At 40.2% G+C, this 576,716-nt stretch overlaps 20 protein-coding genes, 3 long non-coding RNA genes and 1 pseudogene across 45 annotated transcripts in view; 14 read left to right on the top strand and 10 right to left on the bottom strand.

Moving 5' to 3' along the window:
- Window positions 1-77,834: 77,834 nt before the first annotated feature.
- Window positions 77,835-79,828, top strand: LOC107225146 (trypsin-2). The gene is made up of 7 exons (XM_015665502.2): window positions 77,835-77,989; window positions 78,066-78,175; window positions 78,245-78,342; window positions 78,398-78,557; window positions 78,644-78,757; window positions 78,899-79,048; window positions 79,134-79,828. Exons 1-7 carry the CDS (start codon window positions 77,893-77,895, stop codon window positions 79,359-79,361), a joined length of 957 nt encoding a protein of 318 aa, XP_015520988.1. The 5' UTR covers window positions 77,835-77,892; the 3' UTR covers window positions 79,362-79,828.
- Window positions 79,829-175,118: 95,290 nt separating this feature from the next.
- Window positions 175,119-184,884, bottom strand: LOC107218383. Its single transcript, XM_015656237.2, has 3 exons — window positions 184,685-184,884; window positions 177,235-177,367; window positions 175,119-175,591 (listed from the first exon to the last, which is right to left on the bottom strand). The coding sequence occupies exons 1-3, from the start codon at window positions 184,691-184,693 to the stop codon at window positions 175,482-175,484; spliced, it is 252 nt and encodes an 83-aa protein (XP_015511723.1). The 5' UTR covers window positions 184,694-184,884; the 3' UTR covers window positions 175,119-175,481.
- Window positions 184,722-212,869, bottom strand: LOC107225343 (annotated as a pseudogene).
- On the top strand, window positions 204,779-249,485 carry LOC107225344 (angiotensin-converting enzyme). Its single transcript, XM_015665775.2, has 13 exons — window positions 204,779-205,021; window positions 205,681-205,914; window positions 208,629-208,787; window positions 208,907-209,003; window positions 209,444-209,587; window positions 209,675-209,866; window positions 211,379-211,476; window positions 212,210-212,379; window positions 212,841-212,965; window positions 213,761-214,103; window positions 240,689-240,829; window positions 247,573-247,739; window positions 248,901-249,485. The coding sequence occupies exons 1-13, from the start codon at window positions 204,962-204,964 to the stop codon at window positions 249,071-249,073; spliced, it is 2,103 nt and encodes a 700-aa protein (XP_015521261.2). The 5' UTR covers window positions 204,779-204,961; the 3' UTR covers window positions 249,074-249,485.
- Window positions 214,380-216,306, bottom strand: LOC107225349 (proline-rich protein 4-like). The gene is made up of 2 exons (XM_015665780.2): window positions 216,191-216,306; window positions 214,380-215,816 (listed from the first exon to the last, which is right to left on the bottom strand). Exons 1-2 carry the CDS (start codon window positions 216,200-216,202, stop codon window positions 214,605-214,607), a joined length of 1,224 nt encoding a protein of 407 aa, XP_015521266.2. The 5' UTR covers window positions 216,203-216,306; the 3' UTR covers window positions 214,380-214,604.
- Window positions 221,852-224,744, bottom strand: LOC107225347 (uncharacterized transmembrane protein DDB_G0289901). The gene is made up of 2 exons (XM_015665777.2): window positions 224,596-224,744; window positions 221,852-224,252 (listed from the first exon to the last, which is right to left on the bottom strand). Exons 1-2 carry the CDS (start codon window positions 224,605-224,607, stop codon window positions 222,060-222,062), a joined length of 2,205 nt encoding a protein of 734 aa, XP_015521263.2. The 5' UTR covers window positions 224,608-224,744; the 3' UTR covers window positions 221,852-222,059.
- On the bottom strand, window positions 232,336-234,640 carry LOC107225345 (proline-rich protein 4-like). Its single transcript, XM_015665776.2, has 4 exons — window positions 234,415-234,640; window positions 234,252-234,346; window positions 233,960-234,161; window positions 232,336-233,748 (listed from the first exon to the last, which is right to left on the bottom strand). Exons 2-4 carry the CDS (start codon window positions 234,261-234,263, stop codon window positions 233,006-233,008), a joined length of 957 nt encoding a protein of 318 aa, XP_015521262.2. The 5' UTR covers window positions 234,264-234,346; window positions 234,415-234,640; the 3' UTR covers window positions 232,336-233,005.
- On the bottom strand, window positions 237,207-239,232 carry LOC107225348 (proline-rich protein 4). The gene is made up of 2 exons (XM_015665778.2): window positions 239,090-239,232; window positions 237,207-238,822 (listed from the first exon to the last, which is right to left on the bottom strand). Exons 1-2 carry the CDS (start codon window positions 239,099-239,101, stop codon window positions 237,521-237,523), a joined length of 1,314 nt encoding a protein of 437 aa, XP_015521264.1. The 5' UTR covers window positions 239,102-239,232; the 3' UTR covers window positions 237,207-237,520.
- A 5,377-nt stretch (window positions 249,486-254,862) lies between the features above and the next one.
- Window positions 254,863-272,988, top strand: LOC107227272. Of its 4 annotated transcripts, none has more exons than XM_046737138.1 (11): window positions 254,864-255,634; window positions 259,528-259,728; window positions 259,978-260,111; window positions 260,648-260,774; window positions 267,150-267,333; window positions 269,341-269,458; window positions 270,325-270,626; window positions 270,694-270,864; window positions 270,967-271,194; window positions 271,703-271,840; window positions 272,125-272,988. In XM_046737138.1, exons 3-11 carry the CDS (start codon window positions 260,002-260,004, stop codon window positions 272,253-272,255), a joined length of 1,509 nt encoding a protein of 502 aa, XP_046593094.1. In that variant the 5' UTR covers window positions 254,864-255,634; window positions 259,528-259,728; window positions 259,978-260,001; the 3' UTR covers window positions 272,256-272,988. The 4 variants fall into 4 exon arrangements, with proteins under 4 accessions (XP_046593093.1, XP_046593094.1, XP_046593091.1 ...); XM_046737135.1 differs by having other exon boundaries at window positions 270,949-271,194; XM_046737136.1 differs by having other exon boundaries at window positions 259,493-259,728; window positions 270,949-271,194.
- A 295-nt stretch (window positions 272,989-273,283) lies between these two features.
- LOC107227281 (latent-transforming growth factor beta-binding protein 2) lies at window positions 273,284-276,677 on the top strand. The gene is made up of 4 exons (XM_015668391.2): window positions 273,284-273,520; window positions 274,507-274,585; window positions 275,148-275,590; window positions 276,068-276,677. Exons 1-4 carry the CDS (start codon window positions 273,360-273,362, stop codon window positions 276,537-276,539), a joined length of 1,155 nt encoding a protein of 384 aa, XP_015523877.1. The 5' UTR covers window positions 273,284-273,359; the 3' UTR covers window positions 276,540-276,677.
- Window positions 276,678-276,690: 13 nt separating this feature from the next.
- LOC107227221 (fibrillin-1) lies at window positions 276,691-284,312 on the top strand. Of its 6 annotated transcripts, none has more exons than XM_046737127.1 (13): window positions 276,691-276,832; window positions 277,155-277,484; window positions 277,579-277,675; window positions 277,777-278,915; window positions 279,002-279,177; window positions 279,255-279,407; window positions 279,478-279,564; window positions 280,619-280,751; window positions 281,304-281,403; window positions 281,486-283,032; window positions 283,387-283,547; window positions 283,648-283,800; window positions 283,996-284,312. In XM_046737127.1, exons 2-13 carry the CDS (start codon window positions 277,375-277,377, stop codon window positions 284,052-284,054), a joined length of 3,915 nt encoding a protein of 1,304 aa, XP_046593083.1. In that variant the 5' UTR covers window positions 276,691-276,832; window positions 277,155-277,374; the 3' UTR covers window positions 284,055-284,312. The 6 variants fall into 6 exon arrangements, with proteins under 6 accessions (XP_046593083.1, XP_046593086.1, XP_046593087.1 ...); XM_046737129.1 differs by having other exon boundaries at window positions 276,699-276,832; window positions 277,229-277,484; XM_046737128.1 differs by having other exon boundaries at window positions 276,699-276,832; window positions 277,159-277,484.
- Window positions 284,313-285,321: 1,009 nt separating this feature from the next.
- LOC107227263 (fibrillin-3-like) lies at window positions 285,322-312,200 on the top strand. 8 transcript variants are annotated; one of them, XR_006903836.1, is made up of 8 exons: window positions 285,322-285,452; window positions 285,573-287,120; window positions 288,114-288,274; window positions 288,444-288,596; window positions 288,772-289,144; window positions 289,725-290,006; window positions 290,513-290,671; window positions 290,845-290,976. XR_006903836.1 is itself a non-coding variant. In XM_046737133.1 (6 exons), the coding sequence occupies exons 1-6, from the start codon at window positions 285,343-285,345 to the stop codon at window positions 312,074-312,076; spliced, it is 2,127 nt and encodes a 708-aa protein (XP_046593089.1). In that variant the 5' UTR covers window positions 285,322-285,342; the 3' UTR covers window positions 312,077-312,200. The 8 variants fall into 8 exon arrangements, 3 of the variants coding, with proteins under 3 accessions (XP_046593089.1, XP_046593090.1, XP_015523852.2); XR_006903838.1 differs by having other exon boundaries at window positions 288,772-289,154; XR_006903835.1 differs by adding an exon at window positions 290,157-290,287 and having other exon boundaries at window positions 288,772-290,006.
- On the top strand, window positions 291,538-294,592 carry LOC107227237 (wnt inhibitory factor 1). Its single transcript, XM_015668332.2, has 6 exons — window positions 291,538-292,244; window positions 292,449-292,551; window positions 292,655-293,145; window positions 293,420-293,580; window positions 293,663-293,824; window positions 293,966-294,592. The coding sequence occupies exons 1-6, from the start codon at window positions 292,123-292,125 to the stop codon at window positions 294,046-294,048; spliced, it is 1,122 nt and encodes a 373-aa protein (XP_015523818.2). The 5' UTR covers window positions 291,538-292,122; the 3' UTR covers window positions 294,049-294,592.
- Window positions 295,118-298,627, top strand: LOC107227248. The gene is made up of 7 exons (XM_015668343.2): window positions 295,118-295,335; window positions 295,420-295,545; window positions 295,712-295,811; window positions 295,886-296,346; window positions 296,986-297,158; window positions 297,313-297,477; window positions 297,626-298,627. The coding sequence occupies exons 2-7, from the start codon at window positions 295,439-295,441 to the stop codon at window positions 297,700-297,702; spliced, it is 1,083 nt and encodes a 360-aa protein (XP_015523829.2). The 5' UTR covers window positions 295,118-295,335; window positions 295,420-295,438; the 3' UTR covers window positions 297,703-298,627.
- On the top strand, window positions 303,003-305,348 carry LOC107227255. Its single transcript, XM_046737144.1, has 6 exons — window positions 303,003-303,252; window positions 303,352-303,451; window positions 303,546-304,036; window positions 304,228-304,388; window positions 304,552-304,713; window positions 304,876-305,348. Exons 1-6 carry the CDS (start codon window positions 303,152-303,154, stop codon window positions 305,001-305,003), a joined length of 1,143 nt encoding a protein of 380 aa, XP_046593100.1. The 5' UTR covers window positions 303,003-303,151; the 3' UTR covers window positions 305,004-305,348.
- LOC124293974 lies at window positions 305,197-330,662 on the bottom strand. Its single transcript, XR_006903840.1, has 3 exons — window positions 330,652-330,662; window positions 313,106-313,119; window positions 305,197-305,548 (listed from the first exon to the last, which is right to left on the bottom strand). It is a non-coding gene; the product is annotated as an uncharacterized LOC124293974 (long non-coding RNA).
- LOC107227290 lies at window positions 305,496-307,946 on the top strand. Its single transcript, XM_046737145.1, has 6 exons — window positions 305,496-305,949; window positions 306,036-306,135; window positions 306,246-306,766; window positions 306,999-307,183; window positions 307,331-307,492; window positions 307,607-307,946. Exons 1-6 carry the CDS (start codon window positions 305,828-305,830, stop codon window positions 307,639-307,641), a joined length of 1,125 nt encoding a protein of 374 aa, XP_046593101.1. The 5' UTR covers window positions 305,496-305,827; the 3' UTR covers window positions 307,642-307,946.
- On the top strand, window positions 313,331-328,344 carry LOC107217748. Of its 4 annotated transcripts, none has more exons than XM_046737140.1 (7): window positions 313,331-313,563; window positions 318,251-318,394; window positions 318,504-318,665; window positions 319,292-319,468; window positions 320,986-321,255; window positions 327,007-327,233; window positions 327,591-328,344. In XM_046737140.1, the coding sequence occupies exons 1-7, from the start codon at window positions 313,374-313,376 to the stop codon at window positions 327,711-327,713; spliced, it is 1,293 nt and encodes a 430-aa protein (XP_046593096.1). In that variant the 5' UTR covers window positions 313,331-313,373; the 3' UTR covers window positions 327,714-328,344. The 4 variants fall into 4 exon arrangements, with proteins under 4 accessions (XP_046593096.1, XP_046593097.1, XP_046593098.1 ...); XM_046737141.1 differs by having other exon boundaries at window positions 313,333-313,563; window positions 320,986-321,183; XM_046737142.1 differs by having other exon boundaries at window positions 313,335-313,563; window positions 320,986-321,123.
- Window positions 329,025-333,338, top strand: LOC107227825. The gene is made up of 3 exons (XM_015669085.2): window positions 329,025-331,424; window positions 331,807-332,276; window positions 332,369-333,338. The coding sequence occupies exons 1-3, from the start codon at window positions 330,740-330,742 to the stop codon at window positions 332,513-332,515; spliced, it is 1,302 nt and encodes a 433-aa protein (XP_015524571.1). The 5' UTR covers window positions 329,025-330,739; the 3' UTR covers window positions 332,516-333,338.
- On the bottom strand, window positions 333,314-336,457 carry LOC107227826 (transmembrane protein 161B). Of its 2 annotated transcripts, none has more exons than XM_046737139.1 (11): window positions 335,891-336,457; window positions 335,715-335,818; window positions 335,356-335,611; window positions 335,190-335,269; window positions 334,877-335,092; window positions 334,676-334,792; window positions 334,447-334,587; window positions 334,195-334,369; window positions 334,023-334,119; window positions 333,774-333,934; window positions 333,314-333,712 (listed from the first exon to the last, which is right to left on the bottom strand). In XM_046737139.1, the coding sequence occupies exons 2-11, from the start codon at window positions 335,780-335,782 to the stop codon at window positions 333,593-333,595; spliced, it is 1,431 nt and encodes a 476-aa protein (XP_046593095.1). In that variant the 5' UTR covers window positions 335,783-335,818; window positions 335,891-336,457; the 3' UTR covers window positions 333,314-333,592. The 2 variants fall into 2 exon arrangements, with proteins under 2 accessions (XP_046593095.1, XP_015524573.2); XM_015669087.2 differs by having other exon boundaries at window positions 335,920-336,457.
- Window positions 336,458-336,626: 169 nt separating this feature from the next.
- LOC107228052 (disintegrin and metalloproteinase domain-containing protein 10) lies at window positions 336,627-440,507 on the top strand. 2 transcript variants are annotated; one of them, XM_046736817.1, is made up of 15 exons: window positions 336,627-337,896; window positions 420,513-420,773; window positions 424,583-424,777; window positions 430,115-430,422; window positions 431,609-431,755; window positions 432,293-432,444; window positions 432,536-432,770; window positions 432,968-433,142; window positions 433,297-433,450; window positions 433,546-433,723; window positions 433,839-434,069; window positions 434,157-434,273; window positions 434,364-434,528; window positions 434,662-434,791; window positions 435,989-440,507. In XM_046736817.1, exons 1-15 carry the CDS (start codon window positions 337,827-337,829, stop codon window positions 436,126-436,128), a joined length of 2,658 nt encoding a protein of 885 aa, XP_046592773.1. In that variant the 5' UTR covers window positions 336,627-337,826; the 3' UTR covers window positions 436,129-440,507. The 2 variants fall into 2 exon arrangements, with proteins under 2 accessions (XP_046592773.1, XP_046592772.1); XM_046736816.1 differs by having other exon boundaries at window positions 435,968-440,507.
- Window positions 440,508-500,954: 60,447 nt separating this feature from the next.
- On the bottom strand, window positions 500,955-502,043 carry LOC124293807. Its single transcript, XR_006903653.1, has 3 exons — window positions 501,911-502,043; window positions 501,545-501,824; window positions 500,955-501,443 (listed from the first exon to the last, which is right to left on the bottom strand). It is a non-coding gene; the product is annotated as an uncharacterized LOC124293807 (long non-coding RNA).
- A 3,875-nt stretch (window positions 502,044-505,918) lies between these two features.
- LOC124293806 lies at window positions 505,919-551,909 on the bottom strand. 3 transcript variants are annotated; one of them, XR_006903652.1, is made up of 3 exons: window positions 551,594-551,909; window positions 508,145-508,315; window positions 505,919-507,987 (listed from the first exon to the last, which is right to left on the bottom strand). It is a non-coding gene; the product is annotated as an uncharacterized LOC124293806 (long non-coding RNA). The 3 variants fall into 3 exon arrangements; XR_006903651.1 differs by lacking the exon at window positions 551,594-551,909 and adding an exon at window positions 511,749-512,354; XR_006903650.1 differs by lacking the exon at window positions 551,594-551,909 and adding an exon at window positions 508,777-511,296.
- Window positions 551,910-551,955: 46 nt separating this feature from the next.
- LOC107222994 (histone H3.v1) overlaps window positions 551,956-576,716 on the top strand; it is a 36,427-nt gene continuing 11,666 nt past the window's right edge. The window contains 1 exon segment of the mRNA XM_046736118.1: window positions 551,956-552,922. Coding sequence (XP_046592074.1) covers window positions 552,902-552,922 — 21 coding nt within the window. The 5' untranslated portion in view covers window positions 551,956-552,901.

Raw genomic sequence — 576,716 nt, 5'->3', positions numbered from 1 at the left:
GCGAAATTACGTCGGAATAGTGCCACGATTAATTTATTCCAGCACTTTTGAAAATCGCGAAAATTTTCGCCAAAAATACAAAGGGGTTACCTTCCTTTTTTTTTGACCAAAAAATTTTTCGTCTCAGAATTGATTCGTATGACTCTTTCCCGACCAATTGGACCCCAAGGAACTCAGAAAACGCAGCAAAAGGAGCGTGGGATCAACGGGAGAGAAGATACGAGGAAAAAAGCACCTGCTGAAAAATGTCGAAAATTCGGGTTTTCGTTTTTTGGCTGTAACTTTCGATGCGTTGATCGCAGCGTATTGGGACTGCGCCCAATCGATTTCTCTCGCAAAATTACGTCGGAATAGTGCCACAATTAATTTATTCCAGCACTTTTGAAAATCGCGAAAATTTTCGCCAAAAATACAAAGGGGTTAACCTTCCTTTTTTTTTGACCAAAAAATTTTTCGTCTCAGAATTGATTCGTATGACTCTTTCCCGACCAATTGGACCCCACGGAACTCAGAAAACGCAGCAAAAGGAGCGTGGGATCAACGGGAGAGAAGATACGCGGAAAAAAGCACCTGCCGAAAATTTCGAAAATTCACGTTTTCGTTTTTTGGCTGTAACTTTCGATGCGTTGATCGCAGCGTATTGGGACTGCGCCCGATCGATTTCTCTCGCGAAATTACGTCGGAATAGTGCCACGATTAATTTATTCCAGCACTTTTGAAAATCGCGAAAATTTTCGCCAAAAATACAAAGGGGTTAACCTTCCTTTTTTTTTTACCAAAAAATTTTTCGTCTCAGAATTGATTCGTATGACTCTTTCCCGACCAATCGGACCCCAAGGAACTCAGAAAACGCAGCAAAAGGAGCGTGGGATCAACGGGAGAGAAGATACGAGGAAAAAAGCACCTGCTGAAAAATGTCGAAAATTCAGGTTTTCGTTTTTTGGCTGTAACTTTCGAAGCGTTGATCGCAGCGTATTGGGACTGCGCCCAATCGATTTCTCTCGCAAAATTGCGTCCGAATAGTGCTACGATTAATTTATTCCAGCTCTTTTGAAAATCGCGAAAATTTTCGCCAAAAATACAAAGGGGTTAACCTTCCTTTTTTTTTGACCAAAAAATTTTTCGTCTCAGAATTGATTCGTATGACTCTTTCCCGACCAATTGGACCCCAAGGAACTCAGAAAACGCAGCAAAAGGAGCGTGGGATCAACGGGAGAGAAGATACGAGGAAAAAAGCACCTGCTCAAAAATGTCGAAAATTCAGGTTTTCGTTTTTTGGCTGTAACTTTCGATGCGTTGATCGCAGCGTATTGGGACTGCGCCCGATCGATTTCTCTCGCGAAATTACGTCGGAATAGTGCCACAATTAATTTATTCCAGCACTTTTGGAAATCGCGAAAATTTTCGCCAAAAATACAAAGGGGTTAACCTTCCTTTTTTTTTGACCAAAAAATTTTTCGTCTCAGAATTGATTCGTATGACTCTTTCCCGACCAATTGGACCCCAAGGAACTCAGAAAACGCAGCAAAAGAAGCGTGGGATCAACGGGAGAGAAGATACGAGGAAAAAAGCACCTGCTGAAAAATGTCGAAAATTCAGGTTTTCGTTTTTTGGCTGTAACTTTCGATGCGTTGATCGCAGCGTATTGGGACTGCGCCCAATCGATTTCTCTCGCAAAATTACGTCGGAATAGTGCCACAATTAATTTATTCCAGCACTTTTGAAAATCGCGAAAATTTTCGCCAAAAATACAAAGGGGTTAACCTTCCTTTTTTTTTGACCAAAATATTTTTCGTCTCAGAATTGATTCGTATGACTCTTTCCCGACCAATCGGACCCCAAGGAACTCAGAAAACGCAGCAAAAGGAGCGTGGGATCAACGGGAGAGAAGATACGAGGAAAAAAGCACCTGCTCAAAAATGTCGAAAATTCAGGTTTTCGTTTTTTGGCTGTAACTTTCGATGCGTTGATCGCAGCGTATTGGGACTGCGCCCGATCGATTTCTCTCGCGAAATTACGTCGGAATAGTGCCACAATTAATTTATTCCAGCACTTTTGGAAATCGCGAAAATTTTCGCCAAAAATACAAAGGGGTTACCTTCCTTTTTTTTTGACCAAAAAATTTTTCGTCTCAGAATTGATTCGTATGACTCTTTCCCGACCAATTGGACCCCAAGGAACTCAGAAAACGCAGCAAAAGGAGCGTGGGATCAACGGGAGAGAAGATACGAGGAAAAAAGCACCTGCTCAAAAATGTCGAAAATTCAGGTTTTCGTTTTTTGGCTGTAACTTTCGATGCGTTGATCGCAGCGTATTGGGACTGCGCCCGATCGATTTCTCTCGCAAATTTACGTCGGAATAGTGCCACAATTAATTTATTCCAGCACTTTTGAAAATCGCGAAAATTTTCGCCAAAAATACAAAGGGGTTAACCTTCCTTTTTTTTTGACCAAAATATTTTTCGTCTCAGAATTGATTCGTATGACTCTTTCCCGACCAATCGGACCCCAAGGAACTCAGAAAACGCAGCAAAAGGAGCGTGGGATCAACGGGAGAGAAGATACGCGGAAAAAAGCACCTGCCGAAAATTTCGAAAATTCAGGTTTTCGTTTTTTGGCTGTAACTTTCGATGCGTTGATCGCAGCGTATTGGGACTGCGCCCGATCGATTTCTCTCGCGAAATTACGTCGGAATAGTGCCACGATTAATTTATTCCAGCACTTTTGAAAATCGCGAAAATTTTCGCCAAAAATACAAAGGGGTTAACCTTCCTTTTTTTTTGACCAAAAAATTTTTCGTCTCAGAATTGATTCGTATGACTCTTTCCCGACCAATTGGACCCCAAGGAACTCAGAAAACGCAGCAAAAGGAGCGTGGGATCAACGGGAGAGAAGATACGAGGAAAAAAGCACCTGCTGAAAAATGTCGAAAATTCAGGTTTTCGTTTTTTGGCTGTAACTTTCGAAGCGTTGATCGCAGCGTATTGGGACTGCGCCCAATCGATTTCTCTCGCAAAATTGCGTCCGAATAGTGCTACGATTAATTTATTCCAGCTCTTTTGAAAATCGCGAAAATTTTCGCCAAAAATACAAAGGGGTTAACCTTCCTTTTTTTTTGACCAAAAAATTTTTCGTCTCAGAATTGATTCGTATGACTCTTTCCCGACCAATTGGACCCCAAGGAACTCAGAAAACGCAGCAAAAGGAGCGTGGGATCAACGGGAGAGAAGTTACGAGGAAAAAAGCACCTGCTCAAAAATGTCGAAAATTCAGGTTTTCGTTTTTTGGCTGTAACTTTCGATGCGTTGATCGCAGCGTATTGGGACTGCGCCCGATCGATTTCTCTCGCGAAATTACGTCGGAATAGTGCCACAATTAATTTATTCCAGCACTTTTGGAAATCGCGAAAATTTTCGCCAAAAATACAAAGGGGTTAACCTTCCTTTTTTTTTGACCAAAAAATTTTTCGTCTCAGAATTGATTCGTATGACTCTTTCCCGACCAATTGGACCCCAAGGAACTCAGAAAACGCAGCAAAAGAAGCGTGGGATCAACGGGAGAGAAGATACGAGGAAAAAAGCACCTGCTGAAAAATGTCGAAAATTCAGGTTTTCGTTTTTTGGCTGTAACTTTCGATGCGTTGATCGCAGCGTATTAAGACTGCGCCCAATCGATTTTTCTCGCAAAATTACGTCGGAATAGTGCCACAATTAATTCATTCCAGCACTTTTGAAAATCGCGAAAATTTTCGCCAAAAATACAAAGGGGTTAACCTTCCTTTTTTTTTGACCAAAATATTTTTCGTCTCAGAATTGATTCGTATGACTCTTTCCCGACCAATCGGACCCCAAGGAACTCAGAAAACGCAGCAAAAGGAGCGTGGGATCAACGGGAGAGAAGATACGCGGAAAAAAGCACCTGCCGAAAAATGTCGAAAATTCAGGTTTTCGTTTTTTGGCTGTAACTTTCGATGCGTTGATCGCAGCGTATTGGGACTGCGCCCGATCGTTTTCTCTGGCGAAATTACGTCGGAATAGTGCCACGATTAATTTATTCCAGCACTTTTGAAAATCGCGAAAATTTTCGCCAAAAATACAAAGGGGTTAACCTTCCTTTTTTTTTGACCAAAAAATTTTTCGTCTCAGAATTGATTCGTATGACTCTTTCCCGACCAATTGGACCCCAAGGAACTCAGAAAACGCAGCAAAAGGAGCGTGGGATCAACGGGAGAGAAGATACGGGGAAAAAAGCACCTGCTGAAAGATGTCGAAAATTCAGGTTTTCGTTTTTTGGCTGTAACTTTCGATGCGTTGATCGCAGCCTATTGGGACTGCGCCCAATCGATTTCTCTCGCAAAATTACGTCGGAATAGTGCCACAATTAATTTATTCCAGCACTTTTGAAAATCGCGAAAATTTTCGCCAAAAATACAAAGGGGTTACCTTCCTTTTTTTTTGACCAAAAAATTTTTCGTCTCGGAATTGATTCGTATGACTCTTTCCCGACCAATTGAACCTCAACAAACTCAGAAAACGCAGCTAAAGGAGCGTGGGATCAACGGGAGAGAAGATACGAGGAAAAAAGCACCTGCTGAAAAATGTCGAAAATTCAGGTTTTCGTTTTTTGGCTGTAACTTTCGAAGCGTTGATCGCAGCGTATTGGGACTGCGCCCAATCGATTTCTCTCGCAAAATTACGTCCGAATAGTGCTACGATTAATTTATTCCAGCTCTTTTGAAAATCGCGAAAATTTTCGCCAAAAATACAAAGGGGTTAACCTTCCTTTTTTTTTTACCAAAAAATTTTTCGTCTCAGAATTGATTCGTATGACTCTTTCCCGACCAATCGGACCCCAAGGAACTCAGAAAACGCAGCAAAAGGAGCGTGGGATCAACGGGAGAGAAGATACGAGGAAAAAAGCACCTGCTGAAAAATGTCGAAAATTCAGGTTTTCGTTTTTTGGCTGTAACTTTCGATGCGTTGATCGCAGCGTATTGGGACTGCGCCCGATCGATTTCTCTAGCGAAATTACGTCGGAATAGTGCCACAATTGATTTATTCCAGCACTTTTGGAAATCGCGAAAATTTTCGCCAAAAATACAAAGGGGTTAACCTTCCTTTTTTTTTGACCAAAAAATTTTTCGTCTCAGAATTGATTCGTATGACTCTTTCCCGACCAATCGGACCCCAAGGAACTCAGAAAACGCAGCAAAAGGAGCGTGGGATCAACGGGAGAGAAGATACGCGGAAAAAAGCACCTGCCGAAAATTTCGAAAATTCAGGTTTTCGTTTTTTGGCTGTAACTTTCGATGCGTTGATCGCAGCCTATTGGGACTGCGCCCGATCGATTTCTCTCGCGAAATTACGTCGGAATAGTGCCACAATTAATTTATTCCAGCACTTTTGAAAATCGCGAAAATTTTCGCCAAAAATACAAAGGGGTTAACCTTCCTTTTTTTTTGACCAAAATATTTTTCGTCTCAGAATTGATTCGTATGACTCTTTCCCGACCAATCGGACCCCAAGGAACTCAGAAAACGCAGCAAAAGGAGCGTGGGATCAACGGGAGAGAAGATACGAGGAAAAAAGCACCTGCTCAAAAATGTCGAAAATTCAGGTTTTCGTTTTTTGGCTGTAACTTTCGATGCGTTGATCGCAGCGTATTGGGACTGCGCCCGATCGATTTCTCTCGCGAAATTACGTCGGAATAGTGCCACAATTAATTTATTCCAGCACTTTTGGAAATCGCGAAAATTTTCGCCAAAAATACAAAGGGGTTACCTTCCTTTTTTTTTGACCAAAAAATTTTTCGTCTCAGAATTGATTCGTATGACTCTTTCCCGACCAATTGGACCCCAAGGAACTCAGAAAACGCAGCAAAAGGAGCGTGGGATCAACGGGAGAGAAGATACGAGGAAAAAAGCACCTGCTCAAAAATGTCGAAAATTCAGGTTTTCGTTTTTTGGCTGTAACTTTCGATGCGTTGATCGCAGCGTATTGGGACTGCGCCCGATCGATTTCTCTCGCAAATTTACGTCGGAATAGTGCCACAATTAATTTATTCCAGCACTTTTGAAAATCGCGAAAATTTTCGCCAAAAATACAAAGGGGTTAACCTTCCTTTTTTTTTGACCAAAATATTTTTCGTCTCAGAATTGATTCGTATGACTCTTTCCCGACCAATCGGACCCCAAGGAACTCAGAAAACGCAGCAAAAGGAGCGTGGGATCAACGGGAGAGAAGATACGCGGAAAAAAGCACCTGCCGAAAATTTCGAAAATTCAGGTTTTCGTTTTTTGGCTGTAACTTTCGATGCGTTGATCGCAGCGTATTGGGACTGCGCCCGATCGATTTCTCTCGCGAAATTACGTCGGAATAGTGCCACGATTAATTTATTCCAGCACTTTTGAAAATCGCGAAATTTTTCGCCAAAAATACAAAGGGGTTAACCTTCCTTTTTTTTTGACCAAAAAATTTTTCGTCTCAGAATTGATTCGTATGACTCTTTCCCGACCAATTGGACCCCAAGGAACTCAGAAAACGCAGCAAAAGGAGCGTGGGATCAACGGGAGAGAAGATACGAGGAAAAAAGCACCTGCTGAAAAATGTCGAAAATTCAGGTTTTCGTTTTTTGGCTGTAACTTTCGAAGCGTTGATCGCAGCGTATTGGGACTGCGCCCAATCGATTTCTCTCGCAAAATTGCGTCCGAATAGTGCTACGATTAATTTATTCCAGCTCTTTTGAAAATCGCGAAAATTTTCGCCAAAAATACAAAGGGGATAACCTTCCTTTTTTTTTGACCAAAAAATTTTTCGTCTCAGAATTGATTCGTATGACTCTTTCCCGACCAATTGGACCCCAAGGAACTCAGAAAACGCAGCAAAAGGAGCGTGGGATCAACGGGAGAGAAGATACGAGGAAAAAAGCACCTGCTCAAAAATGTCGAAAATTCAGGTTTTCGTTTTTTGGCTGTAACTTTCGATGCGTTGATCGCAGCGTATTGGGACTGCGCCCGATCGATTTCTCTCGCGAAATTACGTCGGAATAGTGCCACGATTAATTTATTCCAGCACTTTTGAAAATCGCGAAAATTTTCGCCAAAAATACAAAGGGGTTAACCTTCCTTTTTTTTTTACCAAAAAATTTTTCGTCTCAGAATTGATTCGTATGACTCTTTCCCGACCAATCGGACCCCAAGGAACTCAGAAAACGCAGCAAAAGGAGCGTGGGATCAACGGGAGAGAAGATACGAGGAAAAAAGCACCTGCTGAAAAATGTCGAAAATTCAGGTTTTCGTTTTTTGGCTGTAACTTTCGAAGCGTTGATCGCAGCGTATTGGGACTGCGCCCAATCGATTTCTCTCGCAAAATTGCGTCCGAATAGTGCTACGATTAATTTATTCCAGCTCTTTTGAAAATCGCGAAAATTTTCGCCAAAAATACAAAGGGGTTAACCTTCCTTTTTTTTTGACCAAAAAATTTTTCGTCTCAGAATTGATTCGTATGACTCTTTCCCGACCAATTGGACCCCAAGGAACTCAGAAAACGCAGCAAAAGGAGCGTGGGATCAACGGGAGAGAAGATACGAGGAAAAAAGCACCTGCTCAAAAATGTCGAAAATTCAGGTTTTCGTTTTTTGGCTGTAACTTTCGATGCGTTGATCGCAGCGTATTGGGACTGCGCCCGATCGATTTCTCTCGCGAAATTACGTCGGAATAGTGCCACAATTAATTTATTCCAGCACTTTTGGAAATCGCGAAAATTTTCGCCAAAAATACAAAGGGGTTAACCTTCCTTTTTTTTTGACCAAAAAATTTTTCGTCTCAGAATTGATTCGTATGACTCTTTCCCGACCAATTGGACCCCAAGGAACTCAGAAAACGCAGCAAAAGAAGCGTGGGATCAACGGGAGAGAAGATACGAGGAAAAAAGCACCTGCTGAAAAATGTCGAAAATTCAGGTTTTCGTTTTTTGGCTGTAACTTTCGATGCGTTGATCGCAGCGTATTGGGACTGCGCCCAATCGATTTCTCTCGCAAAATTACGTCGGAATAGTGCCACAATTAATTTATTCCAGCACTTTTGAAAATCGCGAAAATTTTCGCCAAAAATACAAAGGGGTTAACCTTCCTTTTTTTTTGACCAAAATATTTTTCGTCTCAGAATTGATTCGTATGACTCTTTCCCGACCAATCGGACCCCAAGGAACTCAGAAAACGCAGCAAAAGGAGCGTGGGATCAACGGGAGAGAAGATACGAGGAAAAAAGCACCTGCTCAAAAATGTCGAAAATTCAGGTTTTCGTTTTTTGGCTGTAACTTTCGATGCGTTGATCGCAGCGTATTGGGACTGCGCCCGATCGATTTCTCTCGCGAAATTACGTCGGAATAGTGCCACAATTAATTTATTCCAGCACTTTCGGAAATCGCGAAAATTTTCGCCAAAAATACAAAGGGGTTACCTTCCTTTTTTTTTGACCAAAAAATTTTTCGTCTCAGAATTGATTCGTATGACTCTTTCCCGACCAATTGGACCCCAAGGAACTCAGAAAACGCAGCAAAAGGAGCGTGGGATCAACGGGAGAGAAGATACGAGGAAAAAAGCACCTGCTCAAAAATGTCGAAAATTCAGGTTTTCGTTTTTTGGCTGTAACTTTCGATGCGTTGATCGCAGCGTATTGGGACTGCGCCCGATCGATTTCTCTCGCAAATTTACGTCGGAATAGTGCCACAATTAATTTATTCCAGCACTTTTGAAAATCGCGAAAATTTTCGCCAAAAATACAAAGGGGTTAACCTTCCTTTTTTTTTGACCAAAATATTTTTCGTCTCAGAATTGATTCGTATGACTCTTTCCCGACCAATCGGACCCCAAGGAACTCAGAAAACGCAGCAAAAGGAGCGTGGGATCAACGGGAGAGAAGATACGCGGAAAAAAGCACCTGCCGAAAATTTCGAAAATTCAGGTTTTCGTTTTTTGGCTGTAACTTTCGATGCGTTGATCGCAGCGTATTGGGACTGCGCCCGATCGATTTCTCTCGCGAAATTACGTCGGAATAGTGCCACGATTAATTTATTCCAGCACTTTTGAAAATCGCGAAAATTTTCGCCAAAAATACAAAGGGGTTAACCTTCCTTTTTTTTTGACCAAAAAATTTTTCGTCTCAGAATTGATTCGTATGACTCTTTCCCGACCAATTGGACCCCAAGGAACTCAGAAAACGCAGCAAAAGGAGCGTGGGATCAACGGGAGAGAAGATACGAGGAAAAAAGCACCTGCTGAAAAATGTCGAAAATTCAGGTTTTCGTTTTTTGGCTGTAACTTTCGAAGCGTTGATCGCAGCGTATTGGGACTGCGCCCAATCGATTTCTCTCGCAAAATTGCGTCCGAATAGTGCTACGATTAATTTATTCCAGCTCTTTTGAAAATCGCGAAAATTTTCGCCAAAAATACAAAGGGGTTAACCTTCCTTTTTTTTTGACCAAAAAATTTTTCGTCTCAGAATTGATTCGTATGACTCTTTCCCGACCAATTGGACCCCAAGGAACTCAGAAAACGCAGCAAAAGGAGCGTGGGATCAACGGGAGAGAAGTTACGAGGAAAAAAGCACCTGCTCAAAAATGTCGAAAATTCAGGTTTTCGTTTTTTGGCTGTAACTTTCGATGCGTTGATCGCAGCGTATTGGGACTGCGCCCGATCGATTTCTCTCGCGAAATTACGTCGGAATAGTGCCACAATTAATTTATTCCAGCACTTTTGGAAATCGCGAAAATTTTCGCCAAAAATACAAAGGGGTTAACCTTCCTTTTTTTTTGACCAAAAAATTTTTCGTCTCAGAATTGATTCGTATGACTCTTTCCCGACCAATTGGACCCCAAGGAACTCAGAAAACGCAGCAAAAGAAGCGTGGGATCAACGGGAGAGAAGATACGAGGAAAAAAGCACCTGCTGAAAAATGTCGAAAATTCAGGTTTTCGTTTTTTGGCTGTAACTTTCGATGCGTTGATCGCAGCGTATTAAGACTGCGCCCAATCGATTTTTCTCGCAAAATTACGTCGGAATAGTGCCACAATTAATTCATTCCAGCACTTTTGAAAATCGCGAAAATTTTCGCCAAAAATACAAAGGGGTTAACCTTCCTTTTTTTTTGACCAAAATATTTTTCGTCTCAGAATTGATTCGTATGACTCTTTCCCGACCAATCGGACCCCAAGGAACTCAGAAAACGCAGCAAAAGGAGCGTGGGATCAACGGGAGAGAAGATACGCGGAAAAAAGCACCTGCCGAAAAATGTCGAAAATTCAGGTTTTCGTTTTTTGGCTGTAACTTTCGATGCGTTGATCGCAGCGTATTGGGACTGCGCCCGATCGTTTTCTCTCGCGAAATTACGTCGGAATAGTGCCACGATTAATTTATTCCAGCACTTTTGAAAATCGCGAAAATTTTCGCCAAAAATACAAAGGGGTTAACCTTCCTTTTTTTTTGACCAAAAAATTTTTCGTCTCAGAATTGATTCGTATGACTCTTTCCCGACCAATTGGACCCCAAGGAACTCAGAAAACGCAGCAAAAGGAGCGTGGGATCAACGGGAGAGAAGATACGGGGAAAAAAGCACCTGCTGAAAGATGTCGAAAATTCAGGTTTTCGTTTTTTGGCTGTAACTTTCGATGCGTTGATCGCAGCCTATTGGGACTGCGCCCAATCGATTTCTCTCGCAAAATTACGTCGGAATAGTGCCACAATTAATTTATTCCAGCACTTTTGAAAATCGCGAAAATTTTCGCCAAAAATACAAAGGGGTTACCTTCCTTTTTTTTTGACCAAAAAATTTTTCGTCTCGGAATTGATTCGTATGACTCTTTCCCGACCAATTGAACCTCAAGAAACTCAGAAAACGCAGCTAAAGGAGCGTGGGATCAACGGGAGAGAAGATACGAGGAAAAAAGCACCTGCTGAAAAATGTCGAAAATTCAGGTTTTCGTTTTTTGGCTGTAACTTTCGAAGCGTTGATCGCAGCGTATTGGGACTGCGCCCAATCGATTTCTCTCGCAAAATTACGTCCGAATAGTGCTACGATTAATTTATTCCAGCTCTTTTGAAAATCGCGAAAATTTTCGCCAAAAATACAACGGGGTTAACCTTCCTTTTTTTTTTACCAAAAAATTTTTCGTCTCAGAATTGATTCGTATGACTCTTTCCCGACCAATCGGACCCCAAGGAACTCAGAAAACGCAGCAAAAGGAGCGTGGGATCAACGGGAGAGAAGATACGAGGAAAAAAGCACCTGCTGAAAAATGTCGAAAATTCAGGTTTTCGTTTTTTGGCTGTAACTTTCGATGCGTTGATCGCAGCGTATTGGGACTGCGCCCGATCGATTTCTCTAGCGAAATTACGTCGGAATAGTGCCACAATTGATTTATTCCAGCACTTTTGGAAATCGCGAAAATTTTCGCCAAAAATACAAAGGGGTTAACCTTCCTTTTTTTTTGACCAAAAAATTTTTCGTCTCAGAATTGATTCGTATGACTCTTTCCCGACCAATCGGACCCCAAGGAACTCAGAAAACGCAGCAAAAGGAGCGTGGGATCAACGGGAGAGAAGATACGCGGAAAAAAGCACCTGCCGAAAATTTCGAAAATTCAGGTTTTCGTTTTTTGGCTGTAACTTTCGATGCGTTGATCGCAGCCTATTGGGACTGCGCCCGATCGATTTCTCTCGCGAAATTACGTCGGAATAGTGCCACAATTAATTTATTCCAGCACTTTTGAAAATCGCGAAAATTTTCGCCAAAAATACAAAGGGGTTAACCTTCCTTTTTTTTTGACCAAAATATTTTTCGTCTCAGAATTGATTCGTATGACTCTTTCCCGACCAATCGGACCCCAAGGAACTCAGAAAACGCAGCAAAAGGAGCGTGGGATCAACGGGAGAGAAGATACGAGGAAAAAAGCACCTGCTCAAAAATGTCGAAAATTCAGGTTTTCGTTTTTTGGCTGTAACTTTCGATGCGTTGATCGCAGCGTATTGGGACTGCGCCCGATCGATTTCTCTCGCGAAATTACGTCGGAATAGTGCCACAATTAATTTATTCCAGCACTTTTGGAAATCGCGAAAATTTTCGCCAAAAATACAAAGGGGTTACCTTCCTTTTTTTTTGACCAAAAAATTTTTCGTCTCAGAATTGATTCGTATGACTCTTTCCCGACCAATTGGACCCCAAGGAACTCAGAAAACGCAGCAAAAGGAGCGTGGGATCAACGGGAGAGAAGATACGAGGAAAAAAGCACCTGCTCAAAAATGTCGAAAATTCAGGTTTTCGTTTTTTGGCTGTAACTTTCGATGCGTTGATCGCAGCGTATTGGGACTGCGCCCGATCGATTTCTCTCGCAAATTTACGTCGGAATAGTGCCACAATTAATTTATTCCAGCACTTTTGAAAATCGCGAAAATTTTCGCCAAAAATACAAAGGGGTTAACCTTCCTTTTTTTTTGACCAAAATATTTTTCGTCTCAGAATTGATTCGTATGACTCTTTCCCGACCAATCGGACCCCAAGGAACTCAGAAAACGCAGCAAAAGGAGCGTGGGATCAACGGGAGAGAAGATACGCGGAAAAAAGCACCTGCCGAAAATTTCGAAAATTCAGGTTTTCGTTTTTTGGCTGTAACTTTCGATGCGTTGATCGCAGCGTATTGGGACTGCGCCCGATCGATTTCTCTCGCGAAATTACGTCGGAATAGTGCCACGATTAATTTATTCCAGCACTTTTGAAAATCGCGAAAATTTTCGCCAAAAATACAAAGGGGTTAACCTTCCTTTTTTTTTGACCAAAAAATTTTTCGTCTCAGAATTGATTCGTATGACTCTTTCCCGACCAATTGGACCCCAAGGAACTCAGAAAACGCAGCAAAAGGAGCGTGGGATCAACGGGAGAGAAGATACGAGGAAAAAAGCACCTGCTGAAAAATGTCGAAAATTCAGGTTTTCGTTTTTTGGCTGTAACTTTCGAAGCGTTGATCGCAGCGTATTGGGACTGCGCCCAATCGATTTCTCTCGCAAAATTGCGTCCGAATAGTGCTACGATTAATTTATTCCAGCTCTTTTGAAAATCGCGAAAATTTTCGCCAAAAATACAAAGGGGATAACCTTCCTTTTTTTTTGACCAAAAAATTTTTCGTCTCAGAATTGATTCGTATGACTCTTTCCCGACCAATTGGACCCCAAGGAACTCAGAAAACGCAGCAAAAGGAGCGTGGGATCAACGGGAGAGAAGATACGAGGAAAAAAGCACCTGCTCAAAAATGTCGAAAATTCAGGTTTTCGTTTTTTGGCTGTAACTTTCGATGCGTTGATCGCAGCGTATTGGGACTGCGCCCGATCGATTTCTCTCGCGAAATTACGTCGGAATAGTGCCACAATTAATTTATTCCAGCACTTTTGGAAATCGCGAAAATTTTCGCCAAAAATACAAAGGGGTTAACCTTCCTTTTTTTTTGACCAAAAAATTTTTCGTCTCAGAATTGATTCGTATGACTCTTTCCCGACCAATTGGACCCCAAGGAACTCAGAAAACGCAGCAAAAGAAGCGTGGGATCAACGGGAGAGAAGATACGAGGAAAAAAGCACCTGCTGAAAAATGTCGAAAATTCAGGTTTTCGTTTTTTGGCTGTAACTTTCGATGCGTTGATCGCAGCGTATTGGGACTGCGCCCAATCGATTTCTCTCGCAAAATTACGTCGGAATAGTGCCACAATTAATTTATTCCAGCACTTTTGAAAATCGCGAAAATTTTCGCCAAAAATACAAAGGGGTTAACCTTCCTTTTTTTTTGACCAAAATATTTTTCGTCTCAGAATTGATTCGTATGACTCTTTCCCGACCAATTGGACCCCAAGGAACTCAGAAAACGCAGCAAAAGGAGCGTGGGATCAACGGGAGAGAAGATACGAGGAAAAAAGCACCTGCTGAAAAATGTCGAAAATTCAGGTTTTCGTTTTTTGGCTGTAACTCTCGAAGCGTTGATCGCAGCGTATTGGGACTGCGCCCAATCGATTTCTCTCGCAAAATTGCGTCCGAATAGTGCTACGATTAATTTATTCCAGCTCTTTTGAAAATCGCGAAAATTTTCGCCAAAAATACAAAGGGGTTAACCTTCCTTTTTTTTTGACCAAAAAATTTTTCGTCTCAGAATTGATTCGTATGACTCTTTCCCGACCAATTGGACCCCAAGGAACTCAGAAAACGCAGCAAAAGGAGCGTGGGATCAACGGGAGAGAAGATACGAGGAAAAAAGCACCTGCTCAAAAATGTCGAAAATTCAGGTTTTCGTTTTTTGGCTGTAACTTTCGATGCGTTGATCGCAGCGTATTGGGACTGCGCCCGATCGATTTCTCTCGCGAAATTACGTCGGAATAGTGCCACAATTAATTTATTCCAGCACTTTTGGAAATCACGAAAATTTTCGCCAAAAATACAAAGGGGTTAACCTTCCTTTTTTTTTGACCAAAAAATTTTTCGTCTCAGAATTGATTCGTATGACTCTTTCCCGACCAATTGGACCCCAAGGAACTCAGAAAACGCAGCAAAAGAAGCGTGGGATCAACGGGAGAGAAGATACGAGGAAAAAAGCACCTGCTGAAAAATGTCGAAAATTCAGGTTTTCGTTTTTTGGCTGTAACTTTCGATGCGTTGATCGCAGCGTATTGGGACTGCGCCCAATCGATTTCTCTCGCAAAATTACGTCGGAATAGTGCCACAATTAATTTATTCCAGCACTTTTGAAAATCGCGAAAATTTTCGCCAAAAATACAAAGGGGTTAACCTTCCTTTTTTTTTGACCAAAATATTTTTCGTCTCAGAATTGATTCGTATGACTCTTTCCCGACCAATTGGACCACAAGGAACTCAGAAAACGCAGAAAAAGAAGCGTGGGATCAACGGGAGAGAAGATACGAGGAAAAAAGCACCTGCTGAAAAATGACGAAAATTCAGGTTTTCGTTTTTTGGCTGTAACTTTCGATGCGTTGATCGCAGCGTATTGGGACTGCGCCCAATCGATTTCTCTCGCAAAATTACGTCGGAATAGTGCCACAATTAATTTATTCCAGCACTTTTGAAAATCGCGAAAATTTTCTCCAAAAATACAAAGGGGTTAACCTTCCTTTTTTTTTGACCAAAATATTTTTCGTCTCAGAATTGATTCGTATGACTCTTTCCCGACCAATCGGACCCCAAGGAACTCAGAAAACGCAGCAAAAGGAGCGTGGGATCAACGGGAGAGAAGATACGAGGAAAAAAGCACCTGCTCAAAAATGTCGAAAATTCAGGTTTTCGTTTTTTGGCTGTAACTTTCGATGCGTTGATCGCAGCGTATTGGGACTGCGCCCGATCGATTTCTCTCGCGAAATTACGTCGGAATAGTGCCACAATTAATTTATTCCAGCACTTTTGGAAATCGCGAAAATTTTCGCCAAAAATACAAAGGGGTTAACCTTCCTTTTTTTTTGACCAAAAAATTTTTCGTCTCAGAATTGATTCGTATGACTCTTTCCCGACCAATTGGACCCCAAGGAACTCAGAAAACGCAGCAAAAGAAGCGTGGGATCAACGGGAGAGAAGATACGAGGAAAAAAGCACCTGCTGAAAAATGTCGAAAATTCAGGTTTTCGTTTTTTGGCTGTAACTTTCGATGCGTTGATCGCAGCGTATTGGGACTGCGCCCGATCGATTTCTCTCGCGAAATTACGTCGGAATAGTGCCACAATTAATTTATTCCAGCACTTTTGGAAATCGCGAAAATTTTCGCCAAAAATACAAAGGGGTTAACCTTCCTTTTTTTTTGACCAAAATATTTTTCGTCTCAGAATTGATTCGTATGACTCTTTCCCGACCAATCGGACCCCAAGGAACTCAGAAAACGCAGCAAAAGGAGCGTGGGATCAACGGGAGAGAAGATACGCGGAAAAAAGCACCTGCCGAAAAATGTCGAAAATTCAGGTTTTCGTTTTTTGGCTGTAACTTTCGATGCGTTGATCGCAGCGTATTGGGACTGCGCCCGATCGTTTTCTCTCGCGAAATTACGTCGGAATAGTGCCACGATTAATTTATTCCAGCACTTTTGAAAATCGCGAAAATTTTCGCCAAAAATACAAAGGGGTTAACCTTCCTTTTTTTTTGACCAAAAAATTTTTCGTCTCAGAATTGATTCGTATGACTCTTTCCCGACCAATTGGACCCCAAGGAACTCAGAAAACGCAGCAAAAGGAGCGTGGGATCAACGGGAGAGAAGATACGGGGAAAAAAGCACCTGCTGAAAGATGTCGAAAATTCAGGTTTTCGTTTTTTGGCTGTAACTTTCGATGCGTTGATCGCAGCCTATTGGGACTGCGCCCAATCGATTTCTCTCGCAAAATTACGTCGGAATAGTGCCACAATTAATTTATTCCAGCACTTTTGAAAATCGCGAAAATTTTCGCCAAAAATACAAAGGGGTTACCTTCCTTTTTTTTTGACCAAAAAATTTTTCGTCTCGGAATTGATTCGTATGACTCTTTCTCGACCAATTGAACCTCAAGAAACTCAGAAAACGCAGCTAAAGGAGCGTGGGATCAACGGGAGAGAAGATACGAGGAAAAAAGCACCTGCTGAAAAATGTCGAAAATTCAGGTTTTCGTTTTTTGGCTGTAACTTTCGAAGCGTTGATCGCAGCGTATTGGGACTGCGCCCAATCGATTTCTCTCGCAAAATTACGTCCGAATAGTGCTACGATTAATTTATTCCAGCTCTTTTGAAAATCGCGAAAATTTTCGCCAAAAATACAAAGGGGTTAACCTTCCTTTTTTTTTTACCAAAAAATTTTTCGTCTCAGAATTGATTCGTATGACTCTTTCCCGACCAATCGGACCCCAAGGAACTCAGAAAACGCAGCAAAAGGAGCGTGGGATCAACGGGAGAGAAGATACGAGGAAAAAAGCACCTGCTGAAAAATGTCGAAAATTCAGGTTTTCGTTTTTTGGCTGTAACTTTCGATGCGTTGATCGCAGCGTATTGGGACTGCGCCCGATCGATTTCTCTAGCGAAATTACGTCGGAATAGTGCCACAATTAATTTATTCCAGCACTTTTGGAAATCGCGAAAATTTTCGCCAAAAATACAAAGGGGTTAACCTTCCTTTTTTTTTGACCAAAAAATTTTTCGTCTCAGAATTGATTCGTATGACTCTTTCCCGACCAATCGGACCCCAAGGAACTCAGAAAACGCAGCAAAAGGAGCGTGGGATCAACGGGAGAGAAGATACGCGGAAAAAAGCACCTGCCGAAAATTTCGAAAATTCAGGTTTTCGTTTTTTGGCTGTAACTTTCGATGCGTTGATCGCAGCGTATTGGGACCGCGCCCGATCGATTTCTCTCGCGAAATTACGTCGGAATAGTGCCACGATTAATTTATTCCAGCACTTTTGAAAATCGCGAAAATTTTCGCCAAAAATACAAAGGGGTTAACCTTCCTTTTTTTTTGACCAAAAAATTTTTCGTCTCAGAATTGATTCGTATGACTCTTTCCCGACCAATTGGACCCCAAGGAACTCAGAAAACGCAGCAAAAGGAGCGTGGGATCAACGGGAGAGAAGATACGAGGAAAAAAGCACCTGCTGAAAAATGTCGAAAATTCGGGTTTTCGTTTTTTGGCTGTAACTTTCGATGCGTTGATCGCAGCCTATTGGGACTGCGCCCGATCGATTTCTCTCGCAAAATTACGTCGGAATAGTGCCACAATTAATTTATTCCAGCACTTTTGGAAATCGCGAAAATTTTCGCCAAAAATACAAAGGGGTTAACCTTCCTTTTTTTTTTACCAAAAAATTTTTCGTCTCAGAATTGATTCGTATGACTCTTTCCCGACCAATCGGACCCCAAGGAACTCAGAAAACGCAGCAAAAGGAGCGTGGGATCAACGGGAGAGAAGATACGAGGAAAAAAGCACCTGCTGAAAAATGTCGAAAATTCAGGTTTTCGTTTTTTGGCTGTAACTTTCGATGCGTTGATCGCAGCGTATTGGGACTGCGCCCGATCGATTTCTCTAGCGAAATTACGTCGGAATAGTGCCACAATTAATTTATTCCAGCACTTTTGGAAATCGCGAAAATTTTCGCCAAAAATACAAAGGGGTTAACCTTCCTTTTTTTTTGACCAAAAAATTTTTCGTCTCAGAATTGATTCGTATGACTCTTTCCCGACCAATCGGACCCCAAGGAACTCAGAAAACGCAGCAAAAGGAGCGTGGGATCAACGGGAGAGAAGATACGCGGAAAAAAGCACCTGCCGAAAATTTCGAAAATTCAGGTTTTCGTTTTTTGGCTGTAACTTTCGATGCGTTGATCGCAGCGTATTGGGACCGCGCCCGATCGATTTCTCTCGCGAAATTACGTCGGAATAGTGCCACGATTAATTTATTCCAGCACTTTTGAAAATCGCGAAAATTTTCGCCAAAAATACAAAGGGGTTAACCTTCCTTTTTTTTTGACCAAAAAATTTTTCGTCTCAGAATTGATTCGTATGACTCTTTCCCGACCAATTGGACCCCAAGGAACTCAGAAAACGCAGCAAAAGGAGCGTGGGATCAACGGGAGAGAAGATACGAGGAAAAAAGCACCTGCTGAAAAATGTCGAAAATTCGGGTTTTCGTTTTTTGGCTGTAACTTTCGATGCGTTGATCGCAGCCTATTGGGACTGCGCCCGATCGATTTCTCTCGCGAAATTACGTCGGAATAGTGCCACAATTAATTTATTCCAGCACTTTTGGAAATCGCGAAAATTTTCGCCAAAAATACAAAGGGGTTAACCTTCCTTTTTTTTTGACCAAAAAATTTTTCGTCTCAGAATTGATTCGTATGACTCTTTCCCGACCAATTGGACCCCAAGGAACTCAGAAAACGCAGCAAAAGAAGCGTGGGATCAACGGGAGAGAAGATACGAGGAAAAAAGCACCTGCTGAAAAATGTCGAAAATTCAGGTTTTCGTTTTTTGGCTGTAACTTTCGATGCGTTGATCGCAGCGTATTGGGACTGCGCCCAATCTATTTCTCTCGCAAAATTACGTCGGAATAGTGCCACAATTAATTTATTCCAGCACTTTTGAAAATCGCGAAAATTTTCGCCAAAAATACAAAGGGGTTAACCTTCCTTTTTTTTTGACCAAAATATTTTTCGTCTCAGAATTGATTCGTATGACTCTTTCCCGACCAATCGGACCCCAAGGAACTCAGAAAACGCAGCAAAAGGAGCGTGGGATCAACGGGAGAGAAGATACGCGGAAAAAAGCACCTGCCGAAAATTTCGAAAATTCAGGTTTTCGTTTTTTGGCTGTAACTTTCGATGCGTTGATCGCAGCGTATTGGGACTGCGCCTGATCGATTTCTCTCGCGAAATTACGTCGGAATAGTGCCACAATTAATTTATTCCAGCACTTTTGAAAATCGCGAAAATTTTCGCCAAAAATACAAAGGGGTTACCTTCCTTTTTTTTTGACCAAAAAATGTTTCGTCTCGGAATTGATTCGTATGACTCTTTCCCGACCAATTGGACCCCAAGGAACTCAGAAAACGCAGCAAAAGAAGCGTGGGATCAACGGGAGAGAAGATACGAGGAAAAAAGCACCTGCTGAAAAATGTCGAAAATTCAGGTTTTCGTTTTTTGGCTGTAACTTTCGATGCGTTGATCGCAGCGTATTAAGACTGCGCCCAATCGATTTCTCTCGCAAAATTACGTCGGAATAGTGCCACAATTAATTCATTCCAGCACTTTTGAAAATCGCGAAAATTTTCGCCAAAAATACAAAGGGGTTAACCATCCTTTTTTTTTGACCAAAATATTTTTCGTCTCAGAATTGATTCGTATGACTCCTTCCCGCCCAATCAGACCCCAAGGAACTCAGAAAACGCAGCAAAAGGAGCGTGGGATCAACGGGAGAGAAGATACGCGGAAAAAAGCACCTGCCGAAAAATGTCGAAAATTCAGGTTTTCGTTTTTTGGCTGTAACTTTCGATGCGTTGATCGCAGCGTATTGGGACTGCGCCCGATCGTTTTCTCTCGCGAAATTACGTCGGAATAGTGCCACGTTTAATTTATTCCAGCACTTTTGAAAATCGCGAAAATTTTCGCCAAAAATACAAAGGGGTTAACCTTCCTTTTTTTTTGACCAAAAAATTTTTCGTCTCAGAATTGATTCGTATGACTCTTTCCCGACCAATTGGACCCCAAGGAACTCAGAAAACGCAGCAAAAGGAGCGTGGGATCAACGGGAGAGAAGATACGGGGAAAAAAGCACCTGCTGAAAGATGTCGAAAATTCAGGTTTTCGTTTTTTGGCTGTAACTTTCGATGCGTTGATCGCAGCCTATTGGGACTGCGCCCAATCGATTTCTCTCGCAAAATTACGTCGGAATAGTGCCACAATTAATTCATTCCAGCACTTTTGAAAATCGCGAAAATTTTCGCCAAAAATACAAAGGGGTTAACCTTCCTTTTTTTTTGACCAAAATATTTTTCGTCTCAGAATTGATTCGTATGACTCCTTCCCGCCCAATCAGACCCCAAGGAACTCAGAAAACGCAGCAAAAGGAGCGTGGGATCAACGGGAGAGAAGATACGCGGAAAAAAGCACCTGCCGAAAAATGTCGAAAATTCAGGTTTTCGTTTTTTGGCTGTAACTTTCGATGCGTTGATCGCAGCGTATTGGGACTGCGCCCGATCGTTTTCTCTCGCGAAATTACGTCGGAATAGTGCCACGTTTAATTTATTCCAGCACTTTTGAAAATCGCGAAAATTTTCGCCAAAAATACAAAGGGGTTAACCTTCCTTTTTTTTTGACCAAAAAATTTTTCGTCTCAGAATTGATTCGTATGACTCTTTCCCGACCAATTGGACCCCAAGGAACTCAGAAAACGCAGCAAAAGGAGCGTGGGATCAACGGGAGAGAAGATACGGGGAAAAAAGCACCTGCTGAAAGATGTCGAAAATTCAGGTTTTCGTTTTTTGGCTGTAACTTTCGATGCGTTGATCGCAGCCTATTGGGACCGCGCCCAATCGATTTCTCTCGCAAAATTACGTCGGAATAGTGCCACAATTAATTTATTCCAGCACTTTTGAAAATCGCGAAAATTTTCGCCAAAAATACAAAGGGGTTACCTTCCTTTTTTTTTGACCAAAAAATTTTTCGTCTCGGAATTGATTCGTATGACTCTTTCCCGAGCAATTGAACCTCAAGGAACTCAGAAAACGCAGCTAAAGGAGCGTGGGATCAACGGGAGAGAAGATACGAGGAAAAAAGCACCTGCTGAAAAATGTCGAAAATTCAGGTTTTCGTTTTTTGGCTGTAACTTTCGAAGCGTTGATCGCAGCGTATTGGGACTGCGCCCGATCGATTTCTCTAGCGAAATTACGTCGGAATAGTGCCACAATTAATTTATTCCAGCACTTTTGGAAATCGCGAAAATTTTCGCCAAAAATACAAAGGGGTTAACCTTCCTTTTTTTTTTACCAAAAAATTTTTCGTCTCAGAATTGATTCGTATGACTCTTTCCCGACCAATCGGACCCCAAGGAACTCAGAAAACGCAGCAAAAGGAGCGTGGGATCAACGGGAGAGAAGATACGCGGAAAAAAGCACCTGCCGAAAATTTCGAAAATTCAGGTTTTCGTTTTTTGGCTGTAACTTTCAATGCGTTGATCGCAGCGTATTGGGACCGCGCCCGATCGATTTCTCTCGCGAAATTACGTCGGAATAGTGCCACGATTAATTTATTCCAGCACTTTTGAAAATCGAGAAAATTTTCGCCAAAAATACAAAGGGGTTAACCTTCCTTTTTTTTTGACCAAAAAATTTTTCGTCTCAGAATTGATTCGTATGACTCTTTCCCGACCAATTGGACCCCACGGAACTCAGAAAACGCAGCAAAAGGAGCGTGGGATCAACGGGAGAGAAGATACGCGGAAAAAAGCACCTGCCGAAAATTTCGAAAATTCAGGTTTTCGTTTTTTGGCTGTAACTTTCGATGCGTTGATCGCAGCGTATTGGGACTGCGCCCGATCGATTTCTCTCGCGAAATTACGTCGGAATAGTGCCACGATTAATTTATTCCAGCACTTTTGAAAATCGCGAAAATTTTCGCCAAAAATACAAAGGGGTTACCTTCCTTTTTTTTTGACCAAAAAATGTTTCGTCTCGGAATTGATTCGTATGACTCTTTCCCGACCAATTGGACCCCAAGGAACTCAGAAAACGCAGCAAAAGAAGCGCGGGATCAACGGGAGAGAAGATACGAGGAAAAAAGCACCTGCTGAAAAATGTCGAAAATTCAGGTTTTCGTTTTTTGGCTGTAACTTTCGATGCGTTGATCGCAGCGTATTAAGACTGCGCCCAATCGATTTCTCTGGCAAAATTACGTCGGAATAGTGCCACAATTAATTCATTCCAGCACTTTTGAAAATCGCGAAAATTTTCGCCAAAAATACAAAGGGGTTAACCTACCTTTTTTTTTGACCAAAATATTTTTCGTCTCAGAATTGATTCGTATGACTCCTTCCCGCCCAATCAGACCCCAAGGAACTCAGAAAACGCAGCAAAAGGAGCGTGGGATCAACGGGAGAGAAGATACGCGGAAAAAAGCACCTGCCGAAAAATGTCGAAAATTCAGGTTTTCGTTTTTTGGCTGTAACTTTCGATGCGTTGATCGCAGCGTATTGGGACTGCGCCCGATCGTTTTCTCTCGCGAAATTACGTCGGAATAGTGCCACGATTAATTTATTCCAGCACTTTTGAAAATCGCGAAAATTTTCGCCAAAAATACAAAGGGGTTAACCTTCCTTTTTTTTTGACCAAAAAATTTTTCGTCTCAGAATTGATTCGTATGACTCTTTCCCGACCAATTGGACCCCAAGGAACTCAGAAAACGCAGCAAAAGGAGCGTGGGATCAACGGGAGAGAAGATACGGGGAAAAAAGCACCTGCTGAAAGATGTCGAAAATTCAGGTTTTCGTTTTTTGGCTGTAACTTTCGATGCGTTGATCGCAGCCTATTGGGACTGCGCCCAATCGATTTCTCTCGCAAAATTACGTCGGAATAGTGCCACAATTAATTTATTCCAGCACTTTTGAAAATCGCGAAAATTTTCGCCAAAAATACAAAGGGGTTACCTTCCTTTTTTTTTGACCAAAAAATTTTTCGTCTCGGAATTGATTCGTATGACTCTTTCCCGACCAATTGAACCTCAAGGAACTCAGAAAACGCAGCTAAAGGAGCGTGGGATCAACGGGAGAGAAGATACGAGGAAAAAAGCACCTGCTGAAAAATGTCGAAAATTCAGGTTTTCGTTTTTTGGCTGTAACTTTCGAAGCGTTGATCGCAGCGTATTGGGACTGCGCCCAATCGATTTCTCTCGCAAAATTACGTCCGAATAGTGCTACGATTAATTTATTCCAGCTCTTTTGAAAATCGCGAAAATTTTCGCCAAAAATACAAAGGGGTTAACCTTCCTTTTTTTTTGACCAAAAAATTTTTCGTCTCAGAATTGATTCGTATGACTCTTTCCCGACCAATCGGACCCCAAGGAACTCAGAAAACGCAGCAAAAGGAGCGTGGGATCAACAGGAGAGAAGATACGAGGAAAAAAGCACCTGCTGAAAAATGTCGAAAATTCAGGTTTTCGTTTTTTGGCTGTAACTTTCGATGCGTTGATCGCAGCGTATTGGGACTGCGCCCGATCGATTTCTCTCGCGAAATTACGTCGGAATAGTGCCACAATTAATTTATTCCAGCACTTTTGGAAATCGCGAAAATTTTCGCCAAAAATACAAAGGGGTTAACCTTCCTTTTTTTTTGACCAAAAAAGTTTTCGTCTCAGAATTGATTCGTATGACTCTTTCCCGACCAATTGGACCCCAAGGAACTCAGAAAACGCAGCAAAAGGAGCGTGGGATCAACGGGAGAGAAGATACGCGGAAAAAAGCACCTGCCGAAAAATGTCGAAAATTCAGGTTTTCGTTTTTTGGCTGTAACTTTCGATGCGTTGATCGCAGCGTATTGGGACTGCGCCCGATCGTTTTCTCTCGCGAAATTACGTCGGAATAGTGCCACGATTAATTTATTCCAGCACTTTTGAAAATCGCGAAAATTTTCGCCAAAAATACAAAGGGGTTAACCTTCCTTTTTTTTTGACCAAAAAATTTTTCGTCTCAGAATTGATTCGTATGACTCTTTCCCGACCAATTGGACCCCAAGGAACTCAGAAAACGCAGCAAAAGGAGCGTGGGATCAACGGGAGAGAAGATACGGGGAAAAAAGCACCTGCTGAAAGATGTCGAAAATTCAGGTTTTCGTTTTTTGGCTGTAACTTTCGATGCGTTGATCGCAGCCTATTGGGACTGCGCCCAATCGATTTCTCTCGCAAAATTACGTCGGAATAGTGCCACAATTAATTTATTCCAGCACTTTTGAAAATCGCGAAAATTTTCGCCAAAAATACAAAGGGGTTACCTTCCTTTTTTTTTGACCAAAAAATTTTTCGTCTCGGAATTGATTCGTATGACTCTTTCCCGACCAATTGAACCTCAAGGAACTCAGAAAACGCAGCTAAAGGAGCGTGGGATCAACGGGAGAGAAGATACGAGGAAAAAAGCACCTGCTGAAAAATGTCGAAAATTCAGGTTTTCGTTTTTTGGCTGTAACTTTCGAAGCGTTGATCGCAGCGTATTGGGACTGCGCCCAATCGATTTCTCTCGCAAAATTACGTCCGAATAGTGCTACGATTAATTTATTCCAGCTCTTTTGAAAATCGCGAAAATTTTCGCCAAAAATACAAAGGGGTTAACCTTCCTTTTTTTTTGACCAAAAAATTTTTCGTCTCAGAATTGATTCGTATGACTCTTTCCCGACCAATCGGACCCCAAGGAACTCAGAAAACGCAGCAAAAGGAGCGTGGGATCAACAGGAGAGAAGATACGAGGAAAAAAGCACCTGCTGAAAAATGTCGAAAATTCAGGTTTTCGTTTTTTGGCTGTAACTTTCGATGCGTTGATCGCAGCGTATTGGGACTGCGCCCAATCTATTTCTCTCGCAAAATTACGTCGGAATAGTGCCACAATTAATTTATTCCAGCACTTTTGAAAATCGCGAAAATTTTCGCCAAAAATACAAAGGGGTTAACCTTCCTTTTTTTTTGACCAAAAAATTTTTCGTCTCAGAATTGATTCGTATGACTCTTTCCCGACCAATTGGACCCCACGGAACTCAGAAAACGCAGCAAAAGGAGCGTGGGATCAACGGGAGAGAAGATACGCGGAAAAAAGCACCTGCCGAAAATTTCGAAAATTCACGTTTTCGTTTTTTGGCTGTAACTTTCGATGCGTTGATCGCAGCGTATTGGGACTGCGCCCGATCGATTTCTCTAGCGAAATTACGTCGGAATAGTGCCACAATTAATTTATTCCAGCACTTTTGGAAATCGCGAAAATTTTCGCCAAAAATACAAAGGGGTTAACCTTCCTTTTTTTTTTACCAAAAAATTTTTCGTCTCAGAATTGATTCGTATGACTCTTTCCCGACCAATCGGACCCCAAGGAACTCAGAAAACGCAGCAAAAGGAGCGTGGGATCAACGGGAGAGAAGATACGCGGAAAAAAGCACCTGCCGAAAATTTCGAAAATTCAGGTTTTCGTTTTTTGGCTGTAACTTTCGATGCGTTGATCGCAGCGTATTGGGACCGCGCCCGATCGATTTCTCTCGCGAAATTACATCGGAATAGTGCCACGATTAATTTATTCCAGCACTTTTGAAAATCGCGAAAATTTTCGCCAAAAATACAAAGGGGTTAACCTTCCTTTTTTTTTGACCAAAAAATTTTTCGTCTCAGAATTGATTCGTATGACTCTTTCCCGACCAATTGGACCCCAAGGAACTCAGAAAACGCAGCAAAAGGAGCGTGGGATCAACGGGAGAGAAGATACGAGGAAAAAAGCACCTGCTGAAAAATGTCGAAAATTCGGGTTTTCGTTTTTTGGCTGCAACTTTCGATGCGTTGATCGCAGCCTATTGGGACTGCGCCCGATCGATTTCTCTCGCGAAATTACGTCGGAATAGTGCCACAATTAATTTATTCCAGCACTTTTGGAAATCGCGAAAATTTTCGCCAAAAATACAAAGGGGTTAACCTTCCTTTTTTTTTGACCAAAAAAGTTTTCGTCTCAGAATTGATTCGTATGACTCTTTCCCGACCAATTGGACCCCAAGGAACTCAGAAAACGCAGCAAAAGAAGCGTGGGATCAACGGGAGAGAAGATACAAGGAAAAAAGCACCTGCTGAAAAATGTCGAAAATTCAAGTTTTCGTTTTTTGGCTGTAACTTTCGATGCGTTGATCGCAGCGTATTGGGACTGCGCCCAATCGATTTCTCTCGCAAAATTACGTCGGAATAGTGCCACAATTAATTTATTCCAGCACTTTTGAAAATCGCGAAAATTTTCGCCAAAAATACAAAGGGGTTAACCTTCCTTTTTTTTTGACCAAAAAATTTTTCGTCTCAGAATTGATTCGTATGACTCTTTCCCGACCAATTGGACCCCACGGAACTCAGAAAACGCAGCAAAAGGAGCGTGGGATCAACGGGAGAGAAGATACGCGGAAAAAAGCACCTGCCGAAAATTTCGAAAATTCAGGTTTTCGTTTTTTGGCTGTAACTTTCGATGCGTTGATCGCAGCGTATTGGGACTGCGCCCGATCGATTTCTCTCGCGAAATTACGTCGGAATAGTGCCACGATTAATTTATTCCAGCACTTTTGAAAATCGCGAAAATTTTCGCCAAAAATACAAAGGGGTTACCTTCCTTTTTTTTTGACCAAGAAATTTTTCGTCTCAGAATTGATTCGTATGACTCTTTCCCGACCAATTGGACCCCAAGGAACTCAGAAAACGCAGCAAAAGGAGCGTGGGATCAACGGGAGAGAAGATACGAGGAAAAAAGCACCTGCTGAAAAATGTCGAAAATTCGGGTTTTCGTTTTTTGGCTGTAACTTTCGATGCGTTGATCGCAGCGTATTGGGACTGCGCCCAATCGATTTCTCTCGCAAAATTACGTCGGAATAGTGCCACAATTAATTTATTCCAGCACTTTTGAAAATCGCGAAAATTTTCGCCAAAAATACAAAGGGGTTAACCTTCCTTTTTTTTTGACCAAAAAATTTTTCGTCTCAGAATTGATTCGTATGACTCTTTCCCGACCAATTGGACCCCACGGAACTCAGAAAACGCAGCAAAAGGAGCGTGGGATCAACGGGAGAGAAGATACGCGGAAAAAAGCACCTGCCGAAAATTTCGAAAATTCACGTTTTCGTTTTTTGGCTGTAACTTTCGATGCGTTGATCGCAGCGTATTGGGACTGCGCCCGATCGATTTCTCTAGCGAAATTACGTCGGAATAGTGCCACAATTAATTTATTCCAGCACTTTTGGAAATCGCGAAAATTTTCGCCAAAAATACAAAGGGGTTAACCTTCCTTTTTTTTTTACCAAAAAATTTTTCGTCTCAGAATTGATTCGTATGACTCTTTCCCGACCAATCGGACCCCAAGGAACTCAGAAAACGCAGCAAAAGGAGCGTGGGATCAACGGGAGAGAAGATACGCGGAAAAAAGCACCTGCCGAAAATTTCGAAAATTCAGGTTTTCGTTTTTTGGCTGTAACTTTCGATGCGTTGATCGCAGCGTATTGGGACTGCGCCCGATCGATTTCTCTCGCGAAATTACGTCGGAATAGTGCCACAATTAATTTATTCCAGCACTTTTGAAAATCGCGAAAATTTTCGCCAAAAATACAAAGGGGTTACCTTCCTTTTTTTTTGGCCAAAAAATGTTTCGTCTCGGAATTGATTCGTATGACTCTTTCCCGACCAATTGGACCCCAAGGAACTCAGAAAACGCAGCAAAAGAAGCGTGGGATCAACGGGAGAGAAGATACGAGGAAAAAAGCACCTGCTGAAAAATGTCGAAAATTCAGGTTTTCGTTTTTGGCTGTAACTTTCGATGCGTTGATCGCAGCGTATTAAGACTGCGCCCAATCGATTTCTCTCGCAAAATTACGTCGGAATAGTGCCACAATTAATTCATTCCAGCACTTTTGAAAATCGCGAAAATTTTCGCCAAAAATACAAAGGGGTTAACCTTCCTTTTTTTTTGACCAAAATATTTTTCGTCTCAGAATTGATTCGTATGACTCTTTCCCGCCCAATCGGACCCCAAGGAACTCAGAAAACGCAGCAAAAGGAGCGTGGGATCAACGGGAGAGAAGATACGGGGAAAAAAGCACCTGCTGAAAGATGTCGAAAATTCAGGTTTTCGTTTTTTGGCTGTAACTTTCGATGCGTTGATCGCAGCGTATTGGGACTGCGCCCGATCGTTTTCTCTCGCGAAATTACGTCGGAATAGTGCCACGATTAATTTATTCCAGCACTTTTGAAAATCGCGAAAATTTTCGCCAAAAATACAAAGGGGTTAACCTTCCTTTTTTTTTGACCAAAAAATTTTTCGTCTCAGAATTGATTCGTATGACTCTTTCCCGACCAATTGGACCCCAAGGAACTCAGAAAACGCAGCAAAAGGAGCGTGGGATCAACGGGAGAGAAGATACGGGGAAAAAAGCACCTGCTGAAAGATGTCGAAAATTCAGGTTTTCGTTTTTTGGCTGTAACTTTCGATGCGTTGATCGCAGCCTATTGGGACTGCGCCCAATCGATTTCTCTCGCAAAATTACGTCGGAATAGTGCCACAATTAATTTATTCCAGCACTTTTGAAAATCGCGAAAATTTTCGCCAAAAATACAAAGGGGTTACCTTCCTTTTTTTTTGACCAAAAAATTTTTCGTCTCGGAATTGATTCGTATGACTCTTTCCCGACCAATTGAACCTCAAGGAACTCAGAAAACGCAGCTAAAGGAGCGTGGGATCAACGGGAGAGAAGATACGAGGAAAAAAGCACCTGCTGAAAAATGTCGAAAATTCAGGTTTTCGTTTTTTGGCTGTAACTTTCGAAGCGTTGATCGCAGCGTATTGGGACTGCGCCCAATCGATTTCTCTCGCAAAATTACGTCCGAATAGTGCTACGATTAATTTATTCCAGCTCTTTTGAAAATCGCGAAAATTTTCGCCAAAAATACAAAGGGGTTAACCTTCCTTTTTTTTTGACCAAAAAATTTTTCGTCTCAGAATTGATTCGTATGACTCTTTCCCGACCAATCGGACCCCAAGGAACTCAGAAAACGCAGCAAAAGGAGCGTGGGATCAACAGGAGAGAAGATACGAGGAAAAAAGCACCTGCTGAAAAATGTCGAAAATTCAGGTTTTCGTTTTTTGGCTGTAACTTTCGATGCGTTGATCGCAGCGTATTGGGACTGCGCCCGATCGATTTCTCTAGCGAAATTACGTCGGAATAGTGCCACAATTAATTTATTCCAGCACTTTTGGAAATCGCGAAAATTTTCGCCAAAAATACAAAGGGGTTAACCTTCCTTTTTTTTTTACCAAAAAATTTTTCGTCTCAGAATTGATTCGTATGACTCTTTCCCGACCAATCGGACCCCAAGGAACTCAGAAAACGCAGCAAAAGGAGCGTGGGATCAACGGGAGAGAAGATACGCGGAAAAAAGCACCTGCCGAAAATTTCGAAAATTCGGGTTTTCGTTTTTTGGCTGTAACTTTCGATGCGTTGATCGCAGCGTATTGGGACCGCGCCCGATCGATTTCTCTCGCGAAATTACGTCGGAATAGTGCCACGATTAATTTATTCCAGCACTTTTGAAAATCGCGAAAATTTTCGCCAAAAATACAAAGGGGTTAACCTTCCTTTTTTTTTGACCAAAAAATTTTTCGTCTCAGAATTGATTCGTATGACTCTTTCCCGACCAATTAGACCCCAAGGAACTCAGAAAACGCAGCAAAAGGAGCGTGGGATCAACGGGAGAGAAGATACGAGGAAAAAAGCACCTGCTGAAAAATGTCGAAAATTCGGGTTTTCGTTTTTTGGCTGTAACTTTCGATGCGTTGATCGCAGCCTATTGGGACTGCGCCCGATCGATTTCTCTCGCGAAATTACGTCGGAATAGTGCCACAATTAATTTATTCCAGCACTTTTGGAAATCGCGAAAATTTTCGCCAAAAATACAAAGGGGTTAACCTTCCTTTTTTTTTGACCAAAAAAGTTTTCGTCTCAGAATTGATTCGTATGACTCTTTCCCGACCAATTGGACCCCAAGGAACTCAGAAAACGCAGCAAAAGAAGCGTGGGATCAACGGGAGAGAAGATACAAGGAAAAAAGCACCTGCTGAAAAATGTCGAAAATTCAGGTTTTCGTTTTTTGGCTGTAACTTTCGATGCGTTGATCGCAGCGTATTGGGACTGCGCCCAATCGATTTCTCTCGCAAAATTACGTCGGAATAGTGCCACAATTAATTTATTCCAGCACTTTTGAAAATCGCGAAAATTTTCGCCAAAGATACAAAGGGGTTACCTTCCTTTTTTTTTGACCAAAAAATTTTTCGTCTCGGAATTGATTCGTATGACTCTTTCCCGACCAATTGAACCTCAAGGAACTCAGAAAACGCAGCTAAAGGAGCGTGGGATCAACGGGAGAGAAGATACGAGGAAAAAAGCACCTGCTGAAAAATGTCGAAAATTCAGGTCTTCGTTTTTTGGCTGTAACTTTCGAAGCGTTGATCGCAGCGTATTGGGACTGCGCCCAATCGATTTCTCTCGCAAAATTACGTCCGAATAGTGCTACGATTAATTTATTCCAGCTCTTTTGAAAATCGCGAAAATTTTCGCCAAAAATACAAAGGGGTTAACCTTCCTTTTTTTTTGACCAAAAAATTTTTCGTCTCAGAATTGATTCGTATGACTCTTTCCCGACCAATCGGACCCCAAGGAACTCAGAAAACGCAGCAAAAGGAGCGTGGGATCAACAGGAGAGAAGATACGAGGAAAAAAGCACCTGCTGAAAAATGTCGAAAATTCAGGTTTTCGTTTTTTGGCTGTAACTTTCGATGCGTTGATCGCAGCGTATTGGGACTGCGCCCGATCGATTTCTCTAGCGAAATTACGTCGGAATAGTGCCACAATTAATTTATTCCAGCACTTTTGGAAATCGCGAAAATTTTCGCCAAAAATACAAAGGGGTTAACCTTCCTTTTTTTTTTACCAAAAAATTTTTCGTCTCAGAATTGATTCGTATGACTCTTTCCCGACCAATCGGACCCCAAGGAACTCAGAAAACGCAGCAAAAGGAGCGTGGGATCAACGGGAGAGAAGATACGCGGAAAAAAGCACCTGCCGAAAATTTCGCAAATTCAGGTTTTCGTTTTTTGGCTGTAACTTTCGATGCGTTGATCGCAGCGTATTGGGACTGCGCCCGATCGATTTCTCTCGCGAAATTACGTCGGAATAGTGCCACGATTAATTTATTCCAGCACTTTTGAAAATCGCGAAAATTTTCGCCAAAAATACAAAGGGGTTACCTTCCTTTTTTTTTGACCAAAAAATTTTTCGTCTCAGAATTGATTCGTATGACTCTTTCCCGACCAATTGGACCCCAAGGAACTCAGAAAACGCAGCAAAAGGAGCGTGGGATCAACGGGAGAGAAGATACGCGGAAAAAAGCACCTGCCGAAAATTTCGAAAATTCAGGTTCTCGTTTTTTGGCTGTAACTTTCGATGCGTTGATCGCAGCGTATTGGGACTGCGCCCGATCGATTTCTCTCGCGAAATTACGTCGGAATAGTGCCACGATTAATTTATTCCAGCACTTTTGAAAATCGCGAAAATTTTCGCCAAAAATACAAAGGGGTTAACCTTCCTTTTTTTTTGACCAAAAAATTTTTCGTTTCAGAATTGATTCGTATGACTCTTACCCGACCAATTGGACCCCAAGGAACTCAGAAAACGCAGCAAAAGAAGCGTGGGATCAACGGGAGAGAAGATACGAGGAAAAAAGCACCTGCTGAAAAATGTCGAAAATTCAGGTTTTCGTTTTTTGGCTGTAACTTTCGATGCGTTGATCGCAGCCTATTGGGACTGCGCCCGATCGATTTCTCTCGCGAAATTACGTCGGAATAGTGCCACAATTAATTTATTCCAGCACTTTTGGAAATCGCGAAAATTTTCGCCAAAAATACAAAGGGGTTAACCTTCCTTTTTTTTTGACCAAAAAAGTTTTCGTCTCAGAATTGATTCGTATGACACTTTCCCGACCAATTGGACCCCAAGGAACTCAGAAAACGCAGCAAAAGAAGCGTGGGATCAACGGGAGAGAAGATACAAGGAAAAAAGCACCTGCTGAAAAATGTCGAAAATTCAGGTTTTCGTTTTTTGGCTGTAACTTTCGATGCGTTGATCGCAGCGTATTGGGACTGCGCCCAATCGATTTCTCTCGCAAAATTACGTCGGAATAGTGCCACAATTAATTTATTCCAGCACTTTTGAAAATCGCGAAAATTTTCGCCAAAAATACAAAGGGGTTAACCTTCCTTTTTTTTTGACCAAAAAATTTTTCGTCTCAGAATTGATTCGTATGACTCTTTCCCGACCAATTGGACCCCACGGAACTCAGAAAACGCAGCAAAAGGAGCGTGGGATCAACGGGAGAGAAGATACGCGGAAAAAAGCACCTGCCGAAAATTTCGAAAATTCAGGTTTTCGTTTTTTGGCTGTAACTTTCGATGCGTTGATCGCAGCGTATTGGGACTGCGCCCGATCGATTTCTCTCGCGAAATTACGTCGGAATAGTGCCACGATTAATTTATTCCAGCACTTTTGAAAATCGCGAAAATTTTCGCCAAAAATACAAAGGGGTTAACCTTCCTTTTTTTTTGACCAAAAAATTTTTCGTCTCAGAATTGATTCGTATGACTCTTTCCCGACCAATCGGACCCCAAGGAACTCAGAAAACGCAGCAAAACGAGCGTGGGATCAACGGGAGAGAAGATACGCGGAAAAAAGCACCTGCCGAAGATTTCGAAAATTCAGGTTTTCGTTTTTTGGCTGTAACTTTCGATGCGTTGATCGCAGCGTATTGGGACTGCGCCCGATCGATTTCTCTCGCGAAATTACGTCGGAATAGTGCCACGATTAATTTATTCCAGCACTTTTGAAAATCGCGAAAATTTTCGCCAAAAATACAAAGGGGTTAACCTTCCTTTTTTTTTGACCAAAAAATTTTTCGTCTCAGAATTGATTCGTATGACTCTTTCCCGACCAATCGGACCCCAAGGAACTCAGAAAACGCAGCAAAAGGAGCGTGGGATCAACGGGAGAGAAGATACGAGGAAAAAAGCACCTGCTCAAAAATGTCGAAAATTCAGGTTTTCGTTTTTTGGCTGTAACTTTCGATGCGTTGATCGCAGCGTATTGGGACTGCGCCCGATCGATTTCTCTCGCGAAATTACGTCGGAATAGTGCCACAATTAATTTATTCCAGCACTTTTGGAAATCGCGAAAATTTTCGCCAAAAATACAAAGGGGTTAACCTTCCTTTTTTTTTGACCAAAAAATTTTTCGTCTCAGAATTGATTCGTATGACTCTTTCCCGACCAATTGGACCCCAAGGAACTCAGAAAACGCAGCAAAAGAAGCGTGGGATCAACGGGAGAGAAGATACGAGGAAAAAAGCACCTGCTGAAAAATGTCGAAAATTCAGGTTTTCGTTTTTTGGCTGTAACTTTCGATGCGTTGATCGCAGCGTATTGGGACTGCGCCCAATCGATTTCTCTCGCAAAATTACGTCGGAATAGTGCCACAATTAATTTATTCCAGCACTTTTGAAAATCGCGAAAATTTTCGCCAAAAATACAAAGGGGTTAACCTTCCTTTTTTTTTGACCAAAATATTTTTCGTCTCAGAATTGATTCGTATGACTTTTTCCCGACCAATCGGACCCCAAGGAACTCAGAAAACGCAGCAAAAGGAGCGTGGGATCAACGGCAGAGAAGATACGAGGAAAAAAGCACCTGCTGAAAAATGTCGAAAATTCAGGTTTTCGTTTTTTGGCTGTAACTTTCGATGCGTTGATCGCAGCGTATTGGGACTGCGCCCAATCGATTTCTCTCGCAAAATTACGTCCGAATAGTGCTACGATTAATTTATTCCAGCTCTTTCGAAAATCGCGAAAATTTTCGCCAAAAATACAAAGGGGTTAACCTTCCTTTTTTTTTGACCAAAAAATTTTTCGTCTCAGAATTGATTCGTATGACTCTTTCCCGACCAATTGGACCCCAAGGAACTCAGAAAACGCAGCAAAAGGAGCGTGGGATCAACGGGAGAGAAGATACGAGGAAATAAGCACCTGCTCAAAAATGTCGAAAATTCAGGTTTTCGTTTTTTGGCTGTAACTTTCGATGCGTTGATCGCAGCGTATTGGGACTGCGCCCGATCGATTTCTCTCGCGAAATTACGTCGGAATAGTGCCACAATTAATTTATTCCAGCACTTTTGGAAATCGCGAAAATTTTCGCCAAAAATACAAAGGGGTTAACCTTCCTTTTTTTTTGACCAAAATATTTTTCGTCTTAGAATTGATTCGTATGACTCTTTCCCGACCAATCGGACCCCAAGGAACTCAGAAAACGCAGCAAAAGGAGCGTGGGATCAACGGGAGAGAAGATACGCGGAAAAAAGCACCTGCAGAAAAATGTCGAAAATTCAGGTTTTCGTTTTTTGGCTGTAACTTTCGATGCGTTGATCGCAGCGTATTGGGACTGCGCCCGATCGTTTTCTCTCGCGAAATTACGTCGGAATAGTGCCACGATTAATTTATTCCAGCACTTTTGAGAATCGCGAAAATTTTCGCCAAAAATACAAAGGGGTCAACCTTCCTTCTTTTTTGACCAAAAAATTTTTCGTCTCAGAATTGATTCGTATGACTCTTTCCCGACCAATTGGACCCCAAGGAACTCAGAAAACGCAGCAAAAGGAGCGTGGGATCAACGGGAGAGAAGATACGGGGAAAAAAGCACCTGCTGAAAGATGTCGAAAATTCAGGTTTTCGTTTTTTGGCTGTAACTTTCGATGCGTTGATCGCAGCCTATTGGGACTGCGCCCAATCGATTTCTCTCGCAAAATTACGTCGGAATAGTGCCACAATTAATTTATTCCAGCACTTTTGAAAATCGCGAAAATTTTCGCCAAAAATACAAAGGGGTTACCTTCCTTTTTTTTTGACCAAAAAATTTTTCGTCTCGGAATTGATTCGTATGACTCTTTCCCGACCAATTGAACCCCAAGGAACTCAGAAAACGCAGCTAAAGGAGCGTGGGATCAACGGGAGAGAAGATACGAGGAAAAAAGCACCTGCTGAAAAATGTCGAAAATTCAGGTTTTCGTTTTTTGGCTGTAACTTTCGAAGCGTTGATCGCAGCGTATTGGGACTGCGCCCAATCGATTTCTCTCGCAAAATTACGTCCGAATAGTGCTACGATTAATTTATTCCAGCTCTTTTGAAAATCGCGAAAATTTTCGCCAAAAATACAAAGGGGTTAACCTTCCTTTTTTTTTGACCAAAAAATTTTTCGTCTCGGAATTGATTCGTATGACTCTTTCCCGACCAATTGGACCCCAAGGAACTCAGAAAACGCAGCAAAAGGAGCGTGGGATCAACGGGAGAGAAGATACGCGGAAAAAAGCACCTGCCGAAAAATGTCGAAAATTCAGGTTTTCGTTTTTTGGCTGTAACTTTCGATGCGTTGATCGCAGCGTATTGGGACTGCGCCCGATCGTTTTCTCTCGCGAAATTACGTCGGAATAGTGCCACGATTAATTTATTCCAGCACTTTTGAAAATCGCGAAAATTTTCGCCAAAAATACAAAGGGGTTAACCTTCCTTCTTTTTTGACCAAAAAATTTTTCGTCTCAGAATTGATTCGTATGACTCTTTCCCGACCAATTGGACCCCAAGGAACTCAGAAAACGCAGCAAAAGGAGCGTGGGATCAACGGGAGAGAAGATACGGGGAAAAAAGCACCTGCTGAAAGATGTCGAAAATTCAGGTTTTCGTTTTTTGGCTGTAACTTTCGATGCGTTGATCGCAGCCTATTGGGACTGCGCCCAATCGATTTCTCTCGCAAAATTACGTCGGAATAGTGCCACAATTAATTTATTCCAGCACTTTTGAAAATCGCGAAAATTTTCGCCAAAAATACAAAGGGGTTACCTTCCTTTTTTTTTGACCAAAAAATTTTTCGTCTCGGAATTGATTCGTATGACTCTTTCCCGACCAATTGAACCCCAAGGAACTCAGAAAACGCAGCTAAAGGAGCGTGGGATCAACGGGAGAGAAGATACGAGGAAAAAAGCACCTGCTGAAAAATGTCGAAAATTCAGGTCTTCGTTTTTTGGCTGTAACTTTCGAAGCGTTGATCGCAGCGTATTGGGACTGCGCCCAATCGATTTCTCTCGCAAAATTACGTCCGAATAGTGCTACGATTAATTTATTCCAGCTCTTTTGAAAATCGCGAAAATTTTCGCCAAAAATACAAAGGGGTTAACCTTCCTTTTTTTTTGACCAAAAAATTTTTCGTCTCGGAATTGATTCGTATGACTCTTTCCCGACCAATTGGACCCCAAGGAACTCAGAAAACGCAGCTAAAGGTGCGTGGGATCAACGGGAGAGAAGATACGAGGAAAAAAGCACCTGCTGAAAAATGTCGAAAATTCAGGATTTCGTTTTTTGGCTGTAACTTTCGATGCGTTGATCGCAGCCCATTGGGACTGCGCCCGATCGATTTCTCTCGCAAAATTACGTCGGAATAGTGCCACAATTATCTTATTCCAGCACTTTTGGAAATCGCGAAAATTTTCGCCAAAAATACAAAGGGGTTAACCTTCCTTTTTTTTTGACCAAAATATTTTTCGTCTCAGAATTGATTCGTATGACTCTTTCCCGACCAATCGGACCCCAAGGAACTCAGAAAACGCAGCAAAAGGAGCGTGGGATCAACGGGAGAGAAGATACGCGGAAAAAAGCACCTGCCGAAAAATGTCGAAAATTCAGGTTTTCGTTTTTTGGCTGTAACTTTCGATGCGTTGATCGCAGCGTATTGGGACTGCGCCCGATCGTTTTCTCTCGCGAAATTACGTCGGAATAGTGCCACGATTAATTTATTCCAGCACTTTTGGAAATCGCGAAAATTTTCGCCAAAAATACAAAGGGGTTAACCTTCCTTTTTTTTTGACCAAAAAAGTTTTCGTCTCAGAATTGATTCGTATGACTCTTTCCCGACCAATTGGACCCCAAGGAACTCAGAAAACGCAGCAAAAGAAGCGTGGGATCAACGGGAGAGAAGATACAAGGAAAAAAGCACCTGCTGAAAAATGTCGAAAATTCAGGTTTTCGTTTTTTGGCTGTAACTTTCAATGCGTTGATCGCAGCGTATTGGGACTGCGCCCAATCGATTTCTCTCGCAAAATTACGTCGGAATAGTGCCACAATTAATTTATTCCAGCACTTTTGAAAATCGCGAAAATTTTCGCCAAAAATACAAAGGGGTTAACCTTCCTTTTTTTTTGACCAAAAAATTTTTCGTCTCAGAATTGATTCGTATGACTCTTTCCCGACCAATTGGACCCCACGGAACTCAGAAAACGCAGCAAAAGGAGCGTGGGATCAACGGGAGAGAAGATACGCGGAAAAAAGCACCTGCCGAAAATTTCGAAAATTCAGGTTTTCGTTTTTTGGCTGTAACTTTCGATGCGTTGATCGCAGCGTATTGGGACTGCGCCCGATCGATTTCTCTCGCGAAATTACGTCGGAATAGTGCCACGATTAATTTATTCCAGCACTTTTGAAAATCGCGAAAATTTTCGCCAAAAATACAAAGGGGTTAACCTTCCTTTTTTTTTGACCAAAAAATTTTTCGTCTCAGAATTGATTCGTATGACTCTTTCCCGACCAATTGGACCCCAAGGAACTCAGAAAACGCAGCAAAAGGAGCGTGGGATCAACGGGAGAGAAGATACGAGGAAAAAAGCACCCGCTGAAAAATGTCGAAAATTCAGGTTTTCGTTTTTTGGCTGTAACTTTCGATGCGTTGATCGCAGCCTATTGGGACTGCGCCCGATCGATTTCTCTCGCAAAATTACGTCGGAATAGTGCCACAATTAATTTATTCCAGCACTTTTGAAAATCGCGAAAATTTTCGCCAAAAATACAAAGGGGTTACCTTCCTTTTTTTTTGACCAAAAAATTTTTCGTCTCGGAATTGATTCGTATGACTCTTTCCCGACCAATTGAACCCCAAGGAACTCAGAAAACGCAGCTAAAGGAGCGTGGGATCAACGGGAGAGAAGATACGAGGAAAAAAGCACCTGCTGAAAAATGTCGAAAATTCAGGTTTTCGTTTTTTGGCTGTAACTTTCGAAGCGTTGATCGCAGCGTATTGGGACTGCGCCCAATCGATTTCTCTCGCAAAATTACGTCCGAATAGTGCTACGATTAATTTATTCCAGCTCTTTTGAAAATCGCGAAAATTTTCGCCAAAAATACAAAGGGGTTAACCTTCCTTTTTTTTTGACCAAAAAATTTTTCGTCTCGGAATTGATTCGTATGACTCTTTCCCGACCAATTGGACCCCAAGGAACTCAGAAAACGCAGCAAAAGGAGCGTGGGATCAACGGGAGAGAAGATACGCGGAAAAAAGCACCTGCCGAAAAATGTCGAAAATTCAGGTTTTCGTTTTTTGGCTGTAACTTTCGATGCGTTGATCGCAGCGTATTGGGACTGCGCCCGATCGTTTTCTCTCGCGAAATTACGTCGGAATAGTGCCACGATTAATTTATTCCAGCACTTTTGAAAATCGCGAAAATTTTCGCCAAAAATACAAAGGGGTTAACCTTCCTTCTTTTTTGACCAAAAAATTTTTCGTCTCAGAATTGATTCGTATGACTCTTTCCCGACCAATTGGACCCCAAGGAACTCAGAAAACGCAGCAAAAGGAGCGTGGGATCAACGGGAGAGAAGATACGGGGAAAAAAGCACCTGCTGAAAGATGTCGAAAATTCAGGTTTTCGTTTTTTGGCTGTAACTTTCGATGCGTTGATCGCAGCCTATTGGGACTGCGCCCAATCGATTTCTCTCGCAAAATTACGTCGGAATAGTGCCACAATTAATTTATTCCAGCACTTTTGAAAATCGCGAAAATTTTCGCCAAAAATACAAAGGGGTTACCTTCCTTTTTTTTTGACCAAAAAATTTTTCGTCTCGGAATTGATTCGTATGACTCTTTCCCGACCAATTGAACCCCAAGGAACTCAGAAAACGCAGCTAAAGGAGCGTGGGATCAACGGGAGAGAAGATACGAGGAAAAAAGCACCTGCTGAAAAATGTCGAAAATTCAGGTCTTCGTTTTTTGGCTGTAACTTTCGAAGCGTTGATCGCAGCGTATTGGGACTGCGCCCAATCGATTTCTCTCGCAAAATTACGTCCGAATAGTGCTACGATTAATTTATTCCAGCTCTTTTGAAAATCGCGAAAATTTTCGCCAAAAATACAAAGGGGTTAACCTTCCTTTTTTTTTGACCAAAAAATTTTTCGTCTCGGAATTGATTCGTATGACTCTTTCCCGACCAATTGGACCCCAAGGAACTCAGAAAACGCAGCTAAAGGTGCGTGGGATCAACGGGAGAGAAGATACGAGGAAAAAAGCACCTGCTGAAAAATGTCGAAAATTCAGGATTTCGTTTTTTGGCTGTAACTTTCGATGCGTTGATCGCAGCCCATTGGGACTGCGCCCGATCGATTTCTCTCGCAAAATTACGTCGGAATAGTGCCACAATTATCTTATTCCAGCACTTTTGGAAATCGCGAAAATTTTCGCCAAAAATACAAAGGGGTTAACCTTCCTTTTTTTTTGACCAAAATATTTTTCGTCTCAGAATTGATTCGTATGACTCTTTCCCGACCAATTGGACCCCAAGGAACTCAGAAAACGCAGCAAAAGGAGCGTGGGATCAACGGGAGAGAAGATACAAGGAAAAAAGCACCTGCTCAAAAATGTCGAAAATTCAGGTTTTCGTTTTTTGGCTGTAACTTTCGATGCGTTGATCGCAGCGTATTGGGACTGCGCCCGATCGATTTCTCTCGCGAAATTACGTCGGAATAGTGCCACAATTAATTTATTCCAGCACTTTTGGAAATCGCGAAAATTTTCGCCAAAAATACAAAGGGGTTAACCTTCCTTTTTTTTTGACCAAAAAATTTTTCGTCTCAGAATTGATTCGTATGACTCTTTCCCGACCAATTGGACCCCAAGGAACTCAGAAAACGCAGCAAAAGAAGCGTGGGATCAACGGGAGAGAAGATACGAGGAAAAAAGCACCTGCTGAAAAATGTCGAAAATTCAGGTTTTCGTTTTTTGGCTGTAACTTTCGATGCGTTGATCGCAGCCTATTGGGACTGCGCCCGATCGATTACCTTCGTTTTTTTTTGACCAAAAAATTTTTCGTCTCGGAATTGATTCGTATGACTCTTTCCCGACCAATTGAACCCCAAGGAACTCAGAAAACGCAGCTAAAGGAGCGTGGGATCAACGGAAGAGAAGATACGAGGAAAAAAGCACCTGCTGAAAAATGTCGAAAATTCAGGTTTTCGTTTTTTGGCTGTAACTTTCGAAGCGTTGATCGCAGCGTATTGGGACTGCGCCCAATCGATTTCTCTCGCAAAATTACGTTCGAATAGTGCTACGATTAATTTATTCCAGCTCTTTTGAAAATCGCGAAAATTTTCGCCAAAAATACAAAGGGGTTAACCTTCCTTTTTTTTTGACCAAAAAATTTTTCGTCTCAGAATTGATTCGTATGACTCTTTCCCGACCAATTGGACCCCAAGGAACTCAGAAAACGCAGCAAAAGGAGCGTGGGATCAACGGGAGAGAAGATACGCGGAAAAAAGCACCTGCCGGAAAATGTCGAAAATTCAGGTTTTCGTTTTTTGGCTGTAACTTTCGATGCGTTGATCGCAGCGTATTGGGACTGCGCCCAATCGATTTCTCTCGCAAAATTACGTCGGAATAGTGCCACAATTAATTTATTCCAGCACCTTTGAAAATCGCGAAAATTTTCGCCAAAAATACAAAGGGGTTAACCTTCCTTTTTTTTTGACCAAAATATTTTCCGTCTCAGAATTGATTCGTATGACTCTTTCCCGACCAATGGGACCCCAAGGAACTCAGAAAACGCAGCAAAAGGAGCGTGGGATCGACGGGAGAGAAGATACGAGGAAAAAAGCACCTGCTGAAAAATGTCGAAAATTCAGGTTTTCGTTTTTTGGCTGTAACTTTCGATGCGTTGATCGCAGCGTATTGGGACTGCGCCTGATCGATTTCTCTCGCAAAATTACGTCGGAATAGTGCCACAATTAATTTATTTCAGCACTTTTGAAAATCGCAAAAATTTTCGCCAAAAATACAAAGGCGTTAACCTTCCTTTTTTTTTGACCAAAAAGATTTTCGTCTCAGAATTGATTCGTATGACTCTTTCCCGACCAATTGGACCCCAAGGAACTCAGAAAACGCAGCAAAAGGAGCGTGGGATTAACGGGAGAGAAGATACGAGAAAAAAAGCACCTGCTCAAAAATGTCGAAAATTCAGGTTTTCGTTTTTTGGCTGTAACTTTCGATGCGTTGATCGCAGCGTATTGGGACTGCGCCCAATCGATTTCTCTCGCAAAATTACGTCGGAATAGTGCCACAATTAATTTATTCCAGCTTTTTTGAAAATGGCGAAAATTTTCGCAAAAAATACAAAGGGGTTAACCTTCCTTTTTTTTTGACCAAAAAATTTTCTGTCTTAGAATTGATTTGTATGACCCTTTTCTGACTAATTGGAGTCCCAAGAACTCAGAAAACACAGCAAAAGTAGCCCGGGATCACCAGCAATGAAGTTACGATGAAAAAAGCACCAGTTGAAAAATGTCGAAAACTCAGGTTCTCGTTTTTCGGCCGTAACTTCTGATGCGTTGATCGCAGCGTCCTGGAACTGCGCCCAATCGATTCCTCTCGCAAAATTACGTCGGAAAGGTGGATCAAAGAATTTATTCAAGCACTTTTGAAAATCGCGAAAATTTTCGCCAAAAATACAAAGGGGTTAACCTTCCTTTTTTTTTGACCAAAAAATTTTCCGTCTTGGAATTGATTTGTAAGACCCTTTCCTGACTAAGTGGAGTTTCAGGAACTCAGAATTCACAGCAAAAGTAGCCTGGGATCACCAGCAAAGTAGTTATGATGGAAAAAGCACCTGCTGAAAAGTGTCAAAAATACAGGTTCTCGTTTTTTGGCTGTAACTTCTGATGCGTTGACCGCAGCGTCCTGAAACTGCGCCCAATCGATTTCTCTCGCAAAATTACGTCGGATTAGTGTCAGAATGAATTTATTCCAGCACTTTTGAAAATCGCGAAAATTTTCGCAAAAAATACAAAGGGGTTAACCTTCCTTTTTTTTTGACCAAAAAATTTTTCGTCCCAGAATTGATTTGCATGACCCTTTCCTGACTATTTGGAGTCCCAGGAACTCAGAAAACACAGCAAAAGTGGCCTGAGATCACCAGCAAAGAAGTTACGATGGAAAAAGCACCAGTTGAAAAATGTCGAAAACTCAGGTTCTCGTTTTTCGGCTCTCACTCTCAATCCATTGCTCGCAGCGTATTGGGTGTGCGCTCAATCGTTTCCTCTCAAAAAATTACGTCGGAATAGCGCATCAAAGAATTTATTCCAGCACTTTTCAAAATCGCGAAAATTTTCAACAAAAATGCAAAGGGGTTAGCCTGACTTTTTTTTCATTTTTCGACGAATAATTTTTGGTCTTAGATTTGATTTGTTTGACCCTTTCCTGACTAATTGGACCACCCGGAACTGAGGAAACGCAGCGAAAAGAGCGTGGGATCAACAGCAGAGTTATCACGAATGGAAACGCAGCAGCAGAGAATCTACGGACATAAGTATTGTTCAAGGCCGTCACTTACGATAGGTTGTTTTGCAGCGTATTGAGATCGTGCGCAATGAATTTTTCAAAGGCACATTGACTTTGATATAGTGCAGCGTAACTTGATTACCGCATTCTCGCGAAGTGTCGAAACTTCTAACAAAATCTCAATTGGTCCATTCTTACTCCTTCAAGAACCGAAAAATTGTTTCATATTGTTCGAAATCGTGGGATTTTATTGTCACTATTTGGACCCTTGCGAGTTCGACACAGGGATCTCGAAGTGGGATCGATAATCAGTCAAGGATATCGTTTACGAAAAAACTAAAAATACCGTGATCATCGATATTTCATTTATTGCAAATTACTTCGATTACTCATCATCAAGACAATACAATATTCTACATCATACACTGTATTCTGTCGAGGCGTGTAGCACCTGTTTGCATGCTGAATTCAAACCGTAATTCAGAACTACGATAATTACGATTTCATGTATTTTTCAGATTCCGCTTCCGACAAAGTACACTGCACACACATCTTCACTAATGCTAATTAGTAGGGCTCGAATCACTACGTAGAAGCGTGTCTTCAGTCAAACCAATTTCATTCCTTCCATAAGATTTTCCGTATAAAGTATGATGTTCGGAGCCAGAAAATGCAGTTTCTACTGACCTCATTTTCATATCATTTATGTGTTGTTTCAGTCTTTATTATATATGTACATATCAAGTAATCATCAAGACACATTCATCCGTGCCCCCGTACCTTATTAGATTCCTTTTGTCACGTTGGACCAAATTTTCACACTCTTGATTTTCTTCCACATTAATTCCTATGGTGAATTGGTGAAATAATAATTATAACAAATATAGTAAGACACTGACACCCCAACACTTGTTTCATCATTAATGCATATTGAATTAAGTCAATCTTTGATCTACGATTTCGTGATCTTTCCCGCATCTATTTCAGAATCTGACTTAAATTTCATGCATTTTGGCCGTTACTCTTAACCCATTATTTATAGGATAAATATTTGTTCGGTACAAATTGTGAGGACAAACTGGATCCTCAAAAATGCAAAATAGATCTGTAGAACGGCAAAGGTACAACGGCCGAAGAAATATCCAGAAATTTTTTCGTTTTCCGGCAGTAACTCTTGATCTGTTGCTCGCAGCGTATTCAGACTGCGCTCAATCGATTCCTTTTGCAAAATTACGTCGATATAGTGCTTCAAAGTATTGATTCAAGTATTTTTTTAAACCGTCAAAATTTCGACCGAAAAATCCAAAGGCGTCAGCCTTACTTCATTGCGATTTTCGGAGCCAAAAAATACTCCCTCTGAAATCGATTCCAACAATTCTTTTCTGACCAATCGGACCCCGAGGAAACAAGAAGTATAGTTTTGACATCGTCAAATCAACAGCTAAGAAAACTCAGAGAAATTCACCTGTTTCTCAGCATTCACTCATAATCCACTGCTCTCAGCGATTCCAGACTGTGCGCAATCAATTTTCTTTTCCGACAAATTTACGTTGGCATAGTGCATAACGGAATCAATTAAGCATTGAACAAGATCGTTCAATTGTAGATCGAAAATTCCTCCATGAGTTAGCATTGCTTTTGTGCGGTTTTTGTAGCCTAAAATTTCTTTCGTGCATTTCCAATTTTCATCATCAGTCCAAGTTGCCCCTACGGAAGACAAAAAATACTTTTAAGACATTTTCGAAACAGAGAAATTATGTAAACATCATCATCAGCTTTCTTACATTCTCTGTTTTTCGGCCATGACTTTTGTTTCGTTCCACGGAGTGACTCGTAACTTTGCGCAATTGATTTCCTATGCAACTTTACAGCGATACTTTCAAACTCCGTCAAAATAGAAACTAAGAATAAGGCGAGGATGAGAAATGTGAGCGTTATACTGCTTCCGTTACGAAGAGAACATCTGAGCTGAGGAAGTTCCACGAAAACAAGGTCCGATTGATTCATTGCTTGCTAAGTTGAGACTCTGTGCCTGGAAGCATACCTGCTCGCTTCAAAGAGCATTCTATCGCTTGCTTACATGTTACTCTTAGTCAGAACTATACGAATTGGAGAAATTCCGATGTGAAACTGCCTCTGGTATCAGCCGAACATCCGAGCCAAGGCGGTAGCACAAAAACAGGGATGGACAGATTGATCGATCGGTTTTTTGATGAATTGTGTATAGACACCCAAAAGCTCTGGCACTAGAATTTGCTCCCACGCTTGGCTCGTTCAGATTCAAGTCTCCGGAGATTACGTAGTGAAAAGTTGCTCCTGGTATTAGGAAATCATATGTGCGCAAGAAGTGGCACTAAATTTCACGTAGGTATGAACTGGAAATTATGGCACGCTGAGTACTCATTTCTACGTATGCACGCCTACAGAGAAAAGTTATTTCGAGATCCTCAAACTGAAAGTCACTATGCTTTGTTCGTTTTTCTGTCCTTCCCCGTATGAGCTGCTTGGGATTCGTCAAACTTCATGCTGCTCGCAAAATCTTGTCAAAAGGCTTTGACGAAAAATTAATTTTAACGTGTTTCAAAATCGTCAAGTATTTTGCAATTTGCTAGAGATATCCGAAGCTTATATTTTTGATCTTATATATTCGATTTTATGTGGTCTTTTCCCAATAATTTTATCCTCCGGAGCTCATTGAAGAAAATTGAAGAAAATTGGAATCAAAATCAAACTTGAGGTGCTTTGATACTCCGACAATACTATCCATCAATTTCTCGTTAACGGTGAATACTTAAACTCATAGTTTCATTACTCATGTTCGATGCGATGAAATTTTTTCTAATTTGTTCCTTTTACAAGAAGAAGTGCTCAAAAGTTGAGTGCTTAATACTTGGTACTCCGATAGACAGGCATTATTTCTGAGCGGTGGATTTTAATATCCAGATAATGTATAACAGCTCAATCGTGAGAACCAAATGCCAGACAAAACTCTTCAGTCCTTATGAGCCCAGGACATACTCAGGTTGAATCGAATGTCATATTTCCAACATTGACTACAGAAAATTGCATAGGCACAACGGTTGTCTATGATCAACACAAAATAAAATAGGATTTCAAGGAATTGGGATTGTTCCTGGCAGAATTCTAACATTATGCTGGTATTACATCTATTGTCCAATTATAGAATATATTTATTTGATCATTACAGCTCGTGTATCTATACAATTAAATAAACCAATGCAGTAATAAAGTATGGTGTTGAACATAGGCTTAGATATACAGCTGTCAATTACAAACAGCAGGTAACGAATCAGATCAGATCCTTACCCGTTAAAAGCGGTAAAACGATTTCTAAAATAATACCGTGGCTACTTTTCCTGTGCTTGATGTTTTTGTCCGGACGGTTTTTATTTGCCAGAGCATCATGGTGCTGAAGTCAGCGAATTCCTGACAGATGCAACGGATCTCCAATGAAATTCGATGATTCCACGGTAAACCAAAGACATCCGCTTCTGAACCTGTAACAACGTCAGGAATATTATTTATGCTTTTCATTTTTGACCGATGGAGGGATCAGGATTTGGCAACCTTCACTGTTCGTTGCTGGCCACTCTCTTCCAGTTTTCCCTGAGCTCTTAACGACGCGCACGGTCACCTCGCACACTATCTTCGAGTCTGGTCCATGGAGCAGCATGCGAAATCAGGCTGTATCGACAGCAGCGCATATCAAGTGACCGGGCAGCTCCGTCTGCCGCTCAATCTCCTATCGCCCTTTGTTCCTTCGGTAGGACTTTGGAGACCTGAGAGACCGGCGAGATTGAGTTGCTGATTCGCGTAGTAAGAAGGTCCTCGTTTTTGGCTCCCCTGCAGCCTGGCGGCGTTGAAATTCCGGGGCGAAGATCGACGTGCCCTGATACGCGTCTTATCCATCTTCTTTCCAGTCCCCGCAACATTTCGAATCCGCGAAGCGTCTGTAGCGTCAGAAAAAAAAATAAAATAAATAAAACAAAAATATCAATCATTGCCTTATGCCCGGGGTTTGCGAAAGTCGCGAACGATTCGCGTGCCGTTTCGTTTTTATTGTCAGACCCGCTCGATTCACGACAACCTAAAATGCGAAACGTCGCGCGGGCGGTTTCGTTGACTGTTACTTTTCAATTGCAACTTATGAATTATCACCCTCGTTCAACGTTCACCGGGGTAAAATGAAAAGAATAATAAATCTCCGAGGCGGACTAAAAGCGAAATTAATGCCGGCCTGTCCCGGGTTGATTAGAACTTAATGGAGAAATCTAATTTGCCGGGCCATTGCACCTGCCGGCTCCTGCACAAGCCCGTTATTGACAACCATTCGTCCCGAGACGAAACAAAATGGTGGAGTTTGTGCAGAGAAAATAAATAAAACGGGGATACGGCGATCCGGTTTAGTTCATAGTTGCTTCGACGCTCCGATCGCCGCGACCCGACCAACCGGCTGGAGGCGGACTTCTGAGGGGTAGGTGGATTATAAATTGGCTACTTTATGTCGCGGTTATTGGAGAGCCAAATTGCAATCAACTCTCATTTATTTTTTCCCCACCCCTTGCGACTCGCGGCTCCTCTTCGCTTTTGCTTTTTGCCAAATCGCCCCGATCCGCATGCTCTTGACTTTTCATTTATTACATCCCTCGGTTCGGTATTTTAGTCGATATACCTGCACAATTAATACCCCGGAGATAATATTTTTACTCTTCTCAACGCTTTACACATTTGTTTATTCTAATTACTCTTTATCCAGAGGATTTTTCATTATTTTCATTTTCTCCGATAATCTCGATCGTAGCTGCAGTGTTTTGTCTTGCGAATAAAATTAATATTCGAACGCGATTCGGAATACAAGATACGAGCCTTTCAACACCTTGGTATAAAGCCCGTACATCAGCCACCTGCATTCCTGCATTATGTAGTATCTTCTACTTCCAGTTCAACCCTCAGAAGTGATCTGTAAATACGACGTGGATTCATCCTTGCAGCGCTGAGTTTAAAATTTACCCGTATAATTTTTCAACTCTCATATAGCCTTCACACCTCTCCCACCGCGAACTTTCGCCGAGCAAAGTAAATAACACGAGTTTGATTCATTGGCAAAGAGTACGATGAAATATCACAATTAATAGAACATGGAATGAAAAATTTGCGATGAATTTTAATTTTTATTAATTAACTCAATATTATACACAGTTAACTTGCTCACGAAAAGAAATTTGCCTCCAATTCAACATCAAATGTGAAAAATCACCAGGGACTTTCAACGTCATTTTTAGTCTCAACTTGGTAAATATCAAAATTCAGAAAAATGTCAGAAGTTTTTTATAAATAAAAATCCAGAATCACTCGAACACTGAATACAAAATAAATAAATAGAGTAAAGATTCGATCAACAGGCAGGACAAACTTTTTCCCAAAAGCTCACCTGTTACATCCGAGAATCGTGGTTGTGCTGGACCTGAAAGTCCCCCTCGTTGAAATTTCGATTCGAATAACGATCGGCGTGAAAAAGTCGACTTGTTCCCGAAACGCCCATGCATGCGTGTTCCTCCACGCCCAGGTGATTTGCGATGATTGACGGAAGCTGCGTGCTCAAGGATTTCCTTCGCATCTCGAAGGCTTTGCCTTTCCCCAGAGAGAATATCACGATTCGAGGGATGAGCGGTTGCCCAGGAGGGGGTGGGATGGGTTAGGGTTGACCGGTGAGGGAGTCCATTGACAAATTTGCCGCAGCGAAAATGCGCAAAATAATAAAAAAAAAAGAAAAAAAAAAGAATAAAACAAAATAAAAGAGAGAGAGGGAATAAAAAAAAATATATACATCGAAGCAGGGAGGGAAAATGAAGTAGGAAAAAAGGAAAAAAAACGTGGAGGCGGAAAACCTGCTTGGTATGCATCCCTTGACGGGTCCATCAGGCGTGTTGAGATCCGCCCAGCAGCATCCAGCTATCTTTCGGTGGTTCCCGAACCGCGTGGGGTTACCTCGACGAATGACGCGGCCGACACTCGCCTGTGTAGCGAGGCGACCAGCTATGCATGCCTCGAATATTTACAGGGAAAAGTTTTAATGATGTCACTTCATTCCGGCCTGATATACAGCTATACATTACTACGGGACAAAGAGCGGCTTTCTCCTCTTCTCCGTGTCGTCGCGCGCCCTCGCATCCCTTTTTCGCTTCTCGTTTCTCTCTCTTTTTTTTTTTTCTTTCTACTTTTCAACGCTCTCATCTCGTTTTACCGCGAATGCGTAACGCGTGAGGTGTCGTCAATTGAGGACTCGAGTGTGTTGTTTAAAAAGCTTTAGTAATTTGAGGTGGCGGTTTAAGTGTTTTTACAACTTTTTTTTTTTTTTTTTTTTCACGGGCGTGTTTTTCCTCATCACAGTTTTTTCCCTCTACTTGTACGATTAACGCTCTTTAGAGCTGACGTACTCTAAACGTAACTTTATGGGATGAAAATTTTTTTTTCACAGTATAATTTATGTCCTTGTTCAATTGGTTAAAGGGGTTTAATTCCTCTTTCAACTTGGACGGGGAAATGAGCAACGAAAAGTAATAGTTGAACTAGTCCTGGCTGTTCGTTTTTCCATCTCGCTAATTTTCTGGGGACTGATTGCGGGACCTCCGCAATAAGTTTTAAGATTCGGAGTGTCTTGCCGAAGATTAACCCGTTGATCCGAAGTACTCGTTGAAAACAACCGTGAGTACATTATGCTTCTCATCCACCTGATACGTCGCCGTAAAAGGAATATTGACATAGGACTCGCACGGTGTTCGTAAACGCGTTCATGTAAGCAATCAGCGGGAATATTGCCGACTCGTAACGCGGTTGATGAGAAATACAGGCAGACAAGGGGCTGGAATACTTATTCTTATAATACTTGTCTTCGTAAGATAAGAAAAAAAAATAAAAAAAAGTAAAAAAAATAAATAATAAAGTAATGTAAATAACGATTAATAATAAATTTGGTACATTTTGGCGACCATTATAATTATTACGATTTTTCTCTTTGGTTTTTGGGGGCGTTTCTGCGGCGAAAGATAAATCGCACGAAGAGAGACAGTTGGCAAGTGCATCGGACGGAACTGCGCTACTTGGTTATCAGAAACGTGTATACCTAACGTTCGTGAAAAAAGTGCGTTCACATTGCGCGTCTACATTATATACCATACGTGGTGTACGTGGGTGGGCTCTTTTTCCACAATAAACATAAGCCCGCGGTATATAAATGTCTGGAAAATTGAATTGCGATAGGTAAGTATATATACGTGCGTGTAGGGATAAGAGAGGTAAAAACAAAAAAGTGAAATAGAAGAAGAAAACGACAGTACGAAATAAAAACGGAAACCTATGAGAGGGGTGGCCGTAAAATGAATGAAATATGATTTATTTGTATAAAAATGAAAATCGTAAAACTTTGTCACTCCCTATACGTGTGCACGCTGTGTATGCCGTGTGGGTACGTGGAATTTTCTGAAACGTGCCAGAGATGAATTCGCGCAACGGTAAGTAAGTTCGTAAAAATGAAAATATCAGTATCGCAAAAGTGCGGACCGTAAAGCGGAGGGGTGGCCATAATTCCTATTTACATGTCTCGGTGGAAGCTGACCGATCGTAAAAGCGCGAAACCGAGGACGGGGTGGAGATCGGATGGCCTCTGGTCACCGGGGTGGCTTTCATCATCTCAGAACCGGAAGAACCCCGAAGGCCAATTCTCGCTGGGGCCACGGAGGCACCCTTCGCTTATCCTTTGAAATAGTATCGCATTACGGCGCAAAGTGCACGCCATCCAGAGCGGAGGAATACGTAAATAAGGTTTATAGTTAGAGATGAAACCCTCGTCCAAAACAGCGGGCAAGTTATGGTGAAAGCGCTGACGGTATCCAAGTGACGTCTTGGGGGCATCGAATGTGATTTTCGTAATTTTTTGAAACCAACCAGAAAACACCACCTCTTGGGGTGCTTGGACAAGTGTTATTCTCGGTTAAGTAGTGTCAAATTCGACCTTTAATACCGTAAGTAAGGTTTATAGTTAGGGATTAAACCCTTGTCCGAAACAGCGGGCAAGTTATGGTGAAAGAACTTACGGTGTCCAAGTGACGTCTTGGGGGCATCGAAAGTGATTTTCGTAATTTTTCGAGATCGTCGAGAGAACACCACCTCTTGGGGTCCTACTCGGACGTGTGTAATTCTCTGTCAAGTAGCGTCAAATTCTACCTCTGACATCGTGAACCACTTACGGCAACGCATGGAATTCGAACATATTTTACAAAGTGATGTCCAGCGCGGGTTTTCCCCCGGGAGTTTGCGAGGTGAAAAGTACGCGTGTGAATTTGAGGGATGCTGGGTAAATAAAACATTCACTCTGCTGCCGTACCGTCGCGTTACGGACCTCGGATATGGCCGGGCGAAATGGTCGCGAAATTTGGCACATACCTGCAGGTAGATAAAGTGCGGCAATGACACGCATGCCGGGCTCAATGGGGGGCGGAAAATGGTAAATACACGGGGTTCGATACCTTCCTTTGAAAAGTACCGCCAACCCATGAATGCTTCATCGTCCGACATCGCTCTTTCGTTTTCGAACTTGACCCGGTCGTTGGTTCTGAATAATTTAACCGCACCGTCGGGATGAGGGTTCCCACAATTCCCGCGTCCCCGTCCGCCCGATTATTATTTGATCACATTTTATTCTCCTCTTTATTTACTCCCTCGGACTTTCCAATAAAACAGACGCACTTTCGTCATTGCTTTTCTCGTTCGTCGGGACGAAGAATCGGGGGACGAATTATCGTACGAGGACGATAAATTCCGCCGTCTCGGTTCTTCGATTACCGTAAAATCGTGAGCTGCTGTTCTCTGCCTCACCACAGCTCCGCGGCCGAGTTCAAACCCCCGAACGCTCAAACAGACGTTTCGAATTGGGGGAAAATTCGAGTGATTCGAACGAGAGTATAGTCCGGGTTTCTAGTGGCCCCAAACCCTCATTCTTCCCAGTCCCGCCGATCGCTCGTCGATTCCATTCTTCCTCCCCTCAACATTTTCAACAGTACCGTTAAATTGGAAATTAACCACCATTCTTCCGAAAATTGTGAAAGGAATTGATTCGCCGTTCGGTTGTAAAGACTCAATCGCTTACTGCGTTGTGAAAAATCACCGTTCGTTCAGACCAATGTAGTAATAGTTTGCAACTGCTGACCATCCGTAGATCGAAACTAGTTTTCCCGATTCTCCAACTCTAACAATAAAACGGATAGCGGTGAAAAATTATTACCGTCCATATCACTGCATCGCATCGAATGACTCGACAGGTCCGAATAGTAAAAAGTCCGAATCCTTGTAGTTTCCGATCAATTAGAATTCGGCGAAGACTTGACCATCCCGAATGGAGGTTCTTCTTCTTTGAAAAAAGACTGGGAGTAACTTTGCGCGCACCTGCGTTAGAACGTTGAATTTCACCATCGGTAGTAATGGTCACCATAACCGAGCCGGCAATTATAAAATCTTTTTATATTCCGCGAGAGCGTAGCGCTATCTTGGAGAATCCGGCTTCCACCTGCATGGCGGGTATTACCACCCCCGGAGTCTCGGGGAATGAATGTCTGTCGCATACCCCGACGCATACATACGATGCATTACGGGGTTCTCGGCTCACCTCCACGGGGGCCGTTTATGCTCGTGGTAATAGTAGCAATGCCGGTAATGCCCTGCATATTACACCCTGGAAATTGCTCGGGTTTGCTGGAACAGATTTTTCTCGCTAAATTCCAAGGCGGCTGGAGAAGAGGGAGGCTTCGAAGCTGCTCGGCGGTAGCTGGGTTGCCTACAAATGTGTTCCTTGCTAATTTCCCGAACGAACCCTTTCCCCGTATTTCCCTCCTCGGTCTGTTCCCCTTACAGAAGCACCTGTTAAAAAGCTCCAACGGTTTTATTGTAGTATACGTATATTTGACAAAGTTATATGGGTGGTTCTCCGAGAGTGAAATATCCGACGGTACGTCGTTCTATTATTCGAGACTCACGCGTTGGCGCAGCCCAGCTTGGTAGTTTTTCATCTGTTTTATTTTCATTTTACCTTTTCGCAATGGTACCTATACCTCTCACGCCGGCAGAAAAATAAGAAGAGAACCAGAAGAAGATATAAATGGCAAAGAGTCCGCGGCTAATGGGCTGTGTAATTTTCAACCGTAAGGCCGGGTCGCCGCCCATGGAAATGTTATATCGTATCTGTTTACCCTATTTATAATGCCGCCTCGCTTATTATATCCATCCGTCTTATAAGCTACGTGATCCAATTCAGCTGGCTACCCACTGCATTAAATCTGACATAATATTATTTCCTCTGTACCGTTAGACGTTCAGGTATTATTGGAAAATAAAATGTTCAATGATTTCCAAGAGTTGGTATCCAAACTAGTATCAGTACCCATCAATTTCCACCAACTTCAATCGCACGCTATACTCCGAAAATCAGCAAGCTTTTCGTCAGCGAGGCAAAATCAACAGCAAGGATGTCATTCGGATGAATGAACGACCACAATGAGGACGGTTTTGAAGAGGGGATTCAGCCCAAGGTACAGAGGCTGATTGAAACGTCTAATGAATGCGGTCCGCGTATCGGTGGGTGGTGTATGGGGGATATTTGGTCCTTGGGTATTCTTGAGAAGCGAGAGCCGGTCGTTTAGACGAAGAATGAAATCGATTGAAGATGTCCCGCAAGGTGGGGGATGTTCAGGGGTGAGGAAAGGGGGGGGGGGACTCCGAGTCTCCGAGGACTAACAATCGTAGTTAACGACCGTTGAAGAGGTCTTCTAGAGGTCTGCACGTCTGCACTCGAAGAAAACCCCTCAAAGTCTATGCCTGGGCGTCAGGAGGCGTCACGACGACGGTTTTGCGACATTCTCTGATCGCGGAATCCAACCGAGTGTATTCGTCCCGACCGGGGTTTAAGAGCCCCGATCGTAAAACAGCGCAGCAATCTGTGCTTCCACTTTGAATGTGCGTAGATCAGTTCGAACTTTGTTTGATCGTCCGATGAAAAAAAACCCGATAGCTCCGAAGCTCCGCGAGAGCGAACCGCACACGTTATTATTATGTAAATACTAATTGAGTAATGCATTCATCGTGATTAAATTCTATCAGCGCACTGTGACGAGGATCACACAACGCATTAAACAGATGCCTAGAAACCCTTTGTCGCCGTGCAGAGTAAGGACATTCCGAACTAGATGGGGAGCGAAACCTCTAACGAAGGGGTTTGAACATTAAGATGGGTGCTTCTGGGGTTATTATAAATACCTCGAGGACCCTGCCAAGCCGTTATCCACATACGCTCATAGGAAGGTTATATTCGTCGTACGCTGACGAGCACTCGCGGAGGGATGGAGGGAGAAAAGAAGCCAAGAAGTTGGTAAGAATTCGCCCAGAAACTGAGCTGGCCAAGTATTCTCGTCGTTGCTTAAAAGAAAAAACGGGTAGAACAATTTGCAATGATTCTCATGCCGACGGTTCTTCAATCATCGAGCATACCTGCGAAGATGAACTTTAGAAGATTCGATTCGAGGCCGCAGCTTGCGCATATTCACCGCAAAACCCGCCTCGACTGGCAATCCTATTTTCGAGACTGGGACCTTCGTCGTGAACGGAGCTGCCATAAATTCATGCTGGTAGGCGGAAAGATTATCGAGAAGCGTTTCGCGACTCTAGATTGTTCTTACATTGTCAGCGATGATACGGAACACCCCGTCGCGTTTCATGATTCACGATCATTCCCGCACAGCCTTCATTTACGCGTTCAGCCAGCTTACTCAGCACCCAATTGTGAGTCATTTTCTCACGAGTTTAGATAAAACGGTGGATTTCTACGTACCAGCTCAACTTGTGAGCTGTTGCAAAAATCTCCAATCAAGTCTGCACACTCGTCGCGAGTGTCGTACGTATTAATTTATCGACGAATCGACTTTTGTGATTGATTACACAGAACTTATTCATCCGACACAAGACTCGCAACAAGCCTTGGTCCACTTTTCATTTGAAACGGACTTCCGTTTAATATCATGGCTAATAACCGAAAGGACCTTTCTGCTTCTCCTCCCCCCTGTCTGAGGGTCGGCCCTTGAGACCTCGGTTTCGGTGGCGAGCCCTAGTTTCCGCTATTATTATTATTACTATTATCATTATTATTGTTATCGTTATTATTACTGTCATTATTACTCACTGGTCCGTACCATTGTTTATATAATTACCCATGGTGACGGGATCTCCAGGGATCCTTGTCCCTTATCACGAGATGAGAGTCACGTGTCAGGCGCTGTACGTGTATTATACATATTATGCCTGGCAGCCACGCCTTATTTGCATACACGGTTTTCAACCCGCGACCATGACGCGACACGTGGTACTGTATATTAGCGCGATCATGTGGGAGCAATATCTACGGCTGATCCTCGGAACGAAAACAGCCTCGAGGATCATCCCCCCCCTGTTTTGGCATCTCAAATTACAAAATTCAGGGTATGCGTACGAATGGAAAGCGTCTGATCTGTGACGGGTGTAGAATTATTGGCCGGTTGGTACATGGACATGTGAAAGAAGACACGGGGGGAAACCGGGGTATATAAATAAGTGAAAAAGCAGCTGACGGAGCAGCAATTCGACGGTCATATCTGGCAGGGGGGAAAATCGCCCGGGGCAACGTTGTTGTAGCGGCTGGATAGGTATCGGAAAGGCGTAAAAATTAATGCCGGTCAGCGGGCGAATAGCGTGAGCCTCGTTCCTCCGTTGTAAATCCGATTAGGGGTTTCCGCTAATGTTCGTTCGCGGGGAACGTGGGCCGGGCATCGAGAGCTAGTCTCGTTAGAGGATTGGCCGGAGTCCGTCGGGCGCTAATGGTGTTTAGGTGACCCTTGTCCGAGTGTCAATGCCGCAGCGTAGAGGCCCCGCGGACGGAGCAGACAATCGGATCACCCCCAAAAAGAGAGAGGGGATAGGCCGAGTAATTCTGATTAACGAGGCGACTCCTAACGAGGCCGAACAGCGCCGTGCATAGCTCTTTTTCCGACTTCCGGAGAAAATCGCGGATCCCCGAAGACGCGAGACAAATCGAGCGGCAACCGGCGATCCATAAATAGCCAATTAGACCCCCCGCGAATCCGGAGGCATTGAATGGGCATCGGCGAAAAGGAAACCACTCGAACGAATCACCCTGTTCACACAGCCTGTAACGCGAATCTCCGTCGTGTCCGTCTGACGCCTTATTACGGTAATTGAGAGGACCCGAATCGCACAATGAACCTTCGGCTGACCTTTCGCCTCATTGTCAGTCCTCGGTCACGCGCGTTTCACGCTTTTACCGTCGAGACTTCGAGAGAAGACCGACTGTGGCCCAGGAGCGAACCTTTGTCTTCTCGTCTTCCTCCGCATGCACGGAACTGGAGCGTTATCGAGGGGCGGATTTTGCCCCGGTTAATTGGCAGGGAGGAAGCCTCAGGCGTTATCCAGGGAGGAGCCGGAGGACCTGTAAATATTCACTGATAAAATCAGCACTCAACACAATCTGCTAATCCGCGGTCTAATTATGCGTTCATCTGCTCGCCCTCTACACGGGTGTGTGTTTCCAGATCCGGAGAGGCTCGAGTTCCTGCGCAAGGGTATGTTTACTGTCACTGCTGCCCCCGGGTCAGCTACGGGAATACGTCGAGCATTGTGCGTACTCCGTGAGATCTGAATGGTTATGAAGGGTCTTTGAATATTATCGCAAGATCTGTAAGGCGCATTGTCTATTTGGACAAGAATTGGGGGGAGTCAGGGTTATGGAGAAACTGGCGTCGAGGATCGCTTTTACCTCCTTCCTCCTAATACTCGAGCCGACTCGCTGCAGTGCTATCCTCTTCGTCTAATAACATTAGCTTAGGATTTGTCTCCGGGCTAGACCCGGCTACGCGAAGCCGGAGGAGAAGCTTTCCAAAGCAAACAACAATCATGACACTACAACCAGCTCCGCCCTCAAGTACCGCCAGCATCGATATTACCGAATGTTTCATCGCTTATCCCAGGGGATGATCACCGTCCTTGGTTTTGCTTGCAGTGATTCGACGTCTCGGTTATACGTATACCTTCGCACCGCGACGGTCAAGCACTATTTTTCACCGATATGTTTGCAGCGCGTGCTTTTTCAAAGATCACAAACCACGAGTAGTTGAGCATTTTTAGCCAAAGTTTCGTCCGTTGGGTTTCCGCCGCTGGGGACTCGGCGGATATAGGGTCAGGGAATATTAGACTTGACCACAAGGTAGTTACGCTAACTGCACGGCCAAATGGACTCATCTCCGGGAAGGGTCCATCTCCTCTCCTCTCTCCGTGACTCTACCAACTCCTCGTTTACCGCCGCTTACTATTCCGGGCAGATACCGTCTGAATTTCGGAAGGAAATTCCACGAATTTCGGACAAATTCCATAATTGAGCTTATCGGTGCTGGTGGATACTTTTTTTTCGTTCCCCCCTCTTTCTCTCTCTCTCCCTCTCCTCGTTCGTCGTTGCTGCACATCTGCACAGCTATTGGAATACACGTGTATCGATGGGAGCAAACTGTAATGAGTATAAAATAAAATGAACCGTCCTAATGGTCAGACCCTTTTATATTTTTTTTAAGGAAGATGGAAGGTGAGAGAAAAGTGCTCGTCAGCACGAAGACGAGGGTAGTTAAAAGGAGGCGAAATCTGGCGGGTATAAAAAGGCAATGAGTAAAAGAGAGAAAGAAAAATGAAACAGAGTGGAGAAAAGAAAAGGTGAAAGTTGAAGTGAACGTAAGGTTGGATTACGTACGTGGCTATCTTGTAAAGCCCTGGGATAATGGCCGTCTTAGGAGCCTCCAGGACTCGCTAATGCGACGTAAGAGGCAGACTGCCATAATCATAACTGTAGTTTTGCCCTTAGTTGGAAAGCCGGATCCGTACAACAGTTGTTTCATTGTAGTCATTGCCCGGGATTTCTCCAATTTATTAGATTTCTTCTCCACGCCGAATAAACTTTTCCTCCCCCAGACACCGCGTGCTGCTGCTGAACTCTGAATACGTTTGTCGGAACAGCTCAAGATTTGAAAAATTAATCAAAACCTAAGTTGATGTGATCATATGTCGTAGGTGCTGAGCGATCAGCGAGTGCACAGATTTCGCGACAACGTAATCGAATCTTCTCGACCCTTTTTATGAAGTTTCTCAGATGGAAAGCGAGACGCGATGGCTAACTCTGGAAATCGAGCTTTTCACAGAATTCGAATTGAAACGGCAGTTGTTTGTTTGCCAGATAAATTTATCTTCAACGAGAGGATGGCGACACGCTGTTTATATTTCTGCTGCTTCTCGCGAGTTCTCGGATCAAGGATACAGTGGCAGAACGCGTTCTGCAAACCCCCCCCCCCCAAGAGCATAAATATCTCCGACGCTGTTTTGACGTGAAATTAAAACAAATGCGAAATTCCCTTAGGGTACGTATACGTGATTCCAATCACAAAGCAGGTTTTCCGTTTCGCTGTATTGTTGCGGCAATGAATCATCATCTCTCCTTTTTCCATATCCCTGTATAAATTTTCCTAATTTAGTACCAACCTTGTAACAAATTTCAACGGGCCTTAAGAGGGTGAAAACTTCGTTTCAATTTCATCCTTGCCACTCTCATTACACTTCGTAGTTCCCTACTTCTGCTGGTGAATGCGGATTTTGCCGAGCTTGCGGCTGGTTGACGGCTGATTCTGAGCCAGCTGGCGTTTTCTTTTTACCAAGAATTGAAAAAAGGAAACCGTAAATAAATAAACGAAGTTGCGATCCGTCTATCCAATATTTTTTCCAATTACAATGCCTGTGGCGTATATAATATCAACTGCGTTACGAGATTAATTAACGTTTACTCAGTAACTGCGCAGGTTGCCTGGATTTGTTTGTACAACGGCAGCAGTATAAAAATTCCATGACGAAGATTCACTGTACAAGGTGTGTCTCCAAATTTCATCCAGGATTTTTGTTCTGACTTAGCTTGAATAATTGTACCGTAAATCTGAGACGACACGCGATATTGCTTGTAATAAAAAGAATACGAACATATTCCTAGACGAAGAAAAAAATTGGCAAACAAATTCGTCACCTATTTGATAAACAAAATTTTCGAACACCGTATAGACACGTTATAAATGTGGCTGTAGAGAGACGAAGGAAAAAAAAAAAAAAAAAACGAGCTTACGCAATTACTTGCACTTTACGAGCCCTTCTTGGTTTTTGCCCCTGTTTTTCTCCAGGCTTGATCTTGTTTGACTTTTTTTTTCACCTCCCATTTTCGACACGCTGCTAGTTCTTCATCTCCCGTCTGCGGATCACCGTTTGGCAAAATGACGCACATCGACGCCCTTGAACGAAGAGACACACCGGTTCAGATCTAGAGATCGCGCGATATTTTCTCGTTTCATTTAATAATTCGTGTACAGCAGAAAAATTTTCACGGTCATATCTATAACGACGTGGGACACCGCCAAGTGCGATAGAAACGAGTTGTTCGACTCGAGCGTCTTGTGCTTGAAACGCTTCTCATCCCATTTCGGCTATGCGAAATGAACTACGTGCCACGCAAGTACGACGAAACGTGCCTGCGACAGCCGACGTCGGGTGAAAATTTTTCTACGCCATTCGTTTTTTCATTTCTTATTGCGTTTGTGTTTTTTTTTTTTTTTTTGTTTTTTTTTCGTCTATTTTTCGTATTTTACTCTCGCCTCAACTTTTCAAACCGACCATAGAAATCTCATGAAACGAAGCATGGTGAAATTTATCATTTGAAATTCCTCTGCGCGTGAAAAGTCTGTGTGGGAATTCAGAAAAATAAAATTACAAAAAAAAAAAAAACCGTCACCGCCGAATTTCTTCGTTTCTCTGCATGGCTACCGATCTTGACTTGACTTTCTTTACTTTCTTTTTTTTTTTCTCAGAAAAAAAAGTACACATCAGTCCGTTCATTTTACATTCGAACGTTTGACGAAAATGAGATTCTTCCACTGCGTATGTTGGAAAAGAAAGTAAAACAACACATTTAACAGAACACGGCAAAATTCGCCGAAGAAATATTGGGGCAACGAGGAGGATAGCTTGAAATTCGTCTGTATAAAAAATAATTTATTGAATTCCGTTGTATAGACGAGCGGATATTTTGACAGGAGATAAATTTCCTTAGCGAAAATGAAAATTTCTCACCCTTCCTCCGAGAAGTGTCGCTGGGAATTCTCCTCTGTGCCGTTTGCACGGAGAATAGAATGCTTGCATAATATCAGCGCCACTTAACACACCGGTATAATACATATCCGAGTGAGAAAATTAGTAGCGAACGTATTTCCCGTCAAGTCTTGTATTATATGTATAAGATGGGTGGTGGGTATATATATGAGTAATTCAAGATGATCTTGCCAAACGTCGTTGTAACTCCATTACACCGGTGCCGGTGATGTGACAGAGCTTAAGCCCGCGTAGTCAGTTCTATGAATATTAAGCGAGTCCTCCAAAACCCGATAACACTGAGCAAAGAGAGAGAGAGAGAGAGAGAGAGTGAGAGAGCACTGCCAGCGAGTTGTAATTGTCTGCGGCATTATTTATCAGCGATTTTGTGGGAGCCGCCGAACCGCGACAAATTTTTTTCCCGAAACGGAGGATAATCGTTTGATCGTGGCTGCGAACCGAATCGGAACCCGAGACTCGACCACTGAAGTTCGTTTTTCTTCAAACCTTTACCGAGACAAAGAACCCCGGGTGGTTTAAACCGCGTGGACAAAACTTGAGCAGTTGATTCTGCGCGACAGATTCCTCTCTGTTTGCTCTCGAGGGACGAGGGGGAGCATGGGAGGGGTGAAATTGGTAATACAGCGTCATCTGTATTCATCGAGTGAACTGCGATCTGTAACTCTCAGGACGGATTACCTTCCGTCATATACGAATGAAATTATGCGCAACAGGAATCGGAGGATCGATTTCAGCGCTGACATCCGCCCGTCTCGTTGTCAAGTTCTTTGCTATCGGGGCTGCTTTCGCGCCCTCCCCCGGAATGGAACGAAAGAACACATTTTCTTTATACTATCGTCGTTTTTGTGATTTACAGTGTAATTCCGCGGGTTTAATGGCCACTTGAAAAGTACAATAGTGAAGAGAACAGGACGCCGTTCTACAAGATATAGTTGCGGGCTTTTACGCCGAGGCGCGCCCCGTTATAGAATCGTTGAAGATTCGATGAATCCGATTTTACTTATATACATAACGAGGAGATTGGCGTTGGTATCGGAAGCGGAATAATAAAGGTTACGCGATGCCATTTCGGGTTTAATTCCTCCCCTAATGCCCCGCGTCCATTCGCGACGCTTCGTGTATAGAGCGCGTTTCGCCTCGCTTTTTATGAATAGTAACATTCTGTATTTTACCGTCGAAAGCGGCAACTTTTTTACCGATCTTTCCCTCGCCCCTCCGTAAGTTGTAAAATTCCCATCCTTCCTCAGCTTTGTCCTATTATTACCCTTCGCGTTCCGCCTACGTACCCTCACGTGATACGTACCTACATGACATCCGTCCAATGGCAATACGGGAATCCGGTGTGACAAGAATCCATGGTCAAATCCTCGAACAAAGTTTTCGCAGAAATCTCCTCACCGACTTATATCCAAGTTTTCATCACTGTCCGTCATTATATCGACTTGACCATTCCCAGTTTTGACTCATCGGGGAGTGACGCGGGCTTTCCACAATGGTCAATCTGAATTTTGACCATTCGGAAGTTCGGAGGGTGGCGCGCTCTTTGTTCCTATGCAACGCACAAGGGAGATGCTGGGCGTTTTGGCGCGTCATTCATGCCCGCCCATCGGGACTGAAGTCCGATTATGGTGTTCCAATTTCGGCTAGTTTCACTCGTCGAATAGATTCGTCGTTAAAACGACTTCTCGACTGGTCAGCGGGGCGCGGATCGGACCCTCAACCCTTTCCTCACCGGGTCCGAATGCCTCTAGGGCAAGGTTACCCCGAGCCCCAGTCAACCCGTCCTCGCGATACGCCGGACAATGGACCTCGGCCCTCCTCACTCCAGTCATTATACCGGACACGGCTCCATCTAGTGGCCGCTAAATCTAATCCGACACTTGTACGCGGCTGAGGGGCCGGATGGAAGGGTTCGGAATGATTGCGACGCCGGGGGAATTTATCCCTATTTGAATAAAGTTTCGCGAGGCCTTAATTCCGACGCCCCTTGAGCAGCTCAAGATTACACAGTCGTTGAGAAGCATGGTTCAGTGTTCGGTTCCAATTATTCGCTGATCCGATTCCGAATACGGCCGACGATATTTCGGCTCCACTTTTTCGCGGTAACTATTGAGCGTCAACGCTTTTCGCGTGGGTGAAGTCTCAGGTGTTTGAATGAAACTTGATACTGACTGTGGATGGATTGTGGATTGTGGTGGCTTCGGACGATGCAAACCGTAGGTTCAGGCTCTGCTCCACGTTACCCAGGCTTAGTAATGATAGTAATGGTTCTAGAAATTAATACCCAAGGCAGCTCTCGGTTCACCCAACCATTATCCAAACAATGATTAAGTAAAGGACCACGAGTTTGCAGTCAAGAACTTCACCGCAGCGTCTCAGCCCTCCTTAATTATTCATAATTAATTAATGCTTGTTTGTCCTCCCGCGTTTCGTATACCATAACCGTACACGGTGTAGCGGTCATTCCGTTAATATCGCCGTGTCGTTAATTATTTGAACGACGACTAAGAAATCTTACCCCATAGCCAATCCGTTACACCGACAAAAATTTGCAGGTGGAAATCTTAGATCATCAGATCGCGTTTCCGTGAGACTGGAATTGTTGAGGTGTTAACACGAGCGATTTCCGCACAGCAGATTCATCTTGGAGTGCTGTAGGCGGGAAATTCGCGGTGACGTTTGAACGGATAAAGAGAGATGATGTCAAGAGAGAGAGAGAGAGAGAGAGAGAGAGAGAGAGAGAGAGAGCGCCGGAAGAAGGAGCGAGGAAACGTCTCGTCGTGTTCCTGATTGATCGGACGATTCGTACCGACGTTCAAACAGTTGTTGTAGTTGGCACGCGACGAGCAAAGCAGAGTCGACTCGACCGAGACTTTTCGAGCATTGAATCCCACGAAATGCCAACCCTTCCAAATACTCACCCGCCCACACTTGCACACTCTGAGCTTAAAAGCCCCGGTGCTTCAACACCGGAAAGTGGCAAATCTTCGGTCACATCGCGTGATCTGCTAGCAGGGTAAAAGACGCGTGTAAGGAAAGAGAAGGAACCGCATTTTTTGGCATCGAGAAGAATTTCCCAAAGAAGAAAAGCGACGCATTCTATAGGGTTCAAAACGACAAGCTCAAGTCGATTGCAGATTTGAACACTTGATTGAAAAATGAAAGTGAAATCAAAGATCTGTACACAAATAGGTTTTCTAATTGAAATTCACTTTTATGTTCAATGTAAGATCCGCTCTCTCATTGTTAGTTTAATGTAATTCAACTCGACTGGGTTCAGTCGCATTTTTCGAACCATTGTTCAATCACGTAGATGCCTTCCGACACTGTTCCTTCTCTCGTCACGTTTTTTTTTTTTTAATTCATTTCAAATTCAATACGCACTTGGAAGTAATATATTCGCATCGGTTGTTGTAGTTCTAGAAAAAAAATAAATAAAAAATCCGCGAAGCTAATCAATGTCGAGGGTGAGGGAGTGAAGAAGGCAGACGATGTGCGTTCGTAGGTTAACATAATATCAATAGCAGGGTATATGCCAATTTAGGTTTAATGCATGTATTTCGGGGAGGACCGCGGGATATTCTGGGCTGTTCGACGTTTGTTGGTAGAGCTTGGTAAGGGTTGGAGACCGGAGGGCACTCGGCCCGTTGTATCCACTTCAGATTGTTCGCATTGTTAGCATTTGATGGGTTGCTGATGAAGCTGGATTCTGCTACGGATTTACGGTTTTGAAGTTATGCCAGCGGGATCCAACGCCCGTTTCCTATAGGTACGTAAAAATATCCACCTATATGGGGCAGTAAATTTCGCGAACGATATCCGAAGTCGAGCTATCCCCCTTTTTAATTCACGCTAAACTCATTACTCGCAACGCGATTTTGTTTTTGCCTTCTGTCACTTTTCCGTTGTTGTGTCGTTCCCTCCTCCTCTATTCCCTTTTCCCTCTCTCTCTCTCTCTCTCTCTCGCTTTTGGGTATCACATTCACCAGCCACCCGAATCATGACAAGAATAACACAGTGTCAGCGGCACTGTTTCCGAAAAACAAAAACCCCTCCCCGCCCCGCATAAAAAAAAAAAAAAAAAAACACTTTATTCCCGGCAATGCGTTTAATTGCTTCATTTTGATTACTATCGTTTGACGTATGACTCGTTCCGAAACACGGTCCAGTGATGACGAAGCGATTTTATTGTCTCGTACACCGTTTTTTTTAAATATCTTTACCATAACACATCGAGCCGCTTTATTAGCAAGTAATTTGAAAAGTTTCCCCCCCTCCCCTCATAATTCCCGATGCGCGCACAGAGCTGTAATACCGTTGTATTATTTTTATACCAACCGGTTTCCAAAACTTTGAGGGTTATACCTAATTATTTTCGAATGATTAAACTTCAGAGGGCCATTACTATTATACGTAATAAATTTTCATGCGTGAATCCCTGTAAGTTCTCCTCCACATATCGTTTCCACCCTGCATCCACCCGTATCACACACACGCGCAGAGAAATGGACATTCACTGGCGTGCGTTACACGCAGAGTTTAGGGTGGCGCCCGGTAAAATGTGCTTAGAATAGCTGGAAGGGGGGTTACGGAAACCGTAGAAGGGTATAACCTGTATTATATCGTACTGAGTAGAATTTCAGAGAGCAGGGAGAACGGGATGAGGACGGAGAGGAGTACGAGGCGCATGACTTTTCGTAAAAATATTTGCCCCGAAACCATATAATAATGCATGTACATACGCGTACATGTGTGTATATCTGTATATAACGTGAGCGTCGGGAAGTTGGACCTCGGGTAAAGTTACCACGTGGAAAACTCCCCCCGTGTTCTACGCGTATAACGTATAATGTAAGGTATTACGTGTGTATTTGTAACCCACCACGACGAGGATGAAATTCTGTATTTTCAAAAATATTATTATACCCACGTACATACCTACGTCGGGAGGAAAAGTTAACAAGCCAACGTTGGGATGCCGCGCGAATTTATTACTTGCACTGGGCACAGACTCTCCTGTCTACCTAAACCGTAAAGAGAAAACAAATTGGCTGGGCGCTTGATAAACGAATGCGAAAACAATGGCACGGTAAGGATAAATAAGCGAGCTCTGAAGACGTGTGAAAAAAATTCAATTAAAATTAAAATATACGCGGAGCGTAGGAGTGATCAAAGAATTTCACCGAATCACGAAAGTCGGAAGAGTTTTGGCTCTTGTGACTCACGTTTGTGATTTCGTATTTTTCGCGCTGCTGAAAATTCGATCGGAATCGAGAGAACGGATCGCCGAGAGCGAAACGAAGCTGTGAATTCGGCAAGGAATTCTCGGCAGAAATTTACTCCCTCGATTAGAACCTGCTTTTGTGCCGATTGCGATGATTGGGATGGGTCGATCCTCACAAGGCGCACATCGCTAAAGGGGTTCCGAGTTCTATTGGTAAGCCGTGCAAGAGCTTACTGTGTTAGGCAGGATGAAACTGCCGGCGATACACGTTCCGCTATACACTGAATAAGCAGTAGGCCATGGCTGCGCCAGGTCGCGACAGATGATTAGGCTGAGTGCCCTAACGGGCTGTTAGGTTATTAGGTTGTAAAATATTGAACCACGGTCTCGCCTCGAGTATAAGTTACACGGAATATACAGCCTTCAAGAGATGATATACTCATTTTCAGAAGAGGTCCCTTCGCTTTACGCGGCGAGAGAACATCTTCAAGTGCCGTTGTCCCGGACGTCAGGTAATCGGGAATTAGTTACCAGGAGCAAGAAGGACATCTTCGGGAACTCGGCTAGGATTCAACGTGCCTCGATTCTAGGCTGAAAATCAGACGCGAAAATGATCCGACGCACAATGGCAGACCAAACCGGTCGTTTAATGGTAAACCGAGAAAAATTTCATTTGTTGTAGTAACTAGAAAAATTGAGTAAAACAGGAATCGTTGAAAAAACTGTTTGAATATTGTTGGAATTACGAGAAACGAGGTACGCCTAACCATTTTGCGTTATTGTCGATCCTTTTTTTTGGTAATTGCAATGCAAAATCAGTTTGTGAAGTTTACTCTACTTTTTTGATTAAACAAGGCTTTAACGTCAATTTATTGTTGCACAAGCATTAAATTTTCGCAACAGTTACGAGAAAATATAGCAACAGCGATCGTAATGAGAAAGAATAGTAACGGATACTAGACTTTCCGGTAACAGCTAGAAAACTAATTTTCATTTTCTACCTAGAACTATATTTTTCGACTGTGGTAAAAAATGAAAATAGTTAAGGACTGATCGGTAACCGGAACTAAAAATTTCTCTCATTGTAGGTAGCAGTTCTCGGGTGCTTCTTCTTGCTGCTTTCCCTCGGTTAATTAGATCCGTAGACTGGGGCGGGGGGTTAACTGACGTTCGACGATATTGAGATTAATGATATTGGATCGCGTTTACCTACTGATGAATTTATCCTTCCCGCAACGCGGGTCGATACCGCCATGTTAGGGACTGAGCCATTACCTGGCGAACATCAGGACTGCGGTTACGGCTAATTGGTACAGACGGTCTGGTCTAGTCGACTTCCATACCGGACCCGGAGGTCCGATACTGGGGCTCATTTCCACTGGTAAAAACAAGTGGGATAAAGTGTCTGCCGAAAAGAGGATCGGAAGTGAGATTGGGACTGCTCAAAGTTAGGAATACAGCAAAATATGGCGTCTTAACATCGGTTTCGCACTCTGATTAAAAAAAGAGTCATCGTTTGGTCCAACGACTTTTGCACTCCCAGCGTGACTCTCGAGGCTTCATTCAGCCGCCTGAGGAGGACGATGTTAGACCCAGATGAGCGAATCCGCCAGGAGGAAACAGCCAAGGTCAGACCAAAAGCGGGTCTCGGACTGGTGTGCGTGGTTCGCCGCATCGCGATTATAGGTCCAGAGGAAACGAGTTGCCACGTAGAAATTGCAACGGCGAAACGAGCCACCATGACGTTTATTAACAGTGCGGGATGTATTTATAGGATTGCGTACCGTACGCAGCGACCAACCGAATGGGGTGCTGCACCGAACCGCGGCCTCTAACGAGCGCCAAATGCAGATGGAGGCTGTTGAATTTATAGCGGGCTTACATTCAGTCTGGTTATAACTGTTTTTATCGAAGGTTGGATATTTGTGGAGGATTCGTATTCACGGTTCACGGTGAGATTGGAAGACCTTGCTTCTCCTCTCAAGTTCTTTTAGCGGACCAAAAATCGAAGCACCTCTGTTTCTGATACGCCAGTAGACGAGTCTGGTGAACTTTGAAGAAACAAAAGTTTCGGAAATACGTATTCGAACATTGTCTGAGAACTCTCCAACTCTTCAGCCAAGTTCTTTCTACGAAATAACTGAAGCGTTCGATTAATTAACGAAAACTTGACCGAGAAGGGTAGACGTCGAAAGTGCAGTTTTCTCCGGAATATGTTTAGGTTACGTGTTCGAACTGTATAAGGCGCGTGCTTTTTCATCGGCGATATCGGCGTTCGCCAGACTTTTGCGATAAAAACGTCTCGGCAATTGACCAGAGTTCGCGTATGCTCATCGTCAACAATTTCTACGCGACCAAAGCTGGCTTCCCTGCTATGCGGTATCGATCGCCTTCTCAATGCGACCTACCAACGAATAGTCTTCTTCGTCGACCTCCTCGAGTCTCGTTTGATCGATACTTCCCGCAATTTCCTGAGCCTCGCCGAATCTGTTCTGGTTCATTTACGCAAGCACCTGAGCATTCGTACCTACCTGAGTTTTTACGTTCGATTAGATGTTTAGAAAAACTTCGAAATATATGCGGTAAGTGCATGGTAGGGGATTCAGGCTTTTGTCGCAGTCATTTTCAATTCATCGTTTTAATGGATTCGAAAGTAATTGGTTCTTGTACCAATACAAAAGAGAAGTGAAAAATTAAACCGCCTAATGTCAATGATTAATCCATTGGCAATATTCAGCATGCGTTTTGCGATTCACGAATAAAAAAGTCAGGTTATGAAATGCTGGTTCAGGGGATAAAATTGAATTTCGTTTCTGACAGACTTGAAAGAGTGGGGAAATTTCTAATCTCAGTTTTCTTCAACCAATAAGTATACCCCGACGTATTTTCAGCTCGATAACAATTTCAACGCTACTATACACACGCACATACATATATATATATATATACTGGTGTTCACACAGCGTATAAGTAGCAGATTTACGCGCGAAATTACATCAAGATCAAAACACTCCGTCTCTCAAACGCTCGAGACCTCGACGAAACTTATATACATACTTGTGTATGTGTATAACGTATATGTATAACACAAGAACGCGCCATTCCAGCAAAGAAATTACTTCTACTGGCGTGGGTGTTGCGCTTGGATCTCATCCAACGAAAACTCAAGGCGTCTTATACGCTACTGAGAAAGAAAAAGAGGAAAAAGTAAAACAACAACAAGAAACTACGAAAAACAACAAAATTCACCGTGTTATAATTATCCACCGGTTTTTAACGAGGTGAAAAACAAAAAAAAAAAAGAAAGAAAAATGTAAATACACCCTTATAGCCGTGTCTAGATTATTGAGTCTTGGTTAATTATCGTTGTAGACATGAAAAAGAAATCGTTTCACTTCAAAGACGAGTAATTTACTAAACAAGAACGCGGTAAGCCATATTCAGTTTTACTTTCAAGTACAGAAATTTCATGAGTTCGTTACACACCTTTTGATACACGTTTTCATTTATCTACCATTTTCTTGTAAAGCGATCTCGTATTTTTGCAAAAAGAAAACGCTTCAGTACTTTCAGTTGAGAAATGAACTCGCGTCTGCAAAAAATGACCATAAATATCGGTTACATGTTTCAATCTCAGTATTAATTACTCGAGCATTGAAAAGCTCCATTGTTGCATTCATAATAAAATGTCGAAAACCCGTAACAAAAGATTCGGTCTCATTAATTTTCTCATATTAGCGACGGTATTAAGTTGCATAACAGTTTTGAAATAAGCTTCAGCCACTGTGATCGTCACAGTCTGATTCCATCCGCTGCAGTGATGCATGAGTTAACACTCGCCAGACAAATGCTAAAAAGTGCAAAGCAGACTGCACCGCAGGCTGAGCTGGTGGCATTCGCAACATGTGCATTAAACGTCCATCTGTATGTGTACGCATATACGTATTACATATATATATATATATATATATATATGTACACACGATTAATACGATACCCAGTTGTAATAATAAAACGGCGGAAGTCGAAAGTAATTATTATCGAACCTCTCAATTACCGGCGTAATTGTCGTCGAGCAACTAACAAATTCCGCGAGTAAAGTGAGCTAATCCAATCCAGTTTTATTAACTCAATTTCACTCGTGCAAAATTTTCCTTCATCGTAATTCCGCCCCGCCTACAAAACCGTAGGGGGGAAAAAATCCACGCCGTTGCAGCTTTTATACCGTCTTACTAACTTCCTCGCTCTAAATAACCGTGCAAAAACTCGCCGTTCCATGTATGCTAATGCTGCGGAATATCATCCCTATCGCAGCTCTAAACCGAAACGATTCTATTACTCGGAAATTGCCCGGCCATAAGCAGTTGTCCAATGTCTAGGTTCCTACGGTTACGACGGACCTGGACTACCCTTAATTCGGTATTTTTTATTTTTATTTTTTTTTAAATTTTTTTTCTCCAACTCGTCGAATAAACGTTTCACGATATTCGGAGTATACGATACGAAGTCGAAAACGACGATAGCGAAATATTTCAAAAAACACTTGGCGAAATCAGCGTCCCGCAAAATAGAAATCCGTGCGATGATATTTCTTCGGGTTGCAATGAAACTGATTTCGTCGTTCCTCGGCGTTTTTTATCCCCAACATTTTTTGCCATTCACCCCCATTTTTCTCACAACCCCAGACGAAAATTTCAGCCTTCCAAGCCGGCTGGTCTTGCAGATAGAGGCGCGTACTTCGCTCCTTGGCCCGAGGGGTGAAGGGTGGTTTGGGTTTTATTGGGGTAGGACAAGGTAGACGTTTTCAACGGCATAAAGTCACGTCGAGCCCGTGTCTCTTATTTTCCTTCCAAGTTCAGCCAATCGGTTGATGCAGCGAATTTTTTCACGCTCACCGCTGAGGCGGCGACTTTCAATGGCAATTCAATTTCTATCAATTCCAATCCGCGAATGCAGACGCGGGGTTTCACCGTCCCCGAACACCTGCGGGACACATCCCTGCTTATCGACGAAATAGTCGTCATTCTCAACCCGAACTGCAGTGCGGAAAATCATATCATAGAAAATGTGCGCAGCGGCAAGTGGGTGATAAAAAAAAAAAAAAAAATAGCATCACACATCCTGAACGCTTTATGCAAATGAGTCAACCTAGACAGGATACTCTGATCGATTTATTGCTTTCACGTGTTTTTCCATCGCTACCGAGAAACAACTACGCAAATTTCAATGCAAATTTAGGCGATCGGTAGCGTGATAAAAAGAAAATTTATGGATCCAGTACATCCGTAATCCTGACTCTGTCATTCGACCATTCATCTTCGGAGAATGCGACGAATTCGTTTGAAATGAAAAAAAAAAAAAAAAAAAATTCACCGTTGTTTTGAGAGTTCTTTTGAAAGTTGGACAAAAATCTTGGCGGATAGTATCTTGAAAATTTGCCCAACTGAAAATGGTACCGCTTTATTCATCCGTCACAATTACTTCACCGTTGATAATTCGGTTCCGATAGAAAATTTATGAAAGAGTCGAACGAACGCTTGACTCCGAGTCGAGTTTCAAACCGTGCGATGGGATTTGACGATTAAAAAGTCATCAATCAATCAGACCTCGCTGCAATAATTGGGTCCAATATATGATGCGGGTTGCATGTCGTCTGTTCTGTTTTTTGGAGTTTTTGTTCTGTCAAGATTGATCATTGGTACCAATCTATCTAATTTGTTACTGAAAACTGCAGCCTGCCAAGACTGTAAGCTGTCCTTATCCCCCTGCGTGGTTTATAAAGCAATAAAAGAGATAAGACAAGGGCGGTATTTAAGTATTATTATACGAACAGGCCTTGCAACATTGAACTGTCTCGACAAGATTAATGCTTCGTTGCATGGCCCACATCTTTGATACTGCAGACAAGCTTACACGAGAAAACCAGTTCTTCACGACGATACCGGGAACACGATTCGATGATCGGTGACACCGATTCCACGGCAGGCACGTCGGTTAATATTAACTCCATTTTTATTATTCTTCTTGGTTATTTCTCGCAGTTCTTGCTGCGAATCAAAGAATATTGAGAGGGGATCGATTCTACACGGATCAATTCTACAAATGAACAGGTTTAAAAGTTAATTCCGACTAATTCGCAGCCCTGCAAGTTCTTTTCTCCAAATTCGATTCGAAGAAGGTCGATTCTGCAGAAATCAGTTTTACAGGGCAAATGTTCTGCAGAATATATTCTGCAGACTTGTTTCTATAGAAATATTTTTCTACAGATTTTGTTTGACAGAACGCACATTGAGAGCAATCATCGGATCGTAGAAATCGTACATTTAATCGGTAATTTCAATTATTTGTTTTGAATTTATGTGTGTATGTGTGTGTTGAATGTGTGTCGAACGATTCTGTAGTAAAATCGTCGATGGTAGAATTCTCCTGTAGAATAATTCATCCGGGATCATTTCTGATGTAAATCTTGAATTCTATGTTGTTGAGAAAAAAAAAACCCTTGAATCGTGATCCTTTGGATCTATCAAAATAATTCAATCTTACGTGTCTGCTAAAAATATCAAATGTCTAATTTTTTCCTCAAAAAAGTGGTGAATAATTTTTTCCAACCGATCCCAGTGTTTCATTGATCTTATAAAATTATTTCACACTACATTGAATCAATAAATCTAACTTCTTTGATAGTGAAATAATTTGACAAAATCAGTAAAACCCGCATCTCACGTGTTTGACGGACAATAACATTGCCAATAAAACTTCGTGTTAAAGAATAATCGAAAAACAATTCAATCGACATCAAAAACTGACAATAAACATTTCACAGAACAAATTAAGAAAGAATCAAGTTTTTCGATTATTCGACGAAACATTTTTCTCGCCGTTCAACGTGCAGACTATTTCTGCAGGTTGGCTCGGTGAATCGAGGCCTGTAAACGTCGCCGGACGGCAAATTGCGAGTAGAGTGGCGGGAGGCAAACTGTACCCACCACCATCACCACCACCACCACCACCACCACCTCCTCGGCAAGGGGGATAAGAAAAGGCTGTGGGCCGCATGCTGGAATACCTGCTGGTAGTTTTGCTCGGTGGTGAAGGGAGGGGCGAGGGGGGGGGGGGGGGGGGGGGGGGGGGGGCGGTTAGCGACGGCGCGGTGGTTGCGGCGTCGCGACGGCGTCCGCGTGTTGGTGCAGAAATGCCGACGGCGAACCCCGTCATTGGTTGCATCTGCGCCCGGGTGAGCATGGTCATGTTGCTGCAGACGCGCCGGAGGATCGAGGTCACGGCTGCAGACTGGTTACGCAACTCGAGCCGGCCTTGAACAGGGTTCGTTCTCCCTCCTCGGCCCTCCAGCCCTCCAGCCCTAGGCTCCTCTTCCTCCTTTTCCAGTGGCGCAGCAACAGCGATTCGAACCGTTGCGTTGCACCGACGTTTTCGCATTCGCCGTCGGTGGGATTACACGGAGAAAATAAAAAGAGCAGATTTCATTGAAAACTGCAGGGAAAGAGGGAAACGCTGGAGTTTTTTGTAAAAAAAAAAATAAATAAAAAATACCCACGTCGAATATATTTTTTATTATAAATGTAGCAGATTTTACTCTGCACACAGATAGATTCTCCATTTTACGAAGTATACGTATATTGTCAAGACATGAGATTTTTAGTAAAATCTGCTCTTCAATTTGACACCGATAATAATGACAATTTACCCTCGTCGATTCCTTCCACTGAAGTAGGTGCGTGAAATCAGAATTCGAGCTTCTAACGTAACGAGTATCGTTACGATACGTTGTTTGTTTTAATATCTTTGGGATTATACAAAATTTTTGTACCTGGTGACTGTTTAGTGAAATTGTAATTCTCGCTACTACGTTTTTTCACGACTACGAACCCAAATCTGTTCATGTTCATAATCAGTTGCTTTCGTGTTGTCAATCGAACAACATCTTGATACCGATTTATTGTTTCATCAACATCATAATTTGGCAATAGTTACAAGAAAATACATGATCAAAAAGAACATTAACAATTGATAGATTTTTGATTTCCATTTCTTACTCAGAACTGTATTTTTCGGTCAAGGTGAAAAATGAAAATATTTAAGAATTACCGTTCGGTAAACTGCACAACTATAAGAAAACTCTCACCCTGCACGAAACTTATGAATGAAAACTGATCGTCGGTCTAATTCAAAATGGTTTTAAGGATGTTTTTCCGTTCTTCTGAGCTGCTGCGATTCCATGATCGTAAATAATTAGCAAAGGGTTTGTTATTTCTCTGCTTTCAGCCAGAAAGACAGTACGTTACTCTCAATGCAATTAATGATGGGAAAACGCGGCGGAAAATGTTCATATACGTAAAACACGAGTGAGTTGTGAACGTCCGAAGAACGCGGTAATGGGGGGAGATAAAATTTCAATTAGAATACTTTAAAGTACTTGATGGTTGAAGAGGAATTCTCATTATTCGAACAGTCTGCGCGGCAGCGAGTTGCAGTGCAGATATTTGAGGACTATTACATTGCAGGATAACTGCGCATAATATTGAAACGGACGTCCAAAACGGCGGGTTGCAAAAAGAGAATGAAAGTGAAGAGGGACGGTGTATTTATACGCGTTCAAGCGCAGGCTTCGCCCGTGCAAAAAACGTGCAACGCGTTTCTGCAGTGAGAAAATAAGAGGGAGAGAAACGTCCCCTCCTGGTGAACTTTGCGCGTGTTTGTACCGGTGCAGCGAATGAATTGCCAACCTTTCAGCACCGCATAAAATCCGCGGCTTTCGTAACTCCTCTTCACTTTCTTGTTCTCCATTAAAGTCGATACTGCACACGCTTCCACTTCGCTGATCTTAATTGCGCCAAGAGGAGAAAGCGAGGGGTTAAAAACAAAAGAAAGAAAATCGTACTACACGCAGAGTCATTAATCGTTGAGGAGTCAACGAGAGTCAACTCGAAGCAATCGTTCAGAGTTGCTGTAAATTGTTATTCCCCGATCGAGCTTGCAGTGTAAAATAACAAGTCGCAGTTTGGTAACCGAGGATATGCTTTCTCCGTTCATAATCTAATCCGACACGGTAATGGCGGAGTGAAAAAACGAACCGAAGGGCGAAGGAGATGGATAACACCCTTGAAAGTTACACGTGGATAGGTGTTTTGCAAGAGCGGAGAAACGGGCTCCCATGGAAAAAGGTACAAGGCGAGACTACGGAGAGAAAGATAGAATTCCCTTTCCTCCAAAGAATCCGCGCAGCCCTCCTGCGTTCTTTCCTTGTTTTATCCACTTGACGAAGCGTTACGACCAGACGAGCAACAGAACACCGTCTAACAGACCTTGAACAGCACTTTAACTAGCTCCCCGAGTCAAGGCTACGTCCTTTTCACTCTTGCCAGGCGATACCCTACACTCTGGCTCAACGGCCAAGGACACGCTGAGGAACATGTCACACGACTCGAGAATTCCTCCTCTTCTTCTTCCTTCCAAGTAGACTTCTCGGCTCTTTTCTTAGCAGGAATGACCAGTTCTCGGTTGCAAAGTCTTCAACGTCTTCCAGCTTCCACCGGTATCCACTTTAAAGTGTCATCTCAACTTTACTCAAATATTGACCAAATTTTCGGAGAAAGGTCACAGAGGTAGATTGGTTCGTGGAATGTTGAGGTACTTGAGTATCCAGAGTCGAGAGAAATATGAACGGATTTATTGTCTGCTGGTTTGCGGATAGTTTCACTGTGTTAAGACTTATCTGCAAACACGGCGAGCGATACGATTTATGAATACGTTCAATTCATCCGGAACCTTTCTCAAGGTTATCTAACGGCTATGAATGGTCGGTATTGTTGAGTTGCGTTGAACTGCGTCGCTGCCTCGAGGTGTCTGCAATAATTCATCCTCGTTCGTTTACTCGTTCACATAATTGCCGGAGTCTTATAACGACTTATCACTTCTCCTCCATTCCGCAATACGTATACATACGTTAGGATTTATTGGTGGAGATCGTTTTGCAAAATTTGTTGTTGTTTTTTTTTTTCGCTGCTTTATACTCGTGTAATATACTTTTATACGAATAAAATGGAAAACACATGACCGTGCAAAAACGTTGACAGATTGCGTCCGGTTTTTAAAAGAACCGTATTTCTTTGTAGGAAATAATCACGAGCATTGTAAAGATTAATAAATTCCCGTTAAGGAATCCAGAGACATTTATTATCGGTGGTAACAATTTGTATGCAGTGAGATATATAATTTCGTTGGTAATTTGATGATTATCGGTTGAAGAAAGAGAGAGGATAAAAAACAGAACACTGACACAGCGATCCTATCGAACTTTAATTATTCTCAAAGCAATTATAACCTTTTTATTTCCTTTTGTTTCATCAACAACATTCTAACGAGATTCTTTGTTTAACGATGAAACAAATTACCGACAATACCTACGGTGAAAGATGGACGACGAGGACGATTAACTAGCTTGGAGTTATTTCGGTTCAACAAAAAATCTTTCGAAGAGGTCAGATCGGGAGGTGAAAAAACATTGTCGAAGGAAGAAGAAGAAGAAGAAATTGCTGTTGGATGGAGAATGCCGAGAGTAAAATTCACACGGTAAACACCGCCTACCACGTGTCTTACTAATTATAGTCTCGCTGTCTTTATTTGAGGTTTTCAAATAAAAGAATGGACAGTTAAGATTAGCATAACATATATTTTTTCGAACCTCCTCGCCCACCTGCCCGAGGCATTTTAACCTCGTTAATAGGCCAACAATATTTCTCACGACGATCGTACTTCCGCGTTCTCATTATACAAAACACGAAACGACCATTGCAAGGACTCTCTAATGTATCATCATGAATCTAACAATTGTTCTCCGACAGTATAGATGTCGTTATTGTGTTATTTTTCTCCCTTTCATTTTCTTTTTTTTTTTTACACACATTAATTGTACGCGACCTGTTGTGATGCGATGTTGCAAAAAAGTATTTCAATTATTCTAACCAGTCACGTTGACTTGTTTCGATTTGCTATTGACTGCGGGTGATTTATGGAGAACCATGTATCGTGGAGATGCTTCGCTACGTTCAATCAGAGTATTCATTAATCTAATGTCAGAGAGAGGTAGTTTTATTCGCGAAAGATTCGACAAGTTTGAATCAACGCGTGGATATACTTGCTTCCACAAAGTGAAACGACACTCAACAAGTACGGGAAGAAGCGCTCAAGCGAGATAAGATAAGCTTGATTTTTATGCGTTTCATATCTAGTCACCTACCACTCGAACGATGAGGTGACGCCTAACCTCTCGTGTGTTATCCAAACCTGGATGACTAATCGAGATTCTTAATCAAGTTTACGGCGTTTTACCGTAGCCACGTCACTCGGCTGGATTATAGCCATAGAAATTCTAAAGATGACGTGTGTTTCGCTGTACGTATTCACACTGAGCTTGACGCGTTCTGAGCCTTTTGACGTTCGAAAACTCCGGGAATATCTGACAGACTCAAGCCATCGATTGGCTCCACAGCAACTACTCGTACGTAAAAGTTGAAAGCCACGGCGTGTAAGAAGAGCGTCCGTGGTGATATGGGTTTCTGCATTTCGTTTTTTATTCGTTTTTGTTTCATTCTTCCTGACTTTCGCGAGAGGAGAATAAGCGGGGTGTCGCGGCTTTTATTTATCTGCTTCTTTTCTCCTGCCAAATGTTTTTGCCGGAGCTGAAGAAGCCGTATGCCAGTCTGGGGAAAGAGAGAAAGGGAACGGGAGAAAGAAGCACAGCTTTTTCGAAATAATACCTCTCATGCCTGGTTTCTATTCAATTTGCGACCAGGTCATTCCTTACATCCGAAAACCGCTGGTGGCCGGTATTCAACGTTTCTATAAAGCAGTCGAATGTCTGGCCTCCGCGAGGCTTTAGCAATGTTAATTGTACCAGCAAGATTTAGGGAGCCCTAAATAAAGGAAGGTCGTACCATGAAGGCGGCCGTAATGGTCAGCAAAGGACCGGCTCGTCGACCGCTAGTGTCAACTTAATTCACCGACCATCGTAACTTCGACCCGCAGTCGCATCTCGATGGCTTTTACAATAACCAAGCCCTACTTCCTGCAAGGGAAGAGGAAAGAAAAAATAAGAACACTCCGCGCGGATTATCGAGATACAGAAGCGACCGTTGAGTCAAAAATCTCGCGAGTCAAGGAGCGTCTTCCTTTATTTTATCACAGTCAGTATCGCGATTAGATCTAATGCCATCTCCAAACAAGATTATCGAGGTGATCCCCGGCTCATCGAGTTGTTTCAGGGAGGCTTCGTGCAAGTTCGATAATGAGCACAGATACGGATAACGGTTCAGATAAGCCTTATACAACGATGGTACGAATCCCCGAGCACTGTTTGTCCGACCATTGAAGACTAATGCAACTAACCATGTTGTCCAACCATGTGAACAGATTTCTGACTCAAGAGCTAACCCTTCTTCTGCTCGTCGGTATCGTTGGGGTTTCAAGTTCAGGTGTGTGCAAAGTGCCTCGAATGACGCCCAGGCAATTTAAATAACCGCGGCTTCCGTTACCAACAATTTTTTTCAGAACAAGGTATTTATTCGTCGAACGAAGATCAACCGGAGGGTAACAAACTACGTCAATTGGGGCGGATAGTTAACGGTTCCCAGGCATTACTCGGTCAGTTTTCCCATCAGGTAAGCGACTGATCGTTGATCCGGTTGTTAATCGGGCTTCTAATTATAACACTGTCATTATCTCACGAGGTATCACTCCGCTACAGCTGGACCGAGAGCCACTTTTGCGGCGGTAGTATAATCGACTCCCAATGGATCCTCACCGCGGCCCACTGCATGTTCCTCCAGTGAGTCAATCCAATCACGCTTCGGAACTGCTTTGCTAACTTTCGATTTTTGCAGAACTGGGGCGCAGATCCAGCCCTGGATGGTGTCAGTGATAGCCGGAGATCTTTGGCTAAACCGCACTTCGTCCACGAGTCAGCGAAGGTCGGTATCTCAGATAATCATTCACGAGGACTACGACTCGGTGACCTATGAAAACGACATCACACTACTCAGGGTGAGGCACGTTTCATCTCATTGAATTTTACGCACATTTAAATTTCACGACCTCTCACCTAAAACGCGTGGTTCTCTCACTCCCAGCTCGGAGAACCACTGCTCTTCGAAAATCCCGCAGTGCAGTACCAAACGTTGCAGTCGAGCACGGTGGCTGCTGGTACCACGTGCCAAGTGGCTGGATGGGGATACCCTGCTATCGTAAGTAGATACCGGTCCAATTGGGGAGAAGTCCGTGACTCCAATCCCATTAAAATGATCTTTTACCAAGTTTACATCCGACTCCAAGCGTTTGATACACTCGTGGTTTGCTTATTTTCGCTAACGCTCATGGCGTTGCAGGACATTCTGCATTTGATGAACGAGCTGATGTACGTCGATGTGTCGATAGTGAGCCAGACTGTGTGCCGAAAGCTCTACGTCGAATTCTCAGACATTCCTGATGGCATGATATGCGCCGGGTACATAGAAGGGCTGCGGGATGCTTGCCAGGTGGGTAATTGACCAGGACTGGACCGCTGAGTTCAGACCTTGAATGCTGACCGATGACATTGACTTTGATATATACATTCCTCAGGGCGACTCCGGAGGTGGGCTGATTTGCGAGGGTGTTTTAACCGGCGTCGTATCATCTGGAAACGGATGCGCGTGGCCTGGCTTTCCCGGGATCTACACCGACGTCAAGCACTATCGAGAATGGGTCTTGCGGTGGTCTGGCATAGAGGACAGAACCGGCGGAGCCAGCGCTCTGCGATCGCTATCTATTTCTACCGCACTACTGTCGCTGATTGCAGTGTCGCTGTAGCGCTGTGTTCGTGATTTAACACCATTTCAAACGGACATGTTTTATCGATGAAAAAGTGATTATAGTCTACCATGTTATTGTTGTGAACCTTTTCCCACTATGGGAATATGAACGAATTATGAAAGATACGCGCTACGTCCCCTCGGGCTACTTTACGGCAACAACAAATAAAGATACGAGAGCTCGCCGTCCGATCTCTCCACTGTATGCCATAACGCTAATTGAGCCGGCCACAAAAGTTCATAAAGATCACGTCGTCTGATATTTTTGTCACAAACCGGTGGTCCGCAGATAAAACGATGATATTCCTCGGGCGGTATTCTGCGTATTATACGAGTATTTCATACACGCGGTTGGAAAGCGACCCTCCGGTTTGTACGATGATAATTACCGCCGTGCAGTTTAGATGATAATTATCCGTGAAAGGGTGAGCAGCCCGTTGTATGCAGGGTTATTTGGATAAAAACAATTTGGTAAGAAGTACGAGTCTCGTTTATCCCGAGCTTCCGTTCTCTCCTGGCCTCTGAAGACCAACTCTCGAAAAATGGAACTCTCCCAGAAGCTAGCCAACGCGTACATCCCATCTCATCTCTAGGTATCCTTGCGAGTTGAATACGAGGCAAAAAAAAAAAAAAAGAAAAAACAACTCAGACACCGTATCCACAGCGAGTTGCCAGATTGTGCGGGTACTCTGACAAATGTGGTGGGCTATGCGATGTCCGAGTAACTGACCGATGTCCATTACCTCGAATTGTCGGTGTATGAAGTTTCTAACAGGCACCGAGGAGCGCTCAGCCTTTGAGATTCCTCCACCTCCAGGATCTCCTCCTCCTCCTCCACCTCCACCTCCATGCCAGCAGCACTCGACCGTCTTGGCCAAGCAATTCACCACCCGCGGCCACGAACTTACAAGCTACACGCGAACCTCTCGACCACATAGAGGATCGGTTCACCACCGATGTACAGGGAAAGATACATTGTGCTGATGCGCACAGGTACATCATATGGTTCTGTGATGCATCGTCCCCTCTAAATAATGCATTGCCTCAGCATAGCCTTGTCCGACATGGCGAACCGTGTTCAGGCTGGTTCCAAAGGTGAGCTAGTCAAGAGTGACGTCCGGAGCAGAGCAAATCTGAGATCTCTTGTCGAGAGCTCGCAGACTCCGCGGAATTTATCCCCGTAAGGGAATAAATTTTACCTTAACCGCGGAGAATCCTTGCAAGCACCGTAACTTTTCTCATTCAAACTTTTACGTGGGTTGATAATAATAAGCATCCAGCTGTGCAAGTTCTGCGCGGTTGCAGTTAGTCGATGTTCGATTACCGATAACTGGCTAGCGAATTTTGAATCTCGAGTAAAATTCTGAAGGGGAATCCGTGCGGCGGCGAGTAAATTAATCGCAAAAATCACAGTCCCGAGTGCTCTGGGCCTCTTTGGCTTTTCGGCTTCGGGATCTACCGGGCGGCGTTTACTCGTTTACTCATTCATGCCGACGGTGGGTGCGATCAAAGGGACTCTGGACGCACCGCCGACCCGACTAATTATGCAAAATTTATACCCAACTCGGTCGTATTTACGTTTAAAACGAGCTGTGACGACGACGGTTCGTCGTTCCGTGCGCCATGAATCTGGCGAACAAGAATTTACCCCGTCGCGCGTCGTGACAAAGCTGCGAATCGAGTTCAGTAGCGGGTATCGTTTACACCGCCAATCTGAACCTATGCAGCCACTCATTTTGTCGTTCTTGTTTTCCGATTTAATTCCATCCCGGAATCTTACCTTCAGTTGAACCAGCTTCCAACTTCCAACACGACTTTACTTACAATTAGCCGTGCCTTGAGTGAGACCTCGTCTCATTTTCAAACCGAAACTCTACGCAGAGCGGGTGCCGAGATATTTCTGCAGTCGTTAGCGAAGTACCCAAACTCCGGCTGAAGATAACTTGAGAAATTTCTCGACGCATCTGATTTTGCTAATAGTCGAGGTACGCGTTTGTGTTTCTTTCGAGCTTAACTCCTCGAAAAAATCGATCTGCGAGACATTTCGCGACGTGCTTTCTCGGGAATTAGACTCCCTCGGTCATCTTGGAGATAATTCTTTCCCTCGCGGCACAAAGAGAGTCGAGACTCTGACCCCTCGATCGCGAAGTAGGCTATTTAATTATTCGAAGGGTGTGTGGGGTCATTCCGAGCAGTGACCATCAAGTCATAACGTTAAAATAACGCTTCTCGTTACGGCAACGCAGCGTTGGGGGGCCAAGCGTGAACCATAAAATTCTGTCCAGAGTCTTCGGGCATTCGAGAGCATTTCCGCCGGCCCCTTTCCCCATAAAACAATCGTAAAAGTTCACTTTCGCCGTTCAAAAATCACTGTCATTTCTGCTGGGAAGGGTGTATAAGGCTGCAGCAGATTTTGCCACAGTGAGGAAAAAACCAGGGATGAATCGAACCTGCAGGGTAGATATTTTCGCTCTTCCCGCGGTCAGACAATATAAAAATACAATCAAGCTCGACGAGCTGGACACAGGCGAGATATTCTGCCCCCGAAAAATCATATCTATAACTCATGAAAACGAGCGTATGAAGCGAATTATCACATCGCATCCCTTCGCCCCCTAATCCTGCGTTCTACTATTTTTACCCAAACGCCGCAGGACTCGCTCATCGAAAACATCTCCCTATCCTTCGTTTTTCCGAAGCTTGGAGTGGCGCAAAATAGACGGTCACGTTTGATAGTGTTTTCTTTGTTACGTTCTTAGAACACCATATACATTTTTCATTTTTTGACTTAGGATCCGATAACACTTTTTAGACCAAATAACAGCCACTCGGTTCAACTCTCAAACCAGAATAAAAATAGTAACCTAGCCGGTATCTTTCGGTCCAAAGAGTCGAGGGATGAAAAAAATGGTCAAAACCGTGACAAAATTTGCCCTCGATTTTTGGCGTAAAATTAGGTAAACACGGCGGTTCAGATTGGATAAAAGTATAAGTAAGGGTAAAAGCCAATCGTGGCTAATTTCAACGCGGCAATATTTATCTGGCTTATACGGGGATGAAATGGTCTCGAGCATCGCGGTGATTTCATCACATCGCCGCATACACGGATACGCGGTAATTGCCATGCTCTAAAACGTTCGTCGGCCCGGTGTTGCGTTATGCGAATTTCGGCAAAGTTAGGCCTCGATGCTGGGATGCGTATAGGTATTGCTGCAGGATTAGCTTTGAGCTGATGCCGCATGTACGTCCCCCGCACACACGCACACATGCCTGCGCGCAAAACCGTTACGTGTTTTTAATGTTCCTATATTTACGACCGCCATTAAAATCCAACCCAATCGGAGGTACTGAGCTGATTGGCGCGGGGTGAGCTCGCTCTGTTTGTTCGGGGGTGTCACCCCACGGCTCGGATCACCCATCACACTACGGATTAGACCAAAAATTATTAAGCCAGGGCTCGGACGATTCCAAAACTGCAGTTGATTAACGCGAATCCACCGTTTGGTTCCATCCAAAAAAAAAAAAAAAACCCCTCATCCTCGTCACCGACCGCGAAATTAACCCTTGAACTTCGTCAATTTCTGTCCTCGTTCGGCCTTCCGTCAAGTGATTCCGAAGACCCTTGAAGGTGCAGCGATGCTCAAGTTCTCGAGTTGAAAACTCGGCGAGAAGTCATTAATTGGATTCACTTGGAATGGACTGAATTAGTCGTTTAAATTGACTTCATGACTTGAGTTTCTGAAGAGAGTACGTGAATTCAAGTCACAAATATGGTGAGAAGTCGAACCGATTGGATTCACTCGAAACTAGTTGAGGGTACTTAAAATTGAGTTGACGCAGTGAATTCCGGAAGATAGATCGTGTATTTGTGATATCGTCTTCGAGTCGTCGAGTCGAAAACTTAGTAAGAGGCCAATTATTGGATTCGCTTGGAATCGGTTGAACGAGTAATTTAAATCGACCCAATGCAATCGATTCCTCAAAAGAGAATGTGAATTGAAGATATTACATTTCACCATGGTGGAAATTCATTCGAGAATGCCGAAACCCTCGGAATTCTCTTGATACTCAATTCACCGAGGAAATAGTCAAACTGCAACGAGCACTTCTAAACAGCGAAACTTCTCACCTCCGGAAGAATAGTGAATCATGGCGTTATCCGGGTCGCGTGTTCAGCATAACAGGGAAGCATTGGGTGCCGGTGAGGCTTAAATCAGACAATTAACCGCAGTGGACACTCCCGGGGAAGATAGGGGCTTGGACGGGGTTGTTATGTGATCGTTTTATAGCGTATTTAAACCTTCAGAGGGACGAGCGAGCCAGCGAACGCGAAGGGAGAGCTCCTGGACTTAATGGCAGAGTTCTGTTTTAATGGCTGTTCGAGTTGGCCAACGTTCCTTGTCGGGCTGTAGAAGCTAAGCCGTAACCCGGTAATCACGACTGTCCTTTTCGTAGCTCGAGTGCCAAAGTCTATTGTCACATTTCGGAGTCCGCGATGCGAATAGAGAGCGAACATTCGATATCTCCCCTCTTCGTCACGGTTCGAATCCTGTCACCCGGTTGCTGATTTTTTCACCCGGTATACGAATTTCATCGAAAACCCCCAAACAGCGGGAACTTTATCGCTGAAAATAATGAGCATTAAAGAAACAAAAAAAAAAAAACAAACGGTGATGACCCGAAGATCGACCGAACTATGAGCCTCAAACCGGCGCTGTTAAAATATCTGCGAACACATCCGGTGCCCCCCCTTCAACCCCCCGCGAGTCCGGCCACCCTTCGAGGCCGGAGGGTTTCGGACACGAACCCCGAAAGGGTTGGGCGAATTGCCAGAGGCTGGACATCCCATTACCTTGCTAAGCGCTTCACCCAATAAGGGAACGAAACATTTTATATCCCTGTACGAGTGCGACTAGCGCTGGCGTGGCAGGCCTCATTACCATAAACGTAACTCTCTCGCTCTCTCTCTTTCTCTCTTTCCCTCCCTCTCCCGCTTGCTCGGCGGGTCCCGAGTTCCGTATCAAATTTTGGTCGAGAGCCAAACTCCGGGCTGCTGTTCGGAAGAATTTGGCAAACGAGGAACGGAGAGCCGGTTCTTCCATTCGCGGTAGTGAACGTGGGGAATTATAATATATTTCAGCGATGCTTCTACTTCAACAATTTATATCCCCGGATGGGTTGAACCGATCGAGTATACCTTATACTTCTCTTGCGGTTCTTCTACTGCGCGATCAATCGTATGCATTACTGCAGAGAAGAATAAAAATATAACAGGAAAAAAGAAAAAAACACGTTTCAGTCGAGATGGAGATAAATTCATTCGCTCGTGTTTTTTTTTTTTTTTTTTTTTTGGAGGGATCGAGAAGAGAGGATCCGTTTCATGAGTTGTAATTTTAATTTCATTTGTAACGAGATTAGTAAATTAGGGGTGCGCAGGACGGACGGATACACAAGTTTGAAATTGACGAGCACTCAATGCGGCCAGGAAGTTCCAAGATCCTCATCGGCACTCCGGTGATTATCGAATAATTGATTAACCGCGACTTGACAAATCCGAGAAAATCACTTATTCCCTTCCTGCCGTTCTGTCGCCCATTCGTTTCTTCTTTCTTTCTTCCCTTCTTCCCTTTTCCAAAGAGAGAGTTCGAATAAGGGAAAAGAGATATTACAGAGACTGTGAGAGAGAGAGAGGGGGGGGAAAGAGGGAATTCTCCATGGTTCGGATGTCGGGGGAGTAGCTGCGCCGCCTTGTCGCTGGTAAAAGGTAAACTTTTAATTTATTTAAAACCCTGAAACCAGGGGTGGAGTTTCTCCCTTCCCCAACGTTGATCCGCGTTAACCTCTAATGAATTTTTATTCAATCCCGGAATTACCCCGAAAAAAACGAAGAGAAAGTAACAAGTGAGAAGGTGTGTACCTACGCAAAAAAAAGGAACCCCCGTGAATGGATCGCGTTGATGTCGAAGGTGGTGGATAGCCAAGGAACTGCTGGATCGAATTGATTAATTTCGGGCTCGAGGGAAGCCTGATTATATTATACACGTATACGTATCGACAATAAGCTACCAGGCCTCGTCGAAGCCTCGATATTGAAAATTCACTCCGCACCCCCGCGAAGCTGTTCGTAAGCTAAGCTGTCGTGTTTCCTGAACGCAACGACACTCTCTTCTCTTCTCATCTCCAAACTTCTTATTTCTCTCTACTCGACGGTGAAAAATTCGCCAGCTGCGTCTGCATGCCGGAGTGTCTCGTCTCTTCGTTTAACGAGATCAAAGCTGCGCTCTGCGCAAACTTAGTTTCTGCGCTCTCTTCGGTTACGCAGACTGCTGAACTGCACCGCGAAGCAGCCATCGGGACGTCGCCAAACGACCATCTGTTTTTCACTCTGCCTCTTTTCCCCCTAGAGCGTACAACATCGCGGAATATTAATGGTAGCCGGGCTGCGCCTACCTTGCTCTACGGATCGTCGACTCGCTATGTAGAGCGGATCACCCGTACCCACCCCCGAATTTTTTACCACCGGGTAATCATTTTATTTTCGGCCCAACGCTGCGCGGAACGTTCGAAAGTCATCATCAGGTCGCATAATTCTCGTTACAGCTGTTTCGAGAGGGAGAAACTGTCGGGAAGAGCTACAAGTGAGCGTGTGTTTGTAAAAAATGAGAAAAAGAGCGAAAAAAATAAAAAAACAGAAACGGAAAGTGCACGATGAGGGGATACTTCGATTCCAACCGAGTTAAATGAGCAGGCGGCAAGCCGAGTCCCGCATTGAAAATAGCCTCCCTTCTTCTTTTGACAAGCAGAGATGAAAGACACGCATTAAAACACGTCTCAGTGGCATTTTTCATCCGCTTTCGTCTCCTCCCACTTTGGATCGGTACTCCATCCAGTTTCCCGCACTGGCAGAATTACTCGGTTAGTTAATTAATGAAATGCAAACTTGGTCCCTCTTGCACCGATGTTTGTTGGAAAAAGTTCAGTAGAGATAGAAAGAGAAAGTTCGTCTTGTGACGTTAACGAATCCTGCTCCTCGTCTTCGCGAGTTTGCTTCCGAAATTCCAAGTGGTAAGAAAAGTGGATGGGTAAAGGTTGAATAACCGGTAAAGTATACAGCTTTCTTCCTGTCTTTCTCAGAGCGAAAAACGCAGCAGTGCTTTTTTGCCCGTTATCAATCAGTAGCGTAGTGCATGAGAAAAGCTCTCTCGCCACATCGAGCAAAACCGTTGTGCAAAAATTCCGCAAGTAGCATGATATTTTTGTCGTTGGTTTAATGAGAGCCTGGAGGACATATCCGGCAGCAGGAGGTAAGGGGAGAAAAGAGGTTGTGAAATTTTTCGGCAAGAAACGCGGTAGATTTTTGCTCCTTCGCTCCATTTTTCAATTAGGCGAAAAGTAACCGCCGCTGCTGTTGTTCCGCAGGACAATGCGGGGTGTAGAGTTTGAGATGCACCTAGAGTTCTTGGTCTCACGGAACAAAAGCTTGAGCTGGAATGAGGCTGAGTGTCCGAGCTACTTTAAGGCACCGGTGCACAGCTCCAGCTCAACCCTCGAGATAAAAGTTGTGTTTTGTCGGGGGATGGTCTGCACTGACGGAACGTGGTTTTGCGGACCGCGATGGATGGCCCAACTTCCAAGCGACGGTTCACCCCTTTTTTTTTCATAGCCACACGTTACAAGCTCTTGCTCGTTCCCTCGACTCCCTGACTGCCGGCAATTTGTGCCGTGGGAATACGGTTGCATGGTGCATCACTTTTTCAAATAGCCCATGATGCGATTCCGCAAACTCGACTTTGTACATACAACGCTTTCGAAAAATGAAGGAAACGGTGGAAGAAGAAACTCCGAAGTCGATGCGATTTTTCCTTACAGGCGATTCACTTGAAATTTTGTATGCACAGGTTTTTGGGGTCGCTGATTACGAATCTGAACTTGGAATTAAAAATGGCGGATCCAATATGGCGGTCGTAAATTCAAAAAGTTATTTGATTTTGATAAATTATTACGTTACATGGTTTTTCGAGTCATTGATTACGAATCTGATTTCGATATTCGACGATTCAAAATGGCGGATCCGATATGACGGACAAGCGAAAACAAGATAAGAAAATTTTTTGCCGTGTATTGGAGTTTGTGTAAAAATTGCCATTGGCAGAAAATGTTTTTTCTTTCGTGGGAAATTAGGAATTTCGACCATTTCTTTACATGTGCTATTTTTGCAGTGTACAAATAACTAAATATTATTTTTTTTTCAGATTTAGAAATATTTGAGCGACCATGTGGAACTGAATAACTCGGCAGTTTGTTACCAAAAATCTAGTTTAATAAACGAAAAGCTGCAAAAACAAAAGCTGCCAATCACGACTGAGATCGTCCGAAGCCCGTTCAATAAAATGGACTCTTTTTTTTCGTTCCTCGATCGAAATTACTTCAATAATATTATACAGTCTCGCGGGCGCCGATAGAAACGTGGCTTCATTCACACAGCTTTCACCGTCTCAAAACTTACCATCAGAACGATCGATGCCCTTGTCTAATTCCTGCGTTTCTAATTCTTGGCTGTCCTTATAAAATAAAATACGAGCGAAGAACGACTCGCGACTTTCCAATTGCAATCAATCCTCGAAGCTCGATCCTCGTCACGGATATCTCGTAGTTTTCGAATTCGCATCGCTTTTTCCTCAATCCAAAGAATTCCAATGTCAATCAAATTCTCTTTATTCAAAAATGACATCGACCATTGAGTTTGAAGAGGTTAAAAACATGCCGTTATCGTGTCGCACTTTTGGTTTCTTCTCCATCTAAAAATCCTTCTACCTCTTTTCCCTCCCTTCTTTTCGCTCTCCCCCCTCCCCCTCTCTCGCTCTTTCCTTCTCCTTCGCTTTCTCATCCCCCTTGAGTGCTGCCTGAAGCACGGCTCGAAGCTGCCATAGTATTTGTTATTCCGCTCAACAATGGCTGGAAACTTTGTTACCAAACTCTCAAACTGGCCCTGACTGATTCATAATGCCGACCGATTAGCATTCAACTATTTGTACCCACCTCTAACTACCATCCAACTCCGTATAACTCCTATATATAATATACATAGATACATAATATATACATCAAATATAAGTAAACCTCGAACAGGCGGTTACGTTTAATTGTAACGTGATTAGTATTGTCCGCATATTTGTTATATAACGTTCCACGGCTATTGAATTCCCTTATTTCCTCATCGTGCAGTCCGCATTGTATCATGCAGCTGCTGCACTGGCTCTATGGTGATTCAAAAAACAAAAAATATATATATATATATATATATGTGTATAGCGAAAAGAGTTAAATAAAACAACAAAAAATCAATATCGGTGAAATTCTCGTTATTAATCGACAATCTATACTCGGGATGTATAGCGATAGTGATCAGAATTTAATACACGAATTGTAAAAACCGTTGCCGAAAGCTCGTTCATGTGCGAATATACAATGCGTTATATTTGTGTGCAAATACTCTTTTCAACCACGCATTGTATTACATTAATATTAACGAGCTGCATGTTTCGGACGAATTAATTAAACCGCAGGTGAGTAAACTTTGAATTTTAATTCCTCGGGCAATACAGCGTGGGTTAAAAAAAAAAACAAAAGAACAAAAACAAAAAAAAAAAAATAGCTGTGTCTGCCGATTGTGATTTGTTTAAAAAATTATACATCATCGGGATGCAAAAATTGAATCGCTCGACTGTAACTATTGAAAAAAATGAAATATCTGCAGGAAAAAATGAAGAAGAAGATATATAACAGCATTGAAATTTGATGACATTTTTTTAACAGAGGTCGATAGGTCGTGCAGTTATTTTTAAAATTGGCCGCACCCTGAGCCAGCAGGCTTGTACTTGGCTGAAATGGTATATCTTTACCACCGTATAGAGACGGATAATACCTGGTCTCGAGAATGTGGTTGCAGTGATAGATGCCCTGAGCTCACGCTACTACTCATAGTTTAAATTTCGCGATAGTTGAACGCGCGCAGTGCTAATGGACACACCTATAACATCGCGTTAAATTTAATGGATCTTTCAGCATCGTCGGTGGTGGGCCTCGTTTGATCATTAAATCACGGTACAAGTGTTTATAAGTTTTCAGAAAAGCTTTTCCGCAGCTTTCTGCGTAAGCCTGATTTTTTACTTCCATCACCTTTTATCAGAAGTTCAAATTTTTTACTTTCATCACACTTGACTGAGTGCTTCGCGATCAGTTTTTTTTACTGAATTTCAGTAAACTCAGTAACACGATGAAAAAAATTTTCAGATAAGTCGATGCGATTTTTGAAATTGGAAATGTAGTTGAATTAATTATTCACTGTAATTATACATATAGTTGTAAATACAAAGGCTTTATATATGTATACTTACTTATGTATGTTTTTTTATTTATTTCAAGTTAAATTGGACCTTGACAAAAATTTACCACATCACCAACAACAAATCGTCGCAATAGTTACAAGAAAATATAGTACGAGTGAGCAACAATGAAAAAGAACAGTAAATTATGTTAGGATTTCTGGCAAGATCTGAAATATGAATTTGAATTTTCTACCCAGAATTCATTTTCAATTATGTTAAAAACAAAAAAAATTAAATATATACATATTTAATAGATACAAAGACCGTATAATGCGTAACTACTCGTAACTAAAATTTTCTCTCATTGCTCGCGTTTTCGTTTCCTGCACACTTTTTGTTCCCGTTTTTCTAGCGCGAATTAAAAATTAGGGATCCTTCCGCTTGATTCTGGCCGCGGTTAGTTGGGGTATAAAATCCTTATCGCAGGTGTCGTTACCATACGAATGTTCCACTAACCGAGGTCTAATCTCGATAAGACCCTCGTCAAGCGCGCTGAAATACAGAGCATACGCAATAAAAGCAAAAACAACCATCGCGGAAATTTCTCCATTTGGATTCATATTCTCGTCTCTTCCGCTGGCTGCTGCATTCCCAAATTAATGCAAATACCAAAATCTCATGTGTCACTGTTGTCTGTCTTATTGAGAAAATTTTTGTTTTGGTTTTCTGGTGAAACATCCTCACGGTATTATTATTATTATTATTATTGTTTTTATTATTTGTAAAATCGATTTTTACTTATAAATTCTTGGGATGGAGTTGAAGTTTTGAATTTGAAAATGTCAGAAGGTGCCTAATTCCGAAATATTTGTTGTCAAACTTGAAGTAAAGAAATTAAACTTTGACGAATCAACAAAGTTTCGAATGTTCGGGAGTCCGATGACTAAAAGTTCCGAAATGCTAGTTTTCGAAAATTGAAGTTACGATAGAGTAAATTTCGGAAAAATAAAATTCCCGATAGGGAAAAATTCCGAAAAATGAAGTTTCGATTGAGCAAAATTCTGAATTCTCAAAATATACTCACACAGCGTAGTTGACTCAACGAGTGGGTGTAAAAAATTGGAAAAACAGAGAATCGAAATGACAATGATTCCGAACGTGAAAATATCGATAATCCAAAACAAAGAAAGATCAAAGCGGTGAAATTTCACAAATTCACAGAACTGAAAATATTCGATCAGTCGGAATTTCGATGTTTCAGATTTTTAAACTTTCTCATTTTCGCACTTTGACTCTCCGATCTCGGACCATTCGAAACATTGATGTTTCGTCAAAGTTTAACCTTCTTCACCTCAAGTTTTGCCAGAAAAAAATTCGAAATCAATCGCTTTCGAAACTTTTCAAATTTGGAATTTCAACCCCACCCCAAATCATTAACTTTTGTTCCCGTACAACGTAATGCTAAAGATTTCCAATAATTCCGAGTCTCTCGGAGCGGAATTTTGTTGAAAAATTCTGCCTCTTCTTCCCTTCTCCCGCGATGAGACGATACGTTGATAAATTAGAGAAGCGGTTTGATACACGATGAACTGTGTCGAGTTTGGTAAACGGGGGCTCGCCCTGGGCTTGGCAAAGCAATAGATTGGGTCTTTGTTAAGTACCTTGAGGGGTGGCTATTCGTCGGGGCGATATGCAAACGACAAAGGGGAGAGAGAGAGAGAGAGAGAGAGAGACAGAGAGAGAGAGAGCGAGAGGCGAGCCCCGAAGATCTCTCCCCTCTCGACTGGAGAATCGAATTTGCGGACATCTGATCAAATTCGTTCGCCAAATAGATCATATGCCTCAAAGCCCCGTCAGCCGCGTAGTTCGATACACGGAGCAGCAAGGGATTCTGGGTGAGGGTGGGGGGGTGGGATCTGGTATAAATGAAGTTACACGAACACGCATACACACAAAAATTCTGGCCGAGGTATCCACGGAATGTATTTTTATTCAAATATCGTTTCGTCCCTTTCTTTCCTTTTTTCCTCCTTGTCGTTCGGGGGTTTTTGTCTCCTTCGGGGAAAATGCTTTTTGCGTTTTTCACTTTTCACCCGGGCGGCCAAGAAGAGGATAGAAAAAAAAAGCTCACGCTGCCGTTACGTTTACCCGATCGGTTTTATACACACCGTATAATTCGAGTTTCTCGTATAGGCGTATCGATTTCGCATATATCTACCACAATGCATACTGGTTCTGTACACACACCTACTACTAACAACGCTTTATCGTTGTTCGTATCTTTTCTGTCTAGACTTCAGCTTTGAGCCGTTTTAACGACAAACTTAGGAGTAACTCAAGCTTTAACTTCTGCGCTTATTTTTCAGTCAACCAGCCGTCACCAAACGACAAAATGTCGAATTACCTGGCAAATATCCGAACCTCAGGTTTTCCACTCGCTTTCGCTAATTGCGAAACTATAATTTCACATCGGAGTAGCTTAGTAGAACATTCGTATATTTGACAATACATCGAATATCTTCTTTCGAGTTTAAGCAATTTAATCAAGTACCTGCGTTAAATCGACTAGAATTAAAAAAAAGAAAAAACTAACGACTGATCGTTTCATTAGAAATTGTTTCCACTCTTCTTGCTGTCTAGCAATACGTTTGGAGCGGCGAGACTTTGGTTGTTTTTTTTTTTTTTCTTCTTCAGCGAGAACCCCTTGCAGTGAAAACAATTAAATGGAGAATCTCCAGCGAGTTAAGCTCTCTAACACTCGACTAAAACTCGCAAGAGGAACTTGCAATAGTGAGGAAAGTGGAGTTTGATTTGTTACCGAAGTCCGTGTCAGTGGTTCAGTGCAGTGCGGATCGTGCAGACGGTGGCGTCGCGGCGCCCGAGCGTCTCGAGGATATCGTCGTCGCGACGGAGCGTGACGTTGCTGCGCTACCGTGTCACTTCCCCCTTTCCACCAGATCATCGCCGACTGCGGAAAGATAACGGAAATGCTTAAGGGTCCGGGTAATGCACGTAGGTACGAGTAGTCGGTTGAAAAGGTCGGTGAACCGTGGAAATTTACAGCTTGACGACCAATTCAAGTTCAATTTGATTTTTTGTTGTTTTTTTTTTTCAAAATTTTTAATCCAAAGTATACTGAGAAAATTTTCATTTGTTACAGTAACTAGAAAAATTGAGTGAAACAGGTATCGTTGAAAAAGCTGTTTGAATATTGTTGGAATTACGAAAAACGAGGTACGCCTAACCATTTTGCGCTATCGTCGATCCTTTTTTGGTTATTGCAACGCAAAATCAGTTTCTGAGGTTTACTCTACTTTTTTTGGCTAAGCAAGGCTTTAAAATCAATTTATTGTTACATAAGCATTAAATTTTCGGAACAGTTGCGAGAAAATATAACAACAGCGATCGTAATGAGAAAGAATACCAACGTATACTAGACTTTCCGGTAACGGCTAGAAAACTAATTTTCATTTTCTACCTAGAGCTATATTTTTCGATTGTCGTAAAGAATGAAAATAGTTAAGGACTGAGCGTTAACCGGAACTAAAAATTTCTCTCAGTGTACGTTTTTCTCGGTGAGATTTGTTGTTATTTTGAAAACGGTTAAACCGATTCTCTTCAAATTTGGAGGCAGTATTTTTGGATCGTTTATCTTCTTTGTCACGATGCAAAGTTTCCATTTTTGATTATTTTGACAATACGGTTGCCGTTCAAACTTTGAATTTGATGCTTCGCCAAAAGTTTACCGTCTTATAGTTTAATGTTTGGGAAAAAAAAAAAAATTGCAATTTAAGGAAAGGAATTCTGGCAAATCAGATAATCTTCAAGGCTCATAGACACACATTTGTTCCCGAGGAAATAGTGGGGAAAATGCACCGCAACTAGTTTTCTCAATGGAAATATAAATTCTTTTTCTCTCTTGGCCTGCGCGTTGGTCCGTTTTGTATTTAAGTATTATCGGCAAAGCTTGCAGGAAAATACTCGACCAATTGTTTCACTTTGATCTGCGCCGTCCGCAGCCTTGTAAAAAAAAAGTAAAGAAAGGAGGAATTCGAGAGGTAAAGAAAGGGAAAGAAAATCCCCACGTAATGTTTTTCTCCCATTTTATCTAGCCCAAGTTTCTAAGGGAGAGTGAGAGAAAGGGAGAAAAAAAGAGACGCAGAAAAACGCTAAACAAAGCGGCGGAAATCTAAATTACATTTTCTTCTCGAGGGCCGTTCGGCAGTGACTTTGGAAGAAAGAGAAATATTTTCATTTCGACCGTTAGCTCGAATGTTTCTTTGTTCTTTCGCTTCGAATCTCGTCTCGTTACCAACTCGTTTTCCCATTCTATTCCGTTACTATGACCACTTGGAATAAGGATCGATTCTACAAAAATCAATTCTAAAAAATCTAATTCGACAGACTCGTTTCTACAAAAAGATTTTTCTTCAAAAAATTTTCCTACAGAAAGGAATTCGAGATTCACATCAGAAATCAATCTTGCATGAATTATTCTACAGCAGAATTGTTCGACAGAATATTTTCATCATACACGGATTATTTCTGATTTGAATCTCGAGTTCGTTTTTGCAGAAAAATATTCTGCAAACCAATTTTCCTGTAAAAAACATTATGCAGAGAAATTTTTCTTTAGAATCGAACCGCATTATGCGGTTGAAAAACTCACCAAGACATCCATTCTTATGACGTCTCGTCAATTTGTGTTTGTCTGCGGAAAAAGGAAGCGATTTTTTCCGAGGGTGCATCCGCACAGGTCGTTTTCCGGCTAAACATTCCAGATTATTCTACGACTCGTTGAACGTGTTTGCACCCAGTTCGTCGAATCAATTTTACCAAGAGCTGGGATCAAATTTCCCGCGTTCATCTCTCCGTGGTATAATCATCAAACAGTTTAATTCGCCCGCAATAATTTCAGGAATTTCTCCGGCTCGAGTGGCTCTATATTCTCATTCCAACTCGAGCGGCTTGCCACTGATGGTTTCGACATGGATAAACGGTACGCAACGCATCGATTCACCCTGACCAAAGTACGCATATATGTTGAAAATTGAGAAATAACTAGCGGGACGAAACTGAAATTCGAAGTATGTAAACAAAATTTGGAAAATTCTCAAATTTATTTGCAAACTGAGAGAAAACTTGTATCCAGGAAAAATAAAGTGCCAAAATTTCAAGTGAATCCGTTTTAGAACAGGATTATAAATTTCACAAAATCTGCAGAAAGTAATTTTGCAAATCTTTGTTTTTTTTTGCCAATTCAATGTGTAGGTGAAAAATTGTGTAAATTTTATTCATCGATTTGATATTGGACTCTATACGGATATTGGAAAGTTTTTAAAAGCGTGGCGGAATATATATATATTATATATTTCTTATGCAACAAAAAGAATGAGGATGCAGAAGTAGAATTTCTGAACAACATAAAAGCGTTAGAGAATCGAATTTTAAAAAATGCAAGAATTTGATTCGCAGAATTTGAAAATGTGAAAAGTCGATATGAAGGTCAGAATGCGAAACAATAAAATCATATAAATAAATATAGAATAATGTATACATTGTAACTCTAATTCCACCGATTCTATTTATTTCGGCTCTTCATACTTTACTCGCACTGCTACAGATTTTAATTTTTATATATTTATACTTTGTAAATTTTTAATAAATTGAATTTCCGCCCAGCTAAAAATTCGCCGTATAATGCAACTATTCAAACTCTTGACTCCGACGCGTTAAAAAATTTTCATCCAAGTTTATAATTGGTATAAAATAAATTTCACAACAATATGGGACCTTGTTATATTATCCAATTAATACGGCGTAAGTTTTTTCATTTATTTTTTTTTTTTTTTCTTGCAATGTGGCAAATTCAGATGGTAATTGGAATTTGACTGCCTCGAGCATTTTATTTCTTTCAGGGCAAGGCTCGGAGTGAGAATTGAATGTGTAAGGTTCAATATTGAACCGATTCGGGGTTTGCGTAAAAACGATTCGTCGTGTCGTTTGGATGGGGGGGGGGGGGGGGGGGGGGGAAATATAATTTAAAACCGAGACCGAAGCTGCACGATCAATCATCACGAGAAGCTTGCCAATCAGGTAGATTGGCCATGTACCGAAATAGTTTTTCTCCGAGTAGCGCCTAATTTTGCGCCGAGTTTAGGTCCCGTTCCAATTCAGGATCTGGCACAGTATGAGCTTTAAATTCTCCGTGGTTAAATTTTTTCCTCTCTCTCTCTCTCTCTCTCTTATTTCTTTTTTCCGCCCATTTTGGACCAGAGTCCAAGTAGCCAAAATGACTCGCGTGGCCCAGCCGAACAAAGAATCGTATTTTTAACCTTTTACTGCAGAAGCATGTGTGCGCAGAGGTTTCGTGTGTCGCATGCACGGTTAAAACCCCGTTGCCTGCGTATACCGCAGATGTTACGAAACCCCCTTAACAAATTTTATGTTGTGACATTAAAGAGAAATACGGCCAGTTTTAAGAGTTTGTGCGGCTACGCCCGCCTCGCCCCCGCTTCGACCCCTCGCTTTGGTTACGCCAAAGCCCCCTTCGAACGTACCCGGAGTTTGTAATCTTTGTTTAAAAATAATACTTCATTCCACTCCCCCCTGGCCCCCTTCCATAAGCCAGTATTTTTTTCCGTTTCTAATTATTACAGGACTGCAGGTGACATATTTTTATTTTATTTGTTGTACGATAATTGGAAGGATCATTTTTTTAAATACATTCTCGTGTTATATTTTCCAAGGGATCGCTGTTGGTTGAGATTTTGATACAGAGTTGGTAAATATTTTTGTGACGAGATATTTTTTTTTTTTTTATTTTTTTTATTTTTTGGCATTTGGAGACGGTAATCTTTTTCTACAATGTTAAAACGAGTACTTTTTAATAAGAAGATTTACTTCAACGCGAATATAGTTTTGTTGTTTTTTATTCGCTTCTTGTTAAAATACAACACAATTTACTCGAAGAAATGTATTCTGTATTTTTCGATTTTAGAAAATGATTTTTTTACACACGGTGAAATAGTTTCGTATAAGATTTTTTTTTGTAAATTTATATCCGAAATATTTGACCATAACCGTCGATAAGATGTACAATTTTTTTCATCTGCTAAGGAAAAAAATCTTTCACATTTCAAAGAAGAAAGGAGCAAACAGAGTGAAATCAATTAAAAATGTATCAAATTATTACATTTTTCTTCTTCTTTTACGTTGCGATTAGAAGCCTCATCTCGAGAAACTTAAGCCCTCCAATTAGAGACACAAAAATAAATTCATTGAAATTATCAAATATGTAAAGCGAATGAAATTTTCTTTCTTTCAAATTGAAATCAACGTGACTTTACTTAATCTTGGTTCGCACAACTTTGTTGGATGAAACGACGTGAAACCGTATAAAAAAAAAAAAAAAAAAACACTTCTTTGATCGCCGTTATTATTGAATCCAGAAAAATCCTTTCACCGCGTGTGAAATTTTATCTTTCGAAGTAGAACGCACCGATATTTCGTTCAGACGCATCACGGGCCTGAACGCTTCGAGTGTTCGACACACGTCCGGCATTAAAATGTGTGTGTCTGTGCGTAAACGTTCCGGCGACTCGGTTCCCTGGAAGTAAATCTAATTTTGCAATAATTTATCAATTAGCTTAAAAACAACCCTTTGTCGCAGCGCAGCCCTGACGCCACTTTGGAAAACGGGTACCTTATAGAATCCCCTTTACTCCTTCCTGCCTCTCTTCGTGCCCACCGTGAGTAAACTAATTACCAACGAAATGACGGAGACGTGCTTCAACTGTTGTGCGTGCTCCGCTTTGTCCCGGCATACCTCTACCTATGTACACGTTATACCATCGTGCATTTTCCCTTTCGAACCTCGGAGCTTCAGCCCGCGAACCGTTTATTAGATCCTGCATTTTTCATCCATCCACTCGCGCCGAGGAGCCAAGTATTTATTCATCAGCCATTGATCCTGTTCTACGGATTTCAAATCACGAGCCAAGAGTTTTGTTCGCGAATATTTTCCAACGATTCCAAGTTACCTGCTCATATTCGTTAAGAAAATCGCACTTTAGACAGCGTTCGAAATGGGGACGTGCGGGACTGAAGATTCGAATTTGAAAAGTTCCGGAAGTGCCTAGTTTGGAATTATTTGGTGGCGAAGTTTGAAGTAAAGAAATAAAATTTACGTAACAAAAAAGTTTCCCGACGGCTCAAAGGTCCGAAATGCAAGATTCCGAAAATTCAAGTTACGATAGAGCAAAGTTCTGGAAAATAAAGTTTCGATAGAGTAAAGTTCCGAAAATTGTAATATATATTGACACAGCGTAGTTTACTCGATGAGTGGTCGTAAAAAATAACAAAACTCGAAAATCGGAACGACCACGATTCCGAACGTAAAAATATCGAAAATCCAAAACAAAGAAAGATCAAAGTGGTGAAATTTCACCAAGCCATAAATTCACAGAACTGAAAATCTTCGCACTTTCGTAACTTTGACTTCTCGGAGTTACGCCCTTTCGGAACTTTGCACTTTACTTTAAGTTTCGCCATCAAAAAATCGAAATTTGGCGCTTTCGAGACTTTTCAAGTTCGAAATTTCAATCCCACCTCTTGAAATGTTTTACGAAATTGGTTAAAAATAACTAAATACTTCCCTACATTACCCTGAGTTTCAACAGAATAAATTTAAAGACTAAAGCATAAAATTATACGTAAATTTTTGCAAATCGTTCGAAATTCAATTCAATTCTTACATATTCTGCACTCATAAAATTTGATCAAGAAGATTTCACTCAAGAAAAATTTATCCTCCACATTTTTCCGCTTCAAATTTCAACTCTAATTCAGTGTATAACGTATATTGTCAAATTTTGAAAAACGGTAAGAAACGATATACCGTAAATTTTTTAATCAAAATTTTTCAAAGCACGAGTATCTTTCGAAACTGTGATTATAGCGTCCGCTAAAAATTATAACGGGGAATAATAAATAACAGGAAAATCTGAAACTACGACGAAACATATCTTGTTGAAATACGACCGAACTGGACGCGACTGCGAAGAGGAGGAAGACATCGATCATGAGGGGGGAGGGGGGGTTGACTCTACGGTGAGTTTGGCGAACCGGTCAACCCCCATAAATATAAGAATTACACACGGCGTTTCCTCGAATGTAAATATTTGCCGCATGCAGGCTAGGGCCTAATACTGAAATACGGAAAGCTTCTTCAGAAACAAGGCTTCGCAGCTCGAATTAGTTTCGGTATAAGAGGACAACTCGAAACGAGCTTTGGGGATGGTTTTACCGGGGTAATATATATTTCTAGATCCGTATCTAAATGATCCTGCAGGATGCCTCCCTTCCCTGCCGGCTAACTTCCTGATAATTAGACCCAATATGCCGTACTGCGTCCTGGCCAAATGCTTTTATCTTTTATTGCCCGACGTTCCGCCATATTTTTTTTTCTCTCTTTATTTTTTTTTTTTTTTTTTTTTTTTTATCTCTCGCGTTTTTGTCGGTTTTTTTTTTTTTTTCTCTCGTGCTTCTTTACGACTGCTCGTTTTTACGCGCAATTATACGACTGTGATAATTACGTGATTTGTGCCCCCCTCCCATTTAGTTCCGCCGAGGAAAAAGAACGCGAAAATATTCTCGACACTTTGTGCGTGATTAAAACTAATCTTACACCTTGTTCCACGTTACATCTTCATGTATTTATGTACGTATCTAGAAGAAGAAAAAAAAAAGAAAAATGGACAGGGTAGAGAATAAATCGCGAAGAAGAAGAAGAAGAAGAAGAAGAAGAAAAGGAAAAAGAAGTGTGTGTAAAAAAAAAACTAGCCTTTGCTTATTTCATAATAAGCCCGAGAGGGCGGAGTGTATAATATTAAACACGACACTGGATGCTGGATCTTTTTATACGTGATGAGTTCGCCGTTAGGATTTCGAGGAAACGGCCAGGCGAGAGGTATAAGAAAGAAGAGGTGCAGCAGGTGGGAGAGGAGGAAATAAAGCGGAACGAAGAGGGATGAAGAAGAGCCGCTGCTGTTGCAGCATCTTGTCGTGGGTGGCGTTATTTGCACGGGGAGGAAGGAAGAGGCAATTGCCACCCCTACGACTCATAATACCGTTATTTTTATTAAGTTTTTCTACCCAGTAAAGTAACTCATATTCCCTCTTACTCCCCGAATCCCGGTTCCATGTTAGGTTAGCTATAGCCTGTTATACTCGCCGCCATTGCGTGAACGTATACTTTTGGAAAAACGTGTATTACCAGAATTATTTCGTAATCTCGATGTATCAAAGACCAACGTTTCATTCTTGCAATGCAATTACGTGCGATATAATTCGTCGTTAGATTGAATTCGCTCGTCATCCCCTCCTCCATGAAACAAGAAAAAAAAAAAAAAACATTAAAAAAGTTCAGAATTTCGTTAAACTTTTTTTTTTCCTAGACCTCGGAAACGTTTAAAGAACCAGATCGGGGGCTAAAAAGGGTTTAAAACGATTAAAAGGCGATCAATGAAGAAGACAAACGAATCAAATAAAAATAAACAATCTTGCACCGCTTAATTTCACTCCGTTTCGTTGACATCACAGTTATTCCCGTGATTTGCGGAATGAATATTTCTATCCAGCTCGAGTGTCCTCATACGTGAAACTTTCACCCCGCGGTCTATACATATATATATTTTTTTTCTTATCCCTCCCCCCCCCCCCCAGCCGCGTCATTTTCCGGGGGTGAAGCAGGGTGGAAAACGGTCTCAAGTATCCATCGAGAGTTTCATTCGTTTGCCGGTCGATCGTCGAACCCGCAGCATCGAGTTTGAAAATAATGAGCCTTAGAAAAGAAAAGAAACAAAGGGTGAAACGGGGGTAAAGAAAAATCTTACCTCACCTTCTCGGTTTCGGTTCGGGATGGGGTGGATAAAAAAAAAAAAAGAAATAAAATAAACAAGAGTAAAGAAAATCGCTCCTCGAGGAGAGAGAAAATATAAGCAAGGGATCGTGATTGCGATTGGTCTGGATGATACTGTTCAATGTTGTTTATGTACAGGTGTAACACTAATGCCTACGTGAACATGGGTGAAACACGGTCGCGGGAACCAGCCGCCGTGAAATAGAGACCCTTGAACGTTTATTCGTCTGGGCGTATCGTTGAATTAAGGGGGGGGGGGGGGGGGGGGGGGGGGGTTGGAAAGGATCCGGCTGCCTTTGTTGTTTTCAAGAGATGCCGAGACTGCACTTTCTCGCTCTCCGATGTAAATAATTGTCCATTCGCTTCTTCGTCGTAGGAATAAGTTTTTGAAAAAAAAAAAAATAAAAAAAAAAAAAAAACAGTTCACCCGATCGTGATTGGACGTTTTTTTTTTTTTTTTTCTTTCGTGCAGGTAAATTTTGTAACGTAAATGTGTAAAAAATTAGTGAAAATGTGAACGATGTTTATGTTTATCATCTTAAAACGAATATAATATTTTATTATAAATGTTGGTGTCTCAAACATTTCTTTTGTTAAGGTATATCCTGCACAGGGGGGGAGGATTTTCTTTCTCTGCAGTTTCCGTCGTATAATAACTTGAATGAAAATAAAATGAACGAGCCACTCTTTCTCTATCTCTCTTTCTCTCTCCTCGGAGACGACGGCCGAGTTGCGGTATTATCGTAATAAGAGAACCGCGGGAAGAAAGATTCTCTCTCTCTCTCTCTCTCTCTCTCTCTCTCTCTCTTTCTCCGCGTCTAGCTGGTATAGAATTATACATTATAACCTGAGTGCGAGTGAAATTAAACGACAGAATTACTTTTTATATCGTGAATACCTCCCCCCTCCGCGTTGCAGCCTTGGGGTATTAAGTGCTGTTGGAAGGCGGGCTTTGTCGCACCCTATGAGCTTTTAATTTTAACCCCCCCCCCCACACTCTCCATAAATTATGATAGAGAAATTACCTTGCCTTTTTCAAATATCGTTATCTCACCTGTCTGGGCGAGAAAAGAATATCACAAAAAAAAAAAAGAGAATCAACTGAAAACTGAAAACACTGAGGGAAAAATATCAATATCGTTATTAATACGTTACAAAATTTATTATATATTTGTTCGAAACCAACGATTTTTTCGCTTTTTCATAAATTTCAATGAAAATTTCATGACATTAATTTTTCACCCTTACGTAAAGTCAAGACTTTTTTTATTAAAATTATTCCGTTTCGAACAATTAACCCAGAAGAAGTTTGTATTTTTTTTATTTTTTTGCTTTGTTTCTTCTTTTCTAACTTGCAATATCATTCTGCAATTAAGACAATCGGTGACTGTCTTAAAATCGGATGTTGTAACGAATATATTACAGAGCGTCGAGGGTGTAAAAAGAAAATTGTAATGCAGTATGAGCGGTCACATTAATTAAGATGAAAGTTTTTTAATTCAACTTCGTCGTATATATGCATGTATGTGAATATATTTATGTGTATATTCATATATATATATATATTGGAGCTCGGTACCGGAGTGCGGTCTCAGCCCATGAATAATAAATAAGCACCGACCGAACTTTATTATAAATGTCATATTCAGAGGTGGCGCTGCTTCTGCTGGAGGTGGTGGTGGTGGTGATGGTGGTGAATATTTTCGCATCGCAAGAAAGGAACAAAGAAGATACACCTGCATTTACGGTCCGTGATACCGTGCAGCTTGAATCTTTTGTTAAATAGTAATTAATAATTACGAAGCATGCAATCACGCGCTGTATTAAATTATAATACACGTACGTATAACTTTTGAATAATCGCACGAGAATATTTCGGATCTGCAATATTATTCATTCTATGTTGTTGTGTGTACGGATTCTTTGAGACGATAAAATAAAAAGAGAAAGAAAATTTATCAAACTACGAAGGATAAAGATAGTAGTGAATAGTTTTTTAATCGTTAATATTAAGATCTGCGAAGGTTACGAAGGAATTATTAAATTATTTGCAGAATTGAAGTTAACGGGACAAATTTGTCTTTGCTAATCACGATAAATTTCAACGTTCAATCGACGTTAACTAAATTGCAGAAAATCTAAAGCACCGTTGTGTTTTTTTCCCCCTTTTCACCTGTTATTTAAGAAGAAGACTTGTAAAAATTCTGCGTATTTAAAAAATTGCCAACCAGATGTATGTAATAATTTCATACCGTGGGTCTCAAAGATCTTTCGAGAATTAAATCCAACAATAAGGAAGAGAGCCAATTGCTACCCGTAGGGGGCGAAGTCTGAGAGCTTCGAGAACGCTGGGGGCGGTGGTTTCCCACCCCTGGGTTAAATTGTTTAATAATTCATTCGTTCAGTTGGGAAAAATTGACAGTCGACCTTTCCGCAGACTCCGCAGCCTCGAGGTCTCGTAAAATTTTATTCACCCTACTTAAAAATCGAAATAACAAATAATACGCGTATAAAGTAAAAAAAGCATTGTGTGTAAAAAAAAAAATGAAAAACAGAACTTTAACGATGATGACGTGATGAAGTGTGATATGGGAATTCCACGTAAAATTAGCAGCCCATTCACCTCACTTCCTTCGATTTTGATAATTTATTAGTATGACATTCTTATCGATTCAAAACGTGTCGGGAATTTTTTCAGATTTTCGTTTAGCCATTGGTGAAATTCATAAAAAAGAAACGCATAACCAATTCCGAAAAAAAACAATTTTAATAAATCTGAAATACTTTACACCGATTCTATGATTCGAAATGTGGATCATAATGGGATCTTAATACTTAGTATTTTTTCGTAAGTTTATAGTTTTTCTATTGTTTTGGTTTTTTTTTTTTTATACGCCTTGATCTAAATAGATTGCAGAATCACATTATTTTCATGATTCCGTAATCTATCTAGAAAATTCCAATTTCGACATGGAAAACCTAAAAAGTTGCGAAAAAAAGTATCGAGATCTCATTATCGTGTGGGGCTTAAAAATCACGTTTCAAATCATAAAATCTGTGTAAATTTTTACAGATCTTTAAAAATGACGTTTTTCGAATAGTTTTTTTTCGATTTTTTGAAATTATTTTGAAATCGTAAGAACGTGATACTAAGAAATGATTAAAATCGAAGAAGGTGAGGTAAATGGACTGCTAATTTAACGCGGAACGTCCCCTACATTTTCATTCACTTGATTCTCATCACTACAAAATTTTCATCTTCTTAAACTTCTTCCTAAACTACTTCGGTGTGTATCATTTTTTATTTTGCACGGTTAAAATAGGTTGAGTAATAAGGTCCGATATTGTCAACTGACGATTTGGAATCATTGAACAGTATAAAGTACGTTTCGTCGTTCACCCTTTAACAGCTAAGCCTCTTTCCCGTTGAAAAAAATCATTTTTCTCAATAAAAATGTTTGAAAAATTACACAATTTAGAAAAATACAATTCTTCAATTTTCATACCTGAATAAAAAGTATTTCAAACGAAAATATTCAGTGGAGACGTTCTTTAAAGTACTTTACTATTTTTCAAATTGTAAGAGGAAAAAGATATTTTAAAAATTAGCCGTTTCGTCATTGTGGCAAATACTTTAGAATGGCAATCAAAGGGTTAAAGCGAGAACGTTATTTTTCCTAACGAGTGTGTTTACCGAGCCTCACGATGCTCGAGTGTCACGAATTCTTCTGGCTCGCGTGGCTGGGAATTCCGGCTCGGAGCTTGCGGCTTGAATTAATCAGAAGCCGGTCGCGTATCTGAAAAAGCTCGCTGCACCACCGAAGCGTAATGAAATAGTCCTCGCGGACAATGGAGGAGATAGAAGGACCTCCATTGTCTACCGGGAATTCATTAGACAATCTTTGCACGAGTGGCATAGCTCAGACTAGCTATGGAACCACGAAGATGAGCGCTGCAGCAGCCGTTTTTCTGCGGAGCAACGTCATGCGCGAATTCGTGCGAAACGGGCGAGATACAGATAATATAACCGGCGTTCCGTCTGCCGAGAGAGAGAGAGAGAGAGAGAGAGAGAGAGAGAGAGAAACGAAGAAAGGAAACGAAAGAAAAGCTCAAGCTCGGTTTTTCCCCTTTTTTGCACGTACTATTCGACTTAGAGAGTGCTAATAAATTACGCACAGTGTGAAACGGGTGAACTGAATCAGAACAGATGGTTAACTGCTTGATTCGTAATTCGCAGGCGTTTTTAATTTCCCGTTTCTTTGTTTTAACAAAAAAAAAAAAAACAAAAAAAAAAGGAAGTTTATTGTAGCAGCCCCGAAAATGAAATGTTGAGTATTTATCAGGGCTCCACTGTTTGAAGTTTTATAGAATCACCTCCAATCATTTTCAGATCTACATTTGTGTGTCATGTATGTCATCAATTTTTTTATCCGACGATATCTCGAGAACGAGTGACTGGATTTCAATGATTTTGATCTCAATCGACGCGACTTTTCCGAACTTAGAATTGAATAGATCTTGGCTTTGATCCGTTTACCAGTTTTTCAATTATTTGAATAACAAAATTTTGAAAAATCAAATATAAACGACGATGGATCGAGAAACGATAAAGGGATTCGAATGAAAATTGGTATCGTGAAGTTTTTTTGATCGCTAATCACGAATGTAAGGTCAGATTTGTAAATTTTTAATTTGGCGTATTCAATAAGCTGAAATAAAACTGAAAACATTTGGATTTTGATGAAACTCGTCGGTTTCTTGGACGGCTGCGATATCCGAAATGGCGATCCAATATCGTGGAATAAAATCTAAAAATATTCCGATTTCGGTAGAAATTTTCTAAACGGAGGTTTTTCGTGTAACTGATTACGAATCCAGGGTCAGGCTTCGAAAATTTGTAATTGTAGATCCATTAGAATAGTTAAAAAATAAAAAACCGTCACATTTTCATGTAATATGGTACCTGAATGTTTTCAAATCGTTGATCATGAATCTGAATTTGTAGTTCGAAATTCGAATTGGATACTATTCTTTCTCTCTCTCAGTCTAAGCCCGCTTTGTTTCCCTTATTTTCTCACTGGCAGAAAATTCACAGAGCTTGAATAAGCTGCTGCTCCAGTTAAAAACAATTATTATCGTAAACGTCTGTATACTTTTTGTTATAGTATAAAAAAATTAAGACTATTGTTTCAACAGAACTAATATTCGTTCTCACATTTATAATACATTCCGTGTGTAATCGTAATGAAATTAAACGTTCGCCATTCATTCCGCGAATCAAATTTCTGACCAAAAATCGTTGAACAATTATTTATCTTTCTTTCAAATCATCATCTTCGGACATAACAAATCGTTCTTTTCTCTTTCTAAAAACACGTATAATCTGTCTTTCATACCGAGTTCAATTACTCGAAGAAGAAGAAGAAGAAAAGGAAGAAGAAAAGGTGGGAAAAAAATCAGAGACATCGTTCCGGCCGAGAGAGTATTTCTCAGATTAATCAACGAGGAGATCAATTAATTCGTACTTTGACGTAGGACGCTGCTTATTCCGGTTATATTTCTTCTCCTTGACATATACGTCGTCATTTATTACCCGCGGCATCTTGACATCAGCTTTATTACCCTGCTTCCGGAATTCTTCTTCATTTATACTCTCCTTGCGTTATTCCGATTCGATAAGTAACGATTATTATCGGATGGAAAAAATTGGCGGGTCGAAGGGCGAAGTCGTCGATCCTTTTCTCAACGTTCATGCAGCAGCTTATATTTACTGCGACGTATCGTAAGTAAGCACAGCGAAATTCTAAACGTCAATATTATTCCTTTGAAGTTTTGTCTCTCGATTAAGGTTTGCCATACATACATATACATTTATATACATATATATATATATATATATATATATATATATATATATATATATATGTATGTAGGTATATGGATATATATTACAGACGCCGAAGGTCGGGTTGAGAGAATTGCGATTCCTCGGCAAACTAACTTCGAAGCGTTTGACTACGTAATATCGGTGAGGATCGATAAGACTTCGGAGTTCAAACAGAGAGAGAGAGAGAGAGAGAGAGAGAGAGAGAGAGATAAAGAAATGAGAGGAAAATCTGCTTTGTGAAAAAGTCCGCACTACACTGCGACGGATACGTGAAAAGAATTTTTTCCTATCTCTGTCGAATAATATCCGGGTTAAATCGAGCGGGTAAAAAATATTGAAAATGAAAAATTTATTCTCCAGTAGCTCAAGATCTGTAAGATAGGATAATAAGACGAGATCTTTTAAGAACGCTACAAGAATTTACGTACTGAATATTTGTATAATACATGTACAACAAACAGCTGCGATAATAAAATAAAGAGAACCAGATGAAGAGAAAAAAAAAAAAAAACGACAGAGCTTCGAGATGCATTAGCGGAATTAGGTATATCACGGTGATACCGGAGACTAAAAGCACCATCCGCGATGCATTTGCGTAAACAAATATATAACGTATTGTATAAGAGAAAGCGAGAGAATGAGAGAGAGAGAGAGAGACGGAAAAAATTTCATTCGACAAAAAGTTTTTCTCACCACTCGTGTAACCTGCAGCATTCGCACATATTTATTCCTCCCTCCCCCCCCCCCCCCCCCCCCCCCCCCCCCCCCCCTCTAGAAGAATGCGCATTAGTAAAACCGACGGACGCCTCCGGCGCGGATGTCATCTTTCTACCCCAATTTTCAACGCCGCTATACAAGCCTGAACTCCGAAATATATATATTTTAACGATGCCGGGGGTGATAATGAATGTTGCGAATATATACCGAGAGGTTCGTGGCTGGGAATGTGTGCGCGTGTGTGTGCGTATGTGCGTTAGGGTGGTTCTTGTTTTGGATTTGTTCGAAATTTGAGTAGGGAAAATCCTCGAATTGGTTAGCGTTTGTTGGATAGAAATCTCTTAAAAAGTTAAAAGGTCTTTATCTCAACCCTAAATCCTCGCGCAATGTCTGCGAAGTTTGTCGTTTAAGATGTACAGTTTTTTTTAGTTAACTTTTAGTATACAGAGTGTCCCAGTTTTAAGTTGACAGAGCGAAATATCTTGCGAACAATACTGACTGAGAGAAGTTTTTAGTTCCTATTACCGCTCTGTTCTTGACTGTTTTCATTTTTTTTACCACAATCGAAAAATATCCTTATAGGTAGAAAATGAAAATTAGTTTTATAGCCGTTACCGGAAAGTCTAGTATTCGTTGCTATTCTTTCTCATTACGATCACTGTTGCTATATTTTCTTGTAACTTTTACTATAATTTTTACTTGATATCAGTATTTTTCGAAAATGAAATCGATGTACAAAATTGCCGTCGCTTTTATCGGTCTTCTGTTCGCTTTATTCCGTTTCAAATTAAAGAAATTTATTTTTCTCTTCTCATTTTCGTTTACGTCTCTTATACGTGCGTCGTCGACTAGATTCGGAAAAAAGTTTACACATATAACGATGAAAACAAGAAATTTTTCAACGACGATTTCCTACAACTGGATAATGAAAATACATGAAAAATTTGTCAATTCAACTACGCGACGATCCGGCGCTTGAGACTGAATTAAATGAATATTCAAGTTGCTCGGGAGCGAATGTTTGATGTTTGTATCTCGGCGAGGTCGATTGGTTTTTCTCTGCGAATGTGTTAGTCGAAGGGTGAAAAGGGTTTAATGTAAAATTGAAAAAAACTATACGTACAGTGTCTATATATACACTCCATTTAAGAAGTGGCAAAGAGAGACGTTGAATATTCATGATTAAACAGTGCGCAATTAAAAACACATCAATTACGCAAAATCCATATAATCATCTCTGCAGCAGCTCCTTTCCTCCTCTCTCTCTCTCTCTCTGCTCGCGAACTCGGCGCGCAGTTCGTAATAAGAAGCGGATTTAATTGAAACGAGCTTCTTCAATTTATGATCATTTTTCAGAGCGAGAATGCGATGGAGAATATAAACCGTACTGAAATACTGCGTTGTATCCCATATATATATATATATATTAGAAATATGTTTTCATTAAATTAAGTGTCTAATTTCCTAATTTATTAAAACACAGACACAGACACAGACACCCGCATGCAAGAAATAAACGTAGAAGAAGAAGAAGAATAAAAAAAAAAAGACAAGGAACAATTATAATATCGCATACCTGTGCATCACTGGTATATATCATTTGCATTATATGTACACGGTATATTTGAAGGAGAGCTTTTTCCTTGGGATGTTGAATATGCGAGGAGCGTCGAAGCGTTTTTTCTTGGCTACAATTAACTCGCGGCGCGGTGCAGAGATCTCTGTTAATTAGAAAAGGCAGAGACGAGCCGTTGCGAAAGCGTCTCGGACGTTTCGCGGTAATAAACGAAGATCTTGGGGAACGAGAGATTTTTGCCGACCGTTTCTCAGCTTGATAAAACTTTTTCTCGGGAAATTATTGTCGTTTGTAACACGTGATACGGGTTTTTTTTTTTTCACTCGCGCAGAAATGCAAGATTCTCCCTTTTCCCAAGCGACTGCAAGGCGAGATTAATTTTTCGCCAAAAAAACAAAAAAAATACAAGTAGCAATTACAATTCACAGCACGCTTAATTCACGCGAATTATGATTGTTCTTCGTCCAGACTGTTCGACGCACGGCGATCGACTTATCCGGCAATTCGTCATCTGCTCTAGCCGAAAGGCAAATAGCAAAACAGAGAATCGGGTAAACACTAGCCGCACGTCGTAAATTACACTTGTTTTCCGTCCGGGCAGCGAAGAGTTCGTAGTATTTATTTACGTCGAATAAACAGTTGAAAGAAGAAATTGTTGCAAATTGTCTGTGAGAACATTCATTCTTTCGTTTATCATTCAAGAAATATGTATATTAATCTTTTGAAATAAAGCTATTCGGCGGTTTGCTTCTATCATATTTGGGGCAGGGTTGAAATTTTGAATTTGGAAAAGTTGCGAAAGCGCTGAATTTCGAATTTTTTGGCGGAGGAACTTGAAGTAAAGAAATCAAACTTTGACGAAAGATCGCAGTTTCGTACGGTCCGAAATCCGACGCTCTAAATTCTGAAAGTGTAAAGTTCCGAAAGAAAGAAATGCCGAGAGGGCATAATTTCGATGAGTCATGGTTCCGAAACTGCGAAAATGAGAAAATTCAAGAATCTGAAACATCGAAATTGGGAATGATCGAAGATTTTCAGTTCTGTGAATTTCGGGCTTGGTGAAATTTCACCACTTTGATCTTTCTTTGTTTTGGATCATCGATATTTTCACGTTCGGAATCTTCATCATTCTGATTTTTGGTATTTCGGATTTTTTACACCCACTCGTTGAGCAAACTACTCTATGTGACTATATTTTAGTTTGCGGAATTTCACTCTACCGATACTTTATTTTTCCGAATTTTACTCTATCGGAACTTTACTTTTCAAAAACTTTGCTCTATCGTAACTTGAATTATCGAACTTTCGCGTTTCGGAACTTTGACCCGTCAAGTTTCCGACCATTCGAAATTTTGTTGTTCAGTAAAAGTTCCATTTCTTTATTTCAAGTTTCGCCACGAAATAATTCGGAATCAAGCGTTTTTGGAACTCTTCAAATTCGGAACTTCAACCCCGCCCCTCATATTTAAAATCAACGTCTTCTTCAACTTGTCCTGGACATTTTTCGACTGTTATTTTTGGATCTCGTCGTCGTTTGATGGACGGCGCAGGATCATTTCGTCCCGGTTATGACCGTTAACACCACATTTAGCAGCGGTAACACAATCGTGAGAACGGAGTTTATGAGTCAAGATGGATTTGCACCCCACCGTGAAGATCCGCGCCCTCCATCCCCTAGCCGAAAACTCACTGCAGAACAGTCGTAAAAGGAAATCAATTCGCACAGAGATGCCGAGAGTCCGGAAACTACGAACTCGAAACCTGCGAAATGTCAGTAAAAATCATACGAAACTTGCAGTCAAAAATCACCAATCCGTATTTTTTAACACGAGATAAATTAGAAAGAATCTTTACGCGAACTTCGAAAACACCGAAGAAAACATTTCAACAGCACGTTATAATTTTTTCGTTCGAATAAAAAAAATTGCTATTTATAATGCATACAAGTGTCACTGAAATTTTTCAAAATTTACCGATCATATTTTTTATCCTGTCATATTGTACAGTATACGTATCGATTCACGTCTAATTTCTTTTTTCCCCGTGCTGTATACGTACGTGCATTGAAATTCCACCGTGAAACGTAATATATCTGTAGCACTTCAACGTTTTCAGCACCGAAAACGTCGGTGTTAACAGATCCTAAATCCAGGGGGGGACATAAGAAAACAATAAAACCACCGGCGGCATAAAGCGCTTTTCTTAGGGTCCAGAGACAGTCGCGGCGATGCTCGATCGCTTCACCAGCGACTGTACGCCGGGGTAAAAGCTGTGTAAAATATAAATATAAAATATCATCGTTTTTGGGGGGTGGGAGGGTTGCGCTTAATCCCCCATATAATGCATCGTAAAATTTTCCCGAGGACAGTGAAACGCGTCCTCTTTCCCTCCGTTACCGTCTTTTCATCTCTTTTCTTTTTTTTTTTTTTCTTCTTCTTCTCTCTCGCCCAAGGTGAAAGAGGGAGAAATTGGTTTCGACGCGCAAAGTGCGCAACTCGTTCGAAATTCGAAAGAGAAAGCGGGAAGAACCGCTCCGGCTGTATAAATTTAAAACCTCCAGACGGATGACTTGGCGAGATTTTTCTCATTTGGTGGTTGTTTTTCCAGGGTAAACATAGAGCGGGACCGGCTTGATAGTCGGTCCGCATTTCGGGTTCGGGAGAAAAAAAAAAAAAAAAAGAAAAAGAAAAGGAAAAAAAAAAAAAAAAAACTCCCCGGCGAATTCAAATCTGGCGTAGAAACGGCAGCCTCGGCCAAATAGAGGCGTAAACAAGACAGAAAGTCGCCTAATGCGTGCGTGACGAGAATTGCCAATCGCTCGGTTAACTTTGTCGAAGAAACGAACGAACGAACGAACGAACGAACGAACGAACGGGGAGGAAAGCTGCCTTCGGAAAAGGGTCCGTTGGGGGTAGTAGGGGGAAGGGGGAGAGGGAGAGGAGACAGAGAGAGAGAGAGAGAGAGAAGAGGCGCAGAAAAGGGAATCTCGCGATTCCCGAACGCCAAAGGAGATTTGAATATGTTAGGGAAAAGCGGAGGGTTCGAGATGTTTGATTTGGGATTGATCTCCTCTTTTTAATACCGTAATGAGCTCTCCACTCTGTTGACTCTCACTCGAATGTAACGCGTCTCTATCCATCTGCCATCCTTATATACGCGTATATATATATATATATATATATATACACACACACACATGCACATACGTGTACAACATCTTACGGAAATGTAAATAAAGTTAATTCATCGCAACATTTTAAGGGGTCTCCTTTTCCTCCGGCTCGTTCATCTCGGTCTGGTGAAACCAAATGGTTATTGCCAGAGTGCTCGTATATACATATGTATATATATATATATATGCTTATATCTTGTACGTATCTCATTTTACCCCCTTTTTTATACCCATTTACTTATACTTCTACGCCCCTTTCTTAACGTCGATACCAAATTTCCACGCTTTTCTCACTTTCACGCTGATATATTGTACACTGAGAAAAATTTCATTTGTTACAGTAACTGGATGAATTGAGTAAAACAGGTATCGTTAAAAAAAACTGTTTGCATGTTGTTGGAATTACGAAAAACGAGGTACGCCCGCAAGATTGAAAGAATTTGAGATGAGTTTCGAAGTTTACATTCTAGAATGTTGAATGTTCTTGTTATTAGTAATAAGTTGTGTGACAGTGAAGAAATTTATGAAGACCTGAGAAGACAAATTTTTTTGCGAACAATATTAGCATAGATAAAAAAAAAATGAATTCTTATATTATAGTCGGTTGTCTCTTACTTTTTTTTTTGTTTGTACACGATTGCCGATATAACGGAAGTTAGTTTAAAATTGATCGTAGGCGTAAGAACAGCGAATAAGATAAAATGAAATTACAACTTTATTTCACCGTCAGAAATTTGACGAGAATTTCTAATTTTGCCTAAACCCCAAAACGTACATACCGTTGAATAATATAAAAAATCTTTCGCTGAGGGCATAGATTTGAAGAAGTGTAGAGCGAAGGTAAATTCGTTTGAAAAAGCCCCTGAAAGTAGTCGGTAAAATTTGTTACCTTCATCCCGACTGGTCCAAGCACATAATATTACCCTTAGTAAGAAGAGACGCGGGAAATTGAATTCGGATGCGTCGCGGGCTGCATAAACATAAAGGCACGATCTGGAAGCTGAGCGTTCAAAGAGATGTGAGACATCAGACGGCGAGTGAGGTACTAAAAGAAACGCAAAGAGGAGGAAAGTGAGGGATGAAATGAGGGGGAGAAGGTGAAGGAGGAGGAGGACTAGGCAAAGCGTATTGACCTGCAGACAGGGTGCCCACTCTTCCAATATAACGTGTCCAGCTTCGAGTTGTCGTCACTACCGAAGGGATTTCGTCCTTTTTTTCTTTTTTTTTTTTTTTTTTTACCCTCGCGCATGGCGCTTCATTATCCATTCGCATGAACAAAGCGTGTGGAAGCTGAAAGGATGAAAGAAACGGGGGCGTAATTTTTTTTTTCCAAACGTCCGACGGATTCGTCGATCAAACGATCCGAAGGAAAGAAAAAAGAAAAAATTATCAACTTAAAAAAAACGTTTTAGTTTATAACTTTTTCTTTTCCTTTTTGCAATCGGTCCTACGCGCGTTTAACATGTTACCTCCGGTAGGTCGAGACTTTATTGTATTTTGATATATATTTGTAACGTACCGAATTTTGATAGGAATAACAATAATAACTATAACAATAAAGGGACTAATTATATACTTAATTACGCATACGGGTGGGTGGGAATTTATTGTTCCTATACATTTGGAACTGAAGCTAGACACACTTTTGTTTTCTGGTGTGCAGGACCGGTTATGGGGGAAAGTTTTTTACGGTGTGAGGAAAAAAACGATGGGGAATTAAAAGAAAAGGACGAAGAAGAAAGAAAGATAGAGAAAGAGAGAGAGAGAGAGAGAGAGAGAGAGAGAGAGAGAGAGAGAGAGAGAGCGATAGTATGGCTGAAGAAAAGTGTATAAATATGCAAATCCAATCCTAAAGTATTATGAAAAGTTTTGCCGGTCGAGCGGGCTGCAGAAGCTTACCTATCAACTTCGAACTTCTGATAACTTGGAGGGTAGGATGAATAAAAGTGAGCGCGTATCCACTTTGGCTGAGAGTCTCTCGTAATTCCTTCTCTCTCTCTCTCTCCCTATCATTTTTTATACGATACAACCGAGTTGCTTCTATTCTACCGGGTGAGCGATATGCTGCATTTAGATAATGTGTATTAGGGTGGTCCTTAATAGGGTTGTTTTCGAATTTTTATGCTCCCAGGGGCTTAAACGCTTTCAAATTAATTTTGAAAAAGATCCCTGGAAATTTGAGCTCTCTGTATCTACTTTTAGATCATCCGCTTTGTGATCCAAAGACTATTACGGAAATAATATTGGAAAAAGTTTTCTTTGGACTTTGAAATTTTACAAGCCGTTGACGAATATACATATAAATATATATATTTTTGTGGAGAATTTAACGCTTTACAAAACTTTATGCTCTCACGCATAAAGTTCGTAATTGAAAGTGTTAATTTGTTAATTAACGTTCAAAGTTTCATTTGTATTAAAATTATCATTCTGTCAAGTATAGCTACGAAACAAACCTAATCATAAAATATATTACATTGTATTTTCCATTATTCTCGGTATATTTGTCAACGTTTTATAAAATTACAAAGAGCAAAAAAAAAAAAAATTATTCCTACGTCAGTTCCGTAACATATTTTTTATAATTGGTTGAGACAATTTTTTTTTTTTTATCAATTTGAAAGCATTCAAGCCCCTGGGAGCATAAAAATTCAAAAACAACTCTATTAAGGACCTCCCTAACGCATATAATTTACATAATTTTGAGCCGTTAATTCGCAAAAATTTCTGCCCGTTTAACATCCTGCATCGAACTAATGCAACGGGTTTGCAAAAAACGCGTCAAAGACAGCATCTAGCCGTCTAATAATATACAAAAAATATCGGATTGAAAAGAATTTTTGAACGCAGTGAGCTTTTCAATAAAAATAAACATTCCGGCTTGCGAATTCTCTCGCAAGCTGCAGATTATATGCCGCCATCGGTTCCTGAATGCAGGATCAACGTTTGAAGCCGGTTTTCCAACCGGAGAATTTACCACCGTTGCCCCGGACCTTTGAAAAATATCACATTTACAATTTTCAATCCCTCTCTCCCTCACCCTCGATGAAATAAACACGTGCCCCGGATTTCCCGAAACGTTACGTACGTTTCAACCTTTCGCCGCTCACCTGAAGCGCGAAATTCTCTCTCTCCGGACCGGCTATCCCGGACGTTATAACCTGCAGAATCATTTTTACCAATATCCAGACCGAAAGCTCGTGCCTTGATTAATTCGCAATAAATTAAATACCGATCGGACGGACATTCCGGGGAAAAATATCAATGGAATGGTAAAAATTATTGAATTCGTACAGAGGCTTGCAGGTATATTGATACAAAAAATTGTTCAATTCAATTCGTACAGAGACTTGTAGAACAACAAATTGTTTGGTTCCATTTTTGATCGAAAAATCTGAACAAATGTAAGGAAAAAATTTCGTTACCAGTAACAGACTTTGGTCATTTTTTCCGAGTATACTTTACTCGATACTCAGATTCCAGAGAGTCGTCCGTTATATCCGAGTTTATCATACCTTGCATATATATATAGCAATCAAATCATTCATGCAAACACAAAGCTCGTAAAAGTTTCTAGGTATATATATTCATATAACGCCCATGCACAGTGAGTCGGAATTCGGTGGCTTGAAGACTATTCGGCACAGTTCCACATCGCCGGCTGCATGTGATAACAATCATCACAATAATGGATATTTCGCAGCAGAATTGTATATATTATACATATGTACGATATACACTTCGGCGAAACTGGGGGGTGAAAATCACCCCAGGTGATCAGACTTCTCATCGCGCTACTGAACTACTCGCCCTTCTACATAACGATCTCAGACACAGAGGCAAAGCATCGATTTTGCAATTTTGCAAACCTTTCTTACACTTGCATGTATGAGACGTTTCATCCCAAACTGACCTACGTGTGACTTTCAACGTCGGCAATTTTTTTTTTTTTTTTTAATTTTTAACTACAGTGTAGATTGTAAGAAAAAATTGTCTTTTGCTGATTGTGAGTTTTGAATTTTTTGGATCCGGGGTGCGATTTTTACTGCTCCCAAAAATACGAAAATCAAATTTTCGCATGAATAGCCCTGATCGATTAGCTTTCAATTTTTTCCACTAATTCCTTGTTGAAACACGAAAATTTGAATACCGAGATGGAAGTAGAATAGTAAAAAAAATCAACGTACAAAATATAAGTTTGTATTTCCTAAATTTATATTCAATTCAATTTTTCTCACTTTTCAATTCCTCGTTTCGCTTGTAGCTACTCAAAAAAAAGCTTGCCAACTTCCGTCTTGGTCCAAAAATTTTCGTTTCACAACAAAGTACTCACGAGAAAAATTTAACAACCAATCTATATTGGCTATTCATTCGAAAACTGTGTTTATGTGCGCAGTAAAAATCAACCTGGTGGTCCAAAAAATCTAAAACTCAGTGAAAGATGATTTTTTTTCGACACCTTACGTCATACTTAAAAATTTTTTTAATTCACCAATGGTGAGGGTTATACGTAGAGGTCGGTTTAGTCTGGAATGCCTCGTACACACACACACACACACACACACATATATACATATGTATCTTGAGTTTCTTGAGTATGGTTTTTTGCATGTGTGGAATTGTACCGAATGCAAATCCGACGCGATGCCGATCAAAGAGCAGACCGAACGAGACCTTTAATTTTCGATTCAAATTTCTGGATGTGAAAAAGAAAATGATGAAAAAAAAAAAAAAAAAATGGAGCACCTTGACGCGCCACTTTGCTCGTAGAATGTGCGGCACGTGTTGCTCCAGTGATCGCCCCCCAGTTTCGCCGAGACGGAAGAAGCTCCGCTGCACCCTCTGCGAATTCTTAATCCTACTACCGACGACTCCGAGGGGGCGACGATGTTCCGCTAACAAGAAACTGATGTCGTACTGTATAAGTCCCGCACGCGAGGGGCGAAGCGTTTCAAGACTACGCGAATCCCCGATCTCGGGGCTCTAAGTAAGTGGGCAACGACACTTTCCGGGGCGAACCATCCGCGTGGGAAACTCCTGTCGATCTGACGAATTTCACCAATTTTTACAACTCAGGTGATCCGAACCGCGAATTCATTCGAAACTCGTACACTGAGAGAAATTATTAGTTTCTTTCACCGCTCGGTCCTTGACTATTTTCATTTTTTACCAAAATCGACAAATATAGTTCTGGGTAGAAAATGAAAATTAGTTTTATAGCTGTTACCGGAAAGTCTGGTATCCGTTACTATTCTTTCTCATTAGGATCGCTGTTGCTATATTTTCTTGCAACTGTTGCGAAAATTTAATGCTCGTGCAACGATAAATTGACGTTAAAGCCTTGTTTAACTAAAAAAGTAGAGTAAACCGAAGAAACTGATTTCGCGTTGCAATTACCAAAAAAGGATTGACAGTAAAAAAATATACGCGTTGTCCGATAGTATGGACGGGCTATTACATGAACCTGGCATCGTAACTAAACAATTTGTATGAAAATTCTGCATTCGAAACTTCAAATGCGGTTTTCCTCGAAACCTGGTTTTTCAAAACCGTGTGCACTCTTAAAGGAAGAGTTTTCGAGCTATCCGTTTCAATTTTGAACACAACATTCTTCAGGCCACTCTTCATCTTACTTTGTCTTTTCTAATTCTAACAATATTAAATCACTTGTCGTCACGATACTTATTCTACTAAAAATTTATCACCGAATATAACAAATGAAATTATTTCCAGTGTAGTTTCCTAAATTTTTTTTTCATTCAAACAAAACTTCGAAATGAATTCGAACAAAATCCTCACTAATATCAAATTATCGCAACACAGCGCAACCAAAAACAATAGTAATTAATTTAAAAAAAAAGAAAAGAAAAAAACAAACTACCTTTTTGTGTCCGGAACGATAATTTTCGGAGATGATAAAAAATGGAGACAGTCAATCACTGCAGAGAATAACTTTATCGTTGGCTAGAAAATCCTCTTCAATTATACCGCGAGTTTGAATTATTTTGACCACGACTTCGAATTTCGAGCCGTCTAGCCTTGCCCTTACAAAGACCGGGGGATTTGCACTGGTTTCAATAAAACGGTTTACGCCTAGCACGGGATTCCCAGGGTTATATAACGGCCTCGGACTTAGCGAGAGGTAGCGACCATAATTCAGAGCTGGCTGAAATTGAATATCATTGCTCGATTTCGGGGCGCTTTGGTCGTCAATGTCTTACCTACCCCTGAATATGAATTATACGACTATGGCATGTACAGGGGATGAGTGCGTATGCCCGCGTCATTTTACTTTATGATCCCGCTGTTCATCCGGGTGCGTCTGATCCTCCGTTCGTGCATTCGCTTTCCTAAATTCTCCACGGAATTTTACTTTAACGACTTTCAAAGCTAATAATAACCGCCGCTCTCATTCGAGCTTTCGAGACGTCGCAAGATCGGAGTTCGCATTGTTTTCTAATCCCGTTTTTCCCTCCGAGCTCTGGTCGAGCTAATGATTTTCGCGAAAATGGTTGTATGAAAATATTGGCTCCGTTTATAATCGCAAACTCGTGATATTTCTTACTCGAATTGAAAATTTGGAACGACGATTTGTGAGAAGAAAATCGGACAATGAGACAAAGGGCTCTCTCTCGCCTATAGTGATCGTAAAAACGTCACTGACAAACCGCGGCGAAAACAATCTCCGCTTTTACGACGGATCGTAAATTCATTTGGAAAATTCAGGGGCTGATGGGGGAGGGGGGAGGGTGCCCTTCGACGCTACGGTACCCCCTTAGTCCCTCGGATATTTCATTACCCATAACCTAACGTCATATTGTTGTCACACGGTTGTAAAACTGGGACAAAAGAATTTTCTACGGTTCGAGTCGGGTTCTGTTAGTCGAGGCATTGTAATATTAGGTATTTATGGACAATCTGCCGGGGTAAGAGCTTCCAAGTTATTTTTCAACGACATCTTGACAAGAGATACTTGAAAATAAGGGTGGGAAATTTTAAAGGGGATAATAAAAAAAAAAAAAATTTTAATCCAGTTTTGCCTTCACTCTCGTTATTTTTACTTTCGCATAAAATTGGTGACTAAGTTTTTTTTTTTTTTTTTTTTTTCAGGATACTGATAGAGGATGTCTTTAATTTTACTGATCAGAATTCATCACCGCTTTCAATATTTTTACACATTTCTAATTGATAGGTTTTTGTTTTTTGTCAATTGATACGAGCACGAGTTGGTTAATTTGAGTTCCGAGATTGTGAAAAGTTGGGAAATATTTACTAAACTATGCAAAGATTTCGTCAATAATTTAAGGGGAATAGAATCGTGGAAGTTCTCTATAACATATTTTCACATCACGTGTCCGTCAAGTATGTAATATTTCTTCGAAATGTCGTCCTATTCAATGGACTTGTTTCTCTGAAACTAATGATATAATATTGTGCACAATTGAATCGTTGAGCGTGAATAAGCATTGATTCTAATATTAAATAAAAATAACAGCATCGTCTTTAGAGCATTCCATGTCAGCTGAACCCAATTGGAATTTTAACTTTTTGGGAGTTTTATACAAGTGGAAAATTGACACAAAATGCTTCATTGGCAATGCTGATATTTTTATCAAGCAGTAGCATCGACGCTGATTGATTTCTTAGACTTGTAGATTTTTTGTAAATAGTTAATCCCGTGCTGAAATATATCTATAAAAAATTGTTTCTTGACCTCAATTAACCTTCTAACGCATCAATAAATAATAACGTGAACTAAACTAATTACAAAAGAAAAAGATAGTAAAGACCCCGTTAAAATGTAATCTCAAATTTTTATCTGGTTACGACGCGTAGAAAATTTAAAATTTTCAAAAACGGACGAACGATGAACGGAGAGAAAAGGAAAAGGATGACTTAACCACCCATGATCGAGTCAAGGATGGCAATTCTGAGCTCCCAGCTTCCCAACGCAGAGTTAAATTAGTTGAAAAACACATTTATAAAATTTGTAAAAGATGACATTGAGTAAAAATGTCCATATTTTGAATGGCGAACTTCACAGAGATTTCTGTTCCTTTATTTGGACCCAATACACCGAGAGAAATGTTTAGTTCCGGTTACCGCTCGGTCCTTAACTATTTTCATTTTTTACCACAATCGAAAAATATAGTTCTAGGTACAGTTACCGTTTCCAGTTACCGTTACAAATGAAATTTTTCTCAGTGTATGGAGGAAATTCCTGTCAAATTTTCAACATGTATGTACAAAGAGGCCTGAGACTTAGAGTGCAGAGATAACCGCGCGTTGGTATTAAAGTTATCTCGTAGCTTGTAGCAAAGTGAAGTGAACGGTTGCAGCGAAGCTGTCACGCATGAATGAGACATTCCGTGGAATAGAGAACTAACCTCTATTATACTACGCCCATGCAGTATACTGTACATACGTGTCGACTGTCGAGTGTTTCCAACAAGTGGAATTTATTAGCAGCATGCAGACGACACGGGCGGACCAGTCGAGTAAATAATTAGAGCAGTGTCAGCCGCGCGTTTCGCGCTACGTCTCGTTGCGAACGGAACGAAACGGAACGAAACGGAACCAAATGGAACGGAATGGAACGGAACGGAACGACGCAGAGCGTTGTGCGCAGGCAAAGGACAAAGGCGTCACCGCGAGGAAAGTAAATTGGCGAAAACAGGAGCCAGTCTGGGACTGAGGAGGAAAACAAAAACTGAAGAAACTTTGGGGGAAGACGAGTACGCGCGCAATGCTCGGACAACGAACTGCGGAGACGCGAAATTCTACCCCGAAAGATCCGCTATCTCCCCCCCCCCCCCTTCGTCCCTAGTTTCCGTTCTCTCCACGCATCCTCCTCCACCTGTCCAACTCGACCAGACGACTTCAGAATGCCTCTCTCGGCACGCCAGCCTTCCAATTCCTTCTCTTTAATCAACCGGAGTCGCCTTCGCTTCAGATATACGAGTTCGTTGAATTATTTTCAATCTTTTTTCTTTTTTGAGAAGAAAAAAAATAAAAAAATTTCCAGTTTTTCAACGACTAAACTCAATTTCTTTTTAATTCCATTATCTTACACTATACGTACCTACTCAAATTCTTGATGGTCTTCGGATTTTGACTCTATCTCCGTAGCGTTTTTTAATAATCCTTATATATTTCAGCCAAGTTTGATGGGTTAAAAATTTTTTCCCCGTAGAGTATCTTTTTTACTAATTTGGTTTCTTAGGTCTCAAAAATGATATTCAGAACATCGTAGGATCAACGGCTGGATGGATTGGACAAGATTTCTCTATTTTTTCAACACATCTTTTGAACATTGACTTGGGACTATACTCAAAAATCGTTCTCAAAGAAAAGAAGTTTCAAAAGTTTTTATTCTTCACTGGACCGCGATTCATTTCTATCGAATCACGCAGTTTCTTAACTACAATTGCAAAATCTGCCAAAACGTAGAATGTAGAAAAATTTTCAGAAATTCAAAGCTCGACATTTTTACTGCATTCGCATTGTTTTTTTCGCTTCAAATTTCACTGATCAATGAAGTTTTTCCATCGGTAGCTGTAAAATGTGCGAAATCATGTTTAATTTTGTACGATCCACGGTGAACAATAACTGTGATTTTGAAAAGAAACAAATCGAAAAAATTTCGTTAATAATAGTTTTCAAACTTTCATTTCTGTGCAAAAATTTGAGTGTCAGCCTGCAAGTATACCAAACTTTTACGTTTAATAAGAAAAATTTCAGTAGAACTTTCTCATTCCTTTATCCAATCCGTGTTACTTATCCTACAGAAAGAAAATCTCCGATGACTTGGTAGAAAAAAAAAACATCAAAAAATATCTCCGTTAAAGAGAAAAGGAAGAAATTGTTTTCGGTTTTAGATCCGCAGTTTGCAAACACGGACGACGTCTTGGGCTATAAAAAAAAAAAAAAAAAACGCTGAAACCTACAATTTTTTCAGCATTTCATGCTTTCACTGCTGTAACGGCAAAATGAATCAAGAATTAAGAAAGTCGGATCTGTCCCGTATATCAAAAAAACAGCGGGTCGCATCCTTTTTGTTTTTGAGCCTCGATATTAGCTCCAAATTTTTTCCGCGTTTGGCCACGCGGAATATAAAGAAAGGATGCAAGCTCGGAGTGCAGTCGAGCTTACCGGTCACTCCTAGCGACTCCGATTCGTTTCCAAGTTCGCCAATGCATGTCGAGCAGCTTTACGTGCACCTCAATAAACACGTATACACGCATAGACGCCGAAAGGCTGCGCCGCCCTAAAGCGACCCCCAGGTATCGATCATTCTCCCCGGCTACGTTGCTGGTTACTGGTTGCTGCTACTGCAGGCCTGCCGTATATATGCTAACTACACCGAATGCGTCTAGACTATTTTTTATGCTTACCCCAGTTTATAGTGAATAAAAATGAGGAATGAAAAAGCCCACCAAAAAGGGGTTTCGGTCCACCGTTTCACCCTTTCGATCATCCGGGTAGGGGATGAAGATGTATGAGGGACGGAAAATCGAACGATTCAAGGTATCGAATTTTCAACAAGATACCAAAATCTGTTTCACGAAATTTCAAAATATGCATTTAAAAGTCGACATGTGTTCAGAATCATTGAAATAGATAAGTATAAAAAACACGTTGGAACTTTAATGATTCTGTCATTCATTTTCTATTATAATTTACCTTACTCCACATAGTGTCCTTTTTGTAATTCGACTTTCGATATTTTTACTAACGATAAAACAGATGTTCGCGTTTTTGAAAATTCGACAATGCGACCCCCTTCCGTTTAATAATTGTTCCACGTTTTTAACCACATTCTCTTTCCGTTGTTTACCTGCAAAACTTTTCGTTTCACGTTTTTTACCCCCGCCGCTAGGCGTCAGTGAAAAAGCAATGATTTCATGGCTTGACACTGTTTTTTAATAATCGCAAGCTCGAGGGGCAGATTCGTCAAACGACGGTTTTTCAGCTCTGTGGCGTTGGGAAAACTCCACTCTGCGGGACTCGAACGGGGATGATCATATACTCCAGAGATCTACGCCATACCATGTGGTGAGATATTAAAAAACCGTTCATTGGTTACCCGTCACACCTTCAGGGTAAAAAAAAGGGGTGATTATATTCTGGCTCTTTGAAACGCGCGCAAAGCAGACTTACACCAAGAAATTCGTACCAACGTTTAGAATTTTTTACATCTATTTTTTCTCCCTCTGAGAAACAAGAAGTGACGGAAGAATGGGATGGAGATTGAATTATCAACGGGTGAAAGATTTTTAAAACTGAAAAAAATTCGTAGTAGACGTACTGAACGAAAAAACGAAGAAGAAAAAAAAAATAAATAACTAAAAATAAATTGGAAACTAAATGTAACAGTAGACACAGCGAATTTACATTTAAGAAAATATCAAAAAATTTCATCACCGCATTGTTCTATGTACACGTATGCACATGTATTATACATATACGTAGATATGTACAATAGTACGAGTTCTAGTGTTACACGACCAACGGTTGGTTAGAAAATATCTCGTTTAAAATTTTTACCCACCAGAAATCCAGTAATTACATACTGCTGAAATGTACTCTTTGTACTTTCCTTTTCTTTCCAGATACATGAATCCTCGGGTTTTAAATTAAATTTTATTAAAAACCAAAAATGGAAAAAAAATTAATGCTCGGTTCACAGGTCTTTTTTTTTTATCCATTTTTTGCACATAATTCGTATATCACGTTAGATATTCGCGTACGATTACATTTACGATTTATCGTGATTAGGAATCAATAGTGTTACAAAGGGTGAAATCGACCGTCTTACCCCCTTTTAATGATCTAGCAGTCATCATAGATAAAACAAGTTTATAAACCTCTTACGTCTTTAAAAAGAATAAGGTTGCTGCGTCAACCAACATTATTGTAAAAACAGTCTTGTTTCAGACTTTAAACTAGAAACACGTTCCCTGCTATTAAAGCTTTTTCACAAAATCTTATTTACGCCTTTAATTTGTCTCATTAAATAAGCTCACGAATCCTTATTAATTTTTGCAACCTCATAGAACGTTACAATAGTATAAATCTAACCTATTATAATGGTAATGGTAAAATCATAATGAAACGAGTATTTGATAAACGTAGTAAAACGACGAATGAGGAAACGTTAAATCGCCTCAGCATGCAAGTAGCAGCTTGTAAAACGTACCGGTTTCAAACAAGTCTTGCACACAGGAATTCGACGAGAGCCGCAGCTAATCACCGGACCCGTTCACCCCGATAAAACTAGTTACAAGATAGTTTCTTTGTAGCTAGTCACGTGCGCAAGTGAGAGCTCACCCCGAGTGGCTCGGTTCAGAGTCTGTAACGAGTCTGAGAAGTCCTCGAAGAAACGGCGTGCAGAGGATGAGAGATTTGTAAAAATAAGAATGAAAGAAAAATAATAAAAAAGAAAAAAGAAAAAACCGATTCGTGGGTGAGGTTTATTTTTTTAATTTTAATTTTATATTTTCTTTCTCTCTTTTGGGCTACCTTCGTTAATTCATTTTTATCGCGATGAAAATGGAACTCGAGGTTTCCATCCGCTTGATAGCGAAAACGCGACGGAAGCGAAATGAGACGAGAACGGATGAAAGGATCTGTGCAATTTGGAAGGAAGAAATAAGTATATCGTGTCGAATGGAAGCGATGTCGGTAAATAGTAACGATCACGAGATTCGGCGATATTTCTCACCCTATTGGCCGATGCCGCGACGAAACGGCGTTACCTTGGCTGGTAGGTTGGTAGGTAGGTAGGTACATCCCCATAAATACGCTTCGCTTCGGTATAGAGATAGGCGTAACGGAATAAAGGGCGAAGGGACGGACGCAAGGCTTCGCGCGCGCCGCTCCTTGGGGATGATGCGGGATGCCGAGTCTCCCGGGAGGGCTAATGGCGCGATAGATTCGCCTTTTATTAGTCTCGGAAGGTTATATGCCCGAATTCGGAAGGCGGCATTGCCCCCACCCTCACCCCCCTTTCGCTCGAGAAGATCAGAAAGAAACGGAGTGAGAATGATTTTGCGCTTTCATATTTTCAAAATTTGTGCAGAGAACAGAATTTTTCAATCGATTCAATGCAGGATTCTTTATTATCGAATCGGTTGTTTATTCATAGAATTTTTCGTCGTGATTTTGCGCTTTTTACATTTTGAAAATTTTTATACCTACATCTCTTCGAACGATCTGAACGAAGAGAATTTTTCAATCGATTCGATGCAGGGTTATTTATTAACGAATCGGATGTTTATTCACAGAATTTCTTGTCGTGCTTTTGCGCTTTTGTATTTTGAAAATTTGTATAGAGAAGAGAATTTTTCAATCGATTCAATGCAGGATTCTTTATTATCGAATCGGTTGTTTATTCATAGAATTTTTCGTCGTGATTTTGCGCTTTTTACATTTTGAAAATTTTTATGCCTACATCTCTTCGAACGATCTGAACGAAGAGAATTTTTCTATCGATTCGATGCAGGGTTATTTATTAACGAATCGGATGTTTATTCACAGAATTTCTTGTCGTGCTTTTGCGCTTTTGTATTTTGAAAATTTGTATAGAGAAGAGAATTTTTCAATCGATTCAATGCAGGATTCTTTATTATAACGAATCACATGTTTATTCACAGAATTTCTCGTCATTTCATTTGTACGATTAACTTTCAGTACGACGAATTTTTAGAGAATCTCTAGCAGACGATTTTAGTCTTAAAATTTTTTATCGATTGATCGAACAGAAATTATACCCGAATGTGAGGGGATAAGTTGAATTCTTAAACGTCTAATTCAGAATTGTATGGTGGCGAAAGTAGAAGTAAAGAAATCAGACTTTTACGAAATCATAAAGTTGCGATGTTCCGAAACCCGACGTCTCAAAGTTCCAACATGCTAGATTTCGAAAATTCAAGTTACGGTAGAGCAAAGTTCCGAAAATTAAAATATACTCACACAGCGTAGTTTACTAAACGAGTGGGTGTAAAAAATTAGAATGACCGAGATTCCGACCGTGAAAATATCGAAAATCCAAAACAAGGAAAGAACAAAGTGGTAAAATTTCACTAAGCCAGTATTTCACAGAACTGAAAATCTGGGTTCATTCGGAATTTTGAAGTTTCAGATTTTTAAACTTTCTCATTTTCGCACTTGCGGAACTTTGACTTGTCGAAGTTACGCTCATTTGTCATTTTGTTCCTTCGGAACTTTGACGTTTGGTCAAAGTTGGATTTCTTTACTGTAAATTTCGCAACTAAAAAATTCGACATTTGGCGATTTCGGAACTTTTCAAATTCGGAATTTCAATCTCACCCCGAAAATTTGACCAAGTTTTCAACACATCGAGAAACTCAAATGTGAAAACGACGATAAAACACGGGTTCTAAATTCAAGACTACGGAATGCCCGATCTCGGTACGACGGAATGGGTGAAATTGAGTTCGGTAAACAGTCGAGAGTGGTCTGGAGTTGAATAGCCCCCGTTAGACGGGGGGTTATAACATACTATTTGAAATATATCCAACCCCATGTCACAACGGAATTATACTACACATAATAGCGGAGGATATCTTCGGCTGCAGCGATTCGGCTCGAGGTTTTCTTGAAAAACAAATTGTAATGCGCGGTATTCTTGCACGAAGATTGCCAAGGTACAAAGAATTGATACGATATTATACATTGCGGTCTGGAGCACAATCTGGATAAGTTTTACGAGAATATAATACCTAATTGGCCGGCGTTCCTCAAGAGAGAAAAAGAGAAGGAGAGAGCTTTTTTCGTTCGAATAAAAACCGGGTTCGATTTCTACGGTCCGTCGATCGCAGCGTTCGAATACGGTTTGTCGCATTTTATATGGGAAGGTGGAAGAGAGAGAGAAAAAAAAAAAAAAGTCGAGAAGTAGAAAAATAAGAAGAATAAAAAGAACAAGGACGGAGAAGAAAAATCCTCAACGGTCCATCGGATCTATTCATTGCATATACTGAGCTCGGATTTTTCCCCGAAGGGCTGGCTTCCAGATTCGAACTGAATGGTGTCCGGTGTAGAAAATATGCCCCCTGAAAACGGGGAATATAATTTGAATATCTCAGAGCTGCCAGAGTGTGAAAAAAAATATGAAAACTTTCTTCGATTTTTCGACATTTTCTTATCCTTTTACTTTTTTTTTTTTTTCTCCTTCTTCTCTTCTTACCATCCGAAAGTCGGACCATAACCGGCGGGGAATTTATACCATTGCGAATTCTTCCTAAAGGGAGGTTTACACCGTATTTCGCTCAACTCGGCTCGATCTTGTCGAGGAAAAATTTCGCTCTCCCTCCGGCCGGTGGAAAAAAGAAGGGAATAACGCGCAGGGAAAGAGAGGGGAAATTCATACTTCTCGATAATAAAAATCTCCCGTCTTTCCGTCGACTCTGCGATACCTTGGTGCATTATTTTTTCTTCTTCTATTCTTTCCTTTTTTTTCCTCGTCATTCGTTTCGAGATGTCCAGGCGACGAGAATCTCCGAAACTTTCGCGTCTTTTCCGTTTGAATTTCAAATTGTACGGTCAAATTCTTGAGTTGTTTTCTTTTTTTTTTTTCTTTCTTTCTTTACGAGCGTCGCGTTTGCCGCACTGTGTCAATTTCATCAACTGTTATTACCTTTTTATCAACGATTTCGACGAGAGTGAATGTGAGATAAGGACGAAAAGTCAAAAGTCGACACTTTTTGTTCATCCTACTACGAGATTTTATTGAACATTTATCGTATTATTATTATATTCGTAAGCTACAAAAAATCAAAAATAGAAAAATACAAGGTAATCGAATTGTGAAGTAAGGTTCGTACATCGATAGCTCAATTTATTTGGAAGACTATTTGATAAAAATTTAATTGAATCGATTCTCTTTCTTTCAGCAATCAATTGAATATTACTGTTTACAATTAGTCGTAATCAATATCGTTGGAATGTTATAAAACTCGACACTTGACGTATATATCGCAGAAAAAAAAAAATGCACGTGTAAATTTCTAGAAATTAATCTTTTAAAGAAAATCCATCACCGTAGCGCGAAAACGAACTTATTTAATAAATTTTTAACAATTCCAAAGTGATTTAAAATGGAGCATTAATATCCGAGCTTTTCCCTACAATTCCAATATTCTCTGTTTCAATATTTTCACTGAGATCTTCGTAATTTTTTAAATACCGCAGTGAACAAAAAGTAAAGATTTTCCAGAAACATTTAATAGCTCGGCGTAGAAATAGCCTCGAAGTAGTAAGAGTTAATTATTATTATTATTTTTTTTCTGCACGTGAAATACTGTTCCACTTCTAATTATTATTATCACTATAGTATATACCCATACCTGCGTAATATAAATGAAAACAAGTTGATAATCCGTGTCTGTGGGGTTCTTAATAATTAATTATCGTGAATTACAACCGAGGAGGGCGAAGACGAGTTTATTCTACTTTTAATATCTCCATGTATTTTTTTTTTTTCTTTTTTCCCTCCTTCGCCGTGCAGCCGCGGCTGTCAACTTTGGCAAAGCGGATACGAAGGGCACCCGACTATGCTTCTCGTTTGTAAAATGGAAATATAGGATGCGGTTGCGACCACGGAGAGTGGAAATTCCCCTCCCGCTAACTGCTGAGTAATTAAATCCAACTCGGTGGGGGTGAATGAGGGGGGAATTTCGGGGGTGGTAATAAACCAGAACTGGTCCTCATAAATTCTAGGAAACTATCCGACTCCCTTCGCTTTGCAGTCCCTCTCTCTCTCTCTCTCTCTCTTCATCATGTACTCGTACAACTCGATGATTTCTGGAGCTACAGCGAAACTACAAAACACGCCACGCAGCTCTCAGCATTAATAGCTCCGAAATTTTCACCCGTCCAAACGCGAGCTTGCAGCCGTGCGTCACGAAAGCTTCGCTATCCTGACGTCATTTTTCCTCGAAAGAAGATTAGAGCCGCGTGACGAATTTAACGGGGGTGAAACATCCGACTGCTGAGTCATCCATCCGCCTGAGCTTCGTCATGACGTCGATGTAGAACGTAATTCGCCAAATTTCATCGTAGGTTGGCAAAATTTTCTCGTTTTTCTTTACATTAGAAAATCTCAGGTGCTATTCAAGTTTTTCATTTAAAGTGCTCTGAAAATCGAGAAGACATCTTTTTGGGGTACTTTTTGAATCATTACTCCGTATGCGGAAATGGAGCTTTTTAGATGATTTTGAAATACAGAAAGATCAGTCAATGGGATGGTCGAAATACCGAATTTTTAATTACGCGAAATCCAAGGTATTGTTCAACATTTTTCTGTTATTTTTCCAAAACTGAAAAAGTAGCCCTTTAGTAATTATTTATAAATACTGAGAGTGATTTTAAAAAAGTCCCTTTATTCTCTAAAAATTTCAGAAACTGTATTTTCTATTCCAATTAATATTTCAAGACCGATTCCATGAAGGGATGATTTTTCCCAATTTTTTTTTACTCAACTGAAACATTATTCGAACGGTTTGAAAATACCCGATATATTCTCTAAACTTTTTTTTTCATCTAGAACATTTCTAGACCGGCTCCATTATGAAGCGATTCTTGTCTATTTTACTTTTGACACATCCAACTTTTCTCATCAACTTCATATTATAGTAAAAGTTATAAGAATGTTTTGGGAATTTTCAGACTGAGTAAATAATGTTTTAGTTGATCGAAAAAATTACAACTGCTTAAAAAAAAAAAAAAAAATAGAAATAAAAACTCGAGCTATTATGGGCCCGGTCTTGAAGTGTTTCGAAAAGAAAATACAGTTTTTGAGAATTTCTTGAGAATTTTGAAAAAATTTCTTTTAAAAATCGCAGTTGAATAAAAGAGCTCCAAAAATTCAGGGCCCCTTGTAAGAGTTGAGACAATTGCAGAAATAATTTTGAAAAATTGTCAGGATAAGCCGTTGTGTCAGACTCGCATGAAATTCCCCATTTACAGAATTTTAATTGATAGAGAATTGAAATATAGCGAAGTAAAAATGTAGAAAAATCAAGTACGGAAAATCAAAATGAGTGAAAATCTCACGATTCTGTATTCTGGATAAAATTCCTACTTTACATATTTCGATCTGTCAAAATTTAGTTTTTTTGTTCGACTCGACCTTTCAACACTTCGACGAATATTCGCGTCATTGAAAATTGAACATCGTGACAAATCGATTCTCCGATCCATCGACATTTTGCCATCCTTCCACCCTCGTAAGTTCACCCTACCTTTTCATTTTTCGAAAGCCGATAAATTAGTTTTCTTCAACCGCTATGAGAGGCCGATTCGGAACCAGCCGAAGACGTGAAATCGACGTTTGATAATTGAGAGCTCGTCTGGCTTGGAGTTTATGGGTCTATGCGCGAGGATTAGGGAGCATCCACCTTATATATACGAGTATATATATATATATATATATATATATACATCGAGCATCGCGCAGGGTGGGATTTACGATAGTCGGGGCGAAGCCTCGAGGCGAATGGAGATTTAAGGTTAATTGAGATTTTCTCTACCCTTTTCTCGCTCGGCACCTGATCCCCTTCTACATTCACTTACCACCGTTGTTCAATCGGTGTTACCTCCTTAGCTCCATACGTCTCTCGACTATTTCCAACCCCAAAAAAGTACCGTGACTTTATTCTCATAAGTATAGCCGAAGGATCCCGTAGAGCAAGCAGATTTTCCCCTCCTCCGTTCCTTCGGTAAATTTTTTGCGCGCGGGACTAACCGAAATTTTTTATTTTTTTTTCAACCCTCTCCGGCGAAGGGTGAAAAAAAATTAGCCAGCCAACCAGCCACATTCATTCATGGGATATCGTACGACGTGCCTTATACGCTGAAAACTTGAGGGGTTGGGTGGAAAAGAGACTCGGACTGAGGGAGTTTTTCGCGTTTCTTTTTCGCTTTTTTTTTCCGAGTGTCGCAGTTTGTTTTCACCTCAAGGATCTCCGGTTCGCTTCTTTGAATTCCCCGCGTTGAACACCGTCAGAATGAAATGGATTATTCAGAGGCCAAAAGCTGACTTATGACCGAGGGAAATCCTCGGTTTAGTTTCAGCACATTTTCGTTTCTTCTCGCTCGTCGTGTTGCCTGATTTATACGGCGGCAGTGCGTAAACCGAAACGAGAAACTAGGAAACTGGGAAACTGGAACAATCCACAACCCCTCGATTCCCCCGGACAACGATAATAATTCCAAAAGTGATTCATTTCTTCTGGCCGTCCGACGAGACTCTCGACAAAAATTTCTCATCCCTTCCGATAATATCTCATCGTTAAAGCACATTTCGCCGTTGCCAAACAACGGTACAACAATAACCAGTCATGAAATTTTACTAAACTATTTCAGTCGGAAAATGTCGTTACTATTTTTCCTCGTTCAAATACAACGCCCACTTACATGTCATATGTCAAAATTATTACCTAATCGACGTTTTCACACTTTTAAAGATTATTTTCTGGTTAGAAATAAATCGGACGTCGTTCTTTCGATATATTTTTTGTTTTTCAACACAGCACAGACGCACGATCGGATCAGCAATTTAAACTGTCAAATAAAATCTCCTTCGTTATTGCAACGAATACCTAAAACATATTTAATAAACTCAATATAGTTGTATAAATTGTTGCACGTTGGTATAAATTTCAGGTTTCGATCCCTCGTTCGAAAGAAAATACAAAAACAAAAAATCAAAGGAAAAAAAAAAATAGTCGATATCGCAGCCCAACTTTTCTTTCGTCTGTCTGCAACGAAAGTAATTAGGAGTCGAGGCAATTAGCACCCTCGTGGTTCGGCGGTTGGAGTTTCCGGAGTTTGACGCTCCCGTTATTCGCAACCCGCCGCAGCTAGTTCGGATGGTCCAACAGGGACGTCGAGTTTTCCTAGGTTAATATCGCGCTTCAGAATACGAGATAAAGACATCAATTCAGTCCTGCGATAGACGCTGACTATTCATAACGCTATATGTAATATGGTTTATCCCTGTCCTTCACGTTCTGTAAATTATACTCGGTTTGTCCGTCTCGCTTTCCACCTTTTCATTTACTCATTTTCTCTCACTTATTTCTCTCTCCCCCCCCCCCCCCCCCTCCCCGCAAACGAACGAGAAAGAAGGAAAACACGCGGGAATAAAAACGAAAATTAAACGATCTGATAATTTCTCGGTATAAACTCGAGAGCAATGCGCGTCGCATTTTCACTACCATGTTTGCTTAACGATAATTCAGTCGTATTTGCCCAGACGAATAGTATATACATAGATTACACATATGTATAATGTATATATATATATATACATATACCACCCTTGGTTATACGTTTCACTTTGCAGCAGTCGAATAACGATGAATAATAATGGTAATAATAATAATAATAATAATCGTACAGTAATCATAATACAATGTAAATGATAATAATAGTTATTCGCGTTCACAGGCAAAGGGTTATTTTGCTAATCGCAGGAATAGCTTATGTATCTTATTTGCACGTATCTTAAACGTTATATTTGTTAGATTTTGGATAAGCATCGACAACGCTAAGTCAATTAATGTCTAGAGATTAATAAAACGATTAAAGGAGACGGACTACAGAAATAATGCTGATATTACTGATTATACTCGCGGAGTTTGGAAATAAATCAAAGAGCAATGAGAAATACAGATTCCACATTTTCTACGTTGCACCGTCTTCGAATGTCACACTTATTAATTCTCTGCAATATCAGGAATATGCAAAAAGGAGGAGAAAAAAACTTGGATCCTTGGGTTTCAGGATTTTGAGGACATTCGGGACAACCTGGAAGTACGGAAGATGGGATAAATCGTAAGTTTATACACTGAGAAAAATTTCACTTGTTACAGTGACTAGAAAAATTGAGTAAAACGGGTATCGTTAAAAAAACTGTTTGAATATTGTTGGAATTACGAAAAACGAGCTACGCCTAACAATTTTGCGCTGTTGTCGATCCTTTTTTGATAATTGCAACGCAAAATCAGTTTGTGAGGTTTATTCTACTTTTTTAGTCAAACAAGACTTTAACGTCAATTTATCGTTGCACGAGCTTTAAATTTTCGCAACAGTTGCAAGAAAATCTAGCAACAGTGATCGTAATGAGAAAGAATAGCAACGGATACTAGACTTTCCGGTAAAAGCTATAAAACTAATTTTCATTTTCTACCAAGAACTATATTTTTCGACTGTGGTAAAAAATGAAAATAGTTAAGGACTGAACGGTAACCGGAAATAAAAATATCTCTCAGTGTAATGACAATCGATTGTAAGATCATGTCATTACTTGAATTCGTTACGTTGAGCTCTTTATCTTGTTTCAGCAACACCGTGTTCCCGACTTTCCTGTAACTCGTTTCGTTTTTACTCTTCTTTCTTTTTACTTGATCCCGATAGACATTCTTGAAAGCTTTATGTACCTATACGTGTATATTCCTGCGTAGCGATTCTTTGATTATTGAGGAATCGAAAAGCAATTTCCTCCGTGGCAAAAGCGAAGAATTCTTTCGCCATTCGAGAAGCCGCGAATTGCACGGTGTCACGAACGGGGTTGAAAGTTATCGGAAAATAAATTCCAGTATATAGATATACGTTGTAGAGCGTAAAAATTTCGTGCGTCAGCCGAATAATATCGCAATATTACCGATTCGCAAACAGGCGAAAAATTAGTAATCGATTATATTTATTACAGGCGTAACTCCGTGGCGCGTAAAGACGAGAACGACTCTTCTTCGTCTGAAATAATTTCATCCCTACCGAATACGGGCTCCCGACTAAGGACGTGCGGTTTCACGTATAAAGAGAGAAAAGCGAGGCTTGTAATAAAGCTCGCAAGAGAGCGCAACGCTGGAGGAAATACGATTGAACAAAGTACTTTTCCCCTTTGTCTTCTACGTCATCTGTATACAATTCTACATATATGTATAAATATGCATATCGGGTGTCTAATGAGACAAGATCGTAAAAGCGCCACCTTACGAACTTTTGCTTTCGAAAAAGGCAAAGGAGCGTATATTTTTTTTCTTTATCCTATCTAGGCTTGAGACATGAAAATATCGTGGGAAAGGTTGAAATTTAATAACAGTTTAATTAAGATCAATAGCTACTGCTATTTTTTTTTTTTACTGCTTCCACCTTAAAAACTTTTTGCTACTTATTCTTTTATTTTGCCATTAAAATCGCATTTTTAGCGAATACGACCTTACACCGTTAGACACGCGATATATACGCATACATATCTACGTCGAATGCTGGAATTGTGTACTTAATAAGGTATTGAGCTTGCAAAGTTGGGGCAGGGGGGGGGGGGGGGGGGAGGGAATTCTTCGCCCTTCGAAGAAGTCGCTAAAGTTCGTACAGAATCTTGTTAATGTAATATAGAAGAGAAGAATCAAAAAATTATTAATCCCACATCGGCAAATTTTTCTTTTTTTTTTTTTCTTCATTTACTTTTTGGAACAGTACTTTGGGAGTGTGAAGAAAATAGAAATCCAGAGGATATTAATCGAGCCGACTCGTAGTTTAAATTTATTTCATTCGCGCAGGGGATGAAAATGCTGGGACAAATACTAATCCGCGAAGCTTCTGCTTCCCTGTGAACTTCTTCTATCGAGCTTTTTTCCAAGTCGCGTCGTCGCTGCGGTTTCCTTCTTGCATTCCCGTTCTGCCATTTGTCTGCGTCAAAAAGCTGCTTTCCGTACGCGTCAGCTGCAAGCTGCGGGAGATACATGAGCTTAAAATGGAAAAAATTTATACACCGTCACCCCGTTGCGTTGAGTTAACTGGAATTTGTCAGGCTTCGTGCCGAGGATAAAAAAGCTCCAGTAGCTCGTGTTCGGTTCGTGATTTGATGTCGCGCCGGCCACGAATAAGGGGCTGAAAAATACTCAGGACGAAAAGGGCAATACGCCACGTAGCGAGGGGCGGTGAATAAAGAGGAAAAGCTCCGAGGAAATCACCGACGTACTTGCGCTAATCCGCGAACCTTGCCGCGCGATTCCGTAATACGTTTTATTTTTTTTTTTATTTTTCATTTACTTATACGATTTTTCGTTTATTTTTCCCTCTCGACACTCGGAGATTTGAAACGAGTCAAATTTTAACCGACCATCTTTTGCGGTACCGCGAATTTCACAGAAGCGGTAAGATGACTTTCCGCCGATCGAATGCTCTCTCATTTTATCGTCTCTCGAAATTGATGCGAAGGGAGTAATAAATAAAAAAGTGTTTGAAGAAAAATGATGAGAAAATGTTGAAATTTGTTTAATCGTTCTTGAGGGTAGACGAGTATTGATTGGAAGTAAATTGTTTCAGAAACGCGATGAAAAAGTAATAGTTTTACGAGTCTGTATAATTGCGTGAATTCAAATAAAAGCGGTGCTAACAGACGCACGAGTGGCTTTGAGAAGCGGTTGAGAAAAAAAAAAAAAAAAAAAAAATTCGGTCCAATATCGCGGGTTGTAATAATTGAATGGATACGATTGAAAAAGCGGTGAATGAATTCGCCCTACATTCTAATAGCGGTTAGGAAGCATGCATAAAGAAGTCGATATTGCGAGGGAGATCGCTCTCGACATTTACATGGTAAGTGCGTGAATTCAAAGGTCGTCACGATCGGAAAAAAAAGAGAAAAAAAAAAAATAAAAAATCGAAGAACAAGGGAAAGAAGGAGGGTAGAGGAGGGTAAAAAAATAACAAGTAATGAAATAGTCTGAGTGTCGAGGAAGAGGAGGAGGAGAGTCGACGTGGCGGAACTCGAGGTTTGCAGCTAGGAAAAGATGTCAAATTAAGGGGGATCCTTTTAGGGGTTCGTTGGAAGAACTCCGAGTTTGACAGCCGCGTCTCGGCGGCTGAATGAGATGCTAAAACGAGATGTCGCTCCTATAACGCCGTCGTCGCGGGTTTCGTCATTTCGGAAACATTCTATCCTGCGGAAAATTCTACCGTACAACTCCTGCAGAGGTAAGCACCAAGATTCTCTCGTCTACGGCCAATCAGCCCAAGTCGAATGTAGCCGCTGAATCGGGGGTGAGAAACCCAGCTTAATGCGAAGCTGCCTCATTCCCTCGGAAAATTCGGGTCCATCCGGGAGTCGCGAACTAGAAGAGGAGGAGAAGGAGGAGGAGAGATGGGTGGGGGTAATAATACAGAAGGATCAAAAAGTCAAAGGGTCGCGATGCAGAATTTTTTAAAGAGCGAAAACTTGAATATACACACTGAGAAAAATTTCATTTTTCACAGTAATTAGATAAGTACAGTAAAACAGGTATCGTTAAAAAAAAAGGTATAGTTAAACAAGGCTTTAACGTTGATTTATTGTTGCACGAGCATTAAATTTTCGCAACGGTAACCGGAACTAAAAATTTCTCGCTATGGTGAATTTAAAAATCTTGAAAGTCGAAGTATAAGAAAGTATAAGATTAAAAAGGTTAAAACGTAGAATACCAAACTCTAAAATCATCGGAATTTCTCTCGATAATATAGAATCGTGTACAGATTCGCGATTTAGCTGTTCCATGTTTTGACCTTTCTATATTTTGTCTTTCTGTACTTCAGCTTACCATGTTTTCAATTTTCTGTACTTCAACTTTTCGCATTTTTAAATTCTACGACAAAAGTTTTCGCGTATATGAAAATTCTATATTCTGGTCCTTTTATGAATCAGCAATTATACTTTTTAACCCCGATCCGAGAGATAAGAAAGAACGAATGCCGAAAAAAAGGTTGAGAGCATCTGAAATCTGAAAAAAGTCAAAATTGCTTTTCACTGCGCACCTTCTAGGTACAGAAGAATAAAAGTTTCTTTTTTTGTATTTTCTTGTTTTTTTTTTTTTTTTTGTTTTCAGCTTCTACTGCGCAGGGCGAAGCAAAGACACTCGGTTATAAAAATTCCCGCGGTGAAGCTGGGAATCATAATTAAAATCAGCAGCATCTGATTAATGGCGGAGTTTGCAATTCCCGTAAAATTTCATTCTCGCTTGCGAGTTTGGCAGTAAAGATTAAAATTTCACCAATTTTCGTCCCTGTTAAACGAAACGACGCCGAGGAGACGACGTGACAGACTCAAAGGTTATGCCCCCAGCTAGTGTTCATTAAGCTCTCGCTATTACAAGGATTACCACCTCGACGAGCTTCGTTTTAAACGTACACGCGTGTGTGTGTGTGTGTGTGTGTGACGCGTAAATGTAACGGTGAACGTCTGACGAGACCGAGAACGTCTCTAATTGTGGAGGATAATGCCAAACCGCATTGCAAGAAAAAAAAAAAAAAAAAAAAAAACGAACAAAAAATGTTCGTCAACTTTTACTGTATAAGATGCTCAAGTACGTAAAAAGAGTAAATTAATAACTTCGCCTCTTAAATCGTTTGAACAATTTCGATAGGAATAAATTTAGAGTGTTTAATTCGATGATCGTGATGGAAAAAATTTTATAATAGAATGCAAAATTAATTGTCGAGACATTCTCGAAGCATCAGCGATAAGCACGCTAATTTTATTTCCTTACAGAGTGAATTGAAATTCTTTAGGATACATTACGCGGCTTGTAATGCAACAATATTTTAGATTGCATCGTGGGATAAACATAACGGGGCCATTTACCCTGAGGTAAAGGTTGATGCACACACAAGCCGTTCTCCAACACGCGATTCCCTCGTCAATAACCTCCAGGAGTTTGCGAACCTCGGTATCCGTCCTGAACCGTCCGCATTATATCCGCGATTTTTATACAACCGAATATTCCCCCTTTTCCCATCGCCGTTGGGATTGTGAATCAGGAAATTGCACGCAAGGTGAATTTCGCGATGTGAGATCACCTGCGTTGCACAACGCGGTTGGGGAAATTAATCGCGAACGATAAAGGAGAAGGTGAATTATTCGTTTCAATAAGTAAAACCTGTTCGCAAATCGTCCGATTTTTTTTTTTTTCTTTCTCAACTTCCCGTTTCTATGTTTTCAGAGAAAAAAGGAAGTCATCAATTTTCACCAGATATCCTCGTTTTGAAGATTAGAGAATCACTGCCAATAATTTTCAGAGAATCGTCGAAATTTTTTTGTTCGTGGAAATCTCGATAACGAGTAACCGGATTTTAGTCATCTTGATCTCAATCGACGCGGCTTTTCCAAACTTAGAATTAATCTGACTTTCGCTTTCATCCGTTCACTACTTTTTCAATTATTGATGTAACAAAATTCCAAAAATCAAATAAAAATGATGCTATCTTGGAATGGATGAATGAATTTCGATGAAAATTAGTACTGAGAAACTTTTTGTCTCGCTAATCACGAATCTAAGGTCAGATTTGCAAGATTTAAATTTGGCGTATTCAATAAGCTGAAAAAAAAACTAAAAACATTTGGATTTTGATGAAAATTATGGTAATCGTCGGTTTTTTGGGTGGCTGATCACGAATCTGAAGTCAGATTGCGAAATCCAAAACAGCGATCCGATATGGTAAGTAAAAAACTAAAAATATTCCGATTTTGGTATAAATTAGGAGTTGGAGGTTTTTTGGGTCACCGATGACGAATCCAAATTCAGATTTCGATAATTTGTAACAATGGATCCTTTATGGTTGTACAAAATCAAAAAAAAAAAAAAAAAATCGTCATATTTTTATGTAATACGGTATTCGAATTTTTATTTCGGAATTCGAATTGGACATCATTCTTTTATTTTTTTTTTTTATGAACTCGGAATCTGCAGTGTGAAAACGGAAAATTTGAGTCAGTCTAAAGCCGCTTATCTTGCTTGTTTTTTGGAACAAAGAATTTTTTCAATCTCGCACTGAACGAACTTCTTCATTTTATATAACCGTTATTTACAGCGAATTTCGATCCATCTTTCCGTCTGAAATTTCATCGCGAACTCGTCGAGACAAAGAGAATTGAATTCGCGAAGGCAGACTGCACGTGAATCCCAGCGGGGGTCGCGAAATGGGGTGAAATAGTTTTAAAGGGGTGGGAGATGGCTCAAACTAGAAAATCCACCCCTAAGCCGTATAAATCATAGCTCAACTCCGTTACCCATCTTCCTCAATAATTAATCGCTCTTTTATTTCACCGATACTCTCGCTCCAGCGAATGAAAGGGTTCGCCATCCGCCCCGGAAACGGGTCTCGTAATTTTATGGTTACTTCCGTGCAGATTTATCCGCGAGAAACTTTTCAACGTGATTATCGCGCCAAGTCAGGCGCGCCACTTTGTACATAAATTATCTTTCACGCTGTAACAACGATTGTGAAACGGCAAATTCCCGGATCAGAAATTCTCTACGTAATTATGTTTCCGACGTATGGAAATTCAAAAAACGCGGAAGACGTTATTTGCAATTTTTTTTTTTTGCACGAACTTAAAACGAACTGCATCCTGAATTCCGGAGAAACGTTTTCATCGATTTCGGTGGAAGTTCGGCGAAAAATCGAGTATCAGTTACACCGACGAATCTTTATGAATATTGTTTAAAAATTATCAAAAAAATGCTTTTGAATAGGTATAATCAACGGGTCAACACGAATTTTGAGTCCGGTTTATAGATCTCAAATTCTAATTTATTTTCGCGTAACTTAATAAAAGAAAAATAGTATTATTAAATGAAGTTTGCCTTTGTAATACTTATTTTCTCGAATATTTATTATAAATAGCAATTACCAAACTTCAGTTTCACATTCAAATCAATTTTATTCAAAAACTTAAATGCGAATCTGAAGTTTGTTTAATTATTATTTACATCCAGAACCCAGGCTCCAAATTCGTGTTTATCGGTGTTATTTACCAACGTAAGAAAACACAAAAGCAAAATTTACAAGTAACGAATGAAGATTATGGTTATTATTCGATGTATAGAATCGAAATTCATTTATTCAAACATAAACTCAAAATTGGGAAACGATGTTTCGCTCAAAATTGGTTTACTCGTATTTTATATTCAACGAAGGGGGGAAAAAGAAGAGAAAAAATGTTTTAAACAAAATCGCCAACCAGCATCGTTGGAAAATTATTTTTTATTTGTCTAGCAGGCTTTGCCATGTTTCTGGAAAAAGGTTTATCTCAATCCGCTTGCCGGTCATGCAGACAATGTCGCGTTGCGAGTGTGCGTACATGACTATGAATGCGATTATCCCGCGATGCCTGCTGCAAGCTTAAAGCTCTCTTGTTCATCCAGCCATAGCTTTTAAACCCCTCTCGCCCCTCTCGAACAGTATCTAACTATATAATCCCCAAACGCGACGAGTTAGAAAAGTCGTATAAAATCGAGACAACGGTTCAATAATAAATAGCCTCGGTAAGGTTTCGCGGAGTCTGATGCGTGGGACGTGAGATCGAATATCTGTTGAATGGTTAGGGATTTGAGAGGGCGAACGATGCAGACGTCGGAGGACCGGTGAAAGCAGTTTCACACGTCAACGAAAGCGTTTTCCTTTTTCTTTTTTTTGTCTCGGCGCTATTTTCCGGTAATTGATTTTATCCTTTTTTTTCTGCGCTATCTTTTTTCATTTACTCCACGTTTTTGTTTTATTTTTTTTTTTTGTTTGTCGCTCCCTCCTAACGGACAAAAATCTTTTACTCAATATCGTAAAGTATCTGTCGAAAACGATAGCGCAAAATGGTTAGGCGTGCCTCGTTTTTCGTAATTCCAACAATATTCAAACCGTTTTTTCAACGATAGCTGTTTTACTCGCTGTTTCTAGTTACTGTAACAAATGAAATTTTTCTCAGTGCATTACATATTTTTATCCTCGTCACCTAGTCGTGGCAAAAAATCAACCCCGCATTCACTTCTAGCTCTAGATACTGTCGCGGATTTACTTTTACCGCCTCATTAATGCCCCAGTTTTTATTACCGAGTCGTTTTTTTACACCCTACAACATTCACTTGCACATTTGCAGCGTCCGTTTTCCCTTTCGATCGTATATAAAACTCACCGTTTCTACGTCAGGTTTACGGGTGGAAATTTAAAGGGTGTGTCACAACCTTTGCTGTTACTTTCATTCTCATATGCCTTGCGGAAGATATGCAGCTTTGTTCAAACTCGATTTTCGCCACCATTTTAAGCAGCCCTAAAATTGGCCAATTTTTTGCGAATAATAAAATTTAAGGGGGGTGAATTCGTTACTGATTTTTTAATTACTGTACAGGTTGATTTTCAGCTTAAGCGTTCAAATTCGAAAATCGTTTACCATGAAATTATTTAACCGCGCTTAATTCACTCGAAACGACATTTTTCAGTAAAAGAATTTCATTCTGATGTAATTTCATCATTTTTGCAAGAACAAATAAATAAATAATTGTATCAATTTAAAATGAAACCGTGTCAAAGTTCGATAATATCACAAATAACGTATCGAATCAATCGTGTTTTGTCACGGATTTGATTCATATCTCACAATCGAAGCATTTAAGTTGGAAATGAATGATTTGAGGTTATGCAAAAATTGCCCCAAATGTGCACGAAATTTTACAAAAATCGTAATAACGGTTTTAAAATTATTGTGCAAAAAGTGTCGAAATAGGTCCGACGATTATACGAAACAATCCCCAAACTTTCGCGAAACAATAACAGCTGTTCAAAGTGATCTTAAAAGTCTCGCGTCAAAGTTTCTCCAATTCTCGACCCACCCCTTCAAAAAATCTACTTCCGATGAAAAAACCCAGCTCGAATTTGCGTTTCGGAAAATTGATGCGAGGGGACGAAAACGAGTGTATAAAAATCGAGTCTCAGAAACAGGAAAGAAATTTGGAATGACTCGTAACTGGTTCTCGCTACGTTCGCTGCCGAGTTTGGCAGGGGTGTAAAAATGTGTGTAAAGGGCGCATCGCCGTGGGCGACAGTCGATAACCGTTTACCAAAATATCCGGTTAAAAGATTTAGCGGAAGCGGATGGAAGAAGGAGCCTGGCGGAAGGCTGAAGGCGGCGCAAAAATATCGCCAAAATCACAACGGGGGTCGGATTGGTTCTGGTACGTTAAGTTTAGGAGGTAGTAGAAGATTTTCAAGTATAACATATTATGCGCATTTCGCGAACCACGCGAGTCAAGCGTGGAACCTGACGGGGAAATAAGGGGGAACGAAAATATGGAACCGGGAAAATTTAACGTGTGTGTATTCCTTCCTTCCTTCCTTCCTTCCTTCCTTCGAATATTGTACCTACGCTTTTCTTATCAAACTCCAGAGACTCCCCATGGATTGCGACTACGCGAAGGCGATACGCCGCCGAGCTTTAGGGCTGAAGTGTGTTTTCGTATCATTGCTTTTCGATAAAGGAGAGACTTGGATATAGCTTCGCGAATAGTTTCTTTTTTTTTTTTTTTTCTCACACGAGATCCTGCGAAAATCTAAAATGAAAAGAAAAACAAACAACGCGACGTCATGTTTTTTACCCACAGTTGAAAAAAAAAAGTTTAATTAGGTACACATCGAATTGGAGAGGGTCTGACGTTCGTTGGACTACAACGTTTTTTGTTTTTAGTTTTTTTATTTATTTTTTGCCTTCTCGACTCGACGTAACTCAACCTTGGATTTAATCCTCGGTGTGTAATTTAGTCTCAGGGTCAATTTTCGCGAGTTATAGTTTAATTTCAACTCATTCGACTGCAAAGTGGCTAAATATAACTGAGAACAAGACGTACAAAAAAGGAAAGGAAAGAGAAGAAAACAAAAAAAAAAAAAAAAACTTCGAAAGAAAATTGATAAAAAGGAAGTTTAAGGCGGGTTAAATTTTCTTCTTCGCTTACAGGCTTACTTGTTTTTCTCTCTCGAACAAGTTCGCGGCCGAAAAATAAATTCTCAACGTCGCGCGTCGGCTCGACGATAAAACTTTGCAAAAAACTAACTTCCAATTAAATACTCAACACTGTACCCAAACAATTTCTGCGTTTCTGATGTTTCTTATTTGTTTAAGAAATCATTTCTCCCTTCAACTCCTTTTCTGAAAATCTATGTGCGGGGAAACCGACCAACGTCTGAAGCAGTACCTCGAATTTTGTCAAACTTTTTATACAACTACTCACTTATTTATGGATATTTGAAGAGATTTTGAACAGGAGCTTTTTAAAATTCTCAAAAACCTGTATCTTCTATTCCAAATATGTGATATAATAATAATAATGAAACCGATCTAGAAATGTTGTAAGCGAAAATAAAAAAAAAGATTTGAAGATGTATTGGGAATTTTCAGACGGTTTGAACAATGTTTTAGTTTAACAACAAAATCGAAAGTGCCAACAAAAAATAGAAAAAAAAATTGTCACATCACCGTATTGGTCTGGAAATATTAGGAAAAGAAAATAAAATTTTCGAGAATTTCAAGAAACGTTCTTTGCAAAACAACGCTCAGTATTTATAAATAATTAACCGGTTAGATGTAAAAAGCTGGAAAAATTCACGGTACAATTTCAGAGTTGCGATAATTGCGAAAAATTTTTTGAACGAAATCAAAACAATCGTGAGGTTCATACGTTGGTTTTTTTCGCATCGAATTCCGCACAAGTTTACTTTAAAAAATTTCTTGTTTAGGTTTGCGCATGGTATAAGGCAAGAAACACCATAACGTTATACTTTGCACACACATAACGTCGAGGCGAAACGACTCGGAGTAAAACGTAGGTGGCGCGGCTGCGGTATAACTAGCTCGTTTTACGATTGGGTAGTGAAAGTGAGTTTTAAAGCTTTCCCCGTACGCGTAACCCGTTGTTACGTACAGGGTGAGCACCCAGCCACCCTTCAGCGCCGAGTATTGCAAGCTCAAAGTATTTCATTCCAACACGTTTCCGTCATAAACGAAAGCGAATATATCCAGCTGAAACCACCCTTCTTTTTAACTTTTAATACGTACTTAACGCGAGCTTTTCTCCTGTATTTATCGGTGCAATTACCCGAGACTCAAAGATCGGAAACTTATTGATAAATTTACATTTAAATTTTCTCGCTGTGCATAAAAAAGGTGCAACGATAAATTTACAAATAATTTCCTTCATCTTTCTCTTTTGGAACGGAGTAAATTCAGAACCGAGCTTAATCGCGAATATGAAGGTTGGGTTAGGTTAGGTTAGGAAATACGAAGGTTAACACTTCGTCTATTGATATTGAGCTGATTTTTTCATCGACAATCTCTTTGCGCAGGTTAATCTTTTTTTTTTTTTTTTTATTCGTTTTTATTCAACTGTTTTGAGAAATTCGAATCAAATCTTTGATTGATTATAATCGCAAGTCTCGCCGTTTCAAAGATGATTGTACAGTATTTTGTCATTTGACGATTTTGATATAAAAAACTTTGTAAAAAAGAAAGAAAATAATTTCGCAATCGGTGCAATAATGCGAAAAACGATTTTGTGTGACAGAAAATACGAGGAAAATTATGGACAGCAAAAGCAGTCGAGTTGACAAAGAAGAATATATGCCGTTATTACCGATATTTCGAGTATGATGATTTTTTTTTTTTTTTTTTCCTACATTTTCTCTCTTTCTCGCAATGGGGAGAAAAGATGCTTTCCGTCGAAGATATTTCGCGATTTTGCAAGGGGATGAGGAGGCATAGATGTCGGATGCGATGTAGCGGTAACGCCACGGGTGACCCTAAGTGGTGATCTTTGAAGCGTTCCTTTATATCCCTTCGCAGATCTAGGACCCTGCCTACATAAGGCACCTAAGAGATATGCGACACAGATGGAGGGACATGACCGCAATATCTTATCCCTTGCCTGACCGCCGATACTGCGAGGGGTTACACATATAATATAACTTTTCGCAAGAAGTAGCTGGAAATTTATATTTTATTCAATCGAAAATTACCCGGACCTTACCGAGACGAAAAAGCGACCCTTCGAACAGGAAGAACGATTCCGCACAATCAGCTACGAGTCGGAGAATTATCGTCATTTTGCAAGAATATACCTTGTATATGTATGTATACGAAGAAAAAAAAAAAAAAAAAAAAACATCGTCGCTTCGATGCAGAAGAATTACTGCAAATAAACGTGAAACGAAAAATTTTCAATACCTACTCATCGATGAGACGAAACGGTTTTTTCTCTCTGAGGTTTGAGGGGCAGGGGGGAACCGGTATGCAAATAAATTCTTATTTTATCGAGCCTCCGGGCGATTCGTCGAAAGAGTGAAAGAGACAAAAGCTTAAATTCTCTTTCGATATTGTTTACCCGGAGATAACGCTTACCTTATACACCCATAAATTTCTTTCGGCATAAATAAACAGCCGTCGCGAGCTTTCGGCGAAACTACCCCTTTCGCTTCTGACACTTGTTACGCCTCTCGCGGCAGCTGTTTTCGCTGTGAGAATATCGCGATTGGACGTTAGAACGATCGGTCGAAAAGCGGAATTAGATTCGACCCTGCTGCAGGTTTTTTCGTTTTTTTCTTTTCTTCTTTTTCCTTCACTTTTACCGATTTTGCAACTGATATATACGAGAAACGCCGCGCAACGTTTGATCCCTTTTTTTTTACCACCCCGAAAACTCCGGAGGGATCGACTATCTCGCGCAGACTGATTCTAATTTGACTAACAGCTTATCCGCGTCTGTCTGTCTGTCTGTCTGTCTGTCTGTCGGTTCCGGAGATAAAACTTTCGACAGAAAGTGAAACCTCTCACTCGCTGAAGTAGAACCGACTCGCTTTTACTACAGCTAGCTTTTACTATCTGATCGAAACCTCGCAGGTTGCACGAATCGCATCGCAAGCTCGATACGGGTTGATGAAATTTTTGTGGTAAACTTTTACCAATATATATTTTTACGGGAATACACGTTGCTCAAAATTACTTATTACGTTATGTGTTTCCTGTTATATCAAGTATTGGCTTTTCTCGTGCCAAGTATAAACTACGTACAGTATTATTTAATTTATTTCCAATTAATCGGGTACATATAATCGTTCCGTTTCGATATTGAAATACGTTTGTTTGTTTATTGTTTTTTTTTTTTTTTTTGCTCTTATTCATACAAACAGTTCTGAATATTGTAAATTCAAGTTTATGTAACTTACATAATATTTCCAAATCGGAATTATTCTTCCAATTAGCCACAGTTCTGAAACTCTGGAAAATTGGTTGCCTTTAAAGAGGTTATATAATGATTTTGGCAAAAATCTGTGCAAAATAAAAAAATGCGGAAACAACTTTATTTTAAAGCCCATTGAAAATGGTTAAAAATCTGGAAAATTCGTTCAATTTCACTCTACCATTGTTCAATTTATTCAGAAGACAGTTTTCCACGAAATCACGAATACAGATTTTCAATTTTCTCTTTTCTCACCTACGAATTCAAAACCGCCATTTGTCGAACATAATCGATATATTGATAAAATTTTGTTAAATTTGATATTTCAACCATGTAAGCACGACAAAAAAAAAAAAAGAAAAGTGTATCAGTGTATTTTTAAAACAGAGTCTAATGCTGAATAAAAGGTGCTAATTGTTACAATAAAATCGACCAAATCTACCAGCTTTGAATTTCAACAGCTTTGAAGTAGCCTGAAACGAGTCACTCCATTATCCAAGCTTCCGTTTACAGTCTGATATTTTGTATTTTTGTATTTTGAAAACGATCCCCGCGCTCCGATGGCCGCCAAGCTAAAAATCAATCGATGCGTCGTTTAATGGAGTCGAAAAAAATAATCGAAAACGACTCGATCGTATCGGTAAAAATTAATCGATTAATCGATTATTTCGTATTTTTTTTTAAACGGTGCATACGAAACAAAAATCTCGTGGCGGAAAAGTTGTTTACCGATTTATGGTATCATTGAAAATATTTTTCAATTTCTAGTGAAAATATTAATTTATCTTTCACTTGTTATGTCAAATAAGTAGTTAGTGATTAAGACAGTGATAATAATTGATACTAATTTAATCACATAAATTGATATTGTGTCGCGTCGTTCATGGGAGTGAATGACAAAAATCGATTATGAAAAAATAATCGATTCAATTGAAAATCCATCATTTTCGGTCATTCTCACCCCGCGGAGCTTACGAATATACAAGGCGGGTATAAAAATTTGATAAATACCCCAATCGTCCGAATAAAATGAAAAAAAAAAAAGAAAAAATAAATAAAATGATCAATCATCCCGGATGATCGAGGCCTCCTTGAGGGAATCGAATCGCGGATTCAGCTGATTGCATGATCGCGGAGGGGGGCGACGGCCGGCTAGTTCGGAGGGCCCCTCTCACTTCTGGAACAGACGAATCGATGCCCGGCGGGCTCTCTCCTGCAGTCGACTGCAGAGTTCAATGTCTCTCCCGGGCCGCCCGACGGCCGCCACCCCCGAACACGTCGGGACGCCACGCCACGCACCCCGCGAACCCCTTCCCTCCACCCCCGACGCTCTAATATTTACCAGGCATTTGTCGCCCGCGCTCGCGAATTAAAGGTCGTCCCGACGACTCGAATCGTTATTACTGTTTCGCGCCATTCGTTTCCCAACCCCCGTAGAGTATAATCAATATAGCAATTCCACCCACCCCGGTCCCCCCATCATCCCCTATTTTATTCCGATAGTGGGAGCCAGGAACAGCTACGAAATCACCCATCAAAGCAAATTATCACCGCATCATTTTAACCAAAGTCTTCAATGCTGATTTTTTTTTTTTCTATCTTCGACCGAAATCATCCCTTGACATTTTTTCTTTCTCATCCTAAGTCACGAAATCTACGAACGAATCGGTAAACGGTTCGAAACGATATTCGTCGACGATGATGACTGAAAATTAATAAGGTATAAATTTGTCATTTTGAATTACAATAAATTGGGGAAATGAATCATCACCATCGGCTGGGCTTTCCTCTGTCTTAACCCCAATTTAATTTCAATGGGTAGCTGCAACCCTTGCAGAGATCTTGTGGGTAGGGGTTGTAATACAAGCCTCTGCATACATAGAGTTGTTAGGTATAAGGTAACACGGGCAGGGTGAACGGTGGGTGAACCCCTCGTTCTATTATTTCAGTATAAGTTCACCATCTTACAGATGTTACGGCTGCCTAAAGCCTCGAGTCGTACGAGATTCTAATTACAAAATTACCATGCAAACAATCACTCGAATAACTTTCACTCCGCACCTTCGCACGCGTGTAATTTTCCCTACCGGTTACGCCTGCCGGCTATGCAAGATTTTCAGCGTTAAGGAATAATTGTAAATAGATGCGAAAGTGATCGGACCTTGCAGCCGTGGAAATTCACAATTATCAAAAAATAAAAAAATTAAGTAATCAACAAACGAGTTAAAATACAGACACGTACGTTTCTAACGAATATATTTTACTCTAAATTTAAAAAACAAAAATAATATCATTTAACCGATGCGATGTTACAAACTGCACGCTCTGTAATCTCGTATAACTTAAGCTCTGGGTTTTCCTTTTACGACTTTGGACGTGAAACTTCCAGATGATGCCTGCCCAACGTCGGGAATTCGCGCACTGCTTGTTCGGCTACAACTTTCGCGAATATCGAATAAAACAGCTCCGCGAAATGTCCAAATTAATTTTTGTCGATTCAAGGTTTTTTCAATCTTGTAGACTCTTGGAAAAATTTAACTTAGCACAATGCACCGACAGGTCCACTTTATCTTTGTGTTATTTGTTACATTTCTGTTATTGACTAAGAAACACATTTTTCTAATTTTAAAATTTGAATTGTCACATCGACATTTAATTTACAAATATTGCTTTTTTCCCATTCCACTTAGTAATAGATTAAAAAATGGTTAAATCGACCCAAAAATTCTAGTTCACCTGTTGGAACATTTTTTTTTCTAACCGCGTATCTCCAGGACGATTTTCCTTCGTACAACGATTGTGAATTTTCTTTCGTTATGATCCTTCTCAAGCTCAAGGATCATTGGCGAAGACGCGGGATCGGAAAGTAAAGAGAGAAAAAAAAAGAAAGGAAAAAAAAACACGAATTGGGAGCAAAATGAAAATTGAGTAATTACGGGCAGCTAAATCTGGAGGCGAAGCTGAGCCGTCGTTTTAGGCGAAGTGCACCTGTGCCAACCGCCGCAAAGAAAACAACCCCAAATTTCCATCCCCTGAGGGCAACGCGAGAACGGTGAGCATCCTACTAACAGCCCTAACTTCTCTCTTATTCCTCCCTTACTCTCTCTCTCTCTCTCTCTCTCTCTTTCTCTCGTTCGCTCTTCAGCTTCCAGCTCGGCACTGCAGAGCTGTGCCGTGATTGTCTCCCGACGGCTGTAAGCCCCTGAGTAACGAGTATTGTTATTGTTTTAGTATTACTACTATTGTTGGTATTATCCTCATCATTATTACTGTTATTACTATCGTTATTTTTATCATTGCGCCAGGATTCTGGGAACTGAAATACCGCCCACCGTTTCCCAAAACGATGGTAAAAGAGGTGAACAAAAAAAAAAAACAACAAGATAATGAAAATAAAAAGAAGTTACGCATAAATTACATAGAAAAGCTGAAAACCGACTCGAGCTCCGACGATATTTCAATTAAACCAAGTTTTCTTTTTTACTCCTAAAAGTGAATTTCACTGCAAATTAATGGCAAATATTGATACAGTATAATTATACATAAATATCAACCGTGTGAAAATTATGGGGATGATTTCTGTACAAATGTCTTCATGTAGCGATATATGTGTATACATATATACATATATAGGTATATATGTATGTACGTATGTAAAGTATAGACCTTGAGATGACGTTACGATGGGCAGTAAAAATATAACGACTGGCCAGTAAACCGAGTCGCATCGTGGGTAATTATCTTTAATCTGCACGTCCAAAATTATTATACCGAGATATCCTAAACTATACGTATGTGTTATATTACACCCTGAACGTCTACATGTATAGGTATCAGGACGGCTAATGCAGGATAGCAAAAGTTACGAGTCCCACTCGCCCTTTATGGGTGAAGGGCATTCAAATTTTGACACACTGGGCTCTCCGAACTGTTCAGGATTGTTATTACCACTCTTCGGTATAAATTACACAGGAGGAGGATCCTCACGTCCTTGCTGATATCACTGCACTGAAATTCTATACCGCCGCGAGGAAATTTACCCGAATTACCGCTCCTAAATCTTAAAATCTGGGGTGAAAGGGTTCGCGTCTTAATATAACGAAGTAATAAAGTGATTTACATCCGAGCTCACTTTTCACTTAAAAACATCAAACTCAAACCAAAGATCCAAACAAACGATCGGCTACGAATCACAACGCATCAGAAATATATTGCGTACAATTATAATTGTTCCAGGATGATTGGTCATATTTTTTCTTTTCGAAATCATCTGAGATTCGAATCTGAACCTGTTACGTGAGAAAGAAATTCAGTTTTCGACGTATCGTGACTTGGGATAATTCACATCGTGTGTATAGATGTACATAAGGGCATATATATATATATATATATATATATATAACTCGAAGAAAATCTAAAACTAATTTCTCCCCAGACGATCGTTACGCTATCGTTAGGCCATTAAATGTTTTCATAGATGCACCGTTCATCGTTGGTGGTTCAAGTACGTATAATCGAACCGAGAAACTGAACGCCGCGACGCCTTGAGAATACGTAATATTGATGTTGAACGCGAGGATGTTTACCTATAAATTGTCTTCATACTTGTCGTACAATATTATATCCAGGCAAGAGTGAGTATCGTAGACGTGGCTTGTTATTCGGTGATGTGCACATAATTTATAGGTATACTATATACGCGTGTAGTACAGAATCAGGTCTAATTGATCGGCGAAACTCACGTCTTAATAGAATATCTGCGGTAATTCTGTACGCAGATCCCTGTTACCGACACTTATCGACACTTACTGACATCGCTGAGATACGAAGCTTTTTCTGGAACTTGACTGATTAACTAGTATCTAAAACGTTCTAGAAGAATGTTTTTGTCTCGGTGATGTCGGTAATTGTCGGTAATTGTCGGTAACAGGGACCTCTGCCCACAACTTTCACAGCTATTCTACCCGTCTAATTAGGGATTAGGATCGGCGCGAAACTTTCACACGACCATTTTTTGCATCTGACAATATTAACCAACGCTCCTACAGTATGTCGGGAAGGGAATTTTTTTTTTCTCCCCCCCCCTTCATTAATTTAACGTGTCTGCGTATTTTCAAACTTTACAGTAGATACGTATCATGTATACATTATACGATTATAGCTGTGAGTTTTTTGCCTCCCCGATCCAACCGCAGACTGAATTTTTTTACTTTCCAGGTAAACATCAAACTCTGATATTACCGTGAAACTTTTATAAATAATATTGTATAAGCAGACAAAACACGAGAAATAAATAATTATGAGAATTGTTTGATATTTTAATGGTAAGAGTTGAGAAAAGTATCGAGAAAATTATACCTGCGAACAATGAGACAGCGTTTTAGGTTCGGAAGGACAGTCTTCGTACTTCTGAGTGAGACGTTGATTTCCATGACAATTTTTAACACCACTCACCCACTTCACGATCACTGATAAAAGTTCGAGAAATCTTCAACGTCCTAATTTGTAAACTGTGCGTGAAGTAATTTAGAAAAGCTTCGGTTAATCGATTATTCAACAGTAGGGAAATATTTGCTAATTTTAAGATGGATTTGATATTCGACAGTTATTAAGAAACGATCATGATCGAATGAAGCTTGTATCAAAAAAGAAAACTGTATCCACTCTGATGAAATTTCAATTACACAATAAGAAACGTGTCTTGTCATCAATTATCGTATTAATTGAATTAATTGCTAATCAATCAAAATTGAATGAACAGATAAAAAGTGAGGAGTCTTTAAGTACATAGCTCGAATCGTGGCAGCTTATTGTGAATAATTATCAAAGCAAACCTATGAATTAACCACGTCAATTAAGTTACGAGTTGAGCGTTTCTCCATTTCGAAAAGGATCACGACCAGTCACTAACACGTAAAAAACTCGAGGGAACACGCAATATCACTCAATTTCATGATACATCACTCACAATCACAACCGATCGGAGCTCCGTTCAACGCGATATCCGCGATCGAACTGAAATGCGGAGAAGGATCTTACTTAGCAATGTCAGAATTGACGACGTCTTGGCATTAATCGTCGGATAATCAATAATCTCATGTTTACAAACAACAGCGAAGGCGCGCCGGGATCGATATTCCGGAACAGGTGTAGGTAGCTTAGAGAGTTATCATTCCGTGCAGAGAATGACCAAGTTCTTCGGCGTATGGAGTGAAAAAAAAAATTACATCGCTTACAGTTCATTCATCAGTAAATTATACTAAAATGAGTATCGTCACGTTGATGGTTTCGGCGTTGTTAACAATGAAAGAAAATGTGATGCAATTAAGTATTTGTAAGTGTGATTACGTGGCAGTTGTGAATAACGAATTTTCTGCTTATTGCCACATTAACATCCGTTAGATTGGTTCAATTAATTTTTTCATTTCAACAAGACTATAAATAACATCAATTTATTTGTGCATCATCGTTGAGACAAGGGATCGTAATCGAAATGATTCTCTTGTTCCAACTACAAAATTGATGTTTATTTCATAGCTGAAACTAGTATATCGTTTCGTTGTGGTTGGAAATGAAAATTGTTAAACTCCCTACGGTGACTATAACCAAAAGTTTTTCTCCTCGCATGTTCCATTATTATTAAAAATGGAAATCGTCGAGCTCTCCATGGTGACCATGACTGAAAATTTCTCCCGCCGCACGTATTTCGTGCGACACAGTTCGTCCGTCCCTTCCAGCAGTATAATGTAAACCAATCTAAGCCCTCTGCCCCCGAGGCGAAGAGCTAGCTGCGGCGTTAACCCCGCGTTACGAGGGCAGAGGGACGACGATTTAGTCAATCGTAACACCATAACCGTAATATCTCATTTGCGGTGAAATTTATAGGCATGTCGCGAGCGTCGCGAACCGCGGATAATAAATGAGTTTACGGAAGGTCTGACGTATAATTTCGACCGGCGACGATCTTCGGCTGAAATAATCGTCACCTGTGCCCCAAGAATCGCGCGGGAAAATCGGTGTCCCTTTTACCAGATTTCGTCGGCTCTTAAGGCCATGAAAAAGCTCTGCTTTCGAAAATCCCGAGCCCCGTGGAGTCTAGCGAGTGGCTTCATCCCCCGGCTGTATCATCCTGCAAATTTTTTGCTCCATCTTTTGATCCCTCCTCTCACCGCTCCACCGCATGATTTTATCGGGCGCTTTTTCCGGAGCTTTTTTGTTCCGAGTCTCACGCCTTTCGCGCAAGGTTTCTTGAATACCCGGGAATACCGAGAAACACGGTATCGCCTTGTCGTACCGTGTGAACCGACAAAAAAAAGTAAATGAGCTTTCTCCCTGTGTTTCAGACCAATTTCCCCCCCACGCAGAATGAAAAGCTTCGAACGAATTCAAGCTGCGCGTTGCTGCTGCCGCTGCTGCTGGCTACAGGAACAAAGACCGCCCTATTGATTTTACAATTTTTCGTCTAGCCTGCGGCAATGATGCGATCTTTTTGTATTCCTTTTCCCGTTTTTACTCTCCCTTCCTTCCTCCCTCTCTCTCTCTCTCTCTCTCTCTCTCTCTCGCTCTATTTTTTTATTCTTCCACGAGTCATTACTACCGCCCGAATTATGGCCTCATAACATCTTAAACGTGTAATAAAAGGCGGCCAAGTTATCGGCGGACATCGTATGCAGTAAAATGTCTTGTTAAGGGTAGTGTGGGCATAGTTGTAACGCGTCTGCCATAATAATACCTAATAAAAGTCACTAACTGCATACAAGGCGTTAACCCTTAATTGCTACTATAAAATTTGCTACTTCTTAGTCTTGGTCTTATAATTCTTATTCCAGTATCCTAACTTCCAAACGTTTCTTTCTCTGCTCCCCAGCAACGACAGGGGTAAACTACGCCCGTAATATAAATTCAAAATGTTTTCGCCAACGATCTTGCAAAATCGCTCAATCGTAAGTCGTCAATTTTGAGTCATCTTCACTTCCCTTTCAATTTACGCCATTAAATTTACAACGCGTTATACACGTCTACGCAAAAAATTCAAGCTTTCGCAAAAAGACAGAACTCATCTTAATTCCGTGCAAGCTCTGGCGAATTAGATGCAGTCTATACTGTTTTTTGAACAAAACTATAGCGGGTAGTTTTAACTTACCGGACGTTGCAGGTTCGACGAAAGGGAAAGCGATTGAAAGAAAAAAGGTGGTAAAAAGTTGTCACGGGAAAAAGGGAAAGCCCCGAATCTCTATTTTTACAGCCAGAATAGAAGCGATAAAGATTCCGTGCATTATAGGCATGGGGATTGGTGTTGCGAAGTATAAAGTAAACTACCCGACATCGCGACACCGGAGGCGATAGGAGTCACCTCACGGCGTCATTCGGTGAATATTGATGCCGCATAAAATGTAGTAGGCAGGAGGCTCGGCTGCCCGAGCGTAAACTCGCAAAAATACATGCATACGTATAATCCGCGAGCTTGCGCGCGTCTCCCTTCCAGGCTTGTGCAGCAGACCAGGAGCACTCGATATTCGCGAGTGACTGGAATGCCGAACGCGACCCTCGCCCACATAATTCGCATCTATGATCAAAATAATTGCCAAACAAAAGGCTTGTGCAAAATTTGCCAATGAGTAAATCGATCGGGCCAGATTCGGTTGGACGGAAATATTTTTAAACCTTAAAATTCCTGAATTCAATTCAATTTTTCATTCCCCTAACCTTGAAGAAGAATTAAGCAATAAATTTTCTACCTTTTGTTATCACAAAGCTCTTGCATGCTTTCATTTCTGCTAAATAAAAATCATGTTTTCAATTGTAAATAGAAAATCCAGCGTGCACCGACTGTTCTCTTTGATTACGACAATTCGTACCAGATTTTATTGCAACTATTGCACAAATTCAATGTTCGTGCAGGAATAAATTGCCTTAGTTAACTAAAATAATGTAATTAAAGCTGCAAAGAAACAGATTCAGTGTCACGGTAAACCGAAACCGAAGTATCGACAAACTTGAATCACATTTCTACCTGTAATTCCAACGACATCGAAAACCAGTAACTGTGAAAAAGTGAATTCTTCTCAGTGACGGGTATAAAAAGTTTGGCGTAATTCTCTCCTAAAACGGGCATAATCGCGTCAAAAGCTTACCTGCAGCCGTCTCGGTGACAAAACGAGACGGGCTTCGCCAGTTTTGTCTGGTAACGTGATTTCGTGTCGTCGACCCGCGGCGCGTTGCTTCGTTAAATCAACGCGAACCTGCGCCTGACCGTCCTCACCTTCTTTTCCATCGTGTTTAACTGTCTGCCTGCCGCCTGTTCGCCTTTTTTCCGGTTCCTTTCACTTTTCCATGAATCGCAGCGCGAATCTCACGTCTGACGCTATCTGTCCGCAGATTTGCGAACCTTGCCCAAGAAACCGACCTCGCGAATTCGCAACGCGGAATTATCGTCGTCGGTGTTGCAGATTCGCCGACGATTTAAATTGGCAAACTAAAGAGAAACAAAGACTTTGATTCGAATTTTTATTAATCAGATTTTTTTCTTAACCTCTTCTCAAAAATAATGCAGCTACTTTTTGCAAAAATTTTCCACCACTTTTATTCGATAACGAAAAGATAGCGAAATTTCATAACACATATTTCTAGCTTTTTGCAAGAAAAAAAAAAAAAAACGAGAAAAGAAAATGAATCCAGTGTGATAAAAGTTGGTTACTTTCGACTATAAATTTTTTCAATAGATAAAAATTGAGAATCAATTGCAGCGTGCTATTTTGCGATAAATTGTATCGCGAAGAAGACCGAAGAGCAAAGAACGATGATCCTGAAGGGATTTTTGAAAGCGGAAAAGCAGGAATTGCCGCCTCGCGATCCGAGCCGCGAATTATCGATTTTTGCGCATTACTAAACCAGAACCGCGAGTGTCAGGGTGCGTTGGAAAATGCAGCGGATGTGAAATATTTCACGAGTGCAGCTGCAGAGCAACGAAGAGGCGAAATGTCACCCTGGAGAACGTTGAGAAGGTGTCGAGGCGGACACGCGTTGATAAATTTATCGCGACAATTTTTCCTCGGAAGAAAAACCGGCCTCTTCTTGTTCACTTGCTTTATCCGGTGCAGAGATATTCGTGTCCGGGTCTGCATTCCTCCGTTTCAATATAAATACAAGTTGCACGGAGGACTTGATTGATGCACTGATTAATTAGGAGGCCGGCTTTATTCACGGCTAAATCCTAATCCATCATCGGAAAATGGACAAAAGCTTTTCAAAGGGATATTTTTCCCGGACGTCTGTCAAAAGCACTCCCCGAAAGTTTTTCGGTCACGTTAATTAGCCGTAATTAACCGCCCGCGACTTGAGCAAAGAATAATTTCTTCATCCCCTCGCTGCTGCTGCTGCAGATTCTAAACTTCCGTAAAAAAATGTGTATATATATATATATATATATATATATATATATATATATATATACATAATATAATATTGTCTTAAGAAAATTTCTAAAGCAGCGTATTTTTACAAAACCAGGCTTTATGAATTATAAATTAGGCACCGTTTTCCCTGGAGGGGTGAAAGTATCGCTTTCGAGCAATGAATAAATTGTATAAACGCTCCGTTTTCAACCCCGTCGTCAAAATGTTTAACGCCAAAACCCAGAGGACTCACCCAAAGGTTCGGGTTCGAGTTACACGAACATCTGACCATATAACAACTTGACAGATAAACCTGAAAAAAGGACAGAAAAAACCTAACGGCCATCGATTAGGGGATTCAATTTACTTTACTTAGTTTTTGCTGGAAAAAGAAATAAAAGATATGGGGCTAGTTTTATTGATTCAATAATTAATTTCCATGCCATTTATGTGATTTACTGGTTTATTCATTTGTTTCTCGTATTTTTGAATCGTTCCGAATGAAATTTGGCCGTAAGAAGGGAGAAAAAGAGTATAAAGTTTCATATAATCGAGTAGATTTTTTTTTTTCATTTCCGTAATGTAATCGCAAAACTTACGTATGCAATTGAATTTATTGCGCAACTTTTTCGACACGTCGATAATTTTTGTTTAACACTGTTCGACAAAAATTGCAAAAAAAAACAAAAAAAAAAAACAAAATGACTAAAATACAATTCTTTCGCAAACTGTTATACCACAAAATAAAATAAATATAACGGATGAAAAAATCCTTGAAACTTCCATATTTTCACTAAAAATTAAATGCCAGTAAAAAACAAGAATATTTTTCGCAGAAATTTTTCAAACCTCTGATTATTTCGGTTAAAAATTTGTAAAATATACATGGAATAGAAATTGTACAGATAATGATTCTCGGGATATCACGCGGTTCTGAATTCGGAAAAAAAAAAAAAAAAATATTTCCGTTTAAAACTAACTCCGTAAATTGTCGTCGTGGAAAAACGATGCTTGGATGGAAAAGTGAGACTTCATCGTCATATCGCTTGTTACATATACAGAGGTCAGCTATTATTACCGCATTACGGAATGTATGTCTGTTTGTTTGTTTTTTATTATTTTTTATTTTTTTTTTTTTGTTTCTTTTTGTTTTATTTTTTTCTCCCTCTACCTCTTTTCTCTTCGTTTTTCCTATTTATTTAATACATCGCATATAATGAATCCTGTATCTCAAGATCCCATGTATTCACTGAAGCGTACGAGGCTTGCGAAAGAAACGTTGAGGCAAGTGAGTGAGTTAGCGAGCGAGCGATACGCATTATAATACGCGGTTGTTGTAGTTTCGCAGCTCATACGCGCGAACGCTCTTGAATTGCAAGGCGATTAAATTGGCGTAAGCAGAGAAAAGGAAAAAACAACGAGAAAAGAAAAAGTAAAACAATAATAAAAAAAAAAAAAAAAAAAGAAACACACGCACACATTCCTTCTCGTTTTGCAGCAATTCCTTTCAGTTCAATGCTGATACCCGATTGAGCGATCAAATTTCCTAACAAGCTCCTATGAAGTAAGTAGATCGGATAATTTGTGAAAAATTTCCATATCATTTGGGTACCTGATGTTTTGCAATTGAATAAAAATATTATTTACATATATTTATAATATACATATTCGAAGAATAGAAATTTTCTTCCCGCCGCGCACCTTTATCTTCATCGTTAAAGGTCGCGGGGTGAATTCGTCGATGTTGGTAAATCGACTTTTAAATTAACAACGACTTACTCGTAGTGCCAGTAGGTATGTTACGTGCAGTTTTGCACGCGGCTCTTCACCAAGTATTTATTCACCTCTGCAGTTTGTAATAACGCTGGAAAGCAGTGCGCGCAAAATATCACCGCTACTTCTTCATTCGCAACGAATGCTCAATTTGCCTCATCAGGCCTTGGATGTAGATGAAGTTTCCACATTTACTCAAGGTCGTTTATCCACTGACCGTGACTAGACATAAAATATCTAGTCGATCACGGGGATAAAACAAAGGATGAGCTTGAAAGCTCGGGATTTTCATCTCATTTTCTACAACGAGAGAAATTTTTAGTTCCGGTTACCGCTCAGTCCTTAACTAGTTTCATTTTTTACCACAGTCGAAAAATATAGTTCAAACAGTTTTTTTTCAACGACACCTGTTTTACTCAATTTTTCTAGTTACTGCACAAACGAAATTTTTCTCAGTGTAGTTCTCAAAATCCAGAGAAAACAACGATTTGAAATCGATACATCTTCCAAAGATATCAACAGATTCAATTTCAAACACTTTTTTCGTTCGTTAATTGAATTGAAGCGCAACTTTTTTAAAATTCTTGTAATTTTTTTTTTTTTTCTTCCACCGTTGTTCAATAAATTTCACGAGTTGACTTTGCTCGTTCGATTTTTGCCTCATTCTCCACTTTTCAAAATATTAAATAACTTACGACTACGATTCAAAAATTAACAAACCTCCTAAACATTTCAATTAATTCAAATACAAAAAGTTTTTTCACACCTCGTTGCGGTTAAATAACAGCTGTTTAATTTTTCTTTTTACCATAATTCGATAAAATGTTACGATTCGATACAGGTAAAAAAATAAAAAAAAAAAAACCAAAATAAAAAAAAAAAACCAAAATAAAAAAAAAAACGTATATAAAACTGCTAAAGTTAAGATGTTTCAAAGAGTTCAAGTTTCGCACGATCACGTTGTGCAAACGCACGCGAATCGATACAAAACTCGTACGGTTTAATATGCCGTTATAATCATTTGCTGCATAGCTCGTAAGCTATAAACGATCAACGAACGAACGAACGAAACTTGAATTCACCTCAGCTTCGCTATGACATGTGAAAAATATGCTCAACTGCCATAAAACGAGAATACATACACGTCCTTATAATAGTTACCTATGTGCTAATATTTCACCTGCTGCTGCAGCTCTTTCACAAGTTTTCACGGCTTTCCACGGTCCGTTGATCGTCAGCGGTAATTACCATGCACCGCAGAAGAGCAGACACGGATCATTTAAAAGTCTCGAAAATCGATCCAAGCGACGTATCGAGCGGCAACTTTTTCGATTCCGAGGTAAAATCGCAAATATTCTTTCGTTGTAAAAATGAAAAATAAAATTAAAATCAACATCGTCCGAGTGATTTGACTGTACATCTTCGTACGCCGAGCAAAATTTCGAAAAAACTGTTCGAATATTGTTGAAATTACGAAAAACGAGCTACGCCTAACAATTTTGCGCTATCGTCGATCCTTTTTTGGTTATTGCAACGCAAAATAAGTTTGTTCGGTTTACTCTACTTTTTTATCCAAACAAGGCTTTAACGTCAATTTATCGTTGCACAAGCGTTAAATTTTCGCAACAGTTGCAAGAAAATCTAGCAACAGCGATCGTAACGAGAAAGAATAGCAACGGATACCAGACTTTCCGGCAACGGTTAGAAAACTAATTTTCGTTTACTACCTTGAACTATATTTTTCGATCGCGGTAAAAAATGAAAATAGTTAAGGCCCGAGCGGTAACCGAAACTAAAAATTTCTCTCGGTGTATCTGCACTTCTGCAGGCATTAAACATCCTGCGCAGTTGGCCCGAAATTATTTGGCAGGACGGACAGTCGGTCGGTCGCTGATTTTCGAGAGTGTAAAGTTTACTCTGAGCTAATTTGACCCTCCCTTTGGCTCAGAGCTAGGCAGTCCAGTCGCTCAATGAAGTTTCACTTTCAGGTGCGTTCGTCGGCATGTCTACCAACACACCGACCTGAAAGGCACACAGACTGCTAACTTCACGCATCAAAACGCACGCACTGATTGTTAGCACTGGGTTATAGTATAGCTGCTAACTCCAGACTCTGATTGGAAAGGGTTGCCAGTTCCCAGCCTCTGGCCGACTACGGTCGTCTGGTCCTGCATCGGAACTGCGCAAAATTGCTACATCTACATATATTATACACATTGGAAATGTTCGCAATATATTCGCACGCCCTACAATAACATATATATATATATACATACATAAGGGTTGAAAAATTGTTATTTTTTTGCAATGCAAACCTTTCGAATTCAAAGTTCAATCGCAATTTATTCGTTTGCAACTTATTTTCATTTTCATTCGTTTTTTCTTTTTTTACTTTAGGTTTGCACATCGATCGCTCTGTACAAAAAAAAAAAAAATGAAAATAACGATTAACGGATGTGAAATTTCGCAGCACGTTCGTAAAATTATTCAAAGAATGTTTCACCCTTCGCTTTGTTGCGAGATGAAACCGAAATAATTTTGAGTTTTGCGTGTGTGATTTTTTTTCAATAATTTTTTTTTTTTTTTTTTTTTCAAATCATCGAAATGAAAACAAAGAATAAATTCTAATTCATGCGAAGTATAATATTATAAATACAATATACATTACATGTACCGTAATATTATGACTATATTAACGTATTTCAACATCTGTACAAATAAATACAATACACATAAAAAAAAAAAAAGTTGTTTGATTAATTCCGAAGGTATATAGAACTAATAAAGAAGAAAATGAAATTAACATTTGCCTAGACGGTGAGACAGGAACGTAAAGTAAACGCCTGGCTGTGGGTTTGAAATCTGCCCGCATCAGCAACACTGTATATAATATGTAGAGTTGCGGTTCGATACCCGATATTATATACTGTAGTTGTCTATATATATATATATATATATATATATATATATATATACACGTATGATATCTGAAGAATTTTTCTGCGAGCCCACATTTCATGCAGAATGGATATTATGGACAGAGTTGTGCATGAACATGCATTATACATATTACATTCTGCGGGTAGTAAATTGCGGTTTGTTATATCATGTATCATGAACAAAGGATCAATACGGAGAGAAGAAAATTCCTTATCGGTGTATAATAGTCGTGCAATATAATTATTTACCTATATGGTGCTCGAGATTCTTACGATCATTAAATAACAATTAAATTAAATGAGGCAAGTACGGACGTGGGTTAATTAAAAAACGTCAAACTTGCGATGGAAATTCTTAGATATCGAAAAAAAAAAAAAACAATTTCAATTTCACTAAACAAAACGGCCCAACTTTCCGCGTTCATGCTCGTAAATTATCGCACACTGTAATAAATATACGGTTGCCACAATATGTGGTTTATATTTTCGAAAGTAAACACGCGTACGTACGGTCGATTTGCCCGTTTCATTCTGGGTTGTTAAATCGAGAAAATTTATCTCCCGCAATACGTAAACGGCGAAAAAAAAAAAAAAATAAAATTAGGTGAAAAGAAAGAGAGAAGAAAAATGTACAAAATCAGTGGAGAGAGAAAAAAAAAAATAAAATAAAATAAATAAATAAATGAATAAAAAAAGTTCCGGCGACTTAGAATGGTTGCGAAAAATTGTTTTAAGGTTTAACCTGACAAATTGCTAAATATGTATTGCAGGTGTAAGACTTGCAGCTGTACATTTTGCCAAAGATTTACGATCTGAAGTGGCGGCGACGGGGGGGGGAGAGAAAATTTTGAACAGTCGGTATGTAATATAATAATTCGCAAAATTGTTCACCCGTGCAATTTAAATGTGACGACAGACGTGTTGCACGATTATTATGTGCCATTGTATTATCTAGTTTTCGCGACAAGCAGAACGCGAAATAGTTGTCCGGTTGTTCGGTACTTGATACATACCGTGGCATGAAAAATTGCGCCTTGAGAATTTCAAGTATTAGAAATTTACTCGGCGCGTGACGCGAGCGTTTCAACTTTTCACAAATTACGAGAAAAAGATGTGGAGTTAAAAGAAAACAAACAAGAAACAACAGCGAAATGAAAAAGAGATATGAAAAGTGAAAAGAATTATGGTTGTACGTTAATTAATTACGTAGGTACAATAAATTAATAAAATCGCTAAGGCAAAAAAAAAAAAAAAAAAAAAAAAAAAAACGCTTCAATGCAATATGATTTTAACGTACATATCACACCTCGATTTTCACCGGTTGCAGTAACGCTCCCTGTGCATTGTAAAAGAAAGAACGCCCGCGAAATAAAAAAAAAATAAAAAATTTTCTACCTGCTACTTTCCTTTACGATGAACAAATTATTACCTCGTTCGTTTTACACCCCGACCGATTCATATATTAGCGTTTGTGCGCTAATTAAACGAGATTATCGAGGTATTCAAAGGATCGTCTTGTGTGCGGCAAAGCGAACGAGGTGAACAGGTGAAATCGATATTTTTTTGTTTGCTATAAGGAAGAAGGCTGGCCGGTTGGTCGGTTAATAATTACCGCAATATGCTAAACGATTTCAAAACTTCACCGAGTTTCGATCCGACCAACGCAGAACCAGGAAATAATAACGAGCGGGAGTTACACTGAGAAAAATTTTTACGGCTGTAATCGTGGTAAGAAAATATTCTTGTACGAAAGAAGAGGAAAAGAAAAATCAGCAATACAAGTCGAACATTGCGTTCGTTTTAACTGTTTTTCAATTTCTTTCTTGGATAGTTGATCGATTTTTTTTGTCGATCACTGCAGCTGTAAATTTTACTCAGTGTATGAATATTAATAAGTAAAAAAAAAAAAAGAAGAAAGCATTCAACATTTTTTCGGTCGGATGAAAATTTGATACCGTGATGCTTGCGATTATATCGTAACCGCGATTGGTATCAATTTTTTTTTTTTTGTTATTATTATTATTATCAGCTCATCGAGTCGATCTTCGGAACCTCTCGAGTTTTCATCCATTTTCCATTTATCGAGAAACATTTGTAAGACTCGTCTAGTAGAAGTTGTAGAACCCGAAGTGAGCTGAAACAGACAAATAGAAGGATGATTATAAATTAGGAATATGTAGAGTAAGGTTTCTTCCGAATAAAAACTACTTTGAAGATTATTCGAAACTGTTTGAAATCGTGCGAAATATGTTTAAACGGTGTTAGATTCTCCGAACCGACAAAAGCAGAGCATAAAAAACGCATTATAGAATTCGGAAATTAATTAATAAAATACACGAATTATAAAATCGAGTGGATAATAATTTTCCTGAGAGAACAGCCTAAAAATAATCGATGCATAGATTTATAGGGTAAGAAAATAAATAAATAATCGAACACGATTCGATTGAAACGGTAAAAATTAATCGATTCATCGATAATTACGTATTTTTTTTTTAGACACGGTGAATATGAAATCAAAATTTCGTAAATTCCAGTACGCAGACTGAAAAGCGGAAATTTTTTTTCGATAGTTTATAGTTTATAGTTTTATTAAAAATATTTTTCGATTTCGGGTAAAAATATTCATTCATCATCAACTTGTTATATCAAATAGGTACTTAGTGAATAAGAGAATGATAATAATTGATAGTAATTTAATGAAATAAATTGATATTGCATTGCATCCTTCGTGAGAGTAAAAAATAAAAATCCATTGCGAGGAGAAAAAAAAAATCGAATCTGTCTGATGTTGAAGTTGAAAAGTGCCTAATCGATTGTATTCGATTAATCGGTGTAAAAATAACCGATTTAATCGAAAGTCGATTATCTTTGGTAATTCTTGTACAGCGACGATTCAAGATTTTGATATTTTTTTAAACCCGGATCGGCAGGTTTCACCGAAAGTGAGAAGTAAGTAGCGTCCGTTTAATCTCGGCGAGTGAGTCGTTCCCGAGATGCGTTTACGCATTTCGAAGAAACGTGAGCAGGTTTACCATAAATGTTGGCGAGTCTAACCGTGCAAAGTGTCTACGTACAACGGACGTGAGGAAAGCCGTTGTAAGACGGATAAGAAATGTTAATAAGATGCTTTCTAGGTAGTTTAACTTGATGCCTGGCTAAACAACGCCGGCAACAAAACGCAGGCTTATGTTTCACACTGAGAAACTTGCCTGCAGTGTCTCTCGGAGATGAACGGAATTTACACATCGTCTACGCGGACGGCGATTCGCTATCGCAAAAACGAACCCGGGCTTCTAGGAAACCGATAATCCACTCCCATAAATTTTGGTTATCCCCGCAATGTTTCGTGATTTTTAGAGATTTTGTTCACCTAATGCGTCGAACATTTTTTTTACAAATACAGTTTTGAGCCTTTTCCACCGATTTCAAATGATTTCAACTGACTTCAAACGATTCGCAATGAATTTAAGCGGTTTCAGCTAATTTCAAGCGTCTTTCAATGATTCCACGTGATTTTTGGTCATTTTAAACGATTTCAAGTTATAACTTTCGATGAATTAAAGTCATTCTCAACTCGTTGACTCGATTTTCAATGATTCAAAGTCGCGATTTCCAAGGAATTTAAATGCTTCTCAGCGGACATTAGATGATTTTTAGTCACTTTCAATGACGTCGAATCATGCCTTTCGATGGAATCACATTGTTTTAAATGATGATTTAGATGATATCAAGGCACGACTTCCAAGAAATCGAAGTGGTCCCATTCGATTGTGTTCGAAATAATTTCTGACAATCTCAAGTACGACCGAAGATTCCTTCCACTGACTTCAAACGATATAGATTTACTCAAAAGCGACGAAACATCCTTTCTTTACCGACCTAAACCAACTTCCGACTATTTCAAGTCAAATGAAAAATCTTTTCAACAAATTACAAGTAATTTCGTACAACTTGCAGCGGGATTATGAATATCCTTTCTACCGCTTTCGAACGATTTCGGATGGTTAGAAGTGCACACGCGAAAGAAACGCACCGCGACTTGGTGAATTATGTGCAGTGTGCAGAGGCTTTCGGTGAAATGAATGCCGATAGTAATTTCATAGCCGGATGCGGTCTGTTGAAGCGGGGTATGGAATGGATGTAAGCCGTAATTAAGAAAGCAAGTGTTTAGAGTTCGAGCGGAGTGGAGTTGAGTTGAGTTTCAGCCCGGATGGATGGATGGATGGATGGATGGATGGATGGATGGATGGATGGGATATACTTTCGAGCTCGGCAAAGCGAGCGGAGCACGCTCCAAGTGGCAAACTCTGAATCTGACAGGATATTGCGTCCAGGGGAACAAAGGGGGTCGCGTGTCACAGATTGTCGGATCCGAGGGTGCGGGTCGGAAACTGGCGTAAGCCAACAAGTCACGTGGACAAACGCCAACTGTGTTGTTTCACCGTCGACGCCGACTCTCCACGGCCCCGGGCCATATTCCCGCCTTCGTCACCTCGAAAACCGACCCGTGAGACCGGCCGACGTTACTTTGAATTCGGTGAAAAGAGGGGGAGTTTTGTTGCGGATTGGTGCGAAACACCGTAGAACGGCCGATGTGATGCAAGAAAGAAAATATCGAATCCTCAAATACGATTAAATCTAATCGGTAGAGTTATAGAAAGATCGAAACACCGAAAGACAAAACATACGAAGATCAAAACGTCGAACGAAAAAATTTTAAAACGCTGTACGATTTTTTCACGATTTTGAATTTCTCACACTTTTACTTTTCTACTTCTCCGTTACTTCGATTTTACCCTTTTTTAAATTCGACGAATCGAGTTTCTGTTTTTTGCAGATATCTGTATGTTTCAACCCTCACCCTGTTTGGTGAAACTGCTTTGATCGAGGGGTCGACGATATTTGAAATCCGGCGAAGGATTTTCAAATCACTGGCAGTTTGGTGAAAGTTATAATAAATCCCGGACTATGCGATTAGTTAAGATTTTCGGAAATCATATTCGAACTATTAAAATACCAGAATATCTTCAAAATCACAAATAATCTTTGATATCGCGTGAAATATCATCGAATTTCGTAAGGTGTTTTCACATCGCACGCGGTTCTTTCAAAAGTTCTGTAAGAAAAAATAAATAAATAAATTTCGTGCCCTGTTGGAATCGTATGAAATTTTTGAATACCCAAATAATTTTCGTTTAATAAAGCTAAGTCTTCTCGAATTTGGTGAATTATTTTCAAACGACATGCAGTTTCGTCGCACGTACATGAATTTCATAACATGCAATTTAAACATCATCTAGAAAGCCCGAAAATCTTGTGAAATCCTAAAAATTCTATAAACGATTGTTGAAATTATTTGAAATCTGCTCAAATTACACAAAATTTGTCGAAATATTTGCGAATTGTTTCAAATTTCACTATGCAACGATTTCATTATCCAAAATCTACTAAAATTCCCCAAAAACTTCTTCACGTTACGTGAAATCGTTTAAAATTGTGCGGAAAAAAATTCCAAAATCGCTTCCGGTAATCATATTCAATTTTCCTTTGTTGTTTATCCTGAAAATTGACCAAAAACTTTCAACCTTTGGACAATTTTTTATCGAACAAAATTTATCATCAAATCAATGTGAATTCTCGCATAAATAAATTATCTTCGTTAAGAATATCGCCTGAACATTTGAGTAATTTGATAAAATATAAGATCGGTCGTAAACTGCGGTTAGAATTTTATTTTCGTAATCATAAAATTTTATCCATTTCGATCGTGATTACCACTAATTTTCAATTAAACTTCCAACGGTATTACTCAACGTACGTTTCACGTCCGGTGAATTTCAAAGAAATTTGTTTCCACCAGAGTTGACGAAATTATTCGAGGATTTTAATTAAGTGTCGCTCGGCCTCCTAGGGCGGGTGGACAGATGGCCTTGTCGCTTTTTAAACACAATATCAATCTCTGGGCTTGCACGCTCGGCTGCCCACCAGGGGTGGCGAAGCCTCTGATGTCCGGTCCTCGGGCTGCTCAAACTGACCCGAGAGACCTCGCCGGGCGCGAAAAGCGTGCCTCCGATTTGCGCACTGAGAGAAATCTTTAGTTCCGGTTACCGCTCGGTCCTTAACTATTTTCATTTTTTACCACAACCGACAAAATATGGTTCTAGGTACGAAATGAAAACTAGTAACGATTCAGGTCATTTTAAATCATGAACTGGAATGATTTCGAGTGGTTTCAGACGATTTTAAACGATTCTAAGTAACTTCAGATGGATTCAGGTGGTTAAAAATAATTTCAAATGTCTTTCAGCGATTCGGTGTGATTTGAAATGATTTCAAGTCTAGATATTCCATAAATTCAAATGATATCATCTGATTTCAAGTATCATCCAACAATTCACGTCATTTCAACTCACGAATCCGAATAAATTCAAGCGGTTTCGGATGATTTTACAAGGTTTCAAGTTACTCTCAATAACTCGTGCAGAATTCCTCTACGCGGAAATTAGGCGAGCAATTAAAAAAAGCCTTTGCGCTCATGCCCGGCCAGGTTTTCCCCGTGTTTTTATATTCACCGACCTCAGACGAAAGGGGGTCGAAGCGCTGATTCGTTGTCGGATTTGAGGGGCGAAAATCGGGGGTAGGCCGGAAGTCGTCTCGTTTTCTTCCCGCCAAGTGTCGTTTCGCTAGAGAAGAGCGGTCTGCTCCGCTCGGGCGATTTAATCATAACGAAGGCTGCGGAACCGACCCTCTAATAGAATCACGCTCCTTGGCAGTGTGATCATCTCGGCTAACCGGTCAAGCTAGTCGCTAATCAAGGGCCGTCCGCTATCCTAGGCCAAATGTCTAGGGGGTGAAACGGAGGCGATAAGGGTCGTAATTAGCCGCTTTGAAGTGGGTTGCTTCTCGTTACCGGTGGTCGACCGGCAGGTGAGACCCGAAGACCGGGACCCGCTCATTTAAAGTCACTTAGGGGACGCGGCGGCGACGACGACGAAGCTTCGGTCAACCCTTTGCCCGGTTTACTAATTATTTTCCCCTGAGAAAGGCGGTCGGGAGTTCGAAGAGACGAATTTCCCTTTTTAACTCTCCGTTTCTCTGTTTTGAGAGAAAAATTGATGTCATTGTGATCAACCCGAAAATGAAAAGTTCACTTTTCACCAGATCTCCTCGTTTTCAAGTTTAGAGAATCACTTCCAATCATTTTCAGATGATCGTCCAAATTTTTTTTGTTCCGACAACATCCGGAGAACGAGTCATCGGGTTTTCATCACTTTGGACTCGATCGATGTGACTTTTCCAAACTTAGAACTGATAGAAATCACTACTTTTTCAATTATTTAAATTAAAAAAATTCCAAAAATCAAATAAACATAATGCTATGTTGGATTGAATGAATGGATTTGAATGAAAATTAGTACCGAGAAGTTTTTTGGGTTGCTGGTCACGAACCTAAGGTCAGATTTGCAAAATTTAAATTTTGCGTACTCGATAAGCTGGAAAAACTCATCGGTTTGTTGGGTGGCTGATCACGAATCTGAAATCAGATTGCGAAATCCAAAACGGCGATCCGATATGGTGGTAAAAAATATAAAATATTACGATTTTGGTAGAAATTGGTAGACGGAGGTTTTCGGGTCACCGAAACCGAACCCAAGGTCAGACTTCCAGACTTGTTCTATTTGTACTGGATAGGGTGAAATAATTCAAAAAAATTTCCAGATAACGAAAAGGGTCAGGATATCGAATTTTTAATGAAGCGATAATCTGTTTTATATATTATTTAAATAATATGTCTAAAAATAAAGATATTCCGTCGTCAGAATGAATGGGAATGAGTCGTCTAAAAATAAAATGCTCTAGTCGTAGATCTCTGAGACGTTTAAAGAAACCCATTCGACAGGATTTTTACAGAAAAAAAGTTTTCCGTGTCTCTTACGGTTGTTCAGATTTTCTCAACAACACTTTACCGATTCGAAAATTTTGTGTTCTAGAGTGGATACGAAGTCAGCCTTATTTTTGCTGAGTAGTTATTTTTTTTTTTTTTTTCACCTCGTAGTAATATTGATAAAGAAAATGAAAGTTTTGAGAAAATTCATGTCGAGTCTTTGAATATTGACCGATATTGACTGGCTTTGATAAAACTGTGGAATCTTTAAAAACTGGCAATTGGAATCTCGCACAACTTTTTAAAACTCAGCCAACTTCTTTCAATTTTGTTCCCGATTGAATTTCCAAGCTACGATGAAAACTTTTTATTTTAAAAATCCTGAAGTACGGATTTCTTCAAGCCAGTCAAAGAAAGACGTACTTAATATCCAGATAAAATTTGAAACCGAGATAACGAAGTCATCAGAAACGATTACGAAAATTCTAAAACCAATTTCTAACTCTCCTGGCGTTCGTAAGTTATCGTTTTATTTTATTTTTTCCGTTCCTGTTCCTGTTGCGTTCTCCTTGAGATTCCACAACTTTTGAAAACAAGACGCGCGTCGTCTGTCGAAACAGCGTCGAGTTATCGCGGCATCTGCGCTGGATTCGACGTAGAATAAACTTGGCTAAAAGAGGGTTTGGTGAGCATCTAGTCTCTCGTCCGGGGTGCCGAAGGTCGGTACGGAGAGGAAAACTTCATTTTCTGCGTCGAGTTTGGGGCGGCGTCGAATTCTCACCCCCTGCAGGAGGGGAGGATCAAGCCCGAGGGGTAGCAATTAACACGTCATAATTAAATATGGGCCAATTTCGGAGCGTTTTAAGCTAAAAATAAGGGTCGAAACGGTTGCCGGGTCAATCCGGAGTCGGAATTTCGGACGTACCTCATTTCGCGAGGCTCGACGAATTAGGTCCGTCAGGATTATGGAAATACTCCTCTGTCCGTTAATATCTTCATCACCAACGGACAAAGAGACGCTTCGCGGGAGAAACGCGAGCCCCGAATCTCGCGTTACGGGTTTTGCATACTACTTTGTTTCCACCCTCCTGATACGCGCACCTCGAAATTAGAAACGAGGATTATATTTGTAATTTTACATAACACTCGTCATTTCCCACCTTGCGAATATTCAATTCTACACGTTTCGCACAAAGTTCTTTCAAAAATTCAGGAAAATATTATTCATCTCGTCGCTTTCGGGTTGAAAATTATCTAGAGAAGTCAGCAAACTGATCAGAATTCTTTGTTCTAGTGACTAGAAAAATTCGGTGAAACAGGTATCGTTAAAAAAAACTGTTCGAATATCGTTGGAATTACGAAAAACGAGGTACGCCTAACCATTTTGCGCTATTGTCGATCCTTTTGCGGTAATTGCAACGCAAAATCGCTTTGTTCGGTTTACTCTACTTTTTTAATTAAACAAGGCTTTAAGGTCAATTTATTCTTGCACAAGCATTAAATTTTCGCAACAGTTACAAGAAAATATAGCAACAGCGATCGTAATGAGAAAGAATAGTAACGGATACTAGACTTTCCGGTAACAGATAGAAAACTAATTTTCATTTTCTACCTAGAACTATATTTTTCGATTGTGGTGAAAAATGAAAATAGTTAAGGACTGAGCGGTAACTGGAAATAAAAATTTCTCTGAGTATTGATAATTTTTTTATATTTATTATTATTATTGTTGTTGTTTTTGTTATTTTCTCTCTCTCTCTCCCTCCTCTCTCTGTCAAATTCAACTCAGGAGCGTAGCTTTCGGTCAAATTGCTCTCGAGCCCGGCAAAATTTCACCGTGAATTTTTAATTAATTATTCATTTAACGAGGCGAAGGTGGATATTTTGCAATAACAATGTCCTTAACAAACAGCGCATAACTTATAATTGTACAAGACGATGAATAAGCAACAATCGTCACCGCGATTGAGTCAGGCGGTATTGCGTTTTCGGAATATCAACAACGTTTATAATTTAATCCCATACAAAATTGACCAGTTATAATATGCATATACATATTATCTAGGATACTAGACAAACCGAAGTGACCTTCACCGAAATATGTTGGTATTCACAAATGTATTCAAAGATATTCGAGATTCCTGACCGTGAGATACGCGCGGCTCGATCGATTATTATCATAATGATGATTAACAATCACCTGCTTAAAACGGTGTCATTGGCGAAAATTTATCCTAAACAAGTAATTTTTCTCACTTTCGGCAAAATCGCCGAGGCAATCGTTATAAGGTCGAAACATTTCGCGTGATTTACAGCCGTCTCGGAGATACTTCTCAAAAATTGAAAAAAAAAAAAAAAATGCGAATACTTACATCTTCGCTCACTTTTGCCAAACATATTCGCGTGCGATTCCGTCTCGACTGGATCGAGACCTGCGGTCAAACTTTCGTCAGCGATCGACGAGATCGAGAATGCAGGTGTTCCGATTGAAAACGTGGCGATATGTGTAATCCGCAAGGTATTTGCCGCATGTAGGATACCAATTTACGCAGACACGAGTAAAGAGAGTAAAACACGCCACCGCAGTCTGTAACATCGACTGTACTCTGTAGATTGTCGTGACTTTAAACCGCGGATTATTTTATATACCAACTCTATAATTCCGTGGCCGTAAAAACGACGGTACACGAGTCTTGTTAACGTTACGATATTCCTGATCGTTGCATTCGATGACGTGAGTAATAATCAGGTTAAATTATTTTCACAACATGTTTGCCAAAACTCGAGATCAAGCCTGATTTTATTCGATTATTATATGGATCGTAGAATCGATCGTTGGATGATCCTGATTTTGGAGATATTAGATATTGGAATCCGATATCGATTTTCAATCACCTTAAATCCGATTCACGCGTCGAACACACCTGTCGATTAATTATTGGCCACATACTCGTGTAGTTCAACGATTTCTGGACTGACCGGTTATCACATCGGCTCCAAGCCTCGTGATTGAAAATTGAAAGGCAAAATTCCGAGTTTCTTCCACGACACACTTTGCCGTTAGGTGGAAGGTAAATTGTGACGTTTAGTTACGGTCAATTTGAAATTAAATCAGCAAGAATCGTTTCAGCTGTGTGAACAACTGAATTAGCTGCACCATAAAAAAAAAAAAAAAAAGAAATCCCAAAATACTTAAAATAATATCCAGTAATTGCAAAGTAATTATGGTATAATACGTTCCGCAAAAATTGTAATAATAAGACTTGTTCCGACGTTGCGAAAGCTTCTTGCGAAATATCGCATCCGCGACAACTTTTTGATCCTGCGCATTTGAGCGAATCGTTATGTTCTCGATAACTCTTGTTTATCAATTAATTGATCATCGGCACATTTAGGAATCGGGGTGTTTTAAACGTCCGGAATAAATCAAAACGCCTGGTATATGTATAAATATATTCACAATAAAATGAAAATATTCTGGTAAATTTGGCTCAAAGTCGCAGTTTACAATCAGTGGGTCAAGGCGTGGGAAGCCACCGAACGTGTGTGTGTCTCTTTTACACATGTAAGCCATGGGTACATTACGATAAATACGTGAAGCGTGCATAATTACAAAGTGGGTAAAAGTATGCGCGTATATTCCACGTGTAGACAAGATACGCAAATTAAGCGGCGGGAATTGACTTGGTGTAGTAATAATTGAAAGGCGCGTTGCAACAATTAACATATAAAAATCCCAAGAATTTCTCGCGTCTATTAATACTGTTATTACACATTATATAATAGACCGAACACGAAGCTTTGGATTGTTTTATGAATGAATACAAGTATGATATGATATACGCTAACAATCCGATAAATTAAACGTATTAAATTAACGAGGCAAACGTTTTGTACGGATATAGCGACCGGTTTCCGGTTTAACTCATTCGCTTTTTCTGTAAATTATGTTATACGATCTTGATTTTCATCAAATAGGAGGTAATATCTTATGAAAAATCGATTACCGCTATTTATTTTTAATACGGAGAGAAATTTCTAATTCCGGTTACCGCTCGGTCCTTAACTATTATCATTTTTTACCATAATCGAAAAATATAGTTCTAGGTAGAATATGAAAATTAGTTTTCTTGCTGTTACCGGAAAGTCTAGTATCCGTTATTATTCTTCCTCACTACGATCGCTGTTGCTAGATTTTCTTGCAACTCTTGCGAAAATTTAACGCTTGTGCAACGACAAATTGACGTTAAAGCCTTGTTTAACTAAAAAAGTAGAGTAAACCTCAGAAACTGATTTTGCGTCGCAACAACCAAAAAAGGATCGACGATAGCGCAAAATTGTTAGGCGTAGCTCGTTTTTCGTAATTCCAACAATATTCGAACAGTTTTTTAAACTATACCTGTTTTGCTCAATTTTTCTAGTTATTCTAAGAAATCAAACTTCCCTCAGTGTACAATTATTCTCACGTTGCGAGAAGAAAACCTTGAAGAAGTAAAAAAAAATGAAAGAAAGACTCAATTTCTGTAACATATCCAAAAGATCTCAACATCGTCCAAAAATTCTGTCTCTACTCAAATAAAGACATTTTTTTTTTTTTTTTGGTTTGAGACAACATTTTCATTTCTAAGCGAATGGGTGGCAATCAGGCCTTACTGACTCAGATTTTGTTATTTGTTAATTTTATTAACCGTGAGGCGGATCGCCCGGAGCGAAAAATGTGAACTTGACCCAGGCATTGCGATCCAGAGATCATTCAACTCTCGTACAACAACGTTGCGCATACGTGCAACTGTAAGTTTAACCCCGGGCAAAAATATTCGCGTTTATACTCGCGTTTCGCTGCGCGTGTGTGTGTGTAAAGCGTCGTTACCCAATTCCCGCATATCTTGATTCTTCTCACTTGTGTAATATTGATACATCTACTTTATGGTTCGCGTATGGATAAACGAAGGTTACTTCACCGCGTTTGACGGGTCGTCGAGCTGAGTTCAAGGCTCGTTATTAAAATATCAGACGGTATAAGCGCATCGAATTATTAATAAAAAATTTTAATCCCGACTCGACGGTAACGTTAACTTTTTTTTTATCTGAAAAACGGGACAAAAGTAGCGTATTGTTCCCTATTAACTTTATTTCCCTAATCTGCGGGAAAAATGTGACACTTTTCTCCCGCATTTCCGGGAAATATGAGTTCTCCGACTTTATTCCCTTGTCACATAATGCATTATTCGTGCAAACGAATAAGATCGATGTTTAAAAATATCTGTCTCGTCTTAAAAATTCAGATTTTCTTCAACCTGCACCCCCATAAATTTTTAGTACACCACAGAAATACTTAGGAGGTTGTGCAACTTACAATTAAACCAGTGCTTTTTTGGGAAATAGGGGAGGAATTTTGTGTTTTCCTTTATAACTGGCATGCGTTTCAAGGGGTTGGTACTTATCGTATGGTATGTAAAATTTCTTTTTTTTCCAACTTTTTTTTCTCTCTCCCAGGGAAAATCATGCAAAACGGTGATAAAAATCAAAAAAAAATACGATATTTAAATACATCGTGCATTCGTTCAATATTTCACAACATATAAAACAGACACACAACTTGTTAAACATTTATACTAATCATGCAAGATATACGTTCACCTTGTTTCACGTTTCGTCTTGGATGTTTTTTTTTTTTTTCTTTTCTTGCCTTGTTCTTTTCTTTAATTGTTAAGTAAATTACCCAACTAATTGGGGTCTTCTACCTTTTCCCAGTGATTTATAACGTACAACATTACAGGTGCTATGTACACCAGACTGCAATTGTGCGACGACTTTCGCTTTGTCAGGAAAAAATTAATTATACCGTCCCAAACTGATTGTAGATAAGATTAAGTATATATATGTACATACGTACAAAAAGGAGAAACAAAAACACACACAACCACAAAAGTAACCAAAAAAATTCGAACAATCATAATCGACGCACCATGCAGTAATAATTTGTGTATATATATACAACATCCCTGCCACAGGGTAAGTTTTTAACACACCCAAAATAAGAAAACAAAAAAATAAGTGAAACAACAATAAAAAGAAAAACACACACCTGAAGAGGTTATTCAATAATGATAACATAAATAGCGTTTATTTATAAATAAGTGCTTGTGAAAGTGTGACTTGTTTGTGCTTGGGAATGTCCGTGTGAGTGAGAGAGAGAGTGTTAATTAATTCGTCTATAATTTGTAAAAAATATTATACAGATAGACAGCGTCCAAGTGTTTCATGTATGTACGTGTGTGTGTGTATGCCATACACATATGTATATGTACGGACGTATGTTTTTTTTATACAACGTGTGTTAGGAATGCGCGGAATCGAATCTTAGCGTCGTTTCCCCGCATTCGGATCGACGCGACGCTCTGAATTTTGCCATTTTTCGTTGATTCATATTTTCCTTAATTACTCCCTGCAACCTTGGCGAAGATCTCAGTATTTCTGGTTACCTGGGGGTACAAATCCGTAGCCACTAGCTCCGACGATCACGCCGCTTGTCTCATCGCTGGGTGATGGTGGACCGGCGGGAAATACGACTGGACCTAGGACCAAATTAACCCTCTTTAACACCACCCTCAACTTTTCGTTTTTCATTGTACGCAAATTTTTTACTTTTTTTTTTACCAATCATTTTTCGATTTCTCGTTCCACGTGAGTCGATTAATTAATTAAACTCAATCAGACGCCAATGCCGGATTCCGCTTTTATTTCATTACGTATCCATACAACTTGTTTATCGTTTAAGATTTTTCGCGTGTCAAGCAGAATCGATATTTTTATTTTATAGCCCGGAAGAATTTTTCAATTGAATTTAATCGTACGAGTAACGAGATTGACAAGATCTATAATCCGATTATTATTTCATCCATGCACAGTTTTTACTGTTTATAGTAACACAGAAGTAGCTATAATAAATTCAGGAAACGAAATATCCTGCTGAAAATTACCGTATTGTCAATGATAAGTCATTCGATCGTTAAACTTATACTGGAAAAGGTGATAATAGAAGCAGAAATGTAAACGAAAAGAAACTAATTCGTATAAATGTATCTACACCGAGTTTCAGAACGTTTAATAAATTAACGATAATAATGACTATTGGCGTGCATAAAGTTGTTTTAAAATTTACTGTAGCGTATCGGGATTCTCGTACTGTATACATACAATAAATATATATATATATATATATATATATATATATATTCTACCAACTGCAGTCTCGGTAATCAAGTAATTAAAACATGTTACATTTATAATTGACGTTAAATAATTACAGGCGAGTGTTAGACTATTTGTGTTACATATATATAGTGTCGAGTGAGAAACTGCCGGCCATTTATTATATATCATTTGAAATCGGTAAGATTGATATTTTCACACACGAAATGCGTGGTGCGTGCGTATAAAAGGATATATTTAAATGCATTAGCCGCGTGATCTTTGCACTCTGTTATTACGTTATAAGTTTGTATGAAAATTCCAAGACGAAGAAAAATGAATAAAGCAGGAAAAAAACAATTCACTGTACCCAAATTAAAGGTTTTTTTTTTTTTTTTATACACGCGTGGAAACTTGAGGTATTTTATTCGAAATCGGTTGTCGATCGTTATAAAATTGTTGCATAACGTTGCATTGTTTAATTGTATATCTGTGTATAAATCCGATATACACATTTATGACATTGTTAGATAAATATTTTACAAACGATGTAATAAAACTTTCTAAACGTTTAACGATTCTGCGATAAATTACAGTTTGAAAAAGCTAACGGCGCGAAATTTTGACATACTTGTCGTTCGGTTGATTTTTTGGAAAAATTTTTCTAATTTTCACCGTCACTGCTTCCTTTCTGGGATGTTGGAATACCGGAATAACTCCACTCTCATCTTTTACGGTCTACGGATTAACAGTCGTAACGATTTTAAGAGTTGATTGTATATTCGATGCTTTTTCTCCGACTTTTTGACCGCGGTCAGGATTGAGTAATTTTAAAATACGCGGAAATGCCTCAACGATTTACAAAAAGTGAAACAAACCACACCGATTGAATGAATGAATAGACAAATATTTAACCAAAAAAACAGGACCAGGTATTCCCACGTGAATTTATCACCGAACAACGAGATTAATTCGTTGCTTCCTTGCAATTAAAAAGTTGGGATAATCTCCTCCTCCTCCTCCTCACCTCGGTTTGATCGGGGGTCCCTAAGGCCCGAACTCCTCTGAGGGTAGGATCCAATTTCGGCATATAGTTGTCTGTAATAATCCTGGGCAAAGACGCCGGCCAGGATGGCGAGGAAACAAACTGCCAAGGTGATCTGAAAAGCACAATAATTCCTGGGTTTAAATTCGCTGAGCATTGGACAAAAATTTGTTCGTGTTTTTTTTTTTTTTTTTTTCACGCGTGGCTGATTCGGCGAGTTTGTTTCAAGAGAGGGAGAGAGAGAGACAGAGAGAGAGAGAGTTTACGCGTTTGGTAAAATCCGATATTGCGTGTTTTCGAATTTTTACAACCCACCGAGGTGAGACTTGTAAAAAGTTTGTTATTGCGGTTGGTAAACACGTTCGCTAAATTCCACCGACGTCTTGCTGGATTCCCTTTTTCCCATTTTCTCTATTCGCGGTAAGCAAGAACTTTACGACACGCAAAGTTGAGATGAAATTTAGGCGAGTCTTGTATATTCGAGGTTTGAACGAACTTCTGCAACTGATTCTTACACACGCGGGAATTATAGAGAAATAAGAGAAATGAAAATGGAATAAAGAAATTCAAACCCGATGGTATCGCGACAAGTGTACGTAATACCGGGCAATATAAAACAAATAAACGAGCGGGAGATGAAGTCAAAAAAAATCAAAGTGTAAAAAAAAAAAAAAAATAAAAAAATCTTACGCCGTGAGAAACTCGCTTGGAATTTCGGAGAAATTATTCAAACCAAGTTGAAAAGAAGACATCTTGAGTAACGATTTCGGATGTGCAGAAACATTTCGCGCTTAAGCCTGTCTGATTTTAATACGTAACGTATATGCCGTATGTTATTCAGTATTAAGTAATGAGCTATAAAATTTGAAACGTCTTTCTGTAGCCGGAATAATTATCGCAATCAAGTTGAAATATTAACGATCAGTGTTACACCGACAGGTAAATAATTTATGTACACCCGTAGCGGCATTGTGAGAAATATTATTTCAACTAATAATAGGCCCGCAACGGGAAGCGGGAAAGTTGTTTATTTGCAAAATAAGAAAGTCCCGACGGCAATATCATAATTACTCCTCGTAATCCAGTCGCTCTGTGCACGCAGTCTGCACTTTTTATGCGTTCACTTTGTCCCCTGAAACGATCCGAAAATATATAAACCGATCAATTCGCGAGTTGGATTGATATTTTGAAGATAGATCCGATCGCGGGTTAATTCGGAAAAGAAATAAACGAACCGCAGCTTTTGCACCCGGGTCGCTAATTTTAAGTTTCACTGTTCGAGCTGCGAGAAAGGGAAGAAAAGGAAGAAAACTAGGCGAGTTTTAATTTCCAGGTTTATGTTATCCCCGTTAATAGACGTGTGTTTACGGGCCACCAGACGCAACATGTGGGCCCATTATCGCGCTCTTTATACTTTCACATTTCTATAAGGTGTTCCTGAACAATGGCTCGATAATTATAATGAATTTTTCGCTAAACCGATTTAACGATCTATCGATAACCGTTATTACAGAGAAACACCGCCTTCGCGGTGTAAAAATGATCTTTCTCGTTTCTTCACGTGTCGGGAAAAGAAATTCACTACGTTTCTAGGAATAACCTGTATTTTCTAAAGGGTTGCGTATAATTCGCGACCTGATTTACGAAGAAATAACGACAATCGCAAAATTATTTCATATTGCAATCAGACATGTTCCAGGTTATTATTCGTACAAGTTAAACATTCGTCAAAAATTTTTCACTTTGGAAATTCAAGAAATAGGAATATTCTGTTCACGGGAAATAAATTCAAACATTTTTTTTACAAGAAACGAAAGAGTCTTTCAATTTCTTCGAGGGAAATAGTTATAAATAGACGCGTTGATTAGGTGTGAGCGGCATTCTCAGCTGATCGTCGGACTTCCGTGTGACCGTGCGACTTATCTGTGCAAAACAGAGCATGCAGCTTATTCCGTACCTTTCGAACCTTCACGTACGGATGTGTGCTGGTTCGTTTTACGCTGTACTACACGGGGTTTGTTCGACGTGCGATTAGACACCGTACGTAATAAGTATTGCTCTGCGATTGCACACCCGCGTTGCGAATCCACAAAGTTAGACTAACGTTGCGAAGTCGGAAAGATTAGAAATTAGAGGGATGGCAGTGTGGATTTTTTTAAACATACGAATCGACTTTAAATTACGCGAAAGGTCGAAATGCAAAGTTTCGAATCGTCCGAAATTCGACGCTCAAAGTTCCGAAAGTGCAAAGTTCCAAAAGGAGAAAATGCAAAGTTCTGAAATTGGGAAAATTAATAAATTTGAAACATCGAAATTCCGAATGATCCAAGATTTTCAGTTCTATGAATTTCTGGCTTGGTGAAAATTCACCACTTTGATCTATTTTACCGACTTTTCACACGCATCCGCTGAACAAACTACGCTGTACGAGTATATTTTAATTTTTGGAATATCACTTTGTCGAACTTAATTTTTCGAAATTTTATTCGCAACTATCTTAACTTGAATTATCAGAATCTTGCATTTCGAAATTTCGAGCCTTCGGGTTACCGGCAATTCGAAACTTTGTTAATTCGTAAAAGTTTGACATCTTTACTTCAACTTTCGCCATTAAATAATTCAAAATTAAAAAACTAAAACCCCGCCCCCAAAAAACCGAAATACGTGACCCTTCAATTTTCCAATCCTTCTACAATTTCAGACCCGTCCAAAAATTGGAATCGTATAACCGAACGATACTCAAATTATACGCGTAGATATACGACTATTTCATTGTTAATACCACTGCTTTGTATTTTCGATTAAATACACCTAAGAAGCGGATGAATCAATTAATTAAGGTGTGAGCATAATGAGGCCTGCAAACCGCACACCGACTACCGTTAATTCCACACGATAATTTATAAGGTATTAATGCAGCAGCAGGCAGCTGATACGTTCGCCCAGTGGAGCCGAGATATATTGGACATGCTTTCTAGACTCGTGCGATGTATTATGCCTCGGCATATCAGGCTGTAATGCGAAATTAATCCCAATCGCAGATCTCTTATCTAAAATTTTCAATTTACAAGTTGAAGATTAAGTTTCCTTTTTCCAATTTAATCGCAATTTTAAAACTAACGTTTTCCCGTTTAATTATCACAAACGTCTCGCAGCGTGACAATCAATTGTCGCGTTACACGACCGAGGGACAGGATCGTTATGTTCCGCAACGAGAAATGTGAGAAGAATGTTGGATGGTAATTATTAATTAGATACGCACGATGACAAGCTAGACGCGGGGAATTCAAATTCGGTAATTACGACAAGATTGTCTCGATTTTAAAAGGAAAAAGTATCGCGATCGACGTCCAGCTTCCGAAAATTCGCGCTGCAGTTTTGAGATTTTGCAAACTCCCAGCTACGTTATATCTGTAATCAAGAAATTCGCGATACGATATTTACGGCTGTCCTCATATTTGCGTAACCAACCTCGCCTCCTTTTCGCCGAGCATAACAGTCTCATTGTCTTCGCGTAATCCAACCGAAACAGCTTAAAATCCACGATCGGCAAAATGTGAAAGTGCGGAGTGCCGATCGAGTTTGTTCAACGAACCGACTTGCGCTTCAACGTCCGCGGTGGCTGAGGACCGATTTTTTCAACATCCCCCAAACCGGACACGATTATAAACAGAATCACCGATCGTTGAAGCGTAAAAATTCACAAGACCGCAATGAAATTCGTACGTGTAGGTAATAAATGAAAAGAACGTCTTCTTTTATACGAAGGCAAAGATTCGGGGTTATAAAATATTTTCGCAAATTTCATTTACGATCGGTTATTACGAACACAAGCCGCTCGATACTTGCCGCGTTGCAATTGACTCGAGTTATTTCTCGCACTGTGCAGTCGTCGTGAAGTAACACCGACCGACATCCTTTTATTAGCCGCAAGACCCCGTGCCGAGCGAATTCGCAACCCGATCTCTCGAGTGTCGGAATCAGATACTGTGTTCAGCGGCAAAACGCAAGGCTAGAGAACACAGTCGGGGCTTGTCCGTAAGAATCCAGGCTCAATAGTCACGGTTGACCGAATCGAGTCGACTCGACGCGTGTACGTCGGGAGAACTCAAATCGCAGATATTGGTCAATAGGTGGAATTCAGCTGATCGTGAATGCCAGGCAGTTGCAATTAAACGGCGCCAAATCAAATCCCCCTCCTCAAAATCCTGAATGTTTGAAACGATACGGTGGAAGCGAGATTCTGTGTGAATAATGCAAAAAAGGACAATTTTTTTCAAATAAAGAGACAGCCAAAAAACGAACGATAATTTGCGACACGCGTGTAACGACGGAGATACGTGATATCGGTGCTGCAAGTGGCGAGTGGAACTAATTTCATTCGTTTTAATCCACCGAAGAGAAATAACGAAAGTTCGAAATATACCCGGCAAAGTGTAGAATTGATTGACAGATTTCACTAATCGTGCCGTTGCGTGTATACATGTATAAATTTATATATAAATATGTGCATACACGCGAGTGTGTAAAGTACGAGACGTGTTTTAGGTTTAGCCGGTGCAGAACAACGGTTTGCACAACGTATAATGATACGCTTTATACCTACACACAATAATAATTTCCTTATCTATCAGTGCCGATCGTGCGGTGCAAGAAGCAAATACCTTTGACTCTGGACAAACCGGGAGTTTTATTGCGAGTATACGTGTAAGTATGCCCATTAAGACAACGAATAAAAGTTCAAGGATATTATAGCTGTCAAAGCGAGACGGAAAGACGGAGACCTCCGGCTTGTGGCTACCAAAATTTTTGGTAACTCGCTCTCAAAAAAAGAAAGAAAAAAAAGGACCAGAGTTCAACGAAAACCCGAAAGTTTTCTTTCAGTCACGGTGGAATTATCAGTGTCCCACCTAAAAATCATCTTCAAATTATCTTTGATACTTTTCTGCAAGCTCAAAAACTCCCGGGTAACAAGATTCGGTCAGAATTATCGAATTTTGATTTTCGAAGTTTTTTTTTTTCGATTTTATGTCCGCCGTATCGGATCCGTCATCTTGGATTTAGAAATTATTAAATTGTGATTTCAAATTCGTGATCAGCGATCCCAAATACCCCAGAGTTACAAAATTCAGGCCAAAATATCGAGTTGAAAAATGTGCGAATGAAGAGAAACAATTTCGTTCAACAAACTCAAAAAAGAAATACGCTACTTGAACGACAGACGAAAATCGTCAATTCCGATTGATTTTTTAACCGATTCGAATATCGAGTACCAATTTAGTTTACTTTTCCCGGTACAAGATACACTCGATAATCGCTGATCACGACATGAAAGCGAACCCTGAACAAGCGGCCGAGCCTTTCACGGACGATTTTTATTTGTCGTAGAGACAGTTGCAGGGATTTTTTTTTTTTACCTCCGTATAGTGCAAGAAGTTTCTGATGTAATTGGTCACTTGGCACGGTTCCTAACTAGTTTTATTCGCCACCGTAACCCATAAATCCGCCGTTCTAGATACAAAATGAAAATGGAGGATCTGGATAATCTTAACTGTGATCAAAAAATCGGATGATTCGTTATTCAAAATATTGCAGCAAAACATAATTTACACCAGTGAAATAAATTCAGTAATTGTGCAGTAACTTCGACAGCCGTATTGAATTTATTAGAAAGAAAGTTTTTCGCCAAATGACTCGCCAATTTTCGACTTCCGATTAAAAATAGGAATAAAACAATTTGCTGTAAAAAAAACTTGAGATTCTCTAAAATTTTGACCATGACAATTTTTCCTCCACGATCTATATCTTCTGACTTGAATCATAAATTCAAGATGGCGACCTGAGCTGCTGTGGAATCTCATCGAATTCCGGATTTATACTGTCAATGACCTTTTCGAAAGATTAGAAAAAGAAAATAGAGCTGTCAGAAAATAGAAATCTCAAACGTGTGTGTGTGTGTGTGTGTTTTTTTTTTGATTTTTTTTTCTTCGTCGTTAAACCGTCCGGGATAAAAATCTTTCCGTTGACGAGAAGGATCGCAATAATGAATGACCGTGTCAGTGGGCCATTTTCATTCCCCCCCCCCCCCCCTCCGGTTGACTGTCATCCGACATCCTCCTCTTTAAGAGCCTGGAAGCGTGTTCCGCACGCCTCCGGCAAGGCCGAAGCCAACATCGTGGGTTCGACCTGTTTTGCCGAGGGCTATAATAATACGCGCGATATTGCCGTGTATTTGCCGCGCTATCTCTGCATGAATGAATCACCGTTTTACTACGATTTGCTCGGTTTGTCGTTCGCCAGCATCATCGTTATGCGAATCATTTTAATTGCCGATTCCCTCTTTTTTTTTTTTTTTTTCTTTTTTTGTTTACCACAAATTTCAAGAACGAGACGGAGACGGAGATGAAAAGTTTTATTTTATCTCGTTCCCGATCAACGGTCAAGGCAGTTTACTCGTTTTAAATAAAAATCAACAAACGTCTAACGTATGCGCAATCTTGATGTATTCGACTATATAATGTCAAACAGACACGGATCAATTCATTCTTTTTCAAACTTGTACCGATAAGATTACGAAAGATTGAATATACCTGATTTTCATAAATTTCCTTCTTGATTCGTGTAATTGTTTACTTGTTTATTTTTTTTCCATTATATATACAGTTACAAAATCGCGAATAATACTTTTGGGGTCAAATTTTAAACTTTTAAACCCGCTATCGGAATATAATCTATCTTAAATATAGGTTCAAAAATCGTGATTAACAGCTGGCGGAGGAATTTGCGAAAAAAATTTAACAATTGTAAAATTAGCAGCATAAATTCGATCTTTACTATTACCAGAGTAATTTATAGTGACTGTAAAACGCGACAGGTTTACGGATAATTCCGATTGAAACTTGTCAGCACCGATGACTACGTAATATAATATAGTATGAAATAATGATCGAAGTGTCTCGACGCAAAATCATCCCGTATAAATTACGTCGTTATATTTATATTCACTTTCATTGCGACAATCCTCGCCGAGCGTGCGTTTTATTTTTTACGACGTCTTCGCCTGACGGGAGTTTTACTGGTCAAACAACTGTACGCAAGACAAGAAGAGAAGTTACATGATCGCTCGAAATTTCTTCACGGTTTTCGCCTCGTACACACTTGTCAGTGTATCTACGTACTTATTATATACGTGAACTCCAGACACGACGCAATGACGAAACACGATGTTCTAAAATTATCATCCATGCGTACAAGTAACGCTTCCTCCGTATATTGTTTAAAAGACAAAAAAAAAAAAAAACGTCAACCTAAACACGTCTCGTGAAAAAAATGTAGAAAATTGTATCAAATGTAAGAAACCATTTCCCGAGATTTCATTTCACTTTCAGGGGGTGTGTAAAGCCTTTCCAAACACCGTGTATTGTATACTTACGAATTTCATGTTGTTTTGTAGTTTTCCTTTTTTTTTCTTTCTTTGTTGATTTACTGAATTTTCCTCGTTTTTCACCCGCACTGTCGTTTCGATTCGCCGGCTTAACGAGTAAACTTACTGAGGTAGCAGGTTGCGTTCTTACAACAACTGTTCGCACCGTAGGGGTAAGGCACACTGTGTAGCTTGGTATCGTGTTCTGTTCAAGGTGGGGGCCCGACTGGGACTTATATCTATCCGACGGAGGCCACGGGCCCCCCCCCGCCATCCGGTTATCCACGTGACGGTCAAGGTGGCCTGAGCCCCGGGGGTAAAATCGGGCGAGAAGGGTTGTCGCCGGATTCCGGAAGCGCGAAATTCGCCTTCCTCGTGCCTGTTTCTTTTTTTTTTCTCTCGTTTTTTTCACTACCGCAGTGAGAAGAGCCCAGTTTTTATGCCCGGAAAAATATTCCTCGTAGAATAAATTGGCGTCGTTGCAACAAGTATATACATTAGCGCTGAAAAAAGTGTTTTGAGAAAGATAATAATTGAGTTAATTGCATGCAGGAACAAACTATAGAAATCGGTAATATTATTTTTTGAAACAAATTCGATGTTCTACGTAATTGTTAAAAATTAACTCTCCATTACTGGAAAATAAAGTTGAAATAAGGAAAAGTAAGAAAAACGATTCATCAAAGTAATAGCGAATTTTATATTATCAAAATACTTTTGAGCGCTGCTGTGATAAAAAATTTATACTCCCCTATTACAGGTACAGAAATAAGTTTAACTCTATAGTTGAAACTGTATTTTAATATATTTTAACAATTTTCGCTTCGGCCAATTCCCCCGATAAGCTGACTCAATAATTCAACAATTTATTTTCGCAATATTCTTCGAACTTATCTACACTCAGGCATCTAATTTGTTAATTTCGCACGAATTTATTTACTTAGACACTTTCGATTTCGCATCGGTATAGCGCCATTCGTTTCTTTCGAGCGTGTTTCTTTAGCGTATATTCCTCGCTGTATTACAGCCTTGATAACTAATTATAAACTTATATGTACCGCTTTATCGCGGGGATGAATTATTTATGGTATATACTTATTGTGGACGCAGATACGGTTCCACGGACTTTGCCGTCTTTGCTGATATGTGACTCAGGCTGTGCCAATGTCTTACCGCAGACCGTAGAATGCCCCATTTTTTCGATTATAGGTACCAAAATTGGCAAATGAATCCAGTTTTAACCCTTTCGCGAAATATTCGAACGGATAATAAGCATCGTAATTACGGGGGAGAAATATATTTGAGGAAAATTCGACGGAGTAAAAAGAAAATGTGAAATATTAAAGCTTGCAGATCAGGTCAGCTATCAATGACTAATTTCGTTTGGATTTCTAAATGATTAAATTTTTTTGAGCCACCTACTCACTGGGAAAACAAAAGAACTCGTCTTTTCCGCAAAAAGAAAAGAACAGAAGCTTAGAATTTTTTGTTTTTCAAACCATTTCGCAAATTCAACAGAATATTATATACGAATAGTTTGAGAAGAAGCTCGTCAACGAAATTGGAATCTGGTAAAATCGAAGTAAATCGTGTAAGCATTAAAAAAATAGCAGTTATTTCTTCCACGGATAAATAAATGTTAAAGCTTCTTTCAGGCTGTGAATTATTGTTTTTTTTTTTTTTTTCCTTTCGCTGATACGTTGAAAAATTAATTAATCTATAAAATATTTACACGATGAGTAATCGCTCAAAGAGTTGATTCATGTACCGCGGGGTGGTCTTTTTATAGACGCAGCCGCACAAGTTAATTAAATCTCGGAATCTCAGATGATCACGTACATAAAATATTATTTTCTTTACTTTTTCATACTCATTTTCTTCGCTTGGCCGTTTCTTTTCCACGACAAGAACATCATCTCATCAGCGCCGATATGAATAAAAATACACCGCGACTCGTACGACGGTGAAAATAACAAACGATCTTGAAGAATAATTTTTATAATCGTAACAAAGTGTAAATGTACAGAGGTTATAAAATCTAAGAATATAATTTCTGTACGTCGGTGTGTGTCTCTGAAGTTAATTACGAATCTCGGATGGCGTACTTGCGACGTGTTAAAAAGGGCCAGATATAAGGAAATTATGCAATCGTACCGCGTCACTTCCCACAAGGTATTATAAAGTTAAACGCAAGCATTATACGCGCGTTCGTTTCACTTGAATCCATGCGATGGAGTATCAACGTAATGTAATGTAATGTAATGGTAATTGCATCTAATTTTCAGGTGGAATCCGGACCTGGTTATGGTCAATGCCGGGGCAATTACAAATTAAAACCGATTACTCCTGTACGATAGAAACAATCTAAACATCTTTACGACGATGATAGCTGGCAGCATAGCTTATACCGCAGGCTGCCTTGAATGATCCTTGAAAATATTACACGGCAAAATCCATAAAATCTCACGATTTTTAAATTACACATTTCGTAAGTATCCGCAAGGAATGCGGAAACCGCATTCACCAGAGAGAAGAAGAAGAAGAAGAAGATGAATGTCAAGAAAGAAAAAAACACAACGACGCGTTGACAGAGTTAAAAAAAAAATAGTCCGGCCTCAAGAACGAAAAACTCAACGTCTAGACTTGCGTTTTTTTTTTTTCTTTTTTTTTTATTCATATATTTATTTTTTCGCTCAATGCATTACAGTTTTTTTTTTTTTTTTTTACGTAAACTATAATATAATAAATTGAATTATTACGGTACAGGTATAACGCATCATCGAGTCGCAAGCTACTCTTCGTTTATTTTCAATAACGAGGAAGGTCGACTCTTTTCATTGCATATTTTGACAACGAACGCGTTTCGTGGAACAGCAAAAGCAACGGCAGCGAGGTACGAAATAAATACGAAATCGTTTAAGATTCGCGATACGAAAAGTCTGCTGCACAGAAGTGAGAAAAATAAAAAAAAAAATAAAAATATAAAAAGTCAATCAATCGACGTTACAATCTCGAACAGCGATCGTCCTCGCCATATATGTACATATTATATATTTGGATAAAATCTGAAATTGCGCAAAATTTTCGAATGTTATTGTAACGTGAAAGAAAATACACCCATAATGACACATTTTTTTTATACACGTACAGACAGGCCTTGGCCTCGACTTAGGCTTCGCCCACCGATTTACCATGTAAAACGGTAGCTTATCGGGGCGTCATCGTCACATTTCGTCGATAATGCGTGTAGTACAACATTAATCGTATAAATAATAATAAGAAAAAAAAAAACAAAAAAACATTAATCAATAATCAATCGATTAACGAGTTGAAAATATTATCGATCAGTTGCGTCACTCGTAGAGCATAATTTAGAATTTTGGCGAATAGTACGGAAGCGATCGATGTCGGCCTGATCGGTTTTTCTTTTCTTTTCTTTTTTTTTTTTTTTTGGTTTTTTTTTTACTATTCTCTTTTCCAATAGCCGCGATTAATTTCACCGAACAAATGCAAGGAACAAAACTGCTTCTGCATCACTTCCGTAGCTACAATAGACGCGATTTTATCGCCGAATCCTTGACTGAAGGATTTTTTGCACAATGATAAGGATCGCCATCAGCAAGGTTCGCCTAGTGTTATTATCCTTTCGCGATTTTTTACCATCCAAATCGCTCAGGGTTTGCCTTACTGCACGATATGTCCATGGAAAGTGTTCGGAGTGAATTACCGAGAGACAATGAAACGTTTTTAAAATCACCAGGCGAAAATTATTTCAACGCGAATGAATCGCGGGAAGAAATAAAAGATAAGAAAAAGCAAAAAAAAAAATAAGAAATACACTTAGCCTTAGCCCGATAATTAACGACGATTTTCATTAATCCTTGTGCAATATTTGTACAAATCTTATTGGTTATTATTATAATATACCTGTCCGCGATCGGTTTCCCAATATTGGTGAAAAAAAACGCTTCTTTTCTCCCACACCTCGTTCCTCATTTATTTATTTATTTATTTTTTCGTTTTCTTATTTCGCGTTACTCGTCAAGGATTCAAACGCTCCGAGTCTCTCACTCGAGATCTCAAGTATCACGCGGTCTCCGCTATCACTGACACTCGAAACTGCCTGTTTGCTCGTGTTGCACAAAAGTCGAGAGTGTTAATAGAGCTATAAATCCCGAATATCAATCACATTCACGCAGCTCTCGAGCCGACTCGACAAAATTTTACCTGCGTAGTCTCGTGCGATCCTAACGAAACGTAAGTAAAATACGCAAAGATGATTGAACATTGACGCAAGAATTTAACCGGGCGATGAAATTATGATCGAGAGGCTTAAACGCCGTCGAAAATCGTTACTAATTAACAGGCAGGATTCGATAATCAGCGAACAGCTGACTATACCTAAATACCTCCGGGCTCTTGGCTCGTTCAATTAATTACCTAATGATTCATGTATAATATGTATTATGACAGAATTTGAATAACTAGTCAGCCGATTTCTTCTTCTCGCATCTGTTTAAATCGCGCCGGCTAAAAGTGTTCTCAACTTCCAGTCCTGAGGTAGAAAAAAATTAATCGTACTCGGACCCTGATTTCGATGGTTTCTCTGCCGTTTTTATTGCCTCTAAATTGACTCTTTCCTTGACGCCGATCACACCAGGTGACGAAAGAATCGCCGGAGCTCCTTGTCTCCGTGCGTCTGTGCGTGTAAAATGTAATACATCGATAACGAAACGAGTCCAATAAACTCACCCACTGATCTTGAACCAGTTAGAAGCCTGCAACAGCCGGAGTGAGTCAGTGGCAATGGCAAAGATATCGGTAATCGTCTACACTGCAATTTTTCGTTATATTACGCTTCGTAATCGTAACGATCTATCGATTGCCGGAATCCGTCCGATTCGACAAGACAATGCCTGAGACGGCTGTAATCGCGTCTGGATAATCAATTCCCACTACAATTTTCTCCCATGAAATTCCGTCGCAAGAGTTAATCTCGTTGGCAATTACCATCGGTCGGTATTACGTGATCATTGCCTACTTTGTAACTCGGCAAAGTCCGTGTACTCAATCTTTTGTCGTCGGTCGGAAGTTGGAGAACCGACGGTTTCCGGTTGTGACGTGTATTCCGTACCGTGCGACGCATTCGTACCCGGGTGTTTAATTCCTCCCCCCTCCCCCCCCCCCCTGCCGAGTTAAAGTATAGGCGTAACTACCGTATATTGTTACGACGTTGATTGACGTTTAGATTATACAGAAATTTTTGTATTTTATGAGACACGCGGAATACCAGCTTCCGGAATCCGAGTAACTCGCGGAGAATATCAACAACGAAGGCCAAGATGTGGGACATTAGCGTTACATTTGCATACGTATGAATTATCGGCAAGTTAATTAGAACGTTTTTCACACGGAATCACCGATCGTAAGGTCCTTCGTTCGGTAAATTTATTCTTTTAAATAGGTGTGATATTTATGTAGAGGAGAAAAAAAAAAAAAAATAAAAAATAAAACGGGAAACGGATACAAATGGAAGAGCTAGGATACACCTACGCGTTTGGCGTAATGCATTTATTATATCCGTGGCCTTTCATACTTAACGTCGCTCCAAGGTGCCGGGTAAAAAGTTGCCGCAACATTTACGACGTGTAAAACGCTAATAAGCCCATTAACGGATCGATCAGCTGTTCCAGAAAAACAATTTCCTCTTCCTCGAGCCGTAGAAAAGTAATTACGTACCCAGTTGCACGCACTTTAGAGACACACGCAACTATGTACGTTGAAAATTATCAAACGATTTCCATAAATCGTTCAACGCATTCCGTCATATCAAGGGCTGACCAATGCAGCTGCTGGAAGGTTTTCACGCTATTGATCACGGACGTAATTACGCCGATTTGCTGCATTATTCGATCTGCAATTGCCGATTTTTTTTTGTCCATACTTTTGCATTGATCTACCTGATCGATCAGCTGGCAAGATCGGCACTCCGGCATAACGGAAAAGTTTCGAATTTCCTTGGTGTTGGGAAAAATCGGTAAACGATCTAGGGTAGATCCTTGACGGACGATACTTTTGAGGAGCGGATTTTGTATAATGAATTGTTTGTACCGGGTGAGCGAGTCGCGGAGACAATTTACTCGATCGGCCAATTAGTCCGATCCAGGTTTAATGAGCGATCAACGAAGGCCGAGATCGGATCACGCGTATCGCGTTCTAGGTATGGTACACCTGATCGAGGATTTTGCAGAAGGTGAAACGCGGCAATTAATATCGATCGATTCGATCCGATCGCGCCGTCGCGTCTCGCTTCTAATTGAAATTCGGAACTGTGTTGCTGTTGGGCCCAGTTTTAGACGGTGATTTTGGTCCCTGGTCTCTGCTAATCGAGATCAGCAGCCTTGCACTTAGCCTTTCTAGTCTCTTTCCGATTATACGAGGTGACTTGGCCAACTCGACAGCTCGGATTCTCCATTCAGACTGAACGCCGGACACGTACGATCGATAGCCGATCGCTGTGCACAGTCTGTCGATCCTTGGCCTTCGGACGAGATTACGAATCCGATCTCTGTAAACTCGAAATCGTTTCAGAGGAAAAAAAATTCAATTTCTCAATATTTACACTTAAAAACGATTTTTTTTTTTTATTTACACTATGTATTCATTTACCAATTCCGTCTAACTTCTCTAAAAATCATAATTTTTCTCAAATAGTCATCAATCTGAGGTTTTTCTGATTTTCTCTCTGCTGCTTCTTTTTTTTTTTTAACGAGGGAATAGAAAATTACACCCGAATTTCAAACAATGCCACGTAATGACTTGATTGATTACAATATTCGAGGCGTATCTAACCTCGTGTGGCAATTCCTTTCTCCGTTATACGTATACTGTTAGATTCGTTAGCCGCATGTGTACTTATATATATATATATATATACACACGTGTATCCGTTGAAGAAATCGAGACAATTTCGGGATTTTAGTACCGCGACAACCGGGCACAGATCCTGCCTCGTAAATCAACCGATTCTGCCTCTTACGACAATCTGTATTACCTGCACACGATGTGTGATGTAATAATTGGTGACAGTTTTTACAGAAAAATTTCACGCGATCTATTTTCAACGATGCCGGGTGTCGATAATTTCTTTAAGAATTTTAATACGAATATTACAACTAACTAACTAACGGTGATCTTGATCGAAGTTTTTCTTATTGTATTGAAATTACAGAAACGATTTGTAAAGCTGCAAATAATCCAGACTAATGCCATTCGAATTTTAGTCTACATAAATTTCGGAAGAAAGTTTCATCAAACTTTATCAAGTATAGATTTCATGGACTTCGAAACAATTAAATTACGATATTGTCGGGCACTTATCATTCTCTGATAACTTTTTTTACCGCAAACACTGGACAGTAACGAGAAACGTTGAGAAAATTGTATGAAAAAAAAAAAATAAACAAAAAATTAATTGCAATTCCAGGTTTCAACCGAAGAAATTCAATCTGTTGCAGTATAGAAACGATCATTATAATAACAGTCGGCTGGTATAAGCCGGTAGTCTATAAACGAATATAACTATAAAGGTATTACCGTTGCATAAAAATAGAAATACTTGTGTGATCATGTACAGCGTGTAATAATAATTCTTTGGCGCGTGGGCAAGACGTGAGTGAGTCGTTGAGAAATTGTTCGTATCACTTTTTTTTTTTAGCGACAAGTTTCATTTTCATTGCCAGTCACGAGTTCGAGTTTTGTTTGTTTATTATTTGCTTTCTTTCATTTTTTCCTTCTTTTATTAATAATATTCGTTGTTGATTGTTTTTGTTTGTTTTTTTTTTAACCTGTTACCAAGAGCGCTGCACTTTCGATATTCTAATCAAACTTTTTTCATCCTTTCATCTTCTGTGTCAACCACTCGCTGTATGGCGAAAATTTAATGTAAATTTCGTATTATTTGAACCAACTTCCCACTACTGCGTTTTTGACCCGCAGCCTCTTTCATCTCGCTCCTCTTCTCTCATTGTGTTCGCGCTTCGGAAACTTGCGAAATTAAATGAAACCGCACACAATTCGTGCGTGACAACTTATAGCTCAATTAGTTTCTGCCTTTGCACACCATGCTGCAGGAAGGATTTAACGACGTGGCATAAAACTGGCCCTGTACACACACGTGTTTGATTTATCGTCACCACGTCATGGCTGCGATAACGATTTTCACGTTTGTCGTTATTGAATAGAATCTAAAACAGCGCGTTCTCTGTAATTGCGAAATGCATTTCCGTTCGCAAAGTTGTGTCGTTAAAACGGGAGAATGCAAAAAAAGAAAAAAGAAAGGAATAGAAAAAGAAGCGTTACCTACTTGTCTTCAACATTACGTCTAATATTTTTCTACGTTCATCTAATATCGGACGCGATAAGTGTTTCTACGAATTTTAATATTCCAGGATCGCTTTCTTGCTCAATATTCAAAGTGTCTGGAGTGGTTAACTGGCGAGGGTTTCCAAGGATTGTTCAAACACGGCTCGAGTTTGTTTGAAAAAGAAAAAAAGAAGCGAAAAAATTGCGCAGCAACCGGTTACAGTGCGTTCGAATTTTCACCATCAGGCGCGTTTCGAAACGATCATCGACGGAATAGAAACGCGGTGAAAAGTATCGAATTAAAATTAGAAAGAATCTATTGTCTCACAATGGCAGCAGCGATTTGCCAGCTGTGAGTAAATTTTTAATGAGTTTCTATCGATGTAACCCCAACAGGTAGTCGGAGACTGGAATACCTGAATAGCCTCAAACCTATAACTAGTCGTGCGGCGTGAATCGGAGCATAGAAAGCCCGGAGTTAGTACTCAGCTGGCTAAGTCCCAACCCTGTGTGTACATACAAATATACATATTTCTACGTGAAGTATTATGTTAGAATGACATAACGTATCGTTGGCTGTAATCGTTCGTGCCGCAACAGTGAAGTAGAATAATTAAACATCGATTTCGCGTTACCCGGCCGATTCGAAGCTTTATATTATATATACATGCACGGTATATACCTGTAATAATTTTCTCCCATTTTATAGGAAAAAAGTAAACCTGCGTCGCGAAAAACTCCGAAAAACAAACCAAAGTATGTTAAAAATTCCCGCATGTAGAAGGAGGATAAAAAGGTACCTCACACACGCTCGGCACTCCACATCCTGTTTAAGGAGCAAATAATACTACAAGTATCCAACGGTAGTTGGCAAGCACGTGAGCCTGCAGTTAACAGCTGTAAATGTACGGACAAAGGCGGTAACAACACGCTTAGTTAGAATATAATGCAGTATTGTACCTGCAGTTGTGTGAACAATTTTTTTTTGTTTTTTGTTTTTACACAAACAGCGCTTCACCATTGTCCGACAACCGGTTAAACTACAAACGAGATGAATGATAATTAATCGGTAGAATAAAGTCCCGCAGGCTCGCATGTTCGCAGAACCACCGTAAAATAGACTGGGTGTTTGAATTGTTATCATTGGGGATAAAAATTTATTACCGCGACGTGTTAGGTGAACGGATAAATTGTTGGTCACAGTATAAAGTGTTACGATATGACAATCAAACGAGTAATCAATTTGTTCATTCTTTCGGTTGATCGATATAACAACAATCAGGATCACCTTCGACCGATTAGTGATGAATAATAACGACCCGACAATTATTCATGTCTGTTAATTGCTGTTTATCAACACGTACGTATCCGGAGAGTAACTTAATTGATTATTTAGCCGAATAATAATTACATATCGTGAACGATGTTGGTCGGTTTGATTGTTATTACTCGTACAGGATACATTCGCATTGCAGAAACAAATTTAGACACAGGCATGGTATTATTCTGATGCTCGACTTCCTTGTGGAATAAATTAACATCACCATATACCCGCGTATCCTTACGCGAGTCAAAGCCGGATGTCGAAAGAACGAAAGGAACCGGACACACAGTCCAACCTAACCATTGCATTGTCGCAACCTTGTGTTGGACCAGTTTTCAGACGGTGTTCTGTCTCAGGGCCGGTCATCACCCTCGCATTATCGCTGGTTTAAATAATTACCGGAGGGCTTTAATCGGGTTACGTGTTTTGAATTTCGCGCTAACCGATCGTGGGTGATTAATCAGATTGGTATATAATCCGGCAGAAATTAACGATATTAATGCGGACCCTGAAGCCGGACCGATTCACGTCATCCGGTCGAAATTATCTCGGCTACACCCCGCTGTTCTGATATTCGATCGAGTCACCTTGAGGTCGATGATTCCAGGTCATCGACCAATCCACCAGGCAAGTAAAAAAAAAAAAAAAAAACGAGGTTACTTTAAGGCGGTTAATTATTCCATCATCGGTGGTCTCGAATCCATTTGATTTCATCCGTGAGCTATGATAATCGTTCGGAGATGAACGATCGCGGGTTTTTCTTCTGGTGCATCGGAGTTAGTTTCTGTTTTATTATCGCGGCTTGGAGAGGTGCGGGTTATATAAATGAACCATCGACGTCGTAAGATGCAATTAAACAGGCGAGTTGCAGCGTATTAACGGTATAATGTGAGTGAATTTACGGACACTTTATTATTAACACCGAGCTTGATCTGCCACAGCCAGCCTAACCGATTTCTCAGTGATGCAACCCGGCTTCTTGCTGCTGAAATTATTACGCGTGTGCATGTAACGTGCCTACAAATTTCTCAACCCACATGTTCGTCGGTTTCTAGTTAGCCATGCGTTCTCCAAAACGTCGATTCAAGCTTCTGAAAAAAGATACGACTCTCAAGGCGATGGCTGTTAGCGATTAGACAGATTGTCCGTTGGTATCTTGAACCTGGGTGAGCACTTTTACCCTCGCAAGGTAGCCGCGTTTAGTCTAACCGGTCTATCCTTGGATCCGAGTATGTAATACAACGTACGACACGCCTCTCGGACTCGTGAACGAGAAGTTTTTTCCACGGAAGTAGACTCGATAGTTGGTGAACTTGAGCGGGATTGAACCTTAGACCACGTCGGTTCTTCGCGCCTTTCGCAAAAAAAAAAAAAAAAAAAAAAAAATGGGTGATCAGGTATCCATGCACGTAGAGAAGTTGCGAAGCGTAGGAATGACGAATTGATATAAATAATATAACGAAAACGACGCGATGAACTGGGGCGAACTTAACTCCGGTCACTTGACCGGTTTCGGCAACGCATTCCAATTTTTATGAGGAAAACAGTCGTAATTTAGCGGATCTAACGTGCTGGAAATTGATTAAACAACCGGCCCAATTTAGGACCTCATGGTCCATCGGGTACGCGGAACGCTTATGGAGAAGTCGGCTATTTCGAATTACAAACGTGTCACACTATCCATTGTGGAAGGTTGAAACACTTCTGTTTCGACTAAAGGCCTGAGATCAGGTGTGCTCAGTCACGTAGGCTTCAACCTCGAGTGTAAATTTTTTTTTCCTCTCAGAAGGGACTGTGAAGCAACACACGGATCGCGTCTGTTACCTCTGACAAAATCTCTTATCGCAATTAGCAATTGGAACGGTATTAAAATCACCTCGGGATCAGGGATGCGACGATGTGAGTGTAAATAATATTCAAAATTGTCAATCTTTCCAATTTTTATAGACGAAAAAAAAAAAAAAAAATCACCATACCCGGTTATGTCATCAAATTTAAGACTTTGAGTACCAAGGGAAATATTCTCGTAGTTTTTATTGTTTCTCTCTCGCAAGCGCCAGGCGTTGTTATGTTCTTGATCATCAGAGAGAAGTCTGTCTTTATTTGTGAGTGGCAACAGGTGATCGACAAACTCAGGCTACCAACAATCGCTACTATATTTTAATCCAAACTGCTTTACCGTCCAAGAGTCGAAGCTGTCGGTGGTCGATAAAGCAACGCGAGAGAACATTCTCTCACTTCAGAATCCAACTGGTTCTCTGGTTCGAGAGTTTTCTTGTTTAAGCCAGTTGTACAGAGGGCGAAAGTAGGCCGTTATTCCCTCGGTCCGCATCACGCGGCTTCCAGTGAAACGCTCCATCGTATCCTGCCAAGGCAGACTGGATCCGAGCTTCATCATTTGCCTGAAAATTACAATGCGCAAAGAACAATCTACTCGTCATTTGAAGAACAAAGTTGAGTCCATTCAATGAACTTCGAAGGACCGTGCTCAGGAGCTGCTGCAACTTTAAACGGCAGTCGATCCTAATGGATCCCTTGATTGGAGCGCCTGGATACTGAGATTCATCGATTGTATCCCTATACTGACCGCATCGCTATCCCTGCTTCCCTGCTGCCGTAAATATCGCATCGATGAAGAGGCCTGCTCGGATCGTTTGGGTCGTACTGACCAGCGTTGAGGCAGAGTGCCTCATGGAACTGGAACTGTATGATGAAACTGACGAAGTACCTGGAAGCAGTTTCACATTTTTTAATGCAAGTTCCTCTTTCATTAGCTGATGAACATCATCCGCAGATCCACCTTATGTACGGCACGTTGGCAGCCACGTGATACTTAGCTCCAGGGTCGAAGTCGGTCTCGTCACGATTAACCGGAGGCTCGATGCCCTGGATTTCAGCCCTGAAAATTCGGAAGAACGGAAAACCGAATGAAATGGGAATTGGGAGCGAAAAGAAGAAAGACGAAGCTATTCAAGATCCCAAATTGAAGACACTTTTGAGAAAAGTGGTTTTGAACTTATTTCCTGACGATAAAACGTGCCTGAACTTCCACCAAAGGCTGTTGTACATCTCGGGCGTAACTTCATCGGTGAAAACGGTCCAACGCCACTTGTCGACGCAGTAGGCAAATGGGAGGAAAGCGATCTTCTGAAGCGCAATCAAGTACAAATAGTTTATGTCCGTCATGGGCTGATAGTCAGCGTTGTCAACGAGGCCCAGGCCGCAGGCGTGAGGCAAGGAGGAAACCGACAGCGCTATTGTGTCACCGATCGCCTCGTGAAACCCTGCGAAAAGTGGTAAATGGTAAAATTTTCAAGCTGCAGCGTTATTCATCATGTTGCAGCGGTGACCGGAAAAAGCTTCACCAGGATTGGCTCCTTCTCTGAAAACGATCGGCTGGTCTCTGTACTGGATGTAGTACTGAACGTGACCCATCTCGTGATGAACGATCACCAGATCATCGTAGGTTACTTCGGTGCACATCTTGATCCTGGATCAGGGTTCCAAGTGGTTCACAGACTCGAGTGCGATACTCTGAATCCTATGAATCTCGTGTTTCCTTACCTGAAATCCCTTCCGTCGTACATGTCCCATGCTGACCCGTGACAAACCAGTTCAGTCTTGTTGTTGGCTGGACGTTCGATGATTGAATTCTGCCAGAACGTTTCTGGCAGTTTTGGGAAACCCAGGGACCGGAAAAAGTCCTCGGACAGCTTGAAGAACTCCATCTTTGTGAAGTTCTGCAAGAAGAAGGAAGAGACACTCGTAAATTTGATAATGTCATTTGTGATTTACGATCATACGTTGAGCTTCAGCCTGTTCGTCATGTCCGGAATAGCGTGATCAGGATACGGCATCGTTTCTTTGTTCAAATGAACCCAAGACTGGGTCCACATATCGCCTGAATAAATCACATACGTTATAGGATTGCAATTGATCGAAGCTGTGTTAAAAAAAAAACAAATCTGCTCAAATCGACTTCGACATTAACTTTGTGACTTGAAACAAGGTTTTGGAAAGGCTTTCAAAAGAATGAAAACTGTACAAAATACATTTCTCTGGTAAAAAAGGGATCGCAAAATGTGCTCTATTCGATTTTCACATCAGCGCATGTCACAAAAAATTCCTTAACTTTGGAATTCGACTAACCAAAGACATGAGCTGGGATGTACCCGCTCTCAGGAATAACCTCAGTTCCGTACTTGGCCCTAAGTCGGTTTCTGACGTAGGCGTGAAGTTGTAGATAAAAAGGTTTCACCTCTTGCCAGATGTCGAATATCGTCCTTTCAAAATTCGGATCCTCGTAGGGATAGGTCCAGTACCGAGTAACGGATGAAAAATCTGCAACAAGATTACTTGAATCTACCGAGGTACCTCCTTCAATCAATTAACACGCTTCCATTGAAGTGACTGGATAACGAGAAGCTGCCAACGCCTCAGCGAACTCGTACTGTTCAACTTGGCGATTTCTTTCATCAGTCCAACGTAGACGATGTAGTCGTTCCTCATCCTTTTACCCGTCGCATCCCGCCAGGCTTTCCAAACGTACGCAAGCTCATCGACGTCCTTACTTTCCGCCATAATTTTCACCAGGTCTGAGATTAATTAGTCGATCAATCTTCTGCTAATAGTAAAAAAGCTCAACTCACCTGGCTCTAGTCGCAATCTTCGTTTTCCACTTCTTCGCAGCCTTTTCGACTTCGAAGAATCGTCCATTTTCACGTAAGGTTCTATCGTCGCAGTGCTGTAGATTGATTCCATTTTATTTATCACCTCGTCCAGCTGAATACCGATTCGGAAATTTTTGTGACAGGATCTGACGAACTGGCGGCCCACTCTCACCCGCACGCTGCCTATTTACCTGCTTGAACTTGTCGTCGGATAAAACGGCGCTTCCAAGCACTGAGATCATTTGAAGCTGTCTTTTCATCCTTGACGTGCCGTTAAAATTCCGCCAATCGTATTTCGCAGCAGCTTTCCAAACGATTTTTTGAAACTTGGCAAGTCGGGCGGATGACCTGAGCTAAAAAAATTATTGCGAAGCTCTAAAACTGTGGTTGAAATTTGCAGTAAGGGCTCACCGCCTTGGTCCTCGTCGTCTCAGTGATGTTGCTTTCGAATTCCCACTGCGCTACAGCGTTCCTGTGATACTCGACAGCACTCAGGTTGTTCATCAGTTCTAGAAACTGAATTCACCCATAACTTATCTCGATGTCTGTTTACTTTTGGGCAGGGTACGGGCACTTACTACTTCCCTTCACACGTTATTCAAGAGGTTTGGACCAAAGCGATACCACAAGAATGGAACAAAAGTGCAGAACACATTTTTTCCCTGGCATTCTTGATTTCAAGTGATGCCTTCCGGTGCCAACTTTCAAGATGAAATTACTCACGGATTGAATAGCACGAATCAAAAAATTTGTACGTGCATCGCCGCTATACCAACAGCTAAAAATTACAATATAAAAGTAATTCATGAAATGGTCAAGAGGGGCTTGGGTAAAATTGTTATCAATCACCAGAGGTCGCCACGAAAACTGAGTTACCAGCTACTTCAGTGATAATATAAAATATTCTATAACATCACTTTAGTGGAAATCATTATTATATTGGCTTCAGTTTGGTCCAAGCTCGATGAATAATTCATCCGTGAAATGGTAGAGTGTCCATAGCTTGCTTTTAGGTTCCACATTGGTTCTTACCACGTCTGGAGTTACAGGACCCTTCGCCAACTGTTCCATGTCCTTTGAAACCGACTCGCTCCTGCGTATTCTGCGCTCTTCTGTACCAGAGGTGTAAGAACACGACCCTTTGGAGTTGTGACATCTGTGCTTTCGAAAACCCAATGAAGTTTGAAGAACGGAGGAGATCGCAATCGCACGGATCACCGAGATCATCCAGTGTGACATGTCGTTCAGGCAGATATACAGCCTTTAAAAGTCGGTGACGTCGATCAGATCTCGAAAATCTCGCAAGCATTGTTGGATGAATCTGGCGATTTAAAGCCAAGTTAGAGGGTGTGAGAAAAATTTATTTAATTGATTATCGCATTTTTGTGGCGTAATTTGATATCGCTTATTGGTTGAAACGAGGGAATTTGATGATACCAGTGACAAATAATCGTCTCTCTTATTTTAAATCCTGTAAATTGCGAGGTACGATTTACTGCGTTGGTACATAAAACGCAATTTCTATAGACGTAACGTACATAACAGACTTGATTAAAGGCGAGGCTCCTTCGAGCCGAGAAATTGACGAGGATAATTCCCGAGGTGGAAGATTTACAACAACGTCACATGAACGAACGAACAGGCGAATGCGGATTGTTTTCTCGATTTTCTTATGGTAATGAATTTGAATAGCAGGATCACGGTTGCAAGATCGATCCGTGTGATCATCGGGTAGCGGCAATAAGATCTCGATCACGGCCATGATCAACAGCCGCATAATAATCGTCATCTTTTCGCCGTATTACTACGCTGCATCTATTCAACAGGCTTCAATTATATTGCATCGCCATTAATAAACGCGCAAAAGTCGTTCCCACGATAAATCGAGCAGGTATAATAAACTGAAACAAAATAAATAAACATAAACAAAAGTTCGCGATATTCAAAGAAAAATTAACGAGGTACTTTCCGTGGGCGGCTTATTATACATACGAAATGAAATATCTAATTAAGCATCACGCGGTAGGAGTTTTATATCCTTATTCGCGAAATTATAAATTATTTCTTGTTTTGTTGCAACGCGATTCGAGCATAGAATGAAACTCCGATGTTTGTACTCTGCGGAGTCACGTAGCAGGATTTGGCCCGTGACGCGTAAAGGGGGCAACGAACAAGGCCGGTCTTTCTTTAAGAAAAATTTTCACAAAATAAGCCTTGCTTTGTTAATATCTGTGAATATGCCTCCGACACGCGTTCGCCTAATTAATGACTCGGGTTTCAGCCTATCTACGCAGTCCCAAAATATATTACAAACATCTAAGACACACCACTCGTATTATACACGTATACGGTAGAAATAGACGACGGTACTTCTTGCACCTCGTTTTATTTATCGCACGCGCTCTTGAACTCGCTATCAAATCAACGCGCCAAGCGTGAGATTGGAGTCTCCCAATTTGTCTAGAGAAAACGAGATTGGCATTGTCTTCGCCGTCTCCTGCAGGACCTCGGAAAAACTTTACTCGCATGTACAACGCGCGAAGCTTTAAAAACGAGACTAGTTGAAACTCCTCTATTTCAACCAAGTTTAGCCCAATTTTTTTCTATGGTTCCCAATCGACTTCCCGCCTGGATTCGATGAAGGAAAAATGCGCTTCGCTTCAGGGATCCGAGAAAATCGTTGAGAGAAAAATCTTTCGCATCTGGATGTTTCCGATGTATGTCTTTCGAGTCTAGTTAGTATATCGTTACGCAAAACCGCGGCGTAATGCACGTAAGAGCATTGTTACGACGACTCAAGGTCCTCCAGGGCCAGCAAGGCGAGACCGTACTGAAATCGTCGTGTGTGCCTTACACAGTCACACTAACACCTTTGACGCGTGTTCTTAGAGCCGGTCACGTTCTCGTATTCGTGTATAATGTGCTCATGGTAGGTGCCATAATACCTGCCTATTTTTTATTATTTTTTTTTTAATTATAATCTCTCATAAAGTACATGCAGTTTATTGTGGGAATCTTTTTCTACGGCGACGTTTATTCCTCAATTATCAGGTTTGGGCGCGGCTTTAGCGTTCGTGTTCGTTGAAATTAATCTATTCTTTTGCATATAACCCAACTCGATTTCTTATAATCGACGGTATTTCGACCTACTCGATAATATCGATGGATTTTTAACGGGACTGAGAACAATGCTTGGTTGATAAAAACCAATATCGTGAGAATGAACTCAACTTTAGTGGAATGAAATTTATTCAAGACCTTTTTGAAGAGAATTTCTACCAAATGTGACTGAATATTGTTCAAGGAGTTTAGAAATACGCGTTAAATTCTGTAGAAATAATTTTCTCCGAAGCGTATAGTGCACATGTGCAGATTCGTTACGCGATATCCTTTTTCAGCGATGCATCGCTGCGCACATAGTCGAGAGGGTCATAGAAGCGGCAGGTGATTGTGATTCTGGACGAAAGGTAGTCAGCGAGCGGTATATAATGCATCATTTTTGACAAGTGGCTATTATATCCGAAATGTTTTTACAAAAGGTTTTTGTTTTTTTTTTCCTTTACATTCTCGAAAATACGGTCCGGTTTAAATTCAATACAATTATCCCCACTCGTATAATAATTACGCCGCCATGCGTTACATAAATCGCCTCCAAGTGAACAAATCGTCCTGCATTTTAATTTTCCATTTTTGTTTTCGGCTCGCTTTTTCCCCGCAGCTTAATCGGCACGAGGCATCCAGACAGACCGGAAGGTGAATTAGTAGGAAAATGCACAAGGTGAATGAGGCTCTCGTTCATCTACTGCTTGCAGCTGATGACTATTTATAAATCTGCGATGTTACCTAATAACGACGAGTGTGAACAAAAGTGACAAAGCAGTCACGAGAAAATAGCGCCATTGCAATTGGATATTTGGTCAACGGAAGAAGACGAATATCAATTTGACAGAAATTCATTGATAAGATGCTAAAATAAAAATCGAATTTCTTTGTTTTGGAAGTTGGATAATTCTTACGATTCCAGAGAAAATGTAATTTATCGTATACCTAGGGATTAGAATATTCTACACTGAGAAAAATTTCAATTGTTAGAGTAATTAAAAAAATTTAGTAAAACAGGTGTCGTTAAAAAAACTGTTTGAATATTGTTGGAATTAAAAAAAACGAGCTACGCCTAACCATTTTACGCTATCGTCGACCCCTTTTTGGTTATTGAAACGCAAAATCAGTTTCTGAGCTTTACTCAACTTTTTTAGTTAAACAAGGCTTTAACGTCGATTTATCGTTGCGCAGGCATTAAATATTCGCAACAGTTGCAAGAAAATATTGTAACAGCGATCGTAATAAGAAAGAATAGTAACGGATACTAGACTTTTTGGTAATAGCTAGAAAACTAATTTTCATTTTCTACCTAGAACGATGTTTTTCGATTGTGGTAAAAATTGAAAATAGTTAAGGACTGAGCGGTAACCGGAATAAAAAATTTCTCTCAGTGTAGTAAAATAGGCACTGACAATGGATTAAATATCTTTGGAATAATTAAAAAACAATATGGTGCAAGTAACTATTTAGTATGATAACAGCTGTCGTTGCTATATCTTCTAGTAATTGCAACATCAGATTTATTACACTTATTCAGTGAAATAAGCCTCAGCGTCAATTCATTGTCGCGAAAACACGTGAAAATGTCGCAATAGTTGGAAAAAAAAAATAAAGTACCGGTAAGTGTGATAGAAAAAAAAAAATAAAATAAATAATAACACCGGTAGATGTTTCTAATCACAGCTACTAATATAGTTTTCATAACGTGTCGAGAAGTATATTTACTCGGTTGTGGTAAAAAATGAAAATAGTTGAGGACTGTACCAGATCAAGGAATTTCTATTTAACGTATAAAGAGAATCCCGTTCAGCATTGATTTCTCGTTTTTCATCCTTGACGTCCTTCAAATCCCTCAGAGCACCTGCTACACTTCTGCAACAGCGTGAGACCCGAGACGTGCATCCACCCATTTCGAGCGCAATGTCAACAAAGTGATTACTTCTCAGGCCGCGCCCGCGAAGTGTCTTTGAAACGTGACTCTTCATACCGACTCGGTGAACCAGCCCTGTCATCTCATTCCGGGCTAGAATTAATTGCCACGGTACCAATTACAAACAATACCAAGCCCAGACCGGGGGGTCACCATAGTTGGAAAGGTCAAGATCAGAATATTCAAAATTACACTCCATTACAACTTGAAACATGCTCGTTTACCGTGTAAATTCACGAATTTATCAAAATCGCATCGATCGTTCGAACTTGAGTTCTTCGCCTTGTTTAGTTCAACGGTGTTACCACGAGACCAATATAATAGGAGGAAGCTTCGACCGTCGAATTATCAACTACCATCGCGAAAGGAAATCGGCAAAAAGTTTCTTGAAATGGGGAATTTTTAAGCGCACAACATTATTGCGCATGCATGCATGCACTCCAGTGGAGGCCTCATTGAGCCACAACGACGTTGGCTATCATCGTGGGAACGAGTGTCGCAAGTCCTTCCTTCCGTCCGTCGCTGCCTTCCCACCTTCTCGAAAGCCCCTGGAAGTCGGTATGGTTTGTCTTTTTTATGTGTTGGCCTGGGTGTCTCCCGCTGTTGACGGTGCAGCACACAAACTCGACAGACAGACGTAGAACAATATCCCCACTCCATGAATGACCTCTTGTGTTGTTCAAACTAGCTGGGATAAATGAATACATGCAGGCTTACCTCGAGTTCAGTATCATTACGAGTAAAGACCAACGTGGTCGCCATTCGACAACTTACAATTAGTTTCGACAATTTTCAGTACCACTGGTATTTCGAACCTCCCAAGGCTTCGGTTTTGGTTTTAATGGATCGCGGTTCATTCGATTTGAGATTCTGATCCATTCATCCGTACAAACGTCATGGAAATACTTCGCAGGCCGGTCGTTGTTGCTGTTGTTCGACAAGGAAGCACGATTTTTGTAAGTTTTCGAACCAGCGACATCTGGACATCTAGAATTGTATCAAAGTAAAAAATTACCGAAGACAGATATGGAATTGCGCCGACAATTTGAATCGGACAATTCGTGATTCAATTGTGCATTTTTAATTTCCTGGGAAGATTCTATACATTCAAATTTAACCCATCAATTATCAATTCCTGAACGATAAAAGCGAGCGAAAACTAGCTTCGTAAATAGACCGATCCACCTTCACCGCTATACGTAATAAAATCAGTCGTAACCGTAGTTTGAAAATTTTCAGCAGCAAAAAACAAATTGCTTACTCGACGCGAAAATATTCATTTTCCCGCTACGCACTTTCAATTTCCGCGAGCATACCTAATGACAACACGTAACACAAAAGGGCGCTTAGTCTGATTGAAAGCTGATTGGCGGGCTATTAAAAGGACAAGGTCCTTGTCCTCGGTTGTACTTTGGAAAAATCGATTAGAGCGAGTATGTGGTGAGTTAAATATGAACGAAACGCGTCGTAAAGGATCGATCAGTTTGGGTAAACTACGTAGAAAGCGTGGACGCTTGTTTTACAGTATCTAACGATGTCCGGCACACGTGAAAACGTCGGGGAGAATCGTTTTAATTTTTTCAAAAAAACTGACCGGCTTTCCCTCAATTTTCAGTCCATTTTGACACTCGCGTTGTTCGCCCTTCTCTCCGCTGTCTCGGCACAACTCGACATCCCGCTTCGGGATGATCTGCTCCAGACGATGATTCGCGAGGCTGGAAGCGGGAATTTGGACTACAGGAACGTTCTGGCGAAGCTCGAATTCCAGGGGATTCAACAGTGCAGCAACAACGTTGCCAGTCAGTGGGCTTACGAGACTAACGTAAACGAGTTTACGCAATCACAGGCGGTGAGTGTTACGACGTCTTATCACCCTTGCGAAAGCTCCGACTTATGTCTTAAAACGCTTTGCCGAGTGGCTTCGATCTGATGCCTCGAAAACTGGTAAAAGCGTTTCTCCATATTTCGCAAATATCCGAATTTATCAGACGATTAGCGATTGCATCACCGAAAATACTTTTTCATTATGGTTTGTACCTTACTGTCCTTGACTATTTTCATTTCTTATTCCAAAATCGTTCGATATCGATTCGTATAAAAAATGTAAATCAGTTTTGTGCCTCTGACCAGAAAATCAAATACGTGTAGTGTTACCGTTTCTTTTTTATCATGTGTAAATCACACGTGATATATTTTCTTGTTACGTTTGCGATAATTTCATCAAACAGATTCAATATTGCGATGACCAAAAAACGTGGTATTGACGACTGTAATAATTACACGAAATTCAGCTGTTTTTACCACATATTTTCTTGTAATTCCAACAATGTTTAAACCGTTGTATTTCAACCGCAAAAAAAAACAATTTTACTCAACTCATTTATTAACAAATGAAATTTTTCTGTGTGCAAAAAATTTCATCCGGCTATTATATTCGCAGATTAACGAATTGATCATTTAAAAAGGCGTGCAATTGCGAACTGCAGCGATCGCATGAATGATTCAACGCAGCGGCAGCGAGATAATCCATTCAGGAATTAAATATTCCGTACGCATATTTTACTCTCGTTCTTAATTGATGACAATTTCATAATCGAATGAGTCCGCTACGCTTGTGTGGGTATAATAATGTAATTTACTGTTCAACGTTGGGATTACGACTTGTTATGTACTTGTAGAAAATTCTCCAGAAAGGTTTTCAAAAGGTTGTTAAAGCCGCGATTTCACGCTCAGGTAATTCTGCCCGAATCCACAACGCGGTCGGCTGACCTAGAAACTAATTCATAACCCTCATTTTTTACTTATTTATTTACTTTTTCTTTTTGTTCCGTATGTTTTCTTTTTCCTTCTACCAACCCGTATACCTATACACAACAGTGTTTGTGGCTAAATTCACGCCACGGTTACGTTACGCTACGAGACTTCAATCGGCTTGTGTTATACGGTAAACTTTTTTTCCAACTCGATCAATGAATCGGGAGTGTTTTAAGTATAGGTGAAAAAAACTGCAGAGGCTATTAACCAACTGATCAATAATTGTCTCGTGACTAAAGTCACTGAGCGTAATATAAACGGCATTAGAATGAATATCGCGCAGTTGTTGAAGCCAATTCATTAGGGTAATTAAATTAATTGTGACGTGACGGTAATATTCGTTAATTATTTTGTTTTTATATCGACGAAACACGGAAGCCAAGCACAGGGTTTTATTTTTCAATCGCAATCGCGTCAGCACCTGCATCGCTAAAAGTGTTTTAATTGACGTATGACAAGTTCTGTAAGACGTAATTGTAGAGCTCTACCTGTAATATTCTGATTCCACTCATCAGCTATTTTGATGACGAATAACGCGATTACACACCTTCAGAATTCATTTCATTGATGAATAATACTGAATGATTATTCCTGCATTCATACTGCTGTGAATTCATCACTCTTTGATGAAAAAAATGCGATCGCAATACAGGCGTGAACAATATTTTCCGCATCTTTTCTAACACTGGAAATAAAATAGTGAACTACTTTAAAGATTCTCAGAGAATTTCAAATAAAGGTAGAATGAAATTCAACTCAAGGCGCCAAATTGTATTAAAGCTCTTCTGCAAGTCCCTGCATGAATTCGAATGTTTGTATTTTCATTGAAAAAAAAAAGACGAACTCTGAGGAACAATAAAATTTTCTGCCGAAATCAAAATGTCACTACTTACAGGCATAAAAATGCAATAGAAATTCGATTCGTTAACAAACGTTTGATAAAATTAGCGGTTGATTTACCGTAATATAAAAACCGAGGTGATTAATCAAGTTGCGCAATTTTTAATCAAGCCGACATCAGTCGCACTTTCATGCCCCAAATGCAAGTAGGTATAGCGATTTAAATTTTCCATGACACGAGTAGAGACGGTGCCCTTGTCGCCTGAGAAGTGGGAAAGTCGTGAGGGGGAGTAATGCGTGAAATTTTCCCATACGATACCATTGTGCGGTAGTTGTCCGTGTCTGTGGAGTTGAGTAACCCGCAAGTTTATCTCTCATAATACTTGCTACTGGGTCAACCCGAATGGAGAGACGTGCCGATGAAGAAGACGACCGTGACGATGAAAATAAGGTGGACGAACCATTGCGTGACAATGATTGCCTACCGCTCGAATGTTTATGGGAACTTTGCGAAATTAACATGTTGTACACACCAATACTCATATTATACATTTCCTAATAATGTTAGGCAGTTTTTAAAGCGCCTGCGAGTCAGGCAACCAGCTCTTCGTTACTGCGTTGCAGAATGCGGTACAATCAGGATGACGCGGTTCTTTTGATTCCTGTAATATTATACCGGGCTGTTCGAATGGCTGATATTTTTATTTTATTGACGAAGTTAGAAATTAAATGTATATTTCAGGGTATAAGAATAATGTCGGTGGAATTGATTTTGTATACTATGATTGACGACGATCTTCAACGATACACCGTTCATTGGATGATCGATGTAAAAATCCTTTCGATTTCACGCCTATACATTTCGGTTTTACCGTTTTTTTTTTTTTTTAAATCTTAATTGTATTTCAGCTAGAAGCGCAGCAGCTGTATTCGGAGTTTCAAAATCAAGCGTGGCAGCTGATTAGTAGGTTGAACATAAACGGTATTAGAGATCCAACGATCAGGAGACGTCTAACTTTCCTGTCTATTGTCGGTCCAGCCGCACTTCCGCCAGGTCAATTGGAAAGAGTGAGTTGAAAAAAAATACTCGTACAATAAGCATATATTAGAAGAAAAAAAAAATGCGGCTCGTTTTCAGCAGTACAAACGAGCGTGATTCGTTTCTCATTTTTTGTATCCTTCCTCAGTACAACCGTGTCATAAATGACATGCTCTCGATCTACAACAGCGCAACAATTTGTGCCCATAACGATCCTTTCCGCTGCGGACTGCGTCTTTATCCCGGTAAGTTACACGATTCGCCATATTAGCCATTGTAAATCCTTCAATCCGTTAATTTTTTTTTTTAGCATATCTTTTGAAAAAGCAGATTCCATTGTTCAAGCTTTTGTAAAGAGATTCACAAGACACTCGCGTTGGCAAAAATTCGCCAAGTCATTTTTTGCGAATGGAGTACGATTAATCATCCTCGACCTTTGAACCTGCTTCTCTAAAATTACAACCCACCGTAGTCAAATTATACACCATTTACGCAAATAATTTTCAAGCGAAATTATATTCTGAGAAAAAATGATGATACACACGTTGATGATGTTTTCGAATGCGTGAGTGATTCAGATGACAATCTTGTTTCGAATTTTGAACGTGAAGAACCAGATTACCACCAACGATTCGATCAATGCATCTTTTGAAAAAATTTTAAATATTTTCCCTCACGTCTACAGACCTTTCCCAAATAATGGCAAAGAGCAGAGATTGGGACGAGTTGCAGTACGTTTGGATCGAATGGCGAAGACGGAGTGGTAACCAAATGCGAGATCTCTACGAGCAGCTGGTAGATCTGAACAACGAAGCGGCGAGTTACAACAGTCAGTGAAAAACGCATAGCGATAATGTTTTCGCGGTAAACGGAGATCGAACAAAACGCGTAATATTTCCAATTTCATTTTCCGCAGATTTTACGAACGCAGCTGAGTACTGGATGTTTCCCTACGAGAGCCCTGATCTTCAACAGGAACTCGATGCTGCCTGGAACAGCGTTCGTCCGCTCTACGAAGAGCTGCATGCCTATGTCAGAAGGAAGCTGCGAGATCTTTATGGTCCGGAAAAAGTTAGCAGACAGGCGCCTTTGCCGTCTCACATACTCGGTGAGAGTGCGAATTGATCGTGAAAAGCCCGTTTTTACACCATTCGATGGGACACGAGGGATATTGGGCACCAAAAACGATCGGAAGCTGTTACGGACAGCAAGATTTATTCAACACAGCCAATTTAGAAAATTTAAACGATTCCGAAAGATTTTGGACGACGAAATATTGAATAAATTCTTACAGACTGAGAAAGTAAATTAATATTTGAACACTCGATCGGTAGCAAAATTTAATGAAGCTGAAACTAGCAGCCAAACCTTTTTGACTTTTTGGAATTAGAAAAATGCAGTTCACTTTTGTCCTCGTAATTCTATAAAAGTATTGGGGGTTCAAGGTATTTCACTACATTTTGATTTTCATACTTAACTACTTTATCCGAATAAACATTAAAACATTTGGCAGCTAATTCTTGCTGCTAACTTCAGCCTCGTCAAAATTTGTCAGATGTGAAAAGGTAACATCTCATTTACAATCGGACTGTGTCTAATTCATATCGTGTCCGATACAACTTCCGGTATTTTCATTATTTTGTTTTTGGTGTCTGATAACACTGGAGTTTTATCGAGTGGTGTCAAAACCGGATTATCTCGACTGATCTGCGAACCATGTGAAGAAAATAAAAGCAGCAATTTCAGCAGAACCAAATTGGATTCATACGCACTTGACGATGTAGGGCGAATTTTTTCGTCCAATTCGCTGTAGAAATAAGTTAATGGTGATTTAATCGAGTCGATGTAGATTTTTCACGAGATATCTAATTCGGAAAATTTGCTCTAACCACTGCGTAATCAAGTGAGGAAGAAAACAAGAGGTATAAATTGAGCGAAACAAGGCACGCCGTTGAAATATTTATGGGGATTCTTATCGTTAGAATCGTGTTCGCGAGTTAATGCGAATCAATCGAAACATCTGATCTCTGACCTTTGGATCCTCGAAATATAACGGCCTTTTATCCGACGATGAGGCGCGAATCCGATCAGCCATTTTATTACATCTTTAAAGCATGCCAATTTCGCCATTTACGATCACAGCTTATCGCGCAATTAACCGACACAATCAGCGATCACCAGAAGCTGATCATATATTTCACTATCGCATCGCGCTGCGAACGTTTAGGAATAATGAGATTTTTATGCCCGATGACAAATTATACGACGTTGTCCGAAGCGAGTATTTTTTTTATTTATTCTTTTTCTCTTTTTCAATTCCACCAAAAGCATTTCTTTCATCTAATTTTTGGTCAGCCTAAGTGTGGCAATTTGTATCATTGCCTTTGAAGAAAAAAAGAGGTTGAAATGATGATCTCACGCGTGTAACGAACCTTACGTAATCCGTTATTTGATGCACGAAGAAGAGGATTGGCTGTTGCTGCTTAAGAAAAAAAATTAGGAATCGATTGATTTTTATGTTTTTTCTAAGCCGTTCACTTGACCGTGGCATTCGGCAGAAGATTCGAAAAACAAATAGAAAAAATGTATGAAAAAAACTTGACCATATTTCCATTTACAGGTAACATGTGGGGACAATCGTGGACAAATATTGTGGACATAACGATGCCGTATCCGGGAAAAAATCGTTTGGACGTTACGCAAGAAATGTTGAATCAGGTATGCAAACTGAACATCACATCGCCCAACTTCTGTTTTTATATGGGTCGTTCCACGCCAACTGTAACAACTTTCGACCCTCGCTATTTTGATTTCGTTTTTCCCAACTCCAAAACAGTACCCCGAATTTTTTCAGATTTGTTTTTTTGAGTAAATTTGTATCACTTATCGTTTATGAAAAGCAACATATCTTATGCTGTGAATCAAAAATCTGGAAAAATTTCCAAACAAATTTTGTTTCATATCAAAACTTTCAAGCCTAAGCCCAAAGCTGGCTGACGATTGCTTCTACTATTTTTTGAGCTTTTTAGCAAAAAAAAAAAAACAAATGTAAAGAAGAATTAGTTTATTATGAGCGGTTGCTCAAACAGTTTCATATATAATACCAGATTGACTCGAAAAAATCTGACATAATTCAGGGTACTGCTTTGTAATTGAGACAATCGCATAAAAAGTTTTTAATAAACTCAGGAATGGTGAGGATCTAACATTGGTACAATGGGCGTGGAATGCCCCATATACAGATATATATCTATCCTCTTGATTTTGTTACGGCAAAATGTTTAAACTTAAAATTCGCTACTCTATATGCAATAAATTGCGGTCTCTGAATCGTAATTAACCGTACGAGTAACGAACCGCGCATGGTAGATTCCCGCCTAAATACCACGTAGAAAATTTATAGAACAGTCAACGCCTCTCCCGAATACTAATAAAAATATTTCAAACGCAGGGATACACGCCTATCGACATGTTCCGTGTTGCTGAGGAGTTTTATGTGTCCCTAAACCTGAGCGCTATGCCTCCGGAATTTTGGGCGAGCAGCTTGTTCGTCGATCCTGGAGATCGCGATCTGGTCTGTCAGGCATCGGCCTGGGATTTTTGCAATCGTCTTGATTACAGGTAGATTGAAATTGTCATTGAAAAAAAAACCGGACAGGTGCGAGTAAGACTCGCGCTCTGAGGATTCCGTACATACATAATTATTTTTTTACTATATGACATAACTACGAATCCACTATTTTCCAACTTTTTCTTTTACTTGGGCTGTGAGACCTTGCTTCTCTCCAAATTTCATGACTCTAGGTCAACGGGATGACACCCTATAGGTTTTGACGAGTGATTTTGCGAGTATCAAAATATGTGGCATAGATGCTTCAATTTTTTATTGTATTTGATATTAATTTGAAATTGATACCTCTATCCGTTTCTGAGAAAAAGAAGCGATCCTACAAGGGTCCCGTTTTTAAAAATGAAAATGGAAGACGGATTAGGAAACACTGGCACAGTGTTCGTGGCTTGCGGATTCGCAATTGGCGAAGAAACTTAAATTCGCACTCACCTTCCGCGGATCGTGTTTTCAGGATCAAAATGTGCACCAGAGTGACGATGAAGGACTTGATCACCGTCCACCACGAGATGGCCCACATCCAGTATTTCCTCCGGTACAGCAAACTGCCACGAGAATTCAGGGACGGCGCGAATCCAGGTAACCGAATCGGCACAATAGTTTCTCGGTGTCAATCACGAGTCACACTCAAATTTGATATCGATTTTCCGAACGTGACACGATTCCAATCACGGCTGAGCGAAGACTGAGTTACGCAAGTTGAGCCGCTGCTCGTAACGTCCGGAAGTAAATATTTACTCGCATGTCTCTGTGCGTCGCCGGTAAGTAGAGTCGTAAATAGAGTTCAGTGTTTACGTTTAATGGTTCGAAAGTCGGTATAAATACTCGAGTTTAACAGTCGGAATGAGTTACGTCGAACACGAGGAGTGGAATACAAAGAAGAAGAAGAAGATGACGATGAAACGAGAGTGGAAAATAAAACGCCGGACGAAACGGGTACAGGTCTCATTTTTTCGCGGGCATAATTGCACTTTCTCCAACGCTGGTCGCGGTGGTAAAATGTTCCTCTGTAGCAGCGTTAATCAGGAAGCACGCGTGCGTGTAATGAGCGATAAGGCTGATCATCTCGCGCCAAGTCGTCTCCATTTTTTCGCTCGATACCATATCTGGTCCGTTCCGAGAAAACGAAACCTCGGATCTCCGTGGCGTGAAAGTCCACCGAAAGTATCCAATTGGAAAAAATGTATCGTAGATCTGAATCGTGATAACTATTGTGCCTATTGTGCCTATTGCGAATCTCACATACATACAGCAATTGAACACCTGAAACGATTACGATTCGGTATGGATTAAATTTCACCACATCGCAATTGCTTCAGACAACGTTTACCATGCCAGTTTCTACGTATGTCATTTTCTCGTTAATTTTCGCAGGGTTTCACGAAGCCGTTGGTGAGGCTGTCGCTCTGAGCGTCGCGACGCCTCGACACTTCCAGGCCATTGGCCTGGCGCCCAGATATTCGGTGGAGCCTTCGGCGGACATAAACTACCTCTTTGCTCTCGCGATGGACAAGGTGGTACTCCTGCCGTTTAGCCTGACGATGGACAAATGGCGATGGGACCTTTTCAACCGGGTGGTGAACAGGGAGGAGTACAATTGTCACTGGCACAGACTGCGCGAACAGTACTCGGGGATTAAGCCGCCGGTCCTCAGGTCCGAGGACGACTTCGATCCAGGATCCAAGTACCACATACCGGCGAACATCCCCTACATTCGGTGAGTGATTTACGGGCTTTGAGAAATTGCCTTTCGAGAATCTCGACGAGTTAAGAGGAAGTGGATGAGATTAATGACTTGATCGCTACTTCCGGGCAATGTGATGTGTTTCAAAGGCGCGTTACGGTACGGCGGAAGTGGATCACTTCGATCGCAGTTTCACTTTCCGATTTCCGGGTCTCGGTCATAAATCGTACAAAATGATCCGTTACATGCAGGGATGTAAATCAGAACGTCGTACGATGATATAAACACGCGCGCAGCTGTGCACACGGGTTTATTTTCTTCTTTGGTTTTTATTAGAAAGTGTATACGAGTACAAGACAATTAAACGATACATCGTAGGATACGTTAATACAGGTACATGCATTAGACTCGTTGCTTCGGAGCTTCCGAGTTTAGGTTTATTTTTCCCCTTTCGTACACGTCCGAAAGAGTCACGATCGTAGCAATGGCCGAACGTAAAAAGGTACAAGTAGACCTCAAAAAAAACCATGGTCCCTAGTGTCCATGGTGAGACTCCTGGTACCCGCCAAAGCTGGACTCGTAGTCACCAACGGAAGTCTGTCCGACGTCGCCACCACCGCCGTATCCCGATTCAAGACCACCATCCTCTTCCTGGACGTGAACCGGTACCGGGACCTTCACGGGGTATGGAACATGCTTGACGACGTGATAGGGAACATGCTTCGTGACGGTAACGGGAACCGGTCTGTCAACCGGTACCTTAACGGGGTACGGAACAGGCTTCTCGACCGGATAAGGAACCTTCTTCTCTACGGGATAGGGCGCAGGGACGGGAACCTTGACGGGAACGGGCACCGGCTTCTCTACCGGAACGGGAACCGGTCTCTCAACGTGTACCTTGACCGGATATGGAACCGGCTTCTCTACCGGAACGGGAACGTGCTTGTCTACAGGAACTGGGTACGGCTTATCGACGTGTACCGGATACGGTCTGTCCACGTGCACCTTCACCGGGTAAGGTATCGGCTTTTCGACCGGGAAGGGCTGCGGCACGTGTACCGGAACCTTGACCGGATACGGCACAGGCTTCTCTATGGGGTAGGGCTGCGGAACCGGGACCTTAACGGGGTAGTGGACCTTCTTCTCAACCGGATAGGGTTGTGGCACGTACACCTTGTAGGGCACTGGTCTGTCCACCGGGACGTGAACCGGGTAGTGAACTTTCTTCTCGACTGGATAGGGCTGCGGAATGTGAACCGGAACCTTTACGTACACCTTGACCGGGTAGTGTACCTGCTTCTCTACGGGGTAAGGTTGTGGAACGGGAACCTTAACGGGGTAGGGAACCTCCTTCTCGACCGGGTACGGTATCTTCCTCTCAACCGGGTACGGAATCTTCACGTTCTTCACTATCGTTATCTGCTTTATCTTCCCCCCGTCATCGCCGTAGCCACCCCCGTAACTCTGACCCGAACCCCCATGGCCGCTCAAGTCCAGCCCGTGACCCCCGCCGATTTCGCCACCCCCGAACGAACCTCCATGTCCCGCACCGCTCAGGTCGAAGCTGTGGCTTCCGCCCAACTCGGAGCCCAGATTGAAACCGTGGTTTCCAACGTCCACCAGGCCTCGCTTGTCCTGCTTCTTCTCCGAGGCTGACGCCAAGTCCTCTTTATCCTCGACCGACTTCGGCGACGCGTCCTTCTCGCAAGATCCCAAGGCCAGCAGGCCTACCAGAGACAACAGCACCTGGAATTCGGAAAGAATTACTTTGAGGTTGATCGCCATGTATCAAACTCGTTTAATTCACGTTTCGCCGACACTGGACCGTGGCTTTACCAACGCTTTCGATTTTTCGTAATTGAGCAAACACGGAGGAAGGATCGTTTGTAGAGTACAAGGCTCATTTGCCTAATGCGTTCGTTTAAGAAGACGCTAACGAGTCGCTGGTAAGGTGTTTCACTTCGATACGTAAACTCATGTCCGTACGAGCCACGGCTTTTTTCTTCTTTTACTTTTTTCGATCTCCTCAGCGCGGAAAGAAAAAACCGATCCTTACTCCGCGTTCCACTCAATGTATATCAAATCCGCGGAGGATTCACGATGCGTTTTTTCCATCTTACCAATAGCCGCATAGTTCCGGTATCGCTGTGACCAAAGTCCAGACTTTACTGGATGCTCGCCCTCAAGAACCACCTGACTTTATACCTACCGGCTGCTTTCCCCGGTTGAAAAGAAGAGGTACATATATTGTTGTGTGCTGCAGCGGTTGAAAGTGAAATACGTACGATGATTACACCGAGCGTATGTCTAACGTGTGTATATTACTTTTTTTTATTTCTTCTTCTTCCTCTTCTTCCATTTATACTTCACCTACAAACTTGCCAGCGCAACACGTGAGACTATCTCAGCTCATCTACAACCACGCTCTCCTACTCGGACGCTATTACGTTCTATATGGCTACTTGTGTGTGTTGTTCACGTTTCTCTCCGTTCCCATATAATATCCTTCCGTAGCTCAACAAGGAACTGCACAAGCCTCGCAAGTCTGGCATGAACGATTTTCGATCCTACTTCCGATATATCAATCCCTTTCATTTTCTCTTTCACGCTAATCGATTCCCTCTTGACACCTGCTCGACTTGATTCTTCTTCTTCATTTTTACACATCTCGTAATTGTTAACAATTATTGTCAAAAAAAAGAGAAAAAAACTGCCCGAATTATGTACCCCAATTGTTATCCTGCTCGCAGTGACTTGTGGGGAAAATTATTCGGCCGATTCGAATTAATCTCGCGGTTGATACCTTCCACGCCCGTGAATTATGCGAACCTTGCAAGTTCATTGCTACGCGATTGGCCTCATTGCGTTATTGCGCAGTTGTATATCTACAATACCGTAGCCACGACACGATACAAGTGGTAATGAAAATTCATGAAAGTAAAAGGAGGTTTGATATCTGCGGCAGCAGTCAGAGTAAATCGTTATACATCGTTGGTTGAAATTTCCATCTACGGAATGATATTGTTTTACATAGTATTTCACATTTCCTGACGCCCTTATACTTAGCTTTGCTTTATCTTTTTCTTTTTTCCTCTCTCTCTCTCTCTCATTCTCTCTACTCTTACAATTTTTGTAATTCAAATTCCAGCGATCGGAGATTTGTTGAAGAGTCTTTATTGTCGAACAGAAAGCGAGTGTTACGTAAAACGAGTTCTGCTACTTCGTATTAGCAGCTCGCTACTCGATTCTCTTTATACTCACTTTGTAGGTCCGTAAAACTTCGAGACACTTTTATTGCCAGCCTCAGCGGCGTGCGTGTTATTAAATATTAACTCTCTGCTATATACAGAAGCGAATAATATCTGTATTCTCTAGTACCCAAGAAAACTGGACACTCACTGAAGATAATTTTGACGCGTAAAGTAAAGTCGATGAGGATAAATATTCAAATATTTGCTCAACGTCACACTTTACGAATTCTGCGCATACACCGGCTTATGGAAATAAGCCTTATTATACACGCGCATACGTGCTGTGTACACACTTGTAGCCTGATTTTTTATTTCTTGTTTTTGCCGACAAAACGATTCCTCCACTTCCTCTAAAATTTTACATTTCTTCTCGTCCAGGCGTTTTGCTAAGTGCCAAAGAGAAACTTTTTCGATATCGTTACTTTTTAAGATCGTAAACTTCCTGTATCCTCGATAATTAATAAAATCGGTAAAAAGAAGTAAACAACACAAGGAGCAAAAGATTCTTCGCAGAAACACGAGATCCGCGTTGGAAGATAACGAATGAAAAGAATAAACAGAATTGAATAGGATGTGATTTAGAAAAAAAGAAAAAAAAACAAAAAACTGAACTTCAATTGTTATTCCGAAAGAATGAAACTGACGATTTCTCTGATACTTAAAAGTGGGGATATTTTACTTAATATAAGGTAATTCTGTAATTATAATTATACATATCGTATGAAAATCTTCGACTTCTCCAATTACCCGAGTACGGAGTCATAATGCGTATTAAATATGGGAAAGCCGTATCATCCGTATAATGAAATCTACTTTCGATCGTTACAATTTCACTCTCTTACTTCGGGCCGCGGCCCGTGTTTATATTTTTGTTTTGTTTTTTTTTTTTTATTTCTTCCTTTTCTGAAACGTACCAAGGAAAGAAAATAAAAATACCCATAAGCAGCGACTCGAGCAACAGGACGTAACGGGCTTAAACCAGACGCGAACCGGATAACTTTAGGCATGGAATTACCTGAATGGTACTCCGGGGATATTACGCTGCATATACGTACATGTACAATGAATACCGTAATGCGTATTAACTCAGTAGCGACGTGACGCTGTCGCATCGCTCCCAAGTGTGCAATTACACGGGTAAACCATAATCGGAACTGAGAAGAGGTGAAAGAGCTTGCGGTGTGCGAAACGCTGCAACGATTCTGCACACTTTGAAAAATTTCATTTCTCGTATTTGTCTGATGGAAGACTTTTACGTTTCAATCACGTGCGATGAATCTTCCGGTTAAGGAAACTAATCTTCTTTTTGAATTTTTTATTTTTTTTCTCATGGTAAATTCTCGATGTAACCTTGAAAGATTTTAGCAAATTAAAAATCGGAACAGAAAATTCGTAAATCATTCTACAGCTAAAGACGCCTGCAATATCGCTAAGCGGCGAGAGAAACTCAATTTGCGTGTGTGCAAGAGAACCGGGTTTCGCGATTAAGTTGAGAAAAGCGAACAGGTTTCAACTTCGTCCAATTTGTCATAGCGCAGTGCGCACGTAGTTAAATATTATGCAACAGGAGTTCTCGAGCGCATGGTGCAAAAGGTACATAACGATGCAGTGCGTAAAACGCAGCTGACGATGTCCAGAAACTATTGTGCAACGGCAATTAGAACTCCGTCGAAGATTTTCGCCTGAAACTGACCGGCTTCGAACCCTCGGCAGAGTTCAGCATTTGACAAGACAAGCGGTTGGATTCGGTTCTCGAAAAATCGAAGATCGACGTCGAAAGTAGTCTGAATTTCATTAATTACAGGCGTTCTGTTTCACGAGAGCATCAACAACGCGATCGGCGAGTTGCGTGGCACGTCAAATTACTTCAAACAAGACAGAAGCAATTAACGTCACGGAGCGCGAAATTCGAGACCCTTTGGTGATTCCCCGATGTGTGTGTACAAAGATCGGAGAAAGTATCGAAGAGTTTTAAATTATACGTGTTACTTATACACACGTATGGACACGATGCACGCCACATAATCGGTTCCGTGGACTGTGCAGGATGAGGATCTCTATTCCGTGGTATTCCTCACCTGCCAAACCATCAGTCACGAAATAAATTGGGCCCAATTTGTCGGCGCGATGCCAAGATCGGATCCATTTATAGACGTGTAATTACGCAATGATGACACGGCGCACAGGCGAACGATCATTTTCTAATCTCAACGCTATATCGACCGCTGATTGTTATTTTATGTATATTATACAAGTGTAACGCGCACGATCGGCTGCGTCGTCGAGTGAAATGTAACAGGAAGTGGAATCCGACCGGTGCTTGCGATTTATCGTTGCATTTTTACACGCGTGTGTTATTACTTGTTGAGTAATGCGAGTCGAACGATTCTCGATAATCGATTTTACCAAGGCACCGAGCAATTAATTTCGTAATAGTATGTTGCCAATTTATGGTTAGAGTTAATAGTTGAAAATGTGAAAAATATACGACAATTGATTTTCCGATATTCAACCGCGTGTCTAACGTAATTAACAAACTGGAATTGAAGCGAAAGTCGATTAGCTGAAATATCCGAGACATTTTTAATAAATCGTTTCAAGATTTTATGTATATTATATGTAATTTACGCGACAAGTTTTTCGATAGGTATATTTGCCTGATCATTACTAGCAAATTTCCTTCCGCACCATCGATCAAACTTTCTGTCGACTTGAGTGGGAAAATAAATAGTGGAAAGGAATTTTTTATGCAGTCCCAGTTTAGCATTAGAACGTAGCAACGTAAGCCTTTCCGCGGCTTATCATATAAATTACCCGATTTCGGTTAAAGGCCGCATGTAAGTGCAGACTGAGTGAGCAACGCAGCGGAGCCGCAGAGTTCAAAAAGACACGAAGCATGCTCTGTTTTTAAACAAGTCAGTTAATTATATGTACGCTATTTTCAAATGCAGGCGAAAGTCTTTGCGACGAGCGGTTGCGAACCGTTCCTCTTTCTTCTTTGCGGCATAAAAGTTTGTGGAAAAAAATTAAACGGGATCGACAATAATTCAGGCGATTCGAACCACGGACCAAAAGTTGAAATTCATTTCAATCCGGTATCGCATCCGGTTATTGTCTTTCAGTTTCAAACGCTACTGCGTGAGATTCTTTAACGAAATATGTAATATTTGCGTTTCAAGGCGCAATTTAAATCGGCTGAAGAATTACAAAAAGAAATTTTCCCCGCCCATGTAATCATTGATATGTATAATTTAATTAAACCACTTTCACATTCTGCGAGCGAACATAAAGCTTCTGCCATTTACGTAGCCCCGGGGTCGCGTCATAAGTCGGGGCGGGCAAATACGAATCGCAGAATTTTAATTAGTTGCATAATTCATGACGTCCCGTTTGGAGTAATTTTTTGCACAATAATTGGAACACTTTCCAATGCAGCTGAACGAAACTACCGTTAACTGAATGTCAGGATCTGTTTCTGGATCATCAAATCGGCGAGGAGGAGCGTTGAAAACTGGTTTTGCAGTTATTGTTAAAGACGGGAAATTTTTTTTTGCTCCACCGAGCCTTTGTATCGAATCTCAATTGCCGCCTGAGGCAATTATTCAAATTCCAAACTCCACAGCAACTTTCCTCTCGGTGAAATGTTACGCAGAGTTCGCTGTTCAGAGAAATTTCTGTCACTGATATCTCGAGCAGATAAACAATTTGGCGAAAAGTGTTTCGGCCGGTAAGTTGACTTGTCAATATCGGAACGATTTGTCATCGTTTGGTCAAGCAGTGATGATTACACGCCGTTATGACAGCACCATTGTTACACACGCAGATCGGAGATTACGATGATTCCTTTCGCCGCATTGCGTCCATCCATTTCACTGTTCTTTCCGGGCACCTTGTTTCTTTTGTTCTCAATCAGAATAGAAATCTCTCGACGAGTTAAGAGGTGGGCGCTCGATCCTCTCACGGCTAACGACCCAACGGTATTATACTTTTTAATATCCAAACAAGTGTTTTACCATCACCTTCGCCCACATTGACAATGATGCACAGCTTTGAGAGAAGGATAGAATTCAACGCGGTTTACAATCAGACGCTGTGGAAGGGGATTCCCTTTCATTCAGGAAACGAGTAGTGCCGCTTTTTCGTAGGGAAAATAGATTCTGGGCGTTGATTTGACGAGATGAAATTGCTTTCGATTTCAATTGTAAGAAGAACTCAGCGAAAGGGAAAAGAAACTTCTCGTGGTTCCGATCTTCTCAGTGTCAGTTCTTATTTCGGGTTCTTCGAAGGTCTACGAATCATATTGCGTTACTTGTCAACACAGAAGCTACGTATTTCTGTTCTGGAAAGAGTCGACTGGAAGAACGACCGCGAAGTGAAATCTAGAACCTTTCAAATCTGGGTTTACGATTGTTTCGCCATTTATCTGCAGCACCGGATCCTTAGACCACTTTTTGCCTGTTCATTAATGCATTTGTCTCCCAGTCGTGAACGAGCGGAAAAACGATAGAGGGCAACTAGCCGTTGGGTGAGTTCGTATAAAAATTGTCTTTTATTACACATCGGTGTATACAAATTGTTTCGGTCTTTCCTTTTACAATATTATCATTATGTTATTAACATCAATATACACACGTGACTATTAGCAGTAGGTACAAAAATTGAAACATCATCGACTCGTTCAAGCAATATTATTACAATGTACAAAAGTTATCGCTGGAACGCTGGAGTCGAAAACCCTCTAGCTTCTTGACCACCCACTGTTCTTCTCACCGGACCATTCGGTGTTCTTGTGACTGGACCATCCATTGCTTCCTTGTACCGACAATCCGCTTCCGGAGTTGACCACTCCGCTTCCAGAGCTGACCAATTCACCACTTCCCTGGGACGACCATCCGCTTCCAGAGTTAACCAATCCACTTCCGGAGTTGATAAGTTCGCCGCTTCCCTGGGACGACCATCCGCTTCCAGAGTTAACCAGTCCGCTTCCAGAGTTGATAAGTTCGCCAGTTCCCTGGGACGACCATCCGCTTCCAGAGTTAACCAGTCCGCTTCCAGAGTTGATCAGTTCGCCGCTTCCCTGGGACGACCATCCAGAGCCGTAACTACTTCCCGCCGAGAGAACAGGTGGAGTGAGTTCAGAATGTACGGACAAGTCACCAGAGGACAAGCTCGAGACCGATCCGGAGCTTATGCCCTGAGAAGAAAGATCCGCGGATCCGTATCCCTGCTCTACGGAGAGTCCGGAAACGCCTCCGTAAGACCCTGAGTTGGTAAGACCAGAAGATGCCACGAAGTTTCCACCAGTCGCGATGCCAGAAGATTCGACGTAGCTGGCGCCGTTCGTTGATACGGAACCTCCAGCGTTCCAACCATTGGAACCAACGTTAACGGGAACTGGGACCTGGACTGGAACTGGATAGGGTTTCTCGACGGTGACTGGGTACGGCTTCTCAACGACGACGTTGTACGGTCTGTCCACCGGTACCTTGACTGGGACCGGGTACGGCTTCTCGACCGGATAAGGAACCGGTTTCTCTACGTTATAGGGTTGCGGCACGTTGACCTTGACGTGAACGGGGTACGGCTTCTCGACCGGAACTGGGTAGGGCCTGTCGACCGGAACCTTAACTTCGACGGGGTAGGGTTTGGGAACGTCTACGGGGTATGGTCTTTTAACGAAGACCTGGTAGGGCTTGGGCACGTCAACTCTGTAGGGTCGGTCAACGTGGACCTTGATCGGTACGGGGACGTTCCTGACAACTTCGTAGGGCTGGGGCACATGGACGGGTACCTTGACCTCGTACGGTACTCTCCTCTCGACGGTGTAGGGCTGCGGCACAGGCACCCTGACCTCGACCGGCACCTTCTTCTCGACGGTGTACGGCTGCGGCACCTTGACCTGAACCGGGACCGGCACGGGTCTGTCGACCTTGACTTCGTAGGGTACGGGCTTAACGACGTGGTAGGGCTGCGGCACGTGGACTGGGACGGTCACGTAGTGTTTGACGGGGTACGGCACCTTGCGCTCGACGGTGTAGGGCGCCGGAACTGGCACCTTGATCTCGTACGGAACTCGACGGTAAACAGGGACCGGCACCTTCTTGTCAACCGTCACTGGTACCGGAATCTTCTTCTCAACCGTCAACGTCTTCACGGTGTTTATCGAGATCAACTTCTGGCCGCCGTTCCAGCCCTGGACTCCACCCAGAACTGCTCCTTCACCCGCGATTGCGCCTCCACCGTAACTTCCGCCCGACCAGCCACCTCCGTAACCCAGACCGGAATTCACACCCAGTCCACCTGCGTAGAGGCCTCCGTTAACGCCGGACAGCTGCCAGCCCCCGTTTCCGGAACCGTATTTCCATCCTCCGTTGCCACTCAAGCCCGATGATTGCCAGCCCGCGTTGCCGAGGTTCGATGAATCCCAACCACCGTTTGAGCCCAGCGATTGCCAGCCACCGTTCGAATTACCCAACGATTGCCAGCCACCGTTAGAATTGCCCAGTGATTGCCAGCCGCCGTTGGAATTGCCCAGCGATTGCCAGCCAGCGTTTGAACCCAGCGATTGCCAGCCAGCGTTTGAACCCAGCGATTGCCAGCCAGCGTTTGAACCTAGCGATTGCCAGCCATTGTTGGAATTACCCAACGACTGCCAGCCGCCGTTTGAACCCAGCGTTTGCCATCCGGATCCGGAGCCATAGCCAAGTCCGAGCGTGCTACGCTTATCGTTCTTCTTGTCCGTGCTCAAGTGGGACTCGTGGACCGTCTTTGTTTCCGTTGATTTTGAACCGCTTTCGATGTCCTTTTCAACCGCCCTTTCGGCCGCCTTTTCCGCCGCTTTCTCGACTGCGAGCTCGGCTGCTCGTTCGAGATCCTCTTTATTGCTGGCTGCTGACGCGAAGGCGAACAGCGCCAGGAAAGCGACGAGACACTGCAATTCAAAGACGAATAATTAGCGGCGAAGCTTAAGTGATTGGAAGCGGAACAATATGGGACAGGTCTTGAACGATAGTCAGCGAGAGGTGAACTATAGTGATCGACTATTTGAATTCTGAGTAATTGCATTCGTAACGTCTCGAAGAGTATCAGCTGAGGGACAAACGGAAATTCTGCACTTGGGGAAATCTTTTCAAAAAATATTAAAAAATCACTATCAATCTTATGGGTACTTGTACATGGAGCACAACACTAGTCCCTTGCATTATGACCTAGTAAGATACTCCTCGGACACTGTGTATCTTGTTCGAGAATGAGAGGCGGCGAATATTACTGACCAGATGTCTCATAGCTGTGCGTTCAAGAGACCAGGAGAGCCAAACGAGTACTGGATGCTGGTCGAGAGGTCTCCACCATTATTTATACTACAGACAACTTTCGCCGGTCCGCCCGCCCGGTCCCAGAGGCCTCCACACCGCGCCTCTGTATGTACCCACAATTACATTTGGATGATCGACATTGTCCAGCTTTTTGAAAGTATGGGATGAACGCTCAACGCCGCCCGTGAATACCGCATTTGCAACTAAGGCGATACCAATTCACATCTACGATTCTATTGCTTCCTTGCGTTGCTGTGAATTATTTCTGTGGATTATTCCTACAAATTTCACACGTTTTGGTGACAGTTGTTGATTCAACCAGCGATTATTTGTCGTCTAATTTTGGCACTTATTTTTTTCTCTTCTTGTTTTTATTTAACCTACAAAAGGTGTTCGCTGTTTTAAACTTTGTATGGAATAGCCGTAATTTATTTAGCGATAAGTTTGCAAGGTCGAGAAGCCCGCATCTCTTTTCTTTTCTCATCCATCACCAAGTCGGCTCCTCCTCTTCCAGTGGTGTACGAAACACTTGTGAAATTTTGGTAATTAGTTAATTAACAGATTAATAACGTAGCTGCAACTTGTTTTTCGCTCGGTCCTTGCGAAATTCTGCCGAAACAACCGGGCGGGATAGAAAATTAGTGTTTCTAACGGAACGGTCTAGCAATGTATGCATCGTCTTCTGCCGGATAGTTTATTATTCCATTATCGGGTACAATTGAAACATGGACGCGTTTAGTCTACGGATAAAAGAAAGAAGAAGGAAAAAGAACAACGCGCGATAAAAAGAACTCTCGTACTCGCCGCAACCTTATTTTACCCACACCGCAACTGGGTAACAAAGGCAAAGGCAACTTTCCCGAAACGGGAAGGGCCCTCGTAATTGGCCAGGTAATTTTTAACCCACATACTCACACATAAAAAAATTTATTCAACGTCTGCCGATGGTTCAAGCTTCATTTTTAATCACCTACGTGTTTATATATAATGCGTTATACTTGTATTGAGCGACTCGCTGATCGGTTACCATTCAGCTTCACAGGCGGGATCAACTCGCGTTACACTTTTCAACATTTTATTACAACTCTCACTCACATTTTCTGCTGCAAAAATTCATTTACGCCTGGCAGCATATTTCAATTCCAAATTGTTACTTTGAGTGAAATTTGCCCTTTAACGCCTTCGCTCCGCACCGGGGTCAAAATGACTCCCACGGCATCTTCATCGTAAATCCTAAAGGTATGAAAAACATTGGAAATAATCTGATTTGATCTCAGATAAATAACAAAATATCGTAAAAATCGCTATTTCGTTCTTATTCCAAAAATTGTTGTGAACAATGGATCGTAAATTGATCACATTTATTTTTTTACCGTCCTCTGATTTTTTTCTCATTTCTTGTTCAATGAACAGACCGATTTGAGCATATAAGGCATTCGCTTATATGACATCGTCATTATACGAAGCGCAGTTTTCTGCGACAAAATTCTTCCGCATTCCACGATATTCCTATACTTTAGTCGCTTTTGTCGAAACGATTGGAATTTGAAAACAAAGTTTTTCCATCGAGGGGTTGAGACAAAGGTTAAGATCGAGTCTGAGAAAAAAAGTGCAAATTTATCGCCTCTGCGTTTTTGTATGTTTATCAACGATTTTCTAGATTCCGTAATAAAAATGTGTGTAATAACGTCTGTAAGTTCGAAATTATGCAAATGTATTCATAGTATCGTCCATATATCGCGGTGCTTGGCTCTTCTCCGCGTGGGTTACAATATCAAGAAATGGCACGTCCTTGCTTCGCTGGTCCAGGAATTTTCGACCAACGGAGGGGGAAATTGTTGGGCAAAATAGACGGGAGGGTTATAATAATATCCTCACGGTATACCTACATGCAGAAATTAATCGCCGACCGATTTGAGCGAGCTATGTAATGTATGTAATAAATCGAATATCGTCACGAGTCATTTCGCAATTTCGCATCACCGTAGTTAATATGTAATATTCTCGAATCGTCGCATTGAATTTGTCACCGAGCCTGATATTAGCGCGAATTAAACTAACCGCAAAATAACCAAAAGAAAAAATTAAACATTTTGTGGTTGCACGAAATTATCAACAATCTTTTCAAAAACTCGAAAACTTTTCCTTTCTGTTCACGAGATTTTGAAAAACTAGAAATTTACTACCACTTAATTGCTGTTCTCCGTCAAAATTTATCGCTAGTCTCACATTTTATCTGAAAACTTATATTCAAGGTAAAAACTGTGCAGCGCTGATAATTCAATTTTTTATTTCAACATCTTTTACTTATTTTACAGCATCTAATGCCGCGTTGTTACGAAGCATATTATCATGCTCGACAGAATTATCGAGTGACCATATAATTTGGAACCAAGTGAATCGATAACGTCTAATATATTAGGCGCCAAAAATTCCTCTCCAATCAGTTTTGATTAGGGTTATGAAAGAGACAATTCTGTGCTTTCACTCGGCGTTAAAATATGGGCAAATTTTTTCTAATCACATGTATCAACTTGTCGAGTTACGTAAGATCCGTACATCGCAACAATAATAATCGTATCAGTGGTGCCGACTTTCGGGTCCAAAGATTTCCCAAAATAACCTTTCGAGAAAAGTTTTTAGCTGCAGATTGAGTTTTGAAAATTTCACGTTTCATTGGCGGCAGCGACTCCGCTTCTCGGGGTTTGCTAAATTTTGTCCGAATTCCGCGTGGAATTCATTCCGCAATTTTCCTGCGGCGAGTAATGCAGCTGATTACTTCTGTAATTCCCTAATAAAATTCCTCCACAGTGGATGAAAAATTCTTGCTGATATAATCTGAAACGTAATTCAAGTCGCCAACTTGCGCTGCTAGCAGGTGTAATTGTTACGGTTTTTAACTATATACGGACGGAGGTAAAAAAAAGATGAAGTATTACATATCTCGCCAGGTTTCTCTAATTAAAACCGCTCACGATTAGCAACGTCTGCTGCAACCGATCTGCAGAACGATGTTACGTCTCTGCTGCACACGAGGACTGTTCGAATGTCCTTAGAAAATTCATTGCAGTTCGTGTGACAAAAAATTGAGTCATCGATATGACATGTGATCAAAAATTGCCATACTATAAGAGTTACAAACATTTAGAAACTTAAGCGTTGCGTTGTATTGAAAACGGAATGGATTATTTTTGTTTTTCACATTCCCCCCCTTTTCCCGAAAAATTTCGTAACGTCTGAACGATTTGGTCATCGATTAAGCCTGGCTTGTCTAAAATGTTGAAAAACCAGTCGTCCCATAAATTTACGTATATATCTATGAACTTGTCCCGAAAAATCAGTTGATAATTAAAAATTTTCGTTATTCAAATGGCCTGCACATTCATATACGTACGTTCAATAAATCTCAATCCTGAGAATCCGGTTCAACTTTTACACATTTCTATTCATAGACTATCTAGATGACGTTATATTTTATCGAGAATAAATAACTGACGCATAATTCGATGTTATAAAGAGTAAAATTTATGTCACAATTATTGCGTAATATTATAATATAACCGCCTGCAGCCTTGGATCATCCTTGACATTCTAGCCTGAAATTTGATCACTGCGATGTGTTTTTCTGATATGTCAACGTTCACAAATCAGTTCATCTTTTCCTTCGTACACTATTTTTGCATGTTTTATTACAGCATTGAAATAACGTTTCTCTAGACAGAATTACAGCAGCTAAAAGTGATTTCTATGCTCGCTGAAAAACTTTCTTTTCTAATATATTGTTACAATTAATGTATTGCTCTTGAACAATTATTCCTTAGTTATTTGTTTCGGGAATATTTGTTTTTTTTACATTGTATGGCCAGACCTTCCGGCCTTTGCTTCTCCTTTCACACTAAAACACTGGTAAGGTGTATCACGATTGGCTTTCATTAGTTTTCGCGTCAGTTTTCTGCTCGTTTATATCATTAGACTTTTTGCCACGCGAAGAAAGTACCTCGAGCTAAAATTACGAGGATTTTTAACGAATTACTGATCGCGGAAATCAGAGTCTACCTGTTGACCATGGCATTCGGTTCGCACCTTCGCCTCGAAATGTAATCAATTAATTATTCGCTAATCGCAATAAAATAGCAATTCAAGAATTATTTTTGTCTACGTTTCGATCCCTGCAGAAATTCAAAAGCCATTTTGTTTCATTTCTTATTTATTTATTTTTTTTTTTATTCCTCGATAATTCAACCAACGCAATTCAGACGGTATCGCATTTTGTACCTGTGGTTAACCAAAGGATAATTTTTTTTTTTTTTGTTTGCTTAATTCAAGATTTGCGGTAAACATACGTTGTTATTATCCATTCGGGAATCTGTTTCTTCCCGACAATGCCGAGCAAAAATTTCTGCGACACATCGGCGATTCCTGCCTGGTTCTCATTTTTCAACCAGTTCAAACACGCAACGTGAAAGTGTAAAATGTCAGGCAGTTTTTAATTTACGGTAGCTGCAGGCTTATCTCTTGTTCATTATTCATTATTCTGAACTCGGTTTATGCAACGTCTTTAAATTATAGTGGGAGAGTGCTTCAGTATCGAAGATAGTAGAATTTGATTAATGTTTGTTCCCTTTATCTTTATTGTCCCTAATTGATTTCAATTTATTACCTAATTTACGAATTATACAGACTCAACCGGATGCTTCAAACTGAATTTTAATCACTCGATTTTCTTAATATCACTCAAACGTTTTCGTTTTTGTTTCGAATAGCGCCGAAACGAGTTATTCAAGGTGACAAACAAGTGATAGATCCGCCTCGTAAGAAATTTTGTAATTCATATTAATTATTTCGAGATAAATCTTGAGAGAAATATAAAAATTTGCAAAGAGCATCCAGTTCATATTTAGAACTAACGCATAAATCCCGGTTATAATGTCTTTCAAGACTCTTGCGCTATGACTAGAATCACTTACGTAACTTACACACGTTAACGTTTAAGGACACTTTTCTCGTCGAGCTCTTAGCGACCGCTGTGTCGTTAAAATCTCGATCTCGATCTGAAGCGTGCGTGCCACCGGAGAACGGAGGCTGCAAAGCGAGCGAAGAAAAAATAAAAAATAATAACAAAACGGAAAATTGAATGGATCCAGCTGCTGTCTGGATCAATTAATAATTCGAATTATGCGGCCGATCAATTTCATCTTGCAAACACGCACATTGTCCAGTCGCGGATCACTGCAGTTACAAAATTTACCAAAGAGTTACGTAGCGATTGTATAGCTGCAGCGTAACACCGTCCACGCGTTGTCTTCGAAGAAAGCGGAAGCAATTTTCGTCCGATCGAATTCTCCCGAGACCAAAAAGAAAAAAGAAGCAGAACATAAAATAAAAATTTGTGAACCGGCAAGCGAGATCATCTTTCCACACCGCAAGTCCCTTCAGGCCGATTACCGTTTCTCACTTTCTAAATCAAATAAAGAACAACGACGACTATAGACTCGGTATTCATTTTTGACAACAACTTAGTCTCGAAGCGTACAATAAAATACGGGAGCAATGTCGGATTTAATGGTCACTCGAGAATCACCTCTGATCTCTTCGTTCCAATTATGTAACTGTTATAAAGGTGGCAGATACAGTTTCATACGTGAAATACTTATGAACAGGATTTTTTATTGCTCGTTGTTGTTGTTTCGTTTTTTTTTTTAATTTTTTTTTTTTTGTTCCATTAACGTTACCAACGTTCGTTACTGTGAGTGTGATTAAAGGGCGAACGGCTCATCCGTAGTCCGAAAATCGATTATGCAACCTTGCATACGTTTCGTTACAACTCATTTATGCAATGACAAGCATTGATAAACCTGTGTAAACACCTGCAAGCAAGAGAAGAAATGATATACGACTGGTTGCAGTCCGTCGTAAGTGGCCATCGACGGTTTACGTCGATTTTTGAATTTATCGTGTCCGCTTGGCCGTGGGGACCGGTTACACTATCCGCAATCGTGCGTGTAAAAAATTTAAACAACAAACAACAAAAAAAAATGAATAAAAAACGACTTCACCGCAATTCGGCGACAGTGGCATCTTAAGTGGATTTCAACAGTAAATGAAAATGGTGACATAATTAACGATCGAGTTGACTTTTTGCTCCGTTTAAATCCGGGTTTAGAGTGATTCCCTGATTAGAAAACGATTGCAAAATTTATCCATCCTTATTTTGTATCTAGTTCTATTGGGTACGTGATAATCGTTATGGCTTTGGTTCCGCCTTAAAAAACCATGGCCATGCCACATATTCTTCGGTTCCAGTCGAGGCAGACTGATCGACCAGATGACATGCTCGTCATTTTTAAAACCTGTCACCTTTAACGTACCTTCACAATGCATGTTCGAATAAATACAGCTCAGTTTTTGATAACTTCAGAATTATTAAATTATCTGCTGTTCAATTCTTTTTCAATAATTCAATTGCTCTTAACCCTTATTCCACGGCATGATCACCGTAAATTCTATGCGAAAAGCATCTAAAATAATCTATTTGATGAATAATGAAATATTGTAAAAATCGTTAATTCACTTCACTCACTCATACAAATAACTTTTTTCATCACGCGGTGTCTTCATATTTTTTTCCCTACATATCCGTGTCTTGAGAGTTACTCGGTTGATTTTCAGCACAAAATATTGAAAATTCAGCGAGTTACGATTTTGCAAGTAGAATGATCCATTTTTTTATTTTTTTTATGTTTTTACTTCTTCATATTCAAAGTTTTATTTTCCCAAAGATAATTAATTTGCCTTGAAATATCATAGTTAAAGAGTATCCCAAAATGATTTTTAAGTTATTTAAATCAATATCTTAGTTTCTACGCAAAGACCCCGGTGTGACACTAGTATAATACACAGGTGTGCAGCTTAAGAATTAATCGATTTCAGCCACAGCTTTTAGACCTCTGTTCTTGTATCTTAAACTTTGGCTTTTTCACATTTCTCGTTCGGACTGCAGATTCGTTGGGCACAGAATCTTGCAGTAGAACGAACGACATGGTTGACTTTTACGAAACCAAGGTGTTCATCATCAAGCTCCGCGGGCTTCAAAGAGTTCGAACGGTGATGAAAGGCCGCATTTATTTGTGTCTTATTCGTAATTCGGAAAGGGCAAGCGGCGGTTGAGAAGCCAGATCTTATCGAGGCTGGATCGTTTATTCGAACCTGATTCAGTGGGACGATGATTCGTCGAAGGTCGATAGAGTCCATGTACAAGTCCATAAAATTTTATATTTCCTTAAATAACGTTGCGTAACTATAAATTTCATATTGGATGCCTGGAATTTTGAGATAATCCTCTTCGGAGGAAATAAAAATAGTTCAGCTGGCGAAAAAACCAACCGGGCGTTTTATGAATAGGGTGCCAATTAGTCGTCAGATAACAAAATCCGGGTTTAATACTGCCGTTTGATGTTCTCATCGCAGGTGCTTAATAACGTTTTTTTCCAACTCGTTGCCATCAAAGATTCGCTCGTATAAATAAAGTGGAGGAATATTTCAGGTTTTTTACAAAGCCCACACCCTTGGTTGCGTAAGAAATCTCACTCGTTAAATGCCTGCTTTGAGATATATTGCGAGACGAGTTTCTTCTCCTCACTACGAGTTTCGATAATTTATGCTTCATTTTTTGCCAACAATCTTGATGCAGTTTATTTCGAGGAATGAAGTATGACACTCTCGTTTTTTCATTTCAGTTTTACAATTATTCAATAATTCATGAAACTGTTTCATCATTCCGCGCGTGAATCTCGGCATTTGTTCACTCGATCTCTGTTCATTCTAAATTTATTCGAAAATCAAACTGGTTGACATTTAGTGCCAAGTACTATAACGTACAAAAAGAATTAGTCAGCTATCAAGATCTTTATGTGTCATATTGTTACCATCGCTATTACTCTTCTTCTTTTTCTATCCTTTTAAGCTCTAAAAATAACTTTGTCGTGAATAATTCTAACTTCTCAGAAATATTACAAATAGGATCGGGAGTAATCTACAGCAACGCTTGCCATTTTAGATACATCGTTGCGCAGTGATGCAAGTATAATTTATTAACACGATAATAAAATAAATAACAACGAGGCGATCGGTCTACCCAATGTACTACTACATTGAAATGAAGATGATCAGTACACCATTTTACGCCGAATTTAAACTCGTGATTCCAACGATGAGTCAGCCATGCCATATGCCATGCCTCGCTCCTGAATCCCCATTTCTATTCCAACAAGCAGCTCCACCCGATCACTTAACGAGCTAACGATCATTGCCTCCCAATGCCAACGCCTTTGTCCGATCACTCGACCGAATTCGCGACCCTATGATCGAGCTATCGATAATCTTGATCTCTGACCGGTGCATCCGAGGCGTTAGTAACCCAGTGAGCCATGGTCTCATCCACCAGAAGTGGCTTCTCGTCTGGTACCGAAACCGGCTGTTCAACCAGGGCCTTCACCGGATATGGAACATGCTTTTCCATGGAATAGGGAACCGGCCTTTGGACTGGAACAGGGTAGGGCTTCTGGACGTGGACCGGCACCGGTTTATCCACCTTGACTTCGACCGGGTAGTGAACGACCTTTTCGACCGGATAGGGCTGCGCGTAATACTCCTGAACCTTTACCGGAACCGGGATGTTCTTCTCGATAGGAATAGGCTGCGGTACCGGGACCTCGACATCGTAGCGTATCTTCTTCTCTACCGGGTAAGGCTGGGGCACATAAATCTTCAGGGGAACCGGCCGGTCTACCGGCACCTTGACGGGGTACGGTATCTCCTTGACGATCGGCACCGGCTTCGGTATTTTAACGGGGACCTTGACATATACCTTTACCGGATACGGCACCTCCTTCTCAACGGCGTAAGGCTGCGCAACTGGTACTCGGACTGGGTATAATATCTTCTTTATCACTGGATAGTGGACGGTTTTTTCCACGGGATACGGCACGGTCACCTTTTTTGTGATCGTTATTACGCGGTAGTTGTCTTCGTGGACGTGCTGGCCCAGCAATCGACCCTCGAAATTACCGCGTCCGTGATCCTCTTCTACGTGTCTGGCGCTGCTGACTTCGTCTGGAAATATTGAGAGTGCGGATGATGAAGTAACGTGGTTTCGACAATGTTTCAATGTCATGAAACTGGAATGATTCGAGTCAGCATAATTTCACTGTCGGTTACATGCATTCCAAGACCGATCTCATCCCAAGAGAGCGAAAAGTTTTTGGAATCGTTAAAGCTCTGCTGGTGTGAAAAGTGGAACGGCGAATGGTGGTCAGAATCTTACCTGCTCCATGGCCTATGCGATCTGTTCCAATTATTCCCCCTTTTCCGAGATCGTTCATGTCCTCTGATATGCTAAAATGTATCACCCCGTAGCCCAAACCCATCGGTGTTTGATCCGCCTTTCCGCCCCATGAATAAACTCGGAATCCCCCGGACTGAACTGCCAGCAGTATAGCGGTTACAATCCATGAAACTCCATGCTGCTAAAAGTCGATTGATGGAGGTTAAATCCAAGAATCAAGGTTTTTAAATTGAGGGGACACAGTTAACCACAAAACCGATGAAGCCGATACCTTTTTCGACATGTCGATGAGATTAATAGCAAGCTGAGGTTCTTCACGTGAGATGAATCGCAGTTTAACTGACGGCTGCTGCAACTGAGAATGGACTTTTTATACGGGATTAGAAGAGCGAATCGAGGTGTGAATCGTTTAACTTAATGTACAATATATTTACAACTTTCCCGCTGCACTAGTAATTCTCACGAGAGTGAAATTCCTCAGACTACAACGACGTTTTTCTCCTGATGTCAGTCCGTCAGTTAAGATGCGAGTCCAAAATATATACAGTGGATCCAATACTCGAAAATTCCCGAGTAGAATCCTGGAGAATCCAAGGCTTCCACCCTTCGGAATTTCGGTCAATAGGCGGGTGCAACGTAGAAATCGCTAAGCTATATCGGTCAGCTCCTTTTCCCCGTAATAGGAAGACCGTGTTTAACGGACACTTGATTTCACGATTCGCACGCGATCTCTCCTTGGTTGCAGGGCTTCACTCTCGATTTTCGATGCATCTGCTCACGGTTTACGAGCACTGGTTTAATTGCCCTGAAACGCATGTCAATTAGCGGATCTATCCCGTCCCTTGATCACTGTCTTGATGTGTTGAATTCGCTCTGAGTCAGCCACATTCAGTGATTACCGTGATTCTAATTTACCCTACTATCAAGTCAATGATAATAAGTTCTACTTAACTCCTTATTTCTAACGCTGAACCCTTTTTTTTCCATTCCAAAATTTAATTGTCCAGCGGAAAATAATTGGCAGATGGTTGAAAACAAATAACACGTTATCCGTAACTCGTGATGGAGAAGTCGACACGCGATTCTTGCAAGTTTCGTTTCTCATTTGTCCGTTTAATTGAATTCTCATGTATCAGTCGTCCCGTGAGAACCGCAATTGTTACCTGAACCATTGTTTCCTTTCGACGGTTTCATAAACGCTTATTAGCAAACAAAGACCCGCACAGACACGACGTATTCTTTTATCGGACAAGTTACCCCCTTCGATTTTCAGTAACTGACAATTGACTTTGTAGGTCGAACAGACTCATCAATCCCATTTATATTCCATGGTGTCACGTTCCATGAATTCGCGCAATATCGCAACAGTTCATTTATTTGTGAAAATTCCGTCTCGTGGAGAACAGTGAGTCCCTATTAGGCACGAGGGATTTTCACTTTCTTGAAAATATGCGTGCAGTACCCTGCAACGTTCATTTACATTAATATTTCTTTGTCCTGGACGTTTATGGAAACGAGCCTTGGACCGGTTAACTTGCATAACAATTATTCAGCATATGATGCAAATCTGAGGTTAAAAAGTAAAGTGCGACACGTTTGGCATGAAAATTGCAGATGATAATCATGGGAAGACAATTACATGCTGCACGTTCTCCACTAGCCGTAGCGGATCGTGGTTTTCAGATGGTAACTTGACGTTGGTTGCAAATTTCCAACTCTATGTGTACGATAACTAGACTAGAAAGCAGCGCTTTTACCAACGAGTCTCTTACCGCTGAAATATCCTCTACGCAGTTCGATGCAGCTTTGACCGGATGTGGTGGCTCTGCACGCAGCAAGCAGTTGCTGCAGACCAGATGTAATACTAATTGCAGCTAATAGTGTAAACAGTCCTTCTGACTGCTCTACGTTGACTCGAATCGCATCAGAGCATCAAGAATCACATCACCGAGGGCCAACTTTTAATATTTAAGAAGAAAAAAACTGTCGAAGTAGTTTGTGGTTTACATAAAAATTCAAATTTATAGATTCGTAGCATGGATCCTGTTTCGTGGTTGCAAAAAATTGTCAAATTGAGACACCTTTGTGGTCTACGTTTTTTAGAATTGATTTCATGTTTATGGATGAGCTTGTTTACTTGTGTGGGATGTCAACGATTTTTTCTGTTGAGCCACTGACAAAAACCATCAGCACTCAGCCGCTGGTCGAATTACCATAAATGATTAATGAATCGTGTGCCTTGCCTTAATTTGTTTTCAAGTCGCTAAATCGACTGGAACTATATTCTAGGACAGTATTAAATTAGAAGATCAGTAAGAAGCGGATGAGCGTAAAGCAAAAACGTCTTAACACTGAATGAAGAATCTTTAGAGCTTCATCAATTCGCGAAAGGCGGAAAGGCCGAATTCTCTAAATACACACATTCTCGTTTCCCATTGATCAAGATCGAGCGATGAAGCATGTTCCAAAGTCGAAGACGACGTCTGATTATCACTGACGGCAGTGAGTTAAGAAGAAAAATGACGAAAAAAAAAGAGAACAGATGGTAAAATAAAAATACAACAAGCCCCCAACGATCACGCAATTGGTACCCGATCCGGTCTCTCACTTCTTTGGGGCAAGGCGATCATCGACCGAGTGAGAGGGGCATTGTGTTTGGAAGGAGAGATCATTTCCTGGGCCCGAGGCATCGGCCCTGTGTTCAGCGAAGGAAGAAGAAGAGGGCGGAGCGGAAGGGGGAGGGGGGTACTCTTACTTTCAGCCACAGATAGCCGCATGCGTTAATGACTGGACTTACGCAATACCGGATAAAACTGGGAGTCGTCGACGTAAGTCACGGTGCGTGTGCGGCGTCCAGTCGCCGGTCCGAAACCGTCATGACGACAGCTCGATGGATGCACACATACGTATTACTCACTTACATATATTATAAGCCGTGGATATTGCAATACTTTGAATTAACCGGTGTAACGGAGCGTTGAAATACGTGTACGATTACTTTCCATTGCCCCGGTTGAAGAGGTCCTGTAGTCCATTCCTCGCATTACGCCTACGGAAGTGATGAGGTAACCGTAAGGCTCATTCCTGAAAACTGGATCGGAATACTACCAGCACATTTTCCGCGGAAAATGTCTGGTCTTTCCACAGCTGTTGACCATGTAGTGCGAGAAGCTTAGATCTTAAGAGAGTGTGGGATGGTAGACTAGGTACGAAGGAAAACGAGTTGTTTTCATTTTTCTATAAAAAAAAACCACTTTATTTCATTTAAGGTATAAAAATATTTCACTGTACAACATGCATATAGCAGACGATTGTTCGGGGGTCGATTAACGGGTCTTGGACTCCACCGCTGTTCTGACAATTTAACAAGCCTTGAACAATACCATAGAAAACATGACTCCGAGGTCTTGCCCAAAGTCGGCAAGACCCCGAGTTGCTGTGCATCCATCGAGTCCAAAATCTCGATCCTAGCTTTCGATCCGTTTCTGGTGGCTTGCAACTCGTCGTCAAATCAACCCCTCGTATCGTGACTCCGTCTGTCTAATGATGATGGGAAAATCCGCTGCTGTATGAGTCCTCGACGTTCAAACCGTGTCCGGAAGCGTAACCGGAAAATCCTCCCTCACCTATGCTGCTGACGACACCGCTTCCATAAGACTGGATACCCTCGTGATGAGAACCGTAGTGGACTGGTACCGCAACCGGAACCTTAACCGGGTATGGAACAGGCTTCTCAACGGGGTACGGGACGTGCTTCTCGACGTGAACGGGGTACGGTCTGTCTACCGGAACGCTGACTGGGTAGGGAACCGGCTTCTCGACGGGGTACGGAACTTTCTTCACAACGGCGTAGGGCTGGGGCACCGGGACCTTGACTTCGTAGGGCACGGGCTTGGGCACATGGACGGGATACGGTCTGTCAACCGGTACCTTGACTGGGTACGGAACTGGCTTCTCAACTGGGTAGGGAACCGGCTTCTCCACCGTAACCGGGTACGGCTTCGCGACGTGGACGGGGTAGGGCCTGTCAACGTGAACTTTCACGGGGTACGGAACGAGCTTCTCTACGGGGTAGGGCTGCGGCACGTGGACTGGAACCTTGACCGGGTAGGGTACCTGCTTCTCAACGGGGTAGGGCTGTGGAACGGGAACCTTGACGGGGTAGGGTACGTGCTTCTCTACGGGGTAGGGTTGCGGCACGAGGACCTTGACGGGGTAGGGACGGTCAACCGGGACGTGTACGGGGTACGGAACCTTCTTCTCTACCGGGTAGGGATGCGGGACGTGGACCGGAACTTTGACCAGTACCTTCACCGGGTACGGAACCTGCTTCTCTACGGGGTAGGGCTGCGGGACCGGGACCTTGACTGGGTAGGGTACCTGCTTCTCGACCGGGTAAGGGACTTGCCTCTCAACCGGGTACGGCACCGCCACCTTCTTCACCACCGTCACGGTTTTCACGTTCTCATGAGCACCGTCGCTTCCGTAACCTCCTCCCAAGTAGCCTCCGTAGCCTGCGTAGCTTCCGTAGCCTCCGTAATTGTCAAGCGAGTAGGTGTTCAAGCCTCCGAGGCTCGATCCTCCGTATGAAAGGCCACCGTGACCACCCCCGATTTCGAGGCCGCTGTATCCGCCGTAGCCGCCGTAGCTGCCGTAGCTGCCGTAGTCACCGTAGCCACCGTAGCCGCCGGAGCCGTAACCGTAAGCATGGTTGATTCCACGCTTGTCTTGCTTCTTGGGTGATTCCGCCGATTTTGAACCTTCGGAAGCCGCAACCGATGTCGCCGCCGATTCCTCCTTAGCGTTAGCCGCTACGGCGAGCGCTAGTAGCGCTAGTAATAGCTGGAATAGGAGAAAAAAAGTTTTATAAACAGCTGGAGAATCTCTCTCGGTTTCGACTATTCTATATACCCGAAAGCAGACAAAATTGAGAAAAAGGGCGTGATTCGTGATCGGGAAATTTTCACTTGTCGTATGTATAGCACTTGATTTTAGAGCTCCCGTATCGAATATCTCCCGATGTTATGGGTACACTTATAACGCGGTTTCCTGCTCGTTTCGTAACGACACCGCGGGCTGGTTGTAAAATATATCGTGTTATCGACGTACCAGGCTCTTCATTTTTGTGTTTCACGATGTTCTGGGTGAGTCCAGGAGTGAACTGGATGCTGATTGCCGTTGGCTCCGGGCCTTATATACGCGGCACACTTTCGCCTTCGGACGGGGCCCAGCCGCCTAGGCCCTACCCCCACGTCTCTTTGTGCGACGAAGTCGGGCCCGCCGATGAGGTCCTGCCTCTCCCCCTTAACGCTCGTGTGGTTTCGTTCGAATTTTTTCTTTTTTTTTCCCCTCTCTCTCTCTCTGTCTCTCTTCACTTTTTTTACTCTTCCTTCTGTATTTCCTCTCCTCGTCTCTCCTCTTCTTTCGCTCGATTCACTTTTTTACCCAAAGTAGCCTTAGTAAGTTTCTTTCTCGAAGAGAGTTTATACACACTAGCGGCCGGTACTGGACGGTTAATTCAAACCATAGAATCGTCGAAAATTATGTAAAGGACGTCTGGGACGAGGCAGCGAAACCTGTACATGTCACACGAGGTCTTCTTCTACTTCTCTCTCTCTCTCTCTCTTTTTCTCAAGGTAGTTGGAATCTCGTTCACGAATTTCGCGTAGGTAGAAACCATTATTTCTCTCTACATGCATTTTATTTTTTTTTCTCCATCTCTTTTCCGCTTTTTTACGTATCGTATTGAAGCCTCTCTGCTCGAGTGAATCGGGATCCAGTATTTTAGATCACGCCTCCGGTGTTATATTTTGATGATAAATTTCACACGCCGTAAGATACGTAATAACATTACGTACGTACATATGCACACGTACGGTTTCTTTTTCTCTTGTCTATCAACTACGTGAAAATTCAAGGCTGTAAGTAAAAGTGTCTACTTATACACTTGATATTACGTTTGCCGTGATTTCGCGTTATATATAGGAATCGGATATATTCCACGGTTGACATAAGAGGCTCACTGTCGATGTGTGTGTGTGCAGATGTCGGAATCGGAGACGACTCGTTTTTCTTCTTTCGGTACGGCATTTTTTATTTTTTTCTATCTCTCTCTCTCTCTCTCTCTGTGTTTACTCCACTCCGCCACGTCAAACAAGATTGGTGAGATCTAAGAGCGAAAACTACACTATTAGATTTGTTTTTCTAACCAAACCTTACACTGAAAACTTACCAAATCGGTCGTTATTTACGTCTCACTTTTTTTACCACAGACGTTAATCCGGCCATCCGACTGTGGTTTGATTTTTGGTTTTGAATACTTGGTTATTTATTTATTTATTTGTTTATTTTTTATTATTTATTATTATTTTTTACTCTATTAAAGACGACCTCCGGTATTTTCTCCTTTTTCAGTGAAAAGGATTTCATTTATATTTGAGGTTCTTCAACTTCGTACAGAACGGTATCGTCCTGTTAGCGAGGGATCTGTAAGTGGAATACAAACGCTTGTGCGAAGTCGAAATAATTGAACTGCTTCGTGAGGAATTTAATTGCTGAGTCGTATTTTTTATAAAATCCACATTTATTGTAGCGAGGAATTCATTAGTACGCGTAAATGTCTATAAAGGTGCAAATTTCAGACTGTGAGGATGAACTTTTTAACAAATTCACGAACGTCACCCAATGATTTTGTTTGATTTATTTCAGAAATTTTGTCGCCGGTATTCTGCAGTTCCAAATTTATCGAGCTCTCTGCCAAGCCGCTGGTCAACGATCCCTTAACGATCCTCAGAAGCCACTGCATCGATGTGATTTCTACGGGAGCGGTGCCGCCGGCGGAATTTTAGGGTGAGTGAAAGCGGATTTTTTTTTATCTACTTTCTATACAATTTATTAAAATGAGTAAGTGAGTAAATAAATAAATAAATGCATAAATAAGCTTGACTTGAATCGTTAGGCTCAGAACTCCGAGAAGAAAATACGCGAGAATCAAGAAATTATTTTCCCCATATTTTCGATCATTGTTTTTCTCAAATGAAAAATATTAAACAAAGTTCCTCAGCGATAAGAAATATCCGAGACTCTAGCTATGTGTAACATTTACAGCAAGGGAAATATTACGCAGCAAATTTCGTCTTCCGTATTTATGAAGTCAAGATTTACGCAAGGTTCTTGTTTTATGGTAATGGAGTATATTTTTCCCGACGACAAACGATGGTCGATGAAAAGATATACGAGCCCTTTCTATCATGCGAAGTTGTTGAAAATTTAACTACAATTTGAAAGTTTAAAAAACTCGTCTAATCGACAGTCATAAAACCTGGAATTAATTATTCTTATCTTCGTTGACGAAAAAAGAAAATGTCAAAAGATTGAAATAAATAAAAGCACAGAGCACAGCATTCTATAATCATGAAGATTTCGATGATACCATACATATATCGATCCAAGGATATCGAGTCGGTAAAATTGTCTCCGGCATAAATTATCAACCAGAAGCAAAGCATAAAATGTATAAGTAATCCGAATTGAAAAGTGTCCGCCCAAAAAAGAGTGAGAAAAAAACAAATCATCACCACGATGATAATAACAACAAAAATAAGGAATTACAAAAATCGATACAAAATCGTTGATATCAGTTCTTGATCGGTAAAATAATCCTGAGAGAACCGACGTCGAGCCGTAAATCAATTACAAGACGAAGGTGATTAACGCGTTAGGAAATAATATAGAAGGATCTATAGATTACGTCGTGGAACACGGATTCGATCCTCGCCATTGCTCTCGTTTTCCTTCTGCACGTTATAGCTGCCGGCTGCAGGTATCGATCGGTTAGATCTCCGATCGCGATCGAACGAAGCTGTTGTGCGAGCCGCGTTGCAACGCGCCACATTCACAAAGTCGCGAATAAACCGTGGGGGGGATTGAAAGACACGGGAAACCGAGGCGAATTAAGGACCTCGTGCATGCCCGTTACAGGTATATTATAATATGCAAAGTGTAACACACGCGGGAATTGTCTCGGCGTTTGTAACACATTACATTATATTCCCACGTTAAGAGCCGGCATTTGCGGCCGACTTGCGCCAGCGGAAAGCTTGCCGCACACCCTCCGGAATATTTTCCAACGGACAAAACGCCGAGAGTATCCAAAGACAGACCCAGAGCTACTCTACGTATGCAAATTAGGAATCACGCGAATGTACGTATATACGCATATATCCATACACCGCGAAGTTAAGTAGTGCAAACAATGCAGCTGACGTAACGATTCTCGACGATGTTTTCTTTTTTTTTCACCTTATGAAACGTAACGGTGTAAATTTATATCGTGAAGTAATTTTTTCAGGCGAACGGGACGAGTTTTGCATTAAAAAAAAAAATTAATAAGATCCTACCTTCCACCATCTTGGATACAAGTGTCTAATTATAGAATTAATTGATTAATTATAGGTAGAATCCTCTGTGACTATGACTTTAATCATGATTTGCGGAGCCTGCGATATCTCGGAAACGGTGAAAGCCGATTTAGGTATTTCAAATTTGGAGACGATATTCTCGGATTAATTAACCTCTTTTTCTATCAAATCTTCTTCTTTTTATGAGACATGGAATTTAAAAAAAAGTCTTAAAACCTTCGACGAAGGATCGAATTTCGATTTTAAACAGTCGTCATTTTGTTGAGAAAAAAAAACGAATTCAAATGAAATTTCAGATTGTGAAAAAGAGGGTGAAATATAATGCGGATGCGCTGGAACTTGAAGATCAATGCTGGCAGGAAATATAAATTTTATTTTATATTTTTCTTCTTCGCAATAAAATGCGACAACGGTTCGTTAATTTTAAGAAAAGATCCGTTTTTGCTGACAGATCAGCGTATCGAGCAATGCGACAAAATGTACTGTAAAATATTTTCGAACCCGGATATAAGACGAGATTAATGGCGTGGGCCTCGCCTGGTTTCTGCTATAATTAAGAATATAGCAAATTCTTTGGGTATACTACGATTCACAAAGAATCTTTAGGAGGCTTTGACCTTTCCAAATTCTGTCTCCTTCAACTCTCATAGGTACGTAACGTGATATTTACATTCATTCGATTTTTATTCCTCGGAATTTCGTAGCATAATTTTTCCAGAATTATACAGGCGACAACAAAATACCAGTATAATAAACTCCTTGAAAAGTAATTGTGAAAAAACGAGTAGATCGCGATGCAAATATTGCAGTTGGCCTGAATTTGTTGAAAGTCAAAACAAAGCGGGGAAAAAATTGTTTGGGTTTGTAAAAATTGTTGGTTAAATTTTTTCTGGCCACTGTTTGAGATCCGGGATCCGATCGATTGAAACCTGTGCAATAAAATTCCAAGTAATTCGACTCGCCACACAATAAATGGCGGACTATCATTCGTCATTGCAAAGCAACATCTCGACTCGGGCCAATCATTGATCAACAATGGAAATGACGCTCGATTGAAATAATCAGATCCTAGGTGGTGCAATTACCGTCGATCGTTTGGCCGTGTACACGCCGATTCAAAGCAAATCACTCGCCGTTATAATTCACCTTAGGTATATAGGTTCAATTTGTGCAATGGTAATAAAATTTCTCATCTAATACGTTGACGAAATCGGTATTTCATACTGCCGATTTTTTTCTGCCCGAAACCGATCTCGTCTCGTTATCAAAAGGTTGCACAGCAATTGCCGTCCTGCGATTTGAACGAAAACGTAAACTGGTGAGAAAGGCTGGAGATAATAAACGAGCGCGAATCAAACCGGCGCGGCGGCGGCAAGATCGTTACGCAAAATTGCAATTTCCGTCGTCATAAAATTCGTGTTTTTTTTTTTTTTTCTCTCTCTTTTTCTCTTTTAGCCATAAAAGTCTCGCGGTGCTTCAACACGGTGAGAGCAATAAACAAAATGAGGCAAGACCTTTCTTCGAGATCGGTATTAACAACGTTCAGATACGCCGGTAAAAATCTGTATCAAAAAGCTCCTATAAACCGAGAATTTTCTGCAGGGTGATCCTGAAAGCTCGGTCAATTCTCAGCTCGCGTGTGACGGGTTATTATAATACCTACCGATTCGGTGAACAGATCGGCGATCGGCGTTACGCAACGGCGATATGGATTACACGTTGTCCGGTTGACACTTCCTTGCGGGAACTCGAATCGCAGGAAGAAAGTGGACCGTTGTTGAAACGATCTCGCGTTCGCGATCGGCTGTCCAACACTCGACGTTTTTGTCCAGGAGCGTTCGAGTGTAATGAGAATAATGAAAAAAAAAAAAAAAAATGAAAAAAAAATTAATTAAATAACGAATATCCTGACACAGGGAGCGGAAATTACGCCTTGAAACCGTTTCGCGAGTCCAGCTGCGGGGACCGGATGAAAGCTGTGCTTACGCTGCCGATCGCGGTTAATTGCGTCGAACCCTTCGTTACACCGGGACAACCTAGATAATGCAACGTTTTTCAATTGTTCACACGTGCCCGTATATTACGCCCGTGTTATTTTCTCACGTAGCTTAAATCGGTACGCAGTTACGCGTGTGTACGTACCTATTTTACAAACCCACCCGTCCATAGTGTCGCATTAAAGTCGCGTTACATCAACGTCCCCCATTCCTTGCGAAACTCCCGGCCAATACGCGGGGCGCAACAGGAGAGTGCCGATTTCCCCTGCGAACCGGAAATTATAAAATTCATAAATTACCACATAGGAATTCGCTGATTCATACCTATACCTACCCGAGTTTCCCATACCGCGGGAATATTGCAGCGGGACTTGAAGCAGGCGCTTTATTGATTCTCGAAATATACCGAGTGTGAACGACAAGTAGAAAAAAAGACACGGAGACGTGTTATTGATGAAGATAGGAAATATGGGGACGATTTTGTTCAGCGAAGTTTTCGTTGCGGGCATTCGGCGGACGCACGAGAATCGAGAATCCATAAATACGCATAATCAGTCTTGAAAGTCTTGATGATTTCTACCTGGTAATAACTTTTACTTATATACCAGATACATGTTAGAAATTATATGCTGTATCCCGAGTTGCTCAACTTTTAGCCAAGTTATTCAAGAATGCAGTCAGTCGCCACGTTATAAATATATATATAAATATATATATATACATTTATATACGGTTATTGGTCAGTGGAAAGAAAAAAATATATATTTCACTCAATATATTCCGTCGACGAAAGATCGACATTTAAAACGATAATTTATCGTACGATTCATCGTCAAATTTTGGCAAGCAAGAAAACAGCCCCGATTTTTATCTCAATTCTATTTTTATACCGCTACCAGTTTCTTCTTACTTTCGATTTATCGTTTCGCGTTATTACTTATTCGTTTGAGAAATTGTTTTTTTTACCATAAATTGTAATAAAACTGGCATTTGCATAGCGAGAGATGTAAAAATGGCAATTTCCAAGCTCACAAACCGGTTTTTATTGCTCAAATGCAGATTATTATTTGCAATCGGTCATTATCGCTTCTTGGCCAATGTCCTACAGGCGCTACCTACGTAATTTTCACCGATAGACGATCTCAATTTCATATCCGTTTAACGTTTCGCACTGCAGACGTGTGACACCGTCTATTCCAACGTGTGTTTATTGATTCCTAAGTTTATAACTTGATGAATAAATTCAATTTCGTGACGGATGTCCGAAGTTATATTAAAATTCATCATTCCATTGATTTATTTATTTTAATTATTATTAAAGAGGTTCGTTGGACAAAATTCATCGATACTTTTCATTAATTTTATTGCGGGATCGTCGCGCATTGAATATTCAACGAATTATTACAGTCTTAAACTACGAAATATGTTTCTTAAAGAATAAAATACTTGAATATACTAGAATTCTATGCTTCATTTCAAATCATCTCAAAATTACTAAAAATCTAGGAAAAATATTTGACTGATTTTACCCTTCAAATTCATAAAATGTATCAATTATTTGCCAACGAACCTCCTTCGGAAAAGTAAATTAAATCTTTACTCTGATCGAATGATTGTCATTTCTTCTTTCCAAATCAATTCGAAGCTCTGCAGTGGAGGATTAGTAATGAGTATAATGCGTAACGAATAAGGTAGAAATCTGTGATTCGAACAATTAGCGTTCAATATAATCACAGCGTTGAGCAACGGCGGTGAGTTTCCATCATCGCGATGCTCGCGGTGCATCGGGAACGTTTTTTTTTCCCCCTTTTTATTAATTTAAATAATGGTTAAAGAACCGGTACCGTTGGTACCGAAGCGTCGTAATTTTCGTCACCGTAAACCACGTATCATTATATCGTTTGCTGAAAGCTGTGTGCCTAGTTATTAAATTATACCTGGACTTGTCCACGCGATACTGGAATGTGAATATCTTTATCATCTTGACTTCGAATACGACAACGAATCATCGTTCAATTACGCTTCTCCGACCGATCACTTGGAAGGTGAAGGTGAAGAGACGCATCGTTGCGTCACACGTGGCTTACAAATTATGCGGTGTATCAAAAGCTTCGAGAATGAGGGATTCCAGATTTTTCGTGCAAACCTATCGCACGGCTCGATCTCTCGGGTCGATGGAGAAACGACCTACCTCAACGATCGGAATCCCCTCTGCGATAAATCTCTGTTTGCGATGTCAATCTATACCGTGAACCGATTAAAATAGCCGTTACAAGTGGGCGTGGTTAAGGGAAATTTAACGCCTTTGATACAAGAGGTGCTCGCGAGAGCATGCTTATATGTTTTTTTATTTTTTTTTATTTTCTTCAACGGCCTTGTTAATTGGAACACCAAAAAACCTCAGGCCGTGGATCTCGTAACGATTCACACGCGCGATTATGCCATAGTTATTTTCATTCTGTATGTTTATTTTTTAATATTCTTATTTTTTTTTCTTTCTCCGTCTCTCTCTCTCTCTCTCTCTGGAGAATACTCGTATTTCATCCTGTCTATAATCGATTATAAGATGTAATCGAGAAATCGGCGAGATCTATCCACGATATTAACATCTACTACGATCGAATATTTATTACAGCAATTAGTTGCTTATACGTAGATGAACATTTTGATTTCTACGTTAATGCGTGTTACTATTTTGTTTTCATTTTTTTTTTTTTGTCGTCCTTATACTCAGTTCATCGTAATATCGAAGAATTTTTAATCTCGGATTTAAATACTGCGTCGTAATTTAACCAAATTTACACGGATATAAAGTCCGATTTGACGTAGAGATGACTGATTAATGAGAACAAAATAAACAGTGTTCCGGTGTAATGAAACAAACAAAGTTTTGAAAACCGGTAAGAAAGGAGTTTATGAAAGTGATACGACGATTTATGCACAGTCGCAGATAAATATCTACACGTCTGTATACCTACACGAATTTATAATCATTCCACCAAGGATATAGCTGCAGGTATTAAACGTATGAAATTTTTGCCATAAATTTAAAACGCATACGGGCGGCTTGATCGTTCGGTTCATAGAAGAACGCCTGCGGCTATCCAAAGTCGTCATGTGGCATAACGCACCGAATATTCGGTAATTAATATCGGTGCCTCTCTGGTAATTATAGGAGATTAATGGAGAAAGGATCGTCCATTCCGTGGCAGGAGACGCTCCAAGAAGCTACGGGTGAAGTGAGACTCGACGGTGATGCTCTCAGGGAATTCTTCAGGCCCCTTGAAGACTGGCTCAGAACCGAAAACCTCAGGACTGGTGAACTCGTCGGATGGACTTACGGTGAGTCACTGATTTCGCTGAGAGTTTGATTTGATTTAAGGTAGTTGATGCGCGCGAATCTGTACTTTTATAATTCGTTACATACGCGATAATCGCACGCCGGATATCAATAAAATTTAGCTACTCGCGAGGTACGAGAGAATTTCCTACGAATTTCCCATGAATTTCCCAAGAAAAAAATCTTAAAATCACGAGCAATAAGTTAGATGTGAATTTTTAATTTCAAGGTGTTTTGAAATTAAAAAAAAATCAGTTAGATTTGATCCATTCTACTCTGCTTTGGCGTATTTTGTTTAACCAACTATATTCTATAATTTCATCGTAACGATTAATTTTTTTTTCAAATGTTCGGTTGAATACTGCTATTTGTTGATACAAATTAACGTCTGTGTAATCTTGGAAAATTGAATACTGGACATGTAAGTATTATGAAAAAATTGTATCCTGGTGAAGTTGTGGAAAATAGTCAACTGAACAAAATGAGCCAAGGTAAAAGAACGAAGTCCGTCGAATCTGATGGATTTTTCTTACTTTTACAACAATTTGAACTAAAAGAAAATAAATAAATTCGTATCCAAACTATTTTTTGTAATGTTTGGATTTTTTTAGCAGATATAAAGGAAATTTTCTAAGCTCACGAATAGATAAATGTCATTGATATCCGATATGCGATTATTGCGAATGGATTTGATTAGAAAAGTTTATTCAAATGAATTAGTTAACAATTTTTCATCGCCCGCAACTGGGAAATATTTGAAAAAACCTGTAGACTCACTTTCCACGTCATTTCTCCTGCAATCTTTTTAGCTTCCATCGTCATGCGAGAATTCCAATCACACGATCAGTATGCGAAAAACGCAGCGTTGTTTGAACCTGCCAAGCCTTCCCGTAAGCGCGGAAAGAAAAGTGGAGAAGATTTGCATAGACGCGGATGTTTGGAAGGCGGGAAAATTGGCGATCTGCATTATGTATCCGGGTCTCTTATCTTATCGTCCTGCACTTCCTGTTCTCGTTAAAAGCGTATTTCGTCACCTTTTTGCACTCCGTGCGCGGAATCGCGGACGGCAATCGCCTCCCGCGGCGGTTTCACCGCACTATTATCGCGAGGTGTAAAATAACGTCCGCCGTTCGTACTGACGACATTTAACTCTGTGATTTCAGACGGAGATTACTGCAAACGGAGCATTGAAACGGCCGGACTTCAGGTATACGGAAGCGGATTTTACAACTCTGCATTCACCGTCGAGTCGCCCACCTGCGCCTTGCTAATCACGATCATTTCAATTGCCGGTTGCTTAACGTCTTCTCTTCAAAGCGCAATCGTTCACCTATGAAAATAATTAGGATACGTGGTGCTCGTTAGCCGGAAAATTCTCGTTTTTTTCGATAGGCTTAACGCAATTGTAATCCGCCTGATTTCATCAGATTTTATCGAACGACCTCGTTGTATGGATAAATGAATCGGTTCGAGGAGCGGTTCATTTTCAAAAGAAAGCAATCCAAACCGTGGTTGGAATTGATAAGGTGTTAAAAATGAATAGACGAACAGTAGAATCTTAGATGAGAGTTAATGACCCCCGAAATCAGTACATTGAAGAAGTTAACCGTTCTCAATAACGAGGTTGTACCCCGAACTGAGAAAAATTTCCAGTTATGTTTACTGTATAATATTTATACCGTTTTATTGTAACAATACCGATTATACTAAAGTATTTCTAGTACAAATAAACTATGACGGATGAAATATTTCTCGGTGTGACTTTAAAATTACCCGCGCAATATGGCTGATCAATATGGCGCCGAAAAGCGAACTATAATCGATGACAGTTTTAACTCAATTCACGCAACTACGAGAATACGGAAAACTCGGTGCAGGCTGTGAGGCTTTAATTGCTTGAAATGGAACGCGAACCGAGTAAAAAATCCTTCGAAAACGATACTTTAAAATTAAATACGGGAGAATTGAACTGTCAATTTTTCACCACCAGATGTCACCACAGCTGCGCAACATTTTTCGCAATTCCCATTGCGTAATTCTTTCCCTCGACAGTTGACATCGGCACGATCTTCACCGACGTTCGGTGAAAGAGAAACGGTAATTTCCGCCTGGAGCGATTCGACCGTGTTTTGCGGTGTGCGAATGCGTGTGAGGTAAGGTGTGCGGATGAAGGTGATTGGGGGGAGAGCTGAGGCAGGAAGAGGTGCGGATCGGGATCGGGACGATGCACCGAAAACTGGTCCAGCATCTCGAATCGCTTATGTAACCGTTACTACGACTTAAATCGGCGAGAATTGTTCGAGTGGAAGTTAAAACTCGCCCGTAGTGGAAGTCGGCGCGCGATTCCACGGCACGAAATGTCACGGGAACAATGCTCGGGGGATATCCGCCTCTCTATATACGGACACGCGAACACATTTTTGCAATTTCTTCCCTCTCTCTCTCTCTCTCTCTCTTTTTTCCTTTTCCGTACTACGTTCCATGGTTTTTTTTTTTTTTTCTTACTTTCGTTTATTCACTTCCTTTTGTATTTCTGTTGTTGATATTGTTTATATAATTGTGGCAGTGATTTAAGACACGGCTGCTTTCTCGAAGATCGCCAACTCCTCGGCAAATCCACCGTACGTGATGGTTTTTACCTACGGTTTTATTTACAGTCTGTTTACGGTATTATTTGCTGTACGAACGAGTCGAAAATTTATTTTACGCTTGAATTAGAATTCGGGAATAACCGTACTGTTCCCGATTTGCGGTAAACTTCGATCTTGAAATTTTATCGCGAATCATTCGTTTCGGTTACATTCAATTTTCTCACCAAATCGTGAAGCCGAAATTTAGTATCTTGTACGAAAATTCATTCCCTCGTTTTTATTGTGCTCTGAATTTAAGTGGGAGTATAAATATTCACCAGAGATATATTTTTCGCAGTCGGAAATGTTATTCCGAGGTTTCAACTTTCGTCGCGCGGAATTTACTCCTTTCGTGTAAACGAGAGCGGAATAATCACAGCTCGTGGTTGTGTAAAAAAAAAAAAAAAAAAAAAAAAAACAAAAAAAAAGAAAATCATAAATTTGAATAACTCGTGGGCGAAGGGTCAGCGGCGTTTGACCCGATGAAAGGAAAAAAACAAAAAAATTCCTTACAACCCAGCAGGAGAAGACAAGATTTCGTGATCGTTGTACCTAAAAGGTTATAACGCTGCGTTAACGGCGAATGGATGATGCGTGTTACTTCTCCAACGTTGTCGCAACGTACGTGTAGATATTTTATAACGTACCTGTACATAAACACGTGTAATACGTAGGTATAAGGCAGCTGGCACGTGAAATGCGAACGGTTAAATCTGTGTGTATAACAGTGTAAAAAAAAAGTGAGGAGATATTATTATCGAGGCCAGTGCACATAAATTTCGCTCGTGGAATTCTTCGGCAAAGTGCGCATGCCTACAATAATTCTACCATTCTTATATATATGTATATGTATATACATGTATAACAGAAACCGGAAGTAGTCGGTAAGGCAGTTGCCGGTTACGTCAGTACAAACCACGCCGCTTGCGCACGAGAGAAAGAAACTTACGCACTTTAAAATCGTCGTCGCAACTATTGCCGCATATTTGTCGCTAAAGGAATCGAGCCTCCGTTTTTCACCCTTTCATGTTTATCCATAAAAAAAATTCATTCAAAAGACGATAAACTAACTCACTCGCTAAATTCAAACTTGGAATTCAGAACCACATCGATGATTATGTAATAAGTTTGTTTATTTTTTATCTTTGAATTACGTAATTATTGCGCTTCGGTAGTTTTCACTAATTATTGCCGCGGTTTGACGTTGATACTGCGTAGCGTAGGTGTAGAAATTTTTATATCTTCGCGAGAAGGCGCGAAAATCTCATCACGTCGTCGTCTAAACAAGTCCACCTTTTCTATAATCACGCTTACCACTTGCGACGAAGAAGAAATTTTCTTTCCATCGTATATAATTGAGAAATACAAACCCGAGGAAAAAAATTTTCACTAAACATTATTATTCTCATTCGGTGGATTTGTAATTATTATTTTTTTTTTTTTTTTCTTATTTACCGTACCGAATGTCTTTGATATGAAGAATTTGAAAGGGATGAAATTTCGTTTCAAATTACCGCTTTTGATCCAACCGTTTTATTTACGTTTGACGCCACTTCTTCAACTTTAAAACTTTAGCTCGCTGGTGGGATTTCAAAAGTTCCGGGTTAAACTCTGTAAGCATCGTAATTTTCTCCCTCTGATCTACGTAGGCGAAGGGCACAGAATTAGCCGACAATCTAATAAAGGGACGCGCAGCCTCTGGCCCTCATATTTTTAGCCCGTCATCTTCTCCGAAACAAGTGCATCACAAACGATATATTACTCCTCGTATCATCTACTGGTTTTCATTTTTTAAACTCGGAAATTTGTATAGAAAATTGAAATTCTCCGAAGGTCAAAATTTCGTTCCCTTTATTTTCTTCTCTTTTTTTTTATTATTTTTAGTTTTAATACGACTTAATATCAATTTGTCTTTAGAGAATAATGTACTGAAACTTATTTATAAGCCCTTTTTATCAGATTCACACTTCATAAAAGTTCTTCTTCGCGTATCTTCTCGTGAATATTTATCAATTATAGCGTGTGTCTCATTGATTGTAATATACGAGTAATGGATGTGATAGACGTTCAAAATCAGCGTCTGGTCGTCATTCGTTCGTCGACGTGTAATTATAGACGATAACTCATTTATTATAATTCTATCCAAGTGTGCGGGAAATTGTAAACGAAGCCATATAAGTAAACAAATTTTAAAGAAAACGTCCCGATTAAGCACATGATAAATCATCGATATTTCTTAATTATCCAGATATTTCTCGCAGCTTAACTTATCACTGTATAAATATTCATAAATTAATGTTATATGATTCTCTTAACGTGTATATTAACCCATATATATATAACTTGAATCTTTTTTCATCAATAGAATAAATGAAGTGAAATTATAAAAACAAGGAATAATAAATAATATGTCTGATTTAAAGTGCACGTCAATCTTCAATACGGTACCAAACTATAGACGATCAAATCGAAATTAAACAAACGGACGCCGCGCGCCGGTTCTAATCTCAGCATAGAAAATATAAATATCTAATTGTCATGAACTGAAGGCAGAAATTTGGATCATCGGATGAATATTGTAGAGTTCAATAAATTGACGTTCCAGGTAATGAATGAATTAGAAAAAAAGTTCAATTGTGTGGGGGTAAAGAATAGATAAGAATATTGGTTAATCGGCAAACGAAACTTCCAGCATAATCCCAATTTGCAAATTGTCGATAAATCTCTTCGCGTCAGAGATTTGTAATTTTTCTTGACGACCACGTGATTGTAAAATTTCTTCATTTCTTTTCGTAAAATTGTTGACAACGATGGAAGGATTGCACAAGAATACGAAAAAGGTTACAAGGTACGTTTGTAAGAGTAAACAAGATTTAATCTCTCAAAATATGTCACGCATCGTTGAATTTCACAATCGTGTAGAATTTTAAAACAAGTTTTGTCGAAATGCGTATGACCGAAATTAATGTCGAATGATTCACCGCAGAGTCGTTATTCATCTTTAATGTCACTTCTATAATATTTTCTGTTTTCATTTTACTCACACCGAATTTCGATACTAAAAATTCTGCGTTTCAGCCAAGGTGCAACTGTACTAAAATACGAGAAAGCATAAATAACTAGTATATGATTAATCATTCATTCGCGAAAGGCACTTGAATTCCGGTGCTGGTAAAAAAAATGTCGAGAAAACTGGAACAAGTGATAAACAAATAGGTATCTAACTATACATTTTTTGCATTTTTTTCAACCTGAGTACGATCATTGCGAACTCAATTACGCTGTATCGAACAGTTTTACGATTCTTCGAACAATTTTCACTCAATTCAAAGACACAATTCCCTCAATATCAGGCAGATGTGATAAAAATTATTTTTCTACACGATTTCCGACCCGAGTACTACGATTACGCTGTTTTCACTAGTTTTTCAGTCTTCAAAACATTTTCACTTGATTCAGAGACACCATTGACCGGACGACAAAACAAGACGCGAATTACTACACCATTGGCTCTTATACGACCCTGCGTATTATAAATAAATTGACCAAGCATTGAGTGCAATCAAGCAATTATTATCGTAGCGCATCCCGCGGCCATTGCAAACCTCGAGGAGTTACATCCTTCGGAGTTCATCGGTCCATTTGACTTACGGCAGATCGTCCGAACGACACTCGAACAACACGAACCCCTCGACAACATGCCCGATGAATTTAGAACCGGGCCTTGAGCTCGTCACCATCTTTATCCAATTCATCCTCGACCTCCGTACATCGCCACGATGATTCAACGTCAATGCAGCGCACAATGCGACCACTTTCGAATTTGCTTATCCACCATGCGATCCGAGGTGTTCCGTTCTACTCTGGGTCGTATAAATATTTATAGCCACGATCTGTCAAACCTGATCGTTTGACAATTTTACTACCAAGCAAAAGCGTTATTCGGAATAACGGACGTAGGAAAGGTTTGCGAAGTGATTTATAGCCTCGGTTCTCGAATTCTCGTGACTTGGTATTGATTCATCGGAACAAATCGACTACCGCTCTTTGTCTTTGGTAGATATATAAAGAATCGAATTTAACAGTAGATACAAAGAATTCTTCCTGGTGTCAACTTTGACGAGATCTAATGTTGACGTTGGAGTGATGGCAGGTCGTGAAGGCACGTTTAGTGTTTCCACGTCATGTTCTCTGTGTACCAGTCCTCCTGCTGGTACGCCAACCTGTTACAGTACGGCATACAACAGTGGTGAATAGCAATTCGATGCAACGATCGAGACGGGTTAACTAATTTCCACAAGCTTCGACCAGCCAGCGAAGCTTATAACCTTGACATTTGTCGTCATTGTCGTGCATCACGGGTTACGGTGAACGTATAAACGGAGAGCCGCGACTAGGAGTGCCGGTGATTCACGTTATGCAGTTCAGCACAAGTCGCGAATAGACAATACGAGAAACTGTGTGGAAAAGACGTGCCGCACGGTACCAACAGAGAAAGTAAAAGTGCCCGCAAGGCACATTAAGAAGACAAGGTATAAGCCAGACGGGGTCAAAGGTCGATCAGCGAGTCGAAATCCCGTTTCGCAACTCGGATATTCTGCCGTTGGTAAGCTCTTATGGAAGACAATTGTGCTCGTGGAAGATTGAGAGTCGTCGAGAGGTACCTAGAGAAGGAAGAGTGCTCGTAGCGATCAGGATGCGGAATGGATGGTTAATTATCAATGAGTAAAATGTTCACGTAGCAGTGGCGAGAGGTCGATTGGACCCTCGACCCCGGTGTGCAAATATGGGTTCTTGCAGAATCAGTTACCGCCGAACTGTTCAGCGAATACGTCGACGGTTGTTGGGCCTCTTCGTTCGACGACGTAACGATGCCTCGACGAGACCCGAATAGAGCGAGAGAGAGAGAGAGAGAGAGAAATGAGGAGAGGAGAGAGACGGAGAGATCACGTCGCCCCCGCTGGATCCGTCATCACGCATTGTCGAGCTTCTCCATGGTGCCGCAGTTTAGTGCTAGAAGATTGAAGCCGGAGGGTCGGAGGGTCGGTTCATCGTCGAGTTCATTGTGCCTCGAGTGCCTTCCGACGTTTCGACCCAGCCGCATGTCGTAGTGCGTTGTTGCGTCTGTGTCGTGCTTTCCCGATGTTGTGATCCTCCGCATGGTACGGAAGCTGCGTTTTGTGCTTTGGAAAAGTTAGCCGATAAAACGGAAAATCGGACGAAATCAACCCCTCGACGTATCAAGTTGTCTGAGCTTTCGATTAAAGGTAAGTGGATACTGGTTCCTTCTCCTACTTCTTGCTGCCACAGAATCTGTTCCCCGATTAGAAACTTGGTAAAGAAACGCGTCTCGCTCTTTCTCAAAAATGTTCACCGTCATTCTGTTGTAATTTTTCTAAGCATGGTTTTGGGTATTGTGAACTTAAGAAAAAGCTCCTCGAAATATTCAAGATAACCTTTGCGGGGCAGAGTATTATTTTTTCATTAAAACTTTTCACGGAACTGTCAAACAACTTCATTTGCGACTGTTTTACCTTCTGGAAACAAGCCTTAAACTCGCGTGTCTTACGGGTATAAATTATTCGACAGCGCTTCGTGTCGAGTATCGTTGCAACGAAGTTTGACTAACAAGCTTAGATAAGTGTTAGGATGATACATGTACACGTATAGACAATTCGTGATATTACAGTTATAACAACGAATTGACAAATAGTATGGTGATCAATTTCTCGTCGTTATTAAACGCTTGATAAATTGAATCTACGAAACTACGCAGTCCGTGATGCACGTATACAAGTGTACAATATGTAACGCCTGTTATTTATCATTACAATGCGCAACGAACGGATTACCACATGAACCGACAGCTACTTACTTTTAGATAAATCTAGGCACATCTACGCTGTTTTCATTCATCATCAGCCAGTCAAAACTGACTGTAATCAGTTTGCTGTTTTGCTGTTCCGAAAATTGAATAAAGTGAAATTACGATTTTTACTTACTCTGCGACAAGAATTTAATCATAACCGTTGAATGTAATAACAGAAATAATAATTACGATGATGATGACGATGATGGTGGTGGTGGTAAATTGTCACGTTACGCAAACTCGCGCTCTCGGTGCTTCGTCGGTGATTTCGCAGCACTTCGATTTACCAATTTGAATAAGAAAAACGAACAGAAAAGAAATTATTTATACCCCAATCGTAAGGATTCGCCATAAATGAGCGACGGATTATTAAATCAACTATAATTTTTCGGATCACGAAATTCTAGTCGTTAGTTAATTTCATTGCCAAACATTTTACATGTAATGAAATTACAGGCAGTTACTGGAAACACAAATGCACGTTTTTTGATCCGATTTTAATCTCTGGCCTTGCCCCAGTTGAATGAATCTGAAACAACGTTAACGGATGTTAAATTTCTTCATAACTCAGCTTGTTCTAGGAGCGAGAAATTTGCATTACACGCTGAAGATCTTAACGAGTGGGCAATTTGTTAAATCCGGTGTGAAGATTATTAATGTAACTCATGCGGGTGATTTACTTGACAGGTCTGATTGTTTTTCGGTTTAAAACCTCTTTGCAATTTCAATTTTACCTTTCTCAATGTTCAAACACTTTTTCTCCCTGATTGTAAATGTTAATAAGCCGATAGAAGCAAGGAATAAAAAATTGTAAAATAGGTGAAAAACAGTAAGATAAGTGGTTAGAGTGTAAACTGGAAACTAGGTGACTAAAATATGTTCGAGAATGTCAATTGAGCACATCTGTCTGATCCTGAGTAATTAAACCCAATCAAAACAAAGTCGTTATATTATAGCAACGTTCATTATACAAACATGTTGCACAACAATCGTTTGTCCTTTGCATCTTTCGGTGTATTCTCACGATCGCTTTTATTATAATAACATACAGCGTATTAAATTGTGGAATAAAAACCGGGCAGCTTGTGCGTCTTGCGCAATATTAAAACGTATGCGTTGTACGAAGTAAAAAGAAATTGAAAAAAAAAAAAACTGGACGGTTGCTTTTCGTATCATCTTGTAGTTGATACCTAAACGCCTGAAGGAGGCGGGGAAAAAAAGTGGAAAGAAAACAGAAACAATTTGAACGAAATCCCATGTGCCCCTCAAGTGCCGTGCATGAATTCTCGTCCCTAGATCCAAGCGATCCTGGATCGTGGGTTAGAGATCTTGGATCGAGTGCATGTACACTTATAATCCGAGACTGTAATTACCAGATGCGGACTGTATTCAACCCATGTACTATAACAGGATAAGCTAATGCTGCTAATTACTCGGTCGTCGGGCTTTGGTAAGAGCAATAATTATCGGCAGTGAAAAATATGGCAATGCTGATAAATTGAAAGGAGATATTCAACTTTCCCACGTCGTTTCTGCTGCGGTAAAATCGAACGTGGGATGAAACTCGATCAACGAATTTGCCACGGTTTCTGGCCGTATAGTTGAAACGAGAGGAGTTTGGCGAGCTGAGAATAACGAGAGGAAATTCCGAGAGGCTGTTCACTTATGGAAATCGCAAACGACTCTGTACGTTGCCGTTTTTCTGCCATCACTTGAGATTTGTTTGAATTTGCTAAAAATTTGAAAGAAAGTGCGATCGCTTGTCGTTCAATTTGTAAGTGGATATGTTCACTGCATAATTGAGCTACGTTTCAAAACATAGGGAAAGAGGAAAAAGAGTAAAACGTGAGAAGAAGTAATTAGAGTTTTTTTTATTCTCAATTTCGATTGATGTACAACTCGTTTATAAAATCGATATTATTCACGCAAGAATTCATTTATTTATTTCGCACTTAACGTGCAACGAAACGCGTTGCGAGGTGATAAAGTGATTGCTTAATTATATGTATTCGCGATCCGTCGAATTGATCAACTCGCCTCATACCTCTCATTTTTATCCTCATATTTCTAGCGCTTATTTCTGAAAGGAGGTATTAATTAGCCGTTTTATTTCAGACTCGCGAGTAGATAGATATACACGTAATATCATTCTTACGATTTCGTTCCGCGCTATTAATAATCGTCCACGCGACTTCATCCTACAAATCTTTCTTGCATACCAGATAGGACAATTTCATTTACACATTACAACGCGATCTCGTAACCTGCATACAGCTGCAATACGACATTAGCAACGAAAATTAATCACTGTGAATTTAGTCACAGCAATCTTTCGAGGACGTTACGCAATTCTGCACTCATTATACCGACTCAAAAAATTGCATAATTATACCGTTCGCCGTTCGAACGACGCTCGTAATCCAGATTTTATCGTTCTTCCCGTATAAATGTGCCTCTCTCTACCTCTCTCTCTCTTTTTTATTTCTCTTTCTCTCTCTTGTCCATATACGCAATGAACCAAACGACAGAAGTTTCACGAACTGTAGTTTCTCAAAACCAGAATACATCGAAGATATAAAAAATAACAAGAAGCAGACCAAATCTGCCTTTTGAATATTCAGTCATCCGATCGAATGTCAAAATCGATATATCACACCTCAGGATCTGCATCTTGCAGCCGGTTTTTTTTTTCTACAGACCAATCTTCTGTTCGAAAATTAATTTCTGACTATACGACTCCGGTAATATTTACTTCAAAAGTAATTTTCTTGCTAATAGTAATTTTTTTATTATTCAGTTCACCACATTCAGTCGGTTCAATAAGTACCCATCATCCATCAATTCATCCCTGCACCAACGTCAAGTTGGAAAAAAAAATAAAATAAAACAGCATCAGTTACCATACCGAAAATGAACAACCCGCAACAGTTACAAAATTAGATTCAATTTCGTATCCAGAAACATATTTTTCGCTTATGATAAAAAATGAAACTAACCACAAACAGAAATTCGTCTCATTGTCTGTGTATAATACTGTTCGTGACGCTACCTAAAGATCAGTGCGTCTCTACCAATCGTCAGTTGATAGCAACGAAATCATATCATTGAATTTGGTTTTGTTGAACCAGAATCTGAGATGAGCTTTCCTTGAACCAAATTCCAAAGTAGGATGTTATTGCTCTCAGTGGAGTTAATAAGCTCAGGCCGCATAGCAAACCGTTCCATTCCACCTGAGATGATTTGCGATTTATTTCAGAAGGTGAATCCTTGCCGAACGGTTTCTGTTAACAGTTCTGGCGGTGTCTGATAGACGGAGATATGGCGAAGCGAAGCGGTCACACGACCCATCCGGTGTTGGCTGTCTGCAGTCGTTAGCTTCGAAATCCGATACCGTACACTTCATGCACGTCGATCGCACTTCGCCCAGTGACGTGCGGAATAAAAAAGCTCGTCTCAAACCGTCGTGGCTGGAAGGATAACATCGTTATCAAGGTATGAAGTATAGTTGCCGTTATTATTTTCATTGCGATTAGTTTCCTGTTTCCTATTTGCACCCACCGACGCGATCCGATTACCGCTCGACTTCCGAGCTCATCGTCAGATTCATAATAATCAGTCCAAAGCACCGCGTTGGCACCTCAGCGTAGTTCAATCGCAAAAACGCCTCGCCAACTTCGGGAAAAATCATTCAATCAATAGTTATAAGCCATCGATCAATGTTCCGATTATCCACTGCTTCAGGTGCACTTCGGTTACCTTTCCAAGATGCTCGGTTCCGGGATTCTGGACAGTCTTCGTATCGTCCTAACAGTCTTGGCAGCCTTGCCGTTGGCGAATTCCTTGTCCGGTGAACACGTCTGCAACAGGATTGAAAAGTGAGTACACTAATCAAGTTTTCACTTTCGGGTTCACCGGATCCCAGACGCTGCTCGTCGGTGATCCAGTTTTAAGGAGCTGCGCAAAATCCACTCCCCGACCAACGAACGCGGTTCCCGGTGATTTGATCGTGTCAAAAGGAACGGCCGCAATTCGAGCCCGACTCTCGGAGAACGCTCTTTATCACTTATCCGAGAATTGTGCAATGTGCAATATCCACGAGCATGCAAAGGTATGCCTCGCTGGGTAATCTAGTTGTCGTTAGCCGCTCGAGATCATTTTCCACTCGGGCTCGTGCATGCAGGGTTTGATCGAAGCAATGCTCGTTGCCTGCGCTGTCATTACTCAGTGTTAATAATAAGTCACGATTCGCTGACGTTGTTCGTTCCAATTTAGCATTCCGCGGCAAAATTAGGTTTCAATCTTTCGGACCTGGTTGACAACAAGTGGAACAATTCCACAGCTTTCATTTGCTCGATTTCAGAGCTGTGGAATTTCATTCACTTCACGTTCATTCGTCAATTTTACGTTTCAGCTACACCCTCACTGCCAAAGAAACTTACACGGAGCCTGTCATGGTACAGACGTTCACATGGTGTCTCCAGGTTCCTCCGAGGTGTGAAAAGACGCGGATTGAAATGAGGGAACGATATCGAATCAAGGTGAGTCGATCGAACAGATCACGTCAAATAGGGATCGATCAATCTTTGTCGCTAAACTGCAGAGATTTCAATCATTTGTCGGTCGTTTTCTGCAGTTAACATCGATGATATCTTCGATTCGTTTAACATAATCACCGCGATAAAAGATCTACCATTGATGTAACACAGCGGATGCTGAAGATTCGCATCGATCACATATTTACCCGTAAATCGGAAACTTTTACAGCGACGAGATAAAAATCATTGGATTCCGACTCCGTCATACAGACGATCAGCGAGGCTTGGCCTTGATAATCATAACTCAGGTATTACCAAACGAGAACGGATCTACACTTCGAAATTACGGCTCGCCGTTTTTGTAACAGGCTGCGCGTCTCTCTCTTTCTGCTTTAGCCGTGAACCAAATACGTTCAGATCTACACGCCAATTAGAAATTCGGGGGATTGGGATGATTGGTGAACTCCTGCTTCACAAGACCCGTTACGATTCGCAAGGATTTGGAATATTTTCAGAGATCGCAAGCCGCCGCTGCATATCCGGCCGCCTTTCGTTCTAGCCAACTGTTCTGCAACTAGTTGGTCTATTTATACACGCGTACGCAGCTTGTTATTGAGTACAAAGTAACTTGGGTCTCCCTTTTACGAGGTTGTTGCACTTCGACTTCCCGTTCATTGAACAGTCGGGAAAATTGGCATTATATCAAGATTACTCGTATGGTGTACGGGACTGTCTGAAGTCTTTGCATCAAAGAGAAGTTTAACAGTAAATTCATTCCTTCTCTTGTCTTATTTAAAAATAAATAAACACTTTGCGGTACAGCGTCTCATAAGTGAGATACCTTTTTTGAATTGGTTGTTCAATATTTAAAAATTCAATTTTTGGGAAATCACTGTCATTTTTTTTTTTTGTCCTTGTTTATGCATAATTGGACTTCTAGGATATCAATGTTGATATTTTTAGAGGGCTTATGATTATTCGACGAATATAGTGAACCCTATAAATAAACAAAGTGTTGAAAATGCCTGTTTTTACAAACCAAAGGTAATTGTGAGAAGGTTAGGAAAATTGGAAAAGTGGAACTCTCTGATCTTCGGTTTTTGGGGTAGCTGAAAGCGAATCCCACGTCAGAATTTCAAAATTCAAAATGTCGGATCCAATATGGCGGACTGAAAATATAAAAATTGATCCGATTCGTTTGAAATATGTTAATCAGGGCTTTTCAGGGTCGTTGAAAACGAATCTGACGTCAGAATTTCAAAATTCACGATCGTGGATCACCGTTTTGAATTTTCAAAACTTCTCTGAGCCCATTTTTGAAATCAGTGACCTCGAGAATCCTTGCATACCCAGTTGCATGCTTCAAGTGGTTGAAGGATCATTTTGAATCATCGCGGTCATAGCGAAGTTACCTGCGCTATATGTGCTTTGTTGCGGTTCTCTCGAAATTGCAAAACCGCGAGTGCCGGTCTTATCGAAACACGGATCGACCGGACGCTCATCAAATCTCAAGGCTGACGCCGGTTTCGCAACGAATAAATCTGCGGAAAAAGAAAAAAAATAGAAAACGTGAAAACCGGTCTAGAAGTGTCCTTGCGTCACGCCTCGAGCTAGTGTGGCGAACGCGGTGAAAACTGACGTTTGGGTTCGCGGTACGACCTGCGTTATTTCCAAGTTCATCCGAACTACACAGTGCATTGAATTGATTCTTCCGAGTGCAGCTAGGTTTTAAAATCGCTAACATAACTATCCTTTCTACACACCTTGTACTGTGCGATTTTGTTACATGATCGAATTTCAAATGCGGCTATAGAATTTCCTCGTACCCATGCACGCAACAATTATCCGCATAATGCGTTTGATGTAACTTTGAAAAAGCTTCGAAGCGTGCTCGGTTCGAGGCGGAAGAACACAGTGGAATTCGAGACGCGCCGTACAAACTCCGCGATAATTGACGGGGCAAAATTGAAGGAAATTTGTTCGGAAATTCGATTCTGAGTATCGCGTTTGTGTAATGAATAATAATAATAATAATAGTAATAATAGTAATAATAAATCGAGAAACATTATTCGAAGTATTTTTTTGAAAACGCTTACGCGCATGTTAATAATCGTGGCGACTCCTTCCGCCGAGTCTGAAAATTCTTCTTCATCATCTCACTGCGCGGCGAACGATAACATCATGTCGATAAAATTCATTTGCTCGTAAAAATTTCACACACTCCTACAAATCAAACGTTCTTAGGGAGTAGTTCTCGCTGAAGAAAGTTTGATCGCATGTGGCGTAAAGGTATAAAATATCCTGCACGATACGTTGCACGGTTTACGCCTCTCGCTGTGTAAACACTGAAATTTCGTAATGCAGAAACAGCCGCTGTTTGCGCCAGGACGTAACTGACAGTGTGATCGATTATCGTTCAGTGCTTGTTGTAGTTTTGAATCTGTCGGAAGACTTGACGCGTCGTAAGTAAATCATTGGTTAAGTGATCGAACATTATTGTGCTGGGTCAACTTTTACAACAAGAAGATGGTATTTCATGGTTTTTAGGGTCGCTGCTTACGAATCTGAAATGAGACTTCAAAAGTTGAAGATGGCGGATTCGATATGCCGGACGGAAATTTCAAATTTTATCGAATCCGGTCGAAAAACTCTGTGCCGAAGTTTCCGGGGTCCCTGATTGGATTCGCTGTACTGAATTTTCAAAATTTGATTTCAGATTCGTAATCAGCGAGCCCAAAAACCCTTGGACAGAGTTTTTCTACGGATTTAATCGAGTTTTATGTAAAATTTATGTAAAACGAGTATCTGTGTAGACGGGTAACTTTCTCGGAAATGAATTATTTCTTCAATTTTCACGACTTTTTTCAATCAATTTGTTTCCAACGGTAATAATTTACATTATATCGTAATAATGACTCTCGAATAACGAAAACCTATTAGTATACTATCAGAAATAGCAAAAAACCGGAAAAAAATATGTTGAAATGTTGTCTAGATATACAAAAATGGATATAAAATAGGTGGTAAAAATACTTACCACTACGCTGAGAGAAATTTTTAGTTTCGATTAGCGCTCAGTCCTTAACTATTTTTATTTTTAACCACAATCGAAAAATATAGTTCTAGGTAAAACATGAAAATTGGTTTTCTAGCTGTTACCGGAAAGTCTAGTATCCGTTACTATTCTTTATAATTACGATCACTGTTGCTAGATTTTCTTGCAACTGTTGGGAAAATTTAATACTTGTGCAAGAATAAATTGACGTTAAGGCCTTGTTTAATTAAAAAAGTAGAGTAAACCTCAGAAACTGATTTTGCGTTGCAATAACCAAAAAAGGATCGACGATAGCGCAAAATGGTCAGGCGGTACCTTGTTTTTCGTAATTCCAACGATATTCAAACAGTTTTTTTAACGATACCTGTTTTACGAAATTTTTCTAGTTACTGTATCAAATGAAATTTTTCTCAGTGTATAACTCAAACGGTTAATGATCAATATAAGAGCAGTTGAAATCACAGTTCTATGCATCATCGTTTCCCAAAAACGTAAAAATTAAGAAGACTGATCGATTACCATAAAAAGTCGGTACTTCTTCATTAATCTGACCAACAAATTCGTTAGATTACATTCAAAAATTGATAATTTCTCGATTATTAATCTCGTCAAGAAAATTCTCACACTCAATTTCCGTCCAAGTTTTCCTCTGCGTTTCAGCTACGCGTCCCGGATCACGCGTATCCAAACTTGTGCAATTCGCTGCAGTTGTTAGCGAATAATTCCACCCAGCTCGTTGCCGCGTTAATAGGGGGCGATGATTATAATCGTCGTGCTAAATCTCGTTACGTATACGTGCAAACGGCAAATGCGTATGCGTACGTACGTATACCTGACACACCGGGCACGCATTGCGTTCACTTTCATCCCGGGATGAATTATACATACATATATATGTATATACACACGTGTGTATAAAGTATTATACGAATTGCAGAGATCGGCCGGAAAGAAGCTGTCCGAGTATCGCGTATCGGCTGCAGACCGGTGAAAGTCGAGATTGCTGGTGTAAAGTCTCGGTCTCACGGTGGAGCATTCAGGGATTTTATTTTGACCATCGCCTGAACGTCGATCAAAGATCTGGTCAGCCGATGATTAAACATTGGCAACTCGCCGTAATCGAGTTCATTGCTAATCGCTAATCCGACGGTACAAATACTCGAGTCTTCGGGTTTAATTGGCTATTGAAATGGTTGGATGTACAGAAACGAGTAGACGAAAATCAAAGAAACGAACACGCGCACGTTAAATTCTATGAAGCCTGAAAATAAGGAACGATCTATTCATTTACACACTGTAAATTCGCCGGGCTCCAGCGCTCCTTTATTTTATATAATAATATTCTAACTACTAATTTCAGACTATTCCTTTGTGCCAATTAGGCATTAATTGAGCCGTCTTCTGCCTCGGAGTAAAAAGTTACGAAATTCGTGCCGGTATTACTCGCGATTTCTTTAACTCCTCCTACTTTTCCCATTCAAATGTGTGAACCGTATCGCCGAAGCGGCGAATCCCCGTATAATCGTCGATGAAAAATATCTCGCTCACGTTTAAAACGTTCACTACGTACGAGTGAAAATAATTACCGTATCTAAATTTAATCATTTAATTCACCGTTATACAGCTTCTTTATTAATTTTTTTTTTTTTCTCTCTTTTATCGTGTATAAATTTATTAACCACTTATTATATTATACAGGTGTTGATTATGCGGCTGAACTTTTCGTTTGTCGAGTCTCAAGCGCCGCGGTGTTAATGCGAAGGTAATTGGCCAATTTATCGCCGAGGTTAATTTACCGGTTTCGGACTTCAACCATATTCACACTACGAGTAAGAAAAACAGGCTCATCTTCTGGCTCCGCTTATTTATCGCCTTAGCCTTACATTTCTCGATCACAGGTTCGCCCGACGATTAATTATTCGGAACAGTTTAACCCTGGCCTCGATTCTGGATTAAAGAATTCGTTCCAAAAAAAATTCAACCCAAGCGATACACCGCGGGGAAAATTTTTCAGGCATTTTCCGTGTTTCGATCGTGTCAGCGCCACTGGATTTTCATCTGGTACAGGTATGTAAATGAGCTGAATTTCGCTAATTGACGGCTCGCAAAAAAAAAAAAAAATAAAACAATCACTTGAACACGGATTTATATAATTTATTCTCGTAGTGCTATCAATTAGCGATATTTTCTCGCGGAGTGGGCACTAAAACTCTGCATTTGCATAACGTCAGCTGCATTAAACGCAACATGTGGGATAAAACGAGGCGTTGAATCGGCGGCCCAGGCTTGGGCAAGTATTCAGACTGGATTAGTCATCAGTTTTTACTTTTATGCGTCTACTTTATATGCTGCTGGTTTTTTTCCAACAATGAGACAGTCGTTTCAGGCCTCCTACGTTGACGTTTATACGGTCAAATCGGATGAAGGGGAATGATCGACGTGGTTTCATTCCGAAATCTGAAGTCGAGTCTATGAGCAGCACATTTGTTTTGTTTCATTTTTTCTTTATACTTTCTTCCTCCAGTTTTTCTATTCTGTTTTTTATTATTATTTTTTTCTTTCCCCCACTTTGTTGTTTCTTTCTTTGCACTCTCCGAGACCGTAATTATTCGACAATGATTAATGAGATGCTTGGCGACAAGGTGACGTGTTAGAATTTTATTACGTGTAGTCCGAACTGAAAAATGATAAACAAAAATAAGACCAAGGTGTTAGAAATCGACTCGTCGGGTTGACCGAGTCAGATACTTATTGAAGAATTATCCTTGGCGATATTTAACACGTGTTACGGGCCATTGAAATACGAATAATGATTCGCAACGAGGAAAGGAGTGATAAAACAGTGACGATAAAAATAAAAAGTGTATAATAACGCGAGCCTCGCGACTTTGCAGAACAGGTGAATGATTCAATCGGGGCACTTTATACGATTCACGTAACGGTGATACAACGCCGATAATAACAATAATGGAGCAATAAAAGTAACGATCGAACTGCTCGAACGGTGAAGAATTGCTGCGTTACAAGACAACTCTCGACACGTCCTCTCAAAAGTCACTTTTCTACATCGTTTTTATTACGCAACATCATTTCCAGCGCACGTATTATACGTACAAAAGGCAATCCTCGAACACTTTGTAATGAGTAAAAATTTTAACAATTATTATACGGTGTTCAGAAATTTATACAACATCTACACTTTACGTAATAATCGCAACAGAAAAATTTATCGAAGGAGAAAATCCGAAATCTCGATCACACTTTGCACTCTCCAATTTCTTCTACAGCTTCTTACCGTTCGTTTTTGCGTTCTCGTTTTCAGACCAACGTCGAGCAAAGATCGATATCGGAATGCTGCGAGGGATACGTGATCCAGGAACTGCATGGCGAGGCTGAGGCCGAACCGAAATGCATACCATTTTGCAATTCTTGCGAAAACGGACTATGCCTGGCGCCAAATGTTTGCCAGTGCGAATCCGGCTATCAAGGCGACAGCTGCGCTCATCGTGAGTATTTAACTTGGGAGATTTGTACAAATTCATCGATTGTATTGACGGGATTACGTTTCTGTTGCGATTTCCACTGAGATAAAAATAATCTATGCATTCGATTAATCGAGTCGAAAAAAATAATCGAGGGTGACTCGATTGAATCGGTAAAAATTAATCGATTCATCGATTGTTTCCTATTTTATTCCTTTTTGAAACGGCGCATACGAAACAAAAATTTCGTAAATTTTAGTATGTAATCGTAATAGCGGAAAAGTTTTTTTTTTTTTTTGATGATTTGTAGTTTCAATCAAAATATTTTTCACTTTCAGGAGAAAATATTCATTTATCTATCACTTGTTATATCGAATAGGTACTTAGTAAGTAAGACAGTGATAATAATTGATACTTTAATGACGTGAATTGATGTTGCATTGCATCGTTCGTGGAAGTAAAAAATGAAAACCGATTGTGAGGAAAAATAATCGAGTTTGAAAAATAATTTATCATACTCTATTAATGGGGAAATAATAATCGATTATTTTTTATCATTCTCATCCTGTAGTCCAAACTTTTTCTTACCTACCTTTTGGCCGATGAAATCTTGAGTTCGAACGTGAGAAATACGATTTCGCGCGAATGTCTTGACAGTTTGATCCAACGTTGCGATGTAACAACAACGTGAAGTCAGAGCCCCAGTTTTTGGCTTTCACTCTTTGCTTAAATCTGCGATGTCCACACGGAGGAGAATATTTATATTCTGGATTAATGGCGTTAAAACACCGTCCAGCATTCACTGCCTATTTCTTCTCCTCTGACTATTGTAAGCTAAAAGAATTTGCCTCGCTTTTTTTTCTCTCATCCCACAAGAAGCTTGTTAGTTGAAAATCCTGTTAAGTCGTTTAAAATTTTGAGTACACTGCAATTGATATTTGTTTAATAAATTTTAGTTCGATGAGCCTCCCCTCCTCTCCCGAAGGACTGAAACGTCATATTATAGTTTTTTATTTTGGTTAACGGTGACAGACGACACCGATAAAAGTCCCTTACAATTGAGAACGGAGTCTGATGAGATATTCCGAGCGTTCAGAGCGACCGCCCACACGTCCAGATAATTCATGCGAGGCGTGCTGGCGTTTCTCGAACAACGCAGACCGCAGACGTGTATTGGACGTGTGTAGGTGCGTGCGTTGAATCACAAACCGGGCGTGGTGCAACTTTCATCCCGACTTCCGGACTCGACGAGCGGCCACAATTTTTCACCCAACAATTACCAGCCGTATAAGACAAGACGTAAACGAGAGTATTATAAACTGGTTTATGCCCTCCTTTTACAACCGTGCAATGCGGTTATCCGTTCAATCGCGGATCAGATTTAAACGCGAAATGCACGCATGCCGGACTCCGAGGAAATCCTTGATAGGTGAACCTCACCTTGTCGATATTCCGCACCTGTCTTGATTCGCAATGTACGGAATGTTTGATTCAGGGAACCGTGATTTTCCCTAAGTTCGAAAGCTGTGAATTCCCTCGGAACTTCTTGGAAGTCACTTGGAATTTACCGAGATAAACTGCCTCACTTGCCAAATCTTGAGACAGGTTCGGAAATATTGCAAAGATAATGTGTTTTTTTTTTTTTTTTTTAGTTTTATTTCTTTCTGTTCAGAATCAATGTGCCGTTGAATGTGAAGAAATCTGTAAAATTGGCGAAAAAAGTGTCAACATTTTTAAAAATTACGTAGTTGATAGAATATTGGTTTCTCTCTTTCAAGACGATTTCCGCTAACTAAAACTGACTAATTCATTGACTACCTTCATTCTGTCACTACAAAAATTCGTCAATTTTGCAAAAAACTAAATTCTTTTTCGGGTCATTCACACCTTTTATTTCCAATCAATCGTACTATTTTCGAATCAAATGTTATTAAAAATCTATCACTAGGATCTACACTATATATATACACGTACTCGTAGAATGAAAAGTTAATGAAAGACTTCGCAACGCTGAAATTAAACGATTTTCAGAATGTCCACCAGGATCTTGGGGCAAGCAGTGCATGCAACAGTGCGACTGCGCGTCGGGAGAATCCTGCAATCCAGTTAGTGGGATCTGCGAGTGTCCCGCAGGATGGCAAGGACCTGGGTGAGTCGATTTGCGGTTGTGTGATTGAGCAGAAGTTTCGATGAAAGTCACTTTACGAAAAGACGCCGAAGAGTCAATACCGCAAACGCGTCGTAATCCATTTTCGAACACAGTCTTCCAATCTACGTTCTTCTGTTTATTAAACAAAGCCTCGTCACATTATTTCCAAAACCGAATGAAACATAACGAAAATGTGGCACAACGTTTTAACGAAATCAGTTAACAACTATCCACTTTATTTTCATCAACAAACTTCGGAACCTGATTGGGCAAGAATGAAGAAGGATAAGAAAGCTAAGTAAAGGAAAAGAAAACTATTAGTGTTTAATGAAAAAACTAGCTGTACAAACAAGAGAAAAATGTCGAACTGAATTTGAAAGTGGGTATTTGTTTATATAATAAATAATAGAGAAGCGGCTTATTTTAATGTTGTGTGTGAATGAATGATCTTTGAAACTGTAGTTAATATTTACAATTTTATTTATACAAATTTATATACATACTGGTTGGACTCGTTTGTTAAATCTAAAATACATATGCAGTTGACTTTAGAGGAAAGAAACTCGTCAAAATTGTAATAAAACAAAAGAGCAAACCAGACTAATGGTACATATAGAAATTGCGTGACTAAACAATTTTTATTTTTAGTTAGATCCTGAAATCTATGAAAAATAAGTTTCTCTATTCGTTTAACATTATATTTTTTGTAATACAGAAATAAGTTCGTTACACTATCCGGATAAGTAATTATCTTTTACAACATCTTCTATTTTAAAAAAGAAGATCGTTTCCGTGCAGGAAAAATGGTGGTAACGAATGAATTTGAGTTGTGATAATCATAAAAGCAGTGCTTTCTTCTTCCACAGCTGCAAACTTGCCTGTCCCGAGGGTCGATGGGGATTCCGTTGCGAGTCGGTTTGCAACTGCGTCGAAAAGTACCCGTCATGCGATCCGGAAACGGGAATTTGTCGATTTTCTAGAATCGACACACCGCAAACAGTCCTTCCGCAAAATTGGACCCAGGGAGATCTCTTCCGAGCTATTCAAGTTTCCGGCTTAATCCAGACGGAAACTTCGACGTCACCAGTTTCCGGGGACGCCAGCGAAGCTGCGAAAACGGAAACTGGCATCGCGACAAGGATTTCCAGGACTACGGAGCACGTCGAAGGTACGTTTTCGGTTTTTTGTTGTCCCTTTGACGCAAAATTGTAATAAGAAAAGTGCTTCTCTTCCAGAAAACGTTGTCGCCGTTTCCGAAGTTTCGTTTCCCTTGCCGTATTTTACCGTGGCGAGACCGGAAGACGGACTTCGTTATGCGAACGCCGAAGATGGCGGCTCGGACTCGTCGCCGACGGTGAAAAAGGCGGCGTCACCTCATCCCGGTTACGTGAAATCCCTGCAAAAAGGTAAGCGTCAGAAACAGAACATCCATGGAGTGAAAGTGCGGTCCGTTACCCGACTCGGAAATACTCATAAACCCTAATTGTCAGTGATTTTTTTATCCACAGAACAGGAAGATACCCAATCGCCGCACGACGTCACCTTGCTGATTGTTGTCGGGTCGATTGTTTCCCTGTGTCTAACCACCCTCGCTGCCCTCGTGGTGTTCTACATGAGGTCGAAACTCTTCGAGTCCATTCCTCTCTCGATATACAGCAGCGATAAGAAGGAAGCTTCGACACCGGAGAAGTGCGACAACGCGAAGAGCCTGAAGATAACAAACACGACGCTTCCTCGTAGGTCGATTTAAAATACGATCGTTTAGTGCAATTGAGCTTTTTTTCTAATCCAGTCGTGTTCTGGAAACCCGTCTTGGTATGGAAGTCTCACTTTTCGCGAGTACCTCTCAATGTCTTCGTTTGTTTGTCGTTGTTCCTTTGTTTTGTCACGTCCGGCAGATTCCCTGGCTTCCATTTTTATCTATTAACTGTAATAGCTTACTTTACGTCTTGTCTCCTCGGGCTTGCACACGTAGATGAAAATTACTTTTACCACTTTTCTCATACCTCCTCCGAACATCTCCCGCTTTGATTCGTTCGCTAACTCAGAAACCGACTCTTTCTAAAAATACTTCTCCAGACCCTACGTTTAACTACATTCGATTGGATTCACCGAGTAATCTTTATGTCCGCGTTCTTGAATAAATAAAATCTCCACCAATATCCTGCATGTAACCCTTTAGGTGATATCACTTTAAGCGTAACAGTTTCAAAGCAATTAGAATTTTACTGTCGATCTTTTCAGCTCTGCCGACTTTCGTCAATCCGGTATTTGCCACGAATCCTGAGACCGCTTTGATAACCTTCGACGCCTCCGAACTGAACAAACACTACGACAACAGGACGGGAACCATCAGCATTCGTGTCTCTGGCAACATCCGAGGTGAGCCGAATTCAAATCCTCGTGTCCCATTGAAGCCTTATTTTCACATGTACCTGCAAAGTTGTTTCAAGAATGGATCTGATCATCCAATCTCACGCTTGCATTAAACTTGTCGCTTCTCTGCGAAAGACAGTTTTTGAGGGACCAACTTGATTCCTTTACTCATTTTTCTCTATTCATGGTAAATAACCTCGAGTCTGGTGGAAGGTAATGCAAATTCGACAATCTCTAATCGCTTGTTGTGAAGTTTCGACATTTTTTTAAGAAGAATTTTTGGTTTTCAGATCTCTTGGAAAGCCATTATGACAGGCCACCGACGTCGGCATGTCGCCACAACGCTTTGGACCAGAACACGGAACATGTTTACGACGAGATTCCACTCACCGTTCCACTGTGCGTGCAAAAAGAGGCATAACTTGATTTATTCATGCCTCAAAACTGCCAAAAAATGAAACCAAAAAACCATAAAAGATTTCGAGGAAATGTTGTGCTTTAATGTAAATTCCGAGGGAAATTTGAACAAGAGATTAACGAATAAGATAACAGTAACGCATATGTAAGAGGCTCGTAATCTTCAACTCTCTTAGCGTTATTTATAATATTATGTAAATGTTTACCGTTAGCTTGATAAGCATTATGAAATACTTGAAAGTACTTTGACATATATGTATACGAATCCGATATAACCAGTGCGGATTGTGCGTTTTCGGTTAACCCCAGAATTTCTGTATGGCGATAATGTTATGAACATCATTATTTATTATTAACGTGACGGTGCGTCGGGTTAGGACAAATACTTTTTGCGCAAATCGCAAACACATTCGTGCACGGATTACAAAGAAGAAATCTATCGGGATGACAGATAATTTTGTTTTAGAATTAGCTGTATACGTAGTTCTGATAATCTGTTCCTCGTAATCGGGGTCAGACCTGACGATTGGAACCAGCTGGTCAAAGATCAACGCAAAAGGTTACTTGGTAAACACGGTGATAACCTTTTGCGATAACATCGTGTTATCTGAGGCAAGTATGTGAACCGTTGCTCATTTTTTAAAGCCTCTTTCGCGGTATTTAATGTACGTATTTTTTGGTAACTAGGTTTGTATATCCATATATTATACACGTACATACAATGTACTATACAGGAACACTGCGATGCGTATTTCATGATTTTTTTTCACATTCCCTTGACCGTTTCTCCGTTGGAACGAAAGCTGTGTGCTTTTCATCTGATTTTATTGTAATTTTGAAACAGCAAAAGCTGACCGATGTATTTTGTTTAAAAAAAATTGTTACAGTCGAGGTTGAATTACGATCACGTGACCCGCGGTGACTCGACGGATTGTTTTAGCGTATGAAAAATCCGATCACGAAGCGAGGTCCGAGGCGAGACTCTCAAAATCGGTTGCTTGTCTGTTTGAAAATCACTGAGAGTGACCTCCGGTTGTTTATCCAATTGCGCCGCACTCGGCGTACATCGTCTCAGAGTCAGTAAGTTGTAAGCATTCCTCGAGTCAAGATGCAAAGACTGATCGTATGGAGCTTCGTCTTTCTGACGCTCGTCGCCTCAGCCCTTGCTGTTCAGGGCGTGAAAACGAGCGGAGGGCGGAAAATCGGCGGTATAAATTCTGCCAATTCGGTAGCATCGAACAACACCGGACTTTGCTACATGAGAGTTCCGTAAGTATATATATATATGCATTTATTAAACGTAAACAGAGCCGATCGTAAAACCGGGATTTTTCAAATTCGATTTTGGACATCGGAGAAACAGAAGAATGCCGACGTATTCGACGTACGAAGGCTGACAGAAGTGCCGATCCTTGGCCCAACGAAAATACGGAATCGGCTGACAATGTCGAAATCGTGATCGAAGCGTAGTTTGCAATACATGTTATTTTCGAAATGGTAAATCGGTTCATTCAGAGGAGAAATTCACTTCGGGACTATCGTGAATTTCGGTGTAGATAGTCTTTGGTTTCGCAATATTCCGATGTAACGCGACGATGAAACTTGTTTCGATGATCGTTACATCGCCGTGCACACCGATTCAGCCTATGACTAATTCATCGACGTGTCCTCGTTAGCAATGCGAAGGGAGTCTCACTGCGTAGTCACGTTTATAAATATACTCGGTAATATTTTGCTCAACTCAAACGATCGATTGATCGATCGCCGGTTAGCTGTAGATTAATAGATCTATGCTCACTTTAACACCGATTTGCAAATTTTCACTACAAATAGAACCTTATTGTGCGCATCTTTTCAGCAGTTAAAAAAAGTCCCTGCCTCACTAATTGTAAGAGTTGCTCGCCTCATACAACTATTTTGAATATAATCAAGGTTTGATGGAAGCAACGCGTCGCAAAACATTTTTTCTCAGTTCAAAATGAAAGTTAGGAAAAGTCCAGTTTTACAGACATTGTTTGCGAATCTTCCGATGAAACCTTTACTATTTTCGAAATGTGGTAGAAACACAGTGAGAGAAATACGTTCTAAATGTGACTAAAGTTCTGTTAGTATCGAAAATCTCTCCGTTTGTACTACTTTTAATCTCAATCGCTCACAATTCCGACGCTATGATTCTTCTGGCTTGCTTCAAATTCAACGGCATGTAATTATCTAGTGATAAGTTCGTGAAATAAACGAAGATTTTCTTCCCGCAGGTACAGTCATTGGGTAGCTCTTAACGGAACAAATACAACAAGTCGCCCGGTATCCCCATTGCCGAGGTATCCTTCCCCGGTAAGAGCTGAAACATGGTTGGAAACGAAATTTGACGCCCTGTTTGATTCTAATCGAAAACCGGATTCCAATATAACTAGGAGAAATAAAACATACCGAATTACTCTGATCGTTAAAATAATTCATAATTTTCTATAACATCAGATACTTGTATTTTTCCACAATTCTATGTTTACTCCAGTGTCTTGATAACCACCGCTGCAGGTCAACTCAAGATAAGAGAAGGAAAACAATTTTTAAACAATTGTTCACTCAGTTACTCATTCACTCGTTTTACCTAATGAGAACAAAAACGCAGTTAGAAGTTCGGCGTATCTCTGACAAATAAATTGAAAAAGAAAAGCTAAATTCAGTCAGGATGTAATCAGACTGCTACATTCAAGTAATGACGTGTTTTTCAAACTGTTAAACAATTTTCGATACTATCAACAGCGCTTAAATTATTATCAAACGCATTTTAGTTTATCATCGGTTAATTCCTCGGCCGTTCTCGTAATTCGTGAGTAAACGAAAGCTCGAAAAGGCTCTAAAATCAAATTCAACTTCACCATTCATTTTTCAGCAAGGCAATCAACCCTGGGTGACGCTGGTTGACTGCTGTGAGGGTTTCGTGCGAAACGGTACATCGGACAACTGCATTGCTCACTGTGATCGTGGCTGCGAGGGTGGACGATGTACGGGGCCGAACATTTGCTCCTGCGAGCCGGGCTGGGCGGCTGAAAACGGGGTGTGCAAGCCGGTATGTTCGCGGCCATGCCGTCCCCACGCCTACTGCTTTTCTCCTGAACAATGCATTTGCCAACTCGGCTACATATCCGACGGAAACGATCAGTGCATACCCGTTTGTCCCGGCGGCTGCACCAACGGCGACTGCATCGCACCAAGGACATGTCGATGTAAACCTGGTTACACCCTGACTGACCTGAACCAGTGCGTTCCCACTTGCGAGGGCGGCTGTCCTCACGGCGAATGCACCGCTCCTGGCGTTTGTACCTGCTACACAGGGTAGGTGAAGACGGTGGTTGAAGTATCTGTGCGATATGGTGATTCGTTTTTTAACTTTTTGTTTTTTCAGTATCTTTCACAAATTTTTCGAGTGGCACCTTAAAAACAAAATTGTTAAAAAATGAACCACCCTACTGTGCGAGGTCCGAAAGGTCAAAATTATATGCGAGACACAGATTCGGAAGCAGAATCCAGTAGCTCAAGTTCTAAATATCCATTACTGCTCCGTTCTATCCAGAAGAAGTCATTCGCACTCGTTGCCATATCGTTCAAGCAGTTTTTCCGACTGTTGGGTACATTATCCCTTCCATTGGAGCAGGGCTGATAACGGTTGTCCAAGTATTAAAACCACTCGTGCCAACCTGATTCAGTTTATTGAATCCCTCCTCCTCTGGCCCAGCACTGATACAAATATTCGTCAAAAGCTGAGCTCTACCTTCGACGCCAACCTTGGTTCTCTAATTATAATCATTTCAGGTACGTGAATCCACCAGGTGAAACGGAGGCTTGTATCGCGCACTGTCCCAATGGCTGCTTGAACGGTGAGTGCACGTCTCCAGGAGTGTGTACATGCAGGCCGGGGATGACTCGGGACACCAGCGGGAGATGCGTCGCTGAGTGTGAAGGTGGGTGTCCAAACGGCTACTGCGTGGGGCACAACAGGTGCGAATGCAACTCCGGATTCGTGCTCAATCCCGCGACGGGGAAGTGCTCCGGTACCTGCCAGTATCCTTGCTTGAACGGAGAGTGCACCGGAGCCAACGTCTGCACTTGTAAACAAGGCTACGTCCTCGATACTTCCGATCCGACCCGAAGCCGTTGCATCGCATCTTGTCCCGGTGGGTGTCCTAACGGTGTCTGCTCTGGACCAAACTTCTGCATCTGTAATCCTGGCTACATCAAAGACCGCAGTGTCAAGGGACGTCAGCGTTGCGTGCCCCGGCATTAGGGGGCGCTCGATTATTTTCTTATAATGTATTTTATTGTTTACTCGAAATCTTGAGTAAATCCAAGAGATTCGAGCAATTTTTTGTACAACTTGAAGGCGCAGCTGTATCGTTTGCTTAATAAATTCTTTATCACTGTGCTTGGTCATTCACACTGCATATGTTTATACTCGCAGACGCTTGTCTGACGTGATGTGATAACGAGATCAGTCGCCGTGACGCTTCTGTACTGTCCGGCCCCTTATGGTCACTTCTATCCAACACTTGCGTAGTGCACTCTGGGACAATTTTGCAAGTAAGTAAAAAATATGTTGTAACCTAAACCTGAAGAGCGAACGAATTATAATGAATACACAAATTTGAAGAAGAAAACCACATTGTTTATCTATATGAAAAGAATGGTTCAAAGAAAGTAAGTGAATCATCCTGTTCAGACCATTCTATTGATACATTTTATCAACAGCATGGTTTTTACATATTTCATGCATTAAATGAAGTACTTGTGATTGTTTTTCCATGTGTCGTATGCGAGTTAATCAACTCCTAATGTATAATATTTGTAAAACTCAACTATTACAGAATATAACACATGCACATGTTATATTCCTTTACTGAAGAAAGGTTGAAGAAAATCTCAACGCCTATAAAACAGAGCAACTGATCTAACAATAAATCGCCATCTGCTTACAAGAACAACGCCTACATCCGGATTCCTGAATGTATGGAACACTATGAATCCCCCACTGTTGGTGGGAGTGATAAGGTCTTCTTTGCGCTGAGAGTGGCAGTACGAATGCGGGTGTTTTCTTACCACCTTCGAAGAGTAGACTGAGCAACATGACAGTTGGAGTAATTTTCTCAATCGTGATCGCAGTTCTTACGATATGTATCGTGGATGGTGATAAACTGAAGGGTGATAGGGATGCGATATGTATACGGACTATCAGGTAAAATTATAATGAATTAAAAAGTAAATGAGGCACATGATTTTATACAAATATGATAACGAGTGTATAATGTGCAGTATCTGTTTCTCTTCAGTAAGAACGAATCCCACTACGTTCCATACATAGAGACGTACAGACAACACCTACTGCGAGGCTATCGCGTCAGGGTTCGTACGAACTTCAGACAGGAGGTAAGGATACCTCAAAGTATTAGAAAAATGACGAAGCAGTTGTATCTCGAAGTTGTGTATTACTCTGAAAAAAAGGTTGCAATAATTTCCACAACTTTCAGTACCACACTACCTACTCAACGGAGGCAGCATGCTGCGAGGGTTACAGCAACGTGAACGAGGTGTGCATACCAGTGTGTTCGGGTTCGTGCGAGAACGGAAAGTGCGTAAAGCCGGAAGTGTGCGAATGTGATATGAACTACAAGCTGGATTTTTTCGGTCAGAAGTGCGACCCGGTCTGCCGATCCTCCTGCAATTTCGGAAGCTGCACAGCACCGGATGTCTGCACCTGCAACGACGGCTACAGACCAACGGACGTCTGGCACAACTGCGAACCAGTCTGCTCCTTCGAGTGCAAGAACGGCTACTGCGTCGAACCGGAAATCTGCAGTTGCCACGAAGGCTACGAGAAGAACGGTACCGCAGAGTGCCTTCCGGTATGCGAACGACCTTGCGTAAACGGTCATTGCGTTGCACCGGATTCATGTCGGTGTGACGACGGCTTCCGGAAAACTCAGAACGACGTTTTTGCCTGTGAACCAACCTGCGATCCACCCTGCGTTTTCGGCTCCTGCACCGCCACCGACGTCTGCACCTGTGACACAGGCTACGCCATAGTTCCTGGATCGAATTCCACCTGCACTCCGGTCTGCAACCAGACCTGCGTTTTCGGGACATGCATTGCACCCGACACGTGCTCGTGTATCGATGGATACGTGCTGAGCACCCGATCCAATTACCTTTGCGAGCCGGTCTGTGAGGAGGAGTGTCATCGAGGAAGGTGCGTCGCTCCTGAGGTCTGCGAGTGCATCGATGGTCACGTTATGAAGGGGTCTAGATGCGTGCCCTCCTGTGATCCCAAGTGCGTGAATGGAATCTGCGATAGTCCCGGCATCTGCAAGTGTCTTCAGGGCTTTGTCAAGGGCAATGATGAAAACTCTACCGTCTGTCAAGCTTTCTGCGAAAAGTGCGTCAATGGATCTTGTATCGCTCCAGGAGAGTGCCAGTGCACTTTTGGCTTCATCATGGACTATAACGACCCCGGAACCTGTATCAAGGCCTGTATTCCCGAGTGCGTCAACGGTTTCTGCACCGCCCAAGGATGCCAATGCCGAGATGGATGGGGAGGTCAATCCTGCGCGGAGTCTCTTATCTGCTTTGTCAGACAACCGATCGAGGACGAGGTCCTCAAAATAGAAAGGTGAGAGTTGGTTATTGACAGTCCTGCATTTTCGATACTAAGCTAGTTCATACTCGAAATAAACAAAAAACTATTCCTCGAGCCAGCCAAATCGTCTATGAATACGAGACGCTCAATGCCGTTCAAAATGTCGATCAAAATTCGACGGGAACGTCGTTTGAGAGACCACCGTGCAGCGAACGGTGCATCGCTGAGGTTGAGAACAGCGTTGACAACTTTACTGATCATTTGCGGAAAGAAGTACTGTACTTTTTCCTATTTGGTGAGTCAAGTGATTATAGACTGAAAATCTTACGGTGCATCGAATTTTGGACGTGGATGATATTTTATTTGGCACAGATTCACCGTGCAACGTTGTTTCGGCCCAGACTAGTATCTCCAAGACTTACGCCAGCGTGATAGGCGGGGTGATCGGTATCATACTGTGCTCGGCGGTCGTCTACGGTCTATATTTAACGAAGTTAAAGCGGAAGCCAAAGTCACCGAGTAACCGTAAGCAAAATTGTACTTAGTTGGCGTCGTATTTTCTTCGTTGCGTGTAATCTTGTCACAACATCATTAGCTCTTTCCGCTCTGATTTCATGGCTGGTTCCAAAGAATGCGTATACGTGGAAGAAACGGAGGACGAATGCGACAGCATCTCTCAATCGTACGTGAATATCGTCAACTCTCCGTGAATAATCATCTAATAATGCAATAATTATGGATAAGTACTTTTGAAAGAAAAAATATAGCCGATTGTTGTTTAGGGAAGTGAGATGTTGTAGTAGTAACAATGTCGACAAGAAGCGCATCACATAGGACGACAGGAGTGATATCTGCTAGGCTGTATTTAATAAATACGCGTAAACAACCATTATCCAAGCGTTATCAGAGACATATCCTTTATTACTGATTAAACAAACGTTTGCTGCGTGCTCTTTGTAGTCTGAATAATCTAGAACAGAAGCTACTGCTGTGCACTCTTTGTTCCGCAGTTAAGCGTCACAGCTTTTGTAAGTACCGAAAATTTTAAACCTCCAGAAACTACTTCTGTACTGAAAAGTGAGTATGCTTCGACAAACAACATTAACCCTAACAGGTCACTCGGGGCGAATTTTACTCAAAACATTTTTCAAACTGCTCGTAGAGTCAGTCAGTTGGGGAAATGAGTACCGTGGCTCCATTCTTCATGCGAAATAAAGACTTTTTTTCGACACTTTTGGCACTTTCTTTTACTTTGCCGGTATTTTACAATATTTAAACATTCAATTTTGGTTAGGAGAACTGAGAGAGCTTTTTCCGCGATCCTTAAACAAACTTAGATATGTTTTTTTTTTAAATGTTTAGAACTCATCTTTGAAGCAAAATATCACGTTTGGGGTGAACTTCACCCACTGTGACTGGTATGCGATTTTACCGCGGTGTGACCTACTAGGTATAAAGGTTAAATTTTCTAGTGTAGCGAAGCTGGTTCTTAAGTAGAGAACCGTCAGTGGAGAAGTCAATTATGACACAAACACCTACGTAAAATTCGAAGCTTTAATTAGCTGCAGTTCTTTCCGTTATTATGCATTGTATTCACCGCAGTGGAAAAACGCTGCGTCCGCTTCACTTGATATGACCGTTCAAATGCAAGTGGGAGAGATAACACCGGCTCCACAGTTAGAATTGTCGGTTTTACTTTTTTACTTTCATTCCAAACTGATTGCTGCAAACGGTAGCTTGGCAAGAGAGAATTACAATGCTGACGTTTCCAATTATACTGTCGATCGCGATACAGTTTATCGTCTTTTCAACGTCGCAATCAACCGCTTTGCATGGAAGTCCTCAAGCTGTGTGCAAAAAGAGTGTAAGGTAAGATATATTTCACGGATTGTCAATTTCCTTCAATATTAATTAAATCCTGACCGAGCCAAATTCTGCATGATTGATAAGAAAAAAAATTAGATTACAGAGAGTTGAAGTCTCACGCACGTGGCTGACATTTCGAAGTGACGTTTTTTTTTTTTTCTTCTTGTCTTGCTGTCTAATTTTTTTTCTCAATATAAATTACCGTGGATGAAACAAAACTGTGACGGAAAGTCGAGAAAAAGTTATTATTTAAAACAAAAACAATGATCTGCATTTGTAAGCATTATCATAAACGTACGAATAGTTTAATTTTTCAAATTTTCAATTCAGGTTCTGTGTTCCTAGTAACAATCCACGACATAGACGGATAAAAGTTAGATTTTCAAAATTATAGAAATCGTTACGATTTTCGCTACTTGCGGTTATTTGCATTACTGTCATGATTATACTTCATCCAAGATGATTATCATTGATGAAAAATCTCAATAAGTAAGAAAAATAGAAATTGGCTTAAAAAAATGTTTCAAATTTCAAATCCAAACAAACTTGGCTCAGTTCTAGGAAATCTCGTTACGTTCCATACCATGACTATTATCAAAATAGACGACTGGAATTTTTCCACCCACCGAGATGGCGTACCAACTGGAAAATCGAGGTAGGAATACGACGATCGCTTCTCTTTCCGCACGATCACTCTGCGATTTTATTTCCGCCTGACATTTTCCATCGTTTTGCAGTACTACACGTCGTGGTCAATCGTAGATATATGCTGCTTTGGTTACGACAATGTGCATGGTAGCTGCATGCCACACTGTTCATTGGGATGCAAGAACGGCAACTGCGCCCAGCCCTTCATGTGCGAGTGCAACAAAGGCTACACAAAGCTTAACGATCTATCAGGATGCAGTCCGATATGCGAGAAACCCTGCATTTTCGGAAAGTGCACCGCTCCAAACACCTGCACCTGCGACGAGGGCTTCGAGTACAACGCTGAGACGATGACTTGCTTTCCGAAGTGTCCTTCCGGTTGCGAAAACGGGTGGTGCATCAAACCTAACAAATGCATCTGCCACTTCGGTTACGCGATGAGCGATGATAACAAGTGTCTTCCGACATGCAGCCACGACTGCGTAAACGGAAAGTGCGTTGATGCCGAAGTCTGCGGCTGCGACGACGGCTTCGAACCGTCGCGACTGAACGCCTTCACCTGCGAGCCACGTTGCAGCAAAACTTGCATCTTTGGGAACTGCACCGCACCAGAAAAGTGCACCTGTAACGAGGGCTTCGAGCTTGGTCAGGACGGTCACACGTGCAAACCGGTCTGCGGTTTCCCCTGCAACAACGGATGGTGCGCGGCGCCTGACATCTGCAAGTGCAATCCGGGCTTCGAGAAGAACGAGGACGACGAGTGCGTTCCAGCCTGCAGAATTCCCTGCGAAACGCGTTGCGTCGCTCCCGACGTCTGCATCCCCTGCAAAGATGGCTTCCAGCTCTTCCAACGCAGCGTAAACGAGTCCGTCTGCGAGCCGGTCTGCGAGCAGGGGTGCTTCCTCGGCACCTGCGTAGCTCCCGGAGTCTGCGCATGTCGCGCAGGCTATCGCCTAGCCAATCGTACCTGCGAACCGGTCTGCGCAAGGAACTGCGAAAACGGCTTCTGCGCAGAGCCCGATGTCTGCCGATGCGATCCGGGATTCAACGAGACCCAGGACGGCCGGTGCGAGCCCGTCTGCGAGCGGCCCTGCGTCAACGGATGGTGCGTAGCACCTGACGTGTGCGAGTGTAAAGAGGGCTTCCAGCGATCCCCGGACGACGTCTTCAGCTGCGAACCGCGGTGCGAGCCGCCCTGTGCTTTCGGCGTCTGTATCGGACCTGGTGTCTGCGCCTGCGGCACCGGGCTTAAGCTCGATAATGCCACTAAAGACTGTCAGCCCGTGTGCACGAAGCCCTGTGTCAACGGGATTTGCGAGAGTCCTGAGAGATGCGAATGCCTCGAGGGATATGAGAAGTCCGAAGTGGAGTCGAACGTCTGTCAGCCTGTATGTGAAAAGTGCGTTAATGGCTCCTGCGTCGCTCCAGGTCAGTGCGACTGCCAAGCTCCTTTTGTCAAGGACGAAAAGGACCCTGGAATATGTCGACTCACCTGCCAGCCACGCTGTATCCATGGCACGTGCGCTCGCGATGCGTCATGTCTATGCTCTTTTGGATGGGCAGGAAGTTCTTGCGATCAGCCGTTGTTGTGTGTCATCGCTGTGCAAGCTCACGGCAACTCTGTTCAAGCAACGAGGTGATAGTGCGATTCCTTATTTGTATCCTGGGCACTATATTTTTCTTTCAATTTTACGTTGATCGGATGTTTTTTTATGAGAAGCTCACATGATTAGAATTCTGAATTGTTAGCAAAGAAAAATCTGACTCCAAAACAGTAACATCTGCCTGATATCGCTGTTTATTATTTCTGGCAGGAAGCTCTAGCTTTAATCTTCCGATGTTGATGAACTCAGCTTTCAGAATATCATTAGAGAGAATTGTTTTCATCCGGGAGGCCCATCCATTCACATTCCATCATCACGCGTATACGTATGCACGAAATTACAAACTGCAGAAATTATAATTTAATGCATTTTTGGAATATTTTTAGCAAGCTTCCGGAATTTAATGGAACCACGCTCACGAATGAAAGTCTTGGAAATGAGTGGGGCGTACCATCTTGTCGATCGGAATGTTCTAGCCAGCTTGTCAACATGACAATCAACTCGACGAAAGCTTCCGCGAACACGGTTTATCACTTCATATCCATAGGTAAGGCAGATCAACATGCCTTTAGTAAGATCCTCTGTTCTTTTGCTTCCGTGAACCGTTGGTCATAATTGATAAAATCATTTGTTTGTCGTGCTTTCAGATTCATCGTGCAACGTTGTCACCGCTCATCGAAACTTTTTGAAAACGCACAATAGCGCAATAGGAGCTGGAATTGGAGTTTTAATAATCGCTACCGTTGTTTGTGGCGCATACGTTACGAGAAGAAAATGGAAATCGAGGCACATGATGAAAAGTAAGTTTTCCGATGCAAGGAATGATTGAATAGTTGAAAAGTTTACTCGGACAGGCACCAGGTAAAGTAGTACCAATTAATTAACTGTGTGCCAAACCTACAATTGACCTTTTCCATCGGTGGAATTTTTTTGTCTATAAATCAAGTCCTTCACCTTCTATATTACAACTGTTAAATTTATTTTTTTTCTTTCAGGTGAATCAACACAGTGTATACAGTATAATAGCTCGGAAAATATCTCGGAGGATACGTAAATTTAAATTATTTTCTCTAACGAATTATTGAAACTCATTTATTTATGCCTCGTTCTATATTTCATTGTGCGAATATATTAACGTGGAACATTCTAATTTGAAACAGCTGTAATCTGATCAGAAAATGGCGACGCAATGTGTTTTATGATTAAGTGTAAGAATGGTAGTCGACAGTCTTATATACTATTCGTAAAATTATCACATCGAAGTAATTCCTTACGTGAATAAAATTGTGGCCATGGGCTTTTTTGGTGCAAAGACTTTATTATTTTGATGGTAAAAGATTCTTGTACGATAAACCAATTGTTGCTATATTGCTCCGTTTCTTAGTAGCAGGAATATATTTTTCAATTGGACCTGTGTACATTGATTTTGTTTGAAGTACACCAGTTGCGGAAATTAATTATAACTGCGATTACTCAAGTTTCCGCGAGTGACCGATCGGTGCTCATGAATCATCAAGCGCACGAAAAATTTTTAAACCACATGAGGAAAATTTATTATTCGTAATACGATTATTACGCTCATCCATTTTATCTATCCGTGTGGAGATATTGTCATAATTTAATTGCGTGGTACGCAATGAAAATGCTAATTGTAGGTCAAATGTTATAGTGGTTATAAATTTTAAAAGTATTGGTTATAAAAAAACAAAAAAAAAACCACAAGAGATTAATTGTGTCAGTCTACAGCTACGACCTCACATATAAAAATTTGTTTGTCAATCATAAAACAGGCGAGATGGAATCAATTACAAACAAGTTTCTGAGGTTGTAAGAGAAAATCATAACCCGCCATAAACTGAATGACGAAAAAAATTACTTCGCTAATAAGGTAGTTAACCCTAATAGGTCACTTAGCGTGAATTTTACAATATTTAAACAATCAGCTTGGTTAGGAAAACTGAGAGAGCTTTTTCTGCGATTCTTAAACAATAGCCAGATATTTTTCGTTTTGATTTTTAAAACGTTTGGGGTTAATTTCATTCAGTGTGACTGTTAGACGATTCTACGGAGGTCTGATCTACTAGGATTAAGCTTTTAACTACATTTGAGTTATTACGTCAAGAGCGACAACAGCCACGTGCACAGTTTGAAATTCTAACATTGCTTCGGTCGCCGTTACTCATCAACCGCGATAAAAAGCAACGCCGCGTCTCCATTTGTTGTCGCTGACCATCGCTGGTGGAAGCGATAAGCTGCCAGCACACTCAGGAGAGCTGTCTCAGTTTTTATTTTCATTCGAAGCCGACTGCCGTAGCTGGTAGCTCTAGAAGGAAAATTACGAAATGGCGGTTGAAATCAACTTGAGGACAGTGATAGTGTTTACCGTGTTTTCAGCGGTAAAATCAACTACTCTAAAAGATGGCCACCTTTTAACGCCTAATGTAACTGGCAGGTAAATTGTTTTCTGAAAGTTATAAGCAAGACCTTGGAAACGCCAAAAACCGATTCTCATCCTCGTAATACGGTGTTTTTAGCGATCTAAACCAATTTTTTCGTACATTTCATTCCGCAGTATGAAAGGATTTCATGACCTTTCCCGGCGTGTGACGTATCCAGAGAAAAAATGGCGTGGCGGTGAGGAAACATTTATTCATAACGGCTACAGAGGCGATCCGGAGACGAGAAGTTTGACGAAACGTTCGGAAGTCGTAAGATGCATTTCGCGCTTTACGAGAGACAGCATCTACAACAATTGTATACGACCCTGTTCAAAAATTAACTGTATTAACGGAAAGTGCGATGGTCGCACCGAATGCAAGTGTAACGACGGATACGTCAAGTCCCAAACCAATAGCTTCATCTGCCATTCAAAGTGCAGACCCTGCCTGCCTGGGGAATGCACCAAGTCGCAACTCTGTACCTGTGACAAAGGTTACAGGTTGAGTTCGAACCAACAAACTTGCGAACCGATATGCAATGCGCAACGCTGCAATGGAGAACTTTGCGTCAGTCCGAATGTCTGCTACGTGGATTCGCCCTACTACTCCAAATTTGTATATGGTCAGTATTGCAGTAGGGAGTGTAGGTTTGGCGAATGCGTTGGTCTTGATACCTGCAAATGCTTCAACGGCTACAATAAGACGAAAGATGGTCGGTGTGCCGATCCGATTTGTAACGAGGGGTGTGGACATGGCAGATGCGTTGGTCCTAATACCTGCGAATGCTTCAAAGGCTACAATAAGACGAAAGATGGTCAGTGTTTCGATCCGATTTGTAACAAGGGGTGTGGACATGGCAGATGCGTTGGTCCTAATACCTGCGAATGCTTCAAAGGCTACAATATGACGAAAGATGGTCGGTGTTTCGATCCGATTTGTAACAAGGGGTGTGGACATGGCAGATGCGTTGGTCCTAATACCTGCGAATGCTTCAAAGGCTACAATATGACGAAAGATGGTCGGTGTTTCGATCCGATTTGTAACAAGGGGTGTGGACATGGCAGATGCGTTGGTCCTAATACCTGCGAATGCTTCAAAGGCTACAATATGACGAAAGATGGTCGGTGTTTCGATCCGATTTGTAACAAGGGGTGTGGACATGGCAGATGCGTTGGTCCTAATACCTGCGAATGCTTCAAAGGCTACAATATGACGAAAGATGGTCGGTGTTTCGATCCGATTTGTAACAAGGGGTGTGGACATGGCAGATGCGTTGGTCCTAATACCTGCGAATGCTTAAACGGCTACAATAAAACGAAAGATGGTCAATGCACTTATCCAATCTGCAAAGAAGAGTGCAAATATTCATCATGTACCGGTCCACATATCTGTACTTGTCGTCTGGGGTACGAAAAACCCTTTGAAAATTCGACAAGGTGCGTTCCTCGCTGTACAAGATGTAACAACGGTATCTGCGACGGCCCTGAGATTTGCCGTTGCCATAGTGGATTTGTAAATCCCAAAAGTGATAATGGAACCTGCGTCAAATGCAACTCGGAGAGTAACCATGACGTGTGTCCTGACAGTGGATGCGATTGCTGTCCTGGCTGGAAGGGGGAATCCCGCAACGCGTCACTTTGGTGTGCTATCACGAATCGTCAGAACTCTACATACACAGCAAGGTCTGCAGTTCTTTTTCCATATTTGAAACTATTTTAAACAAGTTAAAAATATAACCAATAATTGGTAATATTTAGAAACATAGCTAATCAAAGTGCAAGCCAGCGTATGCTCAATTATATATATCGGTAAATTTCGGTAAAAAGCAGGAATAACAGGAGTACAAAATTTTCCACTTCAATATCACTAGACTGTGTTTCTCGTATGCTCTGCTAGGAAGTGCTGGAAAAATTATTATTCCTACTTTTGACACACATTGTAATATTTTATGGAGGTTTCCGGATAACGTAAAATAGACAAGTACGAAAAATTGGACCAAAACAGTTTGGATAGTGTGAATAATTAATTATTCATTCATTTATCTTGAGCTATATATGTTTCCTACATCGATCAATTTTACAAACGAAAAAAATATTAACAAATAAATATTCGTACGCGTCGCAAGCCAACAAACTTTGGTCTATAATTCAACACATTTAACAAAAATGGACAGCACAAAGTGTTTAAAATAAAAGTATAGTTCAATGTAGAACAAGCCATAAAATAGTATAAAGAGGAATGAAATATATAATATCGCACAATGACAGTTAAAATGTTAATGCGAGAATCGAGCGGATCAACAATATTGTACATAGAAGGGAGATCGAATATAAATAATTTATTATGTTTGCTATTTTGTTTATCATGGTGATTTTACGTTTGCTAATTCTACATGTCGCCATGTCATCGTGAATTTGTTATCCGTTCATCACCCGATTAGAATTTAGTTCCTTACACACACTTCGAGAAATTTAGTCTTACACAAATTCAAAATCGATTTCCCTCTTTTTTCTCTATTTTTCAATACGTCTCCTTGAGGAATTACACGATATTACAACATGCAATTAATACCTTGTATGAAAGTTACGATATTTATCATTCGAATTACATTCTTTCGCCTACGCTGAGGCATCGCAAACAAACAATAATTTATCGTGTTTGCGCAACATTCACAGTGAGCGGAAGGATTCGAGAAGAACTAACAATACAATCGATTGTCATCGAATCAAGTGGGACGGACCAATTTGTAAACAGGAATGTTCCGACCAACTCGATAATAGCAGTATCAACTTCACCGGTTGTTGCACGGAGATGGGTCATCGTCTCATAGAGATCGGTTAGTGAGTAAATTGCTGTAAAATCCTAGCATCGTTAACTTGCTTAGGTTAAATTTGGATTAAAAGTATTTTCCGACATATGTTACTGCATGGCTTATCACTCGTAACCGAGCTGCAGAAAACTTGCATGTAAATTGTTATTTAAAAAAAAATTTTCGGCATATTTAGACTCACTGTGCAATCGTTCCGTTGAGAAGACTTTCTTGGAAAAAAACAGAATCTTGCTGATCGGAACTGGGATAGCAATTCTATTGATCGCAGTTTTCATCTGCATTAGTGTTGCCGTAAAAAGAAGAGCCGAAACAACGGACAAAATATACAGTAAGTCTGTTGCACATGAAACTAGAAAAAAAATTACTCGAATATTTGGCGAAGAATGCATTCCGAAATTTCTGATTATTACTGTTAAAATTTTAAACGATCTTTATCTATTACTTGACATGTTTTTCATCATTTTTAACATGTAGACGTGCATAATGAAATCACATGATTTCAGGTGAACCGGCAGAATACGTATCCAACAACTATATGGTAGAAAATGACATTTATTTGCAAAGTTCGACTGTGTGATTTGAAGTTTACCAACTCATGCGTTGAAAAATATTGCATACTCTCTGTATATATTATGTTGACCGTATATCTGTAAATATTCAATTATTATTTGTATTCTAAGGCCCAAGATCGTAAGATAGTTGACACGTGAATAGATCAAGTTTGCTCACAGAATAATGACGACACGTTCAGTGATCGATTTAAATACCTACCCTGATGAATCTCATTGACTGCAAAAAATTCCATTGCCGCATATTTTGGTCAACAAGATTATACGGGAACCGGAGTCGTCAATAAAACCTGCGCTGAAAGTTAAGGTAAAATCTTGTAAGTTTCAGTCCATGTGTGGTATTTTCATACGTAGAAAATAATAACCCGTACTTGCTACGAGGTCGTTCTTTGGCGAAATATTTCTTTTCGCTGCAATTAAATAATTCAATTAAATTTTTTCACTCTGTTTCTGAGAAAAATATTGAAGGACAGTTATTTCAAACCTTACTTGTGTAATGATAAGGAATTTGGTGGTTGCTTAACCGTGATGTGGTCATGACGCAGAACGTAATATTCGCGTCCGATGACGATGGCTAAAGTCCGTAGTTTACCACTAACTTTTCACTTCCCTAACACGTTGGTATTAGCATTTATTAATTATTATAAGAAAGGATTGCAATGGTCGCCGATACTGCCAGGTGGACCACGATTGTGTTGGTTACAGTAGGATTTTCCGTACGTCCACGAGGTAAAGTCGACTGTGAAGTGCACGCAGGATTATCGATCTTCTTATTCTTAAGGTTGAAAAAAAATGTTAAACACGAACTTGGTTTCCATCGATTGGAAAGAAATCTGACTCGACGATTTGCCTTGTTCACCGCTTGTACGTACGTAATTCATTCACAGCTGCCTAGAATTACGGAAAGTCCCTTATCAAGAGTCTTACACCGAGAAATGCTGGTTGTTCTTCACCTGCGACGGATCGTGTACCGGTTACATCATTGACGTCAGAGCAGCTCTTGACTGTGAACGTGAATCTGGAAAAAACAAAACAGCCTACGTTCACGAAAATCAAAGATCTGTCAATAAGAGCAGATGTGACAGTGGCTTGGAAGGCGAACCCTGCGATGAGCCAGATCTGTGTGTGATCGCCGAACTCGACGGAGAAGAGGTTGCCAAACGAACCAGGTCAGCAACATTACCATTTTCGAATAGGACAAGATGTGTCAAGTAGCGGCGATTCTTCTACGCTCAAGTTCTAGCTAGTAAAGTTTCCGTACGACGAGCCGTTTTTTCCTGAATGTGGTGAATGTGGCGTTTCATTCTATTTTATAACAGGAACGATACTTCCGTAACCAACTGGCAAGAGTTCCCTGCTTGCCGACAGAAATGTCTCGACGAACTACGCGGAAAGGTTGTCCATTCTACCCAGATTCTCGCAAACATAACGTACTATTTGATTCCTGCTCGTAAGCAAAGTCGTTGTACGACAAGCGTCACAATTTGAATTACACATTAACTAGCGGTGTACCCGTCTTGAATAAACAAACAAAAGAATACTCTTCATATATTCTTGCAATCAACACGCTGATCCATTGGTGCACCAATTTTCAGTCTTTTGTAATCTCAAATGTAGTTCTAACGTAAAACCGTAAATTACTTACGAATCCATTTTGTATACTTAACAATTTCAGATTCCCAGTGCAACGCTACGGAAACTTATGAGCCATTTTATGCGAAACATGCTAATATAACGGCAGCAGTAATCTTGGCAGGCATAACATTTCTGTTCGGGATTATCAGCACTGCTTGCATCCTCCGGAAAAAAAAAGAAACAAAAGTCGACGAGAAAGGTAAAATTGTGGCCCGTTCAATAAAATTGCTATCATCAATTCGCGACTGTGAACTATAAATCGCACGATTATGCGAATAACTCACTTTCCTCACTTTGAGTAATCGTGCAATGCATATTTTTGCTTCTCCTGATTCCAATCGCTCGCTCACATTCGCGTTCTGTGTCTTTTAGATGTAACGGCGCGATTTTGCGACCAACGAACACAACGAGGAAAACACACTTTATATGGCCACTGGGAGTCGTAGGCGATCTCCATATCCGACGACAAAATCGTACGATATGTTTCTTCCGATCTCTAACATCGAAAACAAAGAGTGCCGATCAGCTCAACAGTTCTGAAAGTTTACACCGCGCCAATTACCAATAAAAAAATATAGATAAACGAGTATTCAGTCGAGAAATGGAAGTTTGATCTGTAGTGATTGATGAATTAGCTACCCCTTTGGCATGGAATTTTTTTTTTCACCGTTTATCGCCAAAAGCGAACGTCACTTTGCGATCTACTATTCCTGCTTAAATACCATTTAAAATCGTTACCAGTTTCCCGCGACTCCGACATTATTCGTACTATTTTCACAATAATGGGTTCAGTAAACAACTTTATTCTTTCTATATTCGTACTCTGTAATTACACGGATAAAATATAATATGGTAGAATAAGATATAGCGATAGAGACATTTCACTTACGCTACATTAATAATATCCGAATTATAATTTTCATATTGTCATTCTATAAAATTGACACTTTCCACGATGTCTGTAATGAACAAGTTTTTTATATACGTTTATCATGCACCAACATAATCATTTATTTTCCTCACTCACGGAGCTAGTTTTTTTAGTATTCCTAAATTTATTATTCCAACTAAATAACGTTGACAGTTGAGAAATAAATTGAACTTAACGAGTTTATACATATTATGATGAAAAATTTCTTGCGTCATCTCAAAGTTGGCTTTCCCTGCGGCACAGATATAAATGACCGCAAGCTATAAGCGTACTTTGTTCACCGCATTTGCGATAAGCCTACTACAGTTGTTTTGTACGTTGTCGATTGAAAAACTTCGGCGGGAATCAGTTTGATAATTCTCGGTCAGTGTTTAAGGGCAACAATTTATGAAACACATAGACTGGGTTCCGAGCATTTGATTTTTGATTTCCCATACTTTATGTGATACCGAAATATCGTTCTCTTCTGCGACGCGAGATACTTTGGTCGGAACTCAGGGACAAAGTGTTGTGAGGATCATTCCGCTCGAAGCAAGCAATGCAAGTGATTTTATAAAATTACGAAAAATTAGTAATCTCAGTGATTGTCATCCGGAAACAACATTGGACTTCACACATGTCTGCTCGGTGACGGTGGGAGAGATAAGACTCAATACATAAGGTAGTCAGTTTTCTTGCTCTGCTTCATTTGTAACTAGCTTGTGACAGTGTTGCATTCGATGAAGAAAACTGCGACGCTAATTGGAAGTATCGGATGGTCAGCGACTGCATTGGTTGTTGGATGTTTGTTGTGTTCCGGCATCATGGCAGATAGTAGAGGCGAGTGCTACGAACGACACAGGTGAAGTGACAGATTTATTACACAACGCGTTATGGTGCTTTTCAAGATAAAAAATTCTCCCTGCGACCGTCAGTGGCGAAGTAAACCATCTCTAGTTTCCCGTGAATGTTTTGTTTCAACTTTCTACAGAAGGAGAAATTTCCTTTATGATCTGAAAATGTCACTTCAATAAGTTCGTTGTTTGAACTTGCGTATTTTTTGCAGTTATAACGCATCGCGTTCTATTCCGTACGAAGAGAGGTACTCTGAAAAATGTTGGAAGTTCTGGACTCGCTGCAATAGGACACGCATAAAGTACAAAAATGAGGTGAGAAAATCTTTCCGCGCAGCGACGTTGAATCTTATTGTTAGTCAAGTCGATTCGTCGTAAATATTCGACTCATACTTTTGCATTATACTTTTTGTCACAGACATACGAGGCGTTCAGATTGAATAAGACGAAGTGCAGAAGATACGAAGATGAAAGTAGGGATTATCAGCCACGATGTTCCGAAGGCTACCGAAATTGCCAAAAGCCACGTACCTGTGACTGTAATGCAATCTCAACGGAATGCGATTCTATATGTGAACCTAGGGCTAAGTCAGGTGGGTTCATTTATTACTGCGGTGAAGGGTATGAGTTCAGCGACGACAGAACCAAGTGTTTGCCAAAGTGCAGCCCTTCTTGCGCGGCGAACGCATGGTGCCAGCAGCCAAACAACTGCGCGTGCAAGCCTGGGTACGTGGGTAACGGCACCAGTTGTTTGCCAGTATGCAAACAAGGCTGCGCCAACGGAATTTGCGAGGATCCTTATACGTGCCGTTGCGATGATTACTGGAGCGGATCTTCCTGTGACGAGCCACTCGCATGTGTAGTTGCCTCGTTGGCCTCCGACAGTTATTCTATCGATACGCTAGCCAGGTGAGCACGGATATCTATTTGCGGCATGGACGATTTCTCACAAATCGTAACATGACTCGATTGTTGTACTAAAAAGTGGAGAGAACTTTATACAATCTATTCCAGCAAGTCGCATCCAAGTGCAATTTGACGAGTTTCTGAAAAATTATATGAATTTTCCTTTCAGGATGATGATTCCGTAATTTAAGGACTAACCACACAGACCATCTGTTTTGTATTAGCGGAATTGTGAATATAAAATACTCATCTAATCATGTTTTCGCGACGCTTACAGCAATCTTTCATTTACAATGGACACTGATGATGAAGTGGAATATTCTAAAATTGCACGGACAGCGCCTGCGTGCGATCAAAAGTGTCCTGACGAAATCTTGATGCACGCTTTCGGTTCTATCACATCTCGATCAAATGTGACTTACTATTTGATCCCTACAGGTGCGTGAGTCGATAGTGATAAACATCACAAGTTGTACCGCAGCGCATTTGCGAATCATTAATCTTTATCTCATATTTCCAGGTGTAACGTGCAATAACACCGAATATAAGGAGTTATTTTTTGCAAGACACGATAAAGTGATAGTAAGAGTAATGCTTGCAGGAATAGCGTTCTTGATAGTAGGAATAATTTGCATTGTGTGGGTTCTTCGAGGAAGAGAAAAATCAAACAACAAGTCAACCGGTAAGTTGGTCAGTGTTCTGAAGACTGTATACCGTTCAAGAATAAACATGAAATTTTCATTCACCTTTACACCTGGTTAATCGTCACAAAATTAATTCCCCTTATTTTTCCAATTATATATCTAATTTTCGTGGATTTCAGATAATATAGTCCAATATACGAGCAACGGATACATCGAAGAAAATCCACTTTACGAAGCCACTAAGAATACTGTTGACCATTGACTTTCTATTCTATCGGAATATGGTCGAAATGGTACATATCATGTACAATGCGATAGAGTTCCTCAAACAACTTGACGATCACGGTTTCCCTAGTAGAATTTTAAACTTTGATGAAATCATCGAGTGTATTCTTCAGCCACGTAAACGGTGGTCATATACTTATTAATAAGGTAGTTCAGTTCGATTCAGTTTCACGGAGGTGAAATGGGTAAAGTGAGAAGAAAGCCCTCGATGTGAATTCGATCCTCTAGAAATTCCAATGAAGAAGTATATTTTTAATCAAGTTCCGTAGTAAAATTTAACCTGGGATTATTATGTGAAATTTGCGTCATTTTGCCAATTATCTCAGTCAGGTAGAAATTCAGAATTATCCAATGAGTTCTTCAAGTCGTTAGGCAATCACTTCGATTAACGGTAATTTAATAAGATCTATCCAGTGATTGCTGAGTAACTGAATTTATGCGATACTTTATTATTTTTCTTCTTTGGAATAGCATTTTATATCTCTCGGTGATTATCGATGTAAGAAAGAATATCATGGTATAAAATCGACGAAAATAAAGTAAAGTATAAATAATTCTTGTACCTACATAACTTTACCGCATATTTGCCACTCCATGAGATAACATCATGAGTATTAGAAAATAGACACATGCATTATTCGAAAATAATTATTCGAGAATCCGAAAAATTGCTGTGGATTGTTGCATTGTTGAAATGCTTTTCCTCGTTCCAAAATAATGATTGCAGTGTATCCAAACGCAATCTGTGGAATAAACCACTTTGACGGTTAAAAGATACAGCAAACCTCACGAGTCTCTGCAACTTGTCCAACATTAAAAAATATCTCTGAAAATAACAAAATGACAGTAGCTGATACAAGGAGGATTCTGAGTACAAATCCCTACGTTACCGGCACAGCTCCCCCGCCCCTTCCGAGATAGCCTCCCGCCTCGTGAACATTCCGTAAAAGAGTTTTTCGGGTGGGGGGAGCTGTGCCGATAATGTAGGGATTTATACTCAGAACCCCCCTTGTATTCCTACTAATGACGGATTTTTTACGAAGTGATTGTGAGGAGTGGTCATGCATCGATTGTGCTACGTTCTTGTGCAAATCGTCAAGTGATTGATTGGCGAAAATATTACTTCCAATCTCACACGTTATATTTTATATTGAGCCTGATTATGGCTATGCAGTAGAATACCGTGAAGGATTCGAAGTATCTCGACCGTCGTTACCCAATGACTCCGCAAAACATTCATATTCGCTTGCTGACGGTGGTAGGGGTAAGATTCAATCGACGACACATTTTTCATTTCCGTTCCTGCGGATCATTTACTATCAGGTCTTGAAACTCTTGGCTTCGTTAGAAGAAGAAAAAAAGCCACGATGACGGTCAAGGTTCACGGATGGATCTGGACTATTTTGGCCATGGGATATTTGGTGTGCCTCGTTTGTACAGAAGATAATCAGACAGTGTGCCATAAAGTAGTGAGGTGAGGTTTAGCGTAAGGTTATTGGTTTCTTGTCCTGTTTTCAAGAATGAAGTATTGAATTCTCTGTGTCTCTGATTGATTGATACCGTTATTTTATACCCAAGTGAATAATTTTTCTTCCAATCTAATCGCCCCATTCACTGGTTATCACAGATTCATTTTACAGGAACTTAGAATCACATTTGATCCCCTATCAGAGCAACTACACCGAAACGTGCTGGCTGTTCCTCACATGCGCCAGATCTCGTACGAAATACATAAACGAGGTATAACAGTGAAAATAGATTAAAATTTACTCGTCATAAGTTTTAGCCCCGTTTAATTATACTTTCTGTGACAGTCATATATGACGTATCGGTTGGAAAAAAAGTACTGCGATGGATTCAGAAACGCGAGTGGTACCTGTCAGGATTTGCGTTGCAAGAAGCGCGCAAACGCGTTGACCTGCGACTGCGAAAATAATCCAGGGGAATGCTTACACACATGCAAAACTTGTTACCAACGCATCAACACGAAATCACAGTGCCATAAACTATATTATTTTGGCGAAGACAAAATCTCACATTCAGCATCATGTCCCAAAGTTTGCGGTAAAAAATGGCGTAAAGTGACGAAAGTATGCAACTGTCCGGGTGGTTACGTGAGTAACGGTGCAGCATGTCAACCAGAGTGCAAGCAAGGCTGTCTCCACGGAATATGCCAAGCTCCTAATTATTGCAAGTGCTACTGTGGCTGGGGCGGACCTTCTTGCGGAGAAGCACAACTGTGCTTAGTCGCCTCTCCAATCCCTGGATCAGATAGGTATGTCGAAATTGATATTTACTTGATTTTTCTGAAAGTGCTTCGTTGCAAGACAAAGCAAGCCAGGGTCAATGCCCCGTTAGTTTGATAACTTCATCTTCTGCGAATCAATTTCTCCCGGAAGTGGTTTGTTGTTGGATAAAACATGACTACTTACAAGGAATGTATCTGAGACCGATCTCTCCGATTCAATTTCTTTTGTAATATGTTATAGTAGACTAAAAACTAAGCGACACGTATTTTTTTTTATCTGCCATTGAACACTTTAAAGGGGTGAAACCACCCTCCAAATGTGGTTTTTTTTTCTATCGACAAAATCACAATTTTCATTTCTCGTCATGAAAAAATTTTTCCAGTTGGATTGGTTGTAAAATATTATGTTCTTGTAGATGAAACTGCCAAATCGCCCCTTGACGTGACTCACTGTGTATGGTGGTTTCACACACTTAAAGTATTTGATGTCAGATAAAAAAAATTCGCTTCGCTTAGTTTTTACTCTACTATAACATATTACAAAAGAAATCAAATCGGGGAGATCAACTTGAGATACATTCCTTGTTAGAGGGTCCATGCGCAGATGCCTCATTCAATATTGGAATAATTGAAACATAAAGCGATAATCTCATCGTTGTTTTACAGAGACATCAGCCAGCATGCAGTACTGAGCAAACCCTGCATAGCAGATCGTTCTTATGCCAGAGAAGCATTGCCTGCGTGCCATCAAAAGTGCCCCGAGGAACTTTATAAAAAAGCTGCTTTTTACATCTCGCCTTCCAAGACCAATGGACTTACGTACTATTTGATTCCCATCTGTTAGTAAAGGAATAACGTTGAACGTTGCAGTTGTAAAGTTATTGTTACAAATTAATTCATGAAAACTACACCGATCTGTATTCTTCGTTTATATTCCTATCGCTAAATTGATATAGTTTCATACTATAAGTGACATTAATCTTATATCTTCAGATACAAACTGCAGTACCACTGAACTAGATGAGACATTTCTGGAAAAACATAACAACTTGATAGCAGGAGTAATGCTAGGAATATTAGCAAGCTTGGCAATTATATGGATCTTCTATATTGCATGTATCGTGAAGCAAAAACGGAGAACGGAAAGTATGCCAAGTGGTAAGTTCGCGCTGAAGGATTTTGCTGTGTTCTTGATCAAGAGATCACAGCAGATTAAAATTTATGTTACCCACTTGCCTTGCGCTTCGTCGCAAAGGATATTTTTTATTACACAGTCGATCAAATGTGAAATTTCCATTCGTTACAGATAAAATAGTGCAATATAACAGCAACGAATTCATGGAAGAAAACTCAATTTACGTAGCCACCACAAACGACAACTGAATTTCCTTCTCGTTAATATGGTTGTGCAAGTATTTCTCAACCGAAAATTAGGAAGTACGCCTCAATTAGGATTAATTACACACGAAATTACGTATTCATACTGCAACACGTAATCTTAGCCTCGGTCACCACGTGAGGTTTTCGTTTCATTGTAAAGTATCAAACGAACTTCAACGTGATATGAAATTGATTACTCGATTGTCCTTAATTACCTACACTTATAAATGACGATGTCGGATGAATCAAATGATTCTTTCCATTGCTGAATTTATGTGATGATTTAACATTCTCGCCTGGAATGCATATCATCTATATTAGAATATATCGACGAAACGAATGAAATGTAATGATAAAAAATGGATTATTAGTCATAAGATAGTAAATTTCGAGTTATTATAATGTCAGGTTCCCATTTACAAAAATAGTTTAATCTGTAAAGTGTCTGTAAAGTGTGTAGATTTGCTACTTTCAAATAATTATTCAACCACAGAATCTGAGGTTCAAAGGAGACGATTTAGTATTGTTGAATACAGTGATTGAAGTGAGGAAAATAAAATCGAACGCAGAATTTGTGTTTGAATTTGGGCTCGATTACAGAACCGTAGATTTCAGGGTTGAATAATTTAATGACGCAATTGAATTTGGCTCCTCGAGTGGCGAATCGAAGTATCGAATTTTATCGAAAAGACAAAGTTTACATTCACTATTAAGAATTTCTCATCAGAGAATAGTACGCGATACAGGCCTAGCTTACCAGCGAAGCAGTCTTTATTAAATTTGATAGAAGCAGTCCATCGCTAAAGTTTACAGAGAATCGATCTTCAAGTTCGGTTAATCTCTTATTTTCTCAAACAGTTGATCTCTGATAATCAACTCATTTTTAAACATTCTGCGTTTACTGATATCACCGTGAACAATTATTTTTGAATATATTTTTTTTTTTTTTTGATACCACTTACTCTCTAAATCTTAATTAGTTGTGAGTAGTGTGTTTTTTCTTTTTTTTTTTTTTCATTTATTTATTACATATTTAAACTCACTGTGCAATCATTGCACTCCAAAGGCTTTTTCGGTGAAAAACTGATCGTGCTGAGATAGGAATTCCATTAATCGCGGTATTCATCTGCACCATTTATGCTGTGAACAGAAGAGAAAAAGAAGGGATAAAAAGTTCGTTGTTTATCAAAAATGACAAAATTCACACGCTCATTTGACGAATAATTTTTCTCGCTGTAATTCAATATTTCAATTGAATTCATTGAATTTGTGTCTGAGGAAAATATTGCATTGCGAGTATGTATATTTTTAGTTATCTTGAAAAATGTTAAGAAATTCACTGGCCGGTACACCGTGATGTGGTCAACATGCGGGACGTAACATCGTCGGCCGATGATGGTGGGAGGGATAGAGCCTCGTTGACCACGGACTTCAATTTCTACAACCAGTCTGTACTGGCAATTATTACTTGAAACTGCTCGGGTATAAAAAGGATTACAATGCTCGCCAATACTGTCAGGTGGACCACGATTGTACTGGTTACAGTAGGGTTTTCCGTACGTTCAAGCTTCTCGAATCTGCCTCACGTGAACACGAGGTAAAGTCGACTGTGAAGTGCACGCAGGATTATCGATCTTCTTATTCTTAAGGTTGAAAAAAAATGTTAAACACGAAATTGGTTTCCATCGATTGGAAAGCAATCTGACTCAACGATTTGCCTTGTTCACCACTTGTACGTACGTAATTCATTCGCAGCTGTCTAGAATTACGGAAAGTCCCTTATCAAGAGTCTTACACCAAGAAATGCTGGTTGTTCTTCATCTGCGACGGATCGCGTACCGGTTACATCGTTGACGTCAGAGCAGCTCTTGACTGTGAACGTGAATCTGGAAACGAAAAAGCCTACGTTAACGAAAATCAAAGATCTGTCAATAAGAGCAGATGTGACAGTGGCTTGGAAGGCGAACCCTGCGATGAGCCAGATCTGTGTGTGATCGCCGAACTCGACGGAGAAGAGGTTGCCAAACGAACCAGGTCAGTATCATTACCATTTTCGGATAGGACAAGATGTGTCAAGTAGCGGCGATTCTTCTACGCTCAAGTTCTAGCTAGTAAAGTTTCCGTACGACGAGCCGTTTTTTCCTAAATGTGGTTCATGTGACGTTTCATTCTATTTTATAACAGGAACGATACTTCCGTAACCAACTGGCAAGAGTTCCCTGCTTGCCGACAGAAATGTCTCGACGAACTACGCGGAAAAGTTGTCCATTCTACCCAGATTCTCGCAAACATAACGTACCATTTGATTCCTGCTCGTAAGCAAAGTCGTTGTACGACAAGCGTCACAATTTGAATTACACATTAACTAGCGGCTTATCCGTCTTGAATAAACAAACAAAAGAATACTCTTCATATATTCTTGCAATCAACACGCTGATCCATTGGTGCACCAATTTTCAGTCTTTTGTAATCTCAAATGTAGTTCTAACGTAAGATCGTAAATTATTTACGAATCCATTTTGCATACTTAACATTTTCAGATTCCCAGTGCAACGCTACGGAAACTGATGAGCCATTTTATGCGAAACATACTAACATAACGGCAGCAGTGATCTTGGCAGGCATAACATTTCTGTTCGGGATTATTAGCACTGCATGCATCCTCCGGAGAAAAAAAGGAACAAAAGTCGACGAGAAAGGTAAAATTGTGGCCCGTTCAATAAAATTGCTATCATCAATTCGCGACTGTGAACTATAAATCGCACGATTATGCGAATAACTCACTTTCCTCGCTTTGAGTAATCATGAAATTCATATTTTTGTCTCTCCTGATTCCAATCGCCCGCTGACACTCGAGTTCTTTTAGATACACCGACGCGATTTCCGACCAACGAATACAACGAGGAAAATGCACTTTATATGGCCATTGGGAGTCGTAGGTGATCTCTATTTCCGACGACGGAATCGTACGATATGTTTTTTCCGATCTCTGACATGGAAAATGAAGCGTGCCGATTAGCTCAACAGTTCTGAAAATCTGGACCACGCCAATCACCGATAAAAAAAATATAGCTAAACAAGTAGTCAGTCGAGAAACGGAAATTTGATCTACAACTATTGAAGCATTAGCGACTCCTTCGATATGGAATTTTTCTCTCACCTTTTATCGACAAAAGCAAATGTCTCTTTGCAACCTACTTTACTTATCACTTAATTGCGATTTAAAATCGGTGATCAATTTCGTCTAACACCCACACTAGTCGTATTATTTTTTTGTAATTGTAATGGTCAAACGTCACTTATACTACATTATTGATATTCACATTATAATTTTCACATAGTTAAACTATAAATATAAAATTTTTGAGTCATTTCAAGCCTGCCTTTTTTGTATGACCGATATAAACAACCACAAGCACATATACACGACGCACTAATTTTGTAATTATTGGCCAGTGTTTGGGATCGATAATTTATGCAATACTTCGACCGCGTTGCGGGAATTCGATTCTTAATATTCGACAGAGAATTCGATCCTCCTTTGCCATTTTTTGGACAGAATCCAGGGCGAAATGTTGCGAACATCGTTCCGTCAAAGCGACTATTTCCAGTGATTTTATGAAATTGTGAAATGAATGAATTGTGAAAAATTCGTAATGTCATTGATTGTCATCCGGAAACCATATTCTGAACACGTGTCCGCTCGGTGATGGTGGCAAAGATAAGTCTCAACACACCACAAGCTAAATATTTTGTGACAATTGCCTACAGAGGAAGAAATTCCCTTTATTATCCGAAAATGGCAATTCAACAAAGATCACTGTTTGAGCTTGTGTATTTTTTGCAATCGTGACGCATAACGTTCCATTCCATACAAAGAGACTTACTCTGAGAGATGTTGGTTGTTTTTCGTATTCTTTCGGAAGCGCACGAATGACGCGAATGAGATGAGAAACGCTTCGTAAATAGCAACGTCGGATTTTATCCACTCGATTCGTCCTAAGAATTGATCTCAAACCTTTCAATTATACTTTTTGTCATAGGAATACGAGTCGTTTAGATTGAACGAGACGTGCTGCGAAGAATACGAAAATGAAAGTGAGAATTGTAACCTGTTTTAATTGTTATAACCTGGGTCAGCTGTATCAGCCGAATAAGAGGAAAATCGTAAAACACGTAAAACGGTAAGTTGACAAACGATTCGAGAAAGCGAGACTTGTTCCTGCTGTTCGCCAGAAAAAGAACCAAAATCAATGGTAAATTTATTCACGTATTTCATACGTCGGTATGCAACGTTAATTCAAAACGGAAATTCAATTGTTCAGCTTTCAACAAAAAGAAAAAAATTCACATCACAACAAGACGTATTCATATTTCGTCTGCATCAGACAATTTCATTTCGGCTTTCAAATTGTAGATTATCCAAATCGTTCGGATTGAAATTAGTTCGTTAAATGGACAGTTAATCTCTCTCGTTGTGAATAATCTAGTGGCTGAGGAAGCCGTGCTTCAGACCACAGAATCTGATGCTTGACTGTGAATTTTATGAATAAAAATCGGATTAGCGAATAATACAATTCAACTACTAATGTAGATTAATTTCTACAAGTACTATCAGCACACGTCTAAATCTATAATTTCAACCTACGTAAATCGCAATAACCGTATTTTTGATATTCGGTCGCTGGTCAAAAAAAAAGATCAAATATAGTCGACATAAAAACTACCCTAAGACATGTTCAGTATACTAGACTGTATTGCGTTGCGATTGCATAATAGGATTTAAAAAAAAAATTTTCTTTCGTGAATAATAATACTTAAAACAGTTAATTTGACGATCTATGATTTAGAAAAATCACCCTCCTGTCTATCTTTTTGGGACATATTATTCTACAGAATCGTATTATCAAATCTACGGGTTGGGGGTCTAATTGTTCGATTTCGAAGAATGTTTTTATTTCACGATGACGATATGATATTTGCGATCAGACAAGGAAGGTTGAAAAAAATTGTTTAGGCTACGAGTAATTCAATGCCAGAAATATTTCTACTAAATGAACACAATGTTCGTCTATTTGTACCAGCTGACAATAACTAGCGACTCAAGTCGCTTCGACACGGCCATATGCGGCCATTGTTCAATCACTTAGTTAGTGAAGCAGTGGATGCGTATGTATGTTAACATTGTGACAATTTGATTAAAAGCTCTTTATATTCGTCGAACAATTCGAATTCATGCATGTAAAATACAAGAGGGAGATATTCGCGAAACGTATCAACGTTTCAAGGTGAGTAGTTTTGCTCATACGGTTGTCACATTCGTCAACTGACATTCAATCGTCGCTGGTGGGAGCGTTAAAAAGGCATAAACCGTGAACTTGAAAATTCTGTTTGCCGTTTACACTCGTCGATACAGTCGACTGCAGACAGAGTAACTGTGAAAACGAGCAGAATGACAACTAAAATCGTTTGGTGGACGATGGTTCTGTCATTTATAGGATACTTGGCGCATTCGGACTTCCAAGAAGATAACGTGTGCTACGAGACAGTGAGGTAAGGTGTGTCACAGTCCTGCTTCTATTCGATCAGACGAACGGAACCCAAAAGCATCGAGTCGCCGTATTCATTGTTACATTCACATTTACTCCACAGTTATGAGGAATCACGCGAAGTTCCCTATCAAGAGTTGTACACTGAAAGATGCTGGTTTATCTTCACTTGCGAGGGATTGCGAACCAATTACATCACTGAGGTGAAGAGCAGCTCTTAATTCTGAGCGTAAATCCAGACTAGATTCATGTTTGCTGCTTGTTTCAAACTTCCTTTAACTAAATTTTCTCTCTCAGTTCTACACTACCTTCAGGATTCAGGAGATACCCTGTCCCAACGATGAAACCAAGAATGAAACGTCTCAACGAGAGTTGAGCAGTTACAATTGCAGCTTGGCAGTTTGCGTAGACTCGCTGATATGCGACTGCGGTAACGCTCATGGGGAATGTCAGGGTCTCTGCAGTGACAACAAAGCGGCATCTGGAACTTGGATCATGTGCCCGTGGGGACATAAGCACGTTGAATCGAATCAGAAATGCGTTCCTCGGTGTACCGATGAGTGTACAAATGGATGGTGCAAGCGCCCGTACAGAGACTGCACATGCTTTGACGGCTACTGGAAAAACGGTTCCGAATGTTTGCCAGTGTCCATAGCCTGCGTTCACGGAGAACAAACATCTGCCACTGAGTGCAGATGCGACTATGGATGGGACGGTGATTTCTGCGATGAACCACTTCTATGTGTAATCGCCGAATTCAACGGAAAAGAGGTTGCCAGTGGAACCAGGTAAGTCTGATTGTATAATTTCATGTTGGACCGTCTTTGGTGGGTCGAAACTTCAAGAGGATGTCACTTTAGAATTTGCAAGACATTAGCAGCCGAGAAGTGCCTAGATTACTACTAAATAGAATGTTCGTCATTCTCACTACGAGATGTTTGATAAAGTATCTTCTAACCATTATTTCGACACTTGCCAGTGTGATCTCAGCACCACATAGTGTCGTGACTACGAATGAGGATTCTGAAGATGAGTGGAAATTTCCAGCGTGCGATCAAACGTGCCCTGTAGAACTCCGTATAAAAGCTGTCAATTCATCCCAATCTCTGACGGATATCGTTTACCATTTGATTCCCATCGGTGAGTTAAGTCACAAGAATGATCGCGTACGGGATTTTTCAATTTCAAACGCTGTCTTTTTTTCCGGTAATCCTTTGGAACCCTTCACGGATAATGAATCACATCTAATAAGATACTTCGGATAGTGTGTAAACTAATCATTTATTATCAACGATTCCTGCAGACTTGCAATGTAACGAGACGGAAGCTGATGAGCTCAGCTTTTCAAACAGTACCAGCAACAAAGTGTTGGGAGTATTGATAGGAGCGTTATTGATTGACTTTATCGTCGCCATTTTGGTCATCATCGCATGTAAAACGAGGAGAAGAAAATACAAAATCAAGGGTAACTTCATCTGAACTTATTTCATACATCAGAATTAAGCGTTGACTTGTAGCATGCCTCAAGTGATCCAGATTTCAGAAATATGAGAATATTTGGAGTGTATCAACCATATACGTTAAAAAATGACATCCACATCATTCAATTCGTTCTCTTTATCCGTAGATGCGTCGGTCCCAGAAACCAACGATACTGGAAAGTTGCAATTCGAGACACCGAAACCAAAATTCTTCTTTTCCCTGTCCAATGAAGTTACAAAATCTAACACACACACTAGTCCCAACTACGAATGAATTGTCGGAAGAATCCGACTATCGCTTTTGACCAAATCATCGTGTCGACTCACGGAACTTGTGATTCATCGACTTACGAGGAAGGTATCCCAGGTCGATCTCTCCGATTTCATTTCACTTGTAATATGTAATACTAGACTGAAAACTAAGCGACATGTATATTTTTTATCTGCCATTAAACATTTTAAGGCGGTTAAACCACCGTCCAAAGTGAGGCATGTCAAAGGGTGACTTGGCAGTTTCACCCACAAGAATATAATATTTTTTAATCAATCCAATCGGAAAAGTTTTCTCATAACGAAAAATCAAAACCGTAATTTGGTCAAAAAAAAAAAAAAAAACTACCAAATCACCCCTTGACATGCCTTACTTTGAAGGTTGGTTTCACCCCTTAAAGTGTTTAATGGCAGTTAAAGAAAAGATACGTGCCGCCCAACTATAATTCTGATAATGCAGAGATCGGGGTAATCGTGTCGGATCAATAATACTCCGTCGAATATCTCTCCGAGCTGATAATCTGAAGACATATTTCATAACAATGTAGACTGTATTATTTTTTTTGCGTAATAAAACTTCAATTTACTCATCTCTTATAAATGATGTATGCGGAAGTTTTCCGAATTGGTAATGTCGCCTGTGCGCTATCACTCGCAAACCACTTTTCCTGCTCGTAAGAACCTCAGCAGAAAAAAAAAAAATACGAGGAAAAGTTGAGGTTGAACGAATCAAGTGGTAAGGGATACTCTGGTGGAAGATTAACGTCAACCATATTCGTTCATCGTTGTCATTCGTAATTTGAATGTTGCCACTGGAACTCCAAGGAAATGAGGGACATGACTGTTCGAGTTGTTTTTTGGCCCGTGCTGATGACAACAACATGGATCGGAATCTCTTCGGTACGTACCCATACAGTGAATGGTACAGAGGCGTGCTACATAAAAATAAGGTAAGGTTCACCGTTCCATTGATTCAATAAAAATGAAACAATCACGAGCTATTCGATGTCTGATTCCAAGTGCATATCCTTCGCAGCAATACAAAAGTCCGTTTAATCCCATATGACGAAGTCTATCAGGAAACATGTTGGATCTTCTTCGGTTGCATCGCCTTTCGGACGAGCTATATTCGCCAGGTGAGTAAAGTACTCTGTGACCAGAATGAACACCGGTAAAACTAGCTCCTATAACTTTTGACCTCAATCTCAAAACCACCGTTGCATATCGTCGTTTCTCCTTTGTACAGACTTATACGGAATTTAGGCTGAAGAACGTATCATGCAGTGGCGAAACTTCGCGAAAATCAAATAAAGACCTTCGTACTTGCGACTGCGATCAGCCGCAGGGTGAATGTGATTCGATATGCGAACACAGAGACTTGTACGACAACTTGGAGGTCAACAAGCTTCTCCGCTACTGCTCGAAAGGGTACAGCCTCAATATTAACAGAGGAGTATGCGAACCTGTTTGCGCCACCAGCTGCTCAAACGGATGGTGCCAAGAGCCAAACGTCTGCGCTTGCGAATATAACTTTGGTAATAATGGAATCGAATGTGTGCACGTAGAAAGATCAGCTTGCGTTCACGGATATAGAGCCTGCAAATCCCAGTCCGATGGTAAAGAAATTGAACGTGGACTAACGCAGAGACAACCTTGCGATTATGGATACGATGAATGCAAATGTCACTTCGGTTGGGTAGGAGATTTCTGCGAGACACCGAGTCATTGCTTAGTCGCCAAGTTTCCCCTTTCCGACAAGTCTCCAGAGTGAGTATAATTACGAATAATTCACGTCGCAGGCGATTTTTTGTCGTACGTGCGCTTCGAGTTCGCTATGATTACCAAAAGCATGCCTTGCGGCATATAAATTACAATCTCAGTCATTCTTTGAACCGCTGTAAATGCCGCGTGTTTCCTGGAAGTGGTTTCACAGTTCACGGTATGCAAAGTAGTGTTTCGAATCATTCGAGATTTGAAAAAATCACTTTTGTCCCGTCAGGTTTGAGGCACATTTGACCGGAAGGAGTCAGAAACCCTTAAGCGAGTTAACTTGGTCTGCTGGACTCGAGAAATTGCGGATCTTACCTGCTTGCAGTCAAAAATGCCCCAATCAACTTTACCACGAAAGTGACGCATTTTTTCAGGATAATAACTTGACCGTGACTTTCTACGTAGTTCCAAACGGTAAGTTGACTGCTAACAACAAACGTTACCATTCGGTCGGAAAGACACGTTCACTGAATAATTTTATGCCAAATGACAAACAACGATTTCGGCAATCTCCATCTGCGGATGGTTCCTAAGTAAATCAGTAATTTTTTACGCTTTCAGAGGTGCGGTGCAAATCAATTAAAAGGCACGGCAACAACTTTTCTAACAAATTCAGTAACGTACTGCTGGGAACATTGCTTGGATTCACATCTTTGACAATATTATACTTCGTCGTAATTTCTGTTCGCAAAACATGGAAAGTGAAATGCACACCGTACCACCGTAAGTGAACGCCACCAAGCTAATTTCCTTCTGCATTATATGTTTTTTCAATCGGTTTGAGGGCGATAAATCTCAAATGCAGTTCAAGTCCACTCAATTCTTTTTCTTCCGTAGGCAGCCTATCGCCTGTGTATGACGACATCGGATAACTCAAAATACGTGGTATCAAAGCGAAGCCTCTTCAACCGCAAGTCAATTTTTGAGAACTGACCTTTAACAATGAAATACGAAATCGCTACCAAAAGATAGATCGTGTAATTGTAATTAAACAAATCATCATCATCATCATCACCATCATCATCCTCACTGTTAATTCTCCGTATCCGAATCCCTGCGGCGCAAAACTTGCCAATAGTATAGGTCTGAGCGCGCTACTTTTGTCACGTCTTATTTATTACTTGTAGCCAAAAATAAAGTAGAAAAAAAATGTCAAGTAGATGCATATTACCCGTGATACTCCTGTCCAGTTCTAAGGAAAGTATCGCGGCGAAAAAAGAAAAGCTGCAGAGCTCAGCCAATCATTCGTTTGTGTCTGTGTAAATTAAACTAATTCTAAATTATATTTAGGCTTTCAATTTCTCCCCGTCCAATCAGTGTTAGATCTAAATAACTAACCAACACTAATTACACCTCTACGCTTTTCCATTTTTTTTGAGCCTTTTAAAAATTTTTCGTCAGCAAGCTGCTAAAAAGTGAGTGAAGATTAAACGAATCCTCGGACATCTGACAAATTTGCATCGAACCTGCAGCCAAGCAGCTACTGAAAAATCCTTCTAATAAATCAAATATAAAAACCAACGCACGCTGTTGCGGACCCGATCCGATCCGATCCGATCCGTTCCGATCGGAACGGGTCAGACCGGATTCGCACTTTCAGTGTAACGCAGTACTAATTGTAAGACCGTTGGGCGCAAAACGATATAGTTCATTCCGCTATAATTCTCACTTGTATGAGACCAAAGATTTCTTACGATTAGTATTCCTTTAAGTCTTATCGCATTGAGCAATACCGAGTGAGTAATCAACTTATCTTGGCGTCAGATAGGATGGGCTTGGTCGCCGTACGAATTGCGGTATTTGAAAACTTGTAAACATTTGCCAACATGACAAACCGAATTTTTTTCTGCCAGTATACAAAGTACAAATAACTAAGGCAAACATGTTTGTTCGGGTTGACCAAAATAAATATGGCACCATAGATTGTTTAGTACAAATATTAATTTAGTGCCGTTTGAGTGGTAGCCGCATTTTGAAATTCAAGCATAAACATTCATACATCTGTTAGCTATTCATCAGCTGCAGAGAAGCTTGGATTTATATCGTTTTTATGTTACCACAGAGGGCGATAAGCGACGAAAAAGGATATAAAGTAACGCCTTACCCATTGACTTGTCATTTCGTTTAAGATCGCGGTGAAGATAGGTAGAAATGACGGACATAGTTATTATCTGGGTCATAGCGGTGTTTGCAGCGTTCTCTACAGCAAATTCAAATAATCCGCAAAGCTTCCACCCTCCGTCACGTTCAAAGAAAGAAAGGTAAGTTGCATTCTGATAAATTAGCGGCAGAGCACCCATCAAATACTGAGAACTAATTTCCCGCGGTCGCAACACTATTGAAACATAATTACTCGGCAAAACATATTTTATATCTACGTAGATTTTAAATGTTGGATATGAATTTTATTAGATTTTGCTACATGCAATGGAATAGTGAAAATCGTTCATAAATAATTATGTACAGTTATGTTATGTGCGAATTTTGTTAAAATACGTAGCTGTCAACGGTTTGACGAAACTTTAAAAATAAAAACAGTTATTACCGTGAGGAAGCGAGCCCTTCCCTTGCGAATCACTGTACTCGTATCCTACCGGTTGAAGTACGGCATTCCTTAAGCAGGACTTTGAATAAAATCGAATGGATACTGTTTGGTCCGAAGTATGATTTTGTAAGATGTACGTAAAACGAATGAGATCTACTTAGATCTAATCAGCACAGAGTTCTAATGCAATACGAACTGATTTTGAAAACTAGCAAATGGATATATCTTTCTCAAAACGCGAGTTAGTCTCCGTATATCTCGAAAAAATTTTGTCACAGGCAATGACGTGAAATATGTGAATAGCTACGATGCCATGACGCATCGTGCAGAGTTTGAAATTTCCATACATTTTATATTGGTCAGTACATTACTCATCAGTCATGGCAATTCAATGTGACGTCGGTATTGTTTGCTGTTCTCAACCGGAAGTGGAAGAGATGAGATACCGTTCGCAGCAGGCTTTCCGAGCTTCCTTTACATTTTTATTCGAAAAAAGTTCATATAGATAAAAGTTGCAAAAGGATCACCGTGAAATTTCCACTGTATTTTTCTACGGCAAAGTCAAGCATTGGGTAGGGCAACTTCGTGATTAATTGTAAGAGGTGAAATGTACTTAAAAAATTAAGAATCGGTAGGTACTTGCAGTAAACACCGAGAACTTACTTCTCATCTTAACAACTTAGCTAAAACATATTTTTAATAATTTCTTTCGTACATTTCATTCCTCAGTATGAAAGGATTTTATAACCTTTCCCAGCGTGTGACGTATCCAGAGAAAATATGGCGTGGCGGTGAGGAAACATTTATTCATAACGGCTACAGAGGCGATCCGGAGACGAGAAGTTTGACGAAACGTTCGGAAGTCGTAAATTGCTCTGTGGGCTATACGAGAGACAGCATCTACAACAATTGTATACTACCCTGTTCAAAAATTAACTGTATTAACGGAAAGTGCGATGGTCGCACCGAATGCAAGTGTAACGACGGATACGTCAAGTCCCAAACCAATAGCTTCATCTGCCATCCAAAGTGCCGACCCTGCCTGTATTGGGAATGCACCAAGTCGCAACTCTGTACCTGTGACAAAGGTTACAGGTTGAGTTCGAACCAACAAACTTGCGAACCGATATGTAATGATCCACACTGCTATGGAAAACCTTGCGTCAAACCGGATCGCTGCTACAGGGATTCGACCTACTACAAATTTGTATACGGTCAGTATTGCAGTAGGGAGTGTGGGTTTGGCGAATGCGTTGGCCTTGATACCTGCGAATGCTTCAGAGGCTACAATAAGACGAAAGATGGTCAGTGTTTCGATCCGATTTGTAACAAAAGGTGTGGATTTGGCGAATGCGTTGGTCCTAATACCTGCAAATGCTTCAGAGGCTACAATAAGACGAAAGATGGTCGGTGTTTCGATCCGATTTGTAACGAGGGGTGTGGATATGGCAAATGCGTTGGTCCTAATACCTGCAAATGCTTAAACGGCTGCAATAAAACGAAAGATGGTCAATGCACTTATCCAATCTGCAAAGAAGAGTGCAAATATTCATCATGTACCGGTCCAGATATCTGTACTTGTCATCCGGGGTACGAAAAACCCTTTGAGAATTCGACAACGTGCGTTCCTCGCTGTACAAGATGTGACAACGGTATCTGCGTTGGCCCTGAGATTTGCCGTTGCCATAGTGGATTTGTAAATCCCAAAAGTAATAAAGGAACCTGCGCACATAACTGCTCTCGTGGCTGGACAGGAGAATCGTGCGAGGAGCCAATCATGTGCGTTATAGCGCTATACACTCCTCACGACTCCGAAAACTCGATAAGGTGGGTACAATAACAACAATAACAATAACGATAACAATAATAATAATAATAATAATTCAGATAACTTTCGAAAGGTAGAAGCCGATGCAATCGATCAGAGTACAAAGTACGGCGTTAAATTTGTGCGTAACCTGATTCTGAAAGAAAAAACGGATCCCAAGATATTCACAATCAGACATATCATAAGACCACAATTCCTCCGCGAGGCATCAAAATATAATAACGATTCGTCACGTTTTTGCATCATTTTCAGAGAAATTTCGGAATCCAACTGCATCGACGATGAAACGACGAATTTTCAAGTTGACACAGAGCTTCCACGGTGTCACGAGAAATGCTTCAACGAACTCACGATCAGAAGCATCGCTAACTTCACCCGATCTACCGCAAACATGACTTACTATTTTGTTCCGATTAGTGAGTGAAAACGATTCGTTTGAATATTTGAATGCGAGAATCCATAAATTCAAGTCGTACATTTCCTGTTTGTCTTGTTATATTCTGAAACAATACCAAGTCTAAATTTACAGATCGCCATTGTGAATCACTGATTTTCTACTAATTTCAGCTTCCGCGTGCAATGAAATGAGACCTAGCGATACCGATTGGTCACAAAAATCAACAACCATAACAGTATTGATATTAATACCAATTATATTGTTCGCAACGATCTTCGGCTTTGTTACTTTCGTACGCAGGAGGCGAAGAAACGGAGGATTCAATGATGGTGAGACCCAAAGCTTGCACATCAAATTTACTAATTTCCTTAGACGGTTCTAATTTTCGTGAGAACTATTGTTTTGTTCAATCCGTACCTGCTTACTCACTGAATTAATGTACATCTAGCTATGCCTGTGTACGATGACGCTGGGGAAGTTCGTTTGTACGAGCCGTTGAAACGAAGATTCTGCTCAATCTTTCAATTATTTCTGTGATGCAATCGCATCAAAATGTCGAAAATTTGGTTTAAATATAATTAGTAGTTAAAACATCTTAATATTCTGCAAACAATCGCGCATATTAAATATCAATGTTTTTGTCTGCTAAAAATTGGTGATAATATATGCATACAGATAACAATATCGTTAATAAATTTATTGACCTTGTGAATCATCTTTCGTCAGTACCTACAACATTCAAATCCGATCCTCCCGTGAAGGTGCGCCAAAGCTGCTCGTTATATTTGTCAACTTGGCGCGAGTAGGGATGATTTTCACGCCCTCTATCAGAGAGCCAAACATTCAACGGAACGGTGTTAATTGCCGGTCTTCCAGTCTCACGACAACCACCAAACGGATCGGACGCGGTAGACAAAATCATTCCAATCCGTAATCCATAATCAGCGTGTCTGATTCCCGTACGATGGTGATAAATACCGAACAATTAATTGTTTCGCTCTCAAATTACCAAAAGTTCTCCATGCAGCGTAACAATTTTAGTAAAACCATCTCTATCTCTCTTCAATCGACAATATGGTATACGATCGTAGCTCTGTATTTAATTGCAAGAAGTTACAGCGGATTACAATCCTAATCGCATCGAAAGCTACCTTCAGCCAAAAAGTGAACATTTCTATGCTCGCAACATCAATCCAACTGTCGAGTACTTTGAAACGATGGTGCTGTTCTAGTTAAAATTAAAAAGTCAAGTACAAGTACAATAAGTACAATCTCGAGTTTATGTCCCAGAAAATGAAAAAAGCTCACTTTGAATTCCATAAGCCTTTGAAAGAAAGATCTTCTACCGCAGAGATATGACGAGTTACGAATTCAATTTCCCCTCGTCGCCACTAATTTCTCGTTACCATCGAATGCCGATCGAACAATTTCGTTTTACAATTCCGGTACGCATAACTTCCAACGAAAATGCAACACGAAAGCTCAATTCTCCTCGAGCACCGTGCGTCGGTCACCTCTCTGCCTTACCGACACGAGTACCTCACTCCGAAAGCTCGTGACAACGACCATCGGAAGAGCAGCTTTGCCGCGCAGCGCCAACGGAGCTTGCAGAAATCTTCAAAGCGGCGACTCGGCGTCGCTCCGAATTGGCGAAGGCTGCCGCGAGATGGTCGACGAGGGGCGGGAGAGCTTTCCTCCTCCTCGTCGTCGTCGTCGTCGGTACGCGTCGCGGCGCTGCCGTCGCTCCGGGCGCATTGGAGAGGGGGCGGGCGGACCACGAAGATGCCGATGCGCCGGTGTCCGGATCCTGGGGCTGTCTCGCGCCGCGGGGGCGATGAGTGTTATTCTCGGCGCCCTGAGACTTACCTGCTGGCTATCCTGCCTCGTTCTCCTCATCGTTCCGACCTCACCCCAACCTGGGGATGATGACCTTCGGCATTCAACGGACGATGCGGTCTACGACGAGGAGCCACCCCTCTCACCGGAGGACAGCGACGAGGATTTCATCGACGCAAACACAACAGGTAAGAAACCGATCCTCTTATCGTTCCCTGTTTGTCTCGTGTGCACGGTGCTTCTCGGAGCTTCCCGGAGCTTCACGGGTGCGGACATTTTCCAAACGTTCCTGTTATCCTCCCGAGCTTTTTTGCCCTTCGCCTGAAAACAGACCCTGATCAACAGAACTCTTGACCGTGCATAGATTCCCCGAATAATACTGCCTGACCCAATCAACCATCCCTAAAAGCTCCGAAAAGCACGATCTCGGTTCTTCCTACTGAGGAAATCTGTTCTGAAAATTCTAATCTCCCAATTTCCTCTGACTAGAAACTTTCTCTATCTCCCTCACTCTTTCTTTCCTCTCCCTTTCTCTCTCTCTCTCTCTACGTCTTTCTCTTTTCGGGTATATTCTGAAATTGATCTGATGCTGCGCTGTACCGTTGCGTGAATTCTTAGCAACGCAACACAGCGCGTAGCCGCGTAAAAGAAGATCATCATCATCATCATCTCCGCGTTTCAGGATCTGTAATGAATCTCAGAATCGCAATTAGACTCTCAGAAAATTAAGAGAAGCATATAATATTTTCAACCTCCAACTCTATACGGAAACCCATGAAATCTTAGATCACTGAGATTTTCAACGAGCTTGCAGCGTAAAACTGCCGCCATATTGAATGGAAAGAAATTTATACCGAAAAATTATGTGAACCCCGCGAAGTAGAAATAAAAACGAGCTTAAAAAATCGTTCTTCGGTTTTGCGTATCATTTTTTTGTCATACGGTTTAAGTGAAACTTTGCGCTCTTGCGCTCGCTCTGCAGGCGCACTCACTCTGTATTGATTTTAATGGATGCTGCAAGCTCGGCGCTCTCGCGGCAAGTACTACAACGTATAACGTATGCAACGTATCGTGAATGCCAAACGTGCAATCAGCGTGTTAATTCGACCTATGCAAGCACATGATACTCATCTATGCCCTTTGTCCGTGGAGCGGAATCATTTTGAATGAATTATTTTATTCAAAAGAATAAATGCACGTTGCACGAATAAATTACAATTTTTGCCGCCGAGCTGCGTGTTGACGATTTTCAGATTATGCCTGCATAGTTTATTTCGACGGCTCGAATCTCACGAATCGCATAAATAAAAGCTTTCAGCCGTTCTCGCGATTTCTGAAATTCAAATCTCGAAATCAATCTTTCCCCCGGATTTAATTTAGTTCGTAGCACTTCAGGCATTAACCCAAAATTTTAATCTTATTTCGCTCGCATGTGAATGATGAAAAAGTTAAACCGAATACGGTCGATTTTAGGACCTAGTTTATTACAGAAACATCAGTATCGATCGGTGCAGCCTATAAAACCGTGCAGCGAATAATCTGCGGATCGATTTCCAGTTTATTTCCGAATGCTTTCACGAGGTTAAAATCCAAACTGCATGGTCGAGGCTCTTGATTATGTAACCTCAATGCCAACCTCCTTGAATAATCAGTTATAATCAAGGTCCTGCAATTAAATTCCGTCCTAAATCCATCGATGAATTCGCACTTTTGGTCTTCAACCATTTTTAAAATTATCTCCGTTGTTTTCGGTGCAATTTTTTATTTTTCTTCTTTCTTTTATCGCGAATTAGTAGTAGGCGGATAAAATTGTCTATTTTTTATACGTGTATTAATATTTCCTCGTTGTATTTTGTGCTGCGAAACCCAGAGACGCTGACCGGAAGTCGTCAATTATGCAAATGATTCTATTATAGCGGTAGACGAGTGTACAAAGCTTTCAAGAACTCAAGATGAAAACAAGTTGATCAAATATGCTGGAAAGCTTTTTCGATCCACTCGTGAGGGAGTGTTTCATCTTTTCTATACAAATTTGCAGCGTCTGACGTAAAATAATTAGAGATATAATTTTTGCTCAACCAATTTTTTAGTGATTTTGTATAAGAGGAAAAATTGAGCTGATCAGGGGTTAAAAGTAAAATTTATTGGGCTTTGCTTCTGGTGAACCGGCATTGTTCGCGTCTTTTGTACGAGAAGTTCATCGATTCCTACTCATCTTCGCGCAAGCTCGCGGCTCCTCGAGAGTAGAATAAACCGCTGGTTGGATATGACAGCCACATCCTGCCAGAATTTTTTTCTTTTTTTTTTCTCGTTTTCTTATTACACGTCGTTTTCCCCCCTTCTCGTGTCTCCGAGTCTGGGAGAATTTCCCAAGGCTGAAATAGTGAAATACGCCCTCGGGAAATCGATCCCGACGGTTTGTTTACTGCGTTTTCACATCCCGAATGCCTACAGCTGCAGGCGATTCTTGTCTCTTGATTATCCGGCTGATTCTCAGGTCGGATAAACGCGCCCACACTCCGAACAACTCAAGAATTTTGTAAACGACAATTTGTCACGCGAAGCGAACCGGACGTGTCGGCCAATTTACGTTTACACGGCTTATACCGCAGACGTTGATAATATCCAAATCGTTTGACCTAGACGATTGTTTAACGCCTCTTATTCCAAGCTAATCTGACGGTTGATTTTTAAGTACGCTTAATTCCAGGAAATTGCGTCAACTCGGCCGTATGTACGCTGCGCTTACCGCTTTTTCCTATCGTTAGAAATTTCTGCTCTTTGATTTGACCGTCGAGTCGTTTTCGCAACGTATTTTAATTACTTTCAGATACGGTATCTTTGATAGAAATTGTAGGTCAATGCCGGTGGCTGCGAAAATCGATTTTGCACGATGCAATTAGCTTCATATATTGACGCGAAGCGAGATTTCAAGAGGAAAGCAACGGCACCGAGCTTTTAGGGTTTGCTAATAAATTTGCCGAGCGAGAAATTGGGTTTAATATAGCGTGATTATTTCGCTCATTCGGCCGTAAGCATAGGACAAAAACCCACCTCGACTATTCATCGATTACGTAATTGGAAATTGAGAAATTTCAGACTCTGAGGGAAAAAGCTGCTCTAAGAATATATCGGAGTCACGTTTAATCGTAATTCCCAAGTCTCGGAATGGCTGAACTTTAATTTTTAATGACGCGCAGAGCGACGAAAACCGGAAAAAAGCAGAGCAGAGAAAAATGGAAAACGTGGAGTTCTCCTTCTTGCTGCTACCGGGGCGTAGCTCAATTTAATTGCTGCGGTAAAATAGAAGAAAAAATAAAAATCACGAAACTGCCGCAATGCACGAGCTTCGAAGAGCCACTTGAAACGGGTACCGCGGTATGCACAAATATTTATTATTCGGCACGGAAGGAATGCAGGGTAGTATCAATTATTGACCAAATTCACCTTTCGAAACGCGACATATTTTTATCAGTTTTATTGAAATACATTCGTGCGTTGAATATTCATTACGCTGTTGTATTCGTGAGCAACAAAAAGCCCTTTAAAAATAGACAAATAGGTACTAAAATTACGAACAAAAAGATCGTAGATAACGACGTATTGATTTCGAATCGCTTCAAAGTGATTCAAAACAATCTGTAGATTTGTTTTATCATACTTTACGATGGCTAATTTTCTTCAGAAAACTATTTTCGATGAATTCACTGAACCACCCTTGTCTAGTGATATTGGCATTGTTTAATGTTTGATATTACAGAATTTGAAACGATATAGATTACTGTAAACAAATGGTAATATCCATTGGAGTAATGAAATGAAAACGAAAAAAATTTCAGCAACCTATTGTAGAAAATAGAATTCCGAATAAAATGGTATTATTATAGATTAAAATCGAAGAAATCTAGATGCTAGATATTTTAACATCTCGGAGTAACTTTAAATAAAGTATTGATATATCGAAGCATTTGTTTACAACTCCAATATCTTTTATTTCTGTATTTTCAATAACGATTTGAATACAATACTAAGATTAATAATCACTGCACGACTATCTCTTGAAGAAATTACTAAAAAGCGCCAAATTTTGGCAGCCCAACCTCCTTAAGTTCGGGTAATTAACGCGACTTAATAATTGGCCAACTGGTACCTAAGTCGGTATTTTATTACCAGGTCAAGGCGCATCGCCTTCACCGCCCCCGGAATCAGATAAACCCGGGCAAGAAGCCCAAGAACTTTTTCCAATGATAAGAGAGAGAGTCCGGAATCGGTGCCAGAGACCAGAGTTCACATACAAGGATCGTCTTACGCTCAAAAGTCCCGAGAGTCTTGCGCCAGAGGGAATTTTTCCCCCGGCTGATCCGCCTCTTCAAACTTGAAACTCTGAGAAAACTCTGGCACCGTTTCAAGTCGGTTAAAAGTCGCAAAATTGAGTCTCCTAAGTGACAATAGACACGGCTCGAATATGAAGAAGCGCAGAAGTCACCTTGTGCCTTGGGCTAAAATTCCTCTCCGCGCCTCGAGCCGAATTCAATGGAAAAGCAGCCGGTATCTCTCACCCTTCTTGAGATCTGTCATCGATAAGCAAAACGCGAGGATGTGCTTGAAAATTAAATTCCATTGTCCTTCGACGAGACTGGCGCACAGCTATCGTGTTTTCGATAACACCTTAACAATGGCCGATGTGACGTCCAAAGCTTGCAGAGAAGCCGTTCTTTATCTTTCCAAAAAGTTGAGCGCAATAGCTGTGGCGTCACGAATTCATGGAGGAGCTTTTTCGGGTTCATTGGAACCTCGACTGATCCACGAAACGTCAACAATGACAAATTTCACCCGAATGGGAGCTGAAGTAATCTGGAAACCTTCTGATTTCAGAAAGAGGACTATACCTTGGCTCACCGTGCGACCTCACCTGCAATCCGGAACTTCAGCATGTATTCTGCGATCCAATTACTGCTCATTGCGAGTGCGAAAAATTCTTCCCAGTCAGGCTCGGTCCTGCGAAAGGATGTGCCAAACGTATGAGTATTTTTTTTTTTTCTTTCTTTTTCAAACATTTAAAAACAGCCAAAAGCTTTCGGTGGCCGGCTGCAAGTTCAATCTAAACCTCCAAGTATTATGTTCACAGCCAAGAAACTTGGTGAGCAGTGCTTTTATCGGGCCACCTGCACGTTTGCCGATCAGTACGCGACCTGCACCCAGGTTCAGCACAACGCTATTTGCGAGTGCAAAACGGGGTACCACAGAGTCGCGCTATCGCGGCCCAGCAAAAAAGTCTTCTGCGCCGAGGGTGAGTTGTTGCATTACGTGTGAAAATTATTAAGGATTATATATCAGATATTGCGGGGTTGGATTAATATAATATAACGTTATACTGACATCAGACCGTGTCACATTGACATCGTATAATAGCATAGGATTTACATCATGCAATGTTGTATTGACATTGGAGAATGTTAGATTGAAATATTTAATTAGTGTCAAATTGAAATCCGAAACTGACATCAAATGATGTTATGTTGGCATCATAAAGTGTTAAATTGACTTCAGATGATGCTAAATTGACATCAAATGGTCGTTGTGGTATTGACATCATATAATGCTAAATTTTCATCAAAAATCTGGTGTGGCGTTGACATCAGATAATTTTGTATTGACATCATATGACGCTAAATTGACATCAAACAGTTGGTGTGATATTGGCATCAAATGATGTTAGATTGACGTTATATGATGCTAAATTGACATCGAACATCCAGTGTGATATTGACATCAGATTGTGTTAAATTGAACGGGCAACCGTAGATCGTGTACCTGTAATAGAAGTCTAGGTAAATTTTTTTCTTACAGTCTGGCTTGCTCTTGGCTTAATTTATAATCACACAGTTGCTATTTATATCCTGATTCCCCGCGCAGATCTGGTGCTGATAACAACAGACGTACCAACGCTGCTGGGCGTCGCTTCAGGCCTAGCGATCTTTACGGCCCTAATCTGCTTTGTCCTGAAACTATTCAGCAGGGCGAGATATACGAGACCAAGACACTACGCGAACGCAAATCACGCACCACCCATGCTATTCTCAAGCGATACGGGTAAGTAAAATACCCTTCGATGTAAACCAGTTGTATTAGAGAAGATTTCAAACTGTTTTGCGTGTCGTGTCGTTTGCATATTGCGTTTGTCGACGTCGTTATACCGTGTATGTATATATACAATATACATATACCGAACATTTATTTTATACATCTGTATGTATAATATGTATTTGTAATTTTTATATTAACAAACGGGGAAATATTACTCACCTTTGATATTTTTCGAATATCTTACCGCGAGTAAATGTAATATTTGACGTTACAGATATTACAACACAATTTCACCGAAGTTATTCTTTTTCTACGTTTCGTTGTCCTTTGATTATTATTATTTAATAAAACGGTTCGGATCACAAGACAGCTGTATAATTATTATACATTGACATGACATGCATCCCAGGGTCAAGATTAATGCTATTATACTTACAATTTAGACAAATCACAATGATACACGATTTTCATGATGATTAGATTATAAAAGAAATTTTCATCACGATTAAACGTGACTTTTTTCTAGCAATAAACACGAATCAAACAACAGATTCATATCTCTGATCAAATTATCGCTTGACTCTACAACCTAGAGGAAAATTCTTATCCGAACATTTCTGCGGTAAAATGTAGCAATGTTCCAGTACATGAATACAATTTTGAAACAATGAAAAAATAATTATAATCGACGTATAATTATATCGACTCTTGGTGTAAAGCAAAATATCCTCTTTATGGGTTGCCCTGGTCGATTTTGACATCAACGTATATATCTCTAAATATCGAAGTCCACGTGAAAAGAAAATAAAGTAACACACAACGCAGCCAAGCAATGGGGATATTCGCCTCACCGCGTGTCCCGCGTCGAGTTTTAGGCTTCGTGCAAGAAGCGGATAACAGCAGTAGGGTGGTGCATTTGAAAGTTTTTTTTTCTCAAGGTACCACTCGAAAAATTTGTGACAAATACTGAAAAATAAGTTATCGCAAGACCTGGAGGAGGTAGGAAAATATTTAGAGGTCGCTACCAATTATTGTAATATTGTTTATTTGTTTTTATCTCTACACCTTACGGACTTACAAATACATTAGTTTATTTTTGTTTTTTGTTTTTTTTTTACGTCTCGTCGTTTGTCCGAAATATTAATAAAATCGTCCTGTAGAAATTTGTATAACAGTTTTTGCCACCGAAACAGGAGTGTCGCATCACCTTGACGTCCCCGTTTCACTTCGAGTACTGATTTTTATAAACAATGATTAATCGGACCACGATGCGAAAAAAAAAAAAAGATAAACTGATTTATAAATTTATAGAAGTCCGTAAGGTGTGCACATAAAAATAAATAATTGGCAGCGACATCAAAATATTTTCCTACTTCCTCCGGGTCTTGCGACAAGTTGTTTTTTTTTTTTTTTCTTTTTTTCAGTGGTACCTTGAGAAAGAGAGAAGGAAAGGAAACAAGTAAAAAAATGAAGCACCCTAAGCGGCAGGTAGAGAAAAATCGAATACCATAATCGACTTGCAGGTATACCATTGACACTCCACGGAGGTCGGCCGTCCTCGCGATCTAGCCAACGCAGCGGAAGCGCCCTGGCCTCTGCGTTCTCCAGGAGGCCGAGCAGCGGCGGAAGTCGCGGGCCCCTGGTGCCCGCTTCGCGAGCAGGTGCGGCCCGGGCCGCCGCCATCTTGCTTATATCGTGCCACCTCCAAGCGACAACGAAAGGTGGTGGAAACGGTGGAAACAGGCATCGACGGACCCTTAGCGACGTTGCTGAGGGATCCTCGGACGGCCTCGGTAGAACCTCGTAGCTCGCTTCACACCCTCCGACTATCGACACGAAAATAAATCGGCCAGATCAGGATGCGTCGGACGGAAAAAAACTCCCCTTCGTTACGGCGATAACCTTCTTGCAAGCCCACTTTTTAGCAAGCTCAAGTGCCACAAGCTTTTATCAATTCTTCTAGTCGTTGTACACGGAGAGAAATTTTTAGTTCCGGTTAACGCTCGGTCGTAAACTATTTTCATTTTTTACCGCAATCGAAAAATATCGTTCTAGGTAGAAAATGAAAATTAGTTTTATAGCTGTTACCGGAAAGTCTGGTATCCGTTGCTATTCTTTCTCATTACGATCACTGTTGCTAGATTTTCTTGCAACTGTTGCGAAAATTTAATGCTTGTGCAACGATAAATTGATGTTAAAGCCTTGTTCAACTAAAAAGGTAGAGTAAACCGAACGAACCGATTTTGCATTGCAATTACCAAAAAAGAATCGTTACGCGTAGCTCGTTTTTCGTAATTCCAACAATATTCAAACAGTTTTTTCAACGATACTTGTTTTATTGCATTTTTCTAGCTACTAACAAATGAAATTTTTCTCAGTGTATTACAAAATTGGCAACCTACTGGTTTGGCAACCCTTTCGGTCACAGAAACCGCTATAATGGCACACTTATATTTTATTTATTTTTCATTTCTTATATTCCATATAAAATCCTGAATTCTTTTGGGATTTTCAGGTAAACTGAAAAACTAAATTGCGTGACTGAAAGGGTTGAAGGGATATTCGGGAAATTATGTCTCAACAACCAATTGTTCAATTCGTTTCAGGTTTGTTTCATTCAAGAACTATGTAGATCGTATGTAGCTTCAGCCTCATTTTTTTCTTCGTTAGACTCAATCGTTGGAATGCATCTTTATTGACAATAACGTTATCGACAATTGCAAAATCTGCTCGACCGATTCATTTGAAATTTGAAGACAATATTCTTGGATATTGCTGAACTATCATTTATCTTTGCGAAGAGTACTCAAAGTAAAAGGAGTCGTACGTGTTCGAGCAAAAATTCAATTTCAACTTCAAAAAGTTACCATTTGTAAAAAAAAACAAAAAAAAAAAAAGAAAAATCGAATCGTGACTCTAGTTATAAAATGAGTTTATTCTCTCGTTGAAAAATATGTTGTTTACGTTATTACCAATAAAAATGCTTCTGGTAATTCCTTTCTTGTGAAAAAAAGATGCAGATAAAAGTCGATCTACTAAATTACGAGTAAATCATACCCGAATCAAATTGAACAATTCGTTGTCGAGTCATAAAATTTTCCACAATTCATTTGCTTCAATATATGAAACATGGTACTGCTGAATTTTTTCCAAAGTAACGAAAGGGATTTTTTTCCACCGATCGACGCGCCGGTTCTGTTCGGTATATTATAATTTCTTGGCCGCAGATCGTCCTGCGGCCATAAAAAATACATATCCTCGATCCCGTAAACTAATCCCATCAATCCATACGATAATTCTTTTCTCTCACTCACGCTCTCTGTCACTTATAATGTGTCCTTGTTATCTGTCCACCGTGCATCATACGTGTGTGCATATTATACATGTGCCTTATAAATAACTGAAATTACACTTTCGTTGTTTGAGAAGTAAAGGACAAAAAAAAAAAAGAAAAACAATAAGTCAAAGAAAGCAGAAAAACTTCGGAAATACAAATTGCCTTGTCCCGGTTAAACACACTTTGATGTTTGTCAGCTTTTTTATCATATATCAGTAATGTGGTGCCTCGTATTCTCGATGTTTGATTCGTTAATATTCCACTCTCTATACCTTTTGCATAATATCGTCATACCTGTTATACTTCACACATGAATCGTGTACCTTATTTGATGTGCTTGCGTTGTTCCCTGTCGTTTAACGAACTCCATACATTACACACCTATTGGACCACCTCATTCGCCAACAAGAACACAACAATTGTATAATATTATACGAATTTTCGTTTAAATTGATATGCTCTAAAAAACGAATCCCTTCCTCCGAGCAATGTTTCTCATATATTTGTAATTTATTTATTTTTTTTTTTCATTCTCGTTTCTTTCCGCGCGTTTCTCAAATCGGATCGAATGTTTTTTTCTTTCTTTCTTTCTCTCTCATATAGTTCTATTTCTTTCTTCAACGGTAAAATATATCATATCGACACAGAGAAGCACAATTATTGTTAGGAAAAAAAATCAATTCCCCGCATTACGAATACACACACACGTGTATACAGGAGAGAATTTGAAAATTCGTTAGAGTGCGTAACGAGAGGGCAAGATGGCAGCGGCCACTATTTTCATTAAACGCACGAAATAAAGAAAAGGAACGATAGTACGAAAAACACACACAGAAAAAAAAAAAAAAAAAACTACAAATAAAAAAAATAGAGAAAATGATCGCTTGTTCCGGTAAGAAATGCAAGATACATATAGTATAGCTGAAGAAATGCGATTTCGCACTAGATAGTCTAAGCTGCACCGTATAACGCATACTTACATACACATATATAATATACTAATATTTCGCAATTTATACACATATCTGATATAACGCATAAACACACACACACTTGTAGTAATACATATATATATATATATATATTTATTTTAATTATATATATAAATATATATATATATATTAGGGTGGTCCTCATTTACAATGTTGACGAATTTATTCCGGATCACCGCACCAAATCGACTATATATAATTCAAAAATAATTCACAATTTTTTTCATATTTTAATATCAACTGTAACCCGTGCCTGTAACAAGAAGGATTTTACAATTTAAAATACACGTGTTTCGGACACGTTCTTAGTATATATTTTACTGTAAGAGTAATAATGTTCGAAAACATCCGCGAATGTGAGGTTCTAGTGAGCATTAGTGCTACTATCTGAGAAAAAATTCACATCATCATACCAGATAATATAGACAATTGCATTTCTTATAAATAAAAATAAAAAGTCAAATTTCTAGGGTGTGCAATTCGTCGAGATTGGTTGGTACGATGATGTGAATTTTTTCTCAGATAGTAGTACTAATACTCGCTAAATCTTCGCAATTACAGATTGATTCGAACATCGTCACTCTTGCAATAAAATATATGCTAAGAATGTGTCTGAGACAAGTGTATTTTAAACGGTGATATCCATCCATTTACAGGCACGGGTTAGAATTGATATAAAAATCTGAAAGAATTAGGAAATTGTTGTTGAATTATTTATAGTTGATTTGGGGGGTGGTCGGAAAACAAATCATCAACATCCCAAGTAAGGATCACCCTAGGGTATATATATATATATACATATGATAGCCTCGCATGAAAAATTAGCCACAATTCAATTAACAATTTTTAATTTATCATATAATGATATATAGTTATATTATACGTTATTTATCATATACAACTCAACAATTTTTGCGTTCGTTAAATCAGTTGCAAGATTTCCTATCTCTTTGATGAAAGAAACAATCGTTGTTTCATATTATTTATGATACGTATGTTTTTACACTTGGGTCACCGAAACACGACAAACTTACTATCGTCAATTCGATCAAAAAACCGCACAGAAATTAAAAATATGATTCAGACTGCGGTTTGATCGGGAATCTATCCTTTGGCAGGGCAGATATTGTAGCTTTTTCAAAATTAATTTGACAAAAACTTAATTTTAATACCCAAATGTTTTTAAAATAAATAAGAATTAAACTATTTTAGTGCCTGTCCGGGGTTAGACAACTCGAATTATATATTTGAGCACATTAATTGCTTTAGGCGTTGAATGCTTTACGTTTTTATCTAACACAATCAAAGCCAGCTTTGAATAAAAACCGCAATCTATATCGCATTTTGTTACTTTGACAAACCAAGCAGTATAGAATAAAAGTTTCATACGTACGTGCATCTGTAAGATAAATTTTTTCACTTATTCATTGCTCCTTAAAAATGAAAATTAATTAATCTATTGACTCGTATAAATACACAATAATTACAAACACACACACACACACACCTACACCAGTCTCACTGTTCACGATAAAATACTGCATTCATTCATCGCACGATATCCTCTCTTTATACAGCTTCAAACTTTGTACTTGCCCAATATTATTTTATTATTGGCATGAATGACGCATGCGACGATTTCTTTTTTCACAAGTCAATGTGGTTATCGATCATTTTATAATAGTTTTCCGAGGGCCGGAAACTTATCTTCGTAATTGAACGTTGTGATGAATTTTACAGACGAGTCAAGAACGCTAGGGAAAATTTAAAATCCGGATGGATAAAATCCACCTGTCAAATTTTATTCATTTTTCCTCTCGTGTTCTATTCCTGTAAAAATCTGCTGGAGATTCGAGAAGATAAATCGGGTACATATCTCGACTCGCATTTCGCAGAGAATTTATTTCCCTGAAGAAAAATCCGCGGAGCTTTTAAACTTGGTTTATCGTTTCAAAATCTGCAAAGTGTACGATCTAGTTCTATTACAAGTCTGGCCGAATGCCAGAGGCCATTATACCTAAACCCTATTACCGAGCATCCGTTTTTACCGAATAAGGAAAATTTAAGCTCACCTTCGTTCGAGGCTGACCAAAAATAAAGGCTAACTGAATACATTGGATCACGTGTCGTAATAAATCGTATCGAATTTGCATGAGTAATCGGTAAAGATAGAGAGCATCGTTATTGCGACTATATCCTCATAGTTTTATGGCGCTAAGCTCAGCTCCTGATCATCCATGCGCTTTAGCACTAAAGCACGCAAGCGCGCTGTGAGAAAATTTTTATTCGTTATGGTTACCAGACGATTTTAATAAAATTGGTATCGTTTCAACAACGGTTTGGATATTATTCGACTCGTAAGAAAGTTTGGTAGAATTAGTAACTATTCAATGCAATAAATTATTGTAGTCAGTGTTATATTTTCTGGTTAATGAAACATTCGACTTCATTGCAGGGTCGGGTTGATGTTCCGAAATTGCCTAATCCGAATTATTTTGTGACGAAATTTGAATGAAAGAAATCAAACTTTGACGAAACAACAAAGTTTCGAATGGTCGGAAAGCCGACGCTTCAAAGTTTCGAAATGCAAGATTCCGAAAATTCAAATTACGATTAAGCAAAGTTCCGATCGAGTAAAATTACAAATATTAAAATATACTCACGGGGCGTAGTTTGATTCAAAAAATGGGTGTAAAAAATGAAAAAACCCGAAAATAGAATGATCAGAATTCCGAAAGTAAAAATATCGAAAATCCAAAACAAAGAGATATCAAAATGGTGAAATTTGACCAAACCAGAAATTCACAAAACTGAAAATCTTGGATCATTCAAAATTTCAATGTGTTCGGATCTTTAAATTTTCTCATTTTCGCACTTCCGGAACTTTGACATGTCGTATTTACGCCCTTTCGGAACTTTGTACTTTGACATTTCGTCAAAGTTTGATATCTCTACTTCAAGTTTTGTAACCAATTTCGTTTTTCATCTTCTACCCAGAACTATAAAGTAATTCGTTGAGGTTGAAAAAAATGAAGAGACATAGTAACCATAACTAGAATTTTCTTTCGGTGGATTAAACGTTGCACGCAGCCGTTTTCGTCTCTTTTCCTTTTCCCTTTCGACTACCACGTCGTCGAATGGAAAAAGATGAATCGACAGATCGCCTCAGCTCCGCCTGATCTCTGACCGAGAAAATCGTCTTGTTCGTCCACCAGGTTCTCGTCGACCTAGCTTAGCCTCGATTCACAGCTCGACATCCTCCGCGCGTAGCTACAGCGCCCGGAGACTTGAACGCGAGAGAAACGAGAAGGAACATCGACTCGCTCTCCAGGAACTCAGGCTGCAACGTCAACGGGAACAGCAACAGTCTGCGCCAACTCCCAGCCCCAGGACACCGCATTCAACTGACGAACTACTTCCGTCGGTGGACGAGGTTGCCGAGGTGAGGATTCGGTCGAGCTGAAAATACAGAAGGGTCAAAGAATTGTACAAGACCCGCGGTATAGAATTTTTAACGAAAGAAAAATTTTCGTTATGGATTTTAGTAACGTAGAAAGTCCGAGTACTGTGACGTAAAGAAATAGAATGGTCGGAATATCGTTTTTTTTATCACTAGCTTCCTCAAAGGTGGCCACCAACTGTTCTTTCAAACATTAAGACTCGAAACAAATGCAAAAGTAGTATATTCAATTGCAAGACGTGCAATTGTTCATAAATTTGACAGTTGTTGAATTTTTGTCGCTATCCCGTACCACTGAAAAATCCAAATGAACGCCAATTCGAATCACGTGAATTTCAGCAAGTGCCAACAACGTCGGGTACGTCAGGAACAACGACAACAACACCACCGTTGGCTAAAGAAGCGAATGCAATATCCACCTACAACGGGCCTTGCACATCAGCCGACAGTTTTCAAGTATAGCTGAAGAAGACTAAAAGCTGCGATAGTTACGGTTCGTGTAAATAACTGATAATTTAAATAGGACTACTATACATATATATACACACAGGCACACACACACACACGCAGAGAGAGAATTTTTCACTATAATTCTGAGCGAATGTTTCGAGTCACTGAAAAAATATGCACTCGAAGAAAGAATAAAAGAATAGTAATAATGATAAAATATATTGTAATATTTGTGGCAGAGAGAAGAAGATAAAAAAAACAGAATACAAAAAACAAAAACGAAACGCAGCTCTTATATTTATATTCTCCGGAGAAATCAAATTCTATCAAAAAGTGTCACGCACTTCCCGATAAATACTTTAATTACATAATCTGTCATTCGTCTATGAAAATTAAATTATCGGTTACATTAAAAATAATCCGAAGGCTCTCGATTTTCTTAACCATTTCGAATAACAGAAAGAGCAGTAATAATAATACAAGCTTGTAGTTAGATATTTAACTTGAAGAAAGGCGGACATTGAAATGATCAAAAATCAAATTAGTAAACGTGCGTTATTATGTACAAAAGAATTTCGCTATGAATGACTTGCTCGGATTTTCATCGACGATTCTTTGCAAGTCCAATCGTAGCTTCTTTCGCTCATAAAAAAAAAAAAAAAAAAAAAAAACGCGAACATTATATACTATGATTAAATTTAAGTCCAATTATATTGTATAATACTCTAATGTATTTCTATATAGGTATACTTTATTATACCCGCATATTTATTATATAAAATATTATTTAGCTTTCATTTTAACCTGCAAGTTTACTTGTGCGACTAACGATTTTGGATAGAATTATACACGGTATAATAAAATTGCAAAGAAATTTTTTAACAATATCCGTATAGTGACATTATTCATTCGTTTGCGGTAGAAATCGCGTGGAGTGAGAGAATTTATATGGATTATGCTGGAATAAAAAAAAAAAAAAAAACAAAAAAAGAAAACAAAACAAAACTATGAAAATTAAAACAAAAAAAAAAAAATAAAACGTTGGTGTTTAAATTATACATTCGGTGTGGAGTAATTTTTACTGAATAAAAAAAAAACAAAAAAAAAAAACAAAAAAAAGGAACGAAAAAAAAAAGAAAACCTTTTCTCCGTTTCTCGTTTGTGAATTCGGAAAACGCAGTGGCAGATACAATTTTTTTTATTTATTTCTTTGAGAACGTTATAGGATATGTAAATTGCATTGTTGAAAACCCCGTTCACGTGGTGTCAAAGACTTACGTAATTATATTATAATACATACATAGTATATTTATAGCGTATTTCAAAGCCTGAGTATTTGTAATAATCAGACTTGAAGATTTTTGAGCTTACGAATATCCCCGTTCAACGTCTTCGACCTGCTATATTTAATGTTCACAGAGTTCATTTAAACGGGCGAAATTACGCGTCTAGTGATAAAGAGGAAAGACGTGCTAAATTTAAATCTTAGATCACCGTTCGAAGCACTTTCTTCCGCGATCATGTATCATTTGTCGACAAAACTGTGCCTAGATTTTTTTAGAATAGCATTTAACCGTTCGAATAAATTTTTCCGATATTTTTTGCAAATATTTCATTTTAGCTAAAATTTATTCGTTTTAGCGGTAAAGTTTTCTGAAAATGGCAGAAATGTTGATACAAAGAATAACGATAATTTTCACAGCTCTGCGATTTTTCAACCACCAAGTAAACAATTTATCGTATTACGGGAAAATATTCCGGAAAAATATCAGCAATCGAGAGAAATTTGAAGAAATTAAAACGGCACTGAATCTCCTCGATCGCTGGACTCGGAATGCATGAGAATATAAATAAATCGTTTTATAGTATGAGGTCGAATTATACAACAGTATTTATATGTATAATGATATGTATTGCGTAACCACAGAGTAATTACTAACCAATTATTCATAATAATATATCGTTCGAGTAACTTGTGCTGCCTTTTTCGAGAAAAAGAAAATAAAAAAAAATATCAATGAAATAACCAAAGTGGGGGAAAACCAATTATTGTAAATTCGAGCAATGCCCGAATCACTTTGATATATATCGAGACGGTTGGATATATAATATATGTATATACATATACATATACATTATATATATATGGTATATCGCAATGGCCGTAAGCAATGTTCGTAACCATATCATTTCAGCTACATAAATATACATATATGCATATATTGTGTAAACAATAATATGTATATATGTGTGTATATATACGCAGTAAATACTTTATGACGTTTATCAAATAATTATTATACCTATACATGAGCTGTTATCGTTTTAACCCCTATTTTAAATGTTTATTGTATAATAAATTGTAATATAGTCGTTGGGCAAATAAAGCTCGTTTTATATTAAACCGTTGCTGAAGCGCGTTATATATGGCGATGAATGATATTCGAAACGAAAGTAAATGAGAAAAAAAAAAACAAAAAAAAAAAGCAGTATGTGTATTTCTATTATTGGTTTATGAAGTTCGTTATTTCTACGAAACAATTAGTCAAGTCCTACACTGTTTGCCAGTTTACCAAGAATCTGGTTATTTTATTATTCAGGAGTAACACTCGTCTCGAGTAATTAGCTTGATTACTGCGTTATCACGGTGTGAAAATCTTCACCCCCAAATGAAAACACGTTGAAAGCTGTTGCCGTTAAAATTTCGTTTTCAATTTTGCATTGTAAAAGTAACACGAATCTACAGGAACCAGATTTCACGGTATAAAGTCATCGTTGAAAAATCGGACGATTTTTGCAGCCGTACTCGGAACAAATAACAGATTGCTTGGAAAAAAAATTTAATCCTCGTAATGTGTGGGGATAAAAGATTCATGTTGCATGTGTGTAACGTAGAATTGCAGATCAGTGAAGAGGATAAGCTTTATGGCGGTGAAGAATTGCGCATAACCGTGAAGGGAAGTCGAGGAAAAATTATCCTACCAGAAGAGCTCAGTGAAAATGCTGAGCTCTGACCGGTCTGAACACTACTCTTAAAAATGACGGAGGACATAGACGTCGTCTTCAAGGAGCCAAAAACGTTCAAACAGACGCTGAAAGCGCTGAATTTTTTCTGCTGGCTTATGGGAACCGGAGCTTGTGAGATTGGTGGTTGGAAGAAGTGCTCGATACTGATAAGGGTCTTGCACTTCACGGTATGCTCGGTGATAATAGCCTACGGGATAACAGACTTCTTCTCGTTCGGGAACGTCTTCAGGAGCGAGATGTACAAGATAATGTACTACATGAACAAGGCCGTCATTTACGTCACGTCCTATTACTACGTACTTCTCGGCGTGATCCATAAGAAGAGTTGGGAGAAATTCATCGAGAGGATCGATCACCTCGACAGGAAAATACGGAGGGAAACATCCTTCGACGATCGCTCCATCAAACTCAGGCTGGGACTTGCCCTTGGGTTCACCATCCTTATGGGTCCCGTTTCAGCCGTGTCTCACGTCTTGTACTACAAGCTGACCGATCCCTCGCAGATATACACCTCGGATCTGCTCGTTTATTACACGGTAGCCCAGTCGCTCATCACAAACTTTTGGTTCGACATCGTCGTCTGCACGATTCACCAGAGGTTTAAGATCGTCAATAGACTCATCAAGCAGATCGGAGACTCGTACGCTGCACCGTGGATCGTCCTCAAGATCCAACGACTGAGGGAGCTGCATCATGGTTTGTGACTTTTTGTCAATTTTTTGGGTTTTTATATTTTGAACGAGATGTTTATTGTCCAGTCAAAATAGGTCTGGATTAAAAATATTCGGGATTTGACTGCATTTTTGTGTATAAGTGGTTTTAGATGCTCGGGATAACTCAAATCTGAAGTCATTATCCATTATTCTGCTGCATAGCTTTTAGCGTTTTGAGAAAACAGCAAAATTTTTGATTATCCCCTAACAAGATGAATAAAAAGTATCGATTTTTAGCTCAGCAACTTCCTTCCCGAGTGCGCTTTTTTCAACTGATTTCCGCTTAGATGCTTCTGAGTATTACCAGAATACAATGAAACAGAAAACTTGAAAGCGATAATTCTGTAGATCATTAATTTCTGCAGAAATCTGCGGACTGGTCAGCATAGTGAACAAAGTTCACGGTATGCACTTGCTTTTGAGCTCGGCAAACTCGTTCATGATGGTCTTGGCTACGCTGTTCAGGATCTACATAGGAGTTGTGGAATTGAAGTTTCAGTTTATAATGATAAACAACGTGCTTTGGATCGTATACGCGACTCAGTTTGCTCTAAATTGTTTCGCGTGCACTTTGACCTGCCGCGAGGCGATATCGACTGGAATCCTGATCCACGAAGTCGGACTTAAGAACAATCAGCTAACGAATAAACGTCTGTACAACAACACCGGGGTACATAATAACAGACGGTCATTGAGCTATCAACCGGAAGCGAAAACCTACGAAGGATCCTGCGTGCAGAATGAAATCGCTCACTTTTCTTCCCAGCTGCAACAAAATTCCGTATCTTTCAGTGCCTGCCATTTTTTCGAACTCAACAACGCGCTCCTGCAAGGCGTAAGTGTGAATCCTCAAATTTTCCCTACGATTAGTGCAGATTCATCAAAATATCAACCGTCAGTGTTTACAGTTGTCTTTTCGCTTCGCAGTTCGTCGGCGTCATCACGACGTACCTCATTATCTTGATTCAGTTTTACGTACCGGACCGAAAGACGACAAACTTCGGACCCACCACCACCCCGTCTACTACAACTGAACAATTTGATATCTATAACTCAACATCTGCGGATAGCTAGATAAAAATGAATGAAATAGAATAGGAAATTGTATTTTTCACAGAGGACCTGAAAATTAATTGAGATGTTAAGCTTGAGAGAATTTATCAGAAATTGAACATTCGCGAGGAGCAATTCAAGCTTGGTTCTGGATACAGATTCCCTTACCGACATCATATCGACACCTCCAATGTCTGGATACAGATTCCTGTACCGACATCTTACCGACAATCCCAATGTCGGTACAGGTACAGAACCGAGCTTGAATTGATTCTTTTACGCTTAGAAAGTAAGAGGAAAAGCACTGTCATTTTGAAACCATTGCTATTTGAATCTTGGATTTCTTCGCAATCGACTTTCCGTTTTAAACCATGTCCGTTAATTGAACTTCAAGATATATTTCACGTGGATTTTAGTATAGCACGTGTTTGCAAATATTTTCTACTCACAGACTCTGTTCTTGATGGTGGTTTTTAAAATCTATCGTGGGTCAGATCGCGAACCGAATAGTCTATCATTAGGCGCAACCTGACTAGTCATCAAAAATTCACACAATGGCTCATGTACGAATGTTTGTAGTGAAACTAATGCTCTCAAGATCGTAATGCAGAAAAACGATACATAGTTTAATACACAATTGGTAGAGAGTGCATGAAAATTTTTTAATTATTTTCGTTTAGTGATAGCTCTTTGGATCTTACGCCCGAAGATGGTTCAAATATGGAGACAAGTATTTGAAAACTAGTTTCATAAAAACTATGAATGAAATTAAAAGTACGTTATGTTCACACGATTACAAGAATAATATTAAAAATAATATTTGCATGTGAGTTTCAATTTATTTTTTACTTTTCTCAAAACTGTCATTATAAATACTATGTTCGTTGTTTATTATACATTGTATATTTATACATCAGTGACTTATAGTAATATGTTTTGACTTTTGTACAATGATTTTTACCGGGCGGTAAACAGTGGTTTATAAATTATGATGAATAAAAACGAGTAGTTCAAATTGTCAAGTGAAATTTAATTTCACTTCGTCTTTTGGTGATCGGTCTTTGAGCGCTAATATCTAGGCCTGCCATAAATTATTGTTCAAGTGCTTCCGAAGTAGGACTGATACACCATGCCCATAGATGTACTTGCAAACCACGTAAAACAACACCACCACGTCCCAAATCCAAGCAGCCCTCTGAATACGTCAGTCGTGAAAACCTGTGAATAAAGAGGCAAGAATTGTCAAACAGTTCTCAATCGCCTCTTGCTTACGACTCACCTGTTTCAGTGAATCGAGAGCCAGATGAAACTCCTGTGCTGTTTGAACGACAGTCTTTTCGTCATCGTCGTCAAAAATTGGGGACACAATTTTCGGCGGTTGATCAGCGGGACACTCTTCGATCGGTACATCTCTGAGAAGTCCTTCCCAAGTAAAACCGCCTGGAAAAAGTTTCAATTCCAGTATCCAAGATATGTCGGTAAGCGTTTGTAGCCCGAGAAAAGGTGAAATGGTAAAACTGGAGCTTACCAAGAGTTTTATACATGAGAGCAAGAAAGAGGCACATGATGATTGGAGCGACATACTGCAGAGCTACTACACACATGTAGTAAAATACCGCGGCGATCTAAAATAATTGCGGTATATTTTGTTGCGAGTGTAATGTCACGACCCATAAGATTCGTGAAATATTGTAACACACCTTCTTCTGAAGATCGGTGTTTGTTATTCGGCCGGCTTCTTTTTTCTGGTCCTCCAGTCTCTGGCTGGCGAGATTCAAATACGATTGCAGGTACAATGGCATTAAGCATAATCTCAAAATTACCGCAATCACCACAGCCGCCAGTCTCATGCTCTCAAATGCTTGGACGCTCATTCTACGAACAGAAAAAACGATTGACTGAAATTGTTAAAATAAAATTTACGAACTTCCGGATTGATAACGAATACTCACAATGGGCCGTTCATACCGGCGAATATTCGAACAGTCAAGTAATCTCTGCTCACAGGTTTGATCCACAATATTACCAAAATAAAGGGGGAAGCAAAACTGATGTTTAAAAGCAACTGCAATAATCTTCTCTCTTTGCAATACCTGCAACGACAAAAATACCGGCGTGTATGTTGCTCAAAAACTTATAAAAGCAACTTCAGAGTTTCTTCTAGAACTGACATTGACGTACTTAAGTGAGTCCCAGTGCATTCTGGACATTCTTAACCCTGGAAAGGTAAACAACGATCCAAGGAGTCCGCACCAAAGGGCTAAAAAAAATTTTAAAACGATTTTGGAGGCTGGACCTCTGAAAAGAAATTCAATATTCGATGTGAGCGTTTGTTTAGTAATGCTTTACCGATATCAGGGGTAACAATAGTTGTTAACTCACGTAGACGAGAGACCTTGGTTATCCAAAAAAACAGACGCACTTTGATTGAAGCTAACATAGGCTTTTTCGAGGTCAATTTCAAGAGTATTTTCATCAACGATCAGAACCATCATGGCGATAAGGAGGTAGGCGAATCCCGTAACTATACAAGTGGACCTTTCCCCGACGCTCTCTTCACCTTTAAAGTACTGCACCCAAAGGGAAAGTAGAGTTTTGCTAATTGTGGTGAATAGGAAATTTGTCAGAAGGCATGCTTTAAGCATGTCTGTAAATATTGCTCATTATATTTCGGTGCCACTGAATAAAAGGATACAGTGAGAATCCGATAACCAAAGCACACCATAGCATGCTAAGATTGAACTCTTCTTTCATTGGATAGTAGTACGTGTAAACCTGATGACAAAAATTTAATGAATCAATCAATTATGTGATTATAATTACCAATTCTCAAGGCGTCTCAGTGCAGAGCATAAATTTACCTCGGTCAGAATATAAACCAAGCTCGCGTACAGTGAGAAGTCTAGTAGCCACTGAAATTCAGTATAAAATTTCAGATGTATAACATCTAGAGCCGAAACCTTGGCGCTTTCAAGGCTGATTTCCAAGTTCCTAGGAACGTGAAACACGTCGGGCGTCTTTCCATTCTCAGCATGTTTACCCTTTTTTGGTTTTTCCTTCGGCACTCCAGCAAGTATCCTGAGCTCCTGATCGGTAGGATAGAGGTATCGTATCAGACTGAAAGATTTCGCTGAGGTAAGTGATCGAACAGATGTGATTCAACGATTGAATTCTAAGTAACGACCGGCGGTTAAATCGGCAATGAAAAATCAATGCGTACCCAGTGGAGCAGAGGATCCATCGAGCAAACGAGTAATGAGGTCCAAGTTTTTGTATCACGCTGACCATAACGAGAGTAATGACCAGTTGCGCGCCAAGAAGAGCCTAATGGAAAAGGTAATAATTTATGAAAAATGTAAACATCAAAATTTTACGTGTAGCCTGATCTTGCCTAACCTAGATAAATTTTCTCCTAAGCTACTTGCCATGTCGGAGGGAAGGGAGACAAAGATACGGACGACTTCTAATTCGTTTCTACCAAGAATACATCTAGGTCGCCCGAGTCAACGAGGCCAATTAACGCTTATTAAAAATAATTAACGCCTAAGACGTTCGGCCGCGCTGAACGGTGAACCCGGCTGTTCGTAGCTCCGGGTTATTCTGCACGCGACTAAGTGTTGTTACCGTCAGCGGCCGCGGTGCACGCCTCTCACTCTCGCCTCGTCTCTGAAGCGAGCTTCAAAATACTCCGGACCCTGCCCCTCGAATTAAAAATAGCAACACATCGCTCAACTTCACACAAATTGTCTCCATTTGAGATAACTGCGGCGACTGCGGCGAACCGAAAAGTATTTTTGTACATAAACGTACTGTGAAACAAAAATTGGGATCGGGTTAAAAGGCGCTCTAGCATTTGTACGGCAGTTTAAAAAGACATCCAGAAAGCGAAGAATCGTAAAATTTGAAACATAGAGAATCTACTTCGTTTCGATTCGACGGAATACACGAGGGATTTAAAAAATGATCGAAGATATCTTCGTTTGTTTTCGCTCTCGATTGCCGATTGTTCCGGAAACGGAACACCCTCTGACGGGAGTCCGCGGTACTAGATCGGTACTTTAGGACGTCTCCACGGTTTCTTGCGACAGTCGGTAATCGAGAGGGCGAGGTGTGACGATTGGATCGTGAGTTGGAGATTCATTCGATCGTGGTCTTGCGTCACACAACAATCGAGGCTGTTCAAAATATTTGAAACGAAAGCTTCGTGAATGTACGCGGAGTGTGTGAAAGTGTTGCAATCAAACGTAGTTATTGAGAACGATGAAAAGCTGTAGTGATGTGAATTTACTACGTTTCTCCCATCGGTCGGTAATCGAAACTGCAAGGTATGACGGGAAATGAACGACTGTCAGTTGTTTTAACAATAATCTGCTATCTCTTTTGTGCTGCCGAGTTCGCTAATAGCGTTGCCTGTGTCCTAGGGAGTTTTTAGCGTTGCAGGCTAATTTCGGAACGCGCCCTAGTCTGATCGTGTTTTCTGCGTCCTACGAATATGAGTGGTCAAAAAATTGTACTCAAAGCACATACCACTGAAGACAGCCATCCAACCCATCGACATCGCGAAAAATGCAGCCCAAGTAATGTGAGATAAAAATATATTAGGGTTATTCTGTCTCTTTCACTCTGTGTTTGATCGACTGATTGTGAGAGGAGATTTGTCGGCGAATCAGATATAGAGCGTACATCAACATATACTTCTCTCTCTCCCTCCGCTACAATATCCGTAAACGCAAAGCTACCTCTAGTACGATATGCTGTAAAGAGATTGCCCGAAAGTCCTCGAAGTCTCTTCTCAGCGAGTGTGAAAATGTGCGATTCTGCTATAGCTACTAGATTCGAACGTCGTATGAAAACGCGGTTTGTTCACCGGCTCCGCTCTATGACGTCACGACAATACATATTCGGCCATTTTGATTAAATATGGCGTCGACGCCTGCGCGCAGATCGTTGAACGCGAGGACAAAGGTTGCCGTCAGTATCAGAATCGACGGCTAGCGATGTGTTGAGTATACGTAGGTGGGTTCGTTGGTTGGGTCGGTCGGTCGGTCAGCTGTAAACCGTGCAGTAATTAAAGCTGGTGATCATGGCTTAGGCGTGCGGTGATGGGTGGAAAATAATTCCGTGGTGAAAACGGTGGTGGTTGTACAAGTTTTCAGTGAACAAACGGGAATATCGCAAGTTACTCGACGACAGCGACAGCGACAACAACAACACGACGAGTAGGCGCTGAAAGAAGGATAAGGCGGAGGGTTCGCGAGTTAATAAATGAAAAACGAGTGAAAGTGGTGGACGATAACGCGTGAATTCGTTCTCTGTGATAATAACACGAGCGATGGTTACGATGTTCAGTGAGTGCGGATACGTCCTCTTCCTGCTGCTACTCGTCCCCTACATCGAAAGCGGTGAGTACCAACCAACCTACCTTTACCTTTTTTACCCGCCTCTCTTTCGACTGACCGTGTGAATCACCGCTTATAGCGGTCAAACTTTACGCCCAGGCGAAAGGCTGCTGCTCATTGTCAGCCAGCGCCGCGTCCGACGATCCCGTGACAGGTATCCGTCATCCGAATCGCAGTTTTCCATTTTCCGTCATTTTCCGTGACAATGAGAGATAAAAGTCTCCTCCCTCTTTTGTTTACCTCCCCCCCCCCCCGTCCCCCTCCACCACCCGGCCACCCCATGTTGTCCGTTTTTCTGGTCCTTTTAGCCTTTACGTCAGACTGAATTCTCGACGACGTTGTAGCCAAGTTCGTTAACTCTCGATTTGTCCGTCCAGTCATCGTCGCGACATTAATACGAACCTTGATTGCGATGTATGAAAGTAATGGGGAATTCTTGGTATTCTTATACTTTCAAGCTTCCCCGAAGCTCGGTTATGATTCGTCAGTCAGGATGTTCGAAACAAATTATTAACAAGAAGATGAAGTCGGAAACTGCAGCGACGATGTTATTATTTATTAGACTGTATATAAAAAGAAAAAAAAAAAACCATTTTTTTTTTTTTTTTTTTTTGAACCTTGGAACTTTATGACTCGTCATCGCATTCGTATAGTGATGAGACGAGAAAGTATTTTTTGTAGAGAATTGAACGCTCTACAAAAAAGTTTTCTTATCATGTTACGATAAGTATACTCTTTCAAAAGTTATTTAAGGATTTACGTATACATATGCGTATACGTATATCGGTAAACGTTTAAGATCTACGAGATTGTTGATATTTTATTAACGTTAACGCAACGAAGCATTGAGTAAAAAAATCACAAATTTGCATCATCTTCATAATGACTCTGTACGTGTCAAGTGTTCAAAATGTAAAATTATATCCATTATCTAACGTTCGCTTAAGCTCTCCTGAAATAAACAATTTTTTCTAAAAATCCGTCATCACACGAACACTGCCGACTTCGACATCTTGAAAATCCTCTTCTCGAAACTCTAGAAAGATCTACAAAAAATCCCGCCTTATTCTTTACGAGGGCAAGGGGGGAGGTAAAAAAGGAAACCGACACACTCTTCGAGATTTAAAAATGGACCCCCCCAGCTGCTGCTCTTCGCTTTGTTTTGCTCGCCACTTTTACCCCTCTCCCCTAAGTTTTCGGGCCAACCGTGTTGCCGCTACTTATATGTTAGACCTAGGAATTTAAACTCCGTTTGAACAACGGGTGTATGTATATTGTATACGTATTATGTAGATGCGTAGAAGCCGAATCGCATATGCATCATTTTACCGTGTTCGCTGCTGCTGCTGATGCTGCTGATGCTTGCTTTTTATATACATTCTTGGATACTGTATCCATTTTATCATTCCACCTCTTACCACTTTTTTTTTTTTTCATTCGTCTCATGAATTTCAACGAATATGGAGTATAGGCAGGGTGCGTTTGTAATATCGTGTATCTTATTCTTCTCAACGCGCTCTGTTTATCTATACGATCTAGAAACGAACATATTACGTCTATCCACCGTGAATCTTGTACTATAAATTACAACGCGTTGTTACGTACTTATTCATGTAACAGTAATGATGTACGCTCGTAGCAGCTGTAGAGAAAATATGGGCAAACTTTTTCACCTCATTAATTCTTCTGATGAAATATCAAAGAACATTCCGAAATCAAACAACCGAACATAGGTGAAATAATAATAACACAAGTACGTGCGTACGTACGCGTGCGTACCGTGGAAATGAATTTAAGTATAAATTAAACGTAAAGTGATTATCGATTTTACAATTTGGATCAGTATATATACACGTATAATATTGCATAAGGGCAACGGGTAGAGAAAAGTTTGACATAAAAATTTTACGTAGATATAACTTTACGGCCAATTTAAAACTATTTTGATTGTAGGGAAAAGAAAGAAGCATAAAAGATGAAATTTTATCGACAACGAAACGACGGCTGCATAATTTTTCTATAAATGAATTTAACGAGCATGTGAAAGAGGGATTTTATTTATCATTTCTAACCGAGATTCGTTTGTATTATTTCATAATTCTTGTTTCCCGATCTAATTTTCTCTTCCGTGGACGTATTAACAACTCTCTTTTGAGAGTATTTTTTATTTATTTTATTTTTTTGGCTTCCCCGTGACGCTGTGCAGAGGCACTACGAAGAGGCTTTGAATGCGTTTAACCCGACCCTAAAACTCTCGAGAATGTATTTACACAAGCGCATGGGTTACTGAGTGAGCGAGCGAGTGAGGAGGGGAAAAGAGACGCGGGGAGGCATTAATTAACGCTACCCAAGACCGGATGATCCCCAGGATTACCATTTGAAGGGCGCAACGCTTAAAAACATAGGCAGCGTATATTGGGGAGAGGAAAACGTGGTGGTTAGAATGTTGTGTGGAATTTTATTCGCTTTCCCCAGAGACGGAGAGAGAGAGAGAGAGAGAGAGAGATGACAGAACGAACGAACGATAATCGAAGCGAGGAAAATATTGTAACGATCTCGGACGTTACGGAATAAAACAACACCGAATTTGTTGAGCGTAAAGAAATGATGTTGAACAGGCAAAAATGAATTAAACTGTAAAAAATGCTTTTTTTTTATTATTCACGACAAGTGTTTCTAGACAAAAGTTAGAAACAAGAAGACTGTTGTTAGAATAATACCGGTCGTACTCTTCTTTTAACCCCTGACACGCAATGAGGGTGAAATTTCCCCGAAACAAAAATTTTGTACACTTGGAGTAGACTGTAAGGATTGAACCTCTTTAACGTTCGTTTTTATTTGTTTAGTTCAACTTAGTCACTCTCACGATACAATCACTTTATGCGGAATTGTTTGAACTTTAATTAAAAAAAAAAATAAAGTAAAGAAGATGTTTCGCTAGCTCTATTGGAAGCTGAAAAATTCGAAATTAATAATTATCGTTGGGTATTTTTTACATTCGTTGGCACGAGAGGTGTACGATACGGATGTTTGAGCTTTGATTCGTGTTTTATCTATGACGACTACCTACTGGTGAAACAAATTGATTGACAAAAATCGTGAAAATTGAAGGAATAATTCCTATACACGTGCGTGTTTTACATAAATTACGAGTTCATGAGGCCGCTGATTACGAATCTGATATCATATGATATGGTGAACGAAAATTTCAAATTCCATCCAATCCGGATAAAAAAAACTCTGTCCAGGGAGTTTTCGGATCGCTGATTACGAATCTGAAATAAGATTTTGAAAATTCAGTACGTCGAATTTAATCAGCGACGCCGAAAATCCCCGCATAGAGTATTTTGACAATATTCGATAAAATTTGAAATTGTCGTCCACCGTATTCGCTCGACCATTTTGAATTTTTCAAATCTAATTTCAGATTCGTAATCAGCAACCCCATAAACCATAAACTATTATCTTTATATGAAAGTTTAGTCCTTTCGTTTACTCCCTTTTTCCTTTGTCTTCCGCCTTCTTCTTTATGTCCTTCGCTTCTCTTGACGAAAAAGCAAAGAGAAGTAATTACGCTTTGTTATCGTCGTGGTTCTTTTCCCGCCTAGTTCTTATCTGCCTGTCTAAATTTGATCCGTCAACGAAGGCAGTATGTTTTACTTTTGTAATCGCCTATCAGCACGTTTCACACGGTACATTATAGAATATATAGATCTACGTAACGCCGAGCTTGTAGATTAGAATCCGGAAAGGAGAATGAGAATGAAATGGAGAGAAGCGGAGGAATGGCCTTGAAAATTCTATTCCACCAACGACGGGAACGCGTGCTTGTATAACCTCGAATTGTTACACCAACAACGACAATGACATACCGACGAATGCCCTATACGTGCAACACACGATTCGTCGTCGTACATTTTAAACACACGCGCGCTGCGCTGCTTCGTTTCGATTACATATACAGTGTATTATCAAATCGTAAATCTCTACGTATTAAATCCTACCGTATTGGCACAACGGAGCAAAACTGCAGCCTCAACATGTGGGTGCAATGTGTATAAAAAAAAAATATATGAAAAAAAAGAAGCTATAATTTTCGTAGCGATATATATATTTTTTTTTGTATTCTAAAATATTGTGTAAAAAATTGAAAAATTGTTATTCCATGGTGTACGAGGGCTTGAAACGTTCGTAATTTTACAAATATTAATTTGAGAATTGATTTTTCCGAATAAAAAATGGCCTGTTTTCAGGAGGCGAAAAAAGATTAACTGATTTTACGATACCGCATATTTTTTTTTCTTGAAACTACGTTCAAAAACAGTACCTTCTTGTCCTCGATGTTTTTTTGAATTGTACATTTCTTCTATCAGAAACCCAGCCTTGAATATGAAATTTTTCAAATCGACCGATAGTGATTCTGTCCAAACAAAGACGGCAATTGAAAAATCCTTTTAGGAGTATCTTTCCAAACTCCAAACCTTTTAGAAAAAAAATATTTGACTCAAAGTTCCGATCCCATCGGTTTGGCTTGGTCGTTTTTATTTATTTATTTTTTTATTTTATTTTATTTTTATTTTTTTATTTTGTGAAATGCCCTGTATGCATCATGTAATACGATATGTTTCGCAAATTTATTTCAATGTCGATGACTTTTAACGCGGTAAGATGAGATAAATTTGAAAAAAATAAACACATAAACAAATAAAATTGACAAAGAAAGAGGCATAAATTTATTTGCTCTCTTTTATTTCCCGTTCGACGATATAGAAAAACGTGTATTGCATACTTGTTGGTTTTACCAATTTTTTAAATTCCTTCTTTCTTTTTCTGTACTGTGAACCTACTTATAATCGCGATGCATAATAATTGTAGAAAGAAAAAATGAAAGAAAATTGACAATAATATTATTAAACACTGACGAATCGAAATTTTCGTTATTGTATATATGCATGATTTGATAGTTTCGACGGATCAATATTGATCGAAAACTCTAAAATTTTTGTTGTTCTAATATTTGATACTTGAATGAATAAATAAATAAATAAATAAATAAAAATAAATAAAAGATAGCTTCTATGATTAAACAATGTTTTTTTTTTTCCTTCACATCAGAACTCAGTGCGAGTAAAAATTGTTGAATTTTCTTTTTTATGAAACTTCAATCTCGATCGCTTAAAATTTGACGTGAATATTAAACGATGTTTCTTATTCTATATTTATAGATTAATTATTTTCACAGGTTGGACGTATAATTGTTACACATTTTTTAATTTGTTTTTTATATATACAACGTACTCCTGCGAACATGTATCGCGAAGCACGCGACTGACGGCAGAGGCAATTTATTTATAAGGTCGGAGATTAAAGTCACGATGTTATCGTTGAGAAAAATCGTTATTTCGCTACTTCAGAATCGTTTGAAATTCATGAAATTATATAATACGAAAAAGTGTGTAAAGATTTGCTACAAGTTTAACATCCACAGAGTAACTCGCAATTTCCAAAATAATGTTGTATTTAACACATTCATTTTACATTTTATATTATAAAGTAATGCCCGTTTGACATATTATTATTATTATTATTATTATTATTATTATTATTATTATTATTGTTATTATTATTATTATTATTATACGCTCATAAAATCAATTTTCGTTCGCGAAACATGATCGTTATTATCACTGTATCAAATTACGATGTATATACAGGGTGTCCCAATTTAAAAGACGCATATCCTTCAATTGAACCATTAGATCGGCTCCAAACTTCGTGCGTCTTTTAAATTGGGACACCCTGTATAATATATATCCCTTGTATTATATATATGCATGTGATATTTTTATCCCCACACTGTAATGAATCAATTATCAGCTCTCGTATGTATATACTCGTGTATTTATATACATATATATATATATATTTATTTATTTATTTTTATCACCGAACATATATATATATATATATATGTGTGATCAATAAATTTTGAACCCGTATTAAATTCGTGATTTATAAAATCGTGCGTCCTGTCGCTACAATTTATTTCTACCGTATGCAGCAACGTATTAAATTTAAGAACTGTCACACATTACCTACACGTGGTGTAGATATGTGTGCCTAATTATCTACGTACAGGAAGAGAGGACACTAGGCATCTCATCGTATCGCCGCAGTTTAGATAAAGGCTCGAATACTGGTAATATATCGGACTGTCGAGAAGCTTAAATGTTTGTAATAAAGAAGAAGAACGTTATCGGTGCTGTTGAATTCTTCGAAACTGAGTAATTAGTATTATATTGTAGCGTGTATGATCTAATCGTTACGATGTCAAAAGCGACACCAACGAAACTCTCCTCGTCATCCTTTTTCAATCGACGTTTTGTTAAATACACTATTACCGAACGCTGGGGACGAAATAAAAATAAAGAATGAAAATAATGTCGTCGATAAATTTGACTTTACGAAATTATTTTGTATACCTAAACAATTTGATTTAATTTTACGGTTCACCGAATATCAGATGCAGTTCGCAAAAGTAACGAAATAAATTTTTTTTTTTTTTATTTGCCTCTATCGTCGCATCGTTTTCAAATATTGTAATACCGTTGACTCGACGAACTTCGTTGAAATGAAAAGCGAGAGAGAGAGAGAGAGAGAGAGAGATTTTTATTTTTCCTTCAATTTCGTGCGTCATTTTTTAGATCAGAAGCGTATAAAGTCGATCTGTTTGATAGACATTTACCCTGAAATTAATTATTCTGTAGGTTCTGCAGTGTATAATAATGATAATAAAAAAATTGAAGAGAGTTTCTTAAACCATTTATTCAAATGAAAAATTTTTATACGAGATACGCTTACATTTGTATATATATAAACGATACAGAGAATTTTTTCGCGTGAGAAATTAAAGGCAGGGGGGAAAAAAAAAACAAAAAATTTCTCTTCTCGCTTCTGTGCCAGATTTCAGCAGCGAGGAAAAGAAGGGGGAGGAAGTAATTTGGAAGGGGGGAGAATATCCTCAAATCTCTCCGAGTATAAGGAGGCGTATCGCGTTTCTTCCTCCCTCTCTCCCTCTCTTTCTTTCTTTCTCTCTCTCTCTCCCCTTTCTCTCCACCTGCCGCTTATACCTTATAGTCCTCATAGTCCTTACAGTCCTTATACCTTGTATTACCAACCCGCCTAATCAGTATTCACGTGCACGTTTCTAACCCTTCTCTAAGGGCCGAGATTTGAGAACCTTAGTCACCGTCAGGGCAAATGTACGTACGTAATTACCCTACTCTTTGGTTATTATAATACATGTGCACGAAATAACGCGGAAAACCACGTATTACCATTTTGAAGTTAAGTATAACGAAACGTTTGTATTGGAACGATTCACGTTTAAGAAAAAAATTACGACGAAGAGCTGGCAACTTTGTACTGTAAATAAATCGCTACTTTGTAGCTGGGTAAAAATTTAATTGGGTCCGAGATTTATTGTTACAAACGATTGTAAAAAATAAAAAAAAATAAATTCACCTCAATTTTGAAAAGGCAACTCCTTGAAGGTCATTTTTAATTTAACGATAATATTGTTGATGTTTTTGCCTTCAGGTTTCGTTACGTTAACGTTAATATAACACTTCGGCCTGATAAAAATAACCATTGTCTCAGGACTTCAACGATTGTCTGAAATTTAGTAAATCGTAATCAAACGAGATATGTTCATTTTTTTTAACATCGTAGTTCCTTCGGTGTCGTTATAAAATTTTGAAAATAGATAGTTTTTCATGTATGTACGTTACGAACTTCAACATCGACATGAATCGTGGCATAACTTTACACGTTGTATAATAATAACAATAATATAATTCGATGTAAATCTCAAACTTTTTATCCCATTTTCAAACTACGATGAAAATATTTGAGCTCTGAATTTTGTTGAAAAAAAAATTCGCCATTTAAAAAAATGTCTCTTCATGTTTTCGCTCAGTTATATGGTTCTTGAAGTCGTGCATTCGCTAAAAAAGGAATGAACATTTAAAAAATTTGAAGTCATATTTCGGACCAAGATGAAAAAACAAAAAACAAAAAAAAAAAAAAAAGAACTCATTGTACGTTAAAGTCCGGTGATTTGACTCGGAATGCCCCGTATGTTGTATATAATAACGCGATGTTAAGCAGCGAGATGTATATTGTATGTGTAAACGATAATTTTCATTTACAAGAGAGTATTGATTAATTATTTACTGAATCGGCCGCGCAAGAGTTTGTAAAAAAAAAAAATAAAAAAATAAAAAAAAAAAAACAATCAATAAACTGATAACAGTAGTGAAAATTAAATATTAGCGATTAACGGAGAATTGCATGTATAACGTTGAAACGTATGTATTATTTAATTCGATCTGTATATAGTAACGTTGTTTGACAGTTGAGAAAAATTCGTTGTCTTTTTTTATCCTGTCAATGTCGGTTGATTATGGCCGTGATCGTTTCATGAAAAAAAAAAAAAAAAAACGTGCGCATCGGAACGTCGATGACGAATCTTTCTTGTAACGCGCTTTGTATATCAGCGATTAGAAGAAGGAATTCGATATTGAACAAACGGAAGACGATGATGATGACATCGTCAAGTAAAGACTATGAGAGTGGTTTGTAAGTTAAATTTCCGGAAAGAACAAATGCGTTTTAATATAATCTGTTTTCCTTCTTTCCTTCTTTTATCGCCAATTATCATTTTCATCTCTCTCTCTCATCTCTACACTTGTATTTATTTATTTTTTTATTTTCTACAGTTTACTTTTATATTTTGACTTTGTACTTCTGAATTTTTTTCAGCTGTTTTTTACATTTATACATTTACTTTTAAGTTTTACACTTTTATTCTTGCATTCATGCATTTGAGTCAAATACTTGTAGTTATCTTTTACAGTTATGCGTTTTATTGACACATTCTTAAATATTACTGGCTGGTTTTATACATGTAAGACCAATCATAACTGTTTTTCATTATATATATATATATATATATTAAATAGCTAAGACAGCTAATAAACATCAATCAATCAATCAATTGTAAAAAAGTAAATTTCTCTCTTACGTAAGGTTTAGTTTTTAATTTAATTAATTTTTTCCCGGCATTTATTTATATTTTCTATCGTATTTTATTATTAATTTAATTATCTTGTATATTCTAAAAACAAAAGAGTTGCTTTTTAATTACATTTCTTTTCGTTCGGATTTTATTAATATTTTCTTATCTGCTTGCTTATTAACTTGTTTATCCCGTCGATTTTCTAAAAACAAAACAAAAAAAAAAGAAAAAACCTTTGTCTTCTCACTTCTTTCTTTGCACTATTTCGTTTTGCAAGCATTGTATGTCTTCTAATATTCTGTCTTTGATTCTCAGAGAGGTTTACGCCAGAACTTAATTTTATTACTCTCTACTCTACTCTTTATGCGGAAGGTTAATAATTTTACCGAATTTTTCCATTTCATTTCGCTTCTCGCCTTGTCACATTTTTCGACATAAAACATGACGTGTACAGTATATCACTTTTTTCACTTTTTTCTCTCCCTTTCAGTCTCTCTCTCTCTCTCTCTCTCTCTCGCTCTCTTTTTCTCCACTTCGCTCTCTTTATTGCCGAAAGCCTGACGAAATAAAATTATATTCCGTAGCAACGTATCCTCCCCCCCCCTCCCCCTCCCGTCTGTTTTTTCTTCACCTTTGCGTGGGTGAATTTAAAGCCTGCAGATGAGTCTCTATACACGTATATTATTATCTGCCTGTCTGGCAAGCAGCACCTTATAAATATATCACGTGTTTGACGAAATATTGAAAAAGTTTTTGAATTTTTTTATTTTTCATAACAGGCATAGAATATTACAATGCAAGCACATTTATATGGGATATTATATGAAAACTTGAAACAAAAGCCCTGCTTTTCAAAACCTGTGGAAATTCATATAAATCTTGGGATATGTAACAAAATTTTTAATACGTCTATTAAAAAAATGGAGATTTCATATCTTCAAAGGATGAATGAGAAAAATTAATTATGGGAAAAATGCAATCCGATAATAATAAATATTTTTTTTTTAATTCTATTTTTCTTACTTGTCTTTAGAAGTTATGAAATCTCCACCTTCTCACAGGTATCACAAAATTTTGTTATATTTTACGAGATTTTTCTATATACTTTTCAGATTTTAGAAAGTAGGGGTTTTTGAAAAAAGTTTTTTCAATCATATTTGAGATACGCCGGGTTGAAAAAATACTGAAACAAAAAATCGTGATCGCGTTATTCGTCGTGTATTTTCCCGCAAAAAATTACGAAGCTAATTTGACACATCGTCTTAGAATCTTGATCAAAACGTAATGGAATGCCCCATACACAAATGCAACGAATTACACGCGGAGACAATATATCGACAAATAATATAAGATTAAAGTTGGCAATCTAGATTGCATATAAAACGATGCATGTTAAGAATTATAAAAAATTAGACTAAATGAAAATTTAAAAAAAAAATTTCACCACCTCCGGTTATTCCGAATTTAGAAAACAGTGATTTTTGTTTCAGCATTTAGGTACGCGCGTATACCGTTAACTAAGTAACTAACTAACTAACTAACTAACTTCAGCTTCATCTTATAATATACTATATACGTACAATATTACGCCCTTATGAAAAAATACACTTCGTAAAATTATAAACTTAAAAAACAAAAAGTAAATACCGGGATTAAAAGCTCGGTAAAAGCTCTTCGCTAGTACGCGTTTATAGGGAAGTCGCTGATACCGGCATACCGATACTAAGTCAGTCACTCTCGTGGGGGGTCGAAGGGGCGTCAGGATCGAATCGGACATGGCTATGGTGGTGGTGGTGGCTTATTCCAGTAGGGTAGCACCTAAAGCAAATTTACAATGCCCAGGCGGCTTCGCGGTGGTCGGGAGAAGAGAATAGAGAGAGAGAGAGAGAGAGAGAGAGAAATAAAGAGAGAGAGGGACGAGAGACGAGAGACGAGCACCACGTGCATAGCAGCACAGCAGCAGCAGCGATGGCATCCGATTCCATTCTTCTCGAACGACTTTGAAAAGCCAAAGGGAATCCTTTGCTTCCAGCTTCCTATCTCTTCCCCCCCCCCCCCCCTCTCTCTCTCTCTCTCTCTCTCTCTCTCTCTATCTATCTATTTCTTTTTACTTTTCATCACCTTTGGTGATACAGGAAAAATATTAATTTTCGTCGAAAAGCACTTTTTTTTTTTTTTACATAAATTTGGCGATTCCTTACTTTTTTCGAACCTCTTAAGATCCGAAAAATGTCCGACAACGGCTGTAGTGACAAAAATTTCATTCGTTACAATAACTAGAAAAATTGTGTGAAACAGGTATCGTTAAAAAAAACATATACATTATATACATAGAAATATTTCAATGAAAAACGTTTTTTTTTTTTTTTTATATCCTTTCGCTTTTTGTTTTTGTCCGCCATCCTATCCCATTTTCGTTTTTCGTTTCCTGACTCTAACTGCCAGGCCGGCATTAGAAAGATAATGTATCGTGGGGAGAACTAACCGCCTGAACGAAACGAAGAAGAGTTGCCCAAGCCCTTCTTTCTTTATTACACTGACCCCTGTCCTACCGCTTGAATCGTTCAATTTGTTTTCATTCATCCCATTAAGCTCGCTAATTACTTGACAAGCGAAAACTACGTCGAACCGAATGAATATACGAGGAGTTTCGTCGTTGTCATGTTTTTTTTTTTTTTTTTTTTCCGAGTTCCAGTTCGGAAAAAATTCATTCCTGAAAGGAAAATAAAGTATCTACGAAAAATTTTAATACTCTTTTTCTTATCCGGGTGCCGATTGATGCGATAATATCGGCAGCGACGCCCGCAAAGCTGAAAATAATCGATGCATCGATTAATCGAGTCGAAAAAAATCGTCGAACACGATCCGATTGATTCGGTAAAAATTAATCAATTCATCGATTATTTTATATTTTTTTTGAAACCCTGCTTTTGAAACCAAAATCTCGTAAATTTCGGTACGTCGTCTTAATAGCGTAAAAGTTTTTTTGATAGTTTATAGTTTCATTAAAAATATTTTTCAATTTCATGTGAAAATATTCATTCATCCTTCACTTGTTATACGAAGTAGATGTTTAGTAAGCGAGACGATGATAATAATTGATACTTTAATTACATAAATTGATATTGTATTGCGTAGTTCATGAGAGTGAAAAAACAAAAACCGATTTTGAGGAGAAATAATCGATTATTTTTGCTTATTCTTTATTTTTCTGTATATTGTAAGTAAGAAAAATTTCATAATGGGAAAAGATGCTACGCGTGAAATTTAGTGCGCAATATTTAGGTAATTATCTGTTATTTATCGTATACCGTGAAAACAATTAATATTATCAGCTTTGATGCTTCGAGAGAAAATTTTCCCATATTTTTTTTTTTTTTTTTTTCAAGGCTGCAGTGTAATACTAATTAGCAGCTAGGGAAAATTATATTTGGCGAACGTGATGTGTTTGTTTAATCCATATTTGTGATGAGAAAAAAAAAACACGTGTATCAAGCTTGCCGATTTTTGTTTATTAAACTCATTTCATCGTTTTACCATGTTTATTAATCGTCGTCGTCGGAAATTTATTATATATAACTTTGTAGCTCGTTACGTAAATATTACCGGTAAACATTATTTACAAAGAATTTCGAACTGTAAACACTGAACAATTTTACAAACAGGCAAATTTTCGGTGATACGTTTTATTTCAGATAATTTCATCATTCTAAAACACATTACACGATATTTAATGAACAGATCTCTATGTATAATAATCTCTATTTCCTTATCTTCTCATAAACGGCAACATTTGTTAATAAGAATATTTTGTACCGCGGTTCGTCGAAATAAATTCACCCTTAATAATTCATATAATAAGAAAACTTTGATTATAAACTCTGTTGTATATAATCTATAAAATTAGATGATTTTCGCTCGGAATGTATCGCTTATATATATATATATCATGGATCCGCGAAACGATCGTTGCGTGTCATTTGAATAATTAAACTTCGGTCCTTCGCTCTCTACATGATACGTGTGTAGGCACATATACAGTATTATACCTGTGTATCTATCCATATACATACATACATGTTTGTAAACCTAGAACAGCGTCTACAACCCTTTATCTCTGCCTGTGTGCGTGTGTGTGTGTATGTATATATATATATGTATATGCATATAAATATATAATAAGCAATCATTGGTACGAGGAGACTGTATCATAAGCGCGGTGCAGGGTTGGATGGTTTCCGATGGCAAGAAACGTTTTTGGAATCTGTCCAATAAAGAGGTATCAAATTCACCCCCAACCCCTCTACGATTTATATTACGTACGCTAGGTTGTATCGAAATAAGTCAAGTACTTTGTTTTTTCAAAATTGAAGTGAGAAATATTGTTGATATTAATAATATTTAAAGATGCGTCTTCGCGATTTTCTATTTCCCGTTTAAATAACACGGGAGGTGTTTTTTCTTTTTGTTTTTACATTGAAATTTTATAACCCGTCAAAGCATTAATGTATCGTCAAAGACCGCGGAACGTGTTTTTGTAGGGAATTGAACGCTCCAGAAAAAAAAGGTCTCTTATCATTTTATGATAAATCTAAAGTGAGAAAAATTTCATTTGTTACAGTAAGTGGAAAAATTGAGTAAAACAGGTATCGTTGAAAAAATAAAAATTTCTCTCAGTTTGCTCTATGAAAAGTTGTTCAAGATCCGTAAATAATTTTTAAACAACTTATGAAATCGATGAAATGCGATATTATTTTTCGAGTCGTATAGTTTTCGCGGTGTGGATAGGATAAGATAGGATTGAAGGTACGACGAGAGTGAATCCTCGTCAAGTAACGTCGAACCAGACCTTAATCTCGCTACGCATCCGCCGAGATTACAGAGAGATTAGCTGATCCATCATTAAGTACGATTACTTGTCCGCCCAATTAGATCGGATCAGCTTTCGCTCGCTCTCCGCCTATTCGCCTCTGATACGTTTATACATGCATACATCCACATATATACCCATATCTATACCTATACTCCATTTACAGCATAATACGCTTTGCCCAATTTCTTTCTTTCATTCTTCTTCGACCTTTATGCGGATATTCAACAAGCCCCGTGCGTTATATATTAATAATAATAACGACAACAGCAAATGTGGAGCAAAGGTAAGAAGATGAAAGAAAGGGAAAAAAAAAAGAAGAATAAATTCCGCATCGTTAATATAATTTATAATAAAATGGGGCGGGGGGGTGAAATAAGAAATACTGAAGAGGAATCAGGGAGATGAAAAATTGAGTTTATAATTTTCATGATTATTATATATGTAATACAATTTAATATAATTTATATGCATGTATATAGTACAATAAAACGTAATATGTGGCTCGGAATATTCTGGATGAAGAGAGAAGCTGCATGATGTTGTACGAATGTTTTAAATTGAGCAAGTTTTCATCGTAATTGGCCTCCATTCTCACCCCCCCCCCCCCCCCCCCCCCAATCCAGCCAGCACGAACGGCCCGCGAAGCAGTCTTACGTAAGCATGAGAGGAATTTCCCTGGAGGGGAAAATTCATCGGAAGTCAAATCCCATCCTATCCAATCCTCCCCCTCCGCCCCCCTTCTTTATAATATTCTTTCCCTTTAGCGATCAATGGTCACCTTTTTATCGTGAAATGTCGTTTTTTACCACAATCGAAAAATATATTTCTGGGTAGAAAATGAAAATTAGTTTTCTAGCTTTTACCGGAAAGTCTGGTATCCGTTGCTATTCTTTCTCATTACGATCGCTGTTGCTTTATTTTCTTGCTACTGTTGCGATAATTTAATGCTCGTGCAACGATAAATTGACGTTACAGCCTTGTTTAACTAAAAAGGTAGAGTAAACCTCAGAAACTGATATCGCGTTGCGATTATCAAAAAAAGGAACGACGATAGCGCAAAATGGTTAGGCGTAGCTCGTTTTTCGTAATTCCAACAATATTCAAACAGTTTTTTCAACGATACCTGTTTTACTCAATCAATTTTTCTTAGTTACTGTAACAGATGACATTTTTCTCAGTCCACAAGTTGGGAAGCTGTTGCTGGTTTCATTTCGTAGATAATCAAATTTTCTTTAAAAAAAAAAACATCGTTTTTAGTTAAATCATCGTTTTTTCCGTAGTTTTGTAAAATTAATTATCGTATATCGGGGATGCAGATGTTTTTTTTTTTTTTTTTTTTACATTCATCTATTTTTTCTTCTCCCTTTAATTTTATTATTAGGATCAGCATGAGAACGGAAGAAAAAAAGAAGGGGGGGGGGGGGGGGATACGAAATTGCATCTTGAAGCGTATCGCGTTGAGGGCTTTTTAATATTCGCGAAGATAAATGAAGGGTCCTTCCTTTTCCCGCACTTCAGCATCTTCTTCCGCATCTCTCCATCTCATTTTCCCCTCTCACTCCGTATTCCTTTTGTTTTCTCCTTGTCTTTGTACTCGTTTCTTTCTCCTTTTTTCCGTTAGACGGAAAGATGGTCGTGCTAGTAATTATCTTTTTTTTTTTTTTTTTTTTTTTCTTTCGTTAATTTGTTTTTTTCTCCTTCTTTCATTATCTTCGTTTTCATATCAAAACGAGCTCGATTTCTTTTACCAACTATTTTCGAGTTAGGAATTTTGGTTGTCTTTAGGTATAAAAAAAAAGAAGAATGCAAACGAGTTTCTTTTTTCGCTGTAAAGAAAAAATATTTAGGTAATATTCCAAGTGTTCGCCGTAATCGTACTTTAAATACCTATAGTTACTATATATAAGCATAATTTTCCACAGTAGCTACGTATGACAAAATGTTTAAATGAAATTTCTATCGCAGTGTATACGTGCATAAAAAAAACTATATAATGCATATATATATATATATATATGCATTTATGAGCATTGTATCGGTAGAGACGTTGCTTATATTTCCGATAAGATCTCGTTTCATTGTTCTTTCTTATACGTCGCCGCCTGCCTATCTACTAATATTATACACGCTGAATTATAACTATACTTCTACACATATATGTATATATACGTATATTATGTGAATTCTGCAGGTGTAAAATAAACGGCGATATTTAACCAACCTCATTTCCTTTGTACAATGTGTTACCCGAATTATTGAGCAACGCGGTTTTTATTCCTAATCTCTTCTTTGCGTACATTTATGTGTACATATATATATATATTAGATATTCCGTGCCACCTCACCGAGCTCGTGAGCCCGACCAATTTAGATTTTTCTGATTATATTTTATATGACCGACCTTCCGCTAATATATATATATATATATACATACATATTGTTGCGGGATGATAATGTATTCGGCGAATTTCTTTTATTTCCTTTTTTTTTTCTTGCAATTCATGTACGCAATTGCAACGCATCGCCAGCCGTGCAAAAATATACGAAGAATATACCCAGGAATCTTAATTTCTGAATGGTATTGTAAATATTTCATGCGGAGCGTAGTTTGTGTAACGAGATAGTTAAAAGATACAAGTAAATAAAAGGTACGGGAGAGCGCGCGTTGCGTAACTTGAAAATTGAAATGTATATTAAATAATTATCGACAAATGAAATCGCGAATTTTTTTCCGAAAACGATTACTTTGAATGTTGTCTTTATATTCCTTGCCCAGACAATATATAATGTATATATATATATCGATGATGGGGCGCGCCAAAAAAAAAGAGAAAAAAAAGAAAATGTTTCTCTTCAAACGCGCATCGAAATTTTCGTAAAGCATCTGAAATAAAATATCTCAGCCAAATGTAAGCTATTGATATTGATAGTTAGAGGTGTCGATATTATATTTTCCATTTTTTGAATTTATTTTTCTGGCAAACGGTTTTATTTAAAAACGAACTAAATACAGATTCTAATCGGGAATTTCATGATCTACGAAAAAAAGTACTTGGATTGAATTTTCCCAAATCTTACCGATTAAGAGATATTCACCTATAAAAATTGTTTCGTCAGGAAAAAAAAGAGAACAACAAATGAGATTTTCTTTCTGTTTTGGCACACCCTAAACGTACGCTTGTGCATGTGTATGTGGAAATGTGGAGGAAAAGAAAAATGTCTGTTTCTGGTTAATAAAAAATATGTACCCACGCACAATATTATTCAATGTTCATGCAGCTCTGTAATAATGCGTGATAACAGGTATGTTTTACGTTGTGCATAACCTGTAAAGGTGTAAACACGATGATACATGGAACCGCTGCTGGGATCGTACGATATTATAGATACAAGCCCGATATGACACGTAGTAGGTGGGAGATAAAGATGGGTTTATAACCCCTCTGCTCGAGTGCTACTTTACACACGTCGGGTGATTTCTATGGAATTGTATGCATGCTGCAATGCCCGCGTTTACAGCGCGGTGGTTATACATACGTACAAACTAGGGCGAGCCGATGAAAACTAACCTATCGAATCAATGGTCTTGAGAGGAAACCTGTTTACTGAGAAAAAAAAAAATTCTCCCGTTTGGAAAAAATTTTTAGATCAATTTTTAATGGTGTCGCTGGCCATTTGAAATTTCCCGTTTAAATAACAAGCGAAAAATTATATTTTCATCAAAAATGATATAAATTTTGAACCGTTTGAGATACAGAAAAAAAATTTCAAGGCATTTTCTTGCAGGGCATTAAATACTCTGAAGAAAAAGACCACCGAGGAGATTTTCTAAACTCAAAAATTCGCATATTTACCGGCCGCGAAAGTCGAAGTTGAGCAGAAATTTGCAGTTTTAGGACTCTGTGATTGGAAATATCCGTACTAAGTTAAAAAACTTGAACTAAAATGAAACGAGGTGTGCGAAAGATGTTGTTTGTTAAACTAGACTCGTCAAAGGAGCAGAGTTTTAACTCATTTGCTTATTTTTTATTGCACTTTGAAACATTAATATTTTTTTTCATTTTTCATAAAACTTTGTCACAATCAGGATATTGCTGGCGATGTGATTGCCCCACTTGCAAGATAAAAGCGATTTTGAGGTTCCGAATTTGAAAAGTTACGAAAATGCAAGAATACTTTCTTTTTTTTTTTTTTTTCTTTTTTATTATTATCATTAATGTACTGGGGTATAAAATACGTGTATAAAATATGCACGATGCAAATGCTACGAGGCGGAGTCTCTTCGACATCCGGTCAGCGCATAATATATAGATAAAAGAATGCTTGCGTGCCTTGTGGGAAACACATGTGTATTTATATATATATATATATATATATATATATATATATATATATATGTAACGCCTGTTGCGGCGGCAGAATTTCAAAGAGACACAATTATCCCGATCGGAGGGGGGGATATTACAATTATATACTGTATAACAACCAACTGCTGTACATTTCGTTTCTCATGGTGAAATTTTTCTTCATACATTTTTTTTTCATTTCTTTTCGCCAATGCTTCAATTTAAACTGTTCAAATTTAATATATTATATTCATATGTTTTATGTATATGTATGTATGTATGTATGTAACAGTTTGATTTGAATTGAAATCTGAAATTGTTTTGAATTTAAATTTATTCGAAACATGGTTTGCTGCTTTGTAAATCATGTAAATTTTTTAATGTACAGAATCAATTTTTTTCATATTTTGCATTTTTTATATTTTTAATACTTACTGCCAGTTTTTTCATACTTGTAATAAATGTGTCATTTCTTTTTCAATATCTCGTGTAATCCTTGGCTGTTTACATCAATTCATTTCAACGCTTGATATTATTTATCCTGCAAGTTGTTATAATCGATCATTTCTTGGTGTGTTTCAGGTGAGTTGAAAGAAATATCGTGCACGCATATAATGGCATAATGTACTTTACATTGATGAACGATGATTCCTGTTGCATCGATATCGAGTAAGTTGATAAATCAATATGCCGTGATTGAATCGTAACTTGCTGTATCATAAAAATAACTGGATGCATTAATGTGTCAATAAGTTTGTGAATTAACTATAATTCATCTCAATTGATGAGAATTAACTGAATTATCAAAAAGTAACTGAAATAATGAGAGAAACGTTTGGAATATTAACTGAATTATAAAACAAAAAAATTCAATTTGAATTAAAAAGAAATGTAAAAGATTGATTAGAAGTTTTTTTTTTTTCAACTCGCTTTATTAGAGTGAATTATCGAGAATTGTCAGGAAAAAAAATTGAGATGTATTAAGTTAATCTAAAGTGAAAGAAAAATTGATTTGAATTACACGATTTCATTTAAATTAATTCAATTCGAAAAAAAAAAAACTATTTCGACACTAAAATGTCGAGTCATTTCTTTCACGTAATGGACGTAGAAAATATTCGAATCTACCGCATTGCGATGGCAGATTATACGTATAGACGATGTAATTTCCGACTGTCTCTGGGTATCGTCCCTCACAAACTTGCTCGACGGTAATTCTCGACGCCCTGCTTGCTTCTTGTCCCTCTCTCTATTCCTTTAATCCCTCTCGTAGATATAATCGTCCTTCCTAACATGCAGCAGGCCACAGTCCTTAATCCTATATCTTTGTTTCGGAAGCAACGAATTTAGTTTAGTTTAATCTCGGAAAGGTACGCTGAGAAAAATTTCATTTGTTACAGTAACTAGAAAAATTCAGTAAATCAGGCATCGTTAAAAGAAAAAAAACGGTTTGAATATTGTCGGAATTACGAATTCTGAAAGATCTGGAAAGATGTAATTTTTTTTCGTATACAAAATTTTGACCAGCCTGTGGATACCTACGTTCAGACCGTGATCGGATCAGGGGGAAGAAAAAAAATCAAAATTACACGGGGAGGAAATGATCCTTGCGGCGGCAACTTTTCTTATTGTCACAGAAGCTGGATTATGCTCCTGGGATGAGAGAGAAGAGCTTACATAATCCGGGACCCCGAGATAAGAAGGAACGCGTTCGTACCGATCGAGTTGCCGAGACCGCGGGACGAATTTCTTCGGTGATAAATGATCTTCTAGTTCTAAAAGCGGGCTTTTTATTTTTATTCTTCTTCTTCTTCTTCTTCTTTAGTGGCGAACAAGCGGAATATATTTTGCGATTCACCTTCATTGACTTGCTTTTGCGGATACTGATTGTCGTCTCGTCAATTATTACACACCTTCATATATGTATAGGTATATAATATATATATATATATATCAGGGTGTTTTGAAAAACAAAAAGTTTTCGCCCCTTTCCATTTTTATAACTAGCTAAAAATGCGGAAGACTGAAGGACATATTTTTGTAGGTAATTAACGCTATAAAAAAAAAAAAATATGTCTGTTATCATTTTATGACAAATCTACTCTTTCAAAAGTTATTCAAGATCCTTAAATAACCTTTGAACTCGGATAACTTTTAAACGAGTAAATTTTGGCAGAAGATCGAGTTTTTTTTTTTTTTTTTGAAGAGCGTTCCATTGTCTACAAAAATATATAGACAAATAGATTGAGTATATTTTACCATAAAAATATCGGCAAATGTAGATACGAACAGAAAAGAGGCAGATACTTGAAAATAATAAATTGGATGGATATAAAAATAAAAGATAAATACATAATGTTTATAATATAGTTACAAAGTTATTCGAATGAAATAGAGATCCCCCCCCCCCCCCCCCCCACCAAGGTTTTTTGTTCTTTTTTTTCTTACATTCGCGCGTCGCAAACTTCGAGCTCCTGTAACGGAAAAGTGTCAAAGTTGGTGAAATATCGGGAACGAAGGTTCAAGACTAGTTATTATTATTATTCTCATTATTATTATTATTATTGTTATTAATATTATTATTATCGTCGTCGTCGTCGTTCACGTAGAAAGAATCAAGAAAAAGTAGGCAAGCCTTGCTATTTTGGCTTGCTGGTTGGTTGGCTGCTGTTGGTAATAAGGCTTATTCTTCGAATCTGATCAGGGAAACTTTTCTCATGCGCTTTTGCGAAGTGAAAAAGAGACAGGCAGAGAGTAGAGTAAGAAAAAAAAAATGTTAAAAAAAAAGAAGAAAAAGAAGAAAAGAAAAAAATATCCTCGTAATCCCCCCGAATCGCCTACATGCATGTATATGTATACATATATATATATATATATGTATATATATGAATATATACGTTTATATAGGTATTCATTTTTATCCTCGGTATAATCTAACTTTTCTTCCTCCTCCTCCTCCTTCTTTTTCTTCTTCTTCTTCTCTTTCTACGAATATGTATAGAGCAAGTATTTATATAAAGGTCAACTCAGACGAAGCTTATATCAATTTCTTTTTCCATTTGTTCTTTTTTTTTTTTTTTTTTTTCTTTTTGTTACCCCCTCATTCTTGTCCTTTCTTCCCGCTCGTTCACCGCGAAATTACCGTCATATATATAAAACGGAATCGAAAAAAATGTAAAGGGGGAAAAAAACTAAACGCATTATAGAGAATATAGAGGGAAATGAAGAGAAAGAATTAGTCGCAAAACAAAAAAAAAAAAGAAGAATAGAAAGATAACTTTTTCATTCATGTGTCTCGCCATGTTTTTGCTGCTGGTTTTGAGAATTTTCCGAACGTTTCGTGACGTTATAATGTATAACTAAGAATTTGTGAAACTGTGAGCAATAACGAATCTTCAAAGGAAGAAAGCACTTTCGGACGACGTTGCAAACACGTTTACGAACGCTGCAGTTAGACGATTGATTTGTGTTGAAAAACTTTTAAGATAAAGAAATATTTTAATACACAGGGTTGTTTTTGCTGAAAGGCAAAATTTTGGTCTCTTTGACTTTTTATTAAATGATATTTATAAAATGTGTATTTTTGGACTTTTTTTTTCAGCATCAACTGCTTGAAACTTTCTTACCTGCTTATATTTGTTTATGTGGGGCATTCCATGTCAATTCGAGCAATAAATTTTCACCTCAACATATTTGATTTGCTTCAGGATTCTTTTTTGTACATTTCTCCGGTCACTAAAATGCGTACCTCTTAATTTTTTCAGATCTTTTCTTACAGCCGTTAATTTTTTGAAATCTAAAGGGAATGACAATTTTTAGATAGGTTTGAATAACGGTGAGAAATTAACGGTTGTAGAAAAAAAAACCTGAAGCAGATCAAAAATGGTGAGGGAAAATCATTGGTCATTCATTGGTCGAGTTGACGTGGAATAAAAAAAAAAATCACATACGCATACGTATATATGTATATGCGATGGTAAGAGAAGGAAAAAAAAAATACACCTGCATGTTGATACGTACGGGGAATAATTTGGGTTGAAAAAGTTTGAAAGTTTTCCTAACTCGGGTCTCGTTTGCCCAAAACTTTTTTAACGTCTCAGCTGCAGATGCCTGCCATAGAAATTCCGGTATATAAGATATGTGTTATACCTGTGTACATACCTACGTGTGCTTGTACATTACATATTTACTTGTGTAAAAACCTTTCTATATGGTATAATATACGTGTACGGCTTGTGAGATATTCGTGTCAGGTATATCTACGAGAAAAGTTTTCATATCCGTCTGAAGTCAAGCCGATTATGTACATATATGATAATATATCAGGTGTATATATATATTATTTATAATATATATACACATATATATGTACGTAAAAATGTAGAGAAAAAAAAAAAAATAGAATCAAATTTATAGTTGCCCATAAAAATCGTCACTGGAAATTAACGCATTTCTTTTTCTCTCTTTTCTCTCTGCCCGGTGTGCAATTTTTAAAATTCATTTCGCCCCGTCGTCTTCGTGCGAGATGAAACTTTTCAAAAATAGTTGTCGATGAATTTTTAATGCACAAAGCGAGCCGGACGGTATTAAATTTTAAAAGTTCATCTTATCGACTTTTTACCCCTGATTGTATACCGTCGTTTTTTCTTCTTCTTTTTTTTTTCAAATTTTTCTCTATGCAGGATCGTTGACCCTTGTAATGGTCGTTCGACTTGTATACAGACGGTTTTATTTTTAGTCTGTGGAAATGAGGAAGGTACCTATACGAAAACTTTATCCAGATGAAGAACTAGAAAGAGGAAGAGAAAAAGTGAGAGAGAAAGGGCGAGGGGGGGGGGGGGGGGGGGGGGGATGACTAAATTTCACAAGAGGGAAGGCAAAGGGCGGTGAAATTTTTGTACAAGGAGAAAAAGAGAAAAAGGAGAGAAGCGAGAAAGAGAAAAGAGGTTGAGAAAAAATGAAAATAAAGTTTAAGATGAATGTATAAAGATGTTCGGATATCGTTGTATATATATACATATATATATATAATATATATGTATACGAACAACGCCGCCTTTTTCCTCTTTCCTTTATGTCTATATCTATATACATACACACCTACCGGTTCTTTATATTAAAACCGCAGATTCTAATGTTGAATAATTCTTTCCCCGTTATACGCGGCTGAATACCTAATTTTCCCCGTTCTTCTCAAACTCACCCCTGTTATATGTAGGTAATAATATAAAGCTACACATATAATGTATAGATTCACTGAGAAAAATTTCATTTTTTATAGTACGGTAACGGTTATTAAAATTGACACTAAAACTGTATGATAAAATAATGAATTACCGCAGAGAAATGAAAGTTTAACGCTTAATGAAAAAAAAAAAAATATATATATATATATACATATATCGTTAAAATAACATCGGGTTGGTTATTATTATAGGCTGTAAGCAGAAGAGCGAATTTAGGATCGTGTAGAACGAGGACGTGACAATCGTTTTGGGTCGTCCGGGGAAGAGAAGGACGAGGAAGAGAGGGAGAGGAGGAGGAGGAGGAAGGATTCGCTCTACCGGCATCAAAATTGGACAACTAATGAGATTGTTGCGTACCGACAGTCCTCCTCCTGCTCCTCGTCTCGTATTGTAGAGCAATAAAACGATAACAACAATAAAATCTAAAATCAAACAAACGTACGGATACGCTCGAAGCCTTTTCTTCGGGAAATTGCTTTTTCGTGCAATAATTTATCAGTATACTTTATATGTTACAGAATCTGTATGTATATTTATATATGTATACTTTGCAATTCAGTTATGCATGTACCACCTATATTTGGATCTTATTAATTTCTACTGGACTGTCTTATCTTATTCTCATTTTTCCCGTGACGCCAATTTTCTTCGATACATACAATAAATAATATCGTATAAAAAAAAAAAAAGAAAAAGAAGGACCGTACAAAAGAAATTGATCAAATCTGAATGTAGATAATTGAACGAAAAATTGAACGTATTGAATAAAATTGGACTCTGCGCGAAATAAAATCAAGAATAAAGAGAATAAAAAGCAATCTGAAAGAAATTTAATATATGGCAACAAGATGTAATCAATAATTACATATGTATACACATATATATATATATATATATATTTTTTTTTTTCTTCACATTTTCACACATTTTTCACATTTTTTTTAATGTGCAAACAAACGCGTAGCACTTGAATTATTATTTCTTTCCTGATATTTATATATTCAACCCAAAGATCGCGATCAATAACACAACGATATACGAACCGAGAATCTTGTTTCTCCTAAATTAAACTTTCATATTAAATTATAAATATTCTATGAGATTGAATTAATAATGAAAAAGTCGTCGGATACACTTCTGAAACATTAGCCAGAGTCTTAAAATTACAAGTGCGGGTCTTCTTTGTTACATAAATTAATATTAAGTATGATCGATGTGAACAATAGCAAAAGGATTTATTCGCGATTTTTCATTACGTAAACGTTACCAACTCGAGCCTGATAAATCAATTCGGGAAACTGTTGGATACGTACGCATGAATTAAATTATTATCATAGGCAGGGAGCAGCCCAGGTTGAGTGTATAAATGAATTATTAGGTGTTCCGATCATCTCGAGGATTTCCGACGACCATTCTCAACCCACCACACAAGGGTTTCATGGGTGGTGAGGGGAGGTGAGAGAGGGGGAGGGCGAAGCTTCATTAATCACACAACTTGTCCGTCGGTTCGGCTTCTATTTATTTATACCCGCTGGAGGATAGGCAGGCATACGCGATATTCTACATGGCCTGTCTGTAGGCACCGACCAATATCGCGAACCCCTCACCGCCGATTACATCACATCAATCCACCCTGTGCACGTACGGCGATACGGTTCGCGGGAGATGGATCTCTTCTTCCGCTGACCGTCCGGATATACGTCAAAACAACGCACGTTGCCCGGATTTCAGCCGACACCGAATTGTCCTTTATTTATTTATTTATTTATTTATTTATTTATTTATTTATTTATTCAAGCATTTATTCGTACATCTATTTATTTATTTATTTATTCAATCATTCATTCATTCATAAATCAAATATTTACTTATTCGTTCATTCGTTTATTAATTCAATTATATATACATTTATTCATTGTTTTATTTGTTAGTAATGAGCTTGATCCAAAAAGATACAGAAACTTCTTCAAGATACGGAATGTAATCTTATGCAATCACGAAGTCGTTCAATTATTATCATTGAGTATATTAATACGTGAAAGGATTCTGCAAAAGAAAATATTGTTAAATTTACAAAATTCGGTGGGCAAGAGAAATTTTTCGTCAATTTGAATAAACGGCGTAGTTACACTGAATAACTTACAATCAAATTAACACAATAACTAATTTTTGTTTTCATTCGTTTATTTTTTTTTTTTTCCCCCTTCGATGAATACGAAATGCAAAATTTCTTTTCCCTAACAATTCGAACGTGTGAGAAAAATATTTCTCTCTCGCGAGTGTTTAAATTCAGGGATGACATGAACTTGTCCGGTAAAACCTGAAGTAAAACTGAAATTTTGTCAAATATTTCGTTTCGTTTCGTTTAATTGGTGTCTACATGGAAAATGTCAGTGGAATTTTTTTTATCAGTTTGGGAAATTTTAACAAGTACGTAACGCAAAGTTGTCTTTTGGCACATTTTTCGGTTAGTATGTTTTTCGACAATTATACGCGATAATTTAAATATCTTGCAACTGTCATCCCTAATAATAATAATAATTTGAAACGATGATAATAGCAACTTTTTTTTTTGGTTTTTTATTATTTCGTTTGCTAACGAGCTTGTCGTTCATACTCCAAACTCGTTTCTTTGAAAATTAACGGTAAAAGTGTCGTCAAATACGATGATACGGAAAATATCCTAGGTATAAGTTCGATGTGAAAATTCGGTGAAAAATTGTGATTTTGGTCAGCAGAAAAATAGGAAAAAGTCATGAGAATGTTGAACCAACGTGATATTGAGTCCCACCCTGAATAAACGAATGTGTGTGTACTTCGTAAAATGTTTTGGCCTCTCTCTCTCTCTCTCTCTTTCTCTCTCTACTTTTATTTCGTACGCTAGCGTCGGTTTTAATCATCGCAACACGATATAACGAACGAACGAACGAAGTCTAACCCTCGGCTCGTCATGGCCAATGGGTACCAAACACACGGTAATGGCATCAACCCTACGGCGGTTGTTCACCGAGGGCGTCTCGCCCCTCCTCCCCCTGCCCTCTCGTTCTCTCTCTTTCTCATTGCGTCGGTGCAAAGGGAAGAGAAAGAAAGCGAGAGGGAGGGAGGGAGGGAGAGAGAATTGGCCATGGCTCTGTGGCTACGGCCGCGTGCGATCGATTTCGAGTGAACGGATAGACAGAGTCTGGCAGACACGAACCGTGAGCAGATAATGTGCTCGGAGAGACAATGAACTCGAGAACGCTGCTGATCCTGCCGCTTGTTGTGGGTATCTACCGATTGTGGTCGAAATGATCGCCTAATTGTTACGGGTTAAAACCTTATGCGTAGTACGGACGTAAATGCGAAAATAATTTCCACTCACCGACCGCATTGCGGACGGATGAATTTTGGGAGAGGTGAAAATTTTAAGCCTCCGAGCGTTCGTTGTTTTATTTTTTATTTCATTTTGTTTTATGGTTTATTTGAAAATTCTTTCCCTTCACTCGTACCGTGATTGAAATTGTTTCAATACAATTTCAGGTAATGTTACGTGTGTGTGTGTGTGTGAACGTTATTACTGACTCAATGAATTTCAAAACGATAGATAAAAATATCATCGATCTTTCCGCAACGTTCTGGCAGGTTATAGGATTTTTTTTAACCGCAAACTTTGAAGATAACTCGTTGAGCGTGATTTATTTTTGTAAAGAAGAATAGAAGAACAATAAAAATAGAAGGTACCTTTCGACAGATCGGAGCGTTTATTAATTTTATACAATTTGTTTTTACATACTCTTTGTCTCACACGATAATTTCATATTTCTTTCTTATTTTATGACACAAGTTTACTGCACTTGAATTGCATTTTTGGTTAATTGAAAAAGTTATTCTACTCGGCGATTTGTTAGAAAATCCGAATTTCGTTACACTGATTATTCGTTATTTAAAAACTCGTATTTCAATAATTTCTCTTTTTCAACCAGTCGACTCTTTGATCTTTTGGAATTTTAACCCCACATTCATGGCGATCATGACACAACTGTGACAACTAACAATATCTCTTCATTAATCCCCATATGATATAGTTAATTAATCGGGATAAATCCGATTTGATGCTCCAAACGTAGGTGTACAATATCGATAAACCGAAAGGGTTTTCCTCGAATTCGAAACAGATCACTGTGAGGCTATCCTATGTACAGAAACAGAAGAGCCGATTATTATCAGATATTATAGCAGCACGGTTTCCATGTACGATTCATTGTGTCAATAATGATTATGTACGCACCTATACATATACTATATTATACAGGTACCGTATGTTATATAAATATATACGTATAATTATAATATAATATTATAATATATCGTCGAAAGCTCCGACGATCGGTTTTCTTATCAAATAAAATTTGAACCTCGTGTTATATATCGCTAATTAACTAGGAAGTTTCATTCATTGATCGGTCGAACGAAAATCGTTAGTTTCATCTTTTTTTCATTCTTTACTTTCTTTCATTTCTTCGCTTCATCACCGCTTACCGATCGTTTACATATTCCAAGAATACGTAATCTCCCTCGGCCCCTCAAGATTATTCAACTTCGCGATACAAACTCTTCTCGGGAGTTTTAGTCCCTCGAGAGAGCTTCATCCCCCCTCCCCAAAGCCTCGAGAGAGGCTTCAAATCCCCCCCCCACTGGTACGTGTCGAGTGTCTTCTTCGGCCCTTGCCTTGAAATACTTTTTAAGCTCGTGACTATCTTATTCGTTTTACCTGAAAAACCCGAAAGGATGAAATCATTCGCGAAAGTGTGAAAAAAAAAGAAATAAATTTTTTTTTTTAAAACAAGGACCAAAAATTACGTCGAAATTTCATTCGTAACGAATGAGTTTCCCATCCTTTTTTTTATTATTTTTATTTCATTCGTTTCGAATCAATTTTACACAACTGAAAAAACAAAAAAATCTGTTGTTTTACCCGGCGAGCATGTAAAAAAAAAAAAAAAATGAATAAAAAAATGAAAAAAATACACAACGAATATATTATATACACACCGAATTTATTCAATTGAACAGATGATCCTTACCGAGCAATTGAGAGGAAGTGATAGGAGATCGAATCATCCATTTACCAACTAACTCGTTATCTCTCTCGACTATAGTAATTCCATTGAAATTCGATTCGCCGCTTTGGTTATTCGGGATGTCTATACATACACACACATATATATATATATATATATATATGTGTGCAGGATCCGATTTTGTTCGATTTGTTTCTATATAATCCGAAATGGTGGTGCAGTAGTAGAGTATGTACGTATAAAACTTCTCCTAGACTTGGGTACGCTTATAATGAATCCAATCTTTCGATCCCTCCTCATTTTTAATTCTGATTCATTCTTCATCTGTGAATATTAACAGTGATTTTCGGCATGTACATATATATATATATATATATATATATATATATATATATATATATATATATATATATATATATATATATATATATATATATATATATATATACACACACATACATGTATGCAAGTTATTATATATATACGTGTATACAGCGTAAATGAAATCGTTAACCTCTGAAATCATTTTTCAAGCGTGTCTGCAGAAAATAGGAATGAAAGAAAGAAAGAAAAAAAAACGAGGTTCCTTAACGTTATTCACTCAGCGCAAATGAAATTGCATCTGCAGATGACGGTATTTTTTATTTGTTTTTTTTTTTTAAATCTCTTCCTCTTCTCTTCTGTACGATTTGGGAAGAGAAAGTAAAAAAAAAAATATTAGATTTTCATTAATTCAATTTTTCTCAGTTTTCAATTCAATCGAAGTCATTTTTGCGATCTATGAGTTACGTTGTATTACATGTGTATGGGTGTATGTGTGTGTGTGTAAATGTTATTATTTCAATGTTTCTTTCATACTGTAATTAGGTGTGTGTGCAAAGGTTTTTTTTTTTTTTTCTTTTTTTGTTCGAAAATTAAATTCAAGATACGACAGAATGAAAAGATAAATGATAGCTTCCGCGGTCTGTTGCTTGAGGGGGGTGGGGGGTTTGAAACACCGGTTGTCACACATCGCGAGAGAAAACATGCGGGACGAACGAAGAGCGAGTGCCGGTGGACGAATGGATGGACGGACTGTAGGAATGGCACGAAGGAAGTGAAAAGCCGTTCGCGCGTGTATCCTGCGGAGGAATAGTCGAGGACGCTGAGGTTTCCCTAATTGCGATTCGACTGTCCCGGGTTTCTCTTAACGCCTCAGGCTTCCGCAAATTAATTGAGTATCGGTCGTCGTCGCAGCGCCGTCGACGAGACTACTACGTGGGTCTCGGGGACTCCGTAGTTTTATGCCTCTCTTCACCGGACGGGAAACCAGAGAGAGAGAGAGAGAGAGAGGGAGAGAAATGCGGTTTTCAAGGGGGTTCAGGATCGCCGGGGGTGGAAATACCGCGGTGGAGAGAAAGGATCGAGCAAAGGGGGAGAAAAGCGATGGGGGAGGAAAAAAAATAAAAAATTGGACAACCGGAGAGTAACGGTCGATAAAACGGAGCTCGCACACAGCCAAAGCTCTCGGATGACGATTTATTACGTTTTTATGAACCCTGCAGAAGTCTCTCGCCTCTCTCTCTCTCTCTTACTTTCTATCTCTTTCGCTTTTTTCTTTTTTTTTTTTTTTTTTACCTTGTCATCTTCTCTCTTCTTCCGGTCTCCGATATTCTTGCGGTATATATTCGCGAACGCGGGACAAGGAAAGAGGAAAATAAAATGGAACCTATGGAGGGGGGTGGGGGGGGCGAGAAGAACCCGAGTAAAATTCGACGACGAAGAATCACTTTATTAGAAACGGATAGGAAGGGTGTGTGAGGGGGTTTCTTGATAGATTTGAGGAAATCAATTTATCACAATAATATCGTTCGGTTTTATCGTCATATCAATTTTCCAATTATGTAATACTTTATTATTCAGTTGAATTTTATTGAAAGGGTGTGTAACAGGGTATTGAATACGTATCGTTATTGTGATGTCGATATTCACGCCTGACGAAACTCATCGCTTGGGGTAGTTTACTTCTTCGCTTGTACAATTTTCGCGAAGAAAGACTTGTTGGGCTTGCTGACTTTCGTAAGAAAAAAGTTTATCGTTGCTGGATTATTCTGTAATGCTTTGGGGCATATTAATCAATCACAAGATTTACGATGGGGTACTCATTTTACTGTAATTTGATAGTGTCTAATCAGGGTATTTCATTATTCAATACAAATACCAGTTAATTTGTTACAATAAATAAAAAAACACCCTGAGTAAAAAAAGGATGAACATTGAATTTTGCTGGTAGTAGCTGTAACTCAAAAACTAGACCTGATCGAATCAAAATAATGAGAGTAGATGGATACTTAAAAATTATTAAGCACCTTCCTTGTTACAACATTGCGTTGATCAGTATACTGTAACACTGTATATAACCTCATTTTTGTTAATAAAAACTGTATTTTTGGGAAAAATCATATAACAATATAACTATTCGTATCTAAAATATTCTAAAATCAATTATATTATACTTGAACCTTGTTCGTCACGTAATCAGTTGAAAGTTTTCACGTTACTCTGAAAAGGTAAATTTTTTGTTGAACAATGTTGTCAAACCTCCAAACGTTGCCATCCTTCACATATGCGATGAACGTATCACTGCCACGTATTCGAATGTTGATAACGATCGGAATCTTAGACCATTCCAAATGTTAACCGTTTGTGGTTTCGATAATTAGACCCAACCGTCGGTGTCCGCACTTCGAAACACCCGGATTGCGACGTTCGCCAAAAACATATCCGCTCTAATTTCTCTCGTCATCGATATTTCACCAATCCGTCAAATCGTTGCTACGCTCGATCAAACTACGACTTGATTCGTCCAGCCACCTCTGTATCCACTGGTATACACTTCACAGCGAATATTCCGCAAGCATTCACCGCACGCTCAGTGTTTCAGGTCGAACGAAATTCGCCCCTGCATATTGCACAGCGTCGGTAACAAACACTGCAGACGTGTTCCGATTCCGCAGCACATCGAACCCTGGGGCTCAACCGACATTCGAACCATACGGTAATGTCCTGGGCTAGCTGCATTGGGTTGTGGGACGTTTCAGGGCCAGGGGGTGACGCGACTACGCTCGAACCTCGTCGGGGTCCGACCCTCGCGGACATGAATATGAAATGACGTTTCTGAACTAACTATAAACCCATACCAAACTGAACCGAAACGACGAAACAAAGTCAGGCGGGTGAAGAGAACTCGCCAACCCCGTACCAACTAAACCCATTACCCACCCACTCACCCACTTCTCTGACTCCTCGAGTACCTCCTCGCGTGTTGCACACGATCCACGATCCTCCACCACCACCAGCTGCCACGTCTGTTGTAATTAAAACGTTTATCAACGACGGGGTTGGCCGGTTCGCAAATTTCATTCCCTTCCCTCTGTCTTTCTCTCTCTCTTTCTCCTATATTTTACTTTGTATTACGTGTTCACAGAGACGCACAGTCCCTGATTATCAGTGTCTCTCTCTTTTTTTTCACTTTCATACTTTCCTTCACCATGCGTTATAATATACTGGGACAATCTCTTAAAACTTGAGACACACCGCGCATCCGCGAGTTTTGTCGGCTGAACAGCGCAGGCTGGCCATCCCGAGTTTTCAGCTGTCAAAATGTTACTGGCGGCGATGTGATTGATACGAATTTTCGAGGTTAGAATCTCAAATAATTGAGGCAGTGACTCGGAAAGATTTGGGAAGCGTTTGTTGTTGGATCGGAAAGTTGATTCTTCAAAAAAAGGTCGGAATTTAATGCTTATGCTCTTTGAAAATTCAAACTTACACATTTTGCGTAGGTTGGCCCGCCTGCATCGCAGTCAAGAATATCGCTGCGGGAAGATTTCGCCGAGCAATGAGATTTAATTATTTGTCGCATGCGCGGTTGATTTTCAAGTTTCAAGAGATTGTCCCGGTATAAAACGGACGCGCACTCCAAAAGTTGGGATATTCAGTGTTTGCGGGAAGGTAATTTTTCGAGGGCCTAAGATTAATTTACCCGCATCATAAATGTACTGTAAGAAAAATGTGGCATAGACGCTTATGGAGAATACAATTGACGTTGTATTTATATACCGAAACATACACTGGCCAAGTTTGGTCAATTTTATTACCATTTTTCACACAGTTTAAGACCAAGCAATGTTCGCTTTGCTCCGGATACTTGCAGTATTATTACAAACGCTGGTAAACAGATTTTGACGTCCTGGATTTTCTTCGAAATGTACTCGTACAACGGTTTTACATTATTATCCAGCTGTACGAAAGATAAGAAGTAAAAGCACGAAGTAAAGAAAGAGAAGAAAATATATATATATAGAGAACACACTACGTGGGTAATACATGAATCATGAATAGCGGACGACTGCTTCTCGAGAAATCGTAGGGTGTATAAAGTGTATACTAAGTATACCTGTGTAAATATGTATAATATAATACAGACAAAGCTGGGAATGATTATGGAGAGAGGAGACGGTACAAAGTACATGGTGTACATCTTCACTAGTATACATTTCCTACACAAGTTCATCTTTTTCTGCTTCTTCATCTTCTTTATAATCTCGAACCATCGTCGTTCGTCGTCCCTTTGAGCTACTGAAATGTTATAAAAGTTATGGTCGTCGCGTCTGGTACCGTAGGTAGTGCTGGAAATAGGAAAGCAGATAAGATGTAAAGGAGAGAGGGGTGTACATATATCCTCGAAGGTATAAACTTGACTGGATCTACCATCGTACCGTTCAACGGAACTACGCGAGACACAGACTTTCATGAAAATCGAATCAGAGGGTTTCGAGATTAGGTATATATTCATCCTTGGAAAATGTGACACCCGAGCAAGAATTCTTCCGAGACTTTTTCCTCCCTTTCGAGAGTTCATTTTTTCTCCACAGATCCAAGGGGCCAAGGTAAGGACGACGACTGCAGGATCATTATAACTTACTTCCTTCATTTTCCCGAGGCGCTTAAATACTCGGGTTTAATTCCCTCGTCATAAAAAATTGCCACAGCATATATACATATATATATGTATATGAGGCAGGAGGAACGTAATTAAACCTCGCAGCTTAATGGCCCAATCGATGACGGTTAAATATACTCGAACAATGTTTTTCCCTCTTTATAATTTTCGTTCATTCGCAATTATTGGGAAATATCGAACGGGAGAGGGAAACGAGCACAGGGGGAACCTACTTGGAATCATAAAACTGGGAGAGGATTCGGGACCGATTCAAGTCACTCGTAATTCCTCAATGAAATCCCTCTTTCATCCAAACTCGACTGCTATTCTCGCCCTTCCCGACGCCCGGTGGTAAATTCGATTTTGACGATAACTTACCTCGGAATTCCAGAATAATCCATCATTCTTTTCTCCTTACCAACCACCAGCATATATTATATTTCTAAACCTTTCATCGCCAACTGTCTCAACGCTACAGTTTTCCTAACCTCGTTATCAGACGATGGACTGATTTACTCCCTTGGAGCCCAGGGGAATTCTTGAATACTTGTTATCGAAAGTCGGCTGATCTACCTTGAATTCAAATTATGACCGGTCCTGAGTCGTCTGATGTCACGGCGATTATCTTAATCGGATGGGCGGGCACGGTCAGCCCTTTGGCGAAACCCTCGGTAGGATCGACGAGGACGACGTCGTGGCTCGCTGGCACGAACACCTGCGTGACAGCCAATGCACGGTGAGTTTATTAGGCAGTGTTACCCGGCACATTGGTTGCGGGATCGTTGAAACTACGGGGGAAGGGAGCTGCGGGTGATTTACAGACTAGCATTGAATTACTGACTGGAATACCGGGTTTCTGGCGTTTACACGCGATGTGCAGTCGTCGGACTCTCGGGGGCGGCGACGTGATGTCATCCTCGAACCAAGTTGAAACCCTTTTCCTGCCGTCATTATGTACCTTTTGCTCGTAACAAAATTGGCGCTTCGATAACGGCTCGGTTATTACGCGTCATCCCACCGCTGACACCAAAATTTGTACACCCACTCTCCAACGCTAGTTTCATTTTAACCCCACAGATTATTGTGCTTAGTCAAATTTTATAACAAGATAGTACTCTATGGTATTTGGGGTAGCTAATCACGATTTTTAAATCAGATTTAAAATATGCGAGATGGATCCAATATGGTGGACGAAATTTTCAATTTTCGTCGAGTATGGTCTCATCATTTCCGGAGGTTACTTGATTTAATCGGAGCGAATCAGTTGCTGCTGATGGTTCTGCAACCCAGATTAGATAGGTGCACTGAAATATTATCATCGTTGTTATGCGTATACTTATACCTGTAGTCACGATCTCGCGTGATACGAATCATGTATTATGCATGCGTGCAAGAGTTGAGGGACCTTACCTTACCTCCTCAGCCTTGCAGCTAACAACTCGCGACTCTGATCAGAACGAGTTATCATCATCTCCTTCTCCTTTTCCTCTCCTCGCACTGTGCAATATTTGAACTTCAGCACCTCTTCGACGGGTTCACTGTGCGCCTTGAAATTCTTATCACGGTGCCGTGAGTTTGCTCTTCTCTTCGATATTCAACTGTCGTACTTAAGGGAGGGGTACAACTTGCACGGTCTAAATTCATACCCATTTTCAATATTTTTTTTTTTTTTTTATTGGATAAAAATGAAAACTCTGGAGCAATTTGAGCTTCAAGGCTTTATTATTTATAGTTTCAAGAACGATTTAGAATTCTTTTAATTGAAATTGATTACAACATAGCGGCATGGCGGATGTAAGTAGCGAACGACTCCGAATCCGAGAGCTTTTGCGGTGACGCATCTCCCGACATCCCTGTCCAACTTGCAACGGATGGAAAAAAAAATTTAGAGTTACAAACACCTTTCCCGGGTTGGAGCTCGTAGCGTAAATGTTGTAAAAAAAATTTTTTTTTAAACATACCACAAAATAAAAAAAAAAAACAAAAATCAAACCACCGCTGCCCTTAAATTCTAGGCAAATTAATGAACTACGAACGTTGTTGAGGCTTATTGAATATTCCCTAGAGCACCGGTTTTGTATTCCTGCGAATATAACCACCATGCGACGACGATCGTCATCCACTCGGGTTACATTTAGGACGGTTTGTACCTCCGCCCTTGAAATTGGCCGAAACGTAACGAGGTATACCTATCCACCCCCTTTCAAAGTCTCGTCGCGAGATCCCATTCCGTCCAATCGCACGCCCATAAATCCAGTCCAGCCCTTCCCTTCGGCCGTATAATTTACAGGCGATTCTCGTCGTTGCGGGGTGGCAGCGGCAGGCAGGCATTACCTATCATGGACAGAATATTCACCGATACGCAGATCGTGACCGGCTTATACATATCGTTTTAGTTTCCACTCCCCTTGAGTTATGCACGAATTTAATCTCCCGTCATTTAACTCTCTTTCAGGTAAGTCAGAATAATCGATTCGCTTGGTACTCCTCTCTATAACTCTGCGTCATAACTAGCGAAAAGGAACGAACGAATAACTTTTACAGTCCTACTGCCAGAGAATCGAATTAACACGGTTGTGAGTAATTTTTTTCAATTGTCAAATAGTTTTCAATCAATGATCCAGTACCGATCTTGTGCGTGGCGAACGGAGTGTAAAGTGCCTTTTGACCTGAAGTAAATCGTTGTTTTGAAACTGTTATGATGATAAGCTCGGTCAGAAGTGAATAAATTAATTAACATTAATTACTAACAATGCTTTTACCCAATTAACGTGATGAAAAATAACTCGGTATCTGACTTTTTGTTTACGACGTATTAATAGTTACGGTATGATATCCAAGCGAAACGTCCAGTCAGTCAGTTCTCATGGTAAAAAATTCAAGGGGTGGTTTTCAGCTGGCGTTAATTGAAATAGAAAAACTCCTCCCCTTTTTTCAACCTTGGAGCAGCTGACATTAGCTCTAAGTTTCTGAAGGGAGAAACAAGAGTGTAACCTTGGGTGGTGGTGGCACAGGGTTTGAAAAACTTCTGGATCTCTCCCTTGACGTTTACCTTTATTCACACTTCGACTAGAATATTATTACAACAATTTTGCCACGTGTCCGTAACTCTGGAAAAATCGAAAGAGCAACCTTTTATGGATTTAGTTAAGCACTCTCTCCTCCTTTTATCTTTTACAACACATTACTTCTCGCCTATAAAAGAGCACTTTGGAATCGACCCTTCTTGGAATCGAAGCCTCGTCGAAATAAGATTTCAACTCCACCTTTCATCTCGTGTCATATATATATATATATACATATATACCTGGAAATATATACACCACCGAATTCTACCAGTTTTTGGATTCCATAGTTGGAATCGCGTTGCTCGAAAATCACAGTCAGGTTGCGGTGCGTGGATAATGGACTTGAGAGGGGCTTCAGCAGTAGCAACAGCGGTTGGAGCATGCCGAATTCATGCATTTTTAAATCAGGTCATCCCCGAGTCGCGTGTTCGAGTTTTGGATTTTGCATGTGATTAACCTGAATGGCTTCTCAACAACTGGTCGTTGATTTTTACGGTTCATTGTGTCGCAATGGCGTCTAAACCACGATAGTTCCTGTGCCTAAACCTCGAAGAAAAAGAAGAAGAAGAAACGCTGCTGCCGCTGACGAGGTTTGCGAAAAGTGGTTAACGATCCTTCGGACTTTCTTCTTTCCACTTCAATATCCATTCGTTCTTACGTTAGAGGCGGCCGTTTCGCCCTCAGGTTCGTCGAAAATTCTTCACGACGACGACGACGACGTCTCTGAGTGCCTTTCTTCCGTTCTCTTTTCTATTTTTCCTTCCATTCTTTCAACCTAATTAATTGTATCAAGTTAGCTAGCACTGCCTCCGGTGTTCCGAGGGCGGGTTTTACACCTCGCAGTTTATTGTTCCAGGACAAAGGCTTGGGTCACACCGCCTCCTGTTGTCCTTCCTTCCATTATTCATTGACCACATCGTGTTAAGGTTAACGTTCCCCTCGCGATCGGTTTTAATCTGTCCAATCGCTCTCCGTGGTAACCGGATCGATCGATCCTTATGCAACCGATAATCAGTCCATTTAGAATCGCCGTTTCACCTCCACTGTTTTCACTCCACGCTAGGCAAAAATTTCTTCTCTCTCTTCATTTTGTACACTGTCTTTCTTTTCTCACCGTCAAACGTTGAGACGGTTTTTCGGTTGTATAAAAAAAGACGAGAGTCTTACGTTCGCGAACGCCGAAGGCTTCCAACTTTATTCGACCTCAGGTACGCGGCCCGAAACCCGATACTCCATCCGCCCACCTTTCCGAACGCTGACGGTACAAGGACCTTGGCATTTCTCCGGAATTTTATTTTTCTCTTCGTCCTCTGCTTTCGCTTCTACCTTTTCTTGTCTTTTCTTTTTGTCATGTTTTTTTTTTTTTTTCTCATTTTGAAACCTTAGCGCCCCCGCACGGAGTATCGGTAACAATTATTCAGCCAGTCATCCCCTTCCCTCCTCTTCCCTCTGTCGTTCCTTCGTTCATTCGTTCGCCCATTGCACCCTGTCTGTTCGCTCGATGCCTTTCACGGGTGAAAAAATCCTGTCCGATGAAGCGGCGGTGTGCATTGAGTGAGTCCGATCTGGATTGGCGTGTAGCTATCTTCTCCTCTCTCCATCAACCTCTCTTCTCTTACCGACCGGTTAGGAGGAGAGGAAAAGGAAAAGGAAAGGGAAAAGGTACGGAACGCCTTTCTTCCGCCGTGATACTTTGATTGATCTCTATCGAATCCAATCGCTCTCACCACCCCAACGATCCTTCCCTTCCCTTCTCTTCCCTTTCCCTTCCTTACATTTCCTTCTTCCTTACCAACGACTTCAAAGCAAACCTTCCGCGCACGGTCAGTTACCCGGCTTTACCGTTCAGTGATGAGAACGGATTTTTTTTTTTTTCATACCTTATACCTTCTTCCGTGTTATCGCTTGTTTATAGTTTACGTTGGGGTTCTTTCCTACATTAGACGAATCAGTTGTCGATCGTGCATCAGGCTTGTTCGTTGTACACGTATTTGTAAATAAGTGTCGAACACTCTCTTCGATTTTATCAAGTTTAAACAACGTTACAGATGAAAAAATTACGGAATAAAAATGTAACTAGTTTAGCTGAGGTTGATGAAATTGAACCGTCTTAAGACACCGTCTAGCTGATTATCTATGATTATTTCCATGTAAGTTTACGTCTTTCGATGTTTTTCATTACCAAATATCAAAACAGTAGTCTTCCGACGGCCAAACTCGTCGGAACTTAATTTCGTAACAGATTTCAAATATCTGTGTGTTCTAATTCTTCCATTCTTATACCCTTTTACACGAGCAATAAACGTACCGATACATCATTGTACCTATAAGGAATAGTTTTGAAAGATAGTTATTTGGGGTTGAATTCAAATTCGAATTCAATTAATGGATTATTTAGGGTTGAAAGGTTGAATTCAATTAGTTACCTTACCTATAATCCAAACACAGTCTTTTTAAACAACGGTATTTCTTTACTAGAGATGATATTTTTACTGACCTGCTTCGGTCTTGATTCAAAAAGAAGAGTCTAATTTTCGTTGCAAAAATAAACAAATAATAAAATTAAAAAAAAAAAAAAACACAAAAACACCTTCTAAGGGTATCGCGATACAGCAATACTTCCATATTTATTCGTTAGGGGAACCTGTCTGGCAGTTTCGAATATCGTGTCTTCAGGTGTATATGGGCCGGCAGATTACGACGATAAGGATTTTTCTTCCCGATCATATTTCACCATTTATCGGTACCCTGCAATCTGGTCTTTTCCACCGGCTTCTTTTCTCGGCTTATCAATTTATCACCACCAACGGGTCCATAGTGCAAGTGTCTCGGGTTTCCTTCTCGCTCTTCTTATCCGTTTTCCGATCTCCTTCCGCGACTCTTCGTCGTTGATATAACGGTGTTTATTAATTCGGTATAATAAGCCTTATTTTATTCACTCGTTAAACAAACACTTTACGTGTGTGCTGAACCACCGTCTTCTTCTCGTTCTTAATCTTTTCTTTTTCTCTTTCTTGTCCAGACGAAACCGAATTTCGTCTTTACGAATTACATATTTGAAAACCCAGGCAGCGTTTCTTATTGATTAATCCTGAAGTGGATTTAAGTTGGTGGATTGTACCTTCGTACGTAACAAACCGACTGTGGACTCTGGTCGCGTTCAATTTTGATCTCAGGAATTTTTTACACCCTGGCATCATCCCCGGCATCGTTTCCAACTTTATATACGACCGGGGTAGGGTATACATTTCGGGTACATTGTTCGTTTTTCTGATCTCTCTTTCTCTCCTTCTCTCCTTCTCTTTCTATCTGTGCGGAACGAGTTTTCCGCACCGCTCTCGGAATGCCACTACTCTCTGCTTCCTTCTTCTTCTTCTTCTTCTTCACAAACTCCTGGTTATTTCCCTCGCGGGTTATCCTCGCTGCGGTGGCCACTAGCAGCATATATGTTCCTATCAGAACAAAACGCGGCATCACGGTGAGAGTAGGTTACTATAATACCCACCGAGGTTACCCGTTTCTTTTTCCCCTCTTCCTCCTCCCCAGCTTATCCTTATACCCTTTTCTTTTTGACCCCCCCTCCTTTTCCGCCGCGGTTTATTTCCCCAAAGTGACGGCGACAAAAGAGTTCTTTGTATGAAAAAAAAAAAAAAAAGAAAAGAAACAAGGACGCGTTATCGATTATCGTGCAAGTTACGAAAAAGCTTGGTTCATTTGCCTTCTTTCTTACAGGTTGTGCGTATACCTTATGCACCCTTACGGAATCACAAAATCTCCCGACAGTTCTCCTCCTCTTTCTCCTCTTCCTTTTACTCTTTCACGGCAGAGAGGAATGAAGCACATGGCGACCGGCCATCAGCTTCACCGAATCCCAGGGTAAGGCAGTTAAGAACCCTCGGGTCTCGCCTCGATCGCATTCTGCCCTCGACTCACTATTTTGGGGACACTCCCACCCTGCCAACCGTCCCCCTCGAACTTTCGATACGCCGAATGAATTTAAAAACGTGAACTCCGTGAGATTCGGGGATTTATTTATCGGGCTACTGCCGCTTCGTGTGTATATTTTTCTCAACGATTGATACCCACGTGTGTGTGCGTGTGTGTGCGTGCGTGCGCTTGACTTGCTTTTCGATAGAAAGGAAGGAGCTTGGACACTTGGAGAGAAGGAAAGGGTAGAAACTGTGAGGAAATAGCTGGAAAGACGAATTCTTCGCACGATTATCTTTTTCTACACACGTAAGCTTCGATCTTTATTGTACATACATAATATAATTGTACGATTTTTTATTATATTTTATGCGTATAAAAATTTAATAAAAAACGTTATCGTAACGATTCATCCTGACGAAAAATCGTTACTTGGTGATTTTTTATATTGTTTGAAATTCAGTAAACGGTAACAAAACGAAACATTGCTCATATTTTCTAATATTCGTTTCTTCAAAGTCATTGTAAAAATAAAAGAAAAACTGTGATGTTTTTTTGTTTTTTTTTTTTTGCTCGCCTATGTAACATTACGATAACGTTACCAATTTCAATCGCGTGAAGAATCGTCTTAACTCATCGTCAATTTGAATTTTCTTTTACCTTGTTATAATAATCCCGAAAGCCCGTCAAATTTTCGATCGTGAATGAAAAAAAGGTTTGTTCGGATTTTCGAATTGCAAATATGTACAAAGTTTCCTCTTATCTGTAAAATCGTACGGTATATTGTCTATGTTTTGTGAAAATAAGACACTCTTCGATATCTTTCGCCCGAAAGGTGTACACAAGTACTTGAAGTATAGTGCGCAATCCTGATGCTTTTTCAGGATAGGTAATAAAATTGCGAAAAATCCATTCGAAAGATGAAAGCTCACTTCAACTGCGGAACTGTAACTTGTTACGTCTTTTTCTTCCTCTCCCTCACCCTCTCTCTCTCTCTCTCTCTTACTTTTGTACACGTGCTGCAGAGTGTAACCTGCGATGATGGGTGAAACCTCTCGTTTCTCCTCTGGCGTTTTAGAGCTTTTTATTACACTTTTGCCAATCCGTTTGATGCCCGGAAAGTGAAGTTCGTCGTCTCGGCTACGTGCCCGAACGATTTCGAAGGGGAAAAACGAAGTCGACAAAAAAAAAAAAAAAAGAAAAAACGAAAAGAAAAAGGGAACGAAAAAAAAAAAATATCTGAAAAGGCAAATCGATAGAACTAGCAGTTTGCTGTAACTTTGCGACGAACCGCTTCAAGCGAAGCTTTTAGACCGAGCTTTTTGTTTCTAACTCTTCGTATAAGGAACAAACAACGTACGCGTCGAGAAATGTTTTTTGTCGAATAATAGAGAATTTTTTGATAGATAAAAAAAATTTCAATATCTCAAATCAACTCGTATAACACAAAGCAAACATCATCCACGAGTAAATATAAACAAGAACGATACGACGAATGCTCCTGAGAGTATCGTGAACTAAGCAGCTTTTAGCACAATACGACGATCTTGGCCCTTGTCCAACTGGGTTTTCTTGCCGCGTTCTTAATTCGGTGCTTTTCTACTCTTCCGTCCGGTCGACAAATGGACGATAAAACTAAGGTATAAAAAGTGTAAAAAGAAGAAGGCGGAAATCTTAATACTCAAGTTATTAATCGCACCCTACGCAACCCTTGCGACGCGAAAAACGCTCTTCATAAACTTCGTTCAAGACCAATTACCCGACATCTTTCTCTCTCTCTCTCTTACCTACTTTTCTCTTACGCGGCGGCTTTTCCGATCGCAATGAAAATCATACTTTTTTCATCGCTAATAGAAGTAATAATTACAATTACTCAGATTAATTAGATAAAAATTACATCAATACCGTATGGTTATAAGTATATGCAGTTACAACCATGGTGTAAGGAAGCAAGGTGTGCACTAAACGGATACGAGCGGTAGAGAAGTCACGTGATCCCCGTATGTCGTAAAAAAATACAACATAACCTCTGTAACCAATTATTTAAAAATTAAATATTACTCCCCAATCAATTGTTAAGATTCGATGAACGTAACAACGAATGGCTGTTAAAATTACAACTTTTAAACATAGTGTTCAAAATGACGTCAAGTGACGCGCTGGAACACATCTAATTTCCTCACACCATGGATTTGTATACAATTTATTGTCAACAACCGCTTATCGTCGTTCTTGATTTGACTCGTCGCTCGATAATCGGATGAAAAATTTTACCAAAATAAACCTAGTGCCTCAAGTAAATAGAATGGTAGCGCGTTCTTTCTTACGATGTTCCATGAACCTACGGTATAGCGAGTGATCCTCGGCACGTGCCCGGCTACACAACACCTCCATTCGTAAATCCATTCATCCGTCGAGACAGTGCGTTATGATTAACCGAGATCCGATCACCAGCCGATGATCATGAAAACCCCTCGGGATGGATAAGAGAGTGCTTGAAATCAAACGAGACCATATAACTGACAATGAGACTGCGTGCTTTGCCTCGGTGCAACGGTATTAGAGGCATTGACTGACTTTGACGCAAACACGGAATCGACATCTAACTAATTGATTAGCAACCCTCACCGCACCCTGCACAGGATTGAGTCGAGTGGATTGGACTCCGCTCGACTCAATCCTCCGTCAATTGATCGGCCGAATTGCTTGCCGTTGGTGACGCGGAGTTAGGCGTGATGTCGTTAATTAGATTTGCCGTCTTTCGTAGAGATATTTAACCACCCGTGTCTCCTCAGGACCGTTCCTTGTCCTCCCGGGTTCCCTCCACCCTTAACTCGTTCCTAGCTTCTCACAAAACTCACTCCGAAACTTCGTGAATTCGGATGATTTCGCATGTTTCTACGAAGTATTGAATTTATGTGGTACGTGGTTATGGTGTTTGGACGGTATCTCTATACATATATATGCTTTATGCATACCTATCTCTCTTTCACCTGTGCGACATCATTTCTTCCAATGTCTCTTCGATATATGTACAATATGTCTATGTAACGTGTTATACTTGTGTATCCGCAACCTCAATCGAAACTTCACACACCCCTCCGATTGGATATTTGAAAACTCATTCGCGTCTCCTGCGGGAAGTCGAGGAGAAGACTTACTGCACTTTTCCCAACACTTTTGTCCAGTTTTTTTTTTTTTTTTTTTTTACTACCCACTTTCGTCTCGTTTCGTTCGTATTTTTTTTTTTTTTTTTTTTTATCGCGAAATCGCGTCACCTTTGAGTCGCGAAATCGGGTCCCCTTTGAATCGAGATTTTTCTCTTCTTCGTTCGAAATCCTGATTCAAGACTCGGTAAAATACGCAAAGCTGATAAATCTTTTTTCTCTGTGGGTTTTGTTATATAGCTGCTGCAAAGAGTTCACTGCAAATTTATGTCGCAGAAATATATCGGCTACTCGCGAAAGTTTGGGTGACTGATATTTTTTAACAGGCGCCCTTCTCTCTAATGCTTGTTTTTTTTTTATTTTTTACATACTCGTTTAAAAAAAAAAAAAAAAAAAAAAATGGATCTTACGCGTGACAGATCTTGGAAGTATATAGAATGATTATACAAAGCTTTTACGGTAACGTGACGCGATGTTGCCGAACTCTGAAAAATCTAATACGTTAGTCAGAGAAACAACGCAACCGAATTTTGACTAGCTAAGTAACGCTGTTAAAAAATTCCTCAAGGACAGTCTTTGACCATAACTGTAGAAAGCTTAATTTAGAACACGTAACATCTAGTCCAAAGTTACACGCTGTTTGGGGTAAAAAAAAAAAAAAAAAAAAAACAACGAAAGCTTTATTTATACACGGTGTATAAATAACTGAACGGGGATGAATATTTGCACGACTTATCGCACAAAGAAAATTAATCACACGGAATGATTAATAAGCCGCGGAAAGAAGTGAGAAAGAATTTAGAGCTTCTCTCTTCTTCGCTTCTCAACTTTTCGACATTCGACCTTTTACCTTGAATTTCCGGGAAGATATTAGCCGAAATATTTAAACGGCACAAAAGTTCAACGCACCCCGAGTTCAACCAGCCAGCCAACAAGGCGTTCCACCGACATTCGGAATTCATTCGCACTACCCGTCGTTGGGCAAAAAAGGAGACGAGAAAAGAACTACTAAACATTCCGGATGGGGCTGGTAAAGAGGACGAAAAATAAGAAGAAAAAGAAGATGGTGGAAAAATGGAAAAATGTAGAAACTCCGCTCTCTCTCTCTCTCTCTCTCTCTCTCTCTCGTCTTCGAGTATTTTCATCTCGCTTCCTTTTCTTTGCTCTACTCGGTCCTCCGTTTCGTTAAAACCTCGAACGAGTTTCTTCTTCGACTTTGCGACCCTGCCTGACAATGAAAAGTTCATCGGACCTCAATGAAGATGTGAACAATTCAGGCACGTGCGTTTCTTCCTCTCTTTCTCACCCTCCCACCATCTTTATCTTCCTTACTTCGTTTTCCCTTGCACATTTCGACGACGACGACCTGCCGCTTTGTCTTCCGACGTTGAATTAGACGGAAACCTATGCAGACACTTCTATCTATCCTCTCAAGGATTCTCACCCAATCTCTTTATCGGGGTTCACGATCCTTGATCCTCTCTTGAAAATTTCTCAAGTCAAATTATCAACTTAATCATTTTTAAACGGGCAACACGTCTGTAGGTGAGGTTAATTTCATGTCTGAATGTACGGATGAAACTTGGATGACTGATAAACGTGAAATGTGTGGAGGATAAGTGAAAATAAATATTGTCGGAGGAACTTGAAGTTACATCGGATTAAATTGATGAGGCTAAAGTTGGCGACTTTAATGTAATCGCATGCGTGTTTTGGGGGGGTGGGTAAAAATCGTTATTTCGCAATTTCAAATCTTGTTGACTTCTGAGTTCATCCAAAATGTTGCAATGAAAACCGAAACGGACGAGTTTCATATTTTGGAAACTAAATTTCATTAACCCGTTCAATTTAAAATAAAATATGAACTCAAAATTCCTTTATTCGACAGAAATTATTTTTTCAATAAATTATACCTAATTATAATATATTGGATATAAAATATATCTTTAACTTGCAAAGTGTTAACAAAAGTTTGTATAATACGTAAATGGTGTATAGGTATGTATAAAGTAACTTAAAAATTTCATTATTCTATATGAAAATTAACTTGGATGTCTGAAAAATTCATTCAATGAAAACTTGCGAAAACGGATTGATAAAAGTATTTGCAAAATTTACGATAAGCTGAAAAAACGAACGAGGTTGTCAAGATCGTTCGAAATCACTTTTGTAATCTTCGAAATTACGTTGAAATAAGTAACATTAAAAGAAAAAAAAGTTATTCGTTAGTAATCATTAGGAATCATTTACGATTACGGGAATTAATATCTTTGTAATCTTAAGAAATCATACGAACTCTTAGAGATCATGAGAAATCACGTAATCAAAGCAAAATTCCTCTGTCCTTAAGTAATCTCTCGCAATCACTCTATAAAATGTTACATAAGTAATGACGAAATACGTAATCACGGTATGAATTTTTCACCTCGTGAAACATCCCTTCTAATTTCGCCTTCTCGTTTAGCGATCATAACATTCTATATACATATATTATGCATAATGTATATCTTCAATCTATATATATATATATACAGTTAATAACGTTAATGTAACGAAATATTGAAACTAAAAACCATTATTTTGAAAATTTATAACGGCTCAGAGTCAGTTCAATTTCCTAATCTGAATACACTTTGTTTATGTTTATTTCTAATTATTTTTTTTTTTTTTAAATAATAGATTACTCAAATTGAGACGATCCTACAATTGCGAAATAATTATTTATCCTAAAAATTGAATCGTTGCATCAACGTTACGAACTTCAATCCCTTTACAGGTAATATTTGATAACTATGTACTTCGGGATGAAGTTCGCTTCCCAGACGCGAGAGATGAAACGTACGTATAAAAGTACAGAGAAAAATCCTCTTCCAGTTCCATTTACAAACGGAGTTTACTTTATGATGTACTCACTCCTCCACCCATCCATCCATCCCTCCATCCATCCATCCTTCCTTCCTTCCTTCCTTCCTTCCTTCCTTCCTTCTTTACTTCTTCATTTCGTTTTTCATATTTTCCCCCATTTTTCCCACCGGGCTTACACATTAATATTACCTAATGCTGCACACAGTTCCGCAGTACTCGGCTCTTATCCTTTGCATCTCTTCGCCCTCCCCCCCCCCCCCTCCCCCCCGCCTTTTTTTTTCCTCTTTCTTCTAATCCTTCCCTTTTCGCTGGCTAAAACTGGCTTTGACCCATGCCCACCGCCAATCTCTCTCTCGCTCTCTCTCCCCCTCTCTCTCTCTCTCTCTCTCTCTCTCTCTATCTCTATCTCTCTCTCTCTCTCATTTTCCTCACCCTCCTCTTCCTCTTTCTCTCTTTTTTCCTAGGTTCCCTCGTTCTCTGCTCTGGCGAGCGTGCACGAACCGCTTGGAAGTTTTTAATTAAACCGAATGTTTGTGGTGATGTATAATATCTTCTTCTTCTTTTTTTTTTTTTTTTTTCTTCTTGGTTATGTAACTCGACTTACTCGCTTTTCTCCGCTTCTCTCGGTATATATCCACCCTCACTCGCAGTTTTTTTTTTTTTTTTCGGCGTTATACCATAAACCTCTTCCTCGACCCTTGTCACTTTTAATATATAACCGTATAATTATATCTGTCAATCAATTAGTATGGAATAAACAGGGTGCTCACGCACTTGAAAAACCTGGACGTGTCAGGGTATTTAAAAAGGGTCAACGGAAAGCTCTGGAATTGTCACGAGGATTTTAAATTTGGTCGTGGAAAAGACTCAAAAATGTCGGTTTTACATCAAGGGAATTAGATATTATTTTTTCAAGTAAACGATTTCACTTTTTTTCGTCAAGAAAACAAATCGGCTTAAACTGATATTTTTTCTTCGAATTCGAAATTGAATTTGAAACGAACATACGAGATGATAAGCTGAACGATTTAGGTTTCAGTAACTTGATAGAAGCGATGAAAGTATCAAGGAAAAAACTAGGTTTTTTAGATCACGGAAAGTCTGGAAATGTCGTGGAATTTTTGTTTCTAAAGATTTATTTATGACCACCCTGAATAAATAAGAAGTAAAAGAAAAAAAAACCAGAGGGAGGGGGGGAGTATTTTATGTGACAAAAAGGAAAAAAACGTACAGACTTTATTTCACTTACGAGATCACCGTTGAACAATTGTATATACAGGTGTTATCGTATCGATGATCGATGCCGTGTTTGTTTGAAAAGTGGTTAGAAATTTTATCGCAATTTTTTTTTTTTTTTTCATTTTCTTTTACTACTTCGTTCGGTTCTACCCTCCTTTATTAATTCTCTTCTTTTTCTCCACTTTCTTCCATTCTTTCGTCTATTTTCTTCTCGTTCTCTTTCATTTTAAATTAATACCACATCCCTCCCACCTCGGCACTTGTGTAATAGGCACATGTACATATATATATATATATGTATATATATATATATATATATATATATTAAACGTCAACTAATTAAATCGTTACACACGTATAGTACCGTTCTGCGAAAGAAGTTTTTCACGGTGGTAATAATAATAATATTAATAATAATAATATGGAATTGAATCTGTTTGGTGGGAAAAGTTGTGCATTTAAACGGGTACAATTTTACACATATATATATGTGTGTTGATACAATTTGCGATTAAGTGCAAAGCACACACAGAGTTCGTCTGCCTGCCTGCTGCCCCGTTTAAGTAACAAAAAAAAAAAAATAACGAAAAAAGAAAAGATCTGTGTTTTTAATCCCGCAAAGTAGAGATCCCGCCGTTTACGTTTTCAATTTTTTTTTCTCTTCCACCTCCGCCGCGTTGTCCGCACCACATGTATACGTATATGCATATATACATATACACAACAATCTAATCCTGTTAATTGAATAAATTATGGTGATTAACAAACGAACATTAAATTATACCATCACCGAAGAGTGGCATGTTGTATACGTATAGAAATGGCTTGGGTGAAACGAGGAATTCCCTGTAAGATAATTAAATATCGCATTGCGTTCCCCCCCCCCCCTTTTTCTTTTTTTAAATTTATTTATTTATTTATATTATATTTTTTTTTGTGTTCTTTCCCCTTCTCTTCTTCTGACACGTAGTAAAAAAATATACATACCCAGGTTTTAACGAATTTTCGGAATAATCGCAACGTCAATGTTTTCTCCCAACCAAAATTATACTCCGCGACTGTATTTATTAGATATGAAATGTGCGGTATTATAATTAGAAAATAAAAGAAAAGAAAAAACAGAAAAGATAAAAGAAAAATAATAATAAGATGAAGAAGGAGAAAAGAAAATAGAGAAGTTGAGCGGAAAAAGAGAGACATCGTCTATTAATTAACGAAGCTTTTGCGGTAGATCTCTATATACGTATATACCCGTAATATTATTATTATTATTACTATCATATATATATATATATATTTATTCATACTTAACCGTTGGTTCTTTCAGAAGTTGTATCCTAGGTATAATAAAAGTGTTCGCTAATGAGATTCTTTTTCTTTTTTTTTTTTAATCCTGTTTTTAATTTCATTTTACGGTAACGGTGATCACAAGAATATACATGTAAATATGTATATATATATATACGTATGCAGAGGTACGTAATACCTATGATATTCAACGTAGACCAGTCTTGAGGTTTTTATACCGTAATTTTTTTCTTTTTTTTTCGAAATTTTTATTTTTTCTTTTTTTTTTTTTCTTTTCTCGCCTTCACTACGTATATACAGACAATGAAAAAGAAACCCATCTAGAATGGGGAATTGCGTTGGAAAGTGTCGACGAAAAGTTGACGGCGAGATGGGGGGCGGAGGTGGTGGATGTTAATTAAAAATCTGTACGGTAGAATGTGGAATAGATGGATTTTCATAAAGATTGGAGAGAATTTTTATTTCCGCCAGCTTTTCAATCTGCGCGTAATGAAAAAAAAAATCACTATTTCACGGCCAAAGACAGACGAGCGAGAAGAAAAAAGTAACGGAAGCAAAGCATGCGTGATTAAATTGTATCCACGAAATATCGGTTGTATAACATATAAAATATTACGTACCTATTATTATATATATTTTTTCGGTCGAAAGAAAAATGCGTGGTAGGTACGTGAAGGAGTAGGAGGAAAAAAAAAAAAAAAAAAGCAAGCGAAATGTTTTTGAAACTTTTTTTCTCTTCTTTCAAAAAGCCGAAACAAAATGTTGCCCATTCGTATAAAAATTAAAATGTATCGTCGTGTTTCGCAAGAGGTAAATAACGTCGCGCTTTATATGCGGCGGGGGGGGGGGGGGGGGGGGGGGTTATAAGGTTTAATGGGTGGAAAAAAAAAAAAAAAAAGGGTACGCCCACGGTTTTTGGCGACGATCCTCAACTCTCCGCAACTTTGAACCGCACGGCATGCCGGAGGGGGTTTGTACGCGGGTATAAATGTAAGCTGTTACGCCGGTGTAACGGAATCGGGGGCTTGGACGGCGGTTATAAAGGCACAAGGTTGTACAGCATAGGTATTCACGCGGACAATATCGTCGAGAGAGTTACGTTTACAGTATGAAATTTCGTAATTTTCGTTTTTTCTTTCTTTTTTTTTTTTTTCTCATTTCATTTTTCTCCTCTCCCTTCTCTTCCTCCTTCATTTTATTTTAATCCTTACGAATACGCTCGAAATATTTTTTAAACACCTAATCTCTCTCTCTCTCTCTCTTTCTGTGGTGATTTTTCATTCTTTTATACCTGATCGTAATATTATATGTGAGGTTAGGGAGTGGGGGGACAAAAATTGGAGAGATTCGAGAAGATAGAACGATTGCAATATCGAATTTTTATAGATTCAAAAATCTGATTCAAAGAATATTTGAATGTATGAAAGTAAAGTTTAAAAGAAGGATAAACTCGAGGATAAATTTAGAAACGTCAAAGTATAGAAAATCGAAACATAAATTCTATGAATAAGACTTTACCGACTTCGAAAATTCTATCGTCTGACCCTTGTATAATTTAATTTGTTTTTCCGCAGTTTTTTCCCCGTACTTACATGTTTAAATAATCTGTTTGCGTAATGAGATGAAAAATTGTTTATACTTCTGGCTACATAACTTACACGCACGGTCTTCGATCATTTTCATTAATTTTCTTATTCTTTTCATTTCTGTTTTTCTGTTCGTTTTCTTTCGCCTCAACCCGAAAATTACATCGTTCCGCAGTATATATATATATACGAAATGAAAATACGAATTGGTCGTTTTTCGAAACGGTAACCGAACAATATCGAACTACAAATAATTATCAATTTTAATCGATACGTAATTAAATCGTTCCTATTTTATTCACTCGTAACTTTTGCAACACCTAATTCACATTAATAAATACGTACGTGCCGAGTTTTTTTTATTTTTTTCTTTTGTACGCAAATACAACAATTACTTGACAATGTTCCGTCGTTTAATTCAACGCAGGTGTAATCGTAATCACGCGTGTATGTATGTAGGTACAACCAATCCACTTGCCTCCAGATCTCCTTTAAATTTCGCTTGCACAGTCGGTTCATCGGCAAACGCTTACGATACGTCGTGATCCGAATTCCTATACGGCAAATCTTTTTATCCACAGAACGACGACTGACTTGCATGCCTGTTTGTGTGAATATATATATTGTTTAAAAAGGGCATTCCCTTTTGGATTTTGTTCGTGATTTTTTATATCGTCGTTCCAACTCTAAAAAGTATTACAATTTTTACCCTCCTTTGATATTCTCACAATTATGTGTGACATTTTTTAATATTACGACATAAAATTACGTAAATCACGTCGCCAAAAACCAAAAATATTCCATCCAAACTTGAAATGGACAAGTAAAACGTGCATATTTTTAAATTAACTTCTCAACCAGATATTAAATTGTTCTTATTCATTTTGATGTTTGCCCCCCCCGCTAGAGCCTGGTCGAATTAACGTGGAACGCCCCATATATATGTGGTAGCTTTGCTGTTCACATTTTCGTAACAAGTTTTTATTTTCTACCCAGATTACATATTTTTCTGCAAAATTTTACAATTACTTTGAGCGAAGGTTACCCATTTCACCCTAAAGTTGAAAAATCTCACTTTTGTGTTAATCGTATACCTACCGTATTTAAGATCCTTACATCACCTTACTTGTTTTTTTTTTCTTTTCCCCGCATTTTCCATCTTCTTTCATTTCTTGTCCAACCGAAGTTCAAGAGTGAGACGTTTCCCTTTCCGTTTCTCGCAAGGCTTCCTACCTCCACCAACTTCCTAGATTTTGGCGCGAAGGGAGGAAATGCGAGGTAACGAGTTGAAAACGAAAACAACTTCCGCCACCGCCAAGCTTCGTTACCTCTGCAGAACCACCACCACCACCACCACCACCTCTAGCAAACTCTCTCCTCTTGTTCTCGACGTGTAATTTTCTGTCCGTCTGTCCGTCTCTTATTCGCACTCTTCTCTCTCCCTCTCTATCTCCATCTCCCCCTACATATACATATACATATACAGTGCACGTTGCCTTGCGAACTCAGGAATTTACTCCATTTTTCCTCTACTTTCACAAGTAAAATAAATATAATCATCATTATACAAATGAAAATTATTGTACGCGTGTACATGTCACGAAGTGTTTTTAATTCAACCACTGCGCTGTGCATCATCAATGGTTTTCTCATTTTTCATTTCGTTTTTTCATTTTTCTTCGCAAAGTATTTCTATGTTTTTTAACTGTCGGTAATTTCGAGATTTTGTCCCGTCGACTTTTTAGACGTCTGCATATGTTTTTTTTTTGCTTTCTTTTTGTACCCCACCCTTTTCTGAACGTTGTTGAAAATCGAACTGTCGTTCGGGATAGAATGCAAAAGACAGAAATAGAATGCGTATACATATTAAATAATATGAGAGAAATGTACAAATATATAATATATATTTATGTATATATACACATTAGGGCGGTCCTTATTTGGGGGTGGGAAAAATTTTCATCGGGACTCGCTCCGGATTTCTTGCGAATCATTAAAAAAAAATCTATGTAAAGTTTTAAGCTTCTACGTCAACTGGAACACGTGCCTTTAAGCACCGAAAGTTTTAAATATAAAATACATTTAGTTTTTATAGCGAGTTATTTCGTTTTGCGTGACTTTGGTATAAATCAAAGGACCGATTCGAAACTTGGCAGACTGGTTTTCTTATAATGATAGCAACGAACCCTGAAAATTTCAACATTTTATAATTATCGTTCCTTTATTAAATATATATATATATATAATAAGCCTTATAAAAGTGATGCTGATATGAAAAGAAATTACGATAAATATTTTTAAATTATGATAAAATTTTGAAATTGTCAGTCTTCGTATGGTTATAACATATAATAATTATCGTACATGGGATTATTGAACCAAGACAAACGAATCAATGAAATTTTCTTTCTCTTTTATGTTTCAGGTAAGCAAAACAGATACAACAAAAAAAAAACATAACATTTCGAAAAAGATGTAATTTAATTCGGATATCGCAGCGCTTTCATCTCTTTAAGTAGGTATGCATCATTCGTACCGATTCTTCAGAGTGAGTAAAATAAACGAGTTGACATTGCATATTATATATTTTAAGAAACCATATATATTATACGTAGGTATAACCGCAATGCTAAATTTCCAAACGTTATCAAATTTTTGTTACAGTTAATGAAGTAGAAATTAGAAATTAAACATCGCACGTTACACGAAATTCTCCGGAGATTTTTATAATCGCTCCTAAAACTTTGAGCAGAAAATAAATAAAAATAAAAATAATTATAAATAAATACTATACACTGCGAATAGATTATCACTGATAACAGATAAATGTAAAAAATAAATCTAAATCAAAATACTTTATTGTAATATATAATACGTATGTATAATACAAGTTCTAAATAGCTAGTGACGCGGAACGACATTGTCTAAATCATGTCTAAGGCCGGCGGAATCACTCAGGCGGAAACGGAAGTGTGGCCCATAAAAATAAACCCTGCGAGCGTAACCGAGTGTATCTGTAAGGTATATTTGTAACGTCTGTTATTTCTGGAAAAAAAAAAGAGGAGGTAAATGGAGAAATAAAAATGCAAGTACAGATGAATCAATGATAAATGATCCGTAACTGTAAACAACAGTCGTAACGCTTAATCGATAATAATATTGTTATACAATGTCTCGTAAACTAGCCGGCTTCAATTTTCACCGAGCTTTTCGTTTAATAGTGATTCGTTTTTTTTTTTTTTTTTTTTTTTTTTTACCCACTATACGGAAAGAAGAAAGTAGTTGGTTCAAGTCCAACACGAAATATGCTTGAATCAATTGACACTAATTGTTGATTTAGTGCAGGTTAATAAGCGAATAAGACGATCCAAATTTTGATCTTAGAAAATTTATTGGTCATGGTAAAATTTTTGGAGTGATTCAAAAGATGATTTATTTGATTGTATAACGCCTGTAGGTAAAGAAAAAACGTAACTCCTTGTTTTTAACCCTTCGAATCACGCGTTATTGTGCCGAGTCAATTGTTATAACAAATCTTTTTATTACGAATCTGAAATTAAGATTTCAAAAATTGAAGATGGCGGATCCAATATGGTGGAGGAATATTTCAAATTTGATCGAATACGGTCAGAAAACAGTTATGCAAGGTTTTTGGTGTCGTTTATTGGATTCGCCATACTGAATTTTCAAAATCTGAATTCAGATTCGTACTCAGTGACTCCAAAAACTCTTGGACAGAGTTTTTTTCTCCGGATTCGATCAAATTTGAAATTTTTGTCCGCCATATTTGATCCGCCATATTTGATCCGCCATTTCAAATTTTTCAAATCTGCTCTCTCTCTCTCTCTCTCTCTATCTATCTATCTATCTATCTATCTCTCTATCTCTCTTTGTAAAATTTTTCCATTTCACATTTCCTGAAAGTGATGAAATGTTCCTCTCATCGTCGTCTTCTTCTTCCGTTATTCCTGCCTCGTACACGGTTTTTTTTTTTTTTTTTTTTCTTACATCCTATTAGCACTTGATGTCTAGTTGTATGTGTATACATATATATATCGTCAACGGCAAAGTCGCATACTTTTTTCTTTCCTACCTCCTCGCATATGCTAACAAATTTATTGGTTTATCGAGCTACAGTCGAAAACTTTTCTCGTGAAGAGAATAAAAAATTTAAAAGACAAACTTGTCCCCCTTTTTTTCCCCACGAACTTCAAATAAGAGCGATTGACTTTTTTTTTTTTCTCGAATGAAAAAACCATCCCAGACTTTAACAAACTTATCCGTATCATGCGATGCACAGATCCTGCAGCTTATCACACATATTTATATTCAACCGATTACGCATATATATATATATATATATATAAATATATATGTATACCGGGACGATCTGTTGAGACTTGAACATCAACCGCGCATGCGCGACTTTTATCGGCTGTTCGCGCAGGCTTGCCATCCCGAGTTTTCAGCCGTCAAACTGTTTTTGCCGGCGATGCGATTGATACGAATTTTCGAGGTTAGAATCTCAAATAATTGAGGCAGCGACTCGGAAAGGTTTGGGAAGCGTTTCGTTGTCGGGTCGGAAAGTCGATTCTTCAAAGAACGGTCGGAATTTAACGCTTTACGCTCTTTGAAAATTCAAAACGTACACGTTTTGCGTAGGTTGGCCCGCCTGGATCGCGGACAAGAATATCGCTGCGGGAAGATTTCGCCGACCAGTGAGATTTAATTATTTACCGCATGCGCAATTGATTTTCAAGTTTCAAGAGATTCTCCCGATATATATGTATATGTATAAAAATGTTCAATTTCATCATATATACAGCTTTCGAATCTTTAATGCATCGCGTTTCGTACTCATTTTTATAATTCACACCCACTCGTTTTATCTTCTTCCTTAAAGCAGGTCTGTGTACCTATAAGGTATATATGTGTGTGTAAGAAAGCGTAGAGCTTTTTTATTATTCATTAACCTCTGCGCCGTATAAGCTTCGCCTTTCCGCGCCCTTTTTTCCCCAGGCTTTTTCATCCCCTTAGCGAATGCCCGTGTATATGTGTGTGTGTTTATACATTTATATATATATATATATATACACAGCAGGTTTTACCTGAATTTACTTACAGTCACATATACGCGCATACAGATCTGTACAAAGACACAATATATATATATACATATATATATATAGCTGCGTTGCTCGCTCTGCAGGCTGTGCCGAATTATTATACATATTAAATTGTGGCAAATTTACAAGAGTCTATAGTTATAAATAATAAATTCAACACCGCTCGGTGGTCTATAAATTATATATGTATAATGTATGTGTATGTATACATATACGGTAGGTGTACTTATGTATACTTCCCCTGGTGGAAATCTTATCCCGTACACCCTAAGAGAGAATATATTATAAACAAGGGGATTAAATTTTCATGAAATTGTTTCACTCTCACTCGACTCGCCGACGAATTTCCGCAGCAGTTTCTTTTCGAGCGACGGCCACGATTTCCTTTTTATTAAATATATATATATATATATATATGAATGAATTGTTTCGTTTTCACTCTCGAAGAGATACGAAAATATTTATATCAAAGACTAGACGCGGATAGGAAATTTTCCGTATTTACGTTCGTTTTTTTTTTTTTTTTTTTTTTACCTTTTTTCATTTTCTACAATGTGTACAAAATACACCCGTTGCAACTTTTATTTTTTTATCGCAAGCTTGCACCTGCAAGGCGACGCTTTTTTATTCGGAACGAGATTAAAGAAGCCGTTGAAACATGCGAGGCGATTTGCGCGCGGATATATCGTGTGTAATTTTTCTTTCTCTCTCTATCTCCTTCTATCTATCTTTTTCTTTTCGTCTCCATCCCTCGCAAAAATCAACCCTTGTCAATTAAACGAATAAACAAATAACTCGCTATAAAACACTTTATACGGATAAATTTATGCATAATATAGGTAAATAAAAATCGACGATTATTCCGTCATTCGTGATACGCGGAAAAGATGATCAGAAATGAGTAAAAAAAAAAAAAAATAAAATCACAGGATTATATCAATCTATTTTTTCTCGTGATTGAAATATTACGATTTGACACAATATAGCTTTTGATTTTGATCAAGGAAATTATTGAAATTTTTGATATATCTAATGAATTATTATTTGTTGAAACAAATTTGGATACCAGACTTTCCGGTAAGAGCTATAAAACTAATTTTCATTTTCTACCTAGAACTATATTTTTCGATTGTGATAAAAAATGAAAATAGTTAAGGACTGAGCGGTTATCGGAACTAAAAATTTCTCTCAGTATAGTAATTGAGTTAATTACATGCAAGAATAAACTACAAAAATCAATAATATTATTTGTTAAAACGAATTCGATGTTCTACATAATTGTCGAAAATTAACTCTGGATTACTCGAAAATAAAGTTAAAATAAAGGAAAGTAAGTAAAACGATTGATCAAAGTAATAACGAATTTCATATTATAAAAATACTTTTGTTTCTGCTGCTGCTGCACCCTGAGGGATTTTGTTGGGTATCCCGGCTACCGTTCAGGATAATAAAAGTATGTTGGTACCGTACTAAAACCTTCCCCAACATCCGCGGGGTATGGCGACATGCTTTCCAGTCGATATCGCGTCCCGTCAACCCTGAAGCAACTCTTTTTATACATATTGTAGACGACGCCCTCCGATATCCCTAGCTTGGAAATTTATAACGAAATATTATAACTCGTGAAATAATGTTCGTCTAACAATCGAGGCTCGTGGTGGTAAAAAAAAAAAAAAAAAAAAAAAAAAAAAATGTTGAACGAAAGAGAAGAATCGGTCAACTTTTGACGAATTGTGCAAAGAAATGTCGAGAGTTAAAAAAATAAATAAATATCATCGAACGCACTCCGATTAATTTTTTACAATTTTGGAATTACTTTCAAGAAGAAGAATCGACTTTCCAATATATCTGAATATGTTTTTCATTCGTTATAGTTTAAAAACGTTGAAAATGTCAACGTCAACAATTTTTACAATCTTTATAAAAAAAAGAAAAGGATTTTTTTTTTTATCTCAATCGTTTTGATGATCAGAAAATAATTTATTTTTATCTTTTCGTTGTTAAACGTCCTCGATTCGAATAATTTTTTCTTTTTTTTTTTTTTCACTCTTCTTATTGTCAATATTTGATTTCTAATCACTTCGACGTAAAAATCGTACAAATTAGATTCATAACGCACGCGAAATATCGATACATTGCAGGATACTTGTATTATAAATTTATAACGTGATGAAAATCGAGATTAAAAATAATCTTTACAAATAATTTAATTCCAGATATATTTGAATTTGAATAATTACTACTGTTCAAGAAGCTTGTAACAATTATTCGTGGAATAATACTTACGAAGGGTTAAAAAATAATTTTCTTCAATTACAAGTGAAAATTTTTACCACATAATAATTGAGATGTTAACACGAACGTTCGGTGTGAGGTTTATTATTACGTGTATACCGTACGATTATATCACTTGAGGCAATTTGCGTTACGGAAATTCTCGGAGATCCTTGGAGTCCGGTTATCCTGCATTATACATGTATAATAACGCGATGTGCGCGGGGAGAGAGAAAAGGGGTTGGCGGGGAGGAGCTTTAGCCGAAATTCTTGCCGATCGGAATTTAGCAGGGAAGCAAAGAGATACCCCGAGGCTGTAATTCCTGCCTTTGTTAAAAAAAATTCCCGCCTAGCTGTTGTTCCCTGTTTTGTCATTATTAAAATTACCGCCTTATAAATTTTTTAACAAGCTAATTTCGAGCTACCTTTATGAATAAATTATTCTACGTGAAATTATGCGATAATTCGATTAACTTCGTTTGTAAAAAAGAATGATATTAACACCCTTTCGCAGTAATAAAAGTACGACGAATTGATAAATTATTAAGCTTCACTTTTAACATTCTAATTTTATATTCAATATCTAAATGTGTTTGAAATTTTTTTCCCGTTTTCAACTGTATACTCTTCTATCGATTTTTATTTTGCTTCATAGATTCTTTGTCACCAAGCACGTTTTTTTTTTGCAAATGAAATTTCCATCCGTTACACTAGAAAAATGTTACAGATACCTTTTTGATTCGGTGTCGCGCGTGTAACGAATATTTCTATTCTCTGCTCAACTTGTAATATTATATAAGATATTTCTATACTCGTATATTATATGTTTAATATTGAAGTTGTACGGTTATTGGTATATCTATAGACATTTAATCAAAGTTTTAGTTTGTTTTACGATATGTCGATTAAAAGTTTTCTATCTCTCTATCCTTCTCTCTCTCTCTCTCTTTAAACTTGACGACATCGACGAGACGGTTTTGTCTCATCTTCCGGATTATATGGGTACTTAAATATTCTACCATCCTACCACCTTCTAATCCGTATCTGCAAACTCGAATAATCCGCGATCCGCTTTTCATATACATGCAACAAACAAGTTGATCGGTTATTTACTTAATCATTGTCATTGCCTTCTGATAACTTTTTTTTTTTTTTTTCATATCTTATAAACTTCGCACGAAGTAATCGAAGATGGAAAAGAGAACGTTAATAATTAAAATCGGACGCGATTGTAGGAACAATATCAAAATCAATTCATAGCTCTTGTTATAACTGCGGGCTAAAATTACAAAAAAATAAAAATAAAAAAATAAAATCATTCCAATGCTTTTGCAGAGTTCGAAATTCGATACTTTACCGATCTTTCATCTCCTCAGAAGACTTCTAACTTTGTCAGACTGCTTATATTATTTCCCACCACCTTATAATTGCCGGATTAAATAAATGACGAAGAATTAAAGGGAGGAAGATCTAAGGAGGGAAAGAAAATTAGAGAGATAAGAGACGGCGTGCTTTTTGCATTAATTATAGTGCTGACTCCGTGCTCTGACAGCGGGATAGTTTAATGTTGATGAAGATTTTGAAGACAATGGAAGATTCCAAGATGAAATGAACAATATTTATAATATTTAATCGGCGAGTCACCTACATTGCCAATTGAACCAGAACTGTGGAAAAATTTGTTTCGTTTATTTATTATTATTGTTTTTTCTTCTCTTTTATCAAAACTTACTACAAGTTTTGTTTTCTTCAAATTATACGGTTTGAATTATACATATATATGTATATATTCGTAGAATTACAAGAAAATTTATCACAATCGACTATTTACTTGTACATTTTCTGCATGTTGTTGCAACGTTGAATCCGTTTGTTTAGTTAATTATATTTATTTTTTTAGTCAAATAAGGCCTCAACATCAATTCATGCGTTAGCATCAAATTATCGCAATAGTTGCTTAAAAATATAATAACAAAGTAATGATCGTAATCAAAAAGATGAGTAACGAATCAACTGTTATAAGAGTTTATGGTTACAGCTACAAAAACTGATTTCCATTCTGTACTTGGAATAAAAATTTTCAGTGAGATTAATGAAATTAAATCGCGTACAAGTCAAGCGTGCGCGGTAAAAAATTGAACAATTATAAATTTTGTAACCTTCGATATAATTATTGTAAACTTGTGTTTTGATCTTTTTGCGAAACAATGATAAACAAACAAAAAACGTCGCGAAACATTTGCGATAAAATTATCGAGAAAAGACAAATTCGTTGAAGAAGTTAGCTGGCCGAGGAGGGCACGCATCAAATACGCTAAAGCTTGCTAATTAATTTAATCAAGCGCGGAAATTTAACGGCAAGTTTCCTACCAAAGTTTCTCGATTCTGTAGAATTCGAATGATGGCCTTCTTATACATACGTACTTCTACCTCACACCTATTACCTACATCCTCTCGTAGATTGGACCCTTGAAACTTCTCAACCCTTTGAAAATGATTCGTCATCGTGATGAGTATTCTTACTACCTATTTTATAACCATGTTTTTTTTTTTTTTTTTTTTTTTTGTACGGATAGACAACTTTGAAAATATATTTCTTTGCGGTTTGTTTCGCTAGTTCCGATAGTATATTAACAGGTTTTTAATGCTCGAGAGTAATTTTATATTATTATTTTTGGAAACAAATTGATTGAAAAAAATCGTGGAAATTGAAGGAATAATTCATTTCCGAGAAAGTTGACACTCTAAAAATATACATCTCTAAAACATTAATTGTAAGTTTTTGGGATCGCTGATTACGAATCCAAAATCGGATTTAAAATATACAAAATGGCGGATCCAATATGCCGGATAAAAATTTCAAATTCGATCAAATTTTTCACAATCGCGTTTTTTTTTCTTTCTCTTTCCTACTTGTAATTTTACCTGTAAAGCATTCTTTCCGAAGATTATAAATTTTGCTGCTAACACTTCGAATCAAAGCTTGTTTGAATCGATAATTTTATTTGCAGTGAACAATTTGTTGCAAACGAATTATATTTCGTTCATTAATTACACTATCTTTTTTTCCTTTTCAACATTGTTTGAACAATGAATAATATTAATCAATCGCCGATGATCGATATGTAAAAATTGGACAGACATCTTTGCATTATTAAATAATAACTGATTTCGTAGATAATCGATTATTCGATTAAAAATTCGGCAAATCACATTTGCTTTTTCTTCTTGTTTCTCTGTTTGTCGTACATTTCGCAAATTTTACTGGAGTCTTCTTTCTCCCTTCGTCTCTTCGCAATTTCTGCAGTCGGTTTAAAACACCAGCGGCAGTCTCGACGAGTGTAGTTATCGAACTGCAGTTTCTGCATTCTATAGCTACAAGTGCAACTCCACAACTCGCTGTTGAACGCCGATCGCAGCGCTGCTCCGGGACGATATAAGCTGAATCTAGGATAGAGAGGAGAACGAGAGAGAGGGAGAGGAAGAGGGGAAAGGGGGGTAAATCGAGTCGGCCATATTTATTGGCTGCATGAAACAAACGAGGTGGAAAAGCGGGGCGAAGAATTGGAAATTCGTCGTTTATTATTTTTCAACCCCGCACCCTTTTTTTTTTTTTCACTCATCTTTTCTTTTGTTCTCATTATTGTATCGAGTGATCGCGTCGAATTGTAATTAAAATCGTCATCATTATTTCTAGATATTGAATTTGGAGCAGAAAAATTTTTTTTCTCTTCCAACGTAATTTTTCCCATTCCTCGCATTAATTTAAACATCGTTTTTCTCTCTCTCTCTCTCTCTCTCTCTTTTTTTTCCATTTTACTGCACGAGGAGATTTTCGTGAACAAAAAGAGCCTAAAATTTTTTCGTCAAGCTTTCGAAATTTTCCCGCACCGCAGTTTCAAATGTCAATTTTTTTCAACTATATAACTTTAAATGTATATACGTGTGCATACATTTTACCTTTTTATAATTTATCCCCATGTTCTATCTGTATTGACTTCGTTCTAATTTCTCCCCCCCCCCCCCCCCCCCCCCCCCCCCTCTTTCCGGCCCATAAAAGTGCGCGGATTTCTTTTTTCGTGCTTTATTTTGTTTGTTTTATTTTTTATTTATTTATTTTTTTTTTTTGTAAAAACTGATTACTCCGCCCCCAGGTCTCACTTTCGTTATACAGACGTATGAATACCTATTTCACCATATATACACCATTATAATACGGTCTCTGTCTCTGCCTCTCTCTCTCTCTCTCTCTCTCTTTCTCTCTGCTATTCACCGCGGTTTTTCCACAGTCGCGGCGCGGAATCGTGCGAGCTTTTGTACCCACATATATACGAGTATATCCGTCTGGCAGTTGAATTCTCGATTCGAAATATGGCTCGATGTACCTATACATATATACATATATATATATATGTATATATATTTCAGTATTGAACGGCATTTGATACTCAGAATATGAATAGCTACACGGTTCAAAAAGAGCCCAAAAATATAAAAATAAAAATAAACATAAATTACATGAAATGAAAGAAAGGAAAGAATATTTTCCCCAATCGCCATGAAATCGAACTGCATGTATGTATAATTATGATTGGTATGATTGATACTGTTTTGGTTTTTTTCTCTCTCTCTTTTCCTCGTTATTATTTCATATCGTATATCGCGTATTGTATGTTTGTGGAACGCGTGCATGGCAGGTAGAAGAATTGTGGGACCGAGTTTCATACGAGTGTATTGTTATTTATTATATATACTGTATATAATACACGTATAATGTATATGAAACGTGAATAAATGACGAGAATGATAAATATTTCCACGGTGAGGTGATACGACAAAACTCGTTAAAGCAGCTCTTGTTTACGAATATATATATATATATTTATGTAAATGTGTGTTATATATGTGTACGTATATATAACAACGCGCAGTATTTCCCTGCATGGCGTGCGTTTATATTTCACCGGAAGTCAGTGTCGAACGTGACTTCCGCGGATGGATATACGTAGTATACGTAGAGAACGAAAGCACCGGGGTTTTAACATTGTGATTTGTCATCGTCGTCGTCGTCGTCGTCGTCGTTGTTGTTGTTGTTGTTGTTGTTGTTGTTGTTGTTGTTGTTGTTGTTGTTGTTGTTGTTGTTGTTGTTGTCGTTGTACAAAACAAATAATTAAACAAACGAACGAACGAACACGAAATGAAAAACTCGGTGAGTTTTTCCAATGAAAATTTCGAAAATTTACACAAGTAAGCGATGAGTGAAATTAATGTAACGTATACTCGATTTGGTAACATTCTTTTTTTTTTTTTTTTTTTTTTTTGTTTATTCATATCTTCAAATATTGACAGTTGTATTGTCACGTATTGTATATAGCTGCATTTGACGAGGGAAACAATTCTTTTGCCTGAATTTAATCTGAATCCAAACAAGTTTTTAACCTTACGTTTCGTAATTATTTTTTTTAATTATTTAGGTAACAACATTACGACAAATCAAATAAAAAATGATGACATCTTGAAAATGGATGAACGGATTTGAAAAAAATTTTAAAAACATTTGGACTTTGATGAAAATTGTGGTAACCGTCGGTTTGTTGGGCGGCTGATCACGAATCTGAAGTCATATTGCGAAATCCGAAATTGCGATCCGATATGGTGGAAAAAAATCGAAAAGTATTCCAATTTTGGTAGAAATTGATAGGCGGCGGTTTTTTTTTTCCAAAATTTGTATAGCGGTTGAAAATAATAAAAACATATTTTCACGTAATATGATATCCGAGGGCTTTAAAATCGTTAATCACGGATCTGAATTTGTAGTTTGTAATTCTAATTGAATATAATTTTTTTTTTTTTTTTCCTCTATAAACTTGGAACCTGCAGCGTGGAAACGAAAAGTTCGAGGGCTGGCTGACGGCCAATCTAAAGCCGCTTGTTTGTTTTTTATTATTGAAAATAATTGGGGAGAAAAAAAAAAAAAGGTAACAAGAGTTTGTTTGTTTCTTTCTTTCTTTTTTTCTTTCTTTTTCCCCTCTCGTGTACCAAATCCCCGCATTTTTCGCAAGAAGTCTTCTCGCGTTTTCGGGATTACCGAAGTGTCAGTATATCTAACGCAGCGGGAATACCCGAAGGAGATATAAAGTTTATACGAGGAAGAAGAGAGATGTGTGCGGGAAAAATGAGAAGGACAGAGAGGAGGAAACTCCGGGTAGAGAATGTCGCGGATATAGCAGTCGAGCGGAAGCTGCCGCTGTCACAATTATACGACATTTTCCTTGTCAGATTATAATAATGTAGGCCGGAAAATGTAAGAGTATTTGAAACGATTCGTGCCTTTTTTTTTCTTTTTTTCTTTCGAAAGAGCAATTATATCGCACATCGACGAAAACAGAAATTCTCTTATACCGAATCTTTTATTCGTTCTTCGTCGTTTCTTTTTTTTTTTTCTACCATCTCTTTCTTCTTCTTCTTCTTCTTCTACTTACTTTCTTTGTTCCTTCTTTACACCGTCGTGTAAACGAATTTTAATCGTGAAAATTAAAACAAAACAAAAAAAAAAAGGAAAAGTTTACTTCCGCATAATCGAGGGTTGGAAAAAAAAAAAAAAAAAAAATGTAGTACACGCGATACGATCGAACAAATTACAGTTGGGGAGGGAATAATTATAAATTGAAGAAATTTTTTTTTTTTTTTGTTCGTTTCTTTGTTTATTTTTCTATCGTTCAACAAACACACACACACGCCTTCACTGTGATCCCGGCATTAAAGCTCTGGCCACGTGCCGCCGGTGTCGTAACAACCGATTCCGGGTCGATGGGACCTCCTTTAAGTACTCGGAGATCCTGGTAAAAGTACTCGTTTCGTTGACGTAAAATGTCCCGTCCCGCGTACAGGATACGTAATCTATCGGCTGTCAGGGTGCGTAAAAAGAAATAAAGAGACGAGGAAGGAGATGATCTACCAAAAACACTTCCGATAACTCGGATGCAATCTCGATGGACGAAGTTCCTGCTTTCGAAGCGACTTTTTTTTTCATCGCTTCTTTTTCCTTTTTCTGTAAAACTATTCCTCGTTTTACCTCGTTCGTCGCAGTTCTCATCTCATCTTTTTCAATCTTTCTTTCACTTCGTCTTCGTCGATTAGTCTCGTCTTAGTATTTTATTGCTACGGGACGACAATTTATCATCGTGCAACAAACGTAATTCGACATTGTCAGCTTGCTCTCTCTCTCTCTCTCTCTCTCTCTCTCTCTTTTTTTTTTTCTCCCTCTCGGCAACGATCTTTCAATTAAGTATAACTAATATATTACAGAAATCCGTAACTCCGGAAACTAATTCAATTAAATCCGCAGAGCTGCTGGATGATTTGGACGCTGCTGCTGGTTATTATATATATATATGCGGAAAATGTTCATTTTACGCTCAGTTTCTTAAATTCAACTTCCACCTCTCTTACATAATATATATTTCATATATATCTAGATATGATAAAATTTTTCGCCCTTGTATTTAACTTTTATACTCGGAATATTACATGCAGACGTATACGACGTATACTCTGCAGTACGATGAGACGTTTCGTCGCACTTTTCCACCCATTCAAGGTGACCCTTCTTGAACCTCGATCCTCGATCCTCGACCCTTGACCCCTGCGCTCAGGTCGATGCACTCGCTACCAGAGGATTGGTGTATGTAATAATAACAACAAGAACAACAACAACCGCACGAATCATGCGTCAATTACACGCCCTAAATTTTCTATACTTAGTTGAAAGTGAAAGCATTGTTATCAAGCATTGAATTAATTTTTTCAGTCGGTTTTAGTTTGCGCGAAAAAAAAAAACTAAAATAATAATAATAATAATAATAATAATAATAATAAAATATCGCCAAGTTTCAATGCATTTTAAACTTAAAAATTTGAATCGTTCTCCGTCACGTGTTAATATTATCCGAAAATCTTTATATTCGCATATATATATATTGTCGCGATGCGAATGATTCCCCCCCCCCCCCCTCACCATTCGTTCCTTCCCCGCAAAGCAGGAATGAATTTATACACACATGTTTCATTTATCATTTGACAACGAGGGTGTACAAGGTATACGCGAGGTTTTGGATTGATACCGAATCGAATGAGATGCGACAATTGTAAGTGCGCGGAGGTAATAAGGTTAAGTTACGGTAGCATCGAAACCTTCGCCGGGGTCGCGTATCTCTGCGAGCTGCTCGCCGTGTCATCGAACACGCGTAGGTGGAACCAATTGACCCAATTTCCGCCTACCGAACAGAGAGAATGAACCTCGACGTTGTTCCGCCCGTCAACTTCGCACTCTCGACTATCCGACAACACGAAACACCCGTCAAACGGAATTCTATCATTTAATTATCATTAGCACGTTTCATCTATTTACGTTGTATCATACACACGTACCTATGTATCGTATCAGCACCGCAGTTTTCCGGTTCATATGATTTTAACCCTGTTTCTCGATCCCTTTTCAAAGTATTCGACTATTTAAAATATACAATATATACATATATATATATATACATATATATATATATATACACTTTAAATTCATTCCTGCTTTGCGGGGAAGGAAGGAATGGCGAGTGGGGGCGAAGGGGGGCGCGGGGGAAGGGCGGTAATCATTCGCATCGCCACAATGTATTATTATTAATTTACGATTCGCGGCTCGTTTCACCTAATTGAATTTTCCTCCTGACATGTACCTATACGTATGTATGTATGCATATGTCATGTATTTATATGCATGCACGCCACACACACACACACACACACATGTATATATACACACTGCAAATGACATATAGCCTCTCCCTCCTCTTCGGTCCTCACCTCGCATCGTGGGGAATGTAATTATATTCTACGTGTATATTGACGTGAGTTAATCAATTTGCGTGTAAAATTGTTCCGCGATACTCGTCCAGGTCTGCTCTACTTATACACACCTATATATGTATTCACATATATAGGTCATCTCGAAATTTTGTCTACATTTTTAATATGTAGATATGATGATCGATACGCGATACGTTTTGGAAAAAAAGTCGTCATTTTACAACTATATCTCGTGACGTGGAATAATTTTTCATAATTATGCAGCATTGCTGTTCTATAATGTATATGTGTTTAAAACTATATATCCTTTTCCCCTTACGCTCGAGCGAAATTTGACATTCACGCAAAGATTATGATCGCGGAGACAATATTCCGTGGAAAGTCCTGAGAAGAGGGAGAAAAAAAAAAAAAAGAAAGAATTTGGATTCAAAACTTTTACCACCTCGTCTTGTTTTTTTTTTCTTCCTTCTTTCTCCTTTTATTCCAGATCTGAAATTAAGTTGACTTACTTTACTCAGAATTTGAACGATGTCATGCCGTATAAGACGATTCAAAGAGAGAGAATCCGTGACTGAGGGAAAAGTCGAGGGAAAAGTTATTGAGAATGAGAAAAAGAAAAAAACTTGAATATGTTTGATATATAATATATTTGAATAATTTTTTTCACTTTATTACGATACCAGTAAAGAAAGAGAGATAGTAGAGGGAAGAAGAAAAATGAGACTAAGAAGTCGAATGCTTGGCCAAAATATATTGTAAAATTTGATGCATGCGCATACGAATATTTATACACGTAGTGTATTATAGGTTGAAAAGCTCGGCTAACCTCGACTCGCATCCTCGCGGCGTCAAAGTTGACGCTTTTTCTGTTTGAACAGCTCCAGGCGACTCCGACGACCCAGAAGCTTCAATTCGATCCTAAAAAGCCGTCGTCGTTTTAGCTGAAAACGATAATCCGTAGAAAGAGTATAATCGAAAAAAAATAAGAACACTTTCAATTTCTCACGTGCACGGTTTTTTATTCTTGAAAAATCTCGCGTCACAGCGTGTATGTAAATATTCTAGAAATCTTTCGATGCGTGCTTTGTTGAAATTTTATGCAGTATGATATTGTTTTAAGGTTTTAACCCGTTTCTGTAAAAAATTCTTCATCGCGCGTGAAAAAACGCGCGGATCGGAGATGGAATATCCAACTGAATCAAAATTTGTACGATTCTTCCACTACGCATTTTGTTTACTTATTCGCCGTTTCTTCCTCTATGCAAATCACAAGTTTACGTAGGCGCGTGCCGTTAACGAAGACCGGGAGTCCTCCCCATCTCTCGGGGTAAACTGTGAAAACAGGGGATGATGCCGCTCGACGCTGCGTCCCCTGCAGATCCTGAACTCCCTCGACGAGCGAATAGAAATGCCGGAAGAGAAAACGTGCAGGCAAAAGAAATAAGAAAGAAAAAAGAAAGAAAAACGCCGAGAAACGACCCCCGTAAAGAGGCGCGAAGGTCGTAAGGGTGGTTCTTCTCGATTCGAATAAATATCGGAGCCGCTTTCGAAGGAAAAAGTGACAGCTGATCGTCTCCTCGTATTCTGAATAGTGGAAGTGAAACAAAGATAATGATTGTAAAAAATGTCGCGTAAAAAACTAAACGGGTTTAAAATGTGAAGCTGATTAATTTTTAATGAATAACCGATTTGTTCGAAGTAAAAAATCTGTTCATACGTTGCTACGAATTTAAAAATATCTTTTTGTATTATCTGAGATTTTTTAAATTCCTAATGCTGTTATAATGCCATTAACAATTCTTTGTTCACTTTCGAAGAATCATAAGCTCACTTTATTTCAGAAATCACTTCTCTTCTACGAAAATTGTTGAAAAATAGATCTTCTTCGCACAGTCAAATTATACACACACGCGAAGTGATGACGACTAATTTTGTTTTTTTTTTTGCTTTCTCGTTCCAGAGTAAGAAACCAATGTGCAAAAGTGAAAAAAAAAACAAAAAAAAAAATCGTTGCATTAAAATTATCGAGTTCGATTTACAAATTGAAGTAATAATAACGAATTCGAATTGCACTGGTTTTAAAATCCTTTTCTTTTTTTTTTTCGTAAAACGTAGGTTTTACGCATTATATACGGAAGCAATCGCTCGTAGATATTCACTGCAATTTCGAATTCGCGGTCGGCCTCATTCGACTCTAGTCCCGGATTAATAGTCGGTCGTATAAGAGGACTGCGAAAACCGGTGAGTGGATTAACTTGCACGGAAATTCATTAAAGCATCTGCTGCAGCACGGCGTCAGCCTCGTTGCCGAGATCGAAGCGGCGGATCGCTTTACTCGGGAATATAAAACCCAGCGCCAGCTGATCCCTCGAGATAACTTTTTATGCCGGTGGAACAAGAGAAAAAACAAAAAAAAAAAAAAAACACAAAAAAAAAAGGAAGAAGAACAAGTCGGTAAATAGTAAATTTCGTAACGAGTATGGATAAAGCTTTTTCTTTCTCCTTTAAAAAACCTTATCCTTGCGCGTTTCGATCAGTATTTTTTATCACGAGAGCCGAGAAATGTCGTTGAGCTAGAAAAAGTAACAAGGAAGAAAATGCGTATGTTTGTATTTAAAATATTGAAAATCGGTTTGTTTCCGGTAGAATCGTAAGTTTCAATTAAACGGGACGTGGCAATTTTTCATGCCCATCAGTTTGTTGTTGAATCCTGTAAGTTTCAGATTTTTTCAACCAGTCGTTTCCGAGTTCGTTTAAGCGAGAGCTTATCGGACAGACTGACATTTTTCTGAAAATTTATTTTTCGGATTCTAGAGGTTCGAAAACGTAAAGATTCTTTTTTGAATTTTAAATGAAACTAATGCTTTTCTTATATCGTTTCAAAAGTCATGATGTAAAAGAACAAGTAACCGATTATTCAGCGAAAAACCGCCGCACGTTACGCTGATGTGGAATACTTAATTAAGTATGTTGCAATAATAAGGAGATTACAGAAAATGGAACAATCTCTTCGTCACCGGGTATCTTGCGGATCCGGTAATTGTTCGTTAGTGAAAATTCCGCGTATTCAACGTGCGGTAGAAAAGAAACAGCGATAAAAATCGCGGTTTTGATGTCGCCTGACAATGAGCTGCGAAGTTGACGATGCAGCCTTGATTTATCATTCGAACAGAATTTTTCTAACTGAATTAACTGAATTAACCGAACCTTATGATTATATGTTACTTACAATTAGCGCTGTGTGATCGTTCGCGAATTAAATATTGCAACAAATCGATGTTTATTAATCATCATCAAATGTCATATTAAAAACTATTCGTTAATTAATTATTATAGCTGTAAATAATTTTACTCTCTTAAAAGAGTTTAGAAAAATGTAATTAAAGAATTGACCTAAACTTCACGAGTAACGATTTCTTTTTTTTTCCTGAAAAGCATAATTTAGGAATCGAGTTTTTGAAAATCGTGTATTAATTGTTTACAGTAGAAAATTGAGCAGTAAGCACTGACTTGTTACAAAGTGAAATTTCGAAATCCGTATTTGCATCGTACAGAAATGAGAAGGTATTTATTTCATTGAAATTAGAATTTTAATTGTGACCAAAGAAATCGATTCTCTTGTAACCAAACAGCGTTGAATTTCAAATTTAGGGACAAGTTTTTGAAAATCTTCCCGCACTCGCTATTTTTAATGCTTGTAATTTTAGTCAAATACAGCCGCGACACCCCCAACGATAATTTTCGAAAAATTGTTCTCGTTTTTTAGTGATTCTTAAATCGCATGTCTGACAAACAATATATTCCTCAATACTTTCCTTCTAGTTTTTACTTTTTTTCCCCTCTCAACTTTTATCCCATTTAGTCACTGCGAAATAAAGGAACAAAGAGAAGTTAAATTATGAGGCATGGTTGAAGTTCCAAATTTAAAAAGTTCCGAATGATCGGATACCGAACGTAAAAATATCGAAAATCAAAAAAAAAAAAAAAAACAAAAAAAATATCAACGTAGCAAAATTTCACCAAGCCAGAAATTTACGGGACAAAAAATCCTGGATCATTCGGAATTTCGACGTTTCAGATTTTCAAATTTACTCATTTTCGCAATTTCGATACTTTCAGCGTCGGGTTTTTCGGACCATTCGAAACTCTGACGTCTCGTCGCAAAGTTTGATTTCTTCGCTTTAACTCTCGCCGCAAAAAAAAAAAAAAAAAAAAAATTCGTAATTTCTCGCTTTCGGAACTTTTCAAATTCATCAGAATCTCAACCTCGCCTCGAAATTATTTCACGATTCACCGATTCCTGACTCGCAGAGCGCCATCATCCAGCTGTGCACGAGGATGATCGGGATTCACGCGGCCTGAAACGGGATCGGGATGATATTGTATAGGTATGGGCAACGGAAAGGGAACGGGAAAGGGAAGGGAGGGAAGGGGAGGGGAGGGGGAGGGACTGCTGCTGCTGCTGTCTGCCGTCGTTGAATTGCGGTGAGACCGCGATATCCTACACAGAGACACACACTCACACACACACACACGATTGTATACATCCGTATATGTATCCCTTTTATACATACCTACGTAGGTATATATAACTGTAAATCACGCACTCGCGCATTAACTCTAAATCATCGTCGTTTCGCGGGTCCGCGCGCTCACCGCCGACACTTTACATATATATATATATATATATATACATACATATATATATACATAGGAGTGTACATAACATATATTATATACACGTACACGTACAATGCATCACTTGTATATGTAGGTATATATTTGAAACGAAATCCCCTTTCGTATCCAAATTCTCGCATCATCGAATCTCAACTCGAACCCTCCCCACGAATTTTATTTGTCTCACCCGATCCGCCTTTGTTCGTCAATTTATTATCTTAAAAATGCCGCATTCCGTTTCGTCGGGTCTTCCTTTCTTCCTTCCTTCCTTCCTTCCTTCCTTCCTTCCTTCCTTCCTTTCTCTGTCTTCGTATTTTTTTTTTTTTTTTTTTTTTTTTTTTTTTTATTCTGGATAAATTTTTTTTATTTTATTATCGTTTTTTTTCCAACGGTTATCAGATTTATTCATTTCTTGTCAGGTGATGCATATCATATACATACGTACCTGCGACAGTATCCTCAATAACATCGTCGATTTTCGAAACGTAATATCGAAACAAGAATTGAAAAGAAAATATGCAAAAACCTGAGAAACAGTTTTTTCGCAATACTTTTCTTAACCGTGAAAACCGAAGTGTCTGTCCGATAAACTTCCGCGATGATCTCGAAAACGGCCGAGTGAAAAACCTGAAATTTGTAGGAGTTGGCGGGTGAGTTTCAATGTTATGAAAGAAACATTACAAGAAGAAGATGTATAAATTCTTTGTTTCAAATAAATATATATATATATATATATATATATATATTGGACAAAATATGAACGTTTAGTTAGAAAAAGTAATAAGAAGTATAAATATGTCGGCGATGCGTTCAAAATAAATTTATTTCCGGTGGAATCGAAAGTACTAATTAAACGGAACATGGCAATTTTTCATGCCCGATCATTTCTTTGTAAAATCTTACAAGTTTCAAATTTTCCATCCAGCCGTTTCAGAGATGATCGCGAGAGTTTGTCGGACAAATCGATATTTATCTAAAGACCTTTTTTTCGAATTATAGTGGTTCGAAAACGTGAAGATTCGTTGAAATTAGATAAAGCGATCATCGAACGAAATCAATACTTTTCTGGTATTAAAAAGTTTAAAAACGAAAAAAAAAAAAAAAAACATGGGTATATATAAAAGATCGAAATACTGTTTTCGTTTTTTTTCTCTCTTTCTGTCTCTCTTTTTTCTCGACGGATTCTCGACTCGACGGAAACCGTTTGTCTTTACTTAATTCGCCGCTTTTCGCGACTTCCTCAGGTCTAAGCTCCCTTCACCCTATTCTCGAGCTTTGCTTCGCGCGCGCACAGACACACGAACACAAAATGCTGAAAGGGGTCGCGGGTACGACGAGAATTTGCATTTAAATCTCCCCCCGTTATCTCGCCTCGCTTCTTGATTCAACGTTTAGTGATCTCGGAAGCTGATAGGTTCGGCATACAGTCGCTTACGTATGCCTGTATCTACTCTATCCGTCCGTGGTATGGAATAATTAAATAAGCTTCGGAGAAATCAAATATAAAGGTAAAAAAGAAAATAAAAGGAAACGAAGGAGGCGAAGGTTGGAAAAAAATATCCGATACATTATACGGTCTATAATAAAAAAAAAGCCAAAAAAACGAAGAATTTTTAATTTTAATTTTTAATGGTACTGTAAAAACATTGTTCATGACGACAAATAAAAATTATCCTGAAAGTTTGAGCCCTTAATATTAATATTAAGGGGTGTATCGTTACAGCTATTGATTTTTTAACAGTTACCGCATTTTTTTTACCCAAAATCCGTCAATTATCAATCTGAAAAAATTTATCAATCCATATTTTTGAAGGAAATTGAATTTCCTACAAAAAAAGCTCTCCTACTAAATTGACGTAGATCGAGCCGTTTCCTTGTAATCGTGCCTTAAACGTTGATTTGTTTTTTCAAATTTTTGTTTGAATTTTTGATTTTTGTAATTACCAGACAAATCGATATTTTCATAGATCAAACCATTATTTTTGTGGGAAATTTGATGCTCTACAAAAAAGGTCTCCTAACATTTTTCATAAAATTCACTCCTTTAAAAGTTATTCGACGTTGAAATTGTATTCAAAAGTAACTTCAATGATTTGTTTTTTTCAAATTTTTGTTTGAATTTTTGATTTTTTCTCTATCTTAACTTTACTTTTCGGAACTTTGCTCTATCGTAACTTTGATCCCTCGGCTTTCCGACCGTTTGAAACTTTGTTGTTTCTCCAAAGTTTCATTTCTTTACTTCAAGTTTCGCCGGTAAATGATTCGGAGTTAGGCGCTTTCGGAACTCTTTAAATTCGGAACTTCAATCCCGTCCCATCGTTGACACACCATTATTAACCTCAGTCGAATCTTAACTTTTTCAAAATGTCGAATTTCGCTGTACAATATTATAATATTATACCCGCATATAATATCTCAGAATTGATTGATGCTTGGAAGCGTATTTCTTTCAGAGCTGCAGGAACTTTTTCTCGCGAGGATGCCTGCGATCATTTTTTCACGTACAGCGTATAATGCTAAGCAGGTATACCTATACGATATAAGATACCCGCTGTAACGTAGCGTCGAAAATTATGATGCTTCCCGAGGAGAGGGGGAAACGAAAAAGAAAGGTAAAAAAAAAAAAAAAAAATTAGACCGAGACCACCGCGATTAAAATATTGCCAGGACAGGACATCGGTTGGTTCTAATCTATTAACATTCCGACCCCTCGCTGAGAAAAACTTTTTGGTTAAACAAGGCTTTAACGTCAATTTATTCTTGCACAAGCATTAAATTTTCGCAACAGTTGCCAAGGAAATATAGCAACAGCGATCGTAATGAGAAATAATAGTAACGGATACCAGACTTTTCGGTAACAGCTATAAAACTAATTTTCATTTTCTACCTGGAACTATATTTTTTGATTGTGGTAAAAAATGAAAATAGTCAAGGAGCGAGCGGTAACCGAAACTAAAAATTTCTCTCAGTGCTGCTTTCGCCGTTTTTTTTCTTTCTCCTTTACAAAACGAGTTGTTTAAATCGTCAACAATCGTTGTAGTCACGTCTGCAATTTTATATATTTTTTATATACATAAAAAAAAAAAAAAAAAAGAAATGATACTATTTTTTCATGCGATTGTACATTTTTTTCTCTTTCCCTCTGATTCGAATGAATAATAATTCAATTGCGAGAAGAAAAATCATCGCGCGATGTGGAAAATTTTATTTATACGCATGTACGAGCGTTATGACCGCTGTACGGTGATTGCGGCGTGGGATGGAAAAGTAGAAATATCGACGTTTTCACTGTGATCATATAACAGGTAGGACCTGAAAAAGAAAAACGCCCGGGAGGCAAATACGTGAAAAAAAAAGTATGCGAACGTTGTTGGCGAAAAAATGTGCGGAATTTTTTTGTCATTTTTATTTATGCATATTTCAAACCATTCGCCACTCCTCGACACCCTCTGCGAATCTAACATTTATATTTCATTTTCCATGTATCTAAGATACTTTTACTGTAGAACATCTTTCTATTTCGAATTAAAAAATAGCACAAAGTATACTAGAAAAAGTTTTAAACCGAAAAAGCAAATGTATTCTTTTGAACAAGAACTGTGAAAATCGATTCGATGTTCGTGGATATGAAAAGAAAAATCCGACTCTTCCGTATACTTCGTCGTTTTTACGTTTTCTGCATGAACGGCTTGAAGAATAAGTCAACCGTTTTTTTTTTTCCCGCTCGGACGTAAAATCCGAGAATAGATGTAAAGCACCGTTTCATCCCCTACGATTCATTTTAGCTACTTCTTTCTCTTCGAACACAAGGAAAAAAATAATAGAAAAACAGAGAAACGATTATACGTAAGTGGGGTGAAAAAGATATAGCCGTTAGTTATGGTAAAAAATCGGAGAAAATATTCAACACATGGATAAGAAACTGGGTCTTTATATATATATATAATTTCTTATCTTTATCTTCGTATTTGTTTCCTTTGATATCGCAAACATTTCCCTGTACGCGAACACGTTGATCCTTTGAAGTTGCAGCTTTAAATAGCAGCTTCACGAAGACCGGCGGTGAACTTGCAAGCACATATATTATATATATGAGGAGTTCCGTTCGAACTCAACCAACGTCTTACCCTCACTATTTTTGATTTTGTTCAAAATATTTCCTACAGTTGTTCTAACTTTGAAACGGTATCCTGAATTGTTTCACATTTTTCATTCAACTGGTTAACTATTTTTAAATATTGAGAGCGATATTAAAAACGACATTTTTTGAAAATTTCAAACAATTCTGAACAACTGTATTTTCTTTTCAAAGCGTTTCAAGACCAGGCCCGTGACGGGCCGAATTTGTATTTTCTATTAATTATTTTCCTATAATACTACAAAAAATGGTACAAAAATCGGCTCATCATCGAGCTCGGTTTTAAAATGTTTATAATAGAAAATACAGTTTCGAAAAAAAGAAATCCTTTTCAGAATCATTATATAAAAATACTTGAAAATAATCGAGCGGTTTAATAAAAAAAATCTGAAAAAAAAAAAATTCGAGACACCGGTTCGGAGTTGGGAGAATTCCAGAAAATTTTTCTCAAAACAAAAATCAGTCACGGTGAGTTTCGGACGTTGGTCGGATTTGCATGGAATCCCCCGTATACTTCCACAACCAGCATCCACTACCCTTGATAACTTTCCAGCTTTCCGTTGGCGATATAAGGGCTGCAGGTGTAAAAATTGCAGCCTGCAACTTTCTGAGATAAAAGTGCAAAAGATGCTTGCGCATGGCGCTGCAGTGACTCTACGCGAACTGTTTTCGTGTCGTTTTTTACCCCCGGCAAAAGTTCAGCGGCTTTACTTATTTTTTTTATTTATTTATTTATTTATTTATTGTTTTTTTTATAAATTTCTTATTCCTTCCCACTCTTCCTGCACCTGTGCACACACAGTTCGACAAAGCCGAAACACGTTTGATAAAGTATCTACGGATACGTGATACGCGAGTCGTAAGTTGGGAAAATCTCACCAATGTATCGGAAATACGTAATCCTGATACATATTTCAAAAACAAAAAAAAAAAAAAAAGAACGCGTGCAGTAAAGTTTTCGCAGGTTTTCCGCGTACTTTCGTAAAGAATGCCAAAATTGGGGAAGGGAAGGAGAAGACGGACGGGGACGATCCTTGACCGGAAAGCTTAAACGTTCTTACCTTCCTCACTTCTTCCCAAATCTTGAAGCTTTCGACCTTTTTTCGCTTACGATATCGTAAATAATAAAATTCCACGCACGGTTTGCTCATGCGGAATTTAAAATTTTCTCACTATCATTATTATTATTATTGTTGTTGTTGCTGTTGTTGTTTTTATTCAATCATCCGAAACTGCAGGTAAATTTTGAGCGTTCGCATATTATAAAATATTTTCAACCCGAAGTTTATTACAGATTGAACAATTTTTTGATTTCTTTTTTGCAAAAAATAATTTAACTCAGTCAATAGTCGGGATTTCAAAGTTTCTGAGTTTCAGATGTCCTGAAGTGAAAATTTGTGCGTCGAGACGTTAGAAAAAAAAAAACAAAAAAAAACATTTATGCACGTATTTAAAAGAAAAAAAAAAAAATCGTCGCAATACTTTTACTTGTTTTGTTTGGTTTACCGTACGTTTGTGTAAAATGAGATTGAAAGTTCAAAGAACCGCGAGAAGTTATTCAGCGAGTGGACAGGAAGTCTCTGCGATACTCGGCAGCAACAAAGTTGACAGTAACTTTTTGAACGACGTCGCGAGGCCAAATATGGAAGTTTATTGTGACGTTATACAATCAAGTAGTTCCAATTAAATTTACCATATATATATATATATATACTATCTATGTCGTTATATCGAAATCCGCGCAATTCTCCGTCAGTTTACCAATAATGTTCGGGTAAACGTTCAAGAACGGAAAACCGCCGGTTGAGAGAACAACGAACTTCCAAGAGAGTGAGTGACTAGTTGACGTATCTGGAACACTGTTGCCTTTTCAAAGCACGAGTTAGCCACGTAGAGGTATCACACGTTTGGAACAGACAACGGATTCCTTATCATATCGTATTCTCAGAAAATTTTCGAAAATGCGCGCTGCGTTATTATTATTATTGTTATTATTATCATCATCATCATCATCATCATGACGTTGTAACTTTGCAAGGAAATAAAAAAAGAGAAGAGGAAAAAAAATCGGATGATACAAATTACGAGGAAAGGAGTTCTCCTTATCTTTGGTAAATAAAAAATAAAAAAAAAAAAGACAATTCGTTGACTCGCTGAATCGTACGGTTGAAATTATACTTGGAAAATCGAGTTGCGAACACGAGGCTTTTGCGATTTTGTCACTGACTTGGCCAAGTTCGTCACGGTCTACGTTTTTTGCAGGATTTTCGAATCGATGTATCGCGTTGTCGGGTGGATAAGGGAGAAAATTTTACTTGAGAACAAATCGGTAAAGGGGGAATCGTTTCAATATATTTTATACATTGATCAGGCTAAAGTTTGCAACGTTTATTGTAATGATGCATTTTTATAAAAAAAAACTCGTCATCTTGCAACTTTGAAAAGGATTATCTGAAATTTGGAAAACCGTTGATAAATCATGGATATAATCACGTTTCGTAAATTTAATTTCTTGAGTTATTTTAATGGTGCAAAATAGTGACTTTTGTTTCGACGTTTCTTCGATACGGTAACGTTACTAACTTCAACCTCGTGTAAATTATAAAAAAAAAAAAAAATTGAATTATCGAATATTCAATAACGAACGTCTCCACGTACACAGTTATTACATACTGTAGGCTTTTCGACACGCACGATTAATTTTCGTTCACAAAATCGTCCTCTCCATTAACCTCGATCTTCTCGTCTATACTATACATATATGTGAACCTAAAATGAGCTTCTACACACACACTGCAAAGTACAATGACGATATTTTGTCTGTGAACAACGTAACGGTACGTTGCTTTGGTACAAAATAAAGAGAGAGAGAGAGAGAGAGTTGAATGAAAATCCTATTGCCGAGGAAGGGGGAAAAGATACTGCCGCGAGAGCATTGGAAATTGCAATAGCCGCCAAAGCTCATTGATCAACGTTCAATTCATTCGAGTTGATGGGAACCATCCATCGATCCTTTCACCGGACTTCATACAACCGTATCGAATTATTTCCCCCCCGCGCGAGCTGTTTTGTATTACCTATATAAATTGTTACGTTCCGGTTCTTCATCCCTTCATGCTGCAGTGGCGGTGGTTTGAAATTTGCGTCTGAAAATTTTGCCGGATGATTTTCGATCATATATCGCAAGGTTTTTTGATCTCGCGTTGACGAAATAAAAAAAAAAGAAAAAAAGAAAACGAAGGAACTATTCACCGACCTTTAAGACTTCCGCGAATCTCTAAAACTCTGAATCGATCTTGATTTCACTTGTATATAAACGGATGATGTGAAAATTAAACTTATCTTTGGTGTATCGTAAATCATTCCGAACGGATACCTCGATATCTCTCTTACGAAGTTCCACGCATACGGTGGAACGACGGGAATCGATCCGAAGACGGAATGCCAGTTTTCTGGGAATAGCGGCTGCGATCAAATCCCGGGATCCCTGGATCGCCGAAACTCGAAAGACGAGGAGAAAAATCTTGCGACGTCCTTTCCGAATATCGTCATTTTCAAAGAGGCCATTGACTGCGGACTTGAGCGAATGATGCCGGTCACTTCAGGGTTAGACGAGAAGGAAGTGTTACACCCGAAGGGATTCACGTCCCGTGAAATTTGTTTCTGCGATGGGTTCAACCGATACCCTATAATACACACCGTAGTCCGGGTGGGCACGTGTCCGGACGGGTCAGGAACAGTAGTCGAAGCAGCGAGATCGTATCTGTATCCGCGTTGTGCGATATGGTAAAACGAACAACGGTGAACGCCTCCGCCATAACGTCGAGCGTCGGTTTAAACGGATCGCCGTTTCCTTTTACAGTTCGAACGAAACCAAAGACCGTCTCACCGCGCCTGTGGAACGGAATTATTGCGTGATACGTTGCTCCGAATTTTCGAACCAACGACGAAGTATAAACCAGAAGAGAAGAGACGGAAGTAGAATTTATCGACGGATTCGTGTCTTTTCCGGCACATCGATTTCCGCATCCTGCAGAATTGTCCGCTCATTCGAAATCCGGAATGGTATTGGTGCACCACCGAAAAGCTCGAGGATAATTAAGGACCCTGTTGAGAAAGAAAGGAGCGAAAAAGAAGGATCCTCGAGTATCGCGGAATTCGAAAATGCAACTCTCCTTGCAGTCCAGTTATCTATCCTCCTTAGCTTCGGACGTACTCGGGGTGTATCATTGGTTTTTCGTTTTTAGATGCTTTATTTAACGGGACTCGTTTCTCTTCGTTGTTGAACCTTGCGTTTGCATTTCTCGGTCGGACCCGTCATTTGTTCCGGCGGGCTGGTCTTCCAAACGTTGCTTAAGTAATTCTCCTGCACGCGGTATTATTTTGCCGTTAATTCTTTTCCCCGAATTTTTCAAGACGCTGTCCAATCACCCCCAAAGTTGCCGAGTACGAGAAATTACTTTCTAAATACTGCGTATAAAAGGGGATTTTTCTTATCCCTCAGGATATAAGATTTACAATGTGCCAAATACACGCTGTTCCGAAAAAAATCTTACCTCGTCTATAAAAAAAAAAAATTGAATTCCTAACGCAAAAGAAAGTTTAAAAACTTGCGGGTTGCGTTAGAATTTTATCGACTCAGGGACGGAATGTCGGCGAGTTTAAGAGACCGTTTCTGCATAGTTGGAAAGCGTTGGTCCCCGATGGTATTTTTCAACCTAGCTCGCTGTACGGTATCCTCCCAGAATTTCCTCTTTCTTCCCTCTCTGATATATCGGTATTTTCTATATTATACCACTTTCCCCGCTATACATATATGGTACATACCTACATGGTATATATATATATGTGTGTGTGTGTGTGTATATGTATATGTATATACATATATGTAGGCGTTAGAAACTCCTTGTACCCGGTTGCCGCAACATTCTTCGAGCTTGCTGCGACATCGGGTAGAGCCCGTAGGGTACAATAGCTGTGTAAGTTATACACCCGCGTCTTCCTCCCTTTCTCCTCTCCGCTCCTTTTCTCTCTTATGCTCTATCGCTCACACCGGAACGAAGAGATATTTTCATTCTCTTCCGTGTAAGTCTAGACTCCCGGCCGCAGTGTCGCGGTTGATATCATCGAAAATCGTGGCCAATTCGAATCGAACGAATAAATACCACATGAAATAAATACAGATCATTGGCTGGTATTTTCTATTCATATTTACGTAGGTACTTTAATACCGAGTTATTTCGTGAAAATTTTACGCAGAGAATTCGACACAGGTAAAGTAAATTTGCCTGTATTTATACAATTCATAATAAAATTTACTAAAAATTCGTCTGCAACTTGTGCAATTCATAATACATTTTACCGAATTCATCCTGTAGTTTGACAAGCGGGAATACGTTTGTGTAAAATTCAATTTGAATTGCATAGATGCAGGCGGATTTTGAAAAAATGTATTACGAATTGCATAAATGCAGGCGGATTTTGATAAAATATATTATAAATTGCATATATGCAGGCGGATTTCGGAAAAATGTATGACGGATTGCATAGCTACAGGCGGATCTATCCTATATCAATTTACTTACGTGACACTTTGGCAAAAATAACCCAGCATTTGCACGATGAGCACGCCGCTTTATAAGCCCCCCTTTGAAGACTCCATGCTCGTATAATTCATCCCATTGGAGGAAACGACTCCGGGTAGTTTTTGGGCGACAGGTGATACATAAGCAAATATACATATAAATGAATAAATATGGTTGCGGCGATAGCAACGAGCTCGGTTCTGAGCTCGCCCGTTCTCCGCGTCACTTGGTTCGTTTGAGTCTGAAACGAAGACTAATAGCCCCCGAACCGCGCAGGTACTCGAGATTGTGTGAGACTTACTCTAGGTGCGCGGTACTGGAAAGGGGTTAATTGGCTTTTCCGCGTACATGCGGTGCGACGTGGAAGAGAAAAGCTGCACCGGCTTACCGCTCCTTCCTCTCACAGAGCTTTGCGTGCTCCGATATTCATGGATATTTATACCGGCTGTGAAGACGACGATGCCGATGCATTTTAATCTTGTTTAAGAATCCACGTGACAGAGGGTCGAGTCAAAAGTGTTGAAACGAAAACGTCCCAACGCGGTACAAGTTCAAAAAGTCTCACTCAAGCTAATCTTGTTGCTAATTTTGTTGCTGCATCACTTTTTTGTCCTATTTTAATTACGACATTTTTTTTAACAAAACGCTGTTTCGGTTCTCGAAAGTAGAATAAATTTTTTTTTAAATTAAACAATTCCAAAACATCGGGAAATTCACAGCGTTCACTTTGTTCGATAATACCTTGATAGTTTAAACTATTTTTACTCTCGGCAAAGAGTTTTTATCCCTGAAACTCTACACCTGCGGGGCGTATATAAGCTTTAATATCGTGCCGTCATTCTCCGCGCGTTCTGGTCTGAGCTCTCCGTAGTTTCCTCTCTAGAGTTTAAACTGCGTAACTGCTGCTGCACGAGAACTCGGCTCGCGAGCTATTACTGCATTCGCAGAGTATAAGCAAGCGCAGCTGAATTGCATATCGCATTTGGTACGAAGTCTCCGACTTTTAAGCTCACCTTTCGGTCACTCGCAAACTTTACTACGAATATATCATATCTACGAAAATTCGCGACCAAAAGCTTGCGTACTGTGTTACAAAGCGCAGGTCGATAAAAAAAAAAAAACACACACACACACAAATAAAAATGAAAAAATCGATGGTTTGTTTAGCAACAAGTAACGTGATTGTGAATTTTTCTTCTGTTACAGCTCGACGACTGAACGAATACATACGCCACTACGAACCCCTGTCGTATTCGACCGAAGATGTTCACCGAGCTCATCTCAGGGCTAAGAGATCCGTCGCGCAGGATAATCCAGTGATATTTAAATTTCGCGCCCACGGTAGAGACTTTCATATAAGATTAAAAAGAGACATAACAACGTTTAGCAATAACTTAGTTATACTGGGACCCTCCGGCGAAGAGGAGGACCTCGACACGTCCCACATTTACCACGGTCACATACTGGGTGAGTACTTTATTTAATGCATCCCTTCGATATTGCGCAATTTCTTTACAGAAGAGCGGAAACTATACATATTTATGTATAAAGGCAAGGTTTTGTCAAAATATGAGCGTTTTGCGTTAAATTTTTTTAAATTTATCAAGTATCGTGAATAAATTCTTCTGTTTTTTTTATTATTACTTCTTACCTCGCAAAGAAGACCCAGATTTGTGACATCGAGTCTACAGTTCATCTTAAAGAAGCGTATCTGACGAGTTTTTCATTATTAATTCAATCTCATAAAATAGTTATAATTCAATATGAACATTTAATTTAGGAGGATAAGATTCCCGGATGATATATCGTTGTCTTATGGATCGTGATCTTTGGGTCGAATATAAATGTCAGAAAAGAAATAATAATTGAAGTGCTACGACGCGTTTATTCGCGAATTCAAAAAAAAAAAAAATTTGAAATAAAAAGCGAAATACCAAATGAGCGCGATTTTCCACGTAACGTAGAACGCTCGTCTTTTCACAGAATCTTTCTTTTAACCTAAACGAATTTCTCAGGAGGTGCCAAATTGAAAAATCGTAAATTGTATTTAAAAAAACAAATATGAAAAGGTATCGTCGAGAGTGTTTTTTCGGGTTTCATTTTTTAAACCCTTCAATTTTTCCCGCAGCATTTTTCTTGTACCCCCAAATTATTACGAAAATGGATATTTCGCTCCTCTAAAGTTACACTCTAGTTTACATTTTGCATCGCTGCGTGCTGTTTCTCCATCTCCTCCTCGTTCTTCTTTTCCTTTATCAAAAACAAAAAAAGAGAACAAAAAATAAAAACGAACGAATTTACTTTAGAACTTTAATTAGCGAGGCTTATTGAATCCCGCAGAGACACTCACCCTCTCTTTAATAATATGATGTGCCAAGGGATTAAATTAATTTTCGAGTCAAAAATAAGTCGGTTTCAGGTATAATGTAGGCAGGTACAACCAAAAGAAGAAAAGAAGAATAAGTAAGAAAAAAAAAAAAAAGAAATAGAATGAACTTACATGTTGTGAAATTTCAAACTTTGTTACAAATTTATGTCTTGTACAAACAATTATTATGATTATTGTAATCCCGCGATCTAATTACTCGTTTCAACGCTAATTGCGAGAGAAGAAATTTTATGGCTATGACAGGGTGGTTGAAAATTGTTTTAATTTTTTTTTTTTGTTTTTATTGTGAATTCAAACGTGATTTTTTTAATTTCCGGACATGAAATTGACGGCAGAAAGTTGGCACAACTCAACGTAATTCTCGGTATTTTTGAAATTTATGCTTTTCCACTTGCATCCGTAGAGGATCCGGTGGCTGAAAATTGAGCTTCCGTTTATCGGTCAAAACCGGATTCAAAGCCGGTCGCAACTCTGCGCAACGGTTATTCGTCGAAAAATAATAACGATGATAATATAATAGTAAGAAAAAAAAAAAAAAAGAAAAAAAACACAAACACTAAACGCGTCCATAGTTTGAAAATTGAATAAAAATGAAAGTTTGCAAAGCTCGGCGTCGGTTTATCCATTCACACGATGCCATGGGTGAAAATATTTCCTAACAACTAAAACGTGGTATCCAAAATTATTCGAATCATACCGAAGCTGAGAAATGTAATTTTTAATTCTCACTTAAACTTACTTGACTGATTTTAAACATTGAATTTCGAGTCTTGCGTCGGTTTTACGTATCGTTATACCGCGGCTGGGAAAATAAGAGAAGAGGAATGAAAAATGAGGGATCGGATGTTTTACCCATGCACTACACCCTCTGATCCTCACTTATCGCTAGCGTAAACCCAGTTTAATTTCCGTCTCTCGAAAGTCCTTCCTCAACCGTTCTTAGCTGTGTTGCACGGATCGTATCGCCGCTGCAAAACCGCAAAAGCTAACCGCATTTCAACCCCGCGGCTTTGTTCCGATGGTTTATCTCCCGGATATCAGTACATAGCAGCCATTGCTTACAGAACTGTGTCTAATTTCAGACGAACGAAACGCGGAATCAAAAATTCATGTAACGAGCTGCAGGAGACGTCCCTTTTTTTTTTTTTTTTTTTTAATTTTGATAACGCGAATCGACCATATTTTTCAAACTTGAAGTAAATTCGAATCGTCGTTTTATTCGTATGTGGTTTTTCCGACATCAGGATCCTTCAGGATTTAACCATTCAACGCTATGAAATATATGAATAATACGTTAAAATTTAAACTTTGCACTTGGGAATAAAATGTACGATAATTGAGCGCCGGATCTTTCATAGAGAAGGCAAATCGAACGAATGAAAAAGAAAAAGTCGCGTCGTACGAATTAAATCGAGAACGAATAGAATATGAAATGATTAAAGTATGTAAAGAAACTTGTGTACAGAAATTTCGCGACTCGACTGAAACGGCGAGTTTTCTAATTTAATACCGATTGCAAAACGACAAGGTCGTCATTTTCTTTTCGATTCAATTACTCCGCTCAATTTCATTTCAATTGCGTCGTCATTTTTCGCTTGCAAAAAGCTCTACATATATATATATATATATGTATAACTAAAAACCGAAACAAAAGTAAAAAAAAAAAACAATAATAGACGTATAATATCATAAAGCTGAGAATTAAAAGAACTTTACTGACTTTTTATGTACAAAAAAAAAACAACAAAATAATGAGGAAAAAAGTAAATAAATAAATGATACCAATCAACGTAAGTATTACGTATATAATTATGTAAATGAATTTTTGTTAACTAAATAGATCACGCGTTCTACACCGTGTTTCGTACCTTGTATACCCTTTTTGGGTGCCAACACAACGAAACACGGGTTGCGTGGCTCGTTTATTTGGGTAAAAGTGGGATGCGCAAGGTTCAAAGGAAAGTGATGGCACGCCTCTCCAGTTTTCAAACAAATACACGAAGCCTGCCGTTACGGCATCAAGCTGACTAGCTACCGTCCATTAAACCATACCATAAACCCTTTTCCCTCGAAACGTAGAAGTCGGAATAAATTTGAGGCAGCCAAAACTAACGCCAGAATGCAGCGGGAACATCCCTCGACGATAATGGCACAACGCAACGTTGTACGATGCGAGGGATGATTAATTTTCAACAAAATTAATAACCCCGTACCAGAATTACGAGGGACGTACGCATATATACGTATACGTAGCGCATTATTTATCTGTATTTCAAAGACTCGGTAATAACCGTCTAGTCACTGCTCAGGTTGTTGCGTTAAGGATCAGAGAATAATATTTGCTACCCCAGGCACAAATCTTTGTTTTATATATGTGTGTATATATACATATATGTATATATATATATTCATTCCCTGCTTCAGAGAATTCAAATTAACAAGATTCTACGAATATTTCAAGGTACTTTCGGCTAGACGCCGATCTCTTTATAAAACGATATTATTATCAGCCTCGTGAGCTTTTACCCATCTGGATGACAGAGAAAAACGAGACGACGTTAAAGTTAAAAACGAACTGTGACAAGGATAATTCGTATTTTGAATTTTATGTCTTAACGATTGTTTCGGCTCGTTAATTTTTGTACAATGAAATAATCAAAATAGAAAAAGCTCTGTCCAAGTATTCAAGTAATTCATTTTTACTTTTAAACTGATATATATATATATCAGCGTGCAGCAATAATTTATAATTGAAAATTGAAAACCTGAGCACAGGTTTTCCTTCTTTATTTCGCACTCTCTCTCCCTCTCTCTTTTTCTCTCCCTCTTTCCTTACATGTTTCTAACAAAGATAAAGGGTGAGATTTTTGCCGTTATATTTCGACAGGAGAAGCTGAGAGCCACGTGTTCGGGAGCATCAGCAACGGAGTCTTCCACGGTAAAATCGTTTCGCCTCGAGGTGGTGCGTGGTACGTTGAAAAGGCGCATCACTACTTCCCGCCACACGAAGTAAACGAGACACATCACTCGGTCATTTATCACGAGGACGACGTGATCGATCCATTCGCTGATATACGCGAAGGTAAGAAATCACCTAGTTTCTGTTACCCATTTCCCATCAATTCCGCATGCAGTTGCATGCACTGAGAAAAAGTTCATTCGTCAGAGTAACTAGAAAATTTGAGTGAAACAGGTATCGTTAACAAAAACTGTTCGAATATTGTTGACAATAGACTTTCCGGTAACAGCTGAAAAACTAATTGCCATTTTCTATTGCGGTGAAAAATGAATATAGTTACGGACTGAGCGGTAAACGGAAATAAAAATTTCTCTCGGTGTATTACTCGTAAATCAATTAGCTACGATACTTTCAATGTTTAATTGTATTTTCTCGTTATTCGGAAAACTTTTGTCATATTCATTTACAAAAAGCACACGAAGACACAGCTTTTTCATTTCGCATCACGGTTACGTGAAATAGAAAACGATGGTACGATGACGAAATGAATGCGATTATAATGATAGGAACGGTAATTGTCTGCATGAAAATGACCCTCTATAACCGGCTGCAAGCTCCCTGCTTTTAGTAATAATGTGAAATAACACATACGTCTTGTGTGTGTGTGTGTGTGTGTGTGTGTGTTGTACGTACTTTGCGTGCGCGTAAAATACAGAGAGTGTGCACTTCGCGGCGGGGCGAGAAACTCCATTTGCGTGAAAGCATGTGCGTTGTGCTTTATATCTTATTATTCGTGTTTAAGGGCTGTTTCGCCTTTCAGTAGTTGAGTATAAGGAAAAAAAATGTTCTCCGGGTTAGGTGTGTGAAATAATTTTTAAGACTTACTCGTCAGTGGTCGGCAAAGTCGATTACCAAAAGTTTCCGTACACCTACGATATTTCAAACTGTAATTACGTAACGTAAGCAAATTTTTCTTTCTTCATCTTTTATTTTCATCTTTAACGTTATTGTAGACTCGGGTGAAATTGTTGTACTAAAATTTCGTCAAACTTATCGTGCTCGATGTATCGTTGCTCTTTATTTAACAACGTCGATTTTGCAAAGTAACGAGTGGCTTATATAATATTGCAAGTCGTACGCAGTTATACGCATACTGTGCGACATTACGCGAACGCAAAGCTTTTCCACCTCTTTCTCTCATTCTTCTCCCAACCTCCGTTCATTTATATACGCCATTTTGCAACGCGCGTATATAAAGTGCCGCATACCACGTGTGGTGTGCTTACATATGCATACAAGTATACCAACTATTCTCTATTTATCACGCTGTCCTCTCGTATATCTAACCGCGAAGCTTTTGTTTGCCGACCGAATACCTTCACGCTAGATTATAATGCATTTATACCTGCATGAATCTGAAGAACGGAATTAACCAGGAATTTCATCCCGTTATCGCAGTACCAGGATTTGGAGTTGTTTTTTTGTTTTTTTTTTTTTCATTCTTCTTTCTTTTTTGTGATTCTTCCATTCGCGCATAGTTTCAGTCTTTTTCTAATGTCTATCCGAATAGTATTCAAAACCAGGTCAAGTCACCGAAGAAACGAATTATGGAAGTTTTCCATTTTCCGCGGGATAAAGACACGGGACTTGTTAACGAGGTTTAAGTTAGTAACGATTTAGGAAAAATCGTTAATTCCATCTTTAGGATTGTTTGAAATTCAGCATAGTAAATCATAACATAAAAAACATGTTCATAATTCGAAAAACCAACTCCTTGAAAGAAATCGTTCTTCAAATTGTACAACAAAGTTTTTTTGCCCTTATGTTTCGTTATGCAAGCCTTACTAACTTCAGCCTTGTATTTAATGTAACACATCGCATCGTCCAGAGTAACGCTATCAAAGCTTCCAATGGCTTTATAATAGTTTCGAAGTGACACGGCATCAATAATACATTTAAATTCTCATCCAATAAAAAATCTCATCCAATACTAGACTTTCCGGTAAGAGCTGTAAAACTAATTTTCCATTTTCTCTCAGTGAATCATATTATTGTGACCGCAATGGTTCCAAATCCGAAATATCCGCTCAATCCGATTACCCGGAGCTTCGTCTCACCCTAAGCTCGCTTCTTCATGCCAATTAATAGCGTAGATATATCTTCAGGTCGCAAACCGTACAATGACTCAGACATTTGTTCGCGTCCTTGTCCTCGATACGATTTTTGTTATTTTTTTTTATTTCTTCATTCTTTTTGTCACTCCCTGTCTCACGAGGGTATGAATTTAGGTTTCGTCGTTGCTTTTGTCGACCAAAGTGCGAAACTTTGAAGCCTGTTACGTATCGATCTACCCTGCATACCGTAAGCGAGTCTGTCGTCCTGTGTACCAACCTACCAATGAAGCAACCGTAAAACAACGGACCCAAACCATCAAGCAACTAACCGGCGAACCAACCGACCACCACGCCTCTTCTGCGTATGTACTTCTGCCCCTGCGGTTTCTGCGAAGTCCCAGATTCCCATTCTCTCTCTCTCTCTCTCTCTCCCTCACACACTTTTTCTCTCACTTTCTCATTCTCTCCTTTTGTACACCGCTGGGATTCATCTCGGCAAATAGACTGCTGCTGCTGCTGCTGAACTGTCCGTCTTACAATTAACTTGAGTTTATAGCTGGTGCAAATGGACTGACGGACTGGCCTTAGACGGTCTCCCAACTTTCTCGTCTGTCATTTAATACTTGACAGTTAAATTCTGCTTTGTTCGAATATTAACGCAATTTCAACTGTATATCAGCGCTGTTTATTTCGCATTTGTACGTCTGTGTGCGTATGTGTGTGTGTTATTTAAGTATTTTTATCGCAAGAGATGGATTTTTTTTCCGAGTTACTTTTGCGGAGATAGTAACCCTCGATACTGCGTCTTTCGTCCATCGAACGACTCGACGGAGTCTTTTCGCGTTCCACTTTCGAACAATCATTTTTATTACAGCACCGGTGCGGAAACCGAGATAAGCGATGCATTACCACCGCCATAAACGAAAAAGGCCCCGTTCAAATCACCGCGCAATCAGTTAACAGTTAATCGGGTGACAAAGTTTCTGTTTCATTCGCTGAGCAAAAAAAAAAAAGAAAAAAACGTACAAAACGTACACTGTACAGCATTTTGTTAGGACCGTGAAAGAAATCATTTTAGAAATAGATTTCTGTTCGATAATAATTCTTGTGATGAAAAACTTTAGAGGATTACAGGGCAGACACTTTTCTATACAGTGGGTGATTTTTATTTGTGGTAAAAACACGAGATGAGAACTAGACGCTACGTGACTTGCGAAAAATTTTGGAAAATACGCAACAAAGAAGAAGAAGAAGAAGCTAAGCTTGATTTGTCTCGAGTCTGTTTGCCGACCGCGTTTCTTGGATATTCGAGGATATTTGCCTGCGAACAATATGAGAACCTTTAGACTAACCCAAAAACGAAACCGTGAACTCGCTCGGTTTCGAAACAACCCTCCGGCATACCATTGCCGAATTTTTTCCTCCTTGCGGTGGCTTTGACTTTTTCTCTTCTAAGCACGTACTTTTCAAAGGGGTACACAGCGACGGGGCTCGAGTCTTCGGGTATAACACGATAAGTATAAAAATCGCGCTGTTTGTGTTTTAGCGTAGTTTTCGGATTGCAAATTTTAGTCACGAGGTCTTCATATAGCTGACGTGACCGAATTTCCAACAAAATTATATTTCGTTATATGTATATATATATATACGTATAGAGGTTTGTACCACCGCCTCGCTTTGAGACGAAGAAACCAATTCTCAAACTCTCGAATAACGTTTCTATACGTACATACACGTAATATAAGGTACGTTTTTTATCTCGAATTTCGATGGATCGTTTTCATCTCGTTTTACATTTACCGCAATTTTCTGACGCGGTGCAGGAAACGAAAATCAAATAATAATATTCGTATTAATTATTCTATTATCATTCTAGTAATTTCAATTTGAAATAACTTCACGCAAGAAGTGGATAAATATTGGGAATTTACATATTCACAATAAATTATTCAATTCGATTGAAGTTTTATTTTATACAAAAGTACGTAGATCGAGTTTAGATAGTTTGAATATTTTGTTTCTCATTAGAATAAATTAATATGAAGCCTCGTCATGAACAATAACGTAAAACATTTCTCTCCGTTTGATGTTTTACGGTGCTCACGATTATTCAAATACGGTTCACCCGATTTATTTCAAATTTGAAAACAGCAATCCAATATAATTGAATAATTATTTGACGAGGTATGAATTCCCAATATTAGCGCACGTTTTTTTGCATACATACACAAGCTCTCGATATATACTCGCACTTCGCTGTCGATATGCGAGGGTGAAAACCATCCTAAAATCCAAATATATATAGAAAGCGTCTCGTATCTGCCCACCTTTCATGGTCGCCTAAAGAATGCAAAGCCGCGTCGAGTGGGAAATCGAATGAAAAGCGATATCTAGGGACGGGGTTGAATTTCCGAAATTCCACCTAATGTCGAATTTATTTTATGGCGAGACTTGAAGTGAAGAAATGAAATTTTGGAGAAACGCCAAGGTTTCGAATGGTCGGAAATTTGACGGGTCAAAGTTCCGAAATGCAAGATTCTGAAAATTCAAGTCACGATTGAGCAATGTTTGCGACTGAGTAAAATTACGAAAATTATAATATACTCGCACAGCGTATATTTCGCAACCAATGCGTGTGAAAAATCAGAATGACCAGGATTCCAAACGTGAAAATATCGAAAATCCAAAAGAAAGCAAGATCAAAGCGATGCAATTTCATCAAGCCAGAAATTTACCGAACTGAAAATCTTCGATCATTCGGAATTTCGATGTTTCAGATTTTTTTTTAGAACTTTGACTTGTCGGAGTTACCCACTCTCGGCATTTTGTCCTTTCGTAACCCCGAGCGTCGAATTTTGGATCATTCCAAACGTTTCGTCAAAGTTTCGTTTCTTTATTTTAAATTCCGCGACCAAAAAATTTGGAATTTGACGCTTTAAGAACTTTGCAAATTTGGAATTTCAACCCAGCCCCGATATCTACAATGCATCCCGCCTGAAAATCGCGATTCCAATCGTTGGAACGTAGACGGAATCGTCATAAAAATATAGTGAAACCGTTGTCGGACAATATTTTCTTAAGACAAATTTTATTGTTAGTGAATCGATGCCCTGTATTAATTGATTGATCGATTGATTTCATCGTGTAAACAGGATAAATAAATTTATAATTTACGTTCAAATGCAGAACGGAAGGTTCTTCTTCTTCTCAAGAGATTTTCTAATTCGAATAAATAACTTTTTCACACCGATCAAGAACGCGTCCTGATTTTCCCCGCGTTTCTACGGTTCAAACGAGCCGCCCCATTCTTATATATGTTCAAATACTTGATACCGATTTTTTCCAGGACACTCGTCGGGTTGTGGCGTGACCGAAGAAAGGGTCCAATGGATGGACGCGGTTCAAAATTCTGGTGAACCGGACCCGCCGCTGTCATCCAAGAGCAAACCTGGATCAGGAAATGCTGCGAAGGTCGATTCACCTTGGGTCGACGACAACGAGGATCCCGGGCACAAATACTCGCGACAGGCAAACGTGCTTGAAAGCTCGAGGACGAGGACGAGGCGGGAGACGCGACCCAAGCAGGAGAAGAATAACACGTGTTCTCTCTTCATACAGACCGATCCCCTAATCTGGAGGCACATATCCGAGACGGTGAGCGTGAGAAATCGATCACCTTGGCAAAAATTTATTTATTTCTTTTATTTTTTTTTTATCGACTTTCAATCAACAACCCCGGTTCTTTTTCACCTGTTGTATATCGTGTAATTTTTATTTTTTTTTCTTCCCTCTTCCTTTTTTGTTCACAGTCGAGTGATTTTCGAATTGGAAATTACCTGGAATGATTTTTTTTTTTTTTGATTACCCCTACAAATATCGCGTTCCACCCTTGGAGAAATAATCGCAATTTTGCCCAACGTTTCGCAGATTATACATCATGTATAGATATATGTATGTACACACAGTGGTACGTAACACTTCCACGCGGTGGACTCAGCCATATTTATTGCGAAATGTGAATGCGAAATTTTTCGCAGACTAGACGGGGCTCGGCTTTTGATCGGTTTGCGTATGTACATACCTACCCAACGCCCTATGCACAGTGTATGTGTGTGTGTGCGTGTGAGAATTTATTTGTTAGGCGTTTTCGCAACATCGTAGATCTACACGTATGTATATTTAGATACATCGTACGAAACGCGTTGTGCGTTGTACGTGTACGTGTACCTACGTACACCTGTCCGTATATTATACATGTATTATACATATTGTATATAGCATACTTTTTTTTTCTACCTTTTTTGTTTTTTATTCGTAGTGAGCGAGAGAAAGAGAGAAAAAGAGAGAGAGAGAGAGAGAAAGAAAAAAGAAAGCAGAACGGAAGAAGAAATATTCGCAGAGTGAATACTTTCAACCCGCTAGGCGATAAAAAAAAATAAAAAATTCAATCGCAAACGGCGGGAGCTTTTCTCCCCTTTTCTCTCTCTCTCTCTCTCTCTCTCTTTCTCATTCTCCGCCTACATTATTCACGCCTTTTTCTTCCTTTGTTATTCCCACTATTGTGTCTCGTTTTTCCTTTATCATTTTTCCTCAATTTTCAAGGTTCAGGAATTTAACACTTTATTTGTTCGATGTGTTAGAAATTATTGAAACTACGTAGATAAAATACATTACGCGATTTTCTCTATTCATTTTTAAGTCAGTATTTTGTACATTCAATTTTTCATTCGCTTCGCAATGAGAGTTTAACTTTCACGATGCTATCTACGCATCACGATTTGACAACGGAATTATTGTTGTTATTTTCATTATCATTATTATTATTATTTTTCTTTCACAGGTGGGTCATGACGTTGAAAAAACTAAGGAGGAAATTCTTTCGCTGATATCGCAACACGTTATAGCCGTGAACTATATTTACACGGGTACAAGATTCGACGGTAGGAGCGAGCATCGAAATATCAAATTTGAAGTTCAGAGAATAAAGGTACGTTGTGTGTGTGTGTACAGATATGCAAAGCGATAAATATCCTAGAATCAAAAATATTGCAACAAGAATTTTGGTGGTGTAGCGAAAATTGCACTGGTTTATTATCGCTGATTACACTGGGAGAAATTTTTAGTTCCGGTTACCGCTCAGTCCTTAACTATTTTCATTTTTTACCACAATCGGAAAATATAGTTCTGGGTACGAAGTGAAAAGTAGTTTTGTATCTGTTACCGGAAAGTCTAGTATCCGTTACTATTCTTTCTCATTACGATCACTGTTGCTAGATTTTCTTGCAACTGTTGCGAAAATTTAATGCTCGTGCAACGATAAATTGACGTTAAAGCCTCGTTGAACTAAAAAAGTAGAGTAAGCCTCACAAACTGATTTTGCGTACCTCGTTTTTCGTAATTCCAACAATATTCAAACAGTTTTTTTTAACGATACTCGGTTTACTGAATTTTTGTAGCTACTGTAACAAATGAAATTTTTTTTGGTGTAGAAAAATAAAAATAAAAAAATTAATAATCCTTTCAGATCGACGACGACAAGCCTTGTACTCATCCCCCGAATTATGGCGACACGTCGAATCCCTTTTGCATGGAAAACATAGACGTCAGTAATTTTCTCAATCTACACTCGCTTGGCAATCACGAAGCTTTTTGCCTAGCTTACGTTTTCACATACAGGTAAATTCCATAATCTTATATATAGAAATAAGTAAGAAATTACTGCAAATATTAGTCACATTAAATATTGCGCACGTTCATTTTCTTCCAGAGATTTTACCGGGGGTACTCTTGGACTTGCTTGGGTCGCATCTGCGTCCGGTGCTTCGGGCGGTATTTGCGAGAAGTACAAAACTTACACGGAAACCGTCGGCGGAATGTATCAGTCGACGAAGAGATCGTTGAACACCGGTATCATCACATTTGTAAACTATGCGAGCAGAGTACCGCCGAAAGTTTCCCAGCTGACGTTGGCTCACGAAATTGGCCACAACTTTGGATCGCCGGTAATTATAACGATAGATCATATTTTTCGTACCGTAATCATTTTTGAATCTTTAATTATGCAAAAAGATGAATCGATACTTATGATCGATAATCCTGTCAAAAAATACAATTTATATACCAAATTCATCGTGCCATTCTTACCCAATTTCTGTCGAAATTCAATATCTCTGATAATGGTTTGTTTTACTTTATGCAGCACGATTTTCCACCGGAATGCAGACCCGGTGGACTACACGGAAATTTTATTATGTTCGCCTCGGCCACCAGTGGAGACAGACCGAACAACAGTAAATTTTCAAAGTGCAGTATAGGGAACATCAGCAACGTCCTGGACGCGATCGAGGATAAGAAAAAGAGGAACTGCTTCACCGGTGAGACGATTATTGCACCTTACTTATAATGTGAAAGTATTACCTTACTACAAATAAAGATACGGAGGGATGAAAAATTGAAGACCAATTAAAAGTTCTGTTGTTGTGTGTTTCGAAATAGAATATTTCACAGACTTTTCTAATCTTTTCACAGCACCTGCCGGCGCTTTCTGTGGGAACAAAATCGTCGAAGAAGGGGAAGAATGCGATTGCGGATACGACGAAGAGGAATGCAAAGACAAGTGTTGCTATCCACGCTTACCGATGTCGAAAAACCAGTGTCGTCGAACAAATTCAGCGCAGTGCAGGTACCTTGTATTTATTGCTGTAAATTTTTCAGCCTAGCCTTTTCACGAGTCAGGATATTCCTGATGATATTCAATTAACTTTTTCTCCTTCACAGTCCGAGCCAAGGACCCTGCTGTTCGAGCGAAACGTGCCAATTTATACCGCTCGCAAACAAGTCTGTGTGCAAAATTGAAACGGAATGCAGTCATGACTCGGTTTGCAACGGAACAACATCCGTGTGTCCTCCGCCAGAACCAAAAGCTAACAACACCAAGTGTAACCAGGAAACTCAGGTAACAAAAGAACATGTGATACTTATTCTAGATGTCTCAGTTAATTTTCCGATACACGTATCGATTATAATTTCGAAAAAGTGATTGTCAAGTAAATCTGTAACGTTCCCAACAGTTGTGCATCAAGGGGGAATGTATCGGATCGAGATGCCTGGAATGGAATCTTACGGAATGCTTCTTAACGAGCAACAAACCGAATATTGATAAACGCAAGCTGTGCGAGTTGGCTTGCCAGAATGGTACTGATGTTTCGACGTGTCGCAGTACCAGCGAGCTTCCTCACTTGAAAGCCCAGGGAAAAGGGGCGATCAATCTGAGGCCAGGCTCGCCTTGTGATAACTTCCAGGTAAAGATGAAACTCGTAGATCCTTATTCGTGCAAGATGATTTTTGTCGCTGAAACAAAATTTTTCCAACCCATTTTTCTTCTTCAGGGATACTGCGACGTGTTCCTTAAATGCAGAGCGGTCGACGCCGAAGGGCCGCTTGCAAGATTGAAAAATCTACTGTTCAACAAGGAGACTTTACTCACGCTTTCTCAATGGGTTACGGTATGTTTGAGCAGGGAATATTCCTTGTTTTAAATCGAGATATAATCAATCGAACGACATTTGACGCTTATCGGTGACAATTCGTTTCAGGAGTACTGGTGGGCGGTACTGCTGATGGGGATAGCGTTCATAATTTTTATGGGCCTGTTCATCAAGTGCTGCGCGGTACACACTCCTTCCAGTAATCCTAAGAAACCGCCGGCAAGACGGATTAGTGAAACATTGAGAAGGCCGATGAATACTCTAAGGAGAATGGTGAGTTGAACGAAATATCACAGTATCGATTAGACATCGATGAGCTGTACAGCTGTTGAATAAGGCCTGAATATTCAGTCGTTCCCTTTTGTTTGTTGCCGCGAATCTGATTGTCACTGATTTTTTTCTCCAGCGACATCATCACGGAGGCGGTGCTGGTCCGCGAAGCATTCCTCCGAGGCAAGGACAGGGAGGTCACGGACAGCGCGGTCCTTCGCATGGATACGGAGAAGGTAGAGGAGCTCAGTATTATCCTCCCAAAGGTACGTCCACATACCTCGATCCTTTACTAGAAACTATGCCATCGGTAAAATTTGACTTTCTACCTGTTTCTTGACCGAGCTCGATGCCCTTGCAACTATAAACGTCTTTCTGCCAATGATATTTTAGAGACAGTTATTTTTCACCAAATATCACACTAACGTATCGAAAATCAAATTTCACCGAACAACCTAGCTGAGATATATATATTTATTCGTGTACGACTTATTATCAACCCGCAACTACATCAGTGTTTCTCATGTTTGCATTTCCCTCACATTGATTGCGACGCGCCTCACTACCTGATAATCTTGTTCTCTGAGCTGCAGAGGTGAGCTCGGGCCTACATTATACTTTTGACAGGATTAAATCCTTGGATATCAGTTTGTTATTGTCCGACCAATTCACGTTTAAAGTCTTTGTTAAACGGTTCGTTTCAAAAGACGTGAAAACAACGGTTTTCAAAAACTCGGGCATTTTGTAGTAATTAGAATTCAACGAATCCTTATTAGCCTGGCTTTAGAATTAAAGTAATGAACAATTCGATTACTTTGAACGAAGATGAAGACAGATTACTTGACTGTTTGGGCGAATGCCAAAAGTCGGTGTTGAAAATTCTTGTGTTTGATCCTGGAAACTTATGTAGTCGCTTTTGCAATCGACGTGTAGCCTATAACTTTCTGTCTGACTGCAAACCTGTGACATATAGTTGCCTGCTTTCATTATTATTGTTATTATACTGTGATGATGCACCGCTCTAATTAATTCCGATTTTTCTCCTCTTTGTAATTTTTGTATCCAATGAACGTCTGAAAATTATTCTCCATAGCCGCTAATGCTAATGCGAAGGAAATATTTTTGTTATTGTTTATATTTTTTCTCCTACGGCGAGTAAAAACTGCAACAATTTCCAGTAAAGTATCCCAATCATACCAAAGCCAGCTGCTTTCAAAACTATTCGAAAAGTGTAACGCATATTCTGCATGAGCTAACAAAATCCTAGTCTAGATCCTCGGATGTCTTGTGATTACTCAAATAACGATGAATTCCAAAATGCTACCCTTTACAAAGCTTACTTCCTGTATTTTCTGTCTCAAGTTACGTTCTTCCGCACTCGTGTTCTTTTTCTTTTTGTTTCCTCTTCTCTGGTTCAAACATTGTTTCTAAACTTTAAACAGGCTATCGCTCGGTTCCCACAGCTAGTGCGCCACCAGCAGGTGGTCCAACAGCCAACTTCGGCCGGTCAAATCGTCCCGAACTGTATGCCGGGGCCTATTCGGGTTCCGGAGGAGGTGGTAGGGGCACAGCCTATGAGATGAGGCTTCACAACAAGGTTTGACGACACTAGAGAGTCCCAAACCATATTTGGCGTTACTTTGTGAAAACAGTCTCATCGCAGTCCACCGTAAGAGCATCGTTTGGACTTCTTTATTGCTCGGAAAATGAGCGGCCCAAGAGAGAAAGACAGAGTGTCAAAGAGAGCTGGATACTAATTTGAATTATGTTCTTTATCATTCATCATTACTATTATTACTTATACATAATTATTAGCTCGCGTCATGAAAGTTAGAGAAATGTGAATCGCCGTCTGGATGAAATTTCCTCGTCAGGAAAAGACAAATGTTACAATTTTATCAGATATTCATGACGCTTTAGAAAGATTAATCGAACCCCGTATTTTACCTAGCATCCAGTGCTCTTTTTTTATAAATTATATATAAATATACCAGTAGACTTCATCAAGTAAGTAGTAATTATGATAACCATGGTCACACTGCCCTAAGAAGAACAACAGGAACAACAAAAGAAAGAAGGAACAAGAGATAGGAAAGAAAAGTCTAGACTAAAACCAAGGTTGAAATTATCACGATATAATTTAACTCCTAAAATATCAATTTTAAAACACTTGTTTTTCCTCGATCGTTCCCGTTATTTACAAAAACAATTCATAATCTTCTAACTCGGCAATCTTTGCTTCCAAACAGACCTGTCGTGGATTGGATGGATGCTTTGATAGGATGTTAAGTATGACAATATTACGAAGTTGTGATTCACGGGGTGGAATTATTGAATCTCTCATTGATTTGAACTTTTCTTATATTTTAAAGTAAATCGTTATTGGTTTCCTCACCATCTATCCACTTATTGACTTATCATATTACATTTTACAAAAAAAAAAAAAAAAAGAAAAGAAAAAAGAAAATATATACCATTATCTTCATTTATTTAAATCAAATAGTAACAAGTCTCCTTGAAATTTTGTTACAGACGATTCAGTTGTTTTTTTCATCCAAGTAATTGTGAAAATTTTAGCTGTGATATTTATAGAATAGAAGAAAAAACGAGGAAGAAATGAAAGAAATCGTATAACCACTGCTTTATCTTCTATTGTAACTGTTTTATGACTACAGCCAAGCCATACAACAATGTTAAAAACCCATTACTAGATTCACATTTTATGATTTAGTGCTCCTTCAGACGCATATCCTTCCTATGACACATTTTTAGGGTAATGAATCTGTTCGTTAGTATCTAAAACACGATATAAGGTATCTTGAATCATCGTGTGCACACCGCAATAAATTGGATATAAAAGTTTAACGTTAGGTCGCGAATACCTTGTGGATTTATTTCTTAACAAAATCTGATCCGAAATGAAACACTAATTGCTTAGCCGAATTTGAGTGAAACTTTGAATATAGTCTGAAAAGGAAGCAGAACTTATATTTTATTTCATAGATATAACGTGTAGAAGAAGAAATTTTTTAACACTTCTTATTTCATTTGCACCAGCTATCGTATAAAGGCAAACAAACTCTTGAGGCGGAAACTAAAGGGAATCCAGCATTACCAAACCATTGCAGGTCATTCGTTTGATCTCTGTACCATTGTAATATAATAATATAATTGATATGTATTACTTATACTAATTTTTATTAGCCAATTGAAGCGAGTGCAACTATGAATGATGATGGTAAAACAAAAAAAGAAAAAAAAAGAAATTGAAACTGATCATTTTATAGTGATACTCATTTTACAATTATGTATTGATTATTATTAATTAGTTGGATATTACTGATTACATTATAATTTATACACATATATATTTACTATTAATGGATAATTGTAAATGATATTTAAATAGCATTTCAATTTATACATATATATTATATATTACGTTGTTTTAGTCAATCAGCACAATGTTTCCCGAAACAAAAAAAAAAAAAAGCATGAATTCATAAAAAAAGAGAGTGTGATCTCCGTTCCTTTTTTTCAAATTCAATTTTATTTTCTTCTTCAGATTCAGTACTTCAACATTTTTGTTTATATTCATAATATTACAAGGTCATATTAAATATTATACATAAAAATTTATGTAGTACTAAAACAGGGATATCATTTTTAAGCAAAGGCTGATCATACTATACATACGATATTTTAATTTTAACTGTTAATCCATTGCCACTAGAACAAAAAAAAATGAAATTTTTTAATATACCTCCGTAGTTACATATATTTTTATTTTTAACAACCACCTACATAAGCCTCCTAATTTCGAAAAATTCCTTCAAACAGATTTAATAATTTGATTGTGGACTTCAGTCCTGCATTATTTTTTCTAACTTAATTCCCTTCTCTCTCTCTCTCTCTCTATCTCTCTATCTCTATCTCTATCTATTCCTATAACCAATGGTTACTTTCTCATTAAGGCCTATCTTATCGTTAATGATTATTCATTTATTATCCCTAAATTATAAGAAATATGCCTTCGCCAATTCTGTTGATTTAATTAAATCTATACCTGTTTCGAATAGTTTGAACGGGTTTTAATTACGGAGTACAAGAAAAAGGCGGACAGACCAGCTGTAATAGCCGCAAAATACTATTTTTCTATAAATGGGAGTGGAACTATATCTATGGCTGGCAAAATTCTGGTAGACATAGAACCAAAGATGTATATCGATATGTGTACGCGTACCAGGAAAAACAGCTACTCAATGGCTCTTGACCTGTTTTAATCGACCAAAACTGTCAGCGACAACGTTTCACAGTAAACTGTTATCCCTTTATCACTTTTATTTCCTTATACATAGGGTATATGTGGTTTATATTCCGATTGCATGAATATCTCTACGATCATTACTAAATGAATATATTCAATAATTATAGGTACATATGTAGTAAAATTTTAATATCATTAGCAGCGTTTTTCCTGGCAATTTCTATAGGCGTCTGCTCATCAGCGGTTACATATTATACGTACATGTATACATATGTGTATCTCATTTGAAATTTTCATTGACTTTTTCTCCACTGTCTATATAGCGAGAGGTATGAAAATGAAGATTGAATTTGATAGTGAAATGTAGGGAAAAATAGCCAGCCAAATTTATGTATTCATTGTAATTCGTACATCGTTCGGTATATGAAAATGTACAATAGGCGCAATGTGATTTATAAACGGATTGTATGTGAAAAACGATAAAGTGACGAGGAAGATGATAATGACAATGGAAAAATATACTTGTGTAAATATACATATTAATATTATAAAGTATGATTATAATTATAATTATAATAATAATATTAACAACAATAATAATAATAATAATAATATTAGTAATAATGATAATAATAATGATGTAAAAGCAAAACGAGATTTAACGAAGAAAGAAAAAGAGGAAATGAAGGTAAAAATGGTAAAGTGAATAATAAAATAATTGTTTTTATATAAAATCTGTACTATAGCAAAATATTATTCTGTATTTTGTAATCAAGACAGTATAAACTTAGTACTACGTACCACGAATGTGTGAGAAAACATTATATCAGGCTCGACTGTAGCTAGGGCATCATAAAATCTTAGAAATTAGCTCTGAAAATTTGCCGTAATGCAAATCTATCAGCTGGCTTCATTCTATAACGCAAATCTTGCCGAATAATGCGATATATTCACATTATACTAAATGCATTTAATACACTAGTTGAGGTCTTCAAGCTTACAATTAACTGTCGAACGTATCCGAGTCCCACGATGACTATCATACACCCATCTCTTGTCGATTGTTGCGTTAATATCTTACGTTGTACATTGTCATAGCAATGAATTTATTTTTTCTCCGTAGAGCGAGTTCCTAATTTTCAACACGATCGAAAGGTTATTGCTTGAATAATGTGAATAATTAATAACATTATCATAGTTTGTAAAGGTAGCTGACGGCCTTGTGATTAGAAGATGTAAATATCTGGTAACCATGGTGCTATTTTAATCCATTCATGACCGAGGACTCAGTTATATGTTTTATAAGTAAGCCTGTAACGAATGTCCCAAGATTTTGTAGGCCGTTTTATAAATAAAAATTGCATTATTTTTTTTTTTTTTTCTACGGCAACAAACTTCTACTGAATTGAGTCATGGTAGATGGTTCTTAAAAAAGGAGATTTCGACTTGTGTTGTAACAAAAATTTGATGGATTATTGGAATGATTATCGTTTTTTTTTAAATGACACAAAACATTAGGAATCCTCAATTTCGATACTATAGTAACTCATGCGGTGATCAAGATTTATAGAATGAGGCCTGGCTGTTTTGAAAATACGAAATTGCTTGTGTGCGTGTGAAGTGTAACGGTAATTTGAAGAAAACGTAAAAAAAAAAAAAAAATTCTTTATCCCAAACATATATATTATCTACGCTTAGGCTACATATATTTATTTCAGTCGTAACGCGATACTCTCTATCACCTGTACATAATATTAGACTCGAGAAAGAAAAGAAGAAAAAAAAAAATTGAAGAATTATATTTTTTCTAACGATCCAAAAAAAATATTGTAATATCTTATCAATATTGTCTGCAACTGGTTTTGTTTCTTTCTCACCTTGATACTCAGGTTCTTTTTTTCTTTTTTATTATGTACGGTTTGACTGATTTTTTGGAGATTACGTGAATCATGTTACTTGGATATCAAAAAGCACCAAGTGGCCTTGAATCCTTAGAATGAATTCTTCTTTTTTCTCCATTTTAAATATTATTTCAGACGCTCACGGTATACCTGCGTTCAAATGTGCATGATAACTGACCAATTGCCCGATGGTAGTTTAAAAACTCACTTCTCTTCTCCCAAAAATGTTTAGAACGTGACATGTTTTAAAAGTATGAATAACATATAATTGTGAATATCTCTTGTGTTATGTTAATGTGATTATAGATACATTGTAAAAAAATAATAAAAACGTACATTTTACATTTAACAATATGAAAATGTGATAAACCAGAGGCATCAAGTCCTGAGAGCCCTTACCCATATATTCTGCAGTAGGAGAAACGATGAAAACATCACTGTAAGATAGTTCTGTGAACAGTTTAAAAATGACAATCGAGTTCGTGTATTCTCCAGTCGAATATTTCAAATACTTGATCAAATATTTGATGCAGAATGACAAAATAATGTAAATGACGGTAACTTTTCCTCTTGAATCGATTCGATGGTCCCTTATTAGAGCAATTGGACCCCGAGAAAGCCAAACACGACACTTAGAACACTGTTAAATCAACGGCTGAGGCGATACCAAAAAAAAATCGAAGGTATTTTTCGTTCTTCGCATATCACACTTTATCCATTGCTCGCAGCGGCTCGGGACTGTGCGCGATAGATTCATGTCGCAAAACTATCATAATATATGGGGACATAATCGTGTACAGTTTATTCAAGAATTAAACCAAGCATTAGCCAATGATCTGCCGAATTTCGATTGAAAAAATCCAGATGGGCAAGGCTTGCTCTTTTGCAATTTTTGAAGCGAAATCCTTTATCTCCTACAATGGATTTGAAGGACCCTTATTAGACTAATTGGACTCTCAGGAACGCGAAAGTCATGCAGGACATCAAATATTCAACACCAGAGGGAATTCGTTTTTCATTCGTATCTCTCGATCCGTGGCTTAAGGCGATGTTGGACTACGCGGAATTGGTTCCCCTTACGAAATTACGTCGATAAGGTACGTCTAACAATCTATTCTAATAATATTTAAAATGAGCTTAATTTTACCGGAAGAAAGCCGGAGCCTCGATTTTTAGCGATTTTGAGAGCTTTAAATGTTGTGTTTCAGAATCGATTCATACGACGCTTTCTGGACGAATTGGACATCGATGATTGGAGTAAAGGCATCTGCAAGACCGTAGAAACAACAGTTGGGGAAATGCTGAAGAAATGCGGTAATATTGATGTGTATGTATATCTATTTCAATCCAGGTTACATGAAATATTAACAACACAATGTGATTCATATAGTATACTGTTATTGCAGCCGTTCGCGGACCGGAACTTTTACAGTAACAACTGCAGTGAATAAAATGTATCGTGTTCTGCTTAGTATGATGTATACTGCACTTCATTTTCTTCGTGTGATAGTTAGTTTCATATGTGATATTTACACGATATTCTGCGATTGATTTAAAGTGAATGTTGTACACTATCTAAGATTTTTGTAAACTGCGATACACTGATAGCTCCACGCTTGTAATAGAGTTAAGGCATATTGAATGAACTTGAGCTGTAAGTTTGTGACTATGGCTTTCTGATTTCGCTTCCCCACCACTTTCAAAAACTGAAACCGAATGCATGTGTTTAAACGGTGGCTTTTGATCCGCTGCTCGCAATAAGATAGACGAGATGCAATCAATTCTCTTCGCAGTATTCAGACGTTATACTGTGATGTGGGAGTAAGTCCAGCACTTTTCAGAATCGCATACCTTTCCACCCGAGGACCAAAGAGGTGAACCTCACCTTTGTTTGACCGAAGATATTTTGGTCTCAGATTCGATTTCAATGACCCTTTCCTGGCCGATTGGACCCCCGGGACTCGGAAAACGCAGCAGAAAGAGCGTGGAATCAACAGGAAAGAAGTTACGAAGGAAAAAGGACCTGCTGAAAAATGTCGAAAATACAAATTCTCGTTTTTTGTCTGTAACTTTTGAGGCGTTGGTCGCAGCGTATTGGGACTGCGCCCAATCGATTTCTCTCGCAAAATTACGTGGTATTAGTGCATGAAAGAATTTATTCCGGCACTTTTCAAAATCGCGAAAATTTTCGCCAAAAATGGAAATGCAATGCCTTACTTTTTTGCCAATTTTCGACCGAAAACTTTTGGTCTCAGATTCGATTTGTATGAGCATTTCCTGAACAATTGGACCCCCAGGATCTCGGAAAACGCAGCAAAAGGAGCGTGGGATCAACGGGAGAGAAGATACGAGGAAAAAAGCACCTGCTGAAAAACGACGAAAATTCAGGTTTTCGTTTTTTGGCTGTAACTTTCGATGCGTTGATCGCAGCGTATTGGGACTGCGCCCAATCGATTTCTCTCGCAAAATTACGTCGGAATAGTGCCACAATTAATTTATTCCAGCACTTTTGAAAATCGCGAAAATTTTCGCCTAAAATACAAAGGGGTTAACCTTCCTTTTTTTTTGACTAAAAATTTGTCGTCTCAGAATTGATTCGTATGACTCTTTCCCGACCAATTGGACCCCAAGGACCTCAGAAAACGCAGCAAAAGAAGCGTGGGATCAACGGGAGAGAAGATACGAGGAAAAAATCACCTGCTGAAAAATGTCGAAAATTCGGGTTTTCGTTTTTTGGCTGTAACTTTCGATGCGTTGATCGCAGCGTATTGGGACTGCGCCCAATCGATTTCTCTCGCGAAATTACGTCGGAATAGTGCCACAATTAATTTATTCCAGCACTTTTGAGAATCGCGAAAATTTTCGCCAAAAATACAAAGGGGTTAACCTTCCTTTTTTTTTGACCAAAAAATTTTTCGTCTCAGAATGGATTCGTATGACTCTTTCCCGACCAATTGGACCCCAAGGACCTCAGAAAACGCAGCAAAGGGAGCGTGGGATCAACGGGAGAGAAGATACGAGGAAAAAAGCACCTGCTGAAAAATGTCGAAAATTCAGGTTTTCGTTTTTTGGCTGTAACTTTCGATGCGTTGATCGCAGCGTATTGGGACTGCGCCCAATCGATTTCTAACGCAAAATTACGTCGGAATAGTGCCACAATTAATTTATTCCAGCACTTTTGAAAATCGCGAAAATTTTCGCCAAAAATACAAAGGGGTTAACCTTCCTTTTTTTTTGACCAAAAAATTTTTCGTCTCAGAATTGATTTGTATGACTCTTTCCCGACCAATTGGACCCCAAGGAACTCAGAAAACGCAGCGAAAGGAGCGTGGGATCAACGGGAGAGAAGATACGAGGAAAAAAGCACCTGCTGAAAAATGTCGAAAATTCAGGTTTTCGTTTTTTGGCTGTAAATTTCGATGCGTTGATCGCAGCGTATTGGGACTGCGCCCAATCGATTTCTCTCGCAAAATTACGTCGGAATAGTGCCACAATTAATTTATTCCAGCACTTTTGAAAATCGCAAAAATTTTCGCCAAAAATACAAAGGGGTTAACCTTCCTTTTTTTTTGACCAAAAAATTTTTCGTCTCAGAATGGATTCGTATGACTCTTTCCCGACCAATTGGACCCCAAGGACCTCAGAAAACGCAGCAAATGGAGCGTGGGATCAACGGGAGAGAAGATACGAGGAAAAAAGCACCTGCTGAAAAATGTCGAAAATTCAGGTTTTCGTTTTTTGGCTGTAACTTTCGATGCGTTGATCGCAGCGTATTGGGACTGCGCCCAATCGATTTCTAACGCAAAATTACGTCGGAATAGTGCCACAATTAATTTATTCCAGCACTTTTGAAAATCGCGAAAATTTTCGCCAAAAATACAAAGGGGTTAACCTTCCTTTTTTTTTGACCAAAAAATTTTTCGTCTCAGAATTGATTTGTATGACTCTTTCCCGACCAATTGGACCCCGAGGAACTCAGAAAACGCAGCGAAAGGAGCGTGGGATCAACGGGAGAGAAGATACGAGGAAAAAAGCACCTGCTGAAAAATGTCGAAAATTCAGGTTTTCGTTTTTTGGCTGTAACTTTCGATGCGTTGATCGCAGCGTATTGGGACTGCGCCCAATCGATTTCTCTCGCAAAATTACGTCGGAATAGTGCCACAATTAATTTATTCCAGCACTTTTGAAAATCGCGAAAATTTTCGCCAAAAATACAAAGGGGTTAACCTTCCTTTTTTTTTGACCAAAAAATTTTTCGTCTCAGAATTGATTCGTATGACTCTTTCCCGACCAATTGGACCCCAAGGACCTCAGAAAACGCAGCAAAAGGAGCGTGGGATCAACGGGAGAGAAGATACGAGGAAAAAAGCACCTGCTGAAAAATGTCGAAAATTCAGGTTTTCGTTTTTTGGCTGTAACTTTCGATGCGTTGATCGCAGCGTATTGGGACTGCGCCCAATCGATTTCTCTCGCAAAATTACGTCGGAATAGTGCCACAATTAATTTATTCCAGCACTTTTGAAAATCGCGAAAATTTTCGCCAAAAATACAAAGGGGTTAACCTTCCTTGTTTTGACCAAAAAATTTTTCGTCTCAGAATTGATTCGTATGACTCTTTCCCGACCAATTGGACCCCAAGGAACTCAGAAAACGCAGCAAAAGGAGCGTGGGATCAACGGGAGAGAAGATACGAGGAAAAAAGCACCTGCTGAAAAATGTCGAAAATTCAGGTTTTCGTTTTTTGGCTGTAACTTTCGATGCGTTGATCGCAGCGTATTGGGACTGCGCCCAATCGATTTCTCTCGCAAAATTACGTCGGAATAGTGCCACAATTAATTTATTCCAGCACTTTTGAAAATCGCGAAAATTTTCGCCAAAAATACAAAGGGGTTAACCTTCCTTTTTTTTTGACCAACAAATTTTTCGTCTCAGAATTGATTCGTATGACTCTTTCCCGACCAATTGGACCCCAAGGAACTCAAAAAACGCAGCAAAAGGAGCGTGGGATCAACGGGAGAGAAGATACGAGGAAAAAAGCACCTGCTGAAAAATGTCGAAAATTCAGGTTTTCGTTTTTTGGCTGTAACTTTCGATGCGTTGATCGCAGCGTATTGGGACTGCGCCCAATCGATTTCTCTCGCAAAATTACGTCGGAATAGTGCCACAATTAATTTATTCCAGCACTTTTGAAAATCGCGAAAATTTGCGCCAAAAATACAAAGGGGTTAACCTTCCTTTTTTTTTGACCAAAAAATTTTTCGTCTCAGAATTGATTCGTATGACTCTTTCCCGACCAATTGGACCCCAAGGAACTCAGAAAACGCAGCAAAAGGAGCGTGGGATCAACGGGAGAGAAGATACGAGGAAAAAAGCACCTGCTGAAAAATGTCGAAAATTCAGGTTTTCGTTTTTTGGCTGTAACTTTCGATGCGTTGATCGCAGCGTATTGGGACTGCGCCCAATCGATTTCTCTAGCAAAATTACGTCGGAATAGTGCCACAATTAATTTATTCCAGCACTTTTGAAAATCGCGGAAATTTTCGCCAAAAATACAAAGGGGTTAACCTTCCTTTTTTTTTGACCAAAAAATTTTTCGTCTCAGAATTGATTCGTATGACTCTTTCCCGACCAATTGGACCCCAAGGAACTCAGAAAACGCAGCAAAAGGAGCGTGGGATCAACGGGAGAGAAGATACGAGGAAAAAAGCACCTGCTGAAAAATGTCGAAAATTCAGGTTTTCGTTTTTCGGCTGTAACTTTCGATGCGTTGATCGCAGCGTATTGGGACTGCGCCCAATCGATTTCTCTAGCAAAATTACGTCGGAATAGTGCCACAATTAATTTATTCCAGCACTTTTGAAAATCGCGAAAATTTTCGGCAAAAATACAAAGGGGTTAACCTTCCTTTTTTTTTGACCAAAAAATTTTTCGTCTCAGAATTGATTCGTATGACTCTTTCCCGACCAATTGGACCTCAAGGACCTCAGAAAACGCAGCAAAAGGAGCGTGGGATCAACGGGAGAGAAGATACGAGGAAAAAAGCACCTGCTGAAAAATGTCGAAAATTCAGGTTTTCGTTTTTTGGCTGTAACTTTCGATGCGTTGATCGCAGCGTATTGGGACTGCGCCCAATCGATTTCTCTCGCAAAATTACGTCGGAATAGTGCCACAATTAATTTATTCCAGCACTTTTGAAAATCGCGAAAATTTTCGCCAAAAATACAAAGGGGTTAACCTTCCTTTTTTTTTGACCAAAAAATTTTTCGTCTCAGAATTGATTCGTATGACTCTTTCCCGACCAATTGGACCCCAAGGAACTCAGAAAACGCAGCAAAAGGAGCGTGGGATCAACGGGAGAGAAGATACGAGGAAAAAAGCACCTGCTGAAAAATGTCGAAAATTCAGGTTTTCGTTTTTTGGCTGTAACTTTCGATGCGTTGATCGCAGCGTATTGGGACTGCGCCCAATCGATTTCTCTAGCAAAATTACGTCGGAATAGTGCCACAATTAATTTATTCCAGCACTTTTGAAAATCGCGGAAATTTTCGCCAAAAATACAAAGGGGTTAACCTTCCTTTTTTTTTGACCAAAAAATTTTTCGTCTCAGAATTGATTCGTATGACTCTTTCCCGACCAATTGGACCCCAAGGAACTCAGAAAACGCAGCAAAAGGAGCGTGGAATCAACGGGAGAGAAGATACGAGGAAAAAAGCACCTGCTGAAAAATGTCGAAAATTCAGGTTTTCGTTTTTCGGCTGTAACTTTCGATGCGTTGATCGCAGCGTATTGGGACTGCGCCCAATCGATTTCTCTAGCAAAATTACGTCGGAATAGTGCCACAATTAATTTATTCCAGCACTTTTGAAAATCGCGAAAATTTTCGGCAAAAATACAAAGGGGTTAACCTTCCTTTTTTTTTGACCAAAAAATTTTTCGTCTCAGAATTGATTCGTATGACTCTTTCCCGACCAATTGGACCTCAAGGACCTCAGAAAACGCAGCAAAAGGAGCGTGGGATCAACGGGAGAGAAGATACGAGGAAAAAAGCACCTGCTGAAAAATGTCGAAAATTCAGGTTTTCGTTTTTTGGCTGTAACTTTCGATGCGTTGATCGCAGCGTATTGGGACTGCGCCCAATCGATTTCTCTCGCAAAATTACGTCGGAATAGTGCCACAATTAATTTATTCCAGCACTTTTGAAAATCGCGAAAATTTTCGCCAAAAATACAAAGGGGTTAACCTTCCTTTTTTTTTGACCAAAAAATTTTTGGTCTCAGAATTGATTCGTATGACTCTTTCCCGACCAATTGGACCCCAAGGAACTCAAAAAACGCAGCAAAAGGAGCGTGGGATCAACGGGAGAGAAGATACGAGGAAAAAAGCACCTGCTGAAAAATGTCGAAAATTCAGGTTTTCGTTTTTTGGCTGTAACTTTCGATGCGTTGATCGCAGCGTATTGGGACTGCGCCCAATCGATTTCTCTCGCAAAATTACGTCGGAATAGTGCCACAATTAATTTATTCCAGCACTTTTGAAAATCGCGAAAGTTTTCGCCAAAAATACAAAGGGGTTAACCTTCCTTTTTTTTTGACCAAAAAATTTTTCGTCTCAGAATTGATTCGTATGACTCTTTCCCGACCAATTGGACCCCAAGGAACTCAGAAAACGCAGCAAAAGGAGCGTGGGATCAACGGGAGAGAAGATACGAGGAAAAAAGCACCTGCTGAAAAATGTCGAAAATTCAGGTTTTCGTTTTTTGGCTGTAACTTTCGATGCGTTGATCGCAGCGTATTGGGACTGCGCCCAATCGATTTCTCTAGCAAAATTACGTCGGAATAGTGCCACAATTAATTTATTCCAGCACTTTTGAAAATCGCGAAAATTTTCGCCAAAAATACAAAGGGGTTAACCTTCCTTTTTTTTTGACCAAAAAATTTTTCGTCTCAGAATTGATTCGTATGACTCTTTCCCGACCAATTGGACCCCAAGGAACTCAGAAAACGCAGCAAAAGGAGCGTGGGATCAACGGGAGAGAAGATACGAGGAAAAAAGCACCTGCTGAAAAATGTCGAAAATTCAGGTTTTCGTTTTTTGGCTGTAACTTTCGATGCGTTGATCGCAGCGTATTGGGACTGCGCCCAATCGATTTCTCTAGCAAAATTACGTCGGAATAGTGCCACAATTAATTTATTCCAGCACTTTTGAAAATCGCGGAAATTTTCGCCAAAAATACAAAGGGGTTAACCTTCCTTTTTTTTTGACCAAAAAATTTTTCGTCTCAGAATTGATTCGTATGACTCTTTCCCGACCAATTGGACCCCAAGGAACTCAGAAAACGCAGCAAAAGGAGCGTGGGATCAACGGGAGAGAAGATACGAGGAAAAAAGCACCTGCTGAAAAATGTCGAAAATTCAGGTTTTCGTTTTTCGGCTGTAACTTTCGATGCGTTGATCGCAGCGTATTGGGACTGCGCCCAATCGATTTCTCTAGCAAAATTACGTCGGAATAGTGCCACAATTAATTTATTCCAGCACTTTTGAAAATCGCGAAAATTTTCGGCAAAAATACAAAGGGGTTAACCTTCCTTTTTTTTTGACCAAAAAATTTTTCGTCTCAGAATTGATTCGTATGACTCTTTCCCGACCAATTGGACCTCAAGGACCTCAGAAAACGCAGCAAAAGGAGCGTGGGATCAACGGGAGAGAAGATACGAGGAAAAAAGCACCTGCTGAAAAATGTCGAAAATTCAGGTTTTCGTTTTTTGGCTGTAACTTTCGATGCGTTGATCGCAGCGTATTGGGACTGCGCCCAATCGATTTCTCTCGCAAAATTACGTCGGAATAGTGCCACAATTAATTTATTCCAGCACTTTTGAAAATCGCGAAAATTTTCGCCAAAAATACAAAGGGGTTAACCTTCCTTTTTTTTTGACCAAAAAATTTTTCGTCTCAGAATTGATTCGTATGACTCTTTCCCGACCAATTGGACCCCAAGGAACTCAGAAAACGCAGCAAAAGGAGCGTGGGATCAACGGGAGAGAAGATACGAGGAAAAAAGCACCTGCTGAAAAATGTCGAAAATTCAGGTTTTCGTTTTTTGGCTGTAACTTTCGATGCGTTGATCGCAGCGTATTGGGACTGCGCCCAATCGATTTCTCTAGCAAAATTACGTCGGAATAGTGCCACAATTAATTTATTCCAGCACTTTTGAAAATCGCGAAAATTTTCGCCAAAAATACAAAGGGGTTAACCTTCCTTTTTTTTTGACCAAAAAATTTTTCGTCTCAGAATTGATTCGTATGACTCTTTCCCGACCAATTGGACCCCAAGGAACTCAGAAAACGCAGCAAAAGGAGCGTGGGATCAACGGGAGAGAAGATACGAGGAAAAAAGCACCTGCTGAAAAATGTCGAAAATTCAGGTTTTCGTTTTTCGGCTGTAACGTTCGATGCGTTGATCGCAGCGTATTGGGACTGCGCCCAATCGATTTCTCTAGCAAAATTACGTCGGAATAGTGCCACAATTAATTTATTCCAGCACTTTTGAAAATCGCGAAAATTTTCGGCAAAAATACAAAGGGGTTAACCTTCCTTTTTTTTTGACCAAAAAATTTTTCGTCTCAGAATTGATTCGTATGACTCTTTCCCGACCAATTGGACCTCAAGGACCTCAGAAAACGCAGCAAAAGGAGCGTGGGATCAACGGGAGAGAAGATACGAGGAAAAAAGCACCTGCTGAAAAATGTCGAAAATTCAGGTTTTCGTTTTTTGGCTGTAACTTTCGATGCGTTGATCGCAGCGTAATGGGACTGCGCCCAATCGTTTTCTCTCGCAAAATTACGTCAAAATAGTGCCACAATTAATTTATTCCAGCACTTTTGAAAATCGCAAAAATTTTCGCCAAAAATACAAAGGGGTTAACCTTCCTTTTTTTTTGACCAAAAAATTTTTCGTCTCAGAATTGATTCGTATGACTCTTTCCCGACCAATTGGACCCCAAGGAACTCAGAAAACGCAGCAAAAGGAGCGTGGGATCAACGGGAGAGAAGATACGAGGAAAAAATCACCTGCTGAAAAATGTCGGAAATTCAGGTTTTCGTTTTTTGGCTGTAACTTTCGATGCGTTGATCGCAGCGTATTGGAACTGCGCCCAATCGATTTCTCTCGCGAAATTACGTCGGAATAGTGCCACAATTAATTTATTCCAGCACTTTTGAAAATCGCGAAAATTTTCGCCAAAAATACAAAGGGGTTAACCTTCCTTTTTTTTTGACCAAAAAATTTTTCGTCTCAGAATTGATTCGTATGACTCTTTCCCGACCAATTGGACCCCAAGGACCTCAGAAAACGCAGCAAAAGGAGCGTGGGATCAACGGGAGAGAAGATACGAGGAAAAAAGCACCTGCTGAAAAATGTCGAAAATTCAGGTTTTCGTTTTTTGGCTGTAACTTTCGATGCGTTGATCGCAGCGTATTGGGACTGCGCCCAATCGATTTCTCTCGCAAAATTACGTCGGAATAGTGCCACAATTAATTTATTCCAGCACTTTTGAAAATCGCGAAAATTTTCGCCAAAAATACAAAGGGGTTAACCTTCCTTTTTTTTTGACCAAAAAATTTTTCGTCTCAGAATTGATTCGTATGACTCTTTCCCGACCAATTGGACCCCAAGGAACTCAGAAAACGCAGCAAAAGGAGCGTGGGATCAACGGGAGAGAAGATACGAGGAAAAAAGCACCTGCTGAAAAATGTCGAAAATTCAGGTTTTCGTTTTTTGGCTGTAACTTTCGATGCGTTGATCGCAGCGTATTGGGACTGCGCCCAATCGATTTCTCTCGCAAAATTACGTCGGAATAGTGCCACAATTAATTTATTCCAGCACTTTTGAAAATCGCGAAAATTTTCGCCAAAAATACAAAGTTAACCTTCCTTTTTTTTTGACCAAAAAATTTTTCGTCTCAGAATTGATTCGTATGACTCTTTCCCGACCAATTGGACCCCAAGGAACTCAGAAAACGCAGCGAAAGGAGCGTGGGATCAACGGGAGAGAAGATACGAGGAAAAAAGCACCTGCTGAAAAATGTCGGAAATTCAGGTTTTCGTTTTTTGGCTGTAACTTTCGATGCGTTGATCGCAGCGTATTGGGACTGCGCCCAATCGATTTCTCTCGCAAAATTACGTCGGAACAGTGCCACAATTAATTTATTCCAGCACTTTTGAAAATCGCGAAAATTTTCGCAAAAAATACAAAGGGGTTAACCTTCCTTTTTTTTTGACCAAAAAATTTTTCGTCTCAGAATTGATTCGTATGACTCTTTCCCGACCAATTGGACCCCAAGGACCTCAGAAAACGCAGCAAAAGGAGCGTGGGATCAACGGGAGAGAAGATACGAGGAAAAAAGCACCTGCTGAAAAATGTCGAAAATTCAGGTTTTTGTTTTTTGGCTGTAACTTTCGATGCGTTGATCGCAGCGTATTGGGACTGCGCCCAATCGATTTCTCTCGCAAAATTACGTCGGAATAGTGCCACAATTAATTTATTCCAGCACTTTTGAAAATCGCGAAAATTTTGGCCAAAAATACAAAGGGGTTAACCTTCCTTTTTTTTTGACCAAAAAATTTTTCGTCTCAGAATTGATTCGTATGACTCTTTCCCGACCAATTGGACCCCAAGGAACTCAGAAAACGCAGCAAAAGGAGCGTGGGATCAACGGGAGAGAAGATACGAGGAAAAAAGCACCTGCTGAAAAATGTCGGAAATTCAGGTTTTCGTTTTTTGGCTGTAACTTTCGATGCGTTGATCGCAGCGTATTGGGACTGCGCTCAATCCATTTCTCTCGCAAAATTACGTCGGAATAGTGCCACAATTAATTTATTCCAGCACTTTTGAAAATCGCGAAAATTTTCGCCAAAAATACAGAGGGGTTAACCTTCCTTTTTTTTTGACCAAAAAATTTTTCGTCTCAGAATTGATTCGTATGACTCTTTCCCGACCAATTGGACCCCAAGGGACTCAGAAAACGCAGCAAAAGGAGCGTGGGATCAACGGGAGAGAAGATACGAGGAAAAAATCACCTGCTGAAAAATGTCGGAAATTCAGGTTTTCGTTTTTTGGCTGTAACTTTCGATGCGTTGATCGCAGCGTATTGGGACTGCGCCCAATCGATTTCTCTCGCAAAATTACGTCGGAATAGTGCCACAATTAATTTATTCCAGCACTTTTGAAAATCGCGAAAATTTTCGCCAAAAATACAAAGGGGTTAACCTTCCTTTTTTTTTGACCAAAAAATTTTTCGTCTCAGAATTGATTCGTATGACTCTTTCCCGACCAATTGGACCCCAAGGAACTCAGAAAACGCAGCAAAAGGAGCGTGGGATCAACGGGAGAGAAGATACGAGGAAAAAAGCACCTGCTGAAAAATGTCGAAAATTCAGGTTTTCGTTTTTTGGCTGTAACTTTCGATGCGTTGATCGCAGCGTATTGGGACTGCGCCCAATCGATTTCTCTCGCAAAATTACGTCGGAATAGTGCCACAATTAATTTATTCCAGCACTTTTGAAAATCGCGAAAATTTTCGCCAAAAATACAAAGTTAACCTTCCTTTTTTTTTGACCAAAAAATTTTTCGTCTCAGAATTGATTCGTATGACTCTTTCCCGACCAATTGGACCCCAAGGAACTCAGAAAACGCAGCGAAAGGAGCGTGGGATCAACGGGAGAGAAGATACGAGGAAAAAAGCACCTGCTGAAAAATGTCGGAAATTCAGGTTTTCGTTTTTTGGCTGTAACTTTCGATGCGTTGATCGCAGCGTATTGGGACTGCGCCCAATCGATTTCTCTCGCAAAATTACGTCGGAACAGTGCCACAATTAATTTATTCCAGCACTTTTGAAAATCGCGAAAATTTTCGCAAAAAATACAAAGGGGTTAACCTTCCTTTTTTTTTGACCAAAAAATTTTTCGTCTCAGAATTGATTCGTATGACTCTTTCCCGACCAATTGGACCCCAAGGACCTCAGAAAACGCAGCAAAAGGAGCGTGGGATCAACGGGAGAGAAGATACGAGGAAAAAAGCACCTGCTGAAAAATGTCGAAAATTCAGGTTTTTGTTTTTTGGCTGTAACTTTCGATGCGTTGATCGCAGCGTATTGGGACTGCGCCCAATCGGTTTCTCTCGCAAAATTACGTCGGAATAGTGCCACAATTAATTTATTCCAGCACTTTTGAAAATCGCGAAAATTTTGGCCAAAAATACAAAGGGGTTAACCTTCCTTTTTTTTTGACCAAAAAGGTTTTCGTCTCAGAATTGATTCGTATGACTCTTTCCCGACCAATTGGACCCCAAGGAACTCAGAAAACGCAGCAAAAGGAGCGTGGGATCAACGGGAGAGAAGATACGAGGAAAAAAGCACCTGCTGAAAAATGTCGGAAATTCAGGTTTTCGTTTTTTGGCTGTAACTTTCGATGCGTTGATCGCAGCGTATTGGGACTGCGCTCAATCCATTTCTCTCGCAAAATTACGTCGGAATAGTGCCACAATTAATTTATTCCAGCAATTTTGAAAATCGCGAAAATTTTCGCCAAAAATACAGAGGGGTCAACCTTCCTTTTTTTTTAACCAAAAAGTTTTTCGTCTCAGAATTGATTCGTATGACTCTTTCCCGACCAATTGGACCCCGAGGAACTCAGAAAACGCAGCTAAAGGAGCGTGTGATCAACGGGAGAGAAGATACGAGGAAAAAAGCGCCTGCTGAAAAATGTCGAAAATTCAGGTTTTTGTTTTTTGGCTGTAACTTTCGATGCGTTGATCGCAGCGTATTGGGACTGCGCCCAATCGATTTCTCTCGCAAAATTACGTCGGAACAGTGCCACAATTAATTTATTCCAGCACTTTTGAAAATCGCGAAAATTTTCGCCAAAAATACAGAGGGGTTAACCTTCCTTTTTTTTTAACCAAAAAGTTTTTCGTCTCAGAATTGATACGTATGACTCTTTCCCGACCAATTGGACCCCGAGGAACTCAGAAAACGCAGCTAAAGGAGCGTGTGATCAACGGGAGAGAAGATACGAGGAAAAAAGCGCCTGCTGAAAAATGTCGAAAATTCAGGTTTTTGTTTTTTGGCTGTAACTTTCGATGCGTTGATCGCAGCGTATTGGGACTGCGCCCAATCGATTTCTCTCGCAAAATTACGTCGGAACAGTGCCACAATTAATTTAATCCAGCACTTTTGAAAATCGCGAAAATTTTCGCAAAAAATACAAAGGGGTTAACCTTCCTTTTCTTTAGACCAAAAAATTTTTCGTCTCAGAATTGATTCGTATGACTATTTCCTGACCAATTGGACCCCAAGGAACTCAGAAAACGCAGCAAAAGGAGCGTGGGATCAACGGGAAAGAAGATACGATGAAAAAAGCACCTGCTGAAAAATGTCGAAAATTCAGGTTTTCGTTTTTTGGCTGTCACTTTCGATGCGTTGATCGCAGCGTATTGGGACTGCGCCCAATCGATTTCTCTCGCAAAATTACGTCGGAATAGTGCCACAATTAATTTATTCCAGCACTTTTGAAAATCGCGAAAATTTTCGCCAAAAATACAAAGGGGTTAACCTTCCTTTTGTTTTGACCAAAAAATTTTTCGTCTCAGAATTGATTCGTATGACTCTTTCCCGACCAATTGGACCCCAAGGAACTCAGAAAACGCAGCAAAAGGAGCGTGGGATCAACGGGAGAGAAGATACGAGGAAAAAAGCACCTGCTGAAAAATGTCAAAAATTCAGGTTTTCGTTTTTTGGCTGTAACTTTCGATGCGTTGATCGCAGCGTATTGGGACTGCGCCCAATCGATTTCTCTCGCAAAATTACGTCGGAATAGTGCCACAAATAATTTATTCCAGCACTTTTGAAAATCGCGAAAATTTTCGCCAAAAATACAAAGGGGTTAGCCTTCCTTTTTTTTTGACCAAAAAATTTTTCGTCTCAGAATTGATTCGTATGACTCTTTCCCGACCAATTGGACCTCAAGGACCTCAGAAAACGCAGCAAAAGGAGCGTGGGATCAACGGGAGAGAAGATACGAGGAAAAAATCACCTGCTGAAAAATGTCGAAAATTCAGGTTTTCGTTTTTTGGCTGTAACTTTCGATGCGTTGATCGCAGCGTATTGGGACTGCGCCCAATCGATTTCTCTCGCAAAATTACGTCGGAATAGTGCAGCAATTAATTTATTCCAGCACTTTTGAAAATCGCGAAAATTTTCGCCAAAAATACAAAGGGGTTAACCTTCCTTTTTTTTTGACCAAAAAATTTTTCGTCTCAGAATTGATTCGTATGACTCTTTCCCGACCAATTGGACCCCAAGGACCTCAGAAAACGCAGCAAAAGGAGCGTGGGATCAACGGGAGAGAAGATACGAGGAAAAAAGCACCTGCTGAAAAATGTCGAAAATTCAGGTTTTCGTTTTTTGGCTGTAACTTTCGATGCGTTGATCGCAGCGTATTGGGACTGCGCCCAATCGATTTCTCTCGCAAAATTACGTCGGAATAGTGCCACAAATAATTTATTCCAGCACTTTTGAAAATCGCGAAAATTTTCGCCAAAAATACAAAGGGGTTAACCTTCCTTTTTTTTTGACCAAAAAATTTTTCGTCTCAGAATTGATTCGTATGACACTTTCCCGACCAATTGGACCCCAAGGACCTCAGAAAACGCAGCAAAAGGAGCGTGGGATCAACGGGAGAGAAGATACGAGGAAAAAAGCACCTGCTGAAAAATGTCGAAAATTCAGGTTTTCGTTTTTTGGCTGTAACTTTCGATGCGTTGATCGCAGCGTATTGGGACTGCGCCCAATCGATTTCTCTCGCAAAATTACGTCGGAATAGTGCCACAATTAATTTATTCCAGCACTTTTGAAAATCGCGAAAATTTTCGCCAAAAATACAAAGGGGTTAACCTTCCTTTTTTTTTGACCAACAAATTTTTCGTCTCAGAATTGATTCGTATGACTCTTTCCCGACCAATTGGACCCCAAGGAACTCAAAAAACGCAGCAAAAGGAGCGTGGGATCAACGGGAGAGAAGATACGAGGAAAAAAGCACCTGCTGAAAAATGTCGAAAATTCAGGTTTTCGTTTTTTGGCTGTAATTTTCGATGCGTTGATCGCAGCGTATTGGGACTGCGCCCAATCGATTTCTCTCGCAAAATTACGTCGGAATAGTGCCACAATTAATTTATTCCAGCACTTTTGAAAATCGCGAAAATTTGCGCCAAAAATACAAAGGGGTTAACCTTCCTTTTTTTTTGACCAAAAAATTTTTCGTCTCAGAATTGATTCGTATGACTCTTTTCCGACCAATTGGACCCCAAGGAACTCAGAAAACGCAGCAAAAGGAGCGTGGGATCAACGGGAGAGAAGATACGAGGAAAAAAGCACCTGCTGAAAAATGTCGAAAATTCAGGTTTTCGTTTTTTGGCTGTAACTTTCGATGCGTTGATCGCAGCGTATTGGGACTGCGCCCAATCGATTTCTCTAGCAAAATTACGTCGGAATAGTGCCACAATTAATTTATTCCAGCACTTTTGAAAATCGCGGAAATTTTCGCCAAAAATACAAAGGGGTTAACCTTCCTTTTTTTTTGACCAAAAAATTTTTCGTCTCAGAATTGATTCGTATGACTCTTTCCCGACCAATTGGACCCCAAGGAACTCAGAAAACGCTGCAAAAGGAGCGTGGGATCAACGGGAGAGAAGATACGAGGAAAAAAGCACCTGCTGAAAAATGTCGAAAATTCAGGTTTTCGTTTTTCGGCTGTAACTTTCGATGCGTTGATCGCAGCGTATTGGGACTGCGCCCAATCGATTTCTCTAGCAAAATTACGTCGGAATAGTGCCACAATTAATTTATTCCAGCACTTTTGAAAATCGCGAAAATTTTCGGCAAAAATACAAAGGGGTTAACCTTCCTTTTTTTTTGACCAAAAAATTTTTCGTCTCAGAATTGATTCGTATGACTCTTTCCCGACCAATTGGACCTCAAGGACCTCAGAAAACGCAGCAAAAGGAGCGTGGGATCAACGGGAGAGAAGATACGAGGAAAAAAGCACCTGCTGAAAAATGTCGAAAATTCAGGTTTTCGTTTTTTGGCTGTAACTTTCGATGCGTTGATCGCAGCGTATTGGGACTGCGCCCAATCGATTTCTCTCGCAAAATTACGTCGGAATAGTGCCACAATTAATTTATTCCAGCACTTTTGAAAATCGCGAAAATTTTCGCCAAAAATACAAAGGGGTTAACCTTCCTTTTTTTTTGACCAAAAAATTTTTCGTCTCAGAATTGATTCGTATGACTCTTTCCCGACCAATTGGACCCCAAGGAACTCAAAAAACGCAGCAAAAGGAGCGTGGGATCAACGGGAGAGAAGATACGAGGAAAAAAGCACCTGCTGAAAAATGTCGAAAATTCAGGTTTTCGTTTTTTGGCTGTAACTTTCGATGCGTTGATCGCAGCGTATTGGGACTGCGCCCAATCGATTTCTCTCGCAAAATTACGTCGGAATAGTGCCACAATTAATTTATTCCAGCACTTTTGAAAATCGCGAAAATTTTCGCCAAAAATACAAAGGGGTTAACCTTCCTTTTTTTTTGACCAAAAAATTTTTCGTCTCAGAATTGATTCGTATGACTCTTTCCCGACCAATTGGACCCCAAGGACCTCAGAAAACGCAGCAAAAGGAGCGTGGGATCAACGGGAGAGAAGATACGAGGAAAAAAGCACCTGCTGAAAAATGTCGAAAATTCAGGTTTTCGTTTTTTGGCTGTAACTTTCGATGCGTTGATCGCAGCGTATTGGGACTGCGCCCAATCGATTTCTCTCGCAAAATTACGTCGGAATAGTGCCACAATTAATTTATTCCAGCACGTTTGAAAATCGCGAAAATTTTCGCCAAAAATACAAAGGGGTTAACCTTCCTTTTTTTTTGACCAAAAAATTTTTCGTCTCAGAATTGATTCGTATGACTCTTTCCCGACCAATTGGACCCCAAGGAACTCAGAAAACGCAGCAAAAGGAGCGTGGGATCAACGGGAGAGAAGATACGAGGAAAAAATCACCTGCTGAAAAATGTCGAAAATTCAGGTTTTCGTTTTTTGGCTGTAACTTTCGATGCGTTGATCGCAGCGTATTGGGACTGCGCCCAATCGATTTCTCTAGCAAAATTACGTCGGAATAGTGCCACAATTAATTTATTCCAGCACTTTTGAAAATCGCGGAAATTTTCGCCAAAAATACAAAGGGGTTAACCTTCCTTTTTTTTTGACCAAAAAATTTTTCGTCTCAGAATTGATTCGTATGACTCTTTCCCGACCAATTGGACCCCAAGGAACTCAGAAAACGCAGCAAAAGGAGCGTGGGATCAACGGGAGAGAAGATACGAGGAAAAAAGCACCTGCTGAAAAATGTCGAAAATTCAGGTTTTCGTTTTTCGGCTGTAACTTTCGATGCGTTGATCGCAGCGTATTGGGACTGCGCCCAATCGATTTCTCTAGCAAAATTACGTCGGAATAGTGCCACAATTAATTTATTCCAGCACTTTTGAAAATCGCGAAAATTTTCGGCAAAAATACAAAGGGGTTAACCTTCCTTTTTTTTTGACCAAAAAATTTTTCGTCTCAGAATTGATTCGTATGACTCTTTCCCGACCAATTGGACCTCAAGGACCTCAGAAAACGCAGCAAAAGGAGCGTGGGATCAACGGGAGAGAAGATACGAGGAAAAAAGCACCTGCTGAAAAATGTCGAAAATTCAGGTTTTCGTTTTTTGGCTGTAACTTTCGATGCGTTGATCGCAGCGTATTGGGACTGCGCCCAATCGATTTCTCTCGCAAAATTACGTCGGAATAGTGCCACAATTAATTTATTCCAGCACTTTTGAAAATCGCGAAAATTTTCGCCAAAAATACAAAGGGGTTAACCTTCCTTTTTTTTTGACCAAAAAATTTTTCGTCTCAGAATTGATTCGTATGACTCTTTCCCGACCAATTGGACCCCAAGGAACTCAAAAAACGCAGCAAAAGGAGCGTGGGATCAACGGGAGAGAAGATACGAGGAAAAAAGCACCTGCTGAAAAATGTCGAAAATTCAGGTTTTCGTTTTTTGGCTGTAACTTTCGATGCGTTGATCGCAGCGTATTGGGACTGCGCCCAATCGATTTCTCTCGCAAAATTACGTCGGAATAGTGCCACAATTAATTTATTCCAGCACTTTTGAAAATCGCGAAAATTTTCGCCAAAAATACAAAGGGGTTAACCTTCCTTTTTTTTTGACCAAAAAATTTTTCGTCTCAGAATTGATTCGTATGACTCTTTCCCGACCAATTGGACCCCAAGGAACTCAGAAAACGCAGCAAAAGGAGCGTGGGATCAACGGGAGAGAAGATACGAGGAAAAAAGCACCTGCTGAAAAATGTCGAAAATTCAGGTTTTCGTTTTTTGGCTGTAACTTTCGATGCGTTGATCGCAGCGTATTGGGACTGCGCCCAATCGATTTCTCTAGCAAAATTACGTCGGAATAGTGCCACAATTAATTTATTCCAGCACTTTTGAAAATCGCGAAAATTTTCGCCAAAAATACAAAGGGGTTAACCTTCCTTTTTTTTTGACCAAAAAATTTTTCGTCTCAGAATTGATTCGTATGACTCTTTCCCGACCAATTGGACCCCAAGGAACTCAGAAAACGCAGCAAAAGGAGCGTGGGATCAACGGGAGAGAAGATACGAGGAAAAAAGCACCTGCTGAAAAATGTCGAAAATTCAGGTTTTCGTTTTTCAGCTGTAACTTTCGATGCGTTGATCGCAGCGTATTGGGACTGCGCCCAATCGATTTCTCTAGCAAAATTACGTCGGAATAGTGCCACAATTAATTTATTCCAGCACTTTTGAAAATCGCGAAAATTTTCGGCAAAAATACAAAGGGGTTAACCTTCCTTTTTTTTTGACCAAAAAATTTTTCGTCTCAGAATTGATTCGTATGACTCTTTCCCGACCAATTGGACCTCAAGGACCTCAGAAAACGCAGCAAAAGGAGCGTGGGATCAACGGGAGAGAAGATACGAGGAAAAAATCACCTGCTGAAAAATGTCGGAAATTCAGGGCTTCGTTTTTTGGCTGTAACTTTCGATGCGTTGATCGCAGCGTATTGGAACTGCGCCCAATCGATTTCTCTCGCGAAATTACGTCGGAATAGTGCCACAATTAATTTATTCCAGCACTTTTGAAAATCGCGAAAATTTTCGCCAAAAATACAAAGGGGTTAACCTTCCTTTTTTTTTGACCAAAAAATTTTTCGTCTCAGAATTGATTCGTATGACTCTTTCACGACCAATTGGACCCCAAGGACCTCAGAAAACGCAGCAAAAGGAGCGTGGGATCAACGGGAGAGAAGATACGAGGAAAAAAGCACCTGCTGAAAAATGTCGAAAATTCAGGTTTTCGTTTTTTGGCTGTAACTTTCGATGCGTTGATCGCAGCGTATTGGGACTGCGCCCAATCGATTTCTCTCGCAAAATTACGTCGGAATAGTGCCACAATTAATTTATTCCAGCACTTTTGAAAATCGCGAAAATTTTCGCCAAAAATACAAAGGGGTTAACCTTCCTTTTTTTTTGACCAAAAAATTTTTCGTCTCAGAATTGATTCGTATGACTCTTTCCCGACCAATTGGACCCCAAGGAACTCAGAAAACGCAGCAAAAGGAGCGTGGGATCAACGGGAGAGAAGATACGAGGAAAAAAGCACCTGCTGAAAAATGTCGAAAATTCAGGTTTTCGTTTTTTGGCTGTAACTTTCGATGCGTTGATCGCAGCGTATTGGGACTGCGCCCAATCGATTTCTCTCGCAAAATTACGTCGGAATAGTGCCACAATTAATTTATTCCAGCACTTTTGAAAATCGCGAAAATTTTCGCCAAAAATACAAAGTTAACCTTCCTTTTTTTTTGACCAAAAAATTTTTCGTCTCAGAATTGATTCGTATGACTCTTTCCCGACCAATTGGACCCCAAGGAACTCAGAAAACGCAGCGAAAGGAGCGTGGGATCAACGGGAGAGAAGATACGAGGAAAAAAGCACCTGCTGAAAAATGTCGGAAATTCAGGTTTTCGTTTTTTGGCTGTAACTTTCGATGCGTTGATCGCAGCGTATTGGGACTGCGCCCAATCGATTTCTCTCGCAAAATTACGTCGGAACAGTGCCACAATTAATTTATTCCAGCACTTTTGAAAATCGCGAAAATTTTCGCAAAAAATACAAAGGGGTTAACCTTCCTTTTTTTTTGACCAAAAAATTTTTCGTCTCAGAATTGATTCGTATGACTCTTTCCCGACCAATTGGACCCCAAGGACCTCAGAAAACGCAGCAAAAGGAGCGTGGGATCAACGGGAGAGAAGATACGAGCAAAAAAGCACCTGCTGAAAAATGTCGAAAATTCAGGTTTTTGTTTTTTGGCTGTAACTTTCGATGCGTTGATCGCAGCGTATTGGGACTGCGCCCAATCGATTTCTCTCGCAAAATTACGTCGGAATAGTGCCACAATTAATTTATTCCAGCACTTTTGAAAATCGCGAAAATTTTGGCCAAAAATACAAAGGGGTTAACCTTCCTTTTTTTTTGACCAAAAAATTTTTCGTCTCAGAATTGATTCGTATGACTCTTTCCCGACCAATTGGACCCCAAGGAACTCAGAAAACGCAGCAAAAGGAGCGTGGGATCAACGGGAGAGAAGATACGAGGAAAAAAGCACCTGCTGAAAAATGTCGGAAATTCAGGTTTTCGTTTTTTGGCTGTAACTTTCGATGCGTTGATCGCAGCGTATTGGGACTGCGCCCAATCCATTTCTCTCGCAAAATTACGTCGGAATAGTGCCACAATTAATTTATTCCAGCACTTTTGAAAATCGCGAAAATTTTCGCCAAAAATACAGAGGGGTCAACCTTCCTTTTTTTTTAACCAAAAAGTTTTTCGTCTCAGAATTGATTCGTATGACTCTTTCCCGACCAATTGGACCCCGAGGAACTCAGAAAACGCAGCTAAAGGAGCGTGTGATCAACGGGAGAGAAGATACGAGGAAAAAAGCGCCTGCTGAAAAATGTCGAAAATTCAGGTTTTTGTTTTTTGGCTGTAACTTTCGATGCGTTGATCGCAGCGTATTGGGACTGCGCCCAATCGATTTCTCTCGCAAAATTACGTCGGAACAGTGCCACAATTAATTTATTCCAGCACTTTTGAAAATCGCGAAAATTTTCGCAAAAAATACAAAGGGGTTAACCTTCCTTTTCTTTTGACCAAAAAATTTTTCGTCTCAGAATTGATTCGTATGACCATTTCCTGACCAATTGGACCCCAAGGAACTCAGAAAACGCAGCAAAAGGAGCGTGGGATCAACGGGAAAGAAGATACGATGAAAAAAGCACCTGCTGAAAAATGTCGAAAATTCAGGTTTTCGTTTTTTGGCTGTCACTTTCGATGCGTTGATCGCAGCGTATTGGGACTGCGCCCAATCGATTTCTCTCGCAAAATTACGTCGGAATAGTGCCACAATTAATTTATTCCAGCACTTTTGAAAATCGCGAAAATTTTCGCCAAAAATACAAAGGGGTTAACCTTCCTTTTGTTTTGACCAAAAAATTTTTCGTCTCAGAATTGATTCGTATGACTCTTTCCCGACCAATTGGACCCCAAGGAACTCAGAAAACGCAGCAAAAGGAGCGTGGGATCAACGGGAGAGAAGATACGAGGAAAAAAGCACCTGCTGAAAAATGTCGAAAATTCAGGTTTTCGTTTTTTGGCTGTAACTTTCGATGCGTTGATCGCAGCGTATTGGGACTGCGCTCAATCGATTTCTCTCGCAAAATTACGTCGGAATAGTGCCACAATTAATTTATTCCAGCACTTTTGAAAATCGCGAAAATTTTCGCCAAAAATACAAAGGGGTTAACCTTCCTTTTTTTTTGACCAAAAAATTTTTCGTCTCAGAATTGATTCGTATGACTATTTCCCGACCAATTGGACCCCAAGGAACTCAGAAAACGCAGCAAAAGGAGCGTGGGATCAACGGGAGAGAAGATACGAGGAAAAAAGCACCTGCTGAAAAATGTCGAAAATTCAGGTTTTTGTTTTTTGGCTGTAACTTTCGATGCGTTGATCGCAGCGTATTGGGACTGCGCCCAATCGATTTCTCTCGCAAAATTACGTCGGAATAGTGCCACAATTAATTTATTCCAGCACTTTCGAAAATCGCGAAAATTTTGGCCAAAAATACAAAGGGGTTAACCTTCCTTTTTTTTTGACCAAAAAATTTTTCGTCTCAGAATTGATTCGTATGACTCTTTCCCGACCAATTGGACCCCAAGGAACTCAGAAAACGCAGCAAAAGGAGCGTGGGATCAACGGGAGAGAAGATACGAGGAAAAAAGCACCTGCTGAAAAATGTCGGAAATTCAGGTTTTCGTTTTTTGGCTGTAACTTTCGATGCGTTGATCGCAGCGTATTGGGACTGCGCCCAATCCATTTCTCTCGCAAAATTACGTCGGAATAGTGCCACAATTAATTTATTCCAGCACTTTTGAAAATCGCGAAAATTTTCGCCAAAAATACAGAGGGGTTAACCTTCCTTTTTTTTTAACCAAAAAGTTTTTCGTCTCAGAATTGATACGTATGACTCTTTCCCGACCAATTGGACCCCGAGGAACTCAGAAAACGCAGCTAAAGGAGCGTGTGATCAACGGGAGAGAAGATACGAGGAAAAAAGCGCCTGCTGAAAAATGTCGAAAATTCAGGTTTTTGTTTTTTGGCTGTAACTTTCGATGCGTTGATCGCAGCGTATTGGGACTGCGCCCAATCGATTTCTCTCGCAAAATTACGTCGGAACAGTGCCACAATTAATTTATTCCAGCACTTTTGAAAATCGCGAAAATTTTCGCCAAAAATACAAAGGGGTTAACCTTCCTTTTTTTTTGACCAAAAAATTTTTCGTCTCAGAATTGATTCGTATGACTATTTCCCGACCAATTGGACCCCAAGGAACTCAGAAAACGCAGCAAAAGGAGCGTGGGATCAACGGGAGAGAAGATACGAGGAAAAAAGCACCTGCTGAAAAATGTCGAAAATTCAGGTTTTTGTTTTTTGGCTGTAACTTTCGATGCGTTGATCGCAGCGTATTGGGACTGCGCCCAATCGATTTCTCTCGCAAAATTACGTCGGAATAGTGCCACAATTAATTTATTCCAGCACTTTTGAAAATCGCGAAAATTTTGGCCAAAAATACAAAGGGGTTAACCTTCCTTTTTTTTTGACCAAAAAATTTTTCGTCTCAGAATTGATTCGTATGACTCTTTCCCGACCAATTGGACCCCAAGGAACTCAGAAAACGCAGCAAAAGGAGCGTGGGATCAACGGGAGAGAAGATACGAGGAAAAAAGCACCTGCTGAAAAATGTCGAAAATTCAGGTTTTCGTTTTTCGGCTGTAACTTTCGATGCGTTGATCGCAGCGTATTGGGACTGCGCCCAATCGATTTCTCTAGCAAAATTACGTCGGAATAGTGCCACAATTAATTTATTCCAGCACTTTTGAAAATCGCGAAAATTTTCGGCAAAAATACAAAGGGGTTAACCTTCCTTTTTTTTTGACCAAAAAATTTTTCGTCTCAGAATTGATTCGTATGACTCTTTCCCGACCAATTGGACCTCAAGGACCTCAGAAAACGCAGCAAAAGGAGCGTGGGATCAACGGGAGAGAAGATACGAGGAAAAAAGCACCTGCTGAAAAATGTCGAAAATTCAGGTTTTCGTTTTTTGGCTGTAACTTTCGATGCGTTGATCGCAGCGTATTGGGACTGCGCCCAATCGATTTCTCTCGCAAAATTACGTCGGAATAGTGCCACAATTAATTTATTCCAGCACTTTTGAAAATCGCGAAAATTTTCGCCAAAAATACAAAGGGGTTAACCTTCCTTTTTTTTTGACCAAAAAATTTTTCGTCTCAGAATTGATTCGTATGACTCTTTCCCGACCAATTGGACCCCAAGGAACTCAAAAAACGCAGCAAAAGGAGCGTGGGATCAACGGGAGAGAAGATACGAGGAAAAAAGCACCTGCTGAAAAATGTCGAAAATTCAGGTTTTCGTTTTTTGGCTGTAACTTTCGATGCGTTGATCGCAGCGTATTGGGACTGCGCCCAATCGATTTCTCTCGCAAAATTACGTCGGAATAGTGCCACAATTAATTTATTCCAGCACTTTTGAAAATCGCGAAAATTTTCGCCAAAAATACAAAGGGGTTAACCTTCCTTTTTTTTTGACCAAAAAATTTTTCGTCTCAGAATTGATTCGTATGACTCTTTCCCGACCAATTGGACCCCAAGGAACTCAGAAAACGCAGCAAAAGGAGCGTGGGATCAACGGGAGAGAAGATACGAGGAAAAAAGCACCTGCTGAAAAATGTCGAAAATTCAGGTTTTCGTTTTTTGGCTGTAACTTTCGATGCGTTGATCGCAGCGTATTGGGACTGCGCCCAATCGATTTCTCTAGCAAAATTACGTCGGAATAGTGCCACAATTAATTTATTCCAGCACTTTTGAAAATCGCGAAAATTTTCGCCAAAAATACAAAGGGGTTAACCTTCCTTTTTTTTTGACCAAAAAATTTTTCGTCTCAGAATTGATTCGTATGACTCTTTCCCGACCAATTGGACCCCAAGGAACTCAGAAAACGCAGCAAAAGGAGCGTGGGATCAACGGGAGAGAAGATACGAGGAAAAAAGCACCTGCTGAAAAATGTCGAAAATTCAGGTTTTCGTTTTTCAGCTGTAACTTTCGATGCGTTGATCGCAGCGTATTGGGACTGCGCCCAATCGATTTCTCTAGCAAAATTACGTCGGAATAGTGCCACAATTAATTTATTCCAGCACTTTTGAAAATCGCGAAAATTTTCGGCAAAAATACAAAGGGGTTAACCTTCCTTTTTTTTTGACCAAAAAATTTTTCGTCTCAGAATTGATTCGTATGACTCTTTCCCGACCAATTGGACCTCAAGGACCTCAGAAAACGCAGCAAAAGGAGCGTGGGATCAACGGGAGAGAAGATACGAGGAAAAAATCACCTGCTGAAAAATGTCGGAAATTCAGGGCTTCGTTTTTTGGCTGTAACTTTCGATGCGTTGATCGCAGCGTATTGGAACTGCGCCCAATCGATTTCTCTCGCGAAATTACGTCGGAATAGTGCCACAATTAATTTATTCCAGCACTTTTGAAAATCGCGAAAATTTTCGCCAAAAATACAAAGGGGTTAACCTTCCTTTTTTTTTGACCAAAAAATTTTTCGTCTCAGAATTGATTCGTATGACTCTTTCACGACCAATTGGACCCCAAGGACCTCAGAAAACGCAGCAAAAGGAGCGTGGGATCAACGGGAGAGAAGATACGAGGAAAAAAGCACCTGCTGAAAAATGTCGAAAATTCAGGTTTTCGTTTTTTGGCTGTAACTTTCGATGCGTTGATCGCAGCGTATTGGGACTGCGCCCAATCGATTTCTCTCGCAAAATTACGTCGGAATAGTGCCACAATTAATTTATTCCAGCACTTTTGAAAATCGCGAAAATTTTCGCCAAAAATACAAAGGGGTTAACCTTCCTTTTTTTTTGACCAAAAAATTTTTCGTCTCAGAATTGATTCGTATGACTCTTTCCCGACCAATTGGACCCCAAGGAACTCAGAAAACGCAGCAAAAGGAGCGTGGGATCAACGGGAGAGAAGATACGAGGAAAAAAGCACCTGCTGAAAAATGTCGAAAATTCAGGTTTTCGTTTTTTGGCTGTAACTTTCGATGCGTTGATCGCAGCGTATTGGGACTGCGCCCAATCGATTTCTCTCGCAAAATTACGTCGGAATAGTGCCACAATTAATTTATTCCAGCACTTTTGAAAATCGCGAAAATTTTCGCCAAAAATACAAAGTTAACCTTCCTTTTTTTTTGACCAAAAAATTTTTCGTCTCAGAATTGATTCGTATGACTCTTTCCCGACCAATTGGACCCCAAGGAACTCAGAAAACGCAGCGAAAGGAGCGTGGGATCAACGGGAGAGAAGATACGAGGAAAAAAGCACCTGCTGAAAAATGTCGGAAATTCAGGTTTTCGTTTTTTGGCTGTAACTTTCGATGCGTTGATCGCAGCGTATTGGGACTGCGCCCAATCGATTTCTCTCGCAAAATTACGTCGGAACAGTGCCACAATTAATTTATTCCAGCACTTTTGAAAATCGCGAAAATTTTCGCAAAAAATACAAAGGGGTTAACCTTCCTTTTTTTTTGACCAAAAAATTTTTCGTCTCAGAATTGATTCGTATGACTCTTTCCCGACCAATTGGACCCCAAGGACCTCAGAAAACGCAGCAAAAGGAGCGTGGGATCAACGGGAGAGAAGATACGAGCAAAAAAGCACCTGCTGAAAAATGTCGAAAATTCAGGTTTTTGTTTTTTGGCTGTAACTTTCGATGCGTTGATCGCAGCGTATTGGGACTGCGCCCAATCGATTTCTCTCGCAAAATTACGTCGGAATAGTGCCACAATTAATTTATTCCAGCACTTTTGAAAATCGCGAAAATTTTGGCCAAAAATACAAAGGGGTTAACCTTCCTTTTTTTTTGACCAAAAAATTTTTCGTCTCAGAATTGATTCGTATGACTCTTTCCCGACCAATTGGACCCCAAGGAACTCAGAAAACGCAGCAAAAGGAGCGTGGGATCAACGGGAGAGAAGATACGAGGAAAAAAGCACCTGCTGAAAAATGTCGGAAATTCAGGTTTTCGTTTTTTGGCTGTAACTTTCGATGCGTTGATCGCAGCGTATTGGGACTGCGCCCAATCCATTTCTCTCGCAAAATTACGTCGGAATAGTGCCACAATTAATTTATTCCAGCACTTTTGAAAATCGCGAAAATTTTCGCCAAAAATACAGAGGGGTCAACCTTCCTTTTTTTTTAACCAAAAAGTTTTTCGTCTCAGAATTGATTCGTATGACTCTTTCCCGACCAATTGGACCCCGAGGAACTCAGAAAACGCAGCTAAAGGAGCGTGTGATCAACGGGAGAGAAGATACGAGGAAAAAAGCGCCTGCTGAAAAATGTCGAAAATTCAGGTTTTTGTTTTTTGGCTGTAACTTTCGATGCGTTGATCGCAGCGTATTGGGACTGCGCCCAATCGATTTCTCTCGCAAAATTACGTCGGAACAGTGCCACAATTAATTTATTCCAGCACTTTTGAAAATCGCGAAAATTTTCGCAAAAAATACAAAGGGGTTAACCTTCCTTTTCTTTTGACCAAAAAATTTTTCGTCTCAGAATTGATTCGTATGACCATTTCCTGACCAATTGGACCCCAAGGAACTCAGAAAACGCAGCAAAAGGAGCGTGGGATCAACGGGAAAGAAGATACGATGAAAAAAGCACCTGCTGAAAAATGTCGAAAATTCAGGTTTTCGTTTTTTGGCTGTCACTTTCGATGCGTTGATCGCAGCGTATTGGGACTGCGCCCAATCGATTTCTCTCGCAAAATTACGTCGGAATAGTGCCACAATTAATTTATTCCAGCACTTTTGAAAATCGCGAAAATTTTCGCCAAAAATACAAAGGGGTTAACCTTCCTTTTGTTTTGACCAAAAAATTTTTCGTCTCAGAATTGATTCGTATGACTCTTTCCCGACCAATTGGACCCCAAGGAACTCAGAAAACGCAGCAAAAGGAGCGTGGGATCAACGGGAGAGAAGATACGAGGAAAAAAGCACCTGCTGAAAAATGTCGAAAATTCAGGTTTTCGTTTTTTGGCTGTAACTTTCGATGCGTTGATCGCAGCGTATTGGGACTGCGCTCAATCGATTTCTCTCGCAAAATTACGTCGGAATAGTGCCACAATTAATTTATTCCAGCACTTTTGAAAATCGCGAAAATTTTCGCCAAAAATACAAAGGGGTTAACCTTCCTTTTTTTTTGACCAAAAAATTTTTCGTCTCAGAATTGATTCGTATGACTATTTCCCGACCAATCGGACCCCAAGGAACTCAGAAAACGCAGCAAAAGGAGCGTGGGATCAACGGGAGAGAAGATACGAGGAAAAAAGCACCTGCTGAAAAATGTCGAAAATTCAGGTTTTTGTTTTTTGGCTGTAACTTTCGATGCGTTGATCGCAGCGTATTGGGACTGCGCCCAATCGATTTCTCTCGCAAAATTACGTCGGAATAGTGCCACAATTAATTTATTCCAGCACTTTTGAAAATCGCGAAAATTTTGGCCAAAAATACAAAGGGGTTAACCTTCCTTTTTTTTTGACCAAAAAATTTTTCGTCTCAGAATTGATTCGTATGACTCTTTCCCGACCAATTGGACCCCAAGGAACTCAGAAAACGCAGCAAAAGGAGCGTGGGATCAACGGGAGAGAAGATACGAGGAAAAAAGCACCTGCTGAAAAATGTCGGAAATTCAGGTTTTCGTTTTTTGGCTGTAACTTTCGATGCGTTGATCGCAGCGTATTGGGACTGCGCCCAATCCATTTCTCTCGCAAAATTACGTCGGAATAGTGCCACAATTAATTTATTCCAGCACTTTTGAAAATCGCGAAAATTTTCGCCAAAAATACAGAGGGGTTAACCTTCCTTTTTTTTTAACCAAAAAGTTTTTCGTCTCAGAATTGATACGTATGACTCTTTCCCGACCAATTGGACCCCGAGGAACTCAGAAAACGCAGCTAAAGGAGCGTGTGATCAACGGGAGAGAAGATACGAGGAAAAAAGCGCCTGCTGAAAAATGTCGAAAATTCAGGTTTTTGTTTTTTGGCTGTAACTTTCGATGCGTTGATCGCAGCGTATTGGGACTGCGCCCAATCGATTTCTCTCGCAAAATTACGTCGGAACAGTGCCACAATTAATTTATTCCAGCACTTTTGAAAATCGCGAAAATTTTCGCCAAAAATACAAAGGGGTTAACCTTCCTTTTTTTTTGACCAAAAAATTTTTCGTCTCAGAATTGATTCGTATGACTATTTCCCGACCAATTGGACCCCAAGGAACTCAGAAAACGCAGCAAAAGGAGCGTGGGATCAACGGGAGAGAAGATACGAGGAAAAAAGCACCTGCTGAAAAATGTCGAAAATTCAGGTTTTTGTTTTTTGGCTGTAACTTTCGATGCGTTGATCGCAGCGTATTGGGACTGCGCCCAATCGATTTCTCTCGCAAAATTACGTCGGAATAGTGCCACAATTAATTTATTCCAGCACTTTTGAAAATCGCGAAAATTTTGGCCAAAAATACAAAGGGGTTAACCTTCCTTTTTTTTTGACCAAAAAATTTTTCGTCTCAGAATTGATTCGTATGACTCTTTCCCGACCAATTGGACCCCAAGGAACTCAGAAAACGCAGCAAAAGGAGCGTGGGATCAACGGGAGAGAAGATACGAGGAAAAAAGCACCTGCTGAAAAATGTCGGAAATTCAGGTTTTCGTTTTTTGGCTGTAACTTTCGATGCGTTGATCGCAGCGTATTGGGACTGCGCCCAATCCATTTCTCTCGCAAAATTACGTCGGAATAGTGCCACAATTAATTTATTCCAGCACTTTTGAAAATCGCGAAAATTTTCGCCAAAAATACAGAGGGGTTAACCTTCCTTTTTTTTTAACCAAAAAGTTTTTCGTCTCAGAATTGATACGTATGACTCTTTCCCGACCAATTGGACCCCGAGGAACTCAGAAAACGCAGCTAAAGGAGCGTGTGATCAACGGGAGAGAAGATACGAGGAAAAAAGCGCCTGCTGAAAAATGTCGAAAATTCAGGTTTTTGTTTTTTGGCTGTAACTTTCGATGCGTTGATCGCAGCGTATTGGGACTGCGCCCAATCGATTTCTCTCGCAAAATTACGTCGGAACAGTGCCACAATTAATTTATTCCAGCACTTTTGAAAATCGCGAAAATTTTCGCAAAAAATACAAAGGGGTTAACCTTCCTTTTCTTTAGACCAAAAAATTTTTCGTCTCAGAATTGATTCGTATGACTATTTCCTGACCAATTGGACCCCAAGGAACTCAGAAAACGCAGCAAAAGGAGCGTGGGATCAACGGGAAAGAAGATACGATGAAAAGAGCACCTGCTGAAAAATGTCGAAAATTCAGGTTTTCGTTTTTTGGCTGTCACTTTCGATGCGTTGATCGCAGCGTATTGGGACTGCGCCCAATCGATTTCTCTCGCAAAATTACGTCGGAATAGTGCCACAATTAATTTATTCCAGCACTTTTGAAAATCGCGAAAATTTTCGCCAAAAATACAAAGGGGTTAACCTTCCTTTTGTTTTGACCAAAAAATTTTTCGTCTCAGAATTGATTCGTATGACTCTTTCCCGACCAATTGGACCCCAAGGAACTCAGAAAACGCAGCAAAAGGAGCGTGGGATCAACGGGAGAGAAGATACGAGGAAAAAAGCACCTGCTGAAAAATGTCGAAAATTCAGGTTTTCGTTTTTTGGCTGTAACTTTCGATGCGTTGATCGCAGCGTATTGGGACTGCGCTCAATCGATTTCTCTCGCAAAATTACGTCGGAATAGTGCCACAATTAATTTATTCCAGCACTTTTGAAAATCGCGAAAATTTTCGCCAAAAATACAAAGGGGTTAACCTTCCTTTTTTTTTGACCAAAAAATTTTTCGTCTCAGAATTGATTCGTATGACTATTTCCCGACCAATTGGACCCCAAGGAACTCAGAAAACGCAGCAAAAGGAGCGTGAGATCAACGGGAGAGAAGATACGAGGAAAAAAGCACCTGCTGAAAAATGTCGGAAATTCAGGTTTTCGTTTTTTGGCTGTAACTTTCGATGCGTTGATCGCAGCGTATTGGGACTGCGCCCAATCGATTTCTCTCGCAGAATTACGTCGGAATAGTGCCACAATTAATTTATTCCAGCACTTTTGAAAATCGCGAAAATTTTCGCCAAAAATACAAAGGGGTTGAACTTCCTTTTTTCTTGACCAAAAAATTTTTCGTCTCAGAATTGATTCGTATGACTCTTTCCCGACCAATTGGACCCCAAGGACCTCAGAAAACGCAGCAAAAGGAGCGTGGGATCAACGGGAGAGAAGATACGAGGAAAAAAGCACCTGCTGGAAAATGTCGAAAATTCAGGTTTTCGTTTTTTGGCTGTAACTTTCGATGCGTTGATCGCAGCGTATTGGGACTGCGCCCAATCGATTTCTCTCGCAAAATTACGTCGGAATAGTGCCACAATTAATTTATTCCAGCACTTTTGAAAATCGCGAAAATTTTCGCCAAAAATACAAAGGGGTTAACCTTCCTTTTTTTTTGACCAAAAAATTTTTCGTCTCAGAATTGATTCGTATGACTCTTTCCCGACCAATTGGACCCCAAGGACCTCAGAAAACGCAGCAAAAGGAGCGTGGGATCAACGGGAGAGAAGATACGAGGAAAAAAGCACCTGCTGAAAAATGTCGGAAATTCAGGTTTTTGTTTTTTGGCTGTAACTTTCGATGCGTTGATCGCAGCGTATTGGGACTGCGCCCAATCGATTTCTCTCGCAAAATTACGTCGGAATAGTGCCACAATTAATTTATTCCAGCACTTTTGAAAATCGCGAAAATTTTCGCCAAAAATACAAAGGGGTTAACCTTCCTTTTTTTTTGACCAAAAAATTTTTCGTCTCAGAATTGATTCGTATGACTCTTTCCCGACCAATTGGACCCCAAGGAACTCAGAAAACGCAGCTAAAGGAGCGTGGGATCAACGGGAGAGAAGATACGAGGAAAAAAGCACCTGCTGAAAAATGTCGGAAATTCGGGTTTTCGTTTTTTGGCTGTAACTTTCGATGCGTTGATCGCAGCGTATTGGGACTGCGCCCAATCGATTCCTCTCGCAAAATTACGTCGGAATAGTGCCACAATTAATTTATTCCAGCACTTTTGAAAATCGCGAAAATTTTCGCCAAAAATACAAAGGGGTTAACCTTCCTTTTTTTTTGACCAAAAAATTTTTCGTCTCAGAATTGATTCGTATGACTCTTTTCCGACCAATTGGACCCCAAGGAACTCAGAAAACGCAGCTAAAGGAGCGTGGGATCAACGGGAGAGAAGATACGAGGAAAAAAGCACCTGCTGAAAAATGTCGGAAATTCAGGTTTTCGTTTTTTGGCTGTAACTTTCGATGCGTTGATCGCAGCGTATTGGGACTGCGCCCAATCGATTTCTCTCGCAAAATTACGTCGGAATAGTGCCACAATTAATTTATTCCAGCACTTTTGAGAATCGCGAAAATTTTCGCCAAAAATACAAAGGGGTTAACCTTCCTTTTTTTTTGACCAAAAAATTTTTCGTCTCAGAATTGATTCGTATGACTCTTTCCCGACCAATTGGACCCCAAGGAACTCAGAAAACGCAGCTAAAGGAGCGTGGGATCAACGGGAGAGAAGATACGAGGAAAAAAGCACCTGCTGAAAAATGTCGAAAATTCAGGTTTTCGTTTGTTGGCTGTAACTTTCGATGCGTTGATCGCAGCGTATTGGGACTGCGCCCAATCGATTTCTCTCGCAGAATTACGTCGGAATAGTGCCACAATTAATTTATTCCAGCACTTTTGAAAATCGCGAAAATTTTCGCCAAAAATACAAAGGGGTTAACCTTCCTTTTTTTTGACCAAAAAATTTTTCGTCTCAGAATTGATTCGTATGACTCTTTCCCGACCAATTGGACCCCAAGGAACTCAGAAAACGCAGCAAAAGGAGCGTGGGATCAACGGGAGAGAAGATACGAGGAAAAAAGCACCTGCTGAAAAATGTCGAAAATTCAGGTTTTCGTTTATTGGCTGTAACTTTCGATGCGTTGATCGCAGCGTATTGGGACTGCGCCCAATCGATTTCTCTCGCAGAATTACGTCGGAATAGTGCCACAATTAATTTATTCCAGCACTTTTGAAAATCGCGAAAATTTTCGCCAAAAATACAAAGGGGTTAACCTTCCTTTTTTTTTGACCAAAAAATTTTTCGTCTCAGAATTGATTCGTATGACTCTTTCCCGACCAATTGGACCCCGAGGAACTCAGAAAACGCAGCTAAAGGAGCGTGTGATCAACGGGAGAGAAGATACGAGGAAAAAAGCGCCTGCTGAAAAATGTCGAAAATTCAGGTTTTTGTTTTTTGGCTGTAACTTTCGATGCGTTGATCGCAGCGTATTGGGACTGCGCCCAATCGATTTCTCTCGCAAAATTACGTCGGAACAGTGCCACAATTAATTTATTCCAGCACTTTTGAAAATCGCGAAAATTTTCGCAAAAAATACAAAGGGGTTAACCTTCCTTTTCTTTAGACCAAAAAATTTTTCGTCTCAGAATTGATTCGTATGACTATTTCCTGACCAATTGGACCCCAAGGAACTCAGAAAACGCAGCAAAAGGAGCGTGGGATCAACGGGAAAGAAGATACGATGAAAAGAGCACCTGCTGAAAAATGTCGAAAATTCAGGTTTTCGTTTTTTGGCTGTCACTTTCGATGCGTTGATCGCAGCGTATTGGGACTGCGCCCAATCGATTTCTCTCGCAAAATTACGTCGGAATAGTGCCACAATTAATTTATTCCAGCACTTTTGAAAATCGCGAAAATTTTCGCCAAAAATACAAAGGGGTTAACCTTCCTTTTGTTTTGACCAAAAAATTTTTCGTCTCAGAATTGATTCGTATGACTCTTTCCCGACCAATTGGACCCCAAGGAACTCAGAAAACGCAGCAAAAGGAGCGTGGGATCAACGGGAGAGAAGATACGAGGAAAAAAGCACCTGCTGAAAAATGTCGAAAATTCAGGTTTTCGTTTTTTGGCTGTAACTTTCGATGCGTTGATCGCAGCGTATTGGGACTGCGCTCAATCGATTTCTCTCGCAAAATTACGTCGGAATAGTGCCACAATTAATTTATTCCAGCACTTTTGAAAATCGCGAAAATTTTCGCCAAAAATACAAAGGGGTTAACCTTCCTTTTTTTTTGACCAAAAAATTTTTCGTCTCAGAATTGATTCGTATGACTATTTCCCGACCAATTGGACCCCAAGGAACTCAGAAAACGCAGCAAAAGGAGCGTGAGATCAACGGGAGAGAAGATACGAGGAAAAAAGCACCTGCTGAAAAATGTCGGAAATTCAGGTTTTCGTTTTTTGGCTGTAACTTTCGATGCGTTGATCGCAGCGTATTGGGACTGCGCCCAATCGATTTCTCTCGCAGAATTACGTCGGAATAGTGCCACAATTAATTTATTCCAGCACTTTTGAAAATCGCGAAAATTTTCGCCAAAAATACAAAGGGGTTGAACTTCCTTTTTTCTTGACCAAAAAATTTTTCGTCTCAGAATTGATTCGTATGACTCTTTCCCGACCAATTGGACCCCAAGGACCTCAGAAAACGCAGCAAAAGGAGCGTGGGATCAACGGGAGAGAAGATACGAGGAAAAAAGCACCTGCTGGAAAATGTCGAAAATTCAGGTTTTCGTTTTTTGGCTGTAACTTTCGATGCGTTGATCGCAGCGTATTGGGACTGCGCCCAATCGATTTCTCTCGCAAAATTACGTCGGAATAGTGCCACAATTAATTTATTCCAGCACTTTTGAAAATCGCGAAAATTTTCGCCAAAAATACAAAGGGGTTAACCTTCCTTTTTTTTTGACCAAAAAATTTTTCGTCTCAGAATTGATTCGTATGACTCTTTCCCGACCAATTGGACCCCAAGGACCTCAGAAAACGCAGCAAAAGGAGCGTGGGATCAACGGGAGAGAAGATACGAGGAAAAAAGCACCTGCTGAAAAATGTCGGAAATTCAGGTTTTTGTTTTTTGGCTGTAACTTTCGATGCGTTGATCGCAGCGTATTGGGACTGCGCCCAATCGATTTCTCTCGCAAAATTACGTCGGAATAGTGCCACAATTAATTTATTCCAGCACTTTTGAAAATCGCGAAAATTTTCGCCAAAAATACAAAGGGGTTAACCTTCCTTTTTTTTTGACCAAAAAATTTTTCGTCTCAGAATTGATTCGTATGACTCTTTCCCGACCAATTGGACCCCAAGGAACTCAGAAAACGCAGCTAAAGGAGCGTGGGATCAACGGGAGAGAAGATACGAGGAAAAAAGCACCTGCTGAAAAATGTCGGAAATTCGGGTTTTCGTTTTTTGGCTGTAACTTTCGATGCGTTGATCGCAGCGTATTGGGACTGCGCCCAATCGATTCCTCTCGCAAAATTACGTCGGAATAGTGCCACAATTAATTTATTCCAGCACTTTTGAAAATCGCGAAAATTTTCGCCAAAAATACAAAGGGGTTAACCTTCCTTTTTTTTTGACCAAAAAATTTTTCGTCTCAGAATTGATTCGTATGACTCTTTTCCGACCAATTGGACCCCAAGGAACTCAGAAAACGCAGCTAAAGGAGCGTGGGATCAACGGGAGAGAAGATACGAGGAAAAAAGCACCTGCTGAAAAATGTCGGAAATTCAGGTTTTCGTTTTTTGGCTGTAACTTTCGATGCGTTGATCGCAGCGTATTGGGACTGCGCCCAATCGATTTCTCTCGCAAAATTACGTCGGAATAGTGCCACAATTAATTTATTCCAGCACTTTTGAGAATCGCGAAAATTTTCGGCAAAAATACAAAGGGGTTAACCTTCCTTTTTTTTTGACCAAAAAATTTTTCGTCTCAGAATTGATTCGTATGACTCTTTCCCGACCAATTGGACCCCAAGGAACTCAGAAAACGCAGCTAAAGGAGCGTGGGATCAACGGGAGAGAAGATACGAGGAAAAAAGCACCTGCTGAAAAATGTCGAAAATTCAGGTTTTCGTTTGTTGGCTGTAACTTTCGATGCGTTGATCGCAGCGTATTGGGACTGCGCCCAATCGATTTCTCTCGCAGAATTACGTCGGAATAGTGCCACAATTAATTTATTCCAGCACTTTTGAAAATCGCGAAAATTTTCGCCAAAAATACAAAGGGGTTAACCTTCCTTTTTTTTGACCAAAAAATTTTTCGTCTCAGAATTGATTCGTATGACTCTTTCCCGACCAATTGGACCCCAAGGAACTCAGAAAACGCAGCAAAAGGAGCGTGGGATCAACGGGAGAGAAGATACGAGGAAAAAAGCACCTGCTGAAAAATGTCGAAAATTCAGGTTTTCGTTTATTGGCTGTAACTTTCGATGCGTTGATCGCAGCGTATTGGGACTGCGCCCAATCGATTTCTCTCGCAGAATTACGTCGGAATAGTGCCACAATTAATTTATTCCAGCACTTTTGAAAATCGCGAAAATTTTCGCCAAAAATACAAAGGGGTTAACCTTCCTTTTTTTTTGACCAAAAAATTTTTCGTCTCAGAATTGATTCGTATGACTCTTTCCCGACCAATTGGACCCCAAGGAACTCAGAAAACGCAGCAAAAGGAGCGTGGGATCAACGGGAGAGAAGATACGAGGAAAAAAGCACCTGCTGAAAAATGTCGAAAATTCAGGTTTTCGTTTTTTGGCTGTAACTTTCGATGCGTTGATCGCAGCGTATTGGGACTGCGCCCAATCGATTTCTCTCGCAAGATTACGTCGGAATAGTGCCACAATTAATTTATTCCAGCACTTTTGAAAATCGCGAAAATTTTCGCCAAAAATACAAAGGGGTTAACCTTCCTTTTTTTTTGACCAAAAAACTTTTCGTCTCAGAATTGATTCGTATGACTCTTTCCCGACCAATTGGACCCCAAGGAACTCAGAAAACGCAGCAAAAGGAGCGTGGGATCAACGGGAGAGAAGATACGAGGAAAAAAGCACCTGCTGAAAAATGTCGAAAATTCAGGTTTTCGTTTTTTGGCTGTAACTTTCGATGCGTTGATCGCAGCGTATTGGGACTGCGCCCAATCGATTTCTCTCGCAATATTACGTCGGAATAGTGCCACAATTAATTTATTCTAGCACTTTTGAAAATCGCGAAAATTTTCGCCAAAAATACAAAGGGGTTAACCTTCCTTTTTTATTGACCAAAAAATTTTTCGTCTCAGAATTGATTCGTATGACTCTTTCCCGACCAATTGGACCCCAAGGAACTCAGAAAACGCAGCAAAAGGAGCGTGGGATCAACGGGAGAGAAGATACGAGGAAAAAAGCACCTGCTGAAAAATGTCGAAAATTCAGGTTTTCGTTTTTTGGCCGTAACTTTTGATGCGTTGATCGCAGCGTATTGGGACTGCGCCCAATCGATTTCTCTCGCAAAATTACGTCGGAATAGTGCCACAATTAATTTATTCCAGCACTTTTGAAAATCGCGAAAATTTTCGCCAAAAATACAAAGGGGTTAACCTTCCTTTTTTTTTAACCAAAAAATTTTTCGTCTCAGAATTGATTCGTATGACTCTTTCCCGACCAATTGGACCCCGAGGAACTCAGAAAACGCAGCTAAAGGAGCGTGGGATCAACGGGAGAGAAGATACGAGGAAAAAAGCGCCTGCTGAAAAATGTCGAAAATTCAGGTTTTTGTTTTTTGGCTGTAACTTTCGATGCGTTGATCGCAGCGTATTGGGACTGCGCCCAATCGATTTCTCTCGCAAAATTACGTCGGAACAGTGCCACAATTAATTTATTCCAGCACTTTTGAAAATCGCGAAAATTTTCGCAAAAAATACAAAGGGGTTAACCTTCCTTTTCTTTAGACCAAAAAATTTTTCGTCTCAGAATTGATTCGTATGACTATTTCCTGACCAATTGGACCCCAAGGAACTCAGAAAACGCAGCAAAAGGAGCGTGGGATCAACGGGAAAGAAGATACGATGAAAAGAGCACCTGCTGAAAAATGTCGAAAATTCAGGTTTTCGTTTTTTGGCTGTCACTTTCGATGCGTTGATCGCAGCGTATTGGGACTGCGCCCAATCGATTTCTCTCGCAAAATTACGTCGGAATAGTGCCACAATTAATTTATTCCAGCACTTTTGAAAATCGCGAAAATTTTCGCCAAAAATACAAAGGGGTTAACCTTCCTTTTGTTTTGACCAAAAAATTTTTCGTCTCAGAATTGATTCGTATGACTCTTTCCCGACCAATTGGACCCCAAGGAACTCAGAAAACGCAGCAAAAGGAGCGTGGGATCAACGGGAGAGAAGATACGAGGAAAAAAGCACCTGCTGAAAAATGTCGAAAATTCAGGTTTTCGTTTTTTGGCTGTAACTTTCGATGCGTTGATCGCAGCGTATTGGGACTGCGCTCAATCGATTTCTCTCGCAAAATTACGTCGGAATAGTGCCACAATTAATTTATTCCAGCACTTTTGAAAATCGCGAAAATTTTCGCCAAAAATACAAAGGGGTTAACCTTCCTTTTTTTTTGACCAAAAAATTTTTCGTCTCAGAATTGATTCGTATGACTATTTCCCGACCAATTGGACCCCAAGGAACTCAGAAAACGCAGCAAAAGGAGCGTGAGATCAACGGGAGAGAAGATACGAGGAAAAAAGCACCTGCTGAAAAATGTCGGAAATTCAGGTTTTCGTTTTTTGGCTGTAACTTTCGATGCGTTGATCGCAGCGTATTGGGACTGCGCCCAATCGATTTCTCTCGCAGAATTACGTCGGAATAGTGCCACAATTAATTTATTCCAGCACTTTTGAAAATCGCGAAAATTTTCGCCAAAAATACAAAGGGGTTGAACTTCCTTTTTTCTTGACCAAAAAATTTTTCGTCTCAGAATTGATTCGTATGACTCTTTCCCGACCAATTGGACCCCAAGGACCTCAGAAAACGCAGCAAAAGGAGCGTGGGATCAACGGGAGAGAAGATACGAGGAAAAAAGCACCTGCTGGAAAATGTCGAAAATTCAGGTTTTCGTTTTTTGGCTGTAACTTTCGATGCGTTGATCGCAGCGTATTGGGACTGCGCCCAATCGATTTCTCTCGCAAAATTACGTCGGAATAGTGCCACAATTAATTTATTCCAGCACTTTTGAAAATCGCGAAAATTTTCGCCAAAAATACAAAGGGGTTAACCTTCCTTTTTTTTTGACCAAAAAATTTTTCGTCTCAGAATTGATTCGTATGACTCTTTCCCGACCAATTGGACCCCAAGGACCTCAGAAAACGCAGCAAAAGGAGCGTGGGATCAACGGGAGAGAAGATACGAGGAAAAAAGCACCTGCTGAAAAATGTCGGAAATTCAGGTTTTTGTTTTTTGGCTGTAACTTTCGATGCGTTGATCGCAGCGTATTGGGACTGCGCCCAATCGATTTCTCTCGCAAAATTACGTCGGAATAGTGCCACAATTAATTTATTCCAGCACTTTTGAAAATCGCGAAAATTTTCGCCAAAAATACAAAGGGGTTAACCTTCCTTTTTTTTTGACCAAAAAATTTTTCGTCTCAGAATTGATTCGTATGACTCTTTCCCGACCAATTGGACCCCAAGGAACTCAGAAAACGCAGCTAAAGGAGCGTGGGATCAACGGGAGAGAAGATACGAGGAAAAAAGCACCTGCTGAAAAATGTCGGAAATTCGGGTTTTCGTTTTTTGGCTGTAACTTTCGATGCGTTGATCGCAGCGTATTGGGACTGCGCCCAATCGATTCCTCTCGCAAAATTACGTCGGAATAGTGCCACAATTAATTTATTCCAGCACTTTTGAAAATCGCGAAAATTTTCGCCAAAAATACAAAGGGGTTAACCTTCCTTTTTTTTTGACCAAAAAATTTTTCGTCTCAGAATTGATTCGTATGACTCTTTTCCGACCAATTGGACCCCAAGGAACTCAGAAAACGCAGCTAAAGGAGCGTGGGATCAACGGGAGAGAAGATACGAGGAAAAAAGCACCTGCTGAAAAATGTCGGAAATTCAGGTTTTCGTTTTTTGGCTGTAACTTTCGATGCGTTGATCGCAGCGTATTGGGACTGCGCCCAATCGATTTCTCTCGCAAAATTACGTCGGAATAGTGCCACAATTAATTTATTCCAGCACTTTTGAGAATCGCGAAAATTTTCGCCAAAAATACAAAGGGGTTAACCTTCCTTTTTTTTTGACCAAAAAATTTTTCGTCTCAGAATTGATTCGTATGACTCTTTCCCGACCAATTGGACCCCAAGGAACTCAGAAAACGCAGCTAAAGGAGCGTGGGATCAACGGGAGAGAAGATACGAGGAAAAAAGCACCTGCTGAAAAATGTCGAAAATTCAGGTTTTCGTTTGTTGGCTGTAACTTTCGATGCGTTGATCGCAGCGTATTGGGACTGCGCCCAATCGATTTCTCTCGCAGAATTACGTCGGAATAGTGCCACAATTAATTTATTCCAGCACTTTCGAAAATCGCGAAAATTTTCGCCAAAAATACAAAGGGGTTAACCTTCCTTTTTTTTGACCAAAAAATTTTTCGTCTCAGAATTGATTCGTATGACTCTTTCCCGACCAATTGGACCCCAAGGAACTCAGAAAACGCAGCAAAAGGAGCGTGGGATCAACGGGAGAGAAGATACGAGGAAAAAAGCACCTGCTGAAAAATGTCGAAAATTCAGGTTTTCGTTTATTGGCTGTAACTTTCGATGCGTTGATCGCAGCGTATTGGGACTGCGCCCAATCGATTTCTCTCGCAGAATTACGTCGGAATAGTGCCACAATTAATTTATTCCAGCACTTTTGAAAATCGCGAAAATTTTCGCCAAAAATACAAAGGGGTTAACCTTCCTTTTTTTTTGACCAAAAAATTTTTCGTCTCAGAATTGATTCGTATGACTCTTTCCCGACCAATTGGACCCCGAGGAACTCAGAAAACGCAGCTAAAGGAGCGTGTGATCAACGGGAGAGAAGATACGAGGAAAAAAGCGCCTGCTGAAAAATGTCGAAAATTCAGGTTTTTGTTTTTTGGCTGTAACTTTCGATGCGTTGATCGCAGCGTATTGGGACTGCGCCCAATCGATTTCTCTCGCAAAATTACGTCGGAACAGTGCCACAATTAATTTATTCCAGCACTTTTGAAAATCGCGAAAATTTTCGCAAAAAATACAAAGGGGTTAACCTTCCTTTTCTTTAGACCAAAAAATTTTTCGTCTCAGAATTGATTCGTATGACTATTTCCTGACCAATTGGACCCCAAGGAACTCAGAAAACGCAGCAAAAGGAGCGTGGGATCAACGGGAAAGAAGATACGATGAAAAGAGCACCTGCTGAAAAATGTCGAAAATTCAGGTTTTCGTTTTTTGGCTGTAACTTTCGATGCGTTGATCGCAGCGTATTGGGACTGCGCTCAATCGATTTCTCTCGCAAAATTACGTCGGAATAGTGCCACAATTAATTTATTCCAGCACTTTTGAAAATCGCGAAAATTTTCGCCAAAAATACAAAGGGGTTAACCTTCCTTTTTTTTTGACCAAAAAATTTTTCGTCTCAGAATTGATTCGTATGACTATTTCCCGACCAATTGGACCCCAAGGAACTCAGAAAACGCAGCAAAAGGAGCGTGAGATCAACGGGAGAGAAGATACGAGGAAAAAAGCACCTGCTGAAAAATGTCGGAAATTCAGGTTTTCGTTTTTTGGCTGTAACTTTCGATGCGTTGATCGCAGCGTATTGGGACTGCGCCCAATCGATTTCTCTCGCAGAATTACGTCGGAATAGTGCCACAATTAATTTATTCCAGCACTTTTGAAAATCGCGAAAATTTTCGCCAAAAATACAAAGGGGTTGAACTTCCTTTTTTCTTGACCAAAAAATTTTTCGTCTCAGAATTGATTCGTATGACTCTTTCCCGACCAATTGGACCCCAAGGACCTCAGAAAACGCAGCAAAAGGAGCGTGGGATCAACGGGAGAGAAGATACGAGGAAAAAAGCACCTGCTGGAAAATGTCGAAAATTCAGGTTTTCGTTTTTTGGCTGTAACTTTCGATGCGTTGATCGCAGCGTATTGGGACTGCGCCCAATCGATTTCTCTCGCAAAATTACGTCGGAATAGTGCCACAATTAATTTATTCCAGCACTTTTGAAAATCGCGAAAATTTTCGCCAAAAATACAAAGGGGTTAACCTTCCTTTTTTTTTGACCAAAAAATTTTTCGTCTCAGAATTGATTCGTATGACTCTTTCCCGACCAATTGGACCCCAAGGACCTCAGAAAACGCAGCAAAAGGAGCGTGGGATCAACGGGAGAGAAGATACGAGGAAAAAAGCACCTGCTGAAAAATGTCGGAAATTCAGGTTTTTGTTTTTTGGCTGTAACTTTCGATGCGTTGATCGCAGCGTATTGGGACTGCGCCCAATCGATTTCTCTCGCAAAATTACGTCGGAATAGTGCCACAATTAATTTATTCCAGCACTTTTGAAAATCGCGAAAATTTTCGCCAAAAATACAAAGGGGTTAACCTTCCTTTTTTTTTGACCAAAAAATTTTTCGTCTCAGAATTGATTCGTATGACTCTTTCCCGACCAATTGGACCCCAAGGAACTCAGAAAACGCAGCTAAAGGAGCGTGGGATCAACGGGAGAGAAGATACGAGGAAAAAAGCACCTGCTGAAAAATGTCGGAAATTCGGGTTTTCGTTTTTTGGCTGTAACTTTCGATGCGTTGATCGCAGCGTATTGGGACTGCGCCCAATCGATTCCTCTCGCAAAATTACGTCGGAATAGTGCCACAATTAATTTATTCCAGCACTTTTGAAAATCGCGAAAATTTTCGCCAAAAATACAAAGGGGTTAACCTTCCTTTTTTTTTGACCAAAAAATTTTTCGTCTCAGAATTGATTCGTATGACTCTTTTCCGACCAATTGGACCCCAAGGAACTCAGAAAACGCAGCTAAAGGAGCGTGGGATCAACGGGAGAGAAGATACGAGGAAAAAAGCACCTGCTGAAAAATGTCGGAAATTCAGGTTTTCGTTTTTTGGCTGTAACTTTCGATGCGTTGATCGCAGCGTATTGGGACTGCGCCCAATCGATTTCTCTCGCAAAATTACGTCGGAATAGTGCCACAATTAATTTATTCCAGCACTTTTGAGAATCGCGAAAATTTTCGCCAAAAATACAAAGGGGTTAACCTTCCTTTTTTTTTGACCAAAAAATTTTTCGTCTCAGAATTGATTCGTATGACTCTTTCCCGACCAATTGGACCCCAAGGAACTCAGAAAACGCAGCTAAAGGAGCGTGGGATCAACGGGAGAGAAGATACGAGGAAAAAAGCACCTGCTGAAAAATGTCGAAAATTCAGGTTTTCGTTTGTTGGCTGTAACTTTCGATGCGTTGATCGCAGCGTATTGGGACTGCGCCCAATCGATTTCTCTCGCAGAATTACGTCGGAATAGTGCCACAATTAATTTATTCCAGCACTTTTGAAAATCGCGAAAATTTTCGCCAAAAATACAAAGGGGTTAACCTTCCTTTTTTTTGACCAAAAAATTTTTCGTCTCAGAATTGATTCGTATGACTCTTTCCCGACCAATTGGACCCCAAGGAACTCAGAAAACGCAGCAAAAGGAGCGTGGGATCAACGGGAGAGAAGATACGAGGAAAAAAGCACCTGCTGAAAAATGTCGAAAATTCAGGTTTTCGTTTATTGGCTGTAACTTTCGATGCGTTGATCGCAGCGTATTGGGACTGCGCCCAATCGATTTCTCTCGCAGAATTACGTCGGAATAGTGCCACAATTAATTTATTCCAGCACTTTTGAAAATCGCGAAAATTTTCGCCAAAAATACAAAGGGGTTAACCTTCCTTTTTTTTTGACCAAAAAATTTTTCGTCTCAGAATTGATTCGTATGACTCTTTCCCGACCAATTGGACCCCAAGGAACTCAGAAAACGCAGCAAAAGGAGCGTGGGATCAACGGGAGAGAAGATACGAGGAAAAAAGCACCTGCTGAAAAATGTCGAAAATTCAGGTTTTCGTTTTTTGGCTGTAACTTTCGATGCGTTGATCGCAGCGTATTGGGACTGCGCCCAATCGATTTCTCTCGCAAGATTACGTCGGAATAGTGCCACAATTAATTTATTCCAGCACTTTTGAAAATCGCGAAAATTTTCGCCAAAAATACAAAGGGGTTAACCTTCCTTTTTTTTTGACCAAAAAACTTTTCGTCTCAGAATTGATTCGTATGACTCTTTCCCGACCAATTGGACCCCAAGGAACTCAGAAAACGCAGCAAAAGGAGCGTGGGATCAACGGGAGAGAAGATACGAGGAAAAAAGCACCTGCTGAAAAATGTCGAAAATTCAGGTTTTCGTTTTTTGGCTGTAACTTTCGATGCGTTGATCGCAGCGTATTGGGACTGCGCCCAATCGATTTCTCTCGCAATATTACGTCGGAATAGTGCCACAATTAATTTATTCTAGCACTTTTGAAAATCGCGAAAATTTTCGCCAAAAATACAAAGGGGTTAACCTTCCTTTTTTATTGACCAAAAAATTTTTCGTCTCAGAATTGATTCGTATGACTCTTTCCCGACCAATTGGACCCCAAGGAACTCAGAAAACGCAGCAAAAGGAGCGTGGGATCAACGGGAGAGAAGATACGAGGAAAAAAGCACCTGCTGAAAAATGTCGAAAATTCAGGTTTTCGTTTTTTGGCCGTAACTTTTGATGCGTTGATCGCAGCGTATTGGGACTGCGCCCAATCGATTTCTCTCGCAAAATTACGTCGGAATAGTGCCACAATTAATTTATTCCAGCACTTTTGAAAATCGCGAAAATTTTCGCCAAAAATACAAAGGGGTTAACCTTCCTTTTTTTTTAACCAAAAAATTTTTCGTCTCAGAATTGATTCGTATGACTCTTTCCCGACCAATTGGACCCCGAGGAACTCAGAAAACGCAGCTAAAGGAGCGTGGGATCAACGGGAGAGAAGATACGAGGAAAAAAGCGCCTGCTGAAAAATGTCGAAAATTCAGGTTTTTGTTTTTTGGCTGTAACTTTCGATGCGTTGATCGCAGCGTATTGGGACTGCGCCCAATCGATTTCTCTCGCAAAATTACGTCGGAACAGTGCCACAATTAATTTATTCCAGCACTTTCGAAAATCGCGAAAATTTCCGCAAAAAATACAAAGGGGTTAACCTTCCTTTTCTTTTGACCAAAAAATTTTTCGTCTCAGAATTGATTCGTATGACTATTTCCCGACCAGTTGGACCCCAAGGAACTCAGAAAACGCAGCAAAAGGAGCGTGGGATCAACGGGACAGAAGATGCGATGAAAAAAGCACCTGCTGAAAAATGTCGAAAATTCAGGTTTTCGTTTTTTGGCTGTCACTTTCGATGCGTTGATCGCAGCGTATTGGGACTGCGCCCAATCGATTTCTCTCGCAAAATTACGTCGGAATAGTGCCACAATTAATTTATTCCAGCACTTTTGAAAATCGCGAAAATTTTCGCCAAAAATACAAAGGGGTTAACCTTCCTTTTGTTTTGACCAAGAAATTTTTCGTCTCAGAATTGATTCGTATGACTCTTTCCCGACCAATTGGACCCCAAGGAACTCAGAAAACGCAGCAAAAGGAGCGTGGGATCAACGGGAGAGAAGATACGAGGAAAAAAGCACCTGCTGAAAAATGTCGAAAATTCAGGTTTTCGTTTTTTGGCTGTAACTTTCGATGCGTTGATCGCAGCGTATTGGGACTGCGCTTAATCGATTTCTCTCGCAAAATTACGTCGGAATAGTGCCACAATTAATTTAATCCAGCACTTTTGAAAATCGCGAAAATTTTCGCCAAAAATACAAAGGGGTTAACCTTCCTTATTTTTTGACCAAAAAATTTTTTGTCTCAGAATTGATTCGTATGACTCTTTCCCGACCAATTGGACCCCAAGGACCTCAGAAAACGCAGCAAAAGGAGCGTGGGATCAACGGGAGAGAAGATACGAGGAAAAAAGCACCTGCTGAAAAATGTCGGAAATTCAGGTTTTCGTTTTTTGGCTGTAACTTTCGATGCGTTGATCGCAGCGTATTGGGACTGCGCTTAATCGATTTCTCTCGCAAAATTACGTCGGAATAGTGCCACAATTAATTTAATCCAGCACTTTTGAAAATCGCGAAAATTTTCGCCAAAAATACAAAGGGGTTAACCTTCCTTATTTTTTGACTAAAAAATTTTTTGTCTCAGAATTGATTCGTATGACTCTTTCCCGACCAATTGGACCCCAAGGACCTCAGAAAACGCAGCAAAAGGAGCGTGGGATCAACGGGAGAGAAGATACGAGGAAAAAAGCACCTGCTGGAAAATGTCGAAAATTCAGGTTTTCGTTTTTTGGCTGTAACTTTCGATGCGTTGATCGCAGCGTATTGGGACTGCGCCCAATCGATTTCTCTCGCAAAATTACGTCGGAATAGTGCCACAATTAATTTATTCCAGCACTTTTGAAAATCGCGAAAATTTTCGCCAAAAATACAAAGGGGTTAACCTTCCTTTTTTTTTGACCAAAAAATTTTTCGTCTCAGAATTGATTCGTATGACTCTTTCCCGACCAATTGGACCCCAAGGACCTCAGAAAACGCAGCAAAAGGAGCGTGGGATCAACGGGAGAGAAGATACGAGGAAAAAAGCACCTGCTGAAAAATGTCGGAAATTCAGGTTTTCGTTTTTTGGCTGTAACTTTCGATGCGTTGATCGCAGCGTATTGGGACTGCGCCCAATCGATTTCTCTCGCAAAATTACGTCGGAATAGTGCCACAATTAATTTATTCCAGCACTTTTGAAAATCGCGAAAATTTTCGCCAAAAATACAAAGGGGTTAACCTTCCTTTTTTTTTGACCAAAAAATTTTTCGTCTCAGAATTGATTCGTATGACTCTTTCCCGACCAATTGGACCCCAAGGAACTCAGAAAACGCAGCTAAAGGAGCGTGGGATCAACGGGAGAGAAGATACGAGGAAAAAAGCACCTGCTGAAAAATGTCGGAAATTCGGGTTTTCGTTTTTTGGCTGTAACTTTCGATGCGTTGATCGCAGCGTATTGGGACTGCGCCCAATCGATTTCTCTCGCAAAATTACGTCGGAATAGTGCCACAATTAATTTATTCCAGCACTTTTGAAAATCGCGAAAATTTTCGCCAAAAATACAAAGGGGTTAACCTTCCTTTTTTTTTGACCAAAAAATTTTTCGTCTCAGAATTGATTCGTATGACTCTTTCCCGACCAATTGGACCCCAAGGAACTCAGAAAACGCAGCTAAAGGAGCGTGGGATCAACGGGAGAGAAGATACGAGGAAAAAAGCACCTGCTGAAAAATGTCGAAAATTCAGGTTTTCGTTTGTTGGCTGTAACTTTCGATGCGTTGATCGCAGCGTATTGGGACTGCGCCCAATCGATTTCTCTCGCAGAATTACGTCGGAATAGTGCCACAATTAATTTATTCCAGCACTTTTGAAAATCGCGAAAATTTTCGCCAAAAATACAAAGGGGTTAACCTTCCTTTTTTTTTGACCAAAAAATTTTTCGTCTCAGAATTGATTCGTATGACTCTTTCCCGACCAATTGGACCCCAAGGAACTCAGAAAACGCAGCAAAAGGAGCGTGGGATCAACGGGAGAGAAGATACGAGGAAAAAAGCACCTGCTGAAAAATGTCGGAAATTCAGGTTTTCGTTTTTTGGCTGTAACTTTCGATGCGTTGATCGCAGCGTATTGGGACTGCGCCCAATCGATTTCTCTCGCAAAATTACGTCGGAATAGTGCTACAATTAATTTATTCCAGCACTTTTGAAAATCGCGAAAATTTTCGCCAAAAATACAAAGGGGTTAACCTTCCTTTTTTTTTGACCAAAAAATTTTTCGTCTCAGAATTGATTCGTATGACTCTTTTCCGACCAATTGGACCCCAAGGAACTCAGAAAACGCAGCTAAAGGAGCGTGGGATCAACGGGAGAGAAGATACGAGGAAAAAAGCACCTGCTGAAAAATGTCGAAAATTCAGGTTTTCGTTTGTTGGCTGTAACTTTCGATGCGTTGATCGCAGCGTATTGGGACCGCGCCCAATCGATTTCTCTCGCAGAATTACGTCGGAATAGTGCCACAATTAATTTATTCCAGCACTTTTGAAAATCGCGAAAATTTTCGCCAAAAATACAAAGGGGTTAACCTTCCTTTTTTTTTGACCAAAAAATTTTTCGTCTCAGAATTGATTCGTATGACTCTTTCCCGACCAATTGGACCCCAAGGAACTCAGAAAACGCAGCAAAAGGAGCGTGGGATCAACGGGAGAGAAGATACGAGGAAAAAAGCACCTGCTGAAAAATGTCGAAAATTCAGGTTTTCGTTTTTTGGCTGTAACTTTCGATGCGTTGATCGCAGCGTATTGGGACTGCGCCCAATCGATTTCTCTCGCAAAATTACGTCGGAATAGTGCCACAATTAATTTATTCCAGCACTTTTGAAAATCGCGAAAATTTTCGCCAAAAATACAAAGGGGTTAACCTTCCTTTTTTTTTGACCAAAAAACTTTTCGTCTCAGAATTGATTCGTATGACTCTTTCCCGACCAATTGGACCCCAAGGAACTCAGAAAACGCAGCAAAAGGAGCGTGGGATCAACGGGAGAGAAGATACGAGGAAAAAAGCACCTGCAGAAAAATGTCGAAAATTCAGGTTTTCGTTTTTTGGCTGTAACTTTCGATGCGTTGATCGCAGCGTATTGGGACTGCGCCCAATCGATTTCACTCGCAATATTACGTCGGAATAGTGCCACAATTAATTTATTCTAGCACTTTTGAAAATCGCGAAAATTTTCGCCAAAAATACAAAGGGGTTAACCTTCCTTTTTTATTGACCAAAAAATTTTTCGTCTCAGAATTGATTCGTATGACTCTTTCCCGACCAATTGGACCCCAAGGAACTCAGAAAACGCAGCAAAAGGAGCGTGGGATCAACGGGAGAGAAGATACGAGGAAAAAAGCACCTGCTGAAAAATGTCGAAAATTCAGGTTTTCGTTTTTTGGCCGTAACTTTTGATGCGTTGATCGCAGCGTATTGGGACTGCGCCCAATCGATTTCTCTCGCAAAATTACGTCGGAATAGTGCCACAATTAATTTATTCCAGCACTTTTGAAAATCGCGAAAATTTTCGCCAAAAATACAAAGGGGTTAACCTTCCTTTTTTTTTAACCAAAAAATTTTTCGTCTCAGAATTGATTCGTATGACTCTTTCCCGACCAATTGGACCCCGAGGAACTCAGAAAACGCAGCTCAAGGAGCGTGGGATCAACGGGAGAGAAGATACGAGGAAAAAAGCGCCTGCTGAAAAATGTCGAAAATTCAGGTTTTTGTTTTTTGGCTGTAACTTTCGATGCGTTGATCGCAGCGTATTGGGACTGCGCCCAATCGATTTCTCTCGCAAAATTACGTCGGAACAGTGCCACAATTAATTTATTCCAGCACTTTCGAAAATCGCGAAAATTTCCGCAAAAAATACAAAGGGGTTAACCTTCCTTTTCTTTTGACCAAAAAATTTTTCGTCTCAGAATTGATTCGTATGACTATTTCCCGACCAATTGGACCCCAAGGAACTCAGAAAACGCAGCAAAAGGAGCGTGGGATCAACGGGACAGAAGATACGATGAAAAAAGCACCTGCTGAAAAATGTCGAAAATTCAGGTTTTCGTTTTTTGGCTGTCACTTTCGATGCGTTGATCGCAGCGTATTGGGACTGCGCCCAATCGATTTCTCTCGCAAAATTACGTCGGAATAGTGCCACAATTAATTTATTCCAGCACTTTTGAAAATCGCGAAAATTTTCGCCAAAAATACAAAGGGGTTAACCTTCCTTTTGTTTTGACCAAAAAATTTTTCGTCTCAGAATTGATTCGTATGACTCTTTCCCGACCAATTGGACCCCAAGGAACTCAGAAAACGCAGCAAAAGGAGCGTGGGATCAACGGGAGAGAAGATACGAGGAAAAAAGCACCTGCTGAAAAATGTCGAAAATTCAGGTTTTCGTTTTTTGGCTGTAACTTTCGATGCGTTGATCGCAGCGTATTGGGACTGCGCTTAATCGATTTCTCTCGCAAAATTACGTCGGAATAGTGCCACAATTAATTTAATCCAGCACTTTTGAAAATCGCGAAAATTTTCGCCAAAAATACAAAGGGGTTAACCTTCCTTATTTTTTGACCAAAAAATTTTTTGTCTCAGAATTGATTCGTATGACTCTTTCCCGACCAATTGGACCCCAAGGACCTCAGAAAACGCAGCAAAAGGAGCGTGGGATCAACGGGAGAGAAGATACGAGGAAAAAAGCACCTGCTGAAAAATGTCGGAAATTCAGGTTTTCGTTTTTTGACTGTAACTTTCGATGCGTTGATCGCAGCGTATTGGGACTGCGCCCAATCGATTTCTCTCGCAAAATTACGTCGGAATAGTGCCACAATTAATTTATTCCAGCACTTTTGAAAATCGCGAAAATTTTCGCCAAAAATACAAAGGGGTTAACCTTCCTTTTGTTTTGACCAAAAAATTTTTCGTCTCAGAATTGATTCGTATGACTCTTTCCCGACCAATTGGACCCCAAGGAACTCAGAAAACGCAGCAAAAGGAGCGTGGGATCAACGGGAGAGAAGATACGAGGAAAAAAGCACCTGCTGAAAAATGTCGAAAATTCAGGTTTTCGTTTTTTGGCTGTAACTTTCGATGCGTTGATCGCAGCGTATTGGGACTGCGCTTAATCGATTTCTCTCGCAAAATTACGTCGGAATAGTGCCACAATTAATTTAATCCAGCACTTTTGAAAATCGCGAAAATTTTCGCCAAAAATACAAAGGGGTTAACCTTCCTTATTTTTTGACTAAAAAATTTTTTGTCTCAGAATTGATTCGTATGACTCTTTCCCGACCAATTGGACCCCAAGGACCTCAGAAAACGCAGCAAATGGAGCGTGGGATCAACGGGAGAGAAGATACGAGGAAAAAAGCACCTGCTGAAAAATGTCGAAAATTCAGGTTTTCGTTTTTTGGCTGTAACTTTCGATGCGTTGATCGCAGCGTATTGGGACTGCGCCCAATCGATTTCTCTCGCAAAATTACGTCGGAATAGTGCCACAATTAATTTATTCCAGCACTTTTGAAAATCGCGAAAATTTTCGCCAAAAATACAAAGGGGTTAACCTTCCTTTTTTTTTGACCAAAAAATTTTTCGTCTCAGAATTGATTCGTATGACTCTTTCCCGACCAATTGGACCCCAAGGACCTCAGAAAACGCAGCAAAAGGAGCGTGGGATCAACGGGAGAGAAGATACGAGGAAAAAAGCACCTGCTGAAAAATGTCGGAAATTCAGGTTTTCGTTTTTTGGCTGTAACTTTCGATGCGTTGATCGCAGCGTATTGGGACTGCGCCCAATCGATTTCTCTCGCAAAATTACGTCGGAATAGTGCCACAATTAATTTATTCCAGCACTTTTGAAAATCGCGAAAATTTTCGCCAAAAATACAAAGGGGTTAACCTTCCTTTTTTCTTGACCAAAAAATTTTTCGTCTCAGAATTGATTCGTATGACTCTTTCCCGACCAATTGGACCCCAAGGAACTCAGAAAACGCAGCTAAAGGAGCGTGGGATCAACGGGAGAGAAGATACGAGGAAAAAAGCACCTGCTGAAAAATGTCGGAAATTCGGGTTTTCGTTTTTTGGCTGTAACTTTCGATGCGTTGATCGCAGCGTATTGGGACTGCGCCCAATCGATTTCTCTCGCAAAATTACGTCGGAATAGTGCCACAATTAATTTATTCCAGCACTTTTGAAAATCGCGAAAATTTTCGCCAAAAATACAAAGGGGTTAACCTTCCTTTTTTTTTGACCAAAAAATTTTTCGTCTCAGAATTGATTCGTATGACTCTTTCCCGACCAATTGGACCCCAAGGAACTCAGAAAACGCAGCTAAAGGAGCGTGGGATCAACGGGAGAGAAGATACGAGGAAAAAAGCACCTGCTGAAAAATGTCGAAAATTCAGGTTTTCGTTTGTTGGCTGTAACTTTCGATGCGTTGATCGCAGCGTATTGGGACTGCGCCCAATCGATTTCTCTCGCAGAATTACGTCGGAATAGTGCCACAATTAATTTATTCCAGCACTTTTGAAAATCGCCAAAATTTTCGCCAAAAATACAAAGGGGTCAACCTTCCTTTTTTTTTGACCAAAAAATTTTTCGTCTCAGAATTGATTCGTATGACTCTTTCCCGACCAATTGGACCCCAAGGAACTCAGAAAACGCAGCAAAAGGAGCGTGGGATCAACGGGAGAGAAGATACGAGGAAAAAAGCACCTGCTGAAAAATGTCGGAAATTCAGGTTTTCGTTTTTTGGCTGTAACTTTCGATGCGTTGATCGCAGCGTATTGGGACTGCGCTTAATCGATTTCTCTCGCAAAATTACGTCGGAATAGTGCCACAATTAATTTAATCCAGCACTTTTGAAAATCGCGAAAATTTTCGCCAAAAATACAAAGGGGTTAACCTTCCTTTTTTTTTGACCAAAAAATTTTTCGTCTCAGAATTGATTCGTATGACTCTTTCCCGACCAATTGGACCCCAAGGAACTCAGAAAACGCAGCAAAAGGAGCGTGGGATCAACGGGAGAGAAGATACGAGGAAAAAAGCACCTGCTGAAAAATGTCGAAAATTCAGGTTTTCGTTTTTTGGCTGTAACTTTCGATGCGTTGATCGCAGCGTATTGGGACTGCGCCCAATCGATTTCTCTCGCAAAATTACGTCGGAATAGTGCCACAATTAATTTATTCCAGCACTTTTGAAAATCGCGAAAATTTTCGCCAAAAATACAAAGGGGTTAACCTTCCTTTTTTTTTGACCAAAAAACTTTTCGTCTCAGAATTGATTCGTATGACTCTTTCCCGACCAATTGGACCCCAAGGAACTCAGAAAACGCAGCAAAAGGAGCGTGGGATCAACGGGAGAGAAGATACGAGGAAAAAAGCACCTGCTGGAAAATGTCGAAAATTCAGGTTTTCGTTTTTTGGCTGTAACTTTCGATGCGTTGATCGCAGCGTATTGGGACTGCGCCCAATCGATTTCTCTCGCAATATTACGTCGGAATAGTGCCACAATTAATTTATTCTAGCACTTTTGAAAATCGCGAAAATTTTCGCCAAAAATACAAAGGGGTTAACCTTCCTTTTTTATTGACCAAAAAATTTTTCGTCTCAGAATTGATTCGTATGACTCTTTCCCGACCAATTGGACCCCAAGGAACTCAGAAAACGCAGCAAAAGGAGCGTGGGATCAACGGGAGAGAAGATACGAGGAAAAAAGCACCTGCTGAAAAATGTCGAAAATTCAGGTTTTCGTTTTTTGGCCGTAACTTTTGATGCGTTGATCGCAGCGTATTGGGACTGCGCCCAATCGATTTCTCTCGCAAAATTACGTCGGAATAGTGCCACAATTAATTTATTCCAGCACTTTTGAAAATCGCGAAAATTTTCGCCAAAAATACAAAGGGGTTAACCTTCCTTTTTTTTTAACCAAAAAATTTTTCGTCTCAGAATTGATTCGTATGACTCTTTCCCGACCAATTGGACCCCGAGGAACTCAGAAAACGCAGCTAAAGGAGCGTGGGATCAACGGGAGAGAAGATACGAGGAAAAAAGCGCCTGCTGAAAAATGTCGAAAATTCAGGTTTTTGTTTTTTGGCTGTAACTTTCGATGCGTTGATCGCAGCGTATTGGGACTGCGCCCAATCGATTTCTCTCGCAAAATTACGTCGGAACAGTGCCACAATTAATTTATTCCAGCACTTTCGAAAATCGCGAAAATTTCCGCAAAAAATACAAAGGGGTTAACCTTCCTTTTCTTTTGACCAAAAAATTTTTCGTCTCAGAATTGATTCGTATGACTATTTCCCGACCAATTGGACCCCAAGGAACTCAGAAAACGCAGCAAAAGGAGCGTGGGATCAACGGGACAGAAGATACGATGAAAAAAGCACCTGCTGAAAAATGTCGAAAATTCAGGTTTTCGTTTTTTGGCTGTCACTTTCGATGCGTTGATCGCAGCGTATTGGGACTGCGCCCAATCGATTTCTCTCGCAAAATTACGTCGGAATAGTGCCACAATTAATTTATTCCAGCACTTTTGAAAATCGCGAAAATTTTCGCCAAAAATACAAAGGGGTTAACCTTCCTTTTGTTTTGACCAAAAAATTTTTCGTCTCAGAATTGATTCGTATGACTCTTTCCCGACCAATTGGACCCCAAGGAACTCAGAAAACGCAGCAAAAGGAGCGTGGGATCAACGGGAGAGAAGATACGAGGAAAAAAGCACCTGCTGAAAAATGTCGAAAATTCAGGTTTTCGTTTTTTGGTTGTAACTTTCGATGCGTTGATCGCAGCGTATTGGGACTGCGCTTAATCGATTTCTCTCGCAAAATTACGTCGGAATAGTGCCACAATTAATTTAATCCAGCACTTTTGAAAATCGCGAAAATTTTCGCCAAAAATACAAAGGGGTTAACCTTCCTTATTTTTTGACTAAAAAATTTTTTGTCTCAGAATTGATTCGTATGACTCTTTCCCGACCAATTGGACCCCAAGGACCTCAGAAAACGCAGCAAATGGAGCGTGGGATCAACGGGAGAGAAGATACGAGGAAAAAAGCACCTGCTGAAAAATGTCGAAAATTCAGGTTTTCGTTTTTTGGCTGTAACTTTCGATGCGTTGATCGCAGCGTATTGGGACTGCGCCCAATCGATTTCTCTCGCAAAATTACGTCGGAATAGTGCCACAATTAATTTATTCCAGCACTTTTGAAAATCGCGAAAATTTTCGCCAAAAATACAAAGGGGTTAACCTTCCTTTTTTTTTGACCAAAAAATTTTTCGTCTCAGAATTGATTCGTATGACTCTTTCCCGACCAATTGGACCCCAAGGAACTCAGAAAACGCAGCAAAAGTAGCGTGGGATCAACGGGAGAGAAGATACGAGGAAAAAAGCACCTGCTGAAAAATGTCGAAAATTCAGGTTTTTGTTTTTTGGCTGTAACTTTCGATGCGTTGATCGCAGCGTATTGGGACTGCGCACAATCGATTCCTCTCGCAAAATTACGTGGTATCAGTGCATGAAAAAATTCATTTCGGCACTTTTCAAAATCGCGAAAATTTTCGTCAAAAACGCAAAGGGGTTTCATGGTTTAATGGTTTATTTTTTCACCTTTACCATGACAATATTGGAAAACATTATTGCAAAATTATAAATAAACACAGGCCTAATTCTAAAACCTTAGCCTAATTCTATATTACTATTTAAGATCTAGGGATAAAAAATTAGAACGGAGAATAGAACAGAGAAAGACGGCGTAGACAATGTCAGAAAAAAAGCGAAAAAAAAAAGAAATGAAAAGAAAACAGAATTAAGCTGAGAAAGCAGCAACACAGAAACGTGGGAAACAGGAAGTGGACAAGACTAGATGACGAGTCGCCATCAAGAGCGGGTCTCTTCTGTCCGGAAGAGATGCTGATAGAGATCGCGTTTAAAAACAGCAAGCGTCGAGACAGACCTGAGTTCAGTAGGTAGAGAGTTCCAGTCTCGAGCGCCTCTGACCGTCAGGGAGTGACGAAAAGCCTCAGAATGCGGAAGGGGCAGCACAAGTTCACCTGGATTTCGCAACGTGGAGGTGGAAGCTGCAGGTGCCTGAAGCGAGAATAATACGGATAAGTATGCGGGCTGCCCCGTGCGCAAGATATTGAACACTGCAATCAGGAGGAGGTAGCCTTACTTTTTCTCCATTTTTCGACCGGCAATCTTTGGTCTCAGATTCGACTTAACTGACTCTTTCCTGACCAATTGGACCCCCAGGAACTCGGACAACGCAGCAGAAAGGGCGTGGAATCAACAGGAAAGAAGTTACGAAGGAAAAAGCACCTGCTAAAAAATGTCAAAAATACAGGTTCTCGTTTTTTGGCTGTAACTTTTGAGGCGTTGGTCGCAGCGTATTGGGACTGCGCCTAATCGATTTCTCTCGCAAAATTACCTCGGAATAGTGCCAGAGAGAATTTAGTCCAGCACTTCTCAACATCGCGAAAATTTTCGCAAAAAATGAAAAAATTACGTCATAATAGTGTCACAAAGAATATATTCTGGCACCTCCCGAAATCGTCGAAATTATCTTTAAAAATTCACAAGGGTCAACCTGACATTCTGGTTTCTTTCAGTGCAACAATTATCATTCGATAGATCCGATTTCAACGTTATTAATTAGACTTATTGAACCCTGAAGAAGCCACCGAAGGTTATTGAGATATCGTTCATATAGCATTCGAAAAATCCGAAGAAATAATTCGTACATTCATCCTATTTTGCATTTTCGTCTCGCAGTTAGCTTAGACTGCTGTTATAAATCACGGTCATATGGACGCTTCAAGAACTCATTGTAGGCTTAATCCAAATTTGATGTGCTCTGAATGAAAACATTTAAAACCATGCTTTCCCAGCGATTCTCGGAACCAAACAAGAATTATTCCGTTCAAGAATTTATTCAAACGACACTTTCCATACCAACTGGGCTCCAACTATACAAAAACAGGCATCTACAAGATCGTAGTCGAAGAAGTTGACTGCAGCTGAAGAAATAAATTGGAAATATCTACACATTTATGTTTATATTCAATGGACTTCAGGTTACATAAAATATTACGAATAAAATGTCATACATATTGTGTCCTACAGAGGTGCGTTGCACCCGTATCCTGGCCGAAACTTGAACCACGCTTACAGACTACAATCATAAGTCTATTTCGTAATATTCTTCATATTTTGCCCTAAGTGTTGTATGTTGCACTACGTTTCCTTCATATAAAATTTAGAATTCCTGTCTTATGATTAATCAATTTTCCACAATTCAGTTGGTCACTCATTCCCACACTATTTAAGAATTTGTTAATCTACAATACACATACACCGTAATCTGTATACTAGAAATAAGACGTATTGTATAAACTGAAATTGTTAATTACCTCTCTCAAATACCAAAATACAGCTTACCCGTATTTCGAATGTTACTTTCGATCCGTTGCTGCCAGCGACTCTAGACTGCGGGCAATCGACTTCTCTCGCAAAATTACATCCATATAGTGCAGGAAAGAAATAATTTCATTGTAATGTTAAATCACCCAAATAACTACATTGATAACCTAAAGGGTCACCCAGTCTTTACGAGCAGAAAATTTTTTCTCTAAGAATTGATCCAAATGAATTTTGTTAGTGTCATTGGAACACGAGGACTTTAGTCAAGGCGTTAAAAACATAGTAGAACTAATAGAAGAGAAATTCTGTAGAAAATGAGTCGATTTTTGTTTGTAACATTCTATTCCTTCCATTATTCTCAACGACTTTATATGGAGCGTAAAAGTTGTTCCTTGCAAATTTTTAATGAAACAGGGTATGGATAAATCTATTACAGTGTTTTTGCAAACCAGCAATTATTTTTCTAAAAAACTGAAATACCTAAGTGTCACGATCGTACGATTTTAGGAGCCTAAAATCTGACCTTCTAGAATCGGTATACGAAGCCTCATTTTGAGTAATCGGACTCTCAAAGAATGCAAAATAGATACGTGGAAAGTCGTAGGGTTAACAACTGAGGGGAAATGAATTTTTTACATCTTTAGAATAAATTTGCCCCATTAAATCCTTATTTAAATATATCAGGGTGATGCACAGAGTGCAATTTCAATAAAGTATTAAAAGGTGAAAATTCGTTGCGCGCAAGGCTTCTCACTTTATATTTGTAGCATAGCAGACGGATTTTTCGGCCATAATCCACTTGCAAATTCCCACAAAATGTCATAGGATTTTCTCAATAGATTCATTTCCAAAGAAAATGTATCATTTCTCAAAATCATGACAAATTTGAAGAATCAAAAGTGAAGAAAAATGCATATAAAGCTTAATTTTTCAAAGAGTTGAAGTATGCAGACTCATACAAGTTAAAAGTTTTTGACGCCTAAAAATTTTGTTCGGGGCCGCAATCTATACGAGCCCATTCACTGAAGGGATAAAAATGTAAAAAGATGAAAATAAGCAAACATCGATTGCTTGGCCGTAAATTTCCCCTCAATTTGATGTACCAACAACTTATGCAAATTACTTTTCGCTATCATCCGAGTCATCGAAAACAAGCCACTGTCCATTAACTCATTGCTATGTTCTTGTCTATAACCAATTGCATTTTATGTATCTTAACCAGTAAAACGAACATTAGCCTTTCGACAAGTATGGAAGTTACATGCTAGCGTTCCTCAAATTTGGCTCGTTCCGGACAACAACTTTCGTTTCTAACGCAACGGACTATTTCGTCGAGTCAAATAATACCAGCGTTATTCGACGCTCTAAATCAAATATTTAACAACTATTAGCGTTTTGCGTCATTTGTACCGTTGTTTTCATACTGTACTCCGATTTGCGGAAATTTATACCTATATATTTGAAATTCGTCGCGAAATTTATACAGTATAACGTACCTACGTGTAATTTAATCAATGCGGCAGGGCGCCTAAAGCTGCACATCCCACAGATCACACCGCGGTAACTTTCCTCTGATTGTCAGTTCTTCGACTTTTGCCAGTGTGGCGCTACCGTTTGGTGCAGGAGGTGGTGCCACCCGTAGAACTATTCTCGTAACTATTTTATCCGCAAGTTTCCAGGCGGGAGAAAATTCGAAATTATTACTATTTTTTAAGCCATACTATCAGTCAGTACGATTTCATCCCCAGTGAAATCACGTGGCCCCAATTGCGTGCGTATCGAAGAAAAGTTGAACATGAATTTTTCTCGCGTCTGCGTGTTCTGTCTTTATACCCCCCCCATCTGTAGATAGCTTTGTGCATTTTTCGTTACCAAATTTACATAACATTTTCTACCGCAATATGCTATCAGTAATGCTGGCTTAGTATATCATTGAACCAATTCAAAGCCAATCAGTTATTACGGTCATTGCTTTCTCTGTGATTTGCGAAAACCTCGAAGAGGGAAACAAAATGTTTGGTCTGATGTCAGTTTCTATTCATACTTAAGTCCTTGTTTTGCAATTGATGAGAAATTTGACGAGAGTAGAGATGCTGCAATATTTTCTAACTCCCATAGTACACGTTACTCGCGCTTACGGTTGAGGTTCATTGTTAGTCCTCACCTACTCTTCGTGTTTTTCCATCGTTCCTCGATTCACCGAGAAACATGTGGATACAAGGATAACACATAGCTAAATAAACTGTCGTGGAGTTTTTTAAAAATTATTTTATAAAAGTCAAAAGTCCGGGCTGCTCAAGGAATCCTTTAAAATATCAAAAAGTTACACTATGTTACAGCAATTCCGTGTAAAGGTATGTATAGTATATATCGATTAGTACGACACATCATATTACGTACAACACATTCAGTTTAGAAATCATATCAAGTGCTCACGTACAATTACAATCTTACAAGTTTCTAAACTATTTTTAAGTAAGAGTAACTCTTATTCTAAAACTACAAAATAATAATTGTAACATCTTCGGTTGATCTAAGACTATGTATTTGAAGCTAATACAGTGGCCGTTAAAAAGGTGAAATTCAGACATTATACGATATATCATCAAAAGCGGAATGAATATGCAGGAAGATATTTAATTTAGCAAAGGATTCATGTTATGTTCGTAAGGTAGGTAAAAAAAAATATCTAGCATATCTGGATCTAGATCAATTCATCGTCTGCAGCCCTAGCCGAGGCTTCCAGGTGAAGGTAGAACTCGAGATCCTGCTTCGTTCCGCTGTAATAACAAGTTATAATATCGACAACGTTCAAAAATACAATTGTCATTCGTACTTTCATTTTACAATCGAATTATCGTTACTTCACAGAGGAACTTACGCAGCAAAGTTCATGCTATTCCGCATAAAGCCCTCGTCCTTCTAATTCCAGGTTACGCAGCAACGTTTCGAAGAAGACTCGTACTTCCCGAAGCTCACGCGTCGAAATATCCCGTCCGAAAACCGGAACCGGAACCGAGCGATAGAAGCAAACCCGCTAAGAACCGGAACCGAGAAGGAGTCGACCCTGTGTGTGCGATAGAAATTTAAAACTCCAAGCCTCGAGAGAAATGAGTGTCGTGCCGTCCGGCTCCTCGATACGCTCCGTTATATCCAATTTTCTGGAACACAAATTGAACAATCCCTTCATGTTTACAACATTTTTTCTTAATACAAACATAAGTTTTGACAGAGGATAGCTAGTTACCTTGTTTCGTGGCTTTCGTGGCTCGTGTTTTGGGGAAAGATTTAAGTATAAATATAGAGATATATACATATGCATGTTAAATAAAGATTATGATAAACAATTGGGATGGAGAGATTATTGACCCAGTATTCCTTCAGCGCTAATTGGCACGCGCCAGATCAGCAGTCCACTAGGATAAAATAAGCTCGTTCAATGACGAATCTACGGTAGGTTTCTGAACTAGGTGTAACGTAATGGTTCCAAAAGTGGTTCCAAAATCGTTTCCCGAAACCATAGAACCGACAAAACTCTGAAGGGATCAAGGCAAAAGTCGGATTATTCCGACTACCACAGATATAATTAGAGACGAAGAATAAGAAAAAGTGTCTGGACTGCAGTAAATTGGAAGCGAAAAATCGCGCGGCGGTTGAATTTCGCATTAGGTAATATAGAGAATCGAACGCGTCAATCCGTGTTCCGAGCTTTCATTAAATTTTCAATGTACGAGCCCTGGGGGTCCGGTGATGCCGGGAGATCTGTAGCTCCCGACAGGTTAGTCGTAAGTGCAGGTAATACCGGCTCGATAACGAATGGCGAAATAAGTGAAAATAGGAGATAAGCGGAGGAGCAGAGGCGAGAAAGGCGGCGGTTGGTTGGCATGACTAGCGGCCCAAGAGGCTCCGTCGGCAAGGTTATAAGGGCGGACAAGGACGTGGCTAAAACTTCATCCCTAACCGGGGGACAGGGAGAGAGAGAAAGAGAGAGAAAGAGAGGACGGCGGTGCACAGAGAGGAGCGAAGTTGGGTCCGTAGGAAGCCAACGGAACCTCAACGCCGAGCAAGGCTGGGCTGGGTTCGTCGTAGCGCAGAGGCAGAGGCAGAAGAGACGACCGCTTGAAATCCCTCCTTCCCGCCTTTCCTGCCTGCTCGGTGCTGGGCCGTCCGCCATGCCACTACGCGAGGCGGGCGAACGTACAGGCTAGGCCGGCGCGGTCCTGTAGCCCATTTGGCATTTCCCCAGCTATAGCGTCGGTCCTGTAGCCCATCGTTGTTATCGTCCCGCAGCTGCATAAAGTCGGCTCCCCTCTCGTCGGGCGCACCCCGTCCCCTCCACGCCGCGCCCCGCCGCGGCAGTCCACAAATCTAACGGCGACGGTGGCGCGGCCAGCAGGGACGCCACGAACTCGCGCCCCCCTCTTAGCCAGCCAACCTAACCTCTGCCCGTCTCTCTGTACGTACGGCGTCCTTGTCGTCCTATCGATTCTCCGCCCTGCCCCGCTTCGTCCCCCGGTAACCTTGGTAGAGAATAACCCGCCGTTCAATTCAAGGAATTATGACGGCCCCAGCTCTCTTTCCCACTCTCTTGCCTCCACTTCGTCAGGGTCGTGGAGATATTTACGCGCGCGCGCGCGCGCGCCCGCGTGAGAGTGAGAGAGAGAGAGAGAGAGAGTGCGTGCGTGCGTGTGTGTGTGAGAGAGGAGTTAAAAGAGAGGACGAGGAGAGAGAGGCTAGACCTCGGTTCCAACCGGGGAACGCAGTCTTCTTCGACGGACGCCGTCGTGTTCTCCAAAATTTTTCCTCATGTCCCCCTCCCGCCTTCGCCCCTCGCCCAGCCACCTCCCCCACCATCGGCCGACGGACCGAGAGGTTCTTTCCAAAAATTTCCGTCCTCCACGGCGCTGAGGTTATTCTAGCTGGTACCGGAATACAACCGTGCAGCCACCGCGCCAGCCAACGCTGCGTGTTTTTTCTCCTTATCGATTACTCGTATTTAACTTGGTACGCCCATGCGTCTATACAGAAAAATAACTGCACCTACATGTGAATACACATCCACGCAATATGGCTAAGTAAGAGGACGGAGAAGAAAAAGATTGTGACGGAAAAAAAAGAAGCAACCAACAACTTCATTTCTCACGAAGATCCGTCACAAACGGATAGCAAAACTACCCGCTATATCAATTTTCCTGCGCAAGTCAACTAGAAGAGAGATCTTCTCTGATATTTTATATCTCTTTCTAGACGGTAAACACGTCCAAGTTCTACTTTCTTTCCAAAAGTACGAGGAAACCGAAACAACAAGTTACGTAACTGATAAGGTGATGAAAAAAATCACTTTCAATCACCATCGTCACAATTTTCAGTCGTCTCTACCGTTACCCCCCCCATTTAACTTCGTTGAGCTACCAAAATCAAGACGCAAATCTACAAAATCCTTGAATATAGTGTGACGCTACTGTTCCGAGGACCTTAAGTTGATGCGACTGATTAGCGGATCGTGTCTAACATTATACGCGTATTTGCCGAGTGAAATATGACTGACGTAGGTCGTTTCGGTGCCGAAGTCTGGGTATCAATTACTCTACTGAAGCCTCTAGCCTAAAGGAGCCTAGATCCTAGGCTCTACCGTTCCGACTTCAAGGAGAGTTGTCATTGCAGGATTTACCCGTCACCCTCCACGTTACATCGTGTTTTCAAGATATAGCTGCGCTCTCCGACATCCCGACGACATGTCGCCGAAACACGATCTCGTGGTTGTACTGATTTAGTGAGAAATATGATAAACAAAAAAAAAAAAGAAAAAAGAAACGACACACGTTCCACTTTCTCGGACGAGCAAGATTATGACCGCAAACCGGGTGTTCCGTCGTCTGAATAGACCCTTCTTCTGACCTCGAGTCCTCACGAAGTGGTGCAGCCCCAAACGGAGGCGCAACGCCTTCGGATGACGGAAGCTCACAGTCCTCGTTGGTTCTCGATCTTCGAGTACTACCCTGTGTGCCTCTCTACCTATAACGTGCACGTGATCCGATCGCGTTTGCCAACATTCAACAAGTGAGTGATGCTGACGCACTACACACGCGGTAACATCGTGCAGCCTCTCTGGACCTCAAAGTCCTCGCCACCCCCCCCCCCCCCCCATCCCGTCCGACTACCCCGAACTTTACGGTGATAAGACAGCCCAGGAAAAGCCTCTACTCGATGTGCATATGTATATACGGCATACATCTTGATCTTAGACGATAATAAACCATTTTCATTCCATCTTCGCAAGTAATAAAATGTTTTCTCGTACACGTATATAGATGTGTATAAGACCTTTCGTTTATTTTCTTCATTTCTCTTCCAAGTATCCTTTAAATTTCAGATTTAAGGTAAAGGTTGCAGCAAATGGAGTTTAAACATTTCTTGGATTGCTGCAGGTATTGGGGAGTTTTAAGATTCAAGGAAAACTGTACCCTGTTATCCAGGTAAATTGGGATGTCGGACTTCCGTCAAAATTGGCAAAAATTTTGAATGAAGTTTTCGTGCCGTAAATGTGTACAAAATTTTAAGACCCCAAACGGTTTCTGAACCCGCGCCGATCTATTGACTGAGTATTCTTACCTGTGCCGAGCTCGAAGATCCCCTTGTATTCTCGAGTCCCTTTTGAACCTGTATTTCAAATATCTCTAGCCTTTATTTATGACCTGCGATACTTGGACCTCGGATTTTCAGTCCGGGAAAAGCGAAGAGAATTTTTTCAAAAAAATTTGCAGGGATCTGATACTCTCTTGTGCATAATACCAATGCGAGCAAGACGTCTCCGGCAAAAATTTCGAGAAATATTCAGGGTTCAAATTTACGATTTGGTATTGTTCAGTTTGTTTTACTCAGGGTCGGGGAGGGGGGGCAGAGTTCGAGCACTTCGGCTTCTCTCCGATAGCCTCGCGGAGATATTTATTAACCGTGATCAGGTCACGGCGTGGTGTCAGTATTACGGTACCTAGATCTGAAATTCGCGCATGTGCCTACGGTCTCCTGATGTCTGCCATGGCGGGAACACAATTGTACAACGAAATACCTCGTGCACACTTTTCGTGAGCATTGACGAATATGTATAACTTTTTTGATCCTATTTCTCAGTGCCAGATCAATATCAACGGTATTAAGTTTACCTAAATAACAAGAATCTGGACAATTGTGTGCACGAATTACGTGACTATTTTGCCAGGATAGCAGAGAATAGGCTAGAATCAAGAAGCGGAAGTAAGGATAGAATATTATTTGTTGTTTAGAGAAACAAAATACAAAACAATATCGTTTTAATTCATGCACGTAAACAGGCAAAAAAATAAAACAGGGAAAGAGAGACAGAACATTCGGTTCTCCCTGATTTTTCACCGCCTAAGGCAGGTTGGGAAAAATTTTTTTGAAACGCAAAATTATTCGACGCGGCCTGGTCTTTCCGTAAAGTTGGTAAACGCCCCGCGAGCGAGTCGAGGGGGAGTTTTTGTCGAGCTTATTCTCGCCCGGCGCCAAGGGGGCGCTTTTTAGTGCCCTGGAGCAGCCCGCCTGGCACGGAGAAGAGAAAAGGAATTCAAAGAGTCCTTTCTTCGCTCGAAACGTTTTTTGAAAACGTACACTGACGACGAGAATCATTTAATTTAGTATAGTTACTAGAAAATACTAGTAAATTGAATATCGTTAAAATAACGGATCGATAATTGCTGCAATCGTAAAAAAAAAAAAAAAAAAAATGTGTCACAAGTAACAATTTAATCTGATTATAATTGCCAATACTGATGCGCTATCTGGTTACTGTAGCGTTCAATCTGTTTAGTTTAGTCAATTTTTTCAATCAAACAAAACGTTAACATTATTTTATCACTCCACCCACATTAAATGATCGCAACAGCTGTAATCTGATTAGTAAGAATGATCGTAATCAAAAATAATAGTAACACGTAATAGAATTTCTGATTACTCCAACTCGAAGCCTGATTTTCAGTTTATACCTACCCGGATCCATATTTTTTAATTATGGGAAAAAAATTGGAAACAGCTCAAGACTGTATATAAATAGCAAACCATAAACAGAAATTTCTTTCGGTCTAGGTAATTCATTCTCTCTCTCTCTCTCACAAATTACGGCTAATGATAAAGTATTCTCATTCTCATTATCATTGTCAGATATTGAGCTCAGAATTCGTGCTAATAATTACGAATATACATGTATATAGTATAATAAATAATACCCGCTATGTAGAAACGTTATGCCCCTTCTTACGTGATACCGTCTGATATTTCGAAAACCCACCCGTGACGTATGGAACCAAAACAACACCCCGATTGAAGTTACGACTGCAAGTATAATCCTCGCCCGAATATTGCAGAGTCGCGACTTCTTTTCGATTATATTTATATCGTTATATTGACGATAAATTGTATTTTATATTATAGGAGCATTGCACTTTTTTTTTTGTTTTTTTTTGTAACCAGCACTGATGTGTAGTCTATTTTTACAAGGATTATAATTCGCGAAACGTAAGTTTATATTCTCTCGGATAATTAATCGTGTTATTAGGTACAGTTTTCACAGAGGAACGTCAGCTGTTACTTCTTCATAGTTGTTGCATTGGAAAAAAAAATTCTATGAAATAAGTGAAAACGATAACTGAAGCAAATTTTTCATACACATTATATCCGAGTTATTTATTTGTGATTAATCGTCTAAAATGCGCCAAAGCAATGGCGAGGCGACGTTCTGACGCAAATTACAATTGAGCAGCACAATGGAAATCTTAGGAGCCTCGCGTATTCAAGTGTTATATATCAGTAAACATACATAGATCCTTCGATGCATATACTGCATATAGCTATATTCTGTTCTTACATATTTTTTCAGGTAATAAATTACCGAAATTAATCAAGTGCCTATTATTTGTTTCTACATTGCAGGTAGAATGCTACACCATGGAATATTCCGTGCAAAGGATGTGCCTCAGGATTTGCAAAATTTTGCAGAAGTGGAACTGACGACTATTTTCAATTCTAGCATTCGTTACCCGACGCAATTTGCAATAATTAGGTGCTCAGAGCGAGTTTAAATTTTCCGCCCAGTTTTATTTCAATTTTTGCCTCGCGCTTTTCTCTCTCTCTCTCTCTCTCTCTTCTCCTTTCTCCGTCGCACCCCTCTCTTCACCCCTTGTGACCCATTTCCCTCCGTCCAACCCGTACGAGGTTGGCTCACTCGTACCATTTGTTTACTTCTTGACCGTACCAATTGTGAAAGTTTCGCGAATGATTTTCCTCTGTATAAGTCTTCGGGTTGTCGTGCTGCAGCAGAAAAAAAAAAGAAAAAACGGCTTGCATTATTATGCATTTCCAGATATTTTTCCCTCGCGAAGTTATAACAGAGCCTGTCGATTCGCTTTGCTGCGCTTCGTCTTTCTCTCGTCGATCTACAGACAGCACTTGCAGCTCGCTAACTCACCGGCAAGAAGTTCGAGCTGGTGCAGGCGATTGACGTCACGGACCAGCTACCTACAGCCGGAAGAACCAACTGCTATCACGCCCAAGAGCACATCGTGCCGAGGATCGAGCTTCGGCCGGTGAGCGATGCTGAAGAATTAAATGGTACCGGTCTCGACGTCGTTCTGAAAAACTGCGGTGAAACTTATGAGAAAGAAAAGCCAAGGATAACGCTGCTCGCGTATCGACCAGAAGGTTGCCGTTTGACATTCGAGTGATCGGTTAATTTTGAATATAAAATATTTTGCAAAGCAGTCAGGGAGGAGACGACTTGATCTTTGGAATTTCATGCGATTTTCTTCAAGGATATTCCTCGATAGGCTGAAATTGCTATGATGCTCGTCGGATTGACGGTACGTTGTGTGGAACCGAGCATCGCTGCTGGACTAATGAGAGCACGGTTCCAGGAGAATAAGACCGAGGTAGGTAACCTGCCACCTTCTGGAGCGGTGCGCTGCTGGGTGAACGGGCGTCGGATCGATTCCCGCGCAAAAACTACCGCGCACAAGCCGACCAACCAATCGTAGAATTTTCAGAGTAAACCGAACTAATAATTCGACTATTTTCGGGTACTCGTGAATATTTTATGTATACCTGTCTGTTTGATATCTGACGACGAGCCGAGCACCACGAGCACATCGCGCGCCTTGGTTCTGCCACTGGCAAATCCGTAATTGCGGTTCAGATTATTTTATTTCCACTTGACGCATGTACTTATAATTATAAGTTACTTGGGTAGAACCATAAGTGCAGATTACGCGTAACGAAACGTTGATTATTCCCACATGCCGGCTTTTATATTCAATTTCTCTTTCTTTTATTATTCTTTTTTTTTCTGTTTTATTCGGCACTGCGGAGAGACTTTTTAACGATTCATGCTAATTCCTGTAGGTATACATGACGATCACGCGGGGGTTTGTATTATATAGGGTAAGGGTTGGGGATGTTGCTACATGAGCCCAGAATTAAAAAGTCTTCAGTTTCTCTCCGATCGCGCGAAACCGAAACGAGGGTTAGATTTTTCTTTCTTCAAAAACCATTCACACCGGTGACAAAATCAGTTCAACTTATTCTCATTGTCAGAAGCATCAATTTGACAGATATTTAAGCTGTACCTGTTAAGGGTGCCGTTGAACGTGTATCGAAGTACAACGGTCCGGAGTTTCGCCTGCGCCTAAATTAAATGGAAATGCAATCTAAACAGTGGTCAGCACGATTATTTCCCGTGGCTATCCAATATTGTGATAGCGGTGCAATTTGATTTCTACATCATCGCATATCTCAGTGCAGCTTTACATATGTATTATACGTGGTGTATACGTATATATATATATATATATATTCTTTTTCTTTCGCGTCCAACTTCGAAAATATTCGATAGCGAAATCTTGTCTGACCTCTGGAAATTTTTCCAAATCATCGATTTGTCACCATTACGTGACTAGGCAGGGAGTTGGCACACGGATTTCGTTCGGTACTCGCCGAGTGAAGAAAGATCCTCCGGAGGAACTGTTTTGACGTTTAGAAAATTTGAGCCCATAGCCGGTGGTGGAAAACGGCCACGGTCAGACGAATCGGGATATCAATTTGCACAGCATTGCACGGGGCGACGCTTCAGTATTGATCCGAACCAAGTTTCATCGATCGAGTTGCTAGGGCGCTTACAGCGGCCCGAGTAGCTCGGGTTTAACCGGTCATTATTCGATTTTTCTCTTCGTGTATACCTTTGCGGCGGAAAGTCGTCCTCGGCATATTTCCGGATTTAAGCGACGAAAAATTAATCAACCGCAGGTGAATCGGTCTGTCGCCGAATTTTCTTTTATCCATCTTTTCGTCCCTCCAATGAAAAATTTCCATGATAATTCCCAGCTTCTCGTTCTTTCCCTCGCCCAGCTCGCTCTGTTCTCGGAGATGCCCACGCCAAGTTTGACAAAGTTTTACGCAGGTTTTTGGCTCTATTACCGAGGGGTGGAAACGCGTCGGATCCCCGGTCCTACGATTAGGAAAGTTCCTTGAGACTTGGTGTAACTTTACGAGGTTGCGGTCTTGGTTGGGCAAAGAGACCGGAGTGCCAGCCAGGCGCCTCAAACACTGGCGGACTTTTTTAAAAGTGAAAAATACCGAGTGATAAAATAGCTAAGCTTGGAATTAGCGGTAGTTCAAATCGTTCGTGCTGGACTATCCGATGTTGACCGTGTGCACTTGGGGCAAAGATACAAGCCTGAATCAAAATTCGCAATGCGAACATCGAGTGCTGTTACTCCTCTAACATTATATTTGTAAGAGGTATGCCGGTACTCGAGTTGTGTGCGTAGACAGGTAGGCATCATGCAGAAAATCACGCCGTTGAGAAACTAATTGCGAGTGTAGAGTATGTCGGACGTCATCAACCGGACGTCCACTTGTTATTCATTGGTCACACGCAGGCTGTGTAGTTGACCGTTCGAGAGACGCCGACGTCTGTTCTACCCGTTCTCCGTATTCTCATTTCTGTATCCGCGTTCTTTTTCCTTCTTCCTTCTTTACCAACAGTCTGTAATTGCCGCACAGTTCCGAACCGTTTCGGATATCGATAGATTCTGGCTGTGCCGATGACGCTAGCCCGTCACGGGCGCCGAACGAAGTGACCGTAAAAGTCGAGTTCACAGGAGACTGACGGTGCTTTTCACCGGCCGCGCTTTCCCTTTCTACTTTTTATTCGACCCTGGCCGAGTGGCTGACCAAGACGAGAACTACCACTGGTGCAAGTGCCTGATCCCCGGAGTGACTTACTGTTTAGTACTGCTAGGAAAGGCGTGAGCTGATTGATGCGACGTGTGTGCAGAGAAATTCGGACTTCAGGAACCGGGACTGCGGACTACCGCTCTGCATTACATGGCCGAAAATACCCAAGGCTTACTAGAATTTCATAGGTGAACTGGAGACGACGTAGTGTCGAAACTAGCCGTTGATTGGGAATTTCAGCATCGGATGGTGTGGGATTGACACCAAATCAAATAGTAGTCCAATGTATAGTATTTCCAAGGCAACAATGTCTCAAAATTGTTGCTTTACGACGGTCGTTTTTCTCTCAGCGTTTGTTCCAAGCGTCCAAAACTTCGACGAGGTTATAACGTACTTACATGGTGCGACTTGGCTTCTCTGAAACCTCTGTGGAAAAATGGGATTCCTCTTCTGCGAAAGAAACCGTACGATGTCGTGCCTTCCCCGGTGACTAGTTCGTCGTTTCGTTTTTTCAAATTGGTATATTCGGTTGCTTGTCCCAGCAGTGCGAGGAAAGTATATTAATTTTGAAAAATATCTTCCAATTCGTGTAATTAGCTCGATTTCGACTCGGTGTTTTTCCGCTCCTCGATACTCGAGTTGTTACGGCGGCTCTCGCTATATACCCCCGGCTCGTGAACATCCACTACGCCAGTGTCGAACCCAATTGGTAACCCTGTTCGTTCTCTGCAGCGGCTATATGCTTATCTCGAGGAAACCTCGCGTCTATATTACCGACGATTTCTACGAATTCTGCGCCGAGCAGCGAATATGCGTTTCAACGCAGTGACATTTGAACGTACCGGCGCCTCTTCCGTCTCTCTCGCTCCCGTCAGCCGCGTACCTATCCAGTACTTTGGACTCGGACTTTCTCCGTCTCCGTCGCTGCCCTGGCCTCCTCTCCCCCCGCCTCGATTCGCCCTGATCGTCGCTCCTCGTTCCACCCGAGGCAAAGTCCGTCTCTCTCGCTCGTCTCACTCCAGCGGCACCGGGAGAACCGGCAACGCCGGAAACCCGCGATATCAGCGATGCTGGCAACGCAGCAGTGACTCAGCACCGCTGGCGCTGGTGCCGGGGCCGCACACAGCGAGCTGAGACCATTTACTAACGAGTATTCCATGCACACACGAACGCGGGCACACAGGACGAGGCACACGGTCGCACGGGAAAACGCGGGCTTGGTAGTGGAGCAAGACTCACCGCAGCGTTTCGGAGGAGGAGATATTTTCGAATGGTGAAATCTGAATTCTCAGTTTTCAACGAGGAACGAACAACGACTAACTCGCTTCTACGCTCGTAGAGGTAAACTCGCTCATCGGGGAGTCGAAGCCATCGGAATACCGTCGCGTCTGATTCCGAACCCCCTACGCATCGCCTGGCTATTCGCAACTCCGAGCCGTTCCGAAGAAAAGCGGTTATGCGACCTGATGCTTCGCACATCGAGCACTCGGGCTCTACCTCGTTTCAGGAATTCAAACGGTCGTCGGCCTTCTTTACCGATGCAGCAGGAAGCGTAGACGTCATGTCATGTCCGGTCTTTCCGTATGTTGGTCAATGCGGGAACTACACTCTAACTATACATACCTGCATGACGCAGGGCCGAGGCATTTGCTCGAGAACCCCAGGATCTCCCGCCAATGCGTCATTGCTACATTTCGATCTGCGCAAGGTGATCGAATCCACTCTACATCGCTTCTCGTACTTGGTCGATCCACGGTTCAACGTCGAATGTTGTTGATATTTTTGTAATAAACTCTCAAAGAGATGGATAAGTCAAGAACAAGAAGCTAGTGTCTCGTTTGTCCAAAACCCTGCGCCTCTATTCTCCGACTTTCATCTTCCATGCAACTTATCCCTATTGCGAACACGTTCGCAAGTATACGCCGAACTCTTAATTGGGTAAATTCCCGCCCTTCTATAAATCGCAAGGGAGATCTTGAGGCAAAGAAAAGAGGACAGAGGGCATCGCTTTTCCGGAAATTAGCATTATTTTATTATCTCCCACAACCGCAGTGTTTCGGAGAGAGCGCTTCCTTCCCTGTCCATCCGTCACTGGGTAGTGATACCGAGGTCTCGTAGGTACGCGCAATGTAGACCGCACACATGCATTCTTTTGACGCAATGTTTTATGGCAACAGGTAGGTGACGTACACGCCAACGTTTTTACGGGGGCGAGTGCATAACCTCGATAACCCTCGAGAGGTCGAGGGAGCGACAAAGCTGTGCGGATAGTCCGACGGTGGAGGTGCATTGAACGTGGTCCAACAAACCCAGAGGAATGAAAGGACAGCGGTGCGTTTGGGACGACTTCGATGTTTAACTGACAGCGAGTAGCCACGTGTACCGCATTATCTACGCCATCCCCGCCACTCTCCTGGTCTCTTATCACGACCTAGTCACTGCGTTCTCACTTCCGGACTCGCGTAGGTGCGGCGCCAGTGACGTCCTTGAATGACGAAACGAGTATCAGACTTACGACAGAACTTCTGAGATTTCTACTCACTCTGGATAGCTGGAAGAGGATCGATCGAGCTCGAAACCGTTGCAGTCGAGGACACCCGACAGGAGAGCGTATGAGCGCAGAACAGCTCTTATCCGAGACTCTCCCCTCGGAATGCTTGACCAAAGTCCTCCGCGGTCTTTCCAGGACTTAACCGACAGATGTGCGCCTTGGAGCCCCCTGGTAGTCGATCCATGCGATCGGCGAGCGTGCCTGGTGTTGCACCTGTGTGTGAGTGTGTCTGCGCGATTGCAGTGTGAAACATTGGGTCACCTTCCCTCCATCGACAGTCGCCCGCCTGTCCTAGGGTGGAGAGAAGTCCAGACAGACCCGAGACCGGGTGCAATGCGGCGGTTGTGCCAGTCCTGCTGGTCAACCGAGCCGGCTGCTGAACGCAGCTGCTGTTCACAGTCTCCCCGGAAGACCGTCCCAAGCCTACTGGCTTCCCATCCTGTATTGATACGTAACGATCGCAGCTCGCAAGGATCGTTTCTTGCGAACGTGATGGGGTGAATAACGGAAGAACACTTGGTACTTAACGCCACAGGGTTGTATCCAAGAGTAAAATGAAGAATAAGAACGCGATGGTCAAACGCAGAAGCGTCGGACCATCGGACGTAGGGAGATTTACCGAGAGACACGAGTCAAAGCGACTAAGCCAATCACCGAGGTCGTGGGTCGATTCAATCGTCGGAACGCATTCCGATCTATCGTCTTATCGTCGTATCGATTTATCGTCATCCTCCGAATGATCGCAGGGCAGTGGCCTCGGTTCTTTCACCCCATGCAACACGAAGCAGTTCTCAAATCCGCGGGGGATTGTGTCCTTCGATGCCTTACGGTGACGTACCTGTTGCTTACATTACACATATCCCGTTGTGTTGGATCACTCCAAAGCACGTGCGGTTCCAGAACTCGTGGGAGGGTGTGCGGCTCTGTTCATGCTAATGCCGACCTTCCACCTTGCTGCACCGCCAAGCGAAGGAAGATGTCTGTATTCACAATGCCCACCTCTCCTATCCCTATCTCGGTCACGAATTCCCTTTCTTCCTTATGAACCCCTCGCCCCAGGATGGTGCCAGCGTCAACTGCTCCCGCTGGTTCCTTTGCCACCTGTGCCTGGCGATTAGGTCACACGCCACCAGCTGCTCGGAGACGACTGCGGCGAGCAGGTACCGGGAGTAAATTTCACAGCACGATCAGGGCGAAGGTCACGGTGAGATTCTTGGTCTATTTATTCGGGGATTCGTCTGCCCTGGATAATGGCGAGTCCGGTGTCGTTAACAAGGCCATAAGTGTTATCCATAGGGCGAGGAGGGCGGCGGGACGGCGGGTAGCAGACGAACGATTCGTCCGGCAAGTGGCGCCGTCGTGTTCACGCCAGACTGATCCCACCCACGACCCACTACGTTTAACATAAGACCGCCGCCCGGCAACGCGCCGCTCCGTCAAAGATCGCCCATTCCCATGCTGATCCTGTATGGGTGTTTACGAGGTATGGGTAGAGGGCAGGCTCTCCGAGGGATCGGGACGAGCAACAGGTCTCCCAGAGGTTCAACGACACTGCCAGATGGAATAAAATCGTCCATACTATGGATCCTTCCTCTTTATAATCTCTACCGAGTTCACAAGGCTACTAGATTTCCCTAGATACTAGATCGAACGAAATGGCTCACCTCTGCATCGTCGTGGAATTTTTATTTTTTTCCCCCCAGTTTCATTATGTTTATACAAGTTTAAAGTAATAGTCTCCGATCCATCTTCGGTATGCACGGGACCATAATTGAGCTATTGTAATTTTTGCGAGAGCGATTCAATCGGTGGTTTCGATCTCCTTCAGGGTGTCCTGGTCGCAAGCGGCCCTCCTCGCGAGTTTGTAACTCACCCGCGGAGCTGGGGGAGGTGGACTAAACTTGTCCGGCGTGGATGAAAACTTGAGGCCAAACACCCCAGTGACCCTGTTACCTCCCGGCACGAGCAACAGCCAGGCATTAAGGAGGAATTAACAAAGGGTAGAGATAGATATACTCACGCTACTATACACGACCCGTTTCTAGCCGGGAATCGGACGCTAGCCCACCCTTGGTTACCTAGAAGAAGCAACAGGTCCTTGAGGATGCAATCATACGCTGGCCGGTGCGCCACTTCCGGCGGCGGAGTTTCCTGTGTCAAACTAATGGGAATTCCGTATTCCGCATTGCCAGCGTTCCCCTACCGGCAAAACGGTCGCGGCTGGCGTGTTCTCTTATCCCTGGTCTTGCACACTTTGTTAACCATAGACCTACACACAGCCACTAGGCAGTGCAGTGAAATCACCGAAAGAGCTCCCGGAGCCCGGAATGATCGGTTGGACCGTCGAGAAAGTACGTATAAGAGATCAGCGAGGGAGAATCGAAACGGTATCGGTGAGACCACGGTGTCCAGTGAAAAGTTCGTAAGAAATTCAAGGACATTGAAAATAGAATATTTCTGGGACATAAGAAACAAAATTAAAGGATAGTTTCCTGGACCTTTGAAGGACAAGCAAAATTCAAGGACATTTAACGGACCACCGAACACCATGACGACGTTCGATGGATTTCCAAGCGAGAGCTAACGCGGTATCGATTGTGAAAAATTGGAATTGGAACAAACTCATAAACGTTGAAAATACCCGCGGCTCAACCTTGCTAGTAAGTCTCGTCTGACGGATACAGTACAGGCATGAGGTTGTACAGGTACGGTACAAGTGACGTTTTACCCGCACGAGTTGGGCTATCCGCGAGTGGAGGGTATTTATAGCTCTGTCACGTGTTATTCGGTGTAGTAAATTCCCGGATATAGAACGTATAAATTTTCTTCCGAACGACGTGCGCCGCGCCGGGGATCCACGTGCTGCCTCCTCCTACCTCTCGGCGTGGAGAGACGTAGGTGTGTGGATATCCATTGCACACGTGTGCCGTATGCGGGGATGGAGAGAGGTGCACACCGGCTCTATCGTGCAGGGTATTGTGTACGAGGCACATTCGCCCACGCGATATGCATGTGCCCGGGTTTACCTAGCGCGATGCTGGTTTGCCTGCCGGCACGAGGCAGTCGGTGCACGGATCTCATTGATTTCGATCGTTGATCGGCATTCGCGTTCGCGCCCGCGTTGCCCATTCATGGATATCTTATCGCTTTACAACCGCAACAACCTCCTTCCATCTCTGTCCCGGCTCCCGGACGAGGAGGGTCCCTTCCCTTCCTTCCCTTCCCTCCTCCATCCGCCGCCACCGCCGCCGCCGCCGCATTCCTACACATCTCACACCTTCCAAAGTTCCAACTCATGAATGAACGCCGTAGTAGACCATTTATGCTTTCCACGGTGTGTATTGTGTTGTGTGTTTGTCGAGTTAAACGGGCTCCTGGCTCTCTGGCTGGTCAATACTTCATCCGCCGATGGAATTAGCTCTCCGGCTGCACTCGTACAACACACGACTACCCGACCTTCCTCAAGTATTAACACCTGTGCAAACACACAAACGCACCCCGTCCCTCACGGAGTGTCGGCGTTGCTCCGTAACAACTCTCCTTGTCAAACTAATCGCACCGCAATCATTGCCTCGCCACAGTTCCTTCTCCCAATTCGATATCGAAAATTCCTCAAGAACTTCGGTGGAGCTGGTGGTAAATGGATTTCTCAAACAAGGCGTTACCTCTACATACCTTAGGGGAAATCCAAGTTTTATGGAAGAGAAAAAAGAATAAATCGTCGGCAAGCCGTTGATTCAGGCTGGTGATTCCCGTCCGACTGAATCGCGGATGTCACGATCATACGGCGGTTCGTCATCGGTAACGTATAACTCACTGCTTACGGGAATTCCCGGAAGCTTTATTAGTCATCCGCGAAACCTGCAGCCCGCTAATGAAATGACCGAACGACCGTGTCGACGTCGTCGGTCTGTCAGTGACGTCACGACGTCGCATTCACACGACCTTTAGATCTCAGCTGAAGTTGAGCTAGCGAAATTGCTCCGCATCCACGCCACAGAGTCCATTTAACCGAGGAGCTTTCACGACGTTGCGGTCAACAACAGGACGGGGAGAAAAGGGGGGCGATGGTTAGAGCTGGGTTCTTCCTCTTCCCATTTCTCGAGTTATGAATGGAGACGGTCGAAGGACCATTGCATCGTCGACTTGCGATACGGTCGGCTCCGTTTCGGCTCGGTGCCGGTCGCTTCGTCAGAGGGAAATGGAAAGAGGAACAGCCGCGCAATCGGAGCTTCGGAGCCGTGGAGTCGAGGGAACGAAGCGGAGGCGGAGGTGGAGGTGGAAGTGGAGGGAGAAAGGGAGGCCGATGACACGTGCTGTGTTAATGGAGTGTTCTCGTTTTAGGGTTGACCGAGGTTAGTTCACGTTTGTGCGCCCGCCCGGTTGCACCGCGTTCCCGCTGCAGGTCTCCTCTCTTCCCGTCCGCGACATCGATACTCGCTCATTTCCATTATGCCACCGTACAAATCCATCCAGGTGAAGATGTCCGAGTCCGAACATCTTTGGTCTTCAAATCGTTCCTGCACAGACACGTTCTCCGTACCAAAAACGTACCTACTGTCAAATTACGGTACGCATGGTCGGTGTCAGGTTTGTCGATCGAACTGTCAGTCCGTCATCGTAACCATGCGCTTCCGATCCACGCATTGGCCATAATCCAAGACTATCGTGTCACGCGTACTCGACCGTCGAATGATAACTGAATCGAATCCTGAAGACGGGACAGTACGATACGAGGTTTTTCCCGACCGTCCCTGCTTCCTCTCGATCTCGTCTCTCTTTTCCGTCGTCGAAGTGCGAGGTACATGTAACTTCCATCTCTGCGAAGTTGGCTGGAAAGTGAACGTAGAGTCCGTGAGGTGAGGTGGTCGGAGGGGGTGTCAGGTATCTCCGATGCAAGCGGCATCCCCACCTTGAGGGGTTTCCGCCTTCCGCCTTCCGCCTTCCAGAGCCCATTCTCACGTGGCCGAGCCGACTCGTTCATTGACGGGCCTCGCGTCGTCCTCCTCGCACTTGCGGCAATCCGTGCAAGGATAAGAGCGACGGGTTTGCTCTATCGCTCTTTCGCCCTGCAGTGTGGAGAGAGGCGTAGTACTACTCTCGGGACACCCCAACCCCCACCTCCACCTCCACCCCGACCCCGGTAGCGCCCCAACCCCGATCGCTCCTTTGTTTATCACCGCGAGCGGCAGCGTTGGACGGAGAACGACCGACTCTCGGCCCTCGAGCGGAGCCGACGAAGAGGCTCGGATGCTGCGGAGAAAAGGCAGTAAGGTTGCGCCTAGGGGGTGCGGGGTCAAGTCGTGGCCGATGGGAGGGGGTGAGTGAGGGGGGTGAGGACGGCAATTAAGAGCGAGAGTGAGCTGAAAGATTTCAGTCATTCCTCGGCGCACTCGGGGCTCTGGGTCAAGTTCACGAAGGAGCGTTGCACCCGCTACGCCGGGGGGGAACCGGGTACCAACCCATTGATCGGTTAATATTCAACCGACGATCCAATTTTTCGATTAAACGGGGGGCAGCCGTTTGAGGACGGGTTCACTCTTCGTCCCGATATCTCTCTTCTCTCTCTCCCTCTTTCTCCGGCCGGAAGATATTATATGCAACAGTTATCAGCACGTTCTGTAATACACACACGTATAACTTCGGTATCGCCGTACGTATAGCCGCGAATATGCATATACAGAGAGAAAGAGGGAGAGAGAGAGAGAGAGAGAAAGAGAGACCCGGCAACTTTCCGGGAGTGGGTCAAGTTCGCAGAGCTCTTATGATAACTTACGAGAACGTTTACCCCGTTTCCTCCTACCCGCAGCCTCACCGCGGCGGGCGTGTTTAACCACGTGGCGTGTCCCTCCCTCCGTAAACTTCTCTTCTCTTCTATATGCATGTTTCGTCGTACTCGTTTCATTCCAGCAGCTGTGCCCGTCGGTTACCCGCTTCTTTTTTTTTTTCTTTTTGGAAACGCTCTTTTAACGTGAAAAAAGTTGCACACCGAGGTATAGAAGAAAAATAATGTATTCATACTGATTAGAAATCTGCGGAATACTTGCATGTTGTAAAACTTGAACAAGTTGACGGTTTTTGTTCTTTTCCTTTTTTCTCACCCCGCTATACAAGCAACTCAAATTATTGATCGCTTTATTATAACTCTGCAAGGGTAACCGAACGTTTCGATGATAGGTGTAACATAGAAGACAAACGTCGCTCGGTCAAGAAGGATCGCCGATGAAGGGAGGAAGATGGAGTAAAAGAAGCGAGAAAAAAAGAACAAGAACTTGACGTATCGCGACATACGTGACGTACGCACCTGACACAGAGTCATGCTGCTCGCACGCAATACGATACGCGGCGTGGAGAATCGCGAATGTTGCAAAAAAGCGTCACCGCACGTGCCAATCGCAGGGCGTGCTAATCGCCACGGACGCGTGCGAAAGAAATAGTTAACCTTATAGATTATCCCTGAAGGTGTGACAGGGATACTCTGTCTGTAGTTCAGGAATGCGCGCATCTGGTTCGTATACCACCGCGTCATTGATACATGTATGTAAGTACGTTTAATGTCGGGTGTAAAACACATCTACACGGAAAAAAAAGAAGATATTTAAGGCAAAAGTGAGACACATTGCAGAATGCTGAAAGGGCGTAACTCCGACAAGTCAAAGTTCCGAAAGTGCAAAAATGAGAAAATTCAAAAATCTGAAACACCGAAATTCCGAATGATCCAAGATTCTCAGTGCTGTGAATTTCCGGCTTGGTGAAATTTCACCACTTTGAGCTGTCTTTGCTTTGTATTTTCTTGGTCATTCCCATTTTCGGTTTTTCTAGTTTTTCACACTCACTCGTCGAGTAAACTACGTTACGTAAGTCCATATTAATTATCAGAATTTAGCTCTATCGTAACTTGAATTATTGAATCCTTGCATTTCGAAATGACGAGCCGTCGTCGGCTTTCCGACCATTCGAAACTTTGTTGTTTCTCCAAAATGTTTTATTTCTTTCCTCCGATTTTCGCCATGAAATAATACGAAATTAGGCGTTTTTCGGAACTATTCAAATTCGAAACTTCAACCCCGCCCCCTCGTACACAATTACAATATGACGTAGGTACAGTAATATCTTAGGAAATTATTTCGATCGATCAAAACTCGCGTTATTCTCAACATCGAGTTCATCCAATCTCTGCTACGAAATCTCGTCGACAAGGCCTGGGCCGACGGTTGCGTAATTTTCATCGACAAGGCAACGTACTTTCTCAACCGGGATCCCCGCACCATTAATTTTCGGATTCTTCCCGATGCAGCAACGCATGTGTGCAAATAGGTACCAAATTCGGGTTTGACTCGCGTCGACACACCGTGTGCAATCGGGCTCTACATTGCCGTCACGTCGATTTGTCCGATCGAAATCTGGCCATCATAAACGTAGTCCCTCGATTTCTCTCCCCTCTCCCACGACTTCGCTTGGTAATTTACCGCTACTACGTCGGCGATCAGCGAGCGCCGTTCCAGCTCCGAAGAGATGAGAAAGGAGAGTGAGTGCCAGCTTATTCCGTAAGGCATGGCATGGCATGGCATGGGATCGGTGCTCAGCGAGGGGAAGCGGAAAGATCCCAAGAAGAAACGCCTCGCCTCGCCTCGCTCTCACGACTCTTCGACGGAAAGACGAAGGGGGGCCGCGTTTAGTTGCGAGCGAGACGAACGGAGGAGACAGGAAGCGGATTCATCTGGTGGCGCCGCTCTGCCGACGAGAGGGCAAAGTCGCTTTTGCGCCTACATACGCGCCGAGTTTCACAATCCTAAGGCACGGCCGTCTGTCGGACGATCGCGATGATGACGGCGATGACGGCGATGATCGTCAGCGCATGCGCACTGCGCGCTGTATCGGTATAAATACCAGCAGCGAGCAGCTTTGATTCGATTCGTCGAGACTTTTCAGGTGCAGGAAAAAGGACAGGATTATTAACACTCGCCGGAAAAACTGTATTTTCCATATTGTTATGAAAAGGGGGAAATCACCCGTTTATAGCGATCTAGCAGTCATCGTCGATAAAATAAATATATGTTATGAAATTAACAAGATTTACTACGTCAACCAACATAATATCGCAAAAACAGTCCCGTCTCATACTTTAAACCGTAATCACGCAATTTTCCTGATGAAAGAATTTTTCCAACACAGTCAATTTCGCTGCCTGTTAATTCGCTTCGAAAGCTCACGAACGTAATTATTAATTCCTTAACGGCTGGTTCGTCACATAATATATTCCACATGATAATTTTTGACGAATGGAGAGATCACGCAAAATCACGCTTTCAAATTTCATGTTATTTTCAGTATTTAGAATCTATGTTTTCGCGCCGATTTCATAGATCTAGGCCATTTTCGAAAAGTTCCTATTTTGCCGCTACGGTGAGGAGTGAGCTCACGGCGATCCGGTATGGGAGGGGCGTTATGTACGGTGAACGTGTACGTGAACCTATAGTGAAGGTAAACTCTGTCTAGAAACCGTGGTGGAGTTTCACCGACATCGCACGGCTGCGAGTGCGAGAGAGATGAAGACGACAAAGTCAAAAATAAAGAAATGAGAGAGAGAGAGAGAGAGAAAGAGAGAGAGAGAGAGAGAGAGACTGAGAGAGAGGTACGGCAATTCCTCCGGAGTGAAACGCTCGAGCGATTGAAAGAAGACGCAGCGTTGGCCACGCGCTTCCACTGCAAAGAGATTATTGGGAACGTGGGAGAGAGAGAGAGAGAGAGAGAGAGACCGAGGGATCGGATAAAAGTTTGTATCATCCACCGCGAGAAGTAGGCGCCTAGATGCATCGGATCATTGCAGATTTGATATAAACCAACAATCGACACCAAAAACGAGGTGACTAGTTGTAGGTACAACAATCATTTGCCAAAATGATTTCTACAATTTTCTACGAATTTTTAAGGAAATTGGGACACTTCGTACAAGTTTGTAAAGAAAAATTGTTTTCTCACAAATTTGTTAACATGCATGGTTTCTCATAGAAAACTTGTAGATTTTTGTGAAAATTTGTAGTTGTTTAGTAAAAAGATTCAGAAGATACTGTAATTTTTCTCAACGAAAATTAACAATACCTTACGAAAAACTATGCATATGTATACAATTTTGTACGAAATAATACGATATGTTTCAATTTCTGTGAGAATTTGTAGTTTCCAATTTTTCCCCCTTGTTTGTCTCTCTCTCTCTCTCTCTCTCTCACACACACTCTCCCTCCCTTCCTCCCTTTCCATAACGCAGTTTCTTTCTCGTTTTGAAATTTCTTCCGCGGATAGTTCCGCTACTCTACGCGTCTCATCCCAAAATCGTGGGTGAAAGTATCACAAAACTCGAATATACAGTAATCTTGTCTTATATAAGGCTAAAAATTAATTTTGCAGGATGCGGAGTGACGTAACATTTGCGTAGATTGCGGAGATTATCATATTTAATTGTGAAAAATAATTGAACAATAATACCGATGGACGATGATTCGTCGATTCGCTTATCGATTGATCGAAGACGCGCGCCGGATCCCAAGGTATGAATCCGACCGATTGAAGCATAATCAAAGCGCGCGAAAAGCGACAGCCTGACCGTAACTTGCTGTACGAATAACTCGGTAACGTAACAAGGTTGCAAGTTCATCGTTCGACGAGTGTCGCGATAAAGACGCTGATCGACATCGGACTGTTCAGAGGGAAAAGGACCGAACCCACACGTGATCCCATCATCCCCTCTACTGTCGGTAACCCCATACATACGGGAGAACGGATACCGAGAGGTCAAAGCTCTGAAAATTGTCCGACACATTTGGGTGAAAAAAAATTTTTGCACAAGAACGACACCACTGCGAAATTCCCAACGTCTGAGCAATAAATAAAAACGATATTGTGGTCCTGATGTTGGGCAGGTGAATTTTGAATTTCGAAGAGATTTTCAGTGCGGGTTTACAATTATTTTCAAAAACTAACTTGGATGGTCTGAAATCCTACCTATTTTTGGGAGTTTCTTTTCTTTTTTTGTAAAGAAAATGACAATTTGGAGCAATTTGAGTTCGAAGGCTTTATTATTTATAGTTTCAAGAACATTTTACAATTTTTTCACTGATATTAATAACAAAATGTCGGCATGGCGCGTATAAGTAGCGAACGAGCAAGTTTTCAATCCGTTGGCGAAGATTTCTCGGTAAATTTTGATCCCATCGACTTGAAACATTGAGACAATCTTTAAAACTTGTTTATCGATTCGAGCTCGTGGCTAGATTTTTGAATTTCAATACCAAAATTTTTTTATAGAAACATTTTCGACAATTTATTGATCGAAAAATGAAATTTTTTTGTTCATAGTCGTACGTATTTGAAAACAGATTTTTTTTTTTATCATTTGGATTACGAGCTCGAATCCGGAAAGTTGTTTTGAAGTCAAAAAATATTTTTCGATCTGTTGCAAGTTGGACACTAATGTCAAAAGATGCGCCACCGCAAAAGCCCGCGAGTTCGGTGTCGTTCGCTACTCACACGCGCCGTGCCGCCATTTTGTTATTAATTTCATTGAAAAAATTCCAAAATATTCTCAAAACTATATACAACAAACCCCTGAAACTCAAATTGCTTCAAGTGTTTTCATTTTCTTAAAAAAAAAAAAAAAAAACTCCTAAAAATAGGTATGATTTCAGACCGTCCAAGCCGTATCCCCCCCCCCCCCCCTCTCTCCTTAACCGGTTCAGGAAGTCGGGGCCGCCAGGATTTGTGCATGGACTTTGTTCTGGCCGTAGCAGCGGCTCTGTATCGCTCTAGGAACGAAAGTTTTAATCTATATACACTCCGTACGACGTTCGTATTATATCTGTGCACATGTACCGTATACAACTTATACTCACAATGTAACGCTCAACGCTGCACGTGTTTATACGAGTGCAGTGTAAAATCCACACCGAGAAGCTGGGCTGACTGGTTACTTTCTAAATTTAGGCGGCCAACGGTGCCGGTGCCGAACATTTTCGGGAATTTATTTACCTTCGGTTTTTTCTTATCCTCTAGTATTTTTTTCATCATATATTCAGCAGAGATTTTCAACGCTCGTTATCACTGTGACTTCTAGCTCCATCGTCAAACTCTGAATGTTACCGATCGATAAATTCCGTTTATCAACTGTGTCTGTTAAAAATTATCGAATCGTACCACACGATTTACCGCCGAATTCGATTTGAATTTCTACGACAATCTACCGCGGTCGATAAATATTTTCCACACCGCGATTGTTGCTTTTCTAATTCGTTAGTTTTTTTATTTACGTCCATAAATAATACAGACGGATCGGCTTAAGGATCTCACAATCGAAGCGAACAGTACCCGCTTTCTGGTTTTCGATCATACGTGTGTATAAAAATTTCTCCTCTCCCGCAGCAAAAAGCAGAGAAAATAAAGAAAAAAGAAAAAAAGAAAAAAAAAAACGACAAATAAAAGAGCGAAAGAAAAAGCGACGGTGCGAGTTGTGTTATTGAAATTTACTTCGTCATGCATCGTTCAATAAATTATACATTTCGGCGAACCCTCTCGCACGCCTCTAATTCGAGGTGCTGAAACACCATAAAATTAAAAGTTAAAGAACAACGAGGCGTTATTTCATGCGGCATCCTAGACACGAAGACGAAGGTCGTACGCTTCGCGTCGACGAATAGTTCCCGGCGACGATCGAGCAAAGTAGGTTTCAGGTCGATGAGACCTGCAACGTTAAGGCCGCGCGGCGTTGCTTACGTTTTGCGCAAAACTATATCGTGGCTCTTTATCTCTATGCCACAAAAACTTGCGACGTGCTACCCTTTGCGGCATATTTCACCAAGATGTGCAATATCGTTTGAAATCACTTCGTAATCTCCGAAATTATCACACTGTAATCAGTAATCTACACGGGCATGTGGAATTCTACGCCGATTTCTACGAAATTTTTTTACTTCACCATGAATTTTTCCCAAGTTATCAGGAACCCTGAAAATCGTCGAAAAATGTATTCACATTTTTTTTTAATCGCTCTCCTTTACCCTACAATTTTTTAAACCCATCCGAAAAACACCCAAATTCATTTTTATGAAACAAGAGTAATAAAAAAACATATGGTTTCCGAAATGAAACATTTTCACCCAAGATTCAGAGTGGGGCTGCGATTTTTTCTATCTCTCTTTTATCAGTTTTTACTATTCTCGTACCTGATCAGAATCTGTGATACAATTGTGAAAAAAATCCTGAATGTGCTTAAGAACTGAAGAAAGAATTGATGTAGAGATGTATTATAATAGATTTTAAATAGATAACAGGCATCATCCGATTGCGATGAAACTTTGGTAAGTTGTTGTCAGTGTTGCCAACTCGGATTGTCGCAATCCTGCTAGAGTCTTTGTCAAATCCCGCCAATTCCCGGACCAATTTCGTTTGTTTGTAATTGGAAAACCTGAATGTGAAATAGACAAATAATTTTTTATACACTCGAGTATTTATACGGTCTGTTTGGGGTTTGTTCAATTCAGGTTATGTCGGGATGTTGGGTTTTCTTATTTGATTTCATATTTGACTGTGGGTAGAATGTTTTCGCGTTTGTGATTGTTCCATTTTGTTCATTCGAATTTTTGCAGGGAAAAAAAATGGTTTAAAAATGAATTCGTTATAAAAAAAATCAAAATCACCAAATTTCCAACTAAAAAAGCCAGATTGCTTTGAAAATCCCTAAATTTGCCGCCAACCGCTAAACGGGTCAATATTCTCACCAAGGTCGGATATCATCGGTCTCGGTTCAAATATCCTCAACTGTTTGCAAGATTTTTTTTATCTGAATTCGAATTTTCATTTTATCACATTAAATTTGGATGCGGGGGAAGCCGCGACGGGCTGCTCGTATTAAAATAAAATTCTGTATTAGTTATCAGCGGTAGTCGTGAGAAATCCTTTAGGATTACAGAAACCTCTTTGTAATCTTAAGAAATTATATGAAATCTTAGAAATCGTGAGAAATCACATAATCGGAGTAAAATTTCTTTCTCAAGCAATATTTCGTAAAGACTCTGTAAAATGTAAGTAATCGTGAAATATCTAATCGTAGTGTCAATTTTTGCTCCAGTGAAAAACCCCGTAATTTTCGCTCGCACGACAAACGAGCCAAAGTAATACATACATGTACTAAATACGTCTACTAAAATGGTGCCGAGAAATATCGTTGATAAGACGAGTCGAGCGGGAAATGCCAGCGTTCAACAGCGCGACGAATAATATTGTGAAGTACGAAGCGACGTTGAGCAATTCTGCGCGCAACGTCACCTGACCGATTTACGCGTATTTACAAGAAGCGGTATAAATTTTTCCTGAAACTCGGAATCTGCTCGAAGATTCTTGTAAAATGATCTTGCCATCGTCAGATCGTGCGATCTGTTCGGCCATACCTCAATGAATATCGTGCAGAATTTTAATCTATTTATTTTACCGCGAGACGGTGTTTTGAGGTTATGTTTTTCATTATTGCTCGATTGTAAATTCGTATGAAAATTTATCGGTCCCGGTTGACCGGATCGCACTTGACAATAAAATAACAATGAAATATACGTTGAAACCCAACCGATGTTTGGCGACAAAAATAGGATCTATTCTCGTGAGAAAATGAAAATTGCTCGATACCCTACACCTCAACGTCACAAGAGTTCACAAGACTGTACAACCAAGTGGATAACTCGCGTTTCTTGGAAGCGAAAGCTTCGTTTAATCTTGAACATTGTGGCGAGGGTTATCACACAGGCCTCGCGACGTCATATCGTGACCGGTGTTGAAAAAAGTCCATTATTACCGCACGCGCCTCGAAGAATCATCTTCTTCTCGCGGGTAGGTTTCGAGCCCGGATTATCTCCACGTATCATCTTAGCTGTCGAAAAATTGTCGCTAATTTTTTTTTTACCACGCGGAAGGAGGAAGAAGAACTCGCTGTGATTATCGCCTCGATAATTATAGAGCGGATGAAGAAGCCCGGCATCGAGCTTCGACCTGATGTTTCGCGAGTTTCAGGGTCAAAAAAATGCTCCTAGAGACGAGTCGAGAGACACGCTACGCAAGGTTGCGTCACGCGGGTCCCGGCTATGACGTATGACGCAGTAATCGTCGAGGAAATGACCGACGCCGAATTCGTATTCACGCGAAAATTCAACTCGTCCACGTGGCTCTGGAATCGTACCTTCGAGAATGAAACGAGCACGAGACGTCGGGCGCGATTTTGGTGAAGATGATATTTAACCGTGATTTTTCTCATCACGTTGACGACGTCCGGAGTGACCGAATCGTCCTTCGCTGCTTGCTCCAGGTACGCATACACACATTGCATTATGGATCTGTAGTGAGTTTAAGCAATCCGAACACTCGAGGCAATCTAACCGCGTAGGTGAGCCGGGATGTATAGGTGGGACTCTGTGTTCTAAACGAACCTGAAATTCCCGGCGTACAGAGACGGTACTGAAACTTGTGCCTCCCACGCTCTCGCCCATCCCATTTCGATATTAAAAGAACGAACTCGGAGGAGACTTTTTGTTTTTTTTTTTTTTTTTATTTTTTATTTTTAAAAGGAATCAGTCCGCAGACGCATTTCGTAGTAAGTTATTTCGTGGGAACACGATGTTTTGTTGTAAGTGGCAAAAATTAATGAAGTCATTGTTTCAAAATTGTAAGAAAAAAATTTAATCCGATAAAATAATCTACAAATTAAGAAATCTCGATTTTTGTTTAGTTTTTTTTTTTTCTTTTTTTTTGATGAAATAATACTTTGAACGTGGTATTTGTAAAAATATTAAATAACCTTTGTTAGATTCAGCTAAATCGCGTTTATGCAGTGTTTCGCCAAATCTATTCGGTGGATAAAGATTAGTCAATTCCGCTATTAAATAATATGTTGCATCGTAAATCTGAAAAAAATTTTTGCTCATTTAGCAAAATACTTCCCGTGACGCGTGAAAAATCCTTTTTCGCAAGAGAAGTAAGACGAGCAGTTATTCGAAGAGGCGACAGTTTGGTAAAATCAGTAGAATTAAATCATTCGTGGTGTAATACCGTTGAATTAGCCTGTCAATTTAAAATCGCATATTTCTTTGACGTTGTTTGATGTGGCATTTAATTCGTGTAGCATGGATTACATTGAAACGATAGTTTTTTCAGTCAATAATGTACAAGTACCAACCGCATTAAAGCGAACTAAACTAAGGCTTGTTGAAAACTTTGCACCTTTCAAAATAGTATATCAAAGGAACGAACATCACTTCATACGATCAGACATTTTGCAAAGTTAGGCAGAAATGGATCCAATCAACACTGTTTAAGTCATTCACGCATACATTATTCCTTACATTCGATTCACTTGAAATTTTGCATTGACGCGCATTTGGGATCGCTGATTACGAATCCGAAATCGAAATTCGAAAATTCAAAATGGCGGATCCAATATGGCAAACGTAAATTGAAAAAGTTATTTAACTTTGATAAAACTTTGTGTTACACAGTTTTTGGGGTCACTGATAACGAATCTAAACTCGACGTTCAAAATGGTCGTTTCAATATGGCGGACAAAAAATTCAGCACTTGTTACCAAAAAGTGGTTTAATAAATAAAAAAATGCAAGAAAAACAAGGGGTGGGACGTTGAGCGTCCCAACTTGAATCAAAGGGTTAAGATTCGGCCTGTTACGCTCACTGACGGTTTTTCATCTTCTACCTCCAGCTCTAAAATTCCCAATATCGGTTGACACGCACCTGACATACCACTTGCGTCTAATACTCCAAATTCATATTTAAGACTCTGTATCATAACAATCAACAAATTAGTCCGCAAAGTAGGTGTACAATACCGATCAGACCTAACTGCACCCCGAATAATCGTCTCCTTTTTCACCCCGCATCTTTATTAAATAAAAATTTCTCTCAGCGTACACGCATAGTAGGTGAACATGTCACATGCCTCGATGTTTCTACACCCCTCGTACCTACACTTATAAATGCAGACAACACTCGTCAATTATTATTCAACGGTGATACGAATGTGTGATACAGGTATATACCCATACCGTTCGGAACGAGGATCGGTCGGTCGGTCGGGGGGAGGAGGTGAAAAACTTTGAATGGGACGTTCTTCGCGTACACACGCGAACACACGACAATATCACACATGCGTATTATACAGAGGAAGCGGCGTTACATTCTGACCGTATGCACACGGTGTGTGCACCCGTAATATCCTCGGGAAAATGGAATACGCGGGGGAGTAACAGCGCATAATACGCACAGTTGAATCAGTGCGGTGACCGAGAGCTGATCCTTTCTATACGCTATGTAAGATGTGAAAGTTCTCGTTTCCTGCACGGATCGCGAAGAGAGTGGTGAAAAATAAAACTAAATATCAAATCAGAAGAAAAAAAAATAAAAATATTCAGTGACGAAACAGCGCGGGAATATCCAAGAGAAATTATATCAAACCTATAACAAATTTATATACGTATATACAGTATATGCGCGTACATATATATAATATATTAATACGATCGCGGAGTAAAGGGAATGATGAAAAACTCGGGCTTAACCACGGGCTCTTTTCCTCCTGGTTATGGCACTGCGTCAAACAGGGGTAGGAGTGAGGGGCGAGGGTAGATCACGGCGAAACGAGGGAGGGGCGGGGATGTTTGGCGATATAATGGGAACTCCTACCCACGGGCGAGCTGCTCGGTCCGCGCATGCCCGGGGGTCGAATAGAAAAAATCGGCTGAGCCAGAGGGGCGGCGGTATCGATCGAGCTATCCGAGCTTCGAAACACCGCCCGTCGCACCGTTGCTCTCTGGGTGCCGAGCCGACGAGGATGACGTCGGCGTCAAGATCGCGAGCTTATACCTAACCGGAGTCGAGGGGGATCCAGGCGCACTGCGCCGCGCCGAACAATTGTCCTTCGGCGTAAAAATCCATCCGAACAACTTCGAAAAGCCTCGATTTCGCTCCTCCGATCAAATTTCACTTTTTTGTCATTCAAATTTTTTTTTTTTCTTTTTTTTTTTACATCGCAAAGTTTCGACGCTCGATTGACAGAATTCTGAAAACTCTGCGCGCAAGCTTCGAAATCGAATGGTTCGATGAAAACGTGAAAAGTTTTTACAACGGGGAAACAAAAAACAAAAAAAAACACATCAGTTCAGATTTTATCTTGTACAAGATCTAAGTGTATACATGGTATGTTTAATATGTATGGATGGGGAATTTCATGCGAACATCGGACCAAAGTTAGACCCCAAACATTTTTGATTTTGTTAAAAAATTTCTTTTTTCAATTGTCCCTAGTAGCGAAATAGTACCCTGAATTTTTTCACATTTTTTACGCTGCTGCTCGATCATTTATTAATATTTTAAGTGATTTTGAAAAGGTGCTTTTTTAAAATTCTCAGAAACTGTATTTTATATTCTAAACATTTCAAGACTGTTTTTTTTTTTTTTTTTACCACTTTTTTTCAGCACTCTCGGTTTGTAAATTCCCGAAAAATGCTGAAAAACTTTTATTTTTCTCTTAGCACATCTCTACACCGGTTTCATTATGAAGCTACTTTTGTGTATTTTTTTGGCACATTCAACTCTTTTTTTTATCAACTTTACAGTGAAACTAGCTTAGAAATTTTCTGAGTAAATGATATAAGTTTTTAAAATTTTTTGGGAATTTTCAAACGGTTTAAACAATGTTTTAGTTGTTACGAAATATTAAAAGCGTTGAAAAATAATGGAAAAAAGTCGGCTTCCCGTGGACTCGGTCTAGAAATATTTGGAAAAGAAGATGCAGTTTCCGAGAATTCTTTAAGATTTTTAAAAAAGGCAATTTTCAAAATCGATCTCAATGTTTAGAAATATTTAACCAGTTGAATGAAAAATGTTAAAAAAATCAGGGCTTACCGTTTCAGAATTGGGACAATTGCGGACAAATTTTTCAAATAAAATCAAAAATCATGAGGGGTCAGACGTTGGTTGGGTTCGCATGGAATTCCCCGTATACCTGTATAAAATAAGTAGCGTGTACATGCGATTTGCACGAATATAACATTATTATGTCGATAACAAACGGCAAATTATCGTATAACTCGGTTCCTTTCAAACGAAACTTACATAGGTAAATGTTGGTAAATAATATTTTCACGATGTGTCAGCCTTTTCGGTGCATTTCGGTAAAACGTTACTTCTACTTCTATTTCCACTGACTGAGAATAAGATCGGAAGATCGTTGAAACAAGACCGACAACTTTGTCACCCTGCAAATTTCAATATCTCGGACATTATAATTTCAGGCGGTAAATGACGAAGTCGAAAAGGATTAATAAAAAACAACAATGAAAACCAGTCAAACCGCGATCGGTTCATCATCCCGCATTAAACTTGGCCTGCAGACTGACGGAAAAGTCGTATCGTAGGAATTTGAAACACAAGAGATCGGCAAGGACAGATCGAACAACCGCAACGAATCGTTAAACCTGATAATCCCGCGAGCGGGAAAAACGATAGAATTCCGATCAAGATCCGTCTTGATCCTCGGCGGAACAGTTCCCGACAGCACCTTGGGAGCTTGCACGGAGTACTCGATCTTTGCAAACACAAGGATTACCTTACGCCTGCAGATTGGTACAAAGAGTTTCGATGGCTGAGCTTTTCCTGCCCCTGGGGTGGAAAAAAAAAAAAAAAATTCGGCTATACCCGAAACGCGTTCGTCGCATTCGACCGGTCTTCCACGTGTACCGAAGCCTCGTCTAACGCTCGTGACGAACGAAGAAAATCGAGTAGAACGGCGGGGTGTTGACGGAGGATTACAACCCGCCAAGAAGAAGAAGAAGAAGAAGAAGAAGAAGAAGTGACCTCCGTTGCTTTACTCGGCAGCCCTGCAGACGCGAGTCCTTTTAATTTAGCCCCCCTACGCCGGGCCATATCCCGCGAGCCATTAGCCGTGTGCACCTCTCGGCACTGGATGTACCTCGGTGATCATAGTCGCAGGGTATTCCCCTCCGGAGTTTCTGCGCGTCGCCTCGCGTCGGCTACGTAACCCACGTTACGTCTGCAGAGGCTACGTTGGCATCGGGCTGCAGCTCTACGCTGCGTCGTGCAGAGGGCGCGGACGGAGGAGGGTGTGTGCGACGTCTCTGTGCCTACGTGTTGTACGTATCTACGTTCTACGTACGTAATACGGCCGGATTGTAGACGCGGGGTGGGGGCGGGGGTGGATGGAGGCTGTGGCGTCGCGGCGTTGGGGACGAATGGGGCGAACGCTTCTCCCTCCCTCTCTCTCTCTCTCTCTCTCCCTCTCTCTCTCTCTCTCTACCCGTCGGAGAGTGTGCGCTACTGTGCCTTTACCCAACCGAGGGGGATCGATCCGAGGGTTGCGACACATAGCCTTACCTCTCCGCTGCACAGCCCACCCAGCCTTACCCGCTCAAGACTGAACTCGAACGAACGAACGAACGAACGAACGAACGAACGAACGAACGCTACCGCGGGCTCAGCTCGCTATGTACGCATCCAAACTACCCACACAACCATTCCACCATCCAACCTACACCCACACCTTAGACCCTATACCCTGTCATACACACACGCGCGCACATATATATATATATATACGGTGTGTATCACCAAAGGGGCGTCCGCGTGTACTTTTCCCTTCGGAGCTTCCGGCGCCGCCTAAATCTCCCAAATTATACCGGGCAAAAATTTGTTCCAACCGTCAACATCGTCCCGCGGATCATTGAGAAGGCAACCCTACTCCACCCCGCCCGTTTCTTAATTCTCATATTTAAGCGAGTAACTATCTGTACCTACGCGCATCACGCGACGGGTCAACGAATTGAAAACCCCGAACAACGGCTCGTCTCTGTTCAAATCAAATAATCATATTATTCAAATTAACGTCGAAGGTTATAATTAGGTCTTAATTGATGATTCCTGCTTTGTTTTCCATCGAAATCGTTTTGTTCCGATGACGAATATTTTTTTATACTTGTAATTCTAATATACATTTCGTTACACAGAGCGTTGCGTTGGGGACAAAAATACATATGGTATCATTTCTCAACTTGATATCAATAAACAATTTTTCCAATCGGATTGGTCGTATTTTTTTTTTTTTTCACTTCTTCGCTCCGTAAGTAAGAAATTTTCTACGAGTATCGGAAACACGCTATTACCAATGTCGATGTTTAGCATACCTGTACCGATCTCCGTTTATCCCCATCTTCGGTTTCAACGTGAGATGTAATTTTTACCACAGGGTGTACCAAAAACTGTAAACGGCAGGATCTTTGCTATCTGAGAATTATTTTTTAAAAAAAAGCTGCGATCGCTGTACGGTTTGAAAAATTCAAACAGTCGGTACAGATAGATGCTTGTTCGGCGAGCGAGAAGATTGTTGATGTTGTGCGAGAGAGAAAGAAAATTAGAGACGTGCAGGATGTCGGGAGTCAGGTAGATAACTCTGAACTGGCATTACTTAATCAAGTAAAACGAGAGGCGGCGTCATTCGAGGGGAACTGAGAGGGAAGCTGGTGAGCCGGTAACGGTGGACAATGACGGAACGACCTGATGCCGCTGTTGCCGATGCTGATCGCGATGCAAAGAGGCAAGAAGAAAGTTCCCTCGTCGGTATATTCGTAGCCTCCGGGGTTTTTAGCCACGGGTACGCGTCGAACAGGACCGACGATGATCCTGCGGCACGACTGGATCATTTTTCCTTCTTCCGCGAATTTCTCGGACAAAATTTTCGAAAATCGGAAATTTCAACGAGTTCTCTTCATTACCGCCAAACGCGAATAGGATATTAGAAATGATCGAAAACCTGATCGAGTGTCCCGATTCGATTAACCGAATTATTTACATTACCTTATTCGTAAACGAAGACAAATTTCAAGCTACCAAACCGAAATGATAAAAATGGATATTCTTCCGCCCGAAGATTATACCCGATTGCCGATGAAAATTTCGTAGCTTCACAGTATTTTCGACGACGCAAAACGGTTTTCATCTACTTTACCGATACCGTGAAAAGTTTCGTAATTTTGAGCGTTACGTTTGTCTCCGGTATGCTTATTTATTTATTTTCCTTCTTCCTTCTCTTTTCGATTACGCGACATTTCCGGATTGACGTTAACTTTCATATTCAGGCTCTCGGTGCGGATCGTTCGTAAAAATGTAAGAACGAGAATATTATAATAATAACAACAACAGAGAGAGAGAGAGAGGAGCGAGGAAGAGGATGATCCCTCCCCCATTCTCGCAGGGTCTAATCAGTCATTGCCCGCGCCCCGAATCGCCTCCCTTACCATCTTCCCGTCGAAGAAGTTAGAACGCAACGAAGCAATCCGCGTCGGTCGGATCTCGGTGCGAAAGTGACGCCTCGTAAGTTTCGTGCCTGCGAACGGAGTCCGAGGGATATACGTATACGCACAGTCGTGTGTGATAACTGTACGTAAAGGTGCCTACGTGTACCGCACGTATATGAAAGAAGTTCGTTCGAGGCGGCGAGGGAAGATTCAAAAATGTGCATGCGCGTTGGGTGCATTTGCAGCGGTTCTTACGGTTCCCTATCCGTACGTACATGCAGATACCTGTACACTATGACAGATCTATCAGATGCGAGAGACCGCGTGAAGATAACGGGTTCCGCGCAAGCGTTCCGAAGTTAGAGGAGGCTCTGCGTTTCTGTATCAGAGAGTAGCATTAGAACGGCAAGTAGTAACGCCGGGGTGTGTGTGCGTATATAATACCGAAAGTGTCCGGCGGCGAGGTTGCGGGAGCCGAACAGGTCCACCATCCCTTCGGACGCGGGGCGAAAACTGCCTTTTCGAGGAATAAATGCGCGGCAAAGGGGAAGGGAGGGGTGGAGGATATAAGACGATCGGGGGCGGGAAGGAATATGGAAAAGGAAAAAATGACGCTCACGTGCTCGAACGGCAAAAATGGCCGAGTCTCTCTCTCTCTCTCTCTCTCTCTCTCTCTCTCTCCCTCATCCACCCACCCGCGCATCGGGATGGACTAAATTTTCCAACGGGTTCGCCGCGCGCACATCGACTCGCACTCACACCAGCGTAGGGATCGACGACTAGCAACGGGCGGACGTTGGCCCCCGTACCACCCCTCGAGCAACTCCACTTCCATCCCTCCACCCTCGTTTGCCGTCGCAGGGAAAGAGGGAGAGAGAGAGAGTGAGAGAGAGCCGTGCCATGCCGCACACAAATCCATACGCCACCCCGATCTCTCCCTCTTTCTCACACACACGCGCACACATGCACTCCCGGGAAACTTGACAGCTCCGCTCAGACGCTCGTGGGGAGCGGGAGAGAGATGGAGAGAGAGGGAGAGGGAGAGCTTCGCTCCGCGTTCCCCGCTGCCTCCCTTCTACGGAGCTTCGAACCCCGCTGCCGTCATCCCTACCCCTCGCAGCACCTCGGCACCGAGTATTAGCCAGCAGTGGTGGTGGTGGGCATCACCGATCCAGGGACGACGGCACCGCGGCACCGTCGCCGTCATCGTTCCTACACCTTGCGCGAAAATTACTATTTCTTTGATACGTGTACGCCAATGCCTACGTACACGCGTACATCGTCTGACGTATACGGGTACGCAGAATTGTTTTTCGCTTACAATTAGTTTGTCTTGTTTTATCAGGCAAAATTTTACCAGCTTCTTACTCTCTTTCCAACTTCAGCCCAATCATTTTTCGACACAGAGGTACATATGTAATATGTATAGATATTCGTTCCGTTGACACCTCGCCGTCGGCGACGGAAGGAAGGTTCGGACCTACCGCAGGTGACTGAATCCGAGTCCCGGTTGTCTCGTCTCCTCGCCCTTCTCACCCTCACTCTCTCTCTTTCTCTCTCCCTCTTCTTCTTTTTCTCTTCTATCCGTTCCGATCGTTTCGAATCTGCGATCTTTTCATCACCTATTTTCCATCCTGCTTCCTTCTCTCGCCTTCGCTCGCAAGCCCGCAGGAGGGGGCGGCGGGGGGTGTTGGAAAGGTGGGTCGCCTCGCCGCGGGTTTTGCACTCCCGCACCTATATACCTGAGTTCCCAATTTAGCCGCCCGTTCCCTCCGCGTCGCCGCCTCCGCTCGGTTCGACGTCAGAGTCTGCAGTGTGGAGAGAGGGAGGGAGGGCGGGAGAGAGAGAGAGACAGAGAGAAAGAGAGAGAGAGAGAGAGAGACGGAGAAGGAGAAGGAGAAGATGCGAAGTAGACGGAGAGGAATTGAGGGAATCGAACGAAGGAGGAAAACGAATGAACGAGACGACGAAGAGAGGGGGACTCGAGAGACGAGGAGGAACGTCGGAGTGATTACCGTCCCTCCTTCTCTCCCTCTCCCTCTCCCTCTCCCTCTCTCTCTTGCTGTCGGACAGGCCTCGAGAGTTCATCTGGAAATATTTCACTCGAGGAATATCGCACACGCTGGTCTCTCCCTCTCTCTCTCTCTCAGCATCAGCAGCAGCAGCTCTGCCATGCCGCCTCACGGTGGATCGTGGAATGTCCCTAGATAGCAGAGTATACACCATACCGGAGGTTGCAAGCTTCTCCTTTTTCCCAACGTGTAGCGATGGTGGCGGCGGTGGTGGTGGTGGTGGTAGTTCCGTTACAACCAGTGCCGGAACAGCACAGCACCAGCGCTCCAGCCTCGACGTCGAAATCTCCTACGTGAGAATGAAAATGAAAACGAGAAAGATCCGAGAGCAAAAGGAAAGATATCGGAAGAAAAAAAAGAAGAGGCGACGAAGAAACATCGACGAAAAGTATTTCTCCCCGCATGGTTAGGGACTCGTTCGTATACTTCGATACGCTGCGAGTGTACGCAAGAAATACTGCGAGACGACTCGTCGAATGAGATTACAATAGAGAATTACACGTGTAACTAGAATAATGTCAAAGGTTGTTAATTAGACAAGAAAGAAGGGAAGAAAACACAATAAATTCCACACAATGAAAGTAGGTTGATATACGTATAAACGATATCTCGGGGGCGTCGGGTATCGGCATGCATGTATGTACGTATATATGTATAATGCAGAAGGTGGACGAGGGGACGGAGACGGCATCTATCCGGCATCATCGAGCGTAGATCGCGAGGAGAACGGAAGAGAAGTATACCGCGGTAGAAGGGCAAGAACGGACGAAGAAAAGCAGATAGATCCCTCTTTGCGATCCGGCAGCGGCAGCGGCGTCGCGAAGAGTCTTGCGGTGGGCGATGCGATGCGCGGTGGAAGGAAGAACGGGGGACTTCGGGCCTCCTTTTCTCGAATCCTTCTCTTTTCCCTTCAAAGCGTCCTTTGTTCACTCCTCCGCGACGTTGTCCCCCGGGATCCCCCCCTCTCGTTGTCTTCTCCTCGGCCTCCTCCTCCTTTTTCTTCTCCGTATCCTTCTCCTCCTTCTCCTTCTCCTTCTCCTTCTCGGGTCAGTGACGTAACGAGAGTATTCGAGACCTCGGGCACTGCCCGTTCATTTCGTGACGTACCTACTACTGCTATACCAATAAACGATACCGATACCCATCTACTCTTGCCCGTATCAACGATGGTCGGAGGTACACGCGTTATATACGTCGCAGATATCTTTGCCCAGTGGGTCAATCTACCCCATCCAGCCAACCCCTCTCTCGCTCTCTCTCTCTCTCTCTCTCTCTCTCTCTCATTCGCTCTTTTTGCGACAGTGTAACGAAAAATCGATTTCAAAGGTTATACGCATGTATAAAAAATGTACATATACGTATAAATATATATATATATATGTGTGTGTGTTATATATGTATGCAGAGAAAGGAAAATATACGGATTATTCATTGCGTGTTTGCCTATTACTTTTTTCTATTCTCGATTCACTTCGCACCGTCGCATCAATTTCCCATCGGCTATAGAACGGATTTGTTTCCTACACGACAATACGACTACAACGAAAATACAGATAATGAAGGTAAGAGAGTTGAGAGCAAAATGTTTTTTTTTTAAACTGCAAAACGAAAAAAGTAACAATTGATAAAAAAAAAAAAGAGAAAAAAAAACTCTATCGAGTAATTAAAACGTCCATAATGCACGTTACAATTGTTACATGCGTACGTGTGTGCGTATACATATGCGTACATGATACGTGTACGAAACGGAATGTGTAGAACAAAAAAACATGAGTGAAAAAAAAAAATTAAATAATAAAAAAAATAAACAAATAAATAAAAAGGAAGGAAAAGGGTGGCAGGAGGGGGGCGGGGGGAGGGGGGGGGGGGGGGGAGACGAAAAATAAAACAAAACAACTCGCGGGGAAACCGAACTCGTGAGGACGACGCTACGGGGCGAAATCCCGCATCCCTTCAACCCTGACGCATCGCCGTCTCTGTTTCTCCCTCTCCCTCTCTCTCCCTCGATTTTCTCCGCGCCACCCGCCCTTCTCGTCCCGCTGAGAACGGAGCGGGAGTTTCCAACCCCCTCGTCCTCCGGGTTGCCCCCCCCCCCCCCCCCCCCCCGTCACGGCTGACGGGGATGCTGGATGCGGGCAGCGTCTCCCCTTTGCCGGGTCGGATTGGTTCGTCCGGGGACGAATGGAGAAGCTCGATTTCTGCCCTCCCCCCCCCCCCCTTTCCCACCGCCCCCACCCCCCTCCGGTCCCCGCCGCCATCACCCCCGCACACGTGGCTGACGTATGTCCATATCGCGTAGCGCGCGCGGCGAAAAACGTCAGGAAACTTTTAGCCGAAGGTCCGACGTACACACACCGCGGACTCGGGCCTCCGTGAAAGCACCCCCGAACATCCCGAAAGCCTCTAAGCGACTGCAACGCGGCAACGACGATCAACCACGTGGGCTCGGCCGGCTCCGCTAGGCGTCCCGACGCCTCTCTCTCTCTTTCTCTCTCTCTCTCTTTGAATCGCTCTCTCTCACACACACACACTATTTCACTTGTCGTCCCTTCGTCCCTGCGACGTCGCGGTTACTCGCCGTTCCATCCTCCTCTTTTATGAATCTTTTGCCGCTGTCAGACACGCTGCAACCAATGCGTATATAGATAGATAGATAAATAGATACGCATACAGACGGACGGATAGATTCATAGATGGATGGATGGATGGATGGATGGATGGATGGATGGATGGATGGATGGATGGATGGATGGATGGATGGATGGATGGATGGATGGTTTTATTACATAGGCTCTACACTGTTAAAAATTTCTTTACGGAACTTCCGACGCACATTATTGAAAGTTTTATCCGGAAACGGAAGAGTTAATTCACCATACGTTCACCGCTCATTCGATTTACAAATACAACAAATTTACCACACAGTTTGCTGAATTCAAATAGCGCTTTTTCGCGTTGTTTTTATAAATTTTAGTAAAATGAAGAAAATTTTTAATGTAAATATTTAAAACAAATACACAGTAATTTACGTCGCTGAACCGAATTTGTAAAGTTTCAGCCTGATTTCGGAAATTCACAACTCTTTTGTACCGTGTACAATCATTTTTAACAGTGTAGGATCAAGACCCCCCCCCCCCCCCCCCTCCCCGCAAGATAGAAGAGTAGAGAATATGAGTTAAACTTAGAAACTAGAGAAAAATAGAAGTAGATCAGGTTAACCATACCGAATATAATAATCGTATGTATGTGTTTGAATGAAGGCGAGATCTGTCCCCGAAACGTCAAACACATCGTCGCGTAGTTGTTCGATCTTACCGTACGAATGACACAAGCATCTACCGATTATGCGACTGCGAGATACAATATCTGTGTATAAAAATGCATACCGAGATTTGTCTACCGCTTGTGCGTTATAAGAGCGAAAAAACCCCCGAGCAGCCGTCGGAATGTATGAAAAGATTTGTCAACTCCCCGTGAGAGAGAGAGAGAGAGAGAGAGAGAGAGAGAGAGAGGGATAATTTTTTTCTTCTTTTCCTGAACCTTCGCCGAACGTTTTACTTATTTTATTTATTTCAAACCCGAGACTAGTCCGCTAATTTTTTTATTCCTACTTTCGCACATTTTCCGTACATATAGAATTGAGATTAAATTATATCTGACTCAATTATAACGTCAGAGTGCAGTGTGGTATGACGAAATGGAATCGCGATCCGGTGCTGGGTTATCGTATGCATGTGAGGCCGGTATTTGTTTTCAAACTTTTTTTCTTATCCTTACGCGCCCTTCGAAAAGTTAGTTTTCAGTCTCAAGCGAAGCCTCGCGAAACCGGAACTCGGTAGCAAATTTCTAAAAGGTGACTCGTCCGGTTTGAATTTTTCGAACACTAACCGAAATATCTCGAAAACTATACAAGTTGGAAAGCTGTTTGTGATTTCATTTTATAGATAATCAAATTTTCTATAAAAAAAAAGGTCCAAGACTACCGTACACCTAAATGTTCATCTTGCGTTCGATACGAACGTTTAAAGTCGAGTGCACTGAATAAATGAACGAAGATGATTATTACATTGTAAATTTTTATCCTCACCCGTGTTCCAAGCTGATACAAATAATGTCACGTACTAGTCAGGACATTTTTTAAAGAACATTCGATCGTCTACAAATTGAAACCAACAACAGCCTTCCCAGCTTGTATAGTTTTCGAGATATTTCGGTTAGAGTGTTTGAAAAATACAAACCGGATGAGGCACCTTTTAGAATTTTACTGCCTAGTTCCGGTTTCACGAGGCTTCGTTTTAGGCTGAAAACTAACTTTTCGACGAGTACGTGAGAAGAAAAAAAAGTTTTAAAAAATCGACCTAATTTATAATCGTATGTACGTACATACCGATGGCCTAACTGCAGTAGCAGCGGACAGTTCGATCCGGACACATCATTCCGACGTCTCCCGTCAGTCCCGTTTGTGCATCAAGAGACTTCGTATCTACTTATAATTGTGTGAATCAACGGATAATTTCAATGCAATTTTATCCCGCGACGATATTTTTTTTTTTGCGTAAAGATTTTTTTCTGATCTTAACACAACCGAATCCACGCTGCACGCATTATTACGTGTGTTGTGATTATTAGTTAGAATAAAATTGTGAAAATGGAGATCGATTTCAGAGTTCCCGGATACCATTGATGATAAAAACTAGAAAATAATATGAATCCGCGATCGGCCGATCGCAAAGCGGTTTTACTGGCGAACGGTATCGCGAGGCGTTTCTATGCGCGGTTCTGAATTTCGGGCGCGCCAATGCCAGTCGTCCTTGGTCTCAGCTCAGGACTGTTGGTTGGCGTAGGTATACCTACAATATATCCTTGAGTTGCGAAGGCCGCCGATGAGGATTGCAAGACCCTGAAGCCCGGCAATACGCGCGAACGGGAACCGAACGAAGAACGCGAGAGACACTTCGGCGCGGTATGAAAAAGAAGATAGAAACGGCGGGGGAAAGTGATGAAAAAAAAACGATCACAGGACACGGAACAAGGCAAGTATTCGCAACAAAAAATGGCTCTTCGAGTGAAAATGTCTCGATAAAAAAGAAAAAGAAGAAGAAGAAGAAGAAGGTTAAAAAAATAAATTACACACAGGACTTGCGAAGAAGCCCGGCTCTTGGATCCCGCGCACCTCAACGAGCGGCAAACTCTCGATTCCTCGGTATCAGCGTGCAAAGTGTGTCGCTGGTGGTGACGAGCGTTAAAATGAGTCACAAGTCAGCGTAGTCGGTCTCTTCGACTCGATGCAATCGGTACCCGGTAGCAGTCAGTAAGTAAGTGTGCCACAAGTCCTGCTCGCCGGCTCGACGAGGCGGACGATTTAAATGTCGTCCTATACGCGCCAATGAGAAAGCGGCTCAAAGCACTACACGCGCCTATTTGTCCACACATTGTACATTATACACACGTATGGTTGTTTCTTTCTTTCTTTCTTTCTTATTCTCTTAAAGGAGCTTTTAAATCCGGGGTCATCCTCGTCTTAACCACCACCACCACCACCATCATCGTCATCGTCGTGCTCTGCTCCCCCCCGGAAGTGGAACGCGAAGGATGATCGGCAGGACTGTCGGAGGAAGCTGAGATATACGTGTACAGGACCTACCTACTCTCCTCTCACGGACTGCACAGTAGCCCCGGTTGGGCTGCGGCCGGTACCGCTATAAACAAACCGCCAACGGAAACGCGACCATCAATGAAAGTTAACGGTTCGCGTGCCGCCGCGTTCCGTATTATACATATACACATGTATTTTTTATACACGCGTGCCTGTGTACGTACAAGCTCGGCGGGCACTCTCCTCCACCCAACTTTTGTACCGTATTTCACCCATATATGTATATATATATATATATATATATATATATATATATACATGTACATGTATACACTTATATATGTATACACCGACCGTGATATTGTATCGCCTAGGTATTATCGTTCTGTGTAACCTGTCGCTTTGGAAGTGTGTATGTGTAACGTATACGTACAGTGTATTCCGTTTCTCTCTCTCTCTCTCTCTCTCTCTCTCTTTCCCTCTTTCCCTCTTTCCCTCTCCCTCCCGCCCTCGATATCGCTTGTTTTCACCGCTACAACCTTGGCCCTCATCCCTGCGCATCGCCGCTATAAACTGAGAGGATCGTCCCAGTTTATACACGTGATCTCTCCCCCGCGATTATTCCATCGGGAATACATACCGCGGTAGGTAGGTAGGTGGGTGGGTACGTATACTCGGATCCCTCGCCTTTATCTTGTAAGAGACGGTGAACCGCCGTTGTTGTTGCTGCTCCGTCGAGTCGACGAGGAATAACAGCGACAAAATAAAAGGAGGAACGGAACCGAAGAATTGAAAAAAAAAAAAAAAAAAAAAATCGGAAATACATTTCTTAATGTCGCAAGTTTCTCCAGTGTTTTTTCAGTTACGTTGAATTGTACATGAAGGCGTCGAAGATACACTGTAATTCGTTGATTTTTCACTTTTTTTTTCACACATTTTTTCGAATTAGTGATGAATCACCTCGCAGCACTTCAATTATTATTTCTTTTCTGACATTATATATTGAACCCAAGGATCACGATCCGTAACACAACGATTTATCAACCGGGTTCATCTTTTTCTTCTAAATAAAAATTTCATATTGAATTCTAGTTATTTTATGAGATTGAATTAATAATGAAAAAGTCGTTAGATACGATGCTCAAACATCAACAGGGGACTTAATATTAAAAGTGTGGGTATTCTTTCCGCGTAACGTGTGAAACGCTGATCTTTTGACAGAATTTTTCTCTTAAACTAAACAAACTTTTTCGGGAGTGTCGTGGTCGAAAATCGCAAATTATTCTTTTCCGAAACACGTACAAGCTGGTTCGCGAAAAAATATTATTTTTTTCTTACTACTTGCCTCCTGAACGTTGGTGTTTGATAGAAAAAAGATCCTCCCAAAATATGAGCTTTCTAGCTAAAGTCTAACAGGTAGCTCTTGAAAATTTTTATTTGCCGTTCGTCTAACGTGAAAAGATTTTACTTTTCGTTAAAAGTTGAAATACTCGTAAGCTGTTGAATATTTTTCAAAATCGTGCATAGATCCTTAAAGCTGATTCTTCAAGATTTTCAAACTTCTGTAACAAACCGTATTTGTCATCGTTACAAAACATATCACAGTCATCTGAAAACTACCGATTTTTACAGACAAAAAAAAAAAATCGTTAGTCTTTTAATGATAATAACTGTGCTTTGTTATAGAGATTTGGAAAGCTTGAAGAATCACAGCTTCAAGGATCTATGCATGAATTTGAAAAATATTAAACAATTTACGCTAAAGTGAAGTTTTGCCATGTTAATTAAGCGGAAAATCAAAATCAAATGATCGACCTTTTATACTTCAGATAGAGAGCTCATCTTTTGAGAGGATCTTTCTTTCATGAAACTCTAATATTTCAGGGGGTAAAAGAGAAAAAAATTTTTTTCTCTTTCTTACCTCCCTAATATATATTCGTCCGTACGTTAAAAAGGTGAATTAGGTGCATAGATTCGCCCGGAAATGCGTTATTTCTCTTTTTGGAGTTGCAATGGAAATAATTAAATAATAATAATAGTAATAATAATATTAAAAATAAACGCAGGTGAAGGAATGCATAAGAGCGAATCGTGGCTACATTAGGCTGTACAAGAAGGCGAGAGAGAACCTTTTATCACAATGTGTGTAATCACGCATACAACTACATACATGGGTTATACGATTAGATAATACAAATCGGAACGAGTGCGTAATGTTATACGTTATACATATATACGCGGGAACTCGTCGTCGTCGACTCTTATCTTCTCTACGTGTATGAAAAAACGAATTGAAATTTTAAAAAAATGTCAAAAAAAAAAAAAAAAATTCACTTAATTTCGGATCGGATTTGGCAAAAGTTTACCGATCGAGAGTAAAAAAAAAGAATCGCGTTTTCGATGCGTGTGGAACGAAAATTTCCCAACGTCTTATTTATGTTTGTTTGTTTGTTTTTATTTTTCCAATCTATTTTGACTATAATCGGCAGTGTATATTATTAAAATTATTATATCAATTAAATTTGAACATCCAATCACGGAGCGTACGGTAATATAATCCACGCACGAGCGATAATGGAAGTAAAAATTTTTATAAAAAAAAATTTTTTAAACCGCCTGTCCGCATGGCGGACGGAAAACTATATCGTACGCATACATCGTAACACGTACGTCTCGGCTATTAAACGGCAAGATGTAATTTCATTGTCGATTAACACGACAAACCCCCTTAATCGATTCATAATAACCTGACGGCAATATTACCGAACAGTCGATTGCGATTTTTTTGTCAATTTTCCTCAACCTGGTCTAGATTATCGTACATGCGTAGACATTGTTATAACATAAGCCTAGGAGGGAGATACGTCGTCGACTCTGAACGATACGTTTGCGACGAGCAGCGCGATGCCTCGCAGCGGACGATTATTAAAAATAGAGTACACCGCGTCTAGCTTAGGTTAGTTTACGCTAGATTAGATTCCGTTGAGAAGGGAGGTTACGCCCGAATCTAATTTCCAACAAACCTAACAACCATGAACACTGACAACGGTCGTCACAATAATACGAAGAACCGAGCGATAGGAGAAGAAGAAGAAGAAGAAGAAGAAGAAAAAGTAAGAAACAAAAAAAAAAACAAAAACAAAAGAAAGAAGAAAAAAATATGCGGGCGAAAGATCCTCCCAGCGTCTGTGTGTGGGTGAAAGACTCGGTGTTGAAAGCATCGGCGACGCTGTGTAGTAAGTATAGCGATGATGAGAGCCTGTGGCACGGGTACGCATCACAGTCGTTGTCGTCGTCGTCGTCGTCGTCGTTCGGGCCTCTCGGTGTCCCGACTCTGGCGGCTGGCCGGCGCGGCGATCCCGAGGCATAGAGAGAAGCGGTCTGTGCCGTGCGGTGCCGACTGGAAGTTGGAATGCGGCCGAGCCGGGCATGGCAGCCTTGAGAGCGCCGCGTTGCTGGCCGCAGTAGTGCGACTCAACCTCACCCGTGACTCTACACAACCAAGACGATGTCTCGACACGCGCTCGCGAGCAGCGATCTCTCGACACACGGGGCCGATGCCTATAGGCACTGATAGGCACACTCAGCGAGCTGTGGTAGCTGGGCTGGGTTTTAGCCGCGGACCGAAAGAGATAGGCAACGAACGGAGAGGTACGGCATTCTAGTGATACGGCTACGCCGCTCGGTCAGACGGAGGAAAACTAACATTTGAACCGGGCTCGAGGCGAAAGCTTTGTCACGTGTGCACGTTCGTTCGCCGCTTTTGTGCCGGACGCACTGCTCTTTTACTCCTAAGAACTCTACCGATATCGAACTGCCTTGCCGACCGAGCTGAACAATCGCTAGACAAACTCCGTACGATTTATAAACACTCGATTCGGAACGACGGAATTTTAAATCTTGGACGATTCGGAAACGGTCGAGATAAATTTTTACGCGAGGAATGAAGAAGTGATGTTCCGTAAGCTCGATTCGCTGGATTGGCATGTTACCACCGAAAAGCTTTTCACGCGGCTTACGTACGCGAACCAACAGCTATAAAGCTCGGGGCTTGTACGTTCAATGAGTGCATGCGATATACGTGTAACGTCGCGGTCGAGGCGGTGCTCTCCGCAACAAGTAGTCTGCGGGTCGACGTGAGAAAGTCAAGTACCTACGTACGTACGTACGTACTTACCTAGTATATAATATACCGTATACACAATAAGTACCTACACGCGAGTATCGATTGTAAGAACCTTGTGTCACGCGGCGCGGCAAAACCTTGCGAGGAACGTGTCGTAAGCGATACGAGGGATCCGGATCCTCCTTACTCGAATTCCGGTGGAAACAAAGACGCGTGGCCGTGACGTCATTCGTCACAAGCGAACCGCGGGCCGTTTCCCCGGCGGCGCGGGAATTCAAACTCGAAAAACGTTGTCGACTTTGCATTCTGTCCAAGTTTCCACGAACACTGTTCATTTCCATTGCACGTCGTTTCACTGTTCTTACTTTCTTTCGACGAGTATTTTCAAACGCGCATACATACCTACTTAAGCATCATCTCGATGGTCGACCGAGTACGTAAAAATTGTAAGTGCACCGCTTAAAGCCTCGCTGAGGACTGGGTCGCGTTTTACGATTACAGGAGGAGAAGGAGGAGGAGGAGGAAGAGGAGGAGGAGGAGGTAATAATCTGTCCAGGAAGTCTCGAGATTTATAACACCGAGGCGTGTACACCCCGTCGCGAGAGGCTAATCTCTCGCCGAAAACACCGACCAATTGCGCAATATCATCTCTCTCAGAGTCGCCTGTGTTGCCGCGGCGTTTGTACCTGACCTGCCCTAATCTTTCCGTCATCGTTGTCCCTCTTTTGCGCTCTCTGTGTGGCATACGTCCAACCATGCTTTGCAGGCCCCTCCTACTCCTGCCTCCTTATCACGTTCTATTCTCTCTTCCTCATCCGCTTCAAATTTTTAACGCCTCTACGCCTCTACGTGCAGGTGCCGCGTACGCGAAGGAGCTTTCTTTCACGCTCGATTATTCTCAAACCGCTTTTTCTTACCAATTACACGTGATTTTATATCTAATTACGATGGAGCTGTCCAAAGAAACGAGGATAGACAATTCAAGTTCGGATGACACCAGGCCGACTCTTGCGATATCAAATTTTTACCAAGCCTTGTCTGTAATCGCGTCGTGAATTGAGGGAATTTTTTTGATACGGAAATATGAATTGATTGTAAACTGCAAATACAACAAGATCCACGTATTATAAGGTAATATTGAAGCAAAGTAAATATTCCGTGTAAAATCGATTAAATATTTCGTCGGCATTCGGTAGTGAATTAAATTCATTCGACAAACCGTTGAATTTTCCAAATCTCCAAGTGACTATCGAATATTCATCCTTACACGTGTAAGTGAAGAGCCAAAATTTCTTTCGTTGAAATAAAATTCAAGTTTAAAGCGCAGGATCGTGTCGTTGCATAATATGTAGAGGCAAATTGAAGAAATTTCTTTCTCATTCTCAGTGCATATATTCACAGATATAAATTCATCATCGATTAGAGAGAGAGAGAGAGTATAATAATCAGAGTGCCGCTCATTAAATACGTTCACGTCACTTAAATATGCATGTGTTATTAGCTGAAAAGTTTACTGTTGAATTGATCGAGTTCTGACCTCTCGCTGATAGGAAAGCCAAAAATATGCAATGTGAAGAGATTGCAAGTCTCTCTCTGAGGAGGTTTCGCGTATACATGCAGCGCGAGTTATTATTTCTCAATTCGATATCAATCATACACAGTGGCTCGCTTTCAACGGCGCGCACGCGTGTGTTGTTATTCAGCGCGGGAATTTTGAATTCCGATAGAACCAATTCACCGATACCGCATATATCAGGTGTTTTTGTTCGAAGGCGGTGCATTTCCGGATGAGTGAAACTGTGCAACGAGGAGAAAACGGAAAGAAACTCTTGGAATTTTCGTCAAATTATAACATAGCTGGATGCTTGTTATCGTTATATGTATGATGTATAGATATACGCACACGCGGAAATCGGTGCAGAGTCCTCTGAGCTCTCGTGCCGCACAGCTCGCGGAATAGATAAGAGATAAAAGAGAACTTGAAGGCAATTTATCGCTGATAAAGATGCTCTTATCGTTGTCGACGCTGCTGGCTGAGTATGATAAGAATACGTCAGTTATACATAAAAAGAGGGCTTGCAGATGAGGAGAAGGAGCGCGTGACGTCTCCTTTTCGCATTAATTTATAGCATCAAATTCAAAATTCTCAACGCCCGATGTTCGATTACGTGTAAATATTTACATTGATTACCGCGATTTTTATTCGATCATACTTCCAACTCGGATTACCCCTGTGACACGCAATCAAGTCCTCATAATTGACTATAATCCCGGTACTCGTGCATTTCTCAGATCATTATCAAAATACAAAATACCTTCTACAGCCCGATCGATAGAATTAATTGAATTTTTTTTCTCTTTAACAGAATCGGCAGGTTGTAGTTTGAATTATTATTGTGATATTTATTAAGTTTTTACATCCAACCTTACGGACTTACACATATGTTAGTTTATTTTTTCTTAATTAACAGCAAACTGCGCCTAAGAATCCCGAATTTGGCTCTTCTCGTCTTTCATACGAAAGATCAATCGTCTCGGAGAAATTTGGATAACAGTTTTCTGCTATCGAAACAGGAGTATCGCATCACTTTCATGTCCCTGATCCGTTTTCGGTACTGATTTTTATGAACAATAATTAATTGGACCGCGATACGAAAAAAAGAAACTAATATAGATATACAAGTCCGTAAAGTGTACGCATAAAAATGAATAAAAAATATTACAACAATTGGTAGCAGTATCTTTCAGGTTTTGCGACAGTTTTTTCATTTTTTTTCTCCAATATTTGTCACAAATTTTTCGAGTGGTGCCTCAGAAAAAAAAAAAAAAACGATAAGAAATGAACCACCCTACCGAATAGTCATTGAGCGTACAATATACGTAGAGATGAAAAGTGAAAATTATTTCAATTTCACGTCCTTCGGGTAGGTATCCGCCGAATGCGTAACAGGCGCGTGTAACTCGATGACAATCGGCAAGTACGCGTATCGTAATTAAAATCATCAATAATCAAGGGGGGGGAGGGCTTATCGATGGGCAGGGAGGTGACAAGAGCGTGGCGTGTTTACGTAAGCCGCAACTCTCGCAGAGCGCCGCGCGGACTGCAACAAATTACGAGACGACGATGTTGGCCGTTGCGTCATTCATCGAGCTGCTCTTTAGCCGACGCAGCTGGCCAGGCGCCGCGGCTTTCAAAAATTCGACGCTCCGCCGTTTTCGTAGCGCGGTGAATAAAAATCTTATAAAAATCCGGACCGGCGGCTCGCGCTCCAAAGCTTCGACTTACCTACAACTCGTAGGTGGGTATAACACCACGTCCGAAGAACCGAGCAAATAACGAAGCCTCGAGATAGTAAAGACGGCAACTGCGCAGTCAGGAACGCCGAAGGTCGTCGTCGTTGCTGCTGCGACAAGCAGCGATACTCGCAATTGTTGGCTAAAAACATATACGTCTATGTATTGTACCGACGCCGCGACGCCGAAGTCGTTACAGGTATACAGAAGAAGCGGGAAAATTTAAAAGATCTTTTTCGATGTCCGTACCGAAGAACAAATAACACGCTGTACAACGTATCGTTTTTCAATATATTTAATCGACATTTAATTTAACTCTTTGACCGCCTTTTTAGCATATTTGCTACAATGGCGAAACGGCAATTTTTTTTTTAAATATCTTGAAATTATTCGAAAAGTAGTACGAATAATTTCATTTGACAAACTTTTTATTTAGACGTGAAAATTGAAAAATTCTGTTCTTAAATAGTGTAATTTTTGATTGGATTATTCTTTACTCTGGGGTTGCGGGTACCTCTGTATGCTACAACGTACGTTCGAGATTAGCAATTCGGAAAATTATCAACGATTTTTTTTATACCGAACGGAGCTGCGAGGCCGGTGCGGAATAACAATTGGGAAAAATATTAACGATATTTTTTTATTTTTTTTTCCTCGAATCTTGCGCTCGCAGTTTCAAATTCTTGAAGAGAGAGAGAGGGAAAGAAAGAACGAAAGAAAGACAGAGATGGGATATTATATCGCAGCGCGGCTAAATCGGCAACAAGAGCGAGTCTACAGTTGAAGAAAACAAGATTGTGTCTGGCGTGGTCTGAGAGCCGGGCAATAAGCGCTGCGTCGAGTCAGCCGCTCGGTTCTAGCGACTAAAGTAAGCAAGCAAGCAAGTAAGTAAGTAAGTAAGTAAGTAAGTAAGTAAAACCGAGTCAGCCTCAGCCATGGAAAAATGACGTAGTCGCACCGAGAGTCCGCGGTGAACGCTGCGGTATCTTTTAGCTGGTTGCGCGACTGCGATCGGTTCTCGTCCCCTCTTGTTCCCTCCCCCGTCGCTGTCTCACTCGCTACGTAAGTTTCACCAACGATGAGAGAAAGGTCCCTGCATAACCGACCGATCGACCGAAGTAAGGAACAAACGAATGATCGCAGCCCGCAAGCGGTCCGTACGCTCGGGTTCCGTTTACCGAAAGCCCGCAAAACCGATGAATATTTTCAAACCGTCCAGGTACAAAAACGTTTCCCGAGGAGTCTCGCGGTTCGCTACGACGTTGTTGAAAGAAACGCGAAGACGTTCGTAGAGAAGAAGAAGGTCGATCAGCTACGATATTACGTAACGCTACGAAACCACACGGTTTGTATCACCGAAAATAATACGAGTAATGAATGAAAAAAAAGAGAGAGAAACGCACGAAATTAACTATTGTTCGTTGGGGTAGGATGATGTCGAAAAAAAAAATACAACAATAATAAAGTAATAACTACAAGAACAGGGTTCCACGGTTTTTACCCGCGTACAACTTGTAACAAATTATGCGTAGGTATTTTCTTCTCCGGGTCGTTAAAGTAAGTTTTAACCCTAAAACGTGTATCGCGATTCTATCGCGTACAGTCCTTACGACCAGCCAGCGTTTATCTCTGCGATTTTCCGCAAGGTAGATATTTTAAGGACGGCCGGTTATCGGTGTAAATAATAAAAACGTACCCGATGAATTTTCTTAGATTGTCAACGGTGTGGGCAGAGAGCTACGTCGCTGGTTATTAGGATACATAGCCAGGCAGGCAGGCAGGCAGGCAGGCCGGGTGTTGTGTCGTCGTAGTTGGTATGGCGGTAGGAGGAGGGAGAGAGCGTGCGCGCGCATCGTCCGTGAGAGAGGCTCGATTCTTGCGTTGCCTTCGGTGTATAGCCTTGCGTTCGTCGTGCAGGTGGGCCGAGAGATGGCGGAAACGGCCGAAGGTTCCTCCGGGGGAAAACCGAGTCTGAGCGAAGTGACGAGGAGCGGATTCGCCGCTGCGCCGCTAGCGTCGCGTCGCCTCGGCATCGAGAGACTGCTTGCTGTTGTCAGTATTCAGTAATGCTTTGCATGGCTGGCTCGCCAGTAGTCGTAGGGTCGGTGAGAGTTGTTTTTAAGTCGCTAAGAAGAAGTGATCACAGTGTGGTGTTGTTTGCCTACCGACGTCGCCGTCGTCGCCGTCGTTCTTCTTCTTCTACTACTGGTACTTCTCCTTCTTCTTCTCCTCCTCCCTGCTCGACTGCTAATAATAATAGTATTAATAATAATAACAACGATAACAAGAACAAGAACAACAACAACAACAACAACAACACGACCACGACCATTATTGCCTATTGCCGTTGTTGTTACTACCATTATCGTCGTAGTTACTGTTGCTGTTACCGTCGGTTACCTCGTCGTCACCTTCCTAGCAATCCGATATCCTCCGCCACATTCTCCGCCTCGTCGTCCTCGTCGTTGTTATACCACCACCGCCGACGACGAGTGTGTTGCTGCTGACGTCGCCGAAATAACCGACCACCGTCGTTCAAACGAACAGCACACCGACGGAAAAGGAAAAAGAAGAAGAAGAAAAATTACTAGTTTAATAATAATAATAATAATAATAATAATAAAAAAAGAAATCAACAACAACAGCAAGAATACGCTGAACAAGAAACTATTCTCTTTTAGCTTCTATCGTTTGCTCCCGGTGTTGTTAACCTGTAAAAGGAACTGATGAAAATAAAACCCCGCGGTCAATCCTACTTCCCGCAACCCCAACCCTTGAATAAATCGACGCAATAATTCGTCTACGATACAAGTTATCTACGTTCATCCCACCCCCTCCCCCCCCCCTTTGCCCCGCGAAACTACCCCCCCCCCCCTGTCCCCCCCCCGCTTGATCGTACCCTGAAGTGAAAATTCGACGATATTACGTGAATGAATATATATACATATTTATACATGGTCAACGAACAGTCCAAGATGCTGTCAACAGTGCTAGCTAAATAATAATGTGGTGCGACGTTAACCAGGTGAGTTTCTTTCTTTTTGAGACTTTTTTTTTTAATCCCTAGTTTTCTACTTTCTCAGTTTCTCTTCGTTTTGAACAATTTGGGGTTCGGGTAGGGAGAAACAGAGAAAGAGAAAAAGAGTGGTGGGTTTTTTTTTTTTTTTCTCTCCACCGCCGTGTCGACAGTACTTGCGTTATAATTACAATTCTGTGATCGGAAGTTGGATCGAATTCCATTTGCGGTCGTCCGATCTTTCTCCGTACGCATCCGATGTACGAGCATGTTACGCAGAATCAAGCGGATATGATATTGTAGGAGAGGGTGAGAAATTATTTTTGGTAAGTTTCTTGACCGATGAACGCAAAAACACCGGGCGTTAATGACGGTTATAATGATGATGACGAGGATGACGAGGATGACGAGGACGATCGCTTGTGCGTGAAGAAATATTGATAGATAATAATTCTATGGATTTCCTCGTCCTCCTTCTCGATTATATCGTAAATTCCGGAACGAAATTTAATGAATTTCTATAATTTTGTAAAATTTCCGCGGCTCAAGCACAGCGAAAGAAACAACGGACTCTGCAATATTAGACTTTGACAATAGTCGATAAATTCGAGGAACCTAGTTGGGTGTACATCGTGACGTACACACAGGCTCGTTAATAACGTCGTTGCAAGAGAGTAAGGCCGAGATGCAATATCGCCCCAAGAAAATGACGATCATTGGGGCCCCGGAGCGTAGAAACGAGTTTTCGAATATCGTTGAGAAACTTTGTACCAACGAATCAAACGAACCGACCAAAAGCGCGTTGTTCGAAAGACCGCCGTTGTAAGAAATTAACGCGGATTCGACGACGAACTTGTTTTTTTTTTTTTTTTTGTTTCGTCTTGTTTCAACGCCGTTCGATCAGTTTGAAACTGGTAGTAAACGTGCGAAACGGCGGGAAAAATTTGAATCGCGGTTTTTTCACACCGCGTATTTTTCTACACGCCTCTCGGCAAGACGTCAGATTTGACGCGTGGTAACCTCGTGTGCAGTTGTTTGAATTCGAGCAATCCCGCGTTTCCTTGGCGAGGCGAGGCGAGGCGAAGCGGTAGCGGGTCGTCGGGGGCGGCGGAGGGTCCGGGGGGGGGGGGGGGGGCGACGGACTTCTCTTCTATACTCGGCCGCCCGTGGAGGAAACTTAACGCGCGCCGACGACTGCTAACTTCCAGCGAGCGGACTCGTAGCTGTCTGTGGTAGCTTACAATCGGTAAGCGAGAAAAGAGAAGGGAATAATAATATGCCGCGGAGTTGGTTACGACGACTAGCCATCGGGACAGCCGTCGCTATGGGAACGGGAACAACGATAAACAACGACAACAACAAGAATTCCTCATGATTTCGTTTTTACACTTTTCTGTTCCTCCCCCTCCCCCTCTCCCTCTATTTCTTTTCTTTTCTTTCCTTTCCTTTTATTTACAATTTATCTACAAATTTTGGTACGCTCGATACGAAGAATGGAATGTTGTAACCTAGATGCAAAATAATTAGGCTTAAGGTACGATCGACAAGTTAGACACATTATATGTGTGCGAGACGGCTTGTTCTCTTTTTTTTTCTTTTTTTCTGCTCTTAATTTATTTACAATTTATCTACAAACTTTCGTACCTACGATACGAACAATGGAACGTTGTTTAACCTAGGTGAAAAATAGTTAGACTAAGGTCCGATCGATAAGTTAGACACATTATATGCGTATCAAACGTCCTCTCTAAATAACCAACCTTCCTGTGGCTGTTTGAAATTTGAAAGCCTATTGTTCGTCAATAAATATTCGTTGTAACGTCAACTCCTGTGGGATTTCATTCGGGCGAAACGGGCCAAGTAACCTTTTGAATATACCAAACGAAAAATTTGACCTTTATTTTTTCTTGTTGCCGTTTGTTTTATACTTAATTTTTACGATAAGAATGATTTTCTCAGCAATCACCTAACGCACGGTTTCAATTTTGTTCTTGATTTGCTCTTTTGTTCTTCTCTCTCTCTCTCTCTCTCTCTCCTTTTTCGTTATCTTGGTCTCACGATTTTCCATGCTCAACACTACGTTTGATATAACGGGGGGAAGAAAAATAATTTCACGATAACCCCGTTATTTCTATCATCTATATTGTTTTACCATAAACGTTTACTTGCTAAAATTTTGCAATTAAAAAATCACCGCATGCGGTGTATTATAAATAATATGCGTTTGTCGCGAGTTTCGTTAATTCCCGCGCGTGTCCTTAAATGCGATATCCCGCAGTTTATAACAGAAATGTTGCGTTTAAATAATGCGTCGTATGATGGATTCACGCACACCGCCTTATAAGAAAGATGATAATACAACTTGGTAGAAGTTGAAGTACGCATTATTGTTTTCCCTTAACTCTCGAAGCATGCCAGCAAGTGTGTATGCGGCAAGCAAGTTCAGCGTCAACGTCAACGTCAACGTCAACGTATAACGTGTAACCGTCGTCTGCCAAGCGGACCTCTGCAAGTATGTTGAGATACACGTTGACACACACGCACACACACACACATGCACATATATATATATATATATATATATATATATATATATATATATATATATATATGCGTACATGCGTAACGCGCAGCATTAATTTCGTCAAGTACGCATGGATGTCGTGTATGCGTTTATGTATGTATTTACGTACGTATATAAGTTGTTCACCGAATGTGCAGCGAGACTTCTTCGTACCGACACTCGTTGTGCGTTACGTAATCGTTTAGGCACAGCGGTTCTCAGTCCTTGTGACAAATAGCGAATATCATACAGTCAAAACGACGACGATGATGATGATGATAGCGCGGCGTGAATTCCGTATAAAAATACACCGAAAACAAAAAAAAAAAATAATATACATATATACAACGAATATACAGTTGGTAAAAATCTGTTTCAAATTTCGTCATAAATATTGTATATTTATTTTACATGGTGAAAACAAGAAAAGCTGATTTCACTCAAAACTGTTGGAAAAGAGGCGACGCGTGAAGGTTTCTCGCTAAAAGAAAAACAAAAAAAAAAAACAAAAAAAAAAAAAAGAAACTACCACCCGTGGCAACTATATTTTTTACTACGAATATATGTATATAGCAGATTTCAGTCTGCATACAATGGTTTTCATTGTTTCCAAGGTTTCCTATTGTTGCATTATACTAAAGTATATTTCGTCGAAAAACCTTATTCGTCATTCTTTTCCCGGACTTTTGGATAGAATCTACTCTTTTATTCTCTCCGTGCATGCTTAACCTGTCGTCGACTTTATACACACACAAAATATGTCACATTGATAAATTTTGAAATGCAATCATTGATTCGCGTCTCATGTATACGTTTACGTAACGTACAAAATATAGAGGTAAAAAAGGTGTTATACATACGGTTTATAATAAATATAAATACATATATATATCGAGAAAGTTTTTATTTTTTTTCCCCGTAATCTTTTTCTCTGTAATTCATTAAACGCAGAAACATCGTATTTGGTTGTTTGTTTTTTAATATTTATCTTATTTCCACCCTCGCGACGTTGACCAAGATACCAAAAGTACGCTAAACACTCACCTCCGTTGTAACCCCCTTCTCATCCTCCTCCTCCTCCTCCTTCGCCTTGTTCTCTCACCACTTCTGCAACAAGAGTAAAACAAACTATTATCACACAACGACTGGAGAATCGCTGGCTCCTCCTGCAGTGCACAGCAGCGTTAGTGAACTCATAGGTCCCATTAACCAGAGTTATCGACACACGATCTGTCAGTAGATCTTCTTTGCCCCCTCTACCGAAATAACACCCCCCTCCTCCTCCTCTTCCACCTTGTCCCGCTTTTGACCCCCCCCCCCCCCCCCCGGAATCTCTCGGCATTCCGTAGCGCTACCCTCCATTCATAAATTCGCCCGGCTTACCACGTTGTACGTTACTTTGCGCGCGTGTGTGTGTAATACCTATATAATATATGTATACGTGCGTGCATACGTATATATATATATATATGTATACACATATGTATGTACATATGTCAAGTTTTGCCGTAAAACACGTGGTCTTGATTTACGCGCGTATAATAATGCGCGATGTGTGTCACGACGAACGACGACGACTACCTGCCACAACGATCACTGAATATGCATGTTATATATATACATACGCTACTTCGGCACATGTGTATATATATATATATATATATATATATATTATAAACACGTATGTAACATAGCATGTACGAGGTTGTGTTGTATAGTATTTGGTGACTTGTGATTGCAATGCGTAATCGAGTTTTCACATATTGTAATATGTTGTTTTTAAATACGCGTACAATGCCTCCGACTTGCATAACGCGTTGTAATATTGTAATAGCGAAGAATCGTATTGTCAATAGATTATACAAGTTTACGAAAGACGAGAAGTTGTTCCCGGTGCCGGTTTTGTTTTCTTTTTGCTTTTCCTTTGAATGTCTTTTTCTTTTTTCTTAATTTATTTGTGCGTCAGTTTTATTTTTTTAGAAAATTTACTCGAGTCTTTTTATTATTATTATTACTTTTATTATTACTATCATCAAAGAAAACGAAAAGTGAACAAGGAAGAAGAAAATATGCAAGAACAGAAGTTTGATAATACGTGGAGATGTAAAGCGTGACGTACTTTGTGTTGGCAGAGATCTTTTGTCGGCTGCCACCTGTGTTATACGTACATGCGTACGTAAATACGTACGCGCGCACACTTTGCGCAATAACTTTCATACTTGAATGAAACGACGGAAAAATAATCAATCAAAGAAATTTTAAAGATAAAAGAAGTTTATTTTTTATCAGGCCAAGTTCGGGTCAGGTTAGGTTAGGGTATTACCGTACAGATTCGGGCAAGTTCGGATAGGTTCGGGATTCTTGACACGGCAGCGGCGGCGGCGGCGATATCTTTATATAACATAGAACGATATGTATATATATATATATATATATAATTGAAGTAAATATATATATATAAGGAATTGAGGCACCACGTGCTGCGGCACCTTTGGCGACACGTGCCTCTGCAACCTATAGTACGCACGCCTGCTGCAGTTATAACCCAGTCTTGCTCGCTGTTGCACCGTGCACTTACCGCTACATCGAATCCAACAGCGAGTAGCTCTGTCGGTACGGACACGCACGCAAAACGAGGACGTTTGCTGAAAAGAGAGCCGCGACGAAGCAAAGACACAGAGAGAGAGAGAGAGAGAGAGAGAGAATAGAGCAGAAGCAACAACTGACAATAATACAATATGTATATAGGTACATACGAGCAATTGATAGATGCTACTTTTTACACTTATACATACTTGTTTACACATCTCTCCGAGGGTTTGTAATATAAGTATATATGTAATATAACGCGTATATATTTATATTGTGTATCGTTTATATTTGTTATATGTTTTTTTTTTTTTTTTTTATTTTTCTCTTGCATTTCAATTTGAAAATTATGGGTGTACGCGTGTTGTAAGAAATTTAGCCGAATTTGAGCTTCGAAGCGGGGCATTATCGTATTTTAACACGTTGTACGTGTTGCAGGAGCGAGGTGCCTTGGTCGATTTCGACGCTGACTTGTATATCTCGCAAAAAATATCGAAGTTCGCTTGTTAATAAGAAAACAAAAAAAAAAAAAAACAAAAAACGTCCCGACACATTTTCACTCGACGACGAAGAAACTCTCTTGTCTTTTTTTTTTTTATGTTTATTTCCGCGACAATGAAAAAATGCATCGGAGTTTTTTTTCTTTTTTTTTTTTTTTCTATTTTTTCGTCGAGAATCGCTGTACGGAATGAGTGTGCGAGGCACATTCTCACACACTTCGAAATCTACCAGGACACTTGCCTCAAAGTCTATTCAAACGATTCAAAATTTTTCGATATTTGCACGAAAGGCGCGCGTTTTACCCTACACCGCGTTCTCGCGTATGAAAAAAAATATATATATATATATATATTATAAAACAAAAAGAAAAACATAGAGAAAAAACAATGTATCGGAATAAAAATTTACAATATCTGCAAGCACACCTGTATCGCATACACTCGCTTATTATGTAATAATTACAAAATGTAGGTATGCAACGTGCATACATCGGGTCACAATCAGGTTGAATAACAGAATCGCACGCTGTGCTGGTGGTTCATTCTTGTTACACTTGTCTGGCTACTCCTCCTCCTCCTCTTCTTTCTCTTCCTCTTCCTCCGCTATATATACATATTATATATATATGTATATATATGTACACATGTTTATCTCTGTATCGGCTAGGTAGATATTCTCCCCTATCCCCCTCCCTCGTATCCCCTAGCTCCTCCCCCTCCTTCCCCTCCTTGTTTCTCCCTCTTGCGTCCGCGTCGGCCTCACTTTATGTTCCTCCTGCTGCTGCTGCTGTTGCACCAACGGGCCGATGCACTTTGTCGCTTCCAATGCAGTTCAGTCGGATTCGGCTCGGATACCGGCGAGGTTCAAACCTCCTCTCCCAACGAGGTGCAATTGCGAACGGTGCGACGCAACGCGGTATTGTTATTTTATTCACTGCCGTGTCAATGCTTAACGACGACGGCTCTGTCCAAACGCGATTCATGAGGCTTTCTTTCAGGATGAAAATGATTATTTAATTATTTGATTTTTTTTTTGATTTTTGATTTTGATTATTTAATTATTCATTCATTCATTCATTCTCTCTCCTCTCCCCCTCTTTTTTTTACATGTAATTTGTTCTCTGCATAGTATTTATTGGCATGTAAAGTAAACAAATAGGTATAATCGACATCTGTGAGGAATTGGATGGATTTTGCATTGTTTTTTTTTTTCTTCTTCTTTTTTTCTTTCTTTTATCGTTGTGGAAATTTTCACAGATTGCAGGACGAAAATGTCGTTGCTCACCTGTGAAATAAAATAATCGCAGAATCGCAACGTCTCGGGTTGTTACGAAAGTATAACACAGGACAAATAAATATGCCTGCCACCTACGCGTATGAATATGATCGTCTTCGAAAGAGAGAAAAAAAAAGTAATTACAAGTTCTTTGTACGTCGTATACGGAGATAATTTTCTTGCAATTTAACGAGGAAAACAATTTGAATGAAAAACGTTTTTTTTTTTTTGTTTTTTCTTCTCTCGTGTCTCTCGAACAACACGGTTATGAAACTGAAGGATAATTCGACTCGTGATTAAAAAAAAGAAAAGAAGAGGAAAATGAACGTTGAAAACGTTGAGGTTATATTGTAAAGCAAGATGACAAAGTGTTTGAAGAAAAGAAAATGAAAACCGCATTGAAGTTACTTTGAAAATTCTAATATCGCACGTACGTAAATATACGTATATATAGATATATATAGGAGTGATTTGCAGATAGATAGACAATGTTTATTATGCCCGTGGCGATGTTGGAAAAAAACATTAGAAACACGAGTAAACGCAGTAACGAAAATTATAAAAAGAGGGGTGAAAGTAGATGTAGATGTAAAAATGAATAGAGAAATATTGTATAATAATATTATAATTGAAAATGAAACGACACGAATAAGTAAACAAACTAACAGATAGATCGATAGATAGGCAGTAGATAGAAGTAGATGAATACATCAGTTAATTATTGTGTGGGCGAAGAAACGCGTGAAAGAAAAGAACGAGCAAGTGTGAAGATAAAGATAGAGAGAGAGTGAGAGAGAGAGAGAAGGGTAAGAAATCACGTGGGGTTACAAATCGCCGGGGTGCGCGAAGGTTTACGTTTCAAATCGAGCATCGTCGCGTCGCTTCGCGTCACAGCGGCGTATTTGACGTGTCCTGGCGAACAAACACACGTGGTCGAGAGCAACCCCTGCTACCTTTCATCCCCACCTCCTACCCCGACACTCGCGTCGTGACGTCCACCTCCACCACCCCCAACCCCTACAATAAAACTTTATCCGTGGGCGGGGCGGGAGACGAGGGTTTGAAAGATCCGCACGTGGAACCCGCGTGTATTTTTGTCGCGTTTGAGTTGGTAACGTTGCGTCGCAACTGTTGTTAACGTGGTTTCGGTGGCAATAACGTGATAGAACAAAAATCATAATGTTATATAAGAAAATTTCAACCCCCCGCCGCCGATGTCAGGACGTGTCGCGAAGTTTCTTAACGCTACTGCAACGCGAAGCATCCGATTACTTTGGCAATTTCAGGATTGACAGAGATTCGTTGCGTCAGTGGATCCATAAAAAGCAAAACGTAATCATTTCTACCCTTACGATTAACGTTACTAAAGTTCAACCTCGTGTTTCCTCATCATATATCTACCGTACGTGTATCGTGTATAAATAATATCGACACACGTTACACGGTATACATAATTTTTTGGTTTTTTTTTTTCTTTCTTTTTGGCTCCGGTAAACAATTACCTCCCTTTTTTCTTTTACCTCGTACTCGGTGATTCGCGCATAGTCAACGTTGAGAACATGTTTCTCCGGAAATCGTTTACTCGTTACACCTGCGCGTGAAACGCGTGTTCTCGCATCGCGTTTACGCGCGCGCGTTACAACTCGAATGCGACGACAAGGAGAGTCGAGAGTCATCCGATCCTCGCACGGGTCGCAATCGGTTCTGAACCGTGATCTCATCGCATAGTTGACCGAGAGCGGTGGTCGGAATCCTCCCTCCCTCCTTTTCCTCATTCCCTCCGATACGTGCAGAGACTCGGTTCGTCAGTCGCGGCGGTTATTTAACTCGAGATTGTGTCGCGTGCCGAGAGATGAGAGACGAGTGGTGGTCGTTCGCTTGGGTTCCGTGTGTCTCCTATATAGTAGTCATGAAATATCTCGCCGCCTGCCTGACTGACAAATTAGTCGCCACGTGGTGGTGGTGGAGGAAAGATCACCGTCCACCGATACAACGGCTATCGGAGGGTCCTCCTCCTCCTCCTCCACCTCCTCCTCCACTGAAAAACGTCCAACTTCCCTCTTCGTCACTTCGGGATTCCCGCGTTCTTAGGCAGGTGGCGCTACCGCTCATCAATCTCTCGTTTCTCTTTGCTATATCTTCTCTTTCCTCTTTTATCTCATCTTATCTTATCCTAGCTTACTCTTCTCCGGAGGATTGTTGTCGTATGCAAATTCGCTGAGAAAGGCCACTTCGTCTCTCTCTCTCTCTCTCTCTCTCTCTCTCTCTCTCTCTCTCTCTCTCTCTCTCTCTCTCTCTCTTTTCTCTCGATAGCTATAAACTCCCAACCACGGTTATAAATCGAACACGAAGCCACATGGGTACGCGTACACATTTCACCCTTCGAAACTGGCGCTTTTCATATTTTCAACCACGTGCTAGCAGCCTCTGCTATCCCTCTCTCTCTCTCTCTTTGCACGAGTCGTGGAATAATGCCCGGTGTACAGGTGGCTGCGCTTTCATCGCATTCTACATTCCAGCCTTATAGCTGGCTTCTGTTCCCAGAGAGATTATCTTCGACTTGTCTTTTCGGTCTTTGCCGCGTCGCCCACTCTCACACACACGTACACAGTAAACAGTCTCTCTGTTTAACAGCTGTTGTTTAAAAAAAAAAAAATAATTATTTACATGTATGTAAACGAGCTGTCGGGATACAAGTTTGTGATATTTATGACACTTTATAGATATTTGTTTTTGCGCAAAAGTAATGATAAGAAAGGAAAAAGTATATGGAAAAAAAAACAAAATACTCCCAGGGGTGAACGTGATTTAGACCTTTGGATTTTTAGAATTAATATTATGTAGAACGATATGTATGTATCAAACTTGTCATATGTCTAAAATGAAATAAAATGATTCTGCAATTTTTCTGTTTCCTCTTGGTTTTTGTCCGTCACACAGAACCGCTTAAATACCGATATTTTGTTTATTGTACACCGTTTCAAGTGAGTTGATACATCCCAAAGCCCTTGACTACGAATAAATATTTTTAGTTGTACGTATATAGTTTACGGTATTTTCTATTTTCTATTTATTTTTCATTTTTGTTTCGGTCTGTTTTATCTTCGTCGATAAATCGGCACAACTGTGATCCAATATGATCAGGCTTAGCATAGTAACGTTAACGCAACGAAACCTGACGTTAAAAAGTCAACGACGTTATTATTTAAAAACGACTATCAAAGAGCCGGCTTTTCAAAATTAAACTAGGTATATTTTATTTCAAATAACTGTGTAACCGAATCTCGGACATTCCTAAGTCGGCGAATTAGCTATTTTTCTTAAACATGCGTCGGTGTTGCAGCAACGTTATTAATATCAACCACATCCTCGTAATTCAAATACCATATCAAAGTTACGCAACAACCTGCGCAGCTGCTAACGACAATTTTACCCTCCCGTACCAACATTTCTTCCAACGTAATCCCCGTGAAAGTCAAGTTCGAGAAATGAATAAAACAAGTTATCTTTCACCTGTAATAAACGTAAACAGAAAGAAAGAACGAAGATCAGTTTAGTGGGGAAAAAAAAAAAAAAAAAATGCAGCAAACGAAACAACGTTGGAATTATTGCGGTTATAGAAATTCGGATTCCAAAAAAAAATAAGAAAAAAAAAATGTAATAAACGAATAAATAAATGCAAAAAAAAAAAAAAAAATAAAAAACACCCCGACGACGATATATCCTCGCGTGAATTACGACCGCTGATCCTATCGTTGCAGTTATAACATTGTACATGTGCGTATAAATAACGCGTATATATATATAGTTATGCACGTATAACAACATGCCGCTGCCAAGGGTCGACGGGGAGGGGGGGAGGGGGCGCAGAGAGGGGTGTACCTTAAAATATTAACCTAGCGATAATCTCCGTGTGATGGGGGATGTGGGAGGGGGTGGCATTTTTTTTTTTTTTTTTTTTCGGGGGTAGTGTGGGTAGAGTAAAGGGGCGCGAGGGGGAGGGGGAGGGGTTTCGCAAATGGAAGGCGCGTGCGCGAGCCTCCCCCTCCTCTTCCCCCTTCACCTCCTCCTCTTCGCCCCTCCTCCTCCACCTCCTCCTCCTCCTCCTCATCCTCCTCATCCTCCTCTCGACGTAACACAGAGAGACTATAAGTTGGAAACACGCATGCATACACATATATGCATGCACGTAGAGGGTATATAGTACGCCGGTTGTAGTACACAGCGTAGGGGTTAATTGGACGCTGGCGCCGCCGCCGCGGCGGCTCGGCGAAGTGGAGCCACCCACGTGCGCCTGTCGAACGAAACGAATCGAATCGAAACTGTATTACATGTTGTTATGTGCCTGCATACAGGGGAGGGACGGTAAAAATTAACCCCTGTAACGAAATACATGATCTTCGAAAAATTTTACGACAGATTTTTTTTTTCTTTTTTTCTTCTTTCTTTTATTTAGGCGTCAAAATGAATTTTCAACGTACGGAGAATGTATGTACATACATATATAGATAAGAGAAACTAGTAACGTAACGCGACGCGACTGAAATTTTTTTTGCTGCATCCCCTCGCGCGGTGACGTCACACATAATTTGTCCTCTCTACTCGGTAGCTAAAACCTGAACCTAAAATGAAACGTATTTTTTTTTTTTTTTTTTTGTTCGGCTAGGATCAAGAAGAATAATGATGTTCCTTCTCTACCTGTATTTCTTATTGTCAGAGACATGTCGCATAATAATAATAATAATAGTAATAACAACAACAACAATAATAATATCAATATTAACAATAATAATCGCGTTGCGCTCAGTTATAAAGAACGAGAGAAAAAGGGCGAGAGAGAAAAAAACTCTTGGGGTGGCTCGAGGGGTGTGGGGGTGTAGGGGGGATCGTATGATACGTAACGCAACTCGTTCGTTCGCCGGCTCGTTTCATCGATCGAAAGTTTCAAGTTGGATTCAGCAAGCCTCGCGAATATATCGATTCATTCTCGTACCCCCGTATTCCAACCCATCCCTCCACCCCTGACGCTCTGCTTAATTTTAAGCCGGTGGTGCTACACCCCAAGCTGCCTTATGCTACAACATATCGAATAGTAATAGAAACAACAGCGAAAAGTTTATAATTTTTTGAAAATTTCGTAAGTCAAAAAATGTTGTACAAGGAAAGAAGGAGAAAAAACGAGTTTATTTTTATTTATTTATTTATTTGTTTTCTCTGTTTTGTTTTTCCCTTTATTTATGGTTACTCGAATTCATTGTACGTGGCACGCGTGCGACGGGAAGAATGGACTTATAGCCGTGACTCGAATAACGAAACTAAACTATATGTGTATATATAGGACCGAAGTTTTTTTCTTTTTTTTTTCAACGTTGTTGTAACGATTGCCAATTTTGGAAAAAGTCGCTCATATCGCAACTTTACGGATTGTCAGGTACCTATTCTAAACGTGAAAAATAGGTTGTTGTTTTTTTTTTTTTTATCAAATTTTTTTCAACGTTTCGATAAATTAACGTTGTTAACTTCACCCTCGTACCAAACTAACAATGTATAATCGTGCACAGGGGATGTAATTATAAGGACAGTTGAGAATAAATCATCTTGTCTAGGTACGTGTAATTATTTATTGTTCACGTTATACGACGAAAGGACAACAACAACAGCAACAATAATAATTTCCGCGTAGCACGAGCTCGATATTATTAATACATAGTCGCCGCGCGTCTCGCTCGTTCACATTGGAATTACGGAGAAATTTAAAAACTCTCAACGCTTACTAAATACGATGATACGTAAATTATTATATTACACATATGCGATATCCTAAGCAGACTTGCCATGTTGCGCTGAGACGAAAAAAGCTACAGCGTTTGCTCGTAGATTACTCTATATATTACGTATAATACATAGTCGAAGTCGATCCTCTCCGAAGGAAGGTACGTCAAATCCTCTGAAACCAGTTTTCACAGGGACGAAAACTCTGAAACCTCCTCCGCCGTTCTCGCCGCTCGATCCTCCTTTTCTCCCACTCCCTCACGATCCAAAACCCACGAGCTCTTCTCGAAGATCTCGTTATATTATATGCGCCGTTGGATAGATCGTCGTATTAATATCATTTTCTGTATCCTGTATTCTTCTACGGTACATACCTTCGGCATGTGTATATATTTATATGTCTATTTATACGTGTAAATGGGTTTTATTTTTTTAATTTAATTTTTTTTTTTCTTTTCTATTCTTTTGATTAATTTTCAACCAGTTGACCAGATTAAAAATCTCGAGAAAATAGAAAAGAATAAAAAAATCGGGAATATAGTACGTACGTATATATAAATTCTTGTGCAATAACCAAATTCAAACTTTCGAATAATCGTTACGGAATACGACTCTTATCTAATTTACTTTTGTATTTTTTTTTTTCTTTTATTGCTTGTAGAAGCTTATTGTTATACAATTTATTTCCTAGGCTTTTCTTTTCTTTTTTCTATTATTATTATTGTTATTGTTGTTGTTGTTAATTTCCACATTCGTTTGTATTATAGAACGCATGTATTGTAGATGAGGCAAAGTTGAGATCATCGCAGAGCGTAACATATATATCTATATATATATATATATATGTATACATATATATAAGCGATTCCGCACCCCATTTCGTACACGCCGCAAACGAACGAACGAACCCCGCGCGATCGAGGAAAGAGAGGGGCGGTTTTTCGGGCCGTACGAAACTCAACTTTTCTGAATCCCCCTTCTACCTCGCCGTCTCTCTCCGGCTCTCTCTCTCTCTCTTTCTCTCTTTTTCTCTCTCTCTTTCTCTCTCACTCTTTCACTCGCTCCCTGCCTACGCCGAGCGACCGAGCGCCAACGGAAAATCTATACGAGGTGAGGGGAGGCTTGTCGTTCTCCGCTATACGTAGAGGTCGTTTCATGCAATCCCGACACATACGTATGGAAAAACGCGGAAAATCGTACGAAAACATCCGTAAAGAAAAAATGAAACAAAAATAAAAGAAAAAGAAAAAAAAAAAAATATGAAACATTCGACCCCAAGCGTAAATTTTTACAATATCTTCCACATCGTCGAAATGTCGCGCTCCAATTTATTCTCAACCTACGGGCATCGAAGGTGTTTAAGGGGATGAACGCAAGAGAGAGAGAAGCGTTTATTTGCCCTGGGAGAGGTCCCCTCAGGCGGTATATAGATATTGTACGTATAACATGGAATGTGTACGGGTATACGACAAATCGCAGTACGATCAACAACAAGATTAAAACCGAAGCTAGAAAAGATATCGAAAGAAGAGAGTTGAGAGATGAAAGTAGATGCAAGAAAAAAAAAAAAAAAAATGGGCAGTAGATAAATAAAAAATTAAGAAGGGAAAGAGAGGAAAGAGAGAAAAGAGAGAAAGATAGATGGAAGGGGGGTTGATTTCACCGTGCCTTTTTCTCTCTCCGCCTTTTATCTCTCTGCCTATCCATCCATCTATCTTTTCCATTGCTTTCTCTTGCTCTCGCTCTCTCTCTCGAGCGGTTGATACTTCCCCGGCGCATTGTTTTCCTCAGCTGTTATAGGTACGTAGGCCATACGTATGCGTGCGAGTGTGTGTGTGCGCAGGCATACAGCTATGTGTATATGCACAGGCAAAAGCTGACAATGCGAAATAAAAGCAAAGAGGAAAGAGAGAGAGAGAGAGAGAGAGAGAGAGAGAGAGAGAGAGAAAATGCGCGAAGGAGCGAGAGAAAGGAGACTGAAGTGACGATAATGACGATGACGACGATGACGATGATGACGATAAGGAGGTGGTGGATACAGGAGTGACGTTACGTAGAGAACGGATATTAAGCGAGAATTACAATCTCGAGATACTGGTCGTATAGCTTGATCGATAAAGAAATATCTAATAAATATTATATGGGCCGAGTTGTTACTGACCGTGGTTAATATTATACATATATTGTAATGTATTATTATACACGTAGATACAAGCCGCATGTACAGCAGCACGTGTTTCGCGAAGGGTGAATTTGTATGAAGTACTTAAGGAGGAAAAAAAATTGTAAAAAAGGAACCGACGAGAAACGGAGGAAACGAAAAAACGTTTTCATTCTCTTCCATAGTGCAGCGACAATTATTTGCAATCTGTCATGTATTATACAGTTGTGTTTTACACAACACGTCAGCTGAACAGAAAATAAGAAGAAAAAATTTTTTTGTTTTTTTCTTTACGAGCTTACACCGTAAACCTGTATCTTGTACGCGTATATACGTATCCGTATATATACGTATACACGTAAGAACGTTGATCTAATTTCTTCTTCAATTCAACGCGCCCCTTCATTTCAGAGTCACCAGGGGACATGGGGAAAAATAAATTGTTGCTTATGTAAACGCGTATAGGGTAGCGTGTGTGCGTGTGTATATATATATATGTATGTATGTATGGACATGTATGCTTGTGCAAATGCATGCGGATGACTTGAAAACACTACGGATAATGACCGATTATTATTATTATTATTATTATGATTATGAAGAAAATTAGGTCCGTTCCAAAAGTTGTGCAGAAATGAAAAAATGCGAATGCAAAAAAAAAAAAAAAAAGAAAAGAAAAAGAAAAAACGGATGTGCGAGACTTTGATGCTTGTTGTCAGCGCACGACTTACATACCTATGTATATACATATATCTATATTTACACATATTAATGTAATGACAATAATTTCATCCATTATTATACCGAAATTTCGAGACACTCCGTGCGTATAAGAAGAGCAAGTAACGTTGTGTAATATACATATGCGTATACATATATACAGTGACGTGCGTGCGTGTATTCAAAAATGTTCAAACGCACGTTCATACGTGTATGTATATTACATAGATTATATGCACGCACGTATATATTAATACGTAGATATACACACGTACGCGTATGCATCACGTACACACATTCGTGTAAATGCTCGGACGTATAGAGAGACGAATAGATGGAGAGAAGGAGTCGGACAAGGAGAGGGATATTACTCGCGTATGGGGCGTTGCCATGGCAACCCCTTACTCGTTTCCACCCCGCTCTCTCTCGCTCTCTCTCTCTCTCTCTCTCGGCGAAGGGAGAAAACCGGCGCGCACAAACGAGCCACAGCTACGCCAGCGATCCTCGAGTGTGTGACTTTCAGTGGATTCGTGTGCGTTGGTCGTCGATGAACGTGCGCTCCGCGATGGTGGTGGTGGTGGTGGTGGTGGTTAGGGAAGTGGGGCGCAGGCTGCCGCTGCCGCTGCCGCTGCTGATGCCGCTGTTCGTTATATCGCCGGGCGGTTTGTGCGCCGGCGCACAAGTTTACCACTCTATACTCATCTATTTTATCTTTTTCTCTGCATCGCTCGTCCCTGTCTCTCTGTCTCTCTTTCTCTTTCTCTCTTCTTTTTTTCTTTTTTTTTTCCTCCTCTTTTTCTCGCTCGGACTCGACGGGGAGGAGAGAAGGGAGAAAAGCGCGAGGGTTAGGGCTAGGGCGAGAAAGAGAAAATGATTCGAGAAGGACGGGAGGCGTCGTCGGTGGTGGTTGTTGGCGCGGGGCGGCGAGGTGTGGCGGCGGCGGCGGGGGAGGGGGCGAGGGGGTGAGGGGGGAAAGAGAAAGGGAACGAGAGATAGAGGGAGAGAGCCGCGGCGCCGCGCCGCTAGTGCAATCAACCCATTTCTCCTTCCTTCCCTACCCATCGCCGTACCAATTCCCCTTTACTTCGTGTGTCCCCCCCTTCGACAAACCCCTGGCGAAACTAAACCCACCCCCCCCTTCGACCCCCCGTCGAGAGTAAGACAGGGACGGGGATATATAGAGGAGGGTGTTCTCGGCCGTTGTCGGTACGAGAGGCACAAGGGAAGAGAGATGAGAGAATAGGAGAGACGAGGGATGCGAGATGCGTCTCTCAACCACATCTCAGGAAACCCCCGTGCTGCGAGAGTGAGAAAGAGAGATAAAGAGAGAGAGAGAGAGAGAGAGCGAGATATAAATCGGCAGATGGAAAGGGAGGGAGGGGGACACCAGAGTGTGTGTATGTAAAAAGGGAACAGTATTACAAGAGATTAGATGCGAGCGTCCAGTAATGAGACCTGCAACCAACCCCCTCCTTTCAACCCTCGACAAAATCAACCGATCCTACTTCCACTTCCACCTCCACCCCGCAGCGCAGCAGTTTTACGCGATTTCATATTCACGGGGCTAAAAATTGACAGAATCGTCTCGCGATGATATATGTATAGATTTTTTCATACCTCTTGCAGGTGGATTGTAAATCGATACTATATTGTATATTTTATATAAAGATTTTTGAAAATTTAGGAAAGATAAGAAATAACAAAAAAAAAAAATAAAAAGTTCTTTTCTTTTTCACAAACAAGTTTCACTCTTTGTACAGTTTAATACTGTAACAATTTGTCGAATAATATCAACTATGAAGCGAATTTCGAAGATCTATGTGCACATATACAGCGGATGCGAGTGATTTTAACGTTGAATCGATTCATGGTACTGGAGAATTTATTCCATCGTATCCCTGTAATATTTATAGGTATAACTAAAATAGACATCGGGGTATGAGAAATTTTAACGATTAACGAAACGGAACGATAATGCAAAGTCACCGATTAATGATCTCGTAATTATCTGTATTCTATTAAACTTGGGTTTTCCTTTATCTTTCCCTTCCTTTCCTGTACACGGAAGAAAAATAATGATATTATATAAAAATATTTTGTCAGAAAGTTTTTTATCGGATCGATATTCCAAAAATTATACGATATACATTACATGTGCGTGTGTGTATGTAACGAGACGAAGTTTGCACGTTATGATAATGATGAATAAGAAAGTAAAATGAAGTTAAATTTGGGGAACTGTAACTTGAAACCGGGCGAAAACTCGATTCGCAGTACAGTATTCCCGCCTGTCGATCGATCGATCGATCGATCAGTCATTCCGTCTATGCCGTGCAACGTATTGAAACACACAGATCTGAAATACCGGTGATTTGTATTTTACACGACAATGCCCGGGCAGTTAGGGTTTATCCAAGTATATCTTTAAGAGGCTGAAATTTAGTAACGTTAACGTATCGAAAGTTTGTAAGAAAAAATGACGATTTTGTCGATACGCTGTACGAACACGTTTAAAAAGTTAAAGGGGTGAATATTTTCTAACAATTCGTCCGTCCTTGTTTTATTTACGCATGTTTGAAATTTCGAAATATCGACACTTTCAAGTTTTGACCCACCACCAGCTTAAACTAATCCTAAATTAGTAAAATTACTCGCATTACAGGCTTCGTACGCTTTTTGAAAGCCGAAATTCCCTGACTTTTCCAGGTGTTCCAGCCTGAAAATGGGATTTTTTTCAGTAACCTTGCAAGAAATATGCCGCTGATTAATGACAATTTTTTTGCTTATTACTACTAATACCTTCAATATTACCTAGTAATTAATTTACCGTCCGACTACTAATTTACAAACAACAGCCAGCGATTTTCAGAATTAAAAAAAAAAAAAGAAAACGAAAGGAGCTTTGATATCAAGTAATGTACGCATAAGAACGAGTTCATTTCTTCAAGAAACCTAAAATTCCAGTCTTATTTTCGAAACTCCCCGAGTTCTCCCGGTTTTCTCGTTTCTTCCCTTTGCGTACGAACCCTGCATTACGCAACGCAACGTTACAAACTTCAATCCGTTGTATCTTTGGCTAGATATACGCAGACCTTATACCTCTGTAACAAGAAGCGGGATAGCGGAAGCGAGAGGAGAGTCTGTCTTATTCTCTGCCCTATTCCGTGTGTAGAGTGTAAAACCAGTTTGCTCTCGCTGCCGCTGCCGTTGTCGGCGATGCTGCCGAGAACCATCCACGGCAAAATGATCGTCCACGCACACCTCGGCGTCGATGGGCATGCGGCAACATCACCGATCGCCGTCGGTTGTTGGTTCTCTTCCGAGCCGGAGAACGGTTCAATGCCGATGCTGCTTTACGTGGGTTTATACCGAACCGTGCCGCATGCGGCACCGCGTAAGCTAAACTAGAAAGTTGCCACGAGGCTTGAGGCTCGAAGCCTAGCGAGCGGCGCCGGAGTTGACGGCCGAACGAACGAACGAACGAACGAACGCGCTGAAAATTCTTTTTAAAATACAGAATACACGAGCGAGAAAGCGGGATGTTACGATTTTCAACATTTTGTTAACAATTCTACAAGACTTACTCTGGGCGGGGATGAAAATGTTGAACGATCGAAAAATCGAAGGGCCTTGACGTCGAATTCTTAAAAAAGCGAAATAGTTAATTTTTTTAAATTACAGATTCTCCATTTTCCTGTTCAATGTTTCGACCTTTCCAGGTATACTTCGACTTTCTATGTTCTATCAATTTTCTACATTCGGACTTTCCGCATGTTTAAATTACTACGAGTAAGATTTTTTTTGCGGTTATCAAAATTCGTCGTTCCGTTCCTTTTTTTTTTTTTTTTTTTTTTTTGTTACTCCCATCCGATTTACTCTACGGTTGCTACAATATTTCAGTATTTCAAGCGCATGCCGCTATTTCTATATCGTATATTATATCATATAAAAAAAAAAAAAAAGAAAAAAAAACTACCAGTTTGTTTCCTTTGGGTTTATTGTGCGACGGGATTTTTTCTCATCGTTTATTTATTTATTTACTCTTCCTTGTAAATCTGTTTCTACTAATTCTTTTTTTTTTTTTGTCTTTCTCTTTGATTTTTATCAATCGTCGGGCCGCTAATTGTAAAGTTCAACTTCGTAAAGTTATCCTGCCTGCTTGCCCGCGCCCAGTCGCAACGCGGCAAGAAACACATCGAATAACCTGCACGGTGTACGGTTATATATTATATCTCTATACCTGCCTGTATTACAATATACATTAAGTCGCGTGCAACTGACTATATCTTATACACGCCTTGTAGTAACGAGTATTGAGTAGTAGTAGTAGTAGTAGGAGCAGGAGGAGGCGGAGGAGGCTGCCTTTCAAAATTTTTTTAACGAGAATCATTGTCATTAGGCGTATGTGATATATATACGTATAAATATATCGTACATTTATTATATACTATATTTTCCTGTTCGTTTTGTTCTTCTTCTTCTGCTACTTCTTCTTCTTCTTCTTCTTCTTCTTCTTTCTTTCTTTCTTTAAATTTCTTAATCTATGCGTTATTTCTTTCTCCTCCTCTTTCACAACCCCAAAATATATTCAGCAGCAGCATCGGTAGAATTATTATAGACAAACACGAGCGCCAACTATCTGTCGCAACATGAGATTAGGACCGTCGAAGTTGGTAGACATGTTGAAAAGTGTACGTTTAATACCGAAATTAAACATTTCCCAACTACGGAATTATGTCTACACGTCTGTGTATTTACCTGACTTTGAAAGAGTAGTTTAGAGTTTGAAATTTCGAACAATCTTGAAAAAAATAAATAAAAATTACACGGTGTGCCGAATTTATTACTTGCGGAAAACAAAACTTCAAACAATTCTCATCGCAAGACGGTTTAAACGATCTATGAAATAATTCGAGACAGTTTTATCCTGTGTTTCGACAATTTAAAACCGGTAGTATGTAGTACGGTCATTGGTACCAGTTCTTGCACCTTTTTTTTTTTTTTATTTTTTGGTTGCGTCTGTTTGATACTGAGTTCTAAAATTACCAAAAACAAAAAGAGAAAAGAAAGAAAATTGTAGTCTCTTAACTCTCGCGATTTGTGTGTGTGTGTGTGTGTGTGTTTTTTTTTTCTCAATCCGTGCCGTTTTAGTTCTAATTATTGAGAATAAAAGGGTCTAAACGTGTCGATAACCGGTACGCTTACCCCAAGGGAAAACAAATTGAGAAAAGGGTAACAAGTTCCTTGAAAAAATGAAAAAAAGGAAAAAAGAAAAGAAAAGAAACTGTAAAATCGGGGAATCGCGTGCGACAAAATGAAACAACCCCCGACGACTCGTAGGTGTACGCCGGGTTTTTCCACCCACTCTAGCCCGAGATCTATGCGTGGCGCAACCCCATTCCTCGAGTAGAAAGTCTCCCGAGGTGGGTTTATTCATTTCTCTCTTCTCTCTCTCTCTCTCTCTCTCTCTCTCTCTCTCTCTCTCTCTCTCTCTCTCTCGTTCGCCGTTTACTCACCAGCACCGGCAGGCAGCGGTCGGCAAGGCGAACGTACGTAGAGTATAGAAGCTTTGGCTGGGAACGTGGGTATCAGCACGGAACCGTCGACAACGCATTTACACTCGCGCCGCGTTGCCGGTTCTCCTCTCCTCTCCTCTCCTCTCCTCTCCTCTCTTCTCTGACCATGCCTGCCGTTGCGTTGCGGCGTTGCCGTAACACCGCGGGACCCTAACGACTGGCGGGAAATCTAGGTTTCGAAATGAAATATACGCGCGGTGACTGTGTACGTGTGTCTCGCCTTCCTACACGCGTCCGTTTGTACAATAATATGTATATATATATATATCCGTGTGTGTGTGTGTGTGTGTGTGGGGCATACGTACATACGCGCGGGATTCTTATAACTTGTTTCGATAGAAGGTTGTAAGAAAAAACTATGCCTCGGTATCGCTACGAAATTATTAATATTATTGTTGTTATTATTATTATTATTATTATTAAAATTTTATTTTTCTTCTATTTTTATTACAAAGATGTGCGTAAGATCTTTATACCTGCAGCAACGGTTTTATGTACCGTATCTGTTACGTGAGACGTACATATCGGATCAATTTATAGAAAACAAAAAAGCCGAGAGGGGGCTCTGACCGTGTGTAGATGTTTTGAATAACGAAAAGTTTCGATGTGTAAATCGTGAAATATTGAAAAGAAGGGAATGTCGGAAGGGATGGAGTTGACGGTGACAGATGTCGCAGTTTTTCGATTTCATGTAACTTTCGCATGCGACGCGAAGTACACAAATTGATCCGTGCTGTTACGTACGGGTATTAATTTTGATATTCTTCCTCGACAAAGCTCGCGTGTATGGTAAATTTTGAAAAACAGAACGGCAATAGATGGACGGTAGATGGCGGAGGGTTGGTGGGTATGGAGACTTTGAAAACAAGCTCTCCGAAATATGCGCCCCCGGCGTCTGCGAGGTAGCGGCGTCGCCGTGCGGCACGGAAAGGCGGCCCCCGATTCTCGCCGGCACTGACGACGCCGTGAGGGGAGGAAAGAGAGAGAGAGAGAGAGCGAGAGAGAGAGGGGCCGGAGGGGAGGCGGCCGAGAGAGGACGCGAGGGAACGAACGAACGTACGGTTTTAGACTTCGGGCGGCGCGTCGGCGTCGAGTTAAAAATAACAGTACAGCCGTACGTCCGTCCGTTCCTTCGTTCCTTCGTTCCTTCGTACTTACGTACCTACGTTGTACCTACGCAACGTACGTACGTCCGACGAACGACGACCACTGTCAGCGATCCAACCGTCCGTTCGTGCTGCTGGTGCTGCTCGTATGTTCGGCATTCGGCCACTAGCGACGCAACAACTTACGGATGGTATAGGTATATGGTTAGTTGGTTACACGCTGCCCGGTTGGCTAGCCTTGAGAGTATCACAATATCGTCGTCGTCGTAGAATTCTCGCCGAGTCTGGTCACTTCGAAAGACTCGTCGAAAAACATTGTGTGTGTATATATATATATATATATATATATATATATATTTTTTCTCTTTGCACAACCTCTCTGTGCCGTGTGTTTCTCTCTTCAATACCCTTATCTCTGTTTGCGCGCGCGCGCGCGCACATACATCGCATTCTATCTCTCTCTTTATCTCCTTATGTCGAAAGTCCCCGTTTCGTGTTCGTCGATCGGTGAAAATCGAAATATTTTTATTTTTGGTTTATTTTAGAAGGTACTAATCGATGTGTAATTAAAGGCAGGCGTTGGGAGGAATAATTCTTTTATGGGATTATTTTACTCTGTGGGCAACCGATGAGGTGGTTTAACAAAACTTGTACCTATGTCTGTACAATCTAACGTGAACTAGGGAATATGTTAACGTAGAATTTAGAAACGCTAAATTTACAGCTAGTCCTGACGCTAAACGTGGGTTATTATCATCTGGCTGTACAAAGAAAAAGATGAAGATGAAGAAGAGGATGAAGTTGAAGAAGTTGAAGAAGAGTAGGAACGATAGGAGAAATTTCAGCAAACTATATAGCGGTACTGTCTTTACGTGAACGAGCGCGCCAGAGTCTCTCCCTGTCTCTTCTCAGTTTAACTATACATACTTGGCAACGCATGTGTATTTCATTCCCAGTGACATTTCTTCGCGTATATATACATATATATGTATATATATATATATACAAATAATTACGCATAAATTTTCATTGCAACGATGGAATAATTGCAAAAGCAAAAAGGGAAAAGTCTTCTTCAATTCGTATTATACGGTACAAATGACGTTTCTATAATTATTCGACGATATCTTACCGGATACTAAAACGCACGGAATCGAAACGACAGAAAAAAAACAAAAAAAACAAAAAAACGGGAAATCGTTTTCGAGGGTTGCGGTTCTTCCTCACTTGGTTAGCCCTTATCATCGTCATCATCGTCATCCTTGTCGTCTATTCGTGCGTGGATTGCGAAGAGAACGAGGCGAACGGAACTTCCCTTGTTAACCATGTCGTATCTAGGTATAATTGTGCGACGTTACCAAGCTACGTAAAGTCCGGACGTTCGCGGCGAGAAGAGAGTTTTACTGTTAGTTTCCACTCTCCGTAGTAGATATTGTCTAAGATTGTTGCGGGTCTTCGTTTCTATCCGGCCGGAGAGAGCCCTCTCGTTCAGGTCTTCGGTTCTCCCGTTGGAACGTCATCAACGTCAACAGCATCAGAG

This window comes from Neodiprion lecontei, chromosome 4 (genome assembly GCF_021901455.1).
Source record: "Neodiprion lecontei isolate iyNeoLeco1 chromosome 4, iyNeoLeco1.1, whole genome shotgun sequence".
In the NCBI taxonomy this organism is placed as follows: domain Eukaryota; kingdom Metazoa; phylum Arthropoda; class Insecta; order Hymenoptera; family Diprionidae; genus Neodiprion; species Neodiprion lecontei.
The sequence above is the reverse complement of the archived record's forward strand: the minus strand, read 5'-3'. Positions and strand labels throughout refer to the sequence as shown.

Bases quoted from the DNA above. Each gene is read 5' to 3' on its own strand.
- LOC107225146 (XM_015665502.2), top strand. From the start codon at position 77,893: ATGCAACTAACCATGTTGTCCAACCATGTGAACAGATTTCTGACTCAA. The intron at 78,176-78,244 runs GTAAGCGACTGA...TTATCTCACGAG, and splicing joins TCGGTCAGTTTTCCCATCAG to GTATCACTCCGCTACAGCTG. The intron at 79,049-79,133 runs GTGGGTAATTGA...TACATTCCTCAG, and splicing joins GGCTGCGGGATGCTTGCCAG to GGCGACTCCGGAGGTGGGCT.
- LOC107218383 (XM_015656237.2), bottom strand. The intron at 175,592-177,234 runs GTGAGGAGGAGG...ATTTGGTCCTAG, and splicing joins GGACCCCCGATCAAACCGAG to GTCCAGTCGTATTTCCCGCC.
- LOC107225344 (XM_015665775.2), top strand. From the start codon at position 204,962: ATGGAAATACTTCGCAGGCCGGTCGTTGTTGCTGTTGTTCGACAAGGA. The intron at 205,022-205,680 runs GTAAGTTTTCGA...CTCAATTTTCAG, and splicing joins GACAAGGAAGCACGATTTTT to TCCATTTTGACACTCGCGTT. The intron at 212,380-212,840 runs GTAGATTGAAAT...TCGTGTTTTCAG, and splicing joins TGCAATCGTCTTGATTACAG to GATCAAAATGTGCACCAGAG.
- LOC107225345 (XM_015665776.2), bottom strand. The intron at 233,749-233,959 runs GTAAGATTCTGA...CAATATTTCCAG, and splicing joins TCGCATAGGCCATGGAGCAG to ACGAAGTCAGCAGCGCCAGA.
- LOC107227272 (XM_046737137.1), top strand. From the start codon at position 260,002: ATGCTCGGTTCCGGGATTCTGGACAGTCTTCGTATCGTCCTAACAGTC. The intron at 269,459-270,324 runs GTGAGTCGATTT...CTTCTTCCACAG, and splicing joins GCAGGATGGCAAGGACCTGG to CTGCAAACTTGCCTGTCCCG. The intron at 270,865-270,948 runs GTAAGCGTCAGA...CCTAATTGTCAG, and splicing joins CGTGAAATCCCTGCAAAAAG to TGATTTTTTTATCCACAGAA.
- LOC107227281 (XM_015668391.2), top strand. From the start codon at position 273,360: ATGCAAAGACTGATCGTATGGAGCTTCGTCTTTCTGACGCTCGTCGCC. The intron at 273,521-274,506 runs GTAAGTATATAT...TTCTTCCCGCAG, and splicing joins CTTTGCTACATGAGAGTTCC to GTACAGTCATTGGGTAGCTC. The intron at 274,586-275,147 runs GTAAGAGCTGAA...TTCATTTTTCAG, and splicing joins TGCCGAGGTATCCTTCCCCG to CAAGGCAATCAACCCTGGGT.
- LOC107227221 (XM_046737127.1), top strand. From the start codon at position 277,375: ATGACAGTTGGAGTAATTTTCTCAATCGTGATCGCAGTTCTTACGATA. The intron at 277,485-277,578 runs GTAAAATTATAA...GTTTCTCTTCAG, and splicing joins ATATGTATACGGACTATCAG to TAAGAACGAATCCCACTACG. The intron at 280,752-281,303 runs GTAAGATATATT...AACTTGGCTCAG, and splicing joins GTGTGCAAAAAGAGTGTAAG to TTCTAGGAAATCTCGTTACG.
- LOC107227263 (XM_046737133.1), top strand. From the start codon at position 285,343: ATGGCGGTTGAAATCAACTTGAGGACAGTGATAGTGTTTACCGTGTTT. The intron at 285,453-285,572 runs GTAAATTGTTTT...TTCATTCCGCAG, and splicing joins ACGCCTAATGTAACTGGCAG to TATGAAAGGATTTCATGACC. The intron at 311,559-311,709 runs GTGAGTGAAAAC...TACTAATTTCAG, and splicing joins TTACTATTTTGTTCCGATTA to CTTCCGCGTGCAATGAAATG.
- LOC107227237 (XM_015668332.2), top strand. From the start codon at position 292,123: ATGAAGAAAACTGCGACGCTAATTGGAAGTATCGGATGGTCAGCGACT. The intron at 292,245-292,448 runs GTGAAGTGACAG...TATTTTTTGCAG, and splicing joins GAGTGCTACGAACGACACAG to TTATAACGCATCGCGTTCTA. The intron at 293,581-293,662 runs GTGCGTGAGTCG...TCATATTTCCAG, and splicing joins TTACTATTTGATCCCTACAG to GTGTAACGTGCAATAACACC.
- LOC107227248 (XM_015668343.2), top strand. From the start codon at position 295,439: ATGACGGTCAAGGTTCACGGATGGATCTGGACTATTTTGGCCATGGGA. The intron at 296,347-296,985 runs GTATGTCGAAAT...GTTGTTTTACAG, and splicing joins CCAATCCCTGGATCAGATAG to AGACATCAGCCAGCATGCAG. The intron at 297,478-297,625 runs GTAAGTTCGCGC...CATTCGTTACAG, and splicing joins AACGGAAAGTATGCCAAGTG to ATAAAATAGTGCAATATAAC.
- LOC107227255 (XM_046737144.1), top strand. From the start codon at position 303,152: ATGACAACTAAAATCGTTTGGTGGACGATGGTTCTGTCATTTATAGGA. The intron at 303,452-303,545 runs GTGAAGAGCAGC...TTTCTCTCTCAG, and splicing joins GAACCAATTACATCACTGAG to TTCTACACTACCTTCAGGAT. The intron at 304,714-304,875 runs GTAACTTCATCT...CTTTATCCGTAG, and splicing joins AAGAAAATACAAAATCAAGG to ATGCGTCGGTCCCAGAAACC.
- LOC107227290 (XM_046737145.1), top strand. From the start codon at position 305,828: ATGAGGGACATGACTGTTCGAGTTGTTTTTTGGCCCGTGCTGATGACA. The intron at 305,950-306,035 runs GTAAGGTTCACC...TATCCTTCGCAG, and splicing joins GCGTGCTACATAAAAATAAG to CAATACAAAAGTCCGTTTAA. The intron at 306,767-306,998 runs GTGAGTATAATT...TTGTCCCGTCAG, and splicing joins CTTTCCGACAAGTCTCCAGA to GTTTGAGGCACATTTGACCG.
- LOC107217748 (XM_046737140.1), top strand. From the start codon at position 313,374: ATGAGTGTTATTCTCGGCGCCCTGAGACTTACCTGCTGGCTATCCTGC. The intron at 318,395-318,503 runs GTATGAGTATTT...TTATGTTCACAG, and splicing joins TGCGAAAGGATGTGCCAAAC to CCAAGAAACTTGGTGAGCAG. The intron at 321,256-327,006 runs GTAGAACCTCGT...TTCGTCCACCAG, and splicing joins GGGATCCTCGGACGGCCTCG to GTTCTCGTCGACCTAGCTTA.
- LOC107227825 (XM_015669085.2), top strand. From the start codon at position 330,740: ATGACGGAGGACATAGACGTCGTCTTCAAGGAGCCAAAAACGTTCAAA. The intron at 331,425-331,806 runs GTTTGTGACTTT...TAATTTCTGCAG, and splicing joins ACTGAGGGAGCTGCATCATG to AAATCTGCGGACTGGTCAGC. The intron at 332,277-332,368 runs GTAAGTGTGAAT...TTCGCTTCGCAG, and splicing joins ACAACGCGCTCCTGCAAGGC to TTCGTCGGCGTCATCACGAC.
- LOC107227826 (XM_015669087.2), bottom strand. The intron at 335,270-335,355 runs GTAAATTTATGC...TTTTGTCATCAG, and splicing joins TGGTTTATATTCTGACCGAG to GTTTACACGTACTACTATCC. The intron at 333,713-333,773 runs GTGAGTCGTAAG...CTTTATTCACAG, and splicing joins CTCTCGATTCACTGAAACAG to GTTTTCACGACTGACGTATT.
- LOC107228052 (XM_046736816.1), top strand. From the start codon at position 337,827: ATGGTTACGATGTTCAGTGAGTGCGGATACGTCCTCTTCCTGCTGCTA. The intron at 432,445-432,535 runs GTAAATTCCATA...ATTTTCTTCCAG, and splicing joins GCTTACGTTTTCACATACAG to AGATTTTACCGGGGGTACTC. The intron at 434,529-434,661 runs GTGAGTTGAACG...TTTTTTCTCCAG, and splicing joins TGAATACTCTAAGGAGAATG to CGACATCATCACGGAGGCGG.